General features: G+C 45.3%; 1 protein-coding gene across 1 annotated transcript; it reads left to right on the forward strand.

The window, feature by feature from the left end:
- The first annotated feature begins 81,440 nt into the window (after positions 1–81,440).
- On the forward strand, positions 81,441–487,083 carry TTC7A (tetratricopeptide repeat domain 7A). Its single transcript, XM_069768639.1, has 20 exons — positions 81,441–81,657; positions 109,335–109,498; positions 114,270–114,438; positions 140,855–140,985; positions 143,278–143,399; positions 160,736–160,814; positions 188,074–188,237; positions 191,176–191,239; positions 221,173–221,310; positions 222,335–222,418; positions 265,269–265,373; positions 294,084–294,201; positions 298,255–298,312; positions 303,234–303,306; positions 316,597–316,757; positions 385,316–385,432; positions 387,246–387,343; positions 409,192–409,326; positions 420,417–420,619; positions 486,726–487,083. Exons 1-20 carry the CDS (start codon positions 81,528–81,530, stop codon positions 486,945–486,947), a joined length of 2,535 nt encoding a protein of 844 aa, XP_069624740.1. The 5' UTR covers positions 81,441–81,527; the 3' UTR covers positions 486,948–487,083.
- Positions 487,084–565,091: the final 78,008 nt, after the last annotated feature.

Consider the following 565,091-nt stretch of genomic DNA (forward strand, 5'->3'; position numbering starts at 1 on the left):
GGAGAAGGTATCCTGGCTACTCTCCGCCCGCTCACCTAGACCGATGATGGGTCTCTTTTCCGATATATATACATTGGTTTCTTTATTTCTTATAACACCCTGGGCCTATTAAAGTAAACATTGAAGTAGTGGACAATCCCGTTAATATATCTCACCTGATTAAAAAAATGTAAAATCACATTTTTTACAATTCTCCTGTTCTACAAAAGCTGAAAAAAGCCACTTGTAGCTTCCTACTTACCCATCTTAATTGATACCTGGAGAAAGCGAAAGATCAATATAAACCTCTGAGTGAAGTTTGATTTTATGCTAAGCAGATTAGTCAGCCAATTAACAAGTTTAATTGCTTTTTACATCTCCATACACTTCATTCACAGACTGAATGAAATGACTGACTGGACAGAATGTGCTCAGAAGTATGTACACCCCAGGGCACGGAAAGTGGGTTAACTCTTTAACTACAGGCAGAATTGCCAATGCTAAGAAGAATAACGAGAATATTAATTGGCGTTTCCTGTAAATCTCTGCAAATAATTAACCTCTTGTATTTAAATAGGTCTTTCACTGTTTTTCTTTTTTTTTTTTTTTTTTTTTTAGGCAAGAGGATGGAATTGAAACCCAAGGCTCTACTGGCACCATAACGGTATGATAAGAAAAAAAAATCCCATTTATTATATTTGCATATTTTTATATTATGTAAAGAGAGCTTCCAATAAAAAATGTAGTCAAAACTAAAGTTTGCAGCTAATATTTCATTACATTCGCACACACATACTTTAATGTTTTCAAACATAATAAATTATATAAAGTAGTATTTCCGGTATGTACAACTAGGAAATGTTTATATGGCACTGATAGTAATTTAAAGCGATATTCCTAATGACTTGTATAGGCATGTCTTGCATAAGATCACTAATGTACCATCCTATCGCTCTATTTACCTAATTATCATATTTATGGTACATTTTATATTTGCCTTTTTATTCAACACTTACATGGTTAATATGTTTAATTGCAGGACAAAGTGGATTTACATCTTGCTATTTACTACCATCTGGTGGAATCTGTTAGTATTGCATATATGGCTTCTTATTCCTTTTTTTTTTTTTGCAATGTCTCATAGCCATGAAAATAGAAAAAAAACACAAAAAAAACAATTTTGCCTTTGGAAAAAAAAAATTAGATGCAATATACTTTTTTTTTTGTAGAAGGTGTCCAAGTGACCCCTCTCTTATATTAGACATAGCAGCTGCCTTCCCTTGCCCATGTCCATTCGTTATAATGGAAACAATAGAATAAAAAATCATTTAGGATGTGTAATCAAGTTTGATAAATACACAGACAATACAACATTATTAGCAACAAGCAGAGATGGAATGAAGGACGTATTATGGAGTGTCAAAAAATGGAATGCTCTACTATGGGACCGCTACTCAACCCAAAGAAGACCACGATATTGACTATGGCCAGGTACAACAGGGACACATTTGAGATTGACAGCGACAATCTGGAAGTTGTAAAGGACTTCAACCTACTCAAATCATTGATCATTCAAGATTCAGCGAAGATAGTGGAAGACAATAGGAGAATAGCTATGGGCAAATCAACAATGAAGTCACTGGACAAGGGCTTCAAATCAAGGAACATTTCACTGGCGATCAAAATGGGTTTGGTACCATGCTAGCCAGTTGAAAAAAATAAGGCTCTCAGTGTGAAAAACTACAAGATTATCTTGTTTTTCACATTGGCGATCAAGACACGACTCATACATAATCTGGTCTTTTCTGTAACATACGGATGCAAAACCTGGACAATAAAGAAACAAGACAGAAGAAAAATTTGACGCCTTCAAAATGTGGTGCTGGAGAAGGATCTTATCAATACCACCATGTATGGCAAAAAGAACAAGCAAATCAGTTTTGGAACAACTCAAGCCAGACATGTCACTCAAAGCAAGGATCACCAAGAGACGACTTGGCTACTTTGGACACATCATATGAAGAGAGCAATCACTGGAGAAGGACATCATGGTCGGAAGAATAGAAGGAACCAGGCGAAGAGGAAGACAAATAACACAATGACTTGATACTATCAAGATAACTGTTTAGAAGATCCTGGTGGACTTATCTAGACTTGCACAAGACTGATCCTACTACAGTCGCCATGGCTTGTAATCGAGCTGAAGGCCATTAAAAAAAAACAACTAAAAACTAATTTGATAAAACATTATGCAATCCCACTGCAAAACTTGGTCAAGAAACACCCTGTTTTCCTGACAGGTAGTGGTCCCATTGGAGAATATCTCAATTAAAAGACATTTGCCAGAAATTCTAATGCCAGAAATGATTTTTTTTTGCAGTGCCTCTAGCACACTGCAGATAGCCCATTCCTGACAGTGTGCAACATTCACAATGTCAGGATTCTGTGCTGTTGTCAGCTCGAGTGGTCGTCATCGCATGGTAAAACTGCTAATCGGCATGGGACTACCAGTATGCAAATTGAATACTTGTGGTCACGTGATAACGGCTTGAGAAGGCAAAAGTGCGGAAATCTGACATCAAAATGGTGTCTCCCTCGTCCCTCACAGGATGCATTAGCTGCTGTCTCACAGGTGCCCAATTGGGTTCAGCCCTGGGTAACATGAGGGCCAGTAATAGGCATAATGCCTTTGTCACCCAGGAACTGCCTTTATACTGTGGTCTTATGAGACTGGCCATTGTCATACACCACGAGGAATCTACATCATTGTAAGGTCAGTGGCAATGGCTCATATTAGAGATGAGTGGATCACTTTGCACATGCCTGGACCGTGGTCCAGGTCAGTGTTCTCTGGCTGTGGAAAGGAGCTGGACGTATTTCCTTACCTTCCAGGATCCTAGTCTCGTCTTGTGCTTTGCCGGACTGAGAGACCTCGCGTGTGCAGTACACAGATAATGTCATGCCAGGCCAGTGAATCACCACACCGGGGATTCCAGAAGCTTATTACATTTGAGCAGGTCCTCTTCACAGCCTGAGAGCACTGACCTATGGTTGCGTGAAGCCATCTGCTTATCTCTAGTTCAGAGAACTTCATCCTGGTTCCTCACTGTAGTCAGGGTACCCTTGGGTATCACATGGAGGTTTGTACAACCCTCCAAAAATATGCATCCACAGACTATCACTGACCGACCGTCACATTGGTCATGCTAGATTATGTGCTGTAAGCATATTGTACACCACAGCGTCTGTAGACTCTTCCACATCTGTCACATGTCCTCAGTGTGAACCGCCAATTCTGCAGTAAATGGTTAATGCCAATTGATCTGTTGGACTGTGAGCAAGGGTCTCATTACAGGAATTTGGACTCTCATGGAGTCTGTTTCTTAACAGTTTGGTCAAAAATATGCACGTCAGTAGCCCATTGGAGGTCATTCTGTAGGGCTCCGGCAGTGCTCCACCTAGTCCTCCTCACACAAAGGAGTAGACCCCGGTCCTACTGCTGGGGTGATGCCCATCTACAACCTTCTCTGTCTCTCCTCGTGGAACAGCCCATGTCCTGGTTTCTGCCCCATGCCTTTGAGACTGTGTTGGGACACGCAAAGGTTTTGCGCCAGCATGTACGGATATGTCATACTGGTGGAGCTGGAACTGTGCAACCTGATTGAGCTGCACGAATCGCTTCATGCTCCCAAATGGGACAAGGACAGTAGGAAAACTAGAATAGGATAAGGTGAGAGCAATTGTCTGTGGCCACCGCCTGCAAAACCCATGGGGGATGCTGTTGCCTATCCTGTGCACCTGTTGCACTTTAATTTGCAGCAAACGGGGTGAAATTGAGTTTAGTTGATTTAAGGGTTATATTGTGATGGGCAAGCGTTCCCTTCATTTTTTGGAGCAGTGTGTATATAAGTAGAGAGAGGTGCACAAGTCACTGGGGTCACATTGCGTTTTGGTCAGAGCGCTAACGGACAGCGTTGCACGGCGAAATTAACGCCATGCAACGCGTCCGTTAGCGCTCCCATTGCCCGCAATGTACCAGCGCATTGCTAGCGCGTGTCATTTTCGGCACGCGCTAGCGACGCGCCGGTCTTTTGTAGCGCGCCTCGGACGCTGCTTGCAGCGTCCGCGGCGCGCCCGAGGTCCGTTCCCCGCTCTCGCAGATCGGGGATCTGCGAGAGCGGGGACGTTAACGCGACCCCGAAACGCGGCCCTTTAAAAACATTGCGTTAGCGCAATCCGCTAGCGCTAAACGGATTGCACTAACGCAATGTGACCCTATATATTGATTTTGTTGCAGTCACAACCATGACCGCTTTCTGCAACTTTCATGTTCTATGACTTTCTTTCCGCATGAGTTAATTTTGCAGTAAGTCTGTATTATTTAGCACGTATTGAAACGCACAAGATGTCTATGAAATAAACAATATAACGTAACTCACGCCGAAGCCATTTCATGTTATACACTCGTGGTCTGAAGTATAAACAGTTTATCTTGAAGACTCCAGAGAGACCTTGTATACATCATGTGGAGACAATGCAGCGATTTACACAGTGGCTTTAAAGCTGCGAGAGGGAACATTTGTTGTCTACGGAGACATCTTGTCCTCATTTTCTGTTCTTCCTCAGCTGTCAGATCGTAAGATTCACCTTAAACGTCACTGCCCAAATCAGAATGTCCTCTATTAACAACCTGTTCCCAACTCGGCAATTTTTAATTTTTTTTTGCTTTCTTCATTTTTCCTTCTTCTGAGAGTCATAACTTTTCTATTTATTCGTTGACAGCCGTATTAGGGCTCATTTTCTGCAGGACTAGTTGTAGTTTTGAGCGACACCGTTGATGTCACCAGCTACGGACTGGGGCTGAAATTCAGCCCTGGCATTTGAAATCACACAGGCCCATGTTGTTCCCATGAACCAGATGGGATATATTACTAATATTACCCTGGATGGACGAAAGGAAGATTTACTATAAGACCAATATTTCTAATGATACCCGTGGCCTGCTGGGGTAAGTGACGGAGTCAGCGACTTTGTGCTCCATCACAACTCTTAACAGCATGGGTGTCTTGAGAACACAGATTCTGTTAAAGGGCCACTGTCACCCCCTCCAGCTGTTGTGCAGCAGTAATGCTGCATTCTAACAAGGTGGCTCTTTTAGTTTTGTGTTCATGTATTACTAAAATAAAGCGCTTTGAAACTTTTCAAAAATACCTGTCTTTGTCCATGGAGGAGGGTCTGAAGCCTCCTCTGTGAAGCGCCCAACTGCCGTCACTCATTTCTTCTGGGGCGATGGTCGCCGCCCCCTGCGCGCTGTTCTTCTTAAATCCGGCGCCTGCGCTGTGCGTGCCTGCCTGGGGCAGGCGCAGTGTTCATTGGCCGTCATGGCTCAGATGCCGGGTTCCGGTCTGCGCCTGTGCGGGCAGTGCGGCCACCCTGTTACTGAATCCCCGCCCCGCACTGTGTTATACATTATGCACAGTGCGGGGCTGGGATTCCTGGGCATGCGCACTGCGCTTGTCAGACGCTCCCCCAGGTTCCCCGCCTTCCAGCGTCAGTCTGTGCAGGAATCTGCCCAGGAATCCCAGCCCCGCACTGTGTATAATGCGTAACACAGTGCGGGGCGGGGATTCAGTAACAGGGTGGCCGCACTGCCCGCACAGGCGCAGACCGGAACCCAGCATCTGAGATCTATGACGGCCAATGAACACTGCGCCTGCCCCAGGCAGGCACACACAGCGCAGGCACCGGATTTAAGAAGAACAGCGCGCAGGGGGCGGCGACCATCGCCCCAGAAGAAATGAGTGACGGCAGTTGGGCGCTTCACAGAGGAGGCTTCAGACCCGCCTCCATGGACAAAGACAGGTATTTTTGAAAAGTTTCAAAGCGCTTTATTTTAGTAATACATGAACACAAAACTAAAAGAGCCACCTTGTTAGAATGCAGCATTACTGCTGCCCAAGGTGGCTCTTTTAGTTTATAACGGCTGGAGGGGGTGACAGTGGCCCTTTAACAACGTAGCGGACAAGGCAGCCCATGAGCAGACAGGCCCTTCTGACACTTGCCAGAATTGCCAGTCCTGCCCTGCATGTTACCATAAAATGTACTGTAAAATGGGAAAAAAAATCCAAGAGCAGTGAAATAGTGAAAAAAATGCAGTTCTGCCATTGTATTTTGGGTTTCACTTTTTTAGGGGGCAGGTGTCAATACACGTTAAAAATAGCTTGGCAATTGATCCAGTTTGATAATTAAAAATGGCATTTGTAGCATTTAGGTTTTTTTTTTCTTTGGTATCGTTGGTATTTACGACGCCAACAAGGGCTGTGGAGTACTCGGAATCGGTTCGGGCACTTCTTTGGGGTAGTCACGGGGCTGCGGTCCGACTCCATGGCCCATGGCGTGCAATAAAAATGCAAGGGGAAAAGTTATATGGGATTGATTTGTGACGCCACCCGTCATGTTCGGCAAGGGATGGCCGATGCTGCGGTTCAGGTCCATTGGGGCCGATGGTGATGCAGCAAAGATGGTACAGCTCCCCACGGATAGAGCTGGGCCCCAGGGCAAATACAGTGGGGCAAAAAAGTATTTAGTCAGTCAGCAATAGTGCAAGTTCCACCACTTAAAAAGATGAGAGGCGTCTGTAATTTACATCATAGGTAGACCTCAACTATGGGAGACAAACTGAGAAAAAAAAATCCAGAAAATCACATTGTCTGTTTTTTTAACATTTTATTTGCATATTATGGTGGAAAATAAGTATTTGGTCAGAAACAAAATTTCATCTCAATACTTTGTAATATATCCTTTGTTGGCAATGACAGAGGTCAAACATTTTCTGTAAGTCTTCACAAGGTTGCTACACACTGTTGTTGGTATGTTGGCCCATTCCTCCATGCAGATCTCCTCTAGAGCAGTGATGTTTTTGGCTTTTCGCTTTGCAACACGGACTTTCAACTCCCTCCAAAGGTTTTCTATAGGGTTGAGATCTGGAGACTGGCTAGGCCACTCCAGGACCTTGAAATGCTTCTTACGAAGCCACTCCTTCGTTGCCCTGGCGGTGTGCTTTGGATCATTGTCATGTTGAAAGACCCATCCACGTTTCATCTTCAATGCCCTTGCTGATGGAAGGAGGTTTGCACTCAAAATCTCATGATACATGGCCCCATTCATTCTTTCATGTACCCGGATCAGTCGTCCTGGCCCCTTTGCAGAGAAACAGCCCAAAAGCATGATGTTTCCACCACCATGCTTTACAGTAGGTATGGTGTTTGATGGATGCAACTCAGTATTCTTTTTCCTCCAAACACGACAAGTTGTGTTTCTACCAAACAGTTCCAGTTTGATTTCATCAGACCATAGGACATTCTCCCAAAACTCCTCTGGATCATCCAAATGCTCTCTAGCAAACTTCAGACGAGCCCGGACATGTACTGGCTTAAGCAGTGGGACACGCCTGGCACTGCAGGATCTGAGTCCATGGTGGCGTAGTGTGTTACTTATGGTAGGCCTTGTTACATTGGTCCCAGCTCTCTGCAGTTCATTCACTAGGTCCCCCCGCGTGGTTCTGGGATTTTTGCTCACCGTTCTTGTGATCATTCTGACCCCACGGGGTGGGATTTTGCGTGGAGCCCCAGATCAAGGGAGATTATCAGTGGTCTTGTATGTCTTCCATTTTCTAATTATTGCTTCCACTGTTGATTTCTTCACTCCAAGCTGGTTGGCTATTGCAGATTCAGTCTTCCCAGCCTGGTGCAGGGCTACAATTTTGTTTCTGGTGTCCTTTGACAGCTCTTTGGTCTTCACCATAGTGGAGTTTGGAGTCAGACTGTTTGAGGGTGTGCACAGGTGTCTTTTTATACTGATAACAAGTTTAAACAGGTGCCATTACTACAGGTAATGAGTGGAGGAAAGAGGAGACTCTTAAAGAAGAAGTTACAGGTCTGTGAGAGCCAGAAATCTTGATTGTTTGTTTCTGACCAAATACTTATTTTCCACCATAATATGCAAAAAAAATGATAAAAAAACAGACAATGTGATTTTCTGGATTTTTTTTTCTCAGTTTGTCTCCCATAGTTGAGGTCTACCTATGATGTAAATTACAGACGCCTCTCATCTTTTTAAGTGGTGGAACTTGCACTATTGCTGACTGACTAAATACTTTTTTGCCCCACTGTATAACAGTCAGTTCAGGTGGTGGTGAACGTTGGGGTGCAGAGAATAAGCAATGGACACAGGAAAGTGCAGTTTTCTTTACCTTTATTTCTTGGTAGATGAACATGCAGTCCGGGTGCCAGATACAGATGACAGCAGGAGTCCGGCTAGTCTGGAATCATTCAGGGGTCCACCTTGCCAGGTGGGGTTGGAGGCCTTCCTGTGCGCTCTATTTTTGGGTCCCTGCTGCCTGTAGCTAGCTGCGGCCCTCTCCTGCGTGTTGGTTTTGACCTGTATGGCATGAGCCTATCACGGGCACTCCCTGTTCACTAGCAGCCCTGGGCTCTTAGTCTGCTGCTGTTCCTCCGGGTGTTCGGTGTGGCCAGGGAGCTTACAATCTCCTGCCCTCCTGCTGTCAGGTTGTATAGCACCCACACAGCCAAGGACTCTGGTGTCCTTCTTGTCAGCGCTCCACTTCAGGGTCAGCTCTGATGCAGCTGCAATACCCCAGAGCCCTTGTCTCTGCTCCTCTCTCTCTCCTCAGACTAACTTCCTAAAAGCCTGAAAACTGACTCCTCCTCCCATCCACAGAGAGCAGCTCCCCTGAATTCGGGTCTAGAGCTCCCCCTTCTGGCCTGGAGCCAGAATTGTTATGCATGCTGTGTAGTACCTGGCATGGGGACCTCTTCCTGCTTCCAGGCATGACATCACCCTTCTGAGGGAGGCAATGTCACCGTGGCAACCGTACTCTGGGGGTGCCACATAATTCTTTTAAGCTGCCCTTAATTCTGAAGCCTTTCTCGTGAGGACTACCTAGGAAATTCTGGATTCAATCAAATTCAATGTAGTTTGCTTGAATAAAACTAAACAGTGGGTAACCCTAGGAAACTAATTTTTGCCCATATAATCCCTGAACAGGGATCTTTACTGCGCTACAGGATTTTCCTAGACAAAATCTCAAATTATTCACCATTAGAAACAGCCAACATTGATAATGGATGATGAAACATTATGTGAGATTCCGAGAAGCACAATGTTATGTATTAATATGGCGGTCAAGCAGAAGGTCAGGGTAGGCAGCAGACAAGAATCAAAGTCAGAATACAAGAATACAAGCAGGGTCACAATGGGAAGACAACATTGGAATATACCTCTGCACAGGAAGAAACGATAAACCCTTAGAGCCCGATTCATCAAAGCTTTCATGCCAGATTTATGGCGTAAAAGCTTTGAAGAGTCGCAAAATTTAGGAGTTGCATCTAAATTTTGCGGCTTTTGGTATTTTCACAGCAGTTTCTCCCAAAATGGGTAGAACGGGGCAGTGGTGCAGCAGAAGCGTCCAGGGGCAGTTTTCTTGCGTCCACATTTTGGCAAATCCAACACTGGACCTGTTTCACGAAATTTGGCAAGCAGTTTGCTAATTGTAGCCTGGGAGATGAGTGGTCTCGTAGGGAGTCTTGCATTGAAATCTGCTGCAATGACCCGGGTACTGCGTTCACCAGACATCAACACAATTTCTATCCGCTCCTCACATGTTAAGCTCTACGACATATCAAGGGCTGTAAACAAAGAGAAACTTGTACATAACACATGAAAGAATAAAGTTACGTTAAAACCAAGCACACCTTTGTTTTTCTTGTGAAATTCTCAATAAGTTTGATGTGTCACATGACCCTCTTCCCATTGGAAAAAATAAAGTTGGATCCAAAATGGCCAACTTCAAAATGGCTGCCATAATCACCATCCATTTTTAAAAGTTTCCCCCTCCCATATACTAATGTGCCACAAACAGGAAGTTGATATCACCAACCATTCCCATTTTATTTAGGTGTATCCATATAAATGGCCCACCCTATATTTAAAAAGCTCTTGTGTATAATGTCACTGGTGATCATTATATTACCTGTACACTATAAACTATATACAGTGCTCCTGTGTATTATGTCACTGGTGATCCCTCTACACTATATAAAAAGCTCTTGTGTATAATGTCACTGATGATCCCTGTATTATCTGTACATTATATACAGAGCTCCTGTGTATAATGTCACTGGTGATCCCTGTATTACCTGTACACATACATTATACACTGTATACTATATACAGGGCTTCTGTGTATAATGTCACTGGTGATCACTGTATTACCTGTACACTATATGCAGACCTGTACACTATATGCAGAGCTCCTGTGTATAATGTCACTGGTGAGTCCCTGTATTATCTGTACACAGTATACTATGTACAGAGGTCCAGTGTATAATGGCACTTATGGTAGTATTAGCATAGTGTTTTTTTTAATTAATTATCAGTATTGTAGTATTCGGTCAATATGTGGTCTGACCATGGTGTGGCGGTATTTATTCCCTGTATGTGGTATTATTCAGTCACTATGTGGTGGTAATATGTGGTCCGGCCATTGGGGGTATTTGTCCCTAGTATGTGGTACATTTAAAAAAAAATGTATGTGACACAATATTTTAAAGAAAAATAAACATATACCCAAAGAAAGTATTGGATATTTTAACAAATGTTTAATACATTAGAGTAGGTTCCCAGCGGCTTAAAAAATCTCTTGGCCAAACGAAAATGTGATTGCTATGTGTGTGATCTGATGCTCTATGGGAACTGTTAATGTGTAGTTGGTGAGGACTTGGTGCAAAAGTGCAGTTTTTCCAAGAGTGGGACTGTGGAAGGTTCGAGGGGTGGAGGCAGAGATGGGGTGTAGCCTGGGCGGAGTCTCAAAATGTTGCCAATATGTGGTCTTGAAATTCCCGATGGCAGTCATGAGACTGAAACAGAAAACCCAAAGATATGACCTGGGATACTTTTTGGTGTGCATGCAGCATGTAAGCGCATGTTCACACTGGCCACTAAACAGACAAAAAGCAAGATGAAAATATAATAAGCAAATACCCTGCAGTAAAGAAACAGGAGTTGTGCATGAAAATAACATAGGGTGCTTAATTAACCTTATTTTGTTCCAAGTTATGTTAACACAGGTCTGCAGCCGAGCTGACAGTACTGAGAGAGCAGAGCTACAGCTGCAAATGCGTTTGTAATGAGAAAAAGCTAAGCTCTGCTGTACTGTGCTAGTTATATTCAAACTTAGCACTTCAGTAAGATCAGGACAGCAGTCTGTCAGTGATTACATGTCTCACATTGATAACAACTCCTTTCATTTAAACTAAGCTCTGGAGGCAGATTCTCAGGGAGATCTACAGTTGTGCACAAAAGTTTACATACCCCGGCAGAATGTTTGCTTTTTGACCTTTTTCAGAGAATATGAATGATAACACCAAAACTTTTTCTCCGCTCATGGTTAGTGGTTGGGTGAAGCCATTTATTGTCAAACTACTGTGTTTCTCTTTTTAAATCATAATGACAACAGAAAACATCCAAATTACCCTGATCAAAAGTTCGCATACCCCATTTCTTAATACCGTATATTGCCCCCTCTAACATCAATGACAGCTTGAAGTCTTTTGTTTTTGTTGTGGATGAGGTTCTTTATTGATAGCGATCATCGACTGGTGGAGGCCAGGGGATTTGTGTTATGCTTCTTTTATAACATTTGTAGCTTGATGCGGTTTTCTAGTATCAGGAGACCTCTGTCCTACACCTTTAGTTTAAAAAAAAAATTATAAAAACAAACTGCGCTATATTCACCCTCCTCGCATCTAGGGCCAGATCTCCACCATTGTTCCCAGTGTTTGTCATTATTTGCAGCACTGAACATCACATCAACAGCTCTGCAGCCAATCGGTGAGGTCAGCGGTTGTGAGCTGCTCATGCTATCAACTTGGGTAGAGCCTCTGAGCTCAGTTATTGGCTGCAACGCTATCAACCTCCTTTTTCTGTTTGCCCCATTGTAAATGGGCACCTCAGCATGTTCTGTGGGGCGAGATCATCCAGCCGTCACACACGCACTGGTGAGCCCATAGCCCTGCTGCTTGTTCCCTGATCTGTCCTTCCTTACACCGTATGTGGTATGAACTAACCACTGCACAACTGGAATACCCCAAAAGTCCAGGTCCAGGCTTTTTGCAAATGTTCTGACCCGGTCAACCAGATGTTACAATTGGGCCCGTGTCAGTGTCACTGAAATTCTCACACTTGGGAATCATTCAGACATCCGCTTTTTCCACATATGAGAAAAATGGACCATTTATTCAGGTCAGACTTTCATTAAAGTTTATAGAAAATAGAAAACCTGACAAGCACCTCCATATAATCTGAATAGGTGCAAGCTGAAATGAAAATACAATATGCAAAAAGAAAGCACAGCAACACTCTATAAAGGCCAAGTGATGTATGTATTGTTGCTAGATAAAATGTACTTACAAAAATGAAGGTTCTTAGCGCATAAATTGTCCAATTCTAGAGCCCATCAACCACAGCAAGGTGACACTTCTTTGATGGGTAACTGTTATGATCAGGTGGCCTTGGAGCAGCATGAAAACCTTCACTGGAGTAGGTGGTAACTTATACTGACCGCAAACCCTGATTTTATCACCGCAACTAGAAGTAGCCGTGGGGTGTGCCTAACAAAACCTAGACACCTCGACACAGCCGGAGGACTAAATACCCCTAAAGATGGAAATAGGAAAACTATCTTGCCTCAGAGTAGACCCCCAAAGGATAGGCAGCCCCCCACAAATATTGACTGTGAGTTGGAGAGGAAAAGACACACGCAGGCAGAAAACAGGCTTAGCAAAGGAGGCCACTTCTAGCTAAATAGAAAAGGACAGGACAGGATACTAAGCGGTCAGCATAAAAATACTACAAAAATATCCACAGCAGAAAATACAAAACTCCACCACCTAATTAAAGATGTGGAGAGTATAACTGCAACTCCAGAGAATCCAACCAGACTGAGAAAAACAACTGACACAGTCTAAGCTGGACAAATAGAAACAAAAGATCAGCACTGAAAATAAGCACCCAGCAAGTGTGCTTCAGAAAAAGAAACAGACACTTATCTTTGCTGAACTGGCAGCTAAGCAGGTGAGGCCAGGCAGAGATCCAATACTTACAAAGAAACATTGACAACTGGAAAGGGCTAATGAATCCTGCACACTTAAATATCCCAGTCAGAACAGCAATTAGCAGATACACCTGGCCAGGACTGTGACTCGGAGACAACTGCATTCCCACCTACAACCACTGGAGGGAACCCAAGAGCAGAATTCACAACAGGTAACTACTCTGATAATTATCAAACATGCCTCTCCTGGGCTATAAGCCTACGGAATATGTTAGCGCTATATAAAAATAAAGATTATTATTCTTATTTTAAATGGCCAGGTAGGAACCAGCACTGATTAAGCGCAATCTTGGGCTGATGGGAGGAGAGCAGAGTCAGAAAGGAGGCAGTCACCACCTCCAATAAGGCTAGTTTCACACTAGCCTTTTGCTGAGCTGAGGAAGGCTGAGGACTTCCTCTGTGAAGCCCCGCCCACGGCCACACCCCCACCCCTCAGCTCCGCCTACGTCCGCATGTGGCCTGCGTACCTATCTTTAACATTAGGTACGCAGGTCGTGGGGATGTATGCGGATGCCTCCGCATGTGTCGTTTTGACGATGCAGAGAAAAACAGAAATTCCAACCAGCTGCGTTTGACGCGGGTTGCCACATCGCCAAAAAATGTGGAGGTGTGGCCGTGGGCGGGGCTTCACAGAGGAAGTCCGCAGCCCTCCGCAGCTCAGCAAAATGCTAGTGTGAAACTAGCCTAATAGACTACAGAAAACAGTCCCAAAGATGTGATAAACCATAGTTAATGTTAGGAGTCGAGTTCCCGCCGCTGCACAGGGGGAATCTCGAACCATGTCTGCTACGGTCTCCCATTCTGCATCGGCCGCAGTGGAGCCTGCTCAGTGGAGACGTCGGTCCCAGCGTCTCAATGAATCTGATACTGTGCAAAGGGTTACTGCTGCCTTTCCAGGCTCTGCTATTGTACCCTGCACTGGTCTGCGGCGAGCAGGCTTTTCTGGGACTATGTCCTGCTTTGCACACACTGAGCATGCCCAGGGTAAGATCTCTCAGTGGAGATCAAGGGTCACATGCTCAGGTACTGCAGCAACTTCCATTGGTCCTCCAGGAAGGTCCTGTACCTGATCAAGTTATGTGGCAGCCTTCCATTGGTCCTTCTTGGAAGGTCCTGTAGGTGCTATAGCTATAAAAGGTTCTCATGGCCGCACGGCAATGCGCTAGTATCAAATATGTACGAGCTCAGCGCCAGTGTGGTCATGTGTGTGGTCAGGGACCCGGCTGAAATAAGCCCCTAGAATGCTGGCACCTCCGGTGAGGAGTTTTGTGTATGCAGTCAGGGACCCGGCTGAAATAAGCCCCTAGAATGCTGGCACCTCCGGCGAGGAGTTTCTTATGAGTCAATTCAGGGCTGGCTAATAGCCATTAGAATTCCGGCTCCACCGGAGAGGAGCTGCATGTTTGGTTTGGACTGCATGACCACTGTCGGCTCTACACAGTAGCTGTGTCCCCTGTGAGCTAAACAGGGCACAGCGTTCTCTTTACTACGGGCTCTGTGAAGTAACAGAGTTTGTTTATACTAATTTGCTTCACCGCCTTGCTTAGCAGCATGTTCTTTCCTGCACGGTGGATCCCGGGTTGCAACCGCACTGATCTCATTTAATAAATATATTCGGTGCGTTCCGCCAACCCTAACAGTTAATTTCTGTGTTAAGGGAGGGGGGGGAGATCACTTTTTCACGCAGGGCCCTGTAGGTTTGGATTTCTTTTTCAGTTAACAATAAAGACCTTCATCTAAAAACTGCATTCTATCTATCTATCTATCTATCTATCTATCTATCTATCTATCATCTATCTATCTCATATCTATTATATATCTCTCTATCGTCTATCTGTTATCTATTATTTATCTTCTATCTATTATCTGTCAGATATCCAACTAATATCTGCTATCTGGAGCTGCAATCAGTTTTGTGCCGCTGTCCGACCATCACTGATTTTAATCTTTTGATTAATTAAACACTTTTATATGGAAGAAGTGTGTCGGCTTTTACTTTGATTGCCACTATCTAATCTACAGTATAATTAATGTCATATTTCTGTCTGCCTCCAGCACATTTGTAACTGTACCTCCATGGCTGGCCCCTGCTATTCCTGCACGTTTCTACCTCCAGCACATTTTTAACTGTACCTCCCTGGCTGGCCTCTGCCATTCCTGCACATGTCTCTGTGATGTCCTCTGTCTCCAGCACACCTGTACCTGTCTGGCCCTGGCTGGCCTCTGCCATTCCTGCACATGTCTCTGTGATGACCTCTGTCTCCAGCACACCTGCACCTGTCTGTCCCTGGCTGGCCTCTGCCGTTCCTGCACATGTCTCTCTGTGATGACCTCTGTCTCCAGCACACCTGTACCTGTCTGTTCCTGGCTAGCCTCTGCCGTTCCTGCACATGTCTCTCTGTGATGACCTCTGTCTCCAGCACACCTGTACCTGTCTGTCCCTGTCCGGCCTCTGCCATTCCTGCACATGTCTCTGTGATGACCTCTGTCTCCAGCACACCTGTACCTGTCTGTTCCTGGCTAGCCTCTGCCGTTCCTGCACATGTCTCTCTGTGATGACCTCTGTCTCCAGCACACCTGTACCTGTCTGTTCCTGGCTAGCCTCTGCCGTTCCTGCACATGTCTCTCTGTGATGACCTCTGTCTCCAGCACACCAGTACCTGCCTGTACCTGGCTGGCCTCTGCCAATCCAGAAAGGCCGTACTGGGGGCCCACGGCACGTAAAGGGAGGCCGCCATGACAGGGTTACGTGGGACCTGGGGAGCTGGAGCAGTTAGAAGGGATACGGTGGTAAGGGGTTAACTGGGAACTTGAGGGGTGGCTTTAGGGGCATTTTTTGAAAATAAGGGGTGGAACTAGGGGACTGCGGGGAGGGGGCACATAAAAAGGGGCACGCTCCTCACGCAGGCATCCATTTTAGGTGCCTGCGTGAGAAGTGAGGAATCTCCCGCCCACCCTCCCTTTTTTTTTGGTTAGGGTAATGGGGGGGGTGAAGTCGGCATATGTGGGCTTTTGGAGTATTGTTTTAAGAGGCGTCTAAATGTATTTATTTTGTTATGTGAATGCTGTCAGGGTATTGTCACGGCAGTTGGCGGGGGTGGAGGTCCTCGAAGTCGGTGGAAATGGTAAATCGTGGTTCAATGGGGTGGGGATCTTGAGAGGTCCTGGACACCCCATGAGAGAATTTAACAAGGCGCGGTACGGTTATTCCGCGTGAGGTGGATTTATGGACCCCTGGCATGGGGGTGGGTTCGGTGGACCAGGATTGGTGGTTATCTATCCCTGAGCTGGTGCTTTACGGCTGGGGGTAAGACTCATCCTGGGCTGAACATTGTGGAGTTTTTGGGATACTGAGTTTTTTATAACTTTGGGGCTTCGAGGACCGCCCCTCCTATTCTGGGTTGTCATAAAAGTTCTGTTATCTTTTATTTAATAAAATGGCTGCTGTGGCCAATTAAATCCAACATATGTCTCCGTCTGCTGTTTTGAGTACGTTAGAAGTGTATTCTTTAGATTGTTAAGAGATCTGTTTAAGGGGGTTGGGGTAATTTTTTCCAGGTCACGGAACTCACGTATACCCTATGTCATGCAATTGTCTCTCTGTGATGTCCTCTGTCTCCAGCACACCTGTACCTGTCTGTCCCTGGCTGGCCCCTGCCATTCCTGCACATGTCTCTCTGTGATGACCTCTGTCTCTAGCACACCTGTACCTGTCTGTCCCTGGCTGTCCCCTGTCATTCCTGCACACGTCGCTCTGTGATGTCCTCTGTCTCCAGCACACCTGTACCTGAATCCTTCTAAGCTCTATGTAGAAACAGGAAGCCTCTCTTCCCTGCATGAGTCATCATTAGAACTACAATTCTACATCACGTGATATAGAGCAAATTGAAAAGAGAAGAATTAGCTGGGTAGAAAATCAAAATGAGCAATTGTAAGTACACAGTGATATACAATATGATGATTGCAATATACTGTATTAAGAGGATAAAACTTTCAAAAAAGTTTCCTGAATAAATGAGATTCCATGCTGTCAACATACCATTTTTTGGTGCCATCAGGACACTATGTAGGTCTGTTACTGTTTTACAAATTGCATTTCTTGCATCTGTAACTCCGGATGGGTGCTTTATGTACCTGATTTAAATGCGTGTAGTAATTCAATTCCCCTGTGTTACACCCTTCCCAATTTGCTGTCCAGGAAGGAGGCGCTGATGCCTCTTGCCCACAACCTGCAGTTGCGCAGACAAAACAGTCTGCAACCACGTCCAGTCCAGCATTCAGTTGTCCCTTGTCAGCACATATGTCTGTTCACAAATCGTTAGATAGGGCATATACACTGCTCAAAAAAATAAAGAGAACACTAAAATACCACATCCTAGATATCTCTGAATGAAATATTCCAGTTGCAAATTTTTATTCATTGCATAGTGGAATGTGTTCAGAACAATAACGCATAACAATTATCAATGCAAATCAAAATGAATATCCCATGGAGGTCTGGATTTGGAATGATACTCAAAATCAAAGTGGAAAATCAAATTACAGGCTGATCCAACTTCGGTGGAAATGCCTCATGACAAGGAAAAGATGCCCAGTGTTGTGTGTGGCCTCCTCGTGCCTGTATGACCTCCCTACTGTACAACACCTGGGCATACTCCTTATGAGGCAGCGGATGGTCTCCTGAGGGATCTCCTCTCAAACCTGGACTAAAGCATCTGCCAACTCCTGGACAGTCTGTGGTGCAATGTGACGTTGGTGGATGGAGCGAGACCTGATGCCCCAGATGTGTTCAATCGGATTCAGGTCTGTGGAATGGGCGGGCCAGTCCATAGCTTCAATGCCTTCATCTTGCAGGAACTGCTGATACACTCCAGCCACATGAGGTCTGGCATTGTCCTGCATTAGGAGGAACCCAGGGCCAACCGCACCAGCATATGGTCTCACAAGAGGTCTGAGGATCTCATCTTGGCACCTAATGGCAGTCAGGCTACCTCTGGTGAGCACATGGGGGGCTGTGCGGCCCTCCAAAGAAATGCCACCCCACACCATTACTGACACACTGCCAAAGCGGTCATGCTGAAGGATGTTGCAGGCAGATCGCTCTCCACGGCATCTCCAGACTCTGTCCCGTCTGTCACATGTGCTCAGTATGAACCTGCTTTGACATGTGTAGAGCACAGGGCGCCACTGGTGAATTTGCCAATCCTGGTGTTCTGTGGCAAATGCCAAGCATCCTACACGGTGTTGGGCTGTGAGCACAACCCCATCTGTAAACGTCGGGCACTCAGACCATCCTCATGGAGTCGGTTTCTAACCGTTTGTGCTGACACATGCACATTTGTGGCCTGCTGGAGGTCATTTTGCAGGGCACTGGCAGTGCTCCTCCTGTTCCTCCTTGCACAAAGGCTGAGGTAGCGGTCCTGCTGCTGGGTTGTTGCGCTCCTACGGCCCCCTCCACGTCTCCTGTTGTACTGGCCTGTCTCCTGGTAGCGCCTCCAGCCTCTGGACACTACGCTGACAGACACAGCAAACCTTCTTGCCACAGCTCGCATTGATGTGCCATCCTGGATGAGCTGCACTACCTGAGCCACTTGTGTGGGTTTTAGAGTCCGTCTCATGCTACCACAAGTGTGAAAGCACAACCAACATTCAAAAGTGACCAAAACATCAGCCAGAAAGCATTGGTGCTGAGGTGTGGTCTGTGGTCCCCACCTGCAGAACCACTCCTTTATTGAGGGTGACAGTTTGATTTCACAGAAGTTTGATTTACTTGGAGTTATATTCTGTTATTTTTGTTTTCCCTTTATTTTTTTGAGCTGTGTATATTTGTTACCACTTTACATTGTCCGGTGCTGGACAAAGACCATTGCTGGCTTTTAGAGGCTCCTAAAGGAGACTTGTGTCTGTTTATTAAACTGTCGCTTCCCTTAAATTTTCTAAATTGTGGTAGAAAAAAAAATGGTGATGGGGTATTGGCCAGTTTCTGTACATTTTAAGCAGCTCTAAGAGTCTGAGTTAGCCACTAGAGGGGAGCATTATAGCACACTGAGATTAGAGATAGGAACTCAGGAACAGTAACAGTTAACTTAGGAGGGGCCAACTGTAAGATAGGAGAATTTCCTGGTTTTGGGTCAGTCAGGCTACTGAGCCCAGGCAGGTCAGCTGGGCCTGGGGGCCCTCAGCTAAGTAGTGGGCCATGTAATGCTAAGTGTGAAACCCAGTCATCCAGGACCGCAGAAGTGAGAGCAACAAGACAGCAGAAGTGAGAGCAGGAGGACAGCGGAAGTGAGAGCAGAGGTGATAGCAGAAGTCACCGCAGAACAGAACGCAGGTCGCTCCAAAATGTTGCAGCTTTCTACTTGGTCAGATGCCCTTATCTCTGGGGCAAAACGGACAAGGGAATCCTGCACGTCGCGAAGCTGAACAGAGAGGACGCTGCACTACCGCTGTCGAAACGGGACAAACCGGGTACAACCTAAAGGACGTAGGGAAGAGCACAGGGAAAGCGAAGGATGTGAACTGTGCAGAACTCTGTTGATGCTGTAACTGATGTGGACGTGCTGCGATTGAAAACAAGCAAAGTCCTACGTTTTAAGTTGGAATTGGAGTCTGTCTCTTTTTGTGAAGAAGTGTCCCTGTGTCTAAGGGAGGTCTCTGAGAACCAGGCAAGTGAGACAGTGGGACTGTATATACAGTGGGGCAAAAAAGTATTTAGTCAGTCAGCAATAGTGCAAGTTCCACCACTTAAAAAGATGAGAGGCGTCTGTAATTTACATCATAGGTAGACCTCAACTATGGGAGACAAACTGAGAGAAAAAAATCCAGAAAATCACATTGTCTGTTTTTTTAACATTTTATTTGCATATTATGGTGGAAAATAAGTATTTGGTCAGAAACAAACAATCAAGATTTCTGGCTCTCACAGACCTGCAACTTCTTCTTTAAGAGTCTCCTCTTTCCTCCACTCATTACCTGTAGTAATGGCACCTGTTTAAACTTGTTATCAGTATAAAAAGACACCTGTGCACACCCTCAAACAGTCTGACTCCAAACTCCACTATGGTGAAGACCAAAGAGCTGTCAAAGGACACCAGAAACAAAATTGTAGCCCTGCACCAGGCTGGGAAGACTGAATCTGCAATAGCCAACCAGCTTGGAGTGAAGAAATCAACAGTGGGAGCAATAATTAGAAAATGGAAGACATACAAGACCACTGATAATCTCCCTCGATCTGGGGCTCCACGCAAAATCCCACCCCGTGGGGTCAGAATGATCACAAGAACGGTGAGCAAAAATCCCAGAACCACGCGGGGGGACCTAGTGAATGAACTGCAGAGAGCTGGGACCAATGTAACAAGGCCTACCATAAGTAACACACTACGCCACCATGGACTCAGATCCTGCAGTGCCAGACGTGTCCCACTGCTTAAGCCAGTACATGTCCGGGCCCATCTGAAGTTTGCTAGAGAGCATTTGGATGATCCAGAGGAGTTTTGGGAGAATGTCCTATGGTCTGATGAAACCAAACTGGAACTGTTTGGTAGAAACACAACTTGTCGTGTTTGGAGGAAAAAGAATACTGAGTTGCATCCATCAAACACCATACCTACTGTAAAGCATGGTGGTGGAAACATCATGCTTTGGGGCTGTTTCTCTGCAAAGGGGCCAGGACGACTGATCCGGGTACATGAAAGAATGAATGGGGCCATGTATCGTGAGATTTTGAGTGCAAACCTCCTTCCATCAGCAAGGGCATTGAAGATGAAATGTGGCTGGGTCTTTCAACATGACAATGATCCAAAGCACACCGCCAGGGCAACGAAGGAGTGGCTTCGTAAGAAGCATTTCAAGGTCCTGGAGTGGCCTAGCCAGTCTCCAGATCTCAACCCTATAGAAAACCTTTGGAGGGAGTTGAAAGTCCGTGTTGCCAAGCAAAAAGCCAAAAACATCACTGCTCTAGAGGAGATCTGCATGGAGGAATGGGCCAGCATACCAACAACAGTGTGTGGCAACCTTGTGAAGACTTACAGAAAATGTTTAACCTCTGTCATTCCCAACAAAGGATATATTACAAAGTATTGAGATGAAATTTTGCTTCTGACCAAATACTTATTTTCCACCATAATATGCAAATAAAATGTTAAAAAAACAGACAATGTGATTTTCTGGATTTTTTTTTCTCAGTTTGTCTCCCATAGTTGAGGTCTACCTATGATGTAAATTACAGACGCCTCTCATCTTTTTAAGTGGTGGAACTTGCACTATTGCTGACTGACTAAATACTTTTTTGCCCCACTGTATGTGATGCGGGTGGTCAGGGCACGCTAAAGCAGACACCTATGTGGGCCATGACTGCGGCCCTGGCTGCCGCTCACAATACAGCGATTATTCATATCCGTGGATTGTCAGTTACTGCAGGGTATAACAGCCGTCCGGAGGCAAGAGCAAGACATGTTCTCTGTAACCACACTGACCACGAGGATCACAGACAAAGGACACCCCTATATTCCTTAGCATTCTTCAAGATACCATATCAAAATGTTATGTTTTGGGGGCTTTTGTGCACTTTTTTCTTAGCTTGACAATCTCATAATTTAGACCACAAATTCTCTCCCATTGGCAGCAGACTTGTCTCTCATCTCCCGTCTCACAATCAGTGAAATTACCCTCTAGGGCTATGTTTCTACCGTGAGTATTTGGTGAGATTTTGACGCTGTAGATTTCCTGTAGAATTTAATTCTTCAACTTGCCAGATTAGGATATTTGTGTTTCTTTGTTGCCTTTTGAGTTTTTTTTTGTACATGTTTTTATTGCATTTTTTTCAGTTTCACTCTTGCTTCTTTTTGAATATATTTTTTTAATTAAAAATACCTTGTTTTGTAAACTTCCTGTTTGCTGTGAGCTTTGATAATGGTTTATTGATAATGTTATGTCTGCATGTGGATTACATCCATTTTTTTGCTGCTGAAATGCAATAAAAACCCATATGATTTTTTTATATGCGAATATTCGGTATCTCATTAAAGTGTGTGGGGAAATCCCGCAAATAAAACACATATAATTCGCAAGATTTCAAAAATTCAACACACCTCAATTTTTGTAGTATTAAAAAAGTAAACAAGTCCAAGAACGGTAAAGGATCCAGCTTCCAGAATATAATTTTTTTTAATTTAATTCATTAAAAAAGTGAAAAAATATACAAACTTTGTAAAAGGTTGAAGTGAACACTTTCTATAAGAACCAACGCGTTTCAAGTGTTACAACGTTCTTACTCCTGGTTCGAAATGCGTCGGTTTTGATGAAGGGTATTCAGAAAGTGAAATCTCTGTTCCCCTGTACTTTACACACTCTCCCCTGCTCCAGGGCAAAATCTCTGGTGCCACCCATGGTATCTGTTATTGTCTGCAGCGCTGACTTCACAGCGACAGCGCTGCAGACAATTAGTGAGCTCAGCAGCTTATGATATCAACTCAAGCAGAGTCACTGAGCTAAGTTACTGACTGCAGCGCTGTCATCGATGTAATGGTGAAGTCAGTAAGGATTTACAGCACTTTTACATGGCGATATTTTGCATCAGTATTTGTTAACAGACTCCAGGAGTGGATCCAAAACACAGAAGAGGTGAAAGTCATTCACTTATTACTTTTCTCAGTACTTGCTCCTGTCTGTTTTTTTAGCAGACAAATGCTGATGTAAAAAACTGGCCAAAATACTCACTGTGTGAATGAGGCGAGGAAGCTGCTTGTAATCCTGCTGTAATATACAGTGGGGCAAAAAAGTATTTAGTCAGTCAGCAATAGTGCAAGTTCCACCACTTAAAAAGATGAGAGGCGTCTGTAATTTACATCATAGGTAGACCTCAACTATGGGAGACAAACTGAGAAAAAAAAATCCAGAAAATCACATTGTCTGTTTTTTTATCATTTTTTTTGCATATTATGGTGGAAAATAAGTATTTGGTCAGAAACAAACAATCAAGATTTCTGGCTCTCACAGACCTGTAACTTCTTCTTTAAGAGTCTCCTCTTTCCTCCACTCATTACCTGTAGTAATGGCACCTGTTTAAACTTGTTATCAGTATAAAAAGACACCTGTGCACACCCTCAAACAGTCTGACTCCAAACTCCACGATGGTGAGGACCAAAGAGCTGTCAAAGGACACCAGAAACAAAATTGTAGCCCTGCACCAGGCTGGGAAGACTGAATCTGCAATAGCCAACCAGCTTGGAGTGAAGAAATCAACAGTGGGAGCAATAATTAGAAAATGGAAGACATACAAGACCACTGATAATCTCCCTCGATCTGGGGCTCCACGCAAAATCCCACCCCGTGGGGTCAGAATGATCACAAGAACGGTGAGCAAAAATCCCAGAACCACGCGGGGGGACCTAGTGAATGAACTGCAGATAGCTGGGACCAATGTAACAAGGCCTACCATAAGTAACACACTACGCCACCATGGACTCAGATCCTGCAGTGCCAGACGTGTCCCACTGCTTAAGCCAGTACATGTCCGGGTCCGTCTGAAGTTTGCTAGAGAGCATTTGGATGATCCAGAGGAGTTTTGGGAGAATGTCCTATGGTCTGATGAAACCAAACTGGAACTGTTTGGTAGAAACACAACTTGTCGTGTTTGGAGGAAAAAGAATACTGAGTTGCATCCATCAAACACCATACCTACTGTAAAGCATGGTGGTGGAAACATCATGCTTTGGGGCTGTTTCTCTGCAAAGGGGCCAGGACGACTGATCTGGGTACATGAAAGAATGAATGGGGCCATGTATCGTGAGATTTTGAGTGCAAACCTCCTTCCATCAGCAAGGGCATTGAAGATGAAATGTGGCTGGGTCTTTCAACATGACAATGATCCAAAGCACACCGCCAGGGCAACGAAGGAGTGGCTTCGTAAGAAGCATTTCAAGGTCCTGGAGTGGCCTAGCCAGTCTCCAGATCTCAACCCTATAGAAAACCTTTGGAGGGAGTTGAAAGTCCGTGTTGCCAAGCGAAAAGCCAAAAACATCACTGCTCTAGAGGAGATCTGCATGGATGAAAGGGCCAACATACCAACAACAGTGTGTGGCAACCTTGTGAAGACTTACAGAAAACGTTTGACCTCTGTCATTGCCAACAAAGGATATATTACAAAGTATTGAGATGAAATTTTGTTTCTGACCAAATACTTATTTTCCACCATAATATGCAAATAAAATGTTAAAAAAACAGACAATGTGATTTTCTGGATTTTTTTTTCTCAGTTTGTCTCCCGTAGTTGAGGTCTACCTATGATGTAAATTACAGACGCCTCTCATCTTTTTAAGTGGTGGAACTTGCACTACTGCTGACTGACTAAATACTTTTTTGCCCCACTGTAAGTCCTTATTCCAATGATGAGGGCACACTTGCTTGTCTTCTCTGCTCCATGATATTCAGCAGAGCAGGAGCAACACCTGGGGTAAAACTATGACCGGCAGATGTCCGGCCTTATGACACAGTGACATGTGATGGACCCCGACTCCCAAACAAAATGAATCACACAGACTCACACAAAATAAATACACGAAGCATTGTATTTAGGTGTCAAACGTTCTTAATTTTATTTATATTCACATGACACCAAACATGGCACAACCCCCGACTCACGAAGAGTCACCCTCCAGCACTCAGGAGAGGAAAAACCCCATGGTGGAAACCTCTAGGGAACGATGGCTGGAGGATCGCCCTTCCCTTGGGCTTAGAGAGTTAGTGCCAATATATAACAGATGTAACAAGTTTTAACATTTGTACATTTTACCAGATTTACAGAGAACGACATAACAAATATAGACTATAAATGTGATAAACCGGATGTGGGAGAGATCTGGCTGCGATATCGGTCACCACATTGGTTGTTAGACCCAATTTAGTTTATCTGATTCCCAGATGGATGAACCATTTCTTCCTTACAGATCCAGGTCCTCCTCTCATAAATTTAGACTTTCGGTTACAGGGATTGTTCATAATGGATAACCCCTAATAGGAGAAATACCACCTTCCCCTTCTCCCATCCCAATTTATCACCCATTAAAGTAATAGGTGCTTCCATGAACTCCCAAAGGAGAGCAGCTCTTTGTACAGGGTAACAGAAGGGGATCCTCTGCTGGGCATCCCCCTCGGTTACCATCCCAGGCCCTGTGGGTGTCTAAAGCAGACAAACCCTTTCCCTCTTAGAACCTCCAAATTTCACCAAGGTCGGCACATTACGTGGGGTGGTCAAGCTCAACGTCCTCAGGCGCATCAGTAATGGCGCTGATCGTGGCAGCGCGGCCTGCTATTATGGAATCTTCTTTATCACACTTGTTTATGACCTCATAATAGTTGTCATGGTTACTGCAGGGGCTATTACTGATGCAGGACCCAAGTATTAACCCTTTCATCATTGGTAATTCACTTCATTATAGAGGCAAATAACTGCACTTGTTACCAAGCAGGCGCCTATCATTATGGCTTCCCTTAGGCACCATAAGAAGTACAGATTAAGGGTATGTGCACACGTCAGGATTTTTTCCTGACAAAATCCTGAGAATTCTGTCAGAAATCCGCGTCCTTTTTTCGTGCGGATTTCTCGCGTTTTTTTTGCGCGGATTTTGCGCTGATTTTTTGCGGAATTTTTGCAGATTTTTTTTCCGGAATGTCCTTTTTGATAGGACATCCGCAAAAAATCCGCAAAAAGAGAGCATGTCCGGGTTTTTAGCGGTATGCGTTTTTTTTGCGCGGATTTTGCGGATTTTTTTTTTTCCGGAATGTCCTTTTTGATAGGACATCCGCAAAAAATCCGCAAAAAGATAGAGCATGTCCGGATTTTTAGCGGTATGCGTTTTTTTTTGCGGAAAAAAACGCTAACATCTGCACAAAAAATGCGGAATGCATTCTAAATGATAGGATGCATAATGTTAGCGTTTTTTGACCGGATTTATAGCGTTTTTATAGCGAAATTCCGCAAAAAAAACGCTAAAAATCCTGACGTGTGCACATTCCCTAAACGTGCAAGTGTTTCAGGAGGGTTTTACACTTTTTAAATCCAGAGATTGGATTTATAGCTAGCACTTTACACAGAAAAAAATAGAATTATTCTTACGACAGCGGTACTGGAGGATGTCTCCCCGCCCTAATGGGGGACAGGAAACACAGAGAGGTTAAATACCCTCCCCTTCCTGCCACCTCCAGTGTTTTTTCTGGACACAGTAGTATGTATAGTTACCACTTAAGTGCAGGAATCATCCAATAAAATCATCAGATAGGGAGGGAAATTAGTGCTGTCGTGGAAGGTTCCTAGAAACCGAATTAACGGTATGAATAATTCTATTTTCTCCAGTCACCTTCCACGACAGCGGTACTGGAGTAGTACCAACAAATAATTTCTAGGGGGGGACAACTGCTTGCAGAACTGTTCTGCCGAAAGTTAAATCCCGGTTGAAATCAAGCCTGTAGTGCCTGGTGAACGTATGTACTGATGACCAGGTGGCGGCTCTGCAAATCTGCTCCGTAGAAGCGTCACCTCTCTCTGCCCATGATGTTGACACCGACCGTGTAGAATGGGCCTTCAGTGATGGAGGAGGTGGTAGATTCTGGGATGAGTATGCCAGAGATATGGCTTGTTTAATCCAGTTGGCGATAGTATTTTTCGTAGCCTTTCTGCCTTTGTTCTTCCCGGAGAGTTGAATGAAGAGATTTTGGTCAATCCTCCAACTCTCTGTTTGTGAAAGATAATGTAGAACCACTCTGCGAACATCCAGAGTGTGGAAGGACTCCTCTCTTACATTAGAAGGATCCGGGTAGAATGAGGGCAACACTATGTCCTGACCTCTATGAAAGTCTGATGTTACTTTGGGTAGGAAGGTAGGATCTAGACGAAGGATTATACTATCAGATGTTACCCTTAAGTAAAGGTACAGTCACACTAAGCGACGCTGCAGCGATACCGACAACGATCCGGATCGCTGCAGCGTCGCTGTTTGGTCGCTGGAGAGCTGTCACACAGACAGCTCTCCAGCGACCAACGATCCCGAGGTCCCCGGTAACCAGGGTAAACATCGGGTTACTAAGTGCAGGGCCGCGCTTAGTAACCCGATGTTTACCCTGGTTACCATCATTAAAGTAAAAAAAACAACCACTACATACTTACCTTCCGCTGTCTGTCCTCGGCGCTGTGCTTCTCTGCTCTGGCTGTGAGCGCCGGGCAGCCGGAAAGCAGAGTGGTGACGTCATCGCTCTGCTTTCCGGCCGCTGTGCTCACAGCCAGAGCAGAGAAGCACAGCGCCGGGGACAGACAGCGGTAGGTAAGTATGTAGTGGTTGTTTTTTTTACTTTAACGATGGTAACCAGGGTAAACATCGGGTTACTAAGTGCGGCCCTGCGCTTAGTAACCCGATGTTTACCCTGGTTACCAGCGAAGACATCGCTGAATCGGCGTCACACACGCCGATTCAGCGATGTCAGCGGGAGATCCAGCGACGAAACAAAGTTCTGGACTTTCTTCCCCGACCAGCGACATCACAGCAGGGGCCTGATCGCTGCTGCCTGTCACACTGGACGATATCGCTAGCGAGGACGCTGCAACGTCACGGATCGCTAGCGATATCGTCTAGTGTGACGGTACCTTAAGGCTCTTGTATGGATAAGGCATGTAGTTCTCCTATCCGTCTGGCAGAGGTAATAGCCACTAAAAAGACCGTTTTTAGGGTAAGAACCTTTAATGAAGACTGAGATAAAGGTTCGAAAGGGTCCCGAGTTAGACTATTAAGGACCAAATTAAGGTCCCAAGGAGGAGTATTGTTGAGAACTCTGGGACGGATTCTACTCGCTGAAGTTACAAAACGCCTGATCCACCGGTTTGGCTAGTTCCTGATCGAAATAGGAGCTAAGTGCTGAAATTTGTACCTTTAAGGTGTTAGGCCTAAGACCCAACTCTAGACCCCTCTGCAAGAAGTCCAGAATTTTGGCAATATTTGGATGAAATGGGTCTGGAATATCTGGAAGATACCACGATGAAAACTTCTTCCAGATTTTGGCATAAATGGCATTTGTTATGGGTTTTCTACTATTTTGGAGAGTATGAATTACTCCATCTGAGAGACCTCTTGCCTTTAGTATCTCGGCCTCAGAAGCCCTGCTGAAAGATTCAATCTGTGAAGGTTTGGATGCAGCAACGGTCCCTGATGAAGATTTTCCTTCTGAGGTAGACATACTGGACCTTCCTGAGCCATGTCTAACAGGGCGCTGTACCAACTCCTCCCTGGCCATGTTGGCGCGATTAGAATCGCCGTAACTCGTTCCGATCGGATCTTCTGTAGAGTTTTTGATAGCAATGGGATCGGAGGAAATGCATAAACGAGGTTGAACCTCCACGGGTGAGAGAACGCATCCATGCCTAGTGCTCTGTCTGTCATATTTAGGGAGAAATAAGTTTGCAGCTTGGCATTCTGACTGTTGGCAAAAAGGTCCACCTCTGGGATCCCCCATCTGGAAATCAGGGAGAGGAAGACCTCCTGGTCCAGACACCATTCCCCTGGATGTACATCCCTTCTGCTCAGGAGATCTGCCTTGGTATTGGCTGACCCCTTCAGGTGAACTGCCAAAATAGAGAGGATGTGCCTCTCTGCCCAGAAAAAAATGTTTGAGGCTAAGGTTTTTAGTTTCCTGAATCTTGTGCCTCCTTGATGACGAAGGTATGCTACCGTGGTCATATTGTCGGAATATATTCTGACATGGTGTCCCTGAACAATGGAGGATGCAGCTTTTAATGCTTCTTCCACCGCTTTCAGTTCTCTGAAGTTTGAAGAGCTTGCTCTGATGTCTGGGGCCCAGGTGCCCTGGAAATGGGTTCCCTCGACTATAGCTCCCCATCCCCTTTGACTGGCATCCGATGTTAGTGTCTTTAGCGGGATCTGATCCCAACTGACCCCCTGTTGGAGGTTTCGGAGCCGTAGCCACCATGTCAGGGATGCCTTGACATGATTGGGAAGGCAAATTCTTTTGGAGAGAGAACTCTGCTGTCCGTCCCAGGATGATAGGATATGGGTTTGGAGGACTCTCGTGTGGGCTTGAGCCCAAGGTACCATCTGGATACAAGATGTTAGAGATCCCAGCATAGACATGGAATGTCGTAGAGTAGGAGCCTTCAGGGTTCTGAATGCTGTTATCTTCTGTACCAGATCGAGTTGACGTTCTCTGGGCAGAAAGGATCTCCTCGCCTCCGAGTCCAGAAGGACTCCTAGGAACTTCTTCCTCCTGGAGGGACGTAGGTCCGATTTCTCTAGATTTGGGATCCAACCCAACGACTTTAGGATTTCTAGAGATCTTGTTAAGTCGGCCCTGAGGCGGGAGACTGAGGGAGCGACAATGAGTAGATCGTCTAGATAGGGTACTATGCAGATCCCCTGAAGACGGATGAATATAATGGCTTCTGTCATGATCTTTGTAAAGACTCTGGGAGCTGAGGCGATTCCGAAGGGAAGGGAGTTGAACTGGTAGTGTACTATCTCCCGATCCTGAGATATTGCGAATCTTAGGTACTTCCGGAATTCTGGATGGATTGGGACGTGGTAATAAGCGTCCCTCAGATCCACTGTAGCCATCGCCCAGTCCTGTCCTATCAGAGGGATCGCTGTTTTGACTGACTCCATCTTGAACCTCCTGTAGGTTATTACTTGATTCAGGGGTTTCAAGTTGATTATTATTCGGTGCTTCCCCGAAGGTTTCTTGATCAGAAACAGGTGGGAATAGTGTCCTCTGCCAATTTCTTGCTGAGGTACTGGGGAAATTACTCCTTCCTGGAGTAAGTTCTGGAGGCCGGAAAGGAATGCGCCCTGAGGGCTGAGACTCTGCAATGAGGTTATCCTTATCCTCTTGAATTCTAATTTTAGTCCATTCTGAATAGTGTCGAGTACCCACTGGTTTGACGAAATGGACCTCCACTGGTTGATGAAGCTCGAGAGACGCCCCCCAACGCCCTGGGCGTAGTCACTGTTTGTCCGGGGTCTGCTGGGACTGGGGAACCAGGATGTTCCTACCTTTCCCCCCTTTAGGATAGCTCCAGTGTCCTGATTTGCCTTTCCCTTTGAATTCCCGTTGGGAGGGTTGCTCTTTTGAGGGACGAAAAAAACGTTTCTTCGGATTTCTCTGTTCCGGAAGCGCTTTCTTCTTGTCCGTTGCTTTATCCAGAATATCATCCAGGGCCTGCCCGAACAGATAGCGGCCCTGAAAGGGAATGGCACAGACCTTTGTTTTGGACGTTATATCCCCACTCCAAGACTTGAGCCATAGAGCTCTTCTGGCTGAGTTAGAGAGACCTGCCGATTTGGCAGCCACTCTTACGGACTCTGCCGAAGCATCGGCAAGGAAGCCCGTAGCTTTCTGAAAGAAGCGGGAGAGAATCTAAGATTACTTCCCTAGATGTTCCCTGGGTAAGGTAGTCTTCCAGCGTGCGGAGCCAACGAAATAGGGATCTAGCCACGCAGGTGGACGCAATGTTTGTTTTAAGGAGATTGGTAGAAGTCTCCGACGATCTTCTTAATAAACTCTCCATCTTGCGGTCCATAGGGTCTCTGAGTTGGGAAGAATCCTGGAAAGGGAGGGTTGTCTTTTTTGACACTCTAGAGACCTGCACGTCTACCTTAGGGGTATCCCACAGAGAGACGTCTCCATCGAGAGAAAAACGATTTTTAAGCTCAGAGGGAACAGTAAGACCCTTTTCGAGGGATTCCCATTCATGAAGGATGAGACTCTGTACATTCTCATGTATAGGGAACCCCTTTAATTTTTTAGGTTTTAACCCACCGAACATCTCATCCTGCACTGATGGCTTCTCCTCCTCCTCCTCAACACCCATTGTCCCCCTGACCATACTAATTAACTCATGTATGTCCTCTGAGGAAAAATAGTATTTTTTACTCTCCTCTTTGGGGGTGGAAGTGGAGCCCTCATTCTCCCACAAATCCTCCGAGCCGGAGGAATGAAGTTCACCAGAATCTGAATCAGAAGTAACTGTTGCCATCTTCCTTTTTTTAGGAGGAGGTGGCGGAGGTAACAGAGACTGGGAAAGGGCCGATACCGAGGACTGAACTTCCTGTTTAATGAGGGATTTAATGCTCTCAAACAAGGATGGCTGTTCTGAGCGAATTATTTCATCAGTGCAGGGCTGGCACAGTCTCTTCTTGTAAGAAGAAGGTAGCTTTGATGCACAAACACCACATTTTCGATCTTCCAATTTTGTCTTGGAAGATCTGTCCTTCCTAGGGGCAGAGGCCTTGTCTCCCTAAAAGAGAGAAGGGGGACTAAGTATATGGCACCCTAAGGAATACAGGGATAGAGGGACCTTAACCCACTTCTCACGGTAGGAGGGAGGACGCAGGGCTCGGCAGAAGCAGAGACAGATCTGTCACCCTCCATGGTCAGTCAGTACTGTAGTCCAGTCAGTCAGACAGGGGGCCTTACCTGGAGGTGACTACCAGGGTTAAATACCATGGAAGCTGCGTCCAATCTTGTGCTCCTCCTCCCGGTCCCAGGCGTAGGGGAAAAACCGCTATGCCGCCATCAAAAACTGTAGTCCGACGCGCGTGCGTTCCACCGCTGGAACGCACATGCCGTGAACCGGAAGCTCGGGTACTTCCGGTTCGCGCGTCCACCATTTCCGGCCATGAGGAGAGGAGGAAATGCCGGGGAGCCGCGCGGGGACCCTGGCCGCACCACACCGCTCCGCTTTACTCCCGAAGGAGCATGGGAGGAGCGGAGGAAGGGTCCCGAGTCCGCACAATGTGGGGAGACGGGAGCAGCGCCGCAGGGAGGAGAAACATCCCGACCCAGGCTGCCCGGCTAGGTAAGACCTGAGTGCTCCGATCGCCGGCCACGGCAGCACTACCGCAGGACCTCTTCATGCCCCATAGGGGACAGGAAAAACACTGGAGGTGGCAGGAAGGGGAGGGTATTTAACCTCTTTGTGTTTCCTGTCCCCCATTAGGGCGGGGAGACATCCTCCAGTACCGCTGTCGTGGAAGGTGACTGGAGAAAAAGGGGAAATTACTTGTAAAATAATATTATAGGGAATTACATTTCAAGCATTTTCCTAATGTACAGTTCACATAATTACATAGGTTGAAAAAAGACCTAGGACCATCAAGTTCAACCTATCTTCAAAGTTATGTATTTTATGTTGCTGGATTATTTATAACTCACAATGTCATGTTTTGTTAAAAAAGCATCCAGATTTTTTTTAAACGCTGTTATAGTAACTGCCATTACTAGCTCTTGTGGTCGGCGTTCCAGTCTGATTGCTCTGATTGTAAAGAACCCTTTCCTATTTAGCTGCCATAATTGTCTTTTCATCCACATGTTACAAACAGGCTCAGACTGACCCACAGGGTAACGGGAATGCCCCGGTGGGCCCCTGTATAGATCTGGGCCCCAACCCCACTGTATGGACAGTACTTGGCATAATTCACTTGATTCACTCTGTACAGAAAGAGGGGGGGCTGTATGGGATGCAGCTGAAAGGAAGCCCCCACATGACTGCATTGCCATAGGGAGCAGTGCAGTAGGTTTTTGAAATAGGAGAAAGGGGTCCCGGGATTGGTAGAGTAGGATTGGGGGGTGGAGATTTTATGCAAAAGGGAGGTGGGGGCTTGGGAAAATGCGGGAAAAGGGGATCAGTTACCATTAGACGGGCGAAGTGAGTCCCTCCCACCCTCCCTGTTTTTGGTGGTTCTATGAGGCAATGTATTCTTAGTCGAGATCTGCGGGTTGGTTTAATTCTTATTTTTGTAAAAAAAAAAAAAAAAAAAAATTATTATTCTTTTCTGTTCGACTCATTGAAGGTAAAGAATTCTGTATTATCGTCACAGTGGCGTTGGCGGGGGGTGGGGTTCTTGGAGTTGGTGATGATGCTTATAGGGTTGATCTGGCTTTTGGTACGGGCTCTGGACGGGGTGTTTACCTCGGGAGCTTTGTGGTTGGTTTGCCCGAAATGGGTTACATGGTGCCCTCGAGCTGGTGGTTACGGCTGGGGGTAAATACGTGTTTTGGTTAAAGTTTTTGGTAGGCTCTCTGCCTATTATGAGCCAGATTTTTTTAGCTCCAAGAGCCCCCCCCTTCGAGGTTTTTTACATTTACAATGTTTACATGTTGTTATTTATGTATTTGTTTGTTAATAAAAATGGCCACTGTGGCCAAATTATCCAAAAGAAATTAACGTGGTGGTGTGTTTTTCTTGGGTAATAAACGGAAGGGTTTAAGAGGGAGCAGGGTAGTTGGGGGTTGGGGGATGCCTTACGGAAAGTATCCTTTATTGGCCATACGCGGTCAAAAAGCAGCATCTCATTCATTAACCACGTTACCCAGTTTATTATTATATAGAGCTATAGGTAAATTTGTGAACGAAGATAGTATAATATTTGCATGCAGGTGAAAAGTGGCCCCCCAAAGTCAATGTTACTGGTGGGCCCTTGTCACCCCAGTCTGACACTGGTTGTAGTGCTTGCACAAGTGCTGAGACTCATTCTAACAGCCCTTGTGCTGATCTTTATGGGGTGTGAAGAATCCCACTGATCTGATAATACCGGCCTATTCTAAGTATCAATAATCTAATCCTCAAGGCGCGGAGTCAGAAATTACTGCTGGCAGATTACTGCTATTTATTCTGTAAAATTGTGAATGCAGCTGTTGGCTATTAACAGCCTGTGATCGATGATGAGTATAAATAAAGAAATATTAGATAATTTTCACTCATCCAATATTCTCATAGTGTTCTATCCATTATAAACAAGTATTCATTATAGTCTGTGGGCATGCTCACAAGTCCAGCTTTTTTTATAGATAAATTGACACCATCCGTGTGGCATCATAATGCTGTCCACTTTTCACTGTCAAATAGGTAGAAGTTGGAAAATGTTGATCTTTTTCAATCCTTTCATACAAAAACCGCATTTATGGTAAAATGTACATCGTGACCAAAAAAATGACAAAAATCGTTTAAAAATCATTGAGCAAAATGTATCCATATAAGGGGATAGATATGATTTCTCATTGCAGTTCTTGAAGAGAAACACATCTTATGAGCCCAGTTTCCTACATGAACCAGACACCTAAATAAACTCTAGAAGAAAAGCTGTAATATCTGACGGCATCACAAAATGTGTCAACTGAAGGAAACTACATTTTACAACGCACTCCTCTTAATATATTGCAATCATCATATTATACGGCACTGTGTACTTATAATTGCTCATTTTTCCCTTCTGCCCTTCATTTTTCCCTTCTTCCCTGTAAATTATTTTCTTTTCTATTAGGTCAATGACATCATGTGAGTAAAAAGCAGACTAGCTGAATCCTAAGCCGTATGTAGAAACAGGAAGCCTTTCTTCCCTGCATGAGTCATCATTAGAACTACAATTCTACATCACGTGATATAGAGCAAATGGAAAAGAGAAGAATTAGCTGGGTAGAAAAGCAAAATGAGCAATTGTAAGTACACAGTGATATACAATATGATGATTGCAATATACTGTATTAAGAGAAAAAAACATTTCAAAAAAGCTTCCTGAATAAATGAGATTCCATGCTGTCAACATAGCATTTTTCGGTGCCATCAGGACACTATGTAGGTCTGTTACTGTTTTACAAATTGCATTTCTTCCATCAATGAAGTAACTCCGGATGGGCGCTTTATGTACCTGATTTAAATGCATGTAGTAATTCAATTCCCCTGTGTTACACCCTTCCCAATTTGCTGTCCAGGAAGGAGGCGCTGATGCCTCTTGCCCACAACCTGCAGTTGCACAGACAAAACAGTCTGCAACCACGTCCAGTCCAGCGTTCAGTTGTCCCTTGTCAGCACATATGTCTGGAGGTCTGGATTTGGAATGATGCACAAAATCAAAGTGGAAAGTCAAATTACAGTCTGATCCAACTTCAGTGGAAATGCCTCATGACAAGGAAAAGATGCTCAGTATTGTGTGTGGCCTCTACCTGCTTGTATGACCTCCCTACTGTACAATGCCTGGGAATGCTCCTGATGAGGCGGCTGATGGACTCCTGAGGGATCTCCTTTGTCTCCAGCACACTTGTACCTGTACCTCCCTGGCTGGCCTCTGCCATTCCTGCACATGTCTCTGTGATGTCCTCTGTCTCCAGCACACCTGTACCTGTCTGTCCCTGGCTGGCCTCTGCCATCCTGCACATGTCTCTCTGTGATGTCCTCTGTCTCCAGCACACCTGTACCATTCTGTCCCTGGCTGGCCTCTGTCATTCCTGCACATGTCTCTGTGATGACCTCTGTTTCCAGCACACTTGTATCTGTCTGTCCCTGTCCGGCCTCGGCCATTCCTGCACATCTCCCTCTGTGATGACCTCTGTCTCCAGCACACCTGCACCTGTCTGTCCCTGGCTGGCCTCTGCCATTCCTGCACATGTCTCTCTGTGATGACTGCTGTCTCCAGCACACCTGTACCTGTCTGTCCCTGTCCGGCCTCTGCCATTCCTGCACATGTCTCTCTGTGATGACCTCTGTCTCCAGCACACCTGTACCTGTCTGTCCCTGTCCAGCCTCTGCCATTCCTGCACATGTCTCTCTGTGATGACCTCTGTCTCCAGCACACCTGTACCTGTCTGTCCCTGTCCGGCCTCGGCCATTCCTGCACATGTCTGTCTGTGATGTCCTCTGTCTCCAGCACTCCTGTACCTGTCTGTCCCTGTCCGGCCTCTGCCATTCCTGCACATGTCTCTCTGTGATGACCTCTGTCTCCAGCACACCTGTACCTGTCTGTCCCTGGCTAGCCTCTGCCATTCCTGCACATGTCTCTGTGATGTCCTCTCTCTCCAGCACACCTGTACCTGTCTGTCCCTGTCCGGCCTCTGCCATTCCTGCACACGTCTCTCTGTGATGTCCTCTGTCTCCAGCACACCTGTACCTGTCTGTCCCTGGCCTCTGCCATTCCTGCACATGTCTCTCTGTGATGTCCTCTCTCTCCAGCACACCTGTACCTGTCTGTCCCTGTCCGGCCTCTGTCATTCCTGCACACGTCTCTCTGTGATGACCTCTGTCTCCAGCACACCTGTACCTGTCTGTCCCTGTCCGGCCTCTGCCATTCCTGCACACGTCTCTCTGTGATGTCCTCTGTCTCCAGCACACCTGTACCTGTCTGTCCCTGGCCTCTGCCATTCCTGCACATGTCTCTCTGTGATGTCCTCTGTCTCCAGCACACCTGTACCTGTCTGTCCCTGTCCGGCCTCTGTCATTCCTGCACACGTCTCTCTGTGATGACCTCTGTCTCCAGCACACCTGTACCTGTCTGTCCCTGTCTGGCCTCTGCCATTCCTGCACACGTCTCTCTGTGATGACCTCTGTCTCCAGCACACCTGTACCTGTCTGTCCCTGTCCGGCCTCGGCCATTCCTGCACATGTCTCTGTGATGTCCTGTCTCCAGCACACCTGTACCTGTCTGTCCCTGTCCGGCCTCGGCCATTCCTGCACATGTCTCTCTGTGATGTCCTCTGTCTCCAGCACACCTGTACCTGTCTGTCCCTGTCCGGCCTCGGCCATTCCTGCACATGTCTCTGTGATGTCCTCTGTCTCCAGCACACCTGTACCTGTCTGTCCCTGTCCGGCCTCTGTCATTCCTGCACATGTCTCTGTGATGACCTCTGTCTCCAGCACACCTGTACCTGTCTGTACCTGTCCGGCCTCTGCCATTCCTGCACATGTCTCTGTGATGTCCTCTGTCTCCAGCACACCTGTACCTGTCTGTCCCTGTCCGGCCTCGGCCATTCCTGCACATGTCTCTGTGTGATGACCTCTGTCTCCAGCACACCTGTACCTGTCTGTCCCTGGTTGGCCTCTGCCATTCCTACACACGTCTCTCTGTGATGTCCTCTGTCTCCAGCACACCTGTACCTGTCTGTCCCTGTCCGGCCTCTGTCATTCCTGCACAAGTCTCTCTGTGATGTCCTCTGTCTCCAGCACACCTGTACCTGTCTGTCCCTGTCCGGCCTCTGCCATTCCTGCACATGTCCCTCTGTGATGACCTCTGTCTCCAGCACACCTGTACCTGTCTGTACCTGTCCGGCCTCTGTCATTCCTGCACACGTCTCTCTGTGATGACCTCTGTCTCCAGCACACCTGTACCTGTCTGTCCCTGTCCGGCCTCTGCCGTTCCTACACACGTCTCTCTGTGTTGACCTCTGTCTCCAGCACACCTGTACCTGTATGTCCCTGTCCGGCCTCGGCCATTCCTGCACATGTCTCTCTGTGATGTCCTTTGTCTCCAGCACACCTGTACCTGTCTGTCCCTGTCCGGCCTCTGCCATTCCTGCACATGTCTCTCTGTGATGACCTCTGTCTCCAGCACACCTGTACCTGTCTGTCCCTGTCTGGCCTCTGCCATTCCTGCACATGTCTCTCTGTGATGTCCTCTGTCTCCAGCACACCTGTACCTGTCTGTCCCTGTCCGGCCTCTGCCATTCCTGCACATGTCTCTGTGATGTCCTCTGTCTCCAGCACACCTGTACCTGTCTGTCCCGCCTCTGCCATTCCTGCACATGTCTCTCTGTGATGTCCTCTGTCTCCAGCACACCTGTACCTGTCTGTCCCTGTCTGGCCTCTGTCATTCCTGCACACGTCTCTCTGTGATGACCTCTGTCTCCAGCACACCTGTACCTGTCTGTCCCTGTCCGGCCTCGGCCATTCCTGCACATGTCTCTGTGATGACCTCTGTCTCCAGCACACCTGTACCTGTCTGTCCCTGTCCAGCCTCTGCCATTCCTGCACATGTCTCTGTGATGACCTCTGTCTCCAGCACACCTGTACCTGTCTGTCCCTGTCTGGCCTCTGCCATTCCTGCACATGTCTCTCTGTGATGTCCTCTGTCTCCAGCACACCTGTACCTGTCTGTCCCTGTCCGGCCTCTGCCATTCCTGCACATGTCTCTCTGTGATGTCCTCTGTCTCCAGCACACCTGTACCTGTCTGTCCCTGTCCGGCCTCTGTAATTCCTGCACATGTGTCTGTGATGACCTCTGTCTCCAGCACACCTGTACCTGTCTGTCCCTGTCTGGCCTCTGTCATTCCTGCACATGTCTCTGTGATGACCTCTGTCTCCAGCACACCTGTACCTGTCTGTCCCTGTCCGGCCTCTGCCATTCCTGCACATGTCTCTCTGTGATGTCCTCTGTCTCCAGCACACCTGTACCTGTCTGTCCCTGTCCGGCCTCTACCATTCCTGCACATGTCTCTCTGTGATGACCTCTGTCTCCAGCACACCTATATCTGCCTGTCCCTGGCTGGCCTCTGCCATTCCTGCACACATCTCTCTGTGATGACCTCTGTCTCCAGCACACCTGTACCTGTCTGTCCCTGTCGGGCCTCTGCCATTCCTGCACATGTCTCTGTGATGACCTCTGTCTCCAGCACACCTGTACCTGTCTGTCCCTGTCCGGCCTCTGCCATTCCTGCACATGTCTCTGTGATGACCTCTGTCTCCAGCACACCTGTACCTGTCTGTCCCTGTCCGGCCTCGGCCATTCCTGCACATCTCTCTCTGTGATGACCTCTGTCTCCAGCACACCTGTACCTGTCTGTCCCTGGCTGGTCCCTGCCGTTCCTGCACATGTCTCTGTGATGACCTCTGTCTCCAGCACACCTGCACCTGTCTGTCCCTGGCTGGCCTCGGCCGTTCCTGCACATGTCTCTGTGATGTCCTCTGTCTCCAGCACACCTGTACCTGTCTGTCCCTGTCCGGCCTCTGCCATTCCTGCACATGTCTCTGTGATGACCTCTATCTCCAGCACACCTGTACCTGTCTGTCCCTGTCCGGCCTCTGCCATTCCTGCACATGTCTCTGTGATGACCTCTGTCTCCAGCACACCTGTACCTGTCTGTCCCTGGCTGGTCCCTGCCGTTCCTGCACATGTCTCTGTGATGACCTCTGTCTCCAGCACAGCTGTACCTGTCTGTCCCTGTCCGGCCTCTGCCATTCCTGCACATGTCTCTGTGATGACCTCTGTCTCCAGCACACCTGTACCTGTCTGTCCCTGGCTGGTCCCTCCCGTTCCTGCACATGTCTCTGTGATGACCTCTGTCTCCAGCACACCTGTACCTGTCTGTCCCTGTCCGGCCTCTGCCATTCCTGCACACGTCTCTCTGTGATCACCTCTGTCTCCAGCACACCTGTACCTGTCTGTCCCTGTCCGGCCTCTGCCATTCCTGCACATTTCTCTGTGATGACCTCTGTCTCCAGCACACCTGTACCTGTCTGTCCCTGTCCGGCCTCTGCCATTCCTGCACATGTCTCTGTGATGACCTCTGTCTCCAGCACACCTGTACCTGTCTGTCCCAGGTTGGCCTCGGCCGTTCCTGCACATGTCTCTGTGATGTCCTCTGTCTCCAGCACACCTGTACCTGTCTGTCCCTGTCCGGCCTCTGTCATTCCTGCACACGTCTCTCTGTGATGACCTCTGTCTCCAGCACACCTGTACCTGTCTGTCCCTGTCCGGCCTCTGCCATTCCTGCACATGTCTCTGTGATGACCTCTGTCTCCAGCACACCTGTACCTGTCTGTCCCTGGCTGGTCCCTGCCGTTCCTGCACATGTCTCTGTGATGACCTCTGTCTCCAGCACACCTGTACCTGTCTGTCCCTGTCCGGCCTCTGCCATTCCTGCACACGTCTCTCTGTGATCACCTCTGTCTCCAGCACACCTGTACCTGTCTGTCCCTGTCCGGCCTCTGCCATTCCTGCACATTTCTCTGTGATGACCTCTGTCTCCAGCACACCTGTACCTGTCTGTCCCTGTCCGGCCTCTGCCATTCCTGCACATGTCTCTGTGATGACCTCTGTCTCCAGCACACATGTACCTGTCTGTCCCTGGCTGGTCCCTGCCGTTCCTGCACATGTCTCTGTGATGACCTCTGTCTCCAGCACACCTGTACCTGCCTGTCCCTGTCCGGCCTCTGCCATTCCTGCACATGTCTCTGTGATGACCTCTGTCTCCAGCACACCTGTACCTGTCTGTCCCTGGCTGGTCCCTGCCGTTCCTGCACATGTCTCTGTGATGACCTCTGTCTCCAGCACACCTGTACCTGTCTGTCCCTGGCTGGCCTCGGCCGTTCCTGCACATGTCTCTGTGATGTCCTCTGTCTCCAGCACACCTGTACCTGTCTGTCCCTGGCTGGCCTCGGCCATTCCTGCACATGTTTCTGTGATGACCTCTGTCTCCAGCACACCTGTACCTGTCTGTCCCTGTCCGGCCTCGGCCATTCCTGCACATGTCTCTGTGATGACCTCTGTCTCCAGCACACCTGTACCTGTCTGTCCCTGTCCGGCCTCTGCCATTCCTGCACATGTCTCTGTGATGTCCTCTGTCTCCAGCACACCTGTACCTGTCTGTCCCTGTCCGGCCTCTGTCATTCCTGCACATGTCTCTGTGATGTCCTCTGTCTCCAGCACACCTGTACCTGTCTGTCCCTGTCCGGCCTCTGCCGTTCCTGCACATGTCTCTGTGATGACCTCTGTCTCCAGCACACCTGTACCTGTCTGTCCCTGTCCGGCCTCTGCCATTCCTGCACATGTCTCTGTGATGACCTCTGTCTCCAGCACACCTGTACCTGTCTGTCCCTGGCTGGTCCCTGCCGTTCCTGCACATGTCTCTGTGATGACCTCTGTCTCCAGCACACCTGTACCTGTCTGTCCCTGTCCGGCCTCTGCCATTCCTGCACATGTCTCTCTGTGATGTCCTCTGTCTCCAGCACACCTGTACCTGTCTGTCCCTGTCCGGCCTCTGCCATTCCTGCACATGTCTCTGTGATGACCTCTGTCTCCAGCACACCTGTACCTGTCTGTCCCTGGCTGGTCCCTGCCGTTCCTGCACATGTCTCTGTGATGACCTCTGTCTCCAGCACACCTGTACCTGTCTGTCCCTGGCTGGCTTCGGCCGTTCCTGCACATGTCTCTGTGATGTCCTCTGTCTCCAGCACACCTGTACCTGTATGTCCCTGTCCGGCCTCGGCCATTCCTGCACATGTCTCTGTGATGACCTCTGTCTCCAGCACACCTGTACCTGTCTGTCCCTGTCCGGCCTCGGCCATTCCTGCACATGTCTCTCTGTGATGTCCTCTGTCTCCAGCACACCTGTACCTGTCTGTCCCTGTCCGGCCTCGGCCATTCCTGCACATGTCTCTGTGATGTCCTCTGTCTCCAGCACACCTGTACCTGTCTGTCCCTGTCCGGCCTCTGTCATTCCTGCACATGTCTCTGTGATGACCTCTGTCTCCAGCACACCTGTACCTGTCTGTACCTGTCCGGCCTCTGCCATTCCTGCACATGTCTCTGTGATGTCCTCTGTCTCCAGCACACCTGTACCTGTCTGTCCCTGTCCGGCCTCTGCCATTCCTGCACATGTCTCTCTGTGATGACTGCTGTCTCCAGCACACCTGTACCTGTCTGTCCCTGGCTGGCCTCTGCCATTCCTGCACATGTCTCTGTGATGTCCTCTGTCTCCAGCACACCTGTACCTGTCTGTCCCTGTCTGGCCTCTGTCATTCCTGCACACGTCTCTCTGTGATGTCCTCTGTCTCCAGCACACCTGTACCTGTATGTCCCTGTCCGGCCTCGGCCATTCCTGCACATGTCTCTCTGTGATGACCTCTGTCTCCAGCACACCTGTACCTGTCTGTCCCTGGCTGGCCTCTGCCATTCCTGCACATGTCTCTGTGATGTCCTCTGTCTCCAGCACACCTGTACCTGTCTGTCGCTGGCTGGCCTCTGTCATTCCTGCACACGTCTCTCTGTGATGTCCTCTGTCTCCAGCACACCTGTACCTGTATGTCGCTGTCCGGCCTCGGCCATTCCTGCACACGTCTCTCTGTGATGTCCTCTGTCTCCAGCACACCTGTACCTGTCTGTCCCTGTCCGGCCTCTGTCATTCCTGCACAAGTCTCTCTGTGATGTCCTCTGTCTCCAGCACACCTGTACCTGTCTGTCCGTGTCCGGCCTCTGTCATTCCTGCACACGTCTCTCTCTGATGACCTCTGTCTCCAGCACACCTGTACCTGTCTGTCCCTGTCCGGCCTCGGCCATTCCTGCACATGTCTCTGTGATGTCCTGTCTCCAGCACACCTGTACCTGTCTGTCCCTGTCCGGCCTCGGCCATTCCTGCACATGTCTCTGTGATGTCCTCTGTCTCCAGCACACCTGTACCTGTCTGTCCCTGTCCGGCCTCTGTCATTCCTGCACATGTCTCTGTGATGACCTCTGTCTCCAGCACACCTGTACCTGTCTGTACCTGTCCGGCCTCTGCCATTCCTGCACATGTCTCTGTGATGTCCTCTGTCTCCAGCACACCTGTACCTGTCTGTCCCTGTCCGGCCTCTGCCATTCCTGCACATGTCTCTCTGTGATGACCTCTGTCTCCAGCACACCTGTACCTGTCTGTCCCTGTCCGGCCTCTGTCATTCCTGCACACGTCTCTCTGTGATGACCTCTGTCTCCAGCACACCTGTACCTGTCTGTCCCTGGCTGGCCTCTGCCGTTCCTACACACGTCTCTCTGTGATGACCTCTGTCTCCAGCACACCTGTACCTGTCTGTCCCTGTCCGGCCTCTGCCATTCCTGCACATGTCTCTGTGATGACCTCTGTCTTCAGCACACCTGTACCTGTCTGTCCCTGTCTGGCCTCTGTCATTCCTGCACATGTCTCTCTGTGATGACCTCTGTCTCCAGCACACCTGTACCTGTATGTCCCTGTCTGGCCTCTGCCATTCCTGCACATGTCTCTCTGTGATGTCCTCTGTCTCCAGGACACCTGTACCTGTCTGTCCCTGTCCGGCATCGGCCATTCCTTCACATGTTTCTGTGATGACCTCTGTCTCCAGCACACCTGTACCTGTCTGTCCCTGTCTGGCCTCTGCCATTCCTGCACACGTCTCTCTGTGATGACCTCTGTCTCCAGCACACCTGTACCTGTCTGTCCCTGTCCGGCCTCGGCCATTCCTGCACATGTCTCTGTGATGTCCTGTCTCCAGCACACCTGTACCTGTCTGTCCCTGTCCGGCCTCGGCCATTCCTGCACATGTCTCTCTGTGATGTCCTCTGTCTCCAGCACACCTGTACCTGTCTGTCCCTGTCCGGCCTCGGCCATTCCTGCACATGTCTCTGTGATGTCCTCTGTCTCTAGCACACCTGTACCTGTCTGTCCCTGTCCGGCCTCTGTCATTCCTGCACATGTCTCTGTGATGACCTCTGTCTCCAGCACACCTGTACCTGTCTGTACCTGTCCGGCCTCTGCCATTCCTGCACATGTCTCTGTGATGTCCTCTGTCTCCAGCACACCTGTACCTGTCTGTCCCTGTCCGGCCTCGGCCATTCCTGCACATGTCTCTGTGTGATGACCTCTGTCTCCAGCACACCTGTACCTGTTTGTCCCTGATTGGCCTCTGCCATTCCTACACACGTCTCTCTGTGATGTCCTCTGTCTCCAGCACACCTGTACCTGTCTGTCCCTGTCCGGCCTCTGTCATTCCTGCACAAGTCTCTCTGTGATGTCCTCTGTCTCCAGCACACCTGTACCTGTCTGTCCCTGTCCGGCCTCTGCCATTCCTGCACATGTCCCTCTGTGATGACCTCTGTCTCCAGCACACCTGTACCTGTCTGTCCCTGTCCGGCCTCTGTCATTCCTGCACACGTCTCTCTGTGATGACCTCTGTCTCCAGCACACCTGTACCTGTCTGTCCCTGTCCGGCCTCTGCCGTTCCTACACACGTCTCTCTGTGATGACCTCTGTCTCCAGCACACCTGTACCTGTCTGTCCCTGTCCGGCCTCTGCCATTCCTGCACATGTCTCTGTGATGACCTCTGTCTCCAGCACACCTGTACCTGTCTGTCCCTGTCTGGCCTCTGTCATTCCTGCACATGTCTCTGTGATGACCTCTGTCTCCAGCACACCTGTACCTGTCTGTCCCTGTCTGGCCTCTGTCATTCCTGCACATGTCTCTGTGATGTCCTCTGTCTCCAGCACACCTGTACCTGTATGTCCCTGTCCGGCCTCGGCCATTCCTGCACATGTCTCTCTGTGATGTCCTCTGTCTCCAGCACACCTGTACCTGTCTGTCCCTGTCCGGCCTCTGCCATTCCTGCACATGTCTCTCTGTGATGACCTCTGTCTCCAGCACACCTGTACCTGTCTGTCCCTGTCTGGCCTCTGCCATTCCTGCACATGTCTCTCTGTGATGTCCTCTGTCTCCAGCACACCTGTACCTGTCTGTCCCTGTCCGGCCTCTGCCATTCCTGCACATGTCTCTGTGATGTCCTCTGTCTCCAGCACACCTGTACCTGTCTGTCCCGCCTCTGCCATTCCTGCACATGTCTCTCTGTGATGTCCTCTGTCTCCAGCACACCTGTACCTGTCTGTCCCTGTCTGGCCTCTGTCATTCCTGCACACGTCTCTCTGTGATGACCTCTGTCTCCAGCACACCTGTACCTGTCTGTCCCTGTCCAGCCTCTGCCATTCCTGCACATGTCTCTGTGATGACCTCTGTCTCCAGCACACCTGTACCTGTCTGTCCCTGTCTGGCCTCTGCCATTCCTGCACATGTCTCTCTGTGATGTCCTCTGTCTCCAGCACACCTGTACCTGTCTGTCCCTGTCCGGCCTCTGCCATTCCTGCACATGTCTCTCTGTGATGTCCTCTGTCTCCAGCACACCTGTACCTGTCTGTCCCTGTCCGGCCTCTGTAATTCCTGCACATGTCTCTGTGATGACCTCTGTCTCCAGCACACCTGTACCTGTCTGTCCCTGTCTGGCCTCTGTCATTCCTGCACATGTCTCTGTGATGACCTCTGTCTCCAGCACACCTGTACCTGTCTGTCCCTGTCCGGCCTCTGCCATTCCTGCACATGTCTCTCTGTGATGTCCTCTGTCTCCAGCACACCTGTACCTGTCTGTCCCTGTCCGGCCTCGGCCATTCCTGCACATGTCTCTCTGTGATGACTGCTGTCTCCAGCACACCTGTACCTGTCTGTCCCTGTCCGGCCTCGGCCATTCCTGCACATGTCTCTGTGATGACCTCTGTCTCCAGCACACCTGTACCTGTCTGTCCCTGTCCGGCCTCTGTCATTCCTGCACATGTCTCTGTGATGTCCTCTGTCTCCAGCACACCTGTACCTGTCTGTCCCTGGCTGGCCTCTGTCATTCCTGCACATGTCTCTGTGATGTCCTCTGTCTCCAGCACACCTGTACCTGTCTGTCCCTGTCTGGCCTCTGTCATTCCTGCACATGTCTCTGTGATGTCCTCTGTCTCCAGCACACCTGTACCTGTCTGTCCCTGTCCGGCCTCTGTCATTCCTGCACATGTCTCTGTGATGACCTCTGTCTCCAGCACACCTGTACCTGTCTGTCCCTGTCTGGCCTCTGTCATTCCTGCACATGTCTCTGTGATGTCCTCTGTCTCCAGCACACCTGTACCTGTCTGTCCCTGTCCGGCCTCGGCCATTCCTGCACATGTCTCTGTGATGTCCTCTGTCTCCAGCACACCTGTACCTGTCTGTCCCTGTCCGGCCTCGGCCATTCCTGCACATGTCTCTGTGATGTCCTCTGTCTCCAGCACACCTGTACCTGTCTGTCCCTGTCCGGCCTCGGCCATTCCTGCACATGTCTCTCTGTGATGTCCTCTGTCTCCAGGACACCTGTACCTGTCTGTCCCTGTCCGGCCTCTGTCATTCCTGCACATGTCTCTGTGATGACCACTGTCTCCAGCACACCTGTACCTGTCTGTCCCTGTCCGGCCTCGGCCATTCCTGCACATGTCTCTGTGATGTCCTCTGTCTCCAGCACACCTGTACCTGTCTGTCCCTGTCCGGCCTCGGCCATTACTGCACATGTCTCTGTGATGTCCTCTGTCTCCAGCACACCTGTACCTGTCTGTCCCTGTCCGGCCTCTGTCATTCCTGCACATGTCTCTGTGATGTCCTCTGTCTCCAGCACACCTGTACCTGTCTGTCCCTGTCCGGCCTCGGCCATTCCTGCACATGTCTCTGTGATGTCCTCTGTCTCCAGCACACCTGTACCTGTCTGTCCCTGTCCGGCCTCGGCCATTACTGCACATGTCTCTGTGATGTCCTCTGTCTCCAGCACACCTGTACCTGTCTGTCCCTGTCCGGCCTCTGTCATTCCTGCACATGTCTCTGTGATGTCCTCTGTCTCCAGCACACCTGTACCTGTCTGTCCCTGTCCGGCCTCTGTCATTCCTGCACATGTCTCTGTGATGTCCTCTGTCTCCAGCACACCTGTACCTGTCTGTCCCTGTCCGGCCTCGGCCATTACTGCACATGTCTCTGTGATGTCCTCTGTCTCCAGCACACCTGTACCTGTCTGTCCCTGTCCGGCCTCTGTCATTCCTGCACATGTCTCTGTGATGTCCTCTGTCTCCAGCACACCTGTACCTGTCTGTCCCTGTCCGGCCTCTGCCATTCCTGCACATGTCTCTGTGATGACCTCTGTCTCCAGCACACCTGTACCTGTCTGTCCCTGTCCGGCCTCGGCCATTACTGCACATGTCTCTGTGATGTCCTCTGTCTCCAGCACACCTGTACCTGTCTGTCCCTGTCCGGCCTCTGTCATTCCTGCACATGTCTCTGTGATGTCCTCTGTCTCCAGCACACCTGTACCTGTCTGTCCCTGTCCGGCCTCGGCCATTACTGCACATGTCTCTGTGATGTCCTCTGTCTCCAGCACACCTGTACCTGTCTGTCCCTGTCCGGCCTCTGTCATTCCTGCACATGTCTCTGTGATGTCCTCTGTCTCCAGCACACCTGTACCTGTCTGTCCCTGTCCGGCCTCTGTCATTCCTGCACATGTCTCTGTGATGACCTCTGTCTCCAGCACACCTGTACCTGTATGTCCCTGTCCGGCCTCGGCCATTCCTGCACATGTCTCTCTGTGATGACCTCTGTCTCCAGCACACCTGTACCTGTCTGTCCCTGGCTGGCCTCTGCCATTCCTGCACATGTCTCTGTGATGTCCTCTGTCTCCAGCACACCTGTACCTGTCTGTCCCTGGCTGGCCTCTGTCATTCCTGCACACGTCTCTCTGTGATGTCCTCTGTCTCCAGCACACCTGTACCTGTATGTCGCTGTCCGGCCTCGGCCATTCCTGCACACGTCTCTCTGTGATGTCCTCTGTCTCCAGCACACCTGTACCTGTCTGTCCCTGTCCGGCCTCTGTCATTCCTGCACAAGTCTCTCTGTGATGTCCTCTGTCTCCAGCACACCTGTACCTGTCTGTCCGTGTCCGGCCTCTGTCATTCCTGCACACGTCTCTCTCTGATGACCTCTGTCTCCAGCACACCTGTACCTGTCTGTCGCTGTCCGGCCTCGGCCATTCCTGCACATGTCTCTGTGATGTCCTGTCTCCAGCACACCTGTACCTGTCTGTCCCTGTCCGGCCTCGGCCATTCCTGCACATGTCTCTGTGATGTCCTCTGTCTCCAGCACACCTGTACCTGTCTGTCCCTGTCCGGCCTCTGTCATTCCTGCACATGTCTCTGTGATGACCTCTGTCTCCAGCACACCTGTACCTGTCTGTCCCTGTCCGGCCTCGGCCATTCCTGCACATGTCTCTGTGTGATGACCTCTGTCTCCAGCACACCTGTACCTGTCTGTCCCTGGTTGGCCTCTGCCATTCCTACACACGTCTCTCTGTGATGTCCTCTGTCTCCAGCACACCTGTACCTGTCTGTCCCTGTCCGGCCTCTGTCATTCCTGCACAAGTCTCTCTGTGATGTCCTCTGTCTCCAGCACACCTGTACCTGTCTGTCCCTGTCCGGCCTCTGCCATTCCTGCACATGTCCCTCTGTGATGACCTCTGTCTCCAGCACACCTGTACCTGTCTGTCCCTGTCCGGCCTCTGTCATTCCTGCACACGTCTCTCTGTGATGACCTCTGTCTCCAGCACACCTGTACCTGTCTGTCCCTGTCCGGCCTCTGCCGTTCCTACACACGTCTCTCTGTGATGACCTCTGTCTCCAGCACACCTGTACCTGTCTGTCCCTGTCCGGCCTCTGCCATTCCTGCACATGTCTCTGTGATGACCTCTGTCTCCAGCACACCTGTACCTGTCTGTCCCTGTCTGGCCTCTGTCATTCCTGCACATGTCTCTGTGATGACCTCTGTCTCTAGCACACCTGTACCTGTCTGTCCCTGTCTGGCCTCTGTCATTCCTGCACATGTCTCTGTGATGTCCTCTGTCTCCAGCACACCTGTACCTGTATGTCCCTGTCCGGCCTCGGCCATTCCTGCACATGTCTCTCTGTGATGTCCTCTGTCTCCAGCACACCTGTACCTGTCTGTCCCTGTCCGGCCTCTGCCATTCCTGCACATGTCTCTCTGTGATGACCTCTGTCTCCAGCACACCTGTACCTGTCTGTCCCTGTCTGGCCTCTGCCATTCCTGCACATGTCTCTCTGTGATGTCCTCTGTCTCCAGCACACCTGTACCTGTCTGTCCCGCCTCTGCCATTCCTGCACATGTCTCTCTGTGATGTCCTCTGTCTCCAGCACACCTGTACCTGTCTGTCCCTGTCTGGCCTCTGTCATTCCTGCACACGTCTCTCTGTGATGACCTCTGTCTCCAGCACACCTGTACCTGTCTGTCCCTGTCCGGCCTCGGCCATTCCTGCACATGTCTCTGTGATGACCTCTGTCTCCAGCACACCTGTACCTGTCTGTCCCTGTCCAGCCTCTGCCATTCCTGCACATGTCTCTGTGATGACCTCTGTCTCCAGCACACCTGTACCTGTCTGTCCCTGTCTGGCCTCTGCCATTCCTGCACATGTCTCTCTGTGATGTCCTCTGTCTCCAGCACACCTGTACCTGTCTGTCCCTGTCCGGCCTCTGCCATTCCTGCACATGTCTCTCTGTGATGTCCTCTGTCTCCAGCACACCTGTACCTGTCTGTCCCTGTCCGGCCTCTGCCATTCCTGCACATGTCTCTGTGATGACCTCTGTCTCCAGCACACCTGTACCTGTCTGTCCCTGTCTGGCCTCTGTCATTCCTGCACATGTCTCTGTGATGACCTCTGTCTCCAGCACACCTGTACCTGTCTGTCCCTGTCCGACCTCTGCCATTCCTGCACATGTCTCTCTGTGATGTCCTCTGTCTCCAGCACACCTGTACCTGTCTGTCCCTGTCCGGCCTCGGCCATTCCTGCACATGTCTCTCTGTGATGACTGCTGTCTCCAGCACACCTGTACCTGTCTGTCCCTGTCCGGCCTCGGCCATTCCTGCACATGTCTCTGTGATGACCTCTGTCTCCAGCACACCTGTACCTGTCTGTCCCTGTCCAGCCTCTGCCATTCCTGCACATGTCTCTGTGATGACCTCTGTCTCCAGCACACCTGTACCTGTCTGTCCCTGGCTGGCCTCTGTCATTCCTGCACATGTCTCTGTGATGTCCTCTGTCTCCAGCACACCTGTACCTGTCTGTCCCTGTCTGGCCTCTGTCATTCCTGCACATGTCTCTGTGATGTCCTCTGTCTCCAGCACACCTGTACCTGTCTGTCCCTGTCCGGCCTCTGTCATTCCTGCACATGTCTCTGTGATGACCTCTGTCTCCAGCACACCTGTACCTGTCTGTCCCTGTCTGGCCTCTGTCATTCCTGCACATGTCTCTGTGATGTCCTCTGTCTCCAGCACACCTGTACCTGTCTGTCCCTGTCCGGCCTCGGCCATTCCTGCACATGTCTCTGTGATGTCCTCTGTCTCCAGCACACCTGTACCTGTCTGTCCCTGTCCGGCCTCTGTCATTCCTGCACATGTCTCTGTGATGACCTCTGTCTCCAGCACACCTGTACCTGTCTGTCCCTGTCCGGCCTCGGCCATTCCTGCACATGTCTCTGTGATGTCCTCTGTCTCCAGCACACCTGTACCTGTCTGTCCCTGTCCGGCCTCGGCCATTCCTGCACATGTCTCTGTGATGTCCTCTGTCTCCAGCACACCTGTACCTGTCTGTCCCTGTCCGGCCTCTGTCATTCCTGCACATGTCTCTGTGATGTCCTCTGTCTCCAGCACACCTGTACCTGTCTGTCCCTGTCCGGCCTCGGCCATTCCTGCACATGTCTCTGTGATGTCCTCTGTCTCCAGCACACCTGTACCTGTCTGTCCCTGTCCGGCCTCGGCCATTATTGCACATGTCTCTGTGATGTCCTCTGTCTCCAGCACACCTGTACCTGTCTGTCCCTGTCCGGCCTCTGTCATTCCTGCACATGTCTCTGTGATGTCCTCTGTCTCCAGCACACCTGTACCTGTCTGTCCCTGTCCGGCCTCTGTCATTCCTGCACATGTCTCTGTGATGTCCTCTGTCTCCAGCACACCTGTACCTGTCTGTCCCTGTCCGGCCTCGGCCATTACTGCACATGTCTCTGTGATGTCCTCTGTCTCCAGCACACCTGTACCTGTCTGTCCCTGTCCGGCCTCTGTCATTCCTGCACATGTCTCTGTGATGTCCTCTGTCTCCAGCACACCTGTACCTGTCTGTCCCTGTCCGGCCTCTGCCATTCCTGCACATGTCTCTGTGATGACCTCTGTCTCCAGCACACCTGTACCTGTCTGTCCCTGTCCGGCCTCGGCCATTACTGCACATGTCTCTGTGATGTCCTCTGTCTCCAGCACACCTGTACCTGTCTGTCCCTGTCCGGCCTCTGTCATTCCTGCACATGTCTCTGTGATGTCCTCTGTCTCCAGCACACCTGTACCTGTCTGTCCCTGTCCGGCCTCGGCCATTACTGCACATGTCTCTGTGATGTCCTCTGTCTCCAGCACACCTGTACCTGTCTGTCCCTGTCCGGCCTCTGTCATTCCTGCACATGTCTCTGTGATGTCCTCTGTCTCCAGCACACCTGTACCTGTCTGTCCCTGTCCGGCCTCTGTCATTCCTGCACATGTCTCTGTGATGACCTCTGTCTCCAGCACACCTGTACCTGTATGTCCCTATCCGGCCTCGGCCATTCCTGCACATGTCTCTCTGTGATGACCTCTGTCTCCAGCACACCTGTACCTGTCTGTCCCTGGCTGGCCTCTGCCATTCCTGCACATGTCTCTGTGATGTCCTCTGTCTCCAGCACACCTGTACCTGTCTGTCCCTGGCTGGCCTCTGTCATTCCTGCACACGTCTCTCTGTGATGTCCTCTGTCTCCAGCACACCTGTACCTGTATGTCGCTGTCCGGCCTCGGCCATTCCTGCACACGTCTCTCTGTGATGTCCTCTGTCTCCAGCACACCTGTACCTGTCTGTCCCTGTCCGGCCTCTGTCATTCCTGCACAAGTCTCTCTGTGATGTCCTCTGTCTCCAGCACACCTGTACCTGTCTGTCCGTGTCCGGCCTCTGTCATTCCTGCACACGTCTCTCTCTGATGACCTCTGTCTCCAGCACACCTGTACCTGTCTGTCCCTGTCCGGCCTCGGCCATTCCTGCACATGTCTCTGTGATGTCCTGTCTCCAGCACACCTGTACCTGTCTGTCCCTGTCCGGCCTCGGCCATTCCTGCACATGTCTCTGTGATGTCCTCTGTCTCCAGCACACCTGTACCTGTCTGTCCCTGTCCGGCCTCTGTCATTCCTGCACATGTCTCTGTGATGACCTCTGTCTCCAGCACACCTGTACCTGTCTGTACCTGTCCGGCCTCTGCCATTCCTGCACATGTCTCTGTGATGTCCTCTGTCTCCAGCACACCTGTACCTGTCTGTCCCTGTCCGGCCTCTGCCATTCCTGCACATGTCTCTCTGTGATGACTGCTGTCTCCAGCACACCTGTACCTGTCTGTCCCTGTCCGGCCTCTGTCATTCCTGCACAAGTCTCTCTGTGATGTCCTCTGTCTCCAGCACACCTGTACCTGTCTGTCCCTGTCCGGCCTCTGCCATTCCTGCACATGTCCCTCTGTGATGACCTCTGTCTCCAGCACACCTGTACCTGTCTGTCCCTGTCCGGCCTCTGTCATTCCTGCACACGTCTCTCTGTGATGACCTCTGTCTCCAGCACACCTGTACCTGTCTGTCCCTGGCTGGCCTCTGCCGTTCCTACACACGTCTCTCTGTGATGACCTCTGTCTCCAGCACACCTGTACCTGTCTGTCCCTGTCCGGCATCTGCCATTCCTGCACATGTCTCTGTGATGACCTCTGTCTCCAGCACACCTGTACCTGTCTGTCCCTGTCTGGCCTCTGTCATTCCTGCACATGTCTCTCTGTGATGACCTCTGTCTCCAGCACACCTGTACCTGTATGTCCCTGTCTGGCCTCTGCCATTCCTGCACATGTCTCTCTGTGATGTCCTCTGTCTCCAGGACACCTGTACCTGTCTGTCCCTGTCCGGCCTCGGCCATTCCTTCACATGTTTCTGTGATGACCTCTGTCTCCAGCACACCTGTACCTGTCTGTCCCTGTCTGGCCTCTGCCATTCCTGCACACGTCTCTCTGTGATGACCTCTGTCTCCAGCACACCTGTACCTGTCTGTCCCTGTCCGGCCTCTGCCATTCCTGCACATGTCTCTGTGATGACCTCTGTCTCCAGCACACCTGTACCTGTCTGTCCCTGTCTGGCCTCTGTCATTCCTGCACATGTCTCTGTGATGACCTCTGTCTCCAGTACACCTGTACCTGTCTGTCCCTGTCTGGCCTCTGTCATTCCTGCACATGTCTCTGTGATGTCCTCTGTCTCCAGCACACCTGTACCTGTATGTCCCTGTCCGGCCTCGGCCATTCCTGCACATGTCTCTCTGTGATGTCCTCTGTCTCCAGCACACCTGTACCTGTCTGTCCCTGTCCGGCCTCTGCCATTCCTGCACATGTCTCTCTGTGATGACCTCTGTCTCCAGCACACCTGTACCTGTCTGTCCCTGTCTGGCCTCTGCCATTCCTGCACATGTCTCTCTGTGATGTCCTCTGTCTCCAGCACACCTGTACCTGTCTGTCCCTGTCCGGCCTCTGCCATTCCTGCACATGTCTCTGTGATGTCCTCTGTCTCCAGCACACCTGTACCTGTCTGTCCCTGTCTGGCCTCTGTCATTCCTGCACACGTCTCTCTGTGATGACCTCTGTCTCCAGCACACCTGTACCTGTCTGTCCCTGTCCGGCCTCGGCCATTCCTGCACATGTCTCTGTGATGACCTCTGTCTCCAGCACACCTGTACCTGTCTGTCCCTGTCCAGCCTCTGCCATTCCTGCACATGTCTCTGTGATGACCTCTGTCTCCAGCACACCTGTACCTGTCTGTCCCTGTCCGGCCTCTGCCATTCCTGCACATGTCTCTCTGTGATGTCCTCTGTCTCCAGCACACCTGTACCTGTCTGTCCCTGTCCGGCCTCTGTAATTCCTGCACATGTCTCTGTGATGACCTCTGTCTCCAGCACACCTGTACCTGTCTGTCCCTGTCTGGCCTCTGTCATTCCTGCACATGTCTCTGTGATGACCTCTGTCTCCAGCACACCTGTACCTGTCTGTCCCTGTCCGGCCTCTGCCATTCCTGCACATGTCTCTCTGTGATGTCCTCTGTCTCCAGCACACCTGTACCTGTCTGTCCCTGTCCGGCCTCGGCCATTCCTGCACATGTCTCTCTGTGATGACTGCTGTCTCCAGCACACCTGTACCTGTCTGTCCCTGTCCAGCCTCTGCCATTCCTGCACATGTCTCTCTGTGATGTCCTCTGTCTCCAGCACACCTGTACCTGTCTGTCCCTGTCCGGCCTCTGCCATTCCTGCACATGTCTCTCTGTGATGTCCTCTGTCTCCAGCACACCTGTACCTGTCTGTCCCTGTCCGGCCTCTGTAATTCCTGCACATGTCTCTGTGATGACCTCTGTCTCCAGCACACCTGTACCTGTCTGTCCCTGTCTGGCCTCTGTCATTCCTGCACATGTCTCTGTGATGACCTCTGTCTCCAGCACACCTGTACCTGTCTGTCCCTGTCCGGCCTCTGCCATTCCTGCACATGTCTCTCTGTGATGTCCTCTGTCTCCAGCACACCTGTACCTGTCTGTCCCTGTCCGGCCTCGGCCATTCCTGCACATGTCTCTCTGTGATGACTGCTGTCTCCAGCACACCTGTACCTGTCTGTCCCTGTCCGGCCTCGGCCATTCCTGCACATGTCTCTGTGATGACCTCTGTCTCCAGCACACCTGTACCTGTCTGTCCCTGTCCGGCCTCTGTCATTCCTGCACATGTCTCTGTGATGTCCTCTGTCTCCAGCACACCTGTACCTGTCTGTCCCTGGCTGGCCTCTGTCATTCCTGCACATGTCTCTGTGATGTCCTCTGTCTCCAGCACACCTGTACCTGTCTGTCCCTGTCTGGCCTCTGTCATTCCTGCACATGTCTCTGTGATGTCCTCTGTCTCCAGCACACCTGTACCTGTCTGTCCCTGTCCGGCCTCTGTCATTCCTGCACATGTCTCTGTGATGACCTCTGTCTCCAGCACACCTGTACCTGTCTGTCCCTGTCTGGCCTCTGTCATTCCTGCACATGTCTCTGTGATGTCCTCTGTCTCCAGCACACCTGTACCTGTCTGTCCCTGTCCGGCCTCGGCCATTCCTGCACATGTCTCTGTGATGTCCTCTGTCTCCAGCACACCTGTACCTGTCTGTCCCTGTCCGGCCTCTGTCATTCCTGCACATGTCTCTGTGATGACCTCTGTCTCCAGCACACCTGTACCTGTCTGTCCCTGTCCGGCCTCGGCCATTCCTGCACATGTCTCTGTGATGTCCTCTGTCTCCAGCACACCTGTACCTGTCTGTCCCTGTCCGGCCTCGGCCATTACTGCACATGTCTCTGTGATGTCCTCTGTCTCCAGCACACCTGTACCTGTCTGTCCCTGTCCGGCCTCTGTCATTCCTGCACATGTCTCTGTGATGTCCTCTGTCTCCAGCACACCTGTACCTGTCTGTCCCTGTCCGGCGTCGGCCATTCCTGCACATGTCTCTGTGATGTCCTCTGTCTCCAGCACACCTGTACCTGTCTGTCCCTGTCCGGCCTCGGCCATTACTGCACATGTCTCTGTGATGTCCTCTGTCTCCAGCACACCTGTACCTGTCTGTCCCTGTCCGGCCTCTGTCATTCCTGCACATGTCTCTGTGATGTCCTCTGTCTCCAGCACACCTGTACCTGTCTGTCCCTGTCCGGCCTCGGCCATTACTGCACATGTCTCTGTGATGTCCTCTGTCTCCAGCACACCTGTACCTGTCTGTCCCTGTCCGGCCTCTGTCATTCCTGCACATGTCTCTGTGATGTCCTCTGTCTCCAGCACACCTGTACCTGTCTGTCCCTGTCCGGCCTCTGTCATTCCTGCACATGTCTCTGTGATGACCTCTGTCTCCAGCACACCTGTACCTGTATGTCCCTGTCCGGCCTCGGCCATTCCTGCACATGTCTCTCTGTGATGACCTCTGTCTCCAGCACACCTGTACCTGTCTGTCCCTGGCTGGCCTCTGCCATTCCTGCACATGTCTCTGTGATGTCCTCTGTCTCCAGCACACCTGTACCTGTCTGTCCCTGGCTGGCCTCTGTCATTCCTGCACACGTCTCTCTGTGATGTCCTCTGTCTCCAGCACACCTGTACCTGTATGTCGCTGTCCGGCCTCGGCCATTCCTGCACACGTCTCTCTGTGATGTCCTCTGTCTCCAGCACACCTGTACCTGTCTGTCCCTGTCCGGCCTCTGTCATTCCTGCACAAGTCTCTCTGTGATGTCCTCTGTCTCCAGCACACCTGTACCTGTCTGTCCGTGTCCGGCCTCTGTCATTCCTGCACACGTCTCTCTCTGATGACCTCTGTCTCCAGCACACCTGTACCTGTCTGTCCCTGTCCGGCCTCGGCCATTCCTGCACATGTCTCTGTGATGTCCTGTCTCCAGCACACCTGTACCTGTCTGTCCCTGTCCGGCCTCGGCCATTCCTGCACATGTCTCTGTGATGTCCTCTGTCTCCAGCACACCTGTACCTGTCTGTCCCTGTCCGGCCTCTGTCATTCCTGCACATGTCTCTGTGATGACCTCTGTCTCCAGCACACCTGTACCTGTCTGTACCTGTCCGGACTCTGCCATTCCTGCACATGTCTCTGTGATGTCCTCTGTCTCCAGCACACCTGTACCTGTCTGTCCCTGTCCGGCCTCTGCCATTCCTGCACATGTCTCTCTGTGATGACTGCTGTCTCCAGCACACCTGTACCTGTCTGTCCCTGTCCGGCCTCTGTCATTCCTGCACAAGTCTCTCTGTGATGTCCTCTGTCTCCAGCACACCTGTACCTGTCTGTCCCTGTCCGGCCTCTGCCATTCCTGCACATGTCCCTCTGTGATGACCTCTGTCTCCAGCACACCTGTACCTGTCTGTCCCTGTCCGGCCTCTGTCATTCCTGCACACGTCTCTCTGTGATGACCTCTGTCTCCAGCACACCTGTACCTGTCTGTCCCTGGCTGGCCTCTGCCGTTCCTACACACGTCTCTCTGTGATGACCTCTGTCTCCAGCACACCTGTACCTGTCTGTCCCTGTCCGGCCTCTGCCATTCCTGCACATGTCTCTGTGATGACCTCTGTCTCCAGCACACCTGTACCTGTCTGTCCCTGTCTGGCCTCTGTCATTCCTGCACATGTCTCTCTGTGATGACCTCTGTCTCCAGCACACCTGTACCTGTATGTCCCTGTCTGGCCTCTGCCATTCCTGCACATGTCTCTCTGTGATGTCCTCTGTCTCCAGGACACCTGTACCTGTCTGTCCCTGTCCGGCCTCGGCCATTCCTTCACATGTTTCTGTGATGACCTCTGTCTCCAGCACACCTGTACCTGTCTGTCCCTGTCTGGCCTCTGCCATTCCTGCACACGTCTCTCTGTGATGACCTCTGTCTCCAGCACACCTGTACCTGTCTGTCCCTGTCCGGCCTCGGCCATTCCTGCACATGTCTCTGTGATGTCCTGTCTCCAGCACACCTGTACCTGTCTGTCCCTGTCCGGCCTCGGCCATTCCTGCACATGTCTCTCTGTGATGTCCTCTGTCTCCAGCACACCTGTACCTGTCTGTCCCTGTCCGGCCTCGGCCATTCCTGCACATGTCTCTGTGATGTCCTCTGTCTCTAGCACACCTGTACCTGTCTGTCCCTGTCCGGCCTCTGTCATTCCTGCACATGTCTCTGTGATGACCTCTGTCTCCAGCACACCTGTACCTGTCTGTACCTGTCCGGCCTCTGCCATTCCTGCACATGTCTCTGTGATGTCCTCTGTCTCCAGCACACCTGTACCTGTCTGTCCCTGTCCGGCCTCGGCCATTCCTGCACATGTCTCTGTGTGATGACCTCTGTCTCCAGCACACCTGTACCTGTCTGTCCCTGTCCGGCCTCTGTCATTCCTGCACACGTCTCTCTGTGATGACCTCTGTCTCCAGCACACCTGTACCTGTCTGTCCCTGGTTGGCCTCTGCCATTCCTACACACGTCTCTCTGTGATGTCCTCTGTCTCCAGCACACCTGTACCTGTCTGTCCCTGTCCGGCCTCTGTCATTCCTGCACAAGTCTCTCTGTGATGTCCTCTGTCTCCAGCACACCTGTACCTGTCTGTCCCTGTCCGGCCTCTGCCATTCCTGCACATGTCCCTCTGTGATGACCTCTGTCTCCAGCACACCTGTACCTGTCTGTCCCTGTCCGGCCTCTGTCATTCCTGCACACGTCTCTCTGTGATGACCTCTGTCTCCAGCACACCTGTACCTGTCTGTCCCTGTCCGGCCTCTGCCGTTCCTACACACGTCTCTCTGTGATGACCTCTGTCTCCAGCACACCTGTACCTGTCTGTCCCTGTCCGGCCTCTGCCATTCCTGCACATGTCTCTGTGATGACCTCTGTCTCCAGCACACCTGTACCTGTCTGTCCCTGTCTGGCCTCTGTCATTCCTGCACATGTCTCTGTGATGACCTCTGTCTCCAGCACACCTGTACCTGTCTGTCCCTGTCTGGCCTCTGTCATTCCTGCACATGTCTCTGTGATGTCCTCTGTCTCCAGCACACCTGTACCTGTATGTCCCTGTCCGGCCTCGGCCATTCCTGCACATGTCTCTCTGTGATGTCCTCTGTCTCCAGCACACCTGTACCTGTCTGTCCCTGTCCGGCCTCTGCCATTCCTGCACATGTCTCTCTGTGATGACCTCTGTCTCCAGCACACCTGTACCTGTCTGTCCCTGTCTGGCCTCTGCCATTCCTGCACATGTCTCTCTGTGATGTCCTCTGTCTCCAGCACACCTGTACCTGTCTGTCCCTGTCCGGCCTCTGCCATTCCTGCACATGTCTCTGTGATGTCCTCTGTCTCCAGCACACCTGTACCTGTCTGTCCCGCCTCTGCCATTCCTGCACATGTCTCTCTGTGATGTCCTCTGTCTCCAGCACACCTGTACCTGTCTGTCCCTGTCTGGCCTCTGTCATTCCTGCACACGTCTCTCTGTGATGACCTCTGTCTCCAGCACACCTGTACCTGTCTGTCCCTGTCCGGCCTCGGCCATTCCTGCACATGTCTCTGTGATGACCTCTGTCTCCAGCACACCTGTACCTGTCTGTCCCTGTCCAGCCTCTGCCATTCCTGCACATGTCTCTGTGATGACCTCTGTCTCCAGCACACCTGTACCTGTCTGTCCCTGTCTGGCCTCTGCCATTCCTGCACATGTCTCTCTGTGATGTCCTCTGTCTCCAGCACACCTGTACCTGTCTGTCCCTGTCCGGCCTCTGCCATTCCTGCACATGTCTCTCTGTGATGTCCTCTGTCTCCAGCACACCTGTACCTGTCTGTCCCTGTCCGGCCTTTGTAATTCCTGCACATGTCTCTGTGATGACCTCTGTCTCCAGCACACCTGTACCTGTCTGTCCCTGTCTGGGCTCTGTCATTCCTGCACATGTCTCTGTGATGACCTCTGTCTCCAGCACACCTGTACCTGTCTGTCCCTGTCCGGCCTCTGCCATTCCTGCACATGTCTCTCTGTGATGTCCTCTGTCTCCAGCACACCTGTACCTGTCTGTCCCTGTCCGGCCTCGGCCATTCCTGCACATGTCTCTCTGTGATGACTGCTGTCTCCAGCACACCTGTACCTGTCTGTCCCTGTCCGGCCTCGGCCATTCCTGCACATGTCTCTCTGTGATGACTGCTGTCTCCAGCACACCTGTACCTGTCTGTCCCTGTCCGGCCTCGGCCATTCCTGCACATGTCTCTGTGATGTCCTCTGTCTCCAGCACACCTGTACCTGTCTGTCCCTGTCCGGCCTCTGTCATTCCTGCACATGTCTCTGTGATGTCCTCTGTCTCCAGCACACCTGTACCTGTCTGTCCCTGGCTGGCCTCTGTCATTCCTGCACATGTCTCTGTGATGTCCTCTGTCTCCAGCACACCTGTACCTGTCTGTCCCTGTCTGGCCTCTGTCATTCCTGCACATGTCTCTGTGATGTCCTCTGTCTCCAGCACACCTGTACCTGTCTGTCCCTGTCCGGCCTCTGTCATTCCTGCACATGTCTCTGTGATGACCTCTGTCTCCAGCACACCTGTACCTGTCTGTCCCTGTCTGGCCTCTGTCATTCCTGCACATGTCTCTGTGATGTCCTCTGTCTCCAGCACACCTGTACCTGTCTGTCCCTGTCCGGCCTCGGCCATTCCTGCACATGTCTCTGTGATGTCCTCTGTCTCCAGCACACCTGTACCTGTCTGTCCCTGTCCGGCCTCTGTCATTCCTGCACATGTCTCTGTGATGACCTCTGTCTCCAGCACACCTGTACCTGTATGTCCCTGTCCGGCCTCGGCCATTCCTGCACATGTCTCTCTGTGATGACCTCTGTCTCCAGCACACCTGTACCTGTCTGTCCCTGGCTGGCCTCTGCCATTCCTGCACATGTCTCTGTGATGTCCTCTGTCTCCAGCACACCTGTACCTGTCTGTCCCTGGCTGGCCTCTGTCATTCCTGCACACGTCTCTCTGTGATGTCCTCTGTCTCCAGCACACCTGTACCTGTCTGTCCCTGTCCGGCCTCTGTCATTCCTGCACAAGTCTCTCTGTGATGTCCTCTGTCTCCAGCACACCTGTACCTGTCTGTCCGTGTCCGGCCTCTGTCATTCCTGCACACGTCTCTCTCTGATGACCTCTGTCTCCAGCACACCTGTACCTGTCTGTCCCTGTCCGGCCTCGGCCATTCCTGCACATGTCTCTGTGATGTCCTGTCTCCAGCACACCTGTACCTGTCTGTCCCTGTCCGGCCTCGGCCATTCCTGCACATGTCTCTGTGATGTCCTCTGTCTCCAGCACACCTGTACCTGTCTGTCCCTGTCCGGCCTCTGTCATTCCTGCACATGTCTCTGTGATGACCTCTGTCTCCAGCACACCTGTACCTGTCTGTACCTGTCCGGCCTCTGCCATTCCTGCACATGTCTCTGTGATGTCCTCTGTCTCCAGCACACCTGTACCTGTCTGTCCCTGTCCGGCCTCTGCCATTCCTGCACATGTCTCTCTGTGATGACTGCTGTCTCCAGCACACCTGTACCTGTCTGTCCCTGTCCGGCCTCTGTCATTCCTGCACAAGTCTCTCTGTGATGTCCTCTGTCTCCAGCACACCTGTACCTGTCTGTCCCTGTCCGGCCTCTGCCATTCCTGCACATGTCCCTCTGTGATGTCCTCTGTCTCCAGCACACCTGTACCTGTCTGTCCCTGTCCGGCCTCGGCCATTCCTGCACATGTCTCTCTGTGATGACTGCTGTCTCCAGCACACCTGTACCTGTCTGTCCCTGTCCGGCCTCTGTCATTCCTGCACAAGTCTCTCTGTGATGTCCTCTGTCTCCAGCACACCTGTACCTGTCTGTCCCTGTCCGGCCTCTGCCATTCCTGCACATGTCTCTCTGTGATGTCCTCTGTCTCCAGCACACCTGTACCTGTCTGTCCCTGTCCGGCCTCGGCCATTCCTGCACATGTCTCTCTGTGATGACTGCTGTCTCCAGCACACCTGTACCTGTCTGTCCCTGTCCGGCCTCGGCCATTCCTGCACATGTCTCTGTGATGACCTCTGTCTCCAGCACACCTGTACCTGTCTGTCCCTGTCCGGCCTCTGTCATTCCTGCACATGTCTCTGTGATGTCCTCTGTCTCCAGCACACCTGTACCTGTCTGTCCCTGGCTGGCCTCTGTCATTCCTGCACATGTCTCTGTGATGTCCTCTGTCTCCAGCACACCTGTACCTGTCTGTCCCTGTCTGGCCTCTGTCATTCCTGCACATGTCTCTGTGATGTCCTCTGTCTCCAGCACACCTGTACCTGTCTGTCCCTGTCCGGCCTCTGTCATTCCTGCACATGTCTCTGTGATGACCTCTGTCTCCAGCACACCTGTACCTGTCTGTCCCTGTCTGGCCTCTGTCATTCCTGCACATGTCTCTGTGATGTCCTCTGTCTCCAGCACACCTGTACCTGTCTGTCCCTGTCCGGCCTCGGCCATTCCTGCACATGTCTCTGTGATGTCCTCTGTCTCCAGCACACCTGTACCTGTCTGTCCCTGTCCGGCCTCTGTCATTCCTGCACATGTCTCTGTGATGACCTCTGTCTCCAGCACACCTGTACCTGTCTGTCCCTGTCCGGCCTCGGCCATTCCTGCACATGTCTCTGTGATGTCCTCTGTCTCCAGCACACCTGTACCTGTCTGTCCCTGTCCGGCCTCGGCCATTACTGCACATGTCTCTGTGATGTCCTCTGTCTCCAGCACACCTGTACCTGTCTGTCCCTGTCCGGCCTCTGTCATTCCTGCACATGTCTCTGTGATGTCCTCTGTCTCCAGCACACCTGTACCTGTCTGTCCCTGTCCGGCGTCGGCCATTCCTGCACATGTCTCTGTGATGTCCTCTGTCTCCAGCACACCTGTACCTGTCTGTCCCTGTCCGGCCTCGGCCATTACTGCACATGTCTCTGTGATGTCCTCTGTCTCCAGCACACCTGTACCTGTCTGTCCCTGTCCGGCCTCTGTCATTCCTGCACATGTCTCTGTGATGTCCTCTGTCTCCAGCACACCTGTACCTGTCTGTCCCTGTCCGGCCTCGGCCATTACTGCACATGTCTCTGTGATGTCCTCTGTCTCCAGCACACCTGTACCTGTCTGTCCCTGTCCGGCCTCTGTCATTCCTGCACATGTCTCTGTGATGTCCTCTGTCTCCAGCACACCTGTACCTGTCTGTCCCTGTCCGGCCTCTGTCATTCCTGCACATGTCTCTGTGATGACCTCTGTCTCCAGCACACCTGTACCTGTCTGTCCCTGTCCGGCCTCGGCCATTCCTGCACATGTCTCTCTGTGATGACCTCTGTCTCCAGCACACCTGTACCTGTCTGTCCCTGGCTGGCCTCTGCCATTCCTGCACATGTCTCTGTGATGTCCTCTGTCTCCAGCACACCTGTACCTGTCTGTCCCTGGCTGGCCTCTGTCATTCCTGCACACGTCTCTCTGTGATGTCCTCTGTCTCCAGCACACCTGTACCTGTATGTCGCTGTCCGGCCTCGGCCATTCCTGCACACGTCTCTCTGTGATGTCCTCTGTCTCCAGCACACCTGTACCTGTCTGTCCCTGTCCGGCCTCTGTCATTCCTGCACAAGTCTCTCTGTGATGTCCTCTGTCTCCAGCACACCTGTACCTGTCTGTCCGTGTCCGGCCTCTGTCATTCCTGCACACGTCTCTCTCTGATGACCTCTGTCTCCAGCACACCTGTACCTGTCTGTCCCTGTCCGGCCTCGGCCATTCCTGCACATGTCTCTGTGATGTCCTGTCTCCAGCACACCTGTACCTGTCTGTCCCTGTCCGGCCTCGGCCATTCCTGCACATGTCTCTGTGATGTCCTCTGTCTCCAGCACACCTGTACCTGTCTGTCCCTGTCCGGCCTCTGTCATTCCTGCACATGTCTCTGTGATGACCTCTGTCTCCAGCACACCTGTACCTGTCTGTACCTGTCCGGACTCTGCCATTCCTGCACATGTCTCTGTGATGTCCTCTGTCTCCAGCACACCTGTACCTGTCTGTCCCTGTCCGGCCTCTGCCATTCCTGCACATGTCTCTCTGTGATGACTGCTGTCTCCAGCACACCTGTACCTGTCTGTCCCTGTCCGGCCTCTGTCATTCCTGCACAAGTCTCTCTGTGATGTCCTCTGTCTCCAGCACACCTGTACCTGTCTGTCCCTGTCCGGCCTCTGCCATTCCTGCACATGTCCCTCTGTGATGACCTCTGTCTCCAGCACACCTGTACCTGTCTGTCCCTGTCCGGCCTCTGTCATTCCTGCACACGTCTCTCTGTGATGACCTCTGTCTCCAGCACACCTGTACCTGTCTGTCCCTGGCTGGCCTCTGCCGTTCCTACACACGTCTCTCTGTGATGACCTCTGTCTCCAGCACACCTGTACCTGTCTGTCCCTGTCCGGCCTCTGCCATTCCTGCACATGTCTCTGTGATGACCTCTGTCTCCAGCACACCTGTACCTGTCTGTCCCTGTCTGGCCTCTGTCATTCCTGCACATGTCTCTCTGTGATGACCTCTGTCTCCAGCACACCTGTACCTGTATGTCCCTGTCTGGCCTCTGCCATTCCTGCACATGTCTCTCTGTGATGTCCTCTGTCTCCAGGACACCTGTACCTGTCTGTCCCTGTCCGGCCTCGGCCATTCCTTCACATGTTTCTGTGATGACCTCTGTCTCCAGCACACCTGTACCTGTCTGTCCCTGTCTGGCCTCTGCCATTCCTGCACACGTCTCTCTGTGATGACCTCTGTCTCCAGCACACCTGTACCTGTCTGTCCCTGTCCGGCCTCGGCCATTCCTGCACATGTCTCTGTGATGTCCTGTCTCCAGCACACCTGTACCTGTCTGTCCCTGTCCGGCCTCGGCCATTCCTGCACATGTCTCTCTGTGATGTCCTCTGTCTCCAGCACACCTGTACCTGTCTGTCCCTGTCCGGCCTCGGCCATTCCTGCACATGTCTCTGTGATGTCCTCTGTCTCTAGCACACCTGTACCTGTCTGTCCCTGTCCGGCCTCTGTCATTCCTGCACATGTCTCTGTGATGACCTCTGTCTCCAGCACACCTGTACCTGTCTGTACCTGTCCGGCCTCTGCCATTCCTGCACATGTCTCTGTGATGTCCTCTGTCTCCAGCACACCTGTACCTGTCTGTCCCTGTCCGGCCTCGGCCATTCCTGCACATGTCTCTGTGTGATGACCTCTGTCTCCAGCACACCTGTACCTGTCTGTCCCTGTCCGGCCTCTGTCATTCCTGCACACGTCTCTCTGTGATGACCTCTGTCTCCAGCACACCTGTACCTGTCTGTCCCTGGTTGGCCTCTGCCATTCCTACACACGTCTCTCTGTGATGTCCTCTGTCTCCAGCACACCTGTACCTGTCTGTCCCTGTCCGGCCTCTGTCATTCCTGCACAAGTCTCTCTGTGATGTCCTCTGTCTCCAGCACACCTGTACCTGTCTGTCCCTGTCCGGCCTCTGCCATTCCTGCACATGTCCCTCTGTGATGACCTCTGTCTCCAGCACACCTGTACCTGTCTGTCCCTGTCCGGCCTCTGTCATTCCTGCACACGTCTCTCTGTGATGACCTCTGTCTCCAGCACACCTGTACCTGTCTGTCCCTGTCCGGCCTCTGCCGTTCCTACACACGTCTCTCTGTGATGACCTCTGTCTCCAGCACACCTGTACCTGTCTGTCCCTGTCCGGCCTCTGCCATTCCTGCACATGTCTCTGTGATGACCTCTGTCTCCAGCACACCTGTACCTGTCTGTCCCTGTCTGGCCTCTGTCATTCCTGCACATGTCTCTGTGATGACCTCTGTCTCCAGCACACCTGTACCTGTCTGTCCCTGTCTGGCCTCTGTCATTCCTGCACATGTCTCTGTGATGTCCTCTGTCTCCAGCACACCTGTACCTGTATGTCCCTGTCCGGCCTCGGCCATTCCTGCACATGTCTCTCTGTGATGTCCTCTGTCTCCAGCACACCTGTACCTGTCTGTCCCCGTCCGGCCTCTGCCATTCCTGCACATGTCTCTCTGTGATGACCTCTGTCTCCAGCACACCTGTACCTGTCTGTCCCTGTCTGGCCTCTGCCATTCCTGCACATGTCTCTCTGTGATGTCCTCTGTCTCCAGCACACCTGTACATGTCTGTCCCTGTCCGGCCTCTGCCATTCCTGCACATGTCTCTGTGATGTCCTCTGTCTCCAGCACACCTGTACCTGTCTGTCCCGCCTCTGCCATTCCTGCACATGTCTCTCTGTGATGTCCTCTGTCTCCAGCACACCTGTACCTGTCTGTCCCTGTCTGGCCTCTGTCATTCCTGCACACGTCTCTCTGTGATGACCTCTGTCTCCAGCACACCTGTACCTGTCTGTCCCTGTCCGGCCTCGGCCATTCCTGCACATGTCTCTGTGATGACCTCTGTCTCCAGCACACCTGTACCTGTCTGTCCCTGTCCAGCCTCTGCCATTCCTGCACATGTCTCTGTGATGACCTCTGTCTCCAGCACACCTGTACCTGTCTGTCCCTGTCTGGCCTCTGCCATTCCTGCACATGTCTCTCTGTGATGTCCTCTGTCTCCAGCACACCTGTACCTGTCTGTCCCTGTCCGGCCTCTGCCATTCCTGCACATGTCTCTCTGTGATGTCCTCTGTCTCCAGCACACCTGTACCTGTCTGTCCCTGTCCGGCCTCTGTAATTCCTGCACATGTCTCTGTGATGACCTCTGTCTCCAGCACACCTGTACCTGTCTGTCCCTGTCTGGGCTCTGTCATTCCTGCACATGTCTCTGTGATGACCTCTGTCTCCAGCACACCTGTACCTGTCTGTCCCTGTCCGGCCTCTGCCATTCCTGCACATGTCTCTCTGTGATGTCCTCTGTCTCCAGCACACCTGTACCTGTCTGTCCCTGTCCGGCCTCGGCCATTCCTGCACATGTCTCTCTGTGATGACTGCTGTCTCCAGCACACCTGTACCTGTCTGTCCCTGTCCGGCCTCGGCCATTCCTGCACATGTCTCTCTGTGATGACTGCTGTCTCCAGCACACCTGTACCTGTCTGTCCCTGTCCGGCCTCGGCCATTCCTGCACATGTCTCTGTGATGTCCTCTGTCTCCAGCACACCTGTACCTGTCTGTCCCTGTCCGGCCTCTGTCATTCCTGCACATGTCTCTGTGATGTCCTCTGTCTCCAGCACACCTGTACCTGTCTGTCCCTGGCTGGCCTCTGTCATTCCTGCACATGTCTCTGTGATGTCCTCTGTCTCCAGCACACCTGTACCTGTCTGTCCCTGTCTGGCCTCTGTCATTCCTGCACATGTCTCTGTGATGTCCTCTGTCTCCAGCACACCTGTACCTGTCTGTCCCTGTCCGGCCTCTGTCATTCCTGCACATGTCTCTGTGATGACCTCTGTCTCCAGCACACCTGTACCTGTCTGTCCCTGTCTGGCCTCTGTCATTCCTGCACATGTCTCTGTGATGTCCTCTGTCTCCAGCACACCTGTACCTGTCTGTCCCTGTCCGGCCTCGGCCATTCCTGCACATGTCTCTGTGATGTCCTCTGTCTCCAGCACACCTGTACCTGTCTGTCCCTGTCCGGCCTCTGTCATTCCTGCACATGTCTCTGTGATGACCTCTGTCTCCAGCACACCTGTACCTGTATGTCCCTGTCCGGCCTCGGCCATTCCTGCACATGTCTCTCTGTGATGACCTCTGTCTCCAGCACACCTGTACCTGTCTGTCCCTGGCTGGCCTCTGCCATTCCTGCACATGTCTCTGTGATGTCCTCTGTCTCCAGCACACCTGTACCTGTCTGTCCCTGGCTGGCCTCTGTCATTCCTGCACACGTCTCTCTGTGATGTCCTCTGTCTCCAGCACACCTGTACCTGTATGTCGCTGTCCGGCCTCGGCCATTCCTGCACACGTCTCTCTGTGATGTCCTCTGTCTCCAGCACACCTGTACCTGTCTGTCCCTGTCCGGCCTCTGTCATTCCTGCACAAGTCTCTCTGTGATGTCCTCTGTCTCCAGCACACCTGTACCTGTCTGTCCGTGTCCGGCCTCTGTCATTCCTGCACACGTCTCTCTCTGATGACCTCTGTCTCCAGCACACCTGTACCTGTCTGTCCCTGTCCGGCCTCGGCCATTCCTGCACATGTCTCTGTGATGTCCTGTCTCCAGCACACCTGTACCTGTCTGTCCCTGTCCGGCCTCGGCCATTCCTGCACATGTCTCTGTGATGTCCTCTGTCTCCAGCACACCTGTACCTGTCTGTCCCTGTCCGGCCTCTGTCATTCCTGCACATGTCTCTGTGATGACCTCTGTCTCCAGCACACCTGTACCTGTCTGTACCTGTCCGGCCTCTGCCATTCCTGCACATGTCTCTGTGATGTCCTCTGTCTCCAGCACACCTGTACCTGTCTGTCCCTGTCCGGCCTCTGCCATTCCTGCACATGTCTCTCTGTGATGACTGCTGTCTCCAGCACACCTGTACCTGTCTGTCCCTGTCCGGCCTCTGTCATTCCTGCACAAGTCTCTCTGTGATGTCCTCTGTCTCCAGCACACCTGTACCTGTCTGTCCCTGTCCGGCCTCTGCCATTCCTGCACATGTCCCTCTGTGATGACCTCTGTCTCCAGCACACCTGTACCTGTCTGTCCCTGTCCGGCCTCTGTCATTCCTGCACACGTCTCTCTGTGATGACCTCTGTCTCCAGCACACCTGTACCTGTCTGTCCCTGGCTGGCCTCTGCCGTTCCTACACACGTCTCTCTGTGATGACCTCTGTCTCCAGCACACCTGTACCTGTCTGTCCCTGTCCGGCCTCTGCCATTCCTGCACATGTCTCTGTGATGACCTCTGTCTCCAGCACACCTGTACCTGTCTGTCCCTGTCTGGCCTCTGTCATTCCTGCACATGTCTCTCTGTGATGACCTCTGTCTCCAGCACACCTGTACCTGTATGTCCCTGTCTGGCCTCTGCCATTCCTGCACATGTCTCTCTGTGATGTCCTCTGTCTCCAGGACACCTGTACCTGTCTGTCCCTGTCCGGCCTCGGCCATTCCTTCACATGTTTCTGTCATGACCTCTGTCTCCAGCACACCTGTACCTGTCTGTCCCTGTCTGGCCTCTGCCATTCCTGCACACGTCTCTCTGTGATGACCTCTGTCTCCAGCACACCTGTACCTGTCTGTCCCTGTCCGGCCTCGGCCATTCCTGCACATGTCTCTGTGATGTCCTGTCTCCAGCACACCTGTACCTGTCTGTCCCTGTCCGGCCTCGGCCATTCCTGCACATGTCTCTCTGTGATGTCCTCTGTCTCCAGCACACCTGTACCTGTCTGTCCCTGTCCGGCCTCGGCCATTCCTGCACATGTCTCTGTGATGTCCTCTGTCTCTAGCACACCTGTACCTGTCTGTCCCTGTCCGGCCTCTGTCATTCCTGCACATGTCTCTGTGATGACCTCTGTCTCCAGCACACCTGTACCTGTCTGTACCTGTCCGGCCTCTGCCATTCCTGCACATGTCTCTGTGATGTCCTCTGTCTCCAGCACACCTGTACCTGTCTGTCCCTGTCCGGCCTCGGCCATTCCTGCACATGTCTCTGTGTGATGACCTCTGTCTCCAGCACACCTGTACCTGTCTGTCCCTGGTTGGCCTCTGCCATTCCTACACACGTCTCTCTGTGATGTCCTCTGTCTCCAGCACACCTGTACCTGTCTGTCCCTGTCCGGCCTCTGTCATTCCTGCACAAGTCTCTCTGTGATGTCCTCTGTCTCCAGCACACCTGTACCTGTCTGTCCCTGTCCGGCCTCTGCCATTCCTGCACATGTCCCTCTGTGATGACCTCTGTCTCCAGCACACCTGTACCTGTCTGTCCCTGTCCGGCCTCTGTCATTCCTGCACACGTCTCTCTGTGATGACCTCTGTCTCCAGCACACCTGTACCTGTCTGTCCCTGTCCGGCCTCTGCCGTTCCTACACACGTCTCTCTGTGATGACCTCTGTCTCCAGCACACCTGTACCTGTCTGTCCCTGTCCGGCCTCTGCCATTCCTGCACATGTCTCTGTGATGACCTCTGTCTCCAGCACACCTGTACCTGTCTGTCCCTGTCTGGCCTCTGTCATTCCTGCACATGTCTCTGTGATGACCTCTGTCTCCAGCACACCTGTACCTGTCTGTCCCTGTCCGGCCTCTGCCATTCCTGCACATGTCTCTCTGTGATGACCTCTGTCTCCAGCACACCTGTACCTGTCTGTCCCTGTCTGGCCTCTGCCATTCCTGCACATGTCTCTCTGTGATGTCCTCTGTCTCCAGCACACCTGTACCTGTCTGTCCCTGTCCGGCCTCTGCCATTCCTGCACATGTCTCTGTGATGTCCTCTGTCTCCAGCACACCTGTACCTGTCTGTCCCGCCTCTGCCATTCCTGCACATGTCTCTCTGTGATGTCCTCTGTCTCCAGCACACCTGTACCTGTCTGTCCCTGTCTGGCCTCTGTCATTCCTGCACACGTGTCTCTGTGATGACCTCTGTCTCCAGCACACCTGTACCTGTCTGTCCCTGTCCGGCCTCGGCCATTCCTGCACATGTCTCTGTGATGACCTCTGTCTCCAGCACACCTGTACCTGTCTGTCCCTGTCCAGCCTCTGCCATTCCTGCACATGTCTCTGTGATGACCTCTGTCTCCAGCACACCTGTACCTGTCTGTCCCTGTCTGGCCTCTGCCATTCCTGCACATGTCTCTCTGTGATGTCCTCTGTCTCCAGCACACCTGTACCTGTCTGTCCCTGTCCGGCCTCTGCCATTCCTGCACATGTCTCTCTGTGATGTCCTCTGTCTCCAGCACACCTGTACCTGTCTGTCCCTGTCCGGCCTCTGTAATTCCTGCACATGTCTCTGTGATGACCTCTGTCTCCAGCACACCTGTACCTGTCTGTCCCTGTCTGGGCTCTGTCATTCCTGCACATGTCTCTGTGATGACCTCTGTCTCCAGCACACCTGTACCTGTCTGTCCCTGTCTGGCCTCTGTCATTCCTGCACATGTCTCTGTGATGTCCTCTGTCTCCAGCACACCTGTACCTGTCTGTCCCTGTCCGGCCTCGGCCATTCCTGCACATGTCTCTGTGATGTCCTCTGTCTCCAGCACACCTGTACCTGTCTGTCCCTGTCCGGCCTCTGTCATTCCTGCACATGTCTCTGTGATGACCTCTGTCTCCAGCACACCTGTACCTGTATGTCCCTGTCCGGCCTCGGCCATTCCTGCACATGTCTCTCTGTGATGACCTCTGTCTCCAGCACACCTGTACCTGTCTGTCCCTGGCTGGCCTCTGCCATTCCTGCACATGTCTCTGTGATGTCCTCTGTCTCCAGCACACCTGTACCTGTCTGTCCCTGGCTGGCCTCTGTCATTCCTGCACACGTCTCTCTGTGATGTCCTCTGTCTCCAGCACACCTGTACCTGTATGTCGCTGTCCGGCCTCGGCCATTCCTGCACACGTCTCTCTGTGATGTCCTCTGTCTCCAGCACACCTGTACCTGTCTGTCCCTGTCCGGCCTCTGTCATTCCTGCACAAGTCTCTCTGTGATGTCCTCTGTCTCCAGCACACCTGTACCTGTCTGTCCGTGTCCGGCCTCTGTCATTCCTGCACACGTCTCTCTCTGATGACCTCTGTCTCCAGCACACCTGTACCTGTCTGTCCCTGTCCGGCCTCGGCCATTCCTGCACATGTCTCTGTGATGTCCTGTCTCCAGCACACCTGTACCTGTCTGTCCCTGTCCGGCCTCGGCCATTCCTGCACATGTCTCTGTGATGTCCTCTGTCTCCAGCACACCTGTACCTGTCTGTCCCTGTCCGGCCTCTGTCATTCCTGCACATGTCTCTGTGATGACCTCTGTCTCCAGCACACCTGTACCTGTCTGTACCTGTCCGGCCTCTGCCATTCCTGCACATGTCTCTGTGATGTCCTCTGTCTCCAGCACACCTGTACCTGTCTGTCCCTGTCCGGCCTCTGCCATTCCTGCACATGTCTCTCTGTGATGACTGCTGTCTCCAGCACACCTGTACCTGTCTGTCCCTGTCCGGCCTCTGTCATTCCTGCACAAGTCTCTCTGTGATGTCCTCTGTCTCCAGCACACCTGTACCTGTCTGTCCCTGTCCGGCCTCTGCCATTCCTGCACATGTCCCTCTGTGATGACCTCTGTCTCCAGCACACCTGTACCTGTCTGTCCCTGTCCGGCCTCTGTCATTCCTGCACACGTCTCTCTGTGATGACCTCTGTCTCCAGCACACCTGTACCTGTCTGTCCCTGGCTGGCCTCTGCCGTTCCTACACACGTCTCTCTGTGATGACCTCTGTCTCCAGCACACCTGTACCTGTCTGTCCCTGTCCGGCCTCTGCCATTCCTGCACATGTCTCTGTGATGACCTCTGTCTCCAGCACACCTGTACCTGTCTGTCCCTGTCTGGCCTCTGTCATTCCTGCACATGTCTCTCTGTGATGACCTCTGTCTCCAGCACACCTGTACCTGTATGTCCCTGTCTGGCCTCTGCCATTCCTGCACATGTCTCTCTGTGATGTCCTCTGTCTCCAGGACACCTGTACCTGTCTGTCCCTGTCCGGCCTCGGCCATTCCTTCACATGTTTCTGTCATGACCTCTGTCTCCAGCACACCTGTACCTGTCTGTCCCTGTCTGGCCTCTGCCATTCCTGCACACGTCTCTCTGTGATGACCTCTGTCTCCAGCACACCTGTACCTGTCTGTCCCTGTCCGGCCTCGGCCATTCCTGCACATGTCTCTGTGATGTCCTGTCTCCAGCACACCTGTACCTGTCTGTCCCTGTCCGGCCTCGGCCATTCCTGCACATGTCTCTCTGTGATGTCCTCTGTCTCCAGCACACCTGTACCTGTCTGTCCCTGTCCGGCCTCGGCCATTCCTGCACATGTCTCTGTGATGTCCTCTGTCTCTAGCACACCTGTACCTGTCTGTCCCTGTCCGGCCTCTGTCATTCCTGCACATGTCTCTGTGATGACCTCTGTCTCCAGCACACCTGTACCTGTCTGTACCTGTCCGGCCTCTGCCATTCCTGCACATGTCTCTGTGATGTCCTCTGTCTCCAGCACACCTGTACCTGTCTGTCCCTGTCCGGCCTCGGCCATTCCTGCACATGTCTCTGTGTGATGACCTCTGTCTCCAGCACACCTGTACCTGTCTGTCCCTGGTTGGCCTCTGCCATTCCTACACACGTCTCTCTGTGATGTCCTCTGTCTCCAGCACACCTGTACCTGTCTGTCCCTGTCCGGCCTCTGTCATTCCTGCACAAGTCTCTCTGTGATGTCCTCTGTCTCCAGCACACCTGTACCTGTCTGTCCCTGTCCGGCCTCTGCCATTCCTGCACATGTCCCTCTGTGATGACCTCTGTCTCCAGCACACCTGTACCTGTCTGTCCCTGTCCGGCCTCTGTCATTCCTGCACACGTCTCTCTGTGATGACCTCTGTCTCCAGCACACCTGTACCTGTCTGTCCCTGTCCGGCCTCTGCCGTTCCTACACACGTCTCTCTGTGATGACCTCTGTCTCCAGCACACCTGTACCTGTCTGTCCCTGTCCGGCCTCTGCCATTCCTGCACATGTCTCTGTGATGACCTCTGTCTCCAGCACACCTGTACCTGTCTGTCCCTGTCTGGCCTCTGTCATTCCTGCACATGTCTCTGTGATGACCTCTGTCTCCAGCACACCTGTACCTGTCTGTCCCTGTCTGGCCTCTGTCATTCCTGCACATGTCTCTGTGATGTCCTCTGTCTCCAGCACACCTGTACCTGTATGTCCCTGTCCGGCCTCGGCCATTCCTGCACATGTCTCTCTGTGATGTCCTCTGTCTCCAGCACACCTGTACCTGTCTGTCCCTGTCCGGCCTCTGCCATTCCTGCACATGTCTCTCTGTGATGACCTCTGTCTCCAGCACACCTGTACCTGTCTGTCCCTGTCTGGCCTCTGCCATTCCTGCACATGTCTCTCTGTGATGTCCTCTGTCTCCAGCACACCTGTACCTGTCTGTCCCTGTCCGGCCTCTGCCATTCCTGCACATGTCTCTGTGATGTCCTCTGTCTCCAGCACACCTGTACCTGTCTGTCCCGCCTCTGCCATTCCTGCACATGTCTCTCTGTGATGTCCTCTGTCTCCAGCACACCTGTACCTGCCTGTCCCTGTCTGGCCTCTGTCATTCCTGCACACGTCTCTCTGTGATGACCTCTGTCTCCAGCACACCTGTACCTGTCTGTCCCTGTCCGGCCTCGGCCATTCCTGCACATGTCTCTGTGATGACCTCTGTCTCCAGCACACCTGTACCTGTCTGTCCCTGTCCAGCCTCTGCCATTCCTGCACATGTCTCTGTGATGACCTCTGTCTCCAGCACACCTGTACCTGTCTGTCCCTGTCTGGCCTCTGCCATTCCTGCACATGTCTCTCTGTGATGTCCTCTGTCTCCAGCACACCTGTACCTGTCTGTCCCTGTCCGGCCTCTGCCATTCCTGCACATGTCTCTCTGTGATGTCCTCTGTCTCCAGCACACCTGTACCTGTCTGTCCCTGTCCGGCCTCTGTAATTCCTGCACATGTCTCTGTGATGACCTCTGTCTCCAGCACACCTGTACCTGTCTGTCCCTGTCTGGGCTCTGTCATTCCTGCACATGTCTCTGTGATGACCTCTGTCTCCAGCACACCTGTACCTGTCTGTCCCTGTCCGGCCTCTGCCATTCCTGCACATGTCTCTCTGTGATGTCCTCTGTCTCCAGCACACCTGTACCTGTCTGTCCCTGTCCGGCCTCGGCCATTCCTGCACATGTCTCTCTGTGATGACTGCTGTCTCCAGCACACCTGTACCTGTCTGTCCCTGTCCGGCCTCGGCCATTCCTGCACATGTCTCTCTGTGATGACTGCTGTCTCCAGCACACCTGTACCTGTCTGTCCCTGTCCGGCCTCGGCCATTCCTGCACATGTCTCTGTGATGTCCTCTGTCTCCAGCACACCTGTACCTGTCTGTCCCTGTCCGGCCTCTGTCATTCCTGCACATGTCTCTGTGATGTCCTCTGTCTCCAGCACACCTGTACCTGTCTGTCCCTGGCTGGCCTCTGTCATTCCTGCACATGTCTCTGTGATGTCCTCTGTCTCCAGCACACCTGTACCTGTCTGTCCCTGTCTGGCCTCTGTCATTCCTGCACATGTCTCTGTGATGTCCTCTGTCTCCAGCACACCTGTACCTGTCTGTCCCTGTCCGGCCTCTGTCATTCCTGCACATGTCTCTGTGATGACCTCTGTCTCCAGCACACCTGTACCTGTCTGTCCCTGTCTGGCCTCTGTCATTCCTGCACATGTCTCTGTGATGTCCTCTGTCTCCAGCACACCTGTACCTGTCTGTCCCTGTCCGGCCTCGGCCATTCCTGCACATGTCTCTGTGATGTCCTCTGTCTCCAGCACACCTGTACCTGTCTGTCCCTGTCCGGCCTCTGTCATTCCTGCACATGTCTCTGTGATGACCTCTGTCTCCAGCACACCTGTACCTGTCTGTCCCTGTCCGGCCTCGGCCATTCCTGCACATGTCTCTGTGATGTCCTCTGTCTCCAGCACACCTGTACCTGTCTGTCCCTGTCCGGCCTCGGCCATTACTGCACATGTCTCTGTGATGTCCTCTGTCTCCAGCACACCTGTACCTGTCTGTCCCTGTCCGGCCTCTGTCATTCCTGCACATGTCTCTGTGATGTCCTCTGTCTCCAGCACACCTGTACCTGTCTGTCCCTGTCCGGCCTCTGTCATTCCTGCACATGTCTCTGTGATGTCCTCTGTCTCCAGCACACCTGTACCTGTCTGTCCCTGTCCGGCCTCGGCCATTACTGCACATGTCTCTGTGATGTCCTCTGTCTCCAGCACACCTGTACCTGTCTGTCCCTGTCCGGCCTCTGTCATTCCTGCACATGTCTCTGTGATGTCCTCTGTCTCCAGCACACCTGTACCTGTCTGTCCCTGTCCGGCCTCTGTCATTCCTGCACATGTCTCTGTGATGACCTCTGTCTCCAGCACACCTGTACCTGTCTGTCCCTGTCCGGCCTCTGCCATTCCTGCACATGTCTCTGTGATGTCCTCTGTCTCCAGCACACCTGTACCTGTCTGTCCCTGTCCGGCCTCGGCCATTCCTGCACATGTCTCTGTGATGTCCTCTGTCTCCAGCACACCTGTACCTGTCTGTCCCTGTCCGGCCTCTGCCATTCCTGCACATGTCTCTGTGATGTCCTCTGTCTCCAGCACACCTGTACCTGTCTGTCCCTGTCGGGCCTCTGCCATTCCTGCACATGTCTCTCTGTGATGACCTCTGTCTCCAGCACACCTGTACCTGTCTGTACCTGTCCGGCCTCGGCCATTCCTGCACATGTGTCTGTGATGTCCTCTGTCTCCAGCACACCTGTACCTGTCTGTCCCTGTCCGGCCTCTGCCATTCCTGCACACGTCTCTCTGTGATGTCCTCTGTCTCCAGCACACCTGTACCTGTCTGTCCCTGTCCGGCCTCTGCCATTCCTGCACATGTCTCTCTGTGATGTCCTCTGTCTCCAGCACTCCTGTACCTGTCTGTCCCTGTCCGGCCTCTGCCATTCCTGCACATGTCTCTGTGATGTCCTCTGTCTCCAGCACACCTGTACCTGTCTGTCCCTGTCCGGCCTCTGCCATTCCTGCACACGTCTCTCTGTGATGTCCTCTGTCTCCAGCACACCTGTACCTGTCTGTCCCTGTCCGGCCTCTGCCATTCCTGCACACGTCTCTCTGTGATGTCCTCTGTCTCCAGCACACCTGTACCTGTCTGTCCCTGTCCGGCCTCTGTCATTCCTGCACACGTCTCTCTGTGATGTCCTCTGTCTCCAGCACACCTGTACCTGTCTGTCCCTGTCCGGCCTCTGCCATTCCTGCACATGTCTCTCTGTGATGACCTCTGTCTCCAGCACACCTGTACCTGTCTGTCCCTGTCCGGCCTCTGTCATTCCTGCACATGTCTCTCTGTGATCACCTCTGTCTCCAGCACACCTGTACCTGTCTGTCCCTGTCCGGCCTCTGCCATTCCTGCACATGTCTCTGTGATGACCTCTGTCTCCAGCACTCCTGTACCTGTCTGTCCCTGTCCGGCCTCTGCCATTCCTGCACATGTCTCTCTGTGATGACCTCTGTCTCCAGCACACCTGTACCTGTCTGTCCCTGTCCGGCCTCGGCCATTCCTGCACATGTCTCTGTGATGACCTCTGTCTCCAGCACACCTGTACCTGTCTGTCCCTGTCCGGCCTCTGCCATTCCTGCACATGTCTCTCTGTGATGACCTCTGTCTCCAGCACACCTGTACCTGTCTGTCCCTGTCCGGCCTCGGCCATTCCTGCACATGTCTCTCTGTGATGACCTCTGTCTCCAGCACACCTGTACCTGTCTGTCCCTGTCCGGCCTCTGCCATTCCTGCACATGTCTCTCTGTGATGACCTCTCTCTCCAGCACTCCTGTACCTGTCTGTCCCTGTCCGGCCTCTGCCATTCCTGCACATGTCTCTCTGTGATGACCTCTGTCTCCAGCACACCTGTACCTGTCTGTCCCTGTCCGGCCTCTGTCATTCCTGCACATGTCTCTCTGTGATCACCTCTGTCTCCAGCACACCTGTACCTGTCTGTCCCTGTCCGGCCTCTGCCATTCCTGCACATGTCTCTCTGTGATGTCCTCTGTCTCCAGCACACCTGTACCTGTCTGTCCCTGTCCGGCCTCTGCCATTCCTGCACATGTCTCTCTGTGATGACCTCTGTCTCCAGCACACCTGTACCTGTCTGTCCCTGTCCGGCCTCTGCCATTCCTGCACATGTCTCTGTGATGACCTCTGTCTCCAGCACACCTGTACCTGTCTGTCCCTGTCCGGCCTCTGCCATTCCTGCACATGTCTCTCTGTGATCACCTCTGTCTCCAGCACACCTGTACCTGTCTGTCCCTGTCCGGCCTCTGCCATTCCTGCACACGTCTCTCTGTGATGTCCTCTGTCTCCAGCACACCTGTACCTGTCTGTCCCTGGCTGGCCTCGGCCATTCCTGCACATGTCTCTGTGATGTCCTCTGTCTCCAGCACACCTGTACCTGTCTGTCCCTGTCCGGCCTCTGCCATTCCTGCACATGTCTCTGTGATGTCCTCTGTCTCCAGCACACCTGTACCTGTCTGTCCCTGTCCGGCCTCTGTCATTCCTGCACATGTCTCTCTGTGATCACCTCTGTCTCCAGCACACCTGTACCTGTCTGTCCCTGTCCGGCCTCTGTCATTCCTGCACATGTCTCTGTGATCACCTCTGTCTCCAGCACACCTGTACCTGTCTGTCCCTGTCCGGCCTCTGTCATTCCTGCACATGTCTCTGTGATGTCCTCTGTCTCCAGCACACCTGTACCTGTCTGTCCCTGTCCGGCCTCTGTCATTCCTGCACATGTCTCTCTGTGATGACCTCTGTCTCCAGCACACCTGTACCTGTCTGTCCCTGTCCGGCCTCTGCCATTCCTGCACATGTCTCTGTGATGTCCTCTGTCTCCAGCACACCTGTACCTGTCTGTACCTGTCCGGCCTCGGCCATTCCTGCACATGTCTCTGTGATGTCCTCTGTCTCCAGCACACCTGTACCTGTCTGTCCCTGTCCGGCCTCGGCCATTCCTGCACATGTCTCTCTGTGATGACCTCTGTCTCCAGCACACCTGTACCTGTCTGTCCCTGTCCGGCCTCTGCCATTCCTGCACATGTCTCTGTGATGACCTCTGTCTCCAGCACACCTGTACCTGTCTGTCCCTGTCCGGCCTCGGCCATTCCTGCACATGTCTCTCTGTGATGACCTCTGTCTCCAGCACACCTGTACCTGTCTGTCCCTGTCCGGCCTCTGCCATTCCTGCCCATGTCTCTGTGATGTCCTCTGTCTCCAGCACACCTGTACCTGTCTGTCCCTGTCCGGCCTCGGCCATTCCTGCACATGTCTCTGTGATGTCCTCTGTCTCCAGCACACCTGTACCTGTCTGTCCCTGTCCGGCCTCTGCCATTCCTGCACATGTCTCTGTGATGTCCTCTGTCTCCAGCACACCTGTACCTGTCTGTCCCTGTCCGGCCTCTGTCATTCCTGCACATGTCTCTGTGATGTCCTCTGTCTCCAGCACACCTGTACCTGTCTGTCCCTGTCCGGCCTCTGTCATTCCTGCACATGTCTCTCTGTGATGACCTCTGTCTCCAGCACACCTGTACCTGTCTGTCCCTGTCCGGCCTCTGCCATTCCTGCACATGTCTCTGTGATGTCCTCTGTCTCCAGCACACCTGTACCTGTCTGTACCTGTCCGGCCTCGGCCATTCCTGCACATGTCTCTGTGATGTCCTCTGTCTCCAGCACACCTGTACCTGTCTGTCCCTGTCCGGCCTCGGCCATTCCTGCACATGTCTCTGTGATGTCCTCTGTCTCCAGCACACCTGTACCTGTCTGTCCCTGTCTGGCCTCTGTCATTCCTGCACATGTCTCTGTGATGACCTCTGTCTCCAGCACACCTGTACCTGTCTGTCCCTGTCCGGCCTCTGCCATTCCTGCACATGTCTCTGTGATGTCCTCTGTCTCCAGCACACCTGTACCTGTCTGTCCCTGTCCGGCCTCTGTCATTCCTGCACATGTCTCTGTGATGTCCTCTGTCTCCAGCACACCTGTACCTGTCTGTCCCTGTCCGGCCTCTGTCATTCCTGCACATGTCTCTCTGTGATGACCTCTGTCTCCAGCACACCTGTACCTGTCTGTCCCTGTCCGGCCTCTGCCATTCCTGCACATGTCTCTGTGATGTCCTCTGTCTCCAGCACACCTGTACCTGTCTGTACCTGTCCGGCCTCGGCCATTCCTGCACATGTCTCTGTGATGTCCTCTGTCTCCAGCACACCTGTACCTGTCTGTCCCTGTCCGGCCTCGGCCATTCCTGCACATGTCTCTGTGATGTCCTCTGTCTCCAGCACACCTGTACCTGTCTGTCCCTGTCTGGCCTCTGTCATTCCTGCACATGTCTCTGTGATGACCTCTGTCTCCAGCACACCTGTACCTGTCTGTCCCTGTCCGGCCTCTGCCATTCCTGCACATGTCTCTGTGATGTCCTCTGTCTCCAGCACACCTGTACCTGTCTGTCCCTGTCCGGCCTCTGTCATTCCTGCACATGTCTCTGTGATGTCCTCTGTCTCCAGCACACCTGTACCTGTCTGTCCCTGTCCGGCCTCTGTCATTCCTGCACATGTCTCTGTGATGTCCTCTGTCTCCAGCACACCTGTACCTGTCTGTCCCTGTCCGGCCTCTGTCATTCCTGCACATGTCTCTGTGATGACCTCTGTCTCCAGCACACCTGTACCTGTCTGTCCCTGTCCGGCCTCGGCCATTCCTGCACATGTCTCTCTGTGATGACCTCTGTCTCCAGCACACCTGTACCTGTCTGTCCCTGTCCGGCCTCTGCCATTCCTGCACATGTCTCTCTGTGATGACCTCTGTCTCCAGCACACCTGTACCTGTCTGTCCCTGTCTGGCCTCTGCCATTCCTGCACATGTCTCTCTGTGATGTCCTCTGTCTCCAGCACACCTGTACCTGTCTGTCCCTGTCCGGCCTCTGCCATTCCTGCACATGTCTCTGTGATGTCCTCTGTCTCCAGCACACCTGTACCTGTCTGTCCCTGTCCGGCCTCTGTCATTCCTGCACATGTCTCTGTGATGTCCTCTGTCTCCAGCACACCTGTACCTGTCTGTCCCTGTCCGGCCTCTGTCATTCCTGCACATGTCTCTCTGTGATGACCTCTGTCTCCAGCACACCTGTACCTGTCTGTCCCTGTCCGGCCTCTGCCATTCCTGCACATGTCTCTGTGATGTCCTCTGTCTCCAGCACACCTGTACCTGTCTGTACCTGTCCGGCCTCGGCCATTCCTGCACATGTCTCTGTGATGTCCTCTGTCTCCAGCACACCTGTACCTGTCTGTCCCTGTCCGGCCTCGGCCATTCCTGCACATGTCTCTGTGATGTCCTCTGTCTCCAGCACACCTGTACCTGTCTGTCCCTGTCTGGCCTCTGTCATTCCTGCACATGTCTCTGTGATGACCTCTGTCTCCAGCACACCTGTACCTGTCTGTCCCTGTCCGGCCTCTGCCATTCCTGCACATGTCTCTGTGATGTCCTCTGTCTCCAGCACACCTGTACCTGTCTGTCCCTGTCCGGCCTCTGTCATTCCTGCACATGTCTCTGTGATGTCCTCTGTCTCCAGCACACCTGTACCTGTCTGTCCCTGTCCGGCCTCTGTCATTCCTGCACATGTCTCTGTGATGTCCTCTGTCTCCAGCACACCTGTACCTGTCTGTCCCTGTCCGGCCTCTGTCATTCCTGCACATGTCTCTGTGATGACCTCTGTCTCCAGCACACCTGTACCTGTCTGTACCTGTCCGGCCTCTGCCATTCCTGCACATGTCTCTGTGATGTCCTCTGTCTCCAGCACACCTGTACCTGTCTGTCCCTGTCCGGCCTCTGTCATTCCTGCACATGTCTCTGTGATGACCTCTGTCTCCAGCACACCTGTACCTGTCTGTACCTGTCCGGCCTCTGCCATTCCTGCACATGTCTCTGTGATGTCCTCTGTCTCCAGCACACCTGTACCTGTCTGTCCCTGTCCGGCCTCTGCCATTCCTGCACATGTCTCTCTGTGATGACCTCTGTCTCCAGCACACCTGTACCTGTCTGTCCCTGTCCGGCCTCGGCCATTCCTGCACATGTCTCTCTGTGATGACCTCTGTCTCCAGCACACCTGTACCTGTCTGTCCCTGTCCGGCCTCTGCCATTCCTGCACATGTCTCTGTGATGTCCTCTGTCTCCAGCACACCTGTACCTGTCTGTCCCTGTCCGGCCTCTGCCATTCCTGCACATGTCTCTCTGTGATGTCCTCTGTCTCCAGCACACCTGTACCTGTCTGTCCCTGTCCGGCCTCTGCCATTCCTGCACATGTCTCTCTGTGATGACCTCTGTCTCCAGCACACCTGTACCTGTCTGTCCCTGTCCGGCCTCGGCCATTCCTGCACATGTCTCTGTGATGTCCTGTGATTCTCTGCTCGGTGACAGATCTGCCTCTGTACATGTATAAGGTGTCTATTACAGGAAACAGTCACTGACCAATGAGCGCTAGCCTCGCTATATCGGCACCAATCAGTGAGCGCCGTGGCGCAGAGTGGGCGGGGCGCTGTGTCCGGAGCGGCAGCGCGGTGTGCAGTGGTCGCTCCTCGGCTGCCGGGTCCCCGCACTGGGATGACACATCATGGCTTCTCGGCTGTCCCAGTCTCACCTGAAGCTGGAGGCGGAGATTGAACGCTGCAGGGCTGAGTGCCAGTGGGAGAAGATCCTGCTCCTGGTCAGGCAGCTGGCACCCAAGGTCCAGGACAATAGTGGTGAGTGGCAATGAATAGGAGCGCGGGACTACGACTCTCATCATCCTGCACTGAGAGCTGTGGTGTAATTAGGAGGGTGACGGTGAAGTAGATGGAGCAGGTGACTTGGCAGAGAACTCAGCCACCTCCATGACTGCTGTGTAATCTCTAGATGCAATACAGGAAGTTACAGGAGGTGGAAACAGCCGGGGACGTGTATACAGTATATACAGAGTATACAGGGTATAGGCAGGGTGTGTACAGGGGATATACAGGATATATACAGGGTGTACAGAGTATACAGTGTGTGTACAGAGTATATACAGGGTGTACAGAGTATATACAGGAGGTGGAAACAGCCGGGGACGTTTATACAGTATATACAGAGTATACAGGGTATAGGCAGGGTGTGTACAGGGGATATACAGGATATATACAGGGTGTACAGAGTATACAGTGTGTGTACAGAGTATATACAGGGTGTACAGAGTATATACAGGAGGTGGAAACAGCCGGGGACGTGTATACAGTATATACAGAGTATACAGGGTATAGGCAGGGTGTGTACAGGGTATATACAGGATATATACAGGGTGTACAGAGTATATACAGGGTGTACAGAGTATACAGTGTGTGTACAGGGTATATACAGGGTATATACAGGGTATATACAGGATATATACAGGAGGGAAACAGCCGGGGACGTGTATACAGTATATACAGAGTATACAGGGTATAGGCAGGGTGTGTACAGGGTATATACAGGATATATACAGGGTGTACAGAGTATATACAGGGTGTACAGAGTATACAGTGTGTGTACAGGGTATATACAGGGTATATACAGGGTATATACAGGATATATACAGGAGGGAAACAGCCGGGGACGTGTATACAGTATATACAGAGTATACAGGGTATAGGCAGGGTGTGTACAGGGGATATACAGGATATATACAGGGTGTACAGAGTATACAGTGTGTGTACAGAGTATATACAGGGTGTACAGAGTATATACAGGAGGTGGAAACAGCCGGGGACGTGTATACAGTATATACAGAGTATACAGGGTATAGGCAGGGTGTGTACAGGGTATATACAGGATATATACAGGGTGTACAGAGTATACAGTGTGTGTACAGAGTATATACAGGGTGTACAGAGTATACAGTGTGTGTACAGGGTATATACAGGGTATATACAGGGTATATACAGGATATATACAGGAGGGAAACAGCCGGGGACGTGTATACAGTATATACAGAGTATACAGGGTATAGGCAGGGTGTGTACAGGGGATATACAGGATATATACAGGGTGTACAGAGTATACAGTGTGTGTACAGAGTATATACAGGAGGTGGAAACAGCCGGGGACGTGTATACAGTATATACAGAGTATACAGGGTATAGACAAGGTGTGTACAGGGTATATACAGGATATATACAGGGTGTACAGAGTATACAGGGTGTGTACAGAGTATATACTGGGTGTACAGAGTATACAGTGTGTGTACAGGGTATATACAGGAAGTTACAGGAGGTGGAAACAGCCGGGGACGTGTATACAGTATATACAGAGTGTACAGGGTATAGGCAAGGTGTGTACAGAGGGTGCACAGAGGATATACAGGATATATACAGGGTGTACAAAGTATATACAGGGTGTACAGAGTATATACAGGAGGTGGAAACAGCCGGGGACGTGTATACAGTATATACAGAGTATACAGGGTATAGACAGGGTGTGTACAGAGGGTGCACAGAGGATATACAGGGTATATACAGGGTGTACAGAGTATATACAGGAAGTTACAGGAGGTGAAAACAGCCGGGGACGTGTATACAGTATATACAGAGTGTACAGGGTATAGGCAAGGTGTGTACAGGGTATATACAGGATATATACAGGGTGTACAGAGTATATACAGGGTGTACAGAGTATACAGTGTGTGTACAGGGTATATACAGGATATATACAGGGTGTACAGAGTATATACAGGGTGTACAGAGTATATACAGGATATATACAGGGTGTACAGAGTATATACAGGATATATACAGGGTGTACAGAGTATATACAGGATATATACAGGAGGTGGAAACAGCCGGGGACGTGTATACAGTATATACAGAGTATACAGGGTATAGGCAAGGTGTGTACAGGGTATATACAGGATATATACAGGGTGTACAGGGTGTGTACAGAGTATATACAGGATATATACAGGGTATACAGGGTGTGTTCAGGGTATATACAGAATATATACAGGGTGTGTACAGAGTATATACAGGAAGTTACAGGAGGTGGAAACAGCCGGGGACGTGTATACAGTATATACAGAGTATACAGGGTATAGACAGGGTGTGTACAGAGGGTGCACAGAGGATATACAGGGTATATACAGAATATATACAGGGTGTGTACAGAGTATATACAGGATATATACAGGGTGTACAGAGTATATACAGGAAGTTACAGGTGGTGGAAACAGCCGGGGACGTGTATACAGTATATACAGAGTATACAGGGTATAGGCAAGGTGTGTACAGAGTATATACAGGATATATACAGAGTGTACAGGTTATATACAGGGTGTGTACAGAGGGTGTACAGAGTATATACAGAGTACACAGGGTGTGTTCCGGTTTATATACATGATATATACAGGTTGTGCATAATATATACAGGATATATGCAAAGTGTGCAGAGTATATACAGGGTATACAGTGTTATACAGGGTGTGTACAGTGTATACAGAGGGTGTACAGAGTATATACATGATATATACAGGTTATGCAGAATATATACAGGATATATACAGAGTGTGCGGAATATATACAGGATATATACAGAGTGTGCTGAATATATACAGGATATATACAGAGTGTGCTGAACATATACAGGATATATACAGAGTGTGCTGAACATATACAGGATATATACAGGGTGTGCAGAATATATAAAGGATATATACAGAGTGTGCGGAATATATACAGAGTATACAGGGTGTACAGAGTATATACAAGATATATACAGGGTGTGCAGAATATATAAAGGATATATACAGAGTGTGCAGAATATATACAGAGTATACAGGGTGTACAGAGTATATACAGGATATATACAGAGTGTGCTGAATATATACAGAGTATACAGAGTGTGCTGAACATATACAGGATATATACAGAGTGTGCTGAATATATACAGGATATATACAGAGTGTGCTGAACATATACAGGATATATACAGAGTGTGCTGAATATATACAGGATATATACAGGGTGTGCAGAATATATAAAGGATATATACAGAGTGTGCAGAATATATACAGAGTATACAGGGTGTACAGAGTATATACAAGATATATACAGGTTATGCAGAATATATACAGGATATATACAGAGTGTGCTGAACATATACAGGATATATACAGGGTGTGCTGAATATATACAGGATATATACAGGGTGTGCACAATATATAAAGGATATATACAGGGTGTGCAGAATATATACAGAGTATACAGGGTGTACAGAGTATATACAAGATATATACAGGGTGTGCTGAGTATATAAAGGATATATACAGGGTGTGCAGAATATATACAGAGTATACAGGGTGTACAGAGTATATACAGGATATATACAGAGTGTGCTGAATATATACAGGATATATACAGGGTGTGCTGAACATATACAGGATATATACAGAGTGTGCTGAACATATACAGGATATATACAGAGTGTGCTGAATATATACAGGATATATACAGAGTGTGCTGAACATATACAGGATATATACAGAGTGTGCTGAACATATACAGGATATATACAGAGTGTGCTGAACATATACAGGATATATACAGAGTGTGCTGAACATATACAGGATATATACAGGGTGTGCAGAATATATAAAGGATATATACAGGGTGTGCAGAATATATACAGAGTATACAGGGTGTACAGAGTATATACAAGATATATACAGGGTGTGCTGAGTATATACAGGGTATACAGAGTATATACAGGGTGTATACATGGTGTACAGAGCATATGCAGAGGTTATATACAAGGTGTGTACAGTGTATACAGAGGGTGTACAGAGTATTTACAGGATATATACAGGGTGTGCAGAGTATATACAGGATATATACAGGGTGTGAAGAGTATATACAGGATGTACAGAGTTTATACAGTGTAAACAGAGATTGTACAGAGTATATACAGGGTATGCAGAGGGTGTACATATTATATAAAGGTTGTATACAGGGTATATAGAGGGTGTGCAGAGTATATACAGGGTACACAGACTATATATAGGGTTTTATAGGGTTTATACAGAGTATATAAAGGGGTATATACAGGGTACAGAGAGTATTTACAGGGTACACCTAATCAGATGCACCGTGAAAACCTCCCACCCCGTATGTTGGAAATGACACTTTAAAGGTTCTCTTATGATAATAAATGGGTGAAATTACAAAGTGCTGATAAAAATATACAACTTTATCATTTACTTTTTTATAAAAAATCTCATCGATTCTGAAGATTGTTAATTTGTTGTTTACTGCTCATTGTCCAGGCTTCCGACCACTGCTCCAGTTCTGTCAGCAGCGGCTGAATACGCACAATGCTTTTTTTCTATAGAGTTGGTCAGGATTGCTGGAGACATTCTGCTTCACGGCCGCTGCGCTCCCTCAATGCTGCAGAGGTACAGCTGCCTCATATAGCATAGTATATTTAGCTTATATAAATTTGCAGCCGTTCTCGAGATATAAACACTTTTCTTGACAACTCGTTGCCTAGGAGACCAACCACCGCTGCAGTCTAGCTTATAAACCCAATCTTGAAGCTGGCCAGGATTTGGAGGTAACCGAGCGCTCCAGTGATCCTGGCCAGCTTCGTAACATTGCTTACCCACTCAATGGAAAAGAGCTTGTAAGCACTGGGCATTTTCTACTGTCCAGCAAAAGTGGTCGGTCTCCAAGGCAACGAGCTGTAAATGAAAGAAAAGTGTTAATATTTCAAGAACAGCAGAAAATTTTAATAAGCATTAAATAGCAAAATTGCTTGTATTTACTAGTACTATCCAACCATACTCATTTATGAAGATGGGAATAACCCTTTAATTACACCGTGGGCCCTTTTTTTTTTAATATGGGCCATCCGGTCTCTTTCTCTCACATGACCAGTGTTGCTCCCTATAGGAATAGAGGCTGGTTAGGCATAAAATAACCTACATTTTCATATAAGGTGTTCATAGTGTAGAAATTACATTTCCTTTTGATTTCCAAATGAATTGTCAGCAGAGTATAGACTGCTGGTTATGGCAGTCAGTAATCTGCCTGGAAAACAACACAATAGGAAATCCATAGTGGAGTTTGATCCGAGGAAGGATTCTCCTATCCTATCAGACACATTTTTGCTCATCTGTCCCAAAACAAATTACCGTACATGATTACTTATTAATATGGCAACCGAAATTATTAAAGGGGTAGTCCAATGAGGGTAAGTCATCATCTATCCAAAGGCGATAACTTACAGATCGGTGGAACCAGTACCGATTGGCAGAACGGGCCACGTTTATCCCCATGCTTCATTCTAACAGGAATAAAAGTGCCCCATTCTGCCGATCGAACAGATGCGGGACCCAAAAGTCACAAAGGGGTCAAAGTATGGTGCAAGAAAAAACCTATGGAGTCAGTGTTTGTGAACAAAAACGGTATTTTTTCGATATTTTACTGAGTTCAGCGATCGAAAGTTCATAAAAATCACCACTTTTCAAACAATTTTACCCTTGCAGACCGGTGTCATTATTTCTGTGAAACATTACTTTATCGACGTTTTCTCATTGAAGAACGTACAGATGAATAAAGTCCTATATATACATGTATACTTCTGCTCAGGGAGGTGTACGCTATGCTGGTTTCTGTACCTGACCCGGACCGCCTGCCTCCCAGACGGGCACCTCCAGCTGCCGGTATTGGCAGAGTCGGTTTGTTTTACTTTAATGAAACATCAATAACCCTGCCAGCTTCAGACACAATGGACGTCATCTCATCTGAGCGCCACAGATCACGGCGGCACAGATCACCTTGACGATATTTGCCATATGGCAGGGCTGTGTGCACCGAGGCTATTCAGAGGAACACAAAGTCCCCGTGGCTCCAGTGCTATAATATGGGGATATTATTCTCCAGAAGAATTACTCATCCGTACATTGTCTCATCGTATAGGGCATTTTTTGATGCCTCTAAACTATGGGCTGTACATGGAATACCGTACAACCCTGCCGGTCATATATTACGGCGCCCTATGACTTAAAGGACAGTCCAGAAAGATGCAGGGCTGTGGAGTCGGTAAGCCAAACCTCCGACTTCGACTCCTCAACTCTGAGTCCGACTCCACCAAAATGGGCTCCGACTCCACGACTCCCACTCCACAGCCCTGCCAGAGCTGTGGAGTCGGTAAGCCAAAGGTCCAACTCCGAAATTTTCATGACACCGATTCTGACTCCACCAAAATGGGCTCCGACTCCATGACTCCGACTCCACAGCCCTGGAAAGATGGAGGCTATTCTCCTGCGGTTGTCTGACTCTCCATAATTGAGCATGGGGTCCAGTGGCGGTCTATTCTCTCTGTGCCGATTGTGTCTTGGAAGTGTTTGTGGCTGCCAACCCTTTATTAGCAATATGTTTGACCATACATGTGAAGTCAGTTAACGCTAACCTGTGAGTGGCCCATGCCTAGTCGTAAGATGGACTTACACTTTAGTCAGATGTTGACCTAATGTGCATGTGTTACCAGTAGAGAAAGGGGAAGACAGATCCCACTGGTGGCTGCTTATCTCCAATGAGAACAATAAGCCTGGTGAAAATCAACAACCAGATCCTTATTTCCCAGACACGGTTAGATCCTTAATCAAGACACCCTTCCATATACAGTGGTGTGAAAAAGTGTTTGCCCCATCCTTATTTCCTCACCAAACAAGTTTCAATATTAGACAAGGGAATTAGATTCATGGAACCATGAATTCTGCTGTCTACCAAAATATCCTGAAGGAGAATGTCTGCCGTCTGTTCTTGACCTTAAGCTGAAGCACACTTGGGTTATGCAGCAGGACAATGATCCAAAACACACCAGCAAGTCCAAGTCTGAATGGCTTAAGGACAGTGAAATTAAAACTTTGGAGTGGCCTAGTCAAAGTCCTGACCTTAATACAATTGAGATTCTGTGGCATGATCTTGAAATGGGGGTTCATGCTCGGAAACCCTCTAATGTGGCTGTATTACGACAATTCTGCAAAGATGAGTGGCCAAAATTCCTCCAGAGCATTGTAAAAGACTCATTGCCAGTTATTGCAAATGCTTGATTGCAGTAGTTGCTGCTAAGGGCGTCCCAACCAGTTGTTAGGTTTTTACACAGGGCCCTGTAGGTTTGGATTTCTTTTTCCCTTAATAATAAAGACCTTCATTTAAAAACTGCATTTTGTGATTACTTGTGTTATCTTTGTCTAATATTTACATTTGTTTGGTGATCTGAAACATTTAAGTGTGACAAACATGCAAAAGAACAGGAAATCGGGAAGGGGCAAACACTTTTTCATACCAGTATTGTCGGGGGACCATTTGGCCAACGTTCATATCTGTATTGCCCGCAGAGTTGTCATATCAGGTCAACACCTTCCCACCTTGCCCCAGTGATCAGTTGATCCCCACAGATTCAAGTGCTATAACCACCAGCCATCGTCAGATCATATTTAAAGAAGAGGATCCCCTAAGACGTAGATCTGCCCAACCAAGGCAATTGTAATGGGGCTGTCCTAATAGTTGCTGTAGCTCTTTAGGCTATAGGTTCCTACTAATAAATTGGAGACGTTATCACAATACACTTGTGACCAGGTTGTAATCTGCATATATTTGTGTGGCTTTACTTTATGGTGTAAGAACAAACGTTTATTTTAATGTCTGATTTTTTGTAGAACGGCTCTTTTTAGCTCTTGCCAAAATTTTATGAACTTTCCCAGTTCGGCAGTAAGATATAGTCATAGAAATGATTCGTCCTAGCCACCCAGATTGTATTCATACATCTAATATGTGGACCTAGATGTGGATGGCAAATCACACAGTGTCCCTGTGACCGGGCTGAAGTGATATAGTGTAGGAAATGTTACTATCGGGAGACTTTACACAGGATTACCTTAGTTTAAAGGGACGCTGTCACTTGATTGATGCTGCTTTTTTTCTTTTTTAACGGCCTTCAGCTCACTCTCGAGCCGTGGCGACTTGATGGATTAACGACCTGTATAAAGATCGATCTTGTGCAAGCCTCGATAGGTCCACCAGGGTCTTCTCCGCCGCTATCTTGATAGTATCAAGTCATCGGATTGCTGGTCTTCCTCTTTGACTTCTTCCTTCTATTCTTCCAGCCATGATGTTCTTCTCCAGTGATTGCTCTCTTCCTATGAATTGTCCAAAGTAGGCAAGCCATAGCTTGGTGATCCTTGCTTGGAGTGACATGTCTGGCTTAATTTGTTCCAAAATTGATTTGTTTGTTCTTTTTGCCATCTATTGCATTGATAGCATCCTTCTCCATCAGCACATTTCGAAGGCGTTGCTGTACAAGCCCTGCCTTCGTCGTCGGTGAAATGTTCCTTGATTTGAGGGCCTTGTCCAGTGACTTCATTGTGGATTGGCCTATAGCTGTTCTCCTGTTGACGTCTTGTGTCGTCGCTGCATCTTAAGTGATGATTGATCTGAGTAGTAGTCCTTTAAAACTTCCAGTTCGTTAATTAATTGTCCGATACTAATAATGGATAATATTTTTGTTCTAAGCTGCAGTTGGTGCATTTCCACCGACTCCTGATTCTGCACAAAACTTGCTCTATTTCCACAGCCCTGTTATTCTTTCACTCAACATTTGGCGTCAAGAGAAAGTTAGGACACCCCAATACAAATTAGATTTCTTACTATTTAATAAAAGCAGCTTTTCAACTGACCTTACAGGGTTTTTTGTGATGATTGAAGTTCAGGCGCGCACTGTCGCCATTCCTGCTGATTTATTGCATATTAGGGGCGGTACACTCCTGAACGATTGAAATCAGACCAGTGACGTAGTTACATCGCTGGCCTGAACCGTGCCCTCTCTGACACTGCAAACAGATACAGCTTTGCCTCTGCAGCATCGGTGGAGCACAGGGGCGCTGAAGCTGGCCAGATCCAGCGATTCAGCCTACTTCAGAGCAGCACATACAAGCTCTATAGCAAAGAGTTTGTAAGCGCAGCACTCATTGTCTGATAGATGGCAGCTGTGGCTTGTAATAAAGGCAACAAGTTATAAATGTTAACATTAATAATTCTACCATTAGACGACAGGGAGCCAGCGCCAGATCGGGGAAGGCTGAGTACTATCTCTGTTCTCTGTATTTTTTAATGAACATTCAATCATTTGGGATCACTTTATTTAATGTGAGAAAACCCCTTTAAAGAACTTGCGCATAAGCCTTTAATGTAATGTGTATGGCCGCCTTATCACTGGTCATTCAGAGCTCATTGAACACTGATGGGAACACAACATTCACTTATACGATTGTTCTGTCCTCATACAGTATCATGCTGTCGGCAGCACTTTCCCTTTCTATACGGGCGATGGGCTGATGAAAATGAATATTTTTTTGCTATTATAAAAGATTCGATCACCCGACCAACAAAGCTTTACTCATCAGGTGATTGCGGGCGTTTTTAGATGGGCCACTGTTGGGAATGATCGATCCTACGAATGCTCATACCCGACTAATTGCACCTTAGACTTCAGTAGATCAACTCCTTAGGCTACTTTCACACTAGCGTCGGAATCTCCCTGTCGCAATGCGTCGGGCAGAGATTCCGACGCTAGCGTTTAACGCACTGCACAACGGAGGCAGCGGATGCATTTCTCCGGCGCATCCGCTGCCCCATTGTAAGGTGCGGGGAGGTGGGGGTGGAGTTCCGTCCGCGCATGCGCGGTCGGAAAAAGCGGTCCGTCAGGAGAAAAAAAGTTACATGTAGCGTTTTTTGTGCCGACGGTCCGCCAAAGCACGACTCATCCGTCGCACGACGGATGCGACATGTGGCAATCCGTCGCAATGCGTCGTCAATACAAGTCTATGGGGAAAAAACGCATCCTGCAAGCACTTTTGCACGATGCGTTTTTTCTGCAAAACGACGCATTGTGATGGATTGCAGTTAACGCTAGTGTGAATGTAGCCTTAATGTAATGGGCACTATAAGGCTGTGTGCACACGGTGCGTTTTTGATGCAGTTTTTATGCATTTTCCATGTGGAAATAGGCCAAAAAACGCTATGGAATCCTTATGCAAGATAATTCAATGAAAATCCTGAAGTGTTGTGCATGTAATCAGTAAATTTCTAGTATTTGCAGGAAAGATAAATATCTTGGTACCATGTTAGCCAGTAGATAGAAAAATATTTAGAATTGAGAGTCCTCAGTGGTTGATACCTTTTAATGGCTAACTGAAAAGATGGTAACAAATTGGAAGCTTTCGAGACAACTCAGGTCTCTTCATCAGGCCTGATGAAGAGACCTGAGTAGTCTTGAAAGTTTGCAATTTGTTACCATCTTTTCAGTTAGCCATTAAAAGGTATCAACCACTGAGGACTCTCAATTCTAAATATTTTAGTATTGGCAGTGCGTTTTTTTTCTGCAGCATGTCAATCCTTTGTTCGGATTTGTAGCGTTTTCAACATATTGACTTCAATTAAGTCAGTCAAATCCGCAGGTATAAAAATGTTTGCGGATTTGCTGAGTTTTTGTTTGCGTTCTTGCTGGCTTCCTATGGTGTTTCCCACGCTGTCATGTGTGTGACAACGTGGGAAACACCGGCGCAGAGGTTCTTATCGGCGGTAGCGCTACCACCGGTAAGACGGTCTGTCAGACCGCTGCTGTGACTGTGACCCCGGGTATAACGTTTACCGCATGTCAGCAGACGAGGGCTGACGAGACCACTCCTCCCATCAGCTAACTCTGCTGTCACTGAGAACAATGATGTCAGGAGCCGCTGATGGGAGACTCTCATCAGCCGGCGCCTGTGCTCACAATAAAAAAAAAAAACACAAGATGTAAAATAATTACATACATATTCAAATAAAAAACACATTATACTCACCTAACACCAAATCTCCGATGCCTTCGTATCCTAGAAAAAATGTAAACTACAAAAACAACATATACTCACCTTAATGCCCATCCCCGATGTCCTCGTCTCCTAGAAAATTAAAAAAAAATGAACCACCAAATACTCAACTGTCCGCCATAGTCCAAACAATCCAGAGTGTGCCACGGTGATCTCACTTGTAGAACACATCAGGAAATGTGACTTCTCTACCCGGCCGCCGCCGATACACTGACTGGAGGTAATCGCTCCCGCAGTGTATAGTACTGAGATTAAGTGAGAGAGGTCACCAGAGTTCATCATAGTACTGAGATTAAGTGAGAGAGGTCACCAGAGTTCATCAGCTGATTAGCTCTGGTGCTATCACAGCACTGCTGTGTGAGAACTTTCTCAAACAGCAATGGTGCCATAAGGGATTTCACCGCAACTGATCAACTCCGGTGACCTTTCTCACTGCATCTCAGTGCTATACACGGCGGGAGCGATTACCTCCAGTCAGTGTGTCGCCGACTGTGTTTGAGAGGTGAGGAATATTGTGGTTTATTATTTTATTTTTGTTGCAGGAGACAATGGCTTCAATGGATTAGGCGTTTGGTGAGTATGGTTTAATTTAGATTTAATAAAGGACTGTCATTATTTCAAATAAAGGACTTTATTCTGGGTGTGTTTTATAATATCACTATTGGGTTAGTAATGGGGGTGTCTTATAGATGCCTCTTCATTACTAACCTATGGGCTTGATGTCACCTGATAAAACAAAGGTGACATCTATCCCCCCAACCATCACCCCACTTGCCGCCCCTACAAGGCAAGTGGGAAGAGCGAGGCTAAGTGCCAGACTTCACCCATCTTATAGTTGTGCCTTTTCTGAGGCTGCTGAGAGCTGATGTTTTTAGCCTGGGGGGGGGGGGGGGGGGCAATATCCATGGCCCTTTCCTAGGCTATTGATATCAGCCCGCAGCTAGGCTATGCCTAGCCTTTGCTGGTTAGATTTTATAGGGGGACCCTATGTCAATTTTTTTCTCGGGTCCCCCTGTAAACTAGCCAGTAAAGGCTAAGCAAATAGCTGTGAGCTGATATTAATAGCCTGGAAACCTTTATGGCTATTGGCTCCTTCCCAGAATATTAACATCAGCCCTCAGTCGTCAGTTTTCCCACTGATGGGTATGAAAATTATGCGAGAGCCCAAGCAATTTTTCTTTAAATTAAGAGTTGCTGTTCGGTTACAGCCTATGTAGGTTCATTCTGTTACCACTCCTACATAGGCTGGTGACAATGTGTGTGTAGGTTTGTGTGTGTGTTTGTGTTTACTTACCAACTTAGTAATTAGGGTGTCGGGCTGACCTTTTCATTACTAAACCTAGGGCTTGGTGTTAATGACACCTGCTGACTCTAATCCCATTATCCTGATGCTACTGCAGGTGGTGTTGAACCAAGAAATGATATCACAAAACTTTTTTTTTAAATATCTTTAGTTAGCTCATAAAAGCCTTCATTGCTGTACAAAAAAGCATGCAAAAAATGCAGCAAAACCGCACCAAAAATTGCGACAAAATTTGCATTTTTGCTGCCAAGAGATGCAGAAACCCTGTAGAAATTTCTGCAAGCAAATGCTTAACATGCGCACATAGCCTAAAAGTACATGTAAGTGGGTGGAAATTGATGGTTCGAGTGTGAACTTATTTTGAAAAGCTCTGGGTATCTGTGCCAAGAGTATTTCAGTTTATTGGCACATTTTCCCACACGGCAGGATCCCCACCCATTGGACTTGATGTTCAAGTGTTTTGCCTAGGGGCACCTAAATGATAAGTATGGCTGTGACTGTGTAACGTGTAGAGGCACGCGGTACATGCAGATAGTTTACTCTTAGATAAAGTTAAATAGAAATCATCATCACCTATTTTTTAGTTATATCTATTACTGGGAGAGCTGATTCTTCTGAGTCTTCAGTCTTCTGAAGGGCACATTTACCTAAGGTGTTATGCATAGGGCGTGCCGCCATATAGTGCTTCTATCAGGCATGCAATCCGTCCAAAATAACTCGCATACACATGGCCGCATTAACTTCTTTAGTTGCCCTATTATGACTTCATATTACTTGGATCCTTAAAACGACTGTGTACTTGAGGCCTCTGGGCCCATGCACACTACCATGTTACACCCCTGTATCCAGCTGTGACCCATAGAAGTTTATGGTGCCATTAGAGTCTGTGCAGACGTTGTGATTTTGTCGTGTTCTTTTGCAAAGATTTTTCCTGCCAAGAGATTCAGAAATGGGGCAGAAATTTCTGCTGCAAATACATGGGTGCCAATTGTGTTATACAGCCGGCACTTGAGTCTAGCTGCTGCGACATGATTGCAGTGTTTTAATGGCGTTATCATGTCATCCGTGGTGAGGCCTTGCGGTATTATAGGAGATTGATAATTTTACAATGCACTGCAATTTCGCGGTATTGTATTGTATGCATAATCAAGTGATCACAGGTTCAAGTTCCCTAAGGGGATTAATTAAAATAATACAATAAACTGGAAAAAAAAAAAAAAAAATATATATATATATATATTTATATATATATTTATTCATTTTTTATTTTATTGTATTATTTAAATATATGTATATTCATAAAAAATGATGTTAGTCTTGCTTATCCCAGATTAAAAAAATGAGATGGCCAGGTCTACTATTTTTGGTAATTTTGCAAGAAAAAAAATGAACTAAAAGAAGATAGGAAGCTTGTATACACCCCAAAATATTAAAAGTATAAACTACAGCTCGTTTAGCAAAAAACAAGCCATCTGACAAGTCTATTAGCCGAATAGTTAAAAAAAGTTATAGCTCTTGTGAACGGAGGAGGAAAAATCCAAAGTGATTAGGGGCTTACTAAGATGCTGTTGTCCAAGGCCCACGTAAACCTGGAGCCCTTGACGCCCATCTTTCTCGGAAACAAGGGTTTCCAATAGCTTTTTTGATTTTTTTTTTTTAAATCTGAGTTAATTTTGGAATTGTAGTTTCAGTAACTTTTATAATTTCTATGGAAAACATGAGAAGCGTCTGTTTTTCCAGTCTTCATATAAACATCTTGGCTGAGTCACTTTTTTTCTTCTTTAGCCACATTATTTTTTTTTCGTGGGCAAGGAATAAGCAGACTGGGGCTGCGTTCTCATGTTTTACATTAGAATCTGTGGGTAGACTGGAAACATACTGGGAAGGCAGAAATACCAGTCTGATGGATGAATACATGAGGCTGTGAACGCCTGATTAATGGCCGAGCACTCATGGGAAATCATCACACCATATTTTGTGACAAGAAGTTTGCTTTTCCTTCAGAAATCCTTTTTGGAGACCAATGAAAGGGGATTTTTGTGTGTGATTTTGCAGCGTGTGCACTGTGACGCCATCTGACATAGTCCACCCTCGATCCAATACCTACAATAGAAACGGTGACTAGGTGGAGTGAACTTTGGATATTTACCTGAGCCGCGATCAGTGTGCAGAATTACTCGGAAAAGCCCTGCCCTTCTTTACTCTTATTTCACCAGGTCAGGGTGCTGAGAGGGCCTGTCACTCTGTTCTTTTGTGGTCATTGAGTTGTGCATAAGACAGATGGTAAATTTCAGTGATTTGGGGTACAACGTATATTATTCTAATACTACAGTAGTAGGATAGAGCTAAAAGTGTCCATGAATGGGAAGAGTTAGGCCACATTCACACGTTCAGTATTTGGTCAGTATTTTACATAAGTGTTTGTAAGCCAAAATCAGGAGTGGGTGATAAATGCAAAAGAGGTGGCGTGCAGGGCTGTATAGTCAGTCGTGAAGTCTGAGTCAATTTTGGGGGAGTTTGTATAAAATGGACCGACTCCCGATTTCTAAAATATATATTACATTGGGAATAGTAGTACAATGCAGGATGTGCTGTAAATGTTTTTCATAAGAATTTGGGAAAGTTATTAAATGTCCTATAGATGTCTGTTCTGTTCCTGATCCAAAGATCTCAGCTCTTAGTTAAGATTAATCTGTGCTGCACTTTATGTACAGGCTCAGTAGTGACCAGTGCTGTGGGGTTGTAGATGAGATGAATCTGTGCTGCTCTTTATGCACATGCTCAGTAGTGACCAGTGCTGTGGGGTTGTAGATGAGATGAATCTGTGCTGCACTTTATGTACATGCTCAGTAGTGACCAGTGCTACGGGGTTGTAGATGAGATGAATCTGTGCTGCTCGTTATGTACAGGCTCAGTAGTGACCAGTGCTGTGGGGTTGTAGATGAGATGAATCTGAGCTGCACTTTATGCACATGCTCAGTAGTGACCAGTGCTGTGGGGCTGTAGATGAGATGAATCTGTGCTGCACTTTATGTACATGCTCAGTAGTGACCAGTGCTGTGGGGATGTAGATGAGATGAATCTGTGCTGCACTTTATGTACATGCTCAGTAGTGACCACTTCTGTGGGGTTGTAGATGAGATGAATCTGAGCTGCACTTTATGCACATGCTCAGTAGTGACCAGTGCTATGGGGTCGTAGATTAGATGAATCTGTGCTGCACTTTATGCACATGCTCAGTAGTGACCAGTGCTGTGGGGTTGTAGATGAGATGAATCTGTGCTGCACTTTATGTACAGGCTCAGCAGTGACCATTGCTGTGGGGTCAGGTGAGATGAATCTGTGCTGCACTTTATGTACAGGCTCAGTAGTGACCAGTGCTGTGGAGTTGGAGTCGTGGAGTTGCAAGTCAGGGAAATTGAGGAGTCAGATTCGGCAGTTTGGCCTTAGACGGTGCTATTGACTGAGGTTCATTACTAACATCTAATGGCAGACTATTATTCTGATCATACAGAAAGATGCAGCTCTCAATGGCCTGCCTATTTTCTGATCTTGGATCAGCGGCCGACGCTCCGCTCCTGAGTGACGGCGGCAATCCTCTGGAACTCTCTGCCCCAACACGTCCGACTATCAACCACAGTCGGATCCTTCAGACGGAACCTGAAATCTCATCTCTTCAGGAAAGCCTACAGCCTGCACTGACACTGCTGCTGCCTCATCACCAACGAAGCTACCGCCTCACCAACACCGGAGCTACCGCCTCACCAACACCGGAGCTACCGCCTCACCAACACCGGAGCTACCGCCTCACCAACACCGGAGCTCCTGCAACCCTCAACCTACTGTCTCCTTCCCCATAATCCTGTAGAATGTAAGCCCGCAAGGGCAGGGTCCTCGCCCCTCTGTATCAGTCTGTCATTGTTAGTTTGTTTACTGTATGTGATATTTGTAACTTGTATGTAACCCCTTCTCATGTACAGCACCATGGAATCAATGGTGCTATATAAATAAATAATAATAATAATAATAGTATTACCATGCGAGACTCGGACGTATTTCTCGCATGTGTGATCCCGGCCTAAGGCCAGAGTCACACCAGAATCTGGCCAATTATCCAAATCACACATTTGTTGACTACATCAGATTTGGTGGACTGCAATGTTACCTTTGTTTTTTGGACAATTCCCAGGTAACATCAATCCCAAGCCCCATTACCTCAATTACCACTGCACCAGGCAATTGGGGAGAGTCAAGGCGAAGCGCCAGAATAGGAACATCTCATATGATGCTCCACCTTTATGGCTGCTGCGAGCTGGTATTTTTAGGCTGGGAAGGGACTAATAACCGGTGCCTGATATCAGCTGTCTGCTTTATTTTTGCTGGTTACAAAAAATGTGGACCCAACATCATTTTTTCATTTATTTAATCATAAAAAAACTGTCCAGTAAGATCCACATTTGCATTTTACAATAGGATGGCTGGTTGTGCAATTCTATATCTGTCTATCTATCTACAGTATATCTATATCTATTCACGGGTCTGAAAGAATTGACATGCGGCTAATTATTTTTTGCATCAAATGTGCAAGTCAAAGATAAGCAGGATTCTCATTCACTTTGCTGGCAGCAGGATTCCCTACAGGTTTTGTGACAGTTCCGCGTGGCAAAAACGCGACATGTGCACACAGCCTTATAGAAGGTGCTCACTATTTGGACAACCCCTTCTCATACCCCTCCATAGAGTTTGGGCACATGAACATTATTTCAGAATGGGATGTGGTATTTTATGCCCTAATCACATGGTCAGGAAGATATTCTCATCAATTCAATATTGAACGAGCTGCAGATTTTGAAATTCAGATATTTGAAAAGGATTTTTTTAGTTGCAGACTTTTCTGTAAAGGCCCCTTCACATTAAGCGACGCTGCAGCGATACCGACAACGATCCGGATTGCTGCAGCGTCGCTGTTTGGTCGCTGTAGAGCTGTCACACAGACAGCTCTCCAGCGACTAACGATGCCGGTAACCAGGGTAAACATCGGGAAAACTAAGCGCAGGGCCGCGCTTAGTAACCCGATGTTTACCCTGGTTACCATCCAACAGTACATACTTACCTACAGCCGTCTGTCCTCCAGCGCTGTGCTCTGCACTCCTCCTGCACTGGCTGTGAGCGCAGCGGCTGGAAAGCAGAGCGGTGACGTCACCGCTTTGCTTTCCGGCTGACCGACGCTCACAGCCAGAACAGGAGGAGTGCAGAGCACAGCGCTGGAGGACAGACGGCTGTAGGTAAGTATGTACTGTTTTTTTTTTTTACTTTTAGGATGGTAACCAGGGTAAACATCGGGTTACTAAGCGCGGCCCTGCGCTTAGTTACCCGATGTTTACCCTGGTTACCAGTGAAGACATCGCTGGATCGGTGTCACACACGCCGATCCAGCGATGTCCACGGGAGATCCAGCGACGAAATAAAGTCCTGGACTTTCTTCAGCGACCAACGATCTCCCAGCAGGGGCCTGATCGTTGGTCGCTGTCACATATAACGATTTTATTAACGATATCGTTGCTACGTCACAAAAAGCAACGATATCGTTAACAATATCGTTATGTGTGAAGGTACGTTTACAAATCTGCTGCTCGAGAAGGATCTTTTCGGTAGAAGACCCGTTTAGAAGCACAGGGGAAAATTCTTGATAGTGTCTAAAAGCAAAATAATCTTTGTTGTCCATTACAACCAATCACTGCACAGCTTTCATTTTGTATCCTGGTTTTGAAAAATGAAAGATGTGCTGTGATTTGTTGCTATGGGCAATAAAGATCACTTTTCTTTTAGACAGTTTCTGAATTTTGCCCTTTTCTGTGTCAATACATGACCATTACACAATGAAGGAATCAACCCTTTAGACCAGTGATGGCGAACCTTTTGGAGACCGAGGGCCCAAACTGCAACCCAAAACCCACTTATTTATCACAAAGTAAGTGCCAGCACGGCAATTTAACCTGAATACTGAGGTCTTAGTTTGGAGAAAACAACTCATGAACAGAGCAGGTGGGGCAGCAGAGAGAAGGTGGGGGCAGCAGAGAGCAGGTGGGAGCAATAGAGAGCAGGCGGGAGCAACAGAGAGCAGGCGGGAGCAACAGAGAGCAGGCGGGAGCAACAGAGAGCAGGCGGGAGCAACAGAGAGCAGGCGGGAGCAACAGAGAGCAGGCGGGAGCAACAGAGAGCAGGCGGGGGCAGCAGAGAGCAGGCGGGGCAGAAGAGAGGAGGCGGGAGCAACAAAGCGGACGGGAGCAATAGAGCAGGCGGGGCAGCAGAGAGCAGGTGGGAGCAACAGAGAGCAGACAGGGCAGCAGAGAGCAGGCGGGAGTAACAGAGAGCAGGTGGCGCAGCAGAGAGCAGGCGGGATCAACAGAGAGCAGGCGGGTTAGTAGAGAGCAGGCGGGAGCAACAGAGAGCAGACAGGGCCGCAGAGAGCAGGCGGGAACAGCAGAGAGCAGGCGGGGGAAGCAGAGAGCAGGCGGGGGAAGCAGAGAGCAGGAATGAGCAACAGAGCAGGCGGGAGCAACAGAGCAGGCGGGAGCAACAGTGAGCAGACAGGGTAGCAGAGAGCATGCTGGAGCAACAGAGAGCAGGCTGGAGCCACAAAGAGCAGGCCGGAGCAACAGAGAGCAGACGAGGTAGCAGAGAGCAAGTGGGGGCAACAGAGCAGGCCGGAGCAACAGAGAGCAGGCGGGAGCAACAGAGAGCAGGCGGGAGCAACAGAGAGCAGGCGGGAGCAACAGAGAGCAGGCGGGAGCAACAGAGAGCAGGCGGGGGCAGCAGAGAGCAGGCGGGGCAGAAGAGAGGAGGCGGGAGCAACAAAGCGGACGGGAGCAATAGAGCAGGCGGGGCAGCAGAGAGCAGGTGGGAGCAACAGAGAGCAGACAGGGCAGCAGAGAGCAGGCGGGAGTAACAGAGAGCAGGTGGCGCAGCAGAGAGCAGGCGGGATCAACAGAGAGCAGGCGGGTTAGTAGAGAGCAGGCGGGAGCAACAGAGAGCAGACAGGGCCGCAGAGAGCAGGCGGGAACAGCAGAGAGCAGGCGGGGGAAGCAGAGAGCAGGCGGGGGAAGCAGAGAGCAGGAATGAGCAACAGAGCAGGCGGGAGCAACAGAGCAGGCGGGAGCAACAGTGAGCAGACAGGGTAGCAGAGAGCATGCTGGAGCAACAGAGAGCAGGCTGGAGCCACAAAGAGCAGGCCGGAGCAACAGAGAGCAGACGAGGTAGCAGAGAGCAAGTGGGGGCAACAGAGCAGGCCGGAGCAACAGAGAGCAAGCAGGGCAGCAGAGAGCAGGCAGGGCAGCAGAGAGCAACCACAGTCAGGAGCAGTGATACCAGACTTCATATATAAAGGAATATGCCCCTCATTCTGGTATATGCTCCCCCATCCAGGAATATGATCCCCCATCCTCGTATATGCCACCCATCCTGGTATATGCTCCCTCATCCCGGTATATGCTCCCTCATCCCGGTATATGCTCCCTCATCCTGGTATATTCTCCCTCATCCTGGTATATGCTCCCTCATCCTGGTATATTCTCCCTCATCCTGGTATATTCTCCCTCATCCTGGTATATGCTCCCTCATCCTGGTATATGCTCCCTCATCCTGGTATATTCTCCCTCATCCTGGTATATGCTCCCTCATCCTGGTATATGCTCCCTCATCCTGGTATATGCTCCCTCATCCTGGTATATTCTCCCTCATCCTGGTATATGCTCCCTCATCCTGGTATATGCTCCCTCATCCTGGTATATTCTCCCTCATCCTGGTATATGCTCCCTCATCCTGGTATATGATCCCCCATCCTGGTATATGCTCCCTCATCCTGGTATATTTCCCGCATCCTGGTATATGTATGCTCCGCCATCCTGGTATATGCTCCCTCATCCTGGTATATGTCCCCTATCCTGGTATATGCTCCACCATTCTGGTTTATGCTCCCCCATCCTGATATATGTTCCCCCATCCTGGTGTATGTCCCCTATCCTGACATATGCTCCCTCATCCTGATATATGTTTCCCTATCTTGGTATATGCTCCACCATCCTGGTATATGCTCCACCATCCTGGTATATGCTCCCTCATCCTGGTATATGCTCCCTCATCCTGGTATATGCTCCGCCATCCTGGTATATGCTCCCTCATCCTGGTATATGTCCCGTATCCTGGTATATGCTCCGCCATTCTGGTATATGCTCCGCCATCCTGGTATAAGATCCCCCATCCTGGTATATGTCCCGTATCCTGGTATATGCTCCACCATCCTGGTATATGCTCCCTCATCCTGGTATATGCCCTTCATCCTAGTATATATGCCTCCATTCTTGTATATATGGCCAGTGATCACAACTCATCACTGGGTCTGAAGACAAAATCCAAACCCTCTTCAATCACTTGATCTTCATGACAACTTATTTTCGATAAATGAATATCCGCTTTCTACAAACACAATGTGTGATCATACAGGCTATATCTACAAAGCCAGCTACAGACAACCTGAAAAACCCTAAAAAAGCTACTGAAACCTGGAAATGTAATAATCCTGTATGTACCGTATATATATACAGTGGGGCAAAAAAGTATTTAGTCAGTCAGCAATAGTGCAAGTTCCACCACTTAAAAAGATGAGAGGCGTCTGTAATTTACATCATAGGTAGACCTCAACTATGGGAGACAAACTGAGAAAAAAAAATCCAGAAAATCACATTGTCTGTTTTTTTATCATTTTATTTGCATATTATGGTGGAAAATAAGTATTTGGTCAGAAACAAAATTTCATCTCAATACTTTGTAATATATCCTTTGTTGGCAATGACAGAGGTCAAACGTTTACTGTAAGTCTTCACAAGGTTGCCACACACTGTTGTTGGTATGTTGGCCCATTCCTCCATGCAGATCTCCTCTAGAGCAGTGATGTTTTTGGCTTTTCGCTTGGCAACACGGACTTTCAACTCCCTCCAAAGGTTTTCTATAGGGTTGAGATCTGGAGACTGGCTAGGCCACTCCAGGACCTTGAAATGCTTCTTACGAAGCCACTCCTTCATTGCCCTGGCGGTGTGCTTTGGATTATTGTCATGTTGAAAGACCCAGCCACGTTTCATCTTCAATGCCCTTGCTGATGGAAGGAGGTTTGCACTCAAAATCTCACGATACATGGCCCCATTCATTCTTTCATGTACCCGGATCAGTCATCCTGGCCCCTTTGCAGAGAAACAGCCCCAAAGCATGGTGTTTCCACCACCATGCTTTACAGTAGGTATGGTGTTTGATGGATGCAACTCAGTATTCTTTTTCCTCCAAACACGACAAGTTGTGTTTCTACCAAACAGTTCCAGTTTGGTTTCATCAGACCATAGGACAATCTCCCAAAACTCCTCTGGATCATCCAAATGCTCTCTAGCAAACTTCAGACGGACCCGGACATGTACTGGCTTAAGCAGTGGGACACGTCTGGCACTGCAGGATCTGAGTCCATGGTGGCGTAGTGTGTTACTTATGGTAGGCCTTGTTACATTGGTCCCAGCTCTCTGCAGTTCATTCAGTAGGTCCCCCCACGTGGTTCTGGGATTTTTGCTCACCGTTCTTGTGATCATTCTGACCCCACGGGGTGGGATTTTGCGTGGAGCGCCAGATCGAGGGAGATTATCAGTGGTCTTGTATGTCTTCCATTTTCTAATTATTGCTTCCACTGTTGATTTCTTCACTCCAAGCTGGTTGGCTATTGCAGATTCAGTCTTCCCAGCCTGGTGCAGGGCTACAATTTTGTTTCTGGTGTCCTTTGACAGCTCTTTGGTTTTCACCATAGTGGAGTTTGGAGTCAGACTGTTTGAGGGTGTGCACAGGTGTCTTTTTATACTGATAACAAGTTTAAACAGGTGCCATTACTACAGGTAATGAGTGGAGGAAAGAGGAGACTCTTAAAGAAGAAGTTACAGGTCTGTGAGAGCCAGAAATCTTGATTGTTTGTTTCTGACCAAATACTTATTTTCCACCATAATATGCAAATAAAATGATAAAAAAACAGACAATGTGATTTTCTGGATTTTTTTTTCTCAGTTTGTCTCCCATAGTTGAGGTCTACCTATGATGTAAATTACAGACGCCTCTCATCTTTTTAAGTGGTGGAACTTGCACTATTGCTTACTGACTAAATACTTTTTTGCCCCACTGTATATATATATACACACATACACTGCTCACAAAAATAAAGAGACCACTTAAACAATAGAATCTAACTCCCAAGTAAATCAATAAATCAAACTTCTGTGAAATCAAACTGTCCACTTAGGAAGCAACGCTGATTGACAATCAATTTCACATGCTGTTATGCAAATGGAATAGAAAACAGATGGAAATTATTGGCAGTTATCAAGACACCCTCAATAAAGGAGTGGTTCTGCAGGTGGGGACCACAGACCACATCTCAGTACCAATGCTTTCTGGCTGATGTTTTGGTCACTTTTGAATGTTGGTTGTGCTTTCACACTTGTGGTAGCATGAGACGGACTCTACAACCCACACAAGTGGCTCAGGTAGTGCAGCTCATCCAGGATGGCATATCAATGCGAGCTGTGGCAAGAAGAAGAAGGTTTGCTGTGTCTGACAGCGTAGTGTCAAGAGGCTGGAGGTGCTACCAGGATACAGGTCAGTACACCCGTAGACGTGGAGGGGGCCGTAGGAGGGCAACAACCCAGCAACAGGACTGCTACCTCCGCCTTTGTGCAGGAGGAACAGGAGGAGCACAGCCAGGGCCCTGCAAAATTACCTCCAGCAGGCCACAAATGTGCATGTGTCTGCACAAACGGCTAGAAACTGACTCCATGAGGATGGTCTGAGTGCCCGACAGATGGGGGTTGTACTCACAGCCCAACACCGTGCAGGACGCTTGGCATTTGCCACAGAACACCAGGATTGGCAAATTCGCCACTGGTGCCCTGTGCTCTTCATAGATGAAAGCAGGTTCATACTGAGCACATGTGACAGACGTGACAGAGTCTGGAGACGTCGTGGAGAGCGATCTGCTGCCTGCAACATCCTTCACATGAGCGGTTTGGCAGTCGGTCAGTAATGGTGTGGGGTGGCATTTCTTTGGAGGGCTGCACAGCCCTCCATGTGCTCTCCAGAGGTAGCCTGACTGCCATTAGGTGCCAAGATGAGATCCTCAGACCTCTTGTGAGACCATATGCTGGTGCGATTGGCCCTGGGTTCCTCCTAATGCAGGAGAATGCCAGACCTTATGTGGCTGGAGTGTATCAGCAGTTCCTGCAAGATGAAGGCATTGAAGCTATGGACTGGCCCGCCCATTCCACAGACCTGAATCCGATTGAGCACATCTGGGTCATTATGTCTCGCACCCTCCACGAACGTCACGTTGCACCACAGACTGTCCAGGAGTTGGCGAAAGCTTTAGTCCAGGTCTGGGAGGAGATCCCTCAGTAGACCATCCGCCGCCTCATCAGGAGCATGCCCAGGCGTTGTAGGGAGATCATACAGGCACGTGGAGGACACACACAATACTGAGCATCATTTCCTTGTCTTGAGGCATTTCCACTGAAGTTGGATAAGCCTGTAACTTTATTTTCTACTTTGATTTTGAGCATCATTCTAACTCCAGACCACCGTGGGATATTAGTTGTGATTTACGTTGATAATTTTTAGGTTTTATCTTTCTCAACACATTCCAAAATGCAATGCATAAAGATTTACAAGTGGGATATTTCATTCAGTGCCATCTAGGATGTGGGATTTTAATATTCTCTTTATTTTTTTTGAGCAGTGTGTATATGTATATATATATATATATATATATATATATATATATATATATATATATATATATATATATATATATATATATATATATATATTACCCTGCTTTGTGGCTTACCGGGACTGCAGACCATCCATTCATTTTAGGAGCTGATCTACAGCACCTGGACCAGTGTGAAGGAGCCGTGGTTTTCCGCTTTTGTGTTGGGGGACAAGATTTTGTGGCACTTACTAATATGTACAGCAAGTATTACAGGTTAAAGTAAAGCTATAGTGGCCATCCCCTTTAAATGAAAATTTAGCTTTTTAATAGTTTTTAGTGTGAAATTTCCAGACGCTAAACCACAGATTTCTGTTATCTGCCACTGTATTGCAGCAGAGAGAACTGTATTTCACAATGCCAGAATCTTACCAAAGAGAATCATTCATAAATTCCTCTGATAAAAAGAAAAAACAAAGAGCTAATGCCGTATTCGACCTGACCGCTCACTGGCTGTGTAGTCAGGAAAGTAGAGGAGGGGGTTTGAGGTGGAGGCTGATGTGGTGACAGTCTATTATCATTTTTTGGGGGGGGTATGTCTGATTATAATATATCTTTATTTTTTCTTTACTGTTTTTTTCTTTTGTGCATTACATTGCACCACAAAATATCTGTATATTTATTTAACTCACAGAATTACATTGTAATTAATGTTGTGGATATACACACACACATATATATATATATATATATATATATATATATATATATATATATATATATATATATATATACAGTGGGGCAAAAAAGTATTTAGTCAGTCAGCAATAGTGCAAGTTCCACCACTTAAAAAGATGAGAGGCGTCTGTAATTTACATCATAGGTAGACCTCAACTATGGGAGACAAACTGAGAAAAAAAATCCAGAAAATCACATTGTCTGTTTTTTTATCATTTTTTTTGCATATTATGGTGGAAAATAAGTATTTGGTCAGAAACAAACAATCAAGATTTCTGGCTCTCACAGACCTGTAACTTCTTCTTTAAGAGTCTCCTCTTTCCTCCACTCATTACCTGTAGTAATGGCACCTGTTTAAACTTGTTATCAGTATAAAAAGACACCTGTGCACACCCTCAAACAGTCTGACTCCAAACTCCACTATGGTGAAGACCAAAGAGCTGTCAAAGGACACCAGAAACAAAATTGTAGCCCTGCACCAGGCTGGGAAGACTGAATCTGCAATAGCCAACCAGCTTGGAGTGAAGAAATCAACAGTGGGAGCAATAATTAGAAAATGGAAGACATACAAGACCACTGATAATCTCCCTCGATCTGGGGCTCCACGCAAAATCCCACCCTGTGGGGTCAGAATGATCACAAGAACGGTGAGCAAAAATCCCAGAACCACGCGGGGGGACCTAGTGAATGAACTGCAGATAGCTGGGACCAATGTAACAAGGCCTACCATAAGTAACACACTACGCCACCATGGACTCAGATCCTGCAGTGCCAGACGTGTCCCACTGCTTAAGCCAGTACATGTCCGGGCCCGTCTGAAGTTTGCTAGAGAGCATTTGGATGATCCAGAGGAGTTTTGGGAGAATGTCCTATGGTCTGATGAAACCAAACTGGAACTGTTTGGTAGAAACACAACTTGTCGTGTTTGGAGGAAAAAGAATACTGAGTTGCATCCATCAAACACCATACCTACTGTAAAGCATGGTGGTGGAAACATCATGCTTTGGGGCTGTTTCTCTGCAAAGGGGCCAGGACGACTGATCCGGGTACATGAAAGAATGAATGGGGCCATGTATCGTGAGATTTTGAGTGCAAACCTCCTTCCATCAGCAAGGGCATTGAAGATGAAACGTGGCTGGGTCTTTCAACATGACAATGATTCAAAGCACACTGCCAGGGCAACGAAGGAGTGGCTTTGTAAGAAGCATTTCAAGGTCCTGGAGTGGCCTAGGCAGTCTCCAGATCTCAACCCTATAGAAAACCTTTGGAGGGAGTTGAAAGTCCGTGTTGCCAAGCGAAAAGCCAAAAACATCACTGCTCTAGAGGAGATCTGCATGGAGGAATGGGCCAACATACCAACAACAGTGTGTGGCAACCTTGTGAAGACTTACAGAAAACGTTTGACCTCTGTCATTGCCAACAAAGGATATATTACAAAGTATTGAGATGAAATTTTGTTTTTGACCAAATACTTATTTTCCACCATAATATGCAAATAAAATGTTAAAAAAACAGACAATGTGATTTTCTGGATTTTTTTTTCTCAGTTTGTCTCCCATAGTTGAGGTCTACCTATGATGTAAATTACAGACGCCTCTCATCTTTCTAAGTGGTGGAACTTGCACTATTGCTGACTGACTAAATACTTTTTTGCCCCACTGTATATATATATATATGTATATATATATATATATATATATATATATATATATATATATACATATATATATATATAGTCCTTTACATACCTGTTATCATTACTCATTGGTAGTAATCTGCCATCTGGTATCTGGTGGATGCCCCTTTTGTATTGTAACCTTATTTTCATTACTTTGTGTCTCTCCTCGGCCTCCCTTTGATTTAATTGTTCCTTGTTTTTACGATTAACTTTTTAATTTTATTTTTATTGTGTAGTTGTGTATCTCAATCAAATATTAATTGTGTGTGTGTGCATAATTGTGTGTGTGCATATACACATTTGTTTGATTTTTTTTTTATTATATTGGAATAACGCTTTTATATATATAGATATATAACTTATAAGTAGAGTAAGATGGTATTGTGTGGTGATAACAGCCAGGGAGGCAGAGGTATGTAAAGTGCTCTGATCACGCCTAGGGCATTTACGGTAAGTCTGCTTTTTGGTGATTTTTTTTTTCTTTTCCTGATGTGTTTTTGCAACCTTTTAATTGGACAGTGCTTTGTTGGGAACTGATTGCAGCAGGTTCCACTTCAAAAAAAGTGTCAGACACCTTTTTTTCCACCACTTTTAAAAACTTCTTAAAAACCTGTGATTGTAGGAATGTGCACGTGAGTATCCGCAGGTGTAAAATCCACTGCATATTTCTGTAGCATCGTTTGGAAAATCCGCAGCAGAAATTGACCTGTGCTGCAGATTAGCAAAGAGTCGAGTCTGCAGTGAAGTCCTGCAGTAGAAATTGATGCGCTGCTGATTTGGAAAATTGTGAGATTACCTTATTTTTCGTAAATCACCTTGTGTAAGTCGGCAGTATGACGGCTCGTTAAGAGGAAGTTCCAGACTAACAGAATAAAGCGCCTTTTTACTTTACTGTCTTTTGCATTGTGTGTAGTCATTGTGGTCATACAGTCCTGGGATCACATCCTTCTTTATATGGGAATCCAGTCCGTTGTGACATCTGCTTTAACCCTTGCATTACAGATGACTTTGCGAACCTGCTGCTCGCTGAGGCTCTGCTGGAGCTCTCTTTAAGGGAGAACGTTGCCAAACTCAAATTCTCCATTCCATTAATGGAAAGCAAGGAGCCAAAACTGCATCAAGCCAAGAAGTATCTAACAGGCATACTAAACAGAGGCAAATTACCAGTAAGTATGATATACAGTAATCCCCCTCCGGCTGTGATTTTTACTAGTGAGCGTCGTGCATGTCTTTTTAGCGAAATTGTCTCATTTTCAGCATTATGTCCCAATTTCCTCGGCCAGGAGAGGTGTAAATGAACGTTCCTCTGCACATTGTCCTTAGCTGTTCTGTTTTCCGCGGCTTGGTGAAGGGGGTGTATGATTGGGAAGCACATGAGTCAGGGCATAGGGCGTAGCCTGGACAAGACGTATGTACATTTCACAAGGCATAGAGTGTTATGTGATGCTGAATCGTGTGCCCCATAGTTATTTTTTTTTTTTTTATTGACACTTGATCATATAAAACTCCTTTTCATGATCTCGAATCTGCTTGCTCTGGGGTTGCCATGGAAACATGGTTCACTGCGCATTTAACTTTGATGTGGTCTTTGGTAATAAACTAGCTGAAAAAAGCCAAAGGGTAAAAGAGTTAAACAGGCTGTCCAGTGAAAGCAATTCATGGTTTGTCCATGGGATAGGTGATAACTTACTGACTGGTGGAGGTCTGACTGCTGCGACCCACACTGATCGGCAGATCGTCGGGGGGGCATTTTTACAGTCATTACAAAGTGGAGCAACAGATCCGATGCCTTACCGATTCTCCATTCATTCTCTATGGGGCTGCTGGAAAAACCATAGCGCAGCAATTGTCAGGCCCTTGGAGAATGAACGGAGCAGTGTTCAGGCATGCACACAGCCGCTCCATTCTAACGGGGATAAATGTTCCCCGTTCTGTTGATTAGTGAAAGTCCCAGGAGTCAGACCCCCACTAATAAATTAGTTATCACCTTAATAAGTGTTAATTGTCTGACTGACAACGCCCGAAGTCTCACTACATAGAGGATGTGAGTCTTGTAAGAGGAGGCAAAGCTGGAGGGGAATAGAGCTGGAGTGACAGAGGCTTCAGATCTATACACATTTGCAAAACCATTCAAAAGCTGGTTTCTCAGGGATGGAGGAACGGACTGGCCACGTAAAGGTATTGCTAGATGTAACGCAAGTGAGTGTGTACCTACTACGCCACGGGCCGGGCTTAGAGGCGTAACTAAACGACTACCTGGTTTTAGCTAAAACTTATGGTGGTGAGAATGGACATGGCCACAGGTAGCCGCCAGGTGTCACGCCCGGGCAGTCCCCGGACCTGCAGCAGTTGACCCACAGGTCAGAGCAGGTATACCGAGTACAGGAGGGTGAGACAAAGGCATAGTGAGACGGTGAGTGGTCAGGCCACCCAGCACAGGTTCACTTTGTAAGCCGGGGTCAGAAGTGGAAAGATCAGAATAGATGAGTAGACAAGCCAGGTTGATAATAAATGAGACTAAACTGAGCAGGAAGCTAGAGACAAATGCAACTAAAACCTAAGCTCAGGCAAAGGCGAGGAGGGAGAAGCTGCCTAATATGTCCATTGCCTGGCCAGGTAATTAGCTGGGGAAGACAAATCCTGCAGGACTCAGCATTGTTAAATTCCTGCAGGATCTGGCATACCTACCTATAGCCAGGTGGAGACAGCAGGGATATGCAGCAGAGTTTGGAAGTGCTGCATGAGGACTCAGCGCAGCGGCCTGACACAGGGAGGAGCGGCTATAAAGGTACAGATGATTGGCCTCGGGGAGACCAAAACATCCAACACCGCGGAGACACCATCACGTGTTTCTCAACGCAGTGATTCCAGAACACTGCCCCCATCCCTTATGGGAAATATGCAGATGCATATGCAGGGAGGAGCGGAGCAGTGAACGCAGTGAGTAGGGCGATGCTATAAAGAGTCGCTGGCGTGACACTGGACTTGTCTTTCAGAGAGCTACATCCACATATAAATAGTTTGGGGGTGAAATCCTGCCGATAGATTCCCTTGATTGGCCATCAATATTGTAATCCAAGAAAAGCCCTTTATTCCCCAGCTTCTGTCATCAGTACCTCTAAATGTCAAGAACTGCCCCTCTTTCCGCATAAGTTAACCCCACATTGTAAGCCCCCTGGTTCAGTGGTTTGGACAGCACCAGGTCTCCCAGAAGAAGCTGGATCATGGGCTTCCTTCTATTGCATTCTTATGGATAGGGGTTTTTCTCAGGCTTTTTTTGGTAAAGATGAATAAGTGCTTATTTGTGGCTCGTAGGCTGAAGTCTTACAGCTGCATTAGTATTTTCTGACTGTGTGGGTGTAAGTTTATTTATTTTAGAAAATGGTTTAAATATAGTATTTATTTTTTATATGCTTTCTATCCGGGGCTGATATCAGATTGAATAACGGCAGATCTGGAAGCTTAGGAGATCTTACAATATTGCCGTCTTTTTGCACCTGAACATGTTAAAATGCATCGTTTCATCGACTATTAGTCTGCAGTCTCTTACATTTTCCAGATGCTGCCAACGTTAAAGGAGTAAATGTAATCGTTAACTCCTTTCACATAATTCCAGCCACACCAACATGACTACCATGTTAGGAAATAGTAAAGTTAGGATTCTTATCACTCTGTCTTCCTAAAGCCCCTTCGTACAAATAAAATTAAAGTCTGCGAAACTTACTGGACCATCTGGCCGACGTGTATGGAGGCCTCCCGACTCTTCCCCAGCAGATGATGGACATAAGTATCTGACAGCAGCGTGTTTCCCCTCTGTGTGCAGAACACATGATGTTGAGTGTGAATATGCATGGATGGTGGGGGAGATAGCTGAACGCTCAACTTTCTGATGTGTATGTCCAACTTTAGGCCGGGGTCACACTACCGTAGAATACGGACGAGTGCTGTGTGAGAAAACATCGCATAGCACTTGGACCAGTGTTAATTTATGGGGCAGCTCACATCACCGTATTTTTTCTCAGGCATATTCGCAAGTTGTGATTTTACGTGTATATCGCTCAAGTCTCGCCAATGCAAGTCTATGGGTGCGAGAAAAACTCAGACACAACACGGATCATCTGTGTAGCTTGCGAAAAATACTCACACATTTTTCTCATTTCAGCCCATTGAGCCATTAAGTTCAATGGGGAAAATCAGTGAGAAATATAAAGCCATACACATGTCATACACATCATCATATTGCAAACGTATTACACACAGATCACCATATGGAGAACACTTGTGCCTCTCTCAGCAGGCAGACTCGGACCGATTCTCCATACGTTTAGTGTGACGCCGGCCTTAGGCAGGTACTACATGCTGACATGTGTCGCGTGACAGCAAATCTTTGAAATGCCAAGCCACAAACACATTTATGCAACTTATCTGAGTGAGCTGTGATTTTGCTGTAGAAAAAATAGTCAAGTTGTAGATAAGTCACCCAGAAGTTGCATGAGACTTGTTTTGAAGCCTATGGCAAGTGTGTCGTGTGAGACTTGTACTGAAGCCTATGGCAAGTGTGTCGTATGTGACTTGTACTGAAGCCTATAGCAGGTGTGTCCTGTGCGACTTGTACTGAAGCCTATAGCAGGTGTGTCCTGTGCGACTTGTACTGAAGCCTATGGCAGGTGTGTCCTGTGCGACTTGTACTGAAGCCTATGGCAGGTGTGTCATGTGTGACTTGTATTGAAGCCTATGGCAGGTGTGTCCTGTGTGACTTGTATTGAAGCCTATGGCAGGTGTGTCCTGTGTGACTTGTATTGAAGCCTATGGCAAGTGTGTCGTGTGTGACTTGTATTGAAGCCTATGGCAGGTGTGTCCTGTGCGACTTGTACTGAAGCCTATGGCAGGTGTGTCCTGTGCGACTTGTATTGAAGCCTATGGCAAGTGTGTCGTGTGTGACTTGTATTGAAGCCTATGGCAAGTGTGTCGTGTGTGACTTGTATTGAAGCCTATGGCAAGTGTGTCGTGTGCGACTTGTATTGAAGCCTATGGCAAGTGTGTCGTGTGTGACTTGTATTGAAGCCTATGGCGAGTGTGTCGTGTGCGACTTGTACTGAAGCCTATGGCAGGGGTGTCATGTGTGACTTGTATTGAAGCCTATGGCAACTGTGTCGTGTGAGACTTGTACTGAAGCCTATGGCAAGTGTGACATGTGCGACTTGTACTGAAGCCTATGGCAAGTGTGTTGTGTGTGACTTGTATTGAAGCCTATGGCAAGTGTGTCGTGTGTGACTTATATTGAAGCCTATGGCAAGTGTGTCATGTGTGACCAGCGACTGAAAATCTTACACATTTGGAAAACATGTTGCAATGTGTCACTGCGACTTCAATGTGATGTGACATACTGTATGTCACTGTGTAGTCCTAGCTGAAGTCAATACTTGGCATCTCAATGCCTTGTGGTCCACTAGTCACTTCCTCCTCACAGGTGTCCTTCACTGCTGGACCACATATCCCCCATATCTTGCGTTGCGCAGGCGTGTACTATGGAGGACAGAGAATGAATTTCAATCCAATATTGCAGCCAGCATGCAGCCAGCGGGTAAGGAAAGGGTGAATCAAACACCCGCCTCTATGGCTGAAAATTGTTCCCTCCAAATTCAGGTGACAGAGTCCCTTTAACATTGTTCTGTACCTCCATATTACCGCCTTTGTTATTTCTAGACCCGTCCACTTGAGCTTGATTACCGAACTAGACAAGTCACTGCTTCCCACAAGATCAACATACTCTTCTCCTGCTGCGAGATTATTCTATTCGAAAGATTTGTTTTTAATGAACAGGAAAAAGCTTTGGATAACTGGGATACATGGAAAACCAACTAAATCAGAAGTACCCTAGATTTGTATTTCCTGTCTTTCCTGTCGTTATACTCAATAACCTATTCTGTCCCACAGCCTCACAACTTAACAGAAGCGCTCTTGATACTGGGGAAGTTGCATTACTGTGAAGGATCTTACCGGGATGCCATCAGTATGTATGCCAGATCGGGATTTGAACATCTGTCCCTAGATGACGAGCCCCTTTACAAGATGAGACTTTTCGCTGAAGCTTTTGTTATCAAAGGTAAAACGTGTGCGTATACTGTAGAAGAGTCGTTCTATTATATGGATTCTTAGGCCAAAAAGTATTGTGACTTCTCCCATGTTGAATGTTGTCGTGGATGTCAAATTTAAAGACCCTCCATCACACCATTGCAGAAGTACACCCCTAGATAAGCCACGTTCCCACCATGAGCTTTTGGTGAGTATTATTATTATTATTATTATTAATTATTATAGCGCCATTTATTCCTTGGCGCATTACATGTGAGTATTTGCTGTTGCAGATTTTCTGCACCCATTAAGTAAAATAGGTTTCTTACATTTTTTTCCCTAAAATACGCAGTGTAAAAAACGCACCAAAAACTCATGTTGGGAACGTAGCCTCAAGGGTATGTCCACGTGCACCAGATTGACCTGCTGTGCAGACTTTTAAATCTGCAGCATGTCAATTTATGCTGCTGATTTGTTGTGTATATTCCCCAATGAAGAAGTCAAAATCTGTAAAAAAAAAATAAAAATCTAATTTTTGCACAGTTTGCCGCAGATTACCTGCAACATCCACAATTCCAGAATTAAATAAATCACGTAAGCCAAAATATTAGGACATGGAAAATATTCTATGAAATACTATATATATATATATATATATATATATATATATATATGTGTGTGTATATATATATATATTTATTTATAATAATGCTCCAGATCCTTAAGAAAATCTAGACAATGTATCGTGACTACGCCATTGAGCACTTCTCCATGGCTTACTTTGTATTTCCTGTAGAAATTTTCTGCAGCAAATATGGCCCATGTGAACATATCCTAAGGCTGTGTGCCCCCAATGAGTGTTTGGTGAGTTTTTAATGCTGCGTATTTTAGCCGTGTCACAGCGTCTTCCGGTTCCAGCAAAGTGGATGGAATGTATAGAAATGTCATGCCCATTGAATTTTTATTTTTTTAATACTCAGCGTAAATTGACTTGCGATGCGTGTTTCCGCAACATGTCAATTTCTCTTGTAAATGCGTTTTATGTGTGGAATTTCTCCATAAAATTGCATTTAGATGCGCAGGTAAAAATGCACGTGCACATTTAGTGCGTTTGTTTAGCTGCTATATCGTGCTAAAAGAGCATGTAATCCGCACATGACTGTATCAATAAAGTTTTGATAAAGCCGAATACCAGGAAGTATCAAAAACAAAGCAGCTTTAATTAATACATGATACATCAGAAAGAGACATGAAAACACAGCGTCAAAAAATAAAAAGGCATGTGAAAAAAGGAAGTAACCTAATAATAATAATAATAACTAACAAATTAAAGGTGCACTGTGTAACGCTTTAGTATGCAAATATGGAATATATGAAATTGGAATTACATTCCTGCTCAAGAAAATAGGTTAAAATGAAGATGCTTGGCTCATGAATTGGCCAATTCATGTGTGCCCAACAGCCATGACAAGGCGACCTTTTTTTTACTGGGAACCCATCCTAAAATATGATACCTCTCCTGGGCTTAGTAGCCTACATTTATATTGGTAGGTAGGAGTCCATGAGTTTTATCGCCTAAGGCTACTTTCACACTAACGTCGGAGGTTCCGACGCTAGCAGTGAATTCGCCGCACAACGGGGGCAGTGGATGCATTTTTCCAGCGCATCCGCTGCCCCATTGTAAGGTGCGGGGAGGTGGGGGCGGAGTTCCGGCCGTGCATGCGCGGTCGGAAAAAGCGGTCCGTCGGCAGCAAAAAACGTTACATGTAACGTTTTTTGCTCCCGGCGGTCCGCCACAATACGGCGCAACCGTCGCACGACGGTTGCAACGTGTGTCAAACAACTTTGCAGGATGCGTTTTTTCCCATAAACGACGCATTGCGACGTATTGCAAAAACCGCTAGTGTGAAAGTAGCCTAATTTATGACCTGCTCAGTCTGTGCGGAGCAGATCTCTGGGCTCAGGGTTATATATACTCCATTATTAATGTCTATTATTTCGGGGGGTATTTTTTACCTATTGTACCATGTATGGGACTTTCAGATGTTTTGCCTGAGATAAGGAGTCGTCTAATGGTTAAATAATTCTTAGTCTACGTTCACATGACTTACATTTTTTGTCCATGACAAATCACACATGGACGGCACTAGGACCAATGTCACGTGTAAGGGTCTTCTGTTTGTCGGTTGCAATTCACCTACTCAAGTCTATGTATGCGCAAAAAAAATGGGATCCCATGAGCCTCAACCATACATTCCAGATTTTACCTAGAAATCTTTATTTGATCATGTACACTTTAAAATGTTGATGTATAAAAATACACGGACAGCACACGGATGGCAATATGACTTAATCAAGAAAACGCAGACTTTTTTTTACCCTTGTGTGAATATAGCCTTACTGAAATATATCACGTCAGCAATCAAATTATTAAAGGGGTTATCCAGGGCTAGCTGCTTGTTCTGCCCCATGATGATCTGTTCCTGCTCAGAGGAGTCACAGGTGATTTCACGTCGACCGAGCAGTTCCTTCTCTTCCGCTGTGCCCTGTTGATGGGGCATCACTGCTGTCGTCATGCTGATTGACAGCCAGCTCAGCCTAACACAGCAGGGAGTTAGCTATCAATCAGCATGACATCGGCAGTGACACCCCGTCAGCAAAGCAGAAATGAAGAGAAGGAGCTGCTGCAAAGAAAACCGGAGAATCTCCACCTGAAGCGGAACACATCGTCGTACTAAGTTCTTCGCTCGATTGCAAAACAAGTCCCCTTTAAACATAACATTCCTCTATGTTGTTACTCTTGTTAAGGCACCACTCTCACACACCGTCTGTTTTTTTTTGGCCCCCTAATGTGTCGGTGAGAAGAAGCCACTTCTAGATCGCTGATTCTTGTCTGGCCTTCACAATGGAGAAATCCCTCCACCGCCGGCACAAGCTGATCCCAGTGGTCAGATTGAGCTACTGAGCATGTGTGACCACCAGCGATAGGAGCATTAGGTGGACACTTTTAAGAGGAAACCAAAAGAACAGCAGGGGGCGCCATAATAAGTAATATCTAAACACAGGAGGATTTTTTTGGATGAAATGGGTGCCGCATAGGCACAGCTGTGACTCCTTTTCTGCAAAATTGCTGTGTCCACGTAATTAGCTTACAGTGCCCATTCTCTGTTCTTTAAGACACTTATTATTTATTACAGTTCAGCAAATATTTAATATTGTAATGAATAATATACAGTTTTCCAGTCTGCCTGTTGTACCTCTTACATCTAGGGGGTATAAATCAATCCTGATGAACACAGGGGGGCTCTGCTCCTTACAGGCCAGAGCTCTGCTAACTGTGCATCCATTATATGACCCTACATGTACATAGTGAATGACAGCAAGCAGAGATCTTGACAAAGGGGAGAAATTAATATAGAAGGTATACGGTAAAAAATGTGAAACTTTTCATGATACAAAGAACTATACGACAACTATAAGACCCCTGTTATAATCTTTCCCTTCATCTCCAGCCGCTGCATCGCTGGGGGCTAAAGGTACATCTGGGGTCTGGAGGGGGCTGGCGTTTTCGCCTTAATGCTAAGACCATAAGGGTTAAACTGTTGGTTGTGTAACGAAAGAACATTCACAAAGTTTAATAAAGTCTAACAATATATCACAAAGTGACAGACGCCCTTACACCCAGTGTGAAGTTCTGCAACATCAGACATTGCATTCTCCTTACAGCACATGTGCGCCCTGGTTATCACCATGGGAGACTTTTCACATTTTTTTTTTGTTTTTGACTTTTAGATTGCTGTGGATTTTGAAAAATATTTAATACTATATATTCAGATTAGACACACATATGCAAACTATACAAAGCATATACATTACGCACACATGTTACACACCTATATAAAATGCACACATACACACAACACATTTACATACACCACATTATCCAAATATACAAGCGTCTTTGCAAATTTCATAGCTATACCATCCATAACATCTTACATAACCATGTAGTTTTTTTTGTAGGCACCATTTTCTCATACACATATTAAGCATCACATTTATATTAACTTTTATTATGGCTTGATTGGAAAATTATCAGAAAGAAAAATCTATTTTTATTTACGCCATTTAATGGCACTGGTCTTGGTGTTTAGACAAAGTAAATTATCTCATACGGAAGAGTACAGCCTGTGGCTCACTGTTAGAGTTTTTGCCTTTCCAACCAACTTTGTGAGTTTGGAATCTCTGAAATCTCTTGTGCACACGATTGATTTTCTCGTTTGAGTGGTCCCCTTGATTTTCGTGTATAGCACTCGAACCTATGATATTCTATGGGGCTGTCTACATGTCCGATTTTTTTATTTTTTTTCTTGTACAGAACGGTCTGTGGAAAAAAAATCGGACCACACTCTCGGATGACATCCGAGTGCTACGAAGTTTATTTTGCCATAAATAACTTTATAGGTCTTTTTCTAAGAGGGTTCTTTGGAGAATTGATCTGTGTCCCTTTATGAGAGTTCTGCCAGCTGCCCATGTTTTCCTGACATGCGAGTACGGTCCGATTTTAAGAAAAAGAGATTTAAAGGCGTTGTCCACTACCAGGACAACCTCTTCTTGATCAAAATCTTTTGCATTAATAAAATATTAAAGCCTATACTCCCCTCCCGTGCTGACGCCGTTACCGTGGTCTCGGAACCCTGTCTCCTGTGCGGTTGTTGTGACACGACGCTGGCGCCCAATCAGTGCTGGCATCATTGACTCCGCCTTCAGACAAATCGAACAGGAAGAGGAAGTCAGGGCTGTGGGTGAACCCTCACTTCCTCTTCCTGCTCAATTCGACAGAAGGCAGAGTCAGTGATGTCCAGCACTGATTGGGCGCCAGTGTCACATGTCACAACAACAGCACAGGAGACAGGGTGCCAAGACCGCGGTAACGGTGCCGGCACGGGAGGGGAGTATAGGCTTTATTATTTTATCGGGCCCAAGCGAGGGGTGTGAGAAGAAGTTGTCCAAGTACCACACAACTTCTTTAATAACTAAAGGCTTCCACTAAGCACGGTACCGTAGTTCTTATCTACCTGTTGAGGCTGCACTGGTGACATTAGTTTGACAGTGTACATCACCGCTGCAGCTAATCACTGTTCTCAGCAGCTGTGCCGATGTAGACGGCAGAAGCCTCCAAGCTCAGTGATTGACTGCAGCGGTAATGTGGTCTGTTGACTTCATATGACATCACTTTTGCAGCCAAAACACAGAGATGGGAACAGCAGTGGGGAGCTTGCACTGAACCCGGGAGGGTAAGTACTACCTGTATTTGTGTTTTTTACTACTCTCCGATTATTTGGGGACCACTTTTCACAGTCAGATGCCGAAGGGTCTCCCATGGTGTACAGCTGAACCGCCTTCGGGACTATATTTTCAACATGACAGGTCCGCTGATAATTGGCACCTATTATATTATACCTGTGACTGCAGAGAATGTATATTACTTATATTTTCTTGTGATTTTAGGTGTAATTAGTCTTTATTAAAGATGCCAGGGTCGATGCTTGACGCTCTAAATCTTAACTGTCTTCTGTCTTCTTTTTCTTTGCTTCTCTGGGAATTGTGCTGCTGTCAGATGTTCCACGTGGTGCCTCCAAATCTGTGGGATCTGATTCTTTTGAGAATATCTCTAAAATCTTTCTCCCTATCTGCTCTTCACTCTCTACCGCATCTACCCTGTGACTTCTCTCATCACCAGAACTCATCGAATGGTACGTACTGACCACAGGAAATCCCGCACGTTCTTATGTAAAGTTGACTTTTACGTTGGTGTTTTAGTGAGCTGGACCTCTCGCCATGGGCCTCCTGGAATGGCATTAGGACATTTTATACTAATAAAGGGGTTACCCAACCTTTAAAAAATAGCAAATATTACAGAAAAATGAAAAAAACCCTACTCTCCAATCTTATGCCTATCCAGTGCTAAAGCGCCAGCGTTCTCTGGGCCTCAGCAATCATGTGCATGCCAAGAAGACTTTTGGCTGTGGCAGGGGAACGAATAATTCGCCTCTTGAACTGGGTAAAAAAATGCAGCAAAACTGGGAATATCGTTGTTTTTTCATCGCATTTTTGTTGATCTTCTTCCAGACGACTTCAGCACAACATTCATAAATCACCAGGTCCACTTATAAGAGTCTCAAGGGCCTTTTTATTGAACTTTAAGACCTTTTTCCTTTGCATTTTCCCTAGAGATTTCACTCAAGATATTCTGGGATCCACTACTGTGCAGTGTTTCGATTATTTTGATAATGCTGTATATAGCTGTTTTCATTGTGATTTGCTGTAGTATCTTATACTAAGCAAAATATTGTATAAAATAAAATTATATATATATATATATATATATATATATATATATATATATATATATATATACACAAAGAATCAAGATGTAGGCGCATCCACTCGATATTTCCAAACTGTTACAGGATGTTGTTGTAAAAAATATTTTTTATATGTGGAGCAGCCTACAAGAAATTGTGAAGGAACAATAAAAATACATATGAAAGCATACGTGTTTTGGCTATCCAGTCTTCATTTTAAAATAAAAAAAAAAAAAAAAACAGTTAGGCTAGGTTCACATTGCGTTAGTGCAATCTGTTTAGCGCATACGCTAACGGAATGCGCTAACGCAATGTACAAAAAGGGATCGCGTTTAGCGATCCCGCTAGCGCAGATGCCCGATCTGCGCTAGCGAGAACGGACCCAAAAAGGCTGCAAGCAGCGTTGGAGGTCCGTCAGAAAATAACGGGACATCGCTAACGCATGCCAAAAATGGCATACGTTAGCGATGCGTTGTTATATTGCAGTCAATGGGTGCGCTAAGGGACCCGTTACATTGCGTTAGTGGCGCTATGTAACGGATTCCGTTAGCGGACTGCCACTAATGCAATGTGAACCTAGCCTAAAGGATGATATATTCAATACCAAAAAGTCTCTAATAAAATGTAATAAAAAGCAAAAAGGATCCAAAACCTTCTGGGGTGTACTGATCTATTATAAATTCTAAATTCCTTTCCTTGTCTCTCTCTTGGTGATTTTTTTTATTACGATTGGTTGTAATGTAAAACAGTACAAATCCTCTCATCCCTTGGCATCACAGACTTGGCCCTTTCCTGGATCTCGTCATATCTGACAGACCGAACATTCAGTGTCTCCCTCCCCCACACCACCTCCTCACTTCGCCCCTTGTCAGTCGGTGTTCCTCAAGGCTCTGTTCTAGGACCCCTACTCTTCTCCATCTACACTTTCGGCCTGGGACAGCTCATAGAATCCCACGGTATGCAGTACCATCTCTACGCTGACGACACGCAGATCTACCTCTCCGGACCTGACCTCTCCTCCTTGCTTACCAAAATCCCGCACTGTCTGTCTGCCATTTCAGCCTTCTTTTCTGCTCGCTTTCTACAACTGAACATGGACAAAACAGAATTCATCATCTTTCCCCCATCTCACTCTACCCCTCCACCAGACCTATCCATCAATGTCAATGGCTGCTCACTATCCCCAGTCCCACACGCCCGGTGCCTCGGGGTGATCCTCGACTCTGCCCTCTCTTTCAAGCCACATATCCAAGCCCTTGCCTCCTCCTGTCGTCTCAAACTCAAAAATATTTCCCGGATCCGTGCTTTCCTTGACCGCAACACTGCAAAAACGCTAGTGCATGCCCTTATCATCTCCCGCCTCGACTACTGCAACCTCCTACTCTCTGGACTCCCCTCTAGCACTCTGGCACCACTCCAATCCATCCTACACTCTGCTGCCCGACTAATCCACCTGTCCCCCCGCTATTCCCCAGCCTCTCCCCTGTGTCAAGCCCTTCACTGGCTTCCTATCGCCCAGAGACTCCAGTTCAAAACCCTCACACTGACATACAAAGCCATCCACAACCTGTCTCCTCCATACATCTGTGACATGGTCTCCCGGTACCTACCTACACGCGACCTCCGATCCTCCCAAGACCTCCTTCTCTACTCCCCTCTCATCTCTTCTTCCCATAACCGCATCCAAGACTTCTCCCGTGCTTCCCCCATACTCTGGAACTCTCTACCCCAACACATCAGACTTGCGCCTACCATAGAAACCTTCAAAAAGAACCTGAAGACTCATCTCTTCCGACAAGCCTACAGCCTGCAGTGATCCTCAACCTACTGAACAGCCGCACAGCCAGCTCTTCCCTCTCCTAGTGTATCCTCACCCACCCCCTGCAGACTGTGAGCCCTCGCGGGCAGGGTCCTCCCTCCTTATGTACTCGTGTGCCTTGTTATCTGCTCATGTTTAATGTATTTGTCTATATTTGCCCCGTATTCACATGTAAAGCGCCATGGAATAAATGGCGCTATAAAAATGTATAATAATAATAATAATAATAATAACCCTCGTATTGGTAAAATGTGTTGGTGAACCTGAGTGACCGAGATACAGCTTACATATATTAATTGTTGCATTTCATATATACATGTTCGTTCCCACTGACTCCAAGCATATATTAAAAATGTTTCCATATTATATACCTTTTGATATGTCTCCATCGCTGTACTAAACCGCTGCAGATAGAGCTCGTCTTAGAAAGAAAAGAGGATATGCTTCAAGATAAATTTAAAGCCACTGAAATGAAATGCCCTCTGTTTGGGCTGAATAGCAGGATCGGCGGAGAGGTAATAGTTCACTGTCTCCAGACCGACCTTATGGTCAATGTTTGAATCCTACCGATCCTACCATTTAGCCCGAACAGAGGGTAGTTCTTTTAAGTGACTTGAAATTTATGCTGGAACATAACCTGTTTTCTTTCCAAGATGAGTTCTATCTGCAATGGTTTGGTACGGCGATGGGTACCTGGGTCACCCCACGTTTCGCTAATCTCTTTATGGGGAGATTCGAGTTCCTGTCGCTGATCATGTCTGATGTGCTGTTGGGCATATCATATATTACCGCCGTTATATCGACGACCTTTTCTTTATCTGGTGTGGTACAGATGTTGAGGCGGCCTCCTTCGTGGAAGAACATAATAACAATACATGGGGTTTATTATTTTCAGCTCATATTGCTTGGGACAGTATGGTCTTTCTGAACCTTGAACTGTATCACTCAGATCGATCCATATTGAGTAGAACACACTTTAAACCCTTGGATGTCAATGGGTACCTTGATTATTACAGTGCGCAGTTTGAAAAAAGATATCCTCAAAAAAACTTTTCCAGATGGCTTTTGAAAGAAATCTCATCTCCAGCAGGGGGATTGCCTTAATAATGAAAATAAAAATAAGTTGTTGGATCAAACTGATGGCTCTAAAGACGTGAAGAGATGGAGATACAGTTTTATTACTACATACAACAGGGGGAATCAATTGATTAGATAAATTTTGAATAAATAATGGGAAGAAAAGCGGAAAAGAATTGGGGAAATGATCATCCACACAAGGGGGTAACGAGGTTTAAAAAATGTTGCTGCCGCAAAATCATCGACCACGGGGCTAAACAATTAAAAGTACACAGGAATTATCAAGCAATTATAATAATAATAATAATAATTTTTATTTATATAGCGCCAACATATTCCGCAGCGCTTTACAAATTATAGAGGGGACTTGTACAGACAATAGACATTACAGCATAACAGAAATACAGTTCAAAACAGATACCAGGAGGAATGAGGGCCCTGCTGCTTGCAAGCTACAAACTATGAGGAAAAGGTGAGACACGAGAGGTGGATGGTAACAATTGCTTTAGTTATTCGGACCGGCCATAGTGTAAGGCTCGGGTGTTCATGTAAAGCTGCATGAACCAGTTATCAGCCTAAGTATGTAGCAGTACAGACACAGAGGGCTATTAACTGCATAAAGTGAATGAGAACATGATGCGAGGAACCTGATTGCCTATTTAAAAAATAAAAAATAAAAGCAATAGTTTTTTTTTTTTTTTTAAATAGGCCACACAGGGATCATTAGGTTAATACATTGAGGCGGTAGGCCAGTCTGAACAAATGAGTTTTTAGGGAACGCTTAAAACTGTGGGGATTGGGGATTAATCGTATTAACCTAGGTAGTGCATTCCAAAGAATCGGCGCAGCACGTGTAAAGTCTTGGAGACGGGAGTGGGAGGTTCTGATTATTGAGGATGCTAACCTGAGGTCATTAGCGGAGCGGAGGGCACGGGTAGGGTGGTAGACTGAGACCAGAGAGGAGATGTAGGGTGGTGCTGAGCCATGGAGTGCTTTGTGGATGAGGGTAGTAGTTTTGTACTGGATTCTGGAGTGGATGGGTAGCCAGTGTAATGACTGGCACAAGGTAGAGGCATCGGTGTAACGGTTGGTGAGGAATATGATCCTGGCAGCAGCATTCAGGACAGATTGGAGCGGGGAAAGTTTGGTAAGAGGGAGGCCGATTAGTAGAGAGTTACAATAGTCCAGACGAGAATGAATAAGTGAAACAGTAAGAGTTTTTGCAGAGTCGAAAGCAATTCCGATTATGTAGCACCTATGGCTGTGGTCTTCATTATTTGGGCCGTAGAATGCAAATGTTGCAGGCGCAAAAGAATGGCCACAGACACAATATCAAAAATGGCTTCCTCAAACAAAGCAAATCAAGACACTTATCCCTACAATATAAAAATAATTTCGATTCTGTACGGGTCACTTCCTTAGAAAATAGAAAATCTGCTCTCAATTCCAAATGAACATATTGGATCTATAAAATACAAAGTCATTTTCCTGATGAACTGAATAAAATGTTAGAACAAGTCTAAGAAACCCACATGTGAACTGACTTTTTACGCTTTCCCTCTTTTCTTCTCTCCTCTCCCTGTGGAACTAGTACTCCTGTTTGGAGTTGTTTTTTCGCTAGAGAGAGAGAGAGCATGGCTTAAATCTCACCTGGAGTTACGCGCCTGTCCGATGTAGAAGTAATAAGATGTATAACTATGTGCTTAATTCTAAAACTCTGGGCAAAACCGTTAATGAAAAAGACCTGGGTGTATGGGTGGATGACAAACTTATGTTCAGTGGCCAGTGTCAGGCAGCTGCTATAAAGGCAAATAAAATAATGGGATGCATTAAAAGAGGCATAGATGCTCATGAGGAGAACATAATTTTACCTCTATATAAGTCACTAGTTCGACCACACTTAGAATACTGTGCACAGTTCTGGTCTCCGGCGTAAAAGAAAGACATAGCTGAACTAGAGCGGGTGCAGAGAAGAGCGACCAAGGTTATTAGAGGACTGGGGGGTCTGCAATACCAAGATAGGTTATTACACTTGGGGCTATTTAGTTTGGAAAAACGAAGGCTAAGGGGTGATCTTATTTTAATGTATAAATATATGAGGGGACAGTACAAAGACCTTTCTGATGATCTTTTTAATCATAGACCTGAAACAGGGACAAGGGGGCATCCTCTACGTCTGGAGGAAAAAAGGTTTCAGCATAATAAGACGCGGATTCTTTACTGTAAGAGCAGTGAGACTATGGAACTCTCTGCCATATGATGTTGTAATGAGTGATTCATTGCTTAAATTTAAGAGGGGACTGGATACATTTCTGGAAAAGTATAATGTTACAGGGTATATACACTAGATTCCTTGATAGGGCGTTGATCCAGGGAACTAGTCTGATTGCCGTATGTGGAGTTGGAAAGGAATTTTTTTCCCCAGTGTGGAGCTTACTATTTGCCACATGGGTTTTTTTTTGCCTTCCTCTGGATCAACATGTTAGGGCATGTTAGGTTAGGCTATGGGTTGAACTAGATGGACTTAAAGTCTTCCTTCAACCTTAATAACTATGTTACTATGTTAATATGATGGCTCCTCCGATATGGGATCAGGTTGTAAACCACACTGATTTCGATTAGTGCGCGAGTGATGGTCTGACAGCCCTGTGCCAGTGGTAAGTGATCTCCGTCCTTGTGTACCAGATTCCTGGTGCCACTCGGAGGAACTCGCTTCTTACTGGCGTGGTTTCGGTACATAATAACAATTATCTATCAGTCCCTTACAACCTTTAAAGGGAACCTGTCACCAGGTTTGACCGATATAAGTTATGGCCACCACCTTTCAGGGCTTAACTACAGCATTCTATAATGGCACCTTGAGAAAGAAAGGCAAAACGCGCGTCGGTGTCGGCGTGGCATGTGTCCGGACTCCCTTATACTATGGGTAAGCAATGCTAATGTGGGGGTGGTATAGGCTCCATTGATTTTGCCCTTTATTTGTATCATAGTATATTGGAGTCTGAGGACACTGGTAGTCACCACTACCTGATCCTAGTCTGTAATGTTTTATATAATTTGTATGGATTAATAAACTTAAACCTTTTTATAGAATTGGACATATTACTCCTAATTTTCTTTTGTTGATATGTATGCAAGTGGGAGTGTCCACTAGGTGTATTTTGAAGACAACGACTTGGGGGTTAGTCTTTCCAGCACCTCTCTACTGATGTGGCCCTTTATGGTTTTGTTTTACTAGCATTCTATAATGCTGTAGATAACCCCCCGATCCAAACTGCAAGAGAAGAAAAATAACTTTTATTATACTCACCTGGGGGCCGTCCGGTCCAGTTGGTGTGGCAGATCCTGGTACGGTGCCCCCCATCTTCTTGCGATGTCAGCCTCCTGGTTGCTTCATGGCTCCCCGGCATCGCGCTCCGGCGCAGGCGTACTTCTCTGCCATGTTGATGGCAGAGCAGAATCCTGCAGTGCGCAGGTGCCAGGAAAGGTCAGAGAGGCCCAGCGCTTGCACACTGCAGTACTTTGTTCTGCCCTTAACATGGCAGACAAGTACGCCTGCGCAAGAGCGTGATGCTGGGGAACCTATGAAGCAGGAGGGCAGCATCGCAAGAAGATGGGAGGATCAGGACCAGCGACACCCATTGGATCGGACCACCCCCAGGTGAGTACTGTATAGTAAAACTTATTTTTCTTCTCTTGCAGGTTGGGTCTGGGGCTTATCTACTTATCTATCTGAAAGGCGGTGGCCGTAACTCGTATCGGCCAAACCTAGTGACAGATTCCCTTTAACAATTTTTTGTCAGTTTGCTCCTAGGCATCCATGGTCCTTTCATTCTTCCAGGATTCCATGTAGAAATAATTTTATTAATAACAACAATAATAAAAATTTCTCTGGATAGAAGATAGGATCAAAGGTGGAGGTCAAAGCCCTCGGAATCCTGAGGTGATGTCCACTATGGGACTCAGTGGGATATTCAACATATGTCAGTGAATTTGCTCCTGGGGAGGAATCTATGTTTGGACACACACACATAACATATAGTATATAATATGGAAATTATTTTAACCCCTTCCCGACCTTTGACGCCACGTAGGCGTCATGAAAGTCGGTGCCAATCCGACCCATGACGCCTATGTGGCGTCATGGAAAGATCGCGTCCCTGCAGATCGGGTGAAAGGGTTAACTCCCATTTCACCCGATCTGCAGGGACAGGGGGAGTGGTAGTTTAGCCCAGGGGGGGTGGCTTCACCCCCTCGTGGCTACGATCGCTCTGATTGGCTGTTGAAAGTGAAACTGCCAATCAGAGCGATTTGTAATATTTCACCTATTATAACGGGTGAAATATTACAATCCAGCCATGGCCGATGCTGCGATATCATCGGCCATGGCTGGAAATACTAATGTGCCCCCACCCCACCCCACCGATCGCCCCCCCAGCCCCCCGATCTGTCCGGTACACTGCTCCGGCTCCATTCCATCCTGTGCTCCGCTCCCCCCCCGTGCTCTTGTCCGCTCCCCCCGTGCTTCAATCACCCCCCCGTGCTCCGATCACCCCCCCTGCACTCCGATCCACCACCCTCCGTGCTCCGTTCCACCCCCGTGCTCCGTTCCACCCCCCGTGCTCCGTTCTAACCCTCCCGTGCTCCGTTCCACCCCTCCCGCGCTCCGATTCACCCCCCCATGCTCCGATCCCCCCCCCCCCCCCGTGCTCCCCCCTACCCTATCATACTTACCGATCCTGCCGGGGTCCGTCCGTCTTCTCCCCGGGCGCCGCCATCTTCCAAAATGGCGGGCGCATGCGCAGTGCGCCCGCCGAATCTGCCGGCTGGCAGATTCGTTCCAAAGTGCATTTTCATCACTGAGATATAATGTATCTCAGTGATCAAAATAAAAAAAATAATAAATGACCCCCCCCCCCCTTTGTCACCCCCATAGGTAGGGACAATAAAAAAATAAAGAATTTTTTTTTTTTCCACTAATGTTAGAATAGGGTTAGGGGTAGGGGTAGGGTTAGGGGTAGGGTTAGGGGTAGGGTTAGGGCTAGGGCTAGGGTTAGGGTTAGGGGTAGGGTTAGGGGTAGGGTTAGGGGTAGGGCTAGGGTTAGGGGTAGGGTTAGGACTAGGGTTAGGGCTAGGGTTAGGGCTAGGGTTAGGGGTAGGTGTAGGGTTAGGGTTTCGGTATGTTCACACGTATTCTGGTCCTCTGCGGATTTGATACTAAACCGCTGCGGATTTATGGCGGATTTACAGCGTTTTTTCTGCGCATTTCACTGCGGTTTTACAACTGCGATTTTCTATTGGAGCAGTTGTAAAAAAGTGACATGCTGCGGAATGTAAACCGCTGCGTTTCCGTGCAGTTTTTCCGCAGCGTGTGTACAGCGATTTTTGTTTCCCATAGGTTTACATTGAACTGTAAACTCATGGGAAACTGCTGCGGATCCGCAGCGTTTTCCGCAGCGTGTGCACATACCTTTAGAATTAGGCTATGTGCACACGGTGCGGATTTGGCTGCGGATTGGCCGCTGCGGATTCGCAGCAGTGTTCCATCAGGTTTACAGTACCATGTAAACATATGGAAACCAAATCCGCTGTGCCCATGGTGCGGAAAATACCGCGCGGAAACGCTGCGTTGTATTTTCCGCAGCATGTCAATTCTTTGTGCGGATTCCGCAGCGTTTTACACCTGTTCCTCAATAGGAATCCGCAGGTGAAATCCGCACAAAAAACACTGGAAATCCGCGGAAAATCCGCAGGTAAAACGCAGTGCCTTTTACCTGCGGATTTTTAAAAAATGATGCTGAAAAATCTCACACGAATCCGCAACGTGGGCACATAGCCTTAGGGTTAGGGTTGGAATTAGGGTTGTGGTTAGGGTTGTGATTAGGGTTATGGCTACAGTTGGGATTAGAGTTAGGGGTGTGTTGGGGTTAGTGTTGGAGGTAGAATTGAGGGGTTACCACTGTTTAGGCACATCAGGGGTCTCCAAACGCAACATGGCGCCACCATTGATTCCAGCCAATCTCGTGTTCAAAAAGTCAAATGGTGCTCCCTCAATTCCGAGCCCTGACGTGTGCCCAAACAGTGGTTTACCCCCACATATGGGGTACCAGCATACTCAGGATAAACTGCACAACAATTACTGGGGTCCAATTTCTCCTGTTACCCTTGTGAAAATAAAAAAATGCTTGCTGAAACATCATTTTTGAAGAAAGAAAAATGATTTATTATTTTCACGGCTCTACGTTGTAAACGTCTGTGAAGCACTTGGGGGTTCAAAGTGCTCACCACATATCTAGATAAGTTCCTTGGGGGGTCTAGTTTCTAAAATGGGGTCACTTGTGGGGGGTTTCTACTGTTTAGGCACACCGGGGGCTCTGCAAACGCAACGTGACGCCCGCAGACCATTCCATCAAAGTCTGCATTTCAAAAGTCACTACTTCAATTCCGAGCCCCGGCATGTGCCCAAACAGTAGTTTACCCCCACATATGGGGTATCACCATACTCAGGAGAAACTGGACAACAAATATTGGGGTCAAATTTCTCCTGTTACCCTTGGGAAAATTTAAAAATTCTGGGCTAAATAATTATTTTTGAGGAAAGAAAACGTATTTATTATTTTCACGGCTCTGCATAATAAACTTCTGTGAAGCACTTGGGGGTTCAAAGTGCTCACCACACATCTAGATAAGTTCCTTTCGGGGTCTAGTTTCCAAAATGGGGTCACTTGTGGGGGGTTTCTACTGTTAAGCCACATCAGGGGCTCTGCAAACGCAACGTGACGCCCGCAGAGCATTCCATCAAAGTCTGCATTTCAAAACGTCACTACTTCACTTCCGAGCCCCGGCATGTGCCCAAACAGTGGTTTACCCCCACATATGGGGTATCAGCGTACTCAGGAGAAACTGGACAACAAATTTTGGGGTCAAATTTCTCCTGATACCCTTGGGAAAATAAAAAATTGCAGGCTAAAAGATAATTTTTGAGAAAATAATTTTTTTTTTTTATTTTCATGGCTCTGCGTTATAAACTTCTGTGAAGCACTTGGGGGTTCAAAGTCCTCACCACACATCTAGATAAGTTCCTTTGGTGGACTAGTTTCCAAAATGGGGTCATTTCTGGGGGATCTCCAATGTTTAGGCACACAGGGGCTCTCCAAACGTGACATGGTGTCCGCTAAAGAGTGGAGCCAATTTTTGATTCAAAAAGTCAAATGGCGCTCCTTCCCTTCCAAGCCCTGCCGTGCGCTCAAACAGTGGTCCCACATATGAGGTATCAACGTACTCAGGACAAATTGGACAACAACTTACGTGGTTCAGTTTCTCCTTTTACCATTGGGAAAATAAAAAAATTGTTGCTAAAAGATAATTTTTGTGACTAAAAAGTTAAATGTTCATTTTTTCCTTCCATGTTGCTTCTGCTGCTGTGAAGCACCTGAAGGGTTAATAAACTTCTGGAATGTGGTTTTGAGTACCTTGAGGGGTGCAGTTTTTAGAATGGTGTCACTTTTGGGTATTTTCAGCCATATAGACCCCTCAAACTGACTTCAAATGTGAGGTGGTCCCTAAAAAAATGGTTTTGTAAATTTCGTTGTAAAAATTAGAAATCGCTGGTCAAATTTTAACCCTTATAACTTCCTAGCAAAAAAAAAATTTGTTTCCAAAATTGTGCTGATGTAAAGTAAACATGTGGGAAATGTTATTTATTAACTATTTTGTGTCACATAACTCTCTGGTTTAACAGAATAAAAATTCAAAATGTGAAAATTGCGAAATTTTCAAAATTTTCGCCAAATTTCTGTTTTTATCACAAATAAACGCATAATAAATTGACCTAAATTTACCACTAACATGAAGCCCAATATGTCACGAAAAAACAGTCTCAGAACCAATAGGATCCGTTGAAGCGTTCCTGAGTTATTACCTCATAAAGGGACACTGGTCAGAATTGCAAAAAACGGCAAGGTCTTTAAGGTCAAAATAGGCTGGGTCATGAAGGGGTTAATACAGGCTTGGAGTTAGTCAGGAACAAACATGAATATATGGACTGCGACAATTAATATATCTTAGTTGTATCTCGATCATTCAGGTTCTCCAGCACATTTTACCTACAGAAGGGTTTTACATTCCAACCAATCGTAAAGTAAATAAATAAATAAATAATAATAATAATAAAAATGTCACCAACAGGTTTTTAATAGATCAGTACACCAAAGGAGGTTTTGGTTATATCCCGTTATATTTTATTACATTTTATTAGAGATTTATTGGTATTGAATATATCATACATAACTGTTTTTGTTTTTTTCATTTGACCACAGATTTCTTACAACTTTTCTGCTGATGTAACATAGTAACATAGTTAGTAAGGCCGAAAAAAGACATTTGTCCAACCAGTTCAGCCTATATTCCATCATAATAAATCCCCAGATCTACGTCCTTCTACAGAACCTAATTGTATGATACAATATTGTTCTGCTCCAGGAAGACATCCAGGCCTCTCTTGAACCCCTCGACTGAGTTCACCATCACCACCTCCTCAGGCAAGCAATTCCAGATTCTCACTGCCCTAACAGTAAAGAATCCTCTTCTATGTTGGTGGAAAAACCTTCTCTCCTCCAGACGCAAAGAATGCCTCCTTGTGCCCGTCACCTTCCTTGGTATAAACAGATCCTCAGCGAGATATTTGTATTGTCCCCTTATATACTTATACATGGTTATTAGATCGCCCCTCAGTCGTCTTTTTTCTAGACTAAATAATCCTAATTTCGCTAATCTATCTGGGTATTGTAGTTCTCCCATCCCCTTTATTAATTTTGTTGCCCTCCTTTGTACTCTCTCTAGTTCCATTATATCCTTCCTGAGCACCGGTGCCCAAAACTGGACACAGTACTCCATGTGCGGTCTAACTAGGGATTTGTGCAGAGGCAGTATAATGCTCTCATCATGTGTATCCAGACCTCTTTTAATGCACCCCATGATCCTGTTTGCCTTGGCAGCTGCTGCCTGGCACTGGCTGCTCCAGGTAAGTTTATCACTGCATGTGTGGCAGTTTACTAATGTTCACGGATACAAGTGCATAGGTGGATAGGAAGAGGGGCAGGTAAAGCTACTAATTAGTCCACTTCCAACACCAGTAAAAGGTATAAATGGGTCACATGGGTCATACTAACTGAGTACCTGAAGAAGGCTGGATAGCCGAAACACATTGTGGTTTTATTGTATTTTTATTGTTCCTTCACAATTTCTGGTACATTCCAAAAATATATATTTTTTTACAACGCCATCCTGTACCAGTTTTGAAGCATCGAGTGGAAGCGCCTACATCTTGATTCTTTGTTTTTCTATTTTTTTTTTATCAGCTTTTTCACCGACTTTACATCTGCTTTCTGGTTCAGTGGAGCAGAACATGGGTCATATTTGGATGTTTGTTCGTTTCTCGCAGCTTGATCCCCAGGAGATTTGCTCACACTTGTGTTGGGGCAGCCCCCATCATTATACACTGATGCATGATCTAGTTTTGGTTACTTCTTTGTCTTTTTTTGTTGCCGTTAGGTGACGGCCTGTACCAGTTTAGCCGCCCAAACTGCCGCACAGGGTTATGACGACACATCTCCTATTCAGAATATTGGGAATTATTATATTATTATGACAGAAGACAACGTTGATTTGAAGGAGTCGAATCCCAGGGAATATCTGGGCGACATCTGATTTTAGAATCCAAATATTTAACTAGATTTTATATTCTTTTTGCTGTTTCACTATTGGACCAAGCAGGGATTTAGGTTGTAGGTGGAGGTATGCACATGGCTGGACTGGACTTGTGTTATACGGATCTGCAAATCAGCAAACGTTCAATTATTGGCTGATCTCGTTGTTTTACGCAGCCTAAAGGATCATACCTGTCGGCAGCACATGTGTTAACAAGCGGCCATTAATTGGTTATGTTGTTAATCAATGCCCATCAGGCTGGAGATCTATCCGTGTAAATCAGCCCTTACCGATGTTCGGTACATATTGTACATCTGTATGCTTCTGGTTGTATGTGGAGCTACGTGTAGGTTTTCAGTCAGGTCCATAGAAGTTCTCTCCTTCTATACCACTATATCACAGCACATGGAGGCACTGTGCGTCCATTATACAGACTTGTAGAGACCTCACGATCTGCAGTACTGATTCCTTATACACAGCTCCCATGTGAATGAGCCTTGGGGGTTCGCAAGGACTATAGCTGTGATGATCTATGCTTAGCATAAGCCATCAATGTTTGAGCAACAGGGACTGACTTTCCAAGGCCTGGTACTGCAGCAGGAGCAGTCCTGGCTGGTAATCTGCTTGAGCGGTCATACATGGTAATGCTGTGTAAGTGGTCCTGCCTGGTACTGCCAAATGGGTTGTCCTGCCTGGTACTGCCACATGGGTTGTCCTGCCTGGTACTGCCACATGGGTGGCCCTGCCTGGTACTGCCACATGGGTGGTCCTACCTGGTACTGCCACATGGGTGGTACTGCCGCATGTGTGGTCCCACCTGGTACTGCCACATGGGTTGTCCTGCCTGGTACTGCCACATGGGTTGTCCTGCCTGGTACTGCCACATGGGTTGTCCTGCCTGGTACTGCCACATGGGTTGTCCTGCCTGGTACTGCCACATGGGTGGCCCTGCCTGGTACTGCCACATGGGTGGTCCTACCTGGTACTGCCACATGGGTTGTCCTGCCTGGTACTGCCGCATGGGTGGTACTGCCACATGGGTGGTCCTGCCTGGTACTGCCGCATGGGTGGTACTGCCACATGGGTGGTCCTGCCTGGTACTGCCGCATGGGTGGTACTGCCACATGGGTTGTCCTGTCTAGTACTGCCACATGGGTGGTCCTACCTGGTACTGCCACATGGGTTGTCCTGTTTGGTACTGCCACATGCATTGTCCTGCCTGGTACTGCCGCATGGGTGGTACTGCCTGGTACTGCCACGTGGGTTGTCCTGCCTGGTACTGCCACGTGGGTTATCCTGCCTGGTACTGCCGCATGGGTTGTCCTGCCTGGTACTGCCACATGGGTTGTCCTGCCTGGTACTGCCACATGCATTGTCCTGCCTGGTACTGCCACATGGGTGGTCCTACCTGGTACTGCCACATGGGTTGTCCTGTTTGGTACTGCCACATGCATTGTCCTGCCTGGTACTGCCGCATGGGTGGTACTGCCTGGTACTGCCACGTGGGTTGTCCTGCCTGGTACTGCCACGTGGGTTATCCTGCCTGGTACTGCCGCATGGGTTGTCCTGCCTGGTACTGCCACATGGGTTGTCCTGCCTGGTACTGCCACATGCATTGTCCTGCCTGGTACTGCCGCGTGGGTGGTCCTGCCTGGTACTGCTACATGGGTTGTCCTTCCTGATACTGCCACATGGGTTGTCCTGCCTGGTACTGCCACATGGGTTGTCCTGCCGGGTACTGCCACATGGGTTGTCCTGTTTAGTACTGCCACATGGGTTGTCCTGCCTGGTACTGCCACATGGGTTCTCCTGCCTGGTACTGCCGCATGGGTTGTCCGGCTTGGTACTGCCACATGGGTTGTCCTGTCTGGTACTGCCACATGGGTTATCCTGCCTGGTACTGCCACATGGGTTATCCTGCCTAGTACTGCCACATTGGTTGTCCTGTTTGGTACTGCCACATGGGTTATCCTGCCTGGTACTGCCGCATGGGTTATCCTGCCTGGTACTGCCGCATGGGTGGTCCTGCCTGGTACTGCCACATGGGTTGTCCTGTCTGGTACTGCCACATGGGTTGTCCAGCCTGGTACAGCCGCATGAGCAATCACGTCTGGTACAGGTTCTGCTCTTTCCACTATCACTAATCTTTAGAGCATCACAGTGGCTCAGTGGTTAGCACTTCTGCTTTGCAGTGCTGGGGTCCTAGGTGTTTGTATGCTTTTTCCGTGTTTGCGGGAGTTTTCTCCAAGCACTCTTGTGTCTTCCCACACTCCTGAGACATACGGATTGGGAATTTAGAATGGGAGTCCCCATCGGGGACAGTGATGATCATGTCTGTAAAGCGTTGCGGAATATGATTGTGCTGTTTAAGGGAGTAACATAAATAGGCGCAGTTTCCAGTGTGGACAAGTAAACAAGCACTCCTCCTCCTCCTTCCAACAAAATTTTTATCCTCCTAATATATTGCAAATATATTATACAGCACTGTGTACCTACAATTGCTCATTTTGCCTTTCTACCCAGTTAATTCTTCTCTTTTCCATTAGGTCTATGACATCACGTGATTAAAATTTAGACTAGCTGAATCCTTCTAAGCTCTGTGTAGAAACAGGAGGTCAATTTTCACTGTATGAGTCATGAGTAACAGTAACAGTCTATGGGAGGAGCAGAGCTGCTGGGTCAGGAGGGACAAGAGACTTCCTGTTTCTACCTAGAGCAGAGAAAAGAGAATAATTAGCTTGGTAGAAAGACAAATTGAGCAATTGTAAGTACACAGTGCCGTATAATATGATGATTGCAGTATATTGAGAGGATAAAAACTTTGATGAGAGGAGGAGGGCTTCTTTAAGATGGTTCAATATTTGCAAAAGTGCTGGGGAATATGACATTGCTGGCCTTTCCTAAGGACTTCCATCAAGTTTACAATCTCCGAAAGACCTCAAAACAAGTAATTTGCGCATACTACTTTACAGCCTGGGCAGACAGATTACTGTGGACTGTGAACCGGTCTGTCCTCTGCAGGAGCCGGCACCCAGACAATAAGGATTCCCAGAGACATCTTGTGCTCGATTCTTTAGGCGCGCCGACTACCTGACTCCTGGAACTTTCCCAACTTTGTGTCAGTGTTAAATCTTCCGAATAGTTTCTGCTTAAAATATTTCTCCTCTATTGAGGCAAAGTGCCAGATTCCGTGACTGCCATTGTATGTGCATTTCTCCTGGTCTTTCTTGATCCGCTCGTACGAGGAGCCGCGTGAGATGCTCATAAAGAACAATGGGTTGAACAAATATTTGAGCTTCGGGTTCTCATTATTAATAGGAAGTGACTGGAACAATAAGCTCCGACGTTACCGCTATTTATGTGCTTATCATGGACTGTAACAATGGAACTGTACACAGCGAGCTGTGGGGCGAGTTCACAAGTCAGCGAGGACAGTGAGGAGTAGTCAGCCATTCGGACTAGCATTAAAAGAAAGAAATAAATTCCACTAAAAGATCAAGGCCACTGAAATCTCCCTTCATAAAAAATCACCTATTATTTAAATCATTTTTTTTTATATTAAATGTATTTTAAAGAAAAATAAATATTATTTGTATTTTTCATGTAACAAAATCTGTATTAAAACAATATTTTTTAGAAGTCTTGCAATTTTCACTAGGCCTGAAATTAGACTCCCACTACCTGTTCCTTACAGAATAAATACATCCCACTGTGGACACATTAACCCTCTTACTCATGCTCAAACTGGCGCGTCAGAGCCCAAGATAGAGAGACCACATCACTAAAATAGGACACTCCACATAGCAATACGTCTAACCAGAAAAAATGGAGTACACATACAAATTGGTGAAAAAAGATAAATATCAATTTATTACAAGAGTGAATCAAACAATTAAATTACATAAATAATACATCAAAGACACATGTCATGCTCAGCGAGGAAAAGCAAGATGGACACAAGCCCCCTGACGAAGTCGACGCGAAACGCGCGTTGGGGCTGTGCCGCGTGGTTCTCCTGTCACTGCAATATGGGTAAGGGACATCTATGATTGAGCTTATACCTTGGTTGATGGAATACTTATGTAGGGGATCTGTTTCATGGATTTTTATGGATGGTACACTAATTAAGAAGCCTTTACTTGGTATATTTTGCAGTGGTAGGCAGCCACATGGTTTGTGTCCATCTTGCTTCTCCTCGCTGAGCATGACATGTGTCTTTGATGTATTATTTATGTAATTTAATTGTTTGATTCATTCTTGTAATAACTTGATATTTATCTTTTTTCACCAATTTGGATGTGGACTCCATTTTTTCTGGTTAGACCTGTTCCTTACAGAAGACTTGTCAGCAGTCTCATTGTCATCACAGAGAGCATCGCAGTGACAGGTGACAACTCTCTGATTAGGACAAAGGTCCAGTATGAAGGGAGGAGGAGGCGAGCTGTGACATCACCTGTTAAGAATGGCGGATCTTGCGTTATCTGCTGTACAGGTCCTTCTCAAAAAATTAGCATATAGTGTTAAATTTCATTATTTACCATAATGTAATGATTACAATTAAACTTTCACATATTATAGATTCATTATCCACCAACTGAAATTTGTCAGGTCTTTTATTGTTTAAATACTGATGATTTTGGCATACAACTCCTGATAACCCAAAAAACCTGTCTCAATAAATTAGCATATCAAGAAAAGGTTCTCTAAACGACCTATTACCCTAATCTTCTGAATCAACTAATTAACTCTAAACACATGCAAAAGATACCTGAGGCTTTTATAAACTCCCTGCCTGGTTCATTACTCAAAACCCCCATCATGGGTAAGACTAGCGACCTGACAGATGTCAAGAAGGCCATCATTGACACCCTCAAGCAAGAGGGTAAGACCCAGAAAGAAATTTCTCAACAAATAGGCTGTTCCCAGAGTGCTGTATCAAGGCACCTCAATGGTAAGTCTGTTGGAAGGAAACAATGTGGCAGAAAACGCTGTACAACGAGAAGAGGAGACCGGACCCTGAGGAAGATTGTGGAGAAGGACCGATTCCAGACCTTGGGGAACCTGAGGAAGCAGTGGACTGAGTCTGGTGTGGAAACATCCAGAGCCACCGTGCACAGGCGTGTGCAGGAAATGGGCTACAGGTGCCGCATTCCCCAGGTAAAGCCACTTTTGAGCTACAGAGAAGCAGCACTGGACTGTTGCTAAGTGGTCCCAAGTACTTTTTTCTGATGAAAGCAAATTTTGCATGTCATTCGGAAATCAAGGTGCCAGAGTCTGGAGGAAGACTGGGGAGAAGGAAATGCCAAAATGCCTGAAGTCCAGTGTCAAGTACCCACAGTCAGTGATGGTGTGGGGTGCCATGTCAGCTGCTGGTGTTGGTCCACTGTGTTTCATCAAGGGCAGGGTCAATGCAGCTAGCTATCAGGAGATTTTGGAGCACTTCATGCTTCCATCGGCTGAAATGCTTTATGGAGATGAAGATTTCATTTTTCAGCACGACCTGGCACCTGCTCACAGTGCCAAAACCACTGGTAAATGGTTTACTGACCATGGTATTACTGTGCTCAATTGGCCTGCCAACTCTCCTGACCTGAACCCCATAGAGAATCTGTGGGATATTGTGAAGAGAAAGTTGAGAGACGCAAGACCCAACACTCTGGATGAGCTTAAGGCCGCTATTGAAGCATCCTGGGCCTCCATAACATCTCAGCAGTGTCACAGGCTGATTGCCTCCATGCCACGCCGCATTGAAGCAGTCATTTCTGCCAAAGGATTCCCGACCAAGTATTGAGTGCATAACTGAACATTATTATTTGATGGTTTTTTTGTTTGTTATTAAAAAACACTTTTATTTGATTGGATGGGTGAAATATGCTAATTTATTGAGACAGGTTTTTTGGGTTATCAGGAGTTGTATGCCAAAATCATCAGTATTAAAACAATAAAAGACCTGACAAATTTCAGTTGGTGGATAATGAATCTATAATATATGAAAGTTTAATTGTAATCATTACATTATGGTAAATAATGAAATTTAACACTATATGCTAATTTTTTGAGAAGGACCTGTATATACAGGAGTTATTCGTCACTGTCTTTGATGATAATGAGACTGCTGAAAAGTCTTCTGTAAGGAACAGGTTAGTAAGAGTCTATTATAAGACCTAGTGGCAAGTGTGGAATTTGCAAGATTTCTGATAATTTTTTGTAATATAGATATTGATATGGACAAAAAAAAATGTAACCATTGTAAGATAGGTCATTTAGGTTAGTGGGGGCTCGGCTCTCTGTATCCCCCATAGTCAGTAGATTGGAGAAGCAGTGTCGCATTGGGAGTGGCACAGCTCAGCTCATTTTATGGTCGTCTCTTTGATCAGCTGATTGTGAGGGTCCCAGGTACTGGACCCCTACTGAGCTGATAATCGTGACCTCTCCTTAAAGAGGAGGTCTTATTTTATTCCCTTCTCGCCTAAGCCATATGTTTCTACAGATTATTTTTTTTTTCATTTTAGATAAAAATTTCCTGAGCTGTATGGCAAATTTTTTGAAAAAAAAAAAAAACCCAAGCGTGGATTACTCAGGGGAAGCAGCTGAACTAAAGAAAGGGCAAAGTTTTGTCCTAGCGAAAAGGTCCTCTTTAATAACCTCTTTAATACCAGAACATTAATTTTGTTATTCATACATACAGATATGAGCCAAACTATGAGTATAAAAAATAATGTTATATTTATTTGTACTTTAGTGTGTTATCTGCTGCTGACCTTTCTGTAGACTGTGTATCCTGCACCTCTGTGTCATCTGCTCCTAATTTTCAATCGCTTAAAGGGAATCTTTCACCAGGTTTTTGCTACCCCGTCTTGACAGCACCATGACAAAGAGACAGAGACACTGATTCCAGCGATGTGTCACTTACTGGGCTGTTTAGTGTAGTTTTTATAAAATCACAGTTTTCTCTGCTGTAGATATATCAGGTCTCTGAATGCTGAGCTCTGTATAGCTCCGCCCACAGCACTGATTGGCAGCTGTAGACAGAAAGCAGCCAATCAGTGGTGGGGGCGTGGTTTGACTACCTAGCATTACTAGTCCTTTAGTGATAATCTCCTGCTGATAAAACTGATTGTTATCATAACCACAGTATGCAGCCCAGTAAGTGACATATCACTGGAATCAGGGTCTCTGCCCCTACATCATGCTGCTCTCAGATTAGGCAGTAAAAACCTGCTGACAGGTTCCTTTTGAATAAAGAGATTCCTTTCTACATTTTTTTTTTTAAATCTCCGTTCAGGTACGTGTGCCAAACAGGGGCAGTGAACTGTGACATCTGTAGCATTGTCATTGCTGCCATTAGTAGCTGTTTTCTAGGATCTGACACAATAGAATATCTCTTATACAGTATCTGTAATACAATATGTTCAGATTACTAATATTATCAGAAAGTCTAATACACTGTTGTTGGTTTTATTGATGTCTTTAAGGGTTGTCATTAGAGCGTTTCTCAGCGACCATCGCCTCCCGCGCTCGTCTGTCTGAGAGAGAAGAAGAAGCCGTCACTTGCTTCGAGAAAGCCAGTTGGATTGCACATGTCTTCTTACAAGAATTAGACAAGGTGCGTAATAACAGACGGACAGGCAGGATCCATATTGGCTCGTGATTCCCTATCAATGACGTGTTGAAGACTAAGCCATCTTTGATAATGGAGAACGTAATATTGCACATGTACTTCAGGAATATTAGCTGCTTAGTTGTTCATAATTTAAATACACCAAAGTCCTGCTGAGTTGATGGGATTATTGTGCTTACACACAGCAATCAGACCTGCAGTGGAAAGCATGGTGGAAAGTCAGATCAGCCGCTTGAGTCTGTGACTAGACTACCACAGACCTTTATAGATGTATTTTTATAAATCTGAGATGTAAAGCTCTCAAACAAAATAAATCAAAGGCCTAAAGCTGCAAAATCACTGCTTAAAGGGAAACTGTCATGATGATTTTACAACTGAAACTAGTGGCATGGCAGTATAGATCTTAGTACAACATGAAAAATGATACCTGTCTTGTAGTAATCCGATGTTCCAGCGCTGAGAAATGATGCTTCGAAGCCACCTGCAAATTTAACCTGGAAGTGCCAGGACACGCCCCCAAAGCCCTTCCTGGCTAATTTCTGCGTTGATTCAAACCTTAATTTCTCAGCGCTGGAACATCGGATTACTACAAGACAGGTATCATTTTTATCGTTGGATTATGAACTATCCAGCCATGACACTAGTTTCTGGAGTAAAATCGTCCTGACACATCCCTTTAATAGTTTAAAGATCCAAGATTAGTATTCTTCTTGTCAAGTCAATGTCCCATAGAAAACTAAGCAGCTGTGGCAATAAATTTGCATACCAAGTTTCATCAAATTTACACTAAGGATTTTAAAAGGGATGTGTAAAGTGGGCCTAGTATCCAAGAAGACTTCGATCAAGCCTGATTTCTTAAGGGGCCTTATTATTCCCTAAATCTCCCTAAACAGTGTTGGTATATAACCCTGTATATGTGCTCCTGCCTTGCCCTAGCTACTTAGTAGAAGTCCTATGGCCACCCATGTTTGTTTGGATGCCACGAGTCCGTAGCGCTTTGGTTGGCAGTGGTCGCTGGATTTGCCAATACGATCATTTTTCTTAGCCGTCCCCAGCTGAATTCTCTTTAATTTCAGACCGACCAGTGATGGTCTCAACACCCGGAACCGCACATAGCAGCCACTAGAAATAATAGAAAAATGCTACTTTTTAAGTAAAAATTCAATAATAATAATACATTATTTTGAAAATCTTAAGCTGCTTATAGCAGGCGTAGATTTAATGTTCAGATTTATTAAATGGGGTGCACCTTTTACTAAGGCTTACATAAATCACCCCAAGACTTGTGATACATTCCCCAGTCCCAAGAACTGTGGGTCATAGTAATAACCTTTAGGTTAACGCTTTGTATAGAGAACACTGACATCTGCTGGAGAGTGACGGGATAGCACTATTACAGTATGAGCATGCAATGGGCAATGTGCAGGAAGGTAAACTTTCCCTGTGATAATGTTTAGTTAACAACTAGGGGGCAACTCTGCACTCTTTATGTACTTGGAGGAGTAATTGTTCTCTTTATTATTATGCGATGACTTATTTGACAGCATAGTAGAGAAGTGTCTCCCCACTCAGACCAATTCCAGATGGGCGTATTTCATGGACTGAATATGGATTGCCTTATAGACATTTATGGGGCTGTAAATTAGGTTTGGGAGATCCATGGACTTTCCCGGCCTTGTGAGTCATTAACATACTAGGGCGAGGACCCATCAGACTCAAAAGCTACCAAAAAAACCCACTGGGGCTATTTTAGACTCATACTTACTGTTTTTTTTTCTGGAAGAGTTTTCTGGAAGACTCCTTTTCATCACAGGAAGGATTACAATGTTAGGTATACTCTGCGAATAACACGGGATCCACCATTAACAACAGCTCCCCCTTCCTTTCACAATGGGGTTTGCACACGCTCATTAGACACATTAATACAAAAGATAGGGCCTGAGCCAAGTCTATCGCTGCTAATGTGCATGTGCATTTCCTGAAACAGGAGTCTAGAATAGCCCCAGTGATTGGTGTGAAAATTGCAAGATTTCTAATTTTTAGTTTAAATACAGATTTTGATATGAAAAGAAAACATTGCCAGAAATGTTTAGAAAGTCCATTTCCATTATAATAAAATGATGGTGCATACACCTCCACTGTCATTGTATAATGGATCCCTGTATTCTGCTTGGTCACACTTGTGTATTGGTTTCTTTACATTCTAAAATGAAGGTTTTTTTGTTTGTTTTTTTACACTTCTTTCTTTTTTCTTTCTTTTGTTATGTCTGTCCTTAGAGTATGACCAGCGCTCATTCCAGGACTTCCAAGAGCAGCGCGTCTTCAGGTCCGGACTTTGAGGTTAGCTATTTCCTGGAGGTGGCACTGGGAGCAGCGTACGCAGCACATTTCAAGAGGGGGTAAGTGGTCACATTCTGTTGGCTACTATGTTATTACTGGTGTAATATCTTAATAACCAATTAATCATTTTTTTTTACTGTCTGGAGACCTAAAATTGACAAAGTGTGAGAAAAAAGCTCAACGGTATAGGAGATTCTTCCATAATGGGTGCGGTGCATTAAGGGTGATAACAAGTATGGAAGGGGTCCAACAGCTGCAGAAATTGGGTAAGTTTAATAGAACATTAAAACCAAGGGAAAAATAAAATCATAATGAGCGAAAAAAGGAGACACTGCGCGTTTCGAGCGCAAAGCTTGAAACGCGTAGACCCGAAATCTCTCATTATGATTTTATTTTTCCCTTGGCTTTAATGCTCTTATAAATGTGATGTTTCGACTTATCCAATTCTTGCGACTGCTGGATCCTCCTTCCACACTTCTTTCTACGCTAAAATTGACACGCAGACATACAAAACACAAAAGCAAAAAGGACCGGCACAGAACATGATGATTGTAACCATCAAAGAAAAAGAAGCCCTGAATCCACACTTTTCTTCTCTTTGATGGCTGTGTTTGTGTGATAAGTGTCCATGATGCATAAGTGGTGTCTGCCAAATTGGTTCAATCATGATTGGAGGAATGCAAGGGAAAGTGTCATCAGAAATAAACTTATCGTTTACATCAACTTTTTATGTTATGTTTTTTTTTTTCTTTATCTATTTTTTTATACCATTTTTTTTTTTTAATCAAAGAAGTTATACTCTCAAACCCGCAGCGTTTTGGCGTAAAACATGAAAAGCAGCAATTACGCTGCCGGTGTCCGATACATGCTGACTGTGCTTCAGGCAGAATGAAGGTTTCCTTTATGACATTAGAAGATAGCTTGTTTAATGGTGATTTTTTTTTAAATTTTAATCATGAAAATGTTTCCAATCCCCAGCCAAAGTCTCCGCAGTTTATTGCAGTCACGTTTCAGAGCAGGATGAAGATCCATTCATTTGTGTTTGCTGTGTGTTCCCTCTTAAAGGATAACTTGTAGTGATGAGTGAACGTTCTTCGATATGGTGTTATCTGAGCATGCTCGTGTGCTAACCGAGGGTCTTCGGTGTGCTCGAAAGGTATGTTCGAGTCCCCACGGCTGCATGTCTCCCGACTGTTTGACAGCACCAACAGATGCAGGGATTAACTGTTTGTTACGCCATCCCGGCATGTATTGTGGCTCTCGAACAGCCGTGAAACATGCAGCCGCAGGGACTCGAACATACAGTGGGGAAAAAAGTATTTAGTCAGCCACCAATTGTGCAAGTTCTCCCACTTAAAAAGGTGAGTGAGGCCTGTCATTAACATCACAGGTAGACCACACCTATGAGAGTCAAAATGAGAAAACATATCCAGAAAATCCCCTTGTCTGATTTGGCAAGATTTATTTAGCAAATTATAGTGGGAAATAAGTATTTGGACATTAACAAAAGTTCATCTCAATATTTTGTTATATATCCTTTGCTGGCAATGACAGAGGCCAAACGTTTTCTGTAATTCTTCACAAGGTTGCCACACACTGTTGTTGGTATTTGGGCCCATTCCTCCATGCAGATCTCCTCTAGAGCAGTGATGTTTTTGGCCTGTCGCTGGGCAACACGGACTTTCAACTCCCTCCAAACCAAGGACCTTCATTTGCTTCTTACGAAGCCACTCTTTTTTTGCCCTGGCGGTGTGCTTGGGATCATTATCATGGTGAAAGACCCATCTACGTTTCATCTTCATTGCCCTTGCTGATGGAAGGAGGTTTGCACTCAAAATCTCATGATACATGGCCCCATTCATTCTTTCATGTACATGGATCAGTCGTCCTGGTCCCTTTGCAGAGAAACAGCCCCAAAGCATGATGTTGCCACCCCCATGCTTCACAGTAGGTATGGTGTCCTTTGGATGCAACTCGGCAATGTGTCTCCTCCAAACACAACGAGTTTTGTTTCTACCAAACAGTTCTACTTTGGTTTCATCAGACCATATGACATTCTCCCAATACTCTTCTGCTCTCTGGCAAACTTCAGACGGGCCTGGACATGTACTGGCTTAAGCAGGGGGACACATCTGGCACTGCAGGATCTGAGTCCCTGGCTGTGCAGTGTGTTACTGATGGCAGCCTTTGCTACGGTGGTCCCAGCTCTATGCAGGTCATTCACTAGGTTCCCCCATGTGGTTCTGGGATTTTTGCTCACTGTTCTTGTGATCATTTTGACCCCACGGGGTGAGATCTTGTGTGGAGCCCCAGATCGAGGGAGATTATCAGTGGTCTTGTATGTCTTCCATTTTCTTATTATTGCTCCCACTGTTGATTTCTTCACTCCAAGCTGGTTGGCTATTGCAGATTCAGTCTTCCCAGCCTCTTGCAGGGCTACAATTTTGCTTCTGGTGTCCTTCGACAGCTCTTTGGTCTTCACCATAGTGGAGTTTGGAGTCAGACTGTTTGAGGTTGTGGACAGGTGTCTTTTATACAGATGACAAGATCAAACATAAGCCATTACTACAGGTAATAAGTGGAGGACAGAGGAGCCTCTTAAAGAAGAAGTTACAGGTCTGTGAGAGCCAGAAATCTTGCATGTTTTTAGGTGACCAAATACTGATTTTCCACCATAATTTGCAAAATAAATCTTGTCAAATCAGACAAGGAGATTTCCTGGATTTGTTTTCTCATTTTGACTCTCATAGTTGTGGTCTACCTATGATGTCAATTACAGGCCTCTCTCATCTTTTTAAGTGGGAGAACTTGCACAATTGCTATAGACCAATGCAGAAAAAAGTAGTGTCGGCATCCGACATCAATGAACGACCTATGCATAAAGAAGCAGCAACGTTTCGATCTTTTAAACCATGTGCGGGTCTTCATCAAGCTTGACAATAAAGACGTTGGACGCCGTCTCAATGCTTTTCCTGCTATTCATTCCTGAGAATATTCACACTGACTTCACATGTTTTTTTTTTTTATTCTTTAATTACATTTATTCCATGAATCACTTACAGGATGTGAAGAATTACAAGTGTTCCTTGAAGCCGGGAATGAATGAGTCAGAAGGGTTTAGAAGATGTGTTAGAATTCTCTCTCTGTGTCTGAGGAGACATTGGGCTTTTCTCAGTTACAATTTGTAGTCATCATCCGGATGTTAAAGGAACAGTAAGGCCCTGGTCACATTCTGGCACCGACGGCCCCAAGTCTTTAGTCTGTGAACAGAGTTTTAGTAACAACGTTGCTGCTGCGGGAAATGTCATAAAAAACCCATGAGACTCCACGCAGAAAGCCAAGGAACAGCCCCAGTGGGTCCAATCCTTGTGGGTGGAAAATAGCGTCCCCACAGGTCAGGCTGAGATCCCTGCCGTCCATCATCTGGTCATGACTTCGCCAAACGGAAATCCAAAATATGCTGACATGTCCTGGAAGTGAGGGAGGAGAGAAACAAGGAAATAATCGTGTCCTCAGCGTTTGTCCGCGCTGCAGTTTCTGCACGTTCCTGAAATCCTGCAGAAAGCACAAAGGTTAATTTCCTGATACTTGTCCGGTTTGGCTGGTACAACCTTGTATGATTACAGCACCATTCATGTTTCTGTACATGAAGAAGACCTTCAAGTATTCAGACTAGAGATGAGCGGATCAATTCTCGGAGGATCGAGTTTGAGTCAAATATCCTGAAATTCGCGGTTTTGAGGTTCATTTTGTGGTTTGCAAAAAAACCTTGCATGTCACCATATCCAATGCGTCAGAGAGCGGGCCAACATCACTTTGCATTTCTGCGCAGCCTCTCTATAATACCCTACAGCTATGACATCCAGTGGATTATCATACATTGTACAGTGGTGGTCTCTACATCTCTCTCTCTCCTGTAGAGTGTAAGCTCTAATGGTCAACCGGGTCCTCTCTCTCCTGTAGAGTGTAAGCTCTTATGGTCAGCGGAGTTCTCTCTTTCTCCTGTAGAGTATAAGCTCTTATGGTCAGCGGGGTTCTCTCACCTGTAGACTGTAAGCTCTTATGGTCAGCGGGGTTCTCTTTCTCCTGTAGAGTGTAAGCTCTTATGGTCAGAGGGGTCCTCACTGTCTCCTGTAGAGTGTAAGCTCTTATGGTCAGCGGGGTTCTCTCTCTCCTGTAGAGTGTAAGCTCTTATGGTCAGCGGGGTTCTCTCTCTCCTGTAGAGTGTAAGCTCTTATGGTCAGTGTGGTTCTCTCTCTCCTGTAGAGTGTAAGCTCTTATGGTCAGTGGGGTCCTCTATCTCCTGTAGAGTGTAAGCTCTTATGGTCAGCGGGGTTCTCTCTCTCTCCTGTAGAGTGTAAGCTCTTATGGTCAGCGGGGTTCTCTCTCTCCTGTAGAGTGTAAGCTCTTATGGTCAGCAGGGTCCTCTCTCTCTCCTGTAGAGTGTAAGCTCTTATGTTCAGTGGAGTCCTCTCTCTCCTGTAGAGTGTAAGCTCTTATGGTCAGCAGGGTCCTCTCTCTCTCCTGTAGAGTGTAAGCTCTTATGGTCAGCAGGGTCCTCTCTCTCTCCTGTAGAGTGTAAGCTCTTATGGTCAGCGGGGTTCTCTCTCTCCTGCAGAGTGTAAGCTCTTATGGTCAGTGGGGTTCTCTCTCTCCTGTAGAGTGTAAGCTCTTATGGTCAGCGGGGTTCTCTCTCCTGTAGAGTGTAAGCTCTTATGGTCAGTGGGGTTCTCTCTCTCCTGTAGAGTGTAAGCTCTTATGGTCAGCGGCATCCTCTTTCTCCTGTAGAGTGTAAGCTCTTATGGTCAGCAGGGTCCTCTCTCTCTCCTGTAGAGTGTAAGCTCTTATGGTCAGCAGGGTCCTCTCTCCTGTAGAGTGTAAGCTCTTATGGTCAGCGGGGTTCTCTCTCTCCTGTAGAGTGTAAGCTCTTATGGTCAGCGGGGTTCTCTCTCTCCTGTAGAGTGTAAGCTCTTATGGTCAGCAGGGTCCTCTCTCTCTCCTGTAGAGTGTAAGCTCTTATGGTCAGCAGGGTCCTCTCTCTCTCCTGTAGAGTGTAAGCTCTTATGGTCAGCAGGGTCCTCTCTCTCTCCTGTAGAGTGTAAGCTCTTATGGTCAGCGGGGTTCTCTCTCTCCTGTAGAGTGTAAGCTCTTATGGTCAGCAGGGTCCTCTCTCTCTCCTGTAGAGTGTAAGCTCTTATGGTCAGTGGGGTCCTCACTGTCTCCTGTAGAGTGTAAGCTCTTATGGTCAGCAGGGTCCTCTCTCTCTCCTGTAGAGTGTAAGCTCTTATGGTCAGCAGGGTCCTCTCTCTCTCCTGTAGAGTGTAAGCTCTTATGGTCAGTGGGGTCCTCACTGTCTCCTGTAGAGTGTAAGCTCTTATGGTCAGCAGGGTCCTCTCTCTCTCCTGTAGAGTGTAAGCTCTTATGGTCAGCAGGGTCCTCTCTCTCTCCTGTAGAGTGTAAGCTCTTATGGTCAGCAGGGTCCTCTCTCTCCTGTAGAGTGTAAGCTGTTATGGTCAGTGGGGTTCTCTCTCTCCTGTAGAGTGTAAGCTCTTATGGTCAGTGGGGTCCTCACTGTCTCCTGTAAAGTGTAAGCTCTTATGGTCAGTGGGGTCCTCTCTCTCCTGTAGAGTGTAAGCTCTTATGGTCAGCAGGGTCCTCTCTCTCTCCTGTAGAGTGTAAGCTCTTATGGTCAGTGGGGTCCTCACTGTCTCCTGTAGAGTGTAAGTTCTTATGGTCAGCGAGGGTCTCTCGCTCTCTTTCCTGTCCCCCACATGTATTTTCTGAGCAATTACAATCTTCCCAGTATTGATATTTGCACAAATTTGTTTGGCACAAATGGAATTTTGGGGGAGAATTCGAGAAAACCAGCGAATTCAAAGTTGAAAACAACCGCTCATCTCTGATTCAGACCCTATAATCAAAACTGCCCTATATGAACAAGGCCTATGTGTTTGTCCTCTATTAGCCATTAAATGACTACAACAATGTCTCTTGTTGGAGACGCCAGCTAGTCCTTTGTGTTACTTTCATACCTCATAGATTTGAATAGGAAGAGAAAAAGAAAAAAAAGAGAATAAGATAGAAACCCCCTTTCTCCGCCTTCTACATTCTGACCATCTGTGAACATCGGCCCACGCTCGGATGTCACCCAAGTGCGCCCCGATCTTTTCTCGGACCCATACACTTGCGTTGCTGACTGTGATCCTGTAAATCTGGTGTCACATAAACATAAAGCGTTTCCACAGCTGGAGACCTCGGATAAAGCCCCTTGGGGTCACTGCCTTTTCTCAGACTTGACGTGCTAAGATAGAAGAAAGCTGAAAATCTCTGCTTTACAGCCGTGACTGCGTCCTGTGTCAGATACCATTGATTTTAACAGAGGCGCTTTCTCGTTAGTGTTTTATCCCTTTGGCTAAAACTTCTGTCAGCGGCCGTCATCAGCTGCCGTGGTGACATCCGCCATCGCCATTAATGGGCAGAGGTTTATAGCGGAGTTTAGGAGATCATAGGGAACATGAAAAATGGCGAATATTCAGAGATTGGACTCCTGTGTTAAACTGTCATGGATCTGGGTCACTACAGGTAAAGAATATGGTGGCAGTAAAATTCTGTTGGCCCTTCCAGCACCTGTTTGTGGGCTCGATTTTACTAGAAAGCACACAGAGGTTTGGTTTCTCATAGATTCTATGGAAATCATCAGGGAAATGAATGTATTACTGTGGATCTGTAGTGTGGACCATAGGGGATTTGTATGCTGCCGTACAGACTGTGCATGTAACAAAGCCATATGGACCCTTGGGGGTCACACCACCATCTTCTACACATCTGAAAAAAAATGGTACGATTATTCTGATCAGACTCTGATCGAGTTTTTATAGTGTTTGATCAGACGTGGAGAGAAAAAGATATATAGTTTCTCCACTTTCTCCGTGAAATCGGACCGCACTTGGATGCCATCAGAGTGCTGTCCGTTTTTTTGTTTTCATAGACCCATAGAATTGCATTGGCCATTTTGATTTGTTACTAGTCGGAGGCGTGTCCCTGCAGTGTCTCACACTGTCCAATCAGTGCTTTCAGTATCAGACTCTGTAGGCCCCTCCTTAATTTATAAAGAAATGCTAACGCCCACTTGTCAATTTATTCATAAATAAATAACAGAGGAACGGGTCAATAATAATAGGAAAAGACTTCTTGTTTTATGAAGAGCAGAAATAGATGAAGTGACAGTAATTTTTCATTGTTTATCTGACTCTTCTGTTTCCTTGCCTTGTGAATAGCAGCTTTATCTAAGACCTTATTCTCAATAAAAGTCATATTTCTTAATTATTTTTTTTCCTTCTGAGGGAGAGTAAAAACGAAGAATCCACTTTATATTCCTAAATTTGATAGATGACATGCCTCACAATAGCTCGTATTCAGCTAATTAGCTAGTGGAAAGTTCTGTTTGGACAGCAATCTGACCCCTGCAATGGTAGAGATGAAACACTAGAGGGCGCACTGTACTCGTACAAAGGTGCCGTGTTGAGCGCTGTGTCATCCCCCGCTTTTTATATGTGATGTTTGGCGGTGCACAAAGCAAGCATCATTGGATATGTGCTTCCGCTAACTATGAACTGATCTTCCTACCCCTTCCTTACCCTTTTAATTTTTTTTTTTTTTTTTACTATACCCTCCATTAAAGACTCCAACTCCTCCAGGCCGGCGTGATCAGGGGGCGCACTGGAGTCAAACACTGCTGATTTCTTAAGACGCCGAATCTGGCGTGAAAATGCTAAAAGTTTCAATATTTTTGCTCAACGTCAAGATATGCAAGAGTTTTGCGACTTTTCAAAGTGTTTTACGCCAAAAATCTGCCAAAAAAGCACCTTAGTTTGGAGCCTTTAAGCCTTATTGTTTTTTCTAAGTCTGAAGGCCCGGGTTATTACTGCAGGTACTTCTGCCTTTTGTCACGTTTTTACCGTTTTGTTCCCTTTTATTGTTTGCGCCATATTCATCTTTCCAGTTGCGCCTTTTTTTTTTTAGTCTTTTTGCTATGTGTTCACCTGGTTTGTTTGGTTTTTTTTTTTTTGTTTTTCTGCAGATGTTTTCTCCTGATTCATCAGTTTCAACTTTTTCCAAAAGTCACAAAATGTACATCAGACGCCCCCAGAGTGATTTTATGTACACTGGGGTTTTTTTGGGCAATTTTGTAAAATATGGAAGTTTTAGTGTAAAAAAACAGTTTTTTTTTTATTTCGCGCGTACCGTAATACTTAAACCACGTGCGCTGGTTTTAAGAAAAAAAAAAATCGGTAACGAATGACACATGACAAAAAAATGAAAAGTGACTTTAAAAAAAATTGCAAATAATGAATTAAAGGTGAAAATGTCTAATAATTGTCTACAGCCTTATAGGAAAGCTGTCAGGAGATTCATGCTGCCCGATCCATGAGCAGCATGAAAACAGGACAGGCTCCGTCCGTACAATCAGCTGTTTAATTCTAAAAAGCTGAAGACTAAGATGTGCACTAGACGTGTCAGAGGGGCATCTCCTAAGCAGCTTCGCCCTTTTTCCAGTGGTCATTTAAAGGGTTTCCAGGCTTGGGTTCAATTCTGCAGTCACGGCCGTGCGCATGACCCCAAGTAATTGATTAGCTTATTCTGGCCACATTCTGACTAGACGTGCACGACCTCACTCCATACAAGTGAATGGAGTTAGGTCGGACACGTCTAGTCGGTATGTTACCGTAGGTATGCAAACTGCATACTTGAGGTTACACGCCCGGCTGCTCCCGCCACCGGAGAGTCCTGACCGTGCGCAGTGTGCATGATGTGAGAATTCACAAGTCTGCAGTCGCATAGAGGATAATAGAGGAAAAGTATAATAGAAACACGTCACCACTTCTGCATTTATCACACTCTCCTGGTTTTGGCTTACAAATACTGATGGAAAATACTGAATATGGCATAAAGCTCGTTTTTTTTTTTTTTGTTTTTTTTTTAATAAGCTTCAGCCAGGAATTGGAAAACCCCTCTACAGAAGTTACTTTTTTTGTTGCTATAGGCAGATCCATCTTTTCATTGTATTTATCTTCATAAATAAGGGGCAGAGACCCCAATTCCGGAGATGTGTCACCTACTAGAGAATGTGGTTTTGTATCAATAAAATCAGTGTTTTATCAGCAGTAGATTATCACTAGAGGACTAGGTGTCTCGTGCCTCCTGGTCCAACCACACACCCCCAGCACTGATTAGCAGCTTTCTGTCAAAGTACAGTGTACAGCTGCCAATCAGTGATGTGGGCGGAGTTATACAGGGCTCAGCAATCTGAGCTCTGCTGGATCTGCAGGAAAGAAAACAGTGATTGTATCACAACTGCGGCACACAGTAAACTAAGGCTGGTTTCACATTTGCGGACGAGGGCTTTGCGGAGGGCTGCGTAGTTCCTCAGTTAAGCCCCGCCCACTGCCGCACCTCTTCCTTCAGCTCCGCCTACGTCTGCATGGGTCCTGCGTACTCTATCTTTAACATTGGCCATGCGGATGCCTCCGCATGCGTCGTTTTGACGCTGCCCCGACCTGCGTCGAATGCAACATGTTGCATTTTGTTGCGGTCGGTGCAGCGTCAAAATGACGCATGCGGAGGCATCCGCATACATCCACATGGCCTGCGTACCCAATGTTTAAGATAGGGTATGCAGGACGCATGCAGATGTAGGCGGAGCTGAAGGAAGAGGTGCGGCATTGGGCGGGGCTTAACAGAGTAACTACGCAGCCCTCCGGAAAGAACTCGTCCACAAATGTGAAACCAGCCTAAGTGACACATGCTGGAATCAGGCTCTCTGTCCCGACATCATGCTGCTGTCAGATTACATAGCAAAAACCTCCCTTTAAAGCCAAGCATAGCATTATAAAAATTGGAGGCACTCCTGCAGATCAGTCATATTGGATTGATCTTGAAGGAAAGGGGGTGCAATTTGGAAAGCTACAACCATCACCTGCACTACCAGATGTACTCTTGTACTACTATTTTTCGCCACATGGTGTGCTGTTACCAGGAAACATCTTCACGTACTGTACATTCTAAAGTGTCTTTATAGTGAAGACAATGATCAAAAATAAAGTAAAAAAAAAAATGCTAATTTTTTGGCCATGGATGTAGTAAAACCGCACTGTTTGTGCCACTGTTTTGGGGAAAAGAGAGAACATCTGGAGAATCAATTACCATGCTGTGGATTTAAAATTGACATCACAGATTGATTATGGATTTTTCCGCAGCGTGTGGATGGAGTTCGATAAAATCTCACTCACTTTAGTACCACTCTAATAGACCAGATGGGAAATCTGCAGCATATTTGCTTTTAAATTCAGTTGAATCTGCTGAAAATGTTCAAGTAGAAGATGCTGGAGGAAACTCTGGCATTTTTTTTTTCCCAGAAGCCGCTTTTGTGTCGTTTTTTTAGTTGTTCTCTGAGCGGTTTTCTGACTGTTTTGAAGGCTTTTCACATGTTTTTAGTGACAATTTTTTTTACTGTCATTTTCAGGTTGTTTGTTTTTTTTCACAAGAAACCGTTTTTCTAAAAAAAAAAAAAAAAAAAAAAAAAAAGTCAATTGCAAAAAACGCCCCCAAAAACATCCAGGCATCTTTTGAGCTTTCGTAAAGTACAGAGCAGAAAACGCGGTTAAAAGACATTCAAAAGGCTGATCATATGTTCACACTTACATAGAAATACCTATGTTAATTTTTTTCAGCATTTTCTGATTTTCAGGCAGTTTCCACCACAGAATTTGCCTAAAAAAAAGACGTCGGGTGCACATAGTATAAATCTGCAGAAAAACATTTCTACCTAATAATGCAACTACGCTTGGGTTCGCTTGTTGTGGATTTGGTGAAGATTTTACATACTGACTTCCAGAGCAATTCTGCATTTAGAATCTGTTCATATTTTCTGAACTTATTCGTGCCGTTTTATGTTTTTTTTTTTTTGCTGCGGAGCTTATGAAAAAAATTAAAAAGTAACAGAATGCCGGAGCAATCGTTTAACCTGCGAATTCAACGTTCCCATTGAAATGAATAGATAAAATCTGCAGAAAAGATGTGATTTAAAAATAAAAAAAAAAACACCACAAAAGCCAATTTCCATTTGGATTCCACTTCCCCCCAAAAGTAAATAATTGCAAAATGTAAGGTGAGTTTAAACTAAAACTCATCCACTTTGCTGATACTGTAAAATGTTGCAGATTTTCCGTATTGTGGGGATGCTACTCACTTGGGTGCGTTGGGAGGCAAGACATGACGAGATTCCCTTTAAATGTCCATGCTGCTTCATACACCAGCCATAAACAAAGGAGAAATAAACAGCCTTCAGTGCAGGCAAAAAAAAATGAAAACAATTCTTTTGATAAAGTCTCTTGAGAGCTAGTCCTGGTCACACAGGCTGGAAAGCATCCAGTACATGGGCTCAGTCTGGATAGACCACACTGGAGGCCTTCCACCTACACAACCATGTGCCAAACATCAGACTCCATTCTAACATGGTAACCACACCCAGAGGGGAGGTATGTGGATTCAGACATGCCCATCTCTCAGGCTGCCCGGTAAACCTGACCCAGATGCACCAAACAATCCTTAGTGCAATATCCGCTAGAGCAGGGGTCCCCAACCTGTAGCTGTGGAGCCACATGTCTCTCGCGGTCCCATTAATTGTGGCTCGCGGCTGTCTGTCAGCGTGGTGCATTTGCTCCAGGTCTAGCAAACAGGTATGAAGAGCACATCTGAAAATGGTGAATTTTGTGACCAACCCTACACAGAAGAGCAGATCTGGATGCACATACACTGGTCTTAGTAATAATAATAATAATCTTTATTTATATAGCGCCAACATATTCCGCAGCGCTTTACAGTTTCAAACACAACAGTCATAAGTAACAACGTTAACAATACAATAATTAAAACAAAATAAGACGACCCTGCTCGTGAGAGCTTCCAATCTACAATGAGGTGGGGGTGATACAAAGTACAGGTGTGTATTTACAATGATGTATTTACAATGATGGTCCAGCCATCTTCAGGGGGTGGGGGATAGATGGGGATAGTGAATAGGCTACACACCAACGTAAAATGACTGATTAGTGAACTTGGTAGGCCGCTCTGAACAAATGTGTTTTGAGCGAGCACCTAAAACTATGCAAATTGTGGATGGTCCTAATATCTTGGGGTAGAGCATTCCAGAGGATTGGTGCAGCACGGGAGAAGTCTTGGAGTCGGGAGTGGGAGGTGCAGATTAGTGCAGAGGTTAGTCGAAGGTCATTTGCAGAGCACAGAGGTCGGTTAGTCCGATAGACAGAAATGAGGGAGGAGATGTATGGGGTGCCTCACTGTGGAGAGCTTTGTGGGTGAGAACAAGTACTTTGAATTGTATCCTGTAATGATTGGGCAGCCAGTATAACGACTGGCGAAGAGCGGACGCGTTTGAGTAACGATTAGCCAGATGGACGACCCTGGCTGCTGCATTAAGGATGGACTGGAGAGGGGAAAGTCGAGTAAGGGGGAGGCCAATTAATAGAGCGTTGCAGTAGTCCAGGCGGGAGTGGATCAGGGCGACAGTGAGGGTTTTTGTTGTTTCCATGGTGAGAAAAGGGCGGATTCTAAAGATGTTCTTTAGGTGTAAGCGGCACGAGCGGGCAAGAGATTGTATATGGGAGGTGAAGGAGAGATCGGAGTCAAACATAACACCCAGACAGCGCGCCTGCTGCTGGGGCGTTAGAGTTTTTGAGATGATTTAAGTATGGTCCGCTGGAGACAAGATGACACCAACTGTCAGAGGAGGTGCTTGAGCTGGATGTGACAGTGTCTTGGGAGTGCTTTATAGGAGAATACTGAATGGGGGTATTGTAGAAATCCCTGGATCTTTGTATACTGCTTTGGGGTGATTGATTTTTGTGGAAAAGCTTTGGTTACCATTATGCCTGTAATGGGGGGCTTTGGTTGCCACTATTGTGAGGGGGCGGGAGCTGAATGTGGCTCGCGACCCTCTCTCAGAGCTGAATGTGGCTTTCAAGGTCCGAAACATTGTGGACCTCTGCACTAGAGCAATACTCCAGGATTACATAAAAAAATCACAACCATTTCTGTGATATGTACCACCCATCAACTATGTGTCCAGTAGCTTCCTTACATACCCCCGCCCTGTCTAAAGCTGTGGGGCTTGGCAGCTTCTACTACTAGACGGCATTCTCAAGAAGGCATCGGCTTTACCATGTAGCTTCCTGGCTCTATGTTACACATTGAAGCTGAAATCCTGTGGGGCTAGAAACCATCTATCGCATTTTTCCACTTTTTCTCCCTCATCCACCTGAGTGGGGCATTGTCTGATACCAATTAAAATTTTCACCCTAACAGATAGTACCATAATGTGTCCACCGCCCACTTTATTGCCAAGCATTCTTTTTCCACTATGGAGTAGTTCTTCTCACATGTAGACAGCTTCCGACTGAGGTACATCACAAGGTGTTCCTCTCTGTTATCCTCCTGAGACAAGACGGCACCCAACCCGACATCCGAGGTGTCCGTCTGGACCACAAGCTCTTTGGAGAAGTTGGGCGCCACTATCACTGGAAGTCTACAGAGGACCAGTTTCAGTTCCTGGAAGGCTGCCTCAGCTTCCGGGGACCACTGAGCCATAGCTGACTTTGTCCCATTCAGAAGGTCCATCAGCAGGGCTGCTATCAGGGCAAAGTTAAGTACAAATCTCTGGTAGTAGCCCATGATGCCTTGAAATGCTCTGTCCTGCTTCTTCGAGAGGGGCTATGGCCAGCTTTGTATTGCCTCCACCTTATTTATTTGTGGTTTTATTTCACGTCTTCCTACTACGTAGCCTAGATACTTGGTTTCCTCCATTCCCATAGCACATTCCTTAGGGTTGCTGGTAAAACTTTCCTCCCTTAGGGCATCAAGTATTGGCTGAATTTTGATAAGATGTCTTCCCCAATCACGGTTGAATATGACAATGTCATCTAGGTAGGCCGCTGCATACTTTTTATGGGGTGATAAGATTCGGTACATGGCTCTCTGGAAAGTGGCCGGAGCTTCCTGCAACCCAATGGCATTATGACGTACTTTCTCCTGGGGACATAAGTATTTGCCAATACCCTTGCGTTAGGTCAAGGGTGGTAATGTGCGTCGCTAGCCTAAAGGCCCCTTCACATTAAGCGACGCTGCAGCGATACCGACAACGATCCGGATCGCTGCAGCGTCGCTGTTTGGTCGCTGGAGAGCTGTCACACAGACCGCTCTCCAGCGACCAACGATCCCGAAGTCCCCGGGTAACCAGGGTAAACATCGGGTTACTAAGCGCAGGGCCGCGCTTAGTAACCCGATGTTTACCCTGGTTACCAGCGTAAAAGTAAAAAAAAAAAAACACTACATACTTACCTACCGCTGTCTGTCCCCGGCGCTCTGCTTCTCTGCACTCCTCCTGTACTGTCTGTGTGAGCACAGCGGCCGGAAAGCAGAGCGGTGACGTCACCGCTCTGCTTTCCGGCTGACCGACGCTCACAGCCAGTGCAGGAGGAGTGCAGAGCACAGCGCCGGGGACAGACAGCGGTAGGTAAGTATGTAGTGTTTTTTTTTTTTCACTTTTACGCTGGTAACCAGGGTAAACATCGGGTTACTAAGCGCGGCCCTGCGCTTAGTTACCCGATGTTTACCCTGGTTACCAGTGAAGACATCGCTGGATCGGTGTCACACACGCCGATCCAGCGATGTCCACGGGAGATCCAGCGACGAAATAAAGTTCTGGACTTTGTTCAGCGACCAACGATCTCCCAGCAGGGGCCTGATCGTTGGTCGCTGTCACACATAACGATTTCCTTAACGATATCGTTGCTACGTCACAAAAAGCAACGATATCGTTAACGATATCGTTATGTGTGAAGCTACCTTTAGCCTTTCAATCATTTTATCTTGATAAAGTCTCTTGAGAGCCAGTCCTAGTCACACAGGCTGGGTAGCATCCAGTACATCGGCTCAGTCTGGATATACCACAAAGGAGGCCTTCTCCCTCCACACACCACCATGTGTCAAACAACAGACTCCATTTTAACATGTAAACCACATCTAGAGCTGAGGTATGTGGGCAGCCAGACCCACCCATCTCTCAGGCTGCCCGTTAAACCTGGCACTGATGCACCAAACAATCCTCTATGTCCACTACAGCAATACACGAGGATTACATCACAGATGACAACCCCCTCTGTGATACATACCTCCATTCAACTATGTGTTCAGTACCTGCCTTACAGTACTTAAAATCTGCACCAAATGCTTATTGTTTTAACCTAGCCAAAGACAACCAACATTTTTATACATAAATGTTCCCTGAGTGTTACTGAACACGACATCTATGGTTTAGTCCCTGTTGATGTAAAAAGTTCTGCCTTTTCAGAAAACCTCCATCTATTTCTGAGTTGGCTGTTAAGAGGCCCCAAGTCCCCATTTCCCCAGACACTTGACAGCATTCCTGACCATTTCACCATCTGTTTATATTGTAATGTCGGCCTTGTAATGAGTGTTAACTGTACCTGTTTAATAATTTACATCGGCTAAAAGCAAAAGTCTTTCTGAAATATTCATTGCAAACCAATTTCCTGCTTTACGGCCTTCGCCCTTCAGTCAATATTTGGCTGTGTACACATTAGAGAAGGACACGCTTACCTATAAAGCTATAATTGCTTACCAAATGATGTGATATTTTAGACACTTTGAGGCCACGTTTTTCTGCACTTTATTTATAGCTTTTAGGGCTTGTGCCATTTCTATGGCATTAAGGACAGTACATGGGGGTCTCCATTGGTTTATATTGTAGACTTGTGGGTACAGTATCCTCTACTATACATAAGTCTTTATAATGACCTCTAGACACTAAAAAGATTTGTGGCTAATCCTATTAATAAGTCAGAATTTGTCAATTATGCAACTCCCGGAACCTTCACCCATTAACAGAATAAGGAGCTGCAGGTACTGCAGTTCGCCTGGTTCTGTAGCTTTGCCCTATTGAAATTAATTGGCCTAAGCTACAGTACCATGCACAGCCACCACGGTATGCATTGCACTTTGTCTGCATGAAAAATGAAATGAGAATCTGTACTCCAGCAAGTCCCTACATTGTACTGATCGGTGAGGGCCTTGTAGGTTAGTTTTTCCCTCTCCACCTATCAAGGATAGACTTTTAATGTTTAGGTTCAGGAAAAACAAAATCTAAATCCCCAGAAATCCTCAGAACTCTTTTGCCAGTGCTGCCACTCTTCCCTGCCTGATTTCATTAAAGCAGACCAAATAGTCTCATACCAAGGCAGAACACCACCGGTGTGGTGTCACCTATCATGCACAGAGAAAAATAAACTAAATTTTGTAATTTGATCCTTGGGCTTTTTAAATACAGCAGGTTATTATGTCAATCCCTATATAGTACATTATTGTGGGGGAATAGTTTTTTTTTTGTATGGTTACATTTTAGAAAAATGTTTATAAATTATGATAAAATTGGCACCAAAAGGAAATTAAAGGTATGGAGCAAATCTTTATATGTTTTAAATGGTCTTTGAAATTTCAGACATCCTGATCACATTTGATAAAGAAAGTGAGAAATAGAAAATCTGCAAATAATTTTATTTATTAATTATATTGTGTTATTCCCCAAAATATCACTCCAAACTTGCTGACCACTAGATTTCTCCATTCTGAATAAATGGCTATCCGCTGCCTGTTGTCAAGTGTAATCCATCTCTGGCAGCAGAGAAGCCGAGAAGAGTTGCACAAAGTAGTGACTTTGCTTTGTTTCTCTGTTCCGTCTCTACTGTTTGTCAAACTACGTAACAGAGAGTCCGGCTGTCAGCCCATGGTAGGAAAGCCATTAGACAATGGCAGGAGCAATGCATGCTGGGAAAATATGTGAAAAGAAGATCCAGCACCTATGGTGCTGGCAGATTGCAGCAGAAAAAGAAACGCCCACTCAAAAAAAGGGGATGGCAAGTTACAGGAGAGGCAAAGTTGAACATAATAGACTGGTATGTGCAGTAAAGGCAGTTTTAACTTTTTTCTACAGGATGAATTCAGGGCACAGGTATATTATAGGCACTGTTTAAACATACTTTAACAGATTTAAATTGGGTCTAGAAAAGGCATGACTACCAGGAGTCAGAAAATGTGCCAAATGTATTAAAGCTATGTGCCTTTGGCACATTTTATTACCCCTGTTGTAGTTTCCTCCAGAATCTTTCCACCAGCACAATTTTGGTAAATTTTAATTCATTTTGCAAAAATATTTTTAGCTCAATGACCTGTAATATCTGTTTTCGTGATGCTTTGCCGCTATGTGACCATGATTACTACAGTTTATGTTATATTTATTTTGCAGAAATATGTTAAAGGGGATCAAAGAGCTGCGGGATGTTTTACGGGTTGTGGAAACAAAGTCAACACAGGCCTTTAAGATGGTGAGGTCACAGATGTGTGCTGCTGCATGTCATTGTTTTTATATATTATATTTATATCAAGTGCAATTCATAATGAGAACCGTGGGGTGAGTGGTGGTGATAAAATTGCTGAGAAGTGTTCCTTCCCCAATGCCAGCCACTGACGGACATTTGATGCTTTTTTTTTCCTAAACGAGGTTCTTCAGCAGCTGCAGTGTGATTTCTACAGTGCACGATGATCACAAATCAGCTGATGCCAAACCTCTTAATACATGCTTTGCAGAGAAATGAAAGGATGTTCTAGCACCTATAGCCCTGGCAGGTGGCTGCTGATGAGGAAATACCCAATAAACATGCAAAAAAAATCTTGCTGACTGACAAGCAGTGGCAGAAATTATATTTAATATCTAGGTTTTCCTTTTGAAAAGTACCATTCTAGTTTTGAGATCAGTGTTGTTTTTGTTTGCTAATTACCCCCAGGTCAGTGTCACAATTTTGCTGATTCTTTGTGGAGTCTGTTTGTGTTTGCACACGGGCATGTGTCCTAATGTCCTACTACTTGCTATGCAACTAATATCTGGTAATGTTTTAAAAAAATAATTCACCTTTCTTTTTGAGCAGAAAAAATATCAGAATATAAGTAAAAAGTATGTAAACTTTCATTTTTATTTTTTTTTTATAAATTTGTCCAGCAGGGAGCGTTATGAAACATTGCGGATCACTATATTGGGTAATTTGTAATTCCTGTAAAAACATAAATAATGTAAGTGGCTTCCAAACCTCTGTTTTTCCCCAATCCATTTATTTACCTTTAGCTGCATTTATATCAGAGTGTACTCATTTGGAGTATAGATGATGGCAGTTAAAAGGTCATCACCTGTCTCCTCCTCGTAGTGTTCTGCTTTAAGAGGACCTTTCGCCAGTTTTTAGCGTGTTAAAATGGCACCATCATCGATTATTGGCGGCAGAGTAAAACATCATTTTTATTTTTTTATTCTCATCATTATGGAGATATTAGTTTGTACAATTAAGGTTATAACTTATTTTAAGCCAAGGGGGGGCAATACCCAAGATTTCTCCCAGGGGGAGTGTACTTCTTCCTCTACATGAGGTTGACCAATCATAAGCAGACAGCAATATACAGAGGAATAAAGAACACGCCCCCGTCTAGGAGGAGAAGACAGTAATAGCAAAGCTGAGCTTGGTCTTCGTTACAAACACCTCTGTACCTGCAGCTCTTCTCTCGAGTGTTGTCAGCTCAGCTGTACTCCTCTCCTTACCCAACACTAGCTCCCATGAGATGAAATCTAGAGGTGTTAGTAATCATTGCTCTATTCCTGGAATTTTATAATCATACACAGCTCTGCAGTGAGCTCAGCGAGAAGGGCAGACTGTTTGTCATTACATGTCTCACACTGAGAAACCTGCTTTGAGATTTTGTGAGGGGCGTGTTCTTTTCTCCCCCTAGTATGTTGCTTCCTGAATTTGATTGGTTAACCTCATGCAGGGGAAGAAGTCCACCCCCCCCCCACCCCCTTCCTCCCGAGAACAATCTTTTTTTTTTTTTTTTTTTTTTTTTTTAGGAATGAAGGCAAATCCACTAATAAAATGATTTGAAAAGTTTCCAAAATTTCCATGCTGGATAAAATTATTTTTAAAAAAGGAGGTTTAGTTACTTCGTAAAACGCAGTGCAAGAAAAGTAGAGCAGAATATCTGTCAAAACCCTCTTTTCATGTAGATTTTTTTTATGGATTATTGCTTTCAAAGTGTAGTTTTCCTTGAAATTCTTATTAATTTATTTTACTCAATAAATGCGTAATGTGTGTTGTCAGTCTGAACAATTACCTAAGAGCGCTGTCCTGTCTGTGCTGTCAGCATGCCTCCAGTGTACACAGAGCAGATTATAGCCATGCTTCATCCATTCATCATGTAAAGTATCTTTGCTTCTACATTTGCAGAAAGTGTCCAATACAAACAAGGTTAAGCTGAAAAGTTAATGATGCGTTAAATATGGAAGTGACATCACAAGTCAGTTTAACCCCTTAATGACCGCTAATACGTCTTTTTCCTGACCTGAGATATAAGAGAATAGCATCCCCATACAGGTGACAATCCAGCAGCAGTCAGCTGTACACTATAGCTGTACACTATATCTGCACAGCTTCTATCCTGCAATTTTTATTTCTTCTCTTCTTGTACTCTCCTCATTTTCTATAGCCCATTTGCTCTGCTCTTTCTGAGACTGTGCATGCTTATTCCACATTGTAGAAATCTGTATTAATTTCTCTTAGAGCGCGCAGTTACAACTGCAGCCGCCAGCTTCCAACACTCATCCTACTTACCTTCCCTGCGTGCCCTCGCTTCATCTTGTTTTCTGGCACCAGCAGCTCTTCCAGCCGAGCGATCACGTGTCCCCACTCATTAAGGTAATGAATATTCACTCCATGCCTATGGGAGTGGAGAGAGTTGAATATTCATTACCTTAATGAGCAAGGACACGTGATCGCTCGGCCGGAAGTGCTGCTGGCGCCGAAATGAGATGCAGCCAGGGCGCGCAAGGAAGGTAAGTAGGATGTGTGCTGGAAGCCAGCGGCTGCGGCTGTAACTGCGCGCTATAAGAGAAATTAATATTCACTGTCAGCGCTGTGAATATTAATTTCTCTTTAGCAGTGGGCACAGGCTTTAGTCGCAGCCGCCGGCTCCTGCCTCTGTGACCCGCTGCTCCGCCGCTCCCTCTCCCTCGCCGTCTTTCTGGGACAATGACTCGTGTATGAACCGAGGGGGGCGTTTTCAGCAAAAAAAAAATTTACTAAAAAACTTGGCTTATACACGAGTATATGCGGTATTAATATTTGCCAAATGCCAGAATAATGAGAGAGAGAATGTTTTAAGGCATTTTATTACTTACTGCAAAGTCAAAAGTTTGCATACATTTCATTAGTATTTGGTACCATCGCCCTTAAACTGAATGACTTGGGTCAAACGTTTGGGATATTGTTCCACAAGCTTCTCACAATAGTTGGTTGGAATTTGGGCCCATTTCTCCTGACAAACCTGGTGTAATTGAACCAGGATTGTAGGTCGTCTTGCTCGCATAGACCTTTTCAGCTTTGCCCATACATTTTCAATAAGATTGAAGAGAGAAAGGATCGGAGCACAGTTCACTGACACTTGGATCACGCTCTCAGCAGAGATGGAGCCGAGTGTTGTCAGCATATTGCATCTGATTCTCTCACATCAGATGCTGGTGTGAATAGAGCCATAAAGAGACATCACCAATCCTATGTGCTGCATTGGAGAACATGGACACCTTAGAGGGGTGCACTCATTTACTTGAGACTCCCAATTATGAAGAAGGGTGGCCATCAACTCTTCAGTAGGGGAGGAGACCTAGACAGTTCATAGTGGACACTAGGGAGATTATTGACCCTTGTCGTTGTCTCCTCGACCAGCGGCTTTTTAGAAGCGTTTCTTGAGGGCCCTACACTTTTCAAAGAGAGCTTGTCACAGACAGCATCCTAGTGCAATTTCTTGTATATGGCGCGCTGCACTTTTTTTGCATTTGGGTAAAGAAGGTCCCATTCTTGAGCTTTGAGTCAAAAAATAGTAAAACTCTATGAATCAACGTTGAGCTTTTGTGGCCTTCTCTCTGGTTGACCTAGCCTGATCATATCTTGACCTTGGATGGCCTTCAGTTAAATGGTCACCATGTGATATAACATCTCCCCTGCAATGGCCGCAGAATGGGAAATATTATCTTGTATCAGTGCTGATTGATCGATGGTTGGGATGATTTCTTTGCCGGAAGGGTTGACTTTGTGAGAAATCCATGTTTGTGAAGCCAAAGCTCCGTAGCATTACTTGGGAGATGGCAAGATTTCTATTACACTTTTTCAGACTGAGGATTAAGTTTTCACTGTCTTTTTATTGCTTGGTCCAGGATTAGTGTCCCTTTAAGTCACATTTTTCTTGCCGGGGTCATCGTGATACTATGGACTTCCCTATCTACTTTTTAGGCCATAGAGAAATGTAGAAAGCTCAAGTCTTAAGGGGAGGAAGCTGCCTAAATAATTTCATGTTGATGTGATAAAACAACATTTTTTCCATTTGTGTTCACATGCCATGAAGCCATCGAGTAGCCTGCTCTCTTGTCCCAGCTGTTTGTCGTGAAATGGCCTGGAGGATATGGGAAGAAGGAGGCAAGAATAGATGCTGTCCATTACCTGTATATAAAAGAAACATACAGACCTGAGTTATATACCTACTACTATCCTGATAATTTAGGATTTGGACATTTTACTTGCTTCACAGGCCAAGCTGGCCCTAGGGATGGGCTACCTGTGCGGTCATACCCGGTGTATCATCTGTCACTTCTGAAGGGGGCTTTACTTACCTTGGTAGCCTAAGCTTGCAACCTAAGTATTTCAATATTTTATTACTAAAATTAATAGTAAGAGATATTCAATTTTTCAATACTTTAGGTCTAGACTAAGGGACCTCAACCTTGCTTACCTTGTTAGTCAGTTTCGGCTCTACGAGATGATCGCGAGCAACATTCAATGCGAGGAAGTTGCAGAAGCTCTCTGTGTGCCGCCTGACAAGGTTTCATTTCTCCAAGGGCCCCAGGAAAAGGTAATAATGCCCTAAGTCCCCCCCTTATAAAGTAATTATGGCGCAAGTGCCCCCTCATAAAGTAGTAATGCCCTGAGTGCACCCTTATAAAGAAATATTGCTCATTCAGTGTCCCCTTAAAAAGAAATAATAATCCATTGCCCCAAATCAAGTGTTCATGGTCTGGTTCTCCTGTATAAAGTAGGAAAGTTCTGAGTGCCCCATATCAAAAAAATATTAATTAATGGCCCTTCCCCCCCCAAAAACCCTTCCCCCCAAAAAAACCCAAAGTTATATTGTGCCCCTTTCAAAAAAAAAAGTAATAATGCTCACGTGGTGTCTTTTTAAAAGTAACTATGACCCAGACAGGGTTGAAGTTCCCGACGAGCTCCCAGATGATCACAAACGGAGCGATGTGGTGACATCGTCACACCACCTGCATCGGGAATATTATGTCTGATGATCATTATATCCCTGTGACCTACAGCCAACAAGACGGAGACTAGGAGAGAGGTGAGTCCATCCCTTTCTTTTGTCGATCCAGTTGAGAGGTGCTTGCCTAAGCAGACACCTGCGAAACACACATCAGGGGCTTGTAGGCCACGAGTTGGGGGTTTGGAGGGTGCTTTTTTTCATTGTAGAGACTTGTATGTAAGTAGTGCTCCCTGGGGAAAAGGTATGCAAATTATCCCTCTTCCTAAAGAAGGAAAGCTGGTTCTCTAGTGCCACTCATCAAAGTAGCCATCAAGGTCCGACCCTTTAACAAGCCTTGCCTCATGATTAAGCAACCAAAGTCTTTCGCACAGCTGATATTTGCATACAGTAGATACCTCCAGTAAGTCGCACTAGCGAGCTGACTGTCTTTCACCAGGAGGTGAAGATCGCTGCTTGCTGTAAGCATTCTTATTCTGTTCATATGCAGTGGTGGAGCGCCAATACAGACCTAAGCAGATGTGTCCACGGTTTTCAACAATTTCTTTCACGTCATCTCATGCAAAAGCCTTATAACTATGGAACAGATTGTGCAGTAAAACAGGAACATAATCTAATTGATTTGTTATTTCCTTGCCAATCGAACATATGCTGCTCTGTGTGGTGATCAGATCCTGACGATTATTGACATGCATGTGTATATATATTGTAGCGTGGCTAAAGGATGTCTAATCGATGGGAGATATGTGTCTTATAGATAGCTTGTTGCTGTGATGTAACCATGGCTACCTATATGTGTTTCAGGACCTGTGGTGATGTCACAACCACATGTCTGGTCATGTGATGGGTTCTGGGTGTGGTTAGACATATAAAAGAAAGCCTAATGCTTAACACAGGTAGGTATGTGTGGAGGTGAAACCCTCCTGAGTGTGTTACGGCTTCAGGACTGAGCCGGATGAACTGGACCCTTGTTTTTCTTTACCTGAACCAAAGGCTATTTGTTTTCTGTTGTTTGCCACATGGTTTATGAAGCAATAAACCCAGTGAACTTTAAAGGAACACGTCTCCTGAGTGTCAGCCATCGCAGCTGAGTGAGTGAAATCCCTACAATTGGTGGTAGACGTGCGAGCAGCGTTCCCAGCGGAGACGTGAGTTTAGTTTGAATGTCCTGGGTCAAGGCTGTTGCAAGCCAGCAAGCATTGCCGGAGAAAATGGAGGACCTGCTGAAACAATTGGTCCAGATGCAGTCACAGCAGGAGCAAAGGCAGCAAGAGACCAACAGGCTGTTGATGCAGCAGATACAACAGAGCCAGCAGGAGCAACGGCAGCAGATGCAACAAAGCCAGCAGGAGCAACGGCAGCAGTTACAACAGAGCCAGCAGCAGATGCAGCAGAGCCAGCAGGAGCAACGGCAGCAGATGCAGCAGAGCCAGCAGGAGCATCAGCAGCAGATGCAGCTTCTGGCAACCGCCATCCAGGGCAAGGCGAGCGCCCCAACCCCAGGTTTGGCTGATGACACCCACGTCCGGAAAACGGTAAGACGCGCATTGCAGAAAATGACTCCCGGGGATGATGTTGAGGCCTTCCTGACGGTGTTTGAGAGGGTCGCTGAGAGGGAAAAACTTCCGCCAGAGCAGTGGGCAGAGGTACTTGCGCCATACCTGACGGGAGAACCATAGAAGGCGTACTATGATTTGACCTTGCAGGATGCCAAAGAGTATCACAAATTGAAAGCCGAGATTCTCGCACGTTTGGGGGTGACACTGACTGTCAGGGCACAGCGAGTTCACTCCTGGGGCTATCACCGGGACAAACCACCTCGTTCCCAAATGTTTGATCTGTTGCACCTGGTCCAGAAATGGCTGCAGCCAGAGTCCTCTGCGCCTGCACAGATGGTAGAACGGGTGATGATGGATCGGTTTGTCCATTCCCTCCCGAGGCCTATACAGTCTTGGGTTGCCCAGGGTGATCCCCAGAATGCCGACGAGCTGATCGGACTGGTTGAGAGGTACCAAGGGTTGGAAGGCTCTTTCGGGAGGCAGCCCATGCCGTACTGGGGATCCCAGAAGGCAGCTGAGTCCCAAAAAGGGGTGGTGCGTCCAAGGTCACAAAGGGCGGGGGAGGTGGTGCCCAAGGTCCCCACGGGTGATATTATTTGTTGGAGGTGCCACAAGCCAGGACATATAGCTGCCCGTTGTTCCCAAACCACTGAGCAGATGGACTGCAGCATGGGACGCCGTTGTTCATACTATGCGTATCCAGCTTGCAGTGTGAACTCTCCGCCCAACGAGGGACCTCAAGCATGTTCCGTGAAGGTGAACGGTCAAGCAGTAACGGCACTGTTAGACTCGGGGAGCCTAGTGACCCTGGTGAGGGCCACTTTTCCTCTCCACCTGCTCCCGGGAAAGAAGGTCGGAGTGCGGTGCATACATGGTGATGCAAAGGACTACCCTGTGGCCAGTGTGAACATTGAAACGACATGTGGCACGGAGTCCCACATAGTCGGCGTCGTTCAGGACTTGTTGCACCCTATAATTATTGGCCGGGATTTCTGTTTGTTTTGGGATTTGTGGGGGAAAGGTTCTGAGCTCCCTAGCAAGAGTAGGGAACCAGTGAACCCGGGAAGGGTGGTGCCACACCCAGAGTCAGACAGATTTCCTTTTTGTGTCCTGGCTGGAGATGAGGAGGAAGTGTCCCCTGCATCTGACATTCTGGAGTTAGAGGTATCCGGTGAAAATTTTGGGACTGCCCAACATAGGGACCCCACTCTGAGGGAAGCCTTTAATAATGTCACAGTTATTGACGGGGTGGTACAGGAGCCGGGGGCAGACACAAGATTTCCCCATTTTCTAATGAGCAGGGAGTTGTTGTACCGGGTCACGAAAATAAGGGAGGAGTTGGTAGAGCAGTTGGTAGTGCCGGGTCCATATAGACGGAAGGTGTTGGACATGGCCCATTCACACATCCTGGGTGGACACCTAGGGGTGGAAAAAACGCAGGAACGGGTTGTGCAGAGGTTCTATTGGCCTGGGTGCCACCGGGAAATAGTGAACTATTGCAGGTCCTGCCCTACATGTCAGCTAACTGCTCCCACTCCTCATTTCCGGAACCCCCTTGTGCCACTGCCCATTATTGAGGTGCCATTCGAGAGAATTGCCATGGACTTGGTCGGTCCCTTAGTTAAATCAGCCCGGGGCCATCAGTATATATTAGTCATCCTGGACTACGCCACACGCTATCCTGAGGCAATTCCCTTGAGAAATTCTTCTTCAAAGAGTATAGCTCGCGAGTTGGTCCATGTCTTTTCCCGGACAGGTCTGCCGAAGGAGATCCTGACTGACCAGGGGACACCTTTCATGAGCAAGGTGATGAGGGAACTATGCAAAGCCCTGAAAATCTCCCAGTTGAGGACCTCGGTGTACCATCCCCAGTCAGATGGCCTTGTTGAGAGATTTAACAAGACACTGAAGAGCATGCTGAGAAAAGCTATAGAGAAAGACGGTAGAGACTGGGATTGTCTCTTACCCTATTTGATGTTTTCCATTCGTGAAGTTCCACAGGCCTCCACAGGTTTTTCACCGTTTGAGCTTCTGTATGGCCGACATCCACGAGGACTCCTGGATATAGCCAAGGAAACCTGGGAAGCCGAAGTCACGCCCCACAGAAGCGTCATTGAGCATGTGGCCCTGATGCAGCAGAGGATTGCAAAGGTGATGCCTATCGTGAAAGAACACCTTCTCCAAGCACAAGAAGCTCAGGCCAGGGTCTACAACCGGTCTGCAAGAGTGAGGCAATTCAATCCGGGAGACCGAGTTCTTGTGTTAGTTCCGACAGTGGAAAGCAAGTTCTTGGCCAAATGGCAAGGGCCATATGAGGTTGTCGAGAAACTTGGTGAAGTAAACTATAAAATTCACCAACCAGGAAGACGGAAACCATTCCAAGTATACCATGTCAACCTTATCAAGCCGTGGCAAGATAGAGAGCCGACAGTAACTCCATCGTTGTTAAGCAACCCAGAAGATGAGGTTGGAGCGGTTACTATAGCGGAGACGCTATCGGAGTCTCAGAAACAGCAATGCCGGGAGTTACTCCAGAAAAACAGGGACCTGTTTTCCGAGTTGCCTGGGTACACGAAGGTCATAGAGCATGAGGTCCTGACAGAGCCCCATGTGCGCGTGAACGTGAAGCCCTATAGAATTCCTGAGGCCCGTCGAGAAATAGTCTCCAAGGAAGTGGAGCGTATGTTGAAGCTTGGAGTCATTGAGGAATCCAAGAGCGGTTGGTCGAGCCCAATTGTCCTGGTCCCAAAACCTGATGGGGAGTGGAGATTTTGCAACGACTATAGGAAGTTGAATGAGGTCTCCAAGTTCGACGCATATCCCATGCCCCGAGTTGATGAGCTCATCGAAAGGCTTGGGCCCGCCAGGTACATAACCACCTTGGATTTGACGAAGGGGTATTGGCAGATCCCCATGGCACAGGAAGCCAAGGAGAAGACGGCGTTTTCTACACCAGATGGATGCTTCCAGTATGTCCGGATGCCATTTGGCCTACAGGGAGCTCCGGCCACCTTCCAAAGGGCTATGGATAGAGTCCTTGCACCCCACAAGGCATACGCTGCTGCGTACCTAGATGATATCGTCATCTTTAGCCCGGACTGGGAGAGTCATCTGGAGAAAGTCCAAGCGGTGTTGGATGCTATAAGAGAGGCCGGATTTACAATAAACCCGAAGAAGTGTGCATTGGGTAAAGAAGAAGCTAAGTACCTTGGATACATAGTGGGTCATGGAGAAATAAAACCCCAAATCAGTAAAGTGGAGGCAATTCAAACATGGCCAAAACCAGTTTCCAAGAAGCAAGTTAAAGCCTTCCTGGGAATCGTGGGATATTACAGGAGGTTCATCCCAAACTTCGCCACAATGGCGGCGCCTCTGACTGACCTGCTAAAAGGGACAAAATCAGTAATGGTTAAGTGGTCCGAAGAAACAGATTCAGCCTTCCAAGAAATGAAAGAGGCTTTATGTAAGCAACCCGTTCTGATGGCCCCAAACTTCAAGAAAGAGTTTATTCTTCAGACAGATGCCTCAGATGTTGGGGTGGGAGCAGTCCTTTCCCAAGAACTACATGGAGAGGAGCATCCTGTTCTCTATCTGAGTAGGAAGCTGTCCTCGTCTGAAAAGAACTACTCAGTCGTTGAAAAGGAGTGCTTGGCCATAAAATGGGCAGTCGACACATTACAGTACTATTTGCTGGGACGTAAATTTAGACTGATATCCGACCATGCCCCACTTAGGTGGATGAGGGAAACGAAGGGTAGAAATGCTAGGGTCACCCGTTGGTTCTTAGCCCTGCAGGACTTCTGTTTCCATGTGGAACATAGGGCCGGAAAGCTGCACGGTAATGCTGATGCCCTGTCAAGAATCCCTTGTCTAGTGGGAGAAAGTGCCAAGCCCCACGGCTTTAGGCAGAGGGGGGAGGTATGTAGCGTGGCTAAAGGATGTCTAATCAATGGGAGATATGTGTCTTATAGATAGCTTGTTGCTGTGATGTAACCATGGCTACCTATATGTGTTTCAGGACCTGTGGTGATGTCACAACCACATGTCTGGTCATGTGATGGGTTCTGGGTGTGGTTAGACATATAAAAGAAAGCCTAATGCTTAACACAGATAGATATGGGTGGAGGTGAAACCCTCCTGAGTGTGTTACGGCTTCAGGACTGAGCCGGATGAACTGGACACTTGTTTTTCTTTACCTGAACCAAAGGCTATTTGTTTTCTGTTGTTTGCCACATGGTTTATGAAGCAATAAACCCAGTGAACTTTAAAGGAACACGTCTCCTGAGTGTCAGCCGTCGCAGCTGAGTGAGTGAAATCCCTACAATATATATATATATATATATATATATATATATATAATTTATTTATATATATATATATATACATACACTGTATATATATATTTATGCATATACGTTCATCCATTCCCTATTCTTTTTTTAAAGACAGTTTCTAGCCATAATGTATAAATGTGCATATACTAGAAAATTACAGCAGCCAGAATTTTTGCTATTTTGGAAAAAGTCCTTTTAAAGGGAACCGGTTAGCATGCTTTTAGATATGGAAGTAGTGTTGGCTGTTTAGGCGTTTGTCCCCTAATAAAAATGTTACAGTTTTTATTATTAATCCAATGTCCCAGTCAAAATAATCAAATTTGCAATTGACTTGCTTTTTCTATCTGCTTTCAATCTCCTTCAATAAGAGATCTTATCTTTTACCTTGGTGCTCGGCCACTAATGCCTGCCCAGACCTGCATGATAATTACATTCCAGGAGAGGGGTTAACTCTTAACATCCCAGCCACCTCTCTCCAGAATTTAATTCTATACAACATATAGCTGTTCACATCCCTCCCCTTCCCTATCATCTGAAGTGATGCAGCTATAAATCACCCTGCCCAGACCCTGGCCACTAGATATTTGCATTCCAGGAGAGGAGTTAACTCTTGAAATCGCAGTCACATCTCTCCAGCTCATTGAATTCTGCACATCAATTCTATACATCTCTCCCCTCCCTATCATTTTCTGAAGAGATATGTTTATAAATCAACTTTCACAGCAGGTCTCCTAATCATGGCTCTCACTGTTCAGAGCTGTGTGCTTGTTCAAATGTTATCTATCAGACTCAGAAAAAAACACTGATAGCTGACTGTTACAGCAGAACTTGCTGAGCTTCAAGAAACCCTCCTTCATTGAGTTTTTCACTTGATTGAGAATTTTAGAAGAGTTTTTTCCTGATGTGTTTTTTAGCAGTCTTCTGATGAGAAAGTGCCTAGTTATCAGAAAATTCCATGAGGAATGACATGCAATTTCTTTTGCCCACCAGGCATTTTTCAAAACCTGAAACTGAAAAAAACAATCAAAAGGCTGAATATATAGACAGCAAAGTGGTTGTACAACAGAAATGAATAGTAAGAGTTTTTTGTGCTATTTTTCACGCGCCTTCTCCAAAAACAACCCCCAACAACCACCAGCCATGCAGCATAAGCTATCTCTGACAATGAGTACTAGGCAGGGCCCAGGTTATGTAGGAGAAGGGAGTTGTTATGTTTGCTAATGACAGGTGTTATGAAGGCAATCCAGAAACAGTGTGCTTAGCGATCAGAGCGCACACAGTGATCTGACAAATACCCAAAAATACAAGAACGAGCTCTGAGACGTGGAAACTCTGTAGACTGCACACCTGATCCTATCCTAAACACAACTAAAAGCGGCTGTGGATTGCGCCTAACAACTACCTAGGCAACTCGGCACAGCCTAAGAAACTAGCTAGCCTGAAGATAGAAAAATAGGCCTGACTTGCCCCAGAGAAATTCCCCAAAGGAAAAGGCAGCCCCCCACATATAATGACTGTGAGTAAGATGAAAAGACAAAACGTAGGGATGAAATAGATTCAGCAAAGTGGGGCCCGATATTCTAGGACAGAGCGAGGACAGTAAAGCGAACTTTGCAGTCTACAAAAAACCCTAAAGCAAAACCACGCAAAGGGGGCAAAAAAACCCCACCGTGCCGAACTAACGGCACGGCGGTACACCCTTTGCGTCTCAGAGCTTCCAGCAAAACAAAAGACAAGCTGGACAGAAAAAAAGCAACAAAAAAGCAAAAAGCACTTAGCTATACAGAGCAGCAGGTCACAGGAACAATCAGGAGAAGCTCAGATCCAACACTGAAACATTGACAAGGAGCAAGGATAGCAGCATCAGGCGGAGTTAAGTAATGAAGCAGTTAACGAGCTCACCAGAACACCTGAGGGAGGAAGCTCAGAAGCTGCAGTACCACTTGTGACCACAGGAGTGAATTCAGCCACAGAATTCACAACAGGGAGTGTCTAACAGTGCACAGCTGAGAGCCTTAATGCAGGAAAACTTCCAGGAGCTCTCAACTGAGCGCATTAACCCCTGCACTGCTAAAAGAAACCTGCACCATTTAATATGTAGGTGAAGTGCGTCTAATCAGTGCAGGAGTAGAAGAAATTAGATGTTGCGGTGTTCTGGCTCATTTCTATCGCGGTAAACCTGTGACAATATGAAGCTGTCACACTCGGATAGGGAGAGCCACCTACCAGTCCGTGCATTGCGTTCTGATCTTGGTCCGATTTATACGTCAGTCTGACTGCGCCCCAAGCCAGTACACTCTCCCTACTCTAGCAACCAGACTCTATACCAGAGTCATACCCACCAAATTGAAAATGACGGTCTAAACTATCACTTGAGTGGATTCCTAATAATAGCATAGAAGATTGACAGCACAAAAAGACCACATGGTCCATCTAGTCTGCTGCTGCATTAGATATTTTTATCTTTGGGTAGATTTGTGATTTTCCACATTACACAGTCCATTCTTATTTCATTACATTGTTGTGGGCATTTTTGTAATGCTTCCTTATTAAAGCACATTACTGGTGATTGCTCCCTCTGCCATTTCTGCCATATTGATTTGAGGGTAGCTAATCTTGTCTGCAGAAAAGTTCACTGGCGGTGGTGTATTAGCCGCTTACGCCATAACTTCAACCTGCTGCTATTAAGGCCTTTTCCTATGGAAAAATTGTGATCCTATCCTGTAAATGTAATAAACAGCTGTCAAAATGTCTTACTTTAGGTAAAGAAAAAGACTCAAAGTTTTACAGACATCAGCGCTCATTTATGTTAAAGGAGAATTACGGGCATCCTGAGCAATGCAGTAGGATCCCGTAGACACCAGGAAAGTCATCATTTATTTCAACACTGTCACAATTTTTATTTCATTGTTGATAAAAAATGCAAAGTTAAATGGGTTAACTGGGACTATTTTTTTTACTATGGGTCTAAGAACTAATAGGTAGGTAGTTGATACCTATCTGCCTGTTCTGCCCAGCGTGTTTCATGGTGATTGACTTCTGGCTCCCCGCTGCCTAACTGCAGGGAGCCAGCTCTCAATCAGCACAACGTCAGCAGTCACACCCTTCTACAGAGCCAACTAAACGAGAGAAAAATGCTCTATTGACATTGAGCAGCAGAATTGCTGGCAGGAGCGGTCAGTGACCGCTCTGAGCCGCTGCCTGTTGTGAATTCTGTTGTCGAACTCCCTCCTGTGGTCGTGAATGGTACTTCGGCGAGTTCTGTCTATGGGCTCCCTCTGGTGGCTGTGAGTGAAGCTGCTGCTTCTGAGGTTCCTTACACAGGTGACGTGGTTTATCCTTTGGTTGACTGCTCTATTTAACTCCTCTCAGATCGTTACTCCATGCCAGCTGTCAATGTTTTTGCATTTGTTCAGTTCGCTCCTGGATCTCTCTAGTGACCTGCCTTCTCCTGCAGAAGCTAACTTCCTCATAGTCATTATTTGTTCACTGTTTTCTTGTCCAGCTGGTTTTCATGATTTTGTCTTGCTAGCTGGAAGCTCTGGGATGCAGAGTGGCCCCTCCGCACCGTGAGTCGGTGCGGAGGTCTTTTTTGCACACTCTGCGTGGTCTTTTGTAGGTTTTTGTGCTGATCGCAAAGTTACCTTTCCTATCCTGTGTCTATTTAGTAAGTCTGGCCTCCCTTTGCTGAAACCTGTTTCATTTCTGCGTTTGTGACTTTCATCTTTACTCACAGTCAATATATGTGGGGGGCTTCCTTTACCTTTGGGGAATTTCTCTGAGGCAAGGTAGGCTTTATTTTCTATCTCTAGGGCTAGATAGTTCTTAGGCTATGACGAGGCGCCTAGGTCTGGTCAGGAGCGCTCCACGGCTATTTCTAGTGTGTGTGATAGGATTAGGGCATGTGGTCAGCAGAGCTCCCACATCCCAGAGCTCGTCCTGTATGAGGTTTAACTATCAGGTCATTCCGGGTGCTCCTAACCACCAGGTCATAACAGCTGCCGTGTAGAACAAGCAGGTAGTTAGTAACTACCTGTCTATTAGTTTTAGGCCCATAGTAAAAAAAAATAAAATAGTCCTGGATAACCCCTTGAAGCAACTTTCATCATAGGGCTGTTTTAATAGTTACTGCTGCCCTTAGCCCTAATACATAAACCCTTTTAAAAATATATATTTTTAAAAAGAATTTGCCATAAAATATACTCATATTTGGTATGGCCTCAATCGCAATGACTCATAGTCTGTAGTATAAATTTAAAAGGTTGTTTATAATTAGTAAAATGTTTTAAAGGCATTCTTATTCCTGTTTTTCTTGTGAAGTTGTCCTGCTGTGCCTGTGCTGCACATGACCACTGCAGCCAATCATTGGCCTCAGTTATTTTGTGTCTAGTTGTGCGTCATCATTGCAGGACAATTTCACAAGACCTACAGTGCTGGAGTAGCATGAGAATTATCTATCGAGTACAAATAATTTAGTTTTTTATTGCACAGCATTCCCTGCCTTCAGTAAATTTTTAAATTCATAGCGAACCTTTTTAAATTTATTCTACAGTCTTTAGGTCATTGCATCAATACCAATTACGCATTTGTAATGTGGCAATTTATGAGAGCATTGTTATGAAACTTTATTAAACTTAATTTAAGTATTATTCTGTCAGCTATGGTTGGGCTGTGTTATATACTGACATCACCCATAAGATTACCTTTATAAAAATGTGTGTCACAGAGTGGGGAACATGTACCCAGATGTATATTTTCAACGCTGGTCAGAAATTTGTTTAAAAATATCACTCAGAGTGTGTACACCTATATTTCCACATATACACTGTACCCACGTTGCACTTATACAATCACATACTGGATTCACACTGCCCAGCACTCCTGGTATTTCCAGTATTAAATCAGATAGACATGTGGATAACAGTGTGAGCAGCCTCTTCTTACGTCAGCACTCTTGGTGTCTCCAGTTTTAGCTTAGAAAAATAGGGTGGGCAGCAGTGTGAACAGCATCTTCTTAACTCATCACCGCTGGTATCTCCAGTATTAGATCAGATAGACAGGGTGGACAAGAATGTGAGCAGCCTCTTCTTACCTCAGCACTGCTAGTGTCTCCAGTATTAGATCAGATAGACAGGGTGGACAGCAGTGTGAGCAGCCTCTTCTTATATCAGCATTCCTGGTATTTCCGGTATTAGATCAGATAGACAGGGCAGACACCAGTGTGATTAACCTCTTCTTACCTCCGCACTCCTGGTATCTCCAGAATTAGGTCAGATAGACAGGGTGGAAATCAGTATTTGCAGCCTCTTCTTACATCAGCATTCCTGGTATCACCGGTATTGGATCAGATAGACCGGGTGGGCAACAATGTGAGCAGCCTCTTCTTACCTCAGCACTCCCAGTATCTCTAGTATTAGATCAGATAGACAGGGTGAACAACAATTAGAACAGCCTCATCTTATATCAGTATTCCTGGTATCTCCAGTATTAGATCAGATAGACAGGGTAGACATGTATCTCTCGGTCTATTTGATTGGGCAAGTAGAATTGGTTAAAATCACCTGTAGACTAATGGGAGGCGTGAAGTGTCAGGGTATGTGCACACGTCAGGATTTCTTGCAGAAATTTTCCTGACAAAAACCGGACATTTCTGCCAGAAATCCGCATGTGTTGTTACCGCGATTTTACCGCGTTTTTGACGCGTTTTTGTGCGTTTTTGGTGCCTTTTTGGTGCGTTTTTTCCCAAATGCATAGAATTGCGGGAAAAACGCAGAAAATCCGCAAAAATAATGAACATGCTCATTTTTTTTTACCGCAATGCGTTTTTTTTCACGGAAAAAAACGCATCCATGTGCACAAAACATGCAGAATGCATTCTAAATGATAGAATGCATAATGTATGCGTTTTTAATGAGTTTTTATAGCGTTTTTACCACGAAAAAAACGCGAAAAAACCTGAACGTGTGCACATAGCCTAAAGCTGTGGGGCTTGGCAGCTTCTACTACTAGACGGCATTCTCAAGAGGGCATCGGCGAAAAAACCTGAACGTGTGCACATGGCCTCAGACTAGGAGACAGTAACAACCTCTAATAGTAGACTATAGTAAGAAAACCTGACCAGCACCTCCTTAATGTAGTTAGATGTGAGCAGCCTCTTCTTACCTCAGCACTCCTAGTATCTCTAGTATTAGATCAGATAGACAGGGTAAACAGCAGTTTGGGCAGCATCTTCTTATATCAGCATTCCTGGTATCTCCAGTATTAGATCAAATAGATATGTGGACAGCAGTGTGGCAGCCTCTTCTTAACTCAACGCCCCTGGTATCTCCAGTATTAGATCATAGTAAGAAAACCCGAACTGCACCTCCTTCTTAGTGTGAATAGGTGCAAGCTGCAATAGTTGCACAATATGTAAAAAGAAAACACAGCAGTACTGTGTGAGAGCCAAAACATACAGAAACACTGGAAACACTAACTACTAGCTGTATTGTTATTCAGTAAGATGTACTTACAAAAAACTAAGGTTCATGGCACATAAAGTAGCCTTTTTATGTTTGCCCATCAACCATGCAAAGGTGACACTTCTCTGATGGGTCCTATCATACCACTTTCCTTATCCTACTGAACATGCCATTCTCAGGCTAAAATTCCCACAATAATGGACAAGCATGTATCTCTCGGGCTATTTGATTGGGCAAGTAGAATTGGTTAAAATCACCTTAAGACTAATGGGAGGCGTGAAGTGTCAGACTAGGAGACGGTAACAACCTCTAATAGTAGACTATAGTAAGAAAACCTGACCAGCACCTCCTTAGTGTAGTTAGATGCAAGCTGCAATAACTGCACAATATGTAAAAAGAAAACATAGCAGTACTCTGTGAGGACCAAAACATACAGAGACTCTGGAAACATTAACTCCAAGCTGTATTGTTACTCAGTAAGATGTACTTACAAAAAACTAAGGTTCTTAGCCCATAAATTGACCATTTAATGTGTGCCCATGCCAAGGTGACACTTCTCTAATGGGTTCTATCATACCACTTTCCTATCCTACTAACATGCCAGTCTCGGACTAAAACGCCTACAGTAATGGACAAATATGTTTCTCTCTGGCTATAAGCCTGCAATTTGATCAGATAGATTTGTGGACAACAGTGTGAGCAGCCTCTACTTACCTCAACACCAATAGTAATTATTTATTTTCCTCACTTCTACAGTGCCATTAATTTCACAGTGCTTTACATATGTTACCGACACTGTCCCCATTGGGGCTCACAATGTAATTGCCCTTTCAGTATGTCATTTGGAGTGTGGAAGGAAACCAAAGAACCTGGAGGAAACCCATGCAAACACGGGGATAACATATAAACTCCTTGCAGATGTTGTCGGTTGGATTTGAACCCAGGACCCCAGCACTGCAATACTGCAGTGTTAACCACTGAGCCACCGTGAGGCCCACAGTAGATAAGATAGACATAGTAGACTGCAGTGTCAGCAGCCTCTATTTACTTCAGCACCCCTAGTATCTCCAGTATTAGATCAGATAGATTTGTGGACAGCAGTGTGGCAGCCTCTTCTTAACTCGGCACCCCTGGTATCTCCAGTATTAGATCAGATAGACAGGGTGGACAGCAGTGTGAGCAGCCTCTTCTTAACTCAGCACTCCTGGTATCTCTAGTATTACATTAGATAGATAGGATGGACAACAGTGTGAGCAGCATCTTCTTAAGTCAGCACTCCTGGTATCTCCAGTATTAGATCAGATAGACAGGGTGGACAGCAGTGTGAGCAGCCTCTTCTTAACTCAGCACTCCTGGTATCTCCAGTATTAGATCAGATAGACAGGGTGGACAGCAGTGTGGCAGCCTCTTCTTAACTCGGCACTCCTGGTATCTCTAGTAATACATTAGATAGATAGGATGGACAGCAGTGTGAGCAGCATCTTCTTAAGTCAGCACTCCTGGTATCTCCAGTATTAGATCAGATAGATAGGATGGACAGCAGTGTGAGCAGCCTCTTCTTAACTCAGCACTCCTGGTATCTCCAGTATTGGATCACATAGACTGGGTGGACAGCAGTGTGAGCAGCATCTTCTTACTTCAGCATCCCTTGTATCTTCAGTATTAGATAAGATAGACAGGGTGGACAGCAGTGTGAGCAGCCTCTTCTTAACTCAGCACTCCTGATATTTCCAGTATTAGATCAGATAGACAGGATGGACAGCAGTGTGAGCAGCATCTTCTTACCTCAGCATCCCTGGTATCTTCAGTCTTAGATCAGAATAGGCAATGGGATCACATCGTTCTGTAAGTTTCTCTCAGGGTAACAAGATGTCAGACAATTTATTCTTCTTTAGTGATTAGTGCCCTAGACAAAACAAGTGTAATTTGATAATTAAAGATATTTAGGAAATAATTACATTTCCTTTTTAAGATATGAATTATAGGGGGCGTGGCCTGACCGCTAATGGAGCAGGTCGCATAGCGCGGGAGCTCCGCTGCCAGATAGAACCAAGCGGCACATAACGACTCACCCACGGCCCTTCCGGTCCTGCTGCTGCCCGCTCCAGTCCCTCATCCGCCGGTGAGTACATGGGGAAAACGAAGGCTGACTCCCGGGACCCCGCCAGGCGCATTGTGGATTTTTTCGCCGCCTCTCCCCAGCAGCGCCAGAAATCCAAGATGGCGCCCAGATCTTCCCGCTCAGCGCGGCGGGGCTCACAATCGTCCTCAAGCGCGGCTGCAGCTGACTCCGCCGAAGCCCCGATCACAGCGTCCCTGATGAGGGACATGCTGGGAGACCTCCGCACTTCCTTGCAGGAGGATATGCGCGCCATGCTGGCAGACCTTAAAGGGGAGGTAGAGGAGCTGGGAGGTCGTACAGATCATTTAGAGCAAAAAATGACAGAGCTTGTGGCCTCACACAATGAGCTATGGGATGCTCATGAAGAATTATCTTCTCTTGCCACTAAAATGTACTCTAAAACTTTGGATCTGGAGGACAGATCCAGAAGAAACAATGTTAAGCTCAGAGGCATTGATGAAACAGTGTCCTCAGAAGACCTTAGATCCTTCTTACAAGATTTTATACTTGCAGCCCTCCCTAATGCAACTAAAGAGGGAATTATTATTGATCGCATCCACCGGATCCCCAAGCCCTCAGGACTAGGACCCTCCGTTCCCAGAGATGTGCTGGCTCGTATACATTTCTTCATCATGAAGGAGGAATTTTTACAAGCACTAAGGGGCAAACCAGCACTCCCGGAACGTTTTGCCAACATCTCCGTCTTCCCAGACCTGTCCCCCGGAACTCTGGCTCAACGTAAAGCCTTCTTGCCTTATACCACAGCCCTGAGAGAAAACGGCATTTTATATCGTTGGGGCTTTCCCACCAAACTCTGCATCCGCAGAGATGGCTCAGTCACCACGTGCTCAAGCCCTGCTCAAGCTGCGAAGACCCTAACCCAGTGGGGACTGAATCTCCCCATACCTCCGCCTTCCTCCTCGGCTACTCCTGGGCCCGGAGGCGCCAAACCGGGAAGACGCTGGATCATTCCTGACTGGAAGGTGGCCTGATTCCACAACCACTGGTTCCTGGCTGGAATTCTTTTTTCCTCTTCCTGCATAACTTCTGTTTTTCTTTTTTCCTCCCAATTTCTTATCTTTCTTTTCTTTTTTTTTTTTTTTGCCTCCCATCCCCTTTTAAACTTTTTTCACTACCGAGAGTAGTTTTCTGCTGGGACTGCCTCAGCGTTTTGCCCCACAGGTGGATTGTTTGCAGATTTTCACCTTTGGATTCAGGTTTTGCCTGAATGGACTTTCATGTTCTGATGTTTACCCTGTTATTCCTCCCTTTCCCTCTTTTCCTCCCTACCCACCCTCACCCCACCATTTTATTTGCTGGTAAACCTGATTGGTCCGCTTTGCTGTCATAAGATCACACCTCTCGCCAGAGTACAAGACATAATCAGTACCCCCTTTGATATTGATAATGAGTATCTCACTCCATTCTATTAATGTCAACGGCCTTAACTCTCCTGGGAAGAGGTCGCTGGTTTGGCGCCAACTTTCTAAAACCCGCCACGACATCATATGCATTCAAGAAACCCACTTGCTTGAGTGCGACAACTTTAGAATGCACTCAGGCCTATTTCCACATCAATTCTTTGCTAACAATCACTCTAAAAAAGCTGGAGTTGCCATCTTTTTCAGCAAAGCGAACTCTTTCCAATTGATCAAATCTGTAGCTGACCCTATGGGCAGATTCCTTATAGTACTATGTCTAATTAACAACTCCCCCTACACTATTGCCTCAGTCTATGCCCCCAACTTCGGTCAAATCAAATTTCTAACGGCATTCTTTCAGACACTGAATGGCTTTAATCACGGTTATAAGTTGATCTCAGGTGACTTTAACATCCCTGTATCTAAAAACCTGGACTGCTCGTCTGCCTCAATATCCAGGGGCGAAGCCGCTCAACTCATCAGCACCTCTAATCTACATGATGTATGGAGATACTTCCACTGCAACGAACGCGACTATACATTCTGGTCTCCCAGGCATAGTTCTTATAGCAGAATTGATTACATTTTGGTAGACGATGTAGCCCTTCCCCAATGTATCTCTGCGGAAATAGGCAATATCACTTGGTCCGACCACGCGCCTGTCTCGATCTCCCTGAGTGACTCCATGGCAATTAGAGCACCCTCACAATGGCGGCTCAATGAGCTTCTCCTAAACGATCAATTGAATTCACAAATAATAGAGGCATCCTTAAAGGAGTTTTTCTCCTTAAATGACTCTGCGGAAATACGCGATGACTCTCTCTGGTTTGCTCACAAGGCGGTGATCCGTGGCCACTTTATTAAAATGGCTGCTCTTGCTAAACGGAAATATAATGCGAGTCTACATGCGGCCCTGAATAAGATAGGCCTCCTAGAGGCCCAGCATAAGCTACTTCCATCTCCTCAATTGTTCTCAGACCTCTCTACGGCCCGTCTTCACCTCCGCCAACTGCTTCTCAGTAAAACGGAACATGCACTCAGGAAATCTAAAGCCAAATTCTACTCAATGGGTGATCGGGCGGGTGCGTTGCTGGCCAGGCGTGTTAAAAAGAAGGAGGTTCAGTCTAAGATACATTATATACAGAGAACAGATGGTTCCCGTATCTATAATCCTATCCATATAGCAGAGGAATTCGCAACATACTACTCCTCCCTGTATAATCTTAAATCAGATCCCAATATTCCTCAACCTTCCCAGTCCTCCATAGCCTCTTTTTTGGACCAAGCAAGCCTTCCCTCAGTTACTTCAGATCAACTATCCTTTCTTAATGCCCCGATTGTGCCCTCTGAAATAGCTCAAATCATTAAGGAGGCAAAGAAATGTTCGGCCCCTGGTCCGGATGGTTTCCCCCTTCCCTATTATGCCCAATTCCTCCCAACTCTGTCCCCTTACCTCCTACACCTTTTTAACCATTGGCTTTCTACGGGCGACATCAAAAGCGAAGGTCTAGAAGCTTCTATTGCTACCCTTCCTAAACCGGGGAAACCTTTGACCTCTCCAGGGAATTTCCGCCCTATAGCTCTTTTAAATTGCGACGTCAAAATCTACGCCAAGATATGGGCTAATAGGCTAATGTCGATCCTTCCCTCCCTGGTCCACCCAGACCAGGTTGGGTTTGTTCCGGGAAGACAGACTAGAGACGGCACGAGGCGCTTGATTGATCTGCTGGATGTGGTGGAGAGGGGGAGTCTCCCTTGTGTGTTCCTATCCCTTGACGCAGAAAAAGCGTTCGACAGAGTGCACTGGGGGTATATTGAACTTACCCTTCAAAAATTCGGCCTATCGGGCCAAATTATTAGTGCCATTATGGCCCTTTATTCTAATCCTTGTGCCTCTGTTCGATCAGCTGGTTTTAAATCTAGAACCTTTCCTATCTTTAATGGCACTCGTCAGGGCTGTCCTCTCTCCCCCATCATCTTTGCTCTCATCATGGAACCTCTCGCCGCTATTGTGAGACAATGTCCGGAAGTGCGGGGAATAAGGGTGGGAGACCATGAACATAAAATCGGTCTATACGCAGACGACGTGGTCCTGACCTGCTCGGCCCCCCCTTGACTCCCTTAACGCGATCTCCAATATCCTTACCCAATTCGCTGCGGCCTCATATTATAAGCTAAATTTATCCAAGTCTACAATCTTCCCTCTGTTCCTCCCACTTTCTCTCCAACGGCACATCCAATCTAAATTTCCTTTTATTTGGTCTCCCCTCGGGTTTACCTATTTAGGTATTCAAATAACGCACACCAACAACATCGTACGTGTTAATTGTGACACGTCCCTCTCAGAGGTTAAAAAAGAAATAGACCAACTTTCTAACTCTCATTTGTCTTGGATGGCCAGAATTCAAACCTGTAAAATGCTAATCCTTCCTAAACTCATTTACCTTTTCAGATGTCTCCCCCTCATTATCCCATCTAAATATATCTCAACATTCCAATCACTGATTGATCGATTCATTTGGAACGGTAAACCCCATAGAATTAAGCGTTCACTAATGTCACTCCCATACTCGCTAGGGGGTCTTGGAGCCCCCCAAATTCAATCGTACCATAAAGCCGCACTCCTAGAACCCCTCAAAATCTGGTGGGAGGGAAGCTCTTCGCTCAGGTGGTTTAGCATCGAATCAAATTTTGCTCCTGGTCGGTCCCTTAAAAATTTGCTGGAACTCGGTTTGCTCCGTTCTATTCCTCGTGGCTCCTTCCTTAAATCAATGCACTCCGCTACAAAAATTTGGTTGGAGTTTTGTCCCACCCACCTCTCAATTCTGTCCCATTATCTATCCCTCCATGCCCTTGAATCTGCTATTGATGGTCTGTCTTTATCTGCCTGGAGGGAGTGTGGGATTCTCTGGATCCGGGAGCTATATGATTCCAATGGCCTGATCCCATTTCCGGAGCTAGCTACCCGATACTCTCTATCTGGTAGGTGCTTCTTCCAATATTTTCAACTGCGCAGCTTCTTGAAAAGCTCCGGTCCATTCGGGGCGCTCACCTCCATCCCGGCAGAAGAAACTCCAATCCAAAGATTTTTCAGGCCAAATACCCTGGTGCCCCATGGTATCTCAATTATTTACAAAGCTCTTCTGTCTCACAACATAGCGGATAAACTCCCTTTTATGTCCTCTTGGGAGTCTGCCCTTTCATTTTCGGCTTCTCCGGATGACTGGCATTTTGCTATGATACACACATCCAAATTCTCCTCTTGTATCGGACACCTAGAACAAATTAAAAAAATACACCTCCAGTGGTACCTTACTCCTATCAGATTGGCCAAATTTTACCTCTCTTCCTCCCCCCAGTGCTGGAAAGGTTGTAACTCCAATGGTTCCCTAGCTCACGTCTGGTGGGATTGTCCGCGTCTTCAAGTGTTTTGGCGTCAGGTCGAATCCACTTTATCAGAGGTCACCCATCTTCCTCTCGACTTAACTGGCCCATTAGCTATTTTGGGGATTTCGCTCTTGTCCTTCCCCAAACCCCTCCAACCTATAATCTCTAATATCCTTATTGCAGCAAGATACTGTATCACAAAATATTGGAAATCCCTTATAGTTCCCTCTAAAACTGAACTAATTGCGAGAGTTAACCTACACTTAAGCTATGAACTGATCACTGCTGGCTCCCTTTCCAAAAAGAATAAGGTCCTCACCTGGTGGGATCCTTGGATTACCTCTCCTCTGATGTCATTACCCAGCGCTCTCCTGCCTAGGCCTTCAAGTTGGAAGTATTGCCTTATGTTTAATGCTGTTTATAATAATGTACTCATGCGTATCTCAGGTATTACTATTGTTACCACACTTCTGTAAATTATCAATGGTGGTATTCCCCTCGTATTTCCCCCTTCCCCTGTTTTTCTCTATGTTATAATTGTAAAGCTTTTCCACAATAAAAATTTGATTGGTTAAAAAAAAAAAAAAGATATGAATTATAATAGGTAGAACGGCAGTGAAGAAGTCCACACTCCAGCATTTACAACAGTTTTTATTACACTTAAGCTCTTAAACATGTTCCTATTCAGACACTTTAATTAATCTTCCCCCGAAATCTGTGCATTATCCAGTTTTCTACATTTTCACACACCGTGATTGTTATCACCCATCGCTTTTCTTATTTAAATGGTAATAAAAGGGCTGTTTTGTATAATTGTGTGTACTCACACTAAGGAAAGTGGTCTCCTGGTGCACTTCGAGCAAGTAGCTACTAGTGTCTACACCTGAAATTAAAGTTTACGTCCCATCAAACCCAACTATTGAGCAAGGGACTAGTTACCTCCACCCCAGTAATCCTGGTGACATGAGGATGATGAGGAGGGAACTAGAAGGTGGAACAAACAGAATGTCACCTGGGTTCATGAACCTAAAAACTATTGAAATATGCAATTTAAGTTTATATTTTTGTTTCAAAATGCCCCGTAATAACTTGATCACAAAGTGTCCTCCTGGAACCACAAGCAATCTGCTGTAAATTGTGGGAATATCTTACCCTAAATATTCAATTTTTTCTGTAGCACCACTACGGGAGAAATGAAGCATTACACAACACCCATTTTATGTATAATGGAGGGAAGGACAAGTCCTCCTGAGCGAAAGAAGCTTTATGAAACCACTGTCCACCCTGATCAAGACATGAGGATCCTGGCCATTATCAGACCCTGATGATAGACCCTGCTCTGTTAAGTGGGACTTTTCTCATAGAGTATATGAAGTTGGATTTTCTAAACAGAATAATCCTTTTGCTCATAAAAGTCTATAGGTTAGAAACAACCATACAAGACCACCAGTTGAGGCACATAGTACCAATGGCTTGACAAGCCCTACAACTATAAAGAAGCCACAGATTAATGGTATGCCAACTTGTAAGTGTATAAAATGAAGAATCTTTAGAAAGATCTTCATAGGTGGGGCTGTTAGCTTTACTTTAGCTGGTCATACACTCTATCTCCAACCCCCTCTTCTTTGATTGACCGGTCTCGCTTCATAGAGTCATAGAAGAGTGGAAATAGATGGAAACCAAGCAGGTGGGAAGGTGTACTTAAATGTTGGCTTTGATTTAAAGCACGAAGTGCCTGTACTTCGTTTGAACCATCAGTCAGTGCTGACAGAGTCTCCTTAAATGGTTGGGTTGCGTGTGGATCTGTGTACCGGCGCCCACCCGTTCTCACGTGATCGCAGATCACTGATCCATTCCCGTGGAAGCTGGTGGCCTAATGAAGTTTGCCATCAAGACTGACATTTTTAAGAGTCCCATGAATCAGGAGCAGCTGACGGGTGGCGTGTGGCTTCGTGTGAGTCTCACCGCAAATCTTACTCTAGTCAGAGGCTGAGTAAGTTGTGGTGAATGAAACAGCATGATTTTAACGAGAGAGGGTTGCCATGCCCACTCTCGGTCAGATCTGGGCAAAAGTGCGTGAGACAGCCAAAACCTTGGTCAGATCTGGGCAAAAGTGGGTGAGACAGCCAAAATCTTGGTCAGATCTGGGCAAAAGTGGGTGAGACAGCCAAAATTTTGCTCAGATCTGGGCAAAAGTGGGTGAGACAGCCAAAACCTTGGTCAGATCTGGGCAAAAGTGGGTGAGACAGCCAAAATCTTGCTCAGATCTGGGCAAAAGTGGGTGAGACAGCCAAAACCTTGGTCAGATCTGGGCAAAAGTGGGTGAGACAGCCAAAATCTTGGTCAGATCTGGGCAAAAGTGGGTGAGACAGCCAAAACCTTGGTCAGATCTGGGCAAAAGTGGGCGAGACAGCCAAAAGTCACAAAGTTTTAGCGCATTTTGCCCAAATTTTGCTACTTTTCAAAACGTTTTACTCCAGAATGCTATATGTTTTGTACTGACCTGAAAAGTAATTTTTCTAATAAACTGAACGCCATGCAATGATTGACGGACATCACCTTTTATACTTTGCACATTGGGTGTACATGTCTCTGGGCCGTATGGTATTACAGCGGGCTACGTCCCTTCTGACCATTATTAGATGGGGGCTCATTTAGACTGCAGGACAATTGGATGTAACATGGGCTGCTGTGTATTCTCTTCCCGTCCTCCCTCTCCGGGCCGGTAACCATTTACAAGCGGTGACATTGAGCAGAATTTCATAATCTCATATTCCTGCTATTATTAGGGGCTTAGTCAGGGGGCTGTGGCTCCACACAGTGAAATCTCTAGATATGATCATTTGCTTACACACAATAAATGAGCAGAGCAGATTATTCCGCTCTCGGAGGATTACACGGGCATTACTTTTGGGTTCCTAATTTTGTTATATTTTTTCTCTTATTGACCAGGCGGCGAGCAGGCAGCTGGCAGAGGTTTTACTCCATTCATTAAGTGAGAATTGTTATTGGAGTCCCTTGAAAAGTCCTTTACCAGAACTGATGGTGAACAGAGACGAAAGTTCTTTCCCTTATGGGGTCGTCAATCACAAACCACAGATTCATTCTGGAGATCAGTAAGAATCTTTTGGCACACACATATTATTTTATTAATATCCTATCAAATGTGCATCGTTTCCCACCAGTACTTCTGTAACTACTTGTACATGTCCTACTCTAATGAGCCTACAAGCAGATCTGTCTCCAGGTGCCACAATACAAACTGTATATGTTATTAAATAGATTTATTACACTTGATGAGGCTGGTGTATTTATTTTGATAATATATGTCAGAGTGGCTGTGTAATCTAAATAGTACCGTAATATTAGCATTTTATGAGTCCAGCTATTGTATGAGAGAGCTCAGGAGTTCAAGTGTCTTCATTCTCTGTCCACCCAGACCGACTGACATCTACAGCCTATACTGAGCAGTGTGAGATCTCAGCAGCAAAAGGGAAGAGGATCACTGAGGAGTAATTTTTATAAAATGAAATAAAATAGGCTAGGATGGAGGGCTCAGATTAACCAGCAGAAAGGAGGAGAGTGAGGGACTGTCAGACAGGCTAGGTGGGTTCAGATTAACCAGCAGCATTGAGGAGCTGTCAGGCTAGGTGGGCTGAGATAAAGCAGCAGGGATAAAGGTGAGGAGCTGTCATTCAGGTCAGGTGAGCTGAGATTAATCAGAAGCAAAGGACACTGAGAAGCTGTTGGTTAGAGTAGGATTAACCAGCAGCAAGAAGGAGGGACACTGGGGAGATGTCAGACAGGCTAAGATTAATCAGTAGCAGGGAGGAGGGACACTGGGGAGCTGTCAGGCTAAGATTAATCGGTAGCAGGGAGGAGGGACACTGGGGAGCTGTCAATCAGGCTAAGATTAACTGGCAGCAAGCAGGAGAGACACTAAGGAGCTGTCAATCAGGCTAAGATTAATCAGTAGCAGGGAGGAGGGACACTGGGGAGCTGTCAGTCAGGCTAAGATTAACCAGCAGCAGGGAGGAGGGACACTGGGGAGCTGTCAATCAGGCTAAGATTAATCAGTAGCAGGGAGGAGGGACACTGGGGAGCTGTCAATCAGGCTAAGATTAATCAGTAGCAGGGAGGAGGGACACTGGGGAGCTGTCAATCAGGCTAAGAATAATCAGCAGCAAGCAGGAGAGACACTAAGGAGCTGTCAATCAGGCTAAGATTAATCAGTAGCAGTGAGGAGGGACACTGGGGAGCTGTCAATCAGGCCAAGATTAACCAGCAGCAAGCAGGAGGGACACTAAGGAGCTGTCAATCAGACTAAGATTAATCAGTAGCAGGGAGGAGGGACACTGGGGAGCTGTCAATCAGGCTAAGATTAATCAGTAGCAGGGAGGAGGGACACTGAGGAGCTGTCAATCAGGCTAAGATTAATGAGCAGCAGGGAGGAGGCACACTGGGGAGCTGTCAATCAGGCTAAGATTAATGAGCAGCAGGGAGGAGGTACACTGGGGAGCTGTCAATCAGGCTAAGATTAACCAGCAGCAGGGAGGAGGGACACTGGGGAGCTATCAATCAGGCTAAGATTAATCAGTAGCAGTGAGGAGGGACACTGGGGGGCTGTCAATCAGGCTAAGATTAACCAGCAGCAAGCAGGAGGGACACTAAGGAGCTGTCAATCAGACTAAGATTAATCAGTAGCAGGGAGGAGGGACACTGGGGAACTGTCAGTCAGGCTAAGATTAATGAGCAGCAGGGAGGAGGCACACTGGGGAACTGTCAGTCAGGCTAAGACTAACCAGCAGCAAGGAGGAGGCACACTGAGGAGCTGTCAATCAGGCTAAGATTAATGAGCAGCAGGGAGGAGGGACACTGAGGAGCTGTCAATCCGGCTAAGATTAACCAGCAGCAAGGAGGAGGCACACTGGGGAGCTGTCAATCAGGCTAAGATTAATGAGCAGCAGGGAGGAGGGACACTGAGAAGCTGTCAATTAGCTGAGGTGGGCTCAGATAAAGTAGCAGCAAGGAGGAAGGACACTGGGGCGCTGTCTTCAATCAGGCACTGTGGGCAGAGATTGAGATGAAACTGGCATCATAGGTCTAACATCTATTTCGTTATGTAAACAGTTGCATGGTAACATCTGGTGGCAGATTCTCTTTAGCAAGACGGAAGTTGTCTTTGAGGCAAAACAACAAAATGTTCTCTTCATAGGCACTCTCTAATTAAAATGATTGTGGAGACGCCTTCATTCAACCAGCCAAAATTTTGTGGCCTTTTTTTTTTCTTTAATGTTTTAGGGTTTTTAGATTTGCATAGATGCTTTAACCATGTCTTTTTTTATGAAGTTTCTGCATTTTTCTCCAATAGTCCATAAGAATTTTCTTTTTCTTTTATATAAAAAACAAACCTCATCTGTGTATTAATTAGCAGCACGGTGGTGTTTTTGACATTACAAATGGAACCCGTTAGCACTTCCGTGCATAGAGAAGTAGGTGAATAATTGTGTGGGTGATTGTCCCCCAATAAAAATGATACCTTCTTTATAGAAATCCCATGGTGTTAGTCATGAAAAATCTAGCAAAAAAGCCATAGGACAGTCAGACTGGGTGCAGTGCACATAGACTGTCACACGCCAGCGCATTTCCAGCCGGATCTGCATATGGCTTCTACTTTAGATTTCTCATGAACGGTTCATCGGATTTCTATATAAAAGGTATCATTTTTATTATTGAAAAAGCACCAATGCAGAGCGTGCTGACTTAAAAAACACAGTGAAAATGCAGGTACTGAAATACATTATTTAAAAAAAAAAATCCCACTAAATCCACAGAGGGAGTGCAATGTTACTCCCACTGCCTTTAGTCCTTGCTTTGCTGATAATCACCATTGCCATGATACAGGCACTTGTCAGTATTCGGCATGTGGCGCCCGCGGAGGGTATTGGGTGGCACATGAATCATGCATGGCTTGTTTTCTGTTACTGGTCTCTCGGTGTTACACTTGTGTATCTCCGATATATAACCTAATTCTTCTCTTCTGTTTGTTTCCAGCCTTTACTGCCCACAGGACAATATCGAGGAGGCTCTGCTGCTTCTTCTGATCAGCGAATCTATGGTAAGCCATCACCCGCCATATTACTATTACACCACATCACACCGTGACTTAACCAGCAGATACAACGTTATTCTCTGTACGCTTCTATAATGCAGAAGGTAAGTATATAAAATAAAGGGAATGCATTCGTCTAAGCGACTGCTGTGCTGACATATAGGTAAAGGGAGATCAGATCATCCCTGGTCATCCCTGTTCCCTGCAGTCCTGTGTAAAACCAGAGCTAGACCTTGCTTGAAGCCCAATGACTCCCGTAGCTCTGCTATGTCTCGTCCCTGCCAAAATGATCTGCACTAAATAATATTTTTTGTGCATTACATGAGGTTTTATGTTATTTTAGAATTCTTAATATGGAGCTACTGTTTTATCAGGGTTGAGCATACGAATTTGCACGACATTGGTTGCAGCAGCTACATCGTAGCCCATGGCCGCCAGATCAGTGGTCTACGTGTCTACTCCTACCTCCGGCATCATTGTCGCCAGGCCTCATTAATAGGTCCCCTAATGTAATTTATTTGCAGCACAATGCACATGTGACGTCATGGAGGGTTACTAGGATGCTGAAGTAGGAGGTTCACAGTGCTCTAGTCCAGCAGTAGCGGATTACCAACATGGCCGCTCTACAAGGGTCCTGGGAATCTTCTTGCTTAATTTTATATTTTATATAGTGAGTTTAACATGTCTCACGAGAAATATCTGTTGCATATCCGAAGGATACAGTATGTAATAAAGGTCTGATAGATGCAGTTCCCACTTCTGGGATGACACAGATCTGGTCCGTTTTCTGGGTAGCTTCCGACCACCAGTGAGTAGAGAAGTGCCAGCTCTCTCCATTCATTGCTATATAAGATCCAAATACAGATGAGCAAATGCTCTCGGATGTATTCCAAACTTTTACAGCAATGAATGGAGAGAGCTGACTCTTGCGTTGCCACATCGCTATCTACTGGTGGCCGGATGGTGCCCATATGGCGATAGGTGCGGGTTCTGGAGATAGGTGTGGGTGCCATCTCTGGGATCCTCTTCTATCGGACATTTATGATGTGCTATAAAATACGCTAGTGAGACAACACCTTTAAGAGAATGGGAAAGACTGGAATAACAATAAAGCACAAACAGGGTTTTATTCAAGTGACAGTGGGGAGACCAATGGCAATGATACTCACATCCACTAAAAGGCTTGAGGCTGCTGCAGACCCAAGGCATGGATAACAGGTAACTGGAATGTAAGTGTTACACTGGGTGAAGGAAAAGTAAGTGCACAACAACAGGAAGTGGGAACGGGGAGCCCAAACACTAGGGAAGAGGGGAGTGGAGACCCCTAGGCAGATTTAAAATCACCCTGTCTGCCCTAAGGCTATATTCACACTTAGCGGTTTTTACCGCGGAACCGCCGCGATTTTGATGCTGCGGCTCCGCAGCAGTTTCCATAGCGTTTACAGTAACATGTAAACCCTATGGAAACCGCAAACCGCTGTGCACATGCTGCGGGAAAAACCGCGCGGGAACGCAGCGGTTTACAACCCGCAGCATGTCACTTCTTTGTGCAGAATCGCTGCGATTCTGCACCCATAGGAATACATTGAACCGCTTACTTCCCGCATGGGGCTGTGCCCACGTTGCGGGAAGTAAGCGGATAATGTGCGGGTGGTACCCGGGGTGGAGGAGAGGAGACTCTCCTCCAGGCCCTGGGAACCATATTTGGGGTTAAAAAATAAAAAATCTGGTTATACTCACCCTCTGATGTCCGGAGCTCCTGGGCGCTGCACGCGGCCGTCCGGTCAGAGTTGCTGTGCGACCAGGACCTGCGGTGACGTCGCGGTCACATGACCGTGACGTCACGAAGGGTCCTTCTCCCACAGCATGTTTGGAACCGGAACGCCGGGTGCAGCGCCCAGGAGATCCGGACATCAGAGGGTGAGTATAACCAATTTTTATTATTTTTAACATTACTATTGATGCTGCATATTGCTGCATATGCAGCATCAATAGTATAGGCGGAAACCCGCAGCGGAAAACGCGGAACAAACCGCGATAAATCTGCAGGGAGAACCGCAGTTGTTTTGCCCTGCAGATTTATCAAATCCGCTGCGGGAGAACCCGCAGGGACCCGACGCAAGGTGTGCACATAGCCTAAACGTCCCTATAAAGGTTCTGCACCTAGTGCCGAGCAGGAACCTAATTCCTGCCTGACCCTAGCGATAGGCCCTACATAGGGAGGGGACGGGATGAGAACTAGTCAAGTCCCATGAAAGCTAAAGACAGAGAGGGAAGACGGATGGAGGGAAAACACTTAGCTTGAGTAGACAACCGAGATGTCACACCAGCAATCCTCCAAGGGTCCTCAGCGAAAGACGGTAACTAACTGCTAGAACTTCCAACAAGACTGAGGCAAGTATGAGCTAACACCCGCATCATGGTGCAGCAATTGAATGTATTTAAACCTTCAGCACAGGTGTGTGATTAGCAGCAGAAGGTGGAGGCAACTATTGGGTCCTAGAGGGAGAAGGATATCGCTCCAGAACAAAGATGCAAAAATCAAGAAGCTGCTTGAGCTAATCGCAAAGACCTTCTACAGCCGCATCCAGGATGATTGCATGTCACACCTGACACACCCGTGACAGTAAGAGTCAATTCTGTGTTGCCTGTAAGGAGATAGAAGGGAGCGATATCCAGGAACGCAAATCATAAGTCAACACGTTTCGAAGTTCTATACTTCTTCATCAGGGCACACCACAGTGCGGTTAGTCCTGATGAAGAACTTTTGAACTTCGAAACGCGTTAACTAGTAATTCACATTCCTGGATATCGTTACCTTCTATCTTCTGTGCAGAATTAACCCTTACATTCCAACCCCTTTTAAGGGAAGTAATTGAAAAATGGCATATCCATGTTTTAATAACCCAGAATATTTAGTAATATGCCACTTACCAGCACATGTTATCGGATTGAAATATTTCTCCTGTACTAGCGCTGATGAGGCATGTGCACATGTAGTAGGTCGGTAATGTAGAGATATCAGCGGCAATATGTCAGTGTGAAGGATGTGACATTAGCAAGATTCACACAATATGGTGCAGGGAGTAGATTGTCAGCACTTTCCCCAGTGTGCACAGGCTCCTGCAAGTGGAATTGTCACATTGGAGATATATTTATCAGCACTAGTGATGAGCGAATATACTCGTTACTCGAGATTTCTCAAGCACGCTCAGGGGTCCTCCCGAGTATTTTTTAGTGCTCGGAGATTTAGTTTTTCTTGCCGCAGCTGAATGATTTACATCTGTTAGCCAGCATAAGTACATGTGGGGATTCCCTAGCAACCAGGCAACCCCCACATGTACTTATGCTGGCTAACAGATATAAATCATTCAGCTGCGGCAAGAAAAACTAAATCTCCGAGTACTAAAAAATACTCGGAGGACCCCCGAGCGTGCCCGAGAAATCTCGAGTATATTCGCTCATCACTAATCAGCACATATGCTTCCCATACCCTTGCGTTGTCGCTGGGGTGACGTGTCACACTCAGTAACCCTCTTTGCATCTAACAGACGTAAAAATTTTAATTGCTAATTATTTATTGTATTCAGATTGTTCTCCAGTTTTTCATGGTTGATTGCCCTTTTTGTGGGGCAAATTAAAGACCTATATGGAGCAAACTCAGGAGTTAGTTAGGATCGCGATAGTTTAACCCTTCAGATGTATGACATCGGCATTTAAGAGGCTGGAAATGGGGGGGTTCCCTTCCCACGCCCATCGGACAGTGGTTTCCCAACAAGATTTAGTGATTGTGTAGGGAAGCAGTGGACGGCTGCGGTTTCAAGCCTCGGCATGACTGCTGCATGTGAACACAGCCTAAAAATGGCATTTGGACGCCAAAATGGTAATGTTAAAAATTACAGGTCATACCGCAAAAAAACAAAGCCTCATACAACTCTGTTGAACAAAAATTTTTTAAAAAGTCGTAGCTATCAAATGGTGAGTAGGAAAAATCGAAATGAAAGGGGGGCTTTTGGGATTCTTTTGACTCTCATAAAATTGGTGCCAGCCCTGATTTCATATACAGTGTGTTATACCTAATGAGGGGCAATGCAGGCACTGGCGTTCTCCATGGGTCTAGACATGGAAGCACTGGGTCTGCCATAGCAGGAGTCGCTGATTAGATTACTCCCTCTATGGCGCCATATGTCCTAATAGAGAATATGGAAATGGATGACTCGTAAAATATTACATTAGGTAACATGTTGCTTTTGCAGGTATCAGCTTGAGATTTTTTTTGTTAATTTGATTGTTTGTTTAGCTATATTGGGGTACAACGTTGCATCCAGTCTTGTAGTGTCCCACGTCTCATTCTACACCGAGGGGTGAAGCCTACTTTTCAAAATCTCCGTTTCATACCATTTCTTGAATAACTCGAGCTTTATTACAGAATTCGGTAATATCCCAATAATTTGTAAGCCTATTAATTCTGCACAACAATAACTTGCCCTGTGAAACCGTTTGTTATGTAACATAATAATCAGCACAAATAGAGGAGGATTTTCTGGATTAAGGAGCGGTTACACTACTGGATGTTTTCCAGATAACACAAATTATTTTTATTTGCTGCTTTTTTTCCACATGGGAATGTCTGCTAATTAAAGCTTTACACTCCAGAATACAATGTAGACCTCTGTGGAATTAGAAATAGTGATGGTATTTGTGCCAGAAGTGGCAATGTTGTGTGTATATATAACAGAGATGCGTCATATATACATGTACTATACAGAAAAAAGGATTTGGATACTTGTCTCCGTAATTGAATTCACGTTTTTCCTGCAGTCTCATTGCCCTGGTGTATAATATCCGCCCCTTGGCCCCCGGTGTATAACATCCGGCCATTCTTCCTCTCCCTGGTGTAACATCTGTCCCCTCGCCCTTGGTGTACAACATCTGGGCCCTATGCCTAGGTGAAAATACCGTAGTCAAATTGTGCACAATTAGCCATTTTCCCTCCCCAGTGTCATGTGACTCATTAGTGTTAGAACGTCTCAGGTGTGAATAGGGAGCAGGTGCCGTAAATTTGGTGTTCTCGCTCGCACACAATTGTCTCATACTGGTAACTGGAAGTTCAGCATGGCGCTTCATGGCAAAGAACTCTCTGAGGATCTGAAAAAAAGAATTGTTGCTCTACATAAAGATGACCAGGCTATAAGAAGATTGCCAAGACCCTGACACTGAGCTGCAGCGTGGTGGCCAAGACCATACAGCGTGTAACAAGACAGTTTCCACTCAAAACTGGCCTTGCCATGATCAACCAAAGAAGTTGTGTGCACAGGCTCAGCGTCATATCCAAAGGTTGTCTTGTCAGAATAGACGTATGAGTGCGGCCAGCATTGCTGCAGAGGTTAAAGGAGTGTGAGGTCAGCCTGTCAGTGCTCAGACCATACACCGCCCACTGTATCAAATTGGTCTTCATGGCTGTCGTCCCAGAAGGAAGCCTTTTCTAAAGATGATGCACAAGTCAACAATTTGATGAGGACAAGTAGACTAAGGACATGGATTACTGGAAACATGTCCTGTGGTCTGATGAGACCAAGATAAACTTAATTACCGGTAGTTCAGATGGTGTCAAGTGTGTATGGCAGCAACCAAGTGAGGAGTACAAAGGCAAGCGTGTCCTTCCTACAGTCAAGCATAGTGGTGGGAGCATCATGGTTTGGGGGCTACATGAGTGTTGCTGGCTGTGAGGAGCTACAGTTCATTAAGGGAACCATGATTGCTAACATGTACTGTGTCACACTGAAGCAAAGCATAATCCCCTTCCTTTAGAAACTGGGCCACAGGACAGTATTCCAACATGTTAACGACTTTAAGCACATCTCCCAAGATGACCACTGCCCTAAAGGTGCTGGACTGGCCAAGCATGCCTCCAGACCTAAACGGAAGGTGGAGTAGCACAAGGTATATATATACACTGCTCAAAAAAATAAAGGGAACACTTAAACAACAGAATATAACTCCAAGTAAATCAAACTTCTGTGAAATCAAACTGTCCACTTAGGAAGCAACACTGATTGACAATCAATTGCTCACAGCCCAACGCCGTGCAGGAAGCTTTGCATTTGCCACAGAACACCAGGATTGGCAAATTCGCCACTGGTGCCCTGTGCTCTTCATAGATGAAAGCAGGTTCACACTGAGCACATGTGACAGACGTGACAGAGTCTGGAGATGCCGTGGAGAGCGATCTGCTGCCTGCAACATCCTTCAGCATGACCGGTTTGGCAGTGGGTCAGTAATGGTGTGGGGTGGCATTTCTTTGAAGGGTCGCATAGCCCTCCATGTAATCGCCAGAGGTAGCTTGACTACCAATAGGTACTGAGATGAGATCCTCAGACCCCTTGTGAGACCATATGCTGGTGCAGTTGGCCCTGGGTTCCTCCTAATGAAGGACAATGCCAGACCTCATGTGGCTGGAGTGTGTCAGCAGTTCCTGCAAGATGAAGGCATTGAAGCTATGGACTGGCCCGCCCATTCCCCAGACCTGAATTCGATTGAACACATCTGGGGCATCATGTCTCGCTCCATCCACCAACGTCACATTGCACCACAGAATATACAGGATTTGGCGGATCCTTTAGTCCAGGTCTGGGAGGAGATGTCTCGGGAGACCATCCGCCGCCTCATCAGGAGCATGCCCAGGCGTTGTACAGTAGGGAGGTCCTACAGGAAGGTGGAGGCCACACACAATACTGAGCATCTTTCCCTTGTCATGAAGTATTTCCACTGAAGTTGGATCAGCCTGTAATTTGATTTTCTACTTTGATTTTGAGGATCATTCCAACTCCAGACCTTCATGGGATATTCATTTTGATTTACATTGATAATTGTTATGTTTTATTGTTCTGAACACATTCCACTATGCAATGAATAAAAATTTGCAACTGAAATATTTCATTCAGAGATATCTAGGATGTGGTATTTTAGTGTGCCCTTTATTTTTTTGAGCAGTGTACTGTATGTATGTACAGTGGGGAAAAAAAGTATTTAGTCAGCCACCTATTGTGAAAGTTTTCCCACTTGCAAAAGATGAGAGAGGCCTGTAATTGACATCATAGGTAGACCACAACTATGAGAGTCAAAATGAAAAAACAAATCCAGAAAATCACCTTGTCTGATTTTGCAAGATTTATTTTGCAAATTATGGTGGAAAATAAGTACCGTATATACTCGAGTATAAGCCGACCCGAGTATAAGCCGACCCCCCTAATTTTGCCACAAAAAACTGGGAAAACTTAATGACTCGAGTATAAGCCTAGGGTGGAATATGCAGCAGCTACCGGTAAATTTCAAAAGTAAAAATAGATACCAATAAAAGTAAAATTAATTGAGACATCAGTAGGTTAAGTGTTTTTGAATATCCATATTGAATCAGGAGCCCCATATAATGCTCCAGAAAGTTTGATGGGGCCCATTAGATGCTCCATATTAAAATATGCCCCATATAATACTGCATAAAGGGTAATAAGGGCCTCATAAGATGCTCCATAGAGATATTTGCCCTATATAGTGCTGCACAAGCGTTATGTCCCCATAAGATCATCCATACAGTCACTTGCCCCATATAGTGTTGCACAAGTGTTATGGCCCCATACAGATGCTCCGCACAGCCACTTGCCCCATATAATGCTGCACAAGTGTTATGGCCCCATATAGATGCTCCGCACAGCCACTTGCCCCATATAGTGCTGCACAAGTGTTATGGCCCCATACAGATGCTCCGCACAGCCACTTGCCCCATATAATGCTGCACAAGTGTTATGGCCCCATATAGATGCTCCGCACAGCCACTTGCCCCATATAGTGCTGCACAAGTGTTATGGCCCCATAAGATGCTCTGCACAGTCACTTGCCCCATATAGTGCTGCACAAGTATGGCCCCATAAGATGCTCCGCACAGCCACTTGCCCCTTATAATCCTGCACAAGTATGGCCCCATAAGATGCTCCGCACAGCCACTTGCCCCATATAGTGCTGCACAAGTATGGCCCCATAAGATGCTCCGCACAGCCACTTGCCCCTTATAATGCTGCACAAGTATGGCCCCATAAGATGCTCCGCACAGCCACTTGCCCCATATAGTGCTGCACAAGTATGGCCCCATAAGATGCTCCGCACAGCCACTTGCCCCTTATAATGCTGCACAAGTATGGCCCCATAAGATGCTCCGCACAGCCACTTGCCCCATATAGTGCTGCACAAGTGTTATGGCCCCATAAGATGCTCTGCACAGTCACTTGCCCCATATAGTGCTGCACAAGTATAGCCCCATAAGATGCTCTGCACAGCCACTTGCCCCATATAATGCTGCACAAGTATGGCCCCATAAGAAGCTCTGCACAGTCACTTGCCCCATATAATGCTGCACAAGTATGGCCCCATAAGATGCTCCGCACAGCTACTTGCCCCATTTGCTTTTGCTGCCATAAAAAAAAATAATCACATACTCATCTCTCTTCGCTCAGGACCCCGGCACTTTTACCTGCTCCTCGTCGTGCGGCTCCGTCTTCGGCACTGACGTTCAGCAGAGGGCGCGCACTGACTACGTCACCGTGCCCTCTCACCTGAGCGTCACTGCTGAAGACAGAGCGACACCCGGACCGAGGAGCAGGTGACTATCGCGCAGCGCAGCGCTCCCCCTCCCCGTATACTTACCTGGTCCTGGCACTGCGTCCCTGCAGTCACGGCTTCTTCCCCGGCGCTGCATCTTCTTCCTGTATTGAGCGGGAAGCATTACCACTCATATACAGTAATGAATATGTGGCTCCACCCCTATGGAAAGTGGAGCCGCATATTCATTTCTGTAATGAGCGGTGCCATGTGACCGCTCAGTACAGGAAGAAGCTGCAGCGCCGGGGAAGAAGCCGGGACTGCAGGGACCGTGCCGGGAGCAGGTAAGTATAATTACACTGCCCCCGCTCCCCCTCCCGTGCCGACCCCCGGGTATGACTCGAGTATAAGCCGAGAGGGGGACTTTCAGGCCAAAAAAATGGGCTGAAAATCTCGGCTTATACTCGAGTATATATGGTATTTGGTCACCTAAAAACATTTAATATTTCTGGCTCTCACAGAACTGTAACTTCTTCTTTAAGAGACTCCTCTGCCCTCCACACATTACCTGTAGTAATGGCACCTGTTTGAACTTGTTATCAGTATAAAAGCCCCACACAGCCTCCCTATATACAGCATGAGCCCCACACAGCCTTCCCATGTATAGCATGAGCCCCACACAGCCTTCCCATGTATAGCATGAGCCCCACACAGCCTTCCCATGTATAGCATGAGCCCCACACAGCCTCCCCATGTACAGCTTGAGCCCCACACAGCCTCCCCATGTACAGCATGAGCCCCACACATGCTCCCCATGTACAGCATGAGCCCCACACAGGCTCCCCATGTACAGCATGAGCCCCACACAGCCTCCCCATGTACAGCATGAGCCCCACACATGCTCCCCATGTACAGCATGAGCCCCACACAGCCTCCCCATGTACAGCTTGAGCCCCACACAGCCTCCCCATGTACAGCATGAGCCCCACACAGCCTCCCCATGTACAGCATGAGCCCCACACAGCCTCCCCATGTACAGCATGAGCCCCACACATGCTCCCCATGTACAGCATGAGCCCCACACAGCCTCCCCATGTACAGCTTGAGCCCCACACAGCCTCCCCATGTACAGCATGAGCCCCACACAGCCTTCCCATGTATAGCATGAGCCCCACACAGCCTCCCCATGTACAGCTTGAGCCCCACACAGCCTCCCCATGTACAGCATGAGCCCCACACATGCTCCCCATGTACAGCATGAGCCCCACACAGGCTCCCCATGTACAGCATGAGCCCCACAAAACCTCCCCATGTACAGCATGAGCCCCACACAGCCTCCCCATGTTCAGCATGAGCCAAACAAAGCCTCCCCATGTACAGCATGAGCCCCACACAGCCTACCCATGTACAGCATGAGCCCCACACAGCCTCCCCATGAACAGCATGAGCCCCACACAGCCTCCCCATGTACAGCATGAGCCCCACACAGCCTCCCCATGAACAGCATGAGCCCCACAAAGCCTCTCCATGTACAGCATGAGCCCCACACTGCTGCCTCATGTACAGCATGAGCCCCACACAGCCTCTTCATGTACAGCATGAGCCCCATTTAGCTTCCCCATGTACTGCATGAGCCCCAGTTTCCCCATATACTGCATGAGGTCCCACACAGCCTCCCCATAAACTGCATGAGTCCCACACAGCCTCCCCATGTACAGCATGAGCCCCACACAGCCTCTCCATGAACAGCATGAGCCCCACACAGCCTCCCCATGTACAGCATGAGCCCTACACAGCCTCCCCATGTACAGCATGAGACCCACAAAGCCTCCCCATGTACAGCATGAGCCCCACGTAGCCTCCCCATGTACTGCATGAGCCCCAGATTCCCCATATACTGCATGAGGTCCCACACAGCCTCCCCATAAACTGCATGAGTCCCACACAGCCTCCCCATGTACAGCATGAGCCCCACACAGCCTCCCCATGAACAGCATGAGCCCCACACAGCCTCCCCATGTACAGCATGAGCCCCACACAGCCTCCCCATGAACAGCATGAGCCCCACACAGCCTCCCCATGTACAGCATGAGCCCTACACAGCCTCCCCATGTACAGCATGAGCCCCACAAAACCTCCCCATGTACAGCATGAGCCCCACACAGCCTCCCCATGTTCAGCATGAGCCAAACAAAGCCTCCCCATGTACAGCATGAGCCCCACACAGCCTACCCATGTACAGCATGAGCCCCACACAGCCTCCCCATGAACAGCATGAGCCCCACACAGCCTCCCCATGTACAGCATGAGCCCCACACAGCCTCCCCATGAACAGCATGAGCCCCACAAAGCCTCTCCATGTACAGCATGAGCCCCACACAGCCTCCCCATGTACAGCATGAGCCCCACGTAGCCTCCCCATGTACTGCATGAGCCCCAGATTCCCCATATACTGCATGAGCCCCCACACATCCTCCCCATAAACTGCATGAGCCCCACACAGCCTCCCCATGTACAGAATGAGCCCCACACTGCCTCATGTACAGCATGAGCCCCACACAGCCTCCCCATGTACAGTATGAGCCCCACAAAGCCTCTCCATGTACAGCATGAGCCCCACACTGCCGCCTCATGTACAGCATGAGCCCCACACAGCCTCCTCATGTACAGCATGAGCCCCATTTAGCTTCCCCATGTAGTGCATGAGCCCCAGTTTCCCCATATACTGCATGAGGTCCCACACAGCCTCCCCATAATCTGCATGAGCCCCACACAGCCTTCTTATATACAGCATGAGCCCCACAGTCTCTCTACATACTGAATGAGGCACCACACAGCCTCCCATATACTGCATGAGGCTCCCACAGCCTCCCCATATACTGATTGAGCCCCACACAGCCTCCCCATATATTGCATGACAGTATACAGCCTTCCCATAGCCTCACCATGTGCAGCATGTCACCTCCATAGCCTCCCCATGTGCAGCATGATACCTTCATAGCCTTCCCGTGTGCAGCATGACACCCCATAGCCTTCCCGTGTGCAGCATGACACCCTCATAGCCTCCCCGTGTGCATCATAACAACCCCCATAGCCTCCCCGTGTGCTGCATGTCACCCCCATAGAATCCCCATGTCACCCCCATAGAATCCCCATGTTCACCCCATAGAATCCCCATGTTCACCCCACAGAATCCCCATGTTCACCCCACAGAATCCCCATGTTCACCCCCATAGCCTCCTCATATGCAGCATGTCACCCCCATAGCCTCCCCATGTGCTGCATGTCACCCCCATAGAATCCCCATGTTCACCCCATAGAATCCCCATGTTCACCCCATAGAATCCCCATGTTCACCCCACAGAATCCCCATGTTCACCCCACAGAGTCCCTATGTTCACTCCCATAGAATCCCTATGTTCACCCCCATAGAATCACCATGTTCACCCCCATAGAATCCCCATGTTCACCCCACAGAATCCCCATGTTCACCCCACAGAATCCCTATGTTCACTCCCATAGAATCCCTATGTTCACCCCCATAGAATCACCATGTTCACCCCCATAGAATCCCCATGTTCACCCCATAGAATCCACATGTTCACCCCCATAGAATCGCCATGTTCACCCCCATAGAATCCCCATGTTCACCCCATAGAATCCACATGTTCACCCCTATAGAATCCCCGTGTTCACCCCATAGAATCCCCATGTTCACCCCATAGAATCCCCATGTTCACCCCATAGAATCCCCATGTTCACCCCATAGAATCCCCATGTTCGCCCCCATAGAATCCCCATGTTCGCCCCCATAGAATCCCCATGTTCGCCCCCATAGAATCCCCATGTTCACCTCCAAAGAATCCCCATGTTCACCTCCAAAGAATCCCCATGTCCACCCCATAGAATCCCCATGTTCACCCCCATAGAATCCCCATGTTCACCGCATAGAATCCCCATGTTCACCCCATAGAATCCCCATGTCCACCCCATAGAATCCCCATGTTCACCCCATAGAATCCCCATGTTCACCCCCATAGAATCCCCATGTTCACCACATAGAATCTCCATGTTCACCCCCATAGAATCCCCATGTTCACCCCCAAAGAATCCCCATGTCCACCCCATAGAATCCCCATGTCCACCCCATAGAATCCCCATGTTCACCCCCATAGAATCCCCATGTTCACCCCCATAGAATCTCCATGTTCACCCCATAGAATCTCCATGTTCACCCCCAAAGAGTCCCCATGTTCACCCCATAGAATCCCCATGTTCACCCCATAGAACCCCATGTTCACTCCCATAGAATCCCCATGTTCACCCCATAGAATCTCCATGTTCACCACATAGAATCTCCATGTTCACCCCATAGAATCCCCATGTTCACTCCCATATAATCCCCATGATAATCCCATAGAATCCCCATGTTCACTCCCATAGAATCCCCATGTTCACCCCCATAGAATCCCCATGTTCACTCCCATAGAATCCCCATGTTCAACCAATAGAAACCCCATGTTCACCCCATAGAATCCCCATGTTCACCCCCATAGAATCCCCATGTTCACCCCCATAGAATCCCCATGTTCACCCCATAGAATCTCCATGTTCACCCCATAGAATCTCCATGTTCATCCCCAAAGAATCCCCATATTCACCCCCATAGAATCCCCATGATAATCCCATAGAATCCCCATGTTCACCCCATAGAATCCCCATGTTCACTCTGTGACAAAACACTCTGGGATCGCCTTTGCTGGGGTCAAAGGTCACGTGGTTTGTGCATTGAATCTGAGGCGTACAGCAGGTTTCTGAGCAGGCTGACCTCAGGTCAGATTTATTAACCCCTTCGCGCCATGCGCCGTACTAGTACTGCGCTGCCGGCACTGCATAAGTGCCAGCCGCAGTACTAGTACGGCGCCGCCATTTTCCGGTCACCGCGCGGTGATCAGGTTCCGGTGTCTGCTGTTCCTGACAGCAGACAATCCCTGCACGCAGCCCCGGGTGCCTGCACCGCCCCCCGCATCAGCGATCGCTGTGATTGGCTGGTCAATTCTGACCAGCCAATCACAGCGATGTGACAATAAAGTTTAAAAAAAAAAAAGCATGTGACAGGCTGTGATTGATGCTGTGTGACGTCGCACCAATCACAGCCGTCACAGTAGGTGGGGTGATCGCCACGTCACCTCACCTGATTAACCCCTATGGCGCTGATTGGCTGAACAATAGCTTCTAGCCAATCAGCGCCAAAGGGGTTAATTTAAAATACCGATCACCGCCCTGCACGCCATCTTTCTCTCAGATTTGGCGTGCAGAGCGGTGGTCTAAGCCCCTCTGTGTCACCTTAGTGAAGGAATCCATTGGTGGCCAGTGCGATCCTCCCTGAGATCTCCTGCCTCCAGCTTGTGCTCCTGCTTCAGCTTGTGCTCTGTGCTGTGTGCTCTCTGCTGCCATCTGCCTGCTGTGTGACTCCTGTGATCACAGCAGCAGCACCTCCCCCACCCCTTTCCCATCCCCCCATCCCTGTTCCAGTACCCCCTCCCTCCCCCACCCTCCAATTGAAATTTTTTGCACACTTTTTTTGCGCTTTTTTTCCTGTGCGCGGCGTCCCGCGCAGAGCATTCGTGCTCTTCCTGTGTCCGCAGCGCTCTGATCAGTATCGCTGCTGATCAGAGACTGCGCCACAGGACTTTTTTTTTTAGGTTAGTTAGTGTAGCGGACATTGCAGTCTAAGCGACGTCCGTTTTTTTTTTTTTTTTAGAAAAAAAATTGTAGTTAGTACAGTGTAGTTTTAGACGTAACAAGGTAGCGTAGCCGGCGTCAGTGTTTGGTGACGTCCTTCCATCCCTGTTCAAGTACCCCCCTCCAATTCAATTTTTTGCGCACTTTTTTGCGCTTTTTTTCCTGTGCGCGGCGTCCCGCGCAGAGCATTCGTGCTCTTCCTGTGTCCGCAGCGCTCTGATCAGTATCGCTGCTGATCAGAGACTGCGCCACAGGACTTTTTTTTTTTAGTTAGTGTAGCGGACATTGCAGTCTAAGCGACGTCTGTTTTTTTTTTTTTAGAAAAAAAAATTGTAGTTAGTACAGTGTAGTTTTAGACGTAACAAGGTAGCGTAGCCGGCGTCAGTGTTTGGTGACGTCCCTCCATCCCTGTTCAAGTACCCCCCTCCAATTCAATTTTTTGCGCACTTTTTTGCGCTTTTTTTCCTGTGCGCGGCGTCCCGCGCAGAGCATTCGTGCTCTTCCTGTGTCCGCAGCTCTTTGATCAGTATCGCTGCTGATCAGAGACTGCGCTACAGGACTTTTTTTTTTTAGTTAGTGTAGCGGACATTGCAGTCTAAGCAACGTCCGATTTTTTTTTTTTTTCTTTTACAAAAATATAATAGTAGTTAGTACAGTGTAGTCTTAGACGTAGATTAGCTGGTGTCACAGCGTTCGTGACGACCGGTCTTTTTTTTTTTTTAGAGAAAAAAAAAATTGTACAGAGTAGTTTAGTGGTAGCGTGTTAGTGTAGCCAGCGTCACAGCGTTAGTGACGACCGATCATCTTTTAGAAAAAAAAATCGTACTGAGTTTTATAGGTAGGGAGGTAGCGTCTTGTGCATAAAAAAAATCTGCTATCGCCGGATAATCTCTAGTGCATTAGGGGAGCGTACGTCACACTGTTAGTGGCGTTCGCTTTTCTTTTGTAAAAAAAATATTTAGTTGCGTAGGGTAAATTTATACTTTTTTTTTTTTTATACAAACTTATTTTTTTACATTGATTTTTCTTTTCATCTTTTTTTCTTGTTTCTTCTACATTTTTTCTCACTACTTGTTTTTTCTCTCTGATTGGTTTTAATAAAGAGTACCCTATACACAAGCCCCACACATTACACGTGTAAAAGCACCACTTACACACACATACCCAGGGTTTTGGAAAAAAAAATGGCCCATTCGTCAACAAGGCGCTATTCACCAGAGGAGGCTTACGCCATCCTTGCGTCCGACACGGATTCAGCCAGTGAGGAAGATCCCACATTCCTCTATTCCTCCTCCTCCTCATCTGGTGAGGAAAGACCCCTAACAAGGCGCCGTAGGACCCAGGCAACTCCTGCAGCAATCGATCCCGTATGGATTGCACCCCCGGAAAATTTTCAGCCCGTCATTCCGGATTTCAGCAGCAGCTCAGGAATCCAGTTTGACACGACTGGCCTCACTGAAATTGACTTCTTCAAATTCTTTTTCAGTGATGAAATAATAAATATTATGGTGGCCCAGACGAACCTGTATGCCCAACAATTTTTTACCCTAAATCCCACGTCATCTTATGCCAGATGGACCCCCGTAAATGCAGCAGAGATGATGACATTTTGGGGAATTGTGCTGCATATGGGCCTAATCAAAAAGCCAAAGCTTCGGCAATACTGGAGTACTGACATTCTCTACAGTACACCGGTATTCCGCATGGCCATGAAAAGGACACGATTTGAAGCGATCCAAAAATTTTTGCATTTCAGTGATAATGCGCAGTGTCCTCCCCGAGACGATCCAAACTTTGATCGTCTATATAAAATTCGTCCAGTGGTTGAACACTTCAGCAGAAAATTTGCTGAGGCGTACACACCCCAGAGGGACATCGCTATTGATGAATCTCTCGTTCATTTCAAAGGGAGGCTAAAATTCCGACAGTACCTGCCCAGTAAGAGGTCCAGGTACGGAATAAAGCTGTACAAACTGTGCGAGAGTACCTCAGGGTACACCCACAGATTTAGGGTCTACGAGGGTAAGGACACCCAGATTAACCCCCCTGAATGCCCCCCCATCCTGGGGGTGAGTGGGAAAATTGTGTGGGAATTGCTGCACCCACTGCTGGATAAGGGTTATCACCTTTATATTGACAACTTTTACACCAGCATCCCACTCTTCAAGGCCCTCTCTGCCAGAGGTACAGCTGCATGTGGCACCGTGCGAAAAAATCAGCGAGGCCTCCCTAAGCCGCTAATTGGGCAAACGCTGAGAAAAGGGGAAAGCAGAGCCAAATGCAGCGACAACATGCTGGTGGTCAAGTATAAGGACAAAAGGGATGTCCTTATCCTGACCACCATACACCGTGACAACAGCACCCTTGTCACTGTTCGTGGGACCACAACACAAGTCCCAAAGCCAGATTGTATCCTGGATTACAATCGGTACATGGGGGGTGTGGATCTCTCAGATCAGGTCCTCCAACCATACAGTGCCATGCGAAAAGCTTACGTATGGTACAAAAAATTGGCCGTGCACATTGTACAGATGGCACTGTACAATGCTTTTGTGCTGTCCCGATCTGCAGGCAATACGGGGACCTTCCTTCAGTTTCAGGAGGTAGTCATCAAGGCCCTAATGTTTGGCACTCAGGGAGGTGAGGGTCCCAGTACTTCTGAATCTGATAGTGCCCGTATTGTCCAAGGTCAACATTTCCCAGGACAGGTTCCCCAAACAGCGAGGACAGGACGATCACAAAAACGGTGCAGAGTATGTTCCAAGAGGGGAATCCGAAAGGACACAATTTACCATTGTGAAACCTGCCCTGAGAAACCTGGCCTTTGCATTAAGGATTGCTTCAAAGCATACCACACGTCCACAAATTAATAAAAATTAGTTTATACCCTGTTGACACAACACACTGTGTAGTTTCCAACATGGGGTCACTTGTGGAGTGAGGCACTTGGAGGTTTACGGTGCTCACCACATATCTAAATAAATTCCTTGGTAGGTCCAGTTTTCAAAATGGGGTCACTTGTGGAGTGAGGCACTTGGAGGTTTACGGTGCTCACCACATATCTAAATAAATTCCTTGGTAGGTCCAGTTTTCAAAATGGTGTCACTTGTGGAGTGAGGCACTTGGAGGTTTACGGTGCTCACCACATATCTAAATAAATTCCTTGGGAGGTCCAGTTTTCAAAATGGTGTCACTTGTGGAGTGAGGCACTTGGAGGTTTACGGTGCTCACCACATATCTAAATAAATTCCTTGGGAGGTCCAGTTTTCAAAATGGTGTCACTTGTGGAGTGAGGCACTTGGAGGTTTACGGTGCTCACCACATATCTAAATAAATTCCTTGGGAGGTCCAGTTTTCAAAATGGTGTCACTTGTGGAGTGAGGCACTTGGAGGTTTACGGTGCTCACCACATATCTAAATAAATTCCTTGGGAGGTCCAGTTTTCAAAATGGTGTCACTTGTGGAGTGAGGCACTTGGAGGTTTACGGTGCTCACCACATATCTAAATAAATTCCTTGGGAGGTCCAGTTTCAAAATGGTGTCACTTGTGGAGTGAGGCACTTGGAGGTTTACGGTGCTCACCACATATCTAAATAAATTCCTTGGTAGGTCCAGTTTTCAAAATGGGGTCACTTGTGGAGTGAGGCACTTGGAGGTTTACGGTGCTCACCACATATCTAAATAAATTCCTTGGGAGGTCCAGTTTTCAAAATGGGGTCACTTGTGGAGGATTTCCACTGTTTAGGTACATCAGGGGCTCTGCAAATGCAACGTGACACCTGCAGACCAATCCATCTAAGTCTGCATTCCAAATGGTGCTCCTTCCCTTCCGAGCTCTGCCATGCGCACAAACAGTGGTTTTTCCCCACATATGGGGTATCGGCGTACTCGTGAAAAATTGCACAACATTTTTTTCTTTCTATTTTGTCCTATAACCCTTGGGAAAACAAAAAAAACCTTGCTAAAGATCATTTTTGTGGAAAAAATGTGTTCTATTTTTTTTAACGACTCATCATTATAATTTTTGGTGAGGCACTTGGAGGTTCACGGTGCTCATCACATAGCTAGATAAGTTCCTTGAAGGGTCTAGTTTCCAAAATGGGGTCACTTGTGGCGGTTTTCCACTGTTTAGGCACATCAGGGGCTCTCCAAACGGGACATGGTGTCCGATCTCAATTCCAGCCAATTTTGGTTTGTAAAAGTCAAAAGGTGCTCCTTCCCTTCCGAGCCCTGCCGTGTGCCCAAACAGTGGTTTTCCCCCACATATGGGGTATCAGTGTATTCAGGATAAATTGGTCAACAACTTTAGTGGTCCATTTTCTCCTTTTACACTTGTGAAGATAAAAAAATTGTTGTTAAAAGATCATTTTTGGGGAAAAAATGTGAATTTTTATTTTCACGCCTCTACGTTCTAAACTTCTGTGAAGCACCTGGGGGTTCAATGTGCTCACCACATAGCTAGATAAGTTCCTTGAAGGGTCTAGTTTCCAAAATGGGGTCACTTGTGGCGGTTTTCCACTGTTTAGGCACATCAGGGGCTCTCCAAACAGGACATGGTGTCCGATCTCAATTCCAGTCAATTTTGGTTTGAAATAGTCAAACGGCGCTCCTTCCCTTCCGAGCCCTGCCGTGCGCCCAGACAGTGGTTTTCTCCCACATATGGGGTATCAGTGTATTCAGAAGGAATTGCACAACAACTTTCGTGGTCCATTTTCTTCTTTTACCCTTGTGAAAATAAAAAAAATGTTGCTAAAAGATCATTATGTGGAAAAAAAAGTTAAATGTTATTTTTTTCCTTCCACATTCCGTTAATTCCTGTGAAGCACCTGAAGGGTTAATAAACTTCTTGAATGTGGTTTTGAGTACCTCGGGGGGTATAGTTTTTAGAATGGTGTCACTTTTGGGTATTTTAAATCCTATAAGCCTCTCAAAGTGACTTCAAATATGATGTGGTCCCTACAAAAAATGGTTTTATAAAAGTTGTTGAAAAAATGAGAAATCGCTGTTTAACTTTTAACCCTTATAACTCCCTAAGGAAAAAAAAATTGGTTCCAAAATGTTGCTGATGTAAAGTAGACATGTGGGAAATGTTATTTATTAACTAATTTGTGCGATATGAGTCTCTAATGCAAGGGTATAAAAATTCAAAGTTTGAAAATTGCAAAATTTTCAAAATTTTCGCCAAATTTCCGTTTTTTTCACAAAGAAACGAAGGTAATATCAAATAAATTTTACCACTATCATGAAGTACAATATGTCACGAGAAAACAATGTCAGAATCGCCAGGATCCGTTGAAGCGTTTCAGAGTTATTACCTCATAAAGTGACAGTGGTCAGAATTGTAAAAATTGGCCCTGTCACTTAGGTGAAAACAGGCTTCGGGGTGAAGGGGTTAACGTGAAAGCAACATGAACAAAACAAAACATAAAAATAAATCCTAGCCTGTCCGGCACTAACTAAACAAATACGTTGCTATCTCAACAACTGGGGGGGCTTCTCCCACCCAGCTAACATCACACAGATCTTGAGCACAGCTCTTCACTCATGTTTTGTCTCACACAGGCAGGCAATCTGTGTGCCCCAGGCAGACACTGGAAACCCCCAGCTGGTCATCTTTTATTCCTGCACTCATTAACCCATTAGCACCCTGAAGATACTGAGTGGCCTAATTCACATAGGACAAACACCTGGGCGAGATATACCTGCCTCCAACTACCACACCAGCATGAGTCTTACATATCCCCCCCCCTTGCTCAGACCACTCCAGTCGAGCAAGAACACTTTTGAAACAGTGCACTCGGGATAGGGCATCGGCGTTCCCCATCTGCACCCCAGGTCGGTGCTCCACCGTAAAAGAGTAAGCCTGCAGGGCAAGGAACCACCGGGTTACCCGACTATTACGGTCTTTGTGGAGGTGCATCCACTTGAGAGGGGCATGGTCTGTGACCAGCCTAAACTTCCTACCGGCCAGGTAATACTTGAGGGAGTCGAGAGCCCATTTAATGGCTAGGCACTCTTTTTCAACCACCGCATACCTCTGCTCATGTACATTCAGTTTCCGACTGAGATAGAGGACCGGGTGTTCGACTCCGTCCCTCACCTGGGAAAGTACAGCTCCGACACCAGTATCAGAGGCATCAGTTTGTACCACAAACTCGCTGCTGAAATCAGGAGTCACTAGTACGGGCTGAGAGCACAAAGCCCGTTTCAGGCTGTGGAAGGCTTCTTCAGCAGCTGAGGTCCATTTTACCATGACGGAACCCTTCCCCTTGGTAAGATCCGTCAAGGGAGTAGCCATGGCTGCAAAATTGGGTATGAACCGGCGATAATAGCCGGCAATCCCCAGGAAAGCCTGTACTTGTTTTTTGTTCACTGGTTGTGGCCAGCCCTGAATTGCCTGTATTTTGTCGATCTGGGGTTTAACCACTCCTCGGCCAATCACGTAGCCCAAGTATCGGGCTTCTTCAAGCCCGATGTGGCATTTCTTGGGGTTTGCCGTTAAACCTGCATCTCGCAGGTCATCAATCACCGCATGTACCTTCTGGAGATGGGTTTCCCAGTCCATGCTGTAAATTACGATGTCATCCAGGTAGGCAGAAGCGTACTGTCTGTGAGGCCTCAAGACTCGATCCATCAATCTCTGGAACGTTGTGGGAGCTCTGTGAAGTCCAAACGGCATATAGACATACTGGAACAGACCTTCCGGTGTAGCAAATGCCGTCTTCTCTCTGGCCGCCTCGGCCAGAGGAATCTGCCAGTACCCCTTTGTTAAATCCAGGGTCGTAATGTATCGGGCTTTACCAAGCCAGTCGATCAACTCATCGACCCGGGGCATAAGGTACGCATCAAATTTAGAAACTGCATTCAGTTTCCTAAAGTCATTACAAAACCAGATGGAGCCATCCGGTTTAGGTATCAACACAATTGGACTGGACCAGGCGCTGTGCGACTCCTCAATGACTCCTAAGTCCAACATTGCCATCACTTCCCGGGAGACGGCTTCACGGCGGGCTTCCGGAATCCGGTAGGGCTTCACATGAACAGTGACGCCAGGCTCTGTGACAATCTCATGTTTCACCAACTTAGTCCGGCCAGGTTTTTCGGAGAAAAACTGTCGGTTCTGTAACAAAAATTGCTTAACCTCAGATTTTTGTAGTTCTGAGAGAGTCTCGGCAACCTGCACCTCCGGTACAGTAGGTGAACAAACCGGACGGGGCAGATCCGCCGTTAGGGCAGAGCGGTCTTTCCAGGATTTTATCAGATTCACATGATAAATCTGTTCCGGTTTTCTCTTACCCGGCTGGTACACTTTATAGTTCACTTCACCAACTCTTTCTCGGACCTCAAATGGGCCCTGCCATTTCGCCAGGAATTTACTATCCACCGTAGGGATTAGGACCAACACCCTATCGCCGGGCGCAAATGTACGGACCTTAGCGCCTCTATCATAACTTTGCCTCTGGGCTCCCTGGGCCTGTAACATATGGTCCCTAACAATGGGCATGACAGCGGCAATACGATCCTGCATTTGTGTTACATGGTCGATCACCGTTTTAAAGGGAGTGACTTGACCTTCCCAGGTTTCTTTTGCGACGTCCAGCAGTCCCCGGGGACGACGGGCGTACAACAGTTCGAAAGGCGAAAACCCTGTGGAAGACTGGGGAACTTCCCTAATGGCAAACAGCAAATAGGGTAACAAGTAATCCCAGTTCTTCCCATCTTTGTCTATCGCCTTCCGGAGCATCTGTTTTAAGGTTTTGTTGAAGCGCTCAACCAGGCCATCTGTTTGAGGGTGATAGATAGACGTACGCAACGGGTCTATTTGTAAGAGCCTGCAGAGCTCCTTCATTACCCTCGACATAAAGGGAGTCCCCTGGTCGGTGAGTATCTGTTTTGGAATTCCCACCCGACTAAACACTTGTACCAATTCCTTGGCGATCGTCTTGGTAGATGTGTTACGCAAAGGGACGGCTTCCGGGTAACGAGTGGCATAGTCCACGATGACGAGGATATGTTGGTGCCCACGTGTGGATCGGGGAAGGGGCCCAACCAAATCCATCCCAATTCTCTCAAAAGGGACCCCGATGATAGGAAGGGGTACCAAAGGGCTACGGAACTGAGATTTAGGGGCCGCGATTTGGCACTCTGGACAGGACTCACAATAGTTACGCACATCATAATGTATTCCAGGCCACACAAACCAATGCAATATCCTTTCTGTGGTTTTCTGTACCCCCAGATGTTCCCCCATTATATGTCCGTGGGCCAAATCCAGTACCTTCCGCCGATAAGGTTTGGGTTCCACTAACCGTTGCACTGTGTCTTCCCCTGTTTTTTCTACCTGGTAGAGAAAATCATTTTCAAGAACCATATACGGGTACGCTAGCCTAGTGTCAGGTTCTACAGGTACCCCATCTATCATTTTTACATTTTTCCTAGCCGGAGTCAGGTTAGGATCTTTCATTTGCTCGCTGTGGAAGTCATCCACCTGGACTCCTAAATCTGGCAGGCAGGGTGCCGGATGGCTGTCTGCCTCCGCCTCTCACTGAGGTTCCTCAGTTTCCTCGGTTTTCTGTACCCCCAGATGTCCCCCCATTATATGTCAGTGGGCCAAATCCAGTACCTTCCGCCGATAAGGTTTGGGTTCCACTAACCGTTGCACTGTGTCTTCCCCTGTTTTTTCTACCTGGTAGAGAAAATCATTTTCAAGAACCATATACGGGTACGCTAGCCTAGTGTCAGGTTCTACAGGTACCCCATCTATCATTTTTACATTTTTCCTAGCCGGAGTCAGGGTAGGATCTTTCATTTGCTCGCTGTGGAAGTCATCCACCTGGACTCCTAAATCTGGCAGGCAGGGTGCCGGATGGCTGTCTGCCTCCGCCTCTCGCTGAGGTTCCTCAGTTTCCTCCGTTTCCCCCGCCATGACGGAGAAGGGGTACTGAAGGTTAGATTCACTAACCTCCCCAGCAACATCTTCCTGTGGGGTCTCCTCTAGGGACTCGGGACCTCCAGATGGCATGGGAGAAGATTCACGGGTACAGCTACCGTGAAGGAGCAACTGATTCTCCCACAACTGCCAGAAATAGGGAAAATCCCTGCCCAGGATTACATCCTGTAACAATGCGGGAACGAGTCCCACTTTGTGCTGCACTGACCCATAGGGAGTAGAAATCCATACGACCGCTGTTAAGTACGAGCGGGTGTCACCATGCACACACGTCACAGAAAACTTGTCAGACGGACCAGACGGAAGTGCCACCAGACTAGCTTTCACCAGAGTCATCACACTTCCAGAGTCTAGTAATGCCACAACATTTTTCCCATCAACAGATAATTCACACAGGTGTTTCCCTGTATCATTTTGACCCGCATTCACACTCACTAGCTGTGTAACCAAAGACATGCGTTTTCTAGAGTCTATAACGTCGCACTGCATGGGTTCAGCGGTAACAGGACAGTTCGCAGAAACATGACCCTTCTCATGGCAGCGGAAGCACCTAACAGGTCCCCTACTGAGACCACCGTCCAATACTCTTGGTCTCGGAGTGCGAGCAGTCCCGTACTCCTCCCCCACAGTTTTAAGCGATTTTCCTTCACCCGTGGTCCCTGGAACAGTCCTACCGGTTCCACGAGGAGGAGGCACAGACCGGGGGTTGGCGGTATCGTCGGGAAGTCCTTCTGCCACGGAATAACGCTCGACCAACTCCACAAGTTGATCCGCTGTCGTGGGATTTCCTTGGCTTACCCACCTTTTCAGCGCTGGGGGTAGTACTCTCAGGTATTTGTCCAGGACAACCCGCTGGATTATTTCGGGTATTGTCAGTACCTCGGGTTGCAGCCATTTCTTTGTTAAGTAGATCAGGTCGAACATCTGAGACCGGGCCGGTTTATCTTGCTGGTATGTCCACTGATGTACCCTCTGTGCCCGGACAGCCGTCGTCACACCCAGCCGGGCCAGGATCTCAGCTTTCAGTTTCTCAAAGTCCTGAGCGACCTCCGGGTCCAAATCATGGTAAGCTTTTTGGGCCTCGCCGGAGAGAAACGGGGCGATCAAATCGGCCCATCGTGCCTTCGGCCACTTCTCTCTCAACGCCGTCCGCTCAAACGTTGTCAGGTATGCCTCGACGTCATCTTCTGCAATCAGCTTTTGCCAGTATCGACTCACATGGATCCTTCTGGACTCTGCTTCCGGGTCAGCGTCAGGCATGCTCACCAGGCGCTGCGCCACCTGTTGGAGAAGTTGGCGGTCTGCAACCGTCATGTCCACTAACTCCTTCAGCTGTGCGGCCATCAAGCGATTAGCTTCGTGCTGTGCGGCAGTGGCCTGCTGCTGTACGGCAGTGGACTGTACTAAGGCTTTCACCACGTCTTCCATGCTATCGCCTGTGCCACGGTATGCCCGCGTTCTCCACCACAATGTGACAAAACACTCTGGGATCGCCTTTGCTGGGGTCAAAGGTCACGTGGTTTGTGCATTGAATCTGAGGCGTACAGCAGGTTTCTGAGCAGGCTGACCTCAGGTCAGATTTATTAACGTGAAAGCAACATGAACAAAACAAAACATAAAAATAAATCCTAGCCTGTCCGGCACTAACTAAACAAATACGTTGCTATCTCAACAACTGGGGGGCTTCTCCCACCCAGCTAACATCACACAGATCTTGAGCACAGCTCTTCACTCATGTTTTGTCTCACACAGGCAGGCAATCTGTGTGCCCCAGGCAGACACTGGAAACCCCCAGCTGGTCATCTTTTATTCCTGCACTCATTAACCCATTAGCACCCTGAAGATACTGAGTGGCCTAATTCACATAGGACAAACACCTGGGCGAGATATACCTGCCTCCAACTACCACACCAGCATGAGTCTTACAACTCCCATAGAATCCCCATGTTCGCCACCAAAGAATCCCCATGTTCACCCCATAGAATCCCCATGTTCACCCCCATAGAATCCCCATGATAATCCCATAGAATCCCCATGTTCACCCCCATAGAATCCCCATATTCACCCAATAGAAACCCCATGTTCACCCCCATAGAATCCCCATGTTCACTCCATAGAATCTCCATGTTCACCCCCAAAGAATCCCCATGTCCACCCCATAGAATCCCCATGTTCACCCCATAGAATCCCCATGTTCACTCCCATAGAATCCCCATGTTCACCCCATAGAATCCCCATGTTCACCCAATAGAAACCCCATGTTCCCCCTATAGAATCCCCATGTTCACCCCCATAGAATCCCCATGTTCACCCCCAAAGAATCCCCATGTCCACCCCATAGAATCCCCATGTTCACCCCATAGAATCCCCATGTTCACTCCCATAGAATCCCCATGTTCGCCACCAAAGAATCCCCATGTTCACCCCCATAGAATCCCCATGTTCACCCCCAAAGAATCCCCATGTCCACCCCATAGAATCCCCATATTCACCCCATAGAATCCCCATGTTCACTCCCATAGAATCCCCATGTTCGCCACCAAAGAATCCCCATGTTCATACACATGAAAAAAAAACACCACATACTCACCTTGGTCCCGTTCCCAGGCGCCCTGCTTCTGTTGCTGTCTCCGATGCACTGACTCTCCGGCGGTACACATGACGTCATCGCATCAGCTGATTCACACGCTGATTGGTGAAGGAAGTGGCCGGAGGCCCCTCCTCCACCAATGTTGACTGCAGGAGACAGCGCGCGGGCGGGCACGGTACGGCCCGCGGACCTCAGGTTTTCAGTCCCACGGCTGTCTCGGTCTGCGGGCCGGACTGAGACAGCCAGAGGGCCGGATGTGGCCCGTGGGCCGCACTTTGCCCAGGTCTGCTCTAGTAGGTGCTAAGAACGAATATGTAATCAGAAAGTGATCTAACGTATAAATGAGGTTTTTATGTTAAAGTACCACTGCGGAGAATATTGTATTTCACCACTGGAGTGGTATCTGTAATGTAAGTTCCCTTTGTATAGGAAATACACACCGGCGGCGGTCTTCTACTATTTTCAGTGCCGTTCCGGTCCCTCTCCACCATCTTGTGACTGAAGCTGTGGCTGACCAGACGTCACTGCTGACGGTCACTGTTAATGAGCTGTGTCTCTCGGCCCGCCCTGCAAACAATAGAGTGCTCAGCCTAATAACAAGTCCAGCCACATGGCACTGAAAAGGAGCGGAGCTGCACTGGGAATTGCAGAAGACGGCAACTGGTAACACAAACAGAGAACATATATTACTGATACCTATCCAGTGGTGAAATTAAAAAAACCCTTGAGTGGTCTTTTAATTGTATGTTACTTAATAGATAATGTTTTTTATGCAGAGTTTCCACATCATTGGCTATTAATTTTTTTTTAACAATGGCCACTAGGCCGAATACTAGTCTCACAATTCCTGTCCTGAACAGAAGACTTTTCATGAGTCTCATTATCATCGCACACAGGAGTATAATGTAAGGTAACACCTCTATATGCAGTAGGTAACACAGGATCCACCATTCAAAATAAGTGATGACACAGCTCACCTCCTCCTCCTCCCTGCACAGTGACCTATTGCGTCATGTAATATTACATTTCTTGGTTATCCCGTATAATGCAAGGCCTGTAAATTGTACTTTGACTGCCATGACCAACATATCTGGTGCCATATGAGTATATCAACAGATGTTCTATTGACTGCTCTATATGGAATATTGCTTACAGTGTATGGGGCCAGCTGTGTACAAGCCAGACAGAGGCAGAAATGCCAACATGCAGTCACAGGGGTGTGTGAGGGTGGCACAACTTGTAGACAGGCTTATAAGTACGAACATCTACAGTATTAGTACATCGTTGGCAGTACAATTAGAAGTGAATTAACCAGCACCAACGTGAGCAGGCTTTTTAAAGGGAATCTGTCTCTACAGGTCCTTCTCAAAAAATTAGCATATAGTGTTAAATTTCATTATTTACCTTAATGTAATGATTACAATTAAACTTTCATATATTATAGATTCATTATCCACCAACTGAAATTTGTCAGGTCTTTTATTGTTTTAATACTGATGATTTTGGCATACAACTCCTGATAACCCAAAAAACCTGTCTCAATAAATTAGCATATTTCACCCATCCAATCAAATAAAAGTGTTTTTTAATAACAAACAAAAGAACCAACAAATAATAATGTTCAGTTATGCACTCAATACTTGGTCGGGAATCCTTTGGCAGAAATGACTGCTTCAATGCGGCGTGGCATGGAGGCAATCAGCCTGTGACACTGCTGAGATGTTATGGAGGCCCAGGATGCTTCAATAGCGGCCTTAAGCTCATCCAGAGTGTTGGGTCTTGCGTCTCTCAACTTTCTCTTCACAATATCCCACAGATTCTCTATGGGGTTCAGGTCAGGAGAGTTGGCAGGCCAATTAAGCACAGTAATACCATGGTCAGTAAACCATTTACCAGTGGTTTTGGCACTGTGAGCAGGTGCCAGGTCGTGCTGAAAAATGAAATCTTCATCTCCATAAAGCATTTCAGCCGATGGAAGCATGAAGTGCTCCAAAATCTCCTGATAGCTAGCTGCATTGACCCTGCCCTTGATGAAACACAGTGGACCAACACCAGCAGCTGACATGGCACCCCACACCATCCTCATAGTTTGTAAGCTTACGAGCAGGGCCCTCACTCCTCTTGGTATCTGTTTTGAACTGTATTTCTGTTATGCTGTAATGTCTATTGTATGTACAAGTCCCCTCTATAATTTGTAAAGCGCTGCGGAATATGTTGGCGCTATATAAATAAAAATTATTATTATTATTATTATTATCACTGACTGTGGGTACTTGACACTGGACTTCAGGCATTTTGGCATTTCCTTCTCCCCAGTCTTCCTCCAGACTCTGGCACCTTGATTTCCGAATGACATGCAAAATTTGCTTTCATCAGAAAAAAGTACTTGGGACCACTTAGCAACAGTCCAGTGCTGCTTCTCTGTAGCCCAGGTCAGGCGTCTCTGCCGCTGTTTATGGTTCAAAAGTGGCTTTACCTGGGGAATGCGGCACCTGTAGCCCATTTCCTGCACACGCCTGTGCACGGTGGCTCTGGATGTTTCCACACCAGACTCAGTCCACTGCTTCCTCAGGTTCCCCAAGGTCTGGAATCGGTCCTTCTCCACAATCTTCCTCAGGGTCCGGTCTCCTCTTCTCGTTGTACAGCGTTTTTTGCCACATTGTTTCCTTCCACCAGACTTACCATTGAGGTGCCTTGATACAGCACTCTGGGAACAGCCTATTTGTTGAGAAATTTCTTTCTGGGTCTTACCCTCTTGCTTGAGGGTGTCAATGATGGCCTTCTTGACATCTGTCAGGTCGCTAGTCTTACCCATGATGGGGGTTTTGAGTAATGAACCAGGCAGGGAGTTTATAAAAGCCTCAGGTATCTTTTGCATGTGTTTAGAGTTAATTAGTTGATTCAGAAGATTAGGGTAATAGGTCGTTTAGAGAACCTTTTCTTGATATGCTAATTTATTGAGACAGGTTTTTTGGGTTATCAGGAGTTGTATGCCAAAATCATCAGTATTAAAACAATAAAAGACCTGACAAATTTCAGTTGGTGGATAATGAATCTATAATATATGAAAGTTTAATTGTAATCATTACATTATGGTAAATAATGAAATTTAACACTATATGCTAATTTTTTGAGAAGGACCTGTATGTTTTGCTGCCCCACCTGAGATGCTGTTGGAGTAGAGACCCTGATTCCAGTTATGTGTGACTTTCTAGGCTGCTTGCTGCAGTTTTGAGAAAACTATCTGCTTCAGTTCTAGCAGTTCTCTAATGCTGAGCTCTGTATAACCCTGCCGACACCACTGATTGGTAGCTTTCTGTGTACACTGTGCATAGGCAGAAATAAGCCAATCAGTGGTAAGGGAGAGGTTAAACAGAGCTCTTGAATATGGAGGACTAAATGGCCACAGATTTACTAGTCCTCTAGTGCTGATAAAACAGTGATTTTATCAAAACTACAGCAAGCGATTGATGGAATCATTGGCTCTTTCTCTACGTCATGCTGCTCTCAGAATAGGAGGCAAAAACCCAGTGATAGATACACTTTTAATAAGCAACACAGTATATTGGCACACCTTTAGTCAATTGTATCCTTCTACGACAGTGCTCAGCCACAATACATAGATGCTCAAAGTCTCCATATATTAGAATGAAAGCATTGTGGCCTGTAACGCCAGAGGAAGCGCATATTTGGTGCGAAACAGCCGGTGACTTTTTATGTGACTAGTGCTACCTCCTTGTGACCGCGGACTGTTAGTTTATGGAATAAAACTCCATTACTGAGCTCACCCGTGGTAGTGTCACCTTTCTTCCATGTTGAGATTAGTAACATTAGTTAGTAGTTGGATATAAATTAGTTAGAGATTAGTTAGTAGTTGGATATAAATATCTGCACTACCTCTTATGTAGATTTTCTTGCTGAGTCACCTACATTTAGGTTTTCATCTATTGCAAAAACTGCAACATCATTTTTTTTTGCTCTTGATAGAACAAATGAATCGCTCATGTGCAGAATATTTCAGTGTAAATCGATAACAAGCTCTTTAATTTCATGTCAAAATAGGCCAACAGAGATGCAGTTATCAGCCGGGCTCCAGACCAGAAGGAAGACCGAGCTGTGAGCCTTCAAAATGCCTCTGGGGTCTATGATCTGCTAAGCATCACGATGGCCAGAAGAGGGCAGTATGCCATGCTGTCTGAGGTACTGTGATCTATTCTGTAAAAATGCAGCCTATGCCTGTGCAAGGCTTGAAGCTCTTGTCTTTCTGCTACAGCAAAGATATAATATGACATGATCGGAGTAAGATATCATGCACACTGCAGAGCCATGTGCGCAGACGCTGTATGGAGGCGCATGGGGTCTTTGAAGCTCTACATGAAGCCATAGCCTTTCTATTTGCCATTGTATACTGCCTGTGTACGATTATGTTGGTCGACATTGTGCCATCAACACACCACTGACCCATCGAGCAAAGGCCTGGAGGTGACCTATAGTATCGGGCACCGAGACTTTAGCACCAAGATCCTTTAAAAGGGTTATTTCTAATTATCACAAATGGTAAAAAAAAAAATGCAATTTGAATCCAAGGTTTTAAAAATCTACTCCACTCTCAAGAACAAAATGATTTTTAATTTTAATGTACATAGCTCATTGCCTGCAGTCTATCAAGGGTGGCTGGTCTCTTTGGCAAGGAGTTTGTAATGATACATTACTCAGCTCTGCTGTATCATTAGATAGTAGCTGCAGTGATCAGCGAGGAGAGGAGGGCGTGTTCTTGTCTCCTCTACATGATCTTGCCTGCTTATGATTGGTCAACCACATGCAGGGGAAGAAGTGCACGCTGAAATCTCTGGTAATGCCCAGTTGAACCTAAACTTTACAAGCTAATATCTCAGGAATGGAGAAGAAAACTTAAAAACTAATAATTGTGTTTTTCTCAGCTCTGCAGCCGCTGTTCCCTGATTTGGCCAGTTTAACATACTCAGACTGGTACAAGGTCCTCTATAACGACACATAGGAATAATATCAAATCTACTTACGTTAGTTTGTTGATGGTTTGCAGAATTTTTTTTTCGACCGCTGCACTAAGCACTAATGGACTAAAAAGAAGTGAAAACATAACAATTAGTAGTCTGTGTATTAGAATGAATCTAGATTTACACTTTGCTAATTATATAGTGAATGGTAATCATAGATGTTTCACTTGTGGTTCTTTTTCTTTCAGTGTTTGGAGAGAGCCATGAAATTTGCATTTGGAGAATTTCATCTCTGGTATCAGTTGGCGTTATCAATGATGTCCTGTGGCAAGGTAAAGTTGTCAGATCCTGTATTAGCTAAGTGTTAAGGCCCCTTCACATTTAGCGACGCTGCAGCGATACCGACAACGATCCGAATCGCTGCAGCGTTGCTGTTTGGTCGCTGGAGAGCTGTCACACAGACAGCTCTCCAGCGACCAACGATGCCGGTAACCAGGGTAAACATCGGGTAACTAAGCGCAGGGCCGCGCTTAGTAACCCGATGTTTACCCTGGTTACCATGCTAAAAGTAAAAAAAAACAAACAGTACATACTTACCTACAGCCGTCTGTCCTCCAGCGCTGCGCTCTGCTTCTCTGCTCTCCTCCTGTACTGTCTGGCAGCCGGAAAGCAGAGCGGTGAGGGTCACCGCTCTGCTTTCCGGCTCACAGCCAGTACAGGAGGAGTGCAGAGCACAGCGCTGGAGGACAGACAGCTGTAGGTAAGTACAGTGGGGCAAAAAAGTATTTAGTCAGTCAGCAATAGTGCAAGTTCCACCACTTAAAAAGATGAGAGGCGTCTGTAATTTACATCATAGGTAGACCTCAACTATGGGAGACAAACTGAGAAAAAAAAAATCCAGAAAATCACATTGTCTGTTTTTTTAACAATTTATTTGCATATTATGGTGGAAAATAAGTATTTGGTCAGAAACAATCAAGATTTCTGGCTCTCACAGACCTGTAACTTCTGCTTTAAGAGTCTCCTCTTTCCTCCACTCATTAACTGTAGTAATGGCACCTGTTTAAACTTGTTATCAGTATAAAAAGACACCTGTGCACACCCTCAAACAGTCTGACTCCAAACTCCACTATGGTGAAGAAGACCAAAGAGCTGTCAAAGGACACCAGAAACAAAATTGTAGCCATGCACCAGGCTGGGAAGACTGAATCTGCAATAGCCAACCAGCTTGGAGTGAAGAAATCAACAGTGCGAGCAATAATTAGAAAATGGAAGACATACAAGACCACTGATAATCTCCCTCGATCTGGGGCTCCACGCAAAATCCCACCCCGTGGGGTCAGAATGATCACAAGAACGGTGAGCAAAAATCCCAGAACTACGCGGGGGGACCTAGTGAATGAACTGCAGAGAGCTGGGACCAATGTAACAAGGCCTACCATAAGTAACACACTACGCCACCATGGACTCAGATCCTGCAGTGCCAGACGTGTCCCACTGTTTAAGCCAGTACATGTCCGGGCCCGTCTGAAGTTTGCTAGAGAGCATTTGGATGATCCAGAGGAGTTTTGGGAGAATGTCCTATGGTCTGATGAAACCAAACTGGAACTGTTTGGTTGAAACACAACTTGTCGTGTTTGGAGGAAAAAGAATACTGAGTTGCATCCATCAAACACCATACCTACTGTAAAGCATGGTGGTGGAAACATCATGCTTTGGGGCTGTTTCTCTGCAAAGGGGCCAGGACGACTGATCCGGGTACATGAAAGAATGAATGGGGCCATGTATCGTGCGATTTTGAGTGCAAACCTCCTTCCATCAGCAAGGGCATTGAAGATGAAACGTGGCTGGGTCTTTCAACATGACAATGATCCAAAGCACACCGCCAGGGCAACGAAGGAGTGGCTTCGTAATAAGCATTTCAAGGTTCTGGAGTGGCCTAGCCAGTCTTCAGATCTCAACCCTATAGAAAACCTTTGGAGAGAGTTGAAAGTCCGTGTTGCCAAGCGAAAAGCCAAAAACATCACTGCTCTAGAGGAGATCTGCATGGAGGAATGGGCCAACATACCAACAACAGTGTGTGGCAACCTTGTGAAGACTTACAGAAAACAAAGGATATATTATAAAGTATTGAGATGAAATTTTGTTTCTGACCAAATACTTATTTTCCACCATAATATGCAAATAAATTGTTAAAAAAATAGACAATGTGATTTTCTGGATTTTTTTTTCTCAGTTTGTCTCCCATAGTTGAGGTCTACCTATGATGTAAATTACAGACGCCTCTCATCTTTTTAAGTGGTGGAACTTGCACTATTGCTGACTGACTAAATACTTTTTTGCCCCACTGTATGTACTGTTTGTTTTTTTTTACTTTTAGCATGGTAACCAGGGTAAACATCGGGTTACTAAGCGCGGCCCTGCGCTTAGTTACCCGATGTTTACCCTGGTTACCAGTGAAGACATCGCTGGATCGGTGTCACACACGCCGATCCAGCGATGTCTCCAGGGAGTCCAGCGACGAAATAAAGTTCTGGACTTTGTTCAGCGACCAACGATCTCCCAGCAGGGGCCTGATCGTTGGTCGCTGTCACACATAACGATTTCATTAACGATATCGTTGCTACGTCACAAATAGCAACGATATCGTTAACAATATCGTTATGTGTGAAGGTACCTTTATGTTTGCTAAATGTTAAAGAGGTTTTCCACTACTCTAACGCAGTTGCTGGTTTTGTCATATAAATGCCAATAGATAATCCCCTAAAATCCTTTTATGTCTTTTCCTGCCAAGTTTCATGCTGTTTTATGCCTTTCTGCTTTGCTTCCTGTGCCCTGTCATCAGTTCTGTTGTCAGAGCCATCACTTCCTTTTCAGAATCCTCTGTTCTGTTCTGACTACATTTCCTATCAGCCCTTGTGCTGGGCTGCAAGCCAGCAGTGAGCACAGACCTGTAGCTGCGCCGAAACCTCTTCCACTCCAACCCCCAGTCTCACACACAGCATCAGCACAATCTTGTGTGCAGAACACTACTGCCTGTCATGTAAAAAAAAATGCTATTACTCTGCAGATATTGGGTTAATCTTCAGATTAATACCGTTGTGAACCTGCCCGCTTCTGGCACTCAGATCCCCACTGCTGGGAGGAAATGAATTTTATTCCTCCCGTTAACGTGTGAGTTTCAGCCACTGGGTTGACGCCGGCACAAATTCACTCACCGCTATGTATTTACAGAGCAGCAGCTGTAACTGCGTCCCCGGCATTGATTGACAGCCAGCCCTAATGATGAGCGAACTGTTAGTGCTGGAAGCACAGTTATACCCACTGCTCTCTGTATACAGAGCGCTCACTGAACCCTTCCCGGCACTGCCCCGGTGACTGAAACCTGAATTTTACTGGGCTGAATAAAGTTCATTTCCTCCCGGCAGCGGGGCTCTCCGTACTGGCGCTGGGCAGGTTTAGAATGCTATAAACCTGTAGATTAACCCAGGTTAATAGTGTTTTTTCATGTGACCGGTTCCCTTTAAAATGATTTTTTCAACATCATAAATGGATAAAATTGAGACGTGCTTATACTTCTCAATTTTCTTGTTATTCAAAATCCTCTGCATTCTCAGGAAATTAGATATGTTTAATTTCACTGTCTACTACATGTTGCCTAATTTTGCACACCTGCTCTGGGTATCACCAGGCTCTGCTTCCTTCACCTCATTCTGCTGCCGTCTGTTGTGCTCCACATTGGGTTTTGCAGGTTGCCTGGTGTGGCTAAGTGCAATTATCTCACTAGGCCTTTTAAGACTCATTACAACACATACCGGTGTCTTAGGATTGAGACTAAAGACTTCCGATTAGTGCACTTCACCTTCTGTGCACACTGTTGCTTTAAGTTTCTTCAATCCGTTCTGTTTTCCACGTCATCCGTCTTGCTGCTCCCAAGATTCATAAGTGTGCCTATTCTTCGCTTCCTGCTTGCCGCACCAACTCCCGGGGTCATTATGCCCACCCGAACCCAAGCCTAAAGACCTAAGTTACCTCTGTAATCTATCAGAAGTGGCCGGTCTCCTAGTCAAGGATTGCAGATCTTACAAGCTGTTTGCTATAGAGCTTGTAAGCATTGTTCTGGAACCATCTTGGCAAAGCTGCCTCTGCTTGTAGCATCAGAGAACGCACAGTTTAGGCCAATGGCACAAGCAGAAAGTTAGGAAACAGAGTAGTTCAGTCCTGAACACTGATCTTGAGGCTATCACTTTAATGAGCATGCTCTCATCATGGCAAAGGTCGTTGTGAAGGGAGAGGGAGAAGGTGAGCTGTGACATCCTCTATTGTGAATGATGGATTCTGTGTTAGCACCTGTCTATAGAGGTGTTATCTGTGATGTATCCTCATGTGTTATGATGATAATGAGACTGCTGAAAAGTCATTAGGGAGAACAGCAATTCTGGGTCTGGTATTAGGCCTGGTGGCCACTGTGAAAATTGATAGATTTTTTTTCTATATAGTCCTGTAAAAAAAAAACATAAAAAAAACACATTCAACATATAAACCAGATTTAATAATAGGGCATTTTCTGATGACACATTTCCTTTACAGTTATGGGAACCGTATTCCTAGAAATACAAATCAGTCATTTTTATGTCTGAAGTTACATCCCGGGTGATGGGGCGATGTAAAGTTTGTATTTTCTGGTGGGTGAAATATGACACAAAGCTGAAACTGAGCCGGATCTCAGAATACCGCAGATGCTACTTGATGTCACTTTGCCAAGCGCCGGCCTATAGCACTCTCATTAACCGAGCATGACACAATGAATCATTTGATGTCATATCATCCACTGCGGGGGGGGGGGGGGGGGGGGTTAAATAACTCCCCCCAAATAACAGGAATCCAATACTCCCATGTTCTCATAAATTATATTATCCCGGAGTCAGGATGGCAAAAGTCGTCACATCAGATTTGACAAAAAGACATTGAAAACCGTCGCTCCTCCAGCAAATAAACATGAGATTGTGAGACCGGGACTGTAGCAGCCAAATGGTCCTGATCTGCATTGACAGTACAGGGTTTTTTTTGTATGTAGATGGTAGGACAAGAAAAGCTCCGTGGCCCCGGCAGAATGTGGGGCACCCTCCAAATCCATCCAGTGACTCCTGCCCAAAGAGCACACTGCAAACGTGACTCTGTCTCCTTTATTTCATTTATAGTATAAATCACTTTTGATAGATGATCCGGAGCCCCAATCCGTGTCAATCAAAACTGTAACTTTCCTTCTGAGCACAGAAGTTATAAGCAATGATCTCTACAGAAGTGCAGACATTCCAGCTCGTATAGATCTAGAATTATATTATTGTTTTTGTTGTTATTATTATTTGTATTATTATTACTGTAGTATTATTATTATTATTATCATTATCATAATTATTATATAATTATAATGAGATTACATTGCAACCCTCAAGATACAGCAACAAACAAATCGCAAAAAATGCAGCCATATATGACTTTTTTCATACTGTGTGAATGCTGTGAGAGCATTATACTGTATGTGGGAAGCTGAAGGGGCATCATGCTAAGTGTGGGGTGTATGGTAGCATTATACTGCATGTGGGGGCTGTGGGGCATCATACTGTGTGTGGGAAGGACTGTGGGGGCCATATACTGTGCCTGGGGAGCTGAGGGGGCAATATACTGGGAGTGGGGTTTATCATACCACGTTAGAGGATTGTAGGGGCCATTATACTATGGGGGGCTGTGAGGGCATCCTACTGTATGTGGGGAGACTATGAATGTATCACACTGTGCTTGGGGGAGTTGTGGGGGCATCATTCTATGTATGGGGACCGTGGTGTCGTTTTATTCTGTGTGGTGGGCTGTGAGTGAATCAAACTTTGTACCGAGGGCTGTGGGAGCAGTGGCATTATAATTATATAATTATTTCTCTGACGAAAACTTGCGCCAAGGATTTGGTATTCGGTAAAGCTGGTAAAGCGATAAAATAAGACATTTTACTGAATCTATATGCCTCCACCAGTATTACAGTGTTCCCTTCCGACACGGGAGGATCCGTGATAAAATCGACCGACAGGTGAGTCCAAGGTCTACTGTGATCTCCAGTGGTTGGAGAGCCCCTGATGACATTGCAGGCGGCGACATACTTCCGGACATCCTGATGAGCACCTGGCTACCAAAAATGCTGAGTAAGCAGATCAGTGGTGGCTTTATTATCAGGGTGTCCAGCCAACACTGAATCGAGATGTTTACCAAGGAGTCTAAGATGGAGATTGACAGGTTACCAAGTGGAAAGGAAGCAGGTAAATCCCCCCTGAGCGTCAACAACTTCTTGTTCCAGATCGAAGCATACAGACACCATAACCACCCCTTTTTGAAGAATAGGTTCTGGTTCAAACTTATCTCCTCTCCCAGGAAAGCAACAAAATAAGGCATTACCTTAATGTTTTTGTTCCCCGGCTTATATGTGACAAAAAAAGTTAAACCTGGTAAAGAACAATGCCCATCTTGCATGTCGAGGTGTTAGACTTTTCGCTGATTCCAAATATACAAGATTCCATGATTACCATAACTGAGTGAACCGCTCCCTCTAAAAAATGGCGCCACTCTTCAAAAGCCCATTTGATTGCTAAGAGTTCCCTGTTACCAATGTCATAATTTTTCTCAGCAGTTGACAGTTTTTTAGAAAAATAAGCACATGGTTTCCATTTACCTGGAGACGCACCCTGTTACGCACCCAGCCCCCACTCCCACCTCAGACGTATCGACCTAAACAATAAGAGGTTGAGAGACGTCAGGCTGTATAAGAATTGGCACAGAAGAAAAACACCTCATCAACATATCAAATGCCTCCCTGGCAGGACTGGACCATTTAGAGAAGTCTGTCCCCCTGGTCATATCCGTAAGGGGTTTGGCTACTACTGAAAAGTTCTTCATGAAAAAACCTTTGTAACCCCTTCAAATCCTCAGGACAATCCCAATCCAATACCGCCCGGACTTTTGCCGGCTCCATGCGAAAATCGGTAGAAGATAACACATATCGTAGGAAAGGGATCTCCTCAACCGAGAACATATACTTCTCGGGTTATAATTTATTGTCTCGGAGACCTACCTGATATGTACCTAGTGTGACTCAAGGTCATGTGAATAAATTAATGTGTCATACAGATAACCACAAATCTGCTTACCAGGTGAATAAAGATGTGATTTATAAAGTGTTGAAGATGGCGGATGCATTCGTCAACTCAAGAGGCATCACCAGATTCTCATAGTTTCCCTCAGGCGTATTGAAAGCTGTTTTCCACTCATCCCTTTAATGCGGATGAGATTATACGCCCCCCTGAGTTCCATCTTAGAGCACCATTTTGCCCCTACAATTTGATTAAAGAGCTCTAGAATGAGAGGGATCGGATAAGGATCATGGACAGTGATAATATTGAGTTCACGGAAAACCAGGCAAGGGCGTAACCCCCTGTCACGGGGTCCTTCTCCGACACCACACAATCAACAGAGCGAGAGAAGTGTGAACAATCCTAAAACCTTTATTATAGACAAAAGTAAAAGGTTCATAAACAATCCACCACACTGAGGATACAATAGTCCAGAACACGAATGCAGTTCAGTAACAGGATAAAATGTCCAAGGAGAAGAGAGTCCAATAATCCAGCAGACAGAGGATATAAATGGTCCATATGCTTCCCATTCTCTCTGATGTGCTGTGTTCACCATCCTCACCACATGGGATCTGACTTTCAGCTCTTGTCCTCCCCAGCCCCCTCCTTATGTCCAGGGGTAGGCAGACAGGATGGGGCGGTTTTCAGGTCTCCCAGACCTGACAAACGTGCCTTGAGGATTAAGGCACTTCAGGGGGTTCATCAAGAGGCATAGATACAGTCAGGCTGCAGACAGTAAATGAGCTAAAGGTACTGTCACACTAGACGATATCGCTAGCGATCCGTGACGTTGCAGCGTCCTCGCTAGCGATATCGTCCAGTGTGACAGGCAGCAGCGATCAGGCCCCTGCTGGGAGATCGCTGGTCGGGGAAGAAAGTCCAGAACTTTATTTCGTCGCTGGACTCCCCGTAGACATCACTGAATCGGCGTGTGTGACACCGATTCAGCGATGTCTTCACTGGTAACCAGGGTAAACATCGGGTAACTAAGCGCAGGGCCGCGCTTAGTAACCCGATGTTTACCCTGGTTACCAGCGTAAAAAAACAAACAGTACATACTTACATTCAGCTGTCTGTCCCTTGCCGTCTGGTTCCTGCACGGACTGCTGGCCGTAAAGTGAAAGCAGAGCACAGCCACAGCGGTGAGTCACCGCTGTGTGACTCACCGCTGTGCTGTGCTTTCACTTTCACTTTACGGCCAGCAGTCAGTGCAGGAACCAGACGGCAAGGGACAGACAGCTGAATGTAAGTATGTACTGTTTGTTTTTTTACGCTGGTAACCAGGGTAAACATCGGGTTACTAAGCGCGGCCCTGCGCTTAGTTACCCGATGTTTACCCTGGTTACCGGGGACCTCGGGATCGTTGGTCGCTGGAGAGCTGTCTGTGTGACAGCTCTCCAGCGACCAAACAGCGACGCTGCAGCGATCCGGATCGTTGTCGGTATCGCTGCAGCGTCGCTAAGTGTGACGGTACCTTAATTCAATTATCAGCCTTTTGGAAGGTAATTGACACTCTGGACAATATGGGGAATACATGGAATGATACAGGGCAACAAGAGAACACTATGAAAATCAATAAGATATAAATATACACAAAATGATACCCATATAACATATCACACCATCTTCCCCCCCCCCCATGTTTTTTCTTTACAAAAAACAACCCCGCGGCAATGGGGGATGAGGATGGCCTGATATAACCTTTAGCCAAGATTTCCGCAATGTGGTCCTTCATGGCCTGTCTCTCTGGACCAGAGATATTATAGAGTCTGCTCTTGGGCAGCTTGGCACCAGGAATGAGATTAATGGCGCAATCATAAAGATGATGGGGAGGGAGTTTTTGGCACATCTGCACCGAGAACACATCCCCAAAATCCAACAGGTAACTAGGCGCAGACTGGGTATCCACCCTAGCAATCTGGGTACCCAAGCAGTGTCCTTGACAATACCTACTCCATTTTACTAATTCCTGAGTCTACAAATCTACTACAGGATTGTGCAGGGCGAGCCAAGGAAGTCCCAGTACCACAGGCGAGTGCAGACCCTCTAGCACATAATAATCTTAACACCACAGTACATGGCCCCCACCTGAAGCTGTAAGACTCGGACGACATGAGTAAAATGCCCCTGACTCAAGGGGGCAGAGTCCATGGTGATTATGGGTATAGGTCTGGACAGAGTATGTGGGGGATGAGGCCTTGGGCCTGGACAAACCAGGTGTCGATCAAATTAAAACCCACTGTCCAGAAATGCAGAGACGTCCATCTAAAACCCACCCAGGTGGATTACAGCTGGTAGGAAAAATTGTGTGCAACCCACGGAGGTGATGAGGACACCCGGGTTGCTAACCTATTCGCTTTAATGGACAAGTTTAGTACTAGAGTTACATAAGATTTGCAGAACGTTGGTCCAGCGATCATGTCTGTAGTCAATGGCCGCTGGACCGGAATCCTGCGAACCTTCCCCAGCCCCTCTTTTGGTTGGTAGGCCTCAATGACATCATATGTGCGCTGAAGCACAACATAATGACGTCATGGGGCCAACTAATCAGAATAGGCACTGGGGATGACGCAGGTAACAGGACATTTGAAGTTCTCTAGTCCGGTGGCAACAGACTATAAAGGAGGCCATCCAACCTGTGTCCTGCAAATCTTTTTGTTTTACTCCACTTGGTACACAAGTCCGACCAAACTCTTTTTTTTTTTTTTGAAGGCCATATTCACACGTAAATGATGCATTTTGCAGAAAATCCACTGCATTTAACAGTTCAAGCGAAGTGGATGTAATTTCACTGTGCATTCAAAGCCATTGAACTGTACTAGACGCTGATTTTTGGTGTGTTATTTTTTAGAGCCTTCTACACAGATGTGTTTTCAATTGTTTCTGCACTTAAAAAAAACACATAAAAAGATACTGCTTCAAATCTGCATTCAGAAATGGAAAAATGCAGCAAAAAAGTGAAGCAAAAATTCAATAATCAGAGCAGATTGCTATTGCATATTTCGGCATTTTTGCACATGGGAACATGGCCGTACAGGGGTCATATACTCGTAATGCACCCATGGGCTAGGATTTATAATGATGGATAACACACAGACGTAAAAAACATACGGGTGAATGAATAGGGCCTAATCCTGAGATGACAGCAAGCGGCAAAGTGATAAAGCCAGAAGTGTGCCCTGGTGTCACTTGTGTTGTGCTGCTCGGTATTACGTACGATCTGATATCTGTATGTTTGGATTAATTCTTTGCCATTTTAATGTATATTGACTAATTAGCTTTCCGTCAAACCACATAATCCCGTTTGCTTTTTCGGCTCATACATTTGTCTGAGAATTAGTGAAATAGTTTTGAAAATTGATCTGAGCTGGAAATAGTCAAAGCCTTGTAAGGATAAGAGGGGATTCCTGGTGTGGTACAATCCCCTCTGTGCAGTATTTCATATACAGTCCCAAAGGATTCCTGTCGTAGTCTCTGCAATGCGTCATCCGGCTCTTGGAAACCGAGCCGTACAGTGTGCTTAATATCTGCCGATGGAAGCATCAGGGCAGGGTCCGTCAGAGGATGTCATCAGTCATCATAAAATGCAGGGGTGAGGAGACAGGAGAATGTCAACTTTGCCCCTTGTGCCTTCTTAGACATGTAGAACCTGCACAACTGGCCGTCCCCTGCTGTCACCATTATTTCATGGTTATGAGACCGGATCCTGTTGCAGGGATGTGCCATGTGTGTCCCCAGAAGACATATTGGGGCAGATGCATGCCTGGCCATGACAGGACGATTCGCAAGACTTTGTGCATTTGCTTTTCTTTTGAATGGAAAGGGTGTTCTCTGAATGAAAACTTCTCACCAATACTTAGGATAGGAGATATGTGTCTGATCACTGGAGGCACTAATGCTGAAATTCCACCATCCCAAACATGGAGGTCCATTGTCCTCCAACAGAAATAGTGTGCTCTTCTCAGGTCTCATAGACTGTAAATGTCATACCTTCGAACGTTGAAAAATAAGAAAGAGGGTCTCATACTGCAATAATTTCTACTTTACATTAAGCCAATACCCTAACCTTGCACAGTCTTTTATATGCGCCCACACAGAAATATTGTTGCTATTGATGCCCATCAGTGTTTCCGCAAGTATGGGAGGTGCCCCATTCATGGCGGGCCCCCACAATAACTGCAACACACACGATAATTCCCATCAATGCCCCACACACAGTATGATTCCCCCACAGTGCCCATCACACAGAATATAATGCCCCCACAGACCCACCAAGTATGATGCCTCCAAAGCCTCACTCAAAATAATGCCCCTCACACAAAGTTAGATGCCCCCACAGTCCCTCCACACATAGTATAAAGATGCCCCCACTCACAGTATAATGCCCCTGCTCCCACAGCCTTCGATACAAAGTTTGATTCCCTCACAGCCCACCACACACAACATAATGACTCCACAGTCCCCATACATGGCGTGATGCCCCCCACAACTCCCCCAAAGAACAGTGTGATACTTTCACAGTCTCCCCACATACAGTAGGATGCCCTCACAGCCCCCCATAGTATAATGGTCCCCACAATCGTCCAACGCAGTATGATAAACCCCAATCACAGTATATTGCCCCCACAGACACAGTATGAGGCCCCCACAGCTCCCCAGGCACAGTATAATGCCCCCACAGTGCTTCCCACACACAGTATGATGCCCCCACATGCAGTATAATGCTACTATAGACCCCACACTTAGTATGATGCCCCTTCAGCTTCCCACATACAGTATAATGCTCTCACAGCCACTCACACAGTGTGAAAAAAGTCACATATGGTTGCTTTTTTTGCGATTTGTTTGTTGTTGTATCTTGAGGGTTGCAATGTGTTCTCATTCACTTTGCACTATGCTTCTGATTGCACATGTGGTGCTAACCTGTCATAATAGAGTTGGAAGTGTTAATGACACGTAGGACATATAGCCGTACCTGGCAAGCAGGCAGCAGGTGACGGCCCAACTGATGTGGGACTGAGAGGCCCTGAGTTACCCCTTCAAAAATAATAATATGCAAATCAATGGGAAACATAAAAATTTCAAATGCAGCATAAAAATATGAGCATATGTCCAGTAGATCCCACCTCCAGCCATAAAGGGGTTAATGAAATCTGAATAATGTTTCCTGGCTCCAGCCTTCAGTCGCTGCTAATTATATCTAGATCTCTGATGGAATACAGGCATGTATAGAGCATGGCAGCCTCTGCGGACTAAAGTGAGGAAACATGATTGTATCACATATATATATGTATATCTACCAAATGTATTTGTGTGGAAATAGCTGGGAAGACACACAACGATCAATGGATACTACAGCGTCACTCAGTTACCTGTGACATATTCCAGTGAGCTCCTCCAACAAATGTTTTAATAAACACATATTTTCCATACAGTAGCAATTCTGGACTTTCTTAGAGATTTTCGTTGTGCAGTTCCTCTGTTTTTACTCTTGGAAACGTACCTTTGGCTATTAAATGATCACTTATCGGCTATATCTAAGCCAACCGCACTTTCATGCACACAGTGCATTCGTTAATACGATTGTAGTGTGCACATATAGTATCATTTCAGCAGCACATGTGCTGTTTACACAGGATGATGTGCTGCCGAAATTGATAATTTTTAGGCAAGATCAAAAATAATTTCACCCGACTGCTTGTACTGGCTGACTATTGGTGAATGAGCATTTCTAGGATTGCTTGTTTCCAATAATTGGCAAATGTAAGTCTATGTTCACTCTGAGGTTTTTAAAAAAAAAAAAAAAAGTTTTTCAAATGGAAACCAAATCAAGGAACTCTCCTTTTTGGGGGATTTTTTGGAAGAGTTTTAATTTCTTGATTTACAGGTGCTTCTCACAAAATTAGAATATCATCAAAGTTTCGGTAATTTATTTCAGTTCTTCAATACAAAAGGTGAAACTCATATTACATAGAGTCATTACAGATAGAGTGATCTATTTCAAGTGTTTATTTCTGTTAATGTTGATGATTATGGCTTACAGCCAATGAAAACCCAAAAGTCATTATCTCAGTAAATTAGAATACTTTATAACACCAGATTGAAAAATGATTTTAAAATCCGAAATGTTGGCCTACTGAAATGTATGTTCAGTAAATGCACTCAATACTTGGTCGGGGCTCCTTTTGCATCAATTACTGCATTAATGCAGCGTGGAATGGAGGTGATCAGCATGTGGCACTGCTGAGGTGTTATGGAAGCCCAGGTTGCTTTGATAGCAGCCTTCAGCTCGTCTGCATTGTTGGGTCTGGTGTCTCTCATCTTCCTCTTGACAATACCCCATAGATTCTCTATAGGGTTAAGGTCAGGCGAGTTTGCTGGCTAATCAAGCACAGCGATACTGTTGCTTTTAAGCCAGGTATTGGTACTTTTGGCAGTGTGGACAGATGCCAAGTCCTGCTGGAGAATTAAATTTCCATCTCCAAAAAGCTTGTCGGCAGAGGGAAGCATGAAGTGCTCTAAAATTTCCTGGTTTCCTGGACTTTGGTCTGGATAAAACACAGTAGACCAACACCAGCAGATGACATGGCTCCCGAAACCATCACTGATTGTGGAAACTTCACACTAGACCTCAAGCAGCTTGGATTGTGGCCTCTCCACTCTTCCTCCAGACTCTGGGACCTTGATTTCCAAATGAAATGCAAAATTTACTTTCATCAGAAAAGAACACCTTGGACCACTGAGCAACAGTCCAGTTCTTTTTCTCCTTGGCCCAGGTAAGACGCTTCTGTCGTTGTCTATTGGTCATGAGTGGCTTGACACAAGGAATGTGACACTTGTAGCCCATGTCCTGGATATGTCTGTGTGTGGTGGATCTTGAAGCAATGACTCCAGCAGCAGTCCACTCCTTGTGAATCTCCCCTCAAATTTTTGAATGGCCTTTTCTTAACAATCCTTTCAAGACTGCGGTTATCCTGGTTGCTTGTGCACCTTTTTCTACCACACTTTTTCCTTCCACTGAACTTTCCATTAATATGCTTGGATACAGCACTCTGTGAACAGCCAGTTTCTTTAGCAATGACCTTTTGTGTCTTACCCTCCTTGTGGAGTGTGTCAATGACTGCCTTCTGGACATCTGTCAAGTCAGCAGTCTTCCCCATGATTGTGGAGCTACTGAAACAGACTAAGGGACCTTTACAAACGCTTAGGAAGCCTTTGCAGGAGTTTTTTGTTAATTATTCTAATTTACTGAGATAATGACTTTTGGGTTTTCATTGGCTGCAAGCCATAATTATCAACATTAATAGAAATAGACACATCAAATAGATCACTCTCTTTCTAGTGATTATATACAATGAGTTTCACTTTTTGTATTTAAGAACTGAAATAAATTAACTTTTTGATGATATTCTAATTTTGTGAGAAGCACCTGTATCTTCTGAAGTGGTTTTAAAGAGTTTTGGGAGAATTTTTCTCCAGAAGTGTTCTTTTCAGTTTTTTGATTGCACAGTGCCAAGTTTGGAGTGAATTCCTTTACTTTCTTTTTTTCCACCAAGCATTTTTCAAAACCTTTTCAAGGAAAAAAAAACCCACTCAAAAATCTTCTCCTAAGAACAGCAAAAATGAGTAGCAAGAGTTCTCCTAGAGCTTTTGACATGGATTTTGAGGAGGATTTTGGAGTTGATCTGTTCTAGATAAACTCTTCTAAAACTTTTCAAATTTACTTCAGAAAAAGAAAAGCTCCTCCAAAAATTCTCAAATAAAAACAGAGCATATCCAGAAGCAGCACAAAAAGAAAATTTGGGAAGAGCCTTACTGTGTGCTAAATATAGCGTTGCTCCTTGTTGAACAGCATAGATCCAATACCATTGACCACCGGTGAAAATTGACAAAAAAAGGAAGAAAAGGATCCACATGGCCGTATGGATAAAAAATATGCAACTTTATTTTACATGATTTAAAAAAGTTGTCCAGACAAGCAGTTTTCTCTTGAAAAACATTTTAGAACGCCTTAAAAAAACTTGTGAATATTGCCTGAACAAAAAGTAAATCGGTGCTAACAGAGCCAGACTGTGGAGGAACACTCCCAATTCTAGGAGAACTGCTAACACCTAGTTGTTAATGCATTCATCCAGATGTAGCAAAGGTCATCATGACTCACAACTGCAGCACTTTTATAACTTTTCACACAAGGTTATCTCACATAGGCTGGAGTTACAAGGCGACTTCGGTCATGACACCGGTCACACGTGCAAATATCTCTGTATGCCGCTGCTACAGTGCAACAGGGTAGTGAACAGGCAAGTTGCAAAAATCAAATGATTCCAACTTTTTGCGATACATGGCGGGTTGCAGCTCAACGACATTCACTTGTATAATCCCGCAAAGTGGCACCAGTATATAGCAATCCATGAACGCACAACCAAAAGTCATCGTTTTGCCAGAGCATTATGATGGCGATGACTTAACATTGCACAAACCATTGACCGATGGCAAGATAGGGGTGGAATTCCAATTTTTACTGGATCACATTACTTTCCATAGGATTAGCTGACAATAATGTGTATGGGGCAATCCAGCAATTGGTGAAATAGCTGTAGGGGAAACAATGATTGGGCTGACGACCGTCTTTTATGTATAGCCAACGTTTCTCCGTCCTCTGGAAATCAGTAGAAGAGATGTTCATACTACAAGTTCTTCACTGCTGGGACTTGGCAGTGACGTCACTTCATGGCTTCTATGTGACATGTCAACCGGTTGCAGTACTGATTGCATAGCTCGTATTCTTTTTCATTTCAATTTTAGATCTTTTCTTATTTTTGAATCATGCTGTAATCAGGCAGAGTGTAAAAAAAAAAGAGCATTGGGCAGCGTCATTCCTTTTTGGGCAGCATTTCAGCCCAGCTATTCTTACACCCACCTTCTCCATCAAAGCTTTATTTTTCCTGGCAATGTGACTGCGTTCTGACTGTAACTCATTACATAAGAGTGGAGAGGAATCTCAGGCCAAGCCCATTCAGAACACAACAGGAACAAAGTTTTAGAAATATGACCATTCTGAGCTACTATTGGGGTCCCTCTTCAAGATCATTATCATTTGGTTAGAGTAGAGAACGGTTACAAAGGCCGCCTTATGCTCTGGAAGACCCATCCTGTCCTGCATTACATAGACAATAAACTTATTTTAACTGGCACTGTGTAATGCTTGATTTTTCCTGTGGGGGCACTGCAAGAAAAATGAACACCTACTGCCATATTCACCCACAGCTTACAACTGCTTGCTTCTTGGGGGGGGGGGGGGGCAACAGGAACAATCTTTGTGATCGACTTAGTGTCACAGAACTTTTAAGACAATTATTGATTGTCAATAGTGCAAGGCCCCTTTAATATTTTATATATTCTAAGGGCACACTAGTCCAAGTATACGGCATCATTTTGTTCTTGCACAATTATACGATTAATACCACCTCAATGTTTCTGTAAGAAAATTTTGGTCCAGACACAGGGATGGCATTGTCTCTAATATAGAGTGTTGTCGTCGTAGTAATCCTACAATTTTACCTCAACTGAATGTGGTAATGTAGACCCAGCCTTGGGCATCCTCTGGTGCGAAATGCTGACCTTGTCGATAGACCATGTAGGATTGGCGTCTTATGTCATATGTAGCTTTGAGCCCCATGGTACCCTTGTTGCCCACAGTAAAGATATAGAACTAGAGTTGATGCAAATCAATTCACAGGACCCGATCCATCCTCCACGTCATTAGTCCGGGAGACCTGCAACCTATCTCTTACTTGTCAGCATCGGCGGCTCATCTTATGAATAGTCTGCCTGGTGCAACCTGACATATGCATCACGATGTAAAACAATATTGTCAGGCTGGCTAATCAAAGAGGAGACAGTGAGGTAGGAAGCAGTTCTCAAGGCTTCTGTCCATTGGCCACTGATTGATTATAGGAGCGATGGATAGGGTCCTGATAATGGATTTGCAATAACAGTAATTAGAACTGAATTGCTTTGGTCAGCAAGAAATTTTATGGTTCTCCTTGACGAAGCGTATCTGTACAAAGCATCCAGGTGCGATGCAAAATGGTCAGAGTGTGTTTGCTTTTTGGAAGTTTGGTTAAGCTTCCGTGGCAGCCAAAAGACTTGCCAGCTTCTACAGGAGTGCAGGAAGTCTCCCCTAATTTTTTTTCGAGAGTTACAACCTCCATGCACATTAGTTGAAAGTTTGCCTAAGCCTGCAATTTTGACGGGACTGTCTGTCTATTTGATGTGTATGGAAGACTCCTAACTCTCACCTGACAGGTGATATTGGGGATGAGAAAGATCGGGCAGTTCGAATTTCAATGGCTGATCTTTTTGTTTTCAGGGGAAAACTAAAGCTGCTCTGAGGTTTCTGGTTTGGGGCAGTCAGGAGAGATAGAGATTGCTTGGCCGACAAATATCGAATGTGTACATTGCTCTCCTCATCTTTCTTGACTGATTCCTCCTCGGTTTAACTTTCTGCTAGCATCCTTGTCACTTTTGGTAGCATGAGGCAGCACCTAGAGCCCATTCATGTTGCACCTCCAGGATGGCACATTCTTACCATCACAAGAAGATGTTTGCTGTGTCTCCTAGCCCAGTCTCAAGAGCATGTGACAGGTTCTAGGACATTGAAGGGCAGCAAGCCATCAACAAGACCAGGTATCTGCTCCTTTTTGTGGGCTTTCTCTTGTTTCCTGTGGGCTCATGTACATAGAAGTCAGAGGAGATATCTTTCTGCTGAACAATCATTCGTTTCACAGTCATCTCATGTGTATGGCAGCTTTAGTAAGGGTACCGTCACACAGTGGCATTTTGATCGCTACGACGGCACGATTTGTGACGTTCCAGCGATATATCCGTGACGTTCCAGCGATCTCGCTGTGTCTGACACGCTCCTGCGATCAGGGACCCCGCTGAGAATCGTACGTCGTAGCAGATCGTTTGAAACTTTCTTTCGTCGTCTAGTGTCCCGCTGTGGCGGCATGATCGCATGGTGTAACAAAGGTGTGCACGATATTGTATACGATGTGCGCACAGTAACCAACGGCTTCTACATCGCACATACGTCATGAAATTATCGCTCCAGCGTCGTACATTGCAAAGTGTGACAGCAGTCTACGACGCTGGAGCGATATTGTTACGATGCTGGAGCGTCACGGATCGTGCCGTCGTAGCGATCAAAATGCCACTGTGTGACGGTACCCTTAGTTTCTTGTTTGGGCACCTTTGAGCTTGCCATGTTCATTTAGCCAAAAGCCATCTCCTCGGACTCCATCTCAGACAAAGGCGCTCCTGAGTTCACTATGAGAGTGCTACATCAAGAATCGGCGAAAAGAATTGGGCGATTGAATTCCGACCTGCTGGGGGACAAATCTTAAGGCCGCCATACACATTGGATTGTCAGCCAATCCTGAAGAAATTGGGAAGTATAATGTGTGTAGAGGCCTTTTGAATTGAAATCAGCACAGCTTTATGCATCCATCTCCTTCAAGTATTATATTTGTTAATGGATTACACCTAAGGGTGCAGCATTCCACCTCTGAACACACATCGGGCCGGGCAGTACGTGCCAGACAATGAATAGGCATATAATCCTCGACTCATCAAGCAATTTTTGACAGAATTCTGATGTAAAACTGATTGAAAGTATCAAAATTTTCACTCAACTCTTAAGTTGTGCAAAAACCTTTTTACTTTTGGCACTTTATGCGAGTCCTAGCCACCTCTGGCAGGACAGGATGTGGCCAAGTGCTCCTAAAAAAATTATCATAATTTATTCCTATAAAGTGCTGTCATTTTCGACAGAAATGTACTGCAGCCCAGACAGTTATTGAATTTGGCACATCTTTACAAAGGCGCTCCCCTCTTAATGAATTTTGTTCATCTTACGCTAGTGATCTTTTCATAAGAACTGGCTTGCGAAACCCCAGTCTTGGTGAATCTGGCCCATAGTCTATGCTTGTGGCCACTCAAAAAAGTTAGTAAAGCAGGACTGTCGTAAATACAAGGTGTGGCACATCCTTCTATGAGAACAACATACAAAGCGTATGACATTGAGTTTTCGTCTTATTCTTTAGTTTGAGAAAGCCTACGCGAAACGCGCGTTGGGACTGCAGGCACACGGTCTTACACAGGGAGCAATGGGTAATATATTGGTCTTTACATGCTGATTGTTCATTCATTCATTTACTATTTACATGTATGATGCATGTGTTTACTCATTTCTATCAGCATTGTGGTTGGCATTACTTACACATGCCGTCATTGCATGTATGAATTACTAGTAATCTGTACTAATGCTGCCCTCCCTTATACCGGACCCTGTGCCTCTATTGACATGAGTCTTCGCTTTCGATTTTACTATCACCTATGTACGGTATGCTTTATGTTACTTGTTTGATACTCTCAATAAACTTTTTGTCTATTAATTTTGGTGGACTAATTACTCCATGTTTTTGTAGGACCCATTAGTAGCTTTAGGAGGGAGACCCCACCAACATTGTTTGGCCCTTATTTGATACATGACCCCCTTAGTATGGGTTATACCATGTTATATGTTCAGATGATATTGATTTTAATTTAGACCAGTTGCTTGGAAACCAGCGTTCGAGAAGTTTGTCTTTGCCTGATGGCCGGGAGCTTTGGGAGAGAAGATTCCTCATATGGCTCCTTAAATAGAATCATCCAGGGAATGACATTTTTTCCAATATTAACTGTTTCCTTTGGTGAACGATGCGATTAGAAAGGTCGGCAGTCTCGAGTGCGCTCACAGCAAAGTCTTTGAAAAAATAATTACATCTGCTGCCGTTAATGACTCATGGCTGGAATCTGCAGAAATAAATGTAAGCTGGTAATTGTATAACGTAGATGTGTCTTAACATTTTAGATGGGTTACAGACTTTTCCATAAAGACATTCTCTGGTAATGGTGCAGTTCACATTCACAGCGCAAATAACAAGATTATCTAGTAATACAGCGTGACCAGTTATAAAAAATTCCAAAAATTCTCTGCATGTTTATGTAGAAAGGTAAAAAAAACTAAAAAGCTAAACTTTTCCAGTAGAATGAAGTGCCAGGAATATTCCAGTGTTTATCGCATCCAAGTTAGTAATAGAAATATGAGGGTATACGTTGAGCAAATTTAAAGGGACACTGTCACCTGAATTTGGAGGGAACAATCTTCAGCCATGGAGGCGGGGTTTTTGGGTTTTTGATTCACCCTTTCCTTACCCGCTGGCTGCATGCTGGCTGCAATATTGGATTGAAGTTCATTCTCTGTCCTCCATAGTACACGCCTGCGCAAGGTAATCTTGCCTTGCGCAGGCGTGTACTACAGAGGACAGAGAATGAACTTCAATCCAATATTGCAGCCAGCATGCAGCCAGCGGGTAAGGAAAGGGTGAATCAAACACCCAAAAACCCCGCCTCCATGGCTGAAGATTGTTCCCTCCAAATTCAGGTGACAGTGTCCCTTTAAGGACGTTTTTTCATCAAAGAAGTTCGAGGGTTTATTATTTTTGACTAATCCATGAAAATGGATCGATTGGTTGAAAGTTAACTGTATTGAGATACAGTATAAATTTTTTTATGACTTTTAGGACTTGCTCACATAAGTGTATAGCAAAGTGCTATCCTATGTTTTATCAGATAGCACTCGGCCCAATGTTATTCTATGGGGCAGTGCAAATTAGCAATTTTTTTTTTCTTATGCCGATTCAAGTCTATGGGTGCATGTGAAACATCAGACTGCACTCAGATGTCATCTGAGCGCAGTCCGACATGCGCATGACCGAGTTTGATCTGAGTGACATTAACACAACGGGACGATTTTCTCATATGAGAATCGACTGCCGGGTGACCCCGGTCTTCAGGGACTGTGTCATCAGAAGATAACCAATGGTTTAACCAGGTTTTTTACGTAAATGGATTTAGTAATATCTTTCATATCACAATGTGTATATATCTAAAAAAACAACAACAATTAGACATCTTACAATTTTCACCCTGTCCAATGGGGTTATTATACACATGATGAGAGCATTATACTGCCTCTGTACAAATCCCTAGTTAGACCGCACATGGAGTACTGTGTCCAGTTTTGGGCACCGGTGCTCATGAAGGATATAATGGAACTAGAGAGAGTACAAAGGAGGGCAACAAAATTAATAAGGGGATGGGAGAACTACAATACCCAGATAGATTAGCGAAATTAGGATTATTTATTCTAGAAAAAAGACGACTAAGGGGCGATCTAATAACCATGTATAAGTATATAAGGGGACAATACAAATATCTCGCTGAGGATCTGTTTATACCAAGGAAGGTGACGGGCACAAGGGGGCATTCTTTGCGTCTGGAGGAGAGAAGGTTTTTCCACCAACATAGAAGAGGATTCTTTACTGTTAGGGCAGTGAGAATCTGGAATTGCTTGCCTGAGGAGGTGGTGATGGCGAACTCAGTCGAGGGGTTCAAGAGAGGCCTGGATGTCTTCCTGGAGCAGAACAATATTGTATCATACAATTATTAGGTTCTGTAGAAGGACGTAGATCTGGGTATTTATTATGATGGAATATAGGCTGAACTGGATGGACAAATGTCTTTTTTCGGCCTTACTAACTATGTTACTATGTTACTATGTTACTATTTTAGGATTAGACTTCCTGTTTTTCACAGATTTTTTTCAGCAGTCTCATTACCATCACAGACAGGATGACAATGAAAGGTGTAGTGAAATATGTATAAATATATATGTGTGCAGTGAACTATGTATAGGTTTGTGTGACTAGTAATAATGTAACATCTGTCCTGAAGGCTGCAGGTCTCACCCAGGTGTTAATATGTATTTTCCTGAGACAGCAGACTTCTGTCTCCAATCTCACCAGGGGGTCGTGCTGGGAACCAAGAAGAACGGGAACATTTGACACCTCCTAGCTCTTTGAAGACAGATGTCAATTATAGCCTGACACTATCTATCTGTGAGAACTTTTACACAGGGAATCTCAGAGCAAATAATATATTCATTGGGGGAGCGGCCGTGGTCCAATCAAAAGCAAGCAATTATGATATTAACCTGAGGGGCTGGTCCAGAAATCTGAACTCCAGAGTAAATCTATAAATTAGGCCTATATACTTAGAATTGTGTACACATAATAGGGGCAGCCTGGGAAGCTGATGTATTCCACGAATTCCATATTCACCCCCCCCCCCCCCCCCAGGGAGCAGAAGCAGACTGTCTTTTTAATATCATATTTTTATACTTTTTTCTTCACTGTAAGCACTGAATCTTTTTTTTGTATTAAAGCATAAAACTTTAACAGTTGAACCTTGTATGTTCTAAAGAATCCATAGCCTAAGGTGTGTTAGCCGTATGAGTGGTAGACAGTATTAGTAATTTCCGGGACTCATCACCCGTGTATTCGGTGAATGGTAGCAGTGTGTATGAGTGGGTTTGTGGTCTGGGTCGGTGTGTGATATATGCTCCCATTACAGCATAGGACAGAGGTTGAATGCTGGACTGAGAGTGGGGAGATAGATTAACCCTTGCAGGCACAACCCCAAGTCAAGCGCCGAGAGTGGATACGTGACGAATTAGTGACAGCACGGAGAGGGTTCAGTGACAATTGGTGGCAGAGTGGTGGGGTAGAATTATTTCTATTAGAGCATTAGTGCATAGTTTAAGCAATTATTTCCTGTACTAAAGAATTGGTATAATTGCGAGGAATGCACCAGTTCTACAAGGTTCAACTCAGTGCTTACTTAGACATCCTTGCAAACAGTTTCCCCTCCCCGTTTTTCTTTTCTATCTTTTATTTGGCAAAGGCTGTTCATCGATATGTCACCCCAGTGCAAGAAGCAGAGCAAAGAGGCTCTGATCGACCTTTGTGAGCAGAGAGGAATAGAGACGGGCGACAGATCCAGGGAGCTGCTGATACGCGCCATGTTCGAGCAGGACATAGAGCAAAGTGCTGAAGCATCTGGCCAAGGAGAGAGTCCACCTCAGAGAGACCCAGCAATGCCAGCTCTTGCACCAGAGATACCTGATGGAAATGCCAGTGCTGAGGAGCCTATGGACTGTACTTTACAAATGGACTTGCAATGGCTGGGAACAAGTGATCCCAATCTGCGCATGCAGCTGATTTTACAGTACCGACAGGCTGCTGCTGCAGAACGCCAGCTTGCTGCTGCAGAACGCAGGGACCGGGCTGAGAGAGAGAGTGCAGAACGCCGGGAGGACAGAGCTTTCCAGCTTCAGATGGCTCAACTAGAGCGGGGTATCAGTCCTCAGATAACCCCCTCCCAGGACATAAATCTGAGGAGACCACGTCTGGAAAACTTCCCTGTGATGGAGAAGGATACGGACTTAGATACTTTCCTTCGGGGGTTTGAAAAAACCTGCAGGCAGTACCATCTACCCCGTGAGCAGTGGGCGCAGTATCTAACCCCAGGGTTGAGAGGCAAAGCCCTGGAAGTTTTTGCTGACCTCCCACCAGCACTAGATGGGAACTATGAGGCCATAAAAGAGGCCCTGATCATGAAACACAACCTAACACCAGAAGTGTATCGCAGAAAGTTCCAGAACCTACAACGTGGATCAACTGACAGCTATGCGGATGTTGTGAGCACCTTGAGGACCACGTTCCACCAATTGATCAGGGGACTTTCTGTTAACAGTTTTGAGGACTTAACGAATCTTATGGTGAAGGATCAATTTCTTCACATGTGCCCCACAAATGTGCGACAATTTGTGTGTGATCGGGAGCCACAAACTGCGGATCAGGCTGCAAAGATTGCAGACTGCTATGTGGCTAACAGGATGCCTGAGGTGCGGAAGCCATCTGGATTCAGCTGGAGGGGAGGTGAGCCAAACGGGGACCCTTCTCCCTCTGCCGGCCGATCACAGTGCTGTCCAAGCCCACCTCCTATGGGATCCCAGGAACTAGACATTCTCTAGGCGATACACGCCGGTGCTTCTCCTGCAACAAAGTGGGACATGTTAGCGCTGTCTGCCCTGATAGGGGGAAACGCCCAACTGCAACCACAAAGCCGTCTGTGTTCCCACTGTCTGTCCTTTTTGTGGCCGGCTCTCATGTGAGGGCTAATGAGAACTGTCAATCTGTCGCTGTTGGCAATAAAGTCACCATTGGTCTCAGGGACACTGGAGCAGAGGTGTCCCTGGTGCGTCCAGCCATGATAACCCCTGCCGATATCATACCAGGAAAGACTATGTTTATAACCGGGATTGGAGGGGTCAGCCCTGCCGTGCCCATGGCCCGTGTGTACCTGGTCTGGGGAGCAGGGAAATCATTGAGAGAAGTGGGAGTATCAGAGGCTATTCCCACCAATGTGTTGCTAGGCACGGACCTGGGGAGGATGGTGTCCCACTATGTTCCTCCCTTGCAAGTAAATGCTACAGAGAAGGTGGAAGCAAGTGACCCTCCTGAGATTCCGTGCGAGGGGGGAAAATGTCCCAGTGCACAGGACTGTACATATGTGGCAGCCGTGACCCGGAGACAGGCTGCGGCACAGACTCAGGCCCAGAGATTAGAGGATGAGTCTCAGACAGAACTGCCAGAACAGGAGGCCCATACTGTGGCCCCGGAGCCTCCTCACATGGCAGACCCAACAAGGTCGCTGATAACAGACACTGAAGACTCAGCTTCAGACCAGGGCCTGGCAGTCACACTAGGCCAGGGCCTGCAGACTGACAGAGCTTCCAGGAGGCCCTGCGAACAGATGTCAGTCTGGAGGAGCTCAGATGTCTTGCAGACCGACCCCCTACTGCGTCTGACAGAGAGTATACTGGGACCAGGGCAGACTGTATAAAGAGACACTCTCCACGGACACTACAGAATCTTGGGACTATGAAAGGCAGCTGATCGTCCCTTATCAATTTAGGGAACAATTATTGAGAATTGCCCATGAAATTCCTCTGGCTGGACACCTTGGAATACAAAAGACTAAAGCTCGCCTGACACATAACTTCCATTGGCCCAAGATGGGGACAGATCTTGCCAATTACTGTCGATCATGTGTAGTTTGTCAGAGAGTTGGAAAGTCCGGGAATATAGAGAAAGCTCCATTGATACCACTGCCTGTGATCGATGAGCCTTTCCAGCGAGTGGCTGTGGATATCATAGGGCCACTTGCAATCCCTAGCAGCTCTGGCAAAAAGTACATCCTCACAGTGGTGGACTATGCTACACGATACACGGAAGCTGTGGCACTGTCCTCCATCTGAGCAGACAAAGTGGCGGATGCTTTACTGACTGTTTTCTCTCGTGTGGGTTTCCCCAGGGAAATGTTAACTGATCAGGGAACCCAGTTCATGTCCAGTCTGATGGAAAGCCTCTGCGAGAAAATACAAGTGCAGTATGTTGTGGCCAGCGCCTATCATCCCCAAACCAACGGACTCTGCGAGCGTTTTAACGGAACATTAAATCAAATGCTCAAAATGCTGGTGGAAACTGAAGGGAGAGACTGAGAGCGGTACCTCCCCCATTTGTTGTTGGCCTACAGAGAGGTAACCCAGGCATCTACAGGATTCTCCCCCTTTGAACTGGTTTATGGGAGGAGGGTCAGGGGGGGCCACTTGATCTGATTAAGGACTGTTGGAAGGACGACCCCCAAACTACGGGAGTCTTAGTGGTTGAATATGTACTGCGGCTCAGAGAGAGAATTTAAAAACTGAACAACCTGGTATATAAGAACATGACCCAGGCCCAAATCAACCAGAAGGCCTGGTACGACCATAATGCCGTCTGAGGGCCTATGAGGAGGGGCAGAGGGTTTGGGTTTTTGTCCCTATGTTACAGAATAAATTGCAGGCCGCATGGGAGGGACCATAGACTGTACACAAGCGGCTAAAGGATGTTAATTATGTGGTGACACTTGATGAGCATGCAAAGCGTCAGAAAGTATTCCATGTAAATGTGTTGAAGGCTCATCATGACGGGGAGACCTATGTCTTACCTGTCTGTAGCCTGCCTGAAGAGGGGGAGGCTGATCTGTTACTAGATGTGGGGGCTGGGACTCAGTACATGGAGTCCCTGGAGTCAGCAGAGTTTAACCCTGAGCTATCCCACAGTGAGAGGTCTTAGCTGATGGAGGTGCACAGCGAGTTCACCGGAGTCTTCACAGGGGAGTCTGGGAGGACACACTTAGCAGCTCACCATGTGGACACTGGTACTAATCCCCCAGTACGGCAGTCTGCACACCGTGTGTCAGCAGAGGTGAAGGCACACGTGAGGGAACAGATAGAACAGATGCTGAACCTCAAGGTAATACAAAAATCCCAGAGTGCCTGGGCCTCGCATGTGGTGCTTGTCCCAAAAAAGGACCATACTACCCAGTTCTGTGTAGACTACAGAAAATTAAATCTACTGATTACATGTGAGGTCTACCCCATGCCGAGGATCGATGAGCTTTTAGAGCAGCTAGCTAAAGCATTGTACCTCACCATCATGGACCTAAGTAGGGGATATTGGCAGATACCCCTGACCAGAGAAGTGGCTTATGCCACAACTGAGAAGGAATGTTTTGCAGTTGTGTGGGCTCTGCATCATAAACCATTGAGTTGGCTCAACAGAGTAGTTGGGGACAACGGGAAATTTGCGGGAATAGATGGAGTCTGATGTCACAACAATATGATTTCACAATTCAGCATAAGAAAGAAATCGATCATGGCAATGCTGATGGCCTATCTGTGGGGCGGAACCAGCTACGTGCTCAGGAGCTGACCTGTAAGTCAACCCCCATGCACGTTCATAATGAGGGAGGTGTAGTGAAATATGTATAAATATATATGTGTGCAGTGAACTATGTATAGGTTTATTGTGTTACTAGTAATAATGTAACATCTGTCCTGAAGTCTGCAGGTCTCAGCCAGGTGTTAATATGTATTTTCCTGAGACAGCAGACTTCTGTCTCCAATCTCACCAGGGGATCGTGCCAGGAACCAAGAAGAAAGGGAACATTTGACACCTCCTAGCTCTTTGAAGAGAAATGTCAATTACAGCCTGACACTATCCGTGAGAACTTTTACAAATAATATAGGAAATACTATAGCAAATAATATATTAATTGGGGGAGCGGCCGCGGTCCAATCAAAAACAAGCAATTATGATATTAACCTGAGGGGCTGGTCTAGAAATCTGACCTTCAGAGTAAATCTATAAATTAGGCCTGTATACATAGAATCGTGTTCACATAATGGGGCAGCCTGGGAAGCTGATGTGTTCCACCAATTCCATATTCACCCCCCTCAGGGAGCAGAAGCTATTTAGTTAGCTATTTCTGTAAGTTTTCTCCTGTTTATTTTATACTGTTTTGCATACCTGTATGTCTTTTTATTATCATATTTTTATACTTTTTTCTTTACTGTAAGCACTGAATCTTTTTTGTATTAAAGCATAAAACTTTAACAGTTGAACCTTGTATGTTCTAAAGAATCCATAGCCTAAGGTGTGTGAGCCGTATGAGTGGTAGACAGTATTAGTAATTTCCGGGACTCATCACCCGTGTATTCGGTGAGTGGTGGCAGTGTGTATGAGCGGGTGTGTGGTCTGGGTTGGTGTGTGATTTATGCTCCCATTACAGCATAGGACAGAGGTTGAATGCTGGACCGAGAGTGGGGAGATAGATTAACCCTTGCAGGCACAACCCCAAGTCATGTGCTGAGAGCGGATACGTGACGAATTAGTGACAGCACGGAGAGGGTTCCGTGACAAAAGGTAATACCTGTACATAAGAAAGATAACACATCATCCAATTTTCACAATTAGATGATTACAGGTCCCCTCCTCCTATCACAGTGACTTTTACACATGCTCATTACATGCAGCAATACAATGGAATAGGGCCTAAGTAAGTCTGTAGCTGCCAATGAACATGTGGATTTACTGATGCATGTGTACTGTAGTTGTATCCTAAGGTAGAAGTTGAATAACTTCGAAACAGGTAGATGTTAAAACTGTAATTCTTTCATCCTATGTATCCTGCTGTAAGAAGTAAGGTGACACGGCACTGTTATAAGTAAGAAGGGGACACTGCACTGCTATAAGTAAGAAGGTGACCAGTCACTACTGTAAGAAGTATGAAGGTGACATGGCATTGCTATAAAAAGTAAAAAGGTAACACGGCACTACTATTAGAAGTAAGAAGGTGACACGCCACTGCTATAAGAAGTAAGAAGGTGACACAGCACTGCTATGAGAAGTAAGAAGTGACACGGCACTGCTATAAGAAGTAAGAAGGTGACACAGCACTGCTATGAGAAGTAAGAAGGTGACATGTCACTGCTATAAGAAGTAAGAAGTGACACGGCACTGCTATAAGAAGTAAGAAGGTGACACGTCACTGCTATAAGAAGTAAGAAGGTGACACGGCACTGCTATAAGAAGTAAGAAGGTGACACGGCACTGCTATAAGAAGTAAGAAGGTGACACGGCACTGCTATAAGAAGTAAGAAGGTGACATGCCACTGCTGTAAGAATTAAGAAGGTGACACGCCACTGCTATAAGAAGTAAGAAGGTGACACGGCACTGCTATGAGAAGTAAGAAGGTGACACGGCACTGCTATAAGAAGTAAGAAGGTGACACGGCACTGCTATAAGAAGTAAGAAGGTGACACGGCACTGCTATAAGAAGTAAGAAGGTGACATGGCACTGCTATAAGAAGTAAGAAGGTGACACGGCACTGCTATAAGAAGTAAGAAGGTGACACGGCACTGCTATAAGAAGTAAGAAGGTGACACGGCACTGCTATAAGAAGTAAGAAGGTGACATGGCACTGCTGTAAGAAGTAAGAAGGTGACCCGGCACTGCTATAAGAAGTAAGAAGGTGACATGGCACTGCTATAAGAAGTAAGAAGGTGACATGGCACTGCTATAAGAAGTAAGAAGGTGACCCGGCACTCCTATAAGAAGTAAGAAGGTGACACGGCACTGCTGTAAGAAGTAAGAAGGTGACACGGCACTGCTGTAAGAAGTAAGAAGGTGACACGGCACTGCTGTAAGAAGTAAGAAGGTGACACGGCACTGCTATAAGAAGTAAGAAGGTGACCCGGCACTGCTGTAAGAAGTAAGAAGGTGACATGGCACTGCTATAAGAAGTAAGAAGGTGACATGGCACTGCTGTAAGAAGTAAGAAGGTGACACGGCACTGCTGTAAGAAGTAAGAAGGTGACATGGCACTGCTATAAGAAGTAAGAAGGTGACATGGCACTGCTATAAGAAGTAAGAAGGTGACACGGCACTCCTATAAGAAGTAAGAAGGTGACATGGCACTCCTATAAGAAGTAAGAAGGTGACACGGCACTGCTATAAGAAGTAAGAAGGTAACACGGCACTGCTATAAGAAGTAAGAAGGTGACATGGCACTGCTGTAAGAAGTAAGAAGGTGACCCGGCACTGCTATAAGAAGTAAGAAGGTGACATGGCACTGCTATAAGAAGTAAGAAGGTGACATGGCACTGCTATAAGAAGTAAGAAGGTGACCCGGCACTCCTATAAGAAGTAAGAAGGTGACACGGCACTGCTGTAAGAAGTAAGAAGGTGACACGGCACTGCTGTAAGAAGTAAGAAGGTGACACGGCACTGCTGTAAGAAGTAAGAAGGTGACACGGCACTGCTATAAGAAGTAAGAAGGTGACCCGGCACTGCTGTAAGAAGTAAGAAGGTGACATGGCACTGCTATAAGAAGTAAGAAGGTGACATGGCACTGCTGTAAGAAGTAAGAAGGTGACACGGCACTGCTGTAAGAAGTAAGAAGGTGACATGGCACTGCTATAAGAAGTAAGAAGGTGACACGGCACTGCTATAAGAAGTAAGAAGGTGACACGGCACTCCTATAAGAAGTAAGAAGGTGACACGGCACTGCTATAAGAAGTAAGAAGGTGACCCGGCACTCCTATAAGAAGTAAGAAGGTGACACGGCACTGCTATAAGAAGTAAGAAGGTGACTTGGCACTGCTATAAGAAGTAAGAAGGTGACCCGGCACTGCTATAAAAAGTAAGAAGGTGACACGGCATTGCTATAAGAAGTAAGAAGGTGGCACGGCACTGCTGTAAGAAGTAAGAATGTGACACGGCACTGCTGTAAGCAGTAAGAAGGTGACACGGCACTGCTATAAGAAGTAAGAAGGTGACACGGCACTCCTATAAGAAGTAAGAAGGTGACACGGCACTGCTATAAGAAGTAAGAAGGTGACACGGCACTGCTATAAGAAGTAAGAAGGTGACACGGCACTGCTATAAGAAGTAAGAAGGTGACACGGCACTGCTATAAGAAGTAAGAAGGTGACACGGCACTGCTATAAGAAGTAAGAAGGTGACACGGCACTGCTGTAAGAAGTAAGAAGGTGACCCGGCATTGCTATAAGAAGTAAGAAGGTGACACGGCACTGCTATAAGAAGTAAGAAGGTGACACGGCACTGCTATAAGAAGTAAGAAGGTGACACGGCACTGCTGTAAGAAGTAAGAAGGTGACCCGGCATTGCTATAAGAAGTAAGAAGGTGACACGGCACTGCTATAAGAAGTAAGAAGGTGACACGGCACTGCTATAAGAAGTAAGAAGGTGACACGGCACTGCTGTAAGAAGTAAGAAGGTGACCCGGCACTGCTATAAGAAGTAAGAAGGTGACATGGCACTGCTATAAGAAGTAAGAAGGTGACACGGCACTGCTATAAGAAGTAAGAAGGTGACATGGCACTGCTGTAAGCAGTAAGAAGGTGACACGGCACTGCTATAAGAAGTAAGAAGGTGACCCGGCACTGCTATAAGAAGTAAGAAGGTGACATGGCACTGCTATAAGAAGTAAGAAGGTGACACGGCACTGCTATAAGAAGTAAGAAGGTGACACGGCACTGCTGTAAGAAGTAAGAAGGTGACCCGGCACTGCTATAAGAAGTAAGAAGGTGACATGGCACTGCTATAAGAAGTAAGAAGGTGACCCGGCACTGCTATAAGTTGGTGCTTGAGTAAGACTGATGAAGATATCGCCCTCAGTAGATATGTTATCGTATACTGATTTATTGAAGGCAATTCATAGACTGTATATTAGGGATGTTTATGTCTTAACAGTCTTTGGAGTTGCAATATGCAGCATTAGTAAGTAAAGCGCTGGCGCACTGCGACATTAGCAGATGTCAGAGCGGCCGCTTATCTCAGATCCATTAAGTAACACACAGATCTGTGATGGACATTATTGGTCAATACCCCGGGGGCCAGTTATAAGAGCAGAGCCTGATCCCTGGTTTCTCAGAAGTAAAATCTGTTACATAGCTACCCAGAATCCTGTGTGCTTCTGTCTCCGTTCCAGGACTACACCCCTCTGCTGGGTTTAACTCTTCCTAGTTGGGCTCTGTTGCTCTGCCCAGCTCTTCCTTTTGTGTGAGGATGTCTCATTCTGCATTGTTCCTTGTTCTGGGTTATGTCTCCTTGTCCCTGGGATTCTCACTGTTCTTCTGGTTCTGACTCGTAGCCTGGGCTACTCTTTCTGGCACCACTCGCCAGCCCAGTGGTCCTTTCTCTGACCCATGGCTCCATCTAACCTTGCTCCTGCTCAGTCCTCCTGCCTGATCCTTGGCTCAGCTTCTGCTTTCTTACCGCCCTCGTTCTTTGGCCTGTTCACATCTCGCCTGATTTCCTAACGATGATCCCTTGTCTCTGTTCCTGACTATTTATTTGCTCCACAACATGGAAATAATCCTGCACCAGGAGCTAAGGGTGAAACCCGGAGACTCTGTGTACTATTGTAGACTTCACCAAACCAGTAGCCTCTGTAGAGACCTCCTTGGTCACAAATCTTAACTCCTTAGTTATGCCGTAGTTTAATTTCACAAGTATAGAATACTTTATCTACCAGAATCCGTGACTCATTGCCTTGGACTTTTAGTCAGATTCTTATATTTGTAAAACTTTTAAACTTCTCCATTAATATTAATTTTTTTTTTATAGAGAACTGAACTTTTAAAACTTTTGCTGAAAGAATCGAGTTCATCTTGGGTCACACATATTATTTCTAGTTTTTGTTCCATTTTGTGACATATTTGCAATATTTTCAGCTTCTTTTATAATCCTTTTACATTCCTATTAGTGGTTCTTTAGGCTCAGGCTGTGCACAGTAGGTGCTCTTGTACCATCACTGAAGCATATCGCCATCCACTACCTAACAATGGGCCACAGAAGCGTCGTCCGCTGATAAATTTGGGTTGCAGAACACAGTAGCTCTCGTTTTCTTTAGAGAAACAAAGGATGCATATCATGGACCACTGGCGTGAGATACCTTTCCTTAAAAATTCTGAGACTTGTCGCAATCCCTCTCGCCTTGGCAGCATACAATTCTGACCGCTGCCATTGTGCAATCATATGACCATTTAAAGGAGTGTTGTCAGAGAATTACCTGTTGTTTAAATCAGGTTTATGTGTTACCTGTATTTAAAAAAAAAAAATAAAAGACCCCAAAGCTGATAACACGTGATCCACCAATCACAATAAGGCAAAATAATACCTCCCCCTCTTTTTACAATGACCTTTGCACACGCTCATTAGATTATTCAATACAAAAGATAAGATTGGGATCTGTTCATTGTGGCTAATGTACATGTGAATTCTAAAAAAAATCTCCAGTGGCCAGTGTGAAAATTTACAAGATTTCAATTTTTTTTTTAATTTTTAATAAAGATTGAGATATGAAGGAAAAAATAATTGTCAAAATATTTCCAAATTATACTTAACGCAAAAACATGATTTAAAGGGAACCTATCATGAGGATTTTATACCTCCAAGCTAATGACATGTATGTACAGGCACTTTCATGCTGATTAAGTTCATCAGTTTAGCAGTTTCTTAGAAATCTAGCTTTGAAATTACATGAAAATGGACTGCAAGAGCTTCAGAGTGGGAGATTTAACATGCCGCTCTGCTGCCTGCTCTACCTATGCCCCATCCACCAGCTGCCTCCTGTATCTGATTGGTAGCTCAGTCACCATTCTCTCTATGCCCCATCCACCAGCTGCCTCCTGTATCTGATTGGTAGCTCAGTCACCGCTCTCCCTATGCCCCATCCACCAGCTACCTCCTGTATCTGATTGGTAGCTCAGTCACCGCTCTCCCTATGCCCCATCCACCAGCTACCTCCTGTATCTGATTGGTAGCTCAGTCACCGCTCTCCCTATGTCCCATCCACCAGCTACCTCCTGTATCTGATTGGTAGCTCAGTCACCGCTCTCCCTATGTCCCATCCACCAGCTACCTCCTGTATCTGATTGGTAGCTCAGTCACCGCTCTCCCTATGCCCCATCCACCAGCTGCCTTCTGTATCTGATTGGTAGCTCAGTCACCGCTCTCCCTATGTCCCATCCACCAGCTACCTCCTGTATCTGATTGGTAGCTCAGTCACCGCTCTCCCTATGCCCCATCCACCAGCTACCTCCTGTATCTGATTGGTAGCTCAGTCACCGCTCTCCCTATTCCCCATCCACCAGCTACCTCCTGTATCTGATTGGTAGCTCAATCACTGCTCTCCCTATGCCCCATCCAACAGCTGCCTATTGTTTCTGATTGGTAGCTCAGTCACTGCTCTCCCTTTGCCCTATTCACCAGCTGCCTCCTGTGTCTGATTGGTAGCTCAGTCACCGCTCTCCCTTTGCCCCATCCACCAGCTGCTTTCTGTATCTGATTGGTAGCTCAGTCACCGCTCTCCCTATACCCCATTTACCAGCTGCCTCCTGTATCTGCTTGGTAACTCAGTCACTGCTCTTCCTATGCCCCATCCACCAGCTGCCTCCTGTATCTGATTGGTAGCTCAGTCACCTCTCTCCCTATGCCCCATCCACCAGCTGCCTCCTGTATCTGATTGGTAGCTCAGTCACCGCTCTCCCTATGCCCCATTCACCAGCTGCCTCTTGTTTTTGATTGGTAGCTCAGTCACCGCTCTCCCTTTGCCCCGTCCACCAGCTGCCTCCTGTATCTGATTGGTAGCTCAGTCACCTCTCTCCCTATGCCCCATCCACCTGCAGCCTCCTGTATCTGATTGGTAGCTCAGTCACCTCTCTCCCTATGCCTTATCCACCAGCTGCCTCCTGTATCTGATATGTAGCTCAGTCACCGCTCTCCCTATGCCCCATCCACCAGCTGCCTTTTGTTTCTGATTGGTAGCTCAGTCACCGCTCTCCCTATGCCCCATCCACCAGCTGCTTCCTGTATCTGATATGTAGCTCAGTCACCGCTCTCCCTATGCCCCATTCACCAGCTGCCTCCTGTATCTGATTGGTAGCTCAGTCACTGCTCTCTCTATGCCCCATCCACTAGATGCCTCCTGTATCTGATTGGTAGCTCAGTCACCGCTCTCCCTATGCCCCATCCACCAGCTGCCTTTTGTTTCTGATTGGTAGCTCAGTCACCTCTCTCCCTATGCCCCATCCACCAGATGCCTCCTGTATCTGATTGGTAGCTCAGTCACCGCTCTCCCTATGCCCCGTCCACCAGCTGCCTCCTGTATCTGATTGGTAACTCAGTCACCTCTCTCCCTATGCCTTATCCACCAGCTGCCTCCTATATCTGATTGGTAGCTCAGTCACCGCTCTCCCTATGCCCCATCCACCTGCAGCCTCCTGTATCTGATTGGTAGCTCAGTCACCGCTCTCCCTATGCCCCATTTACCAGCTGCTTCCTGTATCTGATATGTAGCTCAGTCACCGCTCTCCTTATGCCCCATCCACCAGCTGCCTCCTGTATCTGATATGTAGCTCAGTCACCGCTCTCCCTATGCCCCATTTACCAGCTGCCTCCTGTATCTGATTGGTAGCTCAGTCACCGCTCTCCTTATGCCCCATTTACCAGCTGCCTCCTGTATCTGATATGTAGCTCAGTCACCGCTCTCCCTATGCCCCATTTACCAGCTGCCTCCTGTATCTGATTGGTAGCTCAGTCACCGCTCTCCTTATGCCCCATTTACCAGCTGCCTCCTGTATCTGATTGGTAGCTCAGTCACTGCTCTCCCTATACCCCATTTACCTGCTGTGTGTAATTTTTAAAATGTAAAATATGAAAATATGTATTTTTTTTCTCTTAAAATGCAAAGGAAATGTGTCATCTTTAGGCCTTTAGAGATAATTACATCTTCAACTTAATTAACTGTTAACAATAACAGTAATTTTAACCAGGGGTGGCCAAACTTTTACATGCCACTGTAATATGCTGCATAATATGACATATGACTGTCTCCCTCATAAGCATATAATGGATGAACCCTTCCTGGTTTGTCAGGATAATAAACCACACAGGGACAAAAGATGAGCATTTAATAAGACTGAATCAAACAAACCGCATCACCTCCGACGTTTGCGCCCCAACAGGAGTTTCGCCATTGCTTCATCAGGGGGGGGCAGATGCTTGTAAATTAGTCTGCAAGTATTGTATGTGCTGTTCTTCAGTGGGAAAGTATCCTGTCCTTTTGGCAAGAGTCATTCAAATCTGGGCTTGATTGAGGTCTCTGAAACATCCATCATTATATCCTGCGTGCTGCAAAGAAATTTCAGTGAAACCTAGATGGGGCAGTTGCTGCCAAAATTGCAGAAAATTGAAGAAAAGTCTTAACAACTAGTGTAAAACTCAGCAGTGAGACTAATATGAATCTGTAGACTTTCACCTATGGAGCAGTGACGGTCCTTATACATCGGAATACCCCTTTAACAACTTTACAATCACTGTTTTCTATTTTTAAGGTTCTCACGGGTTTTCTTACGTACCGATCTCATCATCAGATGCACAGCTGCCACATGATCTGTTTTTAGAATCCCGTCTACTTATATCATAATGGGTTAATTGCAGAACCACAGCATATTTCCAGCAACATGCACATAACCAAGCGCGGTCACCGCAGTGCGTCACTAGCAATGATTGCTAGAATTAGCCTGGCATTTTATGTAGTCTCCTTCCTACTATGAAGCTATTGTCTTCTACTTATCAGAAAATTACAGTCCAGCTGGAGATTTATCCAATTCCATTTGATTAGTTTATTACTGCCTAGCTCCAAATTAATAAAGTCCTTGCGTGCTAGTTGTGTAGAACAATAGATGTGGAATTACTGTTTTTGTATTGCACCCAGCTATATACGACCACGTAATAAAAGCTTTTGATAAATGTGGAGCATATTCTGGAAAGATCGAACGAATATCTGATGCATAGTTACCAGAGGAGATTTGAGATTAAGGGCTTGTTCACATGCTGCATTTTTCAGCCTTTTCTTTCCTATTTTCACCTTTTCAAATAAATCGGAAAAATAAAAAGCTAAAGTTAAACGTGTCAAAAATGTGCATATTTTACCCTACTTTTTTTCCCTCCAACACTGGTTTTTCATGCAGAAAAATCCTCTGCAAATACTCAACATATGCACATACCTTTATAAAGTATCGAGGGCTAGTTTTATAAACATTGGGCAATTAGGGTAGGTGCACACATGAAATATTTGCTGCAGATTTTTCAGCACCAAAAAATAGTGTAGGCAGGAATAAAAGCAGCTTTAAGGTACATGCGTTTTTTTTTTTTCACTTATTTTTTAAGTGCGTTTTGGCCATTTTATATTCATTTGCATGGGTGAAAAATGCTGCAAAAATGCTGAAAATTTTGAGACCATGCAGATTTGAAAAAAATACTTTGATGACTCAAACCCGCAAAGAAAAAATAAGCATCATGTGCATGAGATTTGAGAAATCTCATTCGCCTCGCTGGTCCTGTAAAGTACAGCATCTTACTCTATTGAAAAACGCGTGGGGAAAAAAAACAAACGTGGTGTGTGAACTCGCCCCTAAAGGGTTAGATGTCCACAGATGTGTACAAGTGGCCCATTAATTGTGGATGTCCTGGAAGAGTCCCTAAATGGCATGACAATTTTTTTTCTAATCCAATTCTGACCACGAGTTGGCACTGATTGCTATGCAGTTTCACATCTCCCCATATTTAAAACCAGGAAATGGTTCACCTAGATTACATAGTAACATAGTTAGCAAGGCCAAAAAAAGACATTTGTCCATCCAGCTCAGCCTATACTCCGTCAGAATAAATTCCCAGATCTACGTCCTTCTAAAGAACCTAATAACTGTAAGATACAATATACAATATTGTTCTGCTCCAGGAAGACATCCAGGCCTCTCTTGAACCCCTCTACTGAGTTCGCCATCACCACCTCCTCAGGCAAGGAATACAGATTCTCACTGCCCAAACAGTAAAGAATCCTCTTCTATGTTGGTGGGAAAACCTTCTCTCCTCAGAGAATGCCCCCTTGTGAGCATCATCTTCCTTGGTATAAACAGATCCTCGGAGAGATATTTGTATTGTCCCCTTATATACTTATAAATGGTTATTAGATCGCCCCTCAGTCGTCTTTTTTTCTAGGCTAAATAATCCTAATTTTGATAATCTCTCTGGGTATTGTAGTTCCCCATCCCCTTTATTAATTTTGTTGCCCTCCTTGGTACTTGCTCTTGTTCCATTATATCCTTCCTGATCACTGGTCCCCAAAACTGTACACAGTGTTTCTGCTCTTAGGGACTGATTGCACTCGACAGCTGGCAGTGGAAGGCAAATTACACAAATCTTGAGGGTGAAAATAAAAATGGCAAAACTAAAAGCCAATAAACAGATTACAACATAGCAAAGGGATATCAATGTTGAAAGTTACCAGCCAGGAGAGCAGTACAATTTTTTTTCAGAGACATTAAGCACTCGATGTCCCTCAAAAATTGATGAAAAGACAATAAATTGGTTTAGGAGATTACCAAGATGCCTGCAGCAACATTAAAGGAGCTGCAGGAATTTCTAGCAAGTATTTGTTGTGTACTGCATGTGACAACAGTCTGCTGGAAAATTTGTTATGATCTGATGAGCCCAAGGTTGAACTTTTTGGCCATAATTCCAAAACGTATGTTTGGCACAAAGCCAACACTGGTCAGCTTCAAAAGAACACCATACATACGGAGAAACATGGTGGAGGTAGCATTATTCTTTGGGATTGTTTTTCGGAAGCTGGAACTCGGTCTTTAGTAAAGGAAATTATGAACAGTTCCAAATATCACTCAATTTAGCAACAAAACATTCAATACTCTGTTAAAAAGCTGAAGATGAAGAGAAATTTCACCTTTCAGCATGACAACAACCCTAAGCATACCTTCAAATCAACAAAAAATGGCTTCACCAAAATAAAAGATTTACAATGGCCCAGCCAGAGCCCAGACCTGTTACCAATTCCAGATGTTCCATGCTGATAGACTCCTTCCCAAAAAGACTTAATGGTGTCATAAATTCAAAGGGTGCTTTAAATTATTAGTTTAAGGGTGTGCCTATTTGTGCAACCACCTTATTTTAGTTCTTTGTTTTTCTTTTTCCACCCGAAAAGATTTCTGTGTATTTTTCAACTGATTTGTACATATTATGGATGACATTAAAGGTGGAAAGAGTTCTGAAATGATTATTCTGCATGATTTTTTTTTTTTTTTTACATACAGTGGGGCAAAAAAGTATTTAGTCAGTCAGCAATAGTGCAAGTTCCACCACTTAAAAAGATGAGAGGCGTCTGTAATTTACATCATAGGTAGACCTCAACTATGGGAGACAAACTGAGAAAAAAAAATCCAGAAAATCACATTGTCTGTTTTTTTAACAATTTATTTGCATATTATGGTGGAAAATAAGTATTTGGTCAGAAACAAAATTTCATCTGAATACTTTGTAATATATCCTTTGTTGGCAATGACAGAGGTCAAACGTTTTCTGTAAGTCTTCACAAGGTTGCCACACACTGTTGTTGGTATGTTGGCCCATTCCTCCATGCAGATCTCCTCTAGAGCAGTGATGTTTTTGGCTTTTGGCTTGGCAACACGGACTTTCAACTCCCTCCAAAGGTTTTCTATAGGGTTGAGATCTGGAGACTGGCTAGGCCACTCCAGGACCTTGAAATGCTTCTTACGAAGCCACTCCTTCGTTGCCCTGGCGGTGTGCTTTGGATAATTGTCATGTTGAAAGACCCAGCCACGTTTCATCTTCAATGCTCTTGCTGATGGAAGGAGGTTTGCACTCAAAATCTCACGATACATGGCCCCATTCATTCTTTCATGTACCCGGATCAGTCGTCCTGGCCCCTTTGCAGAGAAACAGCCCCAAAGCATGATGTTTCCACCACCATGCTTTACAGTAGGTATGGTGTTTGATGGATGCAACTCAGTATTCTTTTTCCTCCAAACACGACAAGTTGTGTTTCTACCAAACAGTTCCAGTTTGGTTTCTTCAGACCATAGGACATTCTCCCAAAACTCCTCTGGATCATCCAAATGCTCTCTAGCAAACTTCAGACGGGCCCGGACATGTACTGGCTTAAGCAGTGGGACACGTCTGGCACTGCAGGATCTGAGTCCATGGTGGCGTAGTGTGTTACTTATGGTAGGCCTTGTTACATTGGTCCCAGCTCTCTGCAGTTCATTCACTAGGTCCCCCCGCGTGGTTCTGGGATTTTTGCTCACCGTTCTTGTGATCATTCTGACCCCACGGGGTGGGATTTTGCGTGGAGCCCCAGATCGAGGGAGATTATCAGTGGTCTTGTATGTCTTCCATTTTCTAATTATTGCTCCCACTGTTGATTTCTTCACTCCAAGCTGGTTGGCTATTGCAGATTCAGTCTTCCCAGCCTGGTGCAGGGCTACAATTTTGTTTCTGGTGTCCTTTGACAGCTCTTTGGTCTTCACCATAGTGGAGTTTGGAGTCAGACTGTTTGAGGGTGTGCACAGGTGTCTTTTTATACTGATAACAAGTTTAAACAGGTGCCATTACTACAGGTAATGAGTGGAGGAAAGAGGAGACTCTTAAAGAAGAAGTTACAGGTCTGTGAGAGCCAGAAATCTTGATTGGTTGTTTCTGACCAAATACTTATTTTCCACCATAATATGCAAAAAAAATGATAAAAAAACAGACAATGTGATTTTCTGGATTTTTTTTTCTCAGTTTGTCTCCCATAGTTGAGGTCTACCTATGATGTAAATTACAGACGGCTCTCATCTTTTTAAGTGGTGGAACTTGCACTATTGCTGACTGACTAAATACTTTTTTGCCCCACTGTATCAAGAGCCTGGCATTTTAACAGGGATGTATAGACTTTTTATATCCCCAGTGCCCAGTGCAAACACAGGTAGACTGCTGATACAGACCTGTAGTATGCTTGTGTGAATCTGGCCTTAGACCATTTAGAATTTTTTTTAGTCCATAAACATGGAAAACAAGGATCTCATCTAAAAATGTTAATGGATCCAAAATTGTTGCATTTCGATGTAATTAAAGGAGATAGAAAGCGATAAAAGCTTTTGCCACTCATGGCTTTGATCTTACAACAGAGAATGTAATCTACGCCATTATGTAACATCTTGTTCCCCCTTAGGAAAAGTTGTTTGTCTTTGTGTTTCTGTTCCGATCATTCAGTCTGGATGGACCTGAGTCATGTAAATGATTTTACTTTTTTTTATCTATTCCTTATGGGCTTATATTATATTCTAGAAAAGCAATAAAGGTATAAAACAAGCAATAACAATGGAGAAGGCGAAAGGAACTGTGGATAAAATGTACCTGTACATGTCACACATTGATGGTCCATACTTTTTTCTCATTTGACCGTACTTAAAAGATCCTAACTTTGATGTCCAGTACATTTTTAAATTAAAAATACGTCGAAGATGGTATTTATTATGTGAACATATACTCATCTACTGAACCCTCACACCAAAGGGAAGAAAGAGTGCTTTGAAGATACACCTGATTCAGAAGACTCAGAACCTGAAGAGCAGGATTCTGACGAAGCCTTTCACGCTACACACAGCCTTTTTTATAGCTCTAATTAAATGACTTAGTTAGGGTCTTGGACCTTCCTAAACATTCTGCAGACCTTTTAGGCTCTAGACTAAAGCTCCTGGTACCTGTTTTCTATGGTACAGAAGCAGAGAAAAGGAATTTCTTCCATACTTTTCTCCAGACGGTGATCTAGTCTAGTGCAGTGATGTTCCCGGGCTGGTGGAAAAATGTAACATTGAGCACAATGTGAGTGAGTGGAGAGTCTTTATTGATTCATCCAAAAAAAGTCTGAAAGCTGTGTTTGAGTGCCTGTAGGGAATTCTATGCACTTAAAGGAAAGCTATGAGAATTTAGACTTTATTCTCAAGAATCTTAACTACGAGGATCAAGGAGGGTCAATATGTGATGATCTGAAAGTCCTCTCTTTGCTCCTTGGGCAGCAAGGAGGATACACTTTTTGTGTGAATGGGACAGCTAGAATAAGACTCATCACTGGAGCCAAAAAAGTTGGCCAACGAGAATGTCTTTGCAACCTGGACTCAAGAAATAGTTGCGGAAAGTTGATTCCCCTAAAGTTCTCCTACCACCACTCCACATTAAGCTTGGACTGATGAAGCAGATTCTGAAAGCTCTACCAAAAGGATAGACTTTTAAGAACTTGTGTACCAAGTTTTAGTGACTATCTGAAGCAATACTGAAGAAAGGCATTATTGCGAGTCTGGATATTTGGAAACTCTTGAAAGACGACACGTTTGAAACAAAAATGAAAACTATTGAGAAAAGGTCTTGGAATTCTTATAAAGAAGTCGTGAAGAAATTTCTAGGTAATAATGATAATAATCTTTATTTTTATATAGCGCTAACATATTCCGCAGCGCTTTACCGTTTGCACACATTATCGTCACTGTCCCCGGTGGGGCTCACAATCTAAATTTCCTTTCAGTATGTCTTTGGAATGTGGGAGGAAACCAGAGAACCCTGAGGAAACCCACGCAAACACGGGGAGAACATATAAACTCCTTGCAGATGTGGTCCTTGGTGGGACGACAAAGATCTAATATTTAAGTACATCATGTAGAACATGCTGAAATGTTTCAAAGCCTTGGGTTGTCTGATGAATTTGAAGTTACATTTTTTACATTTCCATTTGGACTACTTTCCTAAAAGCCTTGGTGCTGTTAGCAAAGAGCGAGACAGATTTAATCAGGATATCATGGAGATGGAACCACGATACTAAGATAGATGGAACACAAACATGATGGAGGACTACTGCTGGATGCTTCTCATCAAAGATCTGAAGGCCATCTATAAGAGAAAAGGTATCAAGAGAAGCTTTGAAGAAAAGGAAAAGGCGCAAGAATCCATTGCCAATGAAGTTGCAGAATGAATGTTCAATCATTTCTTTTTATAATAGTGTATATTTTTTGCTACAGATCTTGTGTAATCAGGTTCTGCATTCAATCTTTTCATGTCTGAAAATAAATAGTGTATGGAGGTGTAGCATTCCAAAAATAGGCACAAAAATGAGCGTGTTTGAATGCTTTTTACTTTGCTCCCCTCATGTCCAAAAATGTCAGCGCAAAGTGAAGTCTAGCAACGTTTAAAGTGACGCACCCTTCGTCAGGCTGAGGATAATAAATGTATAAGCATGGAAAAGTATATGAAAGGATTGGTGGGCTGGCTGGGGATCCAGAAAGAGTGTGTGGAAATTAGTATTACTCATGTGAGAATAGACCCAGTGATACAAAGAGCAGTGGATGTAGATAGGATACAAGGAGCCTGATGAAGGGTACATCACTAGAAACGTTGCCAGACTTCACTTTGCTGTTTGGTTTGCTATTCCTCCATACACTCTTAGTTTTTTGATGAATTTAGGAGCGATGTGGTCTGATTTAGTGGAATTGGCACCCATTTTATTCTTTATCATATAAATTGATCCACCCACTTTTTGTCTATTACCCTTTTATGTCTGTCTTCTACTTTTTGCTAACATTTGTCTGATAGACTAGTAAGTCAACATTGATTATGATAAATATATTCCTATATATCATCGCTTCTATCTCATAAACCAGTAACAGATGCTCTAGTACCATTTCCTCTCCCAGATTTTGTTTTCTAAGCTTTCTCCTTTGCTTCCCGCAGTTTGCCTACGCTGTTTCAGTACTGAAAGAGTGCTCTAAGATGCGTCCCACAGACCCGACCGTTCTGCTTCTCGCTGCCAAGGTCTGCATTGGGCCACTGCATTGGGTAAGTAAGCTGAAGTAATGACTCTTACATAATGCATTAAGCACAGCGGTGTGGTGCCGCAGAGCATAAAAATAGTCGCAGAAATCCTGCCCCAGCACTTACACCTGGAGAGCCATTACCGAGATTACATTTATTAAAATTAGGAAAAAAAGGAACAAGTAAAACAGTAAAAAAAAAAGTGACAAACATTTTACATGCAAAGAATAAAAGGAATTCCCTAAACACCAAGTGTCAGACAGCCACTTCTGCTGACTAATTACACTGGTGTCTCGGCCTAATTCGCTCAAGTTCCTGTTTTTCGGCTGTAGAGTGTGGCATTCCAGAATTTTAATGAGGGCCGTCTTTGATCCAGGATGTGAACAACACTAAGACGAGCATAATAAGCAGCTTCTAATTGATCCCTATGAATCCAACTGGACAGCCAGTACTAGGCAATGAGTGACTGTACTATCTGCGAATGCTCATGTATGGGCCGAATGTTGTCAGTGGACCCTTGGGAGCACCGCTGTGATTGTGCATGTTATCACCCCCTCGTCATCTATGGACCAATACTCCACAGTCAAGAAAAGGTACATATCATATAGAACTGTTCTGGTCAGTTGCCCTTGGAGGTAAAGGAGTTTTACAACTAAATGTACACAGACTGAGACTCCCAGAGACCCCTAGAATGGGGGGTCTCCCAGTCCCATGTGTCAGTGGAGCAGTCATTGCATGTGTGACCATAACTGCATTCACTTACATGGGACTTGTGGATATACAGCTCTGGAAAAAATTAAGAGACCTCTGCAAAATGTTCAGTTTGTCTGATTTTTCTCTTTATAGGTATATTTTTGAGTAAAATATAAATTGTTCTTTTATTCTATAAACTTCTGACAACACGTGTCCGAATTTCCAAGCAATAAATTTTGTATTTTATTTCTAACAATGAAAAATGGTCAAAATAAAAAAAAAAACAACAGTTCTTTCAGACCTCAAATAATGCAAAGAAAACAAGTTCCTAATCATTTAGAAACAACAATACTAATGTTTTAATTCAGGAAGAGTTCTGAAATCAATATTTTGTGGAATAACCATGATTTTTAATCACAGCTTTCATGCGTCTCGGCATGCTTTCCACCAGTCTTTCACACTGCAAAAATGTAAGCAGTTCTTCTTTGTTTGATGGCTTGTGACTATCCATCATCCTCTTGATTACATTCCAGAGGTTTTCAATGGGGTTCAGGTCTGGAGATTGGGCTGCCCATGACAGGGTTTTGATGTGGTGGTCTCTTAATTTTTGCCATAGCTGTACGCGTCATCATTGAAAACGCCATCCAGTATGCATGTCTTTGCATGTATGCAATCCTTGAGCAGCCGTTTGAGGGTGCATTCTGCTGTGCGAGATGTGTACATATTGTACATTTGGAATCCCAGGTGCTCGCTGGGGTAAATGTGGGGAAGGATCGTAGCATGGAGCTATAGGACAGTGAGGCAGCCAGCTGAGTGACAGAAGGCGGGGAACCGGGGGGAGAGTGTAGGGACACTAGTCCTAATCTGCCACACCCCAACAAGTTGACAGATGAGTAGGGTGTCAGTACAGGGTAACACTGCTGCAACAAGACATGTCCTCTGAAAGCCAGGAGAGTGTCTGCTCTAGTAAGAGGGTAAAAGGAGCGCTGAGCTGGCCAGACAGGTTTTGGTAGTGGGGGATACCATTATTAGGGACGCAACAGATAGGACACAAAGACTAGGATCACCAAACCATGTGTTATCTTCTTGGCGCTTGAGTTTTGGCAAATTGCCCTATCAGGTTGACAGGTTACTGGGAGGGGCTGGGGAGGACCCAGCGGTCATGGTTAATATTAGCACCAATGACAAAGTTATAGGTAGGTGGAAGATATTTTCATAGAATTAGGCTGTACACGTAAAGCAAAACCTCGAAGGCTATTTTCTGAAATTCTGCCTGTGCCACTTCTCACGCCAGAGAGGCAGCAGGAAATTAGGGATGTGAATAGGTGGCTCAGGAATTGGTGGAGGAAGGAGAGTTTTGGGTTCCTGTACAAGGGGGCCGACTTCTTTGTTGGCTACAGGCTCTACAATAGGAATGGGCTGCATCGGAATGGGGAGGGGGCCGCTGTGCTGGGGGAAAGAATAGCTGGAAGGTGGTGGCTGAGGGGAGGACAATTACTGTAGAGCTGGGGAAGATAGTGTACATAGTGACCTGGTCATAAGTGATGAAATCGGGGGTGGCATAGCAGGAATAGAGATACAGAGAAATACATAAAGGGCATGTGCCCTAATGCCAGAAGCCTTACCAACAAGATGGAAGAATTAGAATTAATATTGTTGGAAGAAAATTATGATCTTGTGGGGATAATGGAGACATGGCTGGACAAGAGCTATGACCGTACAAATAAGAGAGGGAGAGGGGTCTGCTTATATGTAAAACTACCCCTAACATGCACCCAAGTGATAATGTATGTGAGGCTAATGAAAACTTTAGGTGGAGATAAAGGGAGGGTGAAAAAATAATAAACTACTGATAGGGGTTTGTGAAGTCTCCAAATATATTGGAAGTGGCAGAAAATATCTTCGTAAGGCAAATAGGTGAGGCAGCAAGTCAGGGAGAACTCATTATTATGGGGGACTTCAACTACCCCAATATAAATTGGGGAGCAGAAACCTGCAGGTCCGCTAAAGGAAACAAGTTTTTTACAATGAAAGATAATTACCTTTCACAACTCTTGGCAAAGGGGTGCAGCTCTGAAGAAAAAGGCCTGTGGTCGAAATTGTGACACCATCCACAAAAATTATTAGTGGAAGTTAAGCCAACTTTTACAAAGTTTAAGCCAGTGTAAACTTAACCTACATAGTCTGAGGATGAACCAAATTTATCAAACAGCCTGAACCACTCAGATAAATCTGCTGCATTATAAGACTTCTGTCTTATCTGGTCTTGCTCCAGCTGCCTCTCTCTCTACTATCAGATGAACAACACGGACAATAGAGAGACATCAAATGCTGGCTTAGACTTGTGGAACCACACAGCCAGAGATTATGTGTTTCCGCAGACCAGCTAGTCCTCCTCTGTAGTTAGCGCTCTGCTGTACCCTATGGGACAGAACCACACCCTATTTAACCTTCTAGCAGTCTAATAGGAGTTGCTAGTAATAAGTGTTTACTTAGATCTCATTCAGACGTCAGTGATTTTTCTCGAACGCCAAAAATTGGACCAATTTTCATCGGTGCTTGGTCGGTATATTAGTTTTTACCATTAGTGAGTTTCTCATATGCAAAAAAAGAAAAAAATTGCAAAGCTTCTCCTACTTATTTCAATGACAAGTGGTATCCGTGTGCTGTCTGTGATTTTCAATGGCCCATAGACTCTGTAGGTGATTTTGATCTGTTTCTTGGATCAAAAATAGACATGTCCCCGTGATTTTTTTGCAGGCATAGTCTTCAAAATTCCCCAAAACAAGTACTTGTGAACAGCACCGCTTGTTTTCTCTGTGAAAACCACGCATAGTACATGTGCTTTAAAAAAAATGGTCATCTGAATGAAACCTTATCCTGATTTTATGTCTCCTGTTAAAGCCAGCTACTAGACCCGGCTTGTTTGACTCCCGTTGCTGATCTTGGAGTGACTTAACCCTCCATTTTCCTGATTATATTGGCTTTGATTCCATCGTCCTGGTGAGATGAGGGGTTTGAATCGTGGGACTCCAGTCCATCGCCCAGGTCAGGGGTACCTGGCGGCTAAACGGAAGCCCTGCAAATCTCTTACCTTTTGGTGACTTCAGCTGGGCATTTGATTTGTCATAGCTGGCCCAATGTCATTTGTGTGACGTAATGAAGAGATGATGTTGTGCCAGCCCTGGCTAATAAAAAGCCACCCCGAGGACGCTGGATGGAAAGATACTTGCGGCCATCTCATCTAGTTGCTGAGTACCATTCACCCAGACGGTGGACTGGAGTCCCGTGAATCAAGCCATCAATTCCTAAATTTGTGTTATACCTGCCCTCTCTGGATTTGACCCGCCTAGTTGACTTTCCTCTGCAGATCACTCCTCCAGAAGGCAGCCACTCCGTGAATGCAACCCAGGGGTTTCTTTTTTAAGTCTTGATCCCTGTATAGGGAATATAGGTTGAAGGCCATGGCACATTTGAGATATGGTAAGCAGAGAGGCTTCTTCAAAGTCTGACCACGCAAGCACAATGTTTCCACAAACAGTTCACCCTTTCATCTGTCTAGTGGAAAACATCCCTGATTGAATCTACCCTACTTTGATGCATGATGCCTCCAAGGAAGTCATTGTTGGTCCCGATGTTCAGCAAGAACAAGTTTGAAAATTGTTTTGAGTTGGCAATGCTGATCTTTTTCCTAATCTTCCCTCCGAATCCTCGCTGTTTTCTGACAAGTCTTCCAGTAGAGTAGACAAGAATGAAAGAAGACAATCGCTTTTCTTATAGAAAACTCTCTACAATTATGTAACTTGCTGTGATAACATATGGCACCTGGGTCTCAGGACCCCCAGCTGTGCCCTGTACTCATGGTTGGTGTTTTGAGTCATTGTTTTTGCATTTAGGTTTTGTATTACTATTTTATATCTGACAAACAATTTTGAGCCAAAACTACAGCAGCAAAACTGTAATTTGGATGAAAATAATTACAGATATGTTCGCATTTTCCAGGACATTTCACTGCGCACACACAGAAAATGACTACTTGTCACGTTCGCAGAGACTGTTCACAAGGAGCATTTCTGATTTATGTCCAAACATTAAAATTATATTTAGCCGTTGTAGATTCTTGACTGTTTGTGGCAAAAAATAAACCTTAGCTACACCATGAAGGCACATAAACGGTCATATGTGAATATTATCTAGAAATCAAAAAGTGTAGCAGTGACCGCGTATAGCAAAAATCACCGAATATGTGGAATGTAAACTGCATTGCTGCCATATAGACTATACGTCTAAAATTAAGTTACTGAACAGGCCAATGCATGTGTGTCCATTAGCCGTGACAAGACCAGGGTCACACAATTGTTTCTCATCTGGACAAATCGGTCCAATTATTCTAAGCCCTCTCAGAGTTTGATCAGAGCAGGATCCTATTTTCTCGGATGCGGAGAGGTAAAAACAAATCTCCATCTTCTTCATTCTAAAGAGTCTTTGAAAATTGGACCACACTGAACACTGCAAATTGTTTTGCTCAGTTTTCTTTTTTAAACTGAAAGGGTAGATAAGATCTAGCTGAAATTAAATCACCTCTAAGGGCTCGCTCCCGCTTGCAATTAAATCAGACGAATGTAATCCGATTAAAAATCGGATTGCATTCGTTCCAATTTAATCCTATGGTTCTGTTCTCAATTGCAATTTTTTTTTTTTGCAAAAATTGCATTTGATGCTGGGGAGTAGGAATGTACATGTTAAAAAAGGCTTGCTACAAATAGAAGAAAATGACCAGCACATCCAGCCAACGTCTTGCAACTTAATCTTTTCTATAGTTATATTTTTTTAGTTGGCACCTGTTCACACTAGTTTGGATGTGCTGCTCATTTTGTTCTATTTGTAGCAAGCCTTTTTTGACATGTGCACTCCTACTCCCATCAGTCTCAGGTGACTTTAAGTAGTTAGCTGGTTTCGTCCTGGACCGTAAATTGTAGGCTTCCTGCCCAGGAGAGGTGTCATATCAGGACAGGAGCCCAACAATGGAGGACGCCTTTACATTGGCTGTTGGGCTCACATATATTGGCCAATCTGTGCACGAAGTACCGGTTTTTTTTACAGTAATTTTTCATAACAATTTTGCAGTTTCATTTTTCCAATATTCCATATGTATATAATGTAGCGTTTTCCCATTTTCTATGGCAGTAATGCAGTTCCAAAGTTCTACAGTTATCATTCTTAGCAATTCCGGGTGCAAATGGTAAGGTATGTTTTATACTCTGAAAAATACATTATGTTGAAGTTATTCCCCCCTTAGACGTCTCTTCTCAAAATAAATAAATGTTATTATTTTTTATTCTTCCTCATAACAAAGATTTTTCATCCCTATTATCAGTTTTATGTATTTTTTGCGCTTTTTCTAACTTCAGGGCATCTTTTCCTTGAACTGGTGCCGAGAACTAAACTGCATATTCCAGGTGAGGTCGCACTCACGCTTTTTAAAGTGGTAGAATTAAGTCCCTGTTGCGTGAGTCCATGACTCTTTTTAATACATGACAATGTTCTGCTGGCTTTAGAAGCCTCTGATTGACATTGTGCTGTTATTTTATCTACTAGATTGTGGCCCGATTCTAACGCATCGGGTATTCTAGAATATGCATGTGCCCGTAGTATATGGACAATGATGATTCCAGAATTCGCGGCAGACTGTGCCCGTCGCTGATTGGTCGAGGCAACCTTTATGACATCATCGTCTCCATGGCAACCATTATGACATCATCGTCGCTGTGCCCGTTGCTGATTGGTCGAGGCCTGGCGGCATCGACCAATCAGAGACGCGGGATTTCCAAGACAGACAGACAGACAGACGGAAAAACCCTTAGGCAATTATATATATAGATAAGTACACCCAGATCCTTCTCTATAAGTGACTCTCGTAGTTTTACTCCCCCTGAAACATATGCCCACATATTATTAGTGCCCTTGTGTATAACTTTACATTTCTCCATCTTGAGCCAAACACTCAATTTGTCAGTCAGCCTGTAACTTAAAGGGAACCTGTCACCCCCAAAATCGAAGGTGAGCTAAGCCCTCCAGCATCAGGGGCTTATCTACAGAATTCTGGAATGCTGTAGATAAGCCCCGATGTATCGTGAAAGATGAGAAAAAGAGGTTAGATTATACTCACCCAGGGGCGGTCCCAGTCTGGTCCGATGGGCGTCGCTGTCCGGGGCCTCCCATCTTCTTACGATGACGTCCTCTTCTTGTATTCACGCTGCGGCTCCGGCGCAGGTGTACTTTGCCTTGTTGAGGGCAGAGAAAAGTACTGCAGTGCACAGGCGCCAGGCCTCTCTGACCTGTCCCGACGCCTGCGCACTGCAGTACTTTGCTCTGCCCTCATCAAGGCAAAGTACACCTGCGCCGAAGCCGCAGCGTGAATACAAGAAGAGGGCATCATCGTAAGAAGATGGGAGGCCCCGGACCGGACAGCGACGCCCATCGGACCAGAACCAGACTGGGACCGCCCCTGGGTGAGTATAATCTAACCTCTTTTTCTCATCTTTCAGGATACATCAGGGGCTTATCTACAGCATTAAAGAATGCTGTAGATAAGCCCCTGACGCTGGTGGGCTTAGCTCACCTTCGATTTTGGGGGTGACAGGATCCCTTTAAGGACATTTTTCAAAGACCTCACTATTCTACATAGTTTGGCATTATCTAAAAAGATAAAAGCATCACGATTAATCCCATCTTTAATATCATTAATGAATAAATTGAATAATAGTAGGCCCAGCACTGAACCTTATTATTATTATTATTTATTGTTATAGCGCCATTTATTCCATGGCGCTTTACATGTGAGGAGGGGTATACATAATAAAAACAAGTACAATAATCTTAAACCATACAAGTCATAACTGGTACAGGAGGAGTGAGGACCCTGCCCGCGAAGGCTCACAATCTACAAGGGATGGGTGAGAATACAGTAGGTGAGGGTAGAGCTGGTCGTGCAGCGGTTTGGTTGATCGGTGGTTACTGCAGGTTGTAGGCTTGTCAGAAGAGGTGGGTCTTCAGGTTCTTTTTGAAGGTTTCGATGGTAGGCGAGAGTCTGATGTGTTGTGGTAGAGGGTTCCTGAGTAGGGGTGATGTGCGAGAGAAATCTTGTATACGATTGTGGGAAGAGGAGATAAGAGGGGAGTAGAGAAGGAGATCTTGTGAGGATTGGAGGTTGCGTGTAGGTAAGTACCGGGAGACAAGGTCACAGATGTATGGAGGAGACATGTTGTGGATGGCTTTGTACGTCATGGTTAGGGTTTTGTACTGGAGTCTCTGGGTAATGGGGAGCCAGTGAAGGGATTGACAGAGGGGAGAGGCTGGGGAATAGCGGGGGGACAGGTGGATTAGTCGGGCAGCAGAGTTTAGAATAGATTGGAGGGGTGCGAGAGTGTTAGAGGGGAGGCCACAGAGCAGGAGGTTGCAGTAATTAGTTTACAGCAGGGGCTTATTCTAGGTATCCCACTGCTCTGCAATATACCACGAACTGCAGGAATTATGTATATCCCGCTTAAAGTTCCCCTTGAAACTGGCAGCTCTCTGGTGCCCCCCTTACTCTCAGGTCAGATTAGGTACTGCGAACTGATACCACTGATACATATCCTAGATATGAATATCGGGATATAATCCCATATTAATGAGGACCATGCAGAAAATATCCAGGACACTCCAAAACTAGCCAATCCTACAGAAACCAAGGAGTACGAAAGTCCCATAAACAATAGTACAAAAGTAAACAATAATTTTATTAAACATATAAGTCACATATAAACAGATCAGCAGTACAAAGTACAGGGATGATGCACATACAAAAGAAAGACACTAACACTGTAATAACACCGGAGGCATAGCAGGCGGGTAACCTATACTCAAATATAGTCCAGTGTACAACGCTAAAGTGCTATGTGCAAAGATAAGGTGCTGGGATGCATAAAGTTATATCCCTTCCAAACATAGTAGCGTTAAACTCAATCCTACATAGAGTAATCAGAGTAAATCCATATATATCGATAGATACTCTGCCATGCTTACCAATATGAAAAGTGCCAGTGCGTGTCATCAGCAGCCCCGACGCGCGTTTCGCGTTGGGCTTCCTCGGGGGGCTGTGAATATGTGTGTATGTGAGCGCTTATTTATCTAAAAGGGACACCTGGAGGCAATAATCAGCGCCATATTTGGCGCATGCGCAGCGTCATGTAGACCGGCATCAAGGCATCACGTCCGGCGCTTCCTGTGACAGGGCGGGTGGAGGGAAATCCCTCATGACGTCTGTAGCCCGCCGCGTCACATCCTGGCGGCCGGAGCGCGATGCCTGCCGGATACTACCGCACCGCGCATGCGTACACGCCTAGAATCGCCATATTGAAAGAGGGCAACCACACAACCCTTGGTAACGCTATAAGGAGGAAGGTAAAGATCAGGGTTATCAGGCTAAAAGCCCTACATAGCATATTATTATGATGATACATGAAGTATGCGATCACAGCCCATCATATAGCAAATTTACGGTCGGGTAGATTGCCGCATTACGCATGCGTCCATGCCCATATTGTCATACTGAAAACGGATAAGATCTAAAAAACTAAAGAAACTAAAAAAAAGGTTAAAGTGCAACCCTGGAAATATATAACGTGTCGTGTATATCAACAAGTCCTCCTACACTAACAAAATATTGAAGAATAAGGAACATAAGGTGTAAATAATGTGTAAAAGAAGTTGTAAAGAAAAATGGATCAGTAAGACCCACAAAGAACAAACAACAGTAATCTATATCAATAAATACAAATACTGATGCCAACATACCAAATATTTGGCATAGTGAAATAGGTATATATATAATTGTATATGTGAGTATACTATTTGTCCAAGAGGGTGAATTACCTAATGTCTGACAATTATATCTATATGTGAAAAGAATTGTGACAGAAATGTCTCTATACACGTAAATCCCACATATTGGAAAACAAATATAAAGCATACTGAGAAAACACAAAAAAAATAACAAAACAAAAAAAAAAAAAAAAACAACAAAAAAAAAAATACAATAATGTTAAGCAAGTTGGTGTTAGTCCGATATTCCTCCAGTACGACATATGGATAAGTTCTCATACGATATCCCGCTGATGATGCCTCATGATGTCCAACATAGTCCACACACGCTCAGAAGATAGACACTGGGAAAATGACGATACAAGAACAATACTAAAAAAGAAAGGTATAAAACACACAATTAAAATCCGGAAACAGTAAAAGACCTCAATCTGACTCTCATTAATTATAGGAAAGATGCAAAACTAAGTTGCTCGTTCAGCCCCAATGGGGACATGGTGCCCAAAATGGATATCGAACGACACTCCAATTGCGCTAAAGTGCGTTTCAAATCTCCCCCTCTAATGCCTCCTCTTACATGATCAATGCCAAAGATTTTTAGATCCTTAGGGTTGCAATCATGATATAGCCTGAAGTGGCGAGGTATGGTTTTTAAGGTATTAACATCATCTGCCTTCCCAGCTCCCATGATGTCTCTTATATGCTCACGTGTCCGTATTCTAAGCTCACGTGAGGTAAGTCCCACATAGGACAGACCACATGAGCATCTGGCCATATAAACCACAAATGTGGTGCTACAGCTGATGTAATCCGTAATTGTAAACTCTTTACGGCCATCAGCAGAGGCAAATGATGTAGCCCTTATATGATTGCGACAAGCCATACAATCGCCACACGGATAAAAACCCCACCTTTGTTTTCTTGCTCCGAATATAGTAGGAGCTTTGGTAGTGTAATGACTCCTGACTAAAATGTCTCTCAGATTCTTTCCCCTCCTGGCCGTCATGAGTGGTTCGTCCGAGAGACATTTTGCCAATGTGGGTTCAGTTTTTAAAATAGGCCAATGTTTGCTGAGGATTTTCCTCATTAAACCCCATTGGTGGTTAAATGTCGATATATACCTGATCTTTCCCTCATCATCTCTTCTTTGACTAGGTGTTTGGGATAGAAGATCACATCTATTCTGTTTTTTGGCACGAGCATGACCACTTTTAATACTTCTATTGCTATATCCGCGAACGCGGAATCTCTCCCCAAGGTCCACTGATTGTCTGTCAAATACCTCCTCGGTAGAGCATATTCTCCTCATTCTGAGGAATTGCCCAATAGGTATAGCTCTAATTGTGGAATCAAGATGGGATGAGGAGGCATGGAGGAGTGCATTGACAGACGTTTCCTTTCTGAACACGTCTGTATGTATATATCCATTTTCCTGAACCAACAACATAATGTCCAGAAAATACATTTGTTTACCGCTGTGACTATAAGTGAGCCTGATGTTGAGGCTGTTGCGATTAAAATCCTGCATAAACGTTTTTAGTAGTTCAACTGAACCATGCCAAATAAACAAAATATCGTCAATGTACCGGTACCACCCCAGAATCCTCGAGGCGCCCCCATGGCTGTCCCACGGGTCTGGAGGTAGTACCGGTCCTTAAAAGTAAAAAAATTAAAAGATTAGGTACTGCACCTGGGGTAATTAGTCACCAGAAAGGCTGCCTGCTATGTACTGGCTATTGGGCACGCTGCAGCGAGGCGATTAACTACTCCCACTCAGGCAGGAACAATACTTGATTGAACCTTGGGGTACACCACTTATAACCGGAGACTATTCAGAGTAGCAGCCATTCACCATAAACCTATAGGTGCGATCTTTGATCCAGCTTTCGGTCCAATTACAAACTGTACTTTATAAACCTAAAGACCTTAATTTATCCCTTAGACATCTGTGTCGGTCAGTGTCAAATGCCTTTTTAAAGTCCAAAACATCTACTGTCATGGTCAAAAGTATTGACACCCCTGCAATTCTGTCAGATAATACTCATTTTCTTCCTGAAAATGATTGCAAACACAAATTATTTGGTATTATTATCTTCATTTAATTTGTCTAAAATGAAAAAAAACACAAAAGAGAATGAAGCAAAAAGCAAAACATTGATCATTTCACACAAAACTCCAAAAATGGGCCAGACAAAAGTATTGGCACCCTCAGCCTAATACTTGGTTGCACAACCTTTAGCCAAAATAACTGCGACCAACCGCTTCCGGTAACCATCAATGAGTTTCTTACAATGCTCTGCTGGAATTTTAGACCATTCTTCTTTGGCAAACTGCTCCAGGTCCCTGATATTTGAAGGATGCCTTCTCCAAACTGCCATTTCTGATCTCTCCACAGGTGTTCTATGGGATTCAGGTCTGGACTCATTGGTTGCCACCTTAGAAGTCTCCAGAGCTTTCTCTCAAAAAATTTTCTAGTGCTTTTTGAAGTGTGTTTTGGGTCATTGTCCTGCTGGAAGACCCATGACCTCTGAGGGAGACCCAGCTTTCTCACACTGGGCCCTACATTATGCTGCAAAATTTGTTGGTAGTCTTCAGATTTCATAATGCCATGCACACAGTCAAGCAGTCCAGTGCCAGAGGCAGCAAAGCAACCCCAAAACATCAGGGAACTTCCGCCATGTTTGACTGTAGGGACCGTGTTCTTTTCTTTGAATGCCTCTTTTTTTCTCCTGTAAACTCTATGTTGATGCCTTTGCCCAAAAAGCTCTACTTTTGCCTCATCTGACCAGAGAACATTCTTCCAAAACGTTTTAGGCTTTTTTAGGTAAGTTTTGGCAAACTCCAGCCTGGCTTTTTTATGTCTCGGGGTAAGAAGTGGGGTCTTCCTGGGTCTCCTACCATACAGTCCATTTTCATTCAGACGCCGACGGATAGTACGCGTTGACACTGTTGTACCCTCGGACTGCAGGGCAGCTTGAACTTGTTTGGATGTTAGTTGAGGTTCTTTATCCAACATCCGCACAATCTTGCGTTGAAATCTCTTGTCAATTTTTCTTTTCCGTCCACATCTAGGGAGGTTAGCCACAGTGCCATGGGCTTTAAACTTCTTGATGACACTGCGCACGGTAGACACAGGAACATTCAGGTCTTTGGAGATGGACTTGTAGCCTTGAGATTGCTCATGCTTTCTCACAATTTGGTTTCTCAAGTCCTCAGACAGTTCTTTGGTCTTCTTTCTTTTCTCCATGCTCAATGTGGTACACAAGGACAGAGGTTGAGTCAACTTTAATCCATGTCAACTGGCTGCAAGTGTGATTTAGTTATTTCCAACACCTGTTAGGTGCCACAGGTAAGTTACAGGTGCTGTTAATTATACAAATTAGAGAAGCATCACATGATTTTTTGAACAGTGCCAATACTTTTGTCCACCCAATTTTTATGTTTGGTGTGGAATTATATCCAATTTGGCTTTAGGACAATTCTTTTTGTGTTTTTTCATTTAAAGGGACACTGTCACCTGAATTTGGAGGGAACAATCTTCAGCCATGGAGGCGGGGTTTTTGATTCACCCTTTCCTTACCCGCTGGCTGCATGCTGGCTGCAATATTGGATTGAAGTTCATTCTCTGTCCTCCATAGTACACGCCTGCTCAATGCAAGATTGCCTTGCGCAGGCATGTACTACGGAGGACAGAGAATGAACTTCAATCCAATTTTGCAGCCAGCATGCAGCCAGCGGGTAAGGAAAAGGTGAATCAAAAACCCAAAAACCCCGCCTCCATGGCTGAAGATTGTTCCCTCCAAATTCAGGTGACAGTGTCCCTTTAAGACAAATTAAATGAAGACAATAATAACAAAGAATTTGTGTTTGCAATCATTTTCAGGAAGAAACTGAGTATTATCTGACAGAATTGCAGGGGTGTCAATACTTTTGGCCATGACTGTACATATTTTTTTGGGAGGATTTACTCACTTCTTGACAAATCCGATTAATCTGACAACTTCTCTTTCGGGAGGTTTTCCTTTTCGCAAAAGTTTCCGTGACATTTACGCTTACGAGTTAGTAAGTAGTCTACTGCATAGTCTCGGGAAGTCCCACAAAATAGAGCTTCATCTCCTAGATCAAGTCTTTTCCTGGTTGTCATTGTGACTGAACAGATGTAACCTTTTTTTTGTTCACGCCTACTAATGTTGTAAGCCTTCGGCAGTGCAGTCGGCGGCCCTTGGGTCAGCCATTTTGTGCTGACTGTCAAACCACCCGGCACAGCTGCTCAATGTCAGCTTGAACTGCTGACTTATACTGCTAAGAGAAGTCAGTTTGTGTTTTATACCTTCAAAATATATTGACTTATGCCACGTTCAGTATTAGGTCAATATTTTACCTCAGTATTTGTAAGCCAAAACCACGAGTGGAAAAATCAGAGGGAAACTATAATAAAAACATATGCACCACTTCTGCATTTTTCATCCACTCCTGTGTTTGACTTACAAATACTGAGGTAAAATACTGACCAAATACTGAAAGTGTGAATGTGTCTTTAGAGGACATGATGGCAAACTATGAAAACACATTGACATTTACCCTAATACTATGTACACAAGGACTCTTATTCTGCCCAGAATCCACCTGTAAACGCATTGCATAGCCTAAAAAAACATAACTGCTTTATTTTGCTTGTGCTGTGTATGGAAACCTGGCAGTTCACGTCCTTCCAGAGATAAGTGCATGAGGAGAAGTTCCTATTTTTTTTGCAGAATCTTGTTGTCAACCTTGTTTTCTTATGTTACTGTATACAGTATATATGTACCATGATGAATCATTGTTTTGCATTTTGCCTAAATAGACCGCAACATTGGTAATTTGGTGTATTCATTAAGTAGACTGGTTAAACAAAGTCCAAAATAGTAAAAATGTTGTTTGGGCAGTGGCAAGTAAGTTGGTACCAAGTTGAGTAGTGAAGTTGAAGAAGTTTTCCCATGAAGACTATTCCAGTCAATATGCCCTATTAGGATATTTGTAGACATGAAACCTCAGCACCGAAAAATACGAATAGTAGAAATTCTTGCTGTAATAACTGAATTTTATTCTGATTCGACAAGTGATACATATACAGTAGTCCAGTGTTTCGACCAACATCAGTCTGAGTCAAGGACATCTTTTTGCAGCATCAATGTATTCTATCCCGGCTCTTCTTATAGATATCCTTGATAAAGATCGGTGTCGGTCGAAGCGTTGGACCATATGTATCACATGCTGGATCAAAATAAAATTCACTTATTGCAAGAAGAATTTCTACTCTTCATGTTTTTCGACGCCTAGGTTTCATGTCCATATTGGGTCAGGACTGCGGTCCTTTCCTCCAGCACGTACAACTTCACAGCAGTACTGTCGGTCTTCTCCTCCCCTATTAGGACATTTGGACATTATAAAGAGGTGTCATACAAATGGGAAACCCCTCTAGGAGCCGTAGTGAGGAGTCACACTGTAGGAGCATCTCCCTTTATGGAGTCTGACAGTTCTCCTTGTATTCCTTGGGCAACCATTCGTCTAATTGTCTTCTTTATACTGTAGAATAATCACTTTGGTGGACAAAGCAGGGCAAATTTGGTAAACCAGATGTCAGGTGTGTAGTCAACAACTTTCAGTTCAGTAGAGTGTTGAAGGGATAAAAGGATTGTCAAACTCAAGTGGAGTCAAAATGCAGTTCCTGGTCACAAATCTGGAAGTACAAGTAGCTTTAGTAAAAACAATATAAGGCTAGTTTCACACTTACACACTGCTGAGTGCCGAGCACTATGTCAGAGTTTCCATCAGAATCCCCAAAAAATTTATATTTTGATCGCAACCAACGGAGCTATTCATTTGAACGAAGCCAACGGGAGTCACTATGGGCAGTATCTGACCTCCGTCCTGGCAGACATGAATGTTTGAAAGACGAATGCTGCCAGGACAGGATGGAGGCCATATTATGTCCATGTTGACTCCATCGCTTTTGGTCAAGTTAATGGCTCCATTTGAGCTCTATCTGGCTTCCCATCATGATACGTTTTTTTGAGGATTCTGAATGGAAACCTTGACATAATGATCAGTGTAGGGCATTGTATTTGTGTGAACCTTGCCTAATACATTCTTGACAACTTTTGTCAGCCATAATCATGCCCTTTTTTAGCGATCTTTATTCTTTTCCTAAATGAATGGTCGAACGCTAGGACTCCATCTGATGACACAGCATCCCGGTGTCACACACAAGAAATTTTTCAAGGTTTCAGTGCCACTGGTAAGATTTATCAAATTCTTCTGGAGTCTTGGAGCTCTTCTCTTTTTGTTTGAAACTTCTGGATCTTATGGAAGAACTAACAAACACTAGCATCATCTTATTACCAGTGTCTCCTGCCTGTAGAACTGCTGCAAAGAGGTCATGATGTGACCAGTGTTTACATGGTTGCCCTTTGACTTCTGCAGTCTTGGACACCTCTTTGGGAAGATGCCAAGAGAAATCAGGTTGCCCTTTTTATTACTGATATTACATGGTAGTTAGGATTGTTTTAATGTATAGGGAGGCCTTGTCAAAGATTTCAGAAAAATACTGATGACACAGACACACCGATGTCCGATATGGGGCTAAAAACCACTTGGTCATGCAGAGAACATGTTTTGTTTAGATAGTTAAAAATATGTAAATTGCATATTGTCAGGGGCTGCACAGTTTCCCTGCTTATCCTGTAAAACTATCCATTGATTGAAAAAAAAAAATAATTATAAATTAAAAAAAAAACATTTTTTTAGCAATCTATCTGAAGTCCGTATTGACTTGCCTGGCAATTTTAGCCATATTCTCGGCCAACCTATTCTTGGTTCGTGTGAGGTTGGCTCATCTAACCGGTTGATGCGTGTGGTGAAACCTTTGTGCTTCCCGTTATCCACCGGTTTGTAGAAGTGATCAGGAATGATCATTTAACACTTTCGGCCTCCGTCTTCTACTCTATTATCAGTAATACCAGGATAGAGTCTTTTCATGAAATTGCAAAAATGGTGAATAAGAATACAGAGAAGTCTGAGCTGTGTCTTACCAGAGAGCAGGATTGTAAGCTGAAGTTCTAATGATTACTGCTTGTTAAAGGTGAATTAATGTCTGGATTTCATGCTCCAGTTCTAGTGGCTTATATCTCAACCACGTTAATGTGCATCTGGCATACAGGATGTTCCTAGGTGCTGTATTGTTGCATATTTCACACTGAGCCTTCTGAAAGCCCTGTACATGTGGAAGGGTTGAAATGAGGATAGCTAAAATGGGCAATTTACATATTTAACTTATATACTGGATTTCTGCAATAATTAATTATGGAGCAAATCAGTCTCTTGATAAAAAAGAAAAAAAAAGATTTAAAATGCAAGTTATTGAATTGGTATGCAAAATGTGAATTATTGCATTATTATGCAAAGTGTGAATTATTGAGTTATTATGTAAAATGTGAATTATTGAGTTATTATGGAATTTTCAAGAGAATAATTATGATTATGTTCTGTACAATGGGATCATATGCTACAATATAAAAATTATGTACTATATGCCGACATCTTTCCCAACTCTCCTGATTGCTCATGTGTTCTCTACAAGAGAGATGCTGCCAGACCCATCTGGCACCGACTTATGTCGCCAAAATCAAAATGATCAGCAGTCCGAAATCAGACATGACATATTATTCTTTTCTTTCAGGGGTGAGTTGGGTGACCCTTGTACACATTAAACTGATTAGATTTATATTGCCAGAACTAATAATTAATAATCAAAATTCTCAATTCCCAGGTAAAATCTGTATTCAGTGAATGCAGAGATCAGAGATGACAGCTTCTACTGATAAGATTCTATGTAAAGGGGAGAGAGGAGAATGGAAGACCAAGAGCCAACACTCCTCCGTTCTACATTCTATAGAATCTTAGAAAAAAGAACTATCATCTCGTCAGTAATGTAAAAATCTGTCTTCATTGAATACAGATTTTTCCAAAGAATTGAGAAAAGAATTTTGAAAATGAATGGTCAGTCCTGGCTGAGAAAGAAGCAGATTTCTCTGATGAGATACAGTCATGGCCGAAAGTTTTGGCACTCTCAAAATTGTTCCAGAAAATGAATTATTTCTCCCAGTAAATTATTGCAAATACACGTTTTCTTATGCAAATTGGCGCTTCATGTTTTGTTATAAACATGTTTATTTGCTTTGGAGCAAACCCAAAAAAAGCAGAGATAAAAAGGCAAATTGGACATACGGTAATTTCACACAAAACCTCAAAAATATGTCTGACAGAATCACTTGGGGTGATAACAGAAAAGAAAAAGGTTAACATCTATTCAGTCACAATGACAGCCAGGAACACCTGTGATCTAGGAGATGAAACTTTACCTACAGTCAAATATGGTGGAGGTTCAAAGATGTTTTGGGGTTGTTTTGCTGCCTCTGGCACTGGGTGCCTAGACTGTGTTCAAGGCATCATGGACTCTGAAGATTACCAACGGGCTTAGGGTCACAATGTCAGAAAGCTTGGTTTGTGTCCTTGGTCATAGGTCTTCCAGCAGGACAATGACCCCAAACGTACTTAAAGAAGCACCAAGAAATGGATGGAAACAAATCACTGGAGAGTTGTGAAGTGGCCAGCAATGAGTCCAAATCTAAATCCCATTGAACACCTGTGAACAGATCTTAAAGTTGCTGTTGGGTGAAGGCGCCTTCTGTTAGAAAGTCCTGAGAGCTTTGCATAGTCTGAGAAGACACTGTAGACAATTCTGCTTTGAAACAGGGACTGAGGTTTATTAGAGAAACGAACCAGAGCAGATACATAAGACAGGTTAGCTGAAGCACGCAGACACGCATGGTTGTCCAGACCAGAAAGCAGTGGGTGGTCTGGCCCCTGACGACAATATGAAGGCTTTCCATACATAGTTAGACAAAGGAAACTACATAGTGCGGCAAAAGGCATATAGATTTTAGAACAAAGCATTCAATGACACAACATGACAAAATTGATGAGTATTGCCTATAAATCTCCTTATAATCGTATAAATCTCCATGTTCCTTTTAGCTAATGTCTTTACTCACATCCCTGCACTTAGCCTGCTCCCATAACTCTTCACCACTGACAGCCCTATGGTCCTGGTTTCTATATCAATTCAACATATATACTATTCATTAGCACATTATGCCACTTATTAACAATCGCATTCCCCTACAGCTGTTCCTATTAGTCTTCCTGGACTCCGTCCATACATGCTAATGGCACTGATGTCATTTTATACTTCCATTCTGAGGAGAGCCTCAGCTCTTTACCGGCAAAGTTAGTTGACTACAGATTGTCCAAGATGGCTACTAGCCACAACATGGCTGTTCAGCATATTATGGTTGACCATTCTCTTACACCTTCAAATATGAGAGACCTGGAGAAGTTTGCAAAAGAAGAGACATCCAATATTCCAGTTGAGGTGTAAGAAGCTTGTCGATGGTTAGGACATGATTGATTGCAGCTATTTATTCCAAAGGGTGTGCGTGAAATCATGGCCTCTGCCCCTACATCGTGCTGCTGTCAGATTACATAGGAAAAACCTGCTGACGGATTCCCTTTACTAAAAATAAGAATGGAGGAAAGGATGGCAGCCTGATTAGGGATGGATTAAGCAATATTAGGAAGGAATATTGAGAAAGAAATTATTTGTGTATTTCCCCATTTGATTTTTTTGTTGAACGGACAATGCCATTATTTTTCCTTATTTCTATATTGTATATTTTTACCTTTTATTTGACTATGTTGGGGAAGAATTCTCCAACTTAAAAATAGAAATAAAAAATATGCTCGAAAAATATGTTCGAGTCCACACGGCTGTTCGACAACTGCAACACTGTTTTTTAGGCTATCCCTGCATGTGTTGCATGCAGCCAAGGGGTCTCGAACAGATTTTTTTCGATCACACGAGCATGCTCGAATAACGTCTCATTGAGTCCAGTATTTACAGCATTTAGTAAAGAACTTAGGAAGAAACACTTGAAACAAAATTCACCTAAAATCACATTAATGTCCCAAACTCAACATCAATTCATTAATTCATCCCAGAAACGACTTTTCTCAATTAAGTGGAACAGTTGGAATCAAAAGTTTTTGTCCCAAATTGAACATTTCAGGGTCTGGGGAAATCTAAGCCTTACACCTAAATACAGCTTTGTATAACTTGATAATCAGACATTTTCACCAGGAAGCCGATTATGACTTTATTAAGTGGATAAGACTCGGCGAGTGAGACTTCCCCACAGTATTTCACATCTCCTACCATTGAATTGCATTCCGCTAATGAAAAGCATAAACCATTAGTCTTCTCTAGAGTGACATATCTCTCCATGTTATGTTCCTCCATCACCACTTTACAGACTATTTTAAATGGACCCCCCTCCCCCTCGTGATAAGTTATATTTTTTTATATAAACTGCATGGTACCAGGTTTCTTTGTATAATAAGTGACTGTTAATGTTCTGGGCTCGTGAAAGTGTAAATCAGTCATTGTTCTCCAATGCTTTCGATCAATGTACCGTTTTTCTTAGGCATCCTATGATAATACAGCATCGTGCTGAGGTCCCAAGCATCGGTGCACCCTTGTTCTGGGACATTAATTGGCCGTCAACCCTTGTTCCGAAAATTTAGGTGTCAATATATCCTTGTTCTGAAGCCAGAGGTGTCAGTGTATTCTTGATTTGGATCTCTAAGTGTCACTGTTTCCTTGTTAAGTGTCCTAAGTGTCAATGTTCCTGCGGCCCCTGGTATTAGTATATTGACCCAAGTGTCAATATACGGTATCCTTATTTTGGAGCCCTAAGTGGAAGTATAAACTTGTTCTGGTGCCCCAATTGCTACTGTATCCTTGTTTTGGAGACACAAGTGTGAGTATATTCTTTTTCTAGAACCCTAAATATCACTATATACTAGTTCTACACCCCTAAGTGTTAGCATATCCTTTTCTAGATCCCCAAGTATCAATATATACTTGTTCTACACCCCTAAGTGTTAGCATATCCTTGTTCTGGATCCCCCAAGTTTCAGTATATACTTGTTCTACACCCCTAAGTGTTAGCATATCCTTGTTCTGGATCCCCAAGTATCAATATATACTTGTTCTACACCCCTAAGTGTTAGCAAATCCTTGTTCTGGATCCCCAGGTTTCAGTATATACTTGTTCTACACCCCTAAGTGTTAGTATATCTTTTTTTCTGGATCCCCAAGTATCAGTATATACTTGTTCTACACCCCTAAGTGTTAGTATATCCTTTTTCTAGATCCCCAAGTATCAATATATACTTGTTCTACACCCCTAAGTGTTAGCATATCCTTGTTCTGGATCCCCAAGTATCAGTATATACATGTTCTACACCCCTTAGTGTTAGCATATCCTTGTTCTGGATTCCCAAGTATCAGTATATACCTGTTCTACACTTCTAAGTGTTAGCATATCCTTGCTCTGGATCCCCAAGTATCAGTATATACTTGTTCTACCCCCCTTAGTGTTAACATATCCTTGTTCTGGATCCCCAAGTATCAGTATATACTTGTTCTACACCCCTAAGTGTTAGTATATCCTTTTCTGGATCCCCAAGTATCAGTATATACTTGTTCTACACCCCAAAGTGTTAGCATATCCTTGTTCTGGATCCCCAAGTATCAGTATATACATGTTCTACACCCCTTAGTGTTAGCATATCCTTGTTCTGGATCCCCAAATATCAGTATATACCTGTTCTACACTCCTAAGTGTTAGCATATCCTTGTTCTGGATCCCCAAGTATCAGTATATACTTGTTCTACACTCCTATGTGTTAGATTTACTTGTTCTACACCCTAAGTGTAAATGTATTCTTTTACTTGAACCCAAGTGTCAATATAACTTTGTTCTAGAACCCAATGTGTCAGTATTTTCTTGTTCTGGGTCCCTAGTGTTAGAATATCCTCGTTTCAGAGCCCCAACCATAAGGGTAAATTTCCACTACAGTCGTAAATATCTGGGTGCCTTTGTTTTGAAATCCAGTAAATATTCCCAATCCCAAATGACATTCAGAAAAACTCCTTAAAGGGAACCTGTCAGTAGGATTGTGCATGGTAACCTGCAGACAGTGTCAGGTCAGCGCCGTTATACTGATTAATGATACCTGGTTGATGAAATCCATCTTGTGATTGTTGTTTAACCTTTATTTTGAGTTTTGAGTTAATGGTATGCTCGTACCCCGGGGCGGCCTGTGGGGGTCTACATGTGGTTCTCTGACTAGATATTCATAATGCAGACTGCTGACAGGTCACTGATAACTCACTGACCTACGCCCTAGTTTGCATGAATATCTGTACATACTGAAGAAAAAAAATCAAAAAATCTTCTGCAGGCAGGTGCCGGCCGTGGCATCTGCGCTGCAGCATAATCGCATGTTTAGTGTGCCAATAATAGATGTGGTTGATGTTATTCAGATAGAAGAAAAAAATAAATCAATTTTTTAAATTCCGAGTGAATCCAAGTACCGGTATGTGTTTTTCAAACTTACAGCCACATTCCGACTAGACTTGTCTGACCTCCCTCACTTCACTTGCATTGAGCAAGGTTACACATGTTTAGTTGGCACGCGACTGCATGTATGCAAATCACATACTTAGGATTACGCATCAGCCTCTGCCACCGCTTGCACCGGAGAATCCTAACAGCATGCAATACATACCGTGACTGCAGACCTGTAACCTAAGGCTGCACAACCTCTTGAAGACTGGCGTTGTGTAAAGAAAGATGCTCTTAATTCATTAAGCAACTAGGCGTATTTTACAACTGTCATGCACCAATATTATCCCATTCAAGGACTGGAGTAAAATATCTGATGTAAGCTACAAGATAATTTTTGGGCATTTACTTATTTTTGGGCCCCCGTAGTCCAACCACACATATATGAAATGAAAATAGGAAATCAGGATTAGAAGCATCGATCAGGCTAGATCCTCCACACTGTATAAATGAATACATGTTATAATAGATATATAATTATTTTTTTGGTATGTCATCATATGATTTTGTGGCATGTAGAGGCTTTGTTGGTTGGGTGTAAATCCCGGGACATCTGAGCTATGCTCTCCATCCTGTAGTAGCAGAAAGCACATGGCATAACCTCCCGTGGTATGTTCTGTACATGACATCTGTTCCTCGGCTGCTCATGCTGGACAGCTGCGTCAGCTATGCCGGCGATTTACCTCTGTACCTAAACTCACACGGCGCACAGAGCTCAGCATTACCATACCACAGATGCTATACATTCATGTAAAGTAATAGATCCGTGATTAACATTACTGGCTAAGTCCGTGCTAATTAGGCGTGATGCATGCAGGGGGAGCAGACCATAACCACACTGTGACCCTTCTCTGTGCCATGGATGAGGCCACATGTTCTCTCGTTGGTCAGTCATACTGAGGGAGAACTTTAATGAGGGGCTTTTTATTTTGCATGTTTTTTATATGGTCTCGATCAGCTACCCAAGTGGGAGTTAGTGACACAGAGTGGGTGCAGTGCCATCAAATGATATGTGATGCTTACAGCTAGTCCGTGTTACATCGATGATCAATAAGAGTCGTAAGCAGAGCTGTGGAGTCGGTAAGGCAAACCTTCGCCTCAGACTCCTCCATTACTCCAACTCCAACGCCACAGCCCTGCTTCTCTACTGAACATGTACATAAAGCGCAGCACGGATTCATCTCAACTAAAAGCCTAGATCCATAGATCAGAAACAGAACAGACAGTTATAGGACATTTCATAACTTTACCAAATTATTATGAAAACATTTACATCACATCCTGCATTGTACTGTTGTACCCAATGTATTAAATATTTTAGGAGTCTGTCCATTTTATACCGACTCCACCAAAATGGACTCCGACTTCACAGCCCTGGTCCTAAGATCCTGGTCAGGTGATGACGTCTGTATTCCGTGGCTCTCGGACCAGAGTCTTGTGAACAGCCTTGTACCTGCCAGATTCCTCAGCGCCTTCTCTGATTCATAGGCCTGGTACGCCGTCATAGTTGTGGTACAGCTGGTGTCATGTTGGACCTACTAATCAGGAAAAAAATACCAGCGGACGGTTCCCAGGACAGTGATCCGGCTCACATGGACTACCGAAGCATCCGCTGGACCAGGGTCCTGTGAAGCTTTTTGATCTTTCCTGTTACTAAAATTAGAGTGGTTGTCTCATCATCTTAAATGGGTAAAATCTTAAAGTTCTTCTTGAAATAAGAAAATTTTCAAATTACTTGTTATTAAAAATTCTTCTCATTGTCAACAATGCAGGGATTTTATTTTTGATTGTTTACTGCCTGTTACCTAGATTACCGGCCACTTCTGAAGTCTTATCAGAGGTAGCTGGTTCCTACGCAATGAGCGCAGCACTTACAAGCTCTTTTCCATGCGTCGCTCTACAGTTTTCTGGATCGTTGGATCTGGCCAGCTTCATTGCCCTTGTGATCCTCAAATACAAAGCTGCCACTGCTTGAAGCGCGAAAGCACACAGTTTGTGCCTGTAGTTTGACAATGCTGTTGGTCCTAACTTGGTCAGCAAGCAAGAAGTTGGAAGGCTGGGGACTGGTGCGCTTCTGAAGGTTGAAGATGGAACAACTGCTTTAGGGTGACCATCCACATTAGATAGAATTAGGTATGATTTCTGTAAGGACTAAGTCTCTTATATGAATGTTTAAGTGGTTACATTTAAAATTTTGAGGTGACAGACTCCCCTTAAGGCTCTAAGGCCCATTGATTAATGTCAGCCAAAGTCAACCATTTCAGTGGGAGGTATATGAGGAAGAGTAGAAGAGACAGTGGTCGGCCAAACAAGTCTTCTAAAGTCTGTGGCCAGTTTCTAGTTTCATCTATTCTACCAGTATTTATTACGATTGAAATTGTCCATTTTCATCACCTTCAGGGCTCATGCAAATGATAAATTAGATTTGTGCTGTTGGATTTTATATCAGACAGCACACGGACAGCACACTGGCACACATTATTCAATGGGGCTGTTCAGATGAACAGTTTTTCTTTCGGTCCTACTGTCCATGAAAAGCAACAGAGAGGGGCCAGAAGACTGTGACGTCTGGTTTCACGCTTTCCTGTACTGGTTACAAGTACTTCACCATCATATTAAACAGTGCAGGTTTTTTCCTTGCTAGCAATGCAGGGGTTAATCTGTTCAGTTGAAACTCCTGTAGCTTTCTTACCTGGATTGTCTCAGCTGTTCAGTGTTGGCCACTTCCTTCTATATATGATCGCCTTTGGCACTTAGGGATTGCCAGTGTTAGTTCTAACTGCCTGGTTCTGGAGTTGGAAGTGTAGTTTGTAGTTTGTACTGGCTAACACAGTACCAAGATATAGTTTGTAGTTGGAGTTCATGTTTGGAGATTGTTCAGGAGATCGTTGCTTGGAGTTTTGCCTTTGTGCACATCCTCATACTCTCCTACTTTGGTTTCTCCTTCTTTTAATTCTCCTGTGTCCCTCTCTGTTGTTTGGTGTGTGTATTTTTTATGATTGGTATTTTCATATTTCCCTGTCTGTCCTCGTTTGTCTGGTTAGTGTGTGCCTATACACTTCAGCTTCCCACTACCCTGAGTGGAGGAGGGTATATCATGGTTGATATAGGAGCATATTAAGGCACAAGAGTTTGACGTCTCCATCTTCAGGAATATTCCGGGGGACAGGGATAGACCAAGGTGCCCCTAGTTCTATGGACCTGGTTAGCTCCCAAAGGCCCAACACTACCATGATAGATGGCACACTCATGAAAATCTGAGGAAAATTAGATGAAAATCGTCTGAGTTTTCTGGATGGAATGCCGACGATTTTTCATACGCTCGTCTGCAGCCGACCTTTGCCCACCACGAAAGCTGGGTTTACATGCTCGGAAAGAGTCAAACTTGCAATCAGAGTCTTATATTGGAAAACTATTTTTTCCTATACTGAAAACTATAACAAGACCACCTTTCCCATGCATCAATTCCTAGAATATTGCTCAATCAACTCAACTATACAAATCTTTGTCAGATTTCGATTCATTGAAATCTCGTCTTATGAATCTGGACCAGGTTATTCTTGTGTTTAGAGGAGTCTTGGATGGGCCCAGACCCCTCTATAATATATCTAAATGACACATTTGTATGAGCCGTTCATTTGAACCCGGCCGCTGTGAAGTAGATGGTGAGAAGTTCTCGTAATCTAACAGAACGCCCAAATTATAAACGGGGGGATAGGAACCAACACAAAGGAGATGGTTACACGGCAATTATTTTATGTGCTGTATGTGGTGTAATAGCTCGGCATGAAAAGCAACACAGATTTTACAATTTGCAGTTAGATTCACACAAAGCAGCACGCCTAATTCAGAACAAGAAAAATAATTGTATTCATCAAAGGGTCGACATGTAGAAAAGCTCATTAGATCGACAGCTGCACTGAAAGCCATTGTGTGCTGTAGATTCAGTGGCTTCTAAAATGCGAAAAATAAAAACGATCATTGATTATGAAATCATGCAAAGATCCCATAGTATTTCTAGGCCCAGGGAGCAGGGGCACTTGCCCCAGATCTTTTGCCAGGTGCCCAATTTTTCTTCAAGGTGGAGATCACAATTTTTTAAATTTAATTTGCCCCTTTCTTTCTCCGTAAACCTGTGCCTCAAAGTGTTCTTCCCTGCATTATTCCCATCAAGGACTGAGCGAGAATATTCCGGCCTCTCGTCATGCCATCTGCCTTTATTTACATTGATGAAAGAAAGAAATGGTTCCTTCCTAAGAGCTCACTGATAGTCCTATAATAAGAGTCACTGGTGTAAGGCTAGGTTCCCATTGCGTTAGGGCAATCCGTTAAGCGCATAGCGCTAGCGGATTGCGCTAACGCAATGTTTCTTTTTGGTCCGCGTTCGCCGTCCCCGCTAGCGCAGATCCCCGATCTGCACTAGTGAGGAACGGACCTCGGATGTGCGTGCATCAGAACGGCACATCGTTAGCGCGTGCTGAAAATGGCACGCGCAAGCGATGTGCTACAGGCAGAAATAACATTGCTGTCAATGGGTGCACTAACGGACCCGTTGCACCGCGTTAATTGCGAAATTTTCACCATGCAACGCTGTCCGTTAGCGTTAACCCATTAATGCAATGTGAACCTAGCCTAACAAGTCAGGTCATGGCATTTCTTGCCTCCTAAATTTTTTCCCATCATCTGTGAGTGATATTATTGAGAAGAAGAGGAAGGACAACAACTCAGCCATGAAGTGGAGACCCCGTAACGTTACAGAGCGTGGACCCAGTGCTGAGGAGCAGAGGGCAGAAAAGTCACCAACTGCCTGTTGACTCCATAACTGTAGAGTCCACACCGCCTCTGGTATTAACATAGCACATAAACTGCATCGGTGCTGGGAGCTTCATGGCCGAGCAGCTGCATGCAGCCTTACATCACCAAGCACAATGCTGAGCATTGGAGAGAGTGGTGTAAAATGCATTGTGCAAACCGTAAAGTTTGGTGGATGAGGGATAATGATATGGGACTGTTTTCAGGGATCAGCCTTGGCTCCTTAGTTGCAGTAAAGGGAAATTATGTTTCAGCACAAGATATAGTGGAAAATTGTAACGTCTAACAGTTTGGGGAAGGACCATTTCTGTTCCCCATGACTGTGCTCAATGCACAAAGCAAGGTCCATAAAGACATGGTTGGATGAGTCTGATGTGGAAGAACTTGATCGGTTGTACACAGCCTTGACCTCAACCCCATCAAACACATTGGCATGAACTAGAATGGAGATCGTGGGCCTGGGTCTCTCCTCCAACATCAGTGCCTGATCTCACAAATTCTCTTCTGGATGAGTGGACACAAATTCTCTAAACTCTTATTAAAACCCTTCCCAGAAGAGTGGAGGCTTTTATAGCCGCCTTTGGGGGACTCCACAGTAATGTCTATGAATTTGGAATATCATAAAAGCTCCTCTAGGTTGGATGTGTCCAATACTTTTGGCCATAAAGTGTAGAAGAAATCCACAGGTAGAGAACAAACAAACCCTATGCTGATGTCGTTCTGAATTCAGCGTCGGGACATCAGTCCTCCATAAAGGGTGGATACATAAATGGTTCTTCAATGATTGCAAGCCATTATCTTAATGCATGCACACAAGTTATCATTCTTGATGGAAAAAGTATTTTCTTACAAACACTGAGTTAATCTCCTGCGTTCATTCTTGCTCTCAGACTTGGGCACTCTAGTAACATGTTTTAGGTTACTATATCCTTAATTTTATTCCCCGCCTCATCACCCCGTATACAATATCACAGCCCCTTGGAATCAAAAAATTCCACACCGGTTTTGGGCTTCCTGATCTGAACTCAACAGCCTTATTATATACAGCTCTGGCAAAAATTAGGAGACGGCCACATCAAACCCTGTCATGGGCAGCCCAATCTCCAGACCTGAACCCCATTGAAAACCTCTGGAATGTAATGAAGAAGATGATGGATAGTCATAAGCCATCAAACAAAGAAGAACTGCTTACATTTTTGCGCCAGGAGCAGTGTGAAAGACTGGTGTAAAGCATGCCAAGACGCATGAAAGCTGTGATTAACAATCATGGTTATTCCACAAAATATTGATTTCTGAACTCTTCCTGAGTTAAACCATTAGTATTGTTGTTTCTAAATGATTATGGACTTGTTTTTTTTTTTTTTGCATTATTTGAGGTCTGAAAGCAATTCATTTTTTTATTTTGACCATTTCTCCTTTTCAGAAAAAAAACAACAAAATGTATTGCTTGGAAATTCGGAGACATGTTGTCAGAAGTTTATAGACTAAAATAACAATTTACATTTTACTCAAAAACATAACTATAAAGAGAAAAATCAGGAAAACTGCACATTTTTCAGTGGTCTTTAGATTTTTGCCAGAGCCGTATAACTATGAGCTGTTGAATTCGGGATAGAAGAGACGCAGCCAATACAAAAGTAAAAAAAAAACCATAAGACTTATAAAGTGGCCAATACACCTGCTCGAATAATTGAGACACTTTCTTGTTTCTAAGCTGGATCCACATTATATATTTCCTTTATGGCTGTGGATGTTAAAATGTTGATCTGTTCCTGATGCTTCCATTGTTTTCTAGTTGGGAGAAGGAGAAGATTTTGCCAAACAAGTAACAGAGATGGGGGAAGAAGCTGGAGAATCACTTGCGAAAGGATATCTTGCTTTGGGACTGGTCTACAGCCTCCAGGCTACAGATGGTAAGATACTGTGCTTACTGTGAATGGGATCTGCACAATGTCCTGTTACTATAATAAAAGGAAATAATAATAAAAAAATAAAATAAAAAGCTCAAATCAAATCATATCCCAACACCCTCTATTAGCACACAGCTTATGTCCACTTGTATTATTGATCGTGGGTGTTTTTATATGGAAGGAATAGACTTTAGTAATAGAGGGGAAGCTAGAAAACTCAGTTTTGGGAGACAATGAACTGTTAGATATGTGTTTAGGATCTGCAGTATTAAACCGGAGGGGAAGCTACAAAGAGCTTTTTCTCTCTAGAAGACCCAGCACATCTGTGCGTTATAACGGCAGCCTGTGGATTTCACTGGCATTTATGTAATGTATGGTCAATAAAACACTTTCTCTTGGCTTTCTATTGATCACTTGGAGATTCCCATTAGAAAATTAAAATGCGATAATTTTTTTATCCAGTGGGATCCTTCTTTCCAAAAAGCACTATAAAAAGCTGTAAAAATGTTCACTGCCTTATAGAGACTTTCCTTTGACTTATCATCTGGTTTCTGACCCCGGCTGTTACCCTGATTATTGTTTTTTTTCCCGACCCTGTCCCTGGCTTTGTCTCTCGTATTATTAATAAGGCTAGTTTGACCATCCTTTCCTCAAACTCGCTCCTCCGGCCAGCAGCCAATCTGTGGATTCAGCGCAGTACTCCCAAATTCCTGTATGAAAGCGTGAAGGCCAGGAATCCTGAGGGATCTGCTAGATAGCGCGGATCAAGTGTGTCCGAGGTTACATCTCCGGGCTGAAGAAGGCTTCCAAAAGACTTCACAAGAATGTTGGAAGACTTTCTGCCATCTCTGGACACTGTTCATGTTCAGCACAATATCAGTAACATTTCAATATTTCTTTACAACCCACAACATTGATTTTACATCGACTTGACTGGTCTGGAGTAGAGCACGATTGAGGTTAGCAGAACCATTGCACCCGGTGTAACCCAATGCCACCACAATGAACCTAACAGCTCCAGTTCTTGTAACGTTCTATTATATTCAGTCTGTTTTAATACGACGCCTTCATGTTGTAGTCAGCGGAGGTGCGTAGTAATTAAACCTCTGGGACCAAGTGGGTAGATGGAGACAATTACACTCTTGTAGACTCGTAGTTTCCACTCCCAGGTTAACCAGGACCACAGCTAAGCAGTTTAGGAGGCTTACATATATCTCACTTGCAATTGTCACTTTTTATATTCACGTTCTGCATTACGAGGTGTTCTATCATAATAACGTGATGCCGAGTTTATTGCTATCATGCCGAGAAAAGCTTCATTATTGCAGTGAGGTTTTATGGTGATAGTCATCGAATGCATTTAATGAAATACACTGATAACACTTGCACTTATTGTTCTTTAGGGCATGATTAGACATGGGATGTCTGAGGACGTGAAATCTGCTCCCACCTGTTTACTAGCTGCTCTAAAACTACAACTCCGAGCGTTCTCTGACAGACGCTTGCTGGGAGCCATAGTTTTGCAATTGAAGATAAAATAAGCGCTCGCCACGGGGGGATCCTTTTAATTAACGCTGCAGCAGTTACACAAAGCCGTATTGCAGCTATGCACTGTATATCAGGTACAGCACAAACTTCAAGTACACCAGATACATAAAACGTCACATCTTAAAGGCTTTGGTCCATCAGAGAACAACAGAATTTGCTCTAAAAGTCTGATTGATGTGGGTCCTACTGCAACCGGGAACAAAAATCTGGCTGCACGCACATGTCCGATTTGTTTGGGAGCTCTGGAAAATCCCTGAAAAATGGAATTCAGATTGAACCCCTGAGGGAACCATTCAGGGAGAGCAAGTCACTTTTCTGCTTTATCTGGCCTCTATTCTGTCGATGTCCGTCTTTTTTAAGCAGACACAGATACATGCTCGACTAAAAAAGACAAATGCCGACAAAGCTCAAACGAAACCCACCTTGTCTGCCACCTTATACTCAATGACTCCATCAGAGGTTCCGTGTGAACACCGTTTTATCAGGATTTAGGGCGAAACCTGACTCATTGGTCACAATACAGCACACTATAAAGGTAAATCCATTACAGAGGTTATCCAACTTATCTAAATAAAAAAGCTGCAAAAGTTAGAAAAAAAAGAAACACTATTAATGTCTTCTTTCCAGTAACAATCTAGTTGTGGTGCCCCCAGTCTTTGTGGCCCACATGTGATCGCAGCAGGCAATCCGTGGCCTTAGTGGTCACAGCCAGTAATATATGGCTCGCTGCATGTTGGTCACTTGTAAAGAAAACCTGGAATAACCACTGAGACATTAGTGCTGGGTCACAGCGGAAGAAGAGAGGTAATTGGCAGCTATTTTGTTTTATGTTTTATTACATTTGCAACAGTTTTTGTTCTTTTTTAAAAAGTTGGAAAACTTCTTTAAACTTTATTGTTAAATGGCAGGATGAGATGTAAATACAAAGTTACATCCTACAGTACCCCAAGCATCTGCCAGACAACGTGACCTCTCTTTAGCCACTTGTGGTCCTGCGTTGGTGTGGACAGTTCCTGGTGGATCCGATTGTTATGCTGCCATTGTAGTGTGAGATACTTAAACGTTGTCTCCAGGCTACTATTGTTCTAGCGCTTGAAACCTTTCTTAGTGTCATTGGCATATGGGCACTCAGAGGGTAATTAGAGGTGGGATCACAGTTGGGCTTATATTTGAAAAAAGATGCACTATTATCATTTTTTTGCCTTCATAATTATAGTTCCTGAATGGCAGCTACTCATGTTTGTGGCTTCCTACACTGCAAAATTCCATTGGTTGACTACTTTATTTTTTTATTTTTCTTAGCAAACGTGTTGGCGTTATAATTTTGTGAGCGCATGAAGAACACCCTAAGATTCCTCAGTTATGCTGCCAGAAGCTGGTGTCTGGCCATGTATACAGCAAGTCATAACAGCCAGAGGGGCAGCAGCTCATACCATTCAAAGAGACAGCGAGTCACGACAGCACGTTGAGTCCTAATAAGTACTAAAGACACTTGTCATGAAGGTGTTGAATTAATATGAGACTGAAGTAGTTGGCAAAAGTAGGATTTTGTGCTGAATTTGGAGAAACCACAGCTAGAGGGGAAGCAGGACATAACAGCCAGAGGGGCAGCAGGTCATAACAGCCCAAGGGTTCTACTAAGTACTAAAGACATTTGTCGTGAAGGTGACGAATAATTCTGAGACTGCAGTAGTTGGTAAAAGTGGATTTTGTGCTGAGTTTGGAGAAAACCACTTGGAGAATTTGGAGAAACCACAGGTAGAGGGGAAGCAGAATATAACAGCCAGAGAGACATCATGTCATAACAGCCCAAGAGGTTCTACTAAGTACTAAAGACACTTGTCATGCAGATGTTGGATAAGTCTGAGACTGCAGTAATCGGTAAAGGTGGCATTTCGTGTGGAATTTGGAGAAAACCACTTGCTATATTAATTGTTTTGTCAATAAACCTAGTTTGCAATAGCGATTGAACAATTTTGATTGTAGCTACACATGTGTTAGTGCAGCCTTCCTTACAGACAGCAGAGGCTTCCGGTCCTCAACAATGGCTACTAATGGAGCAGCGTGTGACCAGACCTGTCCATCATCTGCCCCCAATTAAAAAATACCGCACATGATAAAGGGCCACAAAAAAACATGTCCTTTATTGTTACAATAGATTAGGCCGCTTCTTTATAGCACCTTATGTGGCTCTCATGTCTTTTATTTTTTTTATATTAGCGTGGCCTGGGTCCTGGAGAATTTTACAAATGTGCAAAGTCATCATTTATGGCCGTAACCTGTTCACATTCCACAAAAAAAAAGAATCCCCCCTTGTGTATCTGGCACGGGCCTAACATTATAACTCACCGTATATAAACCGTGTCCGCCTGTTTATACGCCACACTCCTACAAGATAAATATTAGCCGCTGAATTAGTGTCTCCATAACTTTTAATTCTTTTCTTTGCCTGGTGAGAATTTATTGTGTTTAGCTGACCACCGGAGAAATCTGTCTTTTTTTTTCTAGCTGTTCAGAAAAGCACTCAGGATGATTGGAGTAAGAAAGCTCTGCAGGCGCTACAAAGGTAAAATAATTATTACATGTTCTTTAATCACGCTCGTTTTGTGGAGCTGAAAGTAAGCATGGCATTAACGTCATAATATTGGACTCCTGAAATTAAGCTACGTAATCAGACCTCACTGCAGCCGGGGACTTATCAGACTTAACCAAACGCTGGAAATAAAAAACGAAATTAAACTTCTTTCATTGAAGTGGAACGAGAGACAAAAAATTGTTAAATGCATTTTATTATCTCGGGGAGGATAAATCTCGACTCAATAAGGAGCATTTTCCAGTCTCTATCTATTCTGTGCGGTTTATATTGACCGAGACAGAGCTTCATTATAACCTATGCATTCGCAGGTAAGATATGGTTTTATAGTCCTCTCATAATTTGGTCTCCTGCCCCTATTTATGACAATTATGGGGGGTTAGTACCAATACTGTAGGAGAAAACAAAGCGCAAATGGGGTCTTATCCGAGGGAGATATCAAGACACACGATCAGGTTGCACTCACTTGATGTATCTAGTCAAAAGGCATGTACAGTTAGGTCCATATATATTTGGACAGAGACATTTTTCTAATTTTGGTTATAAACATTACCACAATGAATTTTAAACAAAATAATTCAGATGCAGTTGAAGTTCAGACTTTCAGCTTTCATTTGAGGGTATCCACATTAAAATTGGATGAAGGGTTTAGGAGTTTCAGCTCCTTAACATGTGCCACCCTGTTTTTAAAAGGGACCAAAAGTAATTGGACAGATTCAATAATTTTAAATAAAATGTTCATTTTTAGTACTTGGTTGAAAATCCTTTGTTGGCAATGACTACCTGAAGTCTTGAACTCATGGACATCACCAGACTCTGTGTTTCCTCCTTTTTGATGCTCTGCCAGGCCTTCACTGCGGTGGTTTTCAGTTGCTGTTTGTTTGTGGGCCTTTCTGTCTGAAGTTTAGTCTTTAACAAGTGAAATGCATGCTCAATTGGGTTGAGATCAGGTGACTGACTTGGCCATTCAAGAATATTCCACTTCTTTGCTTTAATAAACTCCTGGGTTGCTTTGGCTTTATGTTTTGGGTCATTGTCCATCTGTAGTTTGAAACGACGACCAATCAGTCTTGCTGCATTTGGCTGGATCTGAGCACACAGTATGTCTCTGAATACCTCAGAATTCATTCGGCTGCTTCTGTCCTGTGTCACATCATCAATAAACACTAGTGACCCAGTGCCACTGGCAGCCATGCATGCCCAAGCCATCACACTGCCTCCGCCGTGTTTTACAGATGATGTGGTATGCTTTGGATCATGAGCTGTACCACGCCTTCGCCATACTTCTCTCTTTCCATCATTCTGGTAGAGGTTGATCTTGGTTTCATCTGTCCAAAGAATGTTCTTCCAGAACTGTGCTGGCTTATTTAGATGTTTTTTAGCAAAGTCCAGTCTAGCCTTTTTATTCTTGATGCTTATGAGTGGCTTGCACAGTGCAGTGAACCCTCTGTATTTACTTTCATGCAGTCTTCTCTTTATGGTAGATTTGGATATTGATATACCTGCCTCCTGGAGAGTGTTGGTCACTTGGTTGGCTGTTGTGAAGGGGTTTCTCTTCACCATGGAGATTATTCTGCGATCATCCACCACTGTTGTCTTCCGTGGGCGCCCAGATCTTTTTTGCATTGATGAGTTCACCAGTGCTTTCTTTCTCAGGATGTACCAAACTGTAGATTTTGCCACTCCTAATATTGCAGCAATTTCTCGGAAGGGTTTTTTCTGTTTTCGCAGCTTAAGGATGGCTTGTTTCACCTGCATAGAGAGCTCCTTTGACCGCATGTTTACTTCACAGCAGAACCTTCCAAATGCAAGCACCACACCTCAAATCAACTCCAGGCCTTTTATCTGCTTAATTGAGAATGACATAACGAAGGCATTGCCCACACCTGTCCATGAAATAGCATTGGAGTCAATTGTCCAATTACTTTTGGTCCCTTTAAAAACAGGGTGGCCCATGTTAAGGAGCTGAAACTCCTAAACCCTTCATCCATTTTTAATGTGGATACCCTCAAATGAAAGCTGAAAGTCTGAACTTCAACTCCATCTGAATTGTTTTGTTTAAAATTCATTGTGGTAATGTCTGTAAACAAAATTAGAAAAATGTTGTCTCTGTCCAAATATATATGGACCTAACTGTAGGTCGACAGGTGCCGCAGATCCACGGGTCAGACTAGTGACCTATCAGATAAAAACCGGGTAAAATTTTGTGGATATCCTCCGCGCTACTGTGCAATTAAACATCCAGGCAGGTAGAAGATAAAACTTGATGATGTTAAGGCTAGCGGAACGCACCGAGTAAATATAGATGTTTTTATTGTTATTGGTGTGTTCGCAACCCGGGGTCCACTGTGCAGGAGAACCTGCTGCTAGCAAACGGCGGCACTATATGGCGGTATGGACTAACTCAGTTAATTCACCGAGTAGCCGTGAAAGCAAAGCACTGTGCCCTGTTAGACTTCATAGAGGCACAGGCTAACTGCCCAAACAGAGAGCAGTCAGTGGTCATGCATGCACACAAAACTCCTCGCCGGAGGTGCCAGCATTCTAGGGGCTTATTTCAGCCGGGTCCCTGAACACAATCTTACGTGACCACACTGGCGCAAAGCACATAACATAGAACAATACTAGTGCATGGCCGTGCGGCCATGCGAGCCTTAAATAGTTGCAGCACGTACAGGACCTTCCTAGAAGGACCAATGAGAGGCTGCCACCGAGCGTGAGCACCTACAGGACCTTCCTGAAAGGACCAATGGCCTTAGGTGCAGAAACTGATCATGTGACCCTCGATCTCCACTGAGAGATGGGCATGCTCAGAACGAGAAAAGCAGGACTTAGTCCTAGAAGCGTCTGCTCGCCGCTGCCCAGCACTGACTCCAATGGCAGAAGCAGGAAAAGCAGCAGTAACTCTTTGTACAGAGTCAGACTGAGCGAGACGCTGGAACCGACGTCTGTGCTGAGCAGGCTCCACTGTGGCAGGAGAAGAATGGGAATGGGAGACCGCTGCGGAGATGGCCCGAGATTCCCCCTGTGCAGAGGCGGGAACTCGACCCCTAACAGATGATTTATTCAGATTCTCACCGCGTTTCGAAGTCCAAAGGCTTCTTCCTCAGGAGAAGACATAGCAGCCTCAAATTTGCATGGAGCTTCCACCATGCTTCACTGCTGCCTGTAGACCCTCATTATTGTGCTGCTCTCTTGATCTTCTGCAAACAAACATTTTGATTAAGGAGTCCAAAGCACTTGCTGCCATTTTTCTGCTCCCCAGCTCCTATGTTTTCATGCATTGTTGAGTCTCTTAGTCTTCTTTCCATATAGAAGGTCTGGCTTTTGGGGCAATTCATCCATGAAGACCACTTCTGACCAGACTTCTCTGAAAAGTAGATAGGTGTATGAAAATAAAATTGGCACTCCAAAATATATGCAAAAAAAGTGATTGTATTTTATTTCACACAAGTTATCCATTGTATATAATATTGATGGCATTTCGGCCAATCATATGGCCTTCATCAGAACAAGGATACCTTTTGTCATGCGTTTGATAGCCCATATAAATGGCAAAGGGGCTGGAGAAGTGTACTACCTGCTGGAAAGATGGTGCCATCTATTTTCAAGTGCCAATTTTATTTTTATCGTGTTTGTGGAGTGGAATCTGTGGCACCCATCACCAGTACAGCCGCGCAGCCTTTTTAAACTAGATGGGTGTAGCTTGTTGGGTTTGTGTTGCTTGTTTTCTTATGTGGTGAGCTGTAGTTTTAATTAGTACCATTTTAGAGCATGTGGATCTCTTTGATCACTTTTTATTGTATTTTTTGGGAGGTACGGTGATCAAAAAACAGCGTTTTGCATTTAAAAAAAAAAAAACATTTCTTTATGGTGTTCCTATTACCCATGAAGTATGAGTACTACTGTACTTTGATGCCACTCGCATTCCAATGGGCGTCTCTGGTCTTGATCCGAATCCTCCTCTATTCTGACGATCGCTGTTCTCCTTCTCTGCTTTATGTGGATGATGCGTCCTTCATCCATACAGTGTCCCCCATCGCGCTCCTGCACAAGTGCGCCTCTATCTGCCCCGCCGAGGGCAGAGAAAAGTACTGTAGTAGCGCATGCGCCGGGAAAAGGACATAGAGCACCTTTGACTTGTTGGTAAAGCCGTGCAGGCGCACTACAAACTTTTGGACTGCCCTAGGCAGGGCAGAGGGCAATGCACTGCACAATGGGGACACTGTGGATGACGCTTAATCCACATCAATGGATACAGTACATAAGGCATTGGGGACATACTTACCGCACACTAGAATGCTGCATGCTACCGGATCAAGGCCAGAGACGTCCATCGGACCGCACCGTCTGTGAGTAGAACAAAAAGTTCTTTTTTGTGCTTTTCATAGCGGATTGGGGACATACATGCAGCATACTAGAATGCTGCAAAAGAGGCCTTAAAGGTGCTGGCCATACTTTATATGTGGAAAATCTGGTGCCAGGTTCCCTTTAAGTACTTTTAGAGTGTGTTTAAATGATAGCAGGACTTAATGGAAAGCTGCAGGGAATGATGTCTGTCACCCTGTGTGGGTGGGGAAAGCAGGACCCACAGGCTTAATCTAGAACAGTGTTCCCCAACTCCGGTCCTCAAGAGCCACAAACAGGTCATGTTTTCAGGATTTCCGTAGCATTGCCCAGGTGATTGAATGCTTGCCTGTCCAGGTGATGTAATTATCACCTGTGCAATACTAAGGAAATCCTGAAAACATGACCTGTTGGTGGCTCTTGAGGACCGGAGTTGGGGAACACTGATCTAGAAGGTCTCATTTGTACAGGGTTAGAAGGAGCTAATCCGACATTCATATCCCTTTTTTCATTGATACCCATTTTAGAAACTTTTTTGTTGTTACAGAGCACATGACCTAGATCCAGAGGACCCCCAGATTATCCTGTACCTATCACTTCAGCTGGCCCTGGTAAGACAGGTAAGCAATTCGAGTTAATGTGAGAAGTGATTGCTGACTTATCTCTTCTGCTTTCCCAAGACATTGCCCTACAAGCGGTGGATAATGGTGGATTTCCATCATCTGCTGTGGCAGTGGACTGAATCCTTCAGGAACGTATTTTGCATGTTTTCACTTCTGAATCCAACCAGTAAGTCAGTTTGTTGGATTCAGGGCCATCACAAATCTTGCACGGTCACCTGATTTGTAATTTTTGCTGAGTTTTGCAATAATCCATTATGATGTCATTATCACATCCTTTCGGGCGACAGTTGAATATACTCCCTATATCCAGTCACTTGCTCGCTCATGTCACCTGGATCTGAAAAATCTCTAGAATCCGACTTTTTCTTACTATTGAAACAGCAAAAACTTTTATTGTCGCTCTTATTCATTCCCGCCTGAACTACTGCAACTTTCTACTGATCGGTCTCCATCTTACCAAACTTTCTCCTCTCCAATCATTCCTAAATGTGGCAGCCAGAGTCGTATTTCTGTCCAGCCCCTTCACCGATGCCTCCATCTTGTGCCAGTCATTGCACTGGTTACCCATTCACTACAGAATACAACATAAACTTATCTCTCTCACCCACAAACCTCTCCACACTTCTGCACCACCCTATATCTCCTCCCTCATTTCTGTCTTACCCTCCCCGTGCTATATGCTCTGCAATTGATCTAAGACTAACATTCTCCATAATCTGAACCTCCCACCTCCGTCTCCAAGACTTCTCTCTTGCTGCGCCAGTTTTCTGGAATGCACTACCCTGGATGATTTGTTCATACCTATCCCCCACATTTTTAAGCGAGCTTTAAAAACTTATCTCTTTAGACAGGCCTATCACCTCACTTCACTATCCTAACTTTCCCCTTTTCAGTTCGTCTACAAGCTATTCCCTCGCAGATTGTAATCTTGTGAGCAGGACCCCCACTCCTCCTGTAAGTGGTGAACTATGTGTTACTCTGTAGTGGAGTGGTGCTATGTGTAGAAAATAAGTCGCCCCTTTTTTTCTAATACTGGACCACCCCATTAATCTTTCTACTAAAGATTTGTTACCGTGATTGATTTGCTTTTTTGCCTAATACGAAAAGTTAAGAATTTTATCACTGTGTTTGTTTTATGTTTATGGCTACATTTGTAGCTTTCGTGTTCCCAGATATTCTTTTCTGAACATGTTTTCATGTTTTCTTTCTTTTTCTTTTTTTTTTTTTCTTCTTTGTCAACCCCCCAAAAATAAAGCTGAGTACAGTATGTAGGATTCCTGGCCAGCAGAAGCGATAATTAATACTTGGATATTTGCACATGGAGCAGATTGTATTTATGTTGCTTTTCACAGTTAGCGGAGTACAGCTTTATCTGAATTATTGTTGTGTTTGTGAGGAGGGCACTGTCTGCATATCACTTCATAGATTCCGCAACATTTTATGTCCTGCCTTCTTTATGGATAACTATCATTTTTGCTGTCCTTTAGTGATGAGCGAATGTGCTGGAATAAGGTGTTATACACGCATGTTCGGGTACTAAGCGAGTGTCTTTGGCGTGTTCGGAAAATATGTTCGAGATCCCGCACCTGCATGTCTCACGGCTGACAATCCCTGCATGTGCTGCAACTGTCGAACAGCCACAAGACATGCAGCCACGGGGACTCAAACATATTTTTGGAGCACGCCAAAGGCACTCGCTTAGTACCCGAGCATGCTCAGATAGAACCTTTTCTGGCCCCATAAGATGCTCCATACAGACATTTGCCCTGTATCGTGCTCCACAAATGTGGATTATGGCCCCTTAAGATGCTCCATACAGATAACTGCCCCATATAATGCTGCACATGGCCACGTAAGATTATTATTATTATTATTTATTATTATAGCGCCATTTATTCCATGGCGCTTTACATGTGAGGAGGGTACACATAATAAAAACAAGTACAATAATCTTGAACAATACAAGTCACAACTGGTACAGGAGGAGAGAGGACCCTGCCCGCGAGGGCTCACAATCTACAGGGGATGGGTGAGGATACAGTAGGTGAGGGTAGAGCTGGTCATGCAGCGGTTTGGTCAATAGGTGGTTACTGCAGGTTGTAGGCTTGTAGATGCTCCATACAGATATTTGCCCGTTATAATGATCCACAAATGTTGATTATGGCACCATAAGATGCTCCATACAGATATTTCCCGCCATATCATTCTGCACATGGCCCCATATAATGCTGCACATGGCCCCATACAGATGCCCCATACAGATATTTGCCCCCATATCATGCTGCACATGGCCACATAAGATGCTCCATACAGATTTTTGCCCCATATAATGCTGCACATGGCCACATAAGATGCTCCATACAGATGTTTGCCCCATATGCTGTTGCTGCGATTAAAAAAAAATTACATACTCACCTCTCTGGCCCCCAGCACTTGCTATAGTCACCTGCTCCCCATTCCACCGCCGCTGTGTCTTCCCCATCCTCTGCACCGACGTTCAGGAAGAGGGCGGCGTGCACACTAATCGCGTCACCGCGCCCTCTGACCTGAGCGTCACTGCGGAAGACAGCGGCGCCGACGGTGGAACGAGGAGCAGGTGAATATCACGCACTGCCCCCGTCATACTCACCTGCTCCTGGTGCGGTCCCCTCAACGTCTGTTCCCCGGTGCCGCATTTTCTTCCTGTAGTGAGCGGTCACCGTTACCGCTCATTACAATAATGAATATGCGGCTCCACCCCTATGGGAGGTGGAGCCGCATATTCATTACTGTAATGAGCGGTACCATGTGACCGCTCAGTACAGGAAGAAGCTGCAGCGCCGGGGAAGCAGGGACCTGCAGGGACCGCGCCAGGAGCAGGTAAGTATAACTAGACAGCCCCAGCTCCCCCTCCCCTGCCGACCCCCGGGTATGACTCGAGTATAAGCCGAGAGGGGGACTTTCAGCCCAAAAAAGTGGGCTGAAAATCTCGGCTTATACTCGAGTATATACGGTATATAATTCCACATGTGATAATTCATAGTTTTGATGCCTTCAGTGTGAATTTACAATTTTCATAGTCATGAAAATACAGAAAAATCTTTAAATGAGAAGGTGTGTCCAAACTTTTGGTCTGTACTGTATATGTTTTGTTTACCTTTGATCGAATTATGAAAGAGACGCCAAGATATTGAGGTTGGGGAGGTGATTGCTTTATATTTGTTCTTTCGATGCTGGATGGACGAAGTGCGAGCGATCGTTAAACTTGATTATGCGGAAGTTTTCTTGTTCTTGGCAAGAAGCGGTGGCAGCAATTCCACAAAATTAGTAATAACCCACGGATCATTAACCCGTGATTTTTATTCGGCACGGTTCATTTTTAATGCTGTGTCAGTACTTTAATGGCACATTGCTTTATAGTCGTGCCCTTCACCACGGTCGACCGTACAGTGCGTAACATCAGATATGTTCCAGTACTGAACCCACTGACTGATGAACACGGTAACGGCACGTAGCTGCTGTAAGCCTCAGTAGAGTTGGCAGTCCATCTGATACAACATTGCTGCACAGCTCAGCACTGGCTGGGAATTCAAGCTGGCAAATGAGCCCAGGTCCCGGAGTTCCAGCACACCATCTGGGAAGCAAACTTCCATGTTCCTCGTATTACCCAGATCCTTAATGAAATAAGCAGCGACATCTGTCAGTAGATACTTGGCTGTTTGTCCCGGTGGAAATGAAGAATGATATCTAGTGCTAGACAAATTATAGGATTTACATAGACGGTATGGCATGAAATCCGATTATTTATTTGCCTGGGTCATGTCAGTAAAGAGATGGCAACTGATAAGAATTAATGTTTACATGTATAGATAGAGGGATGTCAGATACTTATAGCATACAGGTGCTTCTCACAAAATTAGAATATCATCAAAAAGTTAATTTATTTCAGTTCTTCAATACAAAAAGTGAAACTCCTATATTATATAGAGTCATTACAAACAGAGTGATCTATGTCACGTGTTTATTTCTGTTAATGTTGATTATTATGGCTTACAGCCAATGAAAACCCAAAAGTCATTATCTCAGTAAATTAGAATAATTAACAAAAAACACCAGCAAAGGCTTCCTAAGCGTTTAAAAAGGTCTCTTAGTCTGTTTCAGTAGGGTCCACAATCATGGGGAAGACTGCTGACTTGACAGATGTCCCGAAGGCAGTCATTGACACACTCCACAAGGCAGGTAAGTTACAAAAGTTCATTGCTAAAGAAGCTGGCTGTTCACAGAGTGCTGTATCCAAGAATTTTAATGGAAAGTTGAGTGGCAGGAAAAAGTGTGGTAGAAAAAGGTGCACAAATAACCGGTATAACCGCAGCCTTGAAAGGATTAAGAAAGGGCCATTCTAAAATTTTGGGGAGATTCACAAGGGTCGAGACTGCTGCTGGAGTCATTGCTTCAAGAGCCACCACACACAAACATATCCATGACATGGGCTACAAGTGTCGCATTCCTTGTGTCAAGTGTTATGATCTGGTGGTTTAGGAACAACATGAGACAAGCTCTGAAGGAGGTGGTATCTGTACTGACCGCAAACCCCGAACCTAGCAGCACAACTAAAAATAGCCGTGGGGGGTACCTGACGCTCCCTAGACCCCTCGGCACAGCCTAAGATCTAACTTCCCCTAAAGATGGAAACAGGAAACCTATCTTGCCTCAGAGAAAATCCCCAAAGGAAAGATAGCCCCCCACAAATATTGACGGTGAGAGGAGAGAAAATAACATACGCAGAAATGAAATCAGATTTTAGCATAGGAGGCCAGTCTAGCTTGATAGATAGGACAGGAAAGGATACTGTGCGGTCAGTATAAAAACTACAAAACAATCCACACAGAGTTTACAAAATCTCCACACCTGACTAAAGGTGTGGAGGGTAAATCTGATTCCCAGAGCTTCCAGCTAACTGAAATAATCCATAATGACAAGCTGGACAAATATAGAATGCACAGAACAATAAGTCCACAACATGTGGACTGAAATGAGCAAAGCCAGAACTTATCTTTGCAGAACTGGTCAGGAAACCAGGAGAATCCAAGCAGAGATGTGAATCCAGCCAGGAAACATTGACAAGTGGCACAGGCTGAAGAAAGAGCCAGACTTAAATAGCGGAGCAGAAGAGACGATAAGTGGAGGCAGCTGATGACAGCTAACTCCAAGGAGCAGCCATACCACTAGAAACCACAAGAGGGAGCCCAAGAGCAGAACTCACAAAAGTGCCACTTACAACCACCGGAGGGAGCCCAAGAGCGGAATTCACAACAGTCAAGCCACTCATGACCAATAGACAACGCCAGAAGCGTCTTACCTGGGCCAGGGAGAAAAAGAGCTGGCCTGTTGCTCAGTGGTCCAATGTGTTGTTTTCAGATGAAAGTAAATTTTGCATTTCAGTTGGAAATCAAGGTCCCAGAGTCTGGAGGAAGAGTGGAGAGGCCACAATCCAAGCTGCTGGAGGTGTAGTGTGAAGTTTCCACAATCAGTGATGGTTTGGGGAGCCATGTCATCTGCTGGTGTAGCTCCACTGTGTTTTATCAAGACCAAAGTCAGCGCAGCCGTCTACCAGGAAATTTTAGAGCACTTCATGCTTCCCTCTGCCGACAAGCTTTTTGGAGATGGAAATTTCATTCTCCAGCAGGACTTGGCACCTGTGCACACTGCCAAATGTACCAATACCTGGTTTACAAACAACAGTATCACTGTGCTTGATTGGCAGCAAACTCGCCTGACCTTAACCCCATAAGGAATCTATGGGGTATTGTCAAGAGGAAGATGAGACACCAGACCCAACAATGCAGACGAGCTGAAGGCTGCTATCAAAGCAACCTGGGCTTCCATAGCACATCAGCAGTGCCAGACTGATCGCCTCCATTCCACTCCGCATTGATGCTGTAATTGATGCTAAAGGAGCCCCGACCAAGTATTGAGTGCATTTACTGAACATTAGTGATGAGCGAATATACTCGTTGCTGGGGTTTTCCTGAGCACACTTGGGTGATCTCCAATTATTTGTTAGTGTTCGGAGATTAAGTTTTCATCGCCTCAGCTGAATGATTTACAGCTATTAGTCAGGCTGAGCACATGTGGGGGTTGCCTGGTTGCTATGGAATTCCCACATGTAATCAAGCTGGCTAATAGCTGTAAATTATTCAGCTGCTGCAATGAAAACTTAATCTCCGAACACTAACAAATACTCGGGAGGTCACCTGAGCGTGCTGGGGAAAACCCTAGCAACGAGTACACTCGCTCATCACTACTGAACATACATTTTAGTAGGCCAACATTTCAGATTTTAAAATAATTTTTCAAGCTGGTGTTATAAAGTTCTAATTTACTGAGATAATGACTTTTGGGTTTTCATTGGCTGTAAGCCATAATCATCAACATTAACAGAAATAAACACTTGAAATAGATCACTCTGTCTGTAATGACTATCTAATATGAGTTTCACTCTTTATATTGAAGGACTGAAATTAATTAACTTTTTGATGGTATTTATTCTAATTTTCTGAGGAGCACCTGTATTTGCGATAGGTAGATACAGCTGTGATCAAAAGTTTACATACCAGAATTTTTGCTGCCTTGGCCTTTTTTTCAGAGAATATGAATGGTAACAGCAAAACTTTTTCTCCACTCATGGTTAGTGGTTGGGCGAAGCCATTTATTGTCAAACAATATCGCATGATATCTGCTGAATATGTACTTCAGGAGTTGAGAAAAGTTTGATGGAGCGGATTCTTGCCCTGAGCCTACTCCATGTCCGACCAGTTTTGACTTTTTAACACAATTGACACCTTCTGGTAACTGTGATTGGAGTCAGCTTTGATCCCAGCAGTTTATCCCCCTTTTAGGTGCTATGGTGAACAGGGACAACTGCATTGAAAGGAGTTTTCACACAAACAAAGCTAATTTTGGTCAACATTTTACGCAATAGATCTTTGAATAATAATAAGTTCCACAATTGGATGTGTTTAAATAAAATGTTCCTGTGCTGAGATAATCTTATAAATGTGCCCCTGCTATGTACTGTGTAATGTCTGTGTCTGACCGTGCAGGAACCTGGTCTGATCATACCACAGCTCCTGGGCAGGGAGGGGAAGCATAAGAGTATACAGACATTACTGCAGGAGATTGCAGGTGATTCTTTCTTTGAAGTAAAACATGGCTTAAAAATAGGTAGGGAAATGTTTTATCTCACAAAATGAATCAGCTGTGACCCCGCGCTGTAATGTGTGTGTACTCTCTTTTGCTTCCTCCAATGCCCAGGAGCTGTGGTATGATCAGACCATGTTCCTGCACGGTCAGACACGGCCATTACACAGTAACGGCGCTCCTTCCCTTCCAAGCTCTGTCATGCACCCAAACAGTAGTTTTCTCCCACATATGAGATATCAGCGTACTCAGGAGAAATTGGACAACAACTTTTGGGGTCCATTTTCTCCTGTTACCCTTGAGAAAATACAAAACTGGGGGCCGAAAAATAATTTTTGTGGAAAAAAAAAAGAATTTTTATTTTCCCGTCTCTGCGTTATAAACTGTAGTGAAACACGTGGAGGTTCAAAGTGTTCATCACACATCTAGATAAGTTTTTTAGAGGGTGTACTTTCCAAAATGATGTCACTTGTGGGGGGTTTCAATGTTTAGGCACATCAGGGGCTCTCTAAACGTGACATGGCGTTCCATCTCAATTCCAGTCAATTTTGCATTGGAAAGTAAAACGGCACTCCTTCCCTTCCGAGCTCTGCCATGCACCCAAACAGTGGTCTACCCCACACATATGGCGTATCAGCGTACTCAGGACAAATTGCACAACAACTTTTGGCGTCCAATTTCTTCTGTTACCCTTGGGAAAATAAAAAGTTAGGGGCGAAAATATCATTTTTGTGAAAAAATATGATTTTTTATTTTTACGGCTCTACATTATTAACTTCTGTGAAGCACTTGGTGGGTCAAAGTGCTCACCACACATTTAGATAAGTTCCTTAGGGGGTCTACTTTCCAAAATGGTGTCACTTGTGGGGGGTTTCAATGTTTAGGCACATCAGGGGCTCTCCAAACGCGACATCGCATCCTATCTCAATTCCGGTAAATTTTGCATTGAAAGTCAAATGGCGCTCCTTCCTTTCTGAGCTCTGCCATGCGCCCAAACAGTGGTTTACCCCAACATATGGGGTATCAGCGTACTCAGGACAAATTGTACAACAACTTTTGGGGTCCAATTTCTCCTGTTACCCTTGGAAAAATGAAACAAATTGGAGCTAAAGTAAATTTTTTGTGAAAAAAGGTTAAATGTTCATTTTTTTTTAAAAACATTCGAAAAATTCCTGTGAAACACCTGAAGGGTTAGTAAACTTCTTGAATATGGTTTTGAGCACCTTGAGGGGTGCAGTTTTTAGAATGGTGTCACACTTGGTTATTTTCTATCATATAGACCCTCAAAGTGACTTCAAATTTAATGTGGTCCCTAAAAAAAATGTTTTTTTAACCCTTATAACTCCCTAACAAAAATAAATTTGGTTCCAGAATTGTGCTGATATAAAGTAGACATGTGGTAAGTGTTACTTATTAAGTATTTTGTGTGACATATCTCTGTGATTTAAGGGCATAAATTGCGAAATTTTAAATTTTTTTGTCAAATTTCCGTTTTTTTCACAAATAAACGCAGGTAATATCAAATAAATTTTACCACTAACATGAAGTACAAAATGTCACGAGAAAACATTGTCAAAATCACTAGGATCCGTTGAAGCGTTCCAGAAATACAACCTCATAAAGGGACAGTGGTCAGAGTTGTACAAATTGGCCAAGTCATTAACGTGCAAACCACCCTTGGGGGTAAAGTGGTTAATTTACACTCTGCACCCCAACTTGACTGAAAAAAACAGAAATGTAGAAATTTTTGCAAATTTATTAAAAAACAAAAAACTGAAATATCACATAGTCATACGTATTCAGACCCTTTGCTCAGACACTCATATTTTAGTCACATGCTGTCCATTTCCTTGTGATCCTCCTTGAGATGGTTCTACTCCTTCATTGGAGCTGTGTTTAATTAAATTGATAGGACTTGATTTGGAAAGGCATCCTGTCTATATAAGCCCTCACAGCTCACAGTGCATGTCAGACCAAATGAGAATCATGAGGTCAAAGGAACTGGCCAAGGAGCTCAGAGACAGAATTGTGGAAAGGCACAGATCTGGCAAAGGTTACAACAGAATTTCTGCAGTACTCAAGGTTCCAAAGGGCACAGTGGCCTCCATAATCCTTAAATGGAAGAAGTTTGGGGCCACCAGAAGTCTTCCTAGACCTGGCTGTCCAGCCAAACTGAGCAATCGTTGGAGAAGAGCCTTGGGGTGAGAGAGGTAAACAAGAACCCCAAGATCACTGTGGCCGAGCTCCAGAGATGCAGTAGGGAGATGGAAGAAAGTTCCACAAAGTCAACTATCACTGCAGCCCTCCGTCAGTCGGGCCTTTATGGCAGAGTGGCCTGACGGAAGCCTCTTCTCAGTGCAAGACATATGAAAGTCCTCATAGAGTTTGCTAAAAAACACATGAAGGACCCCCAGACTATGAGAAATAAGATTCTCTGGTCTGATGAGACGAAGATAGACCTTTTTGGTGATAATTCTAAGCGGTATGTGTGGAGAAAACCAGACACTGCTCATCACCTGCCCAATAGAATCCCAACAGTGAAACATGGTGGTGGCAGCATCATGCTATGGGGGTGTTTTTCAGCTGCAGGGACAAAACTACTGGTTGCCATTGAAGGAAACATGAATGCGGCCAAATACAGAGATATCCTGGATGAAAACCTCTTCCAGAGTGCTCTGGACCTCAGACTAGGCCGAAGGTTCACCTTCCAACAAGGCAATGACCCTAAGCACACAGCTAAAATAACAAAAGAGTGGCTTCAGAACAACTCTGTGACCATTCTTGACTGGCCCAGCCAGAGGCCTGACCTAAACCCAATTGAGCACCTCTGGAGAGACCTGAAAATGGCTGTAGACCAATGTTCACCATCCAACCTCACTGAACTGGAGAGGATCTGCAAGGAAGAATGGCAGAGGATCCCCAAATCCAGGTGTGAAAAACTTGTTGCATCATTCCTAAGAAGACTCATTGCTGTACTGGCTCAAAAGGTGCTTCTAATAATAATAATAATAATAATAATAATTTTATTTATATAGCGCCAACATATTCCGCAGCGCTTTACAAATTATAGAGGGGACTTGTACAGACAATAAACATTACATCATAACAGAAATACAGTTCAAAACAGATACCAGGAGGAGTGAGGGCCCTGCTCGCAAGCTTACAAACTATGGGGAAAAGGGGAGACACGAGAGGTGGATGGTAACAATTGCTTTAGTTATTCGGACCAGCTATAGTGTAAGGCTCAGGTGTTCATGTAAAGCTGCATGAACCAGTTACCTGCCTAAGTATGTAGCAGTACAGACACAGAGGGCTAATACTGCATAAAGTGTATGAGAACATGATGCGAGGAACCTTTTTTTTTTTTTTTTTTTTTATTATAAATAGGCCACACAGGGATCGTTAGGTTAATGCATTGAGGCGGTAGGCCAGTCTGAACAAATGAGTTTTTAGGGCACGCTTAAAACTGTGGGGATTGGGGATTAATCGTATTAACCTAGGTAGTGCATTCCAAAGAATCGGCGCAGCACGTGTAAAGTCTTGGAGACGGGAGTGGGAGGTTCTGATTATTGAGGATGCTAACCTGAGGTCATTAGCGGAGCGGAGGGCACGGGTAGGGTGGTAGACTGATACCAGGGAGGAGATGTAGGGTGGTGCTGAGCCATGGAGTGCTTTGTGGATGAGGGTAGTAGTTTTGTACTGGATTCTGCTTGTACTGCTTCTACTCAATACTGAGCAAAGGGTCTGAATACTTATGACCATGTGATATTTCAGTTTTTCTTTTGTAATAAATTTGGAAAAATTTCTACATTTTGGGGTTTTTTTCAGTCAAGATGGGGTGAAAATGAACTTTTTTGAATTTAACAAATGGCTGCAATGAAAGATTGGAAAATCTAAAGGGGTCTGAATACTTTCCGTACCCACTGTATGCAGTGTTTTGCCCAGCAAGGGACTCATTTTTTATGCACATATGTCTGCAGAAAACACTTAATGTGTTCATATAACCCATTTTCTTAACGATTGAATTGTAGTGAAAACCATTGAGTTCATGAAGATTTCCTTCTCGTTGACCACAACAATAACTCGGCATGCTGAGCCATCAAAAATTACTGAAACTTTGTAGGAATTCTTTTTCGCGGTGCAGAGCATAAGTTTGAACACCTGTCACATTGAACATGCTGTTCAGTGTAGGGGCATTATGTTCCAGAACAGGAGGAGCTGTGCAGGTTGAGGTATCATTTTGTGAGAAGAGATTGAGTAATCCTTACCATTGACTTAAATCTCTGCTCATTCAATGCTTAGAAGTCCAGTATGCATTACCACTGTACTTGGATACTGACAGCCTATCAGGTCTGAATGTACATACAGAGGTAGGTGGAGCCACTATAAGGACCGCCCACTGGACTCCTAAGCATAGAAGGAACAAACAGGGATTTATATTAATAAATGACAAGTCTTTTTCCAGAAAACTATATATCAGTGTGCTCAGGTCCTCCTGCTTTATTCCTGTAGTCTATATGTTGTCTGATCGACTGCTCATTAAACGTGACATGTTCCCTTTAAAGGAAAGAAAAATGTTAGCCTTATCTAGAAGGGCCGATCACAGCTGTGAACTGAGGCTAAAACTGTCCATGCCCATTAGATGGATGAACCAGGGTATGGCCAATCATTCAGCAAGGCTCGTTAAAGGGTCGATATTGACTTTTAGGATTGCAACTCCAATAGGTGGTGCTATAGTTCCTGTCTTCTTCCTCTCTGAAGATTCCACCCCTCAGTGTGTCTTGGGATGCAGTGATTGACAGCTCAATCATCCAGTCTAGTGCAGGGGATTGCTGCGCTCTCTGTATTTTGATTGACAGCTCAGCCATCCATTCTGAGACTGGGAGGTGCAGAGCTTCCTTCAGGTGTTCCCTTGATTACTCAACTGCTTATCTTGGCAGTCAGCCGTAGCTTCAGCTCAGTGTTGTGTGTTTTGTCTGTGCCTAGTGCTTTGCTTGTTGGTCTATCCCTGCCTGACCTTGGACTTTTGACCATCTGTTTGTTTTACCCCTTTGCTCAGATCCGCTATCCTTTTGGTATTTTGACCATGGACTGTTATCTGACTACGCCTTTGTCTCTTCCCTCTGTTTATGACGTACCCTTCTGGCTGTTGACCTTGGACGCTTTGATTTTCCCAGCTCACGGCTTGTTCACGAGAAGTAACTCAGCGTCATATTATCTCAGGGAGAAAAAAAGGATCAAACATGCCGGGCTGTGATCTCCTCCACAATCAGTTGTCTGTGGCTCCTATACACATTAGACGGTCAGATGAACACGTCAGCAGACATTAGGCTATTGGGGGCTTTAGACTGGAAAATCTACCATGACTCAGTTTCTCTAGTTAAATGTTCTATATCATGATTTATTGAGTTGAACCATAAAATGGTGACAACCATGCCAGTCAACGAATAAAGCAAGCAAAAAAAAAAACTAAAATCCTAAGAAGTATGTGTCGTCAATTCTGCATACAGGTGCGGCCAGGGAGTGGAGGTGACCCGCTCCAATTCTCCTACTTCACCCTGTACTGTTTTCTATCCTCATTATGTAGTTATTACAACATTGCACATTAGATCCTATGGGCTGATCCCGTTGTCACATCTTTATCTGCAGCATTATATTCAGTGACCTGTAATGATGGAAACGGATTGTGCTGAGGTTTCAGAATCGTCAGCGCCGGATATTAAAACGTGCCAGATGACTTAAAGACGAACTGTCCACTCCCCCTGACATGTGTATTCAGGAAAAAAATATACGGTACATTCTAATACATCTTTGTATTGTTCGGTCCCTCTATCTGCCTGGAAATAATTGACAAGTGGACATTACCATTTCTCTTGATAATGGTGACATAGTCTGACATTGTCAGTATTATTTTGGACAGGGTTTTTACTACTTATTGGCAAGGGTAGCGGTAACTCTCCAGGAGGAATAAGAGAGGAATGGCATAACGCAAAGTTCTAAACAAAAAGAGAGATGCCTCAGATATATTATTTTACGGATATTGCAAGCATTTAATTAAACAGACATGTCAGAAGTGGCCGATCCTAACAATTCTTTTTTGATTATTAGATATCAGATGCGATAGAACACCTCCAGGGGGCGCTGAAACAAAGACGGGATGATCTGTACTGTCTGCATCTACTGGCGCTACTATTATCAGCGCAAAAACAGTACAAACACGCCACTGATGTCATCAACATGGCCCTGACCGAGTATCCCGAAAACTTCAGGTACACCAACTTCTTCAGCTGTTTAAGATGTTAAACTTATTAATGAAAAATACTGTACACAGCGTCCAATCTTGTGAAGGGTTTACTTTTAGGGCATGTGCACGCAGGGCGCATTTACATGGCGGATTGTCTGTCTGTTCACATTGTTAAAATATCCGCGTGCTGTAAGAGAATTTAAGAAGTTTTATGCACATGTCCGGGAAATTCACCAGCGTTGCAGCTTTTTTGGCGCACAAGGCCTAGCGGAAAGGAAACTCACCTGTATATTTTAGGGTATGTTCCCAGCTGCTTTTGGGCCCTAGAAATGGCAGGGCCAGAATATATGCGATTCCATTTGAAAAATAAACTGAAATCATTTCAGATGGTAAAAGAAAAAAAAGCAAAGAACTAAATGTGGCTGCATAAATATGCCCACCCTTATACTATTACTTTGCTGAAGTCCCCTTTGAATTTATGACAGCATTCAATCTTTTCTGAGCAGACCAATCGCTCCTGTGTATGGAGGCGTCGGGGAAGATGGCTGCCCGCCGAACAAGGATCCAAAAGCTCTTTCTCTTTCTGTAGCTTTATAGGGCAGGCAGTGCTCCCTGGGATTATAGGTATGCAAATTGTCTACCCTCCAAGGGAAAGTCAGAGGGATGTCTTGTGCCGCCTATTGGAGGTAGCTACACTATAAGACAATGTCTAACCTTAACGAGGTTTGTCCCAACACCTTTCTTTTCCCAAAAATATACAACCCTCTGTAGACAGCTGTATCAGGTTCTTGCCGCTTCTCAGAGTAAAGCACAGTACTAGCCACCTAGTAGCCTTATTGACGAGGGACAAGAACCATGAAACAGCTGTCTGTGAATGAGCATCTTTTTTCTTCTGGAGAAAGCAGTAGTTTGGCTAAACATCCCAAGTCATGTGGGAAGGTCAGGTATCGACTTATAGAGTAGTTACCTCCAATAGATAGCCAGCCTGGAGACCATTATCAGGCTGTGGACCCTAAACGTCCATCACCAACCTCTTACACAGCCAATCAGCTCCTAGTCTGCACTGACGAAGAGCAAGAAACAGCTGACTACAGATGATTGCCTTTTTCTTTTGCTCATGTTAGACATTAAAGGGAACCTGTCACGCCCAAAATTGTAGATGAGCTAAGCCTGCTGGCATCAGGGGCTTATCTACAGCATTCTGTAATGCATTCTGTAATGCTGTAGATAAGCCCCTGATGTAACCTGAATGATGAGAAAAAGAGGTTAGATTATACTCACCCAGGGGCGGTCCCGGTCCGATGGGTGTTGCAGTCCAGTCCAGGGCCTCCCATCTTCTTACGATGACGCGCTGGGCCTCTCTTTCCCGGCACCTGCGCACTGCAGTACTTTGCTCTGCCCTCAACAGGGCAGATAAAGTACGCCTGCGCCTGAGCCGCAGTGTGAAGACAAGCAGAGGACGTCATCGTAAGAAGATGGGAGGCCCCGGACCGGACCGCGACACCCATCGGACCGGACAGCAGCGGTAACACCCCTGGGTGAGTATAATCTAACCTCTTTTTCTCATCTTTCAGGATACATCGGGGGCTTATCTACAGCATTACAGAATGTTGTAGATAAGCTTCTGATGCCGATGGGCTTAGCTTATATATGATTTTGGGGGTGACAGGTTCCCTTTAACTTATAAGGTAGTTACCTCCCGTGGGTGGCGCTAGAGAGCCAGCTTTGGAGGCATGTACATTTTTTTTGCGTGATATCGAATCCTCAGAGTGCGCACTGTACGGGCTGTCAGGATTATCTGGTGCCGGGTCATATGACCACAAGAATGTGATTTGCATACTTCCGGCCACATTCCAACTAGACCTTTCCAGCTTCTCTCAGTTCACTTGCATTGAGCGAGGCTGTGCACGTCTAGTCGGCATGTGACCTCATGTATGCAAATCTTATTCTCGCGGTCACGTTCCTGCCCTCTCCCAGCATCGGAGGATTCTGAAATCCCCAAGCTTGGACAACCCCTTTAACCTCCTATTTTATTGCAGGATTTTCCTGCGAAACTGGTAGCAAAGCAGACGCACATAATAATGGCATAAAGTTAGTATTCTCAGGATGTTTTGTTAGACTTTACAGGACTGATTGAAGCAGGGGTTAAACGAGTCTTCTAAACGGGGTTGCAAATTTTGGTAGGTATGTGTTCCATAAAAGTCTCGTCTGGACCTGTATCACAGCCATGTGCATAGGACCTTACACCTTTTTTCTTCTTGCCATTATTCCCAGTGAGAACACTTAGGATTTGCTTTCTCATTAGGTATATTTGAGCTTTTTTTGGTTTTAGCACGTTACTTTGGTGAGAAGCAGGGGTGGAGGAGAGAGCATTGTCTCGCCCATTCAGATTTTCCCAAGTTCTTGCTGCTAATTAGGCGAGAGATAAGAAACCTTATGGCTAGCTGCTGAGTAAAATTCTGTTTTTATACCGATCATTAAAATCTCTTAAATTCTCCACGGACGCTCTGACATTAACTGCCATAAAGCAAGGCGACCTAAGATCACACATTTAAGGAAAAATACTTATAGTTTGATGTGACAAAATGTCACTAGTAATACAGAGTGCACTGGTTTTCATTCCCCGAGGCAGAATACGATTTGGTATTTAGTTAATTTTTTAAGCTACTCCGCTGCAGGAGTTTACCGAAAAGCAGAAACGTGTGTAATGTAAGAAATGTCGGATTTCTAATACAGTCGTTCTTTAATCTTTATATAAAAGAATTGACAATGACGCCTAGGCCTCATTCAGACTGGCATGACGCAGGCGCAGATTATCACCTAAGTACCGGACTGATTGTGAGTCTACCTACCGGACGTAACTGCATCATTCATCCCTATAATCCTGATCGTTCAGGCCATAAAAGCTGTCATCAAGCCAGGACCTGCAGGCGTAAAACGAATGCAAAATGGACCTGCATTATGGAGGTGTGAATGAGGCCTAAGGGCTGTGCAGACAACAACGATGAGTTTTAGGCCCACGCGATCTGTATGTTTACATAGGCAATGATAGAGAACAATGAAACTTCATTTGGATGATCATCTGCCTATATAAAAGGTATTCCCATCTCCAAGATCGTATCACAATATGTAGTAGGTGCAATAATAATATTACCAAAACCTACAATTAAAAATGTAGAAAACAAAAGGATCCGTAGTCCAAAATTGGACATGCTGGATCCCCGTATTCTCTACAAGATTCCCCTGGTGGCGGCTTATCTTGCAGAAAACAAAAGGATCCGTAGTCCAAAATTGGACATGCTGGATTCCCGTATTCTCTACAAGATTCGTCTGGTGGCGGCTTATCTTGTGGAAAACAAAAGGATCCGTAGTCCAAAATTGGACATGCTGGATCCCCGTATTCTCTACAAGATTCCTCTGGTGGTGGCTTATCTTGTGGAAAACAAAAGGATCCGTAGTCCAAAATTGGACATGCTGGATCCCCGTATTCTCTACAAGATTCGTCTGGTGGCGGCTTATCTTGTGGAAAACAAAAGGATCCGTAGTCCAAAATTGGACATGCTGGATCCCCATATTCTCTACAAGATTCCTCTGGTGGCGGCTTATCTTGTGGAAAACAAAAGGATCCGTAGTCCAAAATTGGACATGCTGGATCCCCATATTCTCTACAAGATTCCTCTGGTGGCGGCTTATCTTGTGGAAAACAAAAGGATCCGTAGTCCAAAATTGGACATGCTGGATCCCCATATTCTCTACAAGATTCCTCTGGTGGCGGCTTATCTTGTGGAAAACAAAAGGATCCGTAGTCCAAAATTGGAATTGCTGGATCCCCATATTCTCTACAAGATTCCTCTCGTGGCGCCTTATCTTGTGGAAAACAAAAGGATCCGTAGTCCAAAATGGGACATGCTGGATCCCCATATTCTCTACAAGATTCCTCTGGTGGCGGCTTATCTTGTGGAAAACAAAAGGATCCGTAGTCAAAAAATTGGACATGCTGAATCCTTTTCCCCCGACATCATCGATCCGGAGGTCAGGAGAGGAGCAAGAATGCTCAAAATGGCTGTCAAACTTCACCATGGAAATATCAGCAGGTACCACGCCTTTCGAGGCTCCTGGCCCTCTTTCTCAAGTGACAAGTATATTTTTTACTTGATATAGAGGCCCAGGAGCGTTGAAACACATTGTACCTGCCGATATCTCAGTTAGTCATTTACCATCATCTGTGCCAAATCAAATGTCCAACTCGTCACATTGTTTCTTTGTTATAAAGTATTGTCAGTTCGTTAGGACTCTACGTAAAGTGGATAACTAAGCGCATTTTGATTCCCGGCGGAAGTAACTGTCTTTCTATAGATTACTGCCCCTCATACATCTGCGTTAGTCTAGCAGTGATAGTTTTCCCGCAGTCCGTCAATTTCCGCTGCAAACTTTCTCAGCAGATTTCACCCCGTGCAACATTTCTGCGGCAGAATCTGCATGTTTGTGACCACATTGATCCATTTTTCTTTATTTGATGGGATGAATCCAGTCATACCCTGTCTCTATGATGTCATTTCTGCATGTGAATGTCAGTGTATTACTGCAGAGAACATTATGACGTTGTCTTTTGGGGCCTTTACGGAGCCCGATGTCTGGATGCATTACCACTACCAGTTCAGTAGAAAAAAAAAAGAATCCCAATATAAATAGATTTCTGATTTATTAGGTGTCACCCCTGCTAATAAAAGCTCCGGGTCCCCGTGTAGTGTATATATCGCAGCGTTTCCATAGCAGCCCGTTCTGGCAGCTTTTTAATCTGGAAACAAATATGCTTTCCCTCTTTAACAATATCTAGTGCATGAATCTCGTCCTCATTACGTTACCTATTCCGGCCCGGAGAAATATATTATTCCCAAACAGATGTTTTTCCTTAAACAATGCAGCTGGAGCTCCGATTACATTCACATTCTCCTGGTTTTAATTTTGGTTGTAGCACAGAATTCGCTCCATAAAAAATAAATAAATCAGAAATGCTAATTTGCAGTCAGCTGCCAGGATCCGAGGAGCGCGCAGAGGAGGCTCTCCTCTCTTATGTTTCGGGGCGCTGCTTTGGCCCAGTTTTCCCTTTTTCTTACATTTTGAAGCCTAATAATTCCAGTTTGCAGTCTGGTGCTGCACCTGGAGGAACATGCTGTAATTATTAACAGTTTCCTGGGAAGATTGCATCCAATTTGGAACCACGTCACAAGCGCAAAGGGAGTTTTTTTTAAGACTATGAAGTGGAGACATAAGGCTTTCATTAGTCCCCTGCATCATCCCTTGGCTCTTATAGTTTTTTTTTTTTTGTCATTTCGCCAAAGCAGATACTCAGGCCAAGGACAATGAAAAGAAACCAAACACCCTTGTAGACGTCACGTAAATGGCTATATGAGAGCTCCATACTAGGGCATTGGACCTGACTGTGTGCCTCCAGTTTCACATAGAGGTTTTTATTATGGATTCAATACACATGCATTGAAGAAAAGCATTAAAAATTGTATTTGTCGAGCTGTTACCCCATAGAAGCATTGCGCCCCCCCACCATACAACCTTCTCCACAAAACGTAGCCGAGTCTTAATTCCTGCAGCCTTATATCCCTAAATACCTAAAGGGAATCTGTCAGCACAAGATGACTGTTCAAACCAAGCACAGTCGTGGAGTATACCCTTGGTATGGCCAAGCAGTTCAGTGCATCTGTGACAGAACCTTCTGCTTTAAAGAAGCACTCCTCCTCCCATCAAAGTCTTTGTCCTCTTAATACACTGCTCAAAAACTAAAAGGAACGCTAAAATCCCACATCCTAGATATCACTGAATTAAATATTCCAATTGTAAATCTTTATTCATTACATAGTGGAATGCGTTGAGAACAGTAAAACCTAAAAATGATCAATGTAAATCACATCTAATATCCCATGGAGGTCTAGAGTTGGAATGATGCTCAAAATCAAAGTGGAAAATAAAGTTACAGGCTGATCCAACTTCAGTGGAAATGCCTCAAGACAAGGAAATGATGCTCAGTAGTGTGTGTGGCCTCCACGTGCCTGTATGACCTCCCTACAATGCCTGGGCATGCTCCTGATGAGGCGGCGGATGGTCTCCTGAGGGATCTCCTCCCAGACCTGGACTAAAGCATCCACCAACTCCTAGACAGTCTGTGATGCAATGTGAAGTTGGTGGGTGAAGCGTGACACGGGCGGGCCAGTCCATCACGTCAATGCCTTCATCTTGCAGGAACTGCTGACACACTCCAGCCACATGAGGTCTGGCATTGTCCTGCATTAGGAGGAACCCAGGGCCAACCGCACCAGCATATGGTCTCACAAGGGGTCTGAGGATCTCATCTCGGTACCTAATGACAGTCAGGCTACCTCTGGTGAGCACATGGAGGGTTGTGCGGCCCTCCAAAGAAATGCCACCGCACACCATTACTGACCCACTGCCAAAGCGGTCATGCTGAAGGATGTTGCAGGCAGCAGATCGCTCTCCACGGCGTCTCCAGACTCTGTCACGTCTGTCACATGTGCTCAGTGTGAACCTGCTTTCATCTGTGAACAGCACAGGGTGCCAGTGGCAAATTTGCCAATCCTGGTGTTCTGTGGCAAATGCAAAGCGTCCTGCGCGGTGTTGGGCTGTCTGTGGACATCTGTGGATGTCGTGCACTCAGACCATCCTCATGAAATCGGTTTCTAACCTTTTGTGCAGACACATGCACATTTGTGGCCTGCTGGAGGTAATTTTGCAGGGCCCTGGCAGTGCTCCTCCTGTTCCTCCTCGCACAAAGGTGGAAGTAGCGGTCCTGCTGGGTTGTTGCCCTCCTACGGCCCCCTCCACATCTCCTGGTGTACTGGCCTGTCTCCTGGTAGTGCCTCCAGCCTCTGGACACTACGCTGACAGACACAGCAAACCTTCTTGCCACAGCTCGCATTGATGTGCCATCCTGGATGAGCTGCACTACCTGGGCCACTTGTTTGGGTTGTAGAGTCCGTCTCATGCTACCACGAGTGTGAAAGCACAACCAACATTCAAAAGTGACCAAAACATCAGCCAGAAAGCATTGGTACTGAGATGTGGTCTGTGGTCCCCACCTACAGAACCACTCCTTTATTGAGTGTGTCTTGATAATTGACAACAATTTCCATCTGTTGTCTATTCCATTTGCACAACAGCATGTGAAATTGATTGTCAATCAGTGTTGCTTCCTAAGTGGACAGTTTGATTTCACAGAAGTTTGATTTACTTGGCGTTATATCCTGTTGTTGAAGTGTTCCCTTTATTTTTTTGAGCAGTGTATGTTGCAGTCTTCATATCATATAGCACTGTGTGATCAACCCGCACCTCGCCACCCCTCCTGACATCACTATTACGTCTGAGGGATCACGTGGTATGCTCTCCTCACTTGCACCATTGTGACGTTCCACACCCCCCTTGGGACATGTAGGATCAGCTTGTACAGCTTCAAAAACATACCGGTATATGAGGCTGTTAGTTCGAATCAAGATAACAGTCAATCTGCACTTTGCGATACGCACATAGATCATAAATTGAGGACGTCTTCTTGGAGTCTGCTTGGCAGAGAATGGTGGTCTATAAAGAGTACAATGTGCGTATAACATCACTCTCCATAGAGATCATTGGGCATGTTTGAATTAACTGCTGTGCTCCCATTCAGCTCTATACAGGGAGACAGTCTTTGTGCCTTGTGCGTAAGCTGCAGAAGCTTGTTAGCGCTATATAAATGTATAAGATGCAAGGATGTTATAGCTCATAGACGAGAGGAGGTAAGAGGAGCGGCATAAGCAACACACTATGATGTCCAAGTGCCTTAATATATGCAGTATAAAAGTAGCAGTTTTATTCAAGAGACAATCCCTTTAAATGCTACAATTCTTGCAGACACCATATGGGGAAGCTGACTGGCCATAGATATCATTTTACAGCAAGTAAATAGGAAAAATGCAATGACAGCCGCTCCTGCTAGTGGCAGCTGCCAGGAGATCACCTGACAACAGTTTAGCATTGCGTTTTCGACATTCGTTTAATCTAAATAAAAAAAAAATCTCTACATTTTTGCCAAGCTGTAGCCCAGGGATATGGTGGCAGAAAAAGATCAATCTACCCAGACGGAATGTTAAAGAAAGAAAATTTACACCCAATGTATTGTACATCATCATGCACCAAATTGCTAAATTACTGACTAATTGCAGAAATGTCTCCTCACTCTGAGGAGCTGAAACTCTCTGAAGTTATGCATAAACAGTTGCGAGGTCATTGTATAAAGCAGTGGTCCCCAACTCCAGGCCTCGAGGGCCGCCAACAGTGCAGGTTTTCAGGATTTCCTTAGTATTGCACAGGGGTTGGAATCATCACCTGTGCAGATGATCACATTACCACCGATGCAATACTAAAGAAATCCTGAAAACCTGCACTGTTGTCGGCCCTCGAGGCCTGGAGTTGGGGACCCCTGGTATAAAGTGTAGTTACTCCTTTTAACCATCAGATGGCACTGTTGCTGTTTTTGGATTTCTATTTTTTTGCAACTTTCAAGTCCTTGATGCAGCGATATATTATATAGTGTAGGTCCTGGCTGCAGCTCTACCTTGTGATACATTTTTTTTTTTCACAAAGAAATGCAAATTTTTAGCTAAAGATTCTCCCCAGCATGTGATCTAAGGAGAGATAATCAACTATTATAAATATTATAATAGTTGATTATAATAATAATATAAATATTATAAATAATCGAGAGTTTTAGATTTACCCTAATTTTCTTTATTCCCATGAATGGGCCAAGATTCATCAGTAACACTGCCAGAAGCTGGTGCCTTGCTATATATCACGTTTATAGCAGGTGATAACAGCTAGAGGGGCAGCAGGTCATAACAGCAAGAGGGGCAGCTGGTCATAACAGCCAAAGGGGCAGCAGGTCATAACAGCCAGAGGGGCAGCAGGTCATAACATCCAGAGGGGCAGCAGGCCATAACAGCCAAAGGGGCAGCAGGTCATAACAGCCAGAGGGGTAGCAAGTCATAACATCCAGAGGGGCAGAAGGTCATAACAGCCAGAGGGGCAGCAGGTCAGAACATCCAGAGGGGCAGTAGGTCATAACAGCCAGAGGGGCAGCAGGTCATAACATCCAGAGGGGCAGTAGGTCATAACAGCCAGAGGGGCAGCAGGTCATAACAGCCAGAGGGGCAGCAGGTCATGACATCCAGAGGGGCAGCAGGTCATAACATCCAGAGGGGCAGCAGGTCATAACAGCCAGAGGGGCATAGTGCTAAGTACTAAAGACACTTGTTATGAGGGTGTGAATAATTCTGAGATGACAGTAGTCAGTGGCGTTTTGATATAATAGTTGTGTTGAACTATTTAAAGAAGACCTGTCACTTACCATAAATATGTATTTTTTTATCCTGTGAAAATGCCACTGTTTTCTTAAATCTGACAATGTTTTCCTTTTATTCTTGCGCCTCTGTGTTCCCGAGATATCACCTTATTTTCACTGCATATAAATCTAGTCTGGTTAGTCAAGTGGGTGGTTTCATAAGAACCACACCCACTTGACTCTGAAGACCATATTTATATACAAAGAATATGGGGCCATATCTCAAGATCAGAGAGGCGCAGGAACAAAAGTAAAACAATACCAGATTAAAAAAAAAAAAAAAAAAACGTATTTATGCCCTTTAAATTGTTCTTGTTTGATTGATTTATTGAAAACAAGTTTGTAAATATCGGTAATAAACCTAATTTGCCATTTTCGATTGCGTCTCTAAATGCGTTACAAAAGAGAAAGTCTAGGAATTAAAAGGAATATTAAAATATTGCAATCCAGAGACAATCTAGCCCTAAAGAGTTAAATCACCAATTCAGCGTAAGTGATAGGATTAGATATTGCCACTAATATAAGACTTTTCCCAAGTGTCAGCGAAGCCGGTGGGTGTAATATCAGATTGTGCGTCTGCAGAGGAGCGTAATAACATTACAGCCCTGCACTCATCGGCTCCGGCATCTTTCCCTTAGCGACAATGAGGGGTCTGACCCAATGAGAATCTGTGAGTGCGGCCATTAAACACTGCCTGTATCCAATCCTGCCGGCTGGTAAATCAGAAAGCATCAGACATCACCACGGCAACCAGGAGGCCGGGAGCCTGCTGTAGGCCGTGGAATATTGAACAGGGATGACAGGCTATATTTAGTGTATGTGACATATCACACATCAGGAGGAGTCGGAGGCCTCGTCCTCTCACACACTGATCTACTAACATCAGTATCGTTATTGTGATATTACCTCATGATAACAGCACGTTAGTTAGGCCATTATTCACATGCCAGTGTCAGATATGGCGGCACACTGAGCGCCTACGGCACCATATGACGGAGATGGTGTCCCATAAAGCGCCTCAGTACTATGATGGGGGCATGTGACCAATGTGGGATCACCACTAGGACACCCACACATCATAAAAAATGGGAGTACGCTAGGAACCCCACAAATCATACAAACGGGGGTCCTGTTCCCAAGTTTCCCCTCATTGAATATAGATTCAGTGCGAAGGTGATGGCCTAGCATAGCCGTCAGTCCCGTACACACAAATGGAATGGCAGCAACCACGCCGCGCCATTCACTCTGTGCCGCCATGAGGAGGAAAATGAGGCGGGAGACCCCTTTTTGGTTTGAGGCTGTAGGAATCCCTTTAAAGGGGTTGTCTAATGAAAACACTTATTCACTGGATAATTGATAATCTGCTTATTGATGGGGTGACTCACATTTGGGACCCGCATCAGAAGAATGGGGAACTTTTATCCCCATCACAGAAGGGACGGGCAGCTTGGACACCTGACCGCTGCTCCATTAATCTTCTAAGGCTACGTTCAGACTAGCGTTGTGCGCCGCTGCGTCGGCGACGCAACGCAAAAACGTGGCAAAACGCACGCAAAAACGCTGCGTTTTGCGACGCGTGCGTAGTTTTTTGCCGAAAATCAGACGCAAGAAAAATGCAACTTGTTGCGTTTTCTTGGTCCGACGCTTGCGGCAAAAAAGACGCATGCGTCGCACAACACAACAAACAAAAACGCATGCGTCCCCCATGTTAAACATAGGGGCGCATGACGCGTGCGTCGCCGCTGCGTCGCCCGACGCTAACCCGACGCACACTAGCACAACGCTAGTCTGAACGTAGCCTAAGGGGCTGCCTTAAAAAGGTGAGCGGCCCTGTAAGGAATGAGTCGAGCGGTGGTCGAGTATCCTCAAAGCCAATCCATTCTAACCGGGATAAAAAAAGCCCTTTCTTCCAATCGAGGCGGGTTTTAGTGGTCGGACCCCCACGATTAATAGATTATCACCTATCCGGTGGAGAGATGACAGCTTGTCCTCACCAGACAACCCCCTTTAAAGGTATCCCCAATGATAAGAGTGGCTCCATCTCCAACCAGAAATATAAAAGTGGTAACTGTACAGTTAGTTCATTCAGTTAAGGAGTCTTCTGACATTGTACAGTTGCCATGGCAACCAGACCGCCCACTCCGCTGTCGCGTCTCCCACCATCTATTTTAACCCCAATTCCAATCTTCATGAATATAACAGATGGTTTCAGTGGTTTCACAGTGGTGTACATTTTTATCATAGTCATCTGTAGGGTACTGCCGAAATATGTACACAGCCCCTCTGCTGCAACAACTGACAGAATGGGACAAAAACTTGCAGTTAAAAGGGTATTCTCACAGGATACTTGTGCGCCTCGCCACAAGGACCTGGACCCTTACCCAGAACAGAGGTCCTCCCTGGTAAGACCGCTGCTGGCCATCACCTTCCAGGATCTGAATGAATGGAGAGGTGATTCCTGTTCCTGACAGATTGATCGTTAGGCAGCGTAGCAACAAACAGTAGCAGGTTCTTGAAATGTAAGGATAAAACTTAACTTTTATTTGTACTAAAATCCTCAAAAATGTGCAAACATCTAGTGCCAACAACAACAACAAACAAAAGACACGTATAAAATAATGTCACTGCCACAGAATTATACCCAATTATCGTAATCTCAATGATAATGGTATCTCGTTAGAAAGAATACAGTATTTTTGGATGGTTCACCACAGTCTCCAACAGGTAACCTATCCTGGTATTATCAAATAATTTACCCACTGTATTTTAGAGCCCTTGGTGGGGAAAGCAATCTAGCACAGAATTGATTATGTCTCAAATACCATCACAGATATAACTCATCAAAGCCTAGAGAGTGGGGAGAACTCCTTTCAACCTCCACTTTTAGGCCGGCGTCACACTCAGCGCATGAAAATACGGTCCGTTTTTTTACGGCCGTAATACGCAGGAATGTTCCCAAAATAGTGATCCGCATCTCCTCCGTAGGCAGGGTGTGGCAGCGTATTTTACGCATGGCATCCTCCGTATGTAATCCGTATGGCATCCGTACTGCGAGATTTTCTCACAGGTTTGCAAAACGGACATACAATGGATCCATGGGCTCAAATATTCGTTAAAACATATATACTGTCTATATACAGTATATATATACCCCTATACTATGTGTAGACATTTATCTTAGCTATTCTATTCTAACCTGTCAGTGCGATTTTACTGTACACCGCACTGAATTGCTTCTTTTCTATAGAACACCGCTGCGTATTTCTCCCAAGTCACACTTTTGGTCCGTGTATAATCCGTATTTTTCTTGCCCCCATAGACTTTCATTTGCGATTTTTTGCACAATACGCTGACAAACGCAGCATGCTGCAATTTTTTACAGCTGTAGAAGACCGTATAATATGGATCAGTAAAATACGGCAGATAGGAGCTGGGCCATAGAGAATCATTGGGCCGTGTGTAATCCGTATTTTCTGCACCTCTCATACGTCCGTAAAACTCGCTAGTGTGACGCCGGCCTTAGAGTATAGTCATAACAATCCTTGTGACCTCCATAGAGGTGGCAGTGTCTCTCATCAACAATATGCTCATAAAAGGAAATATATTTCTCCTTCAAACACAAAAACCGCACAACAGACAATAAACAAATATACCGTTTCTATTGCCAAAACGTGGTACATGTAAGCACTTTGGACAGTGTATTTCTCTATTACCCCCATTCAAGGCAATCCGACCTGTAAATCCATCTACTGTTTGTTTCCGCTGAATACAGATTGTGACGGTCCCAGAGGTGGCAGCATCACACCCTTGTACCGCAGGATCTGGGCGCTACGTAGAGCAGACAGAGGTTTATGAATTATAGTGCAATATTCTACTTGATCTTTTGGTTGTTTTTCCTTGAAGTCATAATATAAGGCTACATGAATTTTCTGCACAAAATCCGCATCTCCTGGCAAAATCCGCTGCCGCGGAATTTTGTGCGGAATTGATTCGGATTTTCAGCGTTTTTTTTGCCACTGCAGAATTTTGGAGGGGTGCAGAAACGCTACAGATCCGCACAAAAGAAGTGACATGCACTTCTTTGAAATCCGCAGCAATTCCATACTGATTTTTCCACACCATCTGCACATCTTTTTTTTTTTTTTTTGCCATTGAATAACATTATACTGTACATCACAGTGCGGATCTGCAGCGGATCTGCGCAGAAAAATCCGCAGTGGATCCGCAGCAAATCCGCATCGTGTGCACATAGCCTAAAGGTAGTTGTAGAAAGCCTAAATCCCCCTACATACATAGGCAAATAATATGCAAGAATAATCTATTGATAAATATTCAAAAAGGCCACAATCATAAAGTGCAAAAGTGAACGGGTATATTTACCATATGATTAAAGAGTTCCAACTGCAGCAAAAAGTCCATTAGGATCAGAAACAAGCAAGTAGCATTGTCAATGATGCGATTAACATGGCTACACCCTTCTCACATTTTGGGGAACCACCCCCTTTTCCAAGCATGCCTGTGGGAAGTTTGCATTAGGCCAGCATCAGATTGGGGTGCCAAAATTACATTACCGTCATTCACCATTTTACCTATGCTTCTATATAATAATACAATGGATACTTTGCTAAATGAGTGATAAGATGCTGCATTCGGGTGAGGCCCACTTCTGCACAGTGGACCCCACTTCTGCACGGGGGTGTCCCACTTCTACACATGGGGGGCCCACTGGGGGATTCCTCTGATTCCCCGTGGGCCAGTCTGAGCCTGCACTAGGCTATAACACACCAAACTCTCCTGTTCCAAACATTTTACTTTGATCTTACTGTAAATATTCAGACTTATCTCATGTAACTTTTTGGAATATTTGCCAATATATGAATGTTGTATAAGGATGGCCTGTGCTTGTGGCTTCTCTGACTTTACAATTGTATTTACAGCACAGGAGTAGGGACTTTTGCACATAAATAATGCCGCTATCCTCTGTTTCTAATTGTAAATAATGTAGCTCTGTATTGTACTTTTATATCAGGAGTGCACAAGGTCCAAGGGCGACATTGTCGGATTGAACCAATCCCTTGGGGCGCGTTAATGTCACATAGGTGTCTATTCCCCTTCCAGATGATTGGGCATCACCTCCTCCGCCATTCATAGCCAAGAAAAGTAGGCACCTTGCCAGTTTACAGCTTTCTCCATCACCAGGATATGAGTCGATGAAACAGTTGAATGTTTTCTACTCCCATTAACTCCTATGATATTCGTCTTATTCACATATGGCCACCTCTACTCCTAATCTTTTCTTTTCTTAAGTGCCACTCGGGAGTCAGGAGACCCCCAATTTGCCAATATAGGTGGGTCCCTCAGATAACCATAAACTGCACCATTAGTCATTTTCCATCCCTGCTTCAGCGCTAAACGTCACTCCACTTCTTTCCATCACGGGTAATACAGTAATCAGTCCCCGGACACAGACATGGCCGTCAGCTGATGATTGGGGGCTGCACTGATCGGCATTGCACCCCTGATGTACATTATGATGCCATATAATGCACAGAATTAATCCCGCCACATAAGATGCACCCAAAAAGTGCTTCCATAAACTGTCCAGTGGCTGATATACAGTTACATTCCCTATGTCTATGGATCTAAAATGTCAGACACACAAACCCCATGGTATATCCCACTTCATAAAAAAGAAAATATATTACTAACATATGATAGCACTATTCCATAAATAAATATTATGTACAAGTAATACCACCATAGAAGACCCTAATAATACCGCCACACAATGACCCTCATCCTCACCACCTCATAGTGACTCAGTAATATTACTCTACTATTAGTGAATAAACACCACTATACAGATATCAATATTACCGCCACAACGTGATATATACCAGCTCCACATAGGGGCTCTGCAGACCACCACACTACAGTTATATCCAGTGATTCTCCGGTGATGTCTTCTCTGATAGCAGGAGCTCACATTCCCCCTTTTCAGTCCGTAAAAAAGCATCATCTTGCCACAAACCATGTCAGCCCCCAGAGAAATTTAGCTTCATGCTTCTTTATCACCTTCACAAACTCCCCGTCCTGACGATACTCCCGACTCTGACCCAGTTGGCCCAGATATGTTGCTAATTGTCCTGAAATATTGTACCATTGAAATAACGATGTCATATCAATACCTCCAAAATATAGTGCCGCAAACAGAGCTCCAGAAAACAATAGTACCCCCAGAAGTAAAATTGCCAAACAGTGCCCAATATTGCAATCTATTTGATAAAAGTAAACCATACAGCGAATGTGCCCTTTGTACCCCACAGAGTAATAATGCTCCCCAGACAGTAATAATGCCCGCCTTGTACCACCTGGGCAGTAATAATATATAATCTCAGTGACACATGGTTCCGGTTTGGCCGTACGTGACTCCAAAGGCCGCTCCAGCTGTTCACCTTCCCTATTATCACATTAAGTACTGTTTTCCGTTTTGATGTATCAGTATCTTTGCATCTGTAATTTGTTGACTCAAGTGTCCATTTTTTTTCATATAATTTAGGCTATGTGCACACGTTCAGGATTTCTCGCAGAAAATTCCTGAGAATTCCGGACATTTTTTGCAAGAAAACCGCATGCGTTTTTGCAGCGGTTTTGCCACGGTTTTGCCGCGTTTTTTTCCGGACACTTCCCAATGCATTTTGGAGTGGGAAATCCGCAAAAAAACCGCAAAATTAATGAACATGCTGCGGTTTTTACCGCGATGCGTTTTTTTAGCAGAAAAAAACGCATCATGTGCACAAAACATGCAGAATTCATTCTAAATGATGTAATGCTTATTGTATGCGTGTTTTTTTGCGGTTTTATAGCGTTTTTATCGGGAAAAAACGCGAAAAAAAACGCAACGTGTGCACACAGCCTTAGGATTTGTTTTTCTAAACTGTGATAATTCCAGGAGATAATAATACCATGTCACCATTGTTCCTGCTCCTGTCCATTCTCCCATATCTTCCATGCTTTTACCCTGAAGCTCCTGATACTATAAGGCTATGTGCACACGTTCAGGATTTTTCGCGAAAAAAAATGCTAAAAAAAAAAGCATAAGCATCCCATCATTTTTAATGCATTCTGCAATTTTTGTGCACATGCTGCATTTTTTTTCCACAAAAAAAATAACGCATTGCGGTAACAAACGCAGCATGTTCATTAATTTTGCGGATTTTTCGCGTTCATATAGCCTAAAGGTGCAGACACCGTAACGTCATTGATTGTTCTACAAACACCGTGACAAAGTGGAAATATAACATTTCCTGCAAAAAGTTATAACAATGAAAGGAAAATAATATGACACTGATTAGTGAACGCACACAGGGACAATCACTGGGGTACAAGGGTGATAACGGGACAGAACAAGGTAAATATTGCCCACACAGCCTCCCTGAAAGCCCCCTTAATGCAAATAATGCCCACTGACTGCCTCCTTTTCTGATTTCTGCCCCCCTTAGTGCTCCCTTAAATTAATAGTGCCCCTTCCAGAAGTAATAATGCCACCTTTCTGCCACCCCCTCCCAAAAGAAAAGAAAGTTTATGCTCACGTAATCCAAGCAACTTTGTCCTCTTCTCCCCTGCTCCTAAAGAAGGTCAGCAGTGTCTTTATCTGACGGCCTACTGGATAGAGTCCGGTGGGGCAAAACAATATGGCTCACTGATCTACCACAGGGTCATGTTGATGTCGATTATAGTTCAAAGTGGCGAGAATTGAGTATGGGCCTCCTCCCTTAAAGGGAATCTATCACCAGTTTTTTGCCACCTAATGTAAGAGTAGCATAATGTAATGACTACAACGAGGTATCACTGCACTGATTCCAGCGATGTATCACTTACTGCACTGATTCCAGGGATGTATCACTTACTGCACTGCTTAGTGTAGTTTTCATAAAAACATTGGTTTATCAGCAGGAGATTATCACTACAAGACTGGTAAACTTGCTGCCAGGTAGTTCTGCATATTTCTGAGCTCTGTATAACCATGCCTCCTCCACCGATTGACCGTTTTCTTGTGGTTCCCCAAAATGTGAAAACAGGGGGCGTGGGTAATCCAATTAATCCAGGAGTGAATCGGATTACCCTCTCCCCCTCTTTTAGAATATCATCAACAAGTTAATTTATTTCAGTTCTTCAATACAAAAAGTGAAACTCCTATATATATATATATATATATATATATATATATATATATATACATACACACACTGTATGAGCCTGCACATAGCCTCCTATATAGTATGAGCCCCCATATAACCTCTTATATACTGTATGAGCCCCTATATAGCTTCCTGTCTAGAGTATGAGCCCCTATATTATTATTATCATTGTTAATATTATTATTATTTATTTATATATCACCATTAATTCCATGGTGCTGTACATGAGAAAGGAGTTACATACAGGGTTATAGATATCGATTACAGTAAGCAGGTTTACAGTGACAGACTGGTACAGAGGGGAGAGGACCCTGTCCTTGCGGACTTACATTCTGTGGGGAAGAGACAGAAGGTAGGGGCAAGGCGGCGGCTCTGGCGATGGCAAGGTGGCAGAATGGTTATTGCAGGCTGTAGTCTTTCTTGAAGAGATGGGTTATATATATAGCTTCCTGTGTACAGTATGAGCCCCTATATAGCGTCCTGTGTACAGTATGAGCCCCTATATAGCATCCTGTGTACAGTATGAGCCCCTATATAGCGTCCTGTGTACAGTATGAGCCCCTATAGAGCCTCCTGTATACAGTATGAGCCCCTATATAGCCTCCTGTGTAGAGTATGAGCCCATATATAGCCTCCTGTATACAGTATGAGCCCCTATATAGCCTCCTGAGTACAGTATGAGCCCCTATATAGCCTCCTGTGTACAGTATGAGCCCCTATAGAGCCTCCTGTATACTGTATGAGCCCCTATATAGCCTCCTGTATACTGTATGAGCCCCTATAGAGCCTCCTGTATACAGTATGAGCCCCTATATAGCCTCCTGTATACAGTATGAGCCCCTATATAGCCTCCTGTATACAGTATGAGCCCCTATATAGCCTCCTGTGTACAGTATGAGCCCCTATAGAGCCTTCTGTATACTGTATGAGCCCCTATATAGCCTCCTGTGTACAGTATGAGCCCCTATATAGCCTCCTGAGTACAGTATGAGCCCCTATATAGCCTCCTGTGTACAGTATGAGCCCCTATAGAGCCTCCTGTATACTGTATGAGCCCCTATATAGCCTCCTGTATACTGTATGAGCCCCTATAGAGCCTCCTGTATACAGTATGAGCCCCTATATAGCCTCCTGTATACAGTATGAGCCCCTATATAGCCTCCTGTATACAGTATGAGCCCCTATATAGCCTCCTGTGTACAGTATGAGCCCCTATAGAGCCTCCTGTATACTGTATGAGCCCCTATATAGCCTCCTGTGTACAGTATGAGCCCCTATATAGCCTCCTGTGTACATTATGAGCCCCTATATAGCCTCCTGTGTACAGTATGAGCCCCTATATAGCCTCCTGTGTACAGTATGAGCCCATATATAGCCTCCTGTATACAGTATGAGCCCCTATATAGCCTCCTGAGTACAGTATGAGCCCCTATATAGCCTCCTGTGTACAGTATGAGCCCCTATAGAGCCTCCTGTATACTGTATGAGCCCCTATATAGCCTCCTGTATACTGTATGAGCCCCTATAGAGCCTCCTGTATACAGTATGAGCCCCTATATAGCCTCCTGTATACAGTATGAGCCCCTATATAGCCTCCTGTATACAGTATGAGCCCCTATATAGCCTCCTGTGTACAGTATGAGCCCCTATAGAGCCTCCTGTATACTGTATGAGCCCCTATATAGCCTCCTGTGTACAGTATGAGCCCCTATAGTGCCTCCTGTATACTGTATGAGCCCCTATATAGCATCCTGTATACTGTATGAGCCCCTATAGAGCCTCCTGTATACAGTATGAGCCCCTATATAGCCTTCTGTATACAGTATGAGCCCCTATATAGCCTCCTGTGTACAGTATGAGCCCCTATATAGCCTCCTGTAACAGTATGATAACCTATATAGCCTCCTGTATACAGTATGAGCCCCTATATAGCCTCCTGAATACAGTATGAGCCCCTATATAGCCTCCTGTATACAGTATGAGCCCCTATATAGCCTCCTGTATACAGTATTAGCCCCTATATAGCATCCTGTGTACAGTATGAGCCCCTATATAGCCTCCTGTATACAGTATGAGCCCCTATATAGCCTCCTGTGTACAGTATGAGCCCCTATATAGCCTCCTGTGTACAGTATGAGCCCCTATATAGCATCCCGTGTGCAGTATGAGCCCCTATATAGCCTCCTGTGTACAGTATGAGCCCCTATATAGCCTCCTGTATACAGTATTAGCCCCTATATAGCATCCTGTGTACAGTATGAGCCCCTATATAGCCTCCTATGTACAGTATGAGCCCCTATATAGCCTCCTGTGTACAGTATGAGCCCCTATATAGCCTCCTGTGTACAGTATGAGCCCCTATATAGCCTCCTGTGTACAGTATGAGCCCCAATATAGCCTCCTGTGTACAGTATGAGCCCCTATAGAGCCTCCTGTGTACAGTATGAGCCCCTATATAGCCTCCTGTGTACAGTATGAGCCCCTATATAGCCTCCTGTGTACAGTATGAGCCCCAATATAGCCTCCTGTGTACAGTATGAGCCCCTATATAGCCTCCTGTGTACAGTATGAGCCCCTATATAGCCTCCTGTGTACAGTATGAGCCCCTATATAGCCTGTGTACAGTATGAGCCCCTATATAGCCTCCTGTGTACAGTATAAGCCCCTATATAGCCTGTGTACAGTATGAGCCCCTATATAGCCTCCTGTGTACAGTATGAGCCCCTATACAGCCTCCTGTATACAGTATGAGCCCCTATATAGCCTCCTGAGTACAGTATGAGCCCCAAGATAGCCTCCTGTGTACAGTATGAGCCCCTATATAGCCTCCTGTGTACAGTATGAGCCCCTATATAGCCTCCTGTGTACAGTATGAGCCCCTATACAGCCTCCTGTGTACAGTATGAGCCCCTATATAGCCTCCTGTGTACAGTATGAGCCCCAATATAGCCTCCTGTGTACAGTATGAGCCCCTATATAGCCTCCTGTGTACAGTATGAGCCCCTATATAGCCTCCTGTGTACAGTATGAGCCCCTATATAGCCTCCTGTGTACCGTATGAGCCCCTATATAGCCTCCTGTGTACAGTATAAGCCCCTATATAGCCTGTGTACAGTATGAGCCCCTATATAGCCTCCTGTGTACAGTATGAGCCCCTATACAGCCTCCTGAGTACAGTATGAGCCCCAATATAGCCTCCTATGTACAGTATGAGCCCCTATATAGCCTCCTGTGTACAGTATGAGCCCCTATATAGCCTCCTGTGTACAGTATGAGCCCCTATATAGCCTCCTGTGTACAGTATGAGCCCCTATATAGCCTCCTGAGTACAGTATGAGCCCCAATATAGCCTCCTGTGTACAGTATGAGCCCCTATATAGCCTCCTGTGTACAGTATGAGCCCCTATATAGCCTCCTGTGTACAGTATGAGCCCCTATATAGCCTCCTGTGTACAGTATGAGCCCCTATATAGCCTCCTGTGTACAGTATGAGCCCCTATATAGCCTCCTGTGTACAGTATGAGCCCCTATATAGCCTCCTGTGTACAGTATGAGCCCCAATATAGCCTCCTGTGTACAGTATGAGCCCCAATATAGCCTCCTGTGTACAGTATGAGCCCCTATATAGCCTCCTGTGTACAGTATGAGCCCCTATATAGCCTCCTGTGTACAGTATGAGCCCCTATATAGCCTCCTGTGTACAGTATGAGCCCCTATATAGCCTCCTGTGTACAGTATGAGCCCCTATATAGCCTCCAGTGTACAGTATGAGCCCCTATATAGCCTCCTGTATACAGTATGAGCCCCTATATAGCCTCCTGAGTACAGTATGAGCCCCAATATAGCCTCCTGTGTACAGTATGAGCCCCTATATAGCCTCCTGTGTACAGTATGAGCCCCTATATAGCCTCCTGTGTACAGTATGAGCCCCTATATAGCCTCCTGTGTACAGTATGAGCCCCTATATAGCCTCCGGTGTACAGTATGAGCCCCTATATAGCCTCTGGTGTACAGTATGAACCCCTGTATAGCCTCCTGTATACAGTATGAGCCCCTATATAGCATCCTGTGTACAGTATGAGCCCCTATATAGCCTCCTGTATACAGTATGAGCCCCTATATAGCCTCCTGTGTACAGTATGAGTCCCTATATAGCCTCCTGTGTACAGTATGAGCCCCTATATAGCATCCCGTGTGCAGTATGAGCCCCTATATAGCCTCCTGTGTACAGTATGAGCCCCTATATAGCATCCTGTGTACAGTATGAGCCCCTATATAGCCTCCTATGTACAGTATGAGCCCCTATATAGCCTCCTGTGTACAGTATGAGCCCCTATATAGCCTCCTGTGTACAGTATGAGCCCCTATATAGCCTCCTGTGTACAGTATGAGCCCCAATATAGCCTCCTGTGTACAGTATGAGCCCCTATATAGCCTCCTGTGTACAGTATGAGCCCCTATATAGCCTCCTGTGTACAGTATGAGCCCCTATATAGCCTCCTGTGTACAGTATGAGCCTCTATATAGCCTCCTGTGTACAGTATAAGCCCCTATATAGCCTGTGTACAGTATGAGCCCCTATATAGCCTCCTGTGTACAGTATGAGCCCCTATACAGCCTCCTGTATACAGTATGAGCCCCTATATAGCCTCCTGAGTACAGTATGAGCCCCAATATAGCCTCCTATGTACAGTATGAGCCCCTATATAGCCTCCTGTGTACAGTATGAGTCCCTATATAGCCTCCTGTGTACAGTATGAGCCCCTATATAGCCTCCTGTGTACAGTATGAGCCCCTATACAGCCTCCTGTGTACAGTATGAGCCCCTATATAGCCTCCTGTGTACAGTATGAGCCCCAATATAGCCTCCTGTGTATAGTATGAGCCCCTATATAGCCTCCTGAGTACAGTATGAGCCCCTATATAGCCTCCTGTGTACAGTATGAGCCCCTATAGAGCCTCCTGTATACTGTATGAGCCCCTATATAGCCTCCTGTATACTGTATGAGCCCCTATAGAGCCTCCTGTATACAGTATGAGCCCCTATATAGCCTCCTGTATACAGTATGAGCCCCTATATAGCCTCCTGTATACAGTATGAGCCCCTATATAGCCTCCTGTGTACAGTATGAGCCCCTATAGAGCCTCCTGTATACTGTATGAGCCCCTATATAGCCTCCTGTGTACAGTATGAGCCCCTATATAGCCTCCTGTGTACATTATGAGCCCCTATATAGCCTCCTGTGTACAGTATGAGCCCCTATATAGCCTCCTGTGTACAGTATGAGCCCATATATAGCCTCCTGTATACAGTATGAGCCCCTATATAGCCTCCTGAGTACAGTATGAGCCCCTATATAGCCTCCTGTGTACAGTATGAGCCCCTATAGAGCCTCCTGTATACTGTATGAGCCCCTATATAGCCTCCTGTATACTGTATGAGCCCCTATAGAGCCTCCTGTATACAGTATGAGCCCCTATATAGCCTCCTGTATACAGTATGAGCCCCTATATAGCCTCCTGTATACAGTATGAGCCCCTATATAGCCTCCTGTGTACAGTATGAGCCCCTATAGAGCCTCCTGTATACTGTATGAGCCCCTATATAGCCTCCTGTGTACAGTATGAGCCCCTATAGTGCCTCCTGTATACTGTATGAGCCCCTATATAGCATCCTGTATACTGTATGAGCCCCTATAGAGCCTCCTGTATACAGTATGAGCCCCTATATAGCCTTCTGTATACAGTATGAGCCCCTATATAGCCTCCTGTGTACAGTATGAGCCCCTATATAGCCTCCTGTAACAGTATGATAACCTATATAGCCTCCTGTATACAGTATGAGCCCCTATATAGCCTCCTGAATACAGTATGAGCCCCTATATATCCTCCTGTATACAGTATGAGCCCCTATATAGCCTCCTGTATACAGTATTAGCCCCTATATAGCATCCTGTGTACAGTATGAGCCCCTATATAGCCTCCTGTATACAGTATGAGCCCCTATATAGCCTCCTGTGTACAGTATGAGCTCCTATATAGCCTCCTGTGTACAGTATGAGCCCCTATATAGCATCCCGTGTGCAGTATGAGCCCCTATATAGCCTCCTGTGTACAGTATGAGCCCCTATATAGCCTCCTGTATACAGTATTAGCCCCTATATAGCATCCTGTGTACAGTATGAGCCCCTATATAGCCTCCTGTGTACAGTATGAGCCCCTATATAGCCTCCTGTGTACAGTATGAGCCCCTATATAGCCTCCTGTGTACAGTATGAGCCCCTATATAGCCTCCTGTGTACAGTATGAGCCCCAATATAGCCTCCTGTGTACAGTATGAGCCCCTATAGAGCCTCCTGTGTACAGTATGAGCCCCTATATAGCCTCCTGTGTACAGTATGAGCCCCTATATAGCCTCCTGTGTACAGTATGAGCCCCAATATAGCCTCCTGTGTACAGTATGAGCCCCTATATAGCCTCCTGTGTACAGTATGAGCCCCTATATAGCCTCCTGTGTACAGTATGAGCCCCTATATAGCCTGTGTACAGTATGAGCCCCTATATAGCCTCCTGTGTACAGTATAAGCCCCTATATAGCCTGTGTACAGTATGAGCCCCTATATAGCCTCCTGTGTACAGTATGAGCCCCTATACAGCCTCCTGTATACAGTATGAGCCCCTATATAGCCTCCTGAGTACAGTATGAGCCCCAATATAGCCTCCTATGTACAGTATGAGCCCCTATATAGCCTCCTGTGTACAGTATGAGCCCCTATATAGCCTCCTGTGTACAGTATGAGCCCCTATATAGCCTCCTGTGTACAGTATGAGCCCCTATACAGCCTCCTGTGTACAGTATGAGCCCCTATATAGCCTCCTGTGTACAGTATGAGCCCCAATATAGCCTCCTGTGTACAGTATGAGCCCCTATATAGCCTCCTGTGTACAGTATGAGCCCCTATATAGCCTCCTGTGTACAGTATGAGCCCCTATATAGCCTCCTGTGTACAGTATGAGCCCCTATATAGCCTCCTGTGTACAGTATAAGCCCCTATATAGCCTGTGTACAGTATGAGCCCCTATATAGCCTCCTGTGTACAGTATGAGCCCCTATACAGCCTCCTGAGTACAGTATGAGCCCCAATATAGCCTCCTATGTACAGTATGAGCCCCTATATAGCCTCCTGTGTACAGTATGAGCCCCTATATAGCCTCCTGTGTACAGTATGAGCCCCTATATAGCCTCCTGTGTACAGTATGAGCCCCTATATAGCCTCCTGAGTACAGTATGAGCCCCAATGTAGCCTCCTGTGTACAGTATGAGCCCCTATATAGCCTCCTGTGTACAGTATGAGCCCCTATATAGCCTCCTGTGTACAGTATGAGCCCCTATATAGCCTCCTGTGTACAGTATGAGCCCCTATATAGCCTCCTGTGTACAGTATGAGCCCCTATATAGCCTCCTGTGTACAGTATGAGCCCCTATATAGCCTCCTGTGTACAGTATGAGCCCCAATATAGCCTCCTGTGTACAGTATGAGCCCCAATATAGCCTCCTGTGTACAGTATGAGCCCCTATATAGCCTCCTGTGTACAGTATGAGCCCCTATATAGCCTCCTGTGTACAGTATGAGCCCCTATATAGCCTCCTGTGTACAGTATGAGCCCCTATATAGCCTCCTGTGTACAGTATGAGCCCCTATATAGCCTCCAGTGTACAGTATGAGCCCCTATATAGCCTCCTGTATACAGTATGAGCCCCTATATAGCCTCCTGAGTACAGTATGAGCCCCAATATAGCCTCCTGTGTACAGTATGAGCCCCTATATAGCCTCCTGTGTACAGTATGAGCCCCTATATAGCCTCCTGTGTACAGTATGAGCCCCTATATAGCCTCCTGTGTACAGTATGAGCCCCTATATAGCCTCCGGTGTACAGTATGAGCCCCTATATAGCCTCTGGTGTACAGTATGAACCCCTGTATAGCCTCCTGTATACAGTATGAGCCCCTATATAGCATCCTGTGTACAGTATGAGCCCCTATATAGCCTCCTGTATACAGTATGAGCCCCTATATAGCCTCCTGTGTACAGTATGAGCCCCTATATAGCCTCCTGTGTACAGTATGAGCCCCTATATAGCATCCCGTGTGCAGTATGAGCCCCTATATAGCCTCCTGTGTACAGTATGAGCCCCTATATAGCATCCTGTGTACAGTATGAGCCCCTATATAGCCTCCTATGTACAGTATGAGCCCCTATATAGCCTCCTGTGTACAGTATGAGCCCCTATATAGCCTCCTGTGTACAGTATGAGCCCCTATATAGCCTCCTGTGTACAGTATGAGCCCCAATATAGCCTCCTGTGTACAGTATGAGCCCCTATATAGCCTCCTGTGTACAGTATGAGCCCCTATATAGCCTCCTGTGTACAGTATGAGCCCCTATATAGCCTCCTGTGTACAGTATGAGCCCCTATATAGCCTCCTGTGTACAGTATAAGCCCCTATATAGCCTGTGTACAGTATGAGCCCCTATATAGCCTCCTGTGTACAGTATGAGCCCCTATACAGCCTCCTGTATACAGTATGAGCCCCTATATAGCCTCCTGAGTACAGTATGAGCCCCAATATAGCCTCCTATGTACAGTATGAGCCCCTATATAGCCTCCTGTGTACAGTATGAGTCCCTATATAGCCTCCTGTGTACAGTATGAGCCCCTATATAGCCTCCTGTGTACAGTATGAGCCCCTATACAGCCTCCTGTGTACAGTATGAGCCCCTATATAGCCTCCTGTGTACAGTATGAGCCCCAATATAGCCTCCTGTGTATAGTATGAGCCCCTATATAGCCTCCTGTGTACAGTATGAGCCCCTATATAGCCTCCTGTGTACAGTATGAGCCCCTATATAGCCTGTGTACAGTATGAGCCCCTATATAGCCTCCTGTGTACAGTATGAGCCCCTATGCAGCCTCCTGTGTACAGTATGAGCCCCTATATAGCCTCCTGTGTACAGTATGAGCCCCTATATAGCCTCCTGTGTACAGTATGAGCCCATATATAGCCTCCTGTATACAGTATGAGTCCCTATATAGCCTCCTGAGTACAGTATGAGCCCCTATATAGCCTCCTGTGTACAGTATGAGCCCCTATAGAGCCTCCTGTATACTGTATGAGCCCCTATATAGCCTCCTGTATACTGTATGAGCCCCTATAGAGCCTCCTGTATACAGTATGAGCCCCTATATAGCCTCCTGTATACAGTATGAGCCCCTATATAGCCTCCTGTATACAGTATGAGCCCCTATATAGCCTCCTGTGTACAGTATGAGCCCCTATAGAGCCTCCTGTATACAGTATGAGCCCCTATATAGCCTCCTGTATACAGTATGAGCCCCTATATAGCCTCCTGTGTACAGTATGAGCCCCTATATAGCCTCCTGTGTACAGTATGAGCCCCTATAGTGCCTCCTGTATACTGTATGAGCCCCTATATAGCATCCTGTATACTGTATGAGCCCCTATAGAGCCTCCTGTATACAGTATGAGCCCCTATATAGCCTTCTGTATACAGTATGAGCCCCTATATAGCCTCCTGTGTACAGTATGAGCCCCTATATAGCCTCCTGTAACAGTATGATAACCTATATAGCCTCCTGTATACAGTATGAGCCCCTATATAGCCTCCTGAATACAGTATGAGCCCCTATATATCCTCCTGTATACAGTATGAGCCCCTATATAGCCTCCTGTATACAGTATTAGCCCCTATATAGCATCCTGTGTACAGTATGAGCCCCTATATAGCCTCCTGTATACAGTATGAGCCCCTATATAGCCTCCTGTGTACAGTATGAGCCCCTATATAGCCTCCTGTGTACAGTATGAGCCCCTATATAGCATCCCGTGTGCAGTATGAGCCCCTATATAGCCTCCTGTGTACAGTATGAGCCCCTATATAGCCTCCTGTATACAGTATGAGCCCCTATATAGCATCCTGTGTACAGTATGAGCCCCTATATAGCCTCCTATGTACAGTATGAGCCCCTATATAGCCTCCTGTGTACAGTATGAGCCCCTATGTAGCCTCCTGTGTACAGTATGAGCCCCTATTTCGCCTCCTGTGTACAGTATGAGCCCCAATATAGCCTCCTGTGTACAGTATGAGCCCCTATATAGCCTCCTGTGTACAGTATGAGCCCCTATATAGCCTCCTGTGTACAGTATGAGCCCCTATATAGCCTCCTGTGTACAGTATGAGCCCCAATATAGCCTCCTGTGTACAGTATGAGCCCCTATATAGCCTCCTGTGTACAGTATGAGCCCCTATATAGCCTCCTGTGTACAGTATGAGCCCCTATATAGCCTGTGTACAGTATGAGCCCCTATATAGCCTCCTGTGTACAGTATAAGCCCCTATATAGCCTGTGTACAGTATGAGCCCCTATATAGCCTCCTGTGTACAGTGTGAGCCCCTATACAGCCTCCTGTATACAGTATGAGCCCCTATATAGCCTCCTGAGTACAGTATGAGCCCCAATATAGCCTCCTATGTACAGTATGAGCCCCTATATAGCCTCCTGTGTACAGTATGAGCCCCTATATAGCCTCCTGTGTACAGTATGAGCCCCTATATAGCCTCCTGTGTACAGTATGAGCCCCTATACAGCCTCCTGTGTACAGTATGAGCCCCTATATAGCCTCCTGTGTACAGTATGAGCCCCAATATAGCCTCCTGTGTACAGTATGAGCCCCTATATAGCCTCCTGTGTACAGTATGAGCCCCTATATAGCCTCCTGTGTACAGTATGAGCCCCTATATAGCCTCCTGTGTACAGTATGAGCCCCTATATAGCCTCCTGTGTACAGTATAAGCCCCTATATAGCCTGTGTACAGTATGAGCCCCTATATAGCCTCCTGTGTACAGTATGAGCCCCTATACAGCCTCCTGAGTACAGTATGAGCCCCAATATAGCCTCCTATGTACAGTATGAGCCCCTATATAGCCTCCTGTGTACAGTATGAGCCCCTATATAGCCTCCTGTGTACAGTATGAGCCCCTATATAGCCTCCTGTGTACAGTATGAGCCCCTATATAGCCTCCTGAGTACAGTATGAGCCCCAATATAGCCTCCTGTGTACAGTATGAGCCCCTATATAGCCTCCTGTGTACAGTATGAGCCCCTATATAGCCTCCTGTGTACAGTATGAGCCCCTATATAGCCTCCTGTGTACAGTATGAGCCCCTATATAGCCTCCTGTGTACAGTATGAGCCCCTATATAGCCTCCTGTGTACAGTATGAGCCCCTATATAGCCTCCTGTGTACAGTATGAGCCCCAATATAGCCTCCTGTGTACAGTATGAGCCCCAATATAGCCTCCTGTGTACAGTATGAGCCCCTATATAGCCTCCTGTGTACAGTATGAGCCCCTATAGAGCCTCCTGTATACTGTATGATCCCCTATAGAGCCTCCTGTGTACAGTATGAGCCCCTATATAGCCTCCTGTGTACATTATGAGCCCCTATATAGCCTCCTGTGTACAGTATGAGCCCCTATATAGCCTCCTGTGTACAGTATGAGCCCATATATAGCCTCCTGTATACAGTATGAGCCCCTATATAGCCTCCTGAGTACAGTATGAGCCCCTATATAGCCTCCTGTGTACAGTATGAGCCCCTATAGAGCCTCCTGTATACTGTATGAGCCCCTATATAGCCTCCTGTATACTGTATGAGCCCCTATAGAGCCTCCTGTATACAGTATGAGCCCCTATATAGCCTCCTGTATACAGTATGAGCCCCTATATAGCCTCCTGTATACAGTATGAGCCCCTATATAGCCTCCTGTGTACAGTATGAGCCCCTATAGAGCCTTCTGTATACTGTATGAGCCCCTATATAGCCTCCTGTGTACAGTATGAGCCCCTATAGTGCCTCCTGTATACTGTATGAGCCCCTATATAGCATCCTGTATACTGTATGAGCCCCTATAGAGCCTCCTGTATACAGTATGAGCCCCTATATAGCCTTCTGTATACAGTATGAGCCCCTATATAGCCTCCTGTGTACAGTATGAGCCCCTATATAGCCTCCTGTAACAGTATGATAACCAATATAGCCTCCTGTATACAGTATGAGCCCCTATATAGCCTCCTGAATACAGTATGAGCCCCTATATAGCCTCCTGTATACAGTATGAGCCCCTATATAGCCTCCTGTATACAGTACTAGCCCCTATATAGCATCCTGTGTACAGTATGAGCCCCTATATAGCCTCCTGTATACAGTATGAGCCCCTATATAGCCTCCTGTGTACAGTATGAGCCCCTATATAGCCTCCTGTGTACAGTATGAGCCCCTATATAGCATCCCGTGTGCAGTATGAGCCCCTATATAGCCTCCTGTGTACAGTATGAGCCCCTATATAGCCTCCTGTATACAGTATGAGCCCCTATATAGCATCCTGTGTACAGTATGAGCCCCTATATAGCCTCCTATGTACAGTATGAGCCCCTATATAGCCTCCTGTGTACAGTATGAGCCCCTATATAGCCTCCTGTGTACAGTATGAGCCCCTATATAGCCTCCTGTGTACAGTATGAGCCCCAATATAGCCTCCTGTGTACAGTATGAGCCCCTATATAGCCTCCTGTGTACAGTATGAGCCCCTATATAGCCTCCTGTGTACAGTATGAGCCCCTATATAGCCTCCTGTGTACAGTATGAGCCCCAATATAGCCTACTGTGTACAGTATGAGCCCCTATATAGCCTCCTGTGTACAGTATGAGCCCCTATATAGCCTCCTGTGTACAGTATGAGCCCCTATATAGCCTGTGTACAGTATGAGCCCCTATATAGCCTCCTGTGTACAGTATAAGCCCCTATATAGCCTGTGTACAGTATGAGCCCCTATATAGCCTCCTGTGTACAGTATGAGCCCCTATACAGCCTCCTGTATACAGTATGAGCCCCTATATAGCCTCCTGAGTACAGTATGAGCCCCAATATAGCCTCCTATGTACAGTATGAGCCCCTATATAGCCTCCTGTGTACAGTATGAGCCCCTATATAGCCTCCTGTGTACAGTATGAGCCCCTATATTGCCTCCTGTGTACAGTATGAGCCCCTATACAGCCTCCTGTGTACAGTATGAGCCCCTATATAGCCTCCTGTGTACAGTATGAGCCCCAATATAGCCTCCTGTGTACAGTATGAGCCCCTATATAGCCTCCTGTGTACAGTATGAGCCCCTATATAGCCTCCTGTGTACAGTATGAGCCCCTATATAGCCTCCTGTGTACAGTATGAGCCCCTATATAGCCTCCTGTGTACAGTATAAGCCCCTATATAGCCTGTGTACAGTATGAGCCCCTATATAGCCTCCTGTGTACAGTATGAGCCCCTATACAGCCTCCTGAGTACAGTATGAGCCCCAATATAGCCTCCTATGTACAGTATGAGCCCCTATATAGCCTCCTGTGTACAGTATGAGCCCCTATATAGCCTCCTGTGTACAGTATGAGCCCCTATATAGCCTCCTGTGTACAGTATGAGCCCCTATATAGCCTCCTGAGTACAGTATGAGCCCCAATATAGCCTCCTGTGTACAGTATGAGCCCCTATATAGCCTCCTGTGTACAGTATGAGCCCCTATATAGCCTCCTGTGTACAGTATGAGCCCCTATATAGCCTCCTGTGTACAGTATGAGCCCCTATATAGCCTCCTGTGTACAGTATGAGCCCCTATATAGCCTCCTGTGTACAGTATGAGCCCCTATATAGCCTCCTGTGTACAGTATGAGCCCCAATATAGCCTCCTGTGTACAGTATGAGCCCCAATATAGCCTCCTGTGTACAGTATGAGCCCCTATATAGCCTCCTGTGTACAGTATGAGCCCCTATATAGCCTCCTGTGTACAGTATGAGCCCCTATATAGCCTCCTGTGTACAGTATGAGCCCCTATATAGCCTCCTGTGTACAGTATGAGCCCCTATATAGCCTCCAGTGTACAGTATGAGCCCCTATATAGCCTCCTGTATACAGTATGAGCCCCTATATAGCCTCCTGAGTACAGTATGAGCCCCAATATAGCCTCCTGTGTACAGTATGAGCCCCTATATAGCCTCCTGTGTACAGTATGAGCCCCTATATAGCCTCCTGTGTACAGTATGAGCCCCTATATAGCCTCCTGTGTACAGTATGAGCCCCTATATAGCCTCCGGTGTACAGTATGAGCCCCTATATAGCCTCTGGTGTACAGTATGAACCCCTGTATAGCCTCCTGTATACAGTATGAGCCCCTATATAGCATCCTGTGTACAGTATGAGCCCCTATATAGCCTCCTGTATACAGTATGAGCCCCTATATAGCCTCCTGTGTACAGTATGAGCCCCTATATAGCCTCCTGTGTACAGTATGAGCCCCTATATAGCATCCCGTGTGCAGTATGAGCCCATATATAGCCTCCTGTGTACAGTATGAGCCCCTATATAGCATCCTGTGTACAGTATGAGCCCCTATATAGCCTCCTATGTACAGTATGAGCCCCTATATAGCCTCCTGTGTACAGTATGAGCCCCTATATAGCGTCCTGTGTACAGTATGAGCCCCTATATAGCCTCCTGTGTACAGTATGAGCCCCAATATAGCCTCCTGTGTACAGTATGAGCCCCTATATAGCCTCCTGTGTACAGTATGAGCCCCTATATAGCCTCCTGTGTACAGTATGAGCCCCTATATAGCCTCCTGTGTACAGTATGAGCCCCTATATAGCCTCCTGTGTACAGTATAAGCCCCTATATAGCCTGTGTACAGTATGAGCCCCTATATAGCCTCCTGTGTACAGTATGAGCCCCTATACAGCCTCCTGTATACAGTATGAGCCCCTATATAGCCTCCTGAGTACAGTATGAGCCCCAATATAGCCTCCTATGTACAGTATGAGCCCCTATATAGCCTCCTGTGTACAGTATGAGTCCCTATATAGCCTCCTGTGTACAGTATGAGCCCCTATATAGCCTCCTGTGTACAGTATGAGCCCCTATACAGCCTCCTGTGTACAGTATGAGCCCCTATATAGCCTCCTGTGTACAGTATGAGCCCCAATATAGCCTCCTGTGTACAGTATGAGCCCCTATATAGCCTCCTGTGTACAGTATGAGCCCCTATATAGCCTCCTGTGTACAGTATAAGCCCCTATATAGCCTGTGTACAGTATGAGCCCCTATATAGCCTCCTGTGTACAGTATGAGCCCCTATACAGCCTCCTGTGTACAGTATGAGCCCCTATATAGCCTCCTGTGTACAGTATGAGCCCCTATATAGCCTCCTGTGTACAGTATGAGCCCATATATAGCCTCCTGTATACAGTATGAGCCCCTATATAGCCTCCTGAGTACAGTATGAGCCCCTATATAGCCTCCTGTGTACAGTATGAGCCCCTATAGAGCCTCCTGTATACTGTATGAGCCCCTATATAGCCTCCTGTATACTGTATGAGCCCCTATAGAGCCTCCTGTATACAGTATGAGCCCCTATATAGCCTCCTGTATACAGTATGAGCCCCTATATAGCCTCCTGTATACAGTATGAGCCCCTATATAGCCTCCTGTGTACAGTATGAGCCCCTATAGAGCCTCCTGTATACTGTATGAGCCCCTATATAGCCTCCTGTGTACAGTATGAGCCCCTATAGTGCCTCCTGTATACTGTATGAGCCCCTATATAGCATCCTGTATACTGTATGAGCCCCTATAGAGCCTCCTGTATACAGTATGAGCCCCTATATAGCCTTCTGTATACAGTATGAGCCCCTATATAGCCTCCTGTGTACAGTATGAGCCCCTATATAGCCTCCTGTAACAGTATGATAACCTATTTAGCCTCCTGTATACAGTATGAGCCCCTATATAGCCTCCTGAATACAGTATGAGCCCCTATATATCCTCCTGTATACAGTATGAGCCCCTATATAGCCTCCTGTATACAGTATTAGCCCCTATATAGCATCCTGTGTACAGTATGAGCCCCTATATAGCCTCCTGTATACAGTATGAGCCCCTATATAGCCTCCTGTGTACAGTATGAGCCCCTATATAGCCTCCTGTGTACAGTATGAGCCCCTATATAGCATCCCGTGTGCAGTATGAGCCCCTATATAGCCTCCTGTGTACAGTATGAGCCCCTATATAGCCTCCTGTATACAGTATGAGCCCCTATATAGCATCCTGTGTACAGTATGAGCCCCTATATAGCCTCCTATGTACAGTATGAGCCCCTATATAGCCTCCTGTGTACAGTATGAGCCCCTATATAGCCTCCTGTGTACAGTATGAGCCCCTATTTAGCCTCCTGTGTACAGTATGAGCCCCAATATAGCCTCCTGTGTACAGTATGAGCCCCTATATAGCCTCCTGTGTACAGTATGAGCCCCTATATAGCCTCCTGTGTACAGTATGAGCCCCTATATAGCCTCCTGTGTACAGTATGAGCCCCAATATAGCCTCCTGTGTACAGTATGAGCCCCTATATAGCCTCCTGTGTACAGTATGAGCCCCTATATAGCCTCCTGTGTACAGTATGAGCCCCTATATAGCCTGTGTACAGTATGAGCCCCTATATAGCCTCCTGTGTACAGTATAAGCCCCTATATAGCCTGTGTACAGTATGAGCCCCTATATAGCCTCCTGTGTACAGTATGAGCCCCTATACAGCCTCCTGTATACAGTATGAGCCCCTATATAGCCTCCTGAGTACAGTATGAGCCCCAATATAGCCTCCTATGTACAGTATGAGCCCCTATATAGCCTCCTGTGTACAGTATGAGCCCCTATATAGCCTCCTGTGTACAGTATGAGCCCCTATATAGCCTCCTGTGTACAGTATGAGCCCCTATACAGCCTCCTGTGTACAGTATGAGCCCCTATATAGCCTCCTGTGTACAGTATGAGCCCCAATATAGCCTCCTGTGTACAGTATGAGCCCCTATATAGCCTCCTGTGTACAGTATGAGCCCCTATATAGCCTCCTGTGTACAGTATGAGCCCCTATATAGCCTCCTGTGTACAGTATGAGCCCCTATATAGCCTCCTGTGTACAGTATAAGCCCCTATATAGCCTGTGTACAGTATGAGCCCCTATATAGCCTCCTGTGTACAGTATGAGCCCCTATACAGCCTCCTGAGTACAGTATGAGCCCCAATATAGCCTCCTATGTACAGTATGAGCCCCTATATAGCCTCCTGTGTACAGTATGAGCCCCTATATAGCCTCCTGTGTACAGTATGAGCCCCTATATAGCCTCCTGTGTACAGTATGAGCCCCTATATAGCCTCCTGAGTACAGTATGAGCCCCAATATAGCCTCCTGTGTACAGTATGAGCCCCTATATAGCCTCCTGTGTACAGTATGAGCCCCTATATAGCCTCCTGTGTACAGTATGAGCCCCTATATAGCCTGCTGTGTACAGTATGAGCCCCTATATAGCCTCCTGTGTACAGTATGAGCCCCTATATAGCCTCCTGTGTACAGTATGAGCCCCTATATAGCCTCCTGTGTACAGTATGAGCCCCAATATAGCCTCCTGTGTACAGTATGAGCCCCAATATAGCCTCCTGTGTACAGTATGAGCCCCTATATAGCCTCCTGTGTACAGTATGAGCCCCTATAGAGCCTCCTGTATACTGTATGAGCCCCTATATAGCCTCCTGTGTACAGTATGAGCCCCTATATAGCCTCCTGTGTACATTATGAGCCCCTATATAGCCTCCTGTGTACAGTATGAGCCCCTATATAGCCTCCTGTGTACAGTATGAGCCCATATATAGCCTCCTGTATACAGTATGAGCCCCTATATAGCCTCCTGAGTACAGTATGAGCCCCTATATAGCCTCCTGTGTACAGTATGAGCCCCTATAGAGCCTCCTGTATACTGTATGAGCCCCTATATAGCCTCCTGTATACTGTATGAGCCCCTATAGAGCCTCCTGTATACAGTATGAGCCCCTATATAGCCTCCTGTATACAGTATGAGCCCCTATATAGCCTCCTGTATACAGTATGAGCCCCTATATAGCCTCCTGTGTACAGTATGAGCCCCTATAGAGCCTTCTGTATACTGTATGAGCCCCTATATAGCCTCCTGTATACTGTATGAGCCCCTATAGAGCCTCCTGTATACAGTATGAGCCCCTATATAGCCTTCTGTATACAGTATGAGCCCCTATATAGCCTCCTGAGTACAGTATGAGCCCCTATATAGCCTCCTGTGTACAGTATGAGCCCCTATAGTGCCTCCTGTATACTGTATGAGCCCCTATATAGCATCCTGTATACTGTATGAGCCCCTATAGAGCCTCCTGTATACAGTATGAGCCCCTATATAGCCTTCTGTATACAGTATGAGCCCCTATATAGCCTCCTGTGTACAGTATGAGCCCCTATATAGCCTCCTGTAACAGTATGATAACCAATATAGCCTCCTGTATACAGTATGAGCCCCTATATAGCCTCCTGAATACAGTATGAGCCCCTATATAGCCTCCTGTATACAGTATGAGCCCCTATATAGCCTCCTGTATACAGTATTAGCCCCTATATAGCATCCTGTGTACAGTATGAGCCCCTATATAGCCTCCTGTATACAGTATGAGCCCCTATATAGCCTCCTGTGTACAGTATGAGCCCCTATATAGCCTCCTGTGTACAGTATGAGCCCCTATATAGCATCCCGTGTGCAGTATGAGCCCCTATATAGCCTCCTGTGTACAGTATGAGCCCCTATATAGCCTCCTGTATACAGTATGAGCCCCTATATAGCATCCTGTGTACAGTATGAGCCCCTATATAGCCTCCTATGTACAGTATGAGCCCCTATATAGCCTCCTGTGTACAGTATGAGCCCCTATATAGCCTCCTGTGTACAGTATGAGCCCCTATATAGCCTCCTGTGTACAGTATGAGCCCCAATATAGCCTCCTGTGTACAGTATGAGCCCCTATATAGCCTCCTGTGTACAGTATGAGCCCCTATATAGCCTCCTGTGTACAGTATGAGCCCCTATATAGCCTCCTGTGTACAGTATGAGCCCCAATATAGCCTCCTGTGTACAGTATGAGCCCCTATATAGCCTCCTGTGTACAGTATGAGCCCCTATATAGCCTCCTGTGTACAGTATGAGCCCCTATATAGCCTGTGTACAGTATGAGCCCCTATATAGCCTCCTGTGTACAGTATAAGCCCCTATATAGCCTGTGTACAGTATGAGCCCCTATATAGCCTCCTGTGTACATTATGAGCCCCTATACAGCCTCCTGTATACAGTATGAGCCCCTATATAGCCTCCTGAGTACAGTATGAGCCCCAATATAGCCTCCTATGTACAGTATGAGCCCCTATATAGCCTCCTGTGTACAGTATGAGCCCCTATATAGCCTCCTGTGTACAGTATCAGCCCCTATATAGCCTCCTGTGTACAGTATGAGCCCCTATACAGCCTCCTGTGTACAGTATGAGCCCCTATATAGCCTCCTGTGTACAGTATGAGCCCCAATATAGCCTCCTGTGTACAGTATGAGCCCCTATATAGCCTCCTGTGTACAGTATGAGCCCCTATATAGCCTCCTGTGTACAGTATGAGCCCCTATATAGCCTCCTGTGTACAGTATGAGCCCCTATATAGCCTCCTGTGTACAGTATAAGCCCCTATATAGCCTGTGTACAGTATGAGCCCCTATATAGCCTCCTGTGTACAGTATGAGCCCCTATACAGCCTCCTGAGTACAGTATGAGCCCCAATATAGCCTCCTATGTACAGTATGAGCCCCTATATAGCCTCCTGTGTACAGTATGAGCCCCTATATAGCCTCCTGTGTACAGTATGAGCCCCTATATAGCCTCCTGTGTACAGTATGAGCCCCTATATAGCCTCCTGAGTACAGTATGAGCCCCAATATAGCCTCCTGTGTACAGTATGAGCCCCTATATAGCCTCCTGTGTACAGTATGAGCCCCTATATAGCCTCCTGTGTACAGTATGAGCCCCTATATAGCCTCCTGTGTACAGTATGAGCCCCTATATAGCCTCCTGTGTACAGTATGAGCCCCTATATAGCCTCCTGTGTACAGTATGAGCCCCTATATAGCCTCCTGTGTACAGTATGAGCCCCAATATAGCCTCCTGTGTACAGTATGAGCCCCAATATAGCCTCCTGTGTACAGTATGAGCCCCTATATAGCCTCCTGTGTACAGTATGAGCCCCTATATAGCCTCCTGTGTACAGTATGAGCCCCTATATAGCCTCCTGTGTACAGTATGAGCCCCTATATAGCCTCCAGTGTACAGTATGAGCCCCTATATAGCCTCCTGTATACAGTATGAGCCCCTATATAGCCTCCTGAGTACAGTATGAGCCCCAATATAGCCTCCTGTGTACAGTATGAGCCCCTATATAGCCTCCTGTGTACAGTATGAGCCCCTATATAGCCTCCTGTGTACAGTATGAGCCCCTATATAGCCTCCTGTGTACAGTATGAGCCCCTATATAGCCTCCGGTGTACAGTATGAGCCCCTATATAGCCTCTGGTGTACAGTATGAACCCCTGTATAGCCTCCTGTATACAGTATGAGCCCCTATATAGCATCCTGTGTACAGTATGAGCCCCTATATAGCATCCTGTGTACAGTATGAGCCCCTATATAGCCTCCTGTATACAGTATGAGCCCCTATATAGCCTCCTGTGTACAGTATGAGCCCCTATATAGCATCCCGTGTGCAGTATGAGCCCCTATATAGCCTCCTGTGTACAGTATGAGCCCCTATATAGCATCCTGTGTACAGTATGAGCCCCTATATAGCCTCCTATGTACAGTATGAGCCCCTATATAGCCTCCTGTGTACAGTATGAGCCCCTATATAGCCTCCTGTGTACAGTATGAGCCCCTATATAGCCTCCTGTGTACAGTATGAGCCCCAATATAGCCTCCTGTGTACAGTATGAGCCCCTATATAGCCTCCTGTGTACAGTATGAGCCCCTATATAGCCTCCTGTGTACAGTATGAGCCCCTATATAGCCTCCTGTGTACAGTATGAGCCCCTATATAGCCTCCTGTGTACAGTATAAGCCCCTATATAGCCTGTGTACAGTATGAGCCCCTATATAGCCTCCTGTGTACAGTATGAGCCCCTATACAGCCTCCTGTATACAGTATGAGCCCCTATATAGCCTCCTGAGTACAGTATGAGCCCCAATATAGCCTCCTATGTACAGTATGAGCCCCTATATAGCCTCCTGTGTACAGTATGAGTCCCTATATAGCCTCCTGTGTACAGTATGAGCCCCTATATAGCCTCCTGTGTACAGTATGAGCCCCTATACAGCCTCCTGTGTACAGTATGAGCCCCTATATAGCCTCCTGTGTACAGTATGAGCCCCAATATAGCCTCCTGTGTACAGTATGAGCCCCTATATAGCCTCCTGTGTACAGTATGAGCCCCTATATAGCCTCCTGTGTACAGTATAAGCCCCTATATAGCCTGTGTACAGTATGAGCCCCTATATAGCCTCCTGTGTACAGTATGAGCCCCTATACAGCCTCCTGTGTACAGTATGAGCCCCTATATAGCCTCCTGTGTACAGTATGAGCCCCTATATAGCCTCCTGTGTACAGTATGAGCCCATATATAGCCTCCTGTATACAGTATGAGCCCCTATATAGCCTCCTGAGTACAGTATGAGCCCCTATATAGCCTCCTGTGTACAGTATGAGCCCCTATAGAGCCTCCTGTATACTGTATGAGCCCCTATATAGCCTCCTGTATACTGTATGAGCCCCTATAGAGCCTCCTGTATACAGTATGAGCCCCTATATAGCCTCCTGTATACAGTATGAGCCCCTATATAGCCTCCTGTATACAGTATGAGCCCCTATATAGCCTCCTGTGTACAGTATGAGCCCCTATAGAGCCTCCTGTATACTGTATGAGCCCCTATATAGCCTCCTGTGTACAGTATGAGCCCCTATAGTGCCTCCTGTATACTGTATGAGCCCCTATATAGCATCCTGTATACTGTATGAGCCCCTATAGAGCCTCCTGTATACAGTATGAGCCCCTATATAGCCTTCTGTATACAGTATGAGCCCCTATATAGCCTCCTGTGTACAGTATGAGCCCCTATATAGCCTCCTGTAACAGTATGATAACCTATATAGCCTCCTGTATACAGTATGAGCCCCTATATAGCCTCCTGAATACAGTATGAGCCCCTATATATCCTCCTGTATACAGTATGAGCCCCTATATAGCCTCCTGTATACAGTATTAGCCCCTATATAGCATCCTGTGTACAGTATGAGCCCCTATATAGCCTCCTGTATACAGTATGAGCCCCTATATAGCCTCCTGTGTACAGTATGAGCCCCTATATAGCCTCCTGTGTACAGTATGAGCCCCTATATAGCATCCCGTGTGCAGTATGAGCCCCTATATAGCCTCCTGTGTACAGTATGAGCCCCTATATAGCCTCCTGTATACAGTATGAGCCCCTATATAGCATCCTGTGTACAGTATGGGCCCCTATATAGCCTCCTATGTACAGTATGAGCCCCTATATAGCCTCCTGTGTACAGTATGAGCCCCTATATAGCCTCCTGTGTACAGTATGAGCCCCTATATAGCCTCCTGTGTACAGTATGAGCCCCAATATAGCCTCCTGTGTACAGTATGAGCCCCTATATAGCCTCCTGTGTACAGTATGAGCCCCTATATAGCCTCCTGTGTACAGTATGAGCCCCTATATAGCCTCCTGTGTACAGTATGAGCCCCAATATAGCCTCCTGTGTACAGTATGAGCCCCTATATAGCCTCCTGTGTACAGTATGAGCCCCTATATAGCCTCCTGTGTACAGTATGAGCCCCTATATAGCCTGTGTACAGTATGAGCCCCTATATAGCCTCCTGTGTACAGTATAAGCCCCTATATAGCCTGTGTACAGTATGAGCCCCTATATAGCCTGTGTACAGTATGAGCCCCTATACAGCCTCCTGTATACAGTATGAGCCCCTATATAGCCTCCTGAGTACAGTATGAGCCCCAATATAGCCTCCTATGTACAGTATGAGCCCCTATATAGCCTCCTGTGTACAGTATGAGCCCCTATATAGCCTCCTGTGTACAGTATGAGCCCCTATATAGCCTCCTGTGTACAGTATGAGCCCCTATACAGCCTCCTGTGTACAGTATGAGCCCCTATATAGCCTCCTGTGTACAGTATGAGCCCCAATATAGCCTCCTGTGTACAGTATGAGCCCCTATATAGCCTCCTGTGTACAGTATGAGCCCCTATATAGCCTCCTGTGTACAGTATGAGCCCCTATATAGCCTCCTGTGTACAGTATGAGCCCCTATATAGCCTCCTGTGTACAGTATAAGCCACTATATAGCCTGTGTACAGTATGAGCCCCTATATAGCCTCCTGTGTACAGTATGAGCCCCTATACAGCCTCCTGAGTACAGTATGAGCCCCAATATAGCCTCCTATGTACAGTATGAGCCCCTATATAGCCTCCTGTGTACAGTATGAGCCCCTATATAGCCTCCTGTGTACAGTATGAGCCCCTATATAGCCTCCTGTGTACAGTATGAGCCCCTATATAGCCTCCTGAGTACAGTATGAGCCCCAATATAGCCTCCTGTGTACAGTGTGAGCCCCTATATAGCCTCCTGTGTACAGTATGAGCCCCTATATAGCCTCCTGTGTACAGTATGAGCCCGTATATAGCCTCCTGTGTACAGTATGAGCCCCTATATAGCCTCCTGTGTACAGTATGAGCCCCTATATAGCCTCCTGTGTACAGTATGAGCCCCTATATAGCCTCCTGTGTACAGTATGAGCCCCAATATAGCCTCCTGTGTACAGTATGAGCCCCAATATAGCCTCCTGTGTACAGTATGAGCCCCTATATAGCCTCCTGTGTACAGTATGAGCCCCTATATAGCCTCCTGTGTACAGTATGAGCCCCTATATAGCCTCCTGTGTACAGTATGAGCCCCTATATAGCCTCCTGTGTACAGTATGAGCCCCTATATAGCCTCCAGTGTACAGTATGAGCCCCTATATAGCCTCCTGTATACAGTATGAGCCCCTATATAGCCTCCTGAGTACAGTATGAGCCCCAATATAGCCTCCTGTGTACAGTATGAGCCCCTATATAGCCTCCTGTGTACAGTATGGGCCCCTATATAGCCTCCTGTGTACAGTATGAGCCCCTATATAGCCTCCTGTGTACAGTATGAGCCCCTATATAGCCTCCGGTGTACAGTATGAGCCCCTATATAGCCTCTGGTGTACAGTATGAACCCCTGTATAGCCTCCTGTATACAGTATGAGCCCCTATATAGCATCCTGTGTACAGTATGAGCCCCTATATAGCCTCCTGTATACAGTATGAGCCCCTATATAGCCTCCTGTGTACAGTATGAGCCCCTATATAGCCTCCTGTGTACAGTATGAGCCCCTATATAGCATCCCGTGTGCAGTATGAGCCCCTATATAGCCTCCTGTGTACAGTATGAGCCCCTATATAGCATCCTGTGTACAGTATGAGCCCCTATATAGCCTCCTATGTACAGTATGAGCCCCTATATAGCCTCCTGTGTACAGTATGAGCCCCTATATAGCCTCCTGTGTACAGTATGAGCCCCTATATAGCCTCCTGTGTACAGTATGAGCCCCAATATAGCCTCCTGTGTACAGTATGAGCCCCTATATAGCCTCCTGTGTACAGTATGAGCCCCTATATAGCCTCCTGTGTACAGTATGAGCCCCTATATAGCCTCCTGTGTACAGTATGAGCCCCTATATAGCCTCCTGTGTACAGTATAAGCCCCTATATAGCCTGTGTACAGTATGAGCCCCTATATAGCCTCCTGTGTACAGTATGAGCCCCTATACAGCCTCCTGTATACAGTATGAGCCCCTATATAGCCTCCTGAGTACAGTATGAGCCCCAGTATAGCCTCCTATGTACAGTATGAGCCCCTATATAGCCTCCTGTGTACAGTATGAGTCCCTATATAGCCTCCTGTGTACAGTATGAGCCCCTATATAGCCTCCTGTGTACAGTATGAGCCCCTATACAGCCTCCTGTGTACAGTATGAGCCCCTATATAGCCTCCTGTGTACAGTATGAGCCCCAATATAGCCTCCTGTGTACAGTATGAGCCCCTATATAGCCTCCTGTGTACAGTATGAGCCCCTATATAGCCTCCTGTGTACAGTATAAGCCCCTATATAGCCTGTGTACAGTATGAGCCCCTATATAGCCTCCTGTGTACAGTATGAGCCCCTATACAGCCTCCTGAGTACAGTATGAGCCCCAATATAGCCTCCTATGTACAGTATGAGCCCCTATATAGCCTCCTGTGTACAGTATGAGCCCCTATATAGCCTCCTGTGTACAGTATGAGCCCCTATATAGCCTCCTGTGTACAGTATGAGCCCCTATATAGCCTCCTGTGTACAGTATGAGCCCCTATATAGCCTCCTGAGTACAGTATGAGCCCCAATATAGCCTCCTGTGTACAGTATGAGCCCCTATATAGCCTCCTGTGTGCAGTATGAGCCCCTATATAGCCTCCTGTGTACAGTATGAGCCCCTATATAGCCTCCTGTGTACAGTATGAGCCCCTATATAGCCTCCTGTGTACAGTATGAGCCCCTATATAGCCTCCTGTGTACAGTATGAGCCCCTATATAGCCTCCTGTGTACAGTATGAGCCCCAATATAGCCTCCTGTGTACAGTATGAGCCCCAATATAGCCTCCTGTGTACAGTATGAGCCCCTATATAGCCTCCTGTGTACAGTATGAGCCCCTATATAGCCTCCTGTGTACAGTATGAGCCCCTATATAGCCTCCTGTGTACAGTATGAGCCCCTATATAGCCTCCTGTGTACAGTATGAGCCCCTATATAGCCTCCAGTGTACAGTTTGAGCCCCTATATAGCCTCCTGTATACAGTATGAGCCCCTATATAGCCTCCTGAGTACAGTATGAGCCCCAATATAGCCTCCTGTGTACAGTATGAGCCCCTATATAGCCTCCTGTGTACAGTATGAGCCCCTATATAGCCTCCTGTGTACAGTATGAGCCCCTATATAGCCTCCTGTGTACAGTATGAGCCCCTATATAGCCTCCGGTGTACAGTATGAGCCCCTATATAGCCTCCGGTGTACAGTATGAGCCCCTATATAGCCTCCTGTGTACAGTATGAGCCCCTATATAGCCTCCTGTGTACAGTATGAGCCCCTATATAGCCTCCTGTGTACAGTATGAGCCCCTATATAGCCTCCTGTGTACAGTATCAGCCCCTATATAGCCTCCTGTGTACAGTATGAGCCCCAATATAGCCTCCTGTGTACAGTATGAGCCCCAATATAGCCTCCTGTGTACAGTATGAGCCCCAATATATCCTCCTATGTACAGTATGAGCCCCTATATAGCCTCCTGTGTACAGTATGAACCCCTATATAGCCTCCTGTATACAGTATGAGCCCCTATATAGCCTCCTGTGTACAGTATGAGCCCCAATATAGCGTCTTGTATACAGTATGAGCCCCTATATAGCCTCCTGTGTACAGTATGAGCCCCTATATAGCATCCTGTGTGCAGTATGAGCCCCAATATAGCCTCCTGTGTACAGTATGAGCCCCTATATAGCCTCCTGTGTACAGTATGAGCCCCTATATAGCCTCCTGTATACAGTATGAGCCCCTATATAGCCTCCTGTGTACAGTATGAGCCCCTATATAGCCTCCTGTGTACAGTATGAGCCCCTATATAGCCTCCTGTATACAGTATGAGCCCCTATATAGCCTCCTGTATACAGTACGAGCCCCTATATAGCCTCCTGTGTACAGTACGAGCCCCTGTATAGCCTCCTGTGTACAGTATGAGCCCCAATATAGCCTCCTGTGTACAGTATGAACCCCTATATAGCCTCCTGTGTACAGTATGAGCCCCTATATAGCCTCATGTGTACAGTATGAGCCCCTATATAGCCTCCTGTGTACAGTATGAGCCCCTATATAGCCTCCTGTGTACAGTATGAGCCCCTATATAGCCTCCTGTGTACAGTATGAGCCCCTATATAGCCTCCTGTATACAGTATGAGCCCCTATATAGCCTCCTGTATACAGTATGAGCACCCATTATTATGTATAGCCCAGAAGTCTTAGCTCTGCTGCATCTACATCAGACAAAACAGGGACTTTATGAAAACTGCACCAAGCAGTCCAGCAAGTGATACATCATTGGAATCAGGGTTCCTTCCTCTACATCATGCTGATCTCAGATTACATAGCAAAAAAACAGCTGACAGATTCCCTTTAAGAAATGCAGCAGCCATTACCATGTAAAGTCCGTAGATCTGCACACTCAGCGACCTTGTGTGAACCCGGTGTAGAAAATTCTGTAGAGACCCGAAGACTGAACGCTGGATTTTATGGGTTGAAAACATTGAATTTTTCGTACAGTTTTACACCCGTGTGATTTAGTTAGTGCGGCAGTAAATTGGTTTAAGAATTAATGAAGACAATTACGCTTCTTAGCTCGTCTCCTTCAAGCAGTAGCTGACCGAGACTTAACTACTGCACCAGCCCGAGTGTCTCCGGCAGTAATTGTATGCAGCTCCGCCGCTGCTGCATTATTTAATTGGAAGAACATGGGTGCAGAGTCGTTCCCGAAGATGTTGCATTCATAATGGTTTGTTACTTTAGGGTTGCTGCGGCTTTCCGTGCTATGTGTGTGTGTTTTTATCGCTCTGTCCTAGCCCACCGCATTAATGCTTCATTTCTAAAGGGGCTGCACCTCCTGATTGGCTGCTTAGACCTGCAGCAAGACTGCAGTGTGTCTGAGAATCCGAGCTAGCAATGACTGATCTCAACTTTACACCTAACTCTGCAGTTCCCGGGGCCGGTGACGGAGCATGGCCGCTAATCTGCTGCACCAGCAAACCCAGCCGGGAGATTTACAGGGTAATAAATACGCTGCAGATGATTCAAGTTTGTACCTGGGAAATATAAGTCTTCCCAAAAGGAATGACGGAAGCTCTAAGATGGGGAGAAACTCATTTTACCATATATATATATATATATATATATATATATATATATATATATATATATATATATATATATATATATATATACCGTACAGACCAAAAATTAGGACTCACCTTCTTATTTAAAGATTTTTCTGTATTTTCATGACTATGAAAATTGTACATTCACACTGAAGGCATCAAAACTATGAATTAACACATGTGGAATTATATACTTAACCCTGCTGTTATGTTCGGTCAAAAATGACCGGAGCAGTACAAGTGTATAGTGGAAACGAATAGAATAGCAGGGTTAACAAAAAAGTGCGAAACAACTGAAATTATATCTTATATTCTAGGTTCTTCAAAGTAGCCACCTTTTGCTTTGACGACTGCTTTGCATACTCTTGGCATTCTCTTGATGAGCTTCAAGAGGTAGTCACCAGAAATGGTTTTCACTTCACAGGTGTGCCCTGTCAGGTTTAATAAGTGTGATTTCTTGCCTTATAAATGGGGTTGGGACCATCAGTTGTGTTGTGCAGAAGTCTGGTGGATACACAGCTGATAGTCCTACTGAATAGACTGTTAGAATGTGTATTATGGCAAGAAAAAAGCAGCTGAGTAAAGAAAAATGAGTGGCCATCATTACTTTAAGAAATGAAGGTCAGTCAGTCCGAAAAATTGGGAAACCTTTGAAAGTGTCCCCAAGTGCAGTGGCAAAAACCATCAAGCGCTACAAAGAAACTGGCTCACATGAGGACCACCCCAGGAAAGGAAGACCAAGAGTCACCTCTGCTTCTGAGGATAAGTTTATCCGAGTCACCAGCCTCAGAAATCGCAGGTTAACAGAAGCTCAGATTAGAGACCAGGTCAATGCCACACAGAGTTCTAGCAGCAGACACATCTCTACAACAACTGTTAAGAGGAGACTTTGTGCAGCAGGCCTTCATGGTAAAATAGCTGCTAGGAAACCACTGCTAAGGACAGGCAACAAGCAGAATAGATTTTTTTGGGCTAAAGAACACGAGGATTGGACATTAGACCAGTGGAAATCTGTGCTTTGATCTGATGAGTCCAAATTTGATATCTTTGGTTCCAGCCACCGTGTCTTTGTGCGACGCAGAAAAGGATGGACTCTTCATGCCTGGTTCCCACCGTGAAGCATGGAGGAGGAGGTGTGATGGTGTGGGGGTGCTTTGCTGGTGACACTGTTGGGGATTTATTCAAAATTGAAGGCATACTGAACCAGCATGGCTACCACAGCATCTTGCAGCGGCATGCTATTCCATCTGGTTTGCGTTTAGTTGGACCATCAATTATTTTTCAACAGGACAATGACCCCAAACACACCTCCAGGCTGTGTAAGGGCTATTTGACCAAGAAGGAGAGTGATGGGGTACTATGCCAGATGACTTGGCCTCCAAAGTCACCAGACCTGAACCCAATCGAGATGGTTTGGGGTTAGCTGGACCGCAGAGTGAAGGCAAAAGGGCCAACAAGTGCTAAGCATCTCTGGGAACTCCATCAAGATTGTTGGAAGACCATTCCCGGTGACTACCTCTTGAAGCTCATCAAGAGAATACCAACAGCGTGCAAAGCAGTTATCTAAGCAAAAGGTGGCTACTTTGAAGAACCTAGAATATAAGAGATAATTTCAGTTGTTTCACACTTTTTTGTTAAGTATATAATTCCACATGTGTTAATTCATAGTTTTTATGCCTTCAGTGTGAATGTACAGCTTTCATAGTCATTAAAATACAGAAAAATCTTTAAATGAGAAGGTGTGTCCAAATTTTTGGTCTGTACTGTAATATATATATATATATATATATATATATATATATATATATATATATACTGCTCAAAAAAATAAAGGGAATACTAAAATCCTGCATCCTAGATATCATTGAATGAAATATTCTAGTTGTAAATCTTTATTCATTACATAGTGGAATGTGTTGAGAACAATAAAACATAAAAATGATCAGTGTAAATGAAAATGAATATCCCATGGAGGTCTGGATTTGGAATGATACTCAAAATCAAAGTGGAAAATCAAATTACAGGCTGATCCAACTTCAGTGGAAATGCTTCAAGACAAGGAAATGATGCTCAGTAGTGTGCGTGGCCTCCACGTGCCTGTATGACCTCCCTACAACGCAATCTCCTCCCAGACCTGGACTAAAGCATCTGCCAACTCCTGGACAGTCTATGGTGCAAAATGACGGTGGATAGTGCGAGACATGATGTCCCAGATGTGTTCAACCAGATTCAGGTCTGGGGAACGGGCGGGCCAGTCCATAGCTTCAATGCCTTCATCTTGCAGGAACTGCTGACACACTCTAGCCACATGAGGTCTGGCATTGTCCTGCATCAGGAGGAACCCAGTGCTAACCGCACCATCATATGGTCTCACGGGGGGTCTGAGGATCTCATCTCGGTACCTAATGGCAGTCAGGCTACCTCTGGTAAGCACACGGAGGGCTGTGTGGCCCTCCAAAGAAATGCCACCCACACCATTACTGGCCCACTGCCAAACCGGTCATGCTGAAGGATGTTGCAGGCAGCAGATCTCTCTCCACGGCGTCTCCAGACTCTGTCACATCTGTCATATGTGCTCAGTGTGAACCTGCTTTCATCTGTGAAGAGCACAGGGCGCCAGTGGTAAATTTGCCACTCCTTGTGTTCTGTGGCAAATGCCAAGCGTCCTACACAGTGATGGGCTGTGAGCACAACCCCCATCTGTGGATGTCAGGCACTCAGACCATCCTCATGGAGTCGGTTTCTAACCATTTGTGCAGACACATGCACATTTGTGGCCTGCTGGATGTCATTTTGCAGGGCTCTGGCAGTGCTCCTCCTGTTCCTCCTTGCACAAAGGCTGAGGTAGCGGTCCTGCTACTGGGTTGTTGCCCTCCTACGGCCCCCTCCACGTCTCCTGGTGTACTGGCCTGTCTCTTGGTAGCGCCTCCAGTCTCTGGACACTACGCTGACAGACACAGCAAACCTTCTTGCCACAGCTCACATTGATGCGCCATCCTGGATGAGCTGCACTACCTGAGCCACTTGTGTGGGTTGTAGAGTCTGTTTCATGCTACCACGAGTGTGGAAGCACAACCAACATTCAAAAGTGACCAAAACATCAGCCAGAAAACATTGGTACTGAGATGTGGTCTGTGGTCCCCACCTGCAGAACCACTCCTTTATTGAGGATGTCTTGATAATTGCCAATAATTTCCATCTGTTGTCTATTCCATTTGCACAACAGCATTTGAAATTGATTGTCAAACAGTGTTGCGTCATAAGTGGACAGTTTGATTTCACAGAAGTTTGATTTACTTGGCGTTATATTCTGTTGTTTAAGTGTTCCCTTTATTTTTTTGAGCAGTGTATATGTACCATAAGCCAAGACACTTAATTTTGCCACAAAAAACTGGGAAAACTTATTGACTCGAGCCTAGGGTGGGAAATGCAGCAGCTACTGATACATTTCAAAAATAAAAATAGATACCAATAAAAGTGAATTTCATTGAGACATCAGTAGGTTAAATGTTTTTGAATATCCATATTGATTCAGCCCCTTAAGATGCTCCATACAAAATACCCCCCATGCAATGCTGCATAAAGGTTAACGATGGCGCCATAAGATGCTCCATAGAAAAATATGCCCCATATAATGCTGCACAAAAGATAAAGATGGCCCCATAAGATGATCCAAATTAAAATATTCCCCATATAATGTTGCACAAAGGATAATGATGCCCCATAAGATGCGCCATACAAAAATATGCCCCATATAATGCTCCATAAAGGGTAATGATGGCCCCATAAGATGCTCCATATTAAAATATGTCTCATTATAATGCTGCACAAATGATATTGATGGCCCCATAAGATGCTCCATATTAAAATGTGAACCATATAATGCTGCTGCGATTACAATAAAAAAATGACATAGCTCTTGTTGCTGCCCTCTGCTCCTCAGCGTCGCCTGCTCTCTGCAGTGACTGTTCAGGCAGAGGGCGCGCACTAACCACGTCATCGCGCCCTCTAACCTGAACGTCACAGCCAGAGGATGCGGGTGGCGGTGGAACAGGGACAGGTGATTATCGCATTGCTCACCCTCCCCCAGTGTTACTCACCCTCCCCCAGTCCTACTCACCCTCCTGGCTCTGCATATCAGTCCCTGCATCTCGGGCGCCGGCATCTCTCTTCCTGTCTTCCTTCCTGTGCTTAGCGGTCACGTGGTATCGCTCATTAAACTAATGAATATGCGCTCCACTCCTATGGGAGTGGAGACGCGTTCAGCACAAAAAAAGTGCTGAAAATCTCGGTTTATACACGAGTATATGGGTATGTACATTACATAGATAGATAGATAGATAGATGAAAAGCCATCAATTCAGCAGTCTCGTAGTGAAAAATCACAGCAGGAGCCGACAGGATAGAAGAGATGGATTACATACAGTAAATACAAATAGCATAGGTAGATATACATATGTCAGTGACAAATACAATTAGTACAGTGTGTGCGCAGCTTACTATACATGTATTTAATTAATAAAATATAATTTTTCTAAAAAAAATGTCAAGAGCCCCCACATAATTTTCGTAACCAGCAGAAGGAAAGCAGACGATTGGGGGCAGATGTTTACATCCTGGGAAGGGGGTAATACCCATGGAGCTTCCCAGGCTATTAATATTAGCTCACAACTATATACTTAGCCTTTACTGGCTATTAAAATGAGGGACCCTAAAAAATGATGTAGGGTAATAATTAATAACCAGCAAAGGCTATGCAGACAGCTGCAGGCTGATATTAATAGCATAGGAAGGGGGCATGAATACTGACCCCCAGGCTAAAAATATCAGCTCTCAGCTGCCCCAGAAAAGGCACATCTCTAAGATGCGCCAATTCTGGCACTCAGCCTCACTTTTTCTACTTGCCCTGTAGCGGTGGCAAGTGGAGTGATGGTTGAGGGGATCGATGTCACCTTTGTATTGTCAGGTGACATTAAGCCCCGAGGTTAGTAATGGAGAAGCATCAATAAGGCTCCCGCATTACTAACCCCATAGTCACATTGTATGAAAACACAGATTTCCAGAATAAAATCCTTTAATTGAAAGAATGACACAAACTCCTTTAATAAATCTTAATTAAACCATACTTACTACTTCACCCATTTCCTCGATGCCATTGTCATCTGCAAAAGAGTTACAAATAACAAACAACAGTATTCCTCACCTTGTCTTGCTTCTAATCCATTAGCCAATTTCCCACCTTGCTCCCTCTGACGTCAGTTAGGTGAAGTGATGGCACCGCGAGCAGGAGAACTTTCTCACGCTCGCGGTGCCGTAATATAGGTAATAGGAGTTCACAGGGAGACCCTGAGCACATGCTGCTCAGTGTTTCTGCCGGATGACAGGCTGTACGGTCGCATTATGCAACCATGCAGTCTGCCATCTAGATGTAGCAGAGCTAGACTCGTCGTGGTACAAATGGATTAGCAGCAACTCTGCGGAAAGGTGAGGCATATTGTTGTTTTTATTTTTAACTCTTTTGCGGATGACAAGGGCGAGGTAGTAAGTATGATTTAATTAAGATTTATTAAAGGAGTCTGTCATTCTTTCAATAAAAGGACTTTATTTTGGATATGTGTTTTCATACAATGTGACTATGGGGTTAGTAATGGGGGCGTCTTATTGACCCCTCTCCATTACTAACCTCGTGGCTTGATGTCACCTGACAATACAAAGTTGACATCAACCCCCCAACTATCACCCCACCTGCCACCGCTACAGGGCAAGTGGGAAGAGTGAGGCTAAGTGCAAGAATTGGCGCATCTTAGAGGGGGGGACAGCATCCATGGCCCCTTCCTAGGCTATAAATAATAGTCCGCAGCTGTCTACATAGCTTTTGCTGGTTATTAATTATAGGGGGACCTTACATCTTTTTTTAGGGTCCCCCATTTTAGTAGCCAGTGAAGGCTAAATATACAGTTGTGAGCTTATACTAATAGCCTGGGAAGCTCCCTGGGTATTAATCCCTTACCAGGCTATAAACATTGGCCCCCAGCTGTCGGCTTTCCCTCTACGTGGGAGCCCACACTATTTTTTTCAGAAAAATTATCTTTTATTAATTAAATACATGTACAGTAAGCTGCACACATACTGTACACACACACTGTACTAATTATATTTATCACTGACATCTGTATATCTACCTATTCTATGTGTATTTACTGTATGTAATCCATCTCTTCTATCCTGTCGGCTCCTGCTGTGATTTTACAGAACACGGCAGATGAATTACCGGCTTTTCTTCTGTCTATCTATGTAATATATATATATAGATAGATAGATAGATAGATAGATAGATAGATATATGTGTGTGTCACTGACATCAATGTATTCTATGTGTATATATCTATTCTATCTATTCTGTTCTAACTTGTCACTCTGCACGACACATGAATTGCCGGCTTTTCAAAGGACATTGGTGCGTAAAAATTGGACAGCACTCGCATGGTCTGAGTGCTGTGAAATTTTTTCTTGCACCCATAGGCTTGCATTGGCGAGCATGCTGCGATTTTACACGCACTCCGAATACAGCTGAGAAAATAAACGGTGATGGGAGCTGCCCCATAGATTAGCACTGGGCCGAGTGCTGCACGATGTTTTCTCACATAATACTCTGCCGTATTCTAAGGTAGTGTGACTTTGGCCTAAAAGCTATAATCCAGTCCTTCTGATACAGTGGGTGTAGGAGCACGTTCTCTAACCATGGTCTTGGGCAATTTGAGAGCCGGTTCTATCCCTGCACCTTGTGGATAGTCATCCGTACCCTATGGCAAAATGTTGTCTTTTGTACATGCTTCCGTAGAGCGCTTCACCCCAAGCTCTAGACCCGCGGCCATTATTCAGTACTTGGGGTTATTGCTTTAACAAACTTATCAAAAAGAAGTCTGAAGACATGCTCTACTTCTGGGGAGTGGGGCTCCTTAGACATATCACACTAATTGGCCATAAGTGGTGACTCTGCAAACTAAGCCGAACCAATAATTTAATTACTATAATTAGTTGTCCAGTGCCATAATTCACCAAGTATTGACATCAGCACTGTGAATGGGCTATAGAAATGATAGATCACGCTGATAAGAGAAGAGAATGGTAAGCAAGAAAACCATTCCTTTCTGGCATTATTATTGCTGACATTTGCAGATAATGCCGGAGTATTGTGTACTATGTGTTATCTGTTATTACATTTCCTTATTGTCATGATAAAGTAAATGGCTTTGCTTTGTATTAAAGGGCTTCTCTTTCTTTTATACTGATATTATACAGAAAATCTCAATAAAAGATGTGTTATTCAGGAGTTCTCTATACTAATTTAATTCATTACATTCATAGAAGGCCGCCAGAAACTGTGATATACTGTAGCTATGTTTATTCCTGTACTGCTCCATATCTGAGGTGTAGATTGCTGGTAAATGGCACCTTGTGGGGCAATGAACTCACCCATACTTAGGGCAATTGGGCAAAGCAGTGGCTTCGTAAGGAGTCTTCTTCCTACATCATTGCATTGTAGCCTCTTAATTTGGGATGTCTTTATTGCATCATTTTGATACAGGCTTTTGGAATGGGTTATTTGAGGGTACATGATGTTAAAAAAAAGCAGCCCAGTACAATCTGTTACCCAGAGGCTCCCAGACATTGATCTGCCACTGCTGAATGTTGAGGGACAGTATTAAAGGGACTCTGTCACCTGAATTTGGAGGGAACAATCTTCAGCCATAGGGGCGGGGTTTTTGGGTGTTTGATTCACCCTTTCCTTACCCGCTGGGTGCATGCTGGCTGCAATATTGTATTGAAGTTCATTCTCTGTCCTCCATAGTACATGCCTGCACAAGGCAATCTTGCCCTGCGCAGGCGTGTACTATGGAGGACAAAGAATGAACTTCAATCCAATATTGCAGCCAGCATGCAGCCAGCGGGTAAGGAAAGGGTGAATGAAACACCCGAAAACCCCGCCCCTATGGCTGAAGATTGTTCCCTCCAAATTCAGCTGACAGAGTCCCTTTAATTAAAGAAGGCCAGGTGGTTTCACATGTATTATCTATATGGGGTACTGTTTCTCCTTGTGGAGGTCACCAACTAGCTTAGAGAAGCACCCCTCCTCCCATCAAACTTTTTTTATCCTCTTAATATATTGAAATCATCATATTATATAGCACTGTGTACTTAAAAGTGTTCATTTTGCCCTTTAACCCAGCTAATTCTTCTATTTTCCAGTACGTCTATGACATCACATGTGATCAAAAACAGTCTAGAAGTCAGAGTAGAATCGGAAGTCTGTTTTCCCTGTATGTGTCATCATTAGAACTACAATCTTACATCACTGCAAAGTCCCAGTCAGCACTGATCCAAATCTTCAATTCCTGACCCAGCTGCTCTGCTCCTCCCCCCTTGCCGGGGACTTTGCAGTGTTCATACAATCATAGAATGTTAGAGTTGGAAGGGTCCTCCAAGGTCCTCGTGTCCAACCCCCGGCTCAATGCAGGATTCACTAAACCATCTCTGACAGATGTCTGTCCAGCCTCTGTTTGACGACTTCCATTGTAGGAGAACTCACCACCTCTCGTGGCCGCCTGTTCCACTCATTGATCACTCTCGCTGTCAAAAAGTTTTCTCTAATATCTAATCTGTATTCTCTCTCTTTAGTTTCATTCCATTGCTTCTCGTGTTTGTAGAGGAAAACTACTGTTTGGGTGCACGGCAAGGCTTGGAAGGGAAAGAGCGCTAATTGAATTTTGGAGCGCAATTTTGGCTGGAATAGATTGCGGATGCCTTGTTATATTTGAAGAGCTCTTGACATGCCAAAACAGCAGAAACTCCTAAAAGTGACCCCAGTTTAGAAGCTACACCTCTTGAAGAATTCATCTAGGGGTGTATTGAGAATTTTGAACCCTTTGACGATTCACAGAATTGTATAACATTGGGCTGTGTGAATGGAAAATTAACATTTTTCCACTAAAATGTTGCTTTGGTTCCAAGTTTTTAATTTTCAAAAGAGATAGTAAAAGAAAATGGATGTTATAATTTTTTACGCTATTTCTCCTGAGTACGCTGATACCCCACGCGTGGGCGAAATCTAATTTTGAGGCACAGTGCAAAGCTCAGAAGGGTAGAAGCGCCATATTGGAGTTCAGATTTTGCTGGATTGGTTTGAACGTGCCATGTCACATTGGCAGAAACCCTGAGGTACCAGAACAGCAGAACCCCCCATAAGTGACCCTATGTTACAAACTTCACCCCCCATTTCATTCATCTAGGGGTGCAGTGAGCATATTGACACCACATGTAGCTCACAGAATTTTGTACCATTGGGCAGTGAAGAAAGAATTTAGATTTTTGCTACTAAAATGTTGTTTTTAGACCCAAGTTTTTAATTTTTACAAGGGCTTATAGGAAAAAATGGACCTTACAGTTTGTTGTGCAATTTCTCCTGAGTGCGCCAATACCCTAGATGTAAACGAGAACTACTTTTCAGGCACAGTGCAAAGCTCAGAAGGGAAGGAGCGCCATATTGTATTGTTATGGATTCCGGATGCCAAAAAGAGCCCCTGAGGCGCCAGAACAGCAGAGTCCACCATAAGTGACCCCATTTTACAAACTACACCTCTCAATTAATTCATCTAGGGGTGCAGTGATCATATGCACACCACAGGTGTCACAGAATTTTATTCCATTGGGCAGTAAAGAAAAAATTGTTATAGTTTTAATACAGAAAAAAAATAAAAATTTGCCCAAAGTTTTACATTTTCAAACGAGAAAATGGCTAAAAATAACACCAAAATGTGTCACACAATTTCTATTTAACGTGGCAAAACGTTTAAAGGAATTGTCCACTACTCAGACACCCCATCTGAATTCCTGTTTCCTCAAAGTAAAATGATAACACTTACACTTGCCTCCGGTGCCGGCGCTGTTCCAGCGGTGTCAACACTGTCTCTCCTTGTTGTGTCATGTGATCTCTGTATCCAATCAGTGTAGACTTCACTCTCCTGTCGCAATTGACATCCGGAGATAGTGAGAGCGCAGCAGCTTCTCACTTTTTCTTGATTTGTCCGAAGGAGGGGAGAGTGACATCATCACTGATTGCCCGTTGTTGACATAATAATGCCACGCATGCCCCTAGAAAGACACAGCTGGAACAGCGCTGGCACCGGAGGTAACTATAAGGGGTTGTGCACACAATCATAAAATTCTGACGAGTTCTATCCGTTGTTTTGATGGATATCACTCATCTCCATGTTATTCAATGAGGAGGTGTACATGTTCGATGTTTCTAATCGAGTTCTGCACGGTTTGCCTCCAATTTTCAGATCGCATTCAGCCATTTACGTGAATCAGTCCGTGGAAAACATCGAACTGCGCTTGGATGACATCTGGCTGCTGCCGGATTTCCACAGACTGATCTCATGGAGAAAATGGAAAAACGTTTTCTTTTTTTATTTTCTCCATCAGATCACACCCTGATCAGAGTGTGGTTAGCATTATTGGACCGATTTTCTCAGATGACAGAAAGACTGTCCTATGACCCTAGCCTGCGGGTTATTATTTTACTGGGGAGGGGGTGAAGCATAGTGATTGAGAAGGGGTTGTCCGAGCAGTGGACAACCCCTTTAAATACTATGTATCTGGCAAACACTTCTTTCTCACATACTGTACCTATGGCTGTTCGCATGAAATCAATGAAACCAGTAGGAGACGAGGGTCATTTGCATTTTATTCCTTGCAGACATCAATACTCCTCCCAGTGTAAAAGTAGGTCATCAGGGATGATGCTTAAGTGAAGGATGGAAGGTCATTATTACCGAGAAAGTGCTTGTGGTTACGACTAGATTACCTCTTGCCGCGACCTTCATTTTTTTTTTGTTGTCAGAGGGCATACAGAACCTGAATGGCAGCGCTGGGTTTTTTAGCATTATAATAAGATGAAGCCTCTTGCTGGGTGCAATAGCTCCAGCCACGCAGAAGTCATTGCTGCCGGCGGTGACTGGAGCTGCATCTCAAGTACACGGCTGAAGGGTGAAATCCTCCAGAGGTAATGCACAATCTCTTCCGCCGACAAGAATTTTCATAAGTCTCTGTAAACAGATACACAGAAGATTAAACCGCAGAGCATCAGTCGCGTCAATCTACCTAGCCGAGCTTTGTACCGCCACGTTCGCGCCTCTTGTTAGGAACCTAATAAGGATATAAATAAATTCCAATTATACGGGAAGCATTTAATAGAGCAGATAGCCGGATTTATCCTCGGATGACTTCAAAGTTGTTTATATTCCGCGGACAAAGCTTCACTTTTCATTAGGAATTTCTGGGGGGGAAAAAAAAACCAGACTTCCTTTAGGGGAAAAGATGGTGATATCTCTAATAGCAGATGTCTTGTTTGGGGCAGGATTGGCGTATCTTAGAAAGGATTTAATTACCTCTCTGTGAAAACCCCTCGACTGATGGCATGGGTGGTTATATAGCAATTAATGATGAGGTGTTATCTGAGCATGCTTGAGTCCTAATCGAGTATTTTTGGCGTGCTGGAAAACAATGTTCGAGTCCCGCAGCTATATGTCTCGCGCCTGTTCAACACATGTAAGGATTTCCTGTTTGTTAGGCAATCCCTGCATTGCTGTGGCTGTCGAACAGCCGCGGCGACTCGAGCATTTTTTTCGAGCATGCCGAAAATATTCGATTAGGACACGAGCATGCTCAGATAACACCTTACCGCTCATCACTAGTAGCAATGCAAAAGTTTAGCTGATCGCAAAACAGCAGCGGACTGATGTATTATAATTATTATTAGAGAATGGCCGGCATTAAATACCTTTTTTTTTCTTTTTTTTTTTATCTCCTTTCACAAAACTTGCCTTGGGCTCTGTTGTCTGGCTGCAGAGCTAACATCACGTAGACAACACTGCAGCTGATCAATCAGTGAGCGCAGCTGCTCGTCCTGCGCTGACGGCACAAGAAGCTGAGCTCACTGTTTGTTGGCAGCACTGCAGACAAACAGCAGAGACCCGAAACGGGTAGGTAATTTTTTTTAGCTATCATAGACTAAGAAAGATATTTTACGGAAGGGATTCAACCCCGTTTATACATTTATTGTTCTGTGCTGTATAAACTCTCTCTCTATATATATATAACTCTTAATAAAGCTTTATGTATCTAATAGGCTGTGTGCACACGTTGCAGAATCTGGTGCGGATTTTTCCTCACCTTTTTTGAAAAATCCGCAGGTAAAACACAGTGTAATTTACCGCGGAATTAATGCAGATTTTGTGTGGATTTCACCTGCGGATTCCTATTGTGCAGCAGGTGTAAAACGCTGCGGAATCCACACAAAGAATTGACACGCTGCGGAAAATACACAACGCAGCATTTCCGCGCGGTATTTTCCGCAGCATGGGCACTGCGGATTTGGTTTTCCATAGGTTTACATGGTACTGTAAACGCATGGAAAACAGCTGTGAATCCGCAGCGGCCAATTCGCTGCGGATCCGCAGCAATATCCGCAAAGTGTGCACATAGCCATACAGAGCTCCAAATCCAATGCATAAGTGTAAAGGCTATTATTTTGGCTGCCTGCAGCCTCCACTAGATGGGGCTAAAGAGCTCAATGTTTACTACATTACCACATATATTATGCAGTGAGCTCCCCCTGCAGGCAGTCAGAATTGCTGGAATTGCGTAAGCACCTATTTTTTTTTTTTTCTGGCGCAAATTCATTGTCGATATTTTGTTTTCGGAAATGCCTAAAATTGTGTAATAAATGACGGTAAACACTGAAATTTGGCTCATAGTACCTATGTCAAAACTTTAAAATGTCAAGAAAAAGGGTCATGAATCATGAAGTATGAAATACTGTATTTATGATGGCATTTCTGCATAAAAGTTGTTTAAAAAAAATCACTCATTCTAGACAAATTATTTTTTACATCCTTAAAAAGTTCTGTACCTGCCCAAAATTCTACATAAGCGTGCAACATTTGACACGTTGGTCCAAGTGTACCAATATGCATAAAAAGTTGCAATTTGCATAACATATTGCATTGTCTTGTGATATTTGACGTGTAGGAAGTGTTTTACCATGCTTAAAGGGAACCTGTCACCTGAATTTGGCGGGACAGGTTTGCGGTCATATGGGCGGGGTTTTCGGGTGTTTGATTCATCCTTTCCTTACCCGCTGGCTGCATGCTGGCCGCAATATTGGGTTGAAGTTCATGCTGTGTCTCCAAAGTACACGCCTGCGCAAGGCAATCTTGCATGCAGCCAGCGAGTGACAGGTTCCCTTTAAAAATCTGCACTGTGAAATTTGCATCAACTTTATCATTAAGGTGTGACATTTGATAAATATGGAATTTATGAAATAAAGATGTCATTTTTGATAAATGTTGGCCATTATCTTACTAAAGCACACCTGTCATTCCACACCAAACTGATAGGAAAGCATGCTTCCCCCCCATATCAAAAGGGCACATATAGAGCTGGTGAAAAAAGTATTGAACATGTCACCAATTTTCAAAGGAAATATATTTGTAAAGGTGCAACTGACTTGAAATTCTCACCAGATGTCGGTAACAACCCATCCAATCGACACAGACAAATCAAACCATAGATGTCTGTAAATTAAGTTATGTTTAATAGTGAAAAATTACACAAGGAAAAAGTATTGAACACATGAAGAAAGAGAGGTGAAAAAGCCATGGAAAGTCATGACACCAACTGAAATCTATCAGTAATTAGAAAGCAATCCTGCCACTTAGTGACAAATATAAACAGCTGGTTCAACTGATGGCCTATAAATAGGTGTCTCATTACCGAGTTGCCACACAAGAAAGATCTCATGATGGGTAAAACTACTGAGCTGTCTCAAAACCTTTGCAACCTTATTATTGTAAAACACATTAATGGCATTAGTTACAGAAGAATTTATAAACTACTAAAGGTTACAGTGAGCACTGTTGGGGCCTTAATCCAGAAGTGGAAAGAACATACCGTATATACTCGAGTATAAGCCAACCCCCCTAATTTTGCCACAAAAAACTGGGAAAACTTAATGACTCGAGTATAAGCCTAGGGTGGAAAATGCAGCAGCTACTGGTAAATTTCAAAAGTAAAAATAGATACCAATAAAAGTAAAATTAATTGAGACATCAGTAGGTTAAGTGTTTTTGAGTATCCATATTGAATCAGGAGCCCCATATAATGCTCCATAAAGTTTGATGGGCCCCATTAAATGCTCCATATTAAAATATGCCCCATATAATCCTGCATAAAGGGTAATAAGGGCCCCATAAGATGCTCCATACAAACACTTGCCCCTTATAGTGCTGCACAATCGTTATGGCCCCATACAGATGCTCCATACAGTCACTGCCCCTTATAGTGCTGCACAAGTGTTATGGCCCCATAAGATGATCCATACAGACACTTGCCCCTTATAGCGCTGCACAATCGTTATGGCCCCATACAGATGATCCATACAGACACTTGCCCCTTATAGTGCTGCACAATTGTTATGGCCCCATAAGATGCTCCATAGAGTCACTTGCCCCATTATAGTGCTGCACAATCGTTATGGCCCCATGAGATGCTCCATACAGTCACTTGCCCCATATGCTGTGGCTGCGATAAAAAAAAAAATCATATACTCACCTCTCCGTCGCTCAAGACCCCGGCACTTTTACCTGCTCCTCGTTCGGGTGCGGCTCCGTCCTCCGCACTGACGTTCAGCAGAGGGCGCGCACTAACCACGTCACCGCGCCCTCTGACCTCAGCATCACTGCCAGAGGATGCTGATGACGGAGCCACACCCGAACGAGGAGAGGTAAATATCGCGCAGCGCTGCGCTCCCCCTCCCCGTATACTTACCTGCTCCTGGCGCGGTGCAGTCCCTGCTTCTCCCGACGCTGCATATTCTTCCTGTACTGAGCGGTCACCGTTACTGCTCATTTCCCTCTATGGGAGGTGGAGCCGCATACTCATTACTGTAATGAGCGGTACCATGTGACCGCTCAGTACAGGAAGAATATGCAGCGCTGGAAGAAGCAGGGACGCGCAGGGACCGCACCAGGAGTAGGTGAGTATAATTAGATAGCCCCCGCTCCCCCTCCCCTGCCGACCTCTGTGCATGACTCGAGTATAAGCCGAGAGGGGGACTTTCAGCCCAAAAAAATGGGCTGAAAATCTCGGCTTATACTCGAGTATATACGGTAATTTCACTATAAACCAGCAATGACCAGGTGCTCCCCCGCAAGATTTCCGACAGAGAAGGGAAAATAATTTTTAGAAAAATTGTCCAGAAGCAAAGGAGCAGCTTTGGAGAGCTATAGAAAGATCTGGAATTAGCAGGTACAATTGTTTAAAAAAAAACAATAAGTAATGCATTCAACCTCCATAGCTTGTATGCACACTCACCACGCAAGACTGCATTGCTCAACAAAAAAAGCACGTTCAGGCATTTTTAAAGTTTTCTCAACATTTAAACAAATACTGGGTGACTATACTGTGAAATACTGGGTGACTATAGTGTGGTCAGATGAAATAAAAATAAAACTTTTTGGATGCCATAATGCATATCCTGTTTGGAAAACAAAAGGCATTATATATCACCCCAAAAACACCATACCAACAGTGAAGTTTGGAGGTGGGAACATCAGGATGTAGAGCTGTTTTTCAGCAGACGACACTGGCAAACTTCATATGATTGAAGGAGGAATGAAATCGACAAATATACCGAGACATTCTGCTTCCATCTACCAGGATGATTAAGATGAAACGAGGATGAACATTTCAGCAAGACAATGATCCCAAACACACAGCCAAGGAAACTCTCAATTGGGTCCAGAGAAAGAAAATAAAGCTAGAACGGCCCAGCCAATCACCGGACCTGAATCCAATAGAAAATGTATGGAAAGAACTAAAGCTCATATCTTATAGAAGGAGTCCACGCAAGCTTTAGGATTTTAAGTGTTTGTGTGGAAGAATGTGCCAAAATCACAACTGAACAATGCAGGCGACTAGTTTCTGTATACAGGAGGTGTCATGAAGCTGTCATTACCAACAAAGGCTTTTGTACAAAGTATTCATTAAATTTCAGTAAGTGTGATCAATACTTTTTCCGTGTCATTTGTTATACATAATTTATTGACATTAATGGAGACACGGGGGTCAGTGGATACCCCAGTCCCCTATCCGAATCTGCATGGACCAGAAATCATCCTACCGAACGCCCACTCTCCTTTTACCGTGAGTGTAATACCTCTCAGACTACACAGGGTAAGGGTAAAACAGTGTGACAATACTTTATTGAACCACAAAACAGGCAAATAACACATAGAACAGTCCCAGCGAAATACCCAAGATGGGGCAAAATTACAGAGTCTCACCCTTCCACTGACTTGCCGACATAAAAGCAGCTGTGACTTCAGAGTTTCCAAGAACTGACTGCCCCCACCTGTAGCACGCACAGAGAGGAGATAACGACAAGCTTAGGAAGCTGACAGTCCATCGAGGTACAATGCCAGGTGACCAGAGGGTCACTGTGAGAGACGAGGGAGACGCCATTTTGGATTTCTTAATTTCAGGCCCAATGTTGTGACCAGAGATCTCCTTCTGCTCCCGGAACTGTGGCCCCACCAATGGGATCAATACACAAACTCCCAAAAGAACAGGAACATGCCTTATGGCCAGAGATTTAGAGGCCCCATGTCAATTAATGCGAGGAAGAACAAAGCTTGGACCCCGGCTGTCTTTTGTGTAAGGCGGTCACCTATCAATGGAAACCTTAGACGGTTAGGCACAGACACATAGGAATGAATTATGAGAGTACCGTGCATCTCAGGGTTAAGTCCAATATACCACGATAATCCCTGGGAGCCCTCTGCACACACACATGAGTCTCATCGTTCTTTAGGTGTTCCAGATACCAAGCTATCGAGACTGGATCTCCAGAACCACTTACCCAACCCAAGTTTGGATTCTCCATATCGGTCAATCCCCAACGAACCCGTTGAGGTGTCAGTCGTCCCGTTTGGACCTCCCACTTCGAAGTTATAACCCATCCTAGATATTGGGAATTATTTCAGCTAGGAGGTCAGGAGAGGTTTCAAATATGGGAAGGGGCCAGCTAAGGGTTCAAAGCTTTAGCCATTGTCATTGTTATGCATCACTCATGGAGACAAACCAGAAACTAAGAAAGTACCTGTGGACTCGAGAGCTTCCCCAGGCCCACCTGCTATAAGGAATGGTAACTTGACACATACAGGTAACTGCAATTCCATACCTGTACCCTACCTTTATCTGTACTTCTGGTTGTAATACATGTATATTACTCTGTATATATTTGTATTATTTAGTGCGCCTTTCGGCAATTAAAATATCAATAATTTTTAGGCTGCTCTTCTACCTTAAATCCCGATTTCCCACGTCTGTGAGTCCGATTAGTACGTATACGCTACCTGGGGTTGGTTTCTGACCAGATATAAGCTTGTTAACGGACCAGGCTTATATCTAACGAGGAACTGGTGGCAGCATACCATTCTGATGTTATTGGGGGATCCTACACAGTTCTGGCAAAAATTAAGAGACCACCACATGAAATCCCTGTCATGGGCAGCCCAATCTCCAGACCTGAACCCCATTGAAAAGCTCTGGAATGTAATCAAGAGGATGATGGATAGTCACAAGCCATCAAACAAAGAACTGCTTAAAGTTTTGCGCCAGGAGCAGTGTGAAAGACTGGTGGAAAGCATGCCAAGACGCATGAAAGCTGTGATTAAAAATCATGGTTATTCCACAAAATATTGATTTCTGAACTCTTCGTGAGTTAAAACATTAGTATTGTTGTTTCTAAATGATTATGAACATGTTTTCTTTGCATTATTTGAGGTCTAAAAGCACTGGTTTTTTTTTGTAATTTTTACCACTTCTCCTTTTCAGAAAAAAAGTACAAAATTTATTTATTGCTTTGAAATTCGGAGACATGTTATCAGTAGTTTATAGAATAAATGAAAAATTTACATTTTACTCAAAAATATACCTATAAAGAGAAAAATCAGACAAACTGAACATTTTGCAGTGGTCTCTTAATTTTTGCCAGAGCTGTATATTCCCGGCCTGGGACTGGTGATAAATATACCGCCCTCACTGCAGAGTGCGCCGATAACCAGTAAGTAACAGGGCAGCCTCTCCGGCGACTACTTATCCTAAGTGCAGTTCCCTGACTGACCTGAGGGTAAGGGGGTGCCAGAGAGCTGTGACTGTGTAAGTTCCGTCACAGATTGGTGACAGCGGTGGGATACCCATATTCCCCCAGCTCTCATTAAGTCACAGTCACATCCTGGCTTCTCCGAACATCTCCATGGAACTAGGTGATCCGTGCGTCCCAATCCTGGATTTCTCAAACGTACCCATGGGACTCAGGTGACCCTAGGTCCAAATCCTGACTACCCCAATCACATCCATGGTTCAGTAATGGTCAGTGGAGCAGATTTGTATTCTTTCAGCAGTGGCTGTGACCCCATAAGCTGGCATCCTGTAGAATGTCAAATCTGTGTCCCTCGTGATGGATCCATGATCTGACAGCTACCCTGTAGAGTGTTCCTGGCTGTGGTTTTGTAAAGAGTCTCTGGTTCTTTGGATCTCCAGATCTCTTGTCTGTCTGGATGTCTTGTTAGAAGCATATCCCACTTAATATAGCTCACAACTGTTGTCTTTTAAGCCAGCATCCAGGGGTCAAGAGGAAGATGTGATGAGGTTAACTCGCATTGTTTGACTTTTTAATCAATTTGCATAGTTTTTCTTTTTTTTTTTTGCAAATCAACAACCCACAGGACCCATACAATTGTCCTTCAGCATGTTAAGCAAACATCCATTGTTCAATGACCCTGCATCACTGTCTTGCAAAGATAGCAGACAATAAGTTGTAGGCGCTGATAAAAGAGGCAACCATCAAAAATCAATGTTTACAACTCATATGACAACAGTGTATGGTTCTTGACCAACTGAAGAACAAAAGCATAAATTCAAGAGCCAACATATAGGTAACAATCTATTCCTCCTGGCTCACTGAAAATAGATGCCTGGTTAACTAGGATAAAATGCTGCGTCGCCACAACATCTATGGTGTGATTTCTTTGCCTGTATGGATTGGATGGAATGTTACCGACATTTTGTGAGAATTTCATGTCAATAGGACCTTTAGAAATATATTCACGGTACTTAGAAAATTGGTGACATGTTCAATACTTATTTCACCCGCTGTAAGTCTAATATGCTAAGGAATTTTCACAATTCTTATGCATTTTAACTTGTAATTCACAATTTTTGACTGGGTGGTCCTTCTGTATCAGTATTCAACTAGAACTATAGGTGCTGGAACTTACTTTTCCTTACTTCCCAATATGAATTGCACCTGACGTTGTCCAATGTCTTGCCTGCTGTGGACTGATACTGTGCCCCTCTGTTATGCCTGTGTGCAGTTTGGCAGACTGGAGAGCAGGACCAGAGAGACAAACCCCACTCGTACATTCTGTAGAGAGATACTGTTACACCTAGGCCAATTTGTGCCTCCTCTGTTTTCTCTTTTGGGCAGGGGCACACTTTTATTGCTGGCGATGAGTGACAGCGTCAGTCCTATATTTTCCCTGGGACTTTTTGTGCTGCTTTATGAGGCAGCTTTTGGGTTAATTTTCGTCTAGGTTTTGATTACTTCTTCCTGAGAGCCCTTGTTGGGACAGTCAGCTGTTTAAACCCCTGAAGCCCTAACTCCCACTGCCAGTCAATAGTGTTGATATACTGGTATATACTGCTGTGCCCCTGTTCGTGTTTTCTGATTATTCCCGTTTTTGTGACTTTTGACTTCCCGCTAGCATTACAACTTTGTCCCTGATGTCTTAAACCCTGCTTGGCGACCTTTCCTGCCTCTGGTTTGCTCCTCTGATTGGCGGCCCTTCCATGGAAGCAATCCAGTGCACCCCGTTGTAAGACCAGATCTCTGTACTGGGGTTAAAGGTGAAGGTCGGGTTCCTCTGGAATGTGTCAGACGGAGTGGATTGTGACAAGACTGTCCAAGATAGCCTGTTTGAACCTGTGGTCTCTGACATTCATGACAGAAACAGAACCTCCCCCTCATGCAGTAGATACAGACCTTCACCCCGTTGAAAGATTAGACCCTTCCTTGTGTCCTGTAATCTATCTGTCTTCTCTGCTGCTAGGGACAGATTGCACTTAACAACAGGCAGTGGACTGCAAAACACACAGAAATGAGACATCTCGTAGCCAGCACTTTGGAGTGATTTTTCGATGATAAAAGAACAACATTTTTAAGTAAAGTGTTTAGCAAATTTTCTATATATCATATTATCTAAAAAAAAATGAGATCAAGTTGAAAGTACAGAAACCATTTAGGATAGTAGCAGGCACATGTTGCACATATGGTATGTCCTCCCCTGAATATGGAATCTGCTCCTCCAAGGAACCTTGAAAATAAACACATTCCCATTATTTACCAAAATAAATAAATAAAGAGACCAGAACTGCTGAGAATTGGGGAGGGTCGCAAGGTCATTCTTTGGAATAATGCATATTCTCATGTGCAGCCAGGTAGCATATTCTCCATCATTCTGTGCACATTTCAGGCCCCTGCTCATAAAACCTATTCGCGTGGAGGGATTAAGGGATTGCTTTTTCCGAGAAAAGAAACAAGTTAAGCATAAACAAATCCCAAATAAGCCCGCTTTTCATTTCTCCATTCCTGATTTTATCAGCAGCGCACCGCGCTGATACTTCCTCTTCCAAATGATCTGCCATGCTGTATTGGTATCTGAACTGAATTACTATTGATCGGTATGGCTGGCCGGAATCTGGGTAGTGCACACATAGGGAATTAATGTCATGTCTCATTCTCATTCCCCGGCCCTGGCTCGCTTATTAAATAACCTGACAGAAGGTTGTCTGCCGGATTCAGTAGGGAATCCCAAGCCGAGCTGGAACGTTGCAAGGATAAGGGAATGTGGTTTATTTTGCCTTAAATGGACGGTGAAACATATGGGCAGAACTTTGGCTGTGCCAGAAACGTACCACGTGAATGTAGAAGCAGGAGAAGAAGTGACAATCACAATCCAATATTTGGCCTACATCATTAGACAGAGGTTTTAAGGCCAAGGTGACTTTAAGTGTTGGAGATGAAGATGTCCCACCGTTGGTGTCACAAGCAATCCAATACTTTTCATTGTGAGACGGCTCGACCTGACAGGTACTTTCTAACATGGTTCTTGCGATTAATTTGAAGATTTCCATGGGGAAAAACATATCCATCATTGTGAATATTGTTCATTTACTTACGTATTGCAAATTCATTGATAAAACTTTACATCAGCGGTCAGCTTCAGAGAAGACTGCTTGAGGAACATCTCAACCACCTTTCTGGCAAATCATGGACCCATTGACTTAGAATTGGATCCATCTTGATACTTGTAATTTTCTGGCAGTCCAATGGAGCCGTAAGCACATATGGGAATGGAGCCATAGTCATCGCTAGCTGAGTATGTAATGGTCGCTGTCATTACAATAAACCTAGGCTTATCGGATGACCAATGCAAAGACTAATAAAATTGAAATGTACTTTATATACCAAAAATTGCTTCAAAGTAGCAACCACTAAGTGTCTCCCTTCTGTCTATCTTGGTATCTACTGCCTGTTGTCTAGTGTAATCCATGTCAAGCAACAGAGATACAAACACATATTACAAAAAGTGTAAAAGTGTATGGGGGGGGCTTTGTGTTTCTGCTCTTGCTCTGTTGTCTGTCAAATGGAATACAAGTAGAACAGAGAGATGGGTTTTCAGTTTTGGGCCAGGAAAGCTAATGGCCAATGGTAGGAGCAATGCATACTGGAAAGTAAAGGGAAAGGATGCTCCAATACCTATAGTGCAGGCAGAATGCTAATAAAGAGGAACCGCCCACAGAAACAGAATGAATGGCACGTTACAGAGCATGATGATCTGCAGAGTTCACTGACATATTAGACTGGTATTTTGCACCAAAAGCAGTTCTAACTTATTGGGGGGGATGACGGCAGGAAGACCAAAATTTCACTTGAAATCACAGGTGTGCATTAAACAAAAAGTGAAAAACAGTATGGCAACATAGCTGAATAAACTGATCTGAATGTAAATTTCCCAATATCCATTTAAAGGGGTTGTCCAGGTATGGGACTCAATTCTGTAGCCACTCTATGTGACTGCAGACCTGTGAATCCTCACACTGTGCGCTGTCAGCATTGTTCGGCACTGGGTGCGGTGGATGTGTGACCGTAAGTATGCCATTTGCATAGATGCGGTCACGTGCCGACTAGACATGCATGACCTCGCTCAATATAAGTGAATTGTGCTCATGTCTAGTCGGAATGTGGCGGGAAGTTGGCAAATACTTGCAGTCACATCACCGCTCCCTGCATTATTTCACTAATTAAGGCTAATTATTTGTCATTTTAGTGCCATTTTTATGTTTTGAATGTGAATTTCTTTTCGTAAAATGCCTTTTTCTAAGATGTTTTCCAGGAGTAGAAACAAGTTTTTTTTTCTTGAAACCGCTCTACCCATGGGATGTATCTGTTCCATTCACGTCTATAAAGATGAGCTCCAATATTTAATGTATTGAAAATATACTATATTCCTTATATATCTATGGTGCTCTAGATGGTAGACCCACAACATATTGATAAAACTGCACTTTCTATGCACATTACTCCTATTGGTACAATAATTCTTATAAGTTCCCCCCGTATTATTTTATCTTTTCTTATAGTTTATTATTTACCAAAACCAAACTGGAGCTGATACACGAAGGACCAGAGGAGGCTCTGATAACGTGCCGCCATATGCTGTACTTGTGGCAGAAACTGTATAACTCTTCACAGCTGAGGTGAGTTCCAGGGTGCGTTACCCCTCCAGTGAGTTCAGCTGGGGGGAGGAAGCAGGTGTATAGCGCCATCATCATCGCGGGTGACATCAGAGCACGGAACATTAGTCAATGCTTCACGGGAAGAAAATCTGCAAAGTATCTCAGACCAGCCAACTGTAGACAGTACTGTTTCAGGGCTCTTGCCCCTCATCAGCACAGAAAAAAAGATACTATCTCTCAATGAATAGACCCAACTCAGTATGGAGATGTATTTTCATCGCAATGCTCCATGGGAAAAAATATGCAAATTGGCTAATTTCAGCCAATCTGCAATGAAACTCTGTTTCTCCTTCACCTGCCAGGAGCCGCCACAATTTTGCTCTAACTTTGTAGGCAATATTCTAGTCTAGAGGTATAATAAGGGCCCCTTTACCATTGTATAGGTGACGACCGAACACAGATTCCGGTGACAGCTTTCTCTCCCACTCCCCCATATACAGGAATATTTCAGAGGCCTCCATACATGTTAAACTGTCAGTCGATCCTGACGACAACCTCAGTTAATGCATGTGGGGCCCTTATAGAGGACCTGTCATCAGATCAAAAGTGGACATTTTTTAGCCCTTATTTTTATTTCTGCTGCTACATGACTTTTTTTTTCTTTAATCCACAATATAGTCCCAGAGATACAGACCTGCTTAATGCTACTCTCTATGGAATTTGGCAAAGGGGCGGTGCTTAGAGGATCTCTGGGGGCATGGGTAAAGAGTAGAGTTGAGCGAATTCGTTCGGAATCGGTCGCCGAATCTGAATTTGCCATATTCGTGCCATGTTGGTATGCTATTTGTGCCAAATGTATGTTTGATGATCGGTTCCAAGCATATTCGGTAATTTCTACTCCAATTGACTCTCATGGCGTTCGGCTGTGTTCGACGAATATTGTAAAAACAATATTCGCTGCCGATCGTATTCGGGAACCGAATCCCAACAAATTCGCTCAACTCTAGTAAAGACCATGAAAATTAGCACTAAATAAAATAGTCCATATCTCTGGAGTCTTAGGCTAGGTTCACATTGCGTTAATGGGTGTCCGCTAGCGGACTCCGTCACATGGCACAATTGTCGCAATTAACGCTATGTAACGGATCCGTTAGCGCACCCATTGGCCGCAATGTGCTAACGGATCTCTAACGCATCGCTAACGTATGCCATTTTCGGCACGCGCTAGCGATGTCCCAGTAGTTTCGGACGGACCTCGAACTCTGCTTGCAGCGTCCGAGGTCCGTTTCCTCGCTAGCGTAGATCGGGCATCCAAACGCGATCCCTTTTGGAACATTACGTTAGCGCAATCCGCTAGCGTATGCGCTAAACGGATTGCCCTAACGCAATGTGAAACCTAGCCTTATGGTGGATTTAATGTGAACCTGCCACCTCAAAAAATGCTGTTTACTTGCAGATGTGGGGTCAATTTACAGGTTAATTGCGTTGCGTCGCACTCAAATGTGTCTACCGAGAGAAAATGACCGTATTTCCATCCGGAACCCGTCGGCTTTCAGTCACACATAACGCTATTTACCTTTGGACTAAACCCATATTTCAAGGTAAATAGCGATTTCCGAGGTGACAAAAAAACAGAATACACAGGGGAGCAGCTGGAAGAAAATAAGAGCAAAAACTGGCCGGTATTGACCTGGTGACAGGTTCCTCTGACGCTCTACTTTTAGAAAAAAATCAAAGAACCAACAATAGGACAATATCCAGACCGGGCGCAGAGTTTGCATGCTGATACCACTACATTGACGGGATCTGGTTGATATCGCCCTTCTTGTTCTAGTGAGTCTGAGAAGGAGAGCAGTTTGGCTGATGTTCCCTTGACGAGAAAACACAGCGGGCTGCACCTTGCTATTCCTGATGCTCATGATCCAGAAAATGGTAAGAAAAGTTTGTGGTTTTCTTTATGGGTTGTCTGGAATAAATTGTTTCTACCTGCTCAATTAGAGTATGTGCTAGAGGGCGAATCCTACGGGAGCAGAGATTGGTCGCAAAGAGAACTCGGCATTATATAAGCTTAATATATACAGAATTCCATAATATATAGATTTAACAGTCTCTATGAGGAGCGATTAAATAATAGATTAAATAGATTGGGGTAGTGATAAGGGGAAAGAGCGGGCCTACTTCCTTTATTTAACCAGTTAGATGCTGAGCGGATATAGTAGGTTAAATGGGCTGATCAGAGTAATCCTGTAATACCTCCGATCCTGGCTGTTTCATACCCGTTGCCGATGTGGGGGGGCAGAGCTCCAGTGCTTACACCCTCCCTGCATCGTGTATTTAGTGTGATGTAAAGGATAAAAGGGGAAGTTCAGCCAAAAATAAAATGTTTTTGTACATTTTTTAAAAAATCACATTGATCACGATTTCCAGAAGGAATGACCCATGTGCTCTTTAGAAAAAGTCAGACCTTCTCAGATTTAATTTACTGCCAGTCTCTGACACAATAGTCTAAGCAAAGCTCTGGTGATTTGAATGGCTTTTTGTTTGAAATGTTGTGTCATGTTGTAATTTCCTATCATGGCAGTCTCTGAGCTCCGCTGAATTGTTTTCTCAGATTTATAATCTTGCAAAATGATTAAAGGCCACTCAGACGCACCATTGTAATTGCTAACATGTTTTGGTTGAATTACCCCTTAAATCAGATCTGTCACCAGGTTTAACATTACAAACTGCTTATATTATAAAATTGATCTTTTACTCCTGATGAGGCCTGTATAATTAAAAAAAATGACTGTGTAATTTTTTTTTGTGAGATTATCTTAACCTGTGCCCACCTTATCTGACTTGACAACTCCTCAGTGTCCCTCCTCCCTGCTGAGATCTCACACTGGTCAGTACAAGCTGCAGTTGTCATTCAGGCCGGGTAGGCGGAGACTGATTACACCTGGGCTCATAAGTTTTCTCACTCTCTAGCTGAACTCATTTTAATAACAGACTTATACAGCCATATGACTTATACAGCCATATGGATTTTCAAAATAAGCACACCTGCTTCTCTAGGTCTAAGAGCTTTATGTAATATTGTATACAGATTGTATTGTGAAATCTTGTGACAGATCCACCTAAAAATCAGTGTGCAGAATGCAGACACTGAGCTTTCTACAATGGAGAAAAACAAACCTATTTTAACTTTTGGAGTACGCCAGATTAACTGAGAATTTATGTAAAAATTTGCAATGGCTCGTAAACAGGTCATTGGGCAATAAATAATTATAAGGAGCAGACACTTTTTTTTTTACGGGAAGAGGTTAGTAAGCTGCCGCCAATTTTTTGTGGCGGCATCCTATCACCAGCGAGAACTTAGAAATGGGCATTTAAATTCAACGTGCAACCCCCATAATGATTAGTTGGTTTTTCAGTCCCACCAAAATCATTGAGATTTGTCCAACTTCACAGGAATGTGTATAGGAGCCATTAATGGCCAGCCTTAGGATGGTATAGTAATGTTTAATGGGCGTCCACTCCCTGCTTTCCCTTACTGATCAGTATAGTGAAGGGGTTGAGGTGAGCCAAATAGCCTGTCCCTTATATTGTTTGCAGAGATTCGTCCACAGCGGTGACTGTGTCTGGTGTCAGCTTAGGTCAATAGGACTGAGCTGCGGTACCGGTTACAGCTACAAGTTTGTGTACATGAAGGCGATATGGTTTCCTTCCTTTGTATATTGATGGTGTTTCGGTAGTTTATAACAATGTTCCCCAACTCCAGTCCACAAGGCCCACCAACAGATCATGTTTTTAGGATTTCTTTAGTAATGCATAGATGGAATTATCACCTGTGCATTACTAAGGAAATCCTGAAAACAATATCTGTTGGTGCACCTCGTGGACTGGAGTTGAGGAACACTGTCTTAAAATATAGTTTTTAAAGAAGTACTCTAGAATTTTTTTTGTACATGTAATAGCAACCCACCAGCAATAATAGTGTAATTTGCGTCATCCTAGCTCACTTACACCCATACATTGTAAGGCCTTCATTATGGACAGTACATGAACGTATATACCCAGTAGGTCAGTCTCCTGTCATCTACAGAATGTCATCATACTCTTTCTCGGAGCTGCTAGACCCCCTGCCCACCCATCTCTACCAATCCCATTCTTCTGTATGTCCACCCATACATCAGAAGATATCATTTCTGCTTGATATAAGACAACGGTTAGCAGTTAAGTAGGTCAGTTCATACAATGATTAACTACAGAGTTATAAAACTCTCCTAAGGTACACTATATTATCTGTGAGCGCTGTATGCAGAAACTCCAGTGTATCCTATAAGATGAAGATACAGCCTTTTTCCCTTGTCTCCTGCTTGTTTGAACTGACAGGGAGGACCCTATCACAGACTGGAGGCAGAGAGACAAGCTGAAGCTGTATTACATAGGACACATGAGGCTCTGGCTGTACTCTGATCTATCTTGTTGCTCTTATATATGTTTTGGATCATGTGCAGTGTGTCAATACTCCACCTCCTCTGCAAAGTCGGAGGGATCATGGAAAATATCATCTGCAGTAGGGAAAAATATTATGGAGCTAGAAAGAGTGACTAGTGCAGATTACCCATGAATGGCATATTGGTTAGCTCAGGCATACAAAAAAAACCTCTATATAATGCTTTGTTGGTAGTCTATGGTGCACTATGTAGCAAAAACAAAATTGCTGTAGATTTAAGCCCTGGAAAATGTAACAGAAGTTTCTGTTGACCCTTAACTGGTGACAATGCTATTTTATGCTCCAATGCTTGTGGGCCGGCTGCCAGTTCTTTGTGTAGATTGTTTGCTGTTCCATACTTTACTGCTGATGCTTCTGAGCTCCTCTGACTTCCACTGGAAAATGTCTCCTACACGGACAGGTCACAGAATGGCTTTCATGGAAAGAATATAAATTTTGAACAACACCTGCAGGAGATAAAGTTACCGACTACACAAGAAATGAATAATTAATCAATAAAACCAGTTTAATAGTGCGGAAGGCAAAGTACTTACACAAGGCGCATTATTTAGGAAATGATGGATGGTAATGTAATAGCATGCTTCATTATTTATATTTGTATCATTCACACATTAACTACCAGGCATTGTAAAAATGACAATATCACACTAAGTCCCATCCAACCATTCCCTGAGATGGATAGAAAATAGATAGATAATATGTATAAAAAGCATATCGAATTTTGCTTTTTTAGACATATTTTGCGGTCACTACAGCTTGCACCTATTCACACTTAGGAGGTGCTGGTCAGGTTTTTTGTATAGATCGATAATAGATAGATAAATAAACCCAAGGCAGTAACGGGGCTTGTGTGCAGGGCATCCCAGGCATAAACCAATCCTCCAGTATACTGTACGTACAAAAATGAAGTCAGCACTGCCTGAGTTACAGTACATATGCCAAAATATTTAAAGATTCATCAATCAATACATCAATTAAATTCCATATCCACAATTCACAAAGAATACAAAAGATTAATTATATACAGAATAGTGTTAAAATTTGAGAGTCCTCAGTGGTTGATACTGGCTAACTGAAAAGATGGTAACAAATAAGCTTTCGAGACTACTCGGGTCAGATATATGCCTGATGAAGAGACCTGAGTAGTCTCGAAAGCTCGCAATTTGTCACCATCTTTTCAGATAGGCTGCCGTCACACTAGCGGTATTTGGTCAGTATTTTACATCAGTATTTGTAAGCCAAAACCAGTAGTGGAACAATTAGAAGAAAAGTATAATAGAAACATATGCACCACCTCTGTATTTCTCACCCATTAACAGGTGTCAACCACTGAGGACTCTCAAATCTTAATATTTTTTAATCTACTGGCTAACATAGTACAAAGATACATATTTTTCCTGTATACAGAGTAGTGCACATAATGCATGTTTACATACATATGTACATAGATCCATAATGGACAAAATGCATAATTTACAGATCAGAACACATGAGCACACAGCTTAATTGGTCAATAAATCATCATGTGTTAGTGATTATATTCATAAAAAGACTCACTACACAATTAAAAATATTAAAATCACCTCTGAGATTAGCGCTCGGGAACTGCAAACTGCATGATCACTGTAAACCAGCACTAGAGGCAAAAAGTAAGGAATCTAGCGTCTCTGCGCATGCGTGTCGGCCATATTGGACACCAACAATGTACAAATACAAGCGAAAACAGGAGAAGACTGAAGCATGTCTGCGCATGTATGTCGGCCATTTTCAAGACCAGTAGCCATCTTTTCATGTCCCACGCCTTAAAGCATGTCCAACGCACCCACTATCAACGTCTGGATTTGCGCATGTGTCATCTGCACTTGAAGTTCGCCTCGCCATCTTTGAATTGCTCAATATGGTATCTGTATTAATACAACTTAAAGACTTCTGGCACACTTTTGGAAATGGGACACATTGAGGAATAAAAAGCAAGGCAATATATTCAGCATATAAGAAGAGATAATCTCAAAGCAGGCAAGGTCATAAAGTGAGGGGACAAAAACCCCATTTCTGAAGACCCACCCATACTATGGGCATCCTGGGGGTGTTCAGAGCTCGAAGAGGTTTCTACAAAGTAGAAATCGAAGGAATGAATCGTGAATGCTTTATTCACATTAAAGGGGGTATCCGGAACTTTACAAAAAATCAATCTAAACATGATCAGGCAGGTCTTTTGAAACTTACCTGCCTGTTGTGCCCGGCACTGTTCTCCCCTGGCACAAAGCAGTCACATACGCTACTGCTGGCGATTTTGATGCCTCTGCAGACGTCACATCTACAGAGCGGAGGCTTCTTTTCCACTCCACTCTGTCGACCTGGCAGGATTTCCAAGGTCATTCTGATTGACAGCCAAATCCCCGTTACCTAACTGTGGGAGCTGGCTGTCAATCAAAATGACCTTGCAAGTTCCGCCCTGACACCTCAACAGAGGCAGCTGAATCCCCGGCAGGAGCGCTCTGTGACAGGGGAAGAATGGCTCCGTGCACAACAGGCAGCTAAGTTGCAATTACCTGTCTGTTAGTGCTTAGGTACATTTTATGTTTTTTGCAAAGTTCCGGATACCCTTTTTACCCCCAAGGGTGGTTTGCACGTTAATGACCGGGCCAATTTTTACAATTCTGACCACTGTCCCTTTATGAGGCTATAACTCTGGAACCCTTCAACCGATCCTGGTGATTCTGACATTGTTTTCTCGTGACATATTGTACTTCATGGTAGTGGTAAAATTTCTTTGATATTACCTGTGTTTATTTGTGAAAAAACGGAAATATGGCGAAAATTGTGAAAATTACGCAATTTTCCAACTTTGAATTTTTATGCCCTTAAATCACAGAGATATGTCACACAAAATACTTAATAAGTAACATTTCCCACATGTATACTTTACATCAGCACAATAATTTTGGAACCAACATTTTTTTTTGTTAGAGAGTTATAAGGGTTAAAAGTTGACCAGCAATTTCTAATTTTTACACCATTTTTTTTTTTAGGGACTACATCACATTTGAAGTCACTTTGAGGGGTCTATATGATAGAAAATACCCAAGTGTGACACCATTCTAAAAACTACACCCCTCAAGGTGCTCAAAACCACATTCAAGAAGTTTATTAACCCTTGAGGTGCTTCACAGGAATTTTTGGAATGTTAAAAAAAAATGAACATTTTAATTTTTTTCACAAAACATTTACTTTAGCTCCAATTTGTTTTATTTTACAAAGGGTAACAGGAGAAATTGGACCCCAAAAGTTGTTGTGCAATTTGTCCTGAGTACACCAATACCCCATATGTGGGGGTAAACCACTTTTTGGCCCTTGATGTGCCTAAACATTGAAACCCCCCACAAGTGACACCATTTTGGAAAGTAGACCCCCTAAGGAACTTATCTAGATGTGTGGTGAGCACTTTGACCCACCAAGTGCTTCACAGAAGTTTATAATGCAGAGCCGTAAAAATAAAAAATCATATTTCACAAAAATGATATTTTCGCCCCCAATTTTTTATTTTCCCAAGGGTAACAGAAGAAACTGGACCCAAAAGTTGTTGTGCAATTTGTCTTGAGTACGCTGATACCCCATATGTGGGGGTAAACCACTGTTTGGGCGCATGGCAGAGCTCGGAAGGGAAGGAGCGCCATTTGACTTTTCAATGCAGAATTGACTGGAATTGAGATAGGACGCCATGTCGCATTTGGAGAGCCACTGATGTGCCTAAACATTGAAACCCCCCACAAGTGACACCATTTTGGAAAGTAGACCTCCTAAGGAACTTATGTAGATGTGTGGTGAGCACTTCGACCCACCAAGTGCTTCACAGACGTTTATAACGCAGAGCCGTGAAAATAAATATTCTTTTTTTTTCCACAAAAATTATATTTTAGCCCCCAGTTTTGTATTTTCCCAAGGGTAACAGGAGAAATTGGACCCTAAAAATTGTTGTCTAATTTGTCTTGAGTACGCTGATACCCCATATGTTGGGGGGAACCACCGTTTGGGCGCATGGGAGAGCTCGGAAGTGAAGGAGCACCATTTGGAATGCAGACTTAGATGGATTGGTCTGCAGGCGTCACGTTGCATTTGCAGAGCCCCTGATGTACCTAAACAGTAGAAACCCCGCATAAGTGACCCCATAATGGCAACTAGACCCCCCAAGGAACTTATCTAGATGTGTTGTGAGAACTTTGAACCCCCAAATGTTTCACTACAGTAAATGCAGAGCTGTGAAAATAAAAAATCTTTGTTTTTCCACAACAATTATATTTTATCCCCCAGGTTTGTATTTTCCCAAGGGTAACATGAGAAATTGGACCCCAAAAGTTGTTGTCCAATGTGTCCTGAGTACGCTGATACCCCATATGTTAGGGTAAACCCCTGTTTGGGCGCACAGGAGAGCTCGTAAGGGAAGGAGCACTGTTTTACTTTTTCAACGCAGAAATGGCTGGAATTGAGATCGGACGCCATGTCGCGTTTGGAGAGCCGTGATGTGCCTAAACAGTGGAAACCCCCCAATTCTAACTGAAACCCTAATCCAAACACACCCCTAACCCTAATCCCAATGGTAACCCTAACCACACCCCTAACCCTGACACACACCTAATCCCAACCGCAAATGTAATCCAAACCCTAACTTTAGCCCCAACCCTAACTTTAGCTCTAACCCTAATGGGAAAATGGAAATAAATACATTTTTTAAATTTTATTAATTTTCCTTAACAAAGGGGGTGATGAAGGGGGGTTTGATTTACTTTTATAGCGGGTTTTTTAGTGGATTTTTATGATTGGCAGTCGTCACACACTAAAAGACGCTTTTTATTGCAAAAAATAGTTTTTGCGTCTCTACATTTTGAGAGCTATAATATTTCCATATTTTGGTCCACAGAGTCATGTGATGTCTTGTTTTTTTGCAGGATGAGTTGACGTTTTTATTGGAACCATTTTTGGGCACGTGACATTTTTTGATCGCTTTTTATTCCGATTTTTGTGAGGCAGAATGACCAAAAAACAGCTATTCATTCATTTCTTTTTTTTTGGGGGGGGGGGGGGGGGCGTTTATACCGTTCCGTGTTTGGTAAAATTGATAAAGCAGTTTTATTCTTCGGGTCAGTACGATTACAGCGATACCTCATTTATATAATTTTTTTATTGTTTTGGTGCTTTTATACGATAAAAACTATTTTATTTAAAAAATAATTACGGTATTTTTGCATCGCTTTATTCTGACGACTATAACTTTATTTTTTCACTGATGACGCTGTATAGCGGCTCGTTTTTTGCGGGACAAGATGACGTTTTTAGCTGCACCATGGATATTTATATCCATTTTTTTATTGCGTGTTATTCCACTTTTTGTTCGGTGGTATGATAATAAAGCGTTGTTTTTGCCTAGTTTTTTTTTTGTGACGGTGTTCACTGAAGGGGTTAACTAGTGGGACAGTTTTATAGGTTGGGTCGTTACGGACGCGGCGATACTAAATATGTGTACTGTATTTTCTGGCGTATAAGACTACTTTTTAACCCTTGAAAATCTTCTCAAAAGTCGGGTATCGTCTTATACGCCAGGTGTCGCAGGTGCGGAGTAATCTGCGGTCGCCGCATATTGTGGGGGGAGCGACCCCAATGACAAGGAGAGGGGGCACCTCACCGGGAAGGTGTAAGTGAAGCAGAGAAGGAGATAATAGGATACAAGGGTGAGCCAGATTAGTGAAAGAGGAGTGTTTTTCTAGGCACAGCACCGCTCTCTCTCTCTTATTTGCATAACCCTGGCATCCCAGACGCTGACAGTTTGCTTCACTTAAGGTACCTTCACACATAACGATATTGTTAACGATATCGTTGCTATTTGTGACGTAGCAACGATATCGTTAATGAAATCGTTATGTGTGACAGCGACCAACGATCAGGCCCCTGCTGGGAGATCGTTGGTCGCTGAAGAAAGTCCAGAACTTTATTTCGTCGCTGGACTCCCTGGAGACATCGCTGGATCGGCGTGTGTGACACCGATCCAGCGATGTCTTCACTGGTAACCAGGGTAAACATCGGGTAACTAAGCGCAGGGCCGCACTTAGTAACCCGATGTTTACCCTGGTTACCATGCTAAAAGTTAAAAAAAACAAACAGTACATACTTACCTAACGCTGTCTGTCCTCCAGCGCTGTGCTCTGCACTCCTCCTGTACTGGCTGTGAGCCGGAAAGCAGAGCGGTGACGTCACCGCTCTGCTTTCCGGCTCCCAGACAGTACAGGAGGAGAGCAGAGAAGCAGAGCGCAGCGCTGGAGGACAGACAGCTGTAGGTAAGTATGTACTGTTTGTTTTTTTTTACTTTTAGCATGGTAACCAGGGTAAACATCGGGTTACTAAGCGCGGCCCTGCGCTTAGTTACCCGATGTTTACCCTGGTTACCGGCATCGTTGGTCGCTGGAGAGCGGTCTGTGTGACAGCTCTCCAGCGACCAAACAGCGACGCTGCAGCGATCCGGATCGTTGTCGGTATCGCTGCAGCGTCGCTAAATGTGAAGGGGCCTTTACACCTTCCTGGTGAGGCGCTCCCTCACCTCGTCATCGGGACCACTCCCCCTACTATATACTTCGATCGCAGATTGCTCCGCACCCATCCTATAAGACTACACCCGGCATATAAGACAACCCCCGACTTTTGAGAAGATTTTATATTTTAACTGGAAAAGTTGGGGGTCGTCTTATACGCCGGAAAATACGGTAATTTTATTGTTTTTTTATTTAGATAAAGAAATGTATTTATTGGAACAATATATATTTTTTTCTTTATTTAGGAATTTATTTTTTTTTTTTTACACTTGTAAATATTTTTCTTTTTACATTTTTACATTGCCCCAGGAGGGGACATCACACTATAGTGTCAGATCGCTGATCTGATACTTTGCACAGCACTGTGTCAGATCAGCGATCTGACAGGCAGTGCTCCTGGCTTACCAGCTCCTGCTCTGAGCAGGCGCTCGTAAGCTACCTCCCTGCAGGACCCTAAGCAGCCCCGCGGCCATTTTTGATCTGGGGCCTGCAGGGAGAAGGAGGCAGGAGACCCTCTGAGCAAAGCGATCACATCATGTTGATCCGAGGGTCTCAGGGAAACCAGCAGGGAGCCCCCTACCTGCGTGATGCTTCCCTATGCCGCCAGAACGCTGCAATCATCTTTGATCGCAGGGTTACAGGGGTTAATGTACCAGGAGCAGTCCGTGACCGCTCCTGGCACATAGTGCAGGATATCAGCTACGATAGTCAGCTGACACCCAGCTGCGATCGGCCACTCTCCCCCCGCGAGCGCGGCTGATCGCGCTTGAGGTACTATTCCGTCTATGGGAAGTAAGGCCCACCTTTGAATAGTACATCCAAAGGTAGAAAGGGGTTAAAAAGTCCTGTATACCCCTTTAAAGAGGACGCCATAAAGACCAAGGAGATCTTCAAACAAGGCAGGGACAAAGTTGTTTAGAAGTACAAGTAAGGGTTGGGTTATAAAAAATATCCCAATCTCTGATGATCCCCCGGAGCAATATCAAATCCATTATCATCAAATAGAAAGAACACGATACCACAACAAACCTACAAAGAGAAGGATGCCCACCAAAACTCTCATACCGGGCAAGGAGGGCACTAATCAGAGAGGCAGCACAGAGATCACAGGTAACCCTGAAAGAGCTGCAGAGTTCCCAAGCAGAGTCTGAAGTGTCTGTCCATACGACCACAATAAGCCGTACACTCCATAGAATTGGTCTTTATGGAAGAGAGGCCAGAAATAAACTTAACTTAACACAAAAAAGGCTTGTTTTGAGTTTGCCAAAAGACATGTGGGATACTCCCCAAATGTATGGAGTAAGGTGCTGTAGTCATATGAAACCAAAATTTAACTTTTCAGCCACCAAGGTAAAAGCTTGTAGTCAGAGGAGACCAACATTTTACTTTTTAGCCACTAAAGTAAACGCTATGTCGCCAAACCAACACAGCTCATCACCCCAAGAACACCATCCTCTTCGTGAAACATGGTGGTAGTAGCATCCTGCTGTGGAGATGTTTTTCAGCAGCAGGGACAGGGATAATGGTTCGTGTCAAGGGGAAGATGGATGGTGCGAAATGCAAGGATATTTTTAAGCAAAACCTGTTTCAGTCTGTCAGTGATTTGAGACTAGACGGAGGTTCACCTTCCAACATAACAATGACCCAAAGCATACTGGTAAAGCAACACTCGAGTGGTTTAAGAAGGGGAAATGTGTAATTATTTTGGAGTGACCTAGTCAAAGCCCAGATTTTTCTGTAAGAAAAATCACATTTAACAAATCGGAAAACTGTAAAACTTTTATTTCATCATTAATCCTACCAATATGACAAAGCCCAATATTCTGTGCTACATTCAGTACCAGGAACCTAAAATGGTAAAAAGTGCGTTCAAGTGATTAATGTGTTATCTTTAGTCATTACCCATCGTGACAACCTCAGATAATGGCATTTTATACATGCGGCTCGTATGATGTCAGCTTACCAAATGCTCCCAGGGTGCGCGAGTCTCCATAATTTGCCTAAGTGAATTGTTCAGGTCTTCAGGAATAACCTTGACTTGGATATTTTATCCTTTATAGGGCAAAGTTAATGTATCCCATAATTAAAAACTTACATGAAAGATGTTCAAGGAAGCTTGTATGTAACGCCTCCGCATGTGCAGTCTGTTAGATCAGCATTTTCTTAGATGCTTTTGGAGGTTTCTTATATTTAACATTTTTTAACACCACATTGGGTCAAACCTCCAGACGATCTCGGCCAAGACATGACCCATTCAATATTAATACTATAATTTTGTATCAGGCTGAGATTTTGCCTAGAAGCAGACCAAAAGCAGGCTAAACAGTGTGATGGGCCACCGGTGGGCAAAAAGCTAAAAAAAAAATGTCCTGAAGTGTTGGAAAAAATGTATAATTTCCTTCATGCCACCTCCGTCTATGAGAAATATTACTTATTTTACTATTATGTTATTGATGAGCAGATCCGGAAGTCAACCCAATAGCAAAATATCAGATCAAAATGAGTTCAAAATCTTAAAGGGGTATTCCCATCTCCAAGATCCTGTCCCAATATGTAGTTGATGTAATAATAATATTATATTAGCAAATACCTGCAATTAGAAATGTAGTATAGTTCTTCTGATTCACTATGTTGCTCACTAGATGTACAGGACATTGCAGTAGCTTAGGTATCTATGGTTGTGATTACTCATGTAGTAAAAGCTAGCTAGTTAGTTGTTAGGGGTTGTAACCATGGATACCTAAGCCACTGCAATGCCCTACACATGGGGTAAGCGTCATAGCTTATCAGAAGAACTATACTACATTTCTAATTGGAGTTATTTGCTGATATTATTATTACACCTACTAATCATTGATTATATGCACGGAACGTCAAAATATTGAGGATTTGAAAAACAAAGGGACAGATTCATGATTTACTTGAAATGTTAATGCCCTAAACCTGTGTTAATGTTTATGTAATGTATTGTAAGTGCGGTAATATACTCACCGGCCACTGTGTTCCTGTTTCCAGCACTGCCCCGGTCCTCTTCTCACTGACATGATGGCAAATTCAGCTTGCCCAATCACAGTGGTGATGAGTCTGAGTGTTATGCACATGTGGTAGTAAAGGACCTAACTATGAAAAAGCTGCACAAACTCCTGGTTCCTGTACAGACTATAGTATTCAGTAATGCGAGCCCTAGCGGCTCAGGGCGACCTGGATAAACCCTGAAGGTAAAAACTAGAGAAGACAACTCAAACCAGGCCTCTCTAAAAGGCCGTCAAGTTTATCACATACTTCCTAAGGAATCGAGGGAGAGTGCAGAGTAAGAAAGAAGCCCAAGCAGTATACTTATCTGACTGGCCTAGATACTCATGAGTAGGGCTAAAACCCCAAGCAGAATCCACTAAAAAATATCACCAGCCGAGAAGACCAGCAAGGGGAAGGTTTAAATAGTAGCACCTGTAGTGTGATAGGACAAGCTAGATAACCAATGAAAAGCACCTGCAGTCCGGTAAGAATGGAGAAAGGCAAAAGGTACTCAGCGCCCGGACAGCGATAGATCCTGCTGTGGCTCAGAGATGTCTACAGAAGATCACAGGACCACCTGATCGAATCCCGAAGCATGATGCTGAGTTTGGCAAATGCCAGGAGAATGTTACCTATCTGACTACATTTTGCCACCTGTAAAGTTTGGTGGAGGAGGGATAATGCTGTTAGTTTTTTTTTTTTTCAGGGGTCATACTCGGCCCCTTAGTTCCAGTGAAGGGAAATCTTAACCCCTTAACGACTGCCAGATACGCCTTTTAACGGCAGCAGTTAAGGGTACTCACTTCTCAGCACTGCTTTTTAACGTCGCTGAGAAATAAGGTTATAGCACGACCCCCCAGCAACATTCAAGTCGGTTTTTACCTACCCCAGTGTTGCAATCACCGTTATTTATGGAATAATGGTGACTGCAAAAAAATAAAGATTGATTCCCCATTTAATTTCTCCTCTGATATGATCTAGCACATCAGAGGAGAGAGAAATGGGGTCCCCCGAGCCCCCTGGGTACCACCGGTGTCCCTGGACTCTCCTGCATCCCCCGATCCTGTCACCGGCCGTCGGCATCTTCCGGGAAGAAAATGGCGGGCGCATGCACAATGTGCCTGCCGAGATCTGCCAGTCGGCACCCGGCAACAATATGACATTTTTCCTATTAGTTCATTTTGATCACTGTGATAGGATTTATCACAGTGATAAAAATAAAAAAATCAAGCCCCTCTTTAGCACCACCTTAGTAAGGTAAAAATAAAAAAATATTTATTTTCATTTTTTCGGTAGGGTTGGTCTAGGGATAGGGTTGGGGCTAGAGCTGGGGAAAGGGTTGGCATAGGGTTAGGGCTAGGATTAGGGTTGGGGCTTGGGTTACGGTTGGGGCTAGAGCTAGGGTTAGGGTTGGGCTAGGGTTAGGGTTGGGGTTAGGGTTGTGTTGGGCTTAGGGTTGTGGTTAGGGCTATGGTTGTGGCTGTGGTTGGGATTACAGTTAGGGTTGGGATTAGGGTTAGGGGTGTGTTGGGGTTAAGGCTGGAGTTAGAATTGGGGGGATTCCACTGATTAGGTACATCAGGGGGTCTCCAAACATGACATGGCGCCACCATTGATTCCAGCCAATTTTACGTTCAAAAAGTTAAATGGTGCTCCATCCCTTCTGAGCACTGTCATGTGCCCAAACAGTGGCTTTCCCCCACATACGAGGTATCGGCGAACTCAAGAGAAATTGCACAACAAATTTTGTGATCCGTTTTCTCCTGATACCCTTGAGAAAATAAAAAAAATTTGGTTCCAAAGTAAATTTTTGTGAAAAAAGTAAAATGTTCATTTTTTCCTTCCACATTGCTTTAGTTCTTGTGAATCACCCGAAGGGTTAATAAACTTCTTGAATGTGGTTTTGCGTACCTTGAGGGGTGCAGTTTTTAGGAGGGTGTCAATTTTGGATATTTTCTGTTATATTGACCCCCCAAACTCACTTCAAATGTGAGGTGGTCCCTAAAAAAATGGTTTTGTAAATTTTGTTGGAAAAATTAGAAATCGCTGGTCAACTTTTAATTAGTGATGAGCAAATATACTCGTTACTCGAGATTTCTCGAGCACGCTCGGGGGTCCTGCGAGTATTTTTTAGTGCTCGGAGATTTAGTTTTTCTTGCCACAGCTGAATGATTTGCATCTGTTAGCCAGCATAAGTAAATGTGGGGATTCCCTAGTAACCAGGCAACCCCCACATGTACTTATGCTGGCTAACAGATGCAAATCATTCAGCTGCGGCCGGAAAAACGAAATCTCCGAGCACTAAAAATACTCGGAGGACCCCCGAGCATGCTCGAGAAATCTCGAGTAGCGAGTATATTCGCTCATCACTACTTTTAACCATTATAACGTCCTAACAAAAGAAAAATTGTTTCCAAAATTGTGCTGATGTAAAGTTGACATATGTGAAATGTTTAACTATTTTGTGCAATATGACTCTCTGATTTAAGGGTACAAAAATTAAAAGTTTGAAAATTTTAAAAATTTTTGCCAAATTTCCGTTTTTTTTCATAAATAAACGCAAGTTATAGCAAAGAAATGTTACCACTAGCATAAAGTGCAATATGTCATGAAAAAACATTCTCAAAATCAGTGGGATACGTTGAAGCGTTCCAGAGCTATAACTTCATAAAGTGACAGTGGTCAGAATTGTGAAAATTGGCTTGGTCATTAAGTACGAAATTGGCTCTGTCACTAAGGGGTTAAGGCTTCAGCACAAGGCACTAAGGACAATTATAGCTTCCAACTTTTTGAGAATAGTTTGGGGAAGGTAACGTTCTGTTCTCAATGATCGTGCCCAGTGGACAAAGCAAAGACATGGTTGGGGGAGTTTTATATGGAAGAACATGACCGACCCTGGACCTCAACCCCATCCAAAACCTTTGGCATGAACGAGAACGAAGATTGTGAGCTCTGCTCCAACATCAGGGTCGGTCCTCATAAATGTTCTTCTGGATGAATGGGCAAAAGTTCCCGTAGAAACCTCCAAAATCTTGTAGAAGGCCTTCCTAGAAGAACGGGAGCTGTTATCGAGGGGAAAATCGGTATTAATACCTTTGGATCTAGAACAGGATGTCATGAAAGGTGCAATGTGTAGGTGTTCTAGTTCTCCTGTCCATATAGTGTAGTTTCAGATCGTCGTTACTCACGCAGCAATAAAACCATCTGTTTATTTGAATGCACATATGAGACAATCGCGCGACATTTGCATATACATACATTGTATTTCCATGGTATTTTTTATTATTATTTGTTTCCCTTTTAAGAAAACTCCAGCATAACTAATATATGCAAAGGTCAGGCGTTTGCCATGAATTAAATGGTATCAGTGTTTATCAGATTAACAGCTGCTAACCCAGCTGTTCACTAATATCCTGGCTCAGTAGGTAGGTTAAAGCATTGGCTTCCAGACCTCTCCACATGTTTTGTGCTGAAAAATCTCTCAGCAGAGCGTTGAATCTTGTTAAAAGGACACAAAAATAAATAAAACTATTACCGTAATAATGTATAGAAAAATAACATAAAACAATAGCATGTGTCCTTACTGAAAAATACCACCATGAGCTCAACTACAGCATCTACGCCAAACTGAGCTGATCATGTTGAAGACGCGGGAGAACATAGTTCGGCCCTTTTCACTGGCATTATGGGAATTATAGGCTGGAGATCTGTCTCGCGTTCAGGCAGCCATATGTTATGTGCTACAGACAGCGGCCGAGCAAGATGATACCCAAAGGCTGATATAGGCTTAGCAAACAATCAAAAATGTATATAAATGTAAAAAAAATAAAATCTTAAATTTGCAGAAATGGTTCTATAGATGAATTCAGGAGATGAAATTAATGAGAAACATTTCTTAGACTTATTACATAGTTCCCAATAGTCCTGAATTTGGCAAGACTGTCCCAATCATTCAGATGAATTCTTGCCAAAATTTGTCAGAGTCAAAGGAAGCGAACTCCAAAGTCGAAGGTATTATTCTGTTCGGGGGCTTTTTTAGGGCAAGACTTAAATATTATAGAAACCTGATTCTAGCTCACCCAGTTGCTCCATGCGCATCCACCTGGGGCTCAGACACTGGCCTCGCCCTGGCCTCACATCAAGGAAAATAGAAAAAATTGGAGTCCGGCTCAACAGGACTAGATTTTCCTTTTCTTTTATTTTTCAAAAGAAAATATAGTGCATACAAAAGAAAAATGTACATGGTCGACATGACCCAGTCGACGCATTTCAACTGCACTAGGCAGTCTTGCTCTTGACTCAACGCATCGACTGAGTCATGTCGACCATGTAAATTTTTCTTTTGTATGCACTATATTTTCTTTTGAAAAAGAAAAGGAAAATCCAGTCCTGTTGAGCCGGACAGCAAGACTTTAATATCCCTACATTGCCAACAGTAATGTATAAGTATGCTATTTAGAGAAGGTTTTCTTAGGCGAGCATTTACTATAAGACATGCGGTTGTGTTACCGGGCAATGATTATTTTTATTGTTCATTTTATTCCCAATAAGTAAAATTAAGCAGATTTCCAAATAGTTTTCTTTAAGAGTCCCCTACTGTCTGCTGATGTAGAGTCTGTGCATCTCCTATTCCATAGCTGGCTGTGCTGCTACTTCAGACATTTCAGCTCGTGAGGAGCGAGTGTACTCGTTGCTCGGGTTTTCCCGAGCACGCTCGGGTGGTCTCCCAGTATTTGTGACTGCTCGGAGATTTAGTTTTCCTTGCCGCAGCTGCATGATTTACGGCTACTAGACAGCTTGATTACATGTGGGGATTCTCTAGCAACCAGGCAACCCCCACATGTACTCAGGCTGGCTAGTAGCTGTAAATCACGCAGCTGCATCAACAAAAACTAAATCTCCGAGCAGTAATAAATACTCGGAGACCACCCGTGCGTGCTCTGGAAAACCCGAGCAAAGAGTATATATTCAATGGCTAATATATGACTGGAGTAAGATTTCTGCGAAAGGAACTCCAGGGCTCGTCATGAAGTAGACGAGTTGTGGCATCACATCCCCGCTGCATGAAAATACCTAAAGATGTGTCATCAATACCTTTTTTTTTACATAAATGTCACTATATGAGGTCTTGATTTATTGCAAAATGAGCTGTAATTTTGTTAAGTGCCTTTTTGCCCTATATAAGCGTTACAGTTGTAATACCTTTTTTATGGGCGCAATGGAGAAAAAAAATCGCAATTAACTTTTACGCCATTTACCGATCTCCATAAATGTCCTGTTCGCTGTATTAAAGAGAAAAGAAAGCGCCTTGTACGGATCAATTACGTTACAGCTTAAAACGGTCAGTTGCGCTACTCAACTGAATTGGTTGTGTGGCGTCAGGCCGCAAAAAAAACACAATTAACTCTCCAATGGCTGCAGCCAAGCCCTCTGGATCTCAGATGTTGAGATGTTGATGTCTAACTGTTCACTGTATTGTTCGGGTTGTTACTATTACATGGGTACCAAATAAATTTGATATTTTCTGATTTGTGACATTTTCAAATAGTGCATCAGAAATGTCATTATTCAGATTATTTTTCAGAATTTTTTTAGTAATTTTGTATAAAATATTGCTATATTGCAGGTATATAAAGATGTACTGGCATATAGAGATGAATTGCTATGTACCAGTGCGATATGGCTATAAAAAAGAATACCATTTAGCTCTTTAGGCAGAAAAAATATCCCCTATTCTTAGCAATGCAGCCTGCGGCTCACAGTTAGGCCTGTCCCACACGTCCAGATAATTCCGGTAACGGAAAAATCTGTACCAGAATTATCCGTGTCCGTGTGCTTACGTAGCACATCATTGTGCTGACCGAGGACCACACGGACCGTGCAAGAGACAGCGCTACAGTTAAGCGCTGTCCCCTGCGTGCGGTGCTGAAGCCGGTATTCATTCCTTCTTCCCAGCAGCGTTCGCTGGAGAGAAGGAATGAATAATCTTTTTTTTTTTCTTTCCCCTTAAAAATAAAGTTTGTGCGTCCCCTCCCGCCTCCCATCCCCTGTGCACCCACCCCGCCCCCTCCCCCCGCTTGCCAGGAAATACTCACCGACACCCAGCTCCAGCGATGTCTCCTCTCAGCGCCGGCAGCAGACCCTGTGTGAGCGGTCACGTGGTCCCGCTCATTACAGTGAGGAATATGCGCATATTCCTCACTGTAATGAGTGGGACCACGTGACCGCTCACACAGCACAGGCTGCAGCCGCTGAGAGGAGACATCGCTGGAGCTGGGTGTCGGTGAGTATTTCCTGGCAAGCGGGGGGGCACACAGGGGACGGGAGGCGGGAGTGGACGCACAAACTTTATTTTTAAGGGGAAAGAAAAAAAAAAGATTATTCATTCCTTCTTTCCAGCGAACGCTGCTGGGAAGAAGGGATGAATTCCGGCTTCAGCACCACACGCGCGGGGGGACAGCGCTTACAGTAGCGCTGTCTCCTGTACGGCACACGGACTGCACACGGACAGCACACGGACAGCATCCGTGTGCGGTACGTGTTTTACACGGACCCATTGACTTTAATGGGTCAATGTGATCCGTGCGCTCCCACGAACACTAACATGTCTCCGTATTTTTCAAACGGACACACGGTCCGTGAAAACACGCTGACATGTGCAGAGACACATTGATTTTAATGTGTCTACGTGACTCAGTATCTCCGGTATGTGAGGAAACTGTCACCTCACGTTCCGGAGCCACTGACGTGTGAAACCGGCCTTAGGCTAAGTTCACATTAGGCGATCTTAAAGGGTTTTGTTTTTTTTTCAGCAAAACCTGATCTCTTGGCAGGAAAGAAGCTGCAGAAAAAAAGCAGGTTATGCTTAGTTTTACTTGTTTTTTTTCTTGCCTTTTTTTGTGCGTTTTTGCTCCGGTTTTAGCATGCTAGATTTGTCTTTTGTTCATGCTGATAAAGTTTAGTGTTAAAAAAAAAAGTCTAAGCCTATGTGCACACATTGCGGATTTTGCTAAGGATCTGCAGGTGCGGGTCTGCAGCAGATTTCCATGCATTTACAATACAATGTAAACCTATGGAAACCGCAATCTGCAGTGCCCATGCTGCGGAAAAAAACACGCGGAAACGCAGCGGTTTACATTCCACAGCATGTCAATTCTTTGTGCGGATTCCGCTGCGGTTTACACCTGCTTCATAATAGGAATCCGCAGGTGTAAATCCGCAGATGGACAAAATCCGCATAAAAACCGCGGTAAAACGCAGTGCTTTTTACATGCGGATTCTAAAATCCGCTGCGGAAAAATCCGCAGAACATCTTTCTACGTGTGCACATAGCCTTAGGCTACTTTCACACTAGCGTTGTTTTCAATACGTCGCAATGCGTCGTTTAGGGGAAAAAACGCATCCTGCAAAGTTGTTTGCAGGATGCGTTTTTGCCCCATAGAGTAACATTACCGACGCATTGCGAAGTATTGACACACGTCGCAACCGTTGTGCGACGGTTGCGCCGTGTTGTGGCGGACCGCCGGGAGCAAAAAACGTTCAATGTAACGTTTTTTGCTCCCGACGGACCGCTTTTTCCGACTGCGCATGCGCGGCCGGAACTCCGCCCCCACCTCCCCGCACCTCACAATGGGGCAGCGGATGCGCCGGAGAAATGCATCCGCTGTCTCCGTTGTGCAGCGCATCAAACGCTAGCGTCGGAATCTCGGCCCGACGCATTGCGCCGGGCCGAATCCGACGCTAGTGTGAAAGTAGCCTAATACTATAGAATCAGGTTTTGGCACATATGCAGTATGTCCACCCCTGATTGATTTTCCAGTACTCGTCTTCACCTCTATAGTGATCATAGCCAGGTAACGCCATGATTATCGATACTTTTTGTAAATTGTGCCTGTAGGGTCAACCAAGCGAGCCTTGCTGACAAAGTAAGTATCAGTGACTACACCAAACCTGTGCATGTGGAGGCGGTGTGTATGGAGAAATAGGACTTTGCTTAGATTTATTTTCATTCTAATTATTGCTTGTGTGAATACCCAGGACGGCTAATTAACACATAAATACCGATACTCATTAACACATGAACATGTAAATAGATGGATTAACATATGAATACCTATATTAACATGTGGTTATATTTGTGTTAATAATCAAAGCTGTAGGGGCTATCACGTGTTAGTGTGAAAAAAGCAAAATAGACTCTCAGCCAATAATGAATAATAATATTAAGGAAGCTTGTTGACGGTTTCCAGGTAGCTAGTAATTTATGTTGAGTAAAGATGATCTATCTTACTTTATTTTTTTAATTTGCTGATTATATGGTATCAGTTTACCAGAGTCTGTGGAAAAACCTGTTCCGGTCCGTTAGCCCTCATCAGCACAGGATACAGAGCTGTATGATATACTTTACCGTGGGCCTCTCACCGAGCCGACCAATCTCATATGTCGAACTGCCCTGAAAGATCACACAGAAAAATTAAGAGAAATTAGAAAACTATATAGTCGTGGCCAAAAGTTTTGAGTCTGACACCAATTTTGGTTTTGCAAAGTTTACTGCTTCAGTGTTTTTAGATCTTTTAGCTAAATATTTCTACAGTCGCAGAAGTATCAGCATTTATAGGTTTTTACACTTTTATTATCAAATATGTAAAGAAGTAGAGGTGCTGCCCACAACCCCTTTGAAGATATGGGTGGTAATATAATGCATTGCACTGTTTTAAATGTGATTTTATCTGTTTAGTAATTTGCATGCATTTAGTTGTATTCAGATAGAGTTGATAGTTGGGACTAGCCCACAATGGGAGGGGCTATGTAGGGAGACAGAAGATGACTTCCTGATAGTGAGTCAGTTAGAGCCCAGTGTTCAGCAGAGACATACCTAAGGTCTGACAGTTGGCAGGCTGACATGTTATAGCATGTAGTCTGAGAAAAGGGAAGACCACAGGACATCAGATAATACGTCCTAAGGACCAAGGAAATGTAACAGAGAGATTTGATAGATTGGAACCCAGATCAGAGAGGCCACCTTTATGGAACGGAATTTGTTTCAGGGTAAGTAGAATGCCCACTAAAAGGGGATTGAACGAGAGGGAATTGTATCAGCAGGTCTTTAATGAACAGCTATCCACAGTGAAAGGGAACTCAATTGTGTGTATTGAAAGGAAGCAAAGGTCCCCATATTGGGACTTAAACATTGGACTTTCAAGGTTCTAATGAGGAGTCTTGGGCAGGACTTGGCTCATAATCTGATATCCAGCTGCCAGAGTGCAGGTCATAAGTCCTGAAAAATAAGGGTCAACCTTCTAATATGTATCGAGTCTTTACAAAAACTTGATGTATTTGTCAAAAAAAGTTTAAAAATGTATGAAAGACTTATAATTGTACTTCAGCAACCATAGAAATATAAAGATCTAAAAACATTAAAGCAGCAAATACGAATGCCATACATTGTCCCAATGAAAACTCTCTGTTCTGGTGTATGAGGGAAGTCCTAAGTGGAGACCTCCCTGTATGAGAGCCACATGCGCTACTGCACATAGGCGGGATTGTCCTCATGGGTTCACCCCAAATACAGAGCATCTGCTCTATTTCTCATCCAATGAAATGCATAAGTGTACAGAAAGTATACCTGTATAGCTAAGGTACAGAGTATTTATATATATTTTTATATTCTTGTCTCCACTTAGGATCCCAGCGTGCGTCTTCCATCGCCGCATCTCGCATGGAGCAAGCCATGTCGGAAATAACCATGCACAGCGGCACGCAGAAGCAGGGACCCATGCAGCAGTGGGTTACCCTGGAGCAGATATGGCTGCAGGCAGGTAAGGGCTGCCCCATTCGGGGGCACTGATATCACCTGTGCCACATTTTTCGTCAGTGATTTATGAAAATGTCCATTTTTTTTCAATGTTTAACCACTAGGCGTTAATGTTATCATCCACCAAACTACAAAGCAACAGAGCTCTCCTAATGGCCAGGAGCGACCGTGAATTATTCATCACACTCACATGACGGAAACAAAAGAAAGCGCACATATAATTCACTAATTGTGTATACAGATTACCGCAGCCCCTGCCGAAAAACACAACTACTCCATGCTACTCCTAATTCAGTCGGAAGTAAACTGCATCATTATTTTTTTTTCTTTTCTGTTCTCTTCTGTTTGTTTTGTGTAGATTATGAGATGTATGACGGTCTGTGTGTCAGCGGCACGGAGTACAGGCCTTCCTGTCTTTATCTGCGGAGGCTCTTTATGGGGTTTCCCATTGAGCACACAGGCGGTCTGCTCCTTCTGCGATATCGCACGTCTCCAGCACTTGTAGATTTCTTTGCAGAGCTCCGATTGTTCTTATTATCGTTGTTCAACACTAACGCGCGTCGTGGTAGCCATCTCCCCCAGTGTGAAATATATTATTCACCCCAGCGCTCCTGTCTGTTTTATAGATTACTTGGGGGGGGAAAAAGTCTTAAAATTCTTTATTGTGCCATTTCCCCTGGAAATGTATGAATATATTGACAATTGGGTGTTGCCCATATCCATTTTTAATTAGTTGTGCCTTTAAATATCTCCACACTGTCAGCAGTAATAGGACAATGCCAGGCGTGCTCTACTGTAGAAAGGTAATGGTAATCCGCAGTTGTCAATTTATTCATATATTTCCAAAAGAAGTAATATAGGACTGGCACAATGCAGGAAGCGGATCTCTAAGGCCGGGGTCACACTTGCGAGTTCAATGCGAGAAACTTGCCCGAGTCTCATGCCTCAATACACAACACTGCCGCCGACACTCGGGAGCGGAGCGTTCAGCTGCATGAATTTCTACTGAACGCTCCGTTCCCGAGTGCCGGCGGCAGTGTCGGGTATTGAGGCAAGAGACTCGGGCGAGTTTTTCGCATTGAACTCGTAAGTGTGACCCCGGCCTAAGGTTAAGTTCCCACCATAAATTTTTGACGGTGCATAGTTTCGCTGTGCAAAATACACAGCGTCTTACAGCTATAGTAAAATGGATGAGATTTATAGACATCTCCTGCCCACTGTCACTTTCTTTTTTGGATTTGCTGAGTTTTATGTGCAGATTTTTCCAGTAGGCTTGCATTAGCTGCAGATAGTCAACAGGTAAAAAAAACGCATGTAATCAGAGTTTTATTTAAATCATGGCATACCAAAAAGAGATGATGACTGCAGCATCAAAATCGGTTCTCCGCCCACGGCTGTTATCCAGTTAAATCCCGCTTTCAATCTCTGGCATTTAAGAAACACCGATAGTGGCGCGTGTCATTCCACGCTTCCCGTGACATGATTGCGGGGTACCAATGGTTTGCCATGACAGCCTGGAGTCTGCTGATGACGCCCCCTGTGCCTGTCATTACGATCCTCCTGTGAACACTATGATCGTGATTTCTGCTATATGTATAGCACAAGCGATCGGACTATTGAAGCTTCAAGTTCTCTAGGGGGACTATTAAACACAGTAAAAAGTTTTAAAAAAAAAAAGGTTTTTATAAACAATCCCACAAAAGTTCAAATGACCCTCCTTTTGCTCTATTGAAAATAAAACAGTTACCATCTGAGAAAATAAAGAACATCATCCACAATTACCACAAAAGACGTCAAGCTGTCATTGATGTTAGAGGGGGCAATACACGGTATTAAGAAATGGGGTATGTGAACTTTCGATCAGGGTCATCTGGATGTTTTGGGTTGTCATTATGATTTAAAAAGAGAAAACACAGTAGTTTGACAATAAATGGCTTCACCCAACCACTAACCATGAGTGGAGAAAAAGGTTAGGTGTTATCATTCATATTCTCTGAAAAAAGGCCAAGACAGCAAAAATTCTGCCGGGGTATGTAAACTTTTCAGTACAATTGTATCTGCCATTTACATTCTGTTGATAATGATAAAATAGTTATGACATTCACCTGCACAGCATGGTACCGCCTGGTGTTCAAGGTATAAAACAATGTGCACGTCCACCTAAGAAGCTGAGTGCTGGCGGACATCGGTGCTCTCACAGCCATGTCTTGGCACAGTGATCCTCTGATCGTTGCAGGGCAACGTTCTTCTCTGATGGAGTTACTCACTGTCCTGGCTCCAGCGCTGATCTGTGCGTCTTCTCTCTTTGGTGGCTGAATCCTTGTGTTCCCTTGGGTGCGTAGTTACCATAGTAATCCAGTCCACAGCTCTGATGTCACATCTCAAGGTCTTTTAAGGCCTGCTCAGGCAGCAGCACACCGCCTGAGTATTCAAGCAGTGCAGCATCCAGGCTGATTACCTTGCTTGGACTGCCTTAAAGCAAATCTAACATTGCATCTCTGGACTCTTCTACTGTTCTCTTAACATGTGTCACCAGCACAAGTCTACCTCTAAATAAAGATTTCTGTCTGCCAATCTGGCTCTGCTGTTCCTGGGTACTGTCAACACCCTGTGTTCTGCTACAACAAGGTGCCTGTCATTCAGTCCATCTCTGCTTTTCCTTGGTTCTATTAGCAGACTAGGCTCTGCTGCAATAAAGTGCCTAACTGTCAGCTGGCTTTCCTGTTTTTGGGTTTCCGCACACCCAGCTATACTACATCAAGGTACCTCTCTGGATACCTTTCTCTGCAGTTCCAGGTCCCGTCCAGTTATCCTGTTCTGCTGTGTCCCTGCACCCACGGCTCTCTTCTGAGCCGTCCATCTGACCCAATGAGTAGCGAACTTATCCCCCTTCCCGGTGAGCAGTAGCAGCCGGATTTGTCAGAGTGTACATATTCATATATTTTATACCTTCACTAATCTGGATCCTAAACAGTCACGTAATTTGCAGCCCGTGTCTTCCAATTCAAATTCTCCAACATAGCCCCTAACTATCATAGGTCTGTAATAGTATTGGTCTCCTAATATCAGCCAAAGGGAAAAAATAAATCTCTTAGGCTCCAGGGCCCGGGGGCGACTGCAACACCTGCACCTATTACAGTTATGCCCCTGATCCACAATGAACTTCTGAGAATGTGCCCAGGGCGATGGAAGTAATCTGCGCTGCTGATTAAAGACAAGCCTCGATGAGATGAAGAAATGCTGGTTTAATGTCAACGCCTTTTGGAGTCACTCGAACTTCTTCTTCAGGACAAACCACACTTTTGTTTTCTCTTTATAACGTGGATAAGACCCTAATACACTTTTGCATTGTTTATCTGTGAGGGTAGGTAGTTGGGTCTGTATTGTTAGCTGCCAGAGGGGGAAGGAAACTGATTCTGTACAGATTCACTCCCCTTGCATCACATCAGAAGCAGCGAGGGTGGACACCAGGAAGCATAAAAAATATATTTTTTTTAGCATGAAAATACTTTTTATATTTAATATTACTTTGAAACCAGTGGAGTGGGATTCATGGGATAAAACCTTTCAGAAGAATTCAATGGTCTCCATTAATCCACATGCTAAATATACTGAGAATTTGTTTTTCAGAAAACGATCATCTGCTCAGCTCCACATTCCATATACCGGTATGTTGCCCCCATATAGGAGTGGATGTTTGATGTGACGGGTTAGCTATGAATACCACCAGGCAAAGGTGGGACGAACATCCCCTCCAATCATATATATTCCATACCAAATCCATGGTAATATAACCGCCTCCGCTCTCCTAGGAAGTCTTTCCACAAGATTTCGGCGGTGTATGTGGGAGATTATGACCATCCAGAAGAGCATTTAAGAGGTCAGACACTGATGTTGGAGGAGAGGGCCGAGCTCACAATTTATCCCAACGGTGTCGGATGTGTCGAGGTCATGACTTTGTGCAGCCACCGTATGTCGATAGCTATCTCATCAGTCCCATAGAAGTGAATAGAGCGACAGTCTTACATGCACACTACGATTTTATTCACATTGAGATTTTGGGACCCCATTTTCGATATCAGTCAGACCCTGGGTGTATGTAGTGGGAAAACCGCTTTCGTTTTACCCTTTAGCGGAAAAAGGGGCTGAACCATAGAAAAACAGCCCCAGTCCATTATCCTTCCTCCCCCAAATTTTGCACTAGGCACTACACATCCCGGTAGGTATCATCCTCCAAACCCAGCCTCCTCCATCAGACTGCCGCGGATTTGCCATACTCTGACTCTGAACCTTATTGATCTCAGACCTGTAATAATTCTACTTTACAATTGTTGCGGGAGTTCGGAGGCCGCTAACGTGCCGGGTTCCTGGCACAGAGTCCTTCCCATTTCCAAGCTGTGAGCGTTTGCTGCCTGTAGCAGGATTATTATGTTGCATTTACAGAAAATTCTCGCTGTTTACCCATCCTACAGACTGTGATATTAAAATGCACATTTTTTATCAAGCAATATGGTCTGTCAAAGGCGTCGTCTCGGATGAATTCCGAATACCTGCATTAGCGCTGCCTGCAGCATCATTTCACATGCCGACAGAATGTTGATTTCCATCCTGTCCTAGTTAAGCTCCAGTCTCATTTTCTGCAGCACAGTACATGACAACTTCTGTGAAAATAAAGATTTTTCCTGTGACATCTGTAATTGTTGCACATAAATGAGATTAAGATAATTTGCCGCCACAACGGAGCCCAGTGACACACGGTAACATACAATATTCTATCATTAGCTGCATAGAAACATGCGGGGGGGCACAAAGCAGCACAATTACTACTCCTCTATGACGGTCTCATGATTTTTCTACTACATTTTTATTTGACATTTAACCTTCTGATTTTGGGAATGCAATCAAAAATTATGCGCAATATGTAAAGTTGCAGTAAAACTTCACCCTTGAAGCCACTTGAAAGGGTTTTCCGCATTTGACAGCTCCTTTTCTCAAAAGTGCCTTCCCTGTAATTCAAAGGGAAGCAATTATCAGAAAAATAATTCACTATTGTATTTTCGTTTTTGCGTTTTCGTTTTTTGTTCCCCTTCTTCCCAGAGCCATAACTTTTTTTATTTTTGGTCAATATGGCCATGTGAGGGCTTGTTATTTGTGGGACAAGTTGTACTTTCGAATGACACCATTGGTTTTAACATATCGTGTACTGGAAAATGAAAAAAAATTCCAACTGCTGTGAAATTGCAAAAAAACTGTTTTTTGTTTTGCTTTTTTACTGTATTCACTAAATGCTAAAACTGACCTGCCATTATGATTCTTCAGGTCATTACGAGTTCATAGACACCAAACCTGTCTAGGTTCTTTTTTATCTAAAAAGAAAATTGCACCATTTTCCGATACCTTTAGCGTCTCCATTTTTCGTGATCTCGGGTTGGGCTTATTTTTTGCGTGCCGACATACAAAGGTATGTCTTTGTGGTATTTTCCTGATGAAGGGGTCAGATAGACTTTGAAACGCGGTGAATAAACCACCAGAGTTTTTCATTAAGTTTGAATCTGTATTATTGTGGCGGCGCGGACTAAATCGACAAAGTATCCTGCACAACGTTAAAGCTTTTTTGCAATAGCACCAAAAAATCGGCAACCTTAACGTTCAAAGACAAGGAAGCTTACTGTAGCAATGAGAGACATATCATGCTTACTTCCCTTTAAATGAGAAAATTATCAGCAGTGCCGTCAACTCAGAACCATACAAGAAAACATAGGAACCAGGGTGCAGAAAAATGGCAGAAGGTGCTTTGGACTGATGAGTCAAACTGTACAATATTTGGCTGTAACAAAAGGCAGTTTGTTCACCAAAGGGCTGCAGAGCAATTTATTAATGAGTGTCTGCAGGCAGCAGTGAAGCATGGTGGAGGCTCCTTACAAGTTTGTGGCTGCATTTCAGCAAATTAAGTCGGGTATTTGATCAAGATGAATGGTTTCCTCAATCCTGAGAAATGTAGGCAGATACTTATTTATTATGCAATACTACGAGGAAGCTGTCTGATTGGCCCTAAATGTTTTCTGCTGCAGGATAATGACCCAAATATACAGCCAATGTAATTAAGAAGTATCTACAGCTAAAAGAAACCAGCAAATCCAGAAAGTGTTGATGATATGACCTCCACAGCACCCTGATTTCATTGAGTTTTTCTGGGATTACATGAAACTCTTTTTAGATTACTAAATATTGAAGATGCATCACCAAGATGGAAAGGTTGTAGAATTATGAAAATCACAGGATCAATAGAAATGTTAAATCTATTAAAAATGGAAATCTTATCTAGTATGAGCGCCATGTGCAGAAATCCTCAAACTTAAATGCTCTGATTACTATAAAAATAATAATTGTTGTCCTGCGGAATGTTCTCTCTGAATTCACTTGGGCAGATCATCAAGATCCGCTGCTGTCAGCTTCCTTTGCAAGTGCTGATCTGTCTTGTCCCATTGGTTCCACAACTAAATTAATGCAACCTTTGGCTGTTAATTTACCTGAAATGAAGACTAGAGGGCTCTAGCTACCGTACATTATGCCACCCTCATCATAATCCTGGGAGTAGACCCAGTGTGATGTTCCCTTATGAAGGACACTTAGTGGTATTTCTCTCTGGGTCTCCAGACCAACCCTGTACAGCCATTTCTGAAAATTGGCCAAGGAGCCTTTTTTCAACACAACAACTGCATATTACATTTTGCTTGTGCTTCAACGAGCCACCTGCTTGGCCTCAACATACCACATTGGCCTGTAGTATCTTTGGACTTGTCTCCCATTGAGCTCATCTTGGATGTCATTGGTCAGAAAATGCAAAGGAAGCTGACAGCAGCAGATCTTGATGATTGGATCACGTGCATTCAGCACAGCAGAACATTCCTGAGAAAAACATTAAAGCAGCACTCCAGCATTTTTTATGTCACTGCTGGAGTGATGCAACTAATCTTCCGCTCTTCCTAGCGCCGCTCCAGTCCCTTGCCATCATCTTTTGACCACAACATCTGACTTCCCGGAAGTCAGACATAGCAATCACAATCTCTCAACATAGGTCTATGAAAGCCTCATTCTGACACTCATAGACTTTGAGTTGTGATCCGGGAGGTCAAAGCCCTCAAAAAACCGCCCCTAGCGGCGCTGGGAACGGCGGCTGTTGAGTATAACACTAGGGACAGGGAACTTAGATTAGTAACGTCACTCAAGCACTGCAATAAAAAAACACTGGAATTATGCTTTTAATAACCTTACTGATATCAGCCAATTAACTTCTCATACTCACCTGTCATGACTATGCACAAGTGACGTTATCTCTCGGAGGGTCACAAGGCGCCATTTATTGTGCATATTAAAAAGGTCCATTGTGGAAAACTCTGCTTTGAAGAACTCATTATGTGAAGGATTTCATAGACGAGCTGAATTATGTAATCTCTGCTGTTATTCAGATTGGCGGTATAATTGGTATGCATTGACCACGGTGAGATCTCCATTGTAGGTGAGCTTACGGTATAATCGTGTGCTATGTGAGGCATCCAGATGTGCAGAACCCAGTGGGTTAACCTTCTGTTCTGTGCATCATCCCAGTTCTCTGTTGTGGGTCTTGTCATGTGCCGAAATCTTTTGATACCGTTACATTTTGATCCATGTTGTGTACTGCTTGATTGAAACCCTACAATTGAATTCTGTAGCTCCGCTGACAGTCACACAGCAGCGCCATGCCAATTATTTTCCTTCCCGTACACTGGAAAATAATGGGCTACAGCAGGGCTAAAGGTATGGATAAATACAGTACAGCGGTAGGTTTTTTTTCTATCCTCATCGTGGATACCAGCATACGTTTCTTATATAATGAATAACACGGATCATGTCCTTCCACGCTGACTTTTAAAGAGCACCTGTCCGCACGTTTTTACATGTGGAAGTAGTGGTGTGGCGGTATAGGGGGGATTTCCCTACAATAAAAATTATGTTGGTTTTTTTGTTGAGATCCGATGTACCGATCATGAGAAATCTATGCAAATCAGGCTACAAGTGCACTTGGGGGAGTGTGTGTCAGGTGCATTGACACTCTCCCTGTGCACTTCTTGAATATAGCTCTTATTCTAGATTTCTCAAGACCAGCACAATGGATCTTTAAAAAAAAGGATCATTTTTATTGGAGAACAAGCTAACATGGAGAAAATTAAAATCAACCATTTCTTTAGGCGATTCGTGTTTTGGACCTTGGTACAAAATCTCTACCTGAGGCTAAACTGTACACTGTATATGAATAACAAACCCGTACTGTCTGATACAGTTATATGAAAAAGTTTGGGCATCCCTATGAATCTTAAGCTTAATGTTTTATAAAAATTGTTTTTTTTGCAACAGCTATTTCAGTTTCATTTATCTAATAACTGTTGGACACAGTAATGTTTCTGGAGCGCCCCCAGACACAGGGCCACGAGTTCTCGGTACCGGGCCTCTCTGGTTCGGTTCTGAGGCTGTCACGGTGACTAGACCCGGTCTGCGACCCTGCTAAGGGGCGTCCAATAAAGGTGGTACTGTCCGTCAGGGATTCGTGACGCCACCTGTGGTGTTCGGTCAGGGTGACCGACACTGCTGTGGGGTCCGCTGGGGTGATGAAATGGCAGCTAGATGGTATACCTTCCCACAGGTGAAGTATGTCCCCAGGGCTTCCCAGTAAGGTGGATGGTGATGGTGTGAGGTGCAATCAATAACGAGGACACAAGGTTGCAGTCTCTTTACCTCTTTACTGAAGACTTCAGGATCCTCAATCCACAGCACAGTTAACAGGGCTATCTGAGACCGGCCGGTCCGATGGGCACATCCAGAATTCCCTTTGCAGGTGGAAATCGTTGCCTACCAATAGCGCCTGTGTGTTGTAGTGCTACCCTGCTGAGCATTCGGAATAGTCCTCACAACTTCTGTTCTCGTTCATTCGTTCTTTCTAATTCGTTCCAGATCTTTCTAGTTCAACGTCCCCCAGGTATGTTATGGCTAGGACGCACCCGTATGATGGGAAGGCCTGGAGTTCTTCCGGGACCCTAGAGACGCCCCTCTCCCACAGTTGTCCCCTATGTCTTCATAGGTGTTTAGGTGAGACAGCCAACCTATAATTAACTGTCCTGCGGAGTTTGAAGTAAAGCGTAGAGTCAGTTACTCCGTCGGTGTTCCGGCCACCGGCTACGCGCCTCAGTAGGATGTTGCCTCGGTCTCACGGCACGACTCCTACTGGTTCTCCTTTGTGCTTGATCTCGTTTCTCACTGTTCCACAAACAATATCCTTCGCTTTGTGTCTCTTTCTTAGGATACCTGTTGTGAATTCTGCTCTTGGGCTCCCTCCGGTGGTTGTTGATGGTAATGCAGTTATTCCTGAGCAGCAGTCTTGGACAGGTGTTTCTTCTAATTGCAATTCAGACTGGGGTATTTAGCTGTGCAGGACTCATTAGTCCTTGCCAGTAGTCAATGTTCCTTTGGAAGTGTTGGTCCTCTGCCTGGCCCCTCCTGCTTGCTGCCAATTCAGCTAAGATAAGTATTTTCTTCATTTTTTTTTTAGACACACTGCCGTGTGTTTATTTTCTGTGCTTATCTTGTTTCTATTTTGTTCCTGCTAGACTGTGCCTGTTGTTTTTCTCAGTCTAGTTGGACTCGCTGGAGTCGCAGATATACTCTCCACATCTTTAGTTAGGTGGTGGAGTTTTTGTATTTTTCTGCTGTGGATATTTTGTAGTGTTTTATGCTGACCGCATAGTATCCTGTACTATCCTTTCCTATCTAGGTAGAAGTGGCCCCCTTTGCTTATCCCTGTTTTTTTGTCTGCGTGCGTCTTTTCCTCTCCTACTCACAGTCATTATTTGTGGGGGGCTACCTATCGTTTGGGGGTCTACTCTGAGGCAAGAGAGTTTTCCTATTTCCATCTTTAGGGATATTTAGTCCTTAGGCTGTGTCGAGGTGTCTAGGTCTGGTTAGGTACACCCCACGGCTACTTCTAGTAGCGGTGATAGGATCAGGGGTTGCGGTCAGTAAAGTTACCACTGCTCCAGCGAAGGTCATTTCATGCTGCTCCAAGGCCACCTGATCATAACAGATACCGCCGCGGGGTGTGCAGGCACGGTTCCGTAACGTTCTATTCTGGTCGCTAGGTGCCTGCCAGGTTCCCACGCCTGACAGGGACCCCCCTGTGTCTTCTCCCTGCAACACCTCCTGCCACGTAATGTTGCCTGAATCCAACCCAGTCAGCTTCTGACTAACTTCCTATCCAACTCCTAGTTTTACCAGTGTGAGGAGTGGCCTAATAAATAAAGCCTTTTGCTCCCCCTATTGGCCAGAGTGTGAAGTGTAATGTGTGCTGGTGATACCTGGTCAGTAAAATTCCTTCAGTGCCATCAGACGTACCATCACTCCCCTTAGTGGCAGAGTGTCATACTGCAACGACCAGATCTCTGGGGCGCTGCATTTCTGCCTTGAAATGAGGTTTATTGTACTAACAGAAAATGTGCAATCTGCATTCAAACAAAATAAGAAATCTTGTTCTCCCTCTTCTCCACACCTATGCTATGGTTTTCACAATCAATCCAATTCTCTTGGAAGAGGGAATCATTCTCGCGTGACCCCGACCTAGGGGCTCATTCAGACATCAGTGCAAATCGGTCCCATCTTGAACCGCAGGACAGGGACTGGCGCCAAGTCATCGACCGCAGCTTGATATATTTCTATGAGTCGGTCGCGCTCGGGTCAGGAGATACGTGGCCAGTCCACGCATTAGCACTCCGGACCGATTTGCACTGACGTCTCCATGAGCCCTAACCATGGAAGATGGGGCCGTCACTCCACAGATTGGCCTGAATTATCTACTCTAATATGTCACTTTCTAATCGGGGGAATCCTGGGAAGTTTACAGGTGGAGAGGTTTTATTATTATGCTTGTTTGCATTCTTGCAGAGCGTACAGGTGTTGTATGACTGCCTGTCAGTCAATCCCCTACACGTTTATAGAGCAGGAAAAATTGGTCGAAATTAGAAATAATGAGTTATTTATTGTACTGTTTTTTTTTTCTTTATTGTGTAGCTGAACTCTTTATGGAACAACAGCATATGAAAGAAGCAGGCTTTTGTATCCAGGAGGCAGCCAGCCTTTTCCCCACATCACACACTGTGCTGTACATGCGTGGGAAGCTCGCGGAGATGAAAGGCTGTTTGGAGGAGGCAAAGCAGATATACAATGAAGCACTAACAGTCAATCCAGATGGAGTGAAAATTATGCACAGCCTGGTAAGTTTGTGGGTTCTTAGCTCCACTCACTGTGTAAGTGTTTTCAGACTGCAGCTGTGGGCTCCATTGTTGCATTGATTGTGCGGTAATATTAAGTCATTATTTTTAGAAGGAGCCTTCTCTGTTTGTATTTTTTTTTTCCCTATAAATTGTTTTAGATTTTGTAGAAGTACAGTAGTTGGGAAAATAAATTGCTAATCCTTTTTTGGAAAATAGAAATCACATATATTTCTACTTGGCCAATACTCTATGATGGTCGCCATTATGCAATGTGAGACAGATTTGTAGAAGATTGTTTAGTCATTGGAGCAAGTGGTGCCACCTCCTTCATTGATGGGCTTGGAATGCTATAAGTTCAGTAAAGGGATGCCTTAATGTGACCTGTTATCATAATAGGCTGATGCCTAGTAATATTAAATAGTAATATACAGTATATATAATTTATATAACTGACCTTATATGCATCCCAAAGGCCAGTTTCACGTGTCTAACATTTACAGTCCGAGTATGAACCTCAATGGTTGGAGAAGGCAAATGTCTCCTACCTTGAACTCTGACCTTAGGGCTCGAGGACATGACCATAAAAATAGGACGAGTTCTATCTCTCATTTTGACAGATAGCACTTGTCCCCATGTTATTCTATGGGGCTAGATTTTTTCCTCAGATAGGGCTGGGGAAAAAATCACAGCATGCCCAAGTTGGATCCAACATTCAGATCGCACTCGGCCAGGCAAGTCAGTGAGTCCATGGAAAACATCGGACTGCCCACAGACTGAGTCCAGTCTGATTTCCACGCACTGACAGAATGGAGAAGATGGAGCCATTTTTTTCTCCATCTTCTCATCTGAGAGAATCGGATCACACTAGGATCATAATTGACCCAATTCTTTTGGATGAGAGAAAATATTGTTATATAGGCATTTATGAGGTTGTTGAGTTCAGGTCAGGAGACATTTGGCTGGTCTGGGCATCGTGATCAATACTGGGACCTTGAATTTCGGATGCATGATACCCACCTAAAGTTGACCTGATACCAAGGTATAATTTAGTAGAGGTAGCCACACTTTTGGTCAAGTTACTCTTCGTAGAGGTTCGTTATAAACTGTTCCATCAAAACCTTGAGACACTCCTAGTAAAGGAAAGGGATTGTGCCGCAATAGACCTCTATCGTCTATCTAAAGGATAGGTGATAAATGTATAATCACTGAGGGCCCCACCACTGGGACCAGTACTGATCATTACAGTCATGCAGTCAACCGTGCAACAACGGTATTTTCTTTTAGTCCCTCCTTTTGCCCAACTAATCATGGTCTCTAAGGAATCCTAACATACTAGGGGAAGATGTGTGAGACAGTTCTTCTATTAACCAATCTAATATTTAGTACAAAAATGTTATATTAGTGGTGTTGTATTGGATGATACTAGGCTCATATGGGCAGGTAATTTGTAGAGTCAAAAATATTTTTGGCCTGATGTGAAACATGGTTTAATGTATGATTTATGTCACCCTGTTTTGATAGCAATATTCCACATTTCCGAATTGTAAAAAAAAATTCTAAGGGAACATTTATTTTCATTTTATTCATTTAGTTAATAGTTTTCGCGTAGGATTTATTTTATGTAAATTTACCTCAAGTATGCACCGCAAATCATTCTTAAAATGACACTAAAATTATTCGACAATGTCTGAAAACAATATAGCACTAAAGAAAAACACTTTGGATATAATAATCTTGATTTTGTTCTGTGCCATACTGCAATCCAAAAGAAGAGGAACAATGTCTCCTCCTCAGTTGGTTCTATTGCATATGAACATCTGTCATTTAATTCCTTTAAAGGAATATAAATGTCATAAGTATCTGCCAAAATGCTCACTTTTCAACAAACTCCCTTAAAGGGAATCTGCCACTATGATCAACACTCTCAAGCCGACTACATGGGCATGCAGGTCCTAGAGAGTTGAATCAAATGATACTTTGATATCTGTAATCCGATGAATGATGCCTGAGAAATTCACCTTTTTCAAATATGTAAATTAGCTGAAAAGAGTTCTTTTCCAGAGTAGGATCATTCCTGACATCTTTTCAGCTTATTTACATATTTTAAAAATGTGAATTTTTCATTACCCATTCATCGGATTACAGATATCAAGGTATTATTTTATTCAACTTTCCAGGACCTACATACCCATATAGACAGCTTAGGAGGGTTGATCCCACTGTCAGATTCCCTTTAACACTTGCACACTTGGTTCATCTAAATGGGACTATGGGTGGAGGTGGTGTTTGGCCGTTACTAAACCTCTCTGGCTGCATGCCTTGAGAAGCAAAGATTGCGCATGTTGATATGCAACATGCCTAGTCCTTTTTCTTGCCCTGACAAAGACGAAACAAATGTGAGTTAGGCTACGTTCACATTAGCGTTGCGCCGCCGTTAAACGTCATCATGTCATACACATTAGATGATCGGATGATCAAAGTCTAAACTACATGACCATCTTAACACAGAGAGCATAAAGTGTTGATTTTAATGCTGGAAGTGACAGGGCATACTACTTCCAGGACACTTAGAAGGCCCACCGGAAAAGTGGAGACTTCCTGGTCTTGTATAATACATTCAGGGTCCCCCAGGGACTGCACACACATCCCTCATGGCAGCTCTCTCCCAACATCTTTTTAGTTGGGACGCAGAACACATGTAGTGGGAAGGAAACTGGCATTAATAATGCTTACCCCAAAAATTCTCCCAGTAAGCATTTTAGAAAAGTTGGAAAGTATGATATAGGGTCAAGGATTATTCAGTGATGCACGAAAGACCACGGCACTCTTTAGTTTCAGTGAAGAAAATATTATTGACCTTTCAGTAGGTCATGGTCAAGGGTACCGCACTTTCCAAAATGGCCAATGTTTCTGTCTTTATTGAGTTCGATTAGGGTGCTGTCAACCTCACGATGTTCCCAACAGGCTGTGATCAAGGTCCAGGAGGATCAAAAATTTGGCATCTCGTAAAGTGTGGTATCCATGAACATGATGTGCTGACAGATCAATGAAAATGTTGTTCACTGCAACTGACTAGTGCCGTGGTCTTTCGTGCATTATTGTCATGATATCCATCCTACCACTGAGCACAACCATCCACCCGGAGTGACGACCATAACCTTTCTAAAATTATTCAATGGGTGGTGACAAATTTAATTCACCCATTCAACATACTGATTATTTCTTCGTCATCTGACCTTGCTATCTTCAGGGATCCATGAGGTCTAGTGTGTCTGGACAGTCAGTATCATACATGGTGTAACCTTTCCAGCTCCAGTATATATCTCCTGGTGAGATAAAATTACTCTACAAGCAACTATTTCTGCCTGGTGTCATTTCATCACAAGGCTTTAAATAGCCCCATGAGTTCTACTTAAGCTCCTGCTCTGAAACTTTGCTCAATATTTGGTTTCCTTCGTGTATTACGAGTTGATGTGAGGCCCCGCAGCTTAATTTGCTTCTTTCATAATTGAGTAAGTGATAGCGGTGGTAATAAAACATTTATGTGGGAGCACATTTCATATCATATGAGATACCGTAACCCTTGCCATAAGGTTACTAAACATTAATTAGGTAACAAGTCAACCATCAGGTGCCTCCAATTGTATTAGACAATTAACGTTACGGAGTACAGTTCGTTATAGAAACCTACTTAATATCTTTTGTGTCCTCGAGTCATTTTGGTGTTGGATAACCACTTATGCCCATTAAACTTTCTGTGTCTAGAACCATCAACGGCATTGTTAAAGGGCAAACGTGTTTTAATATCCCGAGAATATGACACCAGTTCTCCGAGGGGCATTGTTCAAGACGGGAGTTTGTCCTGGCCTCCTGTGAGATAACCTTTGCAGGAGTGTAGACCGGATTTTAGAATTTTTGTTTTTTTTTTTTTTGTTTTTTTTTGTTTCCAGGAATCCAATAAATGTGTCACTTTATATTATGTCATTGACCGGTTTCCTTGACCTTACCAACCTATTGTAAGAGATGAACTCATTTACAAATCTAATGCACTTGGATTAATATGCAAGCTGTACAGCTTCACGAGCTGCATCGGAAGATTAGGAATTGATGTTTTGACCTATGCCGAGGCTTGATTAACCAGGAAAAGATTAGTTATTGCAGCATTGGGTTTGGGAGCTTACCGTAAATGCATTTTTATGAAGAAGGCCAATTCATCTGCGTTCTCATAGGATTTTTACACAGCCAAGGATCGCTCCAGGCTCATATGTCGAATGTCCATTTACTGGATGCATGCAAAAAAAGTGGCATATGTTTGAGGAGTAAGGACTGGACTAACTATTTTTTAACTACAAAAATTTTCATTTGCGACGTCATATCATTGTGCACGCAGCAATATATCCTAAAGCCAGAACATGGTGAACAGAACATGTAAAGGCAAGGTGCTACCTAGATTGTTTATTTTATCCCTGCTGTTGTCTTCGGTCAAAAACGACCGACCTTGAACTTCAATATTCTTTAAAATATTCAAGATGCGGCTCTGAAACCCGTGGCCGACCGACCCATCCTCATTTAAGTCAATCAACCACAAGTTTCAGAACCGCATCTTGAACACCCCAAAAAATACCAAAGTTCAAAATCGGTCTCCCCAGACCGAAGACAACAGCAGGGTTACATAATAAAACCATATACTGAAATATCTTTTTTTTTAATCTATTTTTATTGTTACATTTTATACTGGATATGATTAGGATACTTGATATTATTAGGATCTGAGCTGTCAATTTGCTTTAACATCAGGTTAAATATGATTTACAGTAGTTACATGGACCCTATAAACTGGTACCTAGAGAAACATCTGTGGGGAAGTTTTGTGGGCATTGTGTGTGACCTATGCAGAGGTCATTGTAAAGGGATGGGGAGGAGGTGAGCTGTGACTTCACCTGCCTACACTGCTCAACATTGAAATTGAAACACCAAGAAGGAAACGTCGTGGAATTATGGAAATCACAGGATCGTTAGGCGTGTTAATGATCCGCAAATAGTAAAAGAATGGAATAAAAAGGTAAAATATCTCAATTTGCTCACTGTTAAGTATAAATGCCAAATGCCTTGGCTGCTATCAGTGAGTTAATTAATTAATGGTTGTCTTAAGAATGTTCTGCCTCGCAGAATGCACTTGGGCAAATCATCAAGATTCGCTGCTGGCATCTTCCTTTGCGATTGCCAACCAATGACGTTCCAGAAGTGCTCAATGGTAGACAAGTCCAGAGACGTTGCAGGCCATGATAGCATATTCAGGCTGCACAGGCTACTCACAGTAGCATAACAACACCAGAGATAAAAGTGAACAATGATGTCCAAAAATAGTATATTACGTTATTAGAAAACAATAATGATAAAGGGATGTAAAAGGTGCCTCAGAAGAGGGAATGCGCGTAGCATGTCATACAAGGAAAATATAATGCATGGAGTACAAGAAAAAGTGTTTATCAACAACTGTATATAGACCTATAGATTAGTGACCTCCTTGATAATCCATATACTACATAGTGAGGTAGCTGAACAGCATCAAATAAACTATATATGATATTACCTCTAATAATATATTTAGATGCAGCTGTAAGAGGATAACACTGTATCCCTCCACCCCGATGCGTGATTCACTTTGCTTCTTACCAGGGAGCGTTTGACTTAGTTTCTTCATGCCTCTGGTAGAAACGCGCATCGAGGTGGAGAGAAGCTTTGCTGGTCCTCTTGCAGTTGCAGCTAAATATATTATTAAATGTAACGTCATATGTACTTTATTTGATGCTGTTCAGCTATCTCACCATGTATGTTTATATTTTGCTTGTATGACCTGCTGTCTGCGTTCCCTCTGTTGAGGCTCCTTTTACATCTCTATCATTATTGTTGTCTAATAAAGTAATATATAGTGATGAGCGAGTATACTCGTTGCTCGGGTGGTTTCCGAGTATTTGTTAATGTTTAGAATTCCTTGCCGCAGCTGCATCATTTGCGGCTACTAGACAGCTTGATTACATGATGGGATTCCCTAGCAACCAGGCAACCGCCACATGTACTCAGGCTGGCTAGCAGCTGTAGATCATGCAGCTGCATCAACAAAAACTAAATCTCTGAGCAGTCACAAATACTCGGAGACCACCCGAGCGTGCTCTGGAAAAGCCGAGCAACGAGTATACTCGCTCATCACTAGTAATATACTATTTTTTACATCATTGTTCACTTTTTCTGGAGTTTTATTTTATCTCTGAAATTGTTGTAACGCTCTATGCATGGACAGCACGTCCATGAATCAACTTTTGTATTACTATCTGGACAAATATATGTTGATTAATACAGTAGCAGCAGCAAAATGCAGCCTGGTACTGTCGTGTTGAAAAACAGCTGCTAGGATACTTTGGAGAACTGGCCGTGCCACTGGTTCCACTACAAAGTCAATGTGATGGCAAGCTGTTTACCTGGAGCAAAGACTAAAGTTGTCCGGCTTCCATATATTATGCCACCCCACCCATCTAGGAAAAGTTCTTGTGTGATGTTCCCTCTTGAGTACATCTTCATGTTGTTGCTCATGTCTACAGATAAATATTAAGCTATCATTGCGTCCAAGACAAAAGAGGCACAAGAAAGGGAGGTCCAGATAAAAGATTTATCTCTTTATTGATTCATCCAACGCGTTTCGAGGAAACAAAGGTTCTTAATCATAACAACAAGATCAAGACAAAAGTGAGACATCACTGAGGAAACCAGATCTCCATTCCTGAATCCATTTTCATTTTATTCCATATCCTTTGAGAGTGGCTGTGTGAGGTCAGTGGATCACCTGCAGCTGGATTCCAGGCTCATAGCCTGATGTCGGGCAAACAGTTTGTGATGGTTTGTGTAGACAATGTTTGATGCCTCAGCCTTGGCATCTGACGTCCAGTTTCAGAATGGATCATGCGCCATTTTTCTAATCTGACGATCTATCCGTGCAGAGGTTTGCCTCTGCCCACCTCCTGAAGTTCGTCGTTGTTCTCACAACTACTGGAACAATCAGCTTTGAACGGTGTTGACATTTTGGCCATGCACGTAGCGATCTACCAGAGTGATAAACCGACATCTCTCAGTTCAAAGCTTCTGTCCCACTGAGATTGTGAAAAGTGGCGACAACCGGCACATCAACTAAAAGGAGACATTGCACAATCATCCCACAGTCCATGTTTGATCTTTCATGTGGCTAAAAAAAAGTAGCTTTAAATCTGGCTTTTATGCCCCTGCCACAGATTGGGGCAAGGTTCTTGATGCATCTGATACTTTTTCAATTTGCTCTACCTTCCAGCTTGCCCTTCATGGTGTTCCAGTTTCATTATTGATGAGTTTATACATGGAGTGATGTCTTCCATTGTAATCCTGATTATGATGATAATGAGATTACCTAGGAGAAGTGAACTGTACAGAACCAGAAGTGTCAGCCTTTCATGACGCTCGGTAGCCAGAATGCAAAATATAGGATCTCCAATTAATTAATTATTGATTTTTACATATAGGTAATGACTTCTCCAAAGTGCTAAAAAATGCTAATGTGAAAAAAGTGATTGAATCATTCACTCTAAGGGGCATTGAGATTTTCAGATAAATGCATTTTTTTGTGTTATTGAATACAGTTCAGTTGCAGGGATCCATGTAGAAATGTATCTGCAAGGACGGTCTAAACCCTAATGAACATGAAAAGGGACGGCCCCTGAGGAACTCTACACCTCAGTATGTATATTTCCAAGGTGTCTGATTCTGGTGCTGATCTATATGTACATGGAATAAGGCTCTGTGCCAGGCAAATATTGACAGCTGCTGTTGGCTAATTTTTCATTGATCTCTGATTCCGGAGGAGCAACAGCCATTCTTCGGCTGCTCATATAAAGCTTTGTGCTAGCAGAGAGTATAGGAGAAAAGAGATCTGCTGTGCACATGAAATACTTTTTATTTATTTATTTTACTCACTTATATAGCGCCATTAATTTCATATTGTTTTAAGAAATTATCGATACTGTCCCCATTGGGGCTCACAATCTAAATTCCCTATCACTACTGTGACAACATTGCATTTTATCTTAATTAGCCAGATGTCTATTTTCAACAAGCCTGGAGGAATAGATTGTTATCTATATGTTGACTTTTGAATTTAGGTATTTCTTTCTGGTTGATCAAGAAAACAGAATTTTGTTAGTGTAAGCCTGTAATATTGATTTGTAAGTTGACAATTTGTTGTAACATATTGTGCTCTTATCCTGGATGACTAGTGATACAGGGTCATGGATGTTTGCTGATATGTTGATTACACATTGTCCAGGCCAGCCAGTTTGTTGACTTGCAAAATAGAGGAGGAAAAACTATGCAAATACATTACATAATCAAACAATGCGAGTTGGTCTTATCACCATTCTTCCCCTTTACCTGTGAATACTGGATGAAGGACAGTTGTTAACTATAAAAATGGTTTATATGCCTCTGTAACATGAGAAAGAAATTCAGCCAAGACATCCAGACATCCAAACATCCAAAAAGAACCAGAGACTCTTTACAGGACATCAGCCAAGACATCATGGCTCCATCACGAGGGACACAGATAATGCATTCTACAGGATGCCAGCTTAGGGAATAATGGCCCCTGCTGGAATACAGATCTGCTACATTGACCAACGCGAATCAATGGATACGTTTTGGATAGTTAGGATTTGGACCCACCTATTGCCTGAGCCCCAAGGATACGTTTGTGGGGGCCAGTAATAGGTCCCTCCGGTCATCTGAGTCCATGGAGTTGTTCGGAGAAGCCAGGTTTTGACCCTCCAGTCAACTGGCCTTGTACCTCAATGGACTATCGTCTTCCTAAGCTTGTCGTTACCTCCTCTCTCTGTGCATGCCACATGGGCGGGTAGTCAGCCCTGGAAGCGGAAGCCAGATTGTGACCCTCTGGTCAACTGCCTTTGTATCTCAATGGGCTGTCATCTTCCTAAGCTTGTCGTTACCTCCCCTCTGTGCGTGGCACAGGTGGGGTAGTCGGCCCTGGAAGCTCTGAAGTCATAGCTGCTCTTATCCCGGTGAGTCAGCAGAAGGGTGAGACTCTGTAATGTGCACCAACTTGGGTATTTTGCTGGGACTGTTCTATGTGCTATTTGCCTGTTTTGTGGTTCAATATAGTATTGCCACACCCTTTTACCCTCACCCTGTGTTGTGTGAGTAGCGTTACGCCCACCGAAAAAGGAGAGCGGGTGTCACGACCTATTTTTTGGATTTGTGGCAGATCTGGTTCCATGGAGTTAAAGCTTTTTGCCTTTTGGCCTATCGAGGGTTAATGTCAGTTTTTCCCCGCTGGCAAGCTGGTGTAATTGTATTGCTGCTGGATGAGCTGATGTGGGCAGTGACCACTCCCACCATCCTTTAAAAGGTCACCTGATGCATCAGCTGACTGTCAGTGTTGGAGCAATCTGCAGTGACCAAGCTGGAGTTAGGAGCTCTCTGGGTGCAGTGGTGCTTCTGCTGAGTTCACTGATCTGGTGCCTTTTTTCTGCTGTGCGGAGCTTTGCAGCAGAGAAAGCTAAGTGTGAAATTTTTGTTACCTTGTCCCTTTGGTGTCTGTCACTTTCCCCTGTGTTTATTGCCTGCAGTGGTGTGGCTAGTGCCCATCACCGGCCAGTGCACTAGCCAGGGCAGAGGTAGGTGACAGTTAGGGATGAGGTATCCCGATGGCGGTGGGGGAAGGACCCGAATAGGGCATTAGGGGAGTGCAAGGTCAGTCTCAGGTTTGAGCTCAGGTTGTGACCATTCCCCATTCCTCATGAGTAGGGCCTTCCTGTCACCTATACCATCCCTGTTGTATGTGTAATGTGTATTGTGCCGTTAGCTGACCGACCATCCATTGGGTCGAGTCACACCGTGAGTCACCACGTGACAGCGGGAGTTTGGTTGGATGATCCATGGTCCATGCTGTTTTGGCTAGCGGACCAGGGCAATCGCTGACCCCTCGTGTCTCCACAACTATGTCTTTGTAGTGTGGGAGGAAACCAGAGAACCCGGAGGAAACCCATACAAAGACTGGGAGGACATACAAACTCCTTACAGATGTTGTCCTTGGATGCATTTGAACCCAGGACCCCAGCGCTGCAAAAAAACAGTGTTAACTACTGAACCACCATGCTGCATCATACTTGAGTGAAGGGAGATGTCTTCCTATGACCACTGGGGAAACAGAACAAACCCTGATATTGTTGTAAGGCCGCGAGAACTTGCGAGTTCAATACGAGAAAGTCACACAAGTCTCTTGCATCACGTTTTGGCATTGCCGCCGACACTCGGGACCGGAGCATGCGGCTGCATAGAAATGCATGCAGCCCCAAACTCCGGTCCCGAGTGCCGGTGGCAATGCCGGGACTTGATGCGACTCACGCGACTTTCTCGCATTGAGCTCGCAAGTGTGACCCCGGCCTAAGGGGGGGATGGGTTGGACAAGACCCATCAGATCCTACTCAGTGAACAACTATAGCCCACAATTGAGACTAATCTGGGAGACTGCTCTGGTTATGTATGAAGAAGGCTCTGGAAGAAAGAAAGTAGCTCCAACTATTACTTGTGGGGGAGTTTGGCGCTGCCATGATTTTTGTGGGGGAACACTGTTATTGTATTGACGTCGGTGCTAAATAAGGAGAATAGCAGGAAAAGGGCAAATGCTGTGACTTCAGGGGATATTGGAGAACTGCTTTAATTAATAGGAGGGAGAAAGAATTGCCGTACAACTCAGGCTGTGGGCACGTTCGGACCATATAGTATTTATAGGTCCCCAATCTTAGACTAATACACATCAGTACACTGTTGGCTTTTTTTCCTATGGAAAAAGTGTATTTTCCTGCTCTGTTCTGTGCATAGGCATCAAGCAACAATCTAGGGTAAAGCACCTGGTACACAACTACTAATTACTAACATAATGCTCTCCGGGCCGCAAGGAGATCTTTATATCCATACAATGGCATAGGTCACAGCCTTGCACCAAAGTTATTTATCTGGAATTTTTAAAATGTTACTCTCTTATATGGCGCTATAAATTTCAATATTGCTCATAGACATTATATCCCAAAACATTGAGTTCTGACACAAGGCATTCTGTAATTCCAGATACCATTATAAAGGGGTTATATCAAGTTTACTGCATTTTCTCATGAACAGCACCACTGTTGTCCCATGACTGAGCCTGGTATTGCTGCGTAGCTCCATTGACAATCTGTTTCTGTAAGGGCGGTTTCACACGTCAGTGGCTCCGGTACGTGTGCTGACCATTTCCTCATGTACCGGAGACACTGACACATGTGTCTCTGCAGATATCAGTGTGATTTCACGCACCGTGTGTCCGTGTGCAAAACAGGGAGACATGTCAGTGTTTGTGGGAGCGCACGGATCACACGGACCCATTAAAGTCAATGGGTGCGTGTAAACACGTACGGCACACGGATGCCATCCGTGTGCTGTCCGTGTGCGTTTTTTAATTCATAGGGTTAAAATGGAAAAAAAGTGTTTCTAAAAACGGACAGCACACTGACAGCACACGGACGAGAAAAACGGACACACGGGCAGCACACGGATGACACACGGATGGCCTACGTGTACACACGGACACGGATAGCTCCGGGACCATTTCTTCACGTACCGGAAAAATCTGGACGTGTGAGACTGGCCTAAGAGAGCAGCCACCGTTTTTCCAAGTGCAGACTCTTTTACTTCCAGGTCATTTTTTGCAGACAGAACAATGGGGATCTGCAGGTTTGTATTGCAGCAATCTGCTGTCCAGGTGGTGAACGTAAAGGGGTATTCCCATCTCCAAGATCCTATCCCAAAATGTAGTAGGTGTAATAATAATATTAGCAAATACCATAAATTAGAAATGTAGTATAGTTCTTCTGATAAGCCATGTCGCTTACCCCATCTGCAGGGCATTGTAGTAGCTTAAATATCCATGATTACGACCACTCATATAGTGACAGTTAGTTGTTAATGGTCGTAACCATGGATACCTAAGCTACTGCAATGCCCTGCACATGGGGTAAGCAACATAGCTTATCAGAAGAACTATACTACATTTTTTAATGGAGGCATTTGCTGCTATAATTATTATTACACTTACTCCATATTGGGATTGGATCTTAGAGATGGGAATACCCCTTTAACTTTATTTTCCATGTTTTAGGTTGATACATGGAGAGGAGAAAACAAAAATGACGCCTCTCAGCCTGTAGACCGCATTTCTATTTTTTTTTTTTTTTGCTTCCTTTTTTCACCTTTTAGTTTGCAAGTATATAATGGAGCATAATGAAAGAAGAGGAAGCAGTAAAATGGTTCTGTCCGTACAGTGATAGAAGACCAGAACGCAGCGCTGTGCCTGTACCAGCTGACGGGTGATGCGGCTGTGTGTAAATGTATTGCTCACCTCTTCATTGCCCTTTACCGAACCGTCCTCCGGTCGGTGCCCAGCGCCAGCTGCATTGCAGATGAACAGGAGCCTTTGCTTAGCTGCAATGTGACCATAGATTTAATGACAAGGGAAGAAGTATTATCCTTCCGAAAAGCCCATATCTTACGTCCTGTGCCATCTGTCACTTTCTATAGGACGTAAATATGCAGAGTGGATTGTCGCTGAGCAGCGGTGCCAGCCCGGGCCATGGCAGAGATATAAGGGGTTCTCTTAGGACAAATAGGAATGTCCTTGACAGTAATCGGGGCACAGTGATGGGACTCTGAGTGATCGATTGTCATCAGCAGGGAAATACGGCTGTAGGTAATCAATATCCCTGCATTGACACCACCGGGGAAGTTTGCTGAGTAATGCAGAACAGGATGGGTCCTTCAGGGCAAGAAGTGCTCCTGTAACCACGCCGGCGATCCTCTATATTATAGGGCTTGTCCTGTGAAAACAAATATCGGCAGGATAGGTGATATCTTAGACATAGGTGGCGGTGCGGACACTGGGGCCCTCACCGATCGGAACTTTTATCTCCCAACAAGACACGTGCACACCTGTTCCAGAATGGAGCAACAGGTCCTATCCCGACCCCAGCTCCATACATTCCCTATAGGGCTGCCGGCAAAAGCCGAGGAGGTGAATGGAGCGGCGGTCGAGCATGCGCACTACCACTTCTAACGTGGACACATGCGCCCTCGTCTGCTGAGCCGTACCCGCCCCAGTTGTCAGTCCCCCACCAATCAGTAAGTTGTTGCTTATCCAATGAATTGGTGACAACTTGTTATCACTAGACAACTCCTTTAACTCTGAATTTACTAAAATGTCATGTGAAAATTATTTTTCCCCATTAATAAAATAAAAAAGGCTCAGTGTCACTACAAACATGGAATAATCAGTCGCCTTCTCGCAAATACCAGTTGTGGATGGCTGTAGATCTGCCCTAAGAAAATGGTCCTGCTCTACAGTCTATTGAAGATAAATATCTTTTTAAAGGGAATCTATGTTTTTGCTATGTAATCTGAGATCAGCATGATGTAGGGTCTCAGATCCTGATTCCAGCGATGTGTCACTTACTGGGCTGCTTGCTGCAGTTTTGATAAAAGCCCTGTTTTCTCTGCTGCAGATGTACCAGTTCTCTGAATGCTGAGCTCGCATGACCCCACTCACACCACCGATTGGCTTATTTCTGTGTACACTGTGCATAGGCAGAAAGTTACTAATCATTGTTGGGGGGCGGGGTTATACAGATCAGGAGGACTGCATGGCACGAAACATCTAGTCCTCGAGTGATAATCTCCTCCTGATAAAAACTCTGATTTGATAGAAATTACACTGAGCCGCCCAGTAAGTGACATATTACTGAAATCAGAGTCTCTGTCCCTACATCATGCTTCTGTCAGATTACATAGCAAAAATCTGCTGACAGATTCCCTTTAAGGGAAGGTAACTAATTAAAGTAACTCTAGCGTTATTATTGCTGTGAAATATTTAACACAGTTACCGTTGCAAACATTAAAGTGTTATTCCCAAAACTGTAAGTTATCCCATAATCCACAGGATACGTAATAAATTACAGAGCGCCCGGACCCCTCCCGCACCATTATCCTAGAAAAGAGGCTCCGGGATATGGACACTGAAGAGCCCTGAATGGGGTGGAGGTGCACAAGCTAGGCATGCAATTCATTCATTGTCTATAGGACTGCTAGAGAAAGCCTAGTACTGCACCTAGCTGTTTCCCACAGTCTTATGGATAGCGGGTTTTTTACGATTTTGGGATTACCCATTTAAAATGGTTGCTCCGTTATGATGCTGCACCCCAATAGGAAACCCTAATGTTCATTTTCCCATATACCCTTTTACATGATGATTGAGCAAGTTCACCATCGTTTTGTTGTCGGCATATAATGTGGGATGTTCTGAGACGTTGTGCCTGTTCCAAATTAAATTGTAAAGTTCAAATACGTGCGCGGAAGAGCCACGCTGATACATTAAGCATCAAAGCAGATCTCTCTTTATTACCCCATAACATCATCTTATATAGGTTATTAGTATTCATCCATTGTAACAATATAATTGGCTCTTCTTATCTCGAAATGCGGTATGTGCTGGCATTAGCATACATACAGTCATGGCCAAAAGTATTCACACCCCTGCAATTCTGTCAGATAATACTCAGTTTCTTCCTGAAAATGATTGCAAACACAAATTATTTGGTATTATTATCTTCATTTAATTTGTCTTAAATGAAAAAAACACAAAAGAGAATGAAGCAAAAAGCAAAACATTGATCATTTCACACAAAACTCCCAAAATGGGCCAGACAAAAGTATTGGCACCCTCAGCCTAATACTTGCCTAAAAATCGGACAGTGAGGAATCCAGCGGCGTCCGTCGTTGGCTATAATGGAAGCCTATGGACGCAGGATCCGTCTCTGTCTGTCAAAAGATGGAATCCAGCGACGGATTCCATTTTTTGAAACTGAGCTTGCCTGGAAGAATTTTTCTTCATTTAATTTAACCCATTTTTTTCATTCTGGCGATCTCTCTGTTTCTCTCTCTCTCTCTCCCTCCTCTCTCCCTCCTCTCTTTCCTCTCCCTCCTCTCTATCCCTCCTCTCTCCCTCCTCTCTCCCTCCTCTCTTTCCTCTCCCTCTTCTCTCTCCCTCCTCTCTCTCCTCCTCTCTCTTCTCCTCTCTCTCCTCCTCTCTCTCCCTCCTCTCTCTCTCTCTCCCTCCTCTCTTTCCTCTCCCTCCTCTCTCTCCCTCCTCTCTCCCTCCTCTCTCTCCTCCTCTCTCTCCCTCCTCTCTCCCTCCTCTCTCTCTCTCTCTCCCTCCTCTCTCCCTCCTCTCTTTCCTCTCTCTCTCTCGCTCTCTCCCTCCTCTCTCCTTCCTCTCTCTCCCTCCTCTCTCCCTCCTCTCTCCCTCCTCTCTCCCCTCTCTCCCTCCTCTCTCTCCTCTCTCCCTCCTCTCTCTCCTGTTATGATAAGGTAATTCAGTACCACAATGGACATAAAGGTCAGAGCACATACAGGGACTTGACAATAACCCAAAAACAAAGAACGAGCTCTGAGACGTGGGAACTCTGCTGACTGCAATCCCTAATCCTCTCCAACCATACTAGAGGCAGCCGTGGATTGCGCCTAACGCTCCCTATGCAACTCGGCACAGCCTGAAAAACTAGCTAGCCGGAAGATAGAAAATAAGCCTACCTTGCCTCAGAGAAATACCCCAAAGGAAAAGGCAGCCCCCACATATAATGACTGTGAGTTAAGATGAAAACACAAACGTAGAGATGAAATAGATTTAGCAAAGTGAGGCCCGACTTTCTGAACAGAGCGAGGATAGGAAAGGTAACTTTGCGGTCAACACAAAACCCTACAAAAACCACGCAAAGAGGGCAAAAAGACCCTCCGTACCGAAATAACGGCACGGAGGTACACCCTCTGCGTCCCAGAGCTTCCAGCAAGCAGGAAAAAACAAATAGACAAGCTGGACAGAAAAAAACAGCAAACAAAATAGCAAAGCGGAACTTAGCTATGCAGAGCAGCAGGCCACAGGAACGATCCAGGAGGAAACAGGTCCAATACTAGAACATTAAATAGAGCAGCACCTAACGACTTCACCACATCACCTGAGGAAGGAAACTCAGAAGCCGCAGTACCACTTTCCTCCACCAACGGAAGCTCACAGAAAGAATCAGCCGAAGTACCACTTGTGACCACAGGAGGGAGCTCTGCCACAGAATTCACAACAGTACCCCCCTCTTGAGGAGGGGTCACCAAACCCTCACCAGAGCCCCCAGGACGACCAGGATGAGCCATATGAAAGGCACGAACAAGATCGGGAGCATGGACATCAGAGGCAAAGACCCAGGAATTATCTTCCTGAGTATAACCCTTCCACTTAACCAGATACTGGAGTTTCCGTCTAGAAACACGAGAATCCAAAATCTTCTCCACAATATACTCCAACTCCCCCTCCACCAAAACCGGGGCAGGAGGATCAACAGATGGAACCATAGGTGCCACGTATCTCCGCAACAATGACCTATGGAATACGTTATGTATGGAAAAAGAATCTGGAAGGGTCAGACGAAAAGACACAGGATTAAGAACCTCGGAAATCCTATACGGACCAATGAAACGAGGTTTAAACTTAGGAGAGGAAACCTTCATAGGAATATGACGAGAAGATAACCAAACCAAATCCCCAACACGAAGTCAGGGACCCACACAGCGTCTGCGATTAGCGAAACGTTGAGCCTTCTCCTGGGACAAGGTCAAATTGTCCACTACATGAGTCCAAATCTGCTGCAACCTGTCCACCACAGTATCCACACCAGGACAGTCCGAAGACTCAACCTGCCCTGAAGAGAAACGAGGATGGAACCCAGAGTTGCAGAAAAACGGCGAAACCAAGGTAGCCGAGCTGGCCCGATTATTAAGGGCGAACTCAGCCAAAGGCAAAAAGGACACCCAGTCATCCTGATCAGCAGAAACAAAGCATCTCAGATATGTTTCCAAGGTCTGATTGGTTCGTTCGGTCTGGCCATTAGTCTGAGGATGGAAAGCCGAGGAAAAAGACAAGTCAATGCCCATCCTACCACAAAAGGCTCGCCAAAACCTCGAAACAAACTGGGAACCTCTGTCAGACACGATATTCTCTGGAATGCCATGTAAACGAACCACATGCTGGAAGAACAATGGCACCAAATCAGAGGAGGAAGGCAATTTAGACAAGGGTACCAAATGGACCATCTTAGAGAAGCGATCACAGACCACCCAAATGACTGACATCTTTTGAGAGACGGGAAGATCTGAAATAAAATCCATAGAGATATGTGTCCAAGGCCTCTTCGGGACCGGCAAGGGCAAAAGCAACCCACTGGCACGAGAACAGCAGGGCTTAGCCCGAGCACAAATCCCACAGGACTGCACAAAAGTACGCACATCCCGCGACAGAGATGGCCACCAAAAGGATCTAGCCACTAACTCTCTGGTACCAAAGATTCCAGGATGACCAGCCAACACCGAACAATGAACCTCAGAGATAACTTTATTCGTCCACCTATCAGGGACAAACAGTTTCTCCGCTGGGCAACGATCAGGTTTATTAGCCTGAAATTTTTGCAGCACCCGCCGCAAATCAGGGGAGATGGCAGACACAATTACTCCCTCCTTGAGGATACCCGCCGGCTCAGATAAACCCGGAGAGTCGGGCACAAAACTCCTAGACAGAGCATCCGCCTTCACATTTTTAGAGCCCGGAAGGTACGAAATCACAAAGTCAAAACGGGCAAAAAACAGCGACCAACGAGCCTGTCTAGGATTCAACCGCTTGGCAGACTCGAGATAAGTCAAGTTCTTATGATCAGTCAAGACCACCACGCGATGCTTAGCTCCTTCAAGCCAATGACGCCACTCCTCGAATGCCCACTTCATGGCCAGCAACTCTCGATTGCCCACATCATAATTTCGCTCAGCAGGCGAAAATTTCCTGGAAAAGAAGGCGCATGGTTTCATCACCGAGCAATCAGAACTTCTCTGCGACAAAACAGCCCCTGCTCCAATCTCAGAAGCATCAACCTCGACCTGGAACGGAAGCGAAACATCTGGTTGACACAACACAGGGGCAGAAGAAAAACGACGCTTCAACTCTTGAAAAGCTTCCACAGCAGCAGAAGACCAATTGACCACATCAGCACCCTTCTTGGTCAAATCGGTCAATGGTTTAGCAATACTAGAAAAATTGCAGATGAAGCGACGATAAAAATTAGCAAAGCCCAGGAACTTTTGCAGACTTTTCAGAGATGTCGGCTGAGTCCAATCGTAAATGGCTTGGACTTTAACAGGGTCCATCTCGATAGTAGAAGGGGAAAAGATGAACCCCAAAAATGAAACCTTCTGAACACCAAAGAGACACTTTGATCCCTTCACAAACAAAGAATTAGCACGCAGGACCTGAAACACCGTTCTGACCTGCTTCACATGAGACTCCCAATCATCCGAGAAGATCAAAATGTCATCCAAGTACACAATCAGGAATTTATCCAGGTACTCTCGGAAGATGTCATGCATAAAGGACTGAAACACTGATGGAGCATTGGCAAGTCCGAATGGCATTACTAGATACTCAAAATGGCCCTCGGGCGTATTAAATGCAGTTTTCCATTCATCGCCTCGCTTTATACGCACAAGATTATACGCACCACGAAGATCTATCTTGGTGAACCAACTAGCCCCCTTAATCCGAGCAAACAAATCAGATAACAACGGCAAGGGGTACTGAAATTTAACCGTGATCTTATTTAGAAGGCGGTAATCTATACAAGGTCTCAATGAACCATCCTTCTTGGCTACAAAAAAGAACCCTGCTCCTAATGGCGACGATGACGGGCGAATATGCCCCTTCTCCAAGGACTCCTTCACATAACTCCGCATAGCGGCGTGCTCAGGCACAGATAAATTAAACAGTCGACCTTTTGGGAATTTACTACCAGGAATCAAATTGATAGCACAATCACAATCCCTATGCGGAGGTAGGGTATCGGACTTGGGCTCATCAAATACATCCCGGTAATCAGACAAGAACTCTGGAACCTCAGAAGGGGTGGATGACGAAATAGTCAGAAATGGGACATCACCATGTACCCCCTGACAACCCCAGCTGGACACAGACATGGATTTCCAATCTAATACTGGATTATGAACTTGTAGCCATGGCAACCCCAACACGACCACATCATGCAGATTATGCAACACCAGAAAGCGAATAACCTCCTGATGTGCAGGAGCTATGCACATGGTCAGCTGGGTCCAGTACTGAGGCTTATTCTTGGCCAAAGGCGTAGCATCAATTCCTCTCAATGGAATAGGACACTGCAAGGGCTCCAAGAAAAACACACAAAGCCTAGCATACTCCAAGTCCATCAAATTCAGGGCAGCGCCTGAATCCACAAATGCCATGATAGAATATGATGACAAAGAGCAGATCAAGGTAACGGACAGAATAAATTTTGACTGTACCGTACCAATGGTGGCAGACCTAGCGAACCGCTTAGTGCGCTTAGGACAATCAGAGATAGCATGAGTGGAATCACCACAGTAGAAACACCGTCCATTCAGACGTCTGTGTTCTTGCCGTTCAACTCTGGTCAAAGTCCTATCGCACTGCATAGGCTCAGGTTTATGCTCAGATATTACCGCCAAATGGTGCACAGATTTACGCTCATGCAAGCGTCGACCGATCTGAATGGCCAAAGACATAGACTCATACAGACCAGCAGGCATAGGAAATCCCACCATGACATCCTTAAGGGCTTCAGAGAGACCTTTTCTGAAAATAGCTGCGAGCGCACATTCATTCCATTGAGTGAGTACGGACCACTTTCTAAATTTCTGACAATATACCTCTATCTCATCCTGACCCTGACACAGAGCCAGCAAATTTTTCTCTGCCTGATCCACTGAATTAGGTTCATCGTACAGCAATCCGAGCGCCAGGAAAAACGCATCGATATTACTTAATGCAGGATCTCCTGACGCAAGAGAAAATGCCCAGTCCTGAGGGTCGCCACGTAAAAAAGAAATAACGATCGTAACTTGTTGAACTGGGTCACCAGAGGAGCGAGGTTTCAAAGCCAGAAATAGTTTACAATTATTTTTGAAACTCAGAAATTTAGTTCTATCTCCAAAAAACAAATCAGGAATAGGAATTCTCGGTTCTAACATAGAATTCTGAACCACAAAGTCTTGAATATTTTGTACTCTTGCCGTGAGCTGATCCACACATGAAGACAGACCTTTAATGTCCATCGCTACACCTGTGTCCTGAACCACCCAAATGTCTAGGGGAAAAAAAAGGCAAAACACAGTGCAGAGAAAAAAAAAATGGTCTCAGAACTTCTTTTTTCCCTCTATTGAGAATCATTAGTACTTTAGGCCTCCAGTACTGTTATGATAAGGTAATTCAGTACCACAATGGACATAGAGGTCAGAGCACATACAGGGACCTGACAATAACCCAAAAACAAAGAACGAGCTCTGAGACGTGGGAACTCTGCTGACCGCAATCCCTAATCCTCTCCAACCACACTAGAGGCAGCCATGGCTAGCTAAACTAGCTAGCCTGAAGATAGAAAATAAGCCTACCTTGCCTCAGAGAAATACCCCAAAGGAAAAGGCAGCCCCCACATATAATGACTGTGAGTTAAGATGAAAAGACAAACGTAGAGATTAAATAGATTTAGCAAAGTGAGGCCCGACTTTCTGAACAGAGCGAGGATAGGAAAGGTAACTTTGCGGTCAACACAAAACCCTACAAAAACCACGCAAAGGGGGCAAAAAGACCCTCCGTACCGAACTAACGGCACGGAGCTACACCCTCTGCGTCCCAGAGCTTCCAGCAAGCAGGAAAAAACAAATAGACAAGCTGGACAGAAAAAAACAGCAAACAAAATAGCAAAGCGGAACTTAGCTATGCAGAGCAGCAGGCCACAGGAACGATCCAGGAGGAAACAGGTCCAATACTAGAACATTGACTGGAGGCCAGGATCAAAGCACTAGGTGGAGTTAAATAGAGCAGCACCTAACGACTTCACCACATCACCTGAGGAAGGAAACTCAGAAGCCGCAGTACCACTTTCCTCCACCAACGGAAGCTCACAGAGAGAATCAGCCGAAGTACTACTTGTGACCACAGGAGGGAGCTCTGCCACAGAATTCACAACACTCTCCCCTCCAGAATTGTGTTTCTTTAAATACCAACAGATGCAATTCTGACGGATCCGTCAAAAAACAGGATCCAGTGCATCCATTTTTTACATACTGCACAGGATCTGTCTTTTCAACACTTTGACGGATTGTGACTGATTCTAAAAAATGGATGTGTGAAAGAGGCCTAAATCCGTTAGCAGGAATGTCTAAATAAGGCTACTTTCACACTTGCGTTTTTCGCAATCTGTCGTTTTGGGCAAAAAACGGATCCTGCAAATGTGCCCGCAGGATGCGTTTTTTGCCCATAGACTTGTATTAGCGACGGATCGCGACAGATGGCCACACGTCGCGTCCGTCGTGGAACGGATCCGTCGTGTTTTGGTGGACCGTCGTCACGAAAAAACGTTCAATGTAACGTTTTTTCGTACGTCGCGTCCGCCATTTTCTACCGCGCATGCGCGGCCGGAACTTTGCCCCCTCCTCCCCGGACTTCAGAATGGGCAGCGGATGCGTCAAAAAACTGCATTCGCTGCCCACTTGGTGCACAAATTCCACAACGTGCGTCGGCCCGAGGCATAGCGACGGACTCGTACTGACGCAAGTGTGAAAGTAGCCTAACTCGAACACACATGGCTCAAACTCCATCTTGGAAAGCAGAAGAGAATATCTGTAGAATATCCACAATAGAGTCCGGATAGATAAGTATAAGTCCTAGTCTCAGACATGTTATCCTCTATAGTTGGGGCCCCATAGCAGCTGCTTGTTTTCTTCTGCTTTTAGATTAGAAGCACTGAGACAGACACGTGTTATATAATATTATAATATAATTATATAATATTATATAATATTCCTTACTGCTGTGGGAGGGAAGAGAGAGCTGCTCCATGCACAGCCTGGACACAGAGTTGTTAATATGACTGCTGCAAAAACTACATAATGAGGTAGAATAATATTTAAAAAAAATCCCTGTGTATGGGAATGAGATTAGTTTCCACCATAGACATTCCATACATGTGTATTTCTTTTTCTGAATGAATAGTTTTGGCTTTTACTGCACCTTTTACATCTATCGATCCTCGGCTCTCTGAGTCTGCTCTATATGGGTTCATTTTCCTTGTCCTAAAATAATTGTCTTGGGGATAAATCATTTTCCCAATCCTTCCCAAACAAGGACATCTCAGGACTTGGCATGTCGGATGCACTGGAGTAGAACGTGAACCTGGTATTCAGCTCTCATTAACTTATATGTCTTGTAAGCAAGTCCTGGGCCAGACGGAAGGGTTCTGTTTAGTAACACGAGCACCTAGAATATTGATAAAACATGATGGTGGAAATTGGTAAATAGAGCAGTTACACCGCAAATATCTGGATGCCGATAACGCGTTCCCACTCTCCGACATCCGTCTACTTTAACAATCCTGCCGCTACAAGATAATTGAGGAGCGTTTGATTGAGCCTGTCTAAACAGAAGAAATACACACTTATTTATGTGCAGTTTAGATTTCAGAATTTTCTGCCTTCACAATATCTGGTTGAGTGACAAAAAGCACCTTGTAATAAAATCATTTCTCCGTCCAAATGATAATAAAGCAGCCATTTATGCCCCAGGGCAGCTGTATGTACTGCATGTGTCATACTGACTGTTTCCTTTAGTTACGACCATGGACGTTTGTGCTTAGGATCCGCGGTGTGACATATAGCCGCGGCAAACACCTCCTCTGTCAGCATTTATGCATTTATTTCTTATACATACTGTATGTCTTAAATCACTTAATCCTTAATTATGTTTTCTAAAGCTATGAGCAAGTACAGATTATTCTTTATTAATATCCTCCTACTGAGAATTAGTCAAATTCAGAGTGACACATTACACTTTATGTAGAATAAATGATACCATAAATGTCTTAGTGTAAAATTATATGGTATATTCAGCTTTGAGTCAAGGAGGAGCAAAGACAGAGATGAGGGCCTCCATAGCAAATATTAAAACGGCTACCTCTACCAGGTTCTGGCCCATTTTACGCCATCCCTAACCACCTGGGACAGGAAGACTTGATGCCTCTCTGACCCACCTTTTTACTGATTGTTAGGTTCATTCCTACACTTTAGTTTGCCAGTAAAATGGAGGACCACTTCTGGAAATTAGAGTGAACGGGTGGGTGCATTTTCTACAGTAGTGTTAAATTTGGCACCTTCCACAGTGATGTTGCATGAAGTAGATCTCTTCTGGAGCGGACATACTGTTAATGAAGCATGTACAGTTACAAAATGGCCCACTGTCACCAAAAAGCAACATCCTACAGTCTATTAGATTGCATGTCAAGGGACTGAGTTAATGAATTTGATGGACCTCAGTTAGTGGCGAGTTGTTATGGAGTCATTGGATGGGGTCCAGTAACACATCCACTGTTTCTAGCATTAAGGCGTGAGGGCCCAATTACTGGTGAATTGTTAGCAATTAATGGAATTAAGACCCGGTTACTGCTGAATTGTTAGAGTAATGGAATTGTTAGAGGGTCGTGGAATTTGGATCCAATCAATGGTGACGTTTCTGAAGGTTGTGAGATTCTGCTGCATTTAGGGTGATAAATTACCCACAATTTTTTAAATAGCTGTATGTGTTTTAACACTTTTTTGTGTACTTGGTGGACTTGAACAAAAAGATTTGTGCTGCCCTGGTCCATTGGCAAATCCAATCATCCTGCTTGGCAGCCAAATTAGGTCTTCCTTCAGTTCTACCGCCGGCAAACCTCTACCGGCACTCTGGGCTCTTCTTTCTTGCACTTAGAAGGCCCCACAACATCAGGGCGTCACATAAGTTTTAGGGCACTTACTAGTCCTCACGCGACGTGATGATGTCGCTCCCACCTTGACGTTGTTAGCCCTAGTAAGCAGCAGGATACTGGGCCGACGATGTGGGCTGAAGAAGTCTGTTTGTCACAGATGACGGACTAGGGCAGCGCAAACCTTTTTGGTCAACTCCAGTATTTGGGCATGTTGTTAAAATACTCTAATACATGGCCACTTATTTCTGAGGATATTGACTTGTTTACATTAAACAATCAAAGATGGAAATAACATTGGCCCCCAACTCTTTATACATCCACCTCATGAACCTTTTGCGATTGATACCTTTTTTCGTAGACAAAACAATTTAACCCTTTAAATCCTTAAAAGTATAGGTCATTTGGCTCACAGAAAGTGTGGTGACACGTTAATTTTTTTAAATTTTTCTCAAAAGCCATTTTCAAAGACAAAAGTAGACCCCAGTAATTATAATCCATTCTTTGAAAGGTACACTGTTAGTGCCCAATTCATTTCCTTTTTCCAGGACGTCCCTCCTGACAGCACCCTGGAGGACGTCCTTCTCCTCCTTGCAGGGACAGGAAACACACGAGAGTTCAAATATCCGGTTCCACCCACCGATCCTCAGTGTTTTTTCCTGTCCCTGCACGGAGGGACACACGTAGAGAAGCAGCAGACTTACCGAGCTCAGGGGGATCGGGCAGGCATCCAATCCTTCCCCCTGTCAAGTAGCTCAGGGTCGAAACTCCCCGGTGGGGAGTCCCTCTACCCCAGAGGCCCGGAGCAGGATGAGGCTCCGGGATTGAACCGCTCCTCCCGGAGGGGGGCTCTCGGTTCAGGACGCGGCGGTGATCCAGGCTGACATCGATCCGGCAGAGCGCGCAGTCCGGTAGACGCTGCAGTGGCTGGTACTTCCGGGTCTGGGGAGCCGCGTCACTTCCGGTCTCATCAGAGCCGACGAAACGTCACTTCCGGTGGCGTTCTATGAGCGGGGAAAGCAGACGCTCCACCAGGAGCACGCCAACAGAGCGGTCGCTACGGTTCTAGTGTCCAGCACCTGCAAAGGGGGTCATATCGTCTGCTCCAAGTCCGGCTATGGAAGAAAAAAACGACGAGGAGGGGGTAAGTCTGCCCAGGGCAGTACACCCCTTTTTCCATGAGATCCCTCGCTCCCTCTAGCCTATTACTCCCTATCTTATGTTGTTTAGGATAAGGGAAACCCCGCTGCTTCCCCGGTCACGGCTAAAAAATCTGGGAAGGTCACGGTGAAGAAAAACAGATGTCCTGTATGCCATACTAAACTACCAGACTCCCATGGCAAGACCCTCTGTGCCACCTGCACGTCTAAAGTCATGAAGGACGAGCAATCATCGCTGTTTTCCGAGATGAGATCTCTTATACGGGAAGAGGTGCAGGCTTCTATCTCCAGCCTTTCGCATTCTCGGTCTGCCAGTCCCATAGCTGGCCGCAAGCGTGGTGCCAGGAAGGAGGAAACCTATGGGGAGCCAGAGTATTCTTCCGATGAACAGTCCGGCAGGGACTCGCCATCAGAGGAGGAGGGAGAAATTCCCGTAGAAAACCAGGACCGTGCCAGGAAGTATCTCTTCCATTCTGAAGAGACAGATGAACTTGTCCAGGCGGTTAGGAACACGATGCAGATTGAAGATACTGCTAAGCCACAGTCCAGACAGGACTTGATGTTCGGGGGACTGGTGGCAAGAAACCCGACTGTGTTTCCCATTAGTGATCATATCAAAGCTATGATCCTTGAGGAATGGAAGGAAGCTGAACGCAGACTAGTGTTATCTCGTGACTTTAAAAGTCGCCTGCCGTTCGATCCTGAGGAAGTCAAGCTATGGGAAGAGACCCCTAAGATTGATGTTCCCGTCGCGAAAGTCACAAAAATGACTGCTATACCCTTCGAAGACTCCTCTAGTCTTCGTGATCATATGGATAGGAAGGCTGACATCCTTCTTAAAAGGACTTGGGAGGCTTCCGCAGCCCTAATTGGAACTAACATAGCGGCCACTTCGGTGGCCAGATCTATGTATCTATGGATGGGGCAGTTGGAAGAGCAATTATCCAATAAGACCCCCAGATCAGATATTTTGCAGTCTCTTCCTATAATGAAATCCGCAATGGCTTTCTTATCAGATATGACAGCCAAATCAGTTAGATTTTCAGCCCGTAATAGTTCACTATCTAACGCGGCTAGGAGGGCAGTGTGGCTAAGGTCATGGTCAGGTGACAATGCATCTAAATCCAAACTCTGCTCTATTCCATTTTCGGGGCAGAGGGTGTTTGGACCTGCTTTGGATTCTATCCTTGAGTCAGCCTCTGATAAAAAGAAAGGATTTCCGGAGGGACCTAAACGTTCCCAGCCCTTTCGGAGAGGTTTCTTCTCCAGAAAGCAGTTCGATCCTAAAAGTCAGGGTCGGTCCAGCAGAGGATCCTACAGAGGCTCCCGTGGACAGAGTAATAGGAACAGAGGTTCTTTCTTTAGCCCATCCTATAAAAATAAATCACTATGACGCCACTTGCATCGGGGGGAGGCTTCTGAGGTTCGCAGGAAATTGGGCTCAGATTACTCAAAATCAGTGGGTTCTCAGTACTGTTTCCGAAGGTTACAGCATAGAACTTTATTCTCCTCCCCCAGAAAGGTACATTACGCCTACAATAGTCTTGGCAGATTCGGCTATATTAAAGGACTTACAAGACATGCTCAGTACAGAGGTAATAATTCCTGTCCCTCAGTCAGAGTTGGGGAAAGGTCACTACTCTTCCCTATTCACTATCACACGGGCTTCGGGCGACTCCCGCACAATAATAAACTTAAAGCCTTTGAATCACTGGGTGAGATACAAAAGGTTCCGCATGGAATCCATCCGTTCAGCAATTCCGCTTATAAATCAAAACGCGGTCATGTGTACTATCGATCTAAAGAGGGCCTACTACCAGGTCCCAATACATCCTTTATCTCAGAACCTACTGAGGTTTGCAGTAGCTCTGCCATCCCGGACCTGCCACTATCAATTTCAGGGCCTCCCCTGGCATTAATTCCAGCTGTGCTTCGAAAGATCAAGGAAGACCAGGCAACCGTCATCCTAATTGTACCGCATTGGCCAAGAAGGAGCTGGTTTCCAGTGCTGGGGATGTTAGTGTGGCACCCCTAGGGGTATTTGCCACAAAAATAGTTACTGACACTAAACACAAATATTAAGATAGCAAAACTGCACTACCACCTCCGGCCAGAAGGGGGAGCTCCAGAGACTCCCCTTAATCCATTCTGGTCTGAGAGAAGAAATGGCAGTTGGGCTAAGGAGCTGATAGTGAGAGGTCATACAGCTGAATTTCTAACAGCCCTATGACGGTTTCCAGGCCCAAATCACCGGCCTGAGGAGAAGAGGGACAGAGAAAAGGGACATTGTGAGAACCGGGTAGCATTAATCACTACCCAGAACAGGCGCAAAGACGGATACCGGATCCGTGGCTGTATTCATTATATATAATACAGCAACCGGAAAAACGTGAGGTGATATCAGCTTCACTAGGGCCGGACGCAGCAACAGACACAGAGTTCAGCGGTACTCCCGGAGGGGGTAAGCCGATAAAAGGACTCGGGTTGCCCGTCGAACCAGGACCCGGAGGGGACAGATTGGGCCGGCAGCCAGTTCACATACAGCAGCAGGGCCACACAGAAATTGCGCACAATAAGAGGCGAAGACCCCGGCAGGGTCAAAGTAACTCAGAGTTCCCATACAGACTCCGGTGACAGGACTGGTTGTAAATCCTTTTATGTTAAAGTAAACTGGTTAAACGTTTCAGTGCCTCAGTCTTTCATTTGGACAATAGCCATCTATCCAGGATCGGGATCGTCACCGCTGGGAGAACCTGCTGCTGATCAAGTAAGTGCCTGTCCCCTCACGATACCCCTTACACTGTGCATTGCCTGAGGCCACAGCACCGGGTCAAGCCACCTGTGACATCCCCCTCAAGAGACAGACCCCATTGGTCCGGTGCTGGGTATCCCGGTCTCCTGGGCGTCACATTAGCAATCGACAATCCAGTCGAATTGCCCATCAGGGGAAGAGTCATTCACCAGGGTCCAGTATATCATCCAGACCCAAGCAAACTCCGTCTTTCAGCCTGGATCCTGAAAGGGACATCCTGAGGTCAAAAGGCCTATCAGACCAGGTCATATCTACTATCCAGGGTAGTAGAAAACCTGTTACCTCAGCCATTTACCAGAAAATCTGGAAGCGTTTTTGTCTAGAAGGTGGCAGGTCTGAAGTCGTATCAGGCTCTCCGGACATACCTGGTATCTTAGACTTTCTACAGAAAGGGTTTAATTTGGGTCTTCGTCCCAGCACATTAAAAGTCCAGGTGTCTGCGCTAAGCTCATTCCTGGACTATCCTTTGGCATCTCACCCATGGATAATAAGGTTTATTCGGGCCACTCAGAGAATGCGTCCCTCCATTAGACAGCTTTCCCCTTCTTGGGACCTTAACTTGGTTCTTAGGGCACTTTGTAAGGGTGTATATGCTTTGGGGATAACATGCCTATTTCTATTCTCACTCGTAAGATGGCTTTCTTAGTGGCGATCACTACGGCCAAGAGGGTTCGAAAGATTCAGGCTCTATGTATCAGAGATCCTTATCTACAGATTAGGGAAGACTGCATAATTCTGAAATTGGATCCAGCCTTTATTCCAAAGGTAGCCTATATTAAAAATAGAAATCAGGAAATTATACTCCCTTCATTTTGTAACAACCCTGCTAACGAGAAAGAAAGGGCCCTCCATTCACTGGACGTTAGACGGGGTTTTGGATTATCTAAAAGCCACAGACTCTTGGCGTACAGATCCAAATCTTTTTATTTTGTTCGGAGGAAAGAATAAGGGTAAGAAGGCCTCTAAGGCCTCAATTGCACGTTGGATCACAAATGTGATCTCAGACGCTTATCAGTCAGAAGGTATGTCTCCTCCTGTAGGCTTAGAAGCCCACTCTACCCGTGGGATTTCTGCCTCTTGGGCGGAGCGTGCAGGAGCTTCTGTAGAACAGATCTGTAAGGCCGCAACTTGGGCCAAGGCTGACACTTTTTGTAAACATTATAAGCTAGATGTAACGTCTGGTCAGCACACGGCTTTTGGGAGGAAGGTCCTCCAAGCGGTAATCCCACCCTAAGGAGGTCCTTTGGTATTCTCCAGGGTGCTGTCAGGAGGGACTTCCTGGAAAATAGGTATTAGTCATACCGGTAATTATGTTTCCAGGAGTCCATACTGACAGCACCGGTAGTTCCCCCCCATGTATGTAATAAACTCAGGTATATTCAGACTTGTGCCTATATACTGTTTGTAATATGATTATGTCATTAAAATGTTTTATTTGCATTATTCCATGATTTGGTTCTTGTTACAACATTGAGGATCGGTGGGTGGAACCGGATATTTGAACTCTCGTGTGTTTCCTGTCCCTGCAAGGAGGAGAAGGACGTCCTCCAGGGTGCTGTCAGTATGGACTCCTGGAAACATAATTACCGGTATGACTAATACATATTTTTTTTTTAAAGTCATTTTTTCTTTTGTCTTGTGGTATTCATTGACATTTTGTGTGCCAAATTCTTCAAAGTGACGCACATGGTTCATGAATTTTGCACTAAATAAAAAATGTTCTTTTATTTTGCCTTTAAACCGTTATGCAAAATAGTTGCACGTTTACTAAATGGTGTAAAAATTGCCCGCCCCCCCCCCCCCCCCCAAAGTAAGTTGCATGTATACAATCACTTCACGGTGAGTTGTGGAGGAATAGGAGTAACGGTGGCACATTTCTGCGTCTAAAATAGGCACAAATTAAAGAGGTTGTCCACTACTCAGACAACCCCATCCCAATTACAATGTTCTCCTATGTAGAAAAATAACACCTCATTCTCGCCTTCAGTGCCGACACTGCTCTAGCGACGCTGCCGGTGGGGCTAGCGTGATTGTTATGTCATGTAAGACCTGCAGCCAAACAATGGCCGCTAAAGTGCCACTTCACTGCCACTTTGGACTAAACTGACATCTGGAACAAGTAAGAGCTGCTCTCTGACTGACCCCCTGTGAAGGAAGCGAGAGTGAAGTTTCTCATAGTGGACACTGATTGGTAGCAGGGCTTATGTATGTGATATATCATCATCACGCGAGCTCCTTCAAGGCCAGATCAAATAATAGGCCTTCTGCACTTCCCCCGTTAGATATGGCGCCAGAACCTCTGCCCAATGCTCCGAATGCAATTTCTCCCGTTCTGCCACCCTTTCAAAAAGCTGTCAAGAACGCCTCAACGTCATCACCCGGAGTCATCTTTTGTAATGCTCTCCTTACCATCTTCCTCACGTCTGAGTCATCACCTGGACTTGGGGAAGAGGCTCCCACAAACGGCCTCTGCGAGGAGTTCGTTCTGGCGTCTCTGGAACGGCACCGAAAGCGGAGTTGTTTTCATTCTACATGGCGGAATATTGTATTTAGGAAAGAGTTGGCCGAGTAGTGGATAAACCCTTTAAAAGAAAAGTAAAGCACAATAGGAAAAATAGGCAAAAAAAACCCTCAAATAATGGCGCAAATGCAATAATGAATCGGGTCCATATTGGTATCTCATGAGTCTTTTTTTTTCTTCTCCCCTTGGTAAACTTAAGCCGCATTTTCCTAATGCTTTGAAACCTTTCCAGAGAGCCAGACCCGGCTGTTTATGAAATGCGCCTATCGCAGGATAAAATAGCCCTGATAAAGCACAACATTGTAAATGAGGAAAGTCTCTGTAAATTGGCTCCGGCACAGGGAGAATTTCATCTGCATTGCTATTTCTCTTGATAATGCTCCTTGCACCTGGGGCATATTCCTCCGTGGAAGCGGCACAGACTTCCTATCCTTGATAAGCACCATGTAAGTGTCTGAGCGATCACATCACTGACAGTAATGCGGGATAAGCAGCGCAGAGCCAGATACTTATCAGGGAAATAATTGACATTTCTCTTCGGTTGTTGCTTACCAAAGATGAACTAATCTACTCACAATATCCCCCCCTAAAAAAAAAATGTACATTTAGATAAAGCGGTAACTTCTGTTTTTCTCATAAGTTTTAATGGATTCTAGAAAAAGCTACGGAGAGATGAGATTAGTTTCTTCCTTTAGTGTCACATTTTTTAGAATAACATGAAATTCTGACTTGGAGCCACTTTAAAGTTTTGGTTTACAAAAATAAAGCTCATAGTTTAAGAGGTTCTCCTGCCACTTATAACATAACCGTCATTTTATTTTTACAAATCAATAATACATGTGAAAATTTGTAATATATCTTATTAGAGATATCTGCTTCTTTCTCCTCGTGAACTGATCTTTCAATCTCAATTCATGGGCAAATTTTTTTTTTAAAAACTGTACAGATTTTCCCCTCATTGAGATAGGAGATGACCGTTGCTGCTCATAGAATTCTATGGAGAGGGGGAGGAGCTTGAGACAAACACAAACATTCTGCTGCAAGTTCTCCTGAAATGACTGTTGCACTTTAAATCTATGATAACTAAAAAAATGTTAAAGTGTAATTGTTGCCTCAGGAGAACTTGCAGCAGATTATCTTACTGTGCATATAGCTGAGCCTTCTACCCCTTCCATAGAATCTCATAGGCAGCAACTGCCATCTCCTATCTCACTATTGTGAAAGTCTGTCTTCACTGATTCTAAAGTTTTTTTACCCCTGAATTGATAGTTAATCTTTCCAGGAGAAGAAAGAAGCAAATTTGTCTTATAAGATATATTATAAAGTTGCTTATTTTCATGTGTACTATTAATGTATGAAATAAGAAATGACGGTTATTCTTTAAAATATTAAGAATAAAAACTATCAGAATTCTGTAAAATAATAAAGCATGTAATATTTATGTATTAAGCCCCTGCTGCTCCTTTTCTGCTTCCTCTCCCACCGCACTACATTTGTTCCTCACTAAATATTACCTAGCAGTACCCCAGTACTGTCAGGGGTTACACCCTTTTTAATGATGATGATTGAGATAAAAGGGTCCATATGAAAAGAAAATCAATGCTTCTCTAGTACTTCAGTTGTTTTCAGCTTTTTCATACACGTTGTTGCTGTGCGGTGGTTTTGTGCCACACTGCCGAGAAAGCCTGTCATGCATTTGTAAGCGACCATTCCGGACAGTAGAGGTGATTTGTCTTCAGGAACGATGGGTGGAGGCATGCTAATTAATTTAGTGTCTATTAGCGGCGGCATCCACTTTGCTCTTCCGATGTAGCTGTGCGTGCATACTAGTGACACAACCCAGGCCCTCGCGGCACCGCACACCAGGTGTTCAGGCATAGAACAATCCCCTTGAGAAAAGACATATACCATTGCATTCAAGAGATGATGTTATCTGGCTAGTTGAAGGACCCAGTAGTCATGATGGCCGAAGACTGCAGAACACGATGGAGCATTACTGTAGAAGACCACATATAGTCATATTTTCGAGTGTCCACCTTGCCGTTTCAAGTATTATAGCACTCCCTAGTGTAGGGATATTCTACAGAGGGCTGTTCATCCTCCTGATTCATAAACGAAAAGTCCTATCATCCATACAGTACAAAGGAAAGGGATGATACAACTTCTGACAAAGACAGGTCTAAATATGATGATGGAAATTTCCATTATGTGGAACCTTAATTTAAGCTCAGTGCAACCCCTTTCAGGAAGAATCCCCTGGGACGATCAGTCGATCACTTTGGGCCACTCTCTAAAAACCACCAGCAAACAGCTGATTTGGTGTGACGCTAGTCACTTCTCACGGCCAAGCCTTGAGTCAGGATAGTCAAGAAGTCCAAGGTCAGAAGCCAGAAGGGTACGTCATAAACAGAAGGAAGAGACAAAAGGGTAGTCAGGAAATGTTCCGAGGTCAGAATACCAGGAAGATAGCAGATCAGAGCAGAAGGGGTTGAACAGACGGATTTTCAGAGCAAGGTCCAAGGTCAGGCAACGAAAGATCAACATACAGAACTCAAGGCACAGAGGAAACAAACCTCACTAGCTGACTGTAAGTCTGGCAGAGGTTTGGAACAAACAGCTTAGTTAAGTAGCGTGGCAATCACCTGGGATAATGAACACTTGGAGACAGCCAGCGCCTCCCAGTTTCAGATTGGATAGTCGAGCTGTCAATCGACACACTGACAGCTCAGCTTGCCCCTGTACCGGATTGGACGTCTGAGCTATCAGTAACTGCATCCCAGACACACTCAGGGGTGGAACTGTGACATTTGGCCTGGGAAAGACAAACATTTTCCCTTTAGTTTCTGCATTAGGGAACATGCTATATTACATGGCTGGCATTCAGAGGATCAGTTATCCTTGTAATACAACGAAATCTCAAGTCCGCCAGAATTAAAGCTGCTAATTCAAAGTGTCTTCTGGCTCATAGGGATGGGGATCTGAGAGGGAAACCCCACATCTATGATGTCCATATACGCCAATACATTGTAGACAACTGTCCTGGATTTACTAGGACTTCTAGGCCAAAAGTGGGGTAGGGTTTATGTTAATCTTAATGCGAAAGGTGGAGCATTTCCAGGAGGGACCAGGTTGGCGCAAGGCTTAAACATGCCCAGAGATGTCTTTATACAAATAGGACATATGAATAGGGCTTGTCTTACAAAGAGGACTTGCTCATCCCAGCCTTGTGCTAGTCTACAATGTTCTACTTGGTGGTGGAGAGGTTGGAGTGTGATTGAGTGGGTGGATAGGAGTCTTTTATACAGGTAACGAGTTCAAACAGGTGCAATTAATACAGGTAATGAGTGCAGAGTAGGAGGCTTCTTAGAGAATAACAAGTCTGTGAGAGCCAGAATTCTTCCTAGTTGTTAGAAAAATATTTAGAATTGAGAGTCCTCAGTGGTTGATACCTTTTAATCGCTAACTGAAAAGATGGTAACAAATTGCAAGCTTTCGATACTACACAGGTCTCTTCATCAGGCAAAGACTAAAACAAATTCTGAAGAATTCAACCACTGAGGACTCTCAATTCTAACTATTTTTCTATCCACTGGCTAACACGGTACCAAGATATATTTCTTTCCTGTATCCTAGTTGTTAGGTGATCAAATACTTATTTCCTGCAATAAAATGCAAATTAATTATGTAAAAATGATACAATTTGATTTTCTGTTTTTTTATTCTTAGATTCTGTCTCTCACAGGTGAAGTGTACCTACAATAAAAATTAGACATCTCCATTCTTTGTAGGTGGGAAAACTTGAAAAAGTGGCAGTGTATCAGCTGCTGATTTTCCCCACTCTATTTATGGCAAATGACAGGTCTTCTTAAAAATTGTGTGCATGCAAAAGTGCGGATATCATTACTGTCACTCAAACGTCTTTAAAATATATGGCCCCTAATAGTATCTTATAGATAGCTGGCAGGAATTTTATTTTTAGCGTTTTATCCTAGTAGATCGCACGTTTTCTTCCTCTTGTCTAGCATACGTCGCAGGGGGTCCTTTGCTTTGGGCCTAGAGCCTTCCAATTGGGCCCGGTTTTGCATAACTTGATCTATTGCATGCAGTATATGGTGCAGCTGCTGTTCCTTATGATTAAGGAGAAGAGTCACAATGCAATATTATGCTGTGAACGCACATTTTGTGTTAACTCATTTCTTAAACGGAGTGCGGTACTATTATATTTTATTTTTAGCTGCTTGATATGAGGGGGAGAATTACAATTTCATATTATTCCCAGTGTGTAATAATACAGACAAGCTGCTAGAAAGACCCGACATTTTCTGCATTCACTGTTAGTAATGGGCCCGGGTTCTAACATAATAATGGGGCTCAGCAGGTGAACCCATCTGAGGCTCAACAGTACAATTTGCTGATGGGTTTTATTACTATTTTAGTTTTTGGGGGCAGATTATGGCTTAGTCCTTTTTTTTTAGTTACATGACCACTAATTTTCTGTGTGCCAAAGTAATCCGGCCTAGCACATCAAGTGACGGCAGGGCTGTGACGAAGGTTGGCATCACTGTACGGATTGCTGACTCTGGATTATTCTGTTGCCTATTTGGCCTCGGACTTCAGAACTGGCCGGTAGACCCGGACGGTGGTGGCTCATCATCTCTGTGCTTTACCATCACCTTTTATAAAGTGGTACAACTTCAGGGGATGAACTTCATGGTTCTTTTCCACTCCGCTCATAGTCCAAGGTCTTGTCCATCAGACCTAAAGCCTTCAAAAGAAGTGGTTGAAACAAATGCTTGACCGACGCGCCATTCAGACTCCGGTCTTCCATTTTAGTAGTCAGTAGGGGTTTCAGTACTTGGGCCTCAATAACCTATATAGGTTTTTTTTAGGCAGGACGACTTTTATAAATTATCATATTAGCCAAAGCGGTATACAAAAGTTAGGTGGTTGTCCTCTTTGGATAATCTCATTTGTTAGAAGAATCTACTGTTGAGACCCCATACCAATCAGTATTTGGTATTAACCCTGCTGTTCAGTTCACATTGGCTTTACGCTTCTGCATATATACTTTTTCGGGTCAAATAAACCCAAAAAGAACAGCAGGGTTAAAGGGCCAATCACTTTCCCATCAGAGCAGTGCCGATGCACACACCTGCCGAGGCACACACCTGCCGATGCACCCACCTGCCGATGCACATGCACGTCCTCCATGTGACCTATTAATTAGAATAAGACATACACACAATACCTGTCGATCAAGCTTGCGTCTCGTCATGCTCATCATCATCATCGACACTTCTCTGTCAGGTGAGACACTGTCTGGATCTTCCCTCCACTCTAAAAAGATTAGAATCCAGCACAGCAGACTCCCCATTATTAAATCAGAACTCCATAACAGGGTATGTAACATAAGTTATATATGTCAGACAACCCCACTAAATAGAGACAAAACTAGCAGAGGGAAAACGCAAATATTCCATATTGTGAATATCACAGCGTGTTTTTCCTTACGTAATATTGCATTGTAGCTGTGTGTGGCTGTATCATCCATCTCCCTGACCTTAGTTCGAGCTCGGGGGGCCATTATTAATATAATGGTAAATGGTGACATGGAGCCGGCAGGTCACTGCTGATCTCTGCAGTATAGGAGTGTTCACACTGCAGTGACTGAAGAAAAGCACCGGTCCCGTGATCCATAAACACAGCAGCATCTCTGCCGTACACCACGATCCCTCCCTGTCTGCATCCCTGTCATATTGCAGCAGAAATATCCCTCCCTGTCTGCAGATCTGATACTGCCCTGGGCGTCTTCTGTTCTGTGCTTTATAATAAAGGTGGACGCTTCTTCGTAGTGTGGCTCCGTTACTGTTGGCCATGTAGGGTCCACATCATTGGCAGCGCATGGACTGACTGGTAATGTATGGTCAGGCTGTATGGTCAGGCTGTCCATCATTGCACCTTACATCCTGTGCCTGCATCATGGCAGCTGTCAGTCCAGCCCGTCTACAGTCTGCATCATTTCTGTCACTATGGCCATTTAACCTTTTTTTGCCAGTTTATCCATTTTATCCTTTTTATGCCCATTTTCCAAAAACTTTAAAAAAAAAAGAGAGCCGGATACACGGTTCATAGATTTTCTAAGGGAAGGATTATAGTGGGAGTCGTGAAGAGCAATTATAAAGGGACCCCCATTACATGTTATATTGTCGGCGTAACTCTTGACATCTGCCTGCAATAAAGCAATGTGTATATTACAGAACACTACTCCTAAAAAAGGGGCTCCCATCATTTTTACCCAATAAATCTCTCCTTCTAACTGTTTGTTATTCCTCATGGAGTTTATGAGTAAACTGACAACTGGGTGTTAATTTTATTCATGTTTTTGGAGTTTGGCTCCACCAAGTTTAGCATAGTCCAATCAGTGCTGCACCACTAATGAATAGACCTCCGATATGTTCAGACAGGGCATTACAGTAGACAAGTTCTTGGGATCGATGGTGGTCCTAGTGAGGAGACCCCCAATCTTCAGAAAGTTGCTACGTCTCTTTTGGATAAGTGATGACTTGTTATGCCGGTATAATCCGTTTAATACAATTTCAAGAGGATGAACACAGTGAAAGCACAATGCAAACTTCTAAGACAACAGAACTGTTAATTTACGAGAAATGGAAGTATCCTTCTATATTATTTCAAAACACTCTTTTTCGGTGATCCCTTTGTATCTCCGTTCATACTGCATCCACACACAAATGAGACACCATATGAAAGGTAAACTTGCCCCCTTCAGCAAGAAAATAGCCAAACAAACCACACATCCACGATGTGAGCACAAAATACACTTCAAACATTAATTTTCATAAACCTGCAGTAAAGAAAAATGACCTGCAGGTGGCACCACACTACCCCAAAGCATACAACCACAAATCTGAAACAAATCCTAACATTTGCCTTTCCAGCTTGCCGAACTCCTTGCCCAGCTGATTTCTGGCAGGTACATATAAAATATTTGCTACATATGTGGAAGTAGAATAAAAGTAAAACTTTACCTGTTTAAGACTTCAGCTTTAAAACTGAAGATATAAATGAATGCAGCCTAAAAGGGACCAGACAGGTTCTGAACCATCTGATTTTCCGTATTATTGGACAGTCATTGAAAAGTCTATCTTCCTTCTAAGGTTGCAGCTTATTGGTGACCTGGAGTCACCTCTGGTTTCAAATAAAAAAAACTGTAGCGTTGACATAACTCAGACTGTACATTGTTTCCCGATGGAAGACATTGGTGGAAACAACCTTGCAAAAATTAAAAAAAAAAAATCCAACCATAGGGGAAAAAAAGGTACAATAATTTGCAGATATTATTTTTTTTTTTATAGAGAGATATTGCCAATTATTATACCAGTGGTCCCCAACTCCAGGCCTCGAGGGCCGCCAACAGTGCAGGTTTTCAGGATTTCCTTAGTATTGCACAGGGGTTGGAATCATCACCTGTGCAGATGATCACATTACCACCGATGCAATACTAAAGAAATCCTGAAAACCTGCACTGTTGGCGGCCCTCGAGGCCTGGAGTTGGGGACCCCTGTATTATACAATGGTGTAAATACGCTCAGTTATGGGGTCAATTCTCCTTCATCATTTTTACTGTCAAAGTGGCACTGCTGTACAGGGAGCTGCTCCATTCACATACATAGGGCTGTGTTGCACTTCCCTACAGTGCAGATAGATGGCAGTGCTGCTGTGGAGGGGAAAAAATGCTGCTACCCCTGTTCTTTGCAAGGTCCAGACAATCCGACCCCTTCTGATCAGTAAATAAAATACCATTATGTTTAATGTTGGGGATCTCCTTTAGGCTGGAGTCACACACAACGTATAAAAAATCGGTCCGTTTTACACGGACGAGAATCGCAGAAGTGTTCCCTGAACAGTGATCCGTATGTCATCCGTGTGCAGTGCGAGGATGCGATTTTCTCGCATGTAAGCATCCGTGTGACATCCGTATGGTGAGATTTTCTTGACGGCTTGCAAAATGGACATATAATGGATCCATGGACTCACATATTCATGAAAACATACATATATTTATATGTCACTGACACACATACCTCTCTGTGTTCATGATCTCATTAAGTACATTTTCATTTGACCAGCTTAATTTTCCTGAAATTGCCTGCCGCCCCCGACAACCAATGTGAGTAGATTTTGCACGGGCCAACTAGTTCACTATAATAGACATGTGAGAATAGTCTGGGCACTGCGGTCTGTGCTCAGATCAGGAATATCAGACATGTAAAACTTTAATGAACACCTTGATCTACAAAAATGAAAGACTCATGTCACACCTACCCCCTCATTGTTATGGAGGGCATACACATCACCGCCATTGTAACTGCTGCTCCATCATGACCTTCTTGCACACATCTTGTGCGAATCCTTGGATATGTCTCTGGAAGAATGAAATATTACCTGCTGTTGGTCCAGTGATTTATTGTAATATCTGTGATATTGACAGAAACCTGTCCTAAAACATTAGGACATATACCTGTGAGCATGTGTAGTAGGAAGATCCATTGAGCTGGAGATAACCGATAACCTATACCATGTGGAGTAATTCAGATAGACAGGGTAGACAGCAGTGTGAGCGGACTCTTCTTATATCAGTTTTTCCTGGTATCTCCAATATTAAATAAGATAGATATGGTGAACATCAGTGTGAGCAGCCCCTTCTTACCTAAGAACGCCTGGTATCTCCAGTGTTAGATCAGATAGAAAGGATAGACCGCATGATGAGCAGCCTTTTGTTACCTTAGCATCACTTCTATCTACACTATTACAGAAAGACAGTGTGGACAGCAGTGAGAGCAGACTCTTCTAACCTCATCACCCCTGGTATCTTCAGTATTAGATGATAAAGATGGGGCAGCAGTGTGAGCAGACTCTTCTTCAGCACCCCTGGCATTAGATCAGAAAGACAAGGTGGATAGCAGTGTGAGCAGACTTTTATTACCTCAGCAACCCTGGTATCTTCAGAAAGACAGAATGGACAGCAGGGTGAGTAGCCTCTCCTTACCTCAGTACATCTGGTATCTTGAGTGTTAGATAAGAAGGACAAGATGGACCTCAGTGTGAGCAGCCTCTTCTTCCCTCATCACTTCTGGCATCTCCAGTATTAGATCAGAGCAACAGGGTGGACAGTAGTGTGAGCAGCCTCTTCTTATCTTAGCACCCATGGTATCTCTAATAAATCAGAGACACAGAGTGGCTAGCAATGTGAGCAGCCTCTTCTTACCTCAGTACCCCTGGTATCTCCAGTATTAAATCAGAGACAAAGTAAACAGCAATGTGAGCAGCCTCTTCTAACCTCATCACCCCTGGTATCTCCAGTAAATCAGATAGATATCAGGAACCCTGGTATGTCCATTACTAAATCAGAAAGACATGGTGGATAGCAGTGAGAGTGGTCTTTTCTTACCATAGCACCCTTGGTATCTCCAATACTAGATCATATAGGCAGGGTAGACAACAATGTGAGTGGTCTCTATTTCCCACAGCAATCCTGATGTCTCCATGATTAGATTGGATAGACAGGGTGGGCAACAGTGTGAGCAGCCACTTCTTACCTCAGCACTCCTAGTATCTCCAGGATTAGATCTGATAGATAGGGTGGGCAGCAGTGTGAGCAGCCTCTTCTTACCTCAACACTCCTGAAATCTCCAGGATTAGATTGGATAAACAGGGTGGACAGCAGTGTGAGCAGCCTCTTCTTACCTCAGCACCACTGGTATCTCCAGGATTAGATGAGACCAACAGGGTGGACAGCAGTATGAGCAGCTTCTTCTTACCTAGACACTCCTGAAATCTACAGGATTAGATCTGATAGACAAGGTGAACAGCAGTGTGAGCAGCCTCTTCTTACCTCAGCACCACTGGCATCTCCAGGATTAGATGAGACAAACAGGGTTAACAGCAGTGTGAGCAGCTTCTTTTTACCTCAGCACTCCTGGTATCTCCAGGATTAGATCGGATAGACAGGGTGAACAGCAGTGTGAGCAGCCTCTTCTTACCTCAGCACTCCTGAAATCTCCAGGATTAGATCGGATAGACAGGGTGAACAGCAGTGTGAGCAGCCTCTTCTTACCTCAGCATTCCTGGTATCTCCAGGATTTCATCGGATAGACAGGGTGGACAGCAGTGTGAGCAGCCTCTTCTTACCTCAGCATTCCTGGTATCTCCAGGATTTGATCGGATAGACAGGGTGGACAGCAGTGTGAGCAGCCTCTTCTTACCTCAGCACTCCTGGTATCTCCAGGATTAGATCTGATAGACAGGGTGGACAGCAGTGTGAGCAGCCTCTTAGGCTAGGTTCACATTGCGTTAGTGGGTGTCCGCTAATGGAATCCGTTACATGGTGCAATTGTCGCAATTAACGCTATGTAACGGATCCGTTAGCGCGCCCATTGACTGCAATGTGCTAACAGATCGCTAACGCATCGCTAACATATGCCATTTTTGGCATGCGTCAGCGATGTCCCGTTATTTTCGGACGGACCTCGAACGCTGCTTGCAGCGTTCAGGGTCCGTTCTTCACTAGCACAGATCGGGCATCTGCGCTAACGGGATTGCCAAACGCAATCCCTTTTTGGACATTGCGTTAGCGCATTCCGTTAGCATCCGCTAAACGGATTGCACTAACGCAATGTGAACCTAGCCTTATTGAAAGGATCAGATCATACTATCCACTGTGAGGACATCGTAGTGATTACCTCCCTACACCAAATGATTGTGATTTGCTAACTAAATGTATTTAGGAATTTATTCATGAAAAAAAATTCCTATAATTACCGTAGTTTTTTCTATTCCCAGAGAAAATGCCTTTAAGACTTTATGTAGCATCATTGTCTGTGGAAAGATGCATTTTATTACATTTGCACAGAAATGAAACAGGATTGAGCAGAACGCATCTTCTTTTACAACTTGGTCTGTTTTTTTGGCTGTGGAAATCCCTGTAATAAGCAAGGAGAGTGTGCAAAAAAAACGACAGACAAAAGTTTGGGGCTGGGGTAATCTATACCTAAAATGAATGTCCACCCTAATTTTTTTAATGTAAGTCGCTCCAAAATTCAGTAGTTAATTTTCGAGGAGACAATTTTAAGATGGTTTTCTGACAAAACAAAAGGTACAAGATTTCCTGTAAAATTTACTGGTTATTTCCCTTCTAGCCACTTTTTAAAAGTGATGAGAAAATAGAGGGTTAACATGAAGGAGTGAGGACATCAGCATTCTTATTGCATCTCTTGTAGGAACTGCCCAAGATGTGCCAAATGTATTAAAAAGCATGTGACAAATCTTGTTCTGGTACAAATCAGTTTAAGCTTGGAAACACTGGTGTTAGTAAGCAGGCACAATGGCCCTGATTCAGAATTTGCAATTTATTGAAGTTACTTTTCTTTTTTTTTATCTTGTGGTATTCGCTGACGTTTTTTTGCTTCAAATTCTTCAAAATAAAGCACGCAGTTCATGAATTTGTCACAAAATCAAAAATTCCCTTTATTAAGTCAACAAACCTTTTAAAAGTGGCAAAAATACGCCGTAATTGAAAATGACAGACCTTACTCCAGTCGAGGACTGCAGTGAGATGGGTCAAAAAAATGCAACATTTGGTAAAAGGTGCATTTTATGAATCTGGATAAGCAAAGTTGTCTAGAAAAAAGTAAAAAAGACTTTAAAAAACAAAAAGACAATGTAAAAGTGGTGCCAAACTTATAGTGAATAAGTTGCTAAAGCCAGTAAAAAACAAGCAAATTAGTCCAGAAAACTGGAGAAACAGCAATGATGAATTTGGGTCAATCTGCAAAGATCAATAGTATGAGCTAATATAATAGACTTTATATAATACATAAAGAAAAAAGAGAGTTTGTGACCGGTAAGACCAATCACCAATGCGCTGATGCCCCAAAGGGCATTGGGCGGTCAGCAACATGGGTAAGTGGGCCTGGAGACGCTTTTTATGTACATGATGCCTGTAATATATTACATCTTACCGGTGTTTGGGTGGTCACTATTCGATCATTATTGATTACTATTTAGTCTCCTCCCCTTCATGCCCGTGTGTTTTGTAGCGCACTTTGACATTCAGATGGCTTAAATTGCTGCTTACGATGCACTATGCACTTTTTTGACAATTGAGGATATTTCCCTTTTTTTTATCTGTATGTTCATATGCGCTCTTTGGTCTGCCCATTGCTTTCCATGGTTCGATATTGTTGCCTGTTGCCCCCCCCCTTTTTTTCTACATTTTTTGATGGTATTATATTTATAGATTGTATATTGCTCATGGTTGTATAGTATTATGTCTAATAAAAATCAGTTTGTAACTTTACAAAGCTGCAAGGTGTGGTTTCTGTGAGCAACCTTGATTTGATACTATATATTTTTTGGTTTGGATCACAAACTCTCTTTTTTCTTTATGTATTATAGTTTGTATTCTGGAGAGGATCCCTGGTACCCCGTGTTTGGGGTTTCTGGGACTATGTTTTGTATGTCCTATCGGTTCCGATATGTTTTCATAATATAATAGACTTTGTAGTACCGTAAATCTTTTTTGATTTAAATAGATTTTTATTAACAATATAAAGAAGAACATCAGAATGCCATTTACATTACAATATGTTACATGCACATTTTCTTATTTTAATAAACCCCAACATTACCCCAACAGCCCCCCTCCCCCATAAGACAGCTCATTCCCAATCTGCACTCCTCTGAGGCCATCTCTGCCTCGAGTAATTTACCCTTATCCAAGTCCTAAGAAACCCGACTTCTATACTCCTCAGTCCAGTTCAAGCCAAGGAGACCACGTTCTATTAAACATTTCTATTCTCCCCCTTTTTTTGTACACCCCCTTTTCCAATTTTAGACCATGTTGTACATATTGGAGAAATTCCCTCCTCGCAGGTGGTTCAGCATTTATCCAATTTCGTGCTATCACTTTCCTAGCCATGTATAATAGCCTAGCGATTGCAATCTTCCAGGTATTGTCAACTCCAATTTCTTCCACATATCCCAGCAAGCATACTATCGGGTCTCTAAGAACTCTACACTTATAAGCTACTTCAACCCGGCTCAAGACCACCACCCAAAAAGCAGCCAGCCTAGGACACGTCCACATCATGTGATATATTCCTGCATTCTCACTCGCACACCTCGGACACTCAGAATTGGCACGCAACCCCGCTTAGTGTAGCACTTCCGGAGATTTATATACCGTATATACTCGAGTATAAGCCGACCCGAGTATAAGCCGACCCCCCTAATTTTGCCACAAAAAACTGGGAAAACTTATTGACTCGAGTATAAGCCTAGGGTGGAAATGCAGCATTTACCGGTGAATTTCAAAAATAAAAATAGATCATTATTTCCCCATAGCTGTGCCATATAGTGCTCTACACCGTTCATTATTTCCCCATAGCTGTGCCCCATATAGTGCTCTGCACCGTTCATTGTACCCCATAGCTGTGCCATATACAGTGCTCTGCACCGTTCATTGTGCCCCATTGCTGTGCCATATACGGTGCTCTGCACCGTTCATTGTGCCCCATTGCTGTGCCATATACGGTGCTCTGCACCGTTCATTGTGCCCCATTGCTGTGCCATATACAGTGCTCTGCACCGTTCATTGTGCCCCATTGCTGTGCCATATACGGTGCTCTGCACCGTTCATTGTGCCCCATTGCTGTGCCATATACGGTGCTCTGCACCGTTCATTGTGCCCCATTGCTGTGCCATATACAGTGCTCTGCACCGTTCATTGTGCCCCATATCTGTGCCCATATACGGTGCTCTGCTCCGTTCATTGTGCCCCATTGCTGTGCCATATACGGTGCTCTGCACCGTTCATTGTGCCCCATATCTGTGCCCATATACGGTGCTCTGCACCGTTCATTGTGCCCCATTGCTGTGCCATATACGGTGCTCTGCACCGTTCATTGTGCCCCATTGCTGTGCCATATACGGTGCTTTGCACCGTTCATTGTGCTCCATTGCTGTGCCATATACGGTGCTCTGCACCGTTCACTGTGCCCCATAGAAATCTCTGCCGCCGCTGCTGCAATAAAAAAAAAAAACACATACTCACCTCCCTTGATTGCAGCTCCCGGCGTCTCGTTCCGGCGCCTCCATCTTCCCGGCGTCTCTGCTCTGACTGATCAGGCAGAGGGCGCCGCGCACACTATATGCGTCATCGCGCCCTCTGCCTGATCAGTCAGAGAGCGCAGACGCCGGGAAGATGGAGGCGCCGGCCGGGAAGATGGAGCGGCGCCCGGCGGCTGGAACGAGGACAGGTGAATATGCTATACTTACCTAGTCCTGGCGATCCTCGCGCTGTCCCTCAGCCTGGTCTTCGGTGCCGCAGCTCTTCCTGTCAGCGGTCACCGGCACCGCTGATTAGAGAAATGAATAGGCGGCTCCGCCCCTATGGGAGGTGGAGCCGCTTATTCATATCTCTAATGAGCGGTCCCACGTGACCGCTGAAGAGGGGAAGAAGCTGCAGCACAGAAGCCCGTGGGACGGCAGGGACAGCGCGAGGATCGCTGGGACTAGGTAAGTATACCTCAGCGCCCTCACCCCCTCACCCGCCGACCCTGCCACCCACATTGACTCGAGTATAAGCCGAGAGGGGCACTTTCAGCCCAAAAATTTGGGCTGAAAATCTCGGCTTATACTCGAGTATATACGGTACTCTGTGCAAAATATATAGCTGCGAGAGTCTATATGGTTCACTCAAGGATAGTCGCGGAACCCACTCCATCAACGATTCCCAGGTTTCATTCTCCATCTGCCCCACTTCTCTCTCCCACTTAGCTCTCGCCTTTATAGGGAAATCAAGCAAAAACGTGTGCATAAGGTCCTTATACAGGGTGGAAATAACTCCCCTTGTGGTCCCGTCACCACACACATACTCCAAAACTATATCATCTTGAATCCTGATATCAGCTTTCTTATTCTGAGCTCTAAAGGCATGTCTCATCTGCGCATACTGATATTCCCCTGTTGATCTCAGACCAAACTCTACCTGCAATTGGGAAAAGGATTTCAATGCTTGCTGCTGGATTATCTGGTGAACAAAGCAAATTCCCTTATTCTGCCATTCCATCAGTCCTCCCAGAGCCTCGAATTCCTTTAAATTGTTGTTAGCCCATATCGGTGTGAATTTAGTCAGCCCTGTAACCCCACGAATCTGCCTTAGTCTATTCCATAATTTACGAATCAGGAACAGGGTTGGATATAATTTCCCTAAAGCGCCCAAGGAGCCATCTTCCAAACACTGAACCACCGGTCGTCGGCCTGTCACCTCTTCCATCAGGTGTTGTACTGCACTGGATGACGCCTCTCGCACCCAGCCCTTCAAATGCTGACTCTGGGCTGCAAGAAAATATATTTCCGGGTTGGGCAAAGCCAAACCACCATCTTCCTTGGGTCGCTGAAGCGTCTCCAGGCTAATACGTGGATATTGTCTCCCCCATATCAAACCTCTAAAGAGGGCATTAATCTGCCTGAACTTCGCCCGAGGGATCCAAATTGGCACATTGTGTAAAACATATAGAATTTTAGGCATCAGGACCATCTTAATAAGGTTAACCCTTCGGACCACCGATAGATGCAGTTTATTCCAGGCATCTACCTTCGCCTTGAGTACCCCCATAACAGGAGTCAAATTCCTTTGTAGGAACTCCGCAATTGGGACCGAAATCCATATTCCAAGGTATTTAAATTGGGAAACCACCTTTAGCCTCTCATCCTCAACATCCTCACTCACATTCTCTCCTACGTCATCCACCCTAAAAAGAACCGATTTACCCCAATTAATTGTTAGTCCCGACACGGTACCAAATCTCTCAACAATTTCAATGGCCCCTCTCAGTGAATCATCCGGATCAGCCAGGAACAGCAAAACGTCATCCGCGTATAGCGCTATTTTTTCCTCAATTTTCCCATACCTAAACCCAGGGACTCTATCAGACTGCCGAATCTTAGCAGCAAGAGGTTCTACAGCTAAAGCAAACAGGAGGGGTGAGAGCTGGCATCCCTGCCTAGTACCCCTAGCCAGCTCTATAGGCCGAGACAGCTCCCCGTTCACTCTAATTCTAGCCGACGGTAATGAATACAACAGCTGTATCCAGGCCACAAACTGCGGACCAAACCCCATACATTCCAACACCTGCCATAGGTATCCCCACTCAACACTGTCAAACGCCTTATGGGCATCTAACGATCCAATCACTCTTCGACCACAGTTGTCAGACTCCACCTGCAGATTCACATATAGCCTCCGCAAATTAATCGCCGTTGACCTATCAGGCATAAAGCCAGACTGGTCCGAATGCACCAGACTCGCAATAACACTAGAGAGACGGAGAGCCAACACCTTGGCCAGAAGCTTGACATCAATAGTTAGTAAGGAAATTGGTCAGTACGACTCCGGCTTCCCCAAATCCTTATCCTCCTTTGGAATAACCACTATTATGGCCTCTCTCATAGAGGCTGGCAAGCACCCACAGGACCTAGCTTCCTCCAGTACCATTTTTAATCTAGGAATCAACACTTCTGCCAAACCTTTATAAATCTCAGCGGGTAACCCATCAACCCCAGGCGCCTTCCCATTAGCCATGGACATCAATGCCCGACTCAATTCCTCCTCAGTGATAGGGGCCTCAAGGATCTCCCTATCTGCCTCATTCAGTCTCGGCAGATCCAGACCCTCCAAGAAGGTCAATGTATCCTCGACCGATTCCCCCAACCGGGAGGAATACAAATCTGCATAGAAGTCCGCGAAGGCCCTCAAAATCTCAGGCGTTTCCGTTATTCTACCTCCACTTGTAGGTTCCAAAGAGTGTATATATGAAGATCCTCTCTGAGCAGCAGCCACCACCGACAGCATATGTCCCACTGTTTCTCCTTCCTGATAAAACAACACTCTTTGGAAATCCCGCTTCCTCTCAGCTTTGTCTAACAGAATTTTTTCCAAATGGTTTTGTGCATTTTTCATCCTTCTCTCTGCCTCAGGAGTTCCCAGTGTGGCCATCCCATCTTCTGACTCCTTCAACTCCTCAACTGCCGCCTTTTCTGTCTCTCTCGTCCTCCGCTTACACCTACTAATGTCCCTAAAGAGTAGTCCCCTCAGATACGCCTTCATTGCATCCCAAATCGTAAGAGCGTCTGTGCTTCCATCATTTAGGACAAAGAACTCCGCCACCTCCCGTCCTATACTTTCCAACTCAATGCTCTGTAACCAATTAGGATGAATCTTCCAATCTCTCCCATTTATCGAACGTGCCCCCTCCAATCTAACCTCTACTTCAATTGGACTATGGTCTGACAAGGCCCTTGGCAGATATCTCACCTCCCCAACCAGTGTGTCTAAGATCCTGTTACCCAGAGCCATATCAATTCTAGAGAGCGTGGCATGCGCTGGTGAATAACATGAGTACCCTCTCTCTCTCCAACATGTCTAACCCTCCAAAGATCAATCATACCTATCTCCTGTATATAGGTGCCAAATGTTGTAATGTGTCCCTCCGACCTATTCTGAGTATTTTTATTTTTGTCCCAATAATCATCACAGATGTTATTTAGATCCCCGATAATCATTAACGGTGTCGGCCCCCATCTTTCCACTCGCTCCATTACTTCTCTAATCTTTCTGCTAGAGTAGGGAGGCGGAATATACATCGCAGCAACACACATCATCACTCCATACAATATACACTGTATTAGTACGTACTGCCCATCCACATCCACATATACCTTCACCTCCTCATACTGAACTCCCGCTGGAACCAAGATTGAGACTCCTCTTGCATACGTGGAGAAGGTAGAGTGGTATCCCTTTTGAATCCAACGTCTATTTAGGACATCCACCTTTTCCCTAACCAAATGCGTCTCCAGCAAGCATATCATTGAGGCCCGTTGGTCTCTTGCATATTGCAAACTCGCGGCTCGTCTGGATTTTTCCCCTAGGCCTCTCACATTCCAGCACAAAATCTTAAAACGGGTCCCCATCACTTGGCTCATCTTCACTATAAGTTTCGTCAATTTTGAGCCCAAGCTGTCTAACTTCCCTCCCCCCCCCTCTCCCAACTCCCCCTCCCACCCTTCCCCCCTCACATCTAACCATTCCACCTCTTTTCAAGAGTGGGGCATCATCGCCCATAGCGAACACTCCGTTTGGCATTGCCTTCCCAACCCTCCTCCCACCACTGTACATAACAGGATTTCAGACATTTTGAAAAACAACGTGTCTCAAAATATTTTAACATAGAATTATTTACACACGCAAGAAACCTGCATATACTTATAATATACCGCTTACCCTTCCTCCCCCTTTCCCAGCAGCCATTACACCATCCCTTTAACTTTAACTGATTACAATCCAGCTCCCTTCTTCACCACCCATACCCCCTGAGTTGTCAATCACAAGATTCTTTTCCAACTGACAGAGAAGTAATCACATTCAGAATCACCCCACAGTTTCAGTCTCCTTTTCCTTTAAGCCTTTTAGCATTAATATCGATCCACTGGGTAGCTTCCTCCGGCTTCTGAAAAAAGTGAATTTTATCAAACGCCACCACCCTCAGTCTTGCTGGAAACATCATGGAATACTGCACTCCCAGCTCCCTCAGCCGTCTCTTGATACCCGTGAACATCATCCGTTGTTTCTGCACCAGAGCAGAATAGTCCGGGTAGATAGCAATCCTTTGGCCTTCAACTGTCAGATCCGTCATGTCTCTGGCCTTCCTCAGGATAATGTCTCTGTCTCTATAGTTTAGAATTTTGGCGAGCATGGTACGGGGATTCGCTCCAGGGACAGGTGGTTTCGGCGGGACCCTATGCGCTCTCTCTACCGCGAACACTTTTGTTAGCACCATATCTTCAAAAGTCTCTAACAGCCAGTTTTCAATATACTCAGTTGGATTCCTCCCTTCAGCTTTTTCAGGGATGCCCACTATGCGAATATTGTTTCTTCTGGACCTATTCTCAAGGTCCTCATTTTTAGCAGCCAATTCAGCTATTGCTTGAGTGAACTTCTTCTCTGCTTTTTGCAGCTGCACTATATGATCTTCTGCAGTGCTCACTCTCTCCTCTACCTCCCCCACACGTTTGTCAATCTTCTGCATGGCTGCGTTTATCTGGGCTGTGTCTCCCTTAACCTCCTGTATCTGTAAAGTCAGAGACTGTTTACATGAAGAAACCAGCGCAAAAACGTCTCTCAAGGTAGGCTCAGCTTCTGGCGCCATTTCCTCGGGTCCCCCTTCTGCCACCGCCATTTTGCTCTCCTTTCTCCCCTGTTGTACCTCATGTTCTCCTGCTGGGCTCTCCTCCTCCTCCTCCTCGGTATCAGCTCCGGCTCCCTCCTCTGCGGCCTCCGCTCTCGCAAACTGCTGGAGCTTTGCCGCTACCTCCATGCGCTTTCTACATGCGGCGTTCTCCTTGTCTGCCTTCTCCCTTGTATCGGCGCCATCTTGGATTGCGCCTGCATCCCCGGCTCCCGCGTCCTTCTGCCGTCTCCTGGTCATATTCGCCGGTTCCAGCGCTACCACTCAGCACCGCCGGACTCTCCAAGTCTCCCCGCAGCCGGTAAGCCCCCTCAGGGACCGAACAGCAGCGGCTCTGTAGGATTATTGAATATACAGCAGCGGGAGCTCCCTGCCGCACGTCCGTTCACATGGACTCTCAGGCCACGCCCCCCCAGTACCGTAAATCTTATTGAAATAAAAGTCTTATTCTCAACTTATCAGCCACTTCTCCCCTGCTTACTGCATTGACCATTCATTCTCACCTCATACTCTATGGAGAGAGGGAAGGTGGAAGTCCTGGAGGCAGACGCTGCAGAGAGAGGAAGAGAGACACAGGCAGATCCTGCTGCTTTTAGTAAAGGCACTACTGTCTCTTACTGTTCTGCTGGGAGGCACAGGGAGAGGACATTTAAGGGTATGTGCACACGATGCAGATTTAGTGCAGAACTGCAGCAGATTTTTCTGCAGCAGAAACGCTGCAGAACTGCACTGTGATTTACAGTACAATGTAAATCAATGTGAAAAAAAAAAACCTGTGCACATGGTGCAGAAAAATCTGCGCAGAAACGCTGCAGATTTCAAAGAAGTGCATGTCACTTCTTTTGTGCAGTTCTGCAGCGTTTCTGCACCCCTCCATAATAGAAATCCATTGGTAAAATCTGCAAAAAAAACGCATAAAAATGCATAAAAAACGCACAAAAAACGCATAAAAACGCAACTGCGGATTCTGCCAGGAGATGCAGATTTTATGCAGAAAATTCTGCACCAAATCTGCATCGTGTGCACATACCCTTATACTTCATCTTCTGCGTTGGTTAAAAAGATAAGGAAGCTCGATCTCCTCTTCTTTCGGTATGGTGTTTAGGAGACAACATGGCAGCTAGTATCCAAATACATCTAAGCTGAGCTGAGGAAGAACTGACAATTAGGAATATATCTACTTCGTTTCAGGATGGGGACGCACAATTGGCATCCCTATCGATAGGAAAACTTGCTTTTTTGGATAATAACCCCTTTAATTAGTTGATGTGAACAGCACTGAAAGTTCTCTCTCATACAAGAACAAGCTTGCAGTACCATTTTTGGCCACTACACAGTGCAAGGAGCAGCCTTTTCAATCATCTGATCATCAGGAGTCAGTCTCCCACCAGTCTGATATTTTTGACAAATGTTAAAGAGTAAGGCATGAAATGTAAAATCCCCCCCCCCCAAAAAAAAAGTGTCAGAAATTTAATCATCTAATTGTTTATTAGAAAATCAAACTCTAATTACTATAAAAACTAATTAGCGACTCTGATTGGGACGTTCTGTATACAGTCACTGAGCTCACTGATTGACTGTCGACATCATGTCTGCCAATACTGGGCTCCGGGAGCATCTGTGAGACTCAACGGTGGACCGGGGGATCGTGAGTAAAGGGCCATTTTTATTTTTTTATTTTTTTTTTTTTATGATAAACCACCTGGGGACTGCGATTTCTGAAAGGGGACAGCCCCTTTAAGCCATAGACATTAAAAAGAGGTTGTCTAAATGTTATTCCTCCCAAATACTCAATTTGGGTGTACATATGTTCTGTATGGGGAGAGTGAAGTTATCTGCTGCTAGACACCTCCCTCTGTCAGAACCTTATCTCCTTCTGGAACAGGAGGATTGGGCATGTTGAATCCATATGACCAATCCTTACTGTTTCTGGACCTCTGCCATTAAAAGACCCCTCTTACACCGTAGATGGGTTTAGACAGCATTAATCTATTGTGTAGGTCCACCTTTAGTTCTTTTAGGAGTCGAGACTCTTTGGTCACAGAGAAAGGAAATGATGTCATCTGATTTGGAAATGAAGTCAGAAGGAGAAGAAAACGAGTCGTATCACAAAGTTCCTCGGCATGTTCCGTCTGGTACTTAAGTCATATGTTGCGCTGCCCTTTGCACCCCCTTGACATCCCTCTATAAAATGGAAGGTTGTGCAGCTTGTTAAACAATGATCTCTGATGGAAAACATTAAAAAAAAACTCCTTGTCTCATGAGGGGAAGATGAGAGGAGGAAGGATAAGTCATATTAAGACCACTAACGAGGGGAGATCTAACACAGTGACTTGAACTGTTAATGGTATTTCTTAACCTCCCATCAATTACGTTCTCAGATCACAGAGAAGAGGCTACAAATGAGCGACTCTTTGTCTGACATGTGCTCCTAATGGCTTCCAGCCTTTTACACATTTCCGACAGTATATTTGAACATCTAAGTGACATTCCTCAGAAGAGATAAAACGAGGAGCTGTTATTTTATTAGCTACAATAGGTAATGATCCTGCAGTAAGATCTGCCGTGCGAGCCGTAGAAATTATACTCATCTAAAGCCCCGAATGTACGTCTCCACCACTGAGCCCAATTTGTATTAATACTTATTATATCTCAGTGAGTAATGATTGTAATCAATTACGTGGAGGAAGCCGCTCATTATATATAATCTTCTATGTACCATAAATATCAGCAAGAGGCTGCTGGCGATTGTGGCATATTAGTAAAAAAATTTTCAGGATGCCTAGAGGTGAAAATCTATATATAACAAGGGGTAGTGTCCACCATGGCCGCAGAGCCAAATTAAAGGGAATTTGTCACCAGACTTTTCTCATCTTAGCTGACAGCAGCATAATGTAGAACCAGAGACCCTGAGTCCAGTGATGTATCACTTATTGGGCTGCTTGCTGTAGTTTTGATAAAATCACTGTTTTGTTTTCTACAGGTCTACCACTTCTCTGAATGCTGTGCTCTGTATAACCCCGCCCATACATAAAGCTGCCAATCAGTGGTGTGGGCGGGGTTATACAGAGCTCTGATAACCCCGCCCATACATAAAGCTGCCAATCAGTGGTGTGGGCGGGGTTATACAGAGCTCAGTATTCAGAGAATCGGTAGATCTGTAGAAGATAAAACAGTGATTTTATCGAAACTACAGCAAGCAGCAGAGTAACTGGTACATAGCTAAAATCAGCCTCTACCTCCGTATCATGCTGCTCTCAGATGGTGCAGCAAAAAACTGATGACAGATTCCCTTTAAAATAGCTGTAGCTATAGGTAAAATGTAGTATTATATGGAAGCGTTTTTGAAGAAATGACCATACATCTTACCTCTTATCTCATTGATAGTGTGCGGGTCCCAAGTATGGGACACCCCTTTATGATTTTCATATACCCCATCAGCATCAGAGCATGTGAGAAGGAGTTGTCATGATGTCAGTAGGCTGTCATGTTCTGTTTTCTGCAGCTCACTGATTAGCTTTGCTGTGTAGATTAGGTCAGAATCAACAGAGACTTTTGTACTGGTAAAATAGCCATATGATGACCAATGACACATCGACAGGTCTACTAGTCCCAAGAAGAAGCACCGAGGATTGCTGCCGGTAGGAGGAGGCTCGCAAGGCTCTGGTCCTGCAGCTGCAGACTACTGATGGTCCTGTAATTTATTTTTTTTTACTCTCCAGAGCACATTATTTTTTTCTGAATCTGCTAAAATTATTATTATAATCAGTATTTTTTTCCCTGTAGAAACTGCAGAAATTTCTTACTTATTTATTATTTTCTTACTTATTTATTATTTAGGCAAATCATTTTTGGGGGGACATAGGCAAAAATCCATGCATGTTTTTTTCCCATTGCACAATGAATATACATCATGCGCCTGCACTGGATGCAGATCTTTAGGATTTAGACAGAATCCTCATCACATCCTGCATGGCATGTGCGAACATACCCTTATAAAGCCATATTCATCCTATGTCTGAAAACCGTGATTTGCCGCAGAAATTGTCATTTATGCATTGTATTATCTTGTCATTATCATATGATCGTGCGTTACCTGTGGGGTTACATAGGACTGCAGCTGAACCTTGCTAGTTTGTTTTTTTCTTTAGCTTTGAGTAATCGCACGACATAAGTGACGCAGCCACAAAGAGTCTAATGGCGCATCTAACTCTATGTCTGTATTTAGTGCCTGTACTTTCCGCTGTGTAATTGCGCTGTATTTCATGCAGAATATGCTGTCATTCCAGCTTCTGCCTGTGGTCGATGATAGAAAACCACCTTCTAACACATCTCTTCTGTGTCTAATGGGAAATCCAGCCGTGTTTGTTCTGTGGAACATCAGCGCAGGGAACAAGAGTCAGCACAAAGCATCACTGGGGACCGCGCCGGAAAAGAAAACATGCCATTGTTTGTATAGGCAGATACATGGATGGACGGAAGTGCATGTAGGCAATTATGGGGCGCACAGTGTTCATCAATGACCAATCATAGCAGAGCTAAGTTTGTCATTTAGGACTCTGGACTGGCGCCTATACGGCCTGGGTCCAAAACCACAGCTCTGCTGCATCGGTATAACTGATCCATCTGTTGCCTTTATCCACTGGTGGGTACAAAACAATATCCTCAGAAATGCCTATGCCAGTGCAAACATCGTAGTCTGACCATAAATGACTGATGTGGACAATTGGCCTTAAAGAGGTTGTCCACTACTTTTTTTATTGATTACCTATCTTTAGGATACGTCATCAATGTCTGTGTCGGTCGGCGGTCGGTATCCTACACCAGGCACCCCCACCGATTAGCTGTTCTTCCGCCGGCCGTAAGTGCTCACTTATGGAGCTGCTCCGTCTCCTGATAGTGGCCGTAGCAGGGTACAACACATCCGCCACCTATTCAAATCAATAAGAGGTGGATGTGCAGTACCCTGCCGCGGCCAATATTAAAACATGAAGCAACTCTGCAAGTGAGCGTTTTGGACTTGCAGCTGCCACCACCTAGAAAAGCTGATCAAGAGGCTGCCTGGTGTCTGACGCCGACCGATCAGACATGGGTGACCTATCTTAAAGATAGGTCATCAACGAAAAAGTAGTGGACAACCTCTTTAAGGCCCCCAAACACATTAGATTAATGTCGGCCCAACCTTCTGACGCCGACGGGCTCAGCCGACAATCAAATGTGTATGGGGGGCCCATTCAGGAAGATAAGGATCCACCATATCCGATTTCAGATAACTGATCCTTTTGTTCTGTAAGCGGCACACGAGCACTTCTTGGTATGGAAGAGACGGCCAAGAACGCCGCCTGCCGAACCATCTAAAGTGTTTGGGGGCTCCAAAGCCTGGGCGCTGATGCGACTTCTGCAGCCCCTAAGGCCATGCTCATGTTTCTATAGATCTTCCAACCTATGGATTAATGTCCTTTGCTTTGTAATCATCGCCGTCGGTCATTTTACAGTGGACGTCTACGGCCTCAATTATCCGTTATCATCGTCTCATCACTACACGACCATTGTCCGTAGATAAACCGATATCATGACGTCGTCCAACGTTTCTTCAGATTCTGTAATCACCAAAGGGACGTGTAGTTCAATGAACACGAGTGAAAGCAGCGATGTAGAAGAGATAGTGTTAAGGAAGATGTAATTACAAGTGGTCCTGTCATGTACGTAGACGGCTGCTGACAGATGGCGGAGGGTACAAGTCACATTAGTGTGTCACCGATAAATACAGCTTATATCATGAGTGGCTGTGCCGCGGGGAGGGGAGACGGCTCAGACGCATCACTCATCCCAACCGCAAGCTGCAGAAGGTCCAAGGTTTAATTGAAAGGCTGACACTACACTTCGGTTTTATAGGACATACCGGTAATAGGTAAAGGGTTTTTTTTGCCCTTTGTAGTCGTTTCTTCCATTTTTCCAGCGCCGTGAGGTAATATATGACTCTGCGCGCAGCTCCTGTTCCAGGCATTATGCTGGGCTTTAACTATTGTGTGAAACGCTTTGATAAAAGGGCTTTTGTTTCACAATCGATCCTCTGTGCACTTTGCCGCCGGTGAATTACGTGTCTGCAGTTTCATTTTACACCACAGCAAGCCGTCATACGGGGGAAGAATAAAATGTGCAGCGTCAGGCTCAAAGGCATTTACAGCCGCACGGATGTAGCAGAGCTCAGAATGTTCTTTGGCAGCTGATAATGACCAAGAGAATAGCTGTTATATACAGGTTGTGCTAGGGCATAATATAAGAAAAGAGCGTGGGGTTAAAGGGGCCCACAGAACCAACACTAAGTTATGTTTATGGTGCCTGTGCCCACCCCGACTCTCCCCCCAAAAGGGGCATACTTAATTTTAACTCAATATGTTCTTAAAAAAGGTAGGTGGCCATCAAAGGCAACTTTTCTATCCATGTCATTCAAACACATGCACGCTCAGCTGAGCCGAGCATGCATTTGTGTAGGAGAGTCGAAAGGAATAATTGTCAGCTAGCAAAAAGTTATTAAAGTATATGGGCAAGGTTAGGTTTATTATAAGAGAACAGACAGACTTATAGTCTCTGATATCACTTGTAGGGCGCAGTCAGATGGCTGTGTGGATTGGACTGCAATGCACGGACTGGCCGGCGGCTCTCCTCACCCGAGTGTGACGGCGTGATATATTTCTATGCAGCTGTCGCACTCGGGTCGGGAAAGTCGCTGGCCAGTCCGTGCATTGCAGTCCGATTTATACAGCCGTCTGACTGTGCCCTTTAAGGGGTTATCATAACCACATACAAAATGTATCTCCTCTCCATAGGATAAATGATAAGTATATGATTCCTGGGGGTCCAACCGCCCGGACCCCGCTAATGATGAGAACGAAAGTCCCATGCCCCCATGTGAATGGAACGGTAGTTTGCATGTATGGCGAGGCACCATTCACCTTTACGGGTCTACAGGAGTGGACTTGTCTCCCATAGACAGTGAATAAAGTAGTGGTCACCCATATACGCTTCCATACCATTTACACAGGATACCCATTCTCTTGATCAGTGTGGTCCCAACAGTTGGACCCCACAACAATCATTTATCACCTATCATGCATATTTTCCTTGGAATAACCCCTTTAACGGGAGATTTAAAATAGGCTTATACAATATTATATCATATAAAATACTAATAGTGGCCATAAACCACCTCCAGTTGTGAGGGGCTCTGAAGACAGATTTATCATCACGTTCTATGGGAGCGATGTACATCCATCTCATGTGAGCTCCCCCTGGTGGTGGCTGCAGGCAGCTTGGCTTTTACCGTTTACCGATGCAATTAAATGATGAGAAGTATTTGGATCTCTGTTAAGAAGAGCAGGACGCTGACCATTTTATAGAAAAAAATATAAAATAAATCAGAACAAAATGTTGTAACTGTGTAAATGGGTCATCAAATCCTTGGTAGTCTACAGATCATTAATGGCATGGATAAACGTGCCTGAGGCTCTGGGAAAGTAAATTTTGTATATACCAAGATGTACACATTATTGTAACACGTACAGTTGTGCTCAAAAGTTTACATACCCTGCAGATTTTTTTCTTTCTTGGCCTTTTTTTCAGAGAATGTGAATGATAACACCAAAAACTTTTTCTCCTCTCATGGTTAGTGGTTGGGTGAAACCATTTATTGTCAAACTACTGTGGTTTCTCTTTTTAACTCATAATGACAGCCCTAAACATCCAAATGACCCTGATCAAAAGTTCACATACCCTGGTGTTTTGGCCTGATAACATTCACAAAATTTGACACAAATGGGTGTGAATGGCTACTAAAGGTAACATCCTCACCTGTGTGCTTGTGTTAAATATGTGTGCATAAAAGCTGAGTGAGTTTCTGGGATCCAGACAGACTCTTGCATCTTTCATCCAGCCACTGACGTTTCTGGATTGTGAGTCATGGAGAAAACAAAAGAATTGTCAACGGATCTATGGGAAAAGGTAGTGAACTGTATAAAACAGGAAAGCGATACAAAAAGATATCCAAGGAATTGATAATGCCAGTCAGCAGCGTTCAAACTGTGATTAACAAATGGAAAATCAGGGGCTCTGTAAAAACAAAACCACAGTCAGGTAGACCAACAAAAATGTCTTCCACAACTGCCAGGAAAATTGTTCGGGATGCAAAGAAAAATCCATAAATAACATCAGCTGAAATACAGGACTCTCTGAAATCTAGCGGTGTGGCTGTTTACCTTTGCTTTACCTTCTGAGAAAATAAAGAACCTCATCCACATCTACCACAATAGACTTCAAGTTGTCATTGATGTTAGAGGGGGCAATACACGGTATTAGGAAATGGGGTATGTGAACTTTTGATCAGGGTCATCTGGATGTTTTGGGTTGTAATTATGATTTAAAAAGAGAAAAAAACAGTAGTTTGACAATAAATGGCTTCACCCAACCACTAACCATGAGTGGAGAAAAAGTATTGGCGTTATCATTCATAATCTCTAAATAAAGGCCAAGAAAGCAAAAATTCTGCCGGGGTATCTAAACTTTTGAGCATAACTGTATATGACAGTGTGTAGAACGAGACACTGCTGAAAATATGTGGGGCAAAATTCCTGCATTCCCATGCAAGGGACACGCCGTTGTGTAACTAGCTGAGCAAAATGGCAAAAAGATAACGGCTACCCATAAAAAAGCCAACGCAGAAGAGATGACTAAAGATCTGCAACCCAGAAGGAGCCTGTGCGTGATTCAGCAGCAGTGAGGGGTCTTGTCAGTTCGCCATCGCTACGCCTCCTTCCTTTGTCACGCGCAGCAGACGTGTTAGCTCGGTATCGTTGCAGCGTTTGACCAATTTCTATGTGCTGGAGGTAGTTCACATTAACTAAAGCAGGTTGTCATTTCTGTCACTGCAGATTACATTTCCCCTGAGCTGAATTCTGCAAATCACAGCACGATCCAGTAGTACAGCTGCAAAGTAACACTTAATCTGTCTCCGAACCAGCAACCGTTCACATAAATAAAATATAGGATTTAATAGACTTAGAGTCAAAGTATTGTAATTACCAAACCAGGAAAAGTATTCACCGCCTTCCAGAAGTCACTAGTTATTGCGTGTTGTGTTTTAGGCCACTTTCAGTAGTAACAAGTAACAAAGATCTTGACTCGTATGGTAAGTGTATCCATAGGGTCCTGTTCACACTGCAGATGCCCAAAGTCTGACCTTATGGTATCCTTCAGACTGTTTTACTTTTGTGCTTGACAGAGGCGTCCAGCAAAAAACACATATAATGTGTTACACCTATGGGTGACATATTATTATTATTTATTTATATAGCGCCATTAATTCCATGGTGCTGTACATGAGAAGGGGTTACATACAGAGTTATAGATATCGTTTACAGTAAACAAATTTACAATGACAGACTGGTACAGAGGGGAGAGGACCCTGTCCTTGCGGAGTTACATTCTATGGGATAATGGGGAAGAGACAGATGGTTGGGGGTGCGGCAGCAGCTCTGGTGGTGGTGAGGCGGCAGCTCTGGTGGTGGTGAGGCGGCAGCTCTGGTGGTGGTGAGGCGGTAGCTCGGGTGATGGTGAGGCGGCAGCTCTGGTGGTGGTGAGGCAGCAGCTCTGGTGGTGGTGAGGCGGCAGCTCTGGTGGTGGTGAGGCGGCAGCTCTGGTGGTGGTGAGGCGGCAGCTCTGGTGGTGGTGAGGCGGCAGCTCTGGTGGTGGTGAGGCGGCAGCTCTGGTGGTGGTGAGGCGGCAGCACTGGTGGTGGTGACGCGGTAGCTCTGGTGGTGGTGACATGGCAGCTTGGGTGGTGGCGAGGCGGCAGCTCAGGTGGTGACGTGGCAGCTCGGGTGGTGGTGAGGCGGCAGCTCGGGTGGTGATGAGGCGGCAGCTCGGGTGGTGGTGAGGCGGCAGCTCGGGTGGTGATGAGGCGGCAGCTCGGGTGGTGGTGAGGCAGCAGAATGGTTATTGCAGGCTGTAGGCTTTCCTGAAGAGATGCTTATGTAGTGGCATAGGTCTGATGTTTATGAAGGGGTGACCGAGGTGTTAGTGCTGGGTGTCACGGGAAGAACTTTGACTGTTCCAAGATATTTAGATATAGGGTTAGGGCAGAACATTGAATCCATTGCCCTGGATGAAGGAAAACCCCACCTTCTAGAATTGATTTGCAGGACCTGGTCAGTAATCCTTGGCCATCGGATGGGAGCCCTGAAAACCGTAGATCTTTTGATTTGCCAGTCTGGCGGAACGTCACATTTGTGTTACGTTGCAATAATAATGTTGTGCCAGTACAGCTAATCGAAAGGAAAGCCAAGAATGCCTTTAGGTAGGAGGTGATTCTTAGGGTTCCTCTCCAGCAACAACTGTTCACTGACCTGGCCACTGGTCTGGGTCCTGCAAATCAATTTCCTCCAACTTTATGACCTGTGGCTCTGGTATACCTCTATACCTCTAAAGTACAATGCAAATGCCGCAAACATGGCGAATTCTCAGTGTACTGTGTGAAAAAGGGGTGAGGTTTGTGTTAAAAAAAGGGCGTTTCTAGGTGGAACCAGGGAGGGGACAAAAGGGTCTCTGAAATCCGAACACCAATGTTGGTAACTAAGTAAATATTTGAACTGCAGCTCAAACAAGATGGTTACTGCCATCACTATGTACAAAGCTAGAAAAATCATTTGTATAGTCAAGAAATAAAAACAAATAAGACTTCTAAAGGGACAAATTTATCAAAGCTGCCAACTGGAAGAATTGTTATGGTTGCTCATAGCAAACAATCAGAGCTCAGCTTTCAGTCTAGTTTTATAAAAAATAAAACTGAGCTGTAATTGGTTGTAATGGTTTTGATAAAGGAGGCTAACTGCTTAAAAAGGATCGATCACTTGCCACAAATATGTCTAATTTTTTAACGTGGTGTAAATGTTGCTATTCCTCTGATTCTTATAGTGTTTTTCTTTTGTTCCCGTGCCTCTCTGTTCTTGAGATATGGCCTTCTTTTCCTTGTATGTAAATCTAGGTTGATTTTTTTTATAGTAATGGGGGAGTGGTTCTTAAGACCACACCCACAGAGAAGAGGACCACACCCACTTAGATAAAAAGACTCAAACCATATACAGGGAACAGGAGGCCATAACTCAGGAACAGAAAGGAGCAGGAACAAAAGTTAAACAACTCCAGATTCAGGAGAACACCGCCATTTATACCACACTAGATGGTGGCCCGATTCTAACGCATCGGGTACTCTAGAATATGCATGTCCACGTAGTATATTGCACAGCCCACGTAGTATATTGCACAGCCCACTAGGTATATTGCCCAGCCACGTAGTATATTGCACAGCCCACGTAGTATATTGCCCAGTCACGTAGTATATTGCCCAGCCACGTAGTATATTGCTCAGTCACATAGTATATTGCCCAGTTACATAGTATATTGCCCAGTCACATAGTATATTGCCCAGTCACGTAGTATATTGCACAGCCCACGTAGTATATTGCCCAGTCACATAGTATATTGCCCAGTTACGTAGTATATTGCCCAGTCACATAGTATATTGCCCAGTCACGTAGTATATTGCCCAGTTACATAGTATATTGCCCAGCCACATAGTATATTGCCCAGTTACGTAGTATATTGCCCAGTGACGTAGTATACAGCACAGAGCCACGTAGTATATTGCCCAGCCACGTAGTATATTGGCCAGTCATGTAGTATATTGCTCAGCTGCGTATGTCACAGGTTACAAAATAAAAAATAAACATATACTCACCTTCCGAGGGCCCCTTGTAGTTTGGTCACATGACAGTGACGTCATGGCAGGTCCTTCTCCCATACCATTCTTGGCACCGGAACCTGCCGGAGGTCACCGAGCATCGCGATAGGTGAGTATATAATGATTTGTTATTTTTTTTATTATTTTTAACATTATATGTTTTTACTATTGACGCTGCATAGGAAGCATCAATAGTAAAAACTTGGTCACACAGGGTTAATAGCGGCGGTAACGGAGTGAGTTACCCACAGCATAACGCGGTCTGTTACCGCTGGCATTAACCCTGTGTGAGCGGTGACTGCGGGGAGTATGGAGCGGGCGCCGACTGCAGGGGAGTAGGGAGGACTGTGGCCGTCGCTAATTGGTCGCGGCAGCCATGACAGGCAGCTGGCGAGACCAATCAGCGACTTGGATTCCATGACAGACAGAGGCCGCAACCAATGAATATCCATGACAGACAGAAAGAAAGAAGGACAGAAAGATGGAAGTGACCCTTAGACAATTATATAGTAGATTTTAAAAATTACAAATTTATGGCACATGACAGGTCCCTTTTAAGTGTTGATCTTTACTTTGTTAAAAAGCAAAAAGAGAGTAACATTCACTTCAAGTCAAACTGTAAATATCTTATTAAAATCTTATATTGAAACCTAATTTACATTTAGTTCTTTACTGTTTCCATATTAAACCAATTTTCTTATAATCTCCACGGAATAAAACATACAGATATAATGTTGACACATCTCCGCCGCTAGGTGTCTGGAGACATTAAGTCAGAAGAGGTGAGTTAATATGCACGTCACATTTCCATCGTATTAATCAATTTCCCTTAAATCTAGTGGCAGACATTATTATCTGTAATCAAACGGCTGTGCTGTGCCGAGAGTGAAAAGCTATGAATTAATGCCGCTGAAACATTTGCTGCTGAATTTTCATAAGAAAGCTCATATTTGACGTTCACTTAATGAAAAGAAAGCTGATGTAAATTGCAGGAATTAAGAATATCAAGGGTTTTTCTTACAAATGAAGTTACGACAAGAAGAATGACCCAGTATAATAGTAAGACTTCAAATAACCATCTTTAAGGTGAACAGTATATTTATGGCATTGACACAAGATATGTTAGATGCAGTTTTATGCAAAAGTTTGTGCATCCCCCGCCAATCAGCTGCGATATGACTTACGAGGTACTATCTTTATATCATATCTTACATATCGTGATCCGTTTTGCTGCACAACTTGGTGAAGCTCCTGGGGCAGAGGGGTTGGAGGGAATTTTTCATCATAACTACTCAAAGACATAGATCTGAAGCAATACTTTTTAGACAACGTTAAAGAATGGGCATCAAGAAGATTAGTAGGATGGGAACAAAAAGCGTCACGCACAGTAGGGGAGATTTAACAAGCTAAATATGTCAGAATTCTGGTGCAATTTGCTCTCATGATTTGCACCACATTTTTTTTCCACTGCGCCTTATCCAGCAAGACGACGTCGCCTTGGCGGAGAGCCTAGGCGGAAAGGGTTGAGTCCTAGTGTGCAACACTGTGGTCTAAAATTGTGGCACACATTTCTGGCAAAACACATGTCATTTAATAGGTGAACATTATTTTCGCTGAAAATATAGTATACTGTTCTTATTTTTTAATAAAATCTTTACCAAGGGGATGTTGGCAAAACAGCCAAAGGACACCATTCCACCAGAGAATCTTATAAACTACACCAGCTTGTTAAAGGCCATAAAAATTAGCACTAAGTAAATGAGGCCCCTAGCTATAGAACCGGATGGCAGATTTTAAGTAAAGAAATGAATACACAGAGGCGCAATAAAATTAGATTTAAAAAAATTGCCACTTTTTACAAGTCCTCTTTAATTTTTGTTTTTGAAGTAAGTGCTAGTGCTTGTACTTCTACCAGGAATCGGACATCCGCCCCAAAAGTCCAAATCATTTTTCCAAATCTTTCTAAATCTGTAACGTTCAGACAGATCTTAGGTTTGTAGCTTTCCGTCAATGCACCCAGGTCTTTTTCTTGAAAACAAATGACTATTTATTGAGCTATTACAGGATTCGGTTCAAAGGATGAAATTTTGTTGTCAGAGAAACAAACTAGCAAATTGAAATTTCTGGTGTCCAGTAATTCTCCACTAATTGCTTCATATTCAATTACAAGGAGCAGTGACATAGAAGATGGCCAGGACGGACACGGACATTTATCAAAATGACGTATGCTGCTGCTATAGCAGCGGAGATGCAGGTCCGGAAGATGAAGAATACTCGACCAATTTAAGACTCATTTTAAACTGCAAACTAATTGCAAGAGGCTGCACGTTTACATCAATGCGGAACGTGCACAGCTAATTAACTTTGCAAATGGACACTCTAGTAATCGAGTTGCTATCAGCTTGCGGTCATTATTCAGTGGCAGACCTTCTGGAGATATCCACAAATTTCTTACACAGCTCTGTTGGTAGACAGACAATTACAATAAGCAGTTTAAAGGGGTAGTCCTGGATTAGAAGAGCTTCTTTACAAAATCAGCACCACATTTGTTAAAGGGTCTTGCTTATGTTATTGCCACTTACTGTACTTTTATTTTTACTCAAGGGAGATGAATTGCACTAATAAGAAGCAACCCATGGATTGGTGTAGTGCTGTTTTTGGAGAAAAAAAACAGCAATATTTTTCTAATTCTGGATTACATCTTCTTCCTTATTTTAATAATTGGACAAAATCCAAAACAGCAACAAAATGAACATATACCCTGCTGTAAGTAAATAAATAAAAGCAATAGTGCATATAAATAATGTAGGGAACCTAATAAATACCGTTTATGATTTTAAAAAACTCATGAGAGCCATCCCACCAGCGTCAAGGTATACCCAATTGGGATGGTCCTAACCTTTAGTATTAAAACCTTACCATGTGTCAAAGTGACATCAATGTGAGTAAGGGCAGAGGGGGACCGAGTCCCGAATGGATGCCCAGCAAATAAAAAAGCTATCTAAATGTTATGTCCAGCTCAACGAAAGGGAAGCCACATCCTTACCTGCACTAAAGGCAGAAACCTGAAACTTAACTGAAAAAACTTGGTATGCATGCATGATCAGTTTCTAGATGGGAATGATTGATTACCTTTCTTCTTCAACTTTGCATTTCGGAAGTTTGATATTCAAGCCAGAGATTGAGTATAAAATATTGATTACGGCAAATCAATTTTTTCGTCTGTGTAGGTTCTAAGAATAACTCTGTTAAAGTCGTGGGGAAACAACTTTAATCTCTGCAAGATTTTGTTATTGCCTTACAAAAGCTGATCGATAATGAAATAATGATCAATTAATGATGGCTTATCCTAAAAGTCTCTTTCCACAAGGCAATATTTAGCCTATCTAATAGTAAGAACTCTTGTTCCACACCATTGGGTTGTGCAAATATGACTACAATTGTCTGTCAAACAAAACGCTTGTTCGTTGACTTCTTTTATTCAGATCAGAAAGTCATTGTTGTCGACAGCACGTATTCCGGTGTGTAAGAGAGCTGTGCTGCTGACATTATGCAATGTGGAACGATTATCCACATACAGGTCATATCAGTCCATGTAGAAGGGCCTCTAATCGAACATGGATCTACTTCTTACTATATCATTATGGAGAGATTATACTTGTGTTAACTTAACATAAAGGGGTTGCCTAAAATCTTTTATTCAGGAGCTTACCGATCCCTTGCCTCCTCGCTTCCTGTTTACCAGGAAATGGTGTGTTCCTGAAGATTGACATTTTGGACTACAGATGTCGTCAAGCCATTAGCCCAAACTGTGCATTCTCACATCCTTCAAGAAAAGGCAGCTTTGCCTCTGCAGTACCGGAGGAGCACAAGGGCGCACTGAACCTCACTGGATCCATTGAGTCGGCAAGCGCTAAGGCGAAGGGTTTGTAAGCTTTTGTGCCTCACCTAGTAGACAACCACTTCTAAAAGACTGCAGAGGTAGCTGGTAACTTAGGCAAGGAAACACTATGTAAAATGGAAAATCCCTTCGTTCTTAAGACCATAGAGGATTTTTTAATAACTTTGCAATTTTACCCATTTAACAAGTTTTGATAACCCCATGAAGAATAGTAAAAAAAATCAGAAAAGACTTTAATTTGTTGAAGAATTTACTTGTTTGTCATTTACGGTATTATGGTCTTACATCTGTTTTTCGAATGCTACTGTGTAGTGTACAGCTCAAAATATTAAAACAGAGTAGATTTTTAGAACCGTTACCCTTACATTCATCAATTGATCCAGTCTCGGGAGTGTCTTCAAAAAAGTCTGTTATAATTTTACTTGATAATTTACTGGTCATTTACCGGCATTGTGGCCCTGGGCAACAGATAAGGAGTTTGCTGAATAATAAATAGCCATAAAAGCAGATACCGGACTGGTTAATTGTCAATTTGTTGTAATTAGTCCAGTGACATAAATCACATCATAAAGTCTTTTATTTGTTTGCTTCCAGGGGCTTGTACTGAATAGACTTGGGAGGAACTCACTGGCTGAGAAGTATCTCCGGGACGCCGTCCAAAATCAGAGCACGTCTCATGATGCTTGGAATGGACTGGGGCAAGTCCTACAAGACCAGGGGAAGCATGAAGCGGCTGTCGAATGTTTTCTGTCTGCACTAGACTTGGAATCCAGCAGTCCAGTGTCTTCATTCACCATTATTCCTCGAGAATTATAAAAAAAAAATTCTCACTAAACTGGAACATTCCAATTCATACTAAGAGTTCCTGCAATACTGAATGAGATTTTAATTTTGTAATTATTTTAATAATTTTATGTTGAAAATATATTATTAAAAATGTGCATTTTTTATATGGTCTACGGTTGAATTTTTTTTGAGACTTTTAAGTTGACAAAACAAGAAATTTATTGTACTTTCTGCAAAAAGACTATAGCTGAATAATAGGAAAAGTAGAAATACAATTAACGAGAATTATTTTTCTTTTGCGTTCTTGGTAGCCCTTGAAATAATAAGGTTTTAGTCAGGAAACAGCACTCCGCTTGCCAATTGTCAGGACAAGCACACAATTGACTGTCTGGATGGACAAGGCAACAACTGAATTTGCTACTAGACAGATTATTGGGGACTTCAGGAGTGCGGTTTAGAAAGCAAAAGGAACAAAGCTCTTAAATGTTATATATGTAATCCAGCAATTATGCAGTTTTTATAAAAATTACAGAAGATGTTACAAAGGGGACAACACAGTAAAGCATACACAGTCATTGAAAAATAAAAGGAATAAACAAAAGAAAGTTACTAGACCTATTATAAGAATGGGGAGCACTCCGTTTAGGAAAATAGAACAGTCCTTACAGCAATCTGTATCTACCAGCAATGAACAATGGTAGTAGGTCACATCGGGCTTTTACCAGGTACAAGCCACTCTTACCTACCTCCCCTTGGTGACCTCACATTGAGGCTGGTAAATGAAATGCGGCTCAAGCAACAAAAATTAGGAGGTCCCCGATCTTAAGGATATTTGCCACCCTGGTGCACTCAAACATCCAACATTGACAGCCACCATCCATTTAGTACCCACTGATAGACTAATACTACAAAATAAAAATGTAAGATGTAGCTCCAGACAGGAGTGGCCATCATTGGTTATGGTTCCAGTATCCACTATACTGGATATCTGTTAACCAAAAACACGACAGACCTCAGCATGATATAATCACATATACAGTCAGATATAGCAAAGATTACACAAGTGACTATACGCTGAGCCCCAAAAGGGGAGAACTGTAACGAGACTAGTCGCTATAAATCATAACCAGAACATGTTTCACGGGGACCAAGAGAAATGACCAAAAAGTCAATACACATCAGTAAATATAGAAAATCTTTATTAGTACTAAAACAGTAAAATATAAACAAAATGAACAGATGGGATAGAGTACCGCATGGTGTGCACAACCGCCTCACCGATGCGTGAACCACCACAGGCACACGGAACCAGGGAAGGGGAACACCCGCATATTAATATGAACCAGCAACACACAGGGAAGCTGGAAGCTGCCGCAGCCACAAAGGCTCATATATGCTGATGTAAAAAGCAGTGCTTAAACTAAACAGAGGCCACACAGCATGAGTATAATACCTAAAGATAGTGTATGAACTGGAGCCCTGCTAGAAAAATACCAACACCGCAACAGGAACAGTATATCAATACGTCCATGGCGCGGAGCTTACCTCAGATATTAAGCAGAGTGTCAACCTTCCCAGGGACCGTGCGCCCTCCCCGACGCGCGTTTCGGTAACACACCTTCTTCAGGGGTGTTCCCCTTCCCTGGTTCCGTGTGCCTGTGGTGGTTCACGCATCGGTGAGGCGGTTGTACACACCATGCGGTACTCTATCCCATCTGTTCCTTTTGTTTATATTTTACTGTTTTAGTACTAATAAAGATTTTCTATATTTACTGATGTGTATTGACTTTTTGGTCGTTTCTCTTGGTCCCCGTGGACCATGTTCTGGTTATACTGGATATCTACCTGAAGCTTGGCTCAGTGTCCACATGGAGTGCCGACCTAATATTTTATTATTTCTCAGATGTAGATTAATAGTTGAGCTGTAGTGAACACCATAACACATTCACTCACATCACTGTAAGGCTGTCCGAACACCTCCAACTTAATATCGGACAGATTATTATGATTATTTATTTATATACCATCATTAATTCCATGGTGCTGTACATGAGAAGGGGTTACATCAAAATACAAATATCACAGTAAACAAAACTAACAATGACAGACTGATACATAGGAGCGAGGACCCTGCCCTTGCGGACTTACATTCTACAGGATTATGGGGAAGGAGACAGTAGGTCGGGGGTTGCAGTAGCTCCAATGGTGTTGAGGTGGCCGTGTGGTCTTTACAGGCTGTAAGCTTCCTTGAAGAGGTGGGTTTTCAGGTTTCTTTTGAAGAATCCAAAAGTAGTGGATAACCGGATGTGTTGGGCCACTGAATTCCAGAGGATGGGTGATATTCGGGAGAAGTCTTGGAGGCGATTAGGTGAGGAGCGAATAAGCGTAGAGGAGAGGAGGAGGTCCTGGGAGGACCGGAGATTACGTGAGGGAAGATATTGAGAGATTAGTGTGGAAATATACGGAGGAGAAAGATTATGGATGGCTTTGTAGGTCAGTGTTAATAATTTAAACTGGATACGCTGGGAAATTGGGAGCCAATAAAGAGATTTGCAAAGAGGGAAAGCAGGAGTGTAGCGAGGAAAGAGATTAATTAGTCGGGCAGCAGAGTTAAGGATGGACTGGAGGGGTGCGGGAGTGTTAGAAGGTAGGCCACAGAGGAGTATGTTGCAGAAGTCCAGGCGGGAGATGAATAGGGCATCAGATGATGACACTATCCATGCCTTGTTTCATCTTTATAGAAAAGTAAAATCCTGATAGGTACCGTATATACTCGAGTATAAGCCGAGATTTTTAGCCCACTTTTTTGGGCTGAAAGTCCCCCTCTCGGCTTATACTCGAGTCATATACCCGGGGTCGGCAGGTGAGGGTGAGCGGGGGCTGTGTAATTATACTTACCTGCTGCGGCGCGGTCCCTGCAGTCCCTGGCTTCCCCAGCGCTGCAGATTCTTCCTGTACTGAGTGGTCACATGGCACCGCTCATTACAGAAATGAATAGGCGGCTCCACCTCCCATAGGGGTGGAGCCGCATAGTCATTGCTGTAAATGATCGGTAACTGTGACCGCTCAATTACAGGAAGAAGCTGCAGCGCCGGGGAAGCCAGGGACTGCAGGGACCGCGCCGGGAGCAGGTAAGGGGAGCACAGAGCTGCGCTATATTTACCTGCTCCTCGCTCCGGTGCGGCTCCGTCTCCAGCGTCCTCTAGCAGTGACGCTCAGGTTAGAGGGCGCGGTGACGTAGTCAGTGCGCGCCCTCTGCTGGGCGTCAGTGCTGGAGACGGAGCCACACGAGGAGCAGGTAAATATTGAAAGCGCTGGCGTCCTGAGCAAGAGAGGTGAGTATGTGATTTTTTTTTTTTATGGCAGCACCAGCAGCATTCTATATGGCACAGCATTATATAAGGAGCATCTATGGGGCCATAAAGAACGGTGCAGAGCATTATATATGGCACAGCTTTATAAGGAGCATCTATGGGGAAATAATAAACGGTGCAGAGCAATATACCATATATGGGGCACAGCTTTATAAGGAGCATCTATGGGGCCATAATCAATGGTGCAGAGCAATATACCGTATATGGGGCACAGCTTTATAAGCAGCATCTATGGGGCCATAATCAACGGTGCAGAGCAATAGATATGAGGCACAGCTTTATAAGGAGCATCTATGAGGCCATAATGAACGGTGCAGAGCATTATATATATGGCACAGCTTTATAAGGAGCATCTATGAGGCCATAATGAACGGTGCAGAGCATTATATGTGGCACAGCTTTATATGGAGCATCTATGGGGCCATAATGAACGGTATAGAGCATTCTATATAGCACAGTTGTATATGGAGCATCTATGGGGCAATAATGAACGGTATGGAGCATCTATTTTCATTTTTGAAATTTACAAGTAGCTGCTGCATTTTCTACCCTAGGCTTATACTCGAGTCAATAAGTTTTCCCAGTTTTTTGTGGCAAAATTAGGGGGGTCGGCTTATACTCGGGTCGGCTTATACTCGAGTATATACGGTAATATGACAATTGTATCTCCTACCTGGGACCTCCAGGGGTGATGATATCCTGAAAGTTGGGGACTTCATAATTTTATAAAGTCCTAACACATCCTATGGTCAGCCTGCCATATGAGTTCACCAAGGGGTGGTATGTGGGAGTAACCTTGATCTAATAATAAGCAGAGTTGGGTTTTTGTCATTTGTCAGATCTGAGAAACAGTACTTTATGGTTTTGTCCATTGCTCTAAGGAGTTGTTCTAAGGAATGCTTTCCTCCGCTATGCTCTTAACCATTTACGTGACACATGTGTAGTACTTTTGTTATCTCTTATATTTTATGTGATTGTACATACCATATTGTTTTGATCCCATTTTTTAACATCTTTTTTATAAACATTGCCTACCTTTCCAGATTAAATATATAAAATGTAATAGTTCCATTCCTCTTGCTCTGTAAACAGTACCCATGAAGACATACGCTACCTATAACAGATGTCCAGTCGGCCTGTATTAACGATTAATGCTGGCAGTTAGTTCCTTTCGTTATTTGTGCAGTTGGCAGTGACCGTACCAGGGAGTATATACAGCGCTCCATGGGATAAAGGAAACACTTAAACAACAGAATATAACTCCAAGTAAATCAAACTTCTGTGAAATCAAACTGTCCACTTAGGAAGCAACACTGATTGACAATCAATTTCACATGCTGTTGTGCAAATGGAATAGACAACAGATGGAAATTATTGGCAATTATCAGGACACCCTCAATGAAGGAGTGGTCCTGCTGGTGGGACCACAGACCACATTTCAGTACCAATGCTTTCTGGCTGATGTTTTGATCCTTTTGAATGTTGGTTGTGCTTTCACACTCATAGCATGAGTTGGACTCTACAACCCACACAAGTGGCTCAGGTAGTGCAGCTCATCCAGGATGGCACATCAATGCGAGCTGTGGCAAGAAGGTTTGCTTTGTCTGTCAGCGTAGTGTCCAGAGGCTGGAGGCGCTCCCAGCAGACAGGCCAGTACACCAGGAGGCATGGAGAGGGCCGTAGGAGGGCAACAACCCAGCAACAGGACCGCTACCTCCGCCTTTGTGCAAGAAGGAACAGGAGGAGCACTGCCAGAGCCCTGCAAAATTACCTCCAGCAGGCCACCAACGTGCATGTGTCTGCATAAATGGTTAGAAACCGACTCCATGAGGATGGTCTGAGAGCCCGACGTCCATGGATGGGGGTTGTGCTCACAGCCCAACACCGTGCAGGACGCTTGGCATTTGCCACAGAACACCAGGATTGGCGAATTCGCCACTGGCACCCTGTTCTCTTCACAGATGAAAGCAGGTTCACACTGAACACATGTGCCAGAGTCTCGAGACGCCGTGGAGATCGATCTGCCTGCAACATCCTTCAGCATGACCAGTTTGGCAGTGGGTTGACATTTCTTTGGAAAGCCGTACAGCCCTACATGTGCTCGCTAGAGGTAGCCTGACTGCCATTAGGTACCGAGATGAGATCCTCAGACCCCTTGTGAGACCATATTCTTGTGCGGTTTTCCCTGGGTTCCTCCTAATGCAGGACAATACCAGACCTTATGTGGCTGGAGTTTGTCAGCAGTTCCTGCAAGATGAAGGCATTGAAACTATGGGCTGGCCCGCCCATTCCCCAGACCTGAGTCCGATTGAGCACATCTGGGACATCATGTCTCGCTCCATCCACCAACGTCACATTGCACCACAGACTGTCCAGGAGTTGGCGGATGCTTTAGTCCAGGTCTGGGAGGAGATCCCTCAGGAGACCATCCGCTGCCTCATCAGGAGCATGCCCAGGCGTTGTACAGTAGGGAGGTCATACAGGCACGTGGAGGCCACACACAATACTGAGCATCTTTTCCTTGTCATGAGGCATTTCCACTGCAAGTTGCATCAGTCTGTAATTTGATTTTCAACTTTGATTTTGAGTATCATTCCAAATACAGACCTCCATGGGATATTCATTTTGATTTACATTGATAATTGCTATGTTTTATTGTTCTGAACTCATTCCACTATGCAATGAATAAAAATTTGCAACTGAATATTTCATTCAGAGATATCTAGGATGTGGTATTTTAGTGTTCCCTTTATTTTTTTGAGCAGTGTATATTCCATGCATTGGAATCGTAAGTGTATATATCATACACTCACTGTGAGTTTCCAATAACTGACCGAGTAAGGAAAACCGCCTCTGCCCCGTCCATCACTCATCAGTCAATTGCATAATTGTCCTAACTATTGAAGACAGCAGAGTTGCGTCCCCTGACAAACTGGTGAAAAGCGGTGGGATCACAGAGAATTAGTGATCTGATGTGAGCAATCATCCCTGTCCTTAAAAACGTGCACGATCCCTTCAAGGATTCTGTGCATAGCTTTGAGGACTGGACTCAGTATTTATACCTGGGATAATATTGTGCATGTAGCTGTTACAGCCCTCTCTTGTTTTTCTGTTATCTTTTATTTGGCAAGTGACTGCTCAGATGGCAGCTGATTTATTTGTGCGATAAGCGAGGTCTTGATGAGTCAGAGAAAAGCAAACAGATGTTAATCTGTGCCTTGGTGGAGGATGATACCAGTCACCAACATGATGTAGCACCAGAGCCCCAAGCCAGTGGAGCATCGAGATGCTCAGTTGTGGATCCCGTTCCAGAACTGTCGGAATTGGAATGGACTCTTGGTTGCCAATCATTCTGTAGCCAGTGGGAGGATGTGACCCTGAAATGTGCATGCAGCTTTTGCTACAAGAACGCAGAGCATGAGTTAATCCGACTCCAGAAGGAGAAATCTACCCCCACTGAACAGTGAGTCCAGTAATGTCAACACCTTTGAAACCCCAACCCGAGCATTTTCCTGTCATGGACAAGAACATGGAGCTGGACACATTTTTGAGGGGGGTTGAAAAGGCCTACAGACAGTACCAGTTGCATGGTGACCAATGGGCTCAATACTTAACCTCAGGGCTTAAGGCAAAGCTCTGGAGGTGTTCGGTGCTCTCCCTTGAGAACAAAATTGAAACTATGAGGCCATCAAACAGGCCCTGATAAGGAAATATCAGCTGACTCCTGAAGCATACCGACAAAAAGTTCCTGATCCATTGTGGAGTTCTCGACAGCTACGGTGATGTGGTGGACTGGCTCGGAACCAACTGCGAGCAGTGGGTCCAGGGACTATCGGTTACTACTTTCACTGACTTGAAGGACCTGATGGTAAAGGACCAATTTCTTCATCTTTTCCCTCTGCAGGTGCGACAGTAGTTGATGAACTGGGAGCTAAAGGAGGCCGCCAAGGCCGCACCAATCACAGATAGCCATGAGGCCAATCATACTGCTGAGGTGCGAAAGTCAACCTTGCTAGTTGGAAAGTGGATAAGTCATCAACACCCAATGCCCCTGCCAGCCGGTCCTCGGGGTTTTCGCCCCATCTTCCAACACCTGGTCTGCATCTGACTCCCGCCGGTACTATACCTGCAATCAATCTGAACATATTAGCATCACCTCAGAGAGGCAGAAGAGCAAACCCATATCCGAGGCCCAGGGCCCTAATGCTGCAGTCATTTTTGTCATTGAGGCGGTTGGGAGGGCCCGTGAAAATGTGCAACTGGTTACTGTGGGAGACACCATCACTGTGGGGCTCATTAACATTGGTGCAGAACGAACCCTCATTTGCCCTAAATTTGTGTTCCCTGAAGAACTTATCTCTGTGAAGACCCTGACTGTCACTGGGATTTGGACTGTTCGCTGACTTTTTCTCTTGACAACCCTCCCCGATATTGTGCTTCATGTGATTCAAATGTCGATAACTTGAATGTTATGCATGATGGTAATGTGTTTCGTTGCACAGGAGAAAGTAGCCATGTCACTCTGCAGAGTAATGTTGCTGAGGATCCCCTAAAATGAGCAATCATCAGTGCTTATGGCAATGGGGACAGGCACGGGGATCATAAAAAAACTGGTCGTGTGCAGCTGACAAGTGTCACAATGGACTTACACGGCCGGAAGTAGCTACCCCATGGTTAGCACTGCTCCTGAGGTATTAGGGGAGGATGGGGACTGGCATTGGGGATCATAAAGAAGGTGGTCTCGTGCAGCTGACAACATAGTGGGCAGTATGAGAGCATAGTGTGAAGAGGGGGCACAGAATGAATATGGAGAAGGGGCAGTGTGAAATGTGAGCACAGTATGGAGAAAGGTTAGCCTGGAGAAGGAGATTGTGGAGATACACAATGGAGATAGAAGTTATGTCGCTTATCCATGTTATGGAAATAAAAGCTTATAACCTGACGTTAGATTCATCCATTGGTTGTATAAATTATTCTTTTGAAAGCTGAAACCCCCCAAAATGTGGTTTAGGTTAAGAAAATAAATTTACATCAATGCAGAAATATTGATCAGTTAATGGACACAGAATGGTCAGATTTTGGCAAGACAAAAGTTTTGCTGCCCACAGAAATGTGATATTCAAACAATTAACATGAAATACAAATATATGTTGCATAACATTGGTGAATGAAGTTGTGGTGCTATGAGAGTCATATTTAATATTTTGTGTGACTTCCATGAGCTTGAAGGACTGCATCCATTCGGTTCAACAATGATTCATACAATTTATTAATGAAGTCATCAGGAATAGCAAAGAATACAGTCTTACATGCCTCCCAGAGTTCATCTAGATTCTTTGGTTTTGTCTTCCAAGTTCATCTTTCATCCTACCCCAAACATGCTCATTGATGTTCATGTCTGGTGACTGGGCTGGCCAGTCCTTGAGCACCTTGATATGTTTTTTGCCGGGAGGAACTTTGTTGTAGAGATGGATGTATGAGATGGAGCACCATCCTTCTGCAGAATTTGACCCCTTTTATGATTTGGAATATAAGAGGTAGCTAATACTTCTTGATATTTAAGGCTATTGATATTGCCTTCCCCCTTGCAAATGTTTCGCACACCCCCATACTGAATGTAACCCCAGACCATGATCTTTCCACCACCAAATTTAACTGTTTTCTGGGTATATTTTGGATCCATATTGGCTCCAGTAGGTCTTCTGCAGTATTTGCAGTGGCTGTAGTGTAATTCTACTGAAGATTCATCAGAGAAATCCACCTTCTGCCACTTTTCCAGCGTCCATCTGTTTAGCAGGCTGTGGGACTTTGCACATGTCACACTGTTTTGTATTTGCCTTTTGTTTAGTGCTGGCTTCTAGGCACTAATTCGACCATGGAGGCCATTTCGAGACAGAATCCTACAAACTGTTCTAGTTGACACAGGGACTTGAGGTGACCAGGCCTGTTGGAGCTCTGCTGCAGTGGAAGAGGGGCTTGCTTTGGATTTTCTAACCAACAAACGTTCCCCCTGAGCAGTAGTCTTGCGGGGTCTGCCGGAACTGAGCTTGTCAAACACATCTCCAGTATCTTCAGATGTTTTTTTAATTAGTTGTACTTGACGCTGAGACACATTAAAGGTGCCAGCCACCTCTGCAGTGGATCTGGTCTTCAGCCTCTTGATAATCCAGGCTTTGGTCACAGGGTGGATTTTTGGCATGTTGTCAGAGCTCAAGTTGCAGTTCAAGTGAAGGTCTGTGGTGCTGGGTTTCTTTTTATACACACACTAATTAACTGATCACTGACTGAGCACAGGTGAGGATGTAAACTAACATTGGGTGCATTACATGACCAGGTGGCAAAACTTTTGTCTTTCCAAAATCTGACCATTCTGTGTCCATTAACTGATCAACATTTCTGCATTGATGCCAATTTATTTTCTTAACCTAAACCACATTTCGGAGGGTTTCAGCTTTCAAAAGAATAATTTGTACAACCAATGGATGAATTTAACGTCAGGTTATAAGCTTTTATTTACATAACATGGATAAGTGACATAACTTCTGTCAGGGAGTGTATAGAGCATGTAAAGGAAAGAAGTGAAGAAGGGACAGCCATGGTATAGGCCGACGTTCACAAGGGCGGACAGTGTGGTAGCTATACCTGATAAAGGCAGAGAGTGGTGTGGTTATAGCTCATAAGGGTAGACAGTGTAGAGGTCTTATGCTGAATGAGGCCTATTTTTGGCATAGTATGGACAGATATCTTTATGCAGAGGGCATTTTTGTTGTGTTTTTGCTTGAGTTTTTTATGCCTTTTTGTATTAATACTTTTATCAACAAATGGCTGAAAAACGCTGATAGAATAGACATGCCACAGGTTTGAATCTACTTCAGATTTGAAACATGCAAATACCTTATGAAATTTTGTTTTTAGTGACGGTTCCCCGAATGAAGCAGAGGAAGAATCATTTCTCTCACTTTAAGTCATCAAATTATATTTGGAGAAAGCTTTATCCCAAAGCATAGAACATCAGAAGACAGGAGAAAGAGGTAGACCCCATCCTTAGGTTGGAGAGACCACCAAAGTCATCATACTGATCACACAGTCACCAGGATGGACCAGCCCAGGCAATGGTAATTAATTCCTTTCAATGTTTAATGACCCAGGAGAGAAAGTGGCAAACAATGATATGAGTGGAAAAAAAAATAGATCATTTTCTGATGACACATTCCCTTCAACAAGGAGATTAGTAAGGCTGAAAATGTGGGTGATACTTGGTGACCTTATGGTTAGCACGTTGCGGTCCTGGGTTCAAAGCCCACCAAGGACAACATCTGCAAGAAGTTTGTATGTTCTCCTCGTGTTTGTGTGAGTTTCCTCCAGTTTCCAACCACACTCCAGATACTGATAGGGAACTTAATATTGTGAGCCCCAATGGGTACAGTGATGATTATATTATACATCATTATACTTCATTATTATTATATATTATACACTGGACACTCGTTTTAATCATAGAATTCAGGTTATTCACTAGTCTCATTGTCCGCATTGTATAACATCCAGCCCTTCGCCCCCGGGATATAACCTTCGTCCTTTCACAACGCCGTCTGCCTTTACTAACGCGACAGAATGGCTGGTGGAGCAGAGCCATCGGTGTAACAAGTCAGGTCGTGACATTTCTTCCCTCCTAGATATTCACCATCACCTGTGAGTGGTTTTAGGCTAGGGTCACATTGCGTTAGGGCAATCCGTTTAGCGCTAGCGCTAGCGGATTGCACTAATGCAATGTTTTTAAGGGGCCGCATTTCGGGGTTGCGTGAACGTCCCCGCTCTCGCAGATCCCCGATCTGCGAGAGCGGGGAACGGACCGCGGGCGCGCCGCGGACGCTGCAAGCAGCGTCCGCTGCGCGCTGCAAAAGACCGGCACATCGCTAGCGCATGCCGAAAAGGACACGCGCTAGCAATGCACTGGTTACATTGCGGGCTATGGGAGCGCTAACGGGCGCGTTGAATGGCGTTAATTTCGCCGTGCAACGCTGTCCGTTAGCGCTCACACTAAAACGCAATGTGACCCTAGTCTTATTGAGATTTGGAAGGAACCAGAACAACTCAGACACAAAGTGGTGACCAAGTAAAGTTACAGATTGAGGTCACCGAGTGCTGAGGAGCAGAGGGCAGAAAAGATGGTAATGCTCTGCTGACTCCATAGCTGCAAAGTCCAAACCAAACACTAGCATAAAAACTGTGCCCTCACCAGGAGGTTTATAGCCAAGCAACTGCAGGCAGCCTTACATCCCCAAGCACAATGCCAAGCAAGGGATGCAGTGGTGTGAAGCAGTCACCACTGGACCCTGGCGCAAAGTAGACGTGTTCTGTGCAGGGAAATCTCAATGCTTCAGCACATAAGACATTTTGGATAATTGTTGCCTCCAACTGTGTGAAAAGGTTTTGGATGCCCTCTTCTGTTCCAGCAAGACTGTGCCCCACTGCACAAAGGAAGGTCCATAAAGACATGGATTGGGAGATAGAAAGAACTTGACCAGCCACACAGAGCCCTGACCATATTTCCATTGAATAACTTGGGGGTGAACTCGAACAGAGGTTGTGAGCCCGGCGCTCTCCTCCAACTTCAGCCTCTAGCCTCACAAATGTTCTTCTGGATGAATGGGCAAAAATTTCCAGACTCCTCAAAAATCTTGCCGAGATTATTCCCAGAAGAGTGGAGGCTGCTATAGATCCTTATTAGTGCCTATAGATTTACAATGACTTAAAGTCCCAAGACATTTGTCCATATAAGTGTACTTATTTTTCACGCCGAAGAATTTTTTTTCTTTGACTTGAAAGCATATCCTTTACCTATTAACATGTATTTATTTTGAAAAAAGGGGGATTTACAGAAAAGCTGGAGGGAACTTAAGGCCAAAAAGTAATATTATCTAGAAAATATTATTAAAGTTGACAGATCGGCTTCATTGTTTGTTCCATTAAAATCCACTTTTATGGTGACCTCCCGACACTCCATGGAGAGAACCCTTATTTACGCTCGGGCCTTGTAGGCTGCTTGTGTCACATTAACCTGATGTATGTTGCACTTTCAGCAGAGAAAATCATATATATATATATATATATATATATATATATATATATGTATGTGACTGCAGCAAAACATTCCAGGCAATAAAAAAGGAAAATGTCCAAACAATTGGTATTTATATTTTCACTATGAGATAAGGAATAAAAACAACATAGAGAGAAACAATTTAACTTCAAGAGTCTTCCAGTTTTCCATATTTTTTTTTCCGATTAGGCTAGGACTACATGCCAGTCCGCATACGGGGTTTCCATCCTCCCAAAAATTCTAGGACAATCCGTAAAAATAGGGCACTGTTTTACATAGTCCGTAAAAAAAAACATTTAAGGCATCCGTGATTTTTTTTGGAAGCTGAAGAAAATGATACAGATTATTTTTACTGTTATTATAATTATTTTACAGTGAATGCAGTTGATGTCTTCTTAACAGAATTATGGGCTGTAGACATGGATCATTTATAACCATAATGATTTATTGTGATTTTCCAATGTGTCTGTAAAAAATATTGTCTGTGCGTGATTTTTTGATAAGTTGCCCAGAAAAATTAAAAAGTCAAGTTGGTAACATTGGCCGCATGTACTGAGACTCAGTTTAGCCCAGTTTTGATGTGACCTGGCTGCACATCTTTATTTTCTGTTTCTTTTATGATGAAGCATTGGTAAGTCATGCATCAGAAAAGGCTCATCTCTTTCATTAAGGGATGTGACTGTTGTATTGCACCCTCTTTAAATTTCTGTACATTAGTATATGGCAGGGGTGTCAAACTGCATTCCTCGAGGGCCTCAAACCATGCGTGTTTTCAAGATTTCCTTAGCATTGCACAAGGTGCTGGAATCATTCTCTGGAGGTGATTAAATTATCACCTGTGCAATGCAAGGAAATCCTGAAAACATGACCTGTTTGCAGCCCTCGAGGAATGCAGTTTGACACCCCCGGTATATAGGGTTTCCATGGTGTGATGTCAAAGCTGCTCTGCGTGCCCTGAACCAATCAGATGTCTTCTGCCTCCTACACATACTTTCTTTTTCAAGCAGATACACTAAGAAACTGCAGCTACATCCCCCTGCTCCCTCCTTTTCTTCATTAACAGTTTAAAATAGAATTTAAAATGTCTAAACACTTGGGATATGTAATTTTCCCTTAGTAAGATATATTGCACAAATGTTATAAGCTTTATCATCACATCATCATTTTGTTACTTTTTTTGTCCTATATTTAGGCCCACCATTTCATAATAGATATGTATGGGTGTCGGAGTTACATTTTTCAGTTACAGAACTCTAAATTATACTTCCCCCTGCACAACAGACACAATTCTGGTAGTAATAAACTGACGGGTGATCTATTAGGCTTTGCGTTTGACGAGTTATAAGGCATTTAGGCATGGCAGACATGGGAGCCTTTGTTAGCTCCCCGATGGCAGTCCATTGTTGACCCCTCATGTTATTAAGGGCTGCCAATAGGAGACAGAGAGTGCCTTCTCCCTCTCTCCACCTAGATGCTGTGATCTAATGCGGTTGATCAGACAGGATTGGAAGTATCTCTGATCCTAGTTGAAGCAGTGGGATATCGGCTGTATATTACGGCCACTACCTGCAGATTAGGCGGGCACAGGTGCTACGCCAGTGCCATCCACTGGGCATAACTATCCATCTATTTGCAGCAATACACGTGTAAATCAGTCATAGAGTCACATCCAACTGCAGGACGAGGTTAATTATCATATTGGTGACTTAGCAATTTGTATGAAAAGGATCTATATAATTAATGGCCTGTCCAGACTCCGCATCTCCTTCAGTATTCACAAGCACTTAGGATAGACCAATATTATCAGATCTATGGCATCTATGCTCCTCCGTCAATGAGCTGTTTGAATGGTTTGTTGGCATTTCTGCAGCCGGTTTCGTAGTCATAGAGAAACTCTTAATATAGTCAAAAATATAGTCACCACGTAAGGGGTGGTTATGTACAGAATTGACTTTATATTGCAGACATGATTCAGAACATTTGCAGTAGTTATTAATGAGTATTAAAGGGAACCTGTCACCCCCAAACTCGAAGGTAAGCTAAGCCCACCAGCATCAGGGGCTTATCTGAGCAATGCTATAGATAAGCCCCCGATGTAACCTGAAAGATGAGAAAAAAAGGTTAGATTATACTCACCCAGAGGCGTTCCCTGTTATGACCTGGTGGTCAGGACAATAATGGACCTGGTGGATAAGAGCACACGGAATGACCTGATAGTTACTGATAATATAGGACGAGCTCTGGGACGTGGGAACTCTGCTGACCGCAATCCCTAATCCTATCAACCACACTAGAAATAGCCGTGGATTGCGCCTAACGCTCCCTATGCAACTCGGCACAGCCTAAGAAACTAGCTAGCCCTGAAGACAGAGAAATAAAGCCTACCTTGCCTCAGAGAAATTCCCCAAAGGAAAAGGCAGCCCCCCACATATAATGACTGTGAGTAAAGATGAAAATACAAACACAGAGATTAAATAGATTTAGCAAAGTGAGGCCCGACTTACTGAACAGACCGAGGATAGGAAAGGTTACTTTGCGGTCAGCACAAAAACCTACAAAAAGACCACGCAGAGGGCGCAAAAAGACCCTCCGCACTGACTCACGGTGCGGAGGCGCTCCCTCTGCGTCCCAGAGCTTCCAGCAAGCAAGAACAATCGAAATAGCAAGCTGGACAGAAAAATAGCAAACCAGAGAAACACAAGCAGTCACTTAGCTTCTGCTGGGAAGACAGGTCACAAGAACGATCCAGGAGTGAACTAGACCAATACTGGAACATTGACAGGTGGCCTGGAGCAAAGATCTAAGTGGAGTTAAATAGAGCAGCCAGCTAACGAATTAACCTCGTCACCTGAGGAAGGAAACTCAGAAACACCCACAGCCACCAGAGAAAGTCCATGGACAGAACCAGCCGAAGAACCATTCATGACCACAGGAGGGAGCCCGACAACAGAACTCACAACAGTACCCCTCCTTGAGGAGGGGTCACCGAACCCTCACCAGAGCCCCCAGGCCGACCAGGACGAGCCAAATGAAAGGCACGAACCAGATCGGCAGCATGAACATCAGAGGCAAAAACCCAGGAATTATCTTCCTGACCATAACCCTTCCACTTGACCAGGTACTGGAGTTTCCGTCTCGAAATACGGGAATCCAAAATCTTCTCCACCACATACTCCAACTCCCCCTCAACCAACACCGGGGCAGGAGGATCAACGGATGGAACCACAGGCGCCACGTATCACCGCAACAATGACCTATGGAACACATTATGGATGGCAAAAGAAGCAGGAAGGGCCAAACGAAATGACACAGGATTGATAACCTCAGAAATCTTATATGGACCAATGAAACGAGGCTTAAACTTAGGAGAGGAAACCTTCATAGGAACATAACGAGATGACAACCAAACCAAATCCCCAACACGAAGTCGGGGACCCACACAACGCCGGCGGTTAGCGAAACGTTGAGCCTTCTCCTGGGACAATGTCAAATTGTCCACCACATGAGTCCAAATCTGCTGCAACCTATCCACCACAGTATCTACACCAGGACAGTCCGAAGACTCAACCTGCCCTGAAGAGAAACGCGGATGGAAACCAGAATAGCAGAAAAACGGCGAAACCAAAGTAGCCGAGCTGGCCCGATTATTAAGGGCGAACTCAGCCAACGGCAAAAAGGACACCCAATCATCCTGATCAGCAGAAACAAAGCATCTCAGATATGTTTCCAAAGTCTGATTAGTTCGTTCGGTTTTGCCATTTGTCTGAGGATGGAAAGCCGAGGAAAAAGACAAATCAATGCCCATCCTAGCACAAAAAGATCGCCAAAACCTCGAAACAAACTGGGAACCTCTGTCAGAAACGATGTTCTCCGGGATACCATGTAAACGAACCACATGCTGGAAAAATAGTGGCACCAAATCAGAGGAGGAAGGCAATTTAGACAAGGGTACCAAATGGACCATCTTAGAAAAGCGATCACAAACCACCCAAATGACCGACATCTTTTGAGAGACGGGGAGATCCGAAATAAAATCCATAGAAATATGCGTCCAGGGCCTCTTCGGGACCGGCAAGGGCAAAAGCAACCCACTGGCACGAGAACAGCAGGGCTTAGCCCGAGCACAAGTCCCACAGGACTGCACAAAAGAACGCACATCCCATGACAAAGACGGCCACCAAAAGGATCTAGCCACCAAATCTCTGGTACCAAAGATTCCAGGATGCCCAGCCAACACTGAACAATGAATCTCAGAGATAACTCTACTAGTCCATCCATCAGGGACAAACAGTTTCTCTGCTGGGCAACGGTCAGGTCTATCAGCCTGAAATTTTTGCAGCACCCGCCGCAAATCAGGGGAGATGGCAGACAAAATTACCCCCTCTTTGAGAATACCCGCCGGCTCAGGAACAACCGGAGAGTCAGGCACAAAACTCCTTGACAGGGCATCAGCCTTCACATTCTTAGAGCCCGGAAGGTACGAAACCACAAAATCAAAACGGGAGAAAAATAACGACCATCGAGCCTGTCTCGGATTCAACTGTTTGGCAGACTCAAGATAAGTCAAATTCTTGTGATCTGTCAAGACCACCACGCGATGCTTGGCTCCTTCAAGCCAATGACGCCACTCCTCGAATGCCCACTTCATGGCCAACAACTCTCGATTACCAACATCATAATTGCACTAAGCAGGCGAAAACTTTCTAGAAAAGAAAGCACATGGCTTCATCACCGAGCCATCAGAACTTCTTTGCGACAAAACAGCCCCAGCTCCAATCTCAGAAGCATCAACCTCAACCTGAAACGGGAGCGAAACATCTGGCTGGCACAGCACAGGGGCAGAAGAAAAACGACGCTTCAACTCCTGAAAAGCCTCTACAGCTGCAGAAGACCAATTGACCACATCAGCACCCTTCTTGGTCAAATCAGTCAACGGTTTAGCAACACTAGAAAAATTAGCAATGAAGCGCCGATAAAAATTAGCAAAGCCCAGGAACTTTTGCAGGCTCTTCACAGATGTCGGCTGAGTCCAATCGTAAATGGCTTGGACTTTAACAGGGTCCATCTCGATAGTAGAAGGGGAAAAAATGAACCCCAAAAATGAAACCTTCTGAACTCCAAAGAGACACTTTGACCCCTTCACAAACAAGGAATTCGCACGAAGGACCTGGAACACCATTCTGACCTGCTTCACATGAGACTCCCAATCATCCGAAAAGACCAAAATGTCATCCAAATATACAATCAGGAATTTATCCAGGTACTCTCGGAAGATGTCATGCATAAAGGACTGAAATACTGATGGAGCATTGGAAAGCCCGAATGGCATAACCAGGTACTCAAAATGGCCCTCAGGCGTATTAAATGCTGTTTTCCATTCATCGCCTTGTTTAATACGCACAAGATTATACGCCCCTCGAAGATCTATCTTGGTGAACCAACTAGCCCCTTTAATACGAGCAAACAAATCAGACAGCAACGGCAAAGGATACTGAAATTTGACTGTAATTTTATTAAGAAGGCAGTAATCAATACAAGGTCTCAAAGAACCATCCTTCTTGGCCACAAAAAAGAACCCTGCTCCCAATGGTGACGACGACGGGCGAATATGACCCTTCTCCAAGGATTCCTTTATATAACTCCACATAGCGGCGTGTTCTGGCACAGATAAATTGAACAATCGACCCTTAGGAAACTTACTACCAAGATTCAAATTAATTGCACAATCGCAATCCCTAAGAGGAGGTAGGGCACTGGCTTTGGGCTCATCAAATACATCCCGATAATCCGACAAAAACTCTGGAACTTCAGAAGGAGTGGAAGACGAAATAGACAAAAATGGAACATCACCATGTACCCCCTGGCAACCCCAGCTGGACACAGACATAGATTTCCAGTCCAATACTGGATTATGAACCTGTAGCCATGGCAACCCCAAAACGACCACATCATGCAGATTATGCAACACCAGAAAGCGGATATCCTCCTGATGTGCAGGAGCCATGCACATGGTCAATTGGGTCCAGTACTGAGGCTTATTCTTGGCCAAAGGCGTAGCATCAATTCCTCTCAATGGAATAGGATACTGCAAGGGCTCCAAGAAAAAACCACAGCGCCTAGCATACTCCAAGTCCATCAAATTCAGGGCAGCGCCTGAATCCACAAATGCCATAACAGAATAGGATGACAAAGAACAAATCAGAGTAACGGACAATAGAAATTTAGACTGTACAGTACCAATGGTGTCAGACCTAGCGAACCGCTTAGTGCGCTTAGGACAATTGGAGATAGCATGAGTGGCATCACCACAGTAAAAACATAGCCCATTCCGACGTCTGTGTTCTTGCCGTTTAGCTCTGGTCAAAGTCCTATCACATTGCATAGGCTCAGGTCCATGCTCAGATAGTACCGCCAAATGGTGCACAGCTTTACGCTCACGCAAGCGTCGATCGATCTGAATGGCCAAAGACATAGACTCATTCAGACCAGCAGGCATGGGAAATCCCACCATGACATCCTTAAGGGCTTCAGAGAGACCCTTTCTGAAGATTGCAGCCAGGGCACATTCATTCCACTGAGTGAGCACAGACCACTTTCTAAACTTCTGACAATATATCTCCGCTTCATCCTGACCCTGACACAGAGCCAGCAAGATTTTCTCTGCCTGATCCACTGAATTAGGTTCGTCATAAAGCAATCCAAGCACCAGGAAAAACGCATCAACATCACGCAATGCCGGATCTCCTGGCGCAAGGGAAAATGCCCAGTCTTGAGGGTCACCGCGTAACAAAGAAATAATGATCTTTACTTGTTGAACAGGGTCACCTGAGGAGCGAGGTTTCAAGGCAAGAAACAATTTACAATTATTTTTGAAATTCAAGAACTTAGATCTATCACCAAAAAATAAATCAGGAATTGGAATCCTAGGCTCTGACATCGGATTCTGAACCACAAAATCTTGAATGTTTTGTACACTTATAGTGAGATTATCCATCAAAGAGGACAGACCTTGAATGTCCATGTCTACACCTGTGTTCTGAACCACCCAGATGTAAAGGGGAAAAGAGAGACAAAACACACTACAAAGAGAAAAAAATGGTCTCAGAACTTCTCTTATCCCTCTATTGAGATGCATTAGTACTTTGGGCCACCTGTACTGTTATGACCTGGTGGTCAGGACAATAATGGACCTGGTGGATAAGAGCACACGGAATGACCTGATAGTTACTGATAATATAGGACGAGCTCTGGGACGTGGGAATTCTGCTGACCGCAATCCCTAATCCTATCAACCACACTAGAAATAGCCGTGGATTGCGCCTAACGCTCCCTATGCAACTCGGCACAGCCTAAGAAACTAGCTAGCCCTGAAGACAGAAAAATAAAGCCTACCTTGCCTCAGAGAAATTCCCCAAAGGAAAAGGCAGCCCCCCACATATAATGACTGTGAGTAAAGATGAAAATACAAACACAGAGATTAAATAGATTTAGCAAAGTGAGGCCCGACTTACTGAACAGACCGAGGATAGGAAAGGTTACTTTGCGGTCAGCACAAAAACCTACAAAAAGACCACGCAGAGGGCGCAAAAAGACCCTCCGCACTGACTCACGGTGCGGAGGCGCTCCCTCTGCGTCCCAGAGCTTCCAGCAAGCAAGAACAATCGAAATAGCAAGCTGGACAGAAAAATAGCAAACCAGAGAAACACAAGCAGTCACTTAGCTTCTGCTGGGAAGACAGGTCACAAGAACGATCCAGGAGTGAACTAGACCAATACTGGAACATTGACAGGTGGCCTGGAGCAAAGATCTAAGTGGAGTTAAATAGAGCAGCCAGCTAACGAATTAACCTCGTCACCTGAGGAAGGAAACTCAGAAACACCCACAGCCACCAGAGAAAGTCCATGGACAGAACCAGCCGAAGTACCATTCATGACCACAGGAGGGAGCCCAACAACAGAACTCACAACAGTTCCCTCTGCGGTCCGGTCCGATGCGTGTCGCGGTCCGGTCCAGCGCCTCCCATTTTCTTACGATGACGTCCTCTTCTTGTCTTCATACTGTGGCTCCGGTGCAGGCGTACTTTGCCCTGTTGAGGGCAGAGCAAAGTACTGCAGTGCTCAGGCGCCGGGAAAGGTCAGAGAGGCCCAGCGCCTGCGCACTGCAGTACTTCGCTCTGCCCTCAACAGGGCAGACAAAGTACGCCTACACCGGAGCTGCAGCATGAAGATAAGAAAAAGACATCATCATAAGAAGATGGGAGGCACCGGAGCGGACCGTGACACCCATCGGATCGGACCGCCCACCCAGGTGAGTATAATCTAGATAAGCCCCAGGTTACATCAGGGGCTTATCTACAGCATTACAGAATACTGTAGATAAGCCCCTGATGCCAGTGGGCTTAGCTCACCTTCGATTTTGGGGGTGACAGGTTCCCTTTAAAGGGTCTGGGTGCTGGAAGTCCATGAGTAATATTTAGGCAATTTTTATTTCTAAAAGTGAAATGATAAGTTACGCGGATGTTTAAAAAGAGCTTGGTTAAATTTAAAACCTTGGCATGATGGAGAAAATATATTTTATAAACAGCTGCGTGCCGTTTCACCTTGGCGATCCAAGCTTTGATGGATGTCCCGCTTGATATAGCTTCACATGCTGTGAATCAAAGCTGAGTGCATGCAAGGGGCGAGACTTGTCCCCACTACAGTACCACCTAGATGACTGGACGGAGCACAGCTGTTTTCAAAGATATTTTTTTTTCTGATTTCGGTAGCTGAAAGCGATTGAAAGTGTCACTTTAACACCCTCAGGAATGTCCATGACGAGGATATTACACAGTATTATCATGTTCATCTCAGTGCCATTATTAGACAAGACTTTCAAAGATCTTTTCCTAGAAATCATTTCTTAATATTTTCCATGTCTCTTTCTCTTAAGAGTGCTATTTCTTACTTAGGGTCAAGATATGTAATGTAAAACATCTTACTAATGTTTACGAATGGGTCATTAAAGGTATCTGAAAAATCCTGCTAGCCTGAGAATTAATGCTCCACTGAAGTTGTGTTTATATTACGCGTAGAGCTGCATATGGGATTTAGCTTTTCTTGTAGTAGAAAGAAAAAACTGTTTCTGCAGTGGGTGCAATAAAAGGAATTACACCTTTGGTTTTTGGGTTTTGTATTTATGATCTTCATTTTGCAGTTAAATAACATGACAACCTAATTCTCAAGGTAAGGCCGTCTTCAACCGTCCATTTTTTGTGTCCGTATTAGGTCCGTTTTTTTAAGGGCCACAAATACAGGCACATGCACATCCATTATATTCACTGGTGGTGCACACATGTCAGGTTTTTCACACGAACTGTGTGTCCATGTGAAAACTCACAGACATGTCAGTTTTTTTGCGCATCACGGACAAAATGCGAATGCGTGCTGCACACATGCACACTGATAATACATGGTTAACATCCGTGTGTCATCAGCGTGACTCGTACCGACACCTGGGAAGAAGAGTAATAGTTTACGCTGCTCCCAGGCACCCAATATCAGCACGACCAGGAGACAATGATGGGAGATGTACTCAGCAGCAGCTATGTAACTCCTGTGTAATATAAAGAATCCATTAAAAATAACTGCACAGTTTTCATAACTGGCAAAGGGAAAGCCCTTGTCTGGGGGCTAATGTTAATAATCTGGGACATGGGACAATACTCCATAAGGTTCCTAGGCAATTAATAACAGCTCACAGCTGTTTGCTTAGCTTAGCCTTTCCTGACAAATTTATGGGGGACCCCCCAAAAAATGATGTAGGGTCCCCTTATTAACTCAAACAAGCAAAGGCTAAGCAGACAGCTGTGGGTTGATATTAATAACCTAGGTAGGGGTCACAGATGTTGGCTTCCCCCCCCCCCCCCCGGCTACCAACATCAGTCCTCATCCACCCCAGAAATGGTGCATCCATAAGATGCGTCAAGTCTGATGCTTAGCCTCACTCTTCCCACTTGCCCTGTGGTGATGGCAAGTGGGGTAATAGGGTTGGGGTTGATGTTACCTTTGTCTTGTCAGGTGACATCAAGCCCACGGGTGTTAGGGCTGGCGGAACGCACCGAGTAAATATGGAGATAGTATAGGTGCATTCGCAGCCCGAGGTCCACCGTGCAGGACTGGAACCTGCTGCTAGTAAATGGCGGCACTACAGTTATATGAAAAAGTTTGGGCACCCCTATTAATCTTAAGCTTAATGTTTTATAAAAATTGTTTTTTTTGCAACAGCTATTTCAGTTTCATATACAGGTGCATAAGTATGGGCACCCCACCAGAAATGTGACAATAATATTTAGTAAATCCTCGTTTTGCAAAAATTACAGCCTCTAGTCGCTTTCTGTAGCTTTTAATGAGTTCCTGGATCCTGGATGAAGGTATTTTTAACCATTCCTCTTTACAAAACAATTCCAGTTCAGTTAAGTGTGATGGTCGCCGAGCATGGACAGCCCTCTTCAAATGATCCCACAGATGTTCAATGATATTCAGGTCTGGGGACTGGGATGGCCATTCCAGAACAGTGTAATTCTTCCTCTGCATGAATGCCTGAGTAGATTTGGAGCGGTATTTTGGATCATTGTCTTGCTGAAAGATCCATCCCCAGCGTAACTTCAACTTTGTCACTGATTCATGAACATTATTGTCAAGAATCTGCTGATACTGAGAGGAATCCATGCGTCCCTCAACTTTAACAAGATTCCTGGTGCCGGCATTGGCCACACAGCCCCAAAGCATGATGGAACCTCCACCAAATTTTACTGTGGGTAGCAAGTGTTTTTCTTGGAATGATGTGTTTTTTTTGGCCACCATGCATAACGCCTTTTTGTATGACCAAACAACTCAATCTTGGTTTCATCAGTCCACAGGACCTTCTTCCAAAAAGAAATTGGCTTCTCCAAATGTGCTTTTGCATACCTCAGCCGACTCTGTTTGTGGCGTGCTTGCAGAAACGGCTTCTTTCGCATCACTCTCCCATACAGCTTCTCCTTGTGCAAAGTGCGTTGTATAGTTGACCGATGCACAGTGACACCATCTGCAGCAAGTTGATGCTGCAGCTCTCTGGAGGTGGTCTGAGGATTGTCCTTGACTGATATCACCATTCTTCTTCTCTGCCTTTCTGATGTTTTTCTTGGCCTGCCACTTCTGGCCTTAACAAGAACTGTACATGTGTTCTTCCATTTCCTTACTATGTTCCCCACAGTGGAAATTGACAGGTTAAATCTCTGAGACAGCTTTTTGTATCCTTCCCCTAAACAACTATGTTGAATAATCTTTGTTTTCAGATCATTAGACAGTTGTTTTGAGGAGCCCATGATGCCACTCTTCAGAGGAGATTCAAACAAGAGAACAACTTGCAACTTGCCACTTTAAGTAGCTTTTCTCATGATTGCATACACCTGGCTATGAAGTTCAAAGCTCAATGAGGTTAGAAAACCTAAAAAAGTGCTTTAGTAAGTCAGTAAAAAGTAGGTAGGAGTATTTAAAACAAGAAAATGATAAGGGTGCCCATACTTTTGCACGTGTCAAATTTTGTTTGAATGCAGATTGCACATTTTCTGTTAGTACAATAAACCTCATTTCAAGGCAGAAACATTACTGTTTCCAACAGTTATTAGATATATGAAACTGAAATAGCTGTTGCAAAAAAATCAATTTTTATAAAACATTAAGCTTAAGATTAATAGGGGTGCCCAAACTTTTTCATATAACTGTATATGCCGGTACTACAATACGGTATACGGTACTGAATAGACACAGGTTCCGTCACTCGGTCTGTATAGGAGCAAACTCTGTTGCTTCGCAGAGTCGCCGGGATTAAAGGTAACGCTGTGCTCTGTTAACCTCACAGAGGATCACAGCTCCCTAACGGAGCAGGTAGCATACAGTGGTCATACAGTCAGCAACAGCACAGAAACAACTCCTCCGGAGGTGCCGGAAATCTAGTGGCTATACGCCAGCCCTAAATTCACACACACAAACTCCTCTCTGGAGGTGCCGGAATTCTAGTGGCGTTACAGCCGACCCTGAGCACATGCTAACACAGACCACAAACAAGGTAGCTAAGCTCATACACAAGAACATTAGTTGATACTAGCGCATGGCCGTGCGGCCATGCGAACCTTTTATAGAGAAAGCTCTCCAGGACCTTCCTAGTGGTCCAATAGGAACTGCTTCAGGACCTGAGCATGTGACCCCCGACCTCCAATGAGAGGCCGTACCTTGGGCATGCTCAGTGGAGGAAAAGCAGGACTTAGTCCCAGGAGCATCTGCTCGCCGCAGAACGGTGCTGGCTACAATGGCTGAGCCTGGAAGATTAGCAGTAACCAAGCGCACAGTATCTGACTGAACCAGATGCTGGGAACGACGTCTCTGCTGAGCAGGCTCCACTGCGGCTGAAGAAGAATGGGAGACCGCAGCGGAGGTGGCTCGAGATTCCCCCTGTGCAGCGGCGGGAACTCACCACCTAACAATGGGTTGGTAGTGGAGAAGAATGTAGAAGACGCCCCCATTACTAACCCCATAGTAAGCATTGAAATAAGCACATGATGGCAAGAATAAATTCCTTTATTTTAACCCCTTAGCGACCGCCGATACGCCTTTTAACGGCGGCCGCTAAGGGTACTTAAACCACAGCACCGTTAATTAACGGCGCTGTGGAAAAAGTGAATAGCGCCCCCCAGAGTCGGATTTTCTCCAGGGTCTCAGCTGCCGGGGGTAGCCGAGACCCCAGAGAACATGATTCGGGGGTTTTTTTACCCACCCCGCATTTGCGATCGCCGGTAATTAACCGTTTACCGGCGATCGCAAAAAAAAAAAAAAAAACGCGATCTCTTTTTCATTTCTCTGTCCTCCGATGTGATCGCACATCGGAGGACAGAGAAAAGGGGTCCCAGGTGGCCCCCCAATACTTACCTAGCTCCCCCGGTGCTCCTCGTGTCTCCCGGTGGGCGCCGCCATCTTCAAAATGGCGGGCGCATGCGCAGTGCGCCCCCCGGCCGGCCCCGCGAGAATCTTTGGGGTCTCGGCTGCCGGGGGTAGCTGAGACCCCAAAGAGCATGATCGGGGTCGGTTTTACCGACCCCTGTTTTGCGATCGCCGGTAATTAACTGTTTACCGGCGACCGCAAAAAAAAATAAAAAAATAAAGTGTAATTCTCTGTCCTCTGATGTGATCGCACATCAGAGGACAGAGAAATAGGGGGATTCGGGGACCCTATCATACTCACCTGTGCCCCTGGATCCTCTTGCTGCTCCTCCTGGCCACCGGCAGAAGAAAATGGCGGGCGCATGCGCAGTGCGCCCGCCATCTGTCTCCATCTGCCGGCCGGCAGGAGAACAGCAGTTGGGGCTAAAAGTAGGGTTAGGGTTAGGGGGAGGGTTAGGGGTAGGGTTAGGGGTAGGGTTAGGGGTATGGTTAGGGGTAGGGGTAGGGCTAGGGGTAGGGTTAGGGGTAGGGTTAGGGTTAGGGGTAGGGTTAGGGCTATGGGTAGGGTTAGGGCTAGGGGTAGGGCTAGGGGTAGGGTTAGGGGTAGGGTTAGGGCTAGGGTTGGGGCTAAATTTAGGGTTAGGGTTGGGGCTAAATTTAGGGTTAGGCTTTTTTCACACTTACGTCGGTACGGGGCCGTCGCAATGCATCGGCCCGACATACCGACGCACGTTGTGAAAATTGTGCACAACGTGGGCAGCAGCTGTAGTTTTTCAATGCATCCGCTGCTCAATCTATGTCCTGGGGAGGAGGGGGCGGAGTTACGGCCACGCATGCGCGGTCAGAAATGGCGGATGCGACGTACAAAAAAAGTTTCATTGAACGTTTTTTGTGCCGACGGTCCGCCAAAACACAACTGATCCAGTGCACGACGGACGCGACGTGTGGCCATCCGTCACGATCCGTCGGCAATACAAGTCTATGGGCAAAAAACGCATCCTGCGGGCACATTTGCAGGATCCGTTTCTTGTCCAAAACGACGGATTGCGACGGAATGCCAAACGACGCAAGTGTGAAAGTAGCCTTAGGGCTAGGGTTAGGGTTGGGGCTAAAGTTAGGGCTAGGGTTGGGGCTAAAGTTAGGGTTAGAGTTGGGATTAGGGTTAGGGTTTGGATTAGGGTTGGTATTAGGGTTAGGGTTGGCATTAGGGTTATGCTTGGGATTAGGGTTAGGTTTGGGATTAGGGTTGAGATTAGGATTAGGGGTGTGTTGGATTTAGGGTTTTGATTAGGGTTATGGTTAGGGTTGACATTAGGGTTGTTTTGGGGTAAGGGTTGTGATTATGGTTAGGGTTAGTGATTAGGATTATGGATCAGGTTGGGATTAGGGTTAGGGGTGTGTTGGGGTTAGGGTTGGAGCTAGAATTGGGGGGTTTCCACTGTTTAGGTACATCAGGGGGTCTCCAAACACGACAGCCAATTTTGCGCTCAAAAAGTCAAATGGTGCTCCCTCCCTTCTGAGCTCTGCCGTGCGCCCAAACAGTGGGTTACCCCCACATATGGGGCATCAGCGTACTCGGGATAAATTGGACAACAACTTCTGGGGTCCAATTTCTCTTGTTACCCTTGTGAAAATAAAAACTTGGGGGCTACAAAATCTTTTTTGTGGAAAAATATATATATATATATTTTTTTATGACTCTGCATTATAAACTTCTGTGAAGCACTTGGGCATTCAAAGTTCTCACCACACATCTATATAAGTTCCTTGGGGGGTCTAGTTTCCAAAACGGGGTCACTTGTGGGGGGTTACTACTGTTTAGGTACATCAGGGGCTCTGCAAACGCAACATAACGCCCACAGACCATTCTATCTAAGTCTGCATTCCAAAATGGCGCTCCTTCCCTTCCGAGCTCTGCCGTGCGCCCAAACAGTGGTTTACCCCCACATATGGGGCATCAGCATACTCAGGATAAATTGGACAACAACTTTAGTGGTCCAATTTCTCCTGTTACCCTTGTGAAAATAAAAACTTGGGGGCTAAAAAATCTTTTTTGTGGAAAAAAAAATATTTTTTATTTTCACGACTCTGCATTATAAACTTCTGTGAAGCACTTGGGCATTCAAGGTTCTCACCACACATCTAGATAAGTTCCATGGGGGTCTAGTTTCCAAAATGGGGTCACTTGTGGGGGATTTCTACTGTTTAGGCACATCAGGGGCTCTCCAAACGCGACATGGCGTCCGATCTCAATTCCAGCCAATTCTACATTGAAAAAGTAAAACGGCACTCTTTCTCTTCCAAGCTCTGCGGTGCGCCCAAACAGTGGTTTACCCCCACATATTGGGTATTGACGTACTCAGGAGAAATTGCACAACAACTTTAGTGGTCTAATTTCTCCTGTTACCCTTGTGAAAATAAAAATTTGTGGGCAAAAAGATAATTTTTGTAGAAAAAATGCAATTTTTTTTTTCACGGCTCTACGTTATAAACTTCTGTGAAGCACATGGGGGTTCAAAGTGCTCGCCACACATCTAGATAAGTTCCTTAAGGGGTCTAGTTTCCAAAATGGTGTCACTTGAGGGGTTTCCACTGTTTAGACACATCAGGGGCTCTCTAAACGTGACATGGCGTCCAATCTCAATTCCAGCCAATTCTACATTGAAAAAGTAAAACGGCACTCCTTCTCTTCCAAGCTCTGCGGTGCGCCCTAACAGTGGTTTACCCCCACATATGGGGTATTGGCGTATTCAGGAGAAATTGCATAACAAAATTTATGGTTACATTTCTGTTTTTACACTTGTGAAAATAAAAAAAATGGTTCTGAATTAAGATGTTTGCAAAAAAAAGTTAAATGTTCATTTTTTCCTTCCACATTGTTTCAGTTCCTGTGAAGCACATAAAGGGTTAATAAACTTCTTGAATGTGGTTTTGAGAACCTTGAGGGGTGTAGTTTTTAGAATGGTGTCACACTTCATTATTTTCTATCATATAGACCCCTCAAAATGACTTCAAATGTGATGTGGTCCCTAAAAAAAAATGGTGTTGTAAAAATGAGAAATTGCTGGTCAACTTTTAACCCTTATAACTCCCTAACAAAAAAAAATTGTGTTTCCAAAATTGTGCTGATGTAAAGTAGACATGTGGGAAATGTTATTTATTAACTATTTTTCGTGACATATCTCTCTGATTTAAGGGCATAAAAATACAAAGTTTGAAAATTGCAAAATTTTAAAAATTTTCGCCATATTTCCGTTTTTTTCATAAATAATCGCAAGTAATATCGAAGAAATGTTACCACTAACATGAAGTACAATATGTCATGAAAAAACAATCTCAGAATAAGCGGGATCCGTTGAAGCGTTTCAGAGTTATAACCTCATAAAGTGACAGTGGTCAGAATTGCAAAAATTGGCTCGGTCATTAAGTACCAAATTGGCTCTGTCACTAAGGGGTTAAAAAAATCAACACCCTGTTTTACAAATTTATTTAAAAATAAAAAAACAGTTATACTCTGCTTACTCACCATTGAAGCCCTTGTCCCCTGTAAAAGGCAGAAAATAATAAACAACAAAAATACTTTATGCCTAATCTTCTGATGCCCATGTAAGGAGGTGGCAGTGACCTTGTGTGCTTCCTCTCTCCTGGACAATGAGCCGACGCAACAGCGACGCGACGCTAATGTGAACGTAGCCTTATTCATGTTCACTAATGCTAATGAAATGTGCGGTTCCCCAATGTTCATTAATGTGTGTTATGTATTGTAATGTGATTCATTTGTTATATACTGTGTGTAAGCTTAGGGACAGTATAGGACCATAGGGGGATTAGGCTAGGTTCACATTGTGTTAGTGCAATTCGTTTAGCAGATATGCTAACGGATTGCGCTAACACAATGTCCAAAAAGGATTGCGTTCGGCAATCCCGCTACCGCAGATGCCTGATCTGCGCTAGCGAGGAACGGACCCTGAACGCTGCAAGCAGCGTTCGAGGTCCGTCCGAAACTAATGGCACATCACAGACGCATGCCAAAAATGGCATACGTTTGCGATGTGTTAGAGATCCGTTAGCACATTGCAGTCAATGTGTGCACTAACGGATCCGTTACATAGCGTTAATTGCGACAATTGCGCCATGTAACGAAGTCCGTTATCGGACACCCACTAACGCAATGTGAACCTAGCCTTAGAATAGAGGGGGCACATTAGAGATAGTGAATAGGATAGATAAGAGTATTAGGCCGGCCTCACACTAGTGAGTTTTACGGACGTAAGAGCGCAGAAAATACGTCCGTAAAACTCACAAAACAAACGGCACAATTATTCTCTATGCCCCTGCTCCTATCTGCCGTATTTTACTGATCAGTATTATACGGCTTTCTACGGCCGTAGAAAATCGCAGCATGCTGCGTTTGTCACCGTACTGCGCAAGAAATACGCCAATGAAAGTCTATGGAAGCCTGAAAAATACGGATCACACACGGACCAGCAGTGTGACTTGCGAGAAATACGCAGCGCTGTTAGAGAGAAAAGCCGGTAATTCATAGCGGTGTTCAGTAAAATCACACTGACAGCTTACAGTAGAATAGGTAGAATAAATGTGTACACATAGAATAGGTATATATATATATATATATATATATGTATATATATATGTCAGTGAGACACATATATGTATATATATTAATATTTCTTCCAGCGCGAGATAGCTTTAAAGCCGGTAATTCAATTACCGGCTTTTGCTATCTCCTTCCTAAACCCGACATGATATGAGACCTGGTTTACATACAGTAAACCATGTCATATCCCCCTTTTTTTTGCATATTCCACACTACTAATGTTAGTAGTGTGTATGTGCAAAATTTGGCCGTTCTATCTACTAAATTAAAGGGTTAAATGGCGGAAAAAATTGGCGTGGGCTCCCGCGCAATTTTCTCCGCCAGAGTAGTAAAGCCAGTGACTGAGGGCAGATATTAATAGCCTGGAGAGGGTCCATGGTTATTGCCCCCCCTGGCTAAAAACATCTGTCCCCAGCCACCCCAGAAAAGGCACATCTGGAAGATGCGCCTATTCTGGCACTTGGCCACTCTCTTCCCATTCCCGTGTAGCGGTGGGATATGGGGTAATGAAGGGTTAATGTCACCTTGCTATTGTAAGGTGACATTAAGCCAGATTAATAATGGAGAGGCATCAGTTATGACACCTATCCATTATTAATCCAATACTAGTAAAGGGTTAAAAAAATACACAAACACATTATTAAAAATTATTTTAATGAAATAAAAACAAAGGTTGTTGTAATATTTTATTCAACGCCCAATCCAATCACTGAAGACCCTCGTTCTGTAACAAAAATAACATAATAAACCAACAATATCCTTACCTTCCACAGATCTGTAAAGTCCAACGATGTAAATCCATCTGAAGGGATTAAACTCCGCCATTTAACCCTTTAATTTAGTAGATAGAACGGCCAAATTTTGCATATACACACTACTAACATTAGTAGTGTGGAATATGCAAAAAAAAAAGGGGGATATGACATGGTTTACTGTATGTAAACCAGGTCTCATATCATGTCGGGTTTATATTTGTGTCTACTGACATATATATACAATGGGGCAAAAAAGTATTTAGTCAGTCAGCAATAGTGCAATAGTGCAAGTTCCACCACTTAAAAAGATGAGAGGCGTAATTTACATCATAGGTAGACCTCAACTATGGGAGACAAACTGAGAAAAAAAAATCCAGAAAATCACATTGTCTGTTTTTTTAACATTTTATTTGCATATTATGGTGGAAAATAAGTATTTGGTCAGAAACAAAATTTCATCTCAATACTTTGTAATATATCCTTTGTTGGCAATGACAGAGGTCAAACGTTTTCTGTAAGTCTTCACAAGGTTGCCACACACTGTTGTTGGTATGTTGGCCCATTCCTCCATGCAGATCTCCTCTAGAGCAGTGATGTTTTTGGCTTTTCGCTTGGCAACACGGACTTTCAACTCCCTCCAAAGGTTTTCTATAGGGTTGAGATCTGGAGACTGGCTAGGCCACTCCAGGACCTTGAAATGCTTCTTACGAAGCCACTCCTTCGTTGCCCTGGCGGTGTGCTTTGGATCATTGTCATGTTGAAAGACCCAGCCAAGTTTCATCTTCAATGCCCTTGCTGATGGAAGGAGGTTTGCACTCAAAATCTCACGATACATGGCCCCATTCATTCTTTCATGTACCCGGATCAGTCGTCCTGGCCCCTTTGCAGAGAAACAGCCCCAAAGCATGATGTTTCCACCACCATGCTTTACAGTAGGTATGGTGTTTGATGGATGCAACTCAGTATTCTTTTTCCTCCAAACACGACAAGTTGTGTTTCTACCAAACAGTTCCAGTTTGGTTTCATCAGACCATAGGACATTCTCCCAAAACTCCTCTGGATCATCCAAATGCTCTCTAGCAAACTTCAGACAGGCCCGGACATGTACTGGCTTAAGCAGTGGGACACGTCTGGCACTGCAGGATCTGAGTCCATGGTGGCGTAGTGTGTTACTTATGGTAGGCTTTGTTACATTGGTCCCAGCTCTCTGCAGTTCATTCACTAGGTCCCCCCGCGTGGTTCTGGGATTTTTGCTCACCGTTCTTGTGATCATTCTGACCCCACGGGGTGGGATTTTGCGTGGAGCCCCAGATCGAGGGAGATTATCAGTGGTCTTGTATGTCTTCCATTTTCTAATTATTGCTCCCACTGTTGATTTCTTCACTCCTGGTTGGCTATTGCAGATTCAGTCTTCCCAGCCTGGTGCAGGGCTACAATTTTGTTTCTGGTGTCCTTTGACAGCTCTTTGGTCTTCACCATAGTGGAGTTTGGAGTCAGACTGTTTGAGGGTGTGCACAGGTGTCTTTTTATACTGATAACAAGTTTAAACAGGTGCCATTACTACAGGTAATGGGTGGAGGAAAGAGGAGACTCTTAAAGAAGAAGTTACAGGTGTTGTGGATTCTGTTTTTGGGCTCCCTCTGGTGGTTACAGATGGTACTGGGTGACTTGTGTTCTCTGCGGTCTCTGGTGTCCACCTGTTCTATCAGGATATGGGAGTTTCCTATTTAACCTGGCTTTCTTGTCATTTCCTCGCCGGCTATCAATGTAATCAGTGTGTCTTGTTACCTCTGCTTCCCGCTTCTGTATTCTTCAGGACAAGCTAAGTTTTTGATTTTCCTGTTCCACGTTTTGCTTAATTTTTGTCTTAGTCCAGCTTGCAGATATGTGATTCCTTTTTGCTGGTTGCTCTAGTGGGCTGATATTACTCCTCATGTTCCATGAGTTGGAACATGAGTTCAAGTAATTTCAGGATGGTTTTTTGTAGGGTTTTTCGCTGACCGCGCAGTTCACTTTTGCATCCTCTGCTTTCTAGCTTTAGCGGGCCTCATTTTGCTGAATCTGTTTTCATAACTACGTATGTGCTTTCCTCTCATTTCACCGTCATTACATGTGGGGGGCTGCTATTTCTGTGGGGTGTTTCTCTGGAGGCAAGAGAGGTCTGTGTTTCTTCTAATAGGGAAAGTTAGTTCTTCGGCTGGCGCGAGACGTCTAGAATCATCGTAGGCACGTTCCCCGGCTACAGCTAGTTGTGTGTTGAGGTTCAGGATCGCGGTCAGCTCAGTTTCCATCACCCTAGAGCTTGTTTTATTTTTTGTGCTTGTCCTTTTGTGATCCCCTGCCATTGGGATCATGACAGTATAGCCGGCCAAAAAAGTGGTAATCGTATTGGCTGAAGTAGGAGGAAAAGTAGTCTGAGGAAGTTTTTTTTTTTTTTTTCCCCCTCAGAGTTTGCTGCATAGCCTTAATTGCAGCCTGGCTGCGTCTTACCTCCTCTTAATCCTTGAATGGCTCTGACCTCAGCTGTTTATCATGGACGTCCAGAGTTTGGCTTCCAGCCTGAATAATCTTGCTGCTAAGGTTCAAAATATACAAGATTTTGTTGTACATGCTCCTATGTCTGAACCTAGAATTCCTATCCCAGAGTTTTTTTCTGGAGATAGATCTAGTTTTCTGAATGTTAGGAACAATTGCAAGTTGTTTCTTTCTTTGAAACCTCACTCTTCTGGAGACCCTGCTCAGCAAGTCAAGATTGTTATATCTTTCCTGCGGGGTGACCCTCAGAATTGGGCATTTGCATTGGCACCAGGGGATCCTGCGTTGCTCAATGTGGATGCGTTTTTTCTGGCATTGGGTTTGCTCTATGAGGAACCTAACCTAGAGATTCAGGCTGAAAAAGCTTTATTGGCTCTCTCTCAGGGGCAAGATGAAGCAGAAATATATTGTCAGAAATTTCGGAAATGGTCGGTGCTTACTCAGTGGAATGAGTGCGCCCTGGCTGCAAGATTCAGAGATGGCCTTTCTGAGGCCATTAAAGATGTCATGGTGGGGTTCCCTGCGCCTACAGGTCTGAATGAGTCTATGACTATGGCTATTCAGATTGATCGGCGTTTACGGGAGCGCAAACCTGTGCACCATTTGGCGGTGTCTTCTGAACAGGCACCTGAGACAATGCAATGTGATAGAATTCAGTCCAGAAGTGAACGGCAAAACTATAGGCGGAAAAATGGGTTGTGTTTTTATTGTGGTGATTCAGCTCATGTTATATCAGCATGCTCTAAACGCACAAAAAAGGTTGATAAGTCTGTTGCCATTAGTACTTTACAGTCTAAGTTCATTCTGTCTGTGACTCTGATTTGTTCATTATCAACCATTTCCGTCGATGCCTATGTGGATTCAGGCGCTGCCCTGAGTCTTATGGATTGGTCATTTGCCAACCGCTGTGGGTTTAGTCTGGAGCCTCTGGAAGTCCCTATTCCTTTGAAAGGAATTGACTCTACACCTTTGGCTATGAATAAACCTCAGTACTGGACACAAGTGACCATGCGTATGACTCCCGTTCATCAGGAGGTTTTTCGCTTCCTGGTACTGTATAATTTACATGATGTCTTAGTGCTTGGTCTGCCTTGGTTACAAACTCATAACCCAGTCTTGGACTGGAAAACGATGTCTGTGTTAAGCTGGGGATGTCAGGGGGTTCATGATGATGCACCTCCGATTTCTATCGCTTCATCTACTCCTTCTGAGGTTCCGGTATTTTTGTCTGATTATCGGGATGTTTTTGAGGAGCCTAAGCTCAATTCGCTTCCTCCTCACAGGGATTGCGATTGTGCTATAGATTTGATTCCTGGCAGTAAATTTCCTAAAGGTCGTTTGTTCAATCTGTCAATGCCAGAGCATACTGCTATGCGGGATTATGTTAAGGAGTCCTTGGAAAAGGGACATATCTGTCCATCTTCGTCCCCTTTGGGAGCAGGTTTTTTTTTGTGGCCAAAAAAGATGGTTCCTTGAGGCCTTGTATAGATTACCGTCTTTTGAATAAGATTACAGTTAAATATCAGTATCCTTTGCCATTGTTGACTGATTTGTTCGCTCGCATTAAGGGGGCTAAATGGTTCACTAAGATTGATCTCCGGGGTGCGTATAATCTTGTGCGGATAAAGCAGGGTGATGAGTGGAAAACCGCATTTAATACGCCTGAGGGCCATTTTGAGTATTTGGTGATGCCTTTTGGACTTTCTAATGCTCCTTCTGTCTTCCAGTCCTTTATGCACGATATTTTCCGTGAATATCTGGATAAATTTATGATTGTGTATTTGGATGATGTTTTGGTTTTTTCGGATGACTGGGAGTCCCATGTTCAGCAGGTCAGGAAGGTGTTTCAGGTCCTGCGGGCCAATTCTTTGTTTGTAAAAGGTTCAAAGTGTCTCTTTGGAGTCCAGAAGATTTCTTTTTTGGGGTATATTTTTTCCCCTTCTACTATTGAGATGGATCCCGTCAAGGTTCAGGCTATTTGTGACTGGACGCAGCCTACATCTCTTAAGAGTCTACAGAAGTTCTTGGGCTTTGCTAATTTTTATCGTCGTTTCATAACTAATTTTTCTAGTGTTGTTAAGCCTTTGACGGATTTGACTAAGAAGGGTGCTGATGTTGCTGATTGGTCTCCTGCGGCTGTGGAGGCCTTTCAGGAACTTAAGCGCCGGTTTTCTTCTGCTCCTGTGTTGCGTCAGCCAGATGTTTCGCTTCCTTTTCAGGTTGAGGTTGATGCTTCCGAGATTGGAGCGGGGGCAGTTTTGTCACAGAGAAGCTCCGATTGCTCAGTGATGAAGCCATGTGCGTTCTTTTCTAGAAAGTTTTCGCCCACTGAGCGGAATTATGATGTTGGTAATCGGGAGCTTTTGGCCATGAAGTGGGCATTTGAGGAGTGGCGTCATTGGCTTGAGGGTGCTAGACATCGTGTGGTGGTCTTGACTGATCACAAAAATCTGATTTACCTTGAGTCTGCCAAGCGTCTGAATCCTAGACATGCTCGTTGGTCACTGTTTTTCTCCCGTTTCGATTTTGTGGTTTCATACCTGCCAGGTTCAAAGAATGTGAAGGCGGATGCTCTTTCTAGGAGTTTTGTGCCTGACTCCCCTGGAAATTCTGAGCCCACTGGTATCTTTAGGGATGGGGTGATTTTGTCGGCTGTCTCCCCAGACTTGCGACGTGCTTTGCAGGAGTTTCAGGCGGATAAACCTGATCGTTGTCCGCCTGAAAGACTGTTTGTTCCGGATAATTGGACCAGTAGAGTTATCTCCGAGGTCCATTCTTCTGCGTTGGCAGGTCATCCTGGAATATTTGGTACTAGAGACTTGGTGGCCAGGTCTTTTTGGTGGCCTTCCTTGTCGAGGGATGTGCGTTCTTTTGTGCAGTCTTGTGAAGTTTGCGCTCGGGCTAAGCCTTGCTGTTCTCGGGCCAGTGGATTGTTGTCACCTTTGCCTATTCCGAAGAGGCCTTGGACGCACATTTCCATGGACTTTATTTCGGATCTCCCTGTCTCTCAAAAAATGTCCGTCATCTGGGTTGTGTGTGACCGCTTTTCTAAGATGGTTCATCTGGTACCCTTGCCTAAGTTGCCTTCCTCCTCTGAGTTGGTCCCTCTGTTTTTTCAGAACGTGGTTCGTTTGCATGGGATTCCGGAGAACATCGTTTCTGACAGGGGATCCCAGTTTGTGTCTAGATTTTGGCGGACGTTCTGTGCTAAGATGGGCATTGATTTGTCCTTTTCGTCTGCATTCCATCCTCAGACGAATGGCCAGACGGAACGAACTAATCAGACCTTGGAAACTTATTTAAGGTGTTTTGTTTCTGCTGATCAAGATGACTGGGTTACCTTTTTGCCGCTTGCCGAATTTGCCCTTAATAATCGGGCTAGTTCTGCTACCTTGGTTTCTCCTTTCTTTTGTAATTCGGGGTTTCATCCTCGTTTTTCCTCTGGTCAGGTGGAGCCTTCTGATTGTCCTGGAGTGGACATGGTGGTGGATAGGTTGCATCAGATATGGAGTCATGTGGTGGACAATTTGAAGTTGTCCCAGGAGAGGGCTCAGCAGTTTGCTAATCGCCGTCGCCGCGTGGGTCCTCGACTTCGTGTTGGGGACTTGGTGTGGTTGTCTTCTCGTTTTGTTCCTATGAAGGTCTCTTCTCCTAAGTTCAAGCCTCGGTTCATCGGTCCCTATAGGATCTTGGAAATTCTTAACCCTGTGTCGTTTCGTTTGGATCTCCCGGCATCGTTTGCTATTCATAATGTGTTCCATCGGTCGTTGTTGCGGAAGTATGAGGTACCTGTTGTTCCTTCGCTTGAGCCTCCTGCTCCGGTGCTGGTGGAGGGAGAATTGGAGTATGTTGTGGAGAAGATCTTGGATTCTCGTGTTTCCAGACGGAAACTCCAATATTTGGTCAAGTGGAAGGGTTATGGTCAGGAGCATAATTCTTGGGTGGTTGCCTCTGATGTTCATGCTGCTGATTTGGTCCGTGCATTTCATAGGGCTCATCCTGGTCGCCCTGGTGGTTCTCGTGAGGGTTCGGTGACCCCTCCTCAAGGGGGGGGTACTGTTGTGGATTCTGTTTTTGGGCTCCCTCTGGTGGTTACAGATGGTACTGGGTGACTTGTGTTCTCTGCAGTCTCTGGTGTCCACCTGTTCTATCAGGATATGGGAGTTTCCTATTTAACCTGGCTTTCTTGTCATTTCCTCGCCGGCTATCAATGTAATCAGTGTGTCTTGTTACCTCTGCTTCCCGCTTCTGTATTCTTCAGGACAAGCTAAGTTTTTGATTTTCCTGTTCCACGTTTTGCTTAATTTTTGTCTTAGTCCAGCTTGCAGATATGTGATTCCTTTTTGCTGGTTGCTCTAGTGGGCTGATATTACTCCTCATGTTCCATGAGTTGGAACATGAGTTCAAGTAATTTCAGGATGGTTTTTTGTAGGGTTTTTCGCTGACCGCGCAGTTCACTTTTGTATCCTCTGCTATCTAGCTTTAGCGGGCCTCATTTTGCTGAATCTGTTTTCATAACTACGTATGTGCTTTCCTCTCATTTCACCGTCATTACATGTGGGGGGCTGCTATTTCTGTGGGGTGTTTCTCTGGAGGCAAGAGAGGTCTGTGTTTCTTCTAATAGGGAAAGTTAGTTCTTCGGCTGGCGCGAGACGTCTAGAATCATCGTAGGCACGTTCCCCGGCTACAGCTAGTTGTGTGTTGAGGTTCAGGATCGCGGTCAGCTCAGTTTCCATCACCCTAGAGCTTGTTTTATTTTTTGTGCTTGTCCTTTTGTGATCCCCTGCCATTGGGATCATGACATACAGGTCTGTGAGAGCCAGAAATCTTGATTGTTTGTTTCTGACCAAATACTTATTTTCCACCATAATATGCAAAAAAAATGATAAAAAAACAGACAATGTGATTTTCTGGATTTTTTTTTCTCAGTTTGTCTCCCATAGTTGAGGTCTACCTATGATGTAAATTACAGACGCCTCTCATCTTTTTAAGTGGTGGAACTTGCACTATTGCTGACTGACTAAATACTTTTTTGCCCCACTGTGTATATATATATATATATATATATATAGACAGTATATATATATATTTTTTTTTACACATGGATCCCTTGTATAGCCGTATGTCGGTTTTGCAAGCCTGCGAGAAAAACACGCAGTACGGATGCCATACGGATTACATACGGAGGATGCCATGCGCAAAATACGCTGACACACCCTGCCTACGGAGGAGCTACGGACCACTATTTTGGGGACTTTTCAGCGTATTACGGCCGTAATATACGGACCGTATTTTTCAACGCTGAGTGTGAGGCCGGCCTTAGTTTAGTCACAGGCAGCAAGGAGATAAGTAGATGGGAGGGGCACAGAGCAGAGCAGCACAGAGCAGGGAGATATAGGACAGACACTTCCTGGTTCTATCAGACACCCATCCTGGGCAGTCTGCCCAAGGGGCAGAACGCATACAGTGAGACAGCTACTGTCTGTGGGGGATAAGTCTGCAAATGGCATTAAGGGGCCCCCCGGCTGAAGAATAGTGCAGATGGGCACCAGCTCAACAGAAGGATCCGGGGTCTACGACCGGGGTGGGAACACCTGAGATGGCGTTCCCGGCACCTTTCCCAATTGGAACCAGCAAGGAGCTGACAGGGAGCTCGTGATGCTGAAGGTACAGATGGAACACAAACTGTCCAAAGATGCTGCCCGGATGGCAGAGAAAAGGAAAGCGCAGACAGGACAGAGTCTGGCTAGAGGTACGGCCGTGAACGCTGAGAGTAAAGAGAGAGAAATGACAGAGATACTAGAGTCTGCCTGTATGGCAGAGGAAGGGAAAGTACAGGAAACATTGCCCTGTGTGAACTGTGCTGCTGATGTGAAGAATGCAGATAATAAGATGTCTCTGCGTTTGCCCTGTGCTGTCTGTGAGATGAATACGCTGCTGTCTAGTAAAGTTAAGCTGTTGGAAAAAGACCTTGTCTCTGAAGTGATTTGCGGAGCTCATGAATGCGGAGCCGGCATGGCTGCAGCTGAGGGGAATCTGACAGCGACTGAGAGTGTGCTGTGGTGCATGCTGCACATGCAGCACAAGGGACTTTATTTATCTTTTCATGTACAAGGTGTCGGGGTGCTCATTGACTGTTGCTTAGTGAACTCGCCCATGACTACCACCCCGTGCCACCCTGTTACACCCATGTCCCCTGTAAAAAAACAAAAATAATAAACAACCATATCCCTCACCTGTGCAGATAAGCCATACTGTCCCACGCCGTAATATATTTCTCCAATATCTAGTTTTCAACATGAACGATGATATGATCCGACCGTCCACGCTGACAAGCAGGACACAATGAGGAGCTGCTTTTAATTGTATATTTTTAGAGCAGTGTGGTGACCGAAATAGAAAGGAAATGTTTTTTTTTTATTTTGACCAGATTTTTAAACACAGAACACTTCCAAATATGTTTATTGTTTACATTTTTAAAATTCTTTATTTTTGAATGGGAAGAAGGGAGTAATTTAAACTTTTAGATATTTTCTATTATTTATATAATTTTTCTAAACTGTTATTTTTATTTTCACTTTGTTTTTAGGCTATATTCACACTTTGCGGATTTTGCTGCGGATCCGCAGCGGATTTGACCGCTGCGGATCCGCAGCAGTTTCCCATGAGTTTACATTTCAATGTAAACCTATGGGAAACAAAAAACGCTGTGCACATGCTGCAGAAAAATCCGCGCGGAAACGCTGCGGATTACATTCCGCAGCATGTCACTTCTTTTCTGCGGATTTTCAGCTGCTCCAATAGAAAACTGCAGTTGAAAATCCGCAGAAGAAAACGCAGTAAAAACCGCGATAAATCCGCAGTGAAAACGCGCTGCGGTTTTCACTGCGGATTTTGGAATTCTGCTGCGGAAAAATCCGCAGTGGAATCTGCAAAGTGTGAACATAGCCTTAGTCTCCGTAGTGGACTTGTACCTGCAATCATTTATTCCCTTATACTATAGTGTAATTCTGTGGTTTTGCAATATATAGCAGAAATAATATGCTCCTATGACTCTCAGGCTGGGATTCATAGGAGGACTAAGATGGTAGTCATGGAGGCCTTCAGTAGACCCCTGACTGTCATGGCAGCCCATTGGTAGGTGATAATTTGCTAGTCTGTGGGGATCAGACTATTGATTGTCAGACAGGGGAACTTTTATCACTGACGCCAAACTTTTATCCCCCGCTATAAATGGAGGAGCTGATTCGACACTTAATCCTCTCTCCATTCATTCTCTAGTGGGCTCCTGGAAAAAGCTGAGAGCAGCTCTCTAGAGCCCCATAGAGAGAAATTGGAGCAGGAGTTGAGCATGCGCATGTCTGCTCCATTCTAATGGGTCCGGACACCCCCTTTAAGGTCAAACATAGTGTTTCTAAAATCAGAAAACTCAGAAAAATTCTGAAAGAGCTATTTTTTTTTTTTTACAGGGGCCAATGTTACTCTGAGGCCGTGCACATGTCTGATTTTTCTCCTTCGACAGAGACTGTCCGAGGGAAAAAAATCGCTGCATGCCAGAATTTGATCTGATAATCGGATTGCACTCGGCCATGCAAGTCAATGAATCCAGGGAAAACATCGGACTGAATTCGGATGACATCTGAGTGCAGTCTGATTTTTATGCATTCACAGAAATTTTGAGCAAAAAGTGTATATTATTTGAAAAAAAAATCTATATTTTTTTTATTTTCACAATTGAATGTTAATGAATTGTAGAAAACTCCAAACCACTCTGAAAATTCCTAGATAAGTTCCTTGCGGGTGAGGTCTCATCTCAGGTGTACAAGGCTGAATGGCCGCGCCTCTGTAATCTGCAGTGGAGACTAAGATGATACTCTCATTAGCAAGAATAAAACTTTTATTGCTCTCATTTTAGGCATTTGGTATTTTTGTAGAATTTTTTTGCTTTTTTTTTTACATAAAAATACCTAATAAATTAAATTGGACAGAAAAAAATCTTGATCATTGTCTTTGATCGTACAATAATTGTGTCCAGGATGCCCAGAAATGTATCTATTTTTACTTATTCATTCTTGGTCTGACTTTCCCAGATCTGTCTGCTTCTTTTTTTAGGGTGAGATTCGTGAAAGTTCCCACACTTCTGCAGAATGCGCCCTGGAGCCATTATTTACACGACGGCGGCATTCACATGACCATGTGACATTCACAAATGTCAGATTGTCAGCTTCACCCTAAACCCGCAGCAATTTTACGCGAGATTTGTTTGGCTGGGCAGGCTAGAAATACGCAGTGAAGAAATGAAAGCTTCCATCTTGGTGACTGTGAGTATAAAGCCCGGCGATGGACAACGAGCCCTCCGTGGCCGCAGGAAGTTAGATCATTATTATAAGAACTGTGAGAGTCTTTGAAGAAGGAACTTTGCTAGAAGCAATTTCTTACAACCAGATCATGCTGGTCTCGATATCAGCATGGGAATATTTAGGAAACAATCTGGATACAGAGGATACATGGAACCAGGATTACATCATCTGCCCAGGTCCTATCCTTCCTCACTGAAAAACAGCCCTAGTTTCATCAGTGATTTTGTGCAGATTTTCATTAGATTCTCATCTGACTTTTGTCTAAGTGTCATAAGGTTTTCTCAGATGAGAAAAAAAAAAAACATTTCTCCACCTTCTCTTATACTTTAATCCGTAAAAAAAAACAGAACTTGGATGGCATCTGAGTGCTGCCCAACTTTTTTATTCATATTCTATGGACCCATAGGCTTGTAGCGCCAATTTTGTTCCAACACTCGGATCAACATCAGTCATGTCTCCGTGACATGGCGTGGACCATTTGGTCTGCAAAGAAATTGGACCTGTGAACAGCGCCATAGACTATACTAGATATGAGTGCTATCCGTGAGAAATACGGCCGTCTGAATGAGGCCTCACTCTCCTCCGCAGTGTCCACTTATCATAGCTAATCCTGAAGGTTAGGGGTACTGAAATGTCTCCTTTAAAAATAGAAGTCCACCGCACTGTCCATTATGACCAGCGCGTTCTTCTTTGGTCTCTAGCAGGACCACTCTCAGGGCTTCTTCAATAAGATGGAGCTAACTCATCTGTTCTTGCTTTTTTGTGTATTATTTTACTCATAAAATCTGGAAAACAAAGCCTGGGTTGGCACCACAGGTATTTATTGTTATTTTATTTTTTTTAATCTGATTTTTTAATTACTTCTTCCTTTTGTTGCTAACAAGATTTGTTGTCTGGGGAAGACATCAGCATTTTGTCAAAACAGCTAAAAATTAGACAGTTCCTCTTTTCTTATTCCGTAAGGTCAATCACATATTCATTCTGTGCTCTGTGTTCTCTGAGAAACTTTTAGTCGGAAGAAAATAAAGTGATGAGAAGAAAGTGTATTTAGATGAACAAAGAAAACAGGAGATGAACGTTCACATCACTACCAGCTCTCATGGATTCCAGAAATTTTTTGTTTCTACAAATTGCTTTAAAAGAGCCAAGATACAACTTAAGGAAAACCTCTCCCTTCTACTGACATGTATGTCTTAGCCCTCATTCATACCTCTATCTTTCACGTACGTGCTCTCTCAGTACTATTCACAGATAGAACTTGTACCCATTATAATTTATCAGTATGGGTAGGATCAGTATTGTTAAAGGGACACTGTCACCTGAATTTGGAGGGAACAATGTTCAGCCATGGAGGTGGGGTTTTCGGGTGTTTGATTCACCCTTTCCTTACCCGCTGGCTGCATGCTGGCCGCAATATTGGATTAAAGTTCATTCTCTGTCCTTCATAGTACACGCCTGGGCAAGGCAATCTTGCCTTGTGCAGGTGTGTACTACGGAGGACAGAGAATGAACTTCAATCCAATATTGCGGCCAGCATGCAGCCAGTGGGTAAGGAAAGGGTGAATCAAACACCCGAAAACCCCACCTCCATGGCTGAAGATTGTTCCCTCCAAATTCAGGTGACAGTGTCCCTTTAAGGTTCAGCATGGAGAGGGCTCAGTATGGTTGAGGAGCCGTCTGGGTTTGGTTTAGTATAGAGAAGGGACAGCTTGTGGTGGACTCAATATGGAGATGGGACAGCTTGGGGTGGACTCAGTATGGAGATGGGACAGCTTGGGGTGGACTCAGTATGGAGATGGGACAGCTTGGGGTGGACTCAGTATGGAGATGGGACAGCTTGGGGTGGACTCAGTATGAAGATGGGACAGCTTGGGGTGGACTCAGTATGGAGATGGGACAGCTTGGGGTGGACTCAGTATGGAGATGGGACAGCTTGGGGTGGACTCAGTATGGAGATGGGACAGCTTGTGGTGGACTCAGTATGGAGATGGGACAGCTTGTGGTGGATTCAGTATGGAGATGGGACAGCTTGGGGTGGACTCAGTATGGAGATGGGACAGCTTGTGGTGGACTCAGTATGGAGATGGGACAGCTTGTGGTGGACTCAGTATGGAGATAGGACAGCTTGGGGTGGACTCAGTATGGAGATGGGACAGCTTGGGGTGGACTCAGTATGGAGATGGAACAGCTTGGGGTGGACTCAGTATGGAGATGGGACGGCATGAGGGTCTCAGTATGGAGATGGGACAGCATGAGGGTCTCAGTATGGAGATGGGACAGCATGAGGGTCTCAGTATGGAGATGGGACAGCATGAGGGTCTCAGTATGGAGATGGGACAGCATGAGGGTCTCATTATGGAGATGGGACAGCATGAGGGTCTCAGTATGGAGATGGGACAGCATGAGGGTCTCAGTATGGAGATGGGACAGCACGAGGGTCTCAGTATGGAGATGGGACAGCATGAGGGTCTCAGTATGGAGATGGGACAGCATGAGGGTCTTAGTATAGAGAGGGAACAACATGGACTCATTGTGGAGAAGGGACAGTGTTGGGGGACAGAGGTCTCAATATGGAGTGGGGGTATTGTGAGGAAGACACTGGGAAGAGGGGTAGCATGTAGGGACAGTGTGAAGAGAGGACAGCAAGGATTGAGGATGTTGTGGAGGTTGTACTTCATGATTTAGACGGGTGTGGTGGGTTTAATTGGGGGTTTTAGTTTATAAAGAGACAAAGTGGCGGTCACAGGTCACAAGAGTGGACAGTATAGTAGTCATAGTATATTATGGGGATAGCGTGGCAGTCGTAGTATACAAGGGGGAACAGTGTGGTGGGAATATTTTCTAGGAGAGGACCATGTACTTGATGTACTTGCCAAAGAACTTGGGACATTTAACCAAACCAGACACTACTGTAAGAGAATCTATCAGCCTATAGGGACAGTGTACACTCAGCACATAACCCTGTAAATCACACCTTTAGTGTCTAATTGCTGCCATCATTCTGCAGAAACTGAAGTTTAATCAAATAAGCTAATTACGGTGCTCTGTGCGAACCGTTCCACTCACTCATTTTCTATGCCCGGCGTCCCTCACTGATGATTGACAGCACTGGCTTCTTTGGAGTAGGCACTTTCTGCAGAGAAAACTCAAGCACCAGTAGAGGAAGGTGGGGAATACAAAACCAAGTGGCAGAGCTTGCGCTGCGAGCTATGAGGATTCTCCGGTGCCGGGAGTGGGCAGTCATGTGAACGCAAGTGTGCAATTTGCATACTTCAATCCGTATTCCGACAGGACTGTATCCAGACTCATTCAATACACTGATATTGAGCAAGATCACTCCCATCTAATCGGCACGTGACTGCACATATGTAAATGGCACACTTGTGGCCATGCGCCCACCTTCATCTTCCTGGTCAGACACGGCCATTACACAGTACACAGCAGGGGCACATTTATAAGATTATCTCAGCACAGGGACATATTTTTAACACATCCAATTGTGGAACTTATTTGTATTCCAAGATCTATTAATTAAAATTTACTTTATTCATAGGACAAAACCTTTAATGCAGGGGAAAAAAAACAAAACAAAAAATAGGTGTAATAATCCGTCCTTAAGACTTTACATTACATCTTCTAAGACAACCACGTCATGGTCCTCATGGTCAGTAGGGAGCCTGGGCCACTCTTGCTCTCGATGATGCCAGAGCCTGCTCTGTCCTAACAACATGACATGGTTCTTTACTCTCATCATCAATGTTTTATTGTCCCTTTTTTATTTTTTATTTTTACATACTATGTTGAAACTATGTAGAAATAGTCTCCATTTCTGAAGAGTAACAGATGAGAAGTTCTTATACACAAGAGAGTGTCTTTCAGGTTTCTTAGAGGGAGGTTGTGCTCGATGATGACTAGTGGAGCGGATTGAAATAAAATTCAATGAAGCTGAGAAAACATAGAGAACGTTTCCCAGTTTTGACGTTATTTATCCGTCACATTATGTCTTGTTTGCATGCATTGTTTGCTATTTATAGGAGTAATAATGTCACTTTATTGCTTTATCATTTTATCACATCGCAAACACTCAGGCTCCTTGCAGAAGATCTCAGTCAATCATTTTTTAACATCCAATTTCGATTTAATCACAGCGTTCAGAGGAGTCTTTTCATTTTTTAATGTCACTTTACACCAATTTGCCATAACAATAAAACCATTTGCCCAATATTGTGCAACACACCCTTGTTCCACCCATGGACTTCAGAAGACCTGCTTCTGCAGTATCTTAAGACGAAGACATTGCAACAGAACATTTAAAAGGGTTGTCCACAACTGAAATCCCAGAATGCTATACTCCCCTTACCACAACGCTCTTCTTCCAGCATTTCCTGTGTCCCCAACCAGTGTCCTTGCTTTGGCATGTGACTGCTGCAGTCAATCACTGGACACAGCAGTGACAAATGTATCACTGCTGTCAGTGATTTGCTGCTGCTGCCGCAGGTACAGTATGGCAGGGATCAGACATACAGAGATTGGCTCCGTATATCCTGATCCAGCTATACAAGTACAAGCACTGGGTACAACAGGGATCAATCCATCACTACAGCTGTCACAGGTCGCATTGCCAGAACCACATATATAAAGATTGGCTCTGTACATCCTGTTGCAGCCATATGGGCATGTAACCGCTGCAGCTAACCACTGGTCGCAGCAGTGACCAACCCATCAATGCTGCTTCCAACAATTGGCTGCAACTGACACCAGTTCCATGGCAGCGACCGGATATACTAATATTGTCTCTGTTCATCGTATTGCAGCCATAAGGGCATGTAACCGCTGCATCCAATGACTGGGTACAGCTTTCAGGTCACATTGCCAGGACCCTTCTGTCATGGCCGAAAATGTTGGCACCTTTGAAATTGTTCCAGAAAATGTAGTATTTCTCCCAGAAAATTGTTGCAATTACACATGTTTATTTATTTTGTGTATATTAGAACAACACAAGAAAACAGAGGGGAAAAAAAGTAAATTTGACTTAATTTCACACTAAACCCCAAATATGATCCAGAAAAAAACTGTTGGCACCCAAATTGTGGGTAAACAACTTTGTTTCAAACGTGATGCTCTTTGAAACTCACTTGCGGTAAGTAACGTGTGGGTAATATGACAGTCACACCTGTTACCAGATAAAAAGGGGAGAAGTTGGCTCAATATTTGCATCGTGTCTGTGTGCCATACTAAACAATGAGAACAGAAAGAGGAGAAGAGAACTACCTGAGGACTTGAGAACCAAAATTGCTGAAAAATATTAACAATCTCAAGGTTACAATTTTACCTCCTGAGATCTTCATGTTTCTTTGTCCACTGTGTGCAATATAATCAAGAAGTTTTCAACTTATGTCAGTGCAGCTATTCTCCCTGGACGTGGATGACAAAGAAAAATTGATGAAAGGTTGCAGAGTAGACTAGTGCGGATGGTGGATAAGCAGCCCCAATAAAGTTCCAAAGAAATTCAAGATGTCCTGAATAAGTGTCAGCGTGAACTATCAGTCGACATTTTAATGAAATTAAACGCTATGCCAGGAGACCTAGGAGGACCCCACTGCTGACACAGAGACATAAAACAGCTAGACTACTGTTATGCGAGGCAATTCAGTATCACAATGGACATGGAGGTCAGAGCACATACAGTGATCTGACAATAACCCAAAATAATAGAACGAGCTCTGAGACGTAGGAACTCTGCAGACCGCAATCCCTGATCCTCTCCAAACACAACTAGAGGCAGCCGTGGATTGCGCCTAACGCTACCTATGCAACTCGGCACAGCCTGAGAAGCTAACTAGCCTGAAGATAGAAAAAATAAGCCTACCTTGTAAGATGAAAAGACAAACGTAGGGATGAAATAGATTCAGCAAAGTGAGGCCCGATATTCTAGACAGAACGAGGATAGGAAAGATAACTTTGCGGTCTACACAAAACCCTAAAGAAAACCACGCAAAGGGGCAAAAAGACCCTCCGTACCGAACTAACGGCACGGAGGTACACCCTTTGCGTCCCAGAGCTTCCAGCAAAACAAATAGACAAGCTGGACAGAAAAAATAGCAACAAATAGCAAAGAAGCACTTAGCTATGCAGAGCAGCAGGCCACAGGAATGATCCAGAGAAACACAAGTCCAACACTGGAACATTGACAGGAAGCATGAATCAAAGCATTAGGTGGGGTTAAGTAGAGAAGCACCTAACGACCTCACCAGATCACCTGAGGAAGGTAACTCAGAAGCAGCAGTACCAGTTTCCTCCACAAACGGAAGCTCCCAGAGAGAATCAGCCGAAGTACCACTTGTGACCACAGGAGGGAGCTCCGCCACAGAATTCACAACAGTACCCCCCCCTTGAGGAGGGGTCACCGAACCCTCACCAGAGCCCCCAGGTCGACCAGGATGAGCCACATGAAAGGCACGAACAAGATCGGGAGCATGGACATCAGAGGCAAAAACCCAGGAATTATCCTCCTGAGCATAACCCTTCCATTTAACCAGATACTGGAGTTTCCGTCTTGAAACACGAGAATCCAAAATCTTCTCCACAATATACTCCAATTCCCCCTCCACCAAAACCGGGGCAGGAGGGTCAACAGATGGAACCATAGGTGCCACGTATCTCCGCAATAATGACCTATGGAAGACGTTATGTATGAAAAAAGAATCTGGGAGGGTCAGACGAAAAGACACAGGATTAATAACCTCAGAAATCCTATAAGGACCAATGAAACGAGGTTTAAACTTCGGAGAGGAAACCTTCATAGGAATATGACGAGAAGATAACCAAACCAGATCCCCAACACGAAGTCGGGGACCCACACGGCGTCTGCGATTAGCGAAACGTTGAGCCTTCTCCTGGGACAAGGTCAAATTGTCCACTACATGAGTCCAAATCTGCTGCAACCTGTCCACCACAGTATCCACACCAGGATAGTCCGAAGACTCAACCTGTCCTGAAGAGAAACGAGGATGGAACCCAGAATTGCAGAAAAATGGCGAAACCAAGGTAGCCGAGCTGGCCCGATTATTAAGGGCGAACTCAGCCAAAGGCAAAAAGGACACCCAGTCATCCTGATCGGCAGAAACAAAGCATCTCAGATAGGTTTCCAAGGTCTGATTGGTTCGTTCGGTCTGGCCATTAGTCTGAGGAGGAAAAAGACAAGTCAATGCCCATCCTACCACAAAAGGCTCGCCAAAACCTCGAAACAAACTGGGAACCTCTGTCAGAAACGATATTCTCTGGAATGCCATGCAAACGAACCACATGCTGGAAGAACAATGGCACCAAATCAGAGGAGGAAGGCAACTTGGACAAGGGTACCAGATGGACCATCTTAGAAAAGCGATCACAGACCACCCAAATGACTGACATCTTTTGAGAGACGGGAAGATCTGAAATAAAATCCATAGAGATATGTGTCCAAGGTCTCTTCGGGACCGGCAAGGGCAAAAGCAACCCACTGGCACGAGAACAGCAGGGCTTAACCCGAGCACAAATCCCACAGGACTGCACAAAAGAACGCACTTCCCGCGACAGAGACGGCCACCAAAAGGATCTAGCCACCAACTCTCTGGTACCAAAGATTCCAGGATGACCAGCCAACACCGAACAATGAACCTCAGAGATCACTTTATTTGTCCACCTATCCGGGACAAACAGTTTCTCCGCTGGACAACGATCAGGTTTATTAGCCTGAAATTTTTGCAGCACCCGCCGCAAATCAGGGGAGATGGCAGACACAATTACTCCTTCCTTGAGGATACCCGCCGGCTCAGATAAACCCGGAGAGTCGGGCACAAAACTCCTAGACAGAGCATCCGCCTTCACATTTTTAGAGCCCGGAAGGTACGAAATCACAAAATCAAAACGGGCGAAAAACAGCGACCAACGAGCCTGTCTAGGATTCAAACGCTTAGCGGACTCGAGATAAGTCAAGTTCTTATGATCAGTCAATACCACCACGCGATGCTTAGCTCCTTCAAGCCAATGACGCCACTCCTCGAATGCCCACTTCAAGGCCAGCAACTCTCGGTTGCCCACATCATAATTCCGCTCAGCAGGCGAAAACTTCCTGGAAAAAAAAGCGCATGGTTTCATCACTGAACAATCAGAACCTCTCTGCGACAAACAGCCCCTGCTCCAATCTCAGAAGCATCAACCTCGACCTGGAACGGAAGAGAAACATCAGGTTGACACAACACAGGGGCAGAAGAAAAACGACGCTTCAACTCTTGAAAAGCTTCCACAGCAGCAGAAGACCAATTGACCAAATCAGCACCCTTCTTGGTCAAATCGGTCAATGGTTTGGTAATACTAGAAAAATTGCAGATGAAGCGACGATAAAAATTAGCAAAGCCCAGGAACTTTTGCAGACTTTTCAGAGATGTCGGCTGAGTCCAATCATGGATGGCTTGGACCTTAACAGGATCCATCTCGATAGTAGAAGGGGAAAAGATGAACCCCAAAAATGAAACCTTCTGCACACCAAAGAGACACTTTGATCCTTTCACAAACAAAGAGTTAGCACGCAGGACCTGAAAAACCGTTCTGACCTGTTTCACATGAGACTCCCAATCATCCGAGAAGATCAAAATGACATCCAAGTACACAATCAGGAATTTATCCAGGTACTCTCGGAAGATGTCATGCATAAAGGACTGAAACACTGATGGAGCATTGGCAAGTCCGAATGGCATCACTAGATACTCAAAATGACCCTCGGGCGTATTAAATGCAGTTTTCCATTCATCGCCTCGCCTGATTCGCACCAGATTATACGCACCACGAAGATCAATCTTGGTGAACCAACTAGCCCCCTTAATCCGAGCAAACAAATCAGATAACAAAGGCAAGGGGTACTGAAATTTAACAGTGATCTTATTAAGAAGGCGATAATCTATACAAGGTCTCAGCGAACCATCCTTTTTGGCTACAAAAAAGAACCCTGCTCCTAATGGCGACGATGACGGGCGAATATGCCCCTTCTCCAGGGATTCCTTCACATAACTGCGCATAGCGGTGTGCTCAGGCACGGATAAATTAAACAGTCGACCTTTTGGGAATTTACCACCAGGAATCAAATTGATAGCACAATCACAATCCCTATGCGGAGGTAGGGCATCGGACTTGGGCTCATCAAATACATCCCGGTAATCAGACAAGAACTCTGGAACCTCAGAAGGGGTGGATGACGAAATTGACAAAAATGGAACATCACCATGTACCCCCTGACAACCCCAGCTGGACACCGACATGGATTTCCAATCCAATACTGGATTATGGGCTTGTAGCCATGGCAACCCCAACACGACCACATCATGCAGATTATGCAACACCAGAAAGCGAATATCCTCCTGATGTGCAGGAGCCATGCACATGGTCAGCTGGGTCCAGTATTGAGGCTTATTCTTGGCCAAAGGCGTAGCATCAATACCTCTCAATGGAATAGGACACTGCAAGGGCTCCAAGAAAAACCCACAACGCTTAGCATATTCCAAGTCCAGCAAATTCAGAGCAGCGCCTGAATCCACAAACACCATGACAGAATATAATGACAAAGAGCAGATCGAGGTAACGGACAGAAGGAATTTTGACTGTACCGTAGCAATGGTGGCAGACCTAGCGAACAGCCCATTCAGACGTCTGTGTTCTTGCCGTTCAACTCTGGTCAAAGTCCTATCGCACTGCATAGGCTCAGGTTTAAGCTCAGGTAATACCGCCAAATGGTGCACAGATTTACGCTCACGCAAGCGTCGACCGATCTGAATAGCCAAAGACATAGACTCATTCAAACCAGCAGGCATAGGAAATCCCACCATGACATCCTTAAGGGCTTCAGAGAGACCCTTTCTGAACATAGCTGCCAGCGCAGATTCATTCCATTGAGTGAGCACTGACCATTTTCTAAATTTCTGGCAATATACCTCTATCTCATCCTGACCCTGACAAAGAGCCAGCAAATTCTTTTCTGCCTGATCCACTGAATTAGGCTCATCGTACAGCAATCCGAGCGCCAGGAAAAACGCATTGATATTACTCAATGCAGGATCTCCTGGCGCAAGAGAAAATGCCCAGTCCTGAGGGTCGCCGCGCAAAAAAGAAATAATAATCAAAACCTGTTGAACTGGATCACCAGAGGAACGAGGTTTCAAGGCCAGAAATAACTTACAATTATTTTTGAAACTCAGAAACTTAGTTCTATCTCCAAAAAAACAAATCAGGAATAGGAATTCTTGGTTCTAACATAGATTTCTGATCAATAGTGTCTTGAATCTTTTGTACTCTTGCCGAGAGCTGATCCACAAATGAAGACAGACTTCTAATGTCCATCGCTACACCTGTGTACTGAACCACCCAAATGTCTAGGGGAAAAAAAAGACAAAACACAAAGCCAAGAAAAAAAAATGGTCTCAGAACTTCTTTTTGCCCTTTATTGAGAATCATTAGTACTTTTGGCTTCCTGTACTGTTATGCGAGGCAATTCAGTATCACAATGGACATGGAGGTCAGAGCACATACAGTGATCTGACAATAACCCAAAATAATAGAACGAGCTCTGAGACGTGGGAACTCTGCAGACCGCAATCCCTGATCCTCTCCAAACACAACTAGAGGCAGCCGTGGATTGCGCCTAACGCTACCTATGCAACTCGGCACAGCCTGAGAAGCTAACTAGCCTGAAGATAGAAAAAATAAGCCTACCTTGCCTCAGAGAAATACCCCAAAGGAAAAGGCAGCCCCCCACATACAGTGAGGCAAAAAAGTATTTAGTCAGTCAGAAATAGTGCAAGTTCCACCACTTAAAAAGATGAGAGGCGTCTGTAATTTACATCATAGGTAGACCTCAACTATGGGAGACAAACTGAGAAAAAAAAATCCAGAAAATCACATTGTCTGTTTTTTTAACATTTTATTTGCATATTATGGTGGAAAATAAGTATTTGGTCAGAAACAAACATTCAAGATTTCTGGCTCTCACAGACCTGCAACTTCTTCTTTAAGAGTCTCCTCTTTCCTCCACTCATTACCTGTAGTAATGGCACCTGTTTAAACTTGTTATCAGTATAAAAAGACACCTGTGCACACCCTCAAACAGTCTGACTCCAAACTCCACTATGGTGAAGACCAAAGAGCTGTCAAAGGACACCAGAAACAAAATTGTAGCCCTGCACCAGGCTGGGAAGACTGAATCTGTAATAGCCAACCAGCTTGGAGTGAAGAAATCAACAGTGGGAGCAATAATTAGATAATGGAAGACATACAAGACCACTGATAATCTCCCTCGATCTGGGGCTCCACACAAAATCCCACCCCGTGAGGTCAGAATGATCACAAGAACGGTGAGCAAAAATCCCAGAACCACGCGGGGGGACCTAGTGAATGAACTGCAGAGAGCTGGGACCAATGTAACAAGGCCTACCATAAGTAACACACTACGCCACCATGGACTCAGATCCTGCAGTGCCAGACGTGTCCCACTGCTTAAGCCAGTACATGTCCGGGCCCGTCTGAAGTTTGCTAGAGAGCATTTGGATGATCCAGAGGAGTTTTGGGAGAATGTCCTATGGTCTGATGAAACCAAACTGGAACTGTTTGGTAGAAACACAACTTGTCGTGTTTGGAGGAAAAAGAATACTGAGTTGCATCCATCAAACACCATACCTACTGTAAAGCATGGTGGTTGAAACATGATGCTTTGGGGCTGTTTCTCTGCAAAGGGGCCAGGACGACTGATCCGGGTACATGAAAGAATGAGTGGGGCCATGTATCGTGAGATTTTGAGTGCAAACCTCATTCCATCAGCAAGGGCATTGAAGATGAAACGTGGCTGGGTCTTTCAACATGACAATGATTCAAAGCACACCGCCAGGGCAACGAAGGAGTGGCTTCGTAAGAAGCATTTCAAGGTCCTGGAGTGGCCTAGCCAGTCTCCAGATCTCAACCCTATAGAAAACCTTTGGAGGGAGTTGAAAGTCCGTGTTGCCAAGCGAAAAGCCAAAAACATCACTGCTCTAGAGGAGATCTGCATGGAGGAATGGGCCAACATACCAACAACAGTGTGTGGCAACCTTGTGAAGACTTACAGAAAACGTTTGACCTCTGTCATTGCCAACAAAGGATATGTTACAAAGTATTGAGATGAAATTTTGTTTCTGACCAAATACTTATTTTCCACCATAATATGCAAATAAAATGTTAAAAAAAACAGACAATGTGATTTTCTGGATTTTTTTTTCTCAGTTTGTCTCCCATAGTTGAGGTCTACCTATGATGTAAATTACAGACGCCTCTCATCTTTTTAAGTGGTGGAACTTGCACTATTGCTGACTGACTAAATACTTTTTTGCCCCACTGTATAATGACTGTGAGTAAGATGAAAAGACAAACGTAGGGATGAAATAGATTCAGCAAAGTGAGGCCCGATATTCTAGACAGAACGAGGATAGGAAAGATAACTTTGCGGTCTACACAAAACCCTAAAGAAAACCACGCAAAGGGGCAAAAAGACCCTCCGTACCGAACTAACGGCACGGAGGTACACCCTTTGCGTCCCAGAGCTTCCAGCAAAACAAATAGACAAGCTGGACAGAAAAAATAGCAACAAATAGCAAAGAAGCACTTAGCTATGCAGAGCAGCAGGCCACAGGAATGATCCAGAGAAACACAAGTCCAACACTGGAACATTGACAGGAAGCATGAATCAAAGCATTAGGTGGGGTTAAGTAGAGAAGCACCTAACGACCTCACCAGATCACCTGAGGAAGGAAACTCAGAAGCAGCAGTACCAGTTTCCTCCACAAACGGAAGCTCCCAGAGAGAATCAGCCGAAGTACCACTTGTGACCACAGGAGGGAGCTCCGCCACAGAATTCACAACAGACTACAGTTTACTAAAATGTGAGCAAGCCAAAATCCTTCTGGGAAAGAGTCTTGTGGACAGATGAGACCAAGATTGAGCTGTTTGAGATCTTTTGGGGTTGTTTTCCTGCCCCTGGCACTGGCTGCCTTGACTGTGTACAAGACATCATGAAATCTGAAGATTACCAAAGGATTTGTGTATGTGTATCACAAGACAGATTGTACCACAGACTAACAGAAAATTGGCACTGATTGATAGGTCCCTCCCTTACCAAGAGGCCTTTATATATATATATATATTTTTATATATATATATATATGTATAGTCTAAATATTTTGGAAAGTCAAGCAGTGCCATATGCCAATCATAGCCACTAAGAACAAAATATAAATACTGGGCAATATATGATGTTCTGAGCAAGCATTACATTACTTTACATCACTTGCATAATTATTAACAGAATTTTCTTACTTTATGTTTATTAATCTTTTTAAATAGTTTTTAGTGACTATTAACAAATAAAAAACCGTGTAAACATTAATTCTGTACTCACTACTAATATTCACATTTCAAAAATACATGTTTGACATTTTTCTGTCACCTGCAGAGTAAGATGATAAATCAGATTATTATTTTTAGATCTTTCTTTAACTCTTGCCCTCTAGTTTCTGGTCTATTCTTAGCCATTTTATGTTCTGACCACACATAGTAAATATAAAATTGCCTTCACATGTCAGGCTCCGAGGAACATACAAATGGGAAGGAACTCAAAATATCTTTCTGGAAAAATGTTCAACTTAATGATAATATTAATGGAAATTCTCAAACAGCAGAACCATTACAAGCAATGTGAGAACACTTTCTGGTGCAGGAATATCGTAAAGCTGGTGTGATCACATAAGGTTGTTACTTGTAATCATTCTATTATTGCTACTAAAATTATTCTAGATAATTAGTTGGGAAGTGTTCATGGGCAAAATTGTGTTGGTTTTATAATGGACATTCAGTACAGTGCATGATTGGGTCACTAAAAGCATCTAAAAGGCTGCCTCTTTGAAAAGAACACTCTTAATATAAGGCACCCCTTTAGGAGACCATCTTCTTGTATTTATGGATGGGAAGTCTTCTAAAAGGTACATGTTTTGACTCCATTGGTGGATTTTGTTATGTTTATTTTCATTGTAATGGAAGGCAAACCAAAAAATGTAGACCTAGATGTACAGTAAGTGGGGATGATGATTGTTTGGCCAAATATCGAATCAGAAATGGAGATGTATTCAGCACTTGGAACAAAATTGGAAAGTGGTTTTCAACAATCTCTTTTCTATGACTTGGTCTTTGATGTTCTGAATGGAATAGAGAAAAAATGAACCCTCAATCTCTGGAAAAGTCTGAAAATACAAAGACGTTCCACAAGACGTGGTCAGGAATGAGACATTTCGATAGAAGGGCAATGCCATCCAAATTACACACTCATAATAAGTATATATTAAAACAACAGAGACACCAGAAATGATATTCCATACATAACAAATAATATATATGCCTGCAAGTCTAATATACTGTATAACCCCGGAGCTCTGTGAAAAATTTGTGAGGAACCTCTAAAAGGTAGGAGAACCAACCAAACAACCAAAATCATGGATTGCCAAAGAATACCAAGCAAGAAATAATTCATAAAATGCCTTTATTGAATAAAAGTGGCAGAATTTATTACATAAAAACAATGTGCGCGTATCGGGAAAATATACTGATAATGTGTGTAAACTGTAAAGCGCTGCGGAATATGTTAGCACTATATAAAAATAAAGATTATTATTATTTATTATATACCATTAATCATATCATTAAATAAAAACCAGATTGGAAAAGGCAGACTCAATTACACAATATTACAATTTACTAAAACAATCTTCCTCAATTGTACCACAGAAATAATGTGTGCAAAATTCTAAAATTGTGCAATAATAAAGTTAGTTGAAAAATATAATATAAAAAATAAAATGAGTGATAAAATTAATAATCAATGCATGTGCATTATATCAAATTATCACAATAGGATAAAACTGGTGTATCAGTGTATCAGTTAACAAATATAAGCAGTGACACACTCAAAGTGCAATGTGCAATGCAAAAGAACATGAGGAATAGAATATAGGAGTAATATACCTTTAAGGGTCGCAACATCCCGCTTATCGCGCACCCAAATGAACCCTCAATCTCTGGAAAAGTCTGAAAATAGAAAGACGTTCCACCAGACATGTTCAGGAATGAGATATTTCGATAGAAGGGCAATGACATCCAAATTACACTCTCATAATAAGAAAGAGTATTGAATTGGGGTGCAGAGAGTAATGGATTGCTTGGTTTTCTCTTTTATCTTCCACACGGAGAAATGATCTTTTACTGCAAAGCGATTCTTAGGTTGTGGCCTTCAGAATAGTCAACAGTTAACAGCTTGATGCAATTATGACAAAACAGGAATAAGAGCAGACTTGGAGCTTGGAACAGGAACGTGAAGCATGCAACAGGGGTGTGGAACTTGGAACAGGAATGTGGTCACAGAACCAGAGGAAATAATATAAAAAACAAGCTAGGAACTAGAAGCATGAAGGCAAAGACCAGAAACAGACTAGGAACTGAAAGGATATCCCAGGAACAGGGTTCAGAATCATGTGGGCAGAAGTTTGGAGCAGTGAGCAGGGGAAGGAAGAGAAACAGAGCTAGGACTTATCAGTAGCAAGAGTCTTGGGGCAGGTAATAGGTGAAACCAGGATATACCAGCTACACAACCAGGTACAGGCCTTAGGCAGAAGCAAATGTAACACCCCAGGAAGCTGGTTGTTACAGTGGTGATGCCTTTCTTTCGGGGAGGGTGATGCCATTGCCTGGAAGCAACAAGGATCCCTTTAACAGGTAGCACATACATGCAACATGTTCTGAATCCAGGCCAGAAGGGGGAGCTCTAGACAGGTTTCAGGGGAGCTTCCCTAGATATATTCTGGCTTGGAGGAGGAGTTAGGCAGTCAGTCAGTAGGAGCCAGTAGTGGAGGAGAGTGAGAGAGAGAAGAACTGGAGCTGAGCAGACATGAGGTTCTGCAGCTTCTGACAGGACAATCTGTAGAGAGTGTGAGGGAAGAAGAAGCACAGGAGAAGTGAGGAGCTGGAGGGGAAATGCGACTGGGCTCCCTCCTCGCTGAAGCGCTTGAACCGGACAACGGGAGTCCGAGGCAGTGTGGGACTGTATGCCCCACAACAGAAACCGGAGGGCAGGGGATTTCAAGACCTGCTGTTACCTGACACCTTGTCCCTGGGGGACATGCAGGAAGGAGAAGGCAATATACTGGAGGCACCCGGAGACAGATCTAATGGGATTCCCAGAGGAGGCACAAGCAGGAGCTAATAAAGTGGAGATCATCAGCAGGGAAGAGTTTTGCTGGCAGCAAATACTTAAACTGGAGGCAGCAAACCAAGAGCACAGAGGTCAGTGGGAGGTCATGGAACAGCGCAATATGCAGGCCAAAGCCCAGACCCGCAGAGCCAGACCCACTGATAGGGGTCCAATCAGACAAGAAACTGTAATCTCCTTTAACCTGGATAGAGGATTGGTATTTATTCAGGAACCTTGAGTACCTACAGAACTGTTTGTGAACTGCAGGGATGTGGAGTCAGATTTGTTAAAGGGACACCCATACCGTAACTTGTACCCTGGAGACCAAGTGACATTTATCCGGCACAAAGGTGAAAGGAGATGGTATGCCCTTAATGTTTAGCTATGCACTGGAGAGCATGTTGACACACCTGGAGCAGCCAAAAATGCAGCGCAATCGCAGGCAAACAGTTAATTACCTGGGTAAATATGTTGATTCTTGTTCATTAAGAGGTTAATGGACAGCAGGATAATGGATGGTGAATTACCAGAGAACTTTACTGTAAATAGTTAGCAGTTAAGGTGCTCCCTATTGGGATCTCACAACTTGTTACGCGGAAGCGTTGCAGACATTATGTTTCTCACTTAAATGTTATTTTTGCAATTTTATATGTTTGCACTTTTGTAAATAATGTTTTGTAACGTTCAAGCAAAGTAACCTCCCATAAAGGGAAGAAGCGTTATATTAGCAGTTCCAGTTAAAAATGCGCATTTCAAAAATGTTTGCAATATCTAACCTGTTATTGTTTATGTTTCTTTTCCCAGTCTGGGAGTACTGGATTTAATGGGGAGGGGGGGGGGGGGAATGTAACACCCCAGGAAGCCGGTTGTTACAGTGGTTTTACCTTCCTTTTGGGGAGGCTGATGCCATGCCTGGAAGCGACAAGGATCCCTTTAACAGGTATCACATACATGCAACATGTTCTGACTCCAGGAAAGAAGGAGGAGCTCTAGACATGGTTTCAGGGGAGGTTCCCTAGATATATTCTAGCTTGGAAGAGGAGTTAGGCAGTCAGTCAGTAGGAGCCTCTAGTGGAGGAGAGTGAGAGAGAGAAGAACTGGAGCTGTGCAGGCACGAGGTTCTGTAGCTCATTACTGGACAGTCTATAGAGAGTGTAAGGGGAGAAGAAGCACAGGAGAAGTGAGGAGCTGGAGGGGAGCTGTGACTGGGCTCCCTCCATGCTTAAGCGCAGGAACAGGACACCGGAAGTCCGAGGCTGTGTGGGACTGTATGCCCCACAGCAGAAACTGGAGGGCAGGGGATTTCAAGTCGCCTGTCCACAACCACAGCTGAAAGCACAGCAGCATATAGAGCCTGGGGTTGCCACAAGTAGAGACATCTGTAAAAAGGCTCACGTTGCCTGCCATGCGGGTACTGTCCTACATATAGGACAGAGAGAGAGGACCTTGTGTGAATAATCAGGCAGCAAGGGATGCACACTACAGCACAGAAGGAAGGCTTCCAACCCCACCTGGCTCAGGGGACTCCAAGTCGCTTCCAGGCTGGCCGGAGCTCACCATCATCTGTTGCCTATACCCTGGACTGTGGCTGCATACTACCAGTAAATGTAAAGACTAGAGACTGCAACCTTGTGTCCTTTAATCCTTTCTGGCACCACACCATCTATTATCTTTACCACTACATCGGGAGCCTTGGGGACTAAGCTTTACCTGTGGGAAGCTATACCATCCCCACTGCAATGACATTATGTCCAGTGGACCCTGTTAAGCAGTGTTGGTCAATCCTGACCGAATACCACAGGTGATGTCACGAACATTCTTTATTTTGTTTATTTAAAACAACCCCTTTAAAGACATCCCTTTAACTTGGATGCCCAGAGCCACAGACTGGATCAATGCCACCGTGACTACCCTTTTAACGACCATCAGACCCCGTACTGAGTGTCCCCTAGGCCCTAACAGGCGCTCCACAGGTGGTACCAGGAACAGGCACCGTCAGGATAAGAGCCAGATGTTATCAACTAGGATAACAATTAAGATGTGACAGACCAAGGATAACAGTGATAGAACCCAGCTTAGGAGCCTACGGTCTAGGCAAGAATGTAGTCAGTTATAGTCAGAAGTTTGGCCCATGAGTTTTACCACAAGTGCCAGGCTTAGTTAATAAGAGTCTAGGCAGGAACGCAATCAGGAGCAGCCAAGAATACAGAGCAGGAGTAATATCCAAAGGTCAAGGCACATGTAACCACGAATAAGGAATTGAGAAAGGGTGAATGGATCAGAAACACTGCAATTCTAGGTTCACACGTAGTGCTTGCACAAGTGCCGTGACTCATTCTAACAGCCCTTGTGCTGATCTTTATGGGGTGTGAAGAATCCCACTGATCTGATAATACTGGCCTATTCTAAAGGTACCGTCACACTCAGCAACTTTGCAACGAGAACGACAATGATCCGTGACGTTGCAGAGTCCTGGATAGCGATCTCGTTGTGTTTGACACGCAGCAGCGATCTGGATCCCGCTGTGATATCGCTGGTCGGAGCTAGAAGTCCAGAACTTTATTTCGTCGTCAGGTCGGTGTGTATCGTCGTGTTTGACATCAAAAGTAACGATGCCAGCAATGTTTTACATGGAGCTAACAACCAGCGAGAACGATAAGTGAGTCGCCGTTACGTCACTGGATCGCTCCTGCATCGTTCTGGAGCTGCTGTGTTTGACGTCTCTACAGCGACCTAAACAGCGACGCTGCAGTGATCGGCTCGTTGTCTATATCGCTGCAGCGTCGCTGAGTGTGACGGTACCTTTAGTATCAATAATCTAAACCTCAAGGCGCTGAGTCAGAAATTACTGCTGGCAGATTACTGCTATTTATTCTGTAAAATTGTGAATGCAGCTGTTGGCTATTAACAGCCTGTAATCGATGATGAGTATAAGATAGAGTAAAGAAATATTAGATCATTTTCACTCATCCAATATTCTCATAGTGTTCTACCCATTATAAACAAGTACTCATTATAGTCTGTGGGCATGCTCACAAGTCCAGCTTTTTTTATAGATAAATTGACACTATCCGTGTGGCATCATAATGCTGTCCACTTTTCACTGTCAAATAGGTAGAAGTTGGAAAATGTTGATCTTTTTCAATCCTTTCATACAAAAACCGCACTCATGGTAAAAATGTACATCGTGACCAAAAAAATGACAAAGATCATTTAAAAATCATTGAGCAAAATGTATCCATTTAAGGGGATAGATATGATTTCTCATTGCAGTTCTTGAAGAGAAACACATCTTATGAGCCCAGTTTCCTACATGAACCAGACACCTAAATAAACTCTAGAAGAAAAGCTGTAATATCTGACGGCATCACAAAATGTATTAGCTGAAGGAAACTAAATTTTAAAACGCACTCCTCTTAATATATTACAATCATTATATTATACGGCACTGTGTACTTACAGTTGCTCATTTTTCCCTTCTGCCTTTAATTTTTCCCTTCTTCCCAGTTAATTATTTTCTTTTCTATTAGGTCTATGACATACGTGAGTTAAAAACAGACTAGCTGAAACAGGAAGCCTCTCTTCACTGCATGAGTCATCATTAGAACTACAATTCTACATCACGTGATATAGAGCAAATGGAAAAGAGAAGAATTGGCTGGGTAGAAAAGCAAAATGAGCAATTGTAAGTACACAGGGATATACAATATGATGATTGCAATATACTGTACTAAGAGAAAAAAACATTTCAAAAAAGCTTCCTGAATAACTGAGATTTCATGCTGTCAACATAGCATTTTTCGGTGCCATCGACACTATGTAGGTCTGTTACTGTTTTACAAATTGCATTTCTTCCATCAATGAAGTAACTCCGGATGGGTACTTTATGTACTTGATTTAAATATATGGAGTAATTCAATTCCCCTGTGTTACACCCTTCTCAATTTGCTGTCCAGGAAGGAGGCGCTGATGCCTCTTGCCCACAACCTGCAGTTGCACAGACACAACAGTCTGCAACCACGTCCAGTCCAGCGTTCAGTTGTCCCTTGTCAGCACATATGTCTGTTCACAAATTGTTAGATATATAGGGCATATATATTCGTTAGCACTTTACATTGTCGGGTGCTGGACAAGGACCATTTCTTGTTTTTCACTGGCTCCTAAAGGAGACTTGTGTCACTTTATTAAACTGTCGCTTCCCTTAAATTTTCTATATTTTGGTCGAACAACAATGGTGATGGGGTATTTACCAGTATCTGTACATTTTAAGCAGCTCTAAGAGTCTGGGTTAGCTACTAGAGGGAAGCATTATAGCACACTGAGATTAGAGATAGGAACTCAGGAACAGTAACAGTTAACTTAGGAGGGGCCAACTATGAGTAAGACAGGAGGATTTCCTGGTTTTGGGTCAGTCAGGCTAGGGAGCCCAGGTAGGTCAGCTGGGCCTGGGGGCCCTCAGCTAAGTAGTGGGCCATGTAATGTTAAGTGTGAAGCCCAGTTGTCCAGGACAGTAGAAGTGAAAGCAGCAGGACAGCAGAATTGAGAGCAGCAGGACAACAGAAGTCACCACAGAACAGAAACGCAGTTCGCTCCAAAATGTGGCAGCTTTCTACTTGGTCAGATGCCCTTATGTCTGGTGCAAAACGGACAAGGGAATCCTGCACGTAGCGTAGCTGAACAGGGAGGACGCTGCACTACCGGTCGAGATGGCACAAACCTGGTACAACCTAAAGGACATAGGGAAGAGCACAGGGAAAGCGAAGGATGTGAACTGTGCAGAACTCTGTGTTGATGCTGTAACTGATGTGGACGTGCTGCGATTGAAAACAAGCAAAGTTCTACGTTTTAAGTTGGAATTGGACTCTGTCTCTTTATGTGAAGTAGTGTCCCTGCATCTAAGGGAGGCCTCTGAGAACCAGGCAAGTGAGACAGTGGGACTATATACATGTGATGCGGGTGGTCAGGGCACGCTAAAGCAGACACCTATGTGGGCCATGACTGTGGCCCTGGCTGCCGCTCACAATACAGCTCTTATTCATATCCGTGGATTGTCAGTTACTGCAGGGTATAACAGCCGTCCGGAGGCAAGAGCAAGAAATGTTCTCTGTAACCACACTGACCACGAGGATCACGGACAAAGGACACCCCTATATTCCTTAGCATTCTTCAAGATACCATATCAAAATGTTTTGTTTTGGGGGCTTTTGTGCACTTTTTTCTTAGCTGGACAATCTCATAATTTAGACCACAAATTCTCTCCCATTGGCAGCAGACTTGTCTCTCATCGTCTCTCATCTCCCGTCTCACAATCAGTGAACTACCATCCAAGGAAATGTTTCTACGATGAGTATTTGGTGAGATTTTGACGCTGTAGGTTTCCTGCAGAATTTCATTCTTCAACTTGCCAGGATAGGTTATTTGTGTTTCTTCGTTGCCTTTGTTTTTATTGCATTTTTTTCAGTTTCGCTCTTTTGCTCTTTGTTTTGTAAACTTCCTGTTTGCTGTGAGCTTTGATAATGCTTTATTGATAATGTTATGTCTGCATGTGGATTACATCCATTTTTTTGCTGCTGAAATGTAATAAAAACCCATATGAATTTTTTATATGCGAATATTCGGCATCTCATTAAAGTGTATGGGGAAATCCCGCAAATAAACATATATAATTCGCAAGATTTCAAAAATTCAACACACCTCAATTTTTGTAGTATTAAAAAAAGTAAACAAGTCCAAGAACGATAAAGGATCCAGCTTCCAGAATATAATTTTTTAATGTAATCCATTAAAAAAGTGAAAAAATATACAAACTTTGCAAACTGTTGAAGTGAACACTTTCTATAAGAACCAACGTGTTTCAAACGTTACAACGTTCTTAGTCCTGGTTCAAAATGAAGGGTATTCAGAAAGTGAAATCTCTGCTCCCCTGTACTTTACACACTCTCCCCTGCTCCAGGGCTGAATCTCTGGTGCCACCCATGGTATCTGTTATTGTCTGCAGCGCTGACTTCACAGCGACAGCGCTGCAGACAATTAGTGAGCTCAGCAGCTTATGATGTCAACTCAAGCAGAGTCACTGAGCTAAGTTACTTACTGCAGCGCTGTCATCGATATAATGATGAAGCCAGTAAGGATTTACAGCACTTTTAGGCTGGTTTCACATTTGCGTTTTTTGCCGCTGAGTTTTAGCGCAAAAAAAGCATGCGTTATTTTCCTATACTTAACATTAAAAACGCATGCTTTTTTTTGCATGCGTTTTACCGCTTTTTTTTCCGCCGCATGCGTCTTTCCTATGCATGCGTTGTGTTGCAGAAATGCAACATGTAATTTCTAGTGGTGTTTTTTTGCCGCAAAAAAAACCTATTGCTGTCTATGTAAACGCATGCGTCTTTAAGCACATGCGTTTGCATGCGTTTTTAAACGCATGCGTTTTAATAGAAAAACACAAGAATACATACTGATAAGCCAACCCCAAACCCTAACCCTAACCCTAAGGGATCCTAACCCTAACCCTAAGGGTTAGGGTTAGGATCCCTTAGGGCAGTGGTCCTCAACCTGTAGCTTGGGAGCCACATGTGGCTCGCGGTCCCATGAATTGTGGCTCGCGACTGTCTGCCAGCTTGGTGCATATTAGCTGCAGGTATAGCAAACGGATATGAGGAGAAAATCTAAAAATGGTGAATTTTGTGTGTAGCCTTGAACAGAAGAGCTGATCTGATGCACATATACTGGTTTTAGAGATAATTTAAGTATTGGACGCTGGAGACAGGATGATAGCACCTGTCGGAGAAGGTGCCTGAAGCTAAATGTGACAGTATGTTGAGAGTGCTGGATGGGAGAATACTGTATGGTAGTATTGTGGGGACTGCTGGATCTTGTAATAATCCTTTGGGGTGATTTCTGTGGAAAAGCTTTGGTTATCATTATACCGATAATGGGGGCTCTGGTTGCCACTACTGTGAGGGAGCAATATGTGGCTCGCGACGCCCTCTCAGAGCAGAATGTGTCTCGCGACGCTCTCAAAGAGCGGAATGTGGCTCTCTAGGTCAGAAAGGTTGGGGACCCCTGCCTTAGGGTAAGGGTTAGGGTTAGGATCCCTTAGGGTTAGGGTTAGGATCCCTTAGGGTTAGGGATAGGGTTAGGGATAGGGTTAGGATCCGTTAGGGTTAGGGATAGGATCCCTTAGGGATAGGGTTAGGGTTAGGATCCCTTAGGGTTAGGGTTAGGATCCCTTAGGGTTAGGGTTAGGATCCCTTAGGGTTAGGGATAGGGTTAGGGTTAGGATCCGTTAGGGTTAGGATCCCTTAGGTTAGGGATAGGGTTAGGGTTAGGATCCCTTAGGGTTAGGGATAGGGTTAGGATCCCTAGTAACCCTAGGGATCCTAACCCTAACCCTAGCTATTTCTGTTTACAGTGGGTTTTCTTGTTGATTTTGATGATTGGCAGCTGTCACACGCTTATCATGCTTTTCAAAAATGCAAACGCAGGAAAAAACGCATGTAAACGCGTCAAAACGCCGCGTTTGTATTAAAACATGCAAAAATGCATGCGTCTAAAAAACGCAGTGTTTTAACGTGTTTACATGCGTTTTTTGCACCACATGCGTTTGCGTTTAAAACGCTGCGTTTTTAAACGCAAATGTGAAACCAGCCTTACTTGGCGATATTTTGCTTCAGTATTTGTTAGCAGACGCCAGGAGTGGATCCAAAACACAGAAGAGGTGAAAGTCATTCACTTATTATTTTTCTCAGTGTTTCATCCTGTCTGTTTTTTTTAACTGACAAATACTGATGTAAAATACTGCAAACCAGGGATTCAAGCTTCGGGAGGCTAATTTGCATATTCCAGGTGCCTTCTGGGAGAAGCGAAGTCTCCCTAAGCTAGAAGATCGTTGGGTACAGCCGGGACCAGCTGCTTCGAAAGCATCACCAAACCAGGGATTCAAGCGTCGGGAGGCTAATTTGCATATTCCAGGTGCCTTCTGGGAGAAGCGAAGTCTCCCTAAGCTAGAAGATCGTTGGGTACAGCCGGGACCAGCTGCTTCGAAAGCATCACCAAACCAGGGATTCAAGCTTCGGGAGGCTAATTTGCATATTCCAGGTGCCTTCTGGGAGAAGCGAAGTCTCCCTAAGCTAGAAGATCGTTGGGTACAGCCGGGACCAGCTGCTTCGAAAGCATCACCAAACCAGGGATTCAAGCTTCGGGAGGCTAATTTGCATATTCCAGGTGCCTTCTGGGAGAAGCGAAGTCTCCCTAAGCTAGAAGATCGTTGGGTACAGCCGGGACCAGCTGCTTCGAAAGCATCACCAAACCAGGGATTCAAGCTTCGGGAGGCTAATTTGCATATTCCAGGTGCCTTCTGGGAGAAGCGAAGTCTCCCTAAGCTAGAAGATCGTTGGGTACAGCCGGGACCAGCTGCTTCGAAAGCATCACCAAACCAGGGATTCAAGCTTCGGGAGGCTAATTTGCATATTCCAGGTGCCTTCTGGGAGAAGCGAAGTCTCCCTAAGCTAGAAGATCGTTGGGTACAGCCGGGACCAGCTGCTTCGAAAGCATCACCAAACCAGGGATTCAAGCTTCGGGAGGCTAATTTGCATATTCCAGGTGCCTTCTGGGAGAAGCGAAGTCTCCCTAAGCTAGAAGATCGTTGGGTACAGCCGGGACCAGCTGCTTCGAAAGCATCACCAAACCAGGGATTCAAGCTTCGGGAGGCTAATTTGCATATTCCAGGTGCCTTCTGGGAGAAGCGAAGTCTCCCTAAGCTAGAAGATCGTTGGGTACAGCCGGGACCAGCTGCTTCGAAAGCATCACCAAACCAGGGATTCAAGCTTCGGGAGGCTAATTTGCATATTCCAGGTGCCTTCTGGGAGAAGCGAAGTCTCCCTAAGCTAGAAGATCGTTGGGTACAGCCGGGACCAGCTGCTTCGAAAGCATCACCAAACCAGGGATTCAAGCTTCGGGAGGCTAATTTGCATATTCCAGGTGCCTTCTGGGAGAAGCGAAGTCTCCCTAAGCTAGAAGATCGTTGGGTACAGCCGGGACCAGCTGCTTCGAAAGCATCACCAAACCAGGGATTCAAGCTTCGGGAGGCTAATTTGCATATTCCAGGTGCCTTCTGGGAGAAGCGAAGTCTCCCTAAGCTAGAAGATCGTTGGGTACAGCCGGGACCAGCTGCTTCGAAAGCATCACCAAACCAGGGATTCAAGCTTCGGGAGGCTAATTTGCATATTCCAGGTGCCTTCTGGGAGAAGCGAAGTCTCCCTAAGCTAGAAGATCGTTGGGTACAGCCGGGACCAGCTGCTTCGAAAGCATCACCAAACCAGGGATTCAAGCTTCGGGAGGCTAATTTGCATATTCCAGGTGCCTTCTGGGAGAAGCGAAGTCTCCCTAAGCTAGAAGATCGTTGGGTACAGCCGGGACCAGCTGCTTCGAAAGCATCACCAAACCAGGGATTCAAGCTTCGGGAGGCTAATTTGCATATTCCAGGTGCCTTCTGGGAGAAGCGAAGTCTCCCTAAGCTAGAAGATCGTTGGGTACAGCCGGGACCAGCTGCTTCGAAAGCATCACCAAACCAGGGATTCAAGCTTCGGGAGGCTAATTTGCATATTCCAGGTGCCTTCTGGGAGAAGCGAAGTCTCCCTAAGCTAGAAGATCGTTGGGTACAGCCGGGACCAGCTGCTTCGAAAGCATCACCAAACCAGGGATTCAAGCTTCGGGAGGCTAATTTGCATATTCCAGGTGCCTTCTGGGAGAAGCGAAGTCTCCCTAAGCTAGAAGATCGTTGGGTACAGCCGGGACCAGCTGCTTCGAAAGCATCACCAAACCAGGGATTCAAGCTTCAGGGAGGCTAATTTGCATATTCCAGGTGCCTTCTGGGAGAAGCGAAGTCTCCCTAAGCTAGAAGATCGTTGGGTACAGCCGGGACCAGCTGCTTCGAAAGCATCACCAAACCAGGGATTCAAGCTTCGGGAGGCTAATTTGCATATTCCAGGTGCCTTCTGGGAGAAGCGAAGTCTCCCTAAGCTAGAAGATCGTTGGGTACAGCCGGGACCAGCTGCTTCGAAAGCATCACCAAACCAGGGATTCAAGCTTCGGGAGGCTAATTTGCATATTCCAGGTGCCTTCTGGGAGAAGCGAAGTCTCCCTAAGCTAGAAGATCGTTGGGTACAGCCGGGACCAGCTGCTTCGAAAGCATCACCAAACCAGGGATTCAAGCTTCGGGAGGCTAATTTGCATATTCCAGGTGCCTTCTGGGAGAAGCGAAGTCTCCCTAAGCTAGAAGATCGTTGGGTACAGCCGGGACCAGCTGCTTCGAAAGCATCACCAAACCAGGGATTCAAGCTTCGGGAGGCTAATTTGCATATTCCAGGTGCCTTCTGGGAGAAGCGAAGTCTCCCTAAGCTAGAAGATCGTTGGGTACAGCCGGGACCAGCTGCTTCGAAAGCATCACCAAACCAGGGATTCAAGCTTCGGGAGGCTAATTTGCATATTCCAGGTGCCTTCTGGGAGAAGCGAAGTCTCCCTAAGCTAGAAGATCGTTGGGTACAGCCGGGACCAGCTGCTTCGAAAGCATCACCAAACCAGGGATTCAAGCTTCGGGAGGCTAATTTGCATATTCCAGGTGCCTTCTGGGAGAAGCGAAGTCTCCCTAAGCTAGAAGATCGTTGGGTACAGCCGGGACCAGCTGCTTCGAAAGCATCACCAAACCAGGGATTCAAGCTTCGGGAGGCTAATTTGCATATTCCAGGTGCCTTCTGGGAGAAGCGAAGTCTCCCTAAGCTAGAAGATCGTTGGGTACAGCCGGGACCAGCTGCTTCGAAAGCATCACCAAACCAGGGATTCAAGCTTCGGGAGGCTAATTTGCATATTCCAGGTGCCTTCTGGGAGAAGCGAAGTCTCCCTAAGCTAGAAGATCGTTGGGTACAGCCGGGACCAGCTGCTTCGAAAGCATCACCAAACCAGGGATTCAAGCTTCGGAGGCTAATTTGCATATTCCAGGTGCCTTCTGGGAGAAGCGAAGTCTCCCTAAGCTAGAAGATCGTTGGGTACAGCCGGGACCAGCTGCTTCGAAAGCATCACCAAACCAGGGATTCAAGCTTCGGGAGGCTAATTTGCATATTCCAGGTGCCTTCTGGGAGAAGCGAAGTCTCCCTAAGCTAGAAGATCGTTGGGTACAGCCGGGACCAGCTGCTTCGAAAGCATCACCAAACCAGGGATTCAAGCTTCGGGAGGCTAATTTGCATATTCCAGGTGCCTTCTGGGAGAAGCGAAGTCTCCCTAAGCTAGAAGATCGTTGGGTACAGCCGGGACCAGCTGCTTCGAAAGCATCACCAAACCAGGGATTCAAGCTTCGGGAGGCTAATTTGCATATTCCAGGTGCCTTCTGGGAGAAGCGAAGTCTCCCTAAGCTAGAAGATCGTTGGGTACAGCCGGGACCAGCTGCTTCGAAAGCATCACCAAACCAGGGATTCAAGCTTCGGGAGGCTAATTTGCATATTCCAGGTGCCTTCTGGGAGAAGCGAAGTCTCCCTAAGCTAGAAGATCGTTGGGTACAGCCGGGACCAGCTGCTTCGAAAGCATCACCAAACCAGGGATTCAAGCTTCGGGAGGCTAATTTGCATATTCCAGGTGCCTTCTGGGAGAAGCGAAGTCTCCCTAAGCTAGAAGATCGTTGGGTACAGCCGGGACCAGCTGCTTCGAAAGCATCACCAAACCAGGGATTCAAGCTTCGGGAGGCTAATTTGCATATTCCAGGTGCCTTCTGGGAGAAGCGAAGTCTCCCTAAGCTAGAAGATCGTTGGGTACAGCCGGGACCAGCTGCTTCGAAAGCATCACCAAACCAGGGATTCAAGCTTCGGGAGGCTAATTTGCATATTCCAGGTGCCTTCTGGGAGAAGCGAAGTCTCCCTAAGCTAGAAGATCGTTGGGTACAGCCGGGACCAGCTGCTTCGAAAGCATCACCAAACCAGGGATTCAAGCTTCGGGAGGCTAATTTGCATATTCCAGGTGCCTTCTGGGAGAAGCGAAGTCTCCCTAAGCTAGAAGATCGTTGGGTACAGCCGGGACCAGCTGCTTCGAAAGCATCACCAAACCAGGGATTCAAGCTTCGGGAGGCTAATTTGCATATTCCAGGTGCCTTCTGGGAGAAGCGAAGTCTCCCTAAGCTAGAAGATCGTTGGGTACAGCCGGGACCAGCTGCTTCGAAAGCATCACCAAACCAGGGATTCAAGCTTCGGGAGGCTAATTTGCATATTCCAGGTGCCTTCTGGGAGAAGCGAAGTCTCCCTAAGCTAGAAGATCGTTGGGTACAGCCGGGACCAGCTGCTTCGAAAGCATCACCAAACCAGGGATTCAAGCTTCGGGAGGCTAATTTGCATATTCCAGGTGCCTTCTGGGAGAAGCGAAGTCTCCCTAAGCTAGAAGATCGTTGGGTACAGCCGGGACCAGCTGCTTCGAAAGCATCACCAAACCAGGGATTCAAGCTTCGGGAGGCTAATTTGCATATTCCAGGTGCCTTCTGGGAGAAGCGAAGTCTCCCTAAGCTAGAAGATCGTTGGGTACAGCCGGGACCAGCTGCTTCGAAAGCATCACCAAACCAGGGATTCAAGCTTCGGGAGGCTAATTTGCATATTCCAGGTGCCTTCTGGGAGAAGCGAAGTCTCCCTAAGCTAGAAGATCGTTGGGTACAGCCGGGACCAGCTGCTTCGAAAGCATCACCAAACCAGGGATTCAAGCTTCGGGAGGCTAATTTGCATATTCCAGGTGCCTTCTGGGAGAAGCGAAGTCTCCCTAAGCTAGAAGATCGTTGGGTACAGCCGGGACCAGCTGCTTCGAAAGCATCACCAAACCAGGGATTCAAGCTTCGGGAGGCTAATTTGCATATTCCAGGTGCCTTCTGGGAGAAGCGAAGTCTCCCTAAGCTAGAAGATCGTTGGGTACAGCCGGGACCAGCTGCTTCGAAAGCATCACCAAACCAGGGATTCAAGCTTCGGGAGGCTAATTTGCATATTCCAGGTGCCTTCTGGGAGAAGCGAAGTCTCCCTAAGCTAGAAGATCGTTGGGTACAGCCGGGACCAGCTGCTTCGAAAGCATCACCAAACCAGGGATTCAAGCTTCGGGAGGCTAATTTGCATATTCCAGGTGCCTTCTGGGAGAAGCGAAGTCTCCCTAAGCTAGAAGATCGTTGGGTACAGCCGGGACCAGCTGCTTCGAAAGCATCACCAAACCAGGGATTCAAGCTTCGGGAGGCTAATTTGCATATTCCAGGTGCCTTCTGGGAGAAGCGAAGTCTCCCTAAGCTAGAAGATCGTTGGGTACAGCCGGGACCAGCTGCTTCGAAAGCATCACCAAACCAGGGATTCAAGCTTCGGGAGGCTAATTTGCATATTCCAGGTGCCTTCTGGGAGAAGCGAAGTCTCCCTAAGCTAGAAGATCGTTGGGTACAGCCGGGACCAGCTGCTTCGAAAGCATCACCAAACCAGGGATTCAAGCTTCGGGAGGCTAATTTGCATATTCCAGGTGCCTTCTGGGAGAAGCGAAGTCTCCCTAAGCTAGAAGATCGTTGGGTACAGCCGGGACCAGCTGCTTCGAAAGCATCACCAAACCAGGGATTCAAGCTTCGGGAGGCTAATTTGCATATTCCAGGTGCCTTCTGGGAGAAGCGAAGTCTCCCTAAGCTAGAAGATCGTTGGGTACAGCCGGGACCAGCTGCTTCGAAAGCATCACCAAACCAGGGATTCAAGCTTCGGGAGGCTAATTTGCATATTCCAGGTGCCTTCTGGGAGAAGCGAAGTCTCCCTAAGCTAGAAGATCGTTGGGTACAGCCGGGACCAGCTGCTTCGAAAGCATCACCAAACCAGGGATTCAAGCTTCGGGAGGCTAATTTGCATATTCCAGGTGCCTTCTGGGAGAAGCGAAGTCTCCCTAAGCTAGAAGATCGTTGGGTACAGCCGGGACCAGCTGCTTCGAAAGCATCACCAAACCAGGGATTCAAGCTTCGGGAGGCTAATTTGCATATTCCAGGTGCCTTCTGGGAGAAGCGAAGTCTCCCTAAGCTAGAAGATCGTTGGGTACAGCCGGGACCAGCTGCTTCGAAAGCATCACCAAACCAGGGATTCAAGCTTCGGGAGGCTAATTTGCATATTCCAGGTGCCTTCTGGGAGAAGCGAAGTCTCCCTAAGCTAGAAGATCGTTGGGTACAGCCGGGACCAGCTGCTTCGAAAGCATCACCAAACCAGGGATTCAAGCTTCGGGAGGCTAATTTGCATATTCCAGGTGCCTTCTGGGAGAAGCGAAGTCTCCCTAAGCTAGAAGATCGTTGGGTACAGCCGGGACCAGCTGCTTCGAAAGCATCACCAAACCAGGGATTCAAGCTTCAGGAGGCTAATTTGCATATTCCAGGTGCCTTCTGGGAGAAGCGAAGTCTCCCTAAGCTAGAAGATCGTTGGGTACAGCCGGGACCAGCTGCTTCGAAAGCATCACCAAACCAGGGATTCAAGCTTCGGGAGGCTAATTTGCATATTCCAGGTGCCTTCTGGGAGAAGCGAAGTCTCCCTAAGCTAGAAGATCGTTGGGTACAGCCGGGACCAGCTGCTTCGAAAGCATCACCAAACCAGGGATTCAAGCTTCAGGGAGGCTAATTTGCATATTCCAGGTGCCTTCTGGGAGAAGCGAAGTCTCCCTAAGCTAGAAGATCGTTGGGTACAGCCGGGACCAGCTGCTTCGAAAGCATCACCAAACCAGGGATTCAAGCTTCAGGAGGCTAATTTGCATATTCCAGGTGCCTTCTGGGAGAAGCGAAGTCTCCCTAAGCTAGAAGATCGTTGGGTACAGCCGGGACCAGCTGCTTCGAAAGCATCACCAAACCAGGGATTCAAGCTTCAGGAGGCTAATTTGCATATTCCAGGTGCCTTCTGGGAGAAGCGAAGTCTCCCTAAGCTAGAAGATCGTTGGGTACAGCCGGGACCAGCTGCTTCGAAAGCATCACCAAACCAGGGATTCAAGCTTCAGGAGGCTAATTTGCATATTCCAGGTGCCTTCTGGGAGAAGCGAAGTCTCCCTAAGCTAGAAGATCGTTGGGTACAGCCGGGACCAGCTGCTTCGAAAGCATCACCAAACCAGGGATTCAAGCTTCAGGGAGGCTAATTTGCATATTCCAGGTGCCTTCTGGGAGAAGCGAAGTCTCCCTAAGCTAGAAGATCGTTGGGTACAGCCGGGACCAGCTGCTTCGAAAGCATCACCAAACCAGGGATTCAAGCTTCAGGGAGGCTAATTTGCATATTCCAGGTGCCTTCTGGGAGAAGCGAAGTCTCCCTAAGCTAGAAGATCGTTGGGTACAGCCGGGACCAGCTGCTTCGAAAGCATCACCAAACCAGGGATTCAAGCTTCAGGAGGCTAATTTGCATATTCCAGGTGCCTTCTGGGAGAAGCGAAGTCTCCCTAAGCTAGAAGATCGTTGGGTACAGCCGGGACCAGCTGCTTCGAAAGCATCACCAAACCAGGGATTCAAGCTTCAGGAGGCTAATTTGCATATTCCAGGTGCCTTCTGGGAGAAGCGAAGTCTCCCTAAGCTAGAAGATCGTTGGGTACAGCCGGGACCAGCTGCTTCGAAAGCATCACCAAACCAGGGATTCAAGCTTCAGGAGGCTAATTTGCATATTCCAGGTGCCTTCTGGGAGAAGCGAAGTCTCCCTAAGCTAGAAGATCGTTGGGTACAGCCGGGACCAGCTGCTTCGAAAGCATCACCAAACCAGGGATTCAAGCTTCAGGAGGCTAATTTGCATATTCCAGGTGCCTTCTGGGAGAAGCGAAGTCTCCCTAAGCTAGAAGATCGTTGGGTACAGCCGGGACCAGCTGCTTCGAAAGCATCACCAAACCAGGGATTCAAGCTTCAGGAGGCTAATTTGCATATTCCAGGTGCCTTCTGGGAGAAGCGAAGTCTCCCTAAGCTAGAAGATCGTTGGGTACAGCCGGGACCAGCTGCTTCGAAAGCATCACCAAACCAGGGATTCAAGCTTCAGGAGGCTAATTTGCATATTCCAGGTGCCTTCTGGGAGAAGCGAAGTCTCCCTAAGCTAGAAGATCGTTGGGTACAGCCGGGACCAGCTGCTTCGAAAGCATCACCAAACCAGGGATTCAAGCTTCAGGAGGCTAATTTGCATATTCCAGGTGCCTTCTGGGAGAAGCGAAGTCTCCCTAAGCTAGAAGATCGTTGGGTACAGCCGGGACCAGCTGCTTCGAAAGCATCACCAAACCAGGGATTCAAGCTTCAGGAGGCTAATTTGCATATTCCAGGTGCCTTCTGGGAGAAGCGAAGTCTCCCTAAGCTAGAAGATCGTTGGGTACAGCCGGGACCAGCTGCTTCGAAAGCATCACCAAACCAGGGATTCAAGCTTCAGGAGGCTAATTTGCATATTCCAGGTGCCTTCTGGGAGAAGCGAAGTCTCCCTAAGCTAGAAGATCGTTGGGTACAGCCGGGACCAGCTGCTTCGAAAGCATCACCAAACCAGGGATTCAAGCTTCAGGAGGCTAATTTGCATATTCCAGGTGCCTTCTGGGAGAAGCGAAGTCTCCCTAAGCTAGAAGATCGTTGGGTACAGCCGGGACCAGCTGCTTCGAAAGCATCACCAAACCAGGGATTCAAGCTTCAGGAGGCTAATTTGCATATTCCAGGTGCCTTCTGGGAGAAGCGAAGTCTCCCTAAGCTAGAAGATCGTTGGGTACAGCCGGGACCAGCTGCTTCGAAAGCATCACCAAACCAGGGATTCAAGCTTCAGGAGGCTAATTTGCATATTCCAGGTGCCTTCTGGGAGAAGCGAAGTCTCCCTAAGCTAGAAGATCGTTGGGTACAGCCGGGACCAGCTGCTTCGAAAGCATCACCAAACCAGGGATTCAAGCTTCAGGAGGCTAATTTGCATATTCCAGGTGCCTTCTGGGAGAAGCGAAGTCTCCCTAAGCTAGAAGATCGTTGGGTACAGCCGGGACCAGCTGCTTCGAAAGCATCACCAAACCAGGGATTCAAGCTTCAGGAGGCTAATTTGCATATTCCAGGTGCCTTCTGGGAGAAGCGAAGTCTCCCTAAGCTAGAAGATCGTTGGGTACAGCCGGGACCAGCTGCTTCGAAAGCATCACCAAACCAGGGATTCAAGCTTCAGGAGGCTAATTTGCATATTCCAGGTGCCTTCTGGGAGAAGCGAAGTCTCCCTAAGCTAGAAGATCGTTGGGTACAGCCGGGACCAGCTGCTTCGAAAGCATCACCAAACCAGGGATTCAAGCTTCAGGAGGCTAATTTGCATATTCCAGGTGCCTTCTGGGAGAAGCGAAGTCTCCCTAAGCTAGAAGATCGTTGGGTACAGCCGGGACCAGCTGCTTCGAAAGCATCACCAAACCAGGGATTCAAGCTTCAGGAGGCTAATTTGCATATTCCAGGTGCCTTCTGGGAGAAGCGAAGTCTCCCTAAGCTAGAAGATCGTTGGGTACAGCCGGGACCAGCTGCTTCGAAAGCATCACCAAACCAGGGATTCAAGCTTCAGGAGGCTAATTTGCATATTCCAGGTGCCTTCTGGGAGAAGCGAAGTCTCCCTAAGCTAGAAGATCGTTGGGTACAGCCGGGACCAGCTGCTTCGAAAGCATCACCAAACCAGGGATTCAAGCTTCAGGAGGCTAATTTGCATATTCCAGGTGCCTTCTGGGAGAAGCGAAGTCTCCCTAAGCTAGAAGATCGTTGGGTACAGCCGGGACCAGCTGCTTCGAAAGCATCACCAAACCAGGGATTCAAGCTTCAGGAGGCTAATTTGCATATTCCAGGTGCCTTCTGGGAGAAGCGAAGTCTCCCTAAGCTAGAAGATCGTTGGGTACAGCCGGGACCAGCTGCTTCGAAAGCATCACCAAACCAGGGATTCAAGCTTCAGGAGGCTAATTTGCATATTCCAGGTGCCTTCTGGGAGAAGCGAAGTCTCCCTAAGCTAGAAGATCGTTGGGTACAGCCGGGACCAGCTGCTTCGAAAGCATCACCAAACCAGGGATTCAAGCTTCAGGAGGCTAATTTGCATATTCCAGGTGCCTTCTGGGAGAAGCGAAGTCTCCCTAAGCTAGAAGATCGTTGGGTACAGCCGGGACCAGCTGCTTCGAAAGCATCACCAAACCAGGGATTCAAGCTTCAGGAGGCTAATTTGCATATTCCAGGTGCCTTCTGGGAGAAGCGAAGTCTCCCTAAGCTAGAAGATCGTTGGGTACAGCCGGGACCAGCTGCTTCGAAAGCATCACCAAACCAGGGATTCAAGCTTCAGGAGGCTAATTTGCATATTCCAGGTGCCTTCTGGGAGAAGCGAAGTCTCCCTAAGCTAGAAGATCGTTGGGTACAGCCGGGACCAGCTGCTTCGAAAGCATCACCAAACCAGGGATTCAAGCTTCAGGAGGCTAATTTGCATATTCCAGGTGCCTTCTGGGAGAAGCGAAGTCTCCCTAAGCTAGAAGATCGTTGGGTACAGCCGGGACCAGCTGCTTCGAAAGCATCACCAAACCAGGGATTCAAGCTTCAGGAGGCTAATTTGCATATTCCAGGTGCCTTCTGGGAGAAGCGAAGTCTCCCTAAGCTAGAAGATCGTTGGGTACAGCCGGGACCAGCTGCTTCGAAAGCATCACCAAACCAGGGATTCAAGCTTCAGGAGGCTAATTTGCATATTCCAGGTGCCTTCTGGGAGAAGCGAAGTCTCCCTAAGCTAGAAGATCGTTGGGTACAGCCGGGACCAGCTGCTTCGAAAGCATCACCAAACCAGGGATTCAAGCTTCAGGAGGCTAATTTGCATATTCCAGGTGCCTTCTGGGAGAAGCGAAGTCTCCCTAAGCTAGAAGATCGTTGGGTACAGCCGGGACCAGCTGCTTCGAAAGCATCACCAAACCAGGGATTCAAGCTTCAGGAGGCTAATTTGCATATTCCAGGTGCCTTCTGGGAGAAGCGAAGTCTCCCTAAGCTAGAAGATCGTTGGGTACAGCCGGGACCAGCTGCTTCGAAAGCATCACCAAACCAGGATTCAAGCTTCAGGAGGCTAATTTGCATATTCCAGGTGCCTTCTGGGAGAAGCGAAGTCTCCCTAAGCTAGAAGATCGTTGGGTACAGCCGGGACCAGCTGCTTCGAAAGCATCACCAAACCAGGGATTCAAGCTTCAGGAGGCTAATTTGCATATTCCAGGTGCCTTCTGGGAGAAGCGAAGTCTCCCTAAGCTAGAAGATCGTTGGGTACAGCCGGGACCAGCTGCTTCGAAAGCATCACCAAACCAGGGATTCAAGCTTCAGGAGGCTAATTTGCATATTCCAGGTGCCTTCTGGGAGAAGCGAAGTCTCCCTAAGCTAGAAGATCGTTGGGTACAGCCGGGACCAGCTGCTTCGAAAGCATCACCAAACCAGGGATTCAAGCTTCAGGAGGCTAATTTGCATATTCCAGGTGCCCTTCTGGGAGAAGCGAAGTCTCCCTAAGCTAGAAGATCGTTGGGTACAGCCGGGACCAGCTGCTTCGAAAGCATCACCAAACCAGGGATTCAAGCTTCAGGAGGCTAATTTGCATATTCCAGGTGCCTTCTGGGAGAAGCGAAGTCTCCCTAAGCTAGAAGATCGTTGGGTACAGCCGGGACCAGCTGCTTCGAAAGCATCACCAAACCAGGGATTCAAGCTTCAGGAGGCTAATTTGCATATTCCAGGTGCCTTCTGGGAGAAGCGAAGTCTCCCTAAGCTAGAAGATCGTTGGGTACAGCCGGGACCAGCTGCTTCGAAAGCATCACCAAACCAGGGATTCAAGCTTCAGGAGGCTAATTTGCATATTCCAGGTGCCTTCTGGGAGAAGCGAAGTCTCCCTAAGCTAGAAGATCGTTGGGTACAGCCGGGACCAGCTGCTTCGAAAGCATCACCAAACCAGGGATTCAAGCTTCAGGAGGCTAATTTGCATATTCCAGGTGCCTTCTGGGAGAAGCGAAGTCTCCCTAAGCTAGAAGATCGTTGGGTACAGCCGGGACCAGCTGCTTCGAAAGCATCACCAAACCAGGGATTCAAGCTTCAGGAGGCTAATTTGCATATTCCAGGTGCCTTCTGGGAGAAGCGAAGTCTCCCTAAGCTAGAAGATCGTTGGGTACAGCCGGGACCAGCTGCTTCGAAAGCATCACCAAACCAAGGATTCAAGCTTCAGGAGGC

The sequence above is a fragment of the Ranitomeya imitator genome, chromosome 5, assembly GCF_032444005.1.
Source record: "Ranitomeya imitator isolate aRanImi1 chromosome 5, aRanImi1.pri, whole genome shotgun sequence".
In the NCBI taxonomy this organism is placed as follows: domain Eukaryota; kingdom Metazoa; phylum Chordata; class Amphibia; order Anura; family Dendrobatidae; genus Ranitomeya; species Ranitomeya imitator.

Coding starts and splice junctions, on each gene's coding strand:
- TTC7A (XM_069768639.1), top strand. CDS start 81,528: ATGGCTTCTCGGCTGTCCCAGTCTCACCTGAAGCTGGAGGCGGAGATT. Junction 109,499..114,269: donor TAAACAGAGGCAAATTACCA/GTAAGTATGATA, acceptor TCTGTCCCACAG/CCTCACAACTTAACAGAAGC. Junction 114,439..140,854: donor TGAAGCTTTTGTTATCAAAG/GTAAAACGTGTG, acceptor GATGTCTTTAAG/GGTTGTCATTAGAGCGTTTC.